This window comes from Epargyreus clarus, unplaced genomic scaffold (assembly GCF_041222505.1).
Source record: "Epargyreus clarus isolate Ecla_fem2 unplaced genomic scaffold, WU_Ecla_fem_2.2 ptg000034l, whole genome shotgun sequence".
In the NCBI taxonomy this organism is placed as follows: Eukaryota; Metazoa; Arthropoda; class Insecta; order Lepidoptera; family Hesperiidae; genus Epargyreus; species Epargyreus clarus.
In genome coordinates this window covers 12,669,798-13,246,513 of record NW_027332239.1, presented here as the reverse complement: position 1 = coordinate 13,246,513, position 576,716 = coordinate 12,669,798, and the positions used below count along the sequence as shown (strand labels likewise).

The window sequence follows — 576,716 nt, the reverse complement described above, 5'->3', positions numbered from 1 at the left end:
ACTGAATGCAAAACGTATTCAGAACTTAGGCTCAATATTAACAGTAACTTTTACTTAATATTTTATTTAATTGGATTTTACTTTTTTCGATCGCTATTGTTCCCGCGCATTTTCCAATTGACGTAAAATGTAGAAGTAAATAATTTCGTGACGTAAATCTAGATGGCGCTGCAATTCAGTTTTTTCAAGATTGAACAGTTTTTTTTAGGTATAAACGTCAAAATTGGAACAGAAAAAAATATACATACTCAATGTTTAATTTTGTACTACTTGTACTTGACTTTATACGTGACTGTAGCTTGATCCCACAGCTGGGCATACTAAGCTATGGGGTTTGCAGTTCTTATTTTCTATATCTATACTTCTATATGACTTCTATACTAATATTATAAAGAGGAAAACTGTTTGTTTGATTGTAATGAATAGGCTTAAAAACTACTGGACCGATTTTAAAAATTCTTTCACCATTCGAAAGCTATATTATCCACGACGAACATAGGCTATATTTAAATGAAATATATTTGATAAATAGATTTTGAGGCGGTACAAAGTTTGCCGGGTCAGCTAGTCTATCACATCTACGAAAGGAAACAGACGAAGGAAAAGCAATAGAAAAGTTATTATTTTTTTATACGAATGAATTTTTTATTGCGCCTAAGGCGTGTCAAGTCTTTTATTCATTTGGAGTAGTACTATGACCTAAAGAAGAATAGAGTAGAAGCCTCAGAAACCTATTACGAGACGACAAACAGGACACTGTTAACACAATCATATTTCACTAATAAAAAAATTAAAAAAAGGCTTATTCAATTATTATTTAGGAAATCGAACGCAACAAATATAATTATGACGATTAACAGTAGACAATGACTATAGACAATACCTATATGCTTAATTTTATGCAGTAACAAAACTCGCCAATCTCACACTTTAGAGTCATTCGATATGAAAACTTAACTAAGCTTTAACAACGGACCATAACACAGCCATCTTAATAAAACGCCATCGTTTGTTACGAGACGGTAACTTAGAGCCCATAAAAGGTATTTTTGCTTGCGCCAAACGCCTATGCCAGAGGTTAGGAACATTTTTTGAAATTTCCGATACAGTACTACTTTTATCTACTGTCATAGATTAGTAAAGATACTTCGCCGCCTTGAAATTGAATGAAGCCACAAACGGCTTATTTTAGTAAGTTCTTTTTTTTAATTCTTGACAAATAAAAACATTTTTGAGAACATTTACGAATAAATAACTAATACTGCGTAATTTACATAATAAATAAATAATTATTTCAAATATTTTAGAAACATTTTAGCACGGACACGTGGCAAAACTTTTTTACGCAACTATTTCAATTCTCAAAACTGGGTACATTTTCTTGTTAGGAGTGAGTAATCTTTACTAATCTATGTCTACTGTTAAGGTTTTCAAATCAATTTAGGGTATTGTTCAAATGTTATGTCCTTATGGAAAACAAAGTGGATAACTACAAGTTTTTTAATATTTGCTTAAACGCATTAGCTTAAACTTGATCATATTTATTAATCTGTGACTTGATAGTGAAAATAGTAGTATGCGCTAATATTAACAATTAATATTAATCAGGATCTAAAGTCATTGTGTACATAAATAATAATTGATATTACAATAGGTTATCGCTTTGTCATGTCTTTTCTAAACCGATAATAAAATTTTAAAATTACACTCAAATATGTTGTTTTATTGTAACGTTCCTACAAAATGTACTCGTAAGTTGTGTAAATGCTTACTTTCTTAACATCCCTGTAGATTATTTTCAATGCAATATATTAAATATTTTAAACGCAACAAATCTACACGAGCCAATGGTGTCGTACCCCTGGCAACCCCTATACCTATGGTTTGGCACAGAAAAAGTATAACGCGAGCAAAATGGATAGACAGTGCGATCGGCAAAACGACAACCGTTGTTATGGAGACCGCCGCACTCGGTCCACTGCGTTAACTTACGTGGGTAGCGAGGCTTCAGGGGTTTTAGGTAACAATCCTTTATTATCCCATTGCTGGGCTTGGTTTCTCGTAGAACGAGAACGGTTCGAGTCGAGAACGAGTGCGGCTTTGTAGCACAACTATTTAAGATTTTTTTTACTCTCAGATATGTTAGTTCAAGTTTGATTGGTAAAACTACCTATTTAAAATAACTATTACATACGATCTAATAAGCACGTTAATTCGTTAAACCAGAGGTGCGTGCGTTTTGCGTGTCGCATTTGTAAAATTGGCGTTGCTTTCGTTGTATTTAGTTTTATTTTGTATTTCTTCATATATTATTCTATTCGTAATAGCGAAATATTTTGTTGAGTTGTATGTAACTGGACAGATGCATGGCTTTTTAACTAGATTATGTTTTTAAAACCAGAATACAAGGCTTTTTACGACGCTACTTTTGAATTCCACAATGTTCTAACAGTAGCACTGTTAGGCTGTTTACCACCAAAGATGTGTGAAGTAGGTATGGATGTGTCGAATCCACCAATAAAAATATGCAATACCTCCTATTTGCGAAAATTATTGCAATACGAGTACTGAAAGGCAGCCTTACAGTGACACTATCTCAGGCGACCTGAAAAAGTTCTATGATCCTAATCGTACCAATCTCCCTAGCATAATTCCTGCATTTGCATCTCAGAATCTTCAGGCACATCAACCGGAACAGCATGACGATGACATTATCATTGGGCATGGCCAAGCATAGTGCAGTCACCTAACCCAAGCACCAATCACTAAGCGCGCGATTCGTCACAGCGTTCAACAAATGGCCGTCTTATTCGTTTAGAAATTAGATAACGGCACGATCGGTGGCACCATTGATAAGGAATTAGTTTCTGAACGAAGTAGGCGCCAGATGCCTCCACAATGAAACAGAAATTGGGTTTTTAGAAAGCCATATTGTTGCGACGAACTCGATGCTTGATAACGAATTGGTTGGAAATGAAAATGCGATTTTAATTTACTATAGTACCTTGTAGGTGCCTTAAAACTAGTAACCAGTGTGTTTAATATGGGAGTCCAAAACGTGCACCCAGTCCACCTGAAGACAAGGCTACTGTCGCCCATGAACATCTGTAATCAACCCCAGATAAGATTAGATTCCTACCTGAGGTCGGCCACAAACGCGTCGCTACCTCTGAGGACTAAGCTAGAATGCTTCGGATAAGTATGTCTTCTACGCTCTGTATGGCGCAATACAGTACTGCCTAATACCACTATAAGGTATTATGAGTGGCGGTGGTGCCTCCGGAGTCGAACTACGGAGGGTTCTACTACCTTATTTTTTTATAATATAAGAGTAGCAGACGAGCATGCAGTCCACCTGATGGTAAGTGCCTACTGCCGCCCATGGACATCTGTAATCGACCCCAGATAGGATTAGATATTCCTACCTGAGGTCGGCCACAGATACGCCGCTACCCCTGAGGACTAAGCTGGAACGCCTCGGAAAAGTCTGTCTCCCTTACCACACCCTTCAAACCGGAACACAGCAGCGCTTAACACTGCTGTTATTAGGTAGAAATAGGTGTGGCGGAGGTGCCGCCGGAGTCGAACCACAAAGGGTTCTACCACCTTTAATAAACCTTCCCATCCCTTCAAGCCTTCAAAACTTAGCCGTTATCGGTTCTATTTATGTGCAGGCTATGCCCGTTCTTCTATAACTTTGTATTAAGGTGTAACTACGTAAACTATAGAACCAAGTGTTGATTAAGTATTTACCTATTTGAAGGTGGTAGAACCCTTTGTGGTTCGACTCCGGCGGCACCACCGCTACACCTGTTTCTACCTAATAACAGCAGTGTTAGGCGCTGCTGTGTTCCGGTTTGAAGGGTGTGGTAAGGGAGACAGACTTTTCCGGGGCGTTCCAGCTTAGTCCTCAGGGGTAGCGGCGCATCTGTGGCCGATCTCAGGTAGGAATATCTAATCCTATCTGGGTTTATTACAGATGTCCATGGACGGCAGTAGTCACTTACCATCAGGTGGACTGTATGCTCGTCTGCTACTCCTATATTATAACAAAACATCAAACAAACCTGACTATGTTTATAATAGTTATGTAAATTCACAATTAGTCACAGAGTCTAACTGTACCTTTCTGTCTTTTTGGGCTTCCATGTCTGTTGTTTCATTGTGATTTAATTGGACTAGATTAGTGCCACCTCTGGAGTAGGCTTAGACTTGAATACAATGCAGTTTCCTTTTTCAAAAGAAAACCTCGGTTTGAGAGAAAACAATGGCAAAGTAACAAAATGTTTTGCTAAGAATTACAACACCAAAGTTATGATAATATTATTTAAGACATGAATGTGATGGGAAAAACAATTTTTAAATTTGAAATGTGTAAGAATTTTTCGTTATTCTAAAGGGTTGCTACCCCTGAGATAGTTCTCAATCAACATCATACTAAGTTGGAATGCCTTGTGTAAATGTTTTTACTTTAGTACACCTTTTAAAATAGAACACAGCAGCGCTTATACGCATGAGGTCCTCAAACTTATTGTTCAGGAGTACATGAAATTGTCCTTATATGGGTCTCTTCTCTTATTAAGTCTTATTTGAAGTTAGATATCAAATATCACGATCCACGTGGTGGAGCGGTCACCATACCGGTCTGACGCGCAATGGATCCCGGGTTCGATCCCCGGCCAGACAGATATCTAAATGATGAATTTAGATTTCTGTTTCTGGGTCTGGGTGTTTGTGTATTTGTCTATGTGTGTATCCATGGTACCCACGACACAGCCTAGTGTGGGTCTGTGAGTGTAGAAAGCGTAAAAAAAGCATAAACATGGGAAGTGATATCTCACAAAATGGGTTGTCATTTCTATAATACGTAAAAAAATGCCAAAGGTAAAGTTACATGTGGACCTCACTCGAAGTTGACGCAATCATAGGGTCACTATGACCTTTAACTTTTTATGAGCTTTAGAATTATGCTAACCATTTGACCTACAGACGTTCTGAGAACAAGGTATTCGTATTTTGCGCTGCAATAAAATTAAATCTCCCAGAATATTATAAACTTGCATACTTTAGATTTCTTCGATCACAGATTACTTGGTAGGTATAAACATTGTGATTTGTTTCATAATAGTATTATTTAAATACCTTAATGTTTGCTATACCACTGTTTTTAATCCTTTACATGCCGTGATACCAAATATTTTACGACCATCTCTATCTCTAACTTGTAATATAACTTGTAATATACAAAACGTTTATTTATTTTCATAGTCACTTAAGTACTAGTTAAACACATTATGTACCAATTTAGATTTATGTATTTGAAGTACCTTCAAATGCTCTTAAATTAAAATTTGAGTAAAATATCTTTTTCAAATTTGTACATATTCTTTCTAAGAATTTGCAATACCCTACGCCCCCTTTATGGAGGATGTGTGACCCCCTGGGAATCGCGAACCGCACTTTGAAAAACACTGATGTATATACAAATAAATTAAAATACCTTTCAAAATGTTTAAGTTGATATTTGCTTTATTTTTACACCATACTTAATACTAGCTGACCCGGCAAACTTTGTACTGCCTCAAAATCTATTTATCAAAAATATTTCATATAAAATATAGCCTATGTTACTCGTGAAAGAATTTTTAAAATCGGTCCAGTAGTTTTTGAGCCTATTCATTACAATCAAGCAAACAAACAAAGTTTTCCTCTTTATAATATTAGTATAGATAGTATAGATAAACAGATAATTTAAATGTTACCCACAACAACACGAGCACAACGTGTCTTTTCCTCGACATCAAGTAATATAAGAAAAGTTATTGGATTGGACCTAAAATTGGTGTATAAAAAAAAAAAAGATACCGGCCGAATTGATAACCACCTCCTTTTTGAAGTCGGTTAAATACCTATTTGGAGGTTAGATACAAATTAATTAGTTTTAAGACCAAATTGAAGTAAGAGTTACTTACTTAAACTTACTCCTCAGAGATCACCTTAGGAGATCTCCGCACTCTAATCCATCTCCAGATTTTAACCCACCTCGGGTAGGATTAGGATCCTATCTGAGGGTGCATTAATGGGATTTTTAAGGGAGGGATCTGTAATATAAAAAGTACAAAACAAAATATGTAGTGTAGGTACAATAATTATGTTGCGGCGATGGTCCGTTCTGGCGAAGCGTGGGATAGCATGGTCGCGTTCTGCAACCGCGTTATGCTCGCTAAAGAGGACGCCGAATGGGCCAGGGAGCGCGCCGATCCCGCGCGGCGAAGGAGACGCCGAAGGCGTAGATAGCGCCCCCCGGCGCGGTGTCCCTGTAGTTCCGGGACTAGAATAGGGCTACGGTATCCCCTGCTTGTCGTAAGAAGCGACTAAAAGGGGGCTTCCGGGGTTGCGGGCGGCAAGAGTGGGAGCTCGAACCGTCCAGTATGCTACCCCGGGAAGGACGGCGGTATGTGTGGTCGCATACCGTCGTAATCACCAGAAGTTGTGGGAGGAGCGAACGCTCCCCTAGGGCAGAGCCCGATCAGGGCATCGCGCTTGGAGGATTCCGGTTGTGTTCCGTTGGAGATCCCGGAGTTCTCCAACAAGCGCTGAAGACGGCCACCGGGGGGGTTTTAGTGCGGTAAAAATCCCACATAACCCTGCGTCGCTCCCACGTCGTCGGGTACCTTTTGAAGGTTTCCCCCTCGAAAAAAAAAGAAGGTACAATAATTATAAGATTTCATTTGTGTAATTACTGTACCGTTTAATGAAAGCAAGATCATTTATTTGATGGATATTGTGGTTAAGGCTCACTTGTTACAGTTTAACTTCAACTTACACGGCAACTAGGTTAATTTAACTTTTGATGTTCATTTTAGAATATACAGACGTGATTTAGCTTGGTCTAATTCTAGATAAGTTTTCTTTTTTATTCTAAATGTAGATACCATAGATTAGTAATGATTACTCACTCCTAACAAGAAAATGTAACCACTTTGACCGTTGAAATTGCCACTGTCATCTATTTTCGTGTTTGAAAAATATTTTAAAAAAGTAGTTTTTAGATAATTTACGAATGAAACGATATTTCTCCGCACTTTTTCTTCGATTTCGTATTTTTGCACCATTTAACTGCACATGTCGGCATTTTACGCGTAAATTACACCATGACAGCCATTTAATGGCTTCCTTCAATAACAAGGCGGTGAGATATCTATACTTATCTGTGGTAGATACATGTTATAGTAAAGTAGCATATGGACATGCAGGCTACATGAAGCGGATCACAGTAATTGCGTTCCGAATTTGAGGACTAAAATGATAGGTTCAGGTCTAGAAATAATTTAGGTGTAGCAGTAGTACCCTTCCGGTTGGACCATTTGATTGAAATTAAAATTAAAAAATAATTCTAGGCATAATTGTGAACGAACGTTCTGATATGGAGGGATAATGTGAATTTATATATTTTAAGTGAAACTAAAATAATAGAAGAGCACGCAGTCCAACGGTTTAATAATTTAAATACAAATAAGCGCGCTGGGCTATAGCTTAAATCCCTCTCACCCGACCAGACCCGTGTCGACTTGTCGAGTGAGACAATAATGGGGTGCTGACGATGACGTAGTCGCAGTTAGTGTCGCTGCAATTATAGGGTTTTAATATTATCCATCCCCGATAAGTACTTAAAGGTAGAATAAAGATATTAAGGGTGGCAGTAACTACCCAATTAAGTAGATCGCTTGCTTCTTAAATCCTTACTTCCTTACTAATATTATAAATCCGAAAGTAACTCTGTCTGTCTGTCTGGTTGTCTCTTCTTCACGCCTAAACCACCGAACCGATTTTAATGAAATTTTGTACAAAGTTAGTCTGAGACCCGAAAAAGGACATAGATCCCCGGAAATCCCACGGGAACTAGGGATGGCGATCTAATATCGATTAATCGGAGAATCGATCTTTTGGACCCGAAATATCGATTATTTTAATCGATATTAGTAAGGATTGAATCGTAAACTATGCATTTGATCAAGTGATGATCTTTAGCAAAGTTGAAGGTACGAATTTTCAGTTTTATGTATGTTAGTATGTTCTATTATTTTCTTTTAAACGCGGGCGCGGGCAAAAACTAGTTTTAAAATAAGAAAATAAATACTCAAAAGAATCCCGGTTAAAGCATTATTATTTTTACAAACAATTATTACATCGATATTCCAGTAATAAGTCTATTAACGCACTTAAATCACATATTTCGAAAGTTCTCTGTGGTTCCCTAATTGCGATCGTTTGTGAGCCGCCTAAGAAAATTTGGACAAAGTTCAACGCACTATAAAATAAGATTACCCAGCATCCGAAGATTTGGAGCGAGTTTCTATCGAAAATCACATACTTACTTCACACGCGATAACCACATTTGGACAGATGGACGTTATTAGTTATATGTCCGAAATTACAGGCCAGCTACCGAAGTGGATAATTGATTATTATGGCATGCCTTGTTAAGTGGAGTTGGATGGTAACGATAAGTATAGAGTAAGTTAGGTAGTATGTGGCTGTGGTGCCAAATTTTGGATGTTAATGCGAAAAACAAAAGACTTTTGCGGCACCATATTGCAATAATCTTACATTTGATTTAAAAAAATATTTCACAGACACCGACGGGCTTACCTACGAAATATAACAATATTTTTAATCTGTATAAATCACATTTACTTCAAAATACTTGTTTTAAATTAAGTAAGTATCTATTTTAAACTAAATTTGATTATGATATTATTTCGAATAACTGACCTGATTTTATAATTTTAAATTAAAACGAAATATTATTTCATGTTATTAATTTTAACTGATTGTTAAGTGGAATACAAATTACGATATTTTTAAAAAATATCATCAACTGAAATGACAGTTTTTGATGTACATTTTGTTTTTAAAAAATCTTCATACATTTACCTTAGAACATCTTCCAACTGCGTTTTGACAATCTGGCAGAATAGCCAAGATTGAAACGATAGACCAAAAATAAATTACAACGCAAAAAGCAAAGCGCAAACAATAGCAACTGTTTACTCAGACGGTTCAATTAAAAAAATTCAATCTCAGTTTGAACTTTCAACGGTTCGCGATTGACGATTTAATTGCTCACGTATCTCGTCGAGATCTTTTTGCCGCGTCCGGGATTCGAACCCGGACAATGGCGATCGCGAGTGCGCTAACGGTCGCCACGAATCAGATTGTCATTACACGGTGGTTTTGTTGCGGGCATACCTGAGCGCAAAAAGTTCAGTTGCGACCGGCGTGTACCGCGCCTTTGGATTGGTTGTTGATATTTTTATAACTTTTGGTGACAATAAAAGAGATTTCCTATTACTACCGGATTAGGGGCTCGGGGTTGTAATTTTTCTGCAAAATTACTAGAAAACGGTTATAAATGAAAATTTGTTCCCAAAGATTAATCCAGTTTCGTTATAAACTTCGTTATTAACTTTAACATAACATTATTTTTGGTTCTAAGACAAAAAGTCAGAGAATCAAAATCGTAGATTATTTAATTTGATACATTAATGGTTTTTCAATTTTCATATGCGACAAAGTTTTCTTGATAGAAAATCATTTCAAGATGGCGGCCGAGGAACGAGAGTTGCGACCCCACAAATTAGGATTTAGCTGTACAGCTAAAGCTATGAAGGTTAATGTAATTTGACACTCAAAAAAATACAATTGTGTCCTCTAACTAATTCTATCCACTTGAAACATTTCTATGGACTAAGCCTATAATCGATAATCGAGAGTTACGTGACGCTTAAATAATTGACAAGATTTAAAAATAGCGTAACTACTTCGTGTAAATCGAGCAACGTAAATCGGAGTAGCGTAAAATGCAGAAACGTAAATTAGAGTAGCGTAATTTCGAGTAGCGTAAATCGATATATCGATACTAGAGATGCAACGGATAGTTGTTTAGCCGGATACCAGATACCGGATATTCGGCCTGATCACCGGCCGAATATCCGGTATCCGGCCGCCGAATATTCGGCCGGCCAAACGATACCTACATTTTAGTTTGGCGGCGGGCACTTCGAGCAGGTTTCAACCTGTTACGTTCGCGCGGACCGAGGCAAGAAACGAGTTTTATTAGTTCAGTGTACGGAACTATTTCGTATGCAGTACACGTGCGCCCGCCTATTTTGCTGAATATATAAGTTTTTTTTTGTGTTTAATGTGTATAGTAGTGTATACGTAATTGTGAACTTGTACTTCATTTTGTGTTTATTTTATTTGTTTAAAATAATGGCAAATAAACGATCTCCGTTGTGGAACTATTTTGAAATAGAAAAAGACGATGCAAAGTACGTAGTGTGTTTAATTTGCAAATTAAAATTATCTCGTGGTGGCGAAGGGAAGAAGGCAGGGACTTCCTTTATGAAAAACCATTTGCAAAGCAAGCATCCCGACGAATTCTCCGAAATTTACGGTGGTCCATCTTCAACTTCATGCGGCGGAAGCAGAACTTTTCCTTCTACGAGTTCATTTGCAAGTACGAGCGCTCCCGCTCAGCCGGCTTCACATAAACAATTAACTTTGGCAGAGACAGTAGAAAGAAAACAGTATTGGGGTATTAATGACTCAAAATCTAAGGAATATCATTATTTAATTGGTGAAATGATTGCGTTAGATAATGAACCACTATCAATGGTGGACAGAGTTGGTTTCAACAGGCTTATGCATAAAGCAGTTCCTCGGTACAAGATCCCCAGTCGTACGTTTATGACTGAAAAAATAATACCCGACATTTATGACCGAATCAATAAAAAAATTATGGAAAATATTTCAAAAGCTGCCGTGGTGTCTGTTACGTCAGATATATGGACTTGCGACCACAATAATGAAAGCTTTTTAAGTTTTACAGCCCACTGGATATCTCCTGATTTCAAACTGGAACATGGCGTATTGGCAATCAAACCCTTTTCAGGGTCTCATACCGGGGAGAATATAGCGAACGAATTGCACGTTATTGCCGCGCGCTGGAACATTCCTCTGAATAAAATACACATTGTTGTGCACGATAGTGGGGCTAATATGGTAAAAGGAGTTCGGGTGGCTGAATATGATTCTGCTCGCTGCTTTATTCACTCGCTCCAAAGAGTCATCACTGAATCACTTAAATATCAGCCTGATTTAATGGAGATGTTAGCTGCTTCTAGGCGTATTGTTACCCATTTCAATCACTCAGGACTAGCGCAAGAAAAACTGAAGGCCATTCAAAAGGAGCTGAATTTACCGGAACATCAGTTGGTGCAAGATGTCAGTACAGTTGGAACTCCACCTACTATTTACAGGAGCGTTTATTAGAGCAGAAACGGGCTGTTTCTTTATATATTGCCGACCACGATAAACTTAGTAACTTGACTCCTCATCAGTGGAATTTAATGGAGCAATGTATCAGCCTTCTTAAACCTTTCGAGGAAATAACGAAAATTACCAGCTCAGGTTTGTCATGCATTTCCGAAGTCATACCACACGTGGCTACATTCATGAGGTACCTTCAAAAAGAAGAAACTGCGCGGAAAGTACCGAATTTGTTGCATGTATTGATGTCTCTGAAAACTGAAATAGAGCAACGTTTTCAACATCTTGATGAAGATCCAAAATATTTCCTGGCTACTTTATTGGAACCCAGATTCAAAACCAGTTTTTTTGGGATAATACAAACAGCTAGACAAAAGCTGCTTCTGGAGGGCCTAAAAATGAGTTGTAGCGAAGAGGATTCAAATAGTAGTGAAAGTGATTCGCCTCCAATGAAAAGAAGGGCAGGCAATGGCGCAACTGTTGTTCATGAAACATTTTGGGATTGCTTTAACGAAGTCGCTAAAGATAATAGTCAAACCGAAGATACGACAAATAGTGCTATAGCCAACGAGCTTGACTTTTACTTAAAAATGGTCCGAGTTGATCGACAGAGTGACCCTTATGAATGGTGGGCAGCAAACGCCAATCAATTCCCAATATTGATAAAATTTGCCCAAATATATCTGTCCTCACCATGTAGCAGTGTTTATAGCGAAAGACTTTTTTCAGAGGTAGGACTTGTTTATGAAAATAGGAGGAATCGTCTGTTACCCAAAAATGCAGAGAATCTCGTTTTTATTCACCACAATTTGCCGTTAGTTAATTATGAATATTAAACTCTCTTTTTATTTATTTGGTAACACTTATTTTATTTGATTAAGAATTAACATACGATACGCTACGATTGGTTGAATGGATACTAATGCTGATCATAGGATTCCTTAACAATCTTAACTATTTTAAATGAGGCTTTTTGATAAGTTTAAATTGTACGTTAAAGGTAATAAACAAATATTGATAATTTGTTGTTGTTTTCTTGTATACTAACCATTTTTCAAAGTTAAATACCAAACAGAATCACTATTCGGTATCCGGCCGGATAGTGTGTAACTATCCGGTATTCGGCCGGATAGTAAAATAATGGCCGGATAGGCCGGATACCGGATAGCAACCGGATATCCGTTGCATCTCTAATCGATACACCAATACATACAAACCGCACTATACGAAGGCGCCACGCGAGCGACAAGTGTTAAACTGGAGCCGAGGAGCTACAAAACGACGACCGAACAAATAGAGTAAAAAGACATCGGCTATTATTGGCGAGAGGTCTAACACTTTCTAACTCTGCGGTGAGCCAGCCACTCGGAAACGGGAAGAAATTTGTTTGAACCGATTTAAAGGATCTCATTTACTTATTTTCTGTATTCTATACGTACTGTACTGTCCCACTGCTGGGCACGAAATGTCGCGAAATGAGAACGGTAGTCCACTGCGCTGGCCGAGTGCGATGTGGTAGACTTTACACATCGTTGAGGACATTTTTAAGAACTCTGAGGTGTGTAAGTTTTCTCGCAATGTTTTCCTTCACTGTTAAATCATGAGATAATTAGTTTTTCATACGCCCATAATTTTATAAAATCAAATGTGCGTGGCTAGGATTCGACACTCGGACCTCACGATTAAGAGAAGAGTCGTATATCATACTTATGTCTGTAAAGAGGAAAAACTGTTTTTGAAATTATAGGTTTCTACTTCTGTAGGCGTGTTTGGAAAAAAAAAATACGCCGTGTTGTTATCATTATATTTACAAGGAAATAACATGACGTAAGACACCTAGAAATAATACAATTTCTAGATAAAGTAAAAAAATGGTAGCTCGTTTCAAACATATTAGCATTGTAAAATAATCTAAAAATATTTTCAAAAATGCATTTTGTACATTATACTAGGTAATAAATTAATATTATGCCAATGGTATTAAAATACCAAACTTTTAAATCCTTTTATCAAGTCTTACAACTCACGACGATCTTATCCAGAATTCCGGACAAACTCACTTGACCATTCCAATTCGGTTCGCGGTCCGCGTCCAAAAACGGGCCGATCAAGCGATCGCGGCTCATCATTCCTGCCTCATAACTCCGCTTACGTAACGCAAAAAACATAAACATACCGCAAACCGTACGGGACGTAATTGTTCCAAAACAAAAACCCACTGAGTCTCAAACCCGTCCATGAATGGAACGACCCGAAGCCGGGAAAACGATAAAAACGACGCTCCATATTCGAGAAATGATTAAAAAAGAAAGATGGAAATAAAAGAATGAAAGAAAAGGAACAAGTTGAGCAGTTCGCGGCACGTACCGTGTCTCGTTTAAAAAGAGAACTATCCTACCGAAGCGTGAATGAAAAACGCGGCCGCTACGAGCTCCGTAACCGTAATCTTGTGATTATTATTTTTATTTTCGACTCGCGTTCGCTTTTTTATTATTATTTAGTCTTATTATTTTAGTTATTTTATTCGTTTTTACCGCATGAGTCGTCGTATGTAGGTCAGGAGCTGGTTTTTTTTATTTTTCACGGCAAGGTCGCGCGCTCGTTTTGTGGGGTCCAGTTCGTATCCAGCCTGTAATTATGCCGCGCTATTGAACTTTCTTCTGAAACTAACTTTGTATGTACAGCCCTTCGTGGTTTTTCTGCGGTGGCACCACCACGGAATTTTCTTTCTCCAGCATTGCTATTAATAAAATATTTAAAAATGGGATCCTGTAATAAAGATACTTAATCTATTCACGTGTGTTTAATTATCGATTTACTAAAAGATAACGATAGGTAACCTAGGTTATTAGCAGTGACCATTTTAGTTTTGAATTGGATGAAAATTCACGGCGTGGGCGCATAATGCAAATACAAGCGTGACTAACTTTTTTTTTATAATTTAGGAGTAGCAGACGAGCATGCAGTCCACCTGATGGTAAGCGGCTACTGCCGCCCATGGACATCTGTAATCAACCCTAGATAGGATTAGATATTCCTACCTGAGGTCGCCCACAGATGCGCCGCTACCCCTGAGGACTAAGCTGGTGCCGCCGGAGTCGAACCACAAAGGGTTCTACCACCTTCAAAACTAAACTACTTTTTTTACCAGAACACAGCAGCACTCCGCTGTAATAGGTCAGAAACACAAGTAGCAGTGGTGTCTTCGGAGTCGAACTATAAAGGGTTCTACCATTTCCATAGACACATGTATCTCACAGAAGATGACTGATTTTTAACCGACCTCAAAAAATTTTGTTCTGTTTCTCAAAAACTACTAGACCAATTTGGATAGAATTTTATTCTAAACATTATAGGGCGTAGGCCCTATATGACATCAGGTCTAATTTTACATCGTCTAACGGCTCTAGCAGACATGCTACTTTTAGCATCGCCGATTTGCGTTTTAGCGTTTATTTCAAGTTTAGTTACTGCATCAAAGTCGCGACTGGTGCTTAAAAGTGTGCAGATTGTAACGTTTGATCGTCGCATGCAGCTTTTTATAATATAGAAGTAGAAAACGAGCTCGCAATCCATACCATAGTAAATGCCGATAGACATCTATGATCGCTGATAGACAACCCCAGATAATATTAAGCCTGAGGTCGGCTACAGATGCGTTGTTACCCCTGAGAACTATGTTGAAACGTCTCGGATAAATATGTATCCCTTACCTTTCAAAACGTAACACAGCAGCGCAAAGAGCATGTGCCTATCACACCCTTCAAACACAACATCGCTTAACATTGCTGTTATAAAGCAGAAAAAGATGGACTTCGGACTAAAGACAAAGAATTCTACTACCAAATAATCAAAACCCCATCCAAATTAGATGAGTAGTTGAGAAAATAGCGGATATACAAATATACATGCATATCAGTAGAAACAAAACCTTCTTTTTTGAAGTCGGTTAAAAATCAATCCTCTTTTTTATAGTTATTGTTCTGTGAAATTAAATATAGAATATGTGTAGTGTCTTTCTATGAAAATGGTACGAGAACCCTTCGTGGTTCTACTCCGTAGGCACCACTGTTACCTGTGTTTCTGACTTACTACATCAGTGTTAAGCGCTGCTGTTTTCTGCTTGTTTGTGGTAAGGAAAAGATTAGAATTATAATAGCGCAAGAAAATAACGGACGAGATAGGATAAGACATAAATACATAGTTGTCGAATACAGAATCTCCTTTTTTGAAGTCGGTTAAAAAGCAGCTTAACCGTCGATCGCGCTGTAGCACGTCTGCTATAACCCTAACGTGTAATACCTATAGTCTAGCTCGCAAGATCGCTCGGTGCTCGGAATGTTTTCAGCAAACAGTAATGCGAATATAATTATCGTGCGGGTAGTCACTCGCTCTTTTGCGTGCCATTGACCTCGAAACAGTTTAATCGAGATGTGTGAGTCGAACTTGGAGGAAAAAGTTCCGTAGATTTTTTCTTAGGAATTTATTTACTATTTTGGTTTATTCTCGCTTTGTTATAAGTTTTCATTTGAGTTACTTTCTTAATTCGTATGTATGTGAGGGTTATATCTTGAAACTGAATTTAAACCAGTTAACCGATGGATCTGAATTTTTGCATATACGTTTGGTTTAGATGACAAAAGAAGACAAACTTAATGACGCCATTCTAAATCAAATGTGGCGGACGCCCCGATGGAGAACCAATTATTTTTTGTGCATGATATGGGTATTAAATGAAACGGTTTTCTGAGAAAACTGCGAAAAACAAATAACATCACAAAAAAGCTTCTTTGTCAACTTTTTAATATAAATTTATTCTTGTTTCGCTGCGGGATAGTGTTAAGCTATTTATTTCATAATTTAATTCATTTTATTCACATTGGTAATTATATGCTGTCAATAATATTTTTATAAACCTTAATATTTTTGATTGGATAAGTTTTTTATATTTCCATTATATTTCTTATTATTTCAGTATTTTATAATATTGTTAATAGTTTTCTATTCCTTTTATAAAACTTGATTAGAAAGTTGGTAGAGCCAGTATGATTCGACCGCGGAGTACGATCGACCATCGCAAAATAGTTCTTGTGTATCGCTGCAAGGGTAGATTCTGACTGACTTACATTATGAGGCATCTATCTTTCCTCAGGAGTGGCAATCTCACACATCTCACAATCTCCACATCTGTGGTTAGTTTGAAGGATTATGGTTCTATATAAAGTGGCAGTGAACACATACCATCAGGTGCTTACTCTTTGACTAAATGGTATGTTATTTCAATTTTATAAAAAAATCTTGACTTTTCTTCTTTCTTTGTTTTTCCCCACTTGCCACGGTTCAACACATTTCACTACGGAACCCTAAATAATGTGATGGTAATTAAAGACGTATTACGTTATATCTTTTGTTGAACTGTTCGTAGCAGTGACGTGTCTCGAGCCACTGGACTGATTTTGTATCGGTTTTTTGTTTCAACTTTTTTGAAACTTTTAAATCTGTGAAGACGAGTACTATTTAACTTTTATACGTACTACTAACATTGTCTACTTTCTAATTTTATTTACGTTTATTATAAGTGTAAATATGGGTAAGCTTTTTGAGTTTTTTCGAATCTCTCATGAAAATAGCTGATCAAATTTTGAGGAGTTTATTGTTTCCACGCATGTATACTTTTAAATGTTACATAAAATGAGTAATTTAAATATTACTAGCTGACCCGGCAAACGTTGTCTTGCCATATAAATAAAAAAATGTTAAGGGTGAACAACCCTTATCATTTAGGGGTATGAAAAATAGATTGTAGCCGATTCTCAAACCTACTGAATATGCATATAAAAGTTGGTGAAAATCGGTAATCCGATGTTTAATCCAAGATCGACATTTGACAATTTCTGTATATTAGAAAATCGATTTCGATGTTTCATAGGCAATATTGGGATAAATTAAAAATTATTTACGGAAGTTATCCAGAAAATTGTGATTACATGACAGTTTTAATACATGTACCATTTCAGTTCTACGTTCAACCACAACTAGACATCTTTGTAGTTCGACTGGGAAGACACCACCGCCACACCTATTTTGCCCTATAACAGCAATGCGGAGCTGCTGTGTTCTAGTTTGTATGTTATAGTAAAAGACTTCATGAGGCATTCCAACTTAGTCCGAGGAATATACCCCAAGGGACAGAAACGTAACTAGGGCTGACCTTAAATAAAACTCAAATCCTATTCGGGATTGATTATAGATGTTCAATGATGGCAGTAGCCACTTACAATTAGGTAAGCTGATGGTAACTTGATGGAAAAACGTAATGGTTCTAGTTCTGTATTTAAACCATAGTTTAACCACCTTTCAACTACAGTGCTCATCTAACCGGCATATTGCAGGTCCTACTTCCCATATAAATGACTACCTACATCATTATAATAAGTATTTATTTATTTGCTATTATTATCTTATATATAAAATTCTCGTGTCACAGTGTTAGTTACCGTACTCCTTCAAAACGGCTTTAACGATTTTAACCAAATTTTATATGCATATTCAGTAGGTCTGAGAATCGGCTACTATCTATTTTTCATACCCCTAAGTGACACACGGTACGGTAAACATTTTTTTATTTATATGGCACCACAACGTTTGCCGGGTCAGCTAGTTTTAATATAGTATTTTATATCTAGGTTTTCTGCTTGATTTATATTGAGTTAACGATTTATTTGTACTTCTTAGTGTGCCATAGTAGTTAGTTAAAATTAAGTATGTTTTGAGTCAAGTATGAAGTCCGTTTGTAGTGAAGAAGTCACCGCAGCAATGATCAATTGTCGGTAATAAATTCGGATATTAAAGGTAGAGTTTGTAGTTAAACTACCACGGTACCAATGATGCACTTCTCTCTGCGTCATGATTGTGACTTCAGGGCTATTTTAATTTAAATAGTGTGATTAAATCATAGATTAGTAAAGATACTTCGCCGCCTTGAAATTGAATGAAGCCGCAAATGGCTTATTATAGTAAGTTCTTTTTTGAATTCTTGACAAATAATTTTTAGGGAAAAATTACGAATAAATAACTTATACTGCGTAATTTACATAATAAATAAATAATTATTTCAAATATTTTAGGGACATTTTAGCACGGAGACGTGGAAAAACTTTTTTACGCAACTATTTCAATTCTCAAAACTGGGTACATTTTCTTGTTAGGAGTGAGTAATCTTTACTAATTTATGGATTAAACAATTAAATTAATAGGAGAATTCCAATTTAGTCCTTAGATACCTATTTTGTCCTTAGATAGGTACCTATTAAATGAATTCGAAAATCAGTGATGCCTAGAGTTTAGCCCCCGAATATTAAGAGTTTGAAGCCGAATTTTGTACCACTAGGGTTTTCGTAGCTTTTATTTAAAGCCAATTAAAAATCGGTGTCGGGATAACGCGATGGGCAGTACTGATGGAGAGAACTGTAAAATATAGGCGAAAATCTAAATATATATAACTCAAAGGTGACTGGCTGACGTAGTGATCTATCAACGCACAGCCCAAACCACTGGATGGATCGGGCTGAAATTTGGCATGCAGGTAGATGTTATGACGTAGGCATCCGCTTAGAAAGGATTTTGATCAATTCTACCCCCAAGGGGATAAATAGGGGATGAAAATATTACGTCATAACGCGAGCGAAGCCGCGGGCAAAAGCTCGTCTCTCTATAAAGTTTAGGAAAGATCCTTAAGAACCCTTGAATACCCTATATACCCTAAAACCCTATATGTAACAGCACGATAACTTTCGAACATGCCAACATAACGACGTAGCCACAAACTGAACTCGCCACTGGCTCCTTAACGCATTTAGTCATCGTTCGGAGTAAAAAGTAAAAATAGCTCTGACCAGACTCTGCATCTGAGTCTCAAGGCCAAGTCCTGACTCCTGGGGACAGAGACGGCAGATAAACACCGAACGAGCGACAAGGACGGAGTATTTAGTGTCTTCGTCCTTTGAAAAGGGAAAGTGGTAGCTCGACCACTGGTGAGAGTGAGATGAAAAAATGTCCGAAGGGCAGAGTGGGAAAGAATGACTTCTGATTCTATGAGAGTGAAAGGGATAGATAATAAGAACCGGTTAATTTTGAAGGGCTCGCGATCGGTCCACGGCGAAGCTGCGTAAAACTATAGATGATTTTCTTTATGATTATGTATTGATTTACGCTGACTTATTATCCACGGTGGCTGGACAAAGAAAAAGGCTCTATGCGTTCGTAGCGTTGTAGTAAACCTGCGCAGGCGCAACTGGTTTGTATAAAGTAAATATGTTATACATATACATACGAATATACTTGTCACCTTAAAATAACCAGCATTTTTAGGTGCCTATGATGTAGTGTTCGCCCAGTTATCGAAATTCGAACATAGTTATCATTAAAAAATTGAGGAAGAAATTATCATAATAAATATTTACATCATAAAGTAGACATTCGCGTATTTTTTTTATTCATATCCTTACAAAGGTGTACTAAAATAGGGAGTGGTTGAGCTACAAAAGACAAAAAGTTACTGAACTTTGTTGTCTTATTCTTTTATAATATAAATTTTCTACATAAATCCAAAACATAATTTAATAATTACCTAATATATATATATATCCCTGAAATAGTTATCTCTTTATTTTTATAACTATAAGTGTGCGTTTTCCTTAACGTTGCAATCTTAAACAGCTGTAGAGATTCCCAAAAAGAAAACATAATATTTCCCCCCCCCGAAAATACTTAGGGATCCCGCTCAGAATAAAAAAACCCTACGCGGCACACGCACGGAAAACTGGTAATAAATGTGGGTATGATCCACATTTTATTGGTTTTTAAATGGCAAAGGGCAGTAGCCTTGCTTGTTTATTTGTGATAAGAATACTTTAAGTAGTTTCATATTTAATTACTCTGTTTTTATGCTAATAAAAATATTTATAAGTTTTATAACAGGTGGCAATAAAATTTATTTATGAGTAGTGATAGTTTCAAAGTCGGCTTTTCAGACAGGGGGTCCGAGGTTCGTGTACCGCCTCAAAATCTATTTATCAAATATATTTCATATAAAATATAGCATATGTTACTCGTAATGTAGCTTTCGAATGGTGAAAGAATTTTTAAATTCGGTCCAGTAATTTTTGAGCCTATTCATTACAATCAAACAAACAAACAAAGTTTTCCTCTTTATAATATTAGTGTAGATTATTACTTGTCTTATCGGTGAAGGAAAACATCGTAAGTAAACCTATATGGTAGAGTTATATAAAAAGATTTCAAAGGTGTGTGAAATTTACTAATACGTATTTAGCTAGCGTGGTGGTGGTCTGGATGTGGTAAGGGACACAGGGATCCTCCTACTTATCTGAGGTGTTCCAACTTAGTCTTCAGGGCTAGCGACGCTTCTGTGGCCGACGTCAGGCAAGATTCTAACGTTATATTGGGTTAGTAGTAAGGTAGAGACTCCCAGATAGATCGATTGTCCTATCCGGGATTCATGATAGATGTCCATGGACAGCAATGATCTTACCATCAGGTTTCAACCCCTGACGCAAAAAGAGAGGGTTATTATAAATTAAGCATGGATGTCTGTGTATCTTCTTGAAGGTGGTAGAACCCTTTGTGGTTCGACTCCTGCGGCACCAACGCCACACCTATTTCTATCTCATAACAGCAGTGTTAAGCGCTGCTGTGTTTTGGTTTGGTTTGGTTGTGGCAGTAGCCACTTACCATCAGGTGGACTACATGCTCGTCTGCTACTCCTATATTATGAAAAAGAATCTATTTGTGTATGTCTGTTACATCCTGATTTTGTAGCTCCTAAACGGATGAACCGATTTTGATAAAATAATATCTGTTTAAAAGATAACTTCATAGGGAGTGTTTTAGTTATGATTAGAGACAGTATTTTTAGCTGTTTACGCACTTTCCTAGTTAGAACAAGTTTTTTATTGAAGTTTTCTTGTCTAAATGGTACCGAAATAAGCATAATGCTGCAGAGCGCAGCATCCCGCCACAGGCTGATTCGCGGGAACGGGGCCGCTTCAAGGTCAAGGGAACGAGAACAGCGGTGCTGTGGAGATGATTTAGTACTAATAAGTTAGTTTCCATGCCATTAGTTAAATTTTAGAATTATTGTAATATTATGGTTATAAAAGTGTAAAGTCGGATAAGTAGATAAGTACTGGTACAGTCGAAGTTGATATTCTGCCTCTCAGTTTGTCCGAGGTTCGAATCCCAGAAATTATGTATTATACATAAGTATGTAAGGGTATATTTTCATTACAATACATTTCTTAATTGTTTTATGTTAATAAGAGTATTTAATTACTGGTGGTAAATAAGATAGTCTTTTAGGAATAATCACCTAACAAGTATTACAATTTGGGGGCACGGTAGTGCCCCGCCAAGTCGAGCTTTAATTATTACTTCCTATAATAGCAAAGGAAAACATTTTGAAAACTTTTTAGGATAACCCGACTTATCATGAATACTGTTCTAATGTTTACCACCGATGTCCATGGAAATGTCTACTTTCCATCAGATGTAATACGTTAGCTACTTCATATTATAAAATTATCGCAAGTTTTTTTCTATTTCTGCTGGCAAAACATTTTTTACAACTAACTCCTCTCCATGTTGCAACTCTGTTCCCGAGTCAACATTTACCAATAAGTATTTGCGTCCACACACACACACACACGTGTGTTGTGCACAAGAATGCAACGCGTTGTTGACACAGCCAACTTCGATATTCCTTTATTTATTACTATAAAAACCCTTTGAAATCGCTCTATTGCATTCCCGACTCTATGTACAACACCATCTAGTTTATTTTTGACAAACATTTCGAAAAGTTAGGTCTGTTTTCATTTCGCGTTTAGGAGACTACAAGCATTTAAATTTAAGCTTTGAAACCCTACGTTTACGTGTTAATTTCGTTTGGTTTAGTGTTGTTATTTGAGTCGAAATGCCTTTAATAGTTGTTGGGTATATTTAAATAAGGATTTATGCGTTGTGTCTGGCATTTCGGCGAGATCCGCGGATAAAGGATCGCGGTTTAAAAACGAGATGTATCTTGATTCGGCTACAATGGGGCAGTGTGTCCACTTCAGCGTAACCTGCACTGGCGCTGGTTCGCGGAAGGTACCAAGTTTGGAAGTGGGTAACTTGGAACACCTACGTGTTTTTTTATTATTTATTTTATTTTCATATACTCTTATAGAGAAGCGACGAGCATGCAGTCCATCTGATGGTACTTACCATCCGTAGCCACTTGGCTACTGCCGCTCATGGACATCTATAATCAATCTTAAATAAGGTTAGATTCCTATCTGAGATCATAAATGCGCCGCTCCCGCGCATAGTAAGCGGGAATGCCTCGGAAAATTATATCTCCCTTACCACACCAGAACACAGCAGTGTTTAACATTTCTGTTAATAAGCACAAAATAGGTGTGGCGATGGTGCCGCAGGAGTCGAACCACAGAGGGATGTCCCACCTTCATCTGTTAAAGTAACTTCACTTTTCTGTATATTATGGAGGTAACAAACAACTATGCCACGAATATACAGTAGTGACTGTATTGATAGCCTAGTAAGAAACTCTACCTCTAAATCGGGTGTTCCTAGGTTCGATTACCAGGTATGCTGATTTTTCAATTATGTGAGTTTTAGAAATTAATGATCAGTGCCATCAACCCCAGATAAAGAGTCTAACCTGAGGTCAACCATATGAATTGCCACCCTGAGGGCCAAGTTGGAACGCCTTGGATTTGAATATCTCCTTACAAACCACCTTTCAAACCACACAGCAGCTCTAAACATTAGTGTTATTAGGCAGAAATAGAAGTAGTGGTGGTACAGTCGATCCACGAAGGGTTCTACCAATTTCAAAGTTTATAAAAAGTGCTACTTAGATACTTTTATGTAGTTTTATCTTTAGTAACATATTAAATTCGTGAAATTCGTTTTCCATTTATATATTCCTAAAATTACTTGCTACCCTTGAGTATATTATAGTCAATTTTAAATAATACACTAATTTTATTATAGTACTATTTATGATATAAAATTATGTATTAATTGTTGCAGGAAGGAAGACCACCTGTTAGTAGACTGTCATTAATTAGCAGGGCTGTCAGACAGACAGGTTTATGTGTGTGTAAGTATGTGTGTGTTTTGTAGACAGTACGCTTACCAGGAGTTTTTACGTTTCGACAAATATGACTGTTTTGGTATTTGTTTACGTATTTGCCCATACAAATCCCAATCAGCGCCCCTAGCGGATTGTGTCAGAACAAGGAAATCGTATTGGCCCATACGTAAACAAATGCCAAAACAGTCATATTTGTCGAAACGTAAAAACTCCTGGTAAGGGTTCCGACCAGTATTATCCAATATTGTGTGTATTGCCTCGGTGTGCAGGATTTTGTCAAAGAGGTTAGGGAAAGAAACTTTATCTTTTAGGATATGTTCTATACTAGATGGAATGAGAAGCAAAAGTATAAGAGTAGAAACAAGTATTTACGTCAATTGTATAAGAGTCCGCCTCATAATAGATATCGATGATGAAAGATAGTAAGTTATAAAAGGCCATGCAAATTTTTAAATAACATATTCAAAATGTTTTTAATTCTTAAACGGTGATGGAAAATATTGTAAGAATATCATATACGTCTACTAAAAGTCTACAAATCATTTCAGCCAGAAATATGACCAATTGAAGGTGTATATGTTCGGTTATAAACAAACTTGACAGACTTTCCTAAAATAAACTTTTTATTTATAGACACATAGAGCATTGAAGGGTTATATGACGATAGAATAGAATTGGGTAAATCGAAAGTAGAAAAACCAGAAACAAATAGGCAACACGTCCCAAATCGTAAAATGTGTCCGTCGAAATCGAAAGTTCGATCTAAAACTATCGAGGAACGAAAAAAACACTTTCATTAGACCTTTCCCACCGCCGGATTCGAACCTGTTTCGATAGCATCCCACAAAAAACATTATATTAATTTGGGATCTCCACAAAAACGCAGATAGCCGCACGAACAAAAAACCTAATGGCCACCAAAAAGAAAAAGGATTGATTCAAAAAAGGAATAAATAATAAAAAAAGACGAGCGAAGAAAGGGTTAGTTGCTACAGCGTGATCCTGTTTCTCTGTATTTAAATAGCAATTAAACGGTTATCTAAATATATAAATACTAATTTGATTTTATGCACATAATAATATGTGAACTTATTTCAATTTGTACAAAAAGCTTTATTAAGGTCGAGTATATAATGTACGTATCTGAGTGAACTGATAGTTTCATTACCAACTTTTTAATTTTAAATTTATGTTCCTTATAAGATTAATAATAAATATTATAAATAAATAAATTAAATAACATTTTTTTAATATTCCTTAGTTGCAATTAATTAAGATTGAATATAATTAATCATTAAGGCATTTAAATAATGACCTCCAAATTAATACAAGTGATTTGCACAAATAAAAACTATGTAGAGTTTATGTCTCCTGAAAATATAGATTTAGCTAGTTTGCCATATAATATCGAATATACTTCACCCATTAACATTTGGTGTTATATGGCCCTTATTGAAGGTCAATCTATTTCTAGTAAGCAACAATTGTCAAATTTGAAACTTTAATGGACAAAACAACAGCTGGATTGCATTAATTTACTTTAGTTCATTTTAAATCAACCTGTATACACGGTTGACATATATTTCGGTGTCAACGTTGCAGCACGGTCAGGAATTCTTTGTCTGTCCAATTTATTTTTAAATGCAGATATTTTATTAAACAGACAGAAGAATAGTTAGAAGTTAGTTTAATTGGTTCTGACTTTAGAGTTCAGGGTGACTTTGTTTTAAATTTGGAATTTGCAAATATTCTTCTTACGTCTTTAAAAATAATTGATAATTAAATGATATATATTTAAATAATCAATAATCATTCGATATCGGAAACTATAATTATTTATTTTTTCTTATTTGTAGTGTGAATGGTTTCGTTTTTGTTCGTTTCGTTGGAAGATTATGGCTGTTGGCTGACTTACATATGAGGTAACCTAGTACATATGTTACTTAGCAACCCTTGTTCTATTGGAAGTAGTGTGGTTACCAGTAGCAGTAGTGGTGATGTACCATCAGAAGGACTGCATGCTACACAGTTTGATCTAAAGAAAGTCTATGCGTGGTGGTGATTACTTTAAATTCATAGAAAGACACTCTTAACTTCTCTCTCCTGGACTGAATTTGTTAAACATCTCATACAACCAATAACCATCGATTAAAAAAAAAGTAATATGTTCTTTTGATACTACAAATTACTTACCTTATAGCATAGTGGTTAAGAAACTCAGCCTCTTGATCGAGGGGTCCGAGGATCAAGTCCCAGGCAGGATCAAATCACCTCGGATTTTTTAAATGTATGTCCGTATTAGAAAATAATTATCACTTGCTTCAACGGTGAAGGGAAACATCGGGAAACCTGAATACCTGAGAAACCTTTAAAAAAAGTTTTCAAAGGTATGTGAAGTCCACCAATACGTACTTGTCCAGCGCGGTGGACTACCCCCTAAACCTTTTCATTCTGAGAGGAGACCCGTGCCCAGTAGTGGGACAGTAATAGGTTGATGATGACTAACCTTATATGTCGTTGTAGTGATGTGTAGTTTACAAACATTTTCCTTCTCCTTTCTTCTTAACTTACGACTTCCAAAAAATATTTAAAATATTAATATTAAAAACATTCCAGAAATCACTCGTTCAAAGAGTTCAATTACAGTGATCTGATCTTAAAGATATTAAATGTAGGTATTTCGATACGAGCACACGAAGTTGCCCGACGCCGCCCGAACGTAGCCGAAGGCGCCGCGAACAGGTGCTCTATCCATCTTCTGATGACCGGACGCTACGTGGGTTTACTAATTTTGATACTTGTATAGTTATAGCTATTATTTAGAGGGTTTCCTATTCCTATTACACAAATCTATATGTGTAATATTACGCTATTTTTTATTAAGTAATTTATGTTATTTTAAGGAGCATTAAAGATAGAAATAAAGACTAAAATTGTAAATAAACTTTACAAACATATAATGCGAGTCTACGTAAGCACCTTTTCCATTTCATCTAACTGCCTGTCTGAAATTTTTAATCTAATAAATAATAATAATCAATCTAATAAATAATAGTTCTCTTTGACTAGGTCTAATATCCTATTCTAATATTATCTTTGTAGAGACAAAATAGATCGATAACATTACGTATTTATCGGATAACAGAGATAGATACAAGTAGAGTTATGAATATGCCAAGTGTGGATGCAGCATTCACCCACAGATCACCTTTAAGATTACTTATAAAATTATAAATGCAAATTAACATATCTATTTATTATTTAAAACGACTACCGTTATATGAACTGCAGTGTTTCAGAAGAAAATAATATTTTAAAATCTTATCTATCTACTTTTACATTTCTTTAAATTAATCGTGGGAATTAGTAAATGTAACTTTTAGTAATAGATAAAATACTGGAAAAAATAATCCTAATCAAAAATAAATCTCTATTCGATTAATCAAAATCCATATAATTTATTGGACGATTCCCCGAATTTTAAGTCAAATACCAAGACTATAAAGCACTGTAAATATCTCACCTGGTCCCACGATCGCTGAGGGGCTAATAAAGAATGTCGGAGGCTGTTTTGTATCTGTATCCGAGGGTATTGTAATATCACAAGAGGATTAACCCGCGAAGCTGTTTTGTCCATAGACAAAGTGTTAAACTAAAATAGTTTAGTTAAATATTTCGTGCTAGTAACGGTAACTCTGCGTTTCTGTGGAAGCCGTAGTTGCCAGCTGACTTAATGCAGGGACTGACTTAGCCCTCAAGAGTCGCAATAATATGTATTTGGGTGGTAAATTGAAGGTGATACAACCCTTTGTGATTCAATTCGAGAGGCACTCCCTCCACATCTATTTCTGCCTAATAATTGTAGCGTTAAGCGCTGATGTGTTCTGGTTTGAAGGGAGCGGGTAAGGGAGACATACTTTTCCGAGGCATTCCAGCATAGTGCTCAGACAGCGGCGCATTTGTGGCAATCTTTTCAAAGGTTTATTACAGATATCCATGAGTGACAGAATCTTAAGGGATTCCACTTTTCTTCTAATCTTATAAAAACCTAGAAATATGTCAACAAATACGTTTCACCTCCTAATACGCGTATCTTCTAAATTTAGTCCGTAACTTCCTAACATCGTTAAGTCGTTAAGGTTACCATAAACAAGTGCCTAATCACCAACTTTAATGGATCCCCAACTATTAAACAGTTAACGCTTAATCCGTTGATAACGTTACAGCCGCGTCGAATGCGCCCGCGCAGCCACTGGCCCGTGACGTCACTATTGTCTTTTTGTGGTGTAACGGACCTGAGGTGACAAAGATGGACGCTATAATGCCTATCGAGGCTCGTTTGCTCAATCAGAGCGGCCATTGGAACTGGTTTCCTGTTCGTGAATGTGGTTTTGGGAAGTGCGCTTAAACATTTAATTGCTGCAATGAAATACTTAATTAGCACAAGTAATGTGAATCTATCCTTATTATAATATTATGAAGATTTCTGTGCTTGAGGTTTTCGAAATTTAGAAATTGGAGACCTTCCGAGTTTTCAAAGTTATTTTAATATTAAAAATCAAGACGCACGCAGTGCGTCGCTAAATTCCAGGAATGTATTTAATATCCCTTGCAACAACATCCTATGAAAACATAGTGAAGAAATCTACACGCATTAGAATTCTTTGATCAAAAAGGTTTTCAAAAATGTGTGTAGTGTACAAATTCGCACTTGGTCAGCACGGTGGACTATAGTTCAAAACTCTCTCACTTTAAAAGGAGACCTATGTCCAGCAGTGGGACAGTAATAGGTTGACGAAATAATCCAAGTTAGCTAAGTTAACAATTTAGACTTTCAACAACCCAAAAATCTCATAATAGCTATAATAATATAGGTTGTATGTACATAGACGGCTGAAATTTTAAAACACCGACAGGGCGGGATGGAAAATATAGGTACATTTGATGGAGTGTAGTTTATCTTACAACTGGGAAAACATACTGAAAAAATATCGTGAGCCAAGGAAAATATTCGCAAATGAAAAAACAGCAGTCCGACCTATCCACTCAGGGCTGCCACTTTTTTGTTTCAACCGTTTTCTCATTTAAGTTATTACTTTCAACTGGTACGGTTTGCAAAAATGTGGACTAAATAAATGTCGAGTTTGTTCTGAGTTTTAAATGCGTTTAGATTATTTATGAGAATTCTGTTACGGTACAATATTTTGAAGTTAACGTGAGGGTTATGTTACGTTGTATGTTGGGGAAGATTTTTCAAAGCTTGTGTTTATTAAAGAACGTATGGTTATAAAAAAGTAATACAATTAATTAGGTGCAGTGTTTTTATACTATTTTATAGACATACCTAATAAGCATAGTATCTAAACGATCAAGCTTCGTACTTTAATTTAATAAGACACTAATAGAACGTCTCTAATAATGACAACTTCTATTTCCATATAGATGGGCGTAGGAAACCAATTATTATTTATTTGTGTAATAAAGGTATGTTTGTGACACCTAATCTGTAATAAATCAAAAGCAGTGGAGTTATTTGTCTAGTAGTGGTCCTAAAAGACGTATGGAGTATTTTACACAGATGGTCTAACATAGAACAGTAGTCATATCACCAAATATAATACACATAAAAGTACATATAAAAACATTAAAAACCGAAAGAAGATTTAAAGATCATTCTTATTAAATAACTATCTGAAGATGAAAATCAAAACCCTGATTAATTAAGGCCTCTTCTTCATCAAACATCATTAAAATAATTAATCGACATATTTGCAATTATTTCATAAGGTATTTAATATTCTGTCTGTAACCCGGCAAGTCCACCGGAATCAATAATGAAAATGACACTACATTTACTTACCTCCATTATGTTAAACAAAGAGGGGATTTGTAGCTACTCTTGAGGTGTCTCGTGAGAATTTTTAATTAAGCTAAGTGACAACCCTACGTAGAGCGAACGGAATAAGGCTGAGGGAGCACGATGCGGTTTTCCATCGGTCGTCAGGTAATAAAACGTTCATTTTACACAGGTATTTTAATATTTTGAAACCGTTCCTAATTGTTATATATTATGATCTTTAGGGGTGATATTATAGAGATTTATCTGATACCATGTTTTCTATTATAAAAGCAGTTATTCTACAGTTTTCTGGTCTATAAAGGACGAGTTTAATATGAGTATACTATCTTCTCGTTACATGTATAGTATGCATTTTCGAGTATACTTTTCGGTCTTATTTGAAGAAAGGATCCTCAAGAGAGTTTTTAGCACACCTTTGTTAAGTTATAATTCCAAATTATGGATACGTGAAACGAAACCAAATAAAATCATGAATCCTATCTGAGATCTCTCATATAAGCCACTACTGTATAGTATTGTAAAACACCTGCCATGAACACACTTTTCCACAGCTTTGCACTACTAATAAGCACATTTTTATATCAAACCATAGCACTTTTTGGAGTACTGCAGTCAGATCGCAATCCAAAGATCATAAATACTAGACATATGGCTAGTGTACAGGCAGCCTAACCGACAGAGACAGAACGTTAAACGCGAGTTAGCAGTGTAGCATCTCCTTTCAACATAAATGAATTACGAACAAGAGGTTTTACCTCACTTTATTATGCTTTAAGGCCATCTTGTAATAACAATCATTTCGTACAATCTTTACTTTAAATTAGGCATAAATGTTTCATGGAGTCTAGGTAAATTTTCCTTATAATTTGGAACCTATTTCTTCTGAATACAAGGAGCATGCTGTTTTATAGTTAAACTAGCCAGAAGGCAGTCGGGCTACCTAATGGAAAGTAGTCATTGTCGCCTATGGACATTTACAAAACCAAAAGAGTCGCCAACACATTGTCGGCTATTCCAATTTGAGGTTGTACATAAATTCGTCTCTACCACAAGGACTAAGTTGGAACGCCTCGGATAAGGATGTTTCACTTTGTCACACCATTCAACACTTAACACTGATGATATTATGCAAAAACAGTTGTGCCGTAGTCGAACTACAAAGGATTCTATCACCTTTCAATATGTGTAAATATTTGTTAGTTAAATCTATCAGGAATATTAACAAAACGAGGCAGAAATTGTCAGACTGAGAGTAATATTTCTCAGTTGCTCAAACGGATAAGACAATTTATAATTATACATCAGTGTAATACATGTATTACATACCAACACCTGTTTCCCTTCGCTTCCTGCAATCCTGACACAGTTAAAACACCGTTTCCTTCGTATTCATGCTAGCTATCCGGCGGCGACTCCGCCCTATATATAGACAGATTTAAAACATTCTTTCTTTGGTGTAAATTATGGTGAAATAACACCTGAGTATGTACATACTTATAATTATTATAATAGGTAATTGCAGGCCACCTGATGCAATGACTACCACGGCAACTGCTAGGAATGGAAAATAGGACATGGAGAGTCCTTTGGTAAGGTGTAGTAAGGGAGGCATGCTTACATGCGTTTCAAGTTAGTCCTTAGGGGTAACAACGCATCTGTCGCAACTTCAGATAAGAATCTTATCTTATCTGGGATTGATTTGAGTCCAAGGCGGCAATAGCCACTTACAATCGGCGAGCTAATTAAATGTTTTAAAAACATATTTCGTAGCTTGGTAACATAATTCATGAGCGTTCCTGACAAGATTTGAAGGTTACGCCCCAAGAGATTTTTCTACAAAAAAAAATATCCTAGGGCAGCCCGACGCTACGCGACGCTGCTTATTTGAGCCCTAATTTTGAATGCTCATATGAGTAATAACCCTTCAGAACAGGAGGTTTATTCTGTACCTGTAAAAGAAGTTTCTGAGCCATCGAGTTTTCCGCTATGACACGGTCGTGAAGACATTACCATCCTTGAAACAACGTCAAATCAATTTTTCGCACGGGCTGAAAGCCATGCAGAATGAAGTTATGCTGCCAAAGATCAATATCGTTCATTCTTGTCAAGCTCCCATATTTAATACCCGTAATAGTAAAGATCGAAATTTGTATTTTTTTCTACGCAACCATTGTCAAACCAAAGTACGACTTTGGTAGTTAGCTAAGATTGATAAATACCCTAAGATGGACAATTTACAATTTTAGAAAATCATTCTCAGATTACTTTGGCTAACAAAATTCTACATTTCTCAAAAGTTGGCAATAATTGTCAAATTTTGTACTAGTGTAGTAAAAAAAGTTTAATATTAACTACAACTAACACTCAGTAAAGCAGGATATACCTATTCGAAGTTTTAGACGAAACCACGGTCTTCGTACTCAATAGACCTTCAGAACACAACCATGTTACACCGCTGATATAAAACCTAATACGTACCCCAAAAATTAGGACATGCGTTCCAAATTTCTAGAATTCCACATTTTCCACTTCACATCATATCCTCCCCCCCCCTTCAACCCCCTCCCCTGCGCGTACGCCACCTTTGTTATTCTTCGTTTACGCGCCCAATATTTTCAGAGGGCCTAAAATAACAGCGAGGGAGATTTTAGCGGTGTTTTTATATCGCGACGTACTGAGCGTCGCTGTTCATTCGCCGTAGATAATATTTCTGTAATCTTTCAAAAATGTATCACTAGTAAATTTCAATTATTCATCCCGCCATTTTTCGTACATATTTTTATGCGGGACTTCTAGAGAGTTATATGTGTGCAATGATAATTATGTGTGATCATTTGCATTAAGTTATATAAACTGTTTAATTTAAATTGCCGGTAGCAAACAAGCAAGCACCTTGAGATACCGTACGAATCTCAAGGTACGTCTTGAGGGTACCTGGTCACTGCAGTCCATGGACATTGGACATCTTAAATTAATAAAAAATTAATTCGAGTTTTACGTAAAAACCACCAATACGTTGCTACTTTTGGCTATGTTGGAACTGTTTGGAAAATCTAATTTAAGTTTTTATCTTACAATCCTTTTCAAACCAGAACATATGCGCATAATACTACTGTTCCGACAAAAGGGTGAGGTACCTGTAGGTATTTTAGTTAAAATTATAAATTGATTACAATGACTTTTGAACAGGTATAGGTACGAGTATATTAGCTTATCGTATATAATCTTTGGCGTAGAACCGAATTTATTTAACATTTTTTATATCATTATATTCGGATTCGACAGTTATCGGACTTATTATGTCTTAATCGTTCATGCTCGCGTATTAAAAAAGAAAGATGTTTGTCTGTGGACGTTAATGACCGAAAAACCTAGACTGGACTTTCGAATTCGGCCGCCCCGAGCGGCGAAATGTTATAATCGATTTTGCATCGATTGCCACGCGCCTCTCGATTCTTACCGCCTGCTGTCACGCACGCGAACTCTATCACTCGATTCGGAATCGATTTTTTCCTCTCAGTTGTCAATGCTTTTCTTAATTTCGTTTTTGTTGTTGTCTCGGCGTAATCTCGAAATTTTCTTTTTGTCATTGTCGGTATGATGACTTGTTTTCGAATTTACATCTGTTAATTCTCCCGCCTGGCTGTCGGATGACCGTTACGTTTTGTAAAAAACCTCTACAGGGAACGTGAAAACGGCAATTTGTACGAAAAACGCTGCCATTTTTTACAGCCGCTCGAAATGTTTAAAAAATTAATTTGAAAGTACCATCATATTAATGCTACAGTGATTTACCGGATCGTAGCGCTTTTAATTTAAAAGAGTGACTGTTTTTAAGCTAGATATTTTGGATAAGAGAAATCTAGATGAAAAACCCAAATACCGACTTAAATAAATAACAATCTTACAATTAAATCAAAAGAAATGTATGAACATAACGATCATAATAGCTTCAGAACATGAAACATAATGCGCGATCTTTTCCAAAAAAAGCAACCTCAATTGCTTCAAGCATCTGAAAATTACAACAAAATTACATAATCTACATACATTGCCACTATTTACAAGCAATTCGAAAACTGTGGTATGAAAAACTTTCAATGGAAGTGCAACAATAGTTTGTTTACAACACATGCTCTTGCGTGCCAAGTAGAAGCGTGTTTAAGCGACAGGTGCGCCTCCCGCGGCGAATCCGCGAACTACTTGCCTCTTCCGATTGTCGCGAAAACCGGCAAAAAGTATAACAACACGTAATTTACCGCTTTTATTCCTTTCTTTTTGTTCGATGGCGTTGACGCGGTAAAAAGTGGGAATTTAAAAAAAGGCTCGGTTAAATCTATAACGGTCATGTTTTGGGAATTGATGTGATTAATAAATTGGAAAATTAAAGTTATTTGATGATTGTGCCCTAAAATAACTGTCCCCAAATGAGACAGGACCTCACATGAGGTCAACCACACATGTTTGTATACATATGACATCAATAAGGATTAAAATGGGAAAACATAAAAAGAATCCTGAAATATTGCAAGAAGTTATTTTTTACGCCAAAAATATCACGTCATAATATATACCTATTAAATCAATTATGCTTTCACAGACGGAGTCGCGCGCCGAATCTTGTATCTAAAAACAAAACATTAAGAATTAGGCACATCATTCTTAACGAAGATAGCCCCATTCTGTTGATTGAAGGCACTTAGCATCTGACTGGCCTGACGGTGCACGACCTTGCTTCCGGCACAACCTTCTATTATTAGGTTATAGATGGTGTCTGTTCACACGTACCACCAGACCACACCAAAGCATCAGGTGCAAAATTCTATGAAAATGCGTAATTTTATTCACATGAATAACATTTTATTTTACTTTTACCATGTTTAACAATGTCAATGTTAGTAATAAATCTTAACTAATTTTTGCCTACCAAGTGTAACATTTGAAACTTTTTCTAGGCAATTATTGTCAGAATTAAACACCTTTTGTAGGAATTACTACTTAGTATTAATCTTTGGTTAATGGCTAGGGCGTATAATAATTGCTTTGCCAATGTAGTACATTTTATATTTCGTAGCACGTTTAGTTCAATTAATGTTTCTTAGTTAGAGGAACGTATGTCTCTTGTACATAACTTACACGTCCAGAATGTCACAGACCCCAATTTAATAAAGTTGGTATAGACGAAATGTATTAAAGAACTAGCAAACGAACATCTTGGTAAGAGGAAACTAATATCTCAAGTAGGTATATAACTTACGGGTCCAAAATTTCAGAGACTCCACTTTAATAAAGCTGGTATAGACTAAATGTGTTGAGAACCAGAAAACTAGCATTCAGTCAACCTGATAGTAGACCTCCTCTAGACAGGATTACAGTACTTAAAATCGGCCATAGATGCGTTGCTACTCCTGAGGAGTTGGATGCCTCGATTAATTTTCTCCCTTTACCTTGCCAATGAAAGATTTCAGTTTGTTTTACACATAGATTAGTAAAGATTACTCACTCCTAACAAGAAAATGTTTTCAGTTTTGAGAATTGAAATTGTTGCGTAAAAAAGCTTTGCCACGTCTCCGTGCTAAAATGTCCCTAAAATATTTGTAATAATTATTTATATATTATGTAAATTACGCAGTATTAGTTATTTATTCGTAAATTTTGTTTAAAACTTTTTTTATTTGTCAAGAATTCAAAAAAAGAACTTACTATAATAAGCTGTTTGTGGCTTCATTCAATTTCAAGGCGGCGAAGTATCTTTACTTATCTATGGTTTTACATGTGAAAGTATAAAAAAAAAACAATATTTGAACCTACCTTATAACTCCACCGCTCAAACTGAGGGCTTTATTCAGACGGAACCTAAGTAGATATTTTTATTTTTAATACCTATCGAAATTGCTGATTTTTGCGTCTGCAAAATATCTGACATCTATGGAATAATATATGCGGAACGTGACATTTCCAGGCCCAGAATAATTCAGGGTGCTTACGTATGATAGCAGAAGTTCTTGATACAAACATAAATAGGTAATGATTTAGGCATTAATGTTTTGTTAACCTTTCACCCGGGATCTCGTCGGTTTAGTATGTATCCATCTCAAATGTTCGACATATCTTGTATCTTTTTATACTTGTCGCTTACGTTTTATAATAACTTATTTTGTATTGGAGTACTTATGAAATCATTTACAACTTTTATTCCCGCCCAAAATACAATTCGAACATCAAGACGCGTTCTTTTTCTTTTTTATGTAATTCATACAATCGTACCTGGCAGTGACTATATAAATGAGAACTTATTATTATAAAAATAAAACGAAACACTTAATTAAAATAATACTACAATAAAATCATTTTAATACATTTTTAACAGTTACACCAAAATTGATTTTTAATAAAGTGTTCAATTGTTTCACATGAGTTACAGACGTTATTATAAGTGTTAAAAACTTTTTCTTGATGTTGTCAAGGATATGTTTTAAGAAATTTGCAAATACTATGGATTAAGACTACTGAAAAAACACTAGGATATTTTTATTTCAGCATCACTAAAACCAATTTTATATGGTCAAAAAGAAAGTAATATGATTATTAAATATTAGCATTCATTCTATGAAGCTTTTACGAGAGCTTTTAGTGACGTCACACATCGTGAGCGACCCATCCGAGTCGGCTACCAGTTCGACTGCAATCGAATCCCTAATCGATTCTTGACATCTCACAATGTGGAGTTGAAGAAATGTGGGTTATGACAGGGCTGTCGTATTATTAAAAGAAGAGAGACAATTTTAGAAAAATGAAAAAGACACCGAGAATTACGAAATTATTCTAAAACAATAGATATCACAAAGTGTACGAATCTTCATTTCTTCATTTGAGAGTAGACCCATGCGTATAATCTTCCCAATGACAATAAGAAGTTAGTTATGATGAAACAAGGATACCATATGCGAACTGCAGAGTTTCAAATTTCACACATGCACCTATTTTTTCAAAGTTACATGCGTATTAGAAAACTAGCTGACCCGGCAAACTTTGTACCGTCTCAAAATCTATTTATCAAATATATTTCATATAAAATATAGCCTATATTACTCGTGGATAATGTAGCTTTCGAATGGTGAAAGAATTATTAAAATAGGTCCAGTAGTTTTTGAGCCTATTCATTACAACCAAACAAACAAACAAAGATTTCCTCTTTATAATATTATAGTGTAGATAATTATGAATAGCGGTGACGGTGAGTTTATTATAAGAAATCCTATTCGCCTGAGAGGTTTTTAGGAGGTTTTTAGAGTTGTGTGAAGTCTACCGATTTACACTAGGTCAACGTGATGGACTATGGTCTTACCCCTCTCATCGTGAAAAGAGACCTGTGCCCAGCATAGGGACGTTAATAGGTGATGAAGTCCTTGTTTCTCGTGGAATGCCTTAAGAATAAATCTGCCTTATGACTTCCTTTAAACAGGCATACATTAGTTATAAAGTCCTATAAAACAATTATATAAACTGTGCCAACCCTATATGATATACCCATTACAGTAAAGTAGGTAGCAGTTTTGAAGTGATAATTACGAAATTACTTTGATTGAGATGATTCGACAAGTGTTATATAAATTAACGAGTTTTCACTCCCCACACTGGGGAAGGTTTTCTTACACGGGATATTTAGAGTTATAAGCAATTTTTTTTGCAAATATACAATACTTTGTTGTACTAAAAAGGGAAGAAAATTTCTTCATACAATGGTACTTCCGTAATTTATTAATGTGGAAATTCTTGTTAAAACAATCAGCTACATAAAAGGTGCTTTGTGAATATGACCTTCTATCTGAGACATACGTATTTGGTGTAAATGTCGTACACGTTAATGTATGGTAAGGGAGACATACTTTTCCGAGGCATTCCAGCTTAGTCCTCAGGAGTAGTATTACCTCTGTGACCGACCTCATGTAGGAAACTAATCTTATCAGGGGTTGATTACAGATGGCCATCAGCGGCAGAAGCCACTTATCATCAGGTGGATTGCATGCTCGTCTGCTACTCCTACATTATAAATGAACTCTGTAAAAATGACCGGCTAATAAAGGTATTCAAATATTTAGTACTACATAAAATTAAATATCTTTGTTGCTTGGACATATTTAATCAACTTCAGATAGAATTCGAGCCGTATTTAATTTGGTGGCAGATTTTCTACCATTGAGAATAAAACTTGCATAGACATACACAAAGTGACTCTCATAACACTGTTATAAGCCAGAAATAGGTGTTGCAAGCCCGCCACAACCAAAGCGAACGGTTCTACGACCTTCCGAATTTTCCATGATTATGGCATTTGATACGCATTTATCTCGCACGGGCTTAGTAGCTACCGTATAATTGACGGCCACGTGTAACTGGACCTTAGAAATTATGATGAGATTTTTAATACTATGTTAACCTCTTAAGGTACTCAAGGTAAGGTCCAACGAGGAACCATAGAAACCGAGTGATTCGTATGGAGGTGATTCGTAGGGAGTAATCAATGCGAATAAATTAAAACTGGAACGGGAAAACCAGAAAATAATCAAATTTTTGTTTACTGGCGAATATAGCTTCCTTATAAAAAAAAAAAATGCTTATCAACAAAATATTTTTATCATTGTCTCATACTTTTTGTTACTGTAAGAAAATGATGGAAAATAATTTGTTACATTTAAGAAAACAAATACTAATGATAAAAATATATAAAGTACTGTCTGATTAGTACTTAGTTACCTATTTATTTCCAATCTAATAAAAACAGATTAACATTAACATTTCCAGATTTATAAACAATTCGTCTCAAACGGATCACGATTTCAAGTTTCGTTAATTTGATTAATTTGTGTTAATTCGCGACTGCCGTCCGTTCCGGTTACGATCCGGTTCCGATTTACGGAAATGGTGTGCAATCGGAATTTCACGCGTTTGTTGTTTTTTAAACGACCCTAAAATGTTAATTGTCATTTTCATTTGGATTTTATTTATTTCAATCCGACTTTTAAAAAAGGAGTTTCTGAATTCGACCATTATTTATGTATGTACATTTATGTTCAAAAAGCTACTGATCCTATTTGGATGACGTTTTCGTTATAAATAATAGGCTTAGGGTGGGTTGCATCGAAAGCCCGGTTAAAGTTTGCGTTAAAGTTAAATATAACAGTAACTTTGACGGTAGCGACGGAATGCCAGAATTCTATGTTTCACCAATTGATTTGTCATTAACGTCATTTAAGTCGCTGTCACCGCAATTTTTAGTCGAAATTGAAAGATAGGGAAGTTGACAAATACAGTAACTTTAACCTATCGAAATCGAGCGGTTAAAGTGAGTATTAGTTATGACGTAAATTCAACCTCAACTAAAATGGTGCAACGAATTATTTTTTTAATCATGGATTTGACGGTTGTTAGGCTTCTGTAAATGTTAAAGTTACATGATGCAACCCACCCTTAAGATTTATTGTAAAATGAAACTATTTTAGAAAATTAAAAAGAAACGGGTTTTAGTAAGTTCATTATAATATTGAAGTAGCATACAAGCATGCTGTTCATCTGTTAGTAAGAGGCTATTATTGTTCATAGACATCTATAATCAATCCCAGATAGTGTTCCAGAGAGTACTATCAGAGGTCGGTCTTAAATGCGTTGCTATTGTTACTAATCATGACGACTAAATCGGAATGACTCATACATTGTCTCTTCCTAACCAAATTGACAAAAGATGTCAAAACGAAATAAAATTTATTAATATCTATTTAAAACAATAGATATTCAGTACGATATCATTTCTAATGTATCACACATTGAAATAATATACCTAACTGTATATTTGCACACCTTAAAGGCAAAATAAGAAGAAATTATACAGTGTCTTAACATCTATCGTACCTTATTTCGCAAATAAAGATTATGATTATAATGTTTATGTTTTTAGCTTTAACGATAACCGCGACAACAGTTAACCACACATCACCGTTGGATTTAAAACTGGTTCAAAACTTGAACCGAATTTCTTTGCGGGCCTATCCAAATTTGCGGTGAGGCAGTTATCAGAACCAAAATTAATCATTTATGTAACCGCATCTACAAAAAATAGTTATAATTATTTATAAATAGGTTTCTAAGTAGGTACATAACTTTTGAAATTCACAGGCTATCTAGCTAAAAAGGCGATTAAGCCCGTTTTTAATAATCCGTTTGTACAATATTTTGTTTGACTAAGATTACCTTTTGTCAATTTCTTTATACTAGACAATATTAAAACCTTCTGTGTTTATCTTTTTGTTACGCCTTTGTAACTAAAATATAGCATCGCTTAACGCTATTCTATTTAGGTAGAAGACTTCTACTAGCAGCAGACGTGGCGGAGGAGGCCTCCAGAGCTGAACCTCGAAGGGCCCTTAAATGAAACTTGAACTTGAACTGTGTTGGAACATCTAATATAATGCCCCTAATACTATATTTGTTGGAAAAACAGCTTACATTAGTGTCATAAGATGTTGAAGGTGATAGAACCTTTTGTGGTTCGACTCCGACGGCACCACTGCCACACCTATTTCTGCATCATAACAGCAGTGTTAAATGCTGCTGTGTTCTGGTTTAAAGAGTGTGATAAGGGAGACATGCTTTTACGAGGCGTTTCAACTTAGTCCTCAGGAGTAGCGGCGCATCTGTGGCCGACCTCAGGTAGGAATATCTAAATTATCTAATCCTATCTGGGGTTGATTTCAGATGTCCATGGGCGGCAGTAGCCACTTACCATCAAGTGGACTGCATGCTCGTCAGCTACTTCCATATTAAAAAAAACATCCAATATTATGTCCCTAATACTATATTTGTTGGAAAAACATCTTACATTAGTGTCATAAGTATGGTAGCCACAACAGGCGTAGGCCTGTATAATGGGTGTAGACCCATTACTATCTCGAGCAGCGATAGCTAATGGCCATCTGTAGCATTACCATGAGTTGGCATAGAAACGTCACTATAGAAATGGTAAATAGAAAACTATTGTCATTTTGCTAGTGAATAACATAACTACTATCGTTACGGTATTTCTTGACAACGTCTGTCAAATTAATGACTCATGGGACCGAATTTGTATGGCAATAGATCATAATGACATTCGCTAGCGATTTGATTTCGATAGGTTTTTTACGTATCGAGTTACGTCACTACGGATTTTAGTTCTACGAGTAACCACCAGAGGCGCTGTACAATTTTTCATACATTTATTTTACGCAGTCGCTAGCGAGTAATTCTTTTGTAAACTCATGGTAGTCCTACTGAACCGTTTGCTTAACTATCGCCATCGTATCGCGACCATCTCTAACTGTATCGCCGTAATTATTATATTCTCTTTGATGGAATAGATTCGCCAAATATAGACGGCCACTCACATTCTGAGTAGGGTCGGAAAAACAGCGTAAAAATAATCTGCTCTGAAAGTATTTTAGTATTGGTTGGTATTTTTATTTTTATCGTTTATTCTAAATACATTATAAGAATGTATGCTTCGCTTTTCTGTACTCGTTTATTTTTGGAAGTAGCAATCAAGAAAACTGAAAAATAGAAATAATAGCAGATTCGTAATGTTTTTAGAATTTTTTCATGAAACAAAATACTCGTACTTAATAAATTAAATACAATACATTAACAATAGTCCGTATTTTGACCTAATGTTTACCCCTTATTTTATTTACATTGATCTTTTGCATCAAAAGTTATTGCAATTTAGAGTCAAAAGTAATTTCTTAAATTGCATGAAGTATATGCCGTGCGGAGACTTTCAGTTACCGGAAAGCTTATTACAATTCACGTTCATAGATTAGTAAAGATACTTCGCCGCCTTGAAATTGAATGAAGCCGCAAATGGCTTATTATAGTAAGTTCTTTTTTTGAATTCTTGACAAATAAAAACATTTCTAGAGAAAATTTACGAATAAATAACTAATACTGCGTAATTTTCATGATAATTGTAAAGGTGGTAGAACCCTTTGTGGTTCAACTCCGGCGGCACCACCGCCACACCTATTTCTACCTAATAACAGCAGTGTTAGGCGCTGCTGTGTTCCGGTTTGAAGGGTGTGGTAAGGGAGACAGACTTTTCCGAGGCGTTCCAGCTTAGTCCTCAGGGGTAGCGGCGCATCTGTGGCCGACCTCAGGTAGGAATATCTAATCCTATCTGGGGTTGATTACAGATGTCCATGGGCGGCAGTAGCCACATCAGGTGGACTGCATGCTCGTCTGCTATTCTTATATTATAAAAAAAAAAAAAAATAATAAATAATTTATAATAATAATTTCAAATATTTTAGGGTCATTTTAGCACGGAGACGTGGCAAAATTTTTTTACGCAACTGTTTCAATTCTCAAAACTGGGTACATTTTCTTTTTAGGAGTGAGTAATCTTTACTAATCTATGTTCACGTTAATATTTTTTATTTTTTAATTAAAATAAAAAAAAATCGCGTATCGTGAGTACCCGTTACATAGTAAAAAGTCTCGATTCCGCGATAATTGTAGTCTAAAATCACACATCACGTTATATACTCAATCAACGCGAACGAAGTCATAGGAACAACTTCTATGTAAAATTGACGATTGTTTTGACACAATATTTTCATTTAAATACATGTTTTCGTTCATATTTGCTTTCGATGTTTTATATTTACTTACTTAAATAATATAAATGAAACTGAAGTTTTCGTTTGTTCACACAATTTAATTGCACCTTTGTGTAGGTATGTCAAATCAAATCACAAACGTTCATTTTAAATTTTATATTATTATCTGTGTATTCATCAGGTGAACATCAAAAGATAAATGATTAGATACAATAGACTTTTAAAATACATTTATTCCTCAAATTCCTAATGATTCTTGTATTAAAATAAAAGAAGACCGAGAGAAAGTACAAATTTCCATAAGTAACAAAAAAAACAGACACAATAATTTAATCACAAAACTTATTCTCAAACTTTATTTCCTTTCGATATCGTACCTACTAAGGTAGGCTTTCTCTATTAAATTTCCCTTTCACGATTAAACCTAAAATAAGATAAAATAAAAAGCTCCAATTTGCCATGCGCTCGGTACCAACGCATGCGTCCGAGCACGTAAGATGAGCATGACAGGCACAACTTCGCCGGACCTGACATTTCTTCATTAAAATTCTATTAACGGAAGCATTCTCCAGTTTTAATAGACCTTAGGTACTCGCTAGCTATGCTACAACTTTTAAAAATGACTCCAAAACGCCATGCATTACAATCCAATTTCCAATGCACTGTGCATGGTGCATACGTTGAAAGCGTCTGAATTTCAGTTGTAAGGTAAAATAGATTTTGGTTTTAAGAGCGTAAGGTTCAAATAAGGATGTATTTTCAAGAAAATCTTGACGAAAGAGACGGACAGGTCAGCTTTCCTTGCGAATCGGAAGTCAATTTATTATTTGTAAAAGGAAAAAAGCAGAGTGTGGGGAAAGGCGTCTAAGTGGTTGTTTACATTGCTCACGTCGTGTAAACAGATTTATTGGGGAGTTCGTGACGATTTTTTTGCACATCACGATTAACGAATCCTCTGTTATGGAACGTATACTTTTATTGAATAGTACTTACTTTGCTGTACTGCATAAGTGCATTATTTAAGGTCTCATCATAATTAGTTTAGTTAGTTTAAGAGTGGACTATACAAAAACACAAGATAATTAAGAACGGATTTTTAGGTTTGCATGTAAGCTTTTGCATGTAAGAAACGGCTAAAACGAGCTTTCTCACATTTCCTAATTCCTACCGTATAAAACATTTCTTTTAATATTTTTCTCCGTTTATTTTTCAGGGTTCATCTTGAAAACGGCTATTCCAAATTTATGTTGACGAAGGCTATTTTTATCTTAGTGATTGAGGCATTGAAATATATCAGAATACTTGGGGATAAGCCGCGAAACCTACTATAAGTGCCTAAATATACAGGATGATCTTTTTAAATAATTGTTTTGTTTAGTAAGTGAATTGTTAGGTTACTTTGTATGAGGTAAAATTAAACTTTTTCTTTTGTTTCTCATTTTTTATTACTTTCCAATCTATCCTCCATCTAATCCTTTTTTGTGGCTTGTTAGGGATATACATTTTTTGTAAATCTAATGATGCTGTTTTATTTTTCATCATAATCAACTTCGTAGATAACTTCTCTTGGTATATATCACTAATCCTTATAGTTTTGGATTTCGCCATCCAGGTATACTCGAAAAATTCACCCTGTATATGAGAAAGTTTATAAGCCCCAAATTGCGATCTTGTGCCACCCCTAAAGCTTAAAATTAGCTCTTACCACTCTCGAGTCCGGAAGAGATTTCCAGCTTCCATAGACAAAAAGTTATTCAGAGGTATGTAACAAGAAGTTAAATACCTAATACTGAAAAAAATCTGTAATTTCGGCTACGGGTCTAATATTAGTATGAGACGGGTTTAGGCCATATTTTATCACACTTTTGAACTTTTCTTTAGAGAGTATTCTTAAGGATGTAGGGCTTCATCCCATCCATCAAACTAAGCGAAGGATCCAAATTCCCTAGGGTATTTATAGTTATTCCCTATGGTTTACTATCGATTGTTCGTTCAATGTGTTTGATTATCAGAAACTCATGAATAATAGCAAGGGTTTTTAATATTAAATGAGCCTGTTTCACCAATGTTAATATAACAATTTACGAATACAACAAAATAACTTTAAATGAAAATATTGACGCCTAACAAAACAAATCGATTTCAATAGAAGTTCCATACATCATGGCCGCCGATAAGAGCATTCAATGAATGCACTGACAAATTACAAGTGTCGTAACATCGAACGCAATAAATTATTCAGATTCAATGTTTACAGAGCACAGAAGCCTGTGATTAGATAAGAAACATAAATCGTGTTTACATGCTAATAGCAAGGGTGTTGTGGCAAAATTAATTTACATGCTGCGCGTGCGATGCCTTCCGACCAATGAGCGGTCGCGCGGGAACGAGCGACCAATCAGAGCCAAGCGCGGGAATAGGTGAATATAAATTAACCAATCAGAGAGCTGTAAAGTATCGACCATCGACGTTGAACGGAAAAGAGCGATAAATCTGAAGATATACGGACACAGATCGGCGATACAATTTTGAATTATATCAGATCTTTCGTCTACAATGTTGCAGTTATAACCTAGTGGTTTGAAATTAGGATTCTTAATCAGGGAGATCATGGTTCGAATCTCAGGCACATACCGCAGAATTTTTAATGTTATGTACGTATAAAAAAAATTATTGTACCTTGCTATAATAATAAAAAAGAAACATCGTGAGGAAACCTACACACCTGGGTATAGTCCGCGCCAAACTGCTAGTCCCCTTTGAAGTTGTTGCGAGCAGGTGTAGTCATACAATTTGCTATGGCGACGCGATTCATTTCTGTATTCAGAGCGGACTAGCAGTTTTAAGCCTATACCCAACCGTACTTGGCCAGCATGGTAGACAATGCCCTACATCTTTCTCACTCATAGATAATATACTTAGAAAAGGGACAATAATGGGCCCATGGATGAACCTATTACATGGATATTACCTATTACATATTTGAAGGTGGTAGAACCCTTTGTGGTTCGACTCCGGCGGCACCACCGCCACACCTATTTCTACCTAATAACAGCAGTGTTAGACGCTGCTGTGTTCCGGTTTGAAGGGTGTGGTAAGGGAGACAGACTTTTTCGAGGCGTTCCAGCTTAGTCCTCAGGGGTAGCGGCGCATCTGTGGCCGACCTCAGATAGGAATATCTAATCCTATCTGAGGTTGATTACAGATGTCCATGGGCGGCAGTAGCCACTTACCATCAGGTGGACTGCATGCTCGTCTGCTACTCTTATATTATAAAAAAAAAAGTGTACATCAGGTGTGTATTTGACTTCATAACATAAAAAGCCATAACACGAAACTAGTTCCCGAGGTTGCGCGCGCGCAGCGTAACGTAATTGCGACTTAATGGCTGTATTTACCCGATATGGTGGACTTTTTATGTAAAACAAACGGTCATACAGGCCATCTGTCAAGGTCACTACATCGTATGTATCTGGCTTTTAATAGAAACAGCCCTACCAATCAATTACAATTACATGATAAGTTAGGAACTAATCGTAGATGTCATCTCTAGTTTTTTTTATTTATCGTCGTTAAAACTATCATCTCCTTTCTTATATATTCATACTTTTACAAAAAGAGACTTTAAAAATTTCGAACATCCCCAAATCACACGTCGTAAGTCCCAAACTCATACCCTTATTTAAAAAGTCGCGTCAAAATCTGTTCATGTTAAGAATATTCTGCGAAGCCAACACTTAGCAATTATCCAATTTAATTTAAAAAATGTTCAAGTATACATTTAATAGCTTTTTTTTTTTTTTTTGATGTATAAAACTTAATATACAAATAACGATACACAATTTAAACGTTACACCACAAAATAAAGTGGTTACACATCCATCCAATAACTCCAGTAAATATTTCCATAACACTGTATAATAATTACAAAATAACATCTAATTATCCGAATATTTCCACCTATACCGCTATTTATCGCGATAAATTTAAAACACAAAAATCGGAGATGCATTAAAAAGAAAGCGAGTTAGTTTTTTGAAAATAGAACTGTAGCATAACGAATCTCTAAATAAGGAACGGCTAAAAAGTCGTTTGGGAGTAACGGTGTGCGCTGATGGCCAATAGCTGTTTAGGTTATTTTTTGTGACGAGATGAGTATTTATGTAGCGAGTAATTTATTTGATAGATGATGAAGTTCTACACAATTCATTAGACACTTCGATGGAATAAATACTCGTAGCTCTGTCGTTGACGAGTTATTGTTGTAAACGCGATTTTTATGAGTTTTGATTTTGATAGAGACTTCAATGTTATTGTTTAGTTTTTATGACGTAAACAAGAACATTTTAAAGTATTTCGTTATTTTTTTATATCAGATAATTTAACTGTAATATACAATGTTATATACTGTAACATAAAGTGAATGAGCATCTACAATAGAATGAGTGTATTTAAATTAAAATATTCATTATATGAGATTAAAATAATATTTCGTGGGATTATACTTACTAATATTGTTATTTGAATGATTGCAAAGTATAAAAACGGGTTTTCATCTGTTTTGAAACCGAGCCTCAGTTATGGTTAAACCAATTATGGGATAACTATCACGTAACGATTTCCCTGAAAATATTTTAAATTTAGGTGTCAAAATAACATTCAGAAAAATGCCTAAGATTAAGGCTACGGTTGAAAAGACGACTGAAATTGGTAAAACATATTGTTGAGTAAACCAGGGTTAGCCACTAGTCCTGCACCCCATGCTCAACCGAGGAGTGAACCGGCACAGAGCGGAAGCAACTTGGCGAGCTTGCCAAGTCGCCGCCGCGCAAGATTTATGGCCCTCCACTGCCCACATCACCATGCAACACCCACTAAGATCTTTGTTTGCAATACATATATACTAGTACCTACTTTAACAGAGGAATGACATTTAACTACTGATATTTTATACATAGAGGGAATATAAAATATCTTTGTGTGTAATGTAAATACATATTTTAAGAAACAGATAACATATTCTGCTAAAGGCCAATTTGAAGGTGGTAAAACCCTTAGTGGTTCGACACCGGCGGCACCACCGCCACACCTATTTCTGCCTAATAACAGCAGTGTTAGGCGCTGCTGTGTTCCGTTTTGAAGGGTGTGGTAAGGGAGACATACTTTTCCGAGGCATTCCAGCTTAGTCCTCAGGGGTAGCGGCGCATCTGTGGCCGACCTCAGGTAGGAATATCTCTATCTGGGGTTGATTACTGATGTTCATGGGCGGCAGTAGCCACTTACCATCAGGTGGAGTGCATGCTCGTCTGCTACTCCTATATTATAAAAAAAAGATTTTACTGTTTCAATGCATAATCCTTATAAGGCTCTTTTCATAAAACTGAAGTCGCAAATGATATTCATTTTTCCACCGAATGATAAGTGATTACTGCCTGAGTGACATCTGTATTCAACCCTAGATATGGTTCTAGTACTACCTAAGATCAGGAAATGAGGTGCTACTGAGCCAAACTGGAATAAATCGAGAAAGGTTTCTTCCTGACACACTCTTCAAATGAATGCACAGTAGCTTTTGACATTCTTGTTACAAGGCTGAAATAAGTTTCAAATCCTGATGGGCATTATAAACCGTTAATTTAGGCCGTAGTAAATGTAAGTCTTCGCTTTACTTCATCATAGGTACACTTCAAACCCTTTCACTACCATGTAATTACATATGCATGTTTTTTCACAGTTAACTTATTGGTAATCGAATTAATTTGTAATTCACAGGTTTATGAAATATCAGTGCGTATAGAGTTCGAACACCCGTTACATGAGAAAAGGCAGCTCAAAATGTTAGTCATTGCAAGTGTGACAAAGAATGTCAGTCCGCCTGTCACTTTGAACGTGAACTGATTAATTTCGGGTAAGTTTTGGTGAAACAATTTGCGAATTTCCATGCTTGGCAAGCGCTTGGGGCGCGGCGCCAACCGCCACATCGCCCGACGCCGGTTCGGTGCCGGCCGGTGTTCGGTCCACTAAAAATATTATTCCTTATATTTCTGTGTTTCTGTTTATGTACCTATTTGTTTTAAAATGTTCTAAATGCATTTTAAAGTTATATTTTTTGTGTATCAAGCTACATAGTGTTTTTTGAGCAAGTAACGGAAATGTTGCGCGCCGGTTACGGAAGTTGCGTCTTGGATAGACACTAGTTCGGTTTTTGAAAATGTCTTGAAATGTCCTAATATATAAACATAGTCCTTTTCTTTTCTTTTATTTTACAGGAGTAGCAGACGAGCATGCAGTCTACCTGATGTGGCTACTGTATGTGTATGTGGGATGTGTGTGTAAGTGGCTACTGCCGGCCATGGACATCTGTAATCAACCCCAGATAGGATTCAGATATTCCTACCTGAGGTCGGCCACAGATGCGCCGCTACCCCTGAGGACTAAGCTGGAACGCCTCGAAACACATAAACATATAAACATACTATATATCACAACTATTTAAATAAATAATGCTAATTAAATGCAAATGAGCGCTACAAGGGATGTAAAAGGTCAATGTTTTCCAAATTTTCCAGAAAACCGCAAAAAAAAAAAAACAATTTCCATGAAATGGTGTGAAACTAGCCGCATATAATTTTGTAATAATCGTTCAATTCATCACGAAATAGTCACAGGGCATTCTTAAATAAAAGAATACCCACAACGAAAAAATAATCTCTTTTTTAGGAAGTCGGTTAAAAGTTTCGAAGACTAGCGACACAACAACGACAAAAGTCGCAAGCAAAAGTTATTAAACGATAATTATAATTATAATGAAGTGTTCATACAATCTAGGTATTTAATCCTTCAAAGTTTCGACTAAGTTTTTGCGAGCTAACCTTGATAACTAACTAAGCACTAGGTGTTATTGCACCCGCCGTACTACAATCGTAAGGTATGTAAAAAATATCTAAAAATAAAGTTATTTGTTATTTGCATGCTTGCTGCAAGGTAGGTATTTTATATCCTATTATTATAACTGGAAAATAACTCTACTTATTATACTTTAGGAAGCAGTGATAGCCTAGTCGTTGAAACTGGGCCTCTCAATCAAGCGGTCCGAGGTTTGAAGCCCAGGCACCTCTAATTTTCAGAGGTTATGTGCGTTTTAGAAATTTATTATCACTTGCTTTAAGTGAACATTGTGAGGAAACTACATACCTGAGAGATCTTTAGAAAAACGTTCTAAAATGTGTGTGAAGTCTAGCAATACGCATTTGGACAGCGCGGTAAGCTACGGCCTGAACCTTCTCATTCTGAGAGGAGACTACTCATTTCCCGCAAATAGTTTTTATAGGGAGTGTTTTATACCTACAGGCAAGTATAGGGTTGTTTCATAGGTATATAGTGCAAGGTACACAATAATAATTAGAAAATAAATATAGTTCAAAAAACCAAAAAACACGCTTTTATGATAAAACTTTCATACATGCAGGGTAAGATAAGGATGTATGTTGATCTCTTCCTACTGAAAAACGGAGTTACTAACTGACAAACGTACAAGTGAAGCTAATATAAAGCGTATAAAAACATTTAATTTGAAAGGAAAACTACAGGAGTTCGCGATAGTTCGTGACGGCGACCCTGATCGCTGGCAACCCGCAGCGACTTTCGGCGACTGTCGGTCCGGACTGTCGCTCATATTAGCTCCCTTACGTCTCATTATTTATTTTTAATAGAAAAGCTTAAGATTAAGATAACTTAAGCAACTCCCTAATAAAGCAAGCCGTTCATAGCGGGCTAGCGTCCCGGAATAGTGTTCCCCGAACGCTATTAACGGCTATTGAGTGATGAGAGGAATACGCGACCGATTCCACAAGAGACAATGCCGATCACGGCATTGCGTGTGTCCATGGGATGCGTACGGCAAATTTGTCGTTAGCTGGAAAAATATAATTCTTTCTAAACGCACCGCTGAGGACGGCCATCGGGGAGTTTTAGTGGGAAATAACCCAACATAATCTGGTTTCTCTCCCACGGCAATGGGTACCTTTTGATAGTTTCCCCTTCGTCAACAAAAAGGTAAATGATGGTTTACCATCGTTTTAGGTTTTTAAACCTAAAGGTGGTGTATTATGGTGGTGGTAAACAGGCAACTACGATCTTCTGTGTTATGACAATGTCAACCAATATTTGTTTAATAAAAATTATTGATGCAGATCAAAATATTATAATAATATAGTAAAAAATTTAGTTCGTAGTAATTTTTATTTTTATCTAAAATAAATACTACTTAGGAACTTTTAAGAATCTAAAGGTTCTAAAGTATTTCTGGTTTTGCCGGAGTTGCTCTACCATCTTATTACGGCATTGTTCAGCGCTATTTATTTATTATGATTATTGATGGTCTGTATTTAATTAAGAGGGTGGTAAGGTGAGTTCGTATTTCCAATGATTGGATGTCTGTACACCATTTTAATTTTCAAAAGAACAAAGAAAGGATCAATGGAAACAGTGTCAGGGCTCGCTGCGTCTCCAGCGCGCTAAGTGCGAGCGCTGGCCGCGCGCCAGTGCGCTGACGGATTTATGTCCGTCCGCGTGCACTATGACTTACTGCGCTATAACAGGACACTTATTGCGATTATTAATAATGCCAAGCTAATGCCGCTAATGGCTAATTAAAATTTCCTAACGCTGTAATGGCGACTTTATGAAAATTGCAATGTATTAAAATTTCTGACTTAAGTATATTAATGGCTATCCAATATAAGACTGACCGCTTACCATTATGTAGGCATGCTGGTTTGATTATTCAATCATGGAAGAAATGTATCTACATACATCGTAAAAGATCTACAACGTTAAGGAGAATTGTAGGTAGGTAGGAGAATTTCATGTATGCTTCCGCCTTTCGGAAGGCACGGTACCTAAGTTGTTCATCACTGCTATTATAGGCGTGTAATGCACATTAAATTAAATCAATTTCTTTATTTGCATAAGTATGAGAAACAAAGGATGTTTAAGATGCATGGTAAAAGTCTGGTTTAAACAGATCAAATGTAGTAAATTGCTAGCACATTAGTAAACCTTATATTATTTTATTACCTTTAAACATTTCGTTTAAAAATATACGTAAGAACTGAGTGGCTGATTTATTTGTGAAAAACACACGTAAATTGAATTATCCTCCAAATTTTACAAGCATGAACTAGACCACAAGAACAAAACGAAGTTAACATGCAAAATATAACTAGTAATATGAACTCTGAAATAAGCGAGTAAGCAGTGGGTACAGCCAGCTCCAAAAGTAGATGAACATATTAAGGTTCTATAGATACACCCAAAAATATAATAATATCTATAGATACACCCAAGCGTCCATAAGTGGCTGAACATAAGTAGCACCATAATTATATGGATGTCGTAAAGTTTCAAAAGTAGATGAACACTACAGTGTCAAAAGTATCTGTACAATGACATATCTTATTAGTGACGTTAGCTATCTTGTACATATCGGTGCAGGGCCGGATTTAAGGGAGGGCAACCGGGGCAGCAGCCCCGGGGCCTTCAGAAAAGAGGGGCCCCTACAATAGAGACGCCGGATTTTTTTTTAATTCCGACTAGTAAACTCTAGTAAAATATATATATTTTTTTCCTTTGACATTCGTTTTCGCTGTTTTACCTTTATCTACAGTACTTTGTACAAACATGAATACTAGAAGAATCTACCTGCGTTTCACAATAAAATATTTATTGAAAAACTCAACTGAAAAAATTGTTCATTTTATTCGGAAAATAATTTGGGGCCAGGGGGCCTCCACTCCTTTGATACCCCAAGGCCTCTAGACCTCTAAATTCGGCCCTGTATCGGTGTTCAGCAATTTATGAGCGCTGAGGTGTATAGGCATTTTTTAAACCTTCATCTGCTCATCTACTTCTGAAGCGGACTGTACCTACTTTTTTCTCGTGCATCGCTTACTAAGGATCACTTGCAACCGAGTCGAGTGGTCTTGTCGTGTGCTTGAGTCGAAGAAAAATAGTAGCTTGACCTGATTGCTTAATCGCTAGTATGCATCTTGCATGTACCTATAGATTTTTATGCAGATATACTTTGGCGTAAAGATCATCAAGACATTACTGTTCCACTCCCCGCACGAGTCTCTTTTAAGACTGGAAGGATTTGAGGCCATGGATCACCGCACTGGCCAAGTGTGAATTGCTAGACATACTTATCTTTGAGAACTTGTTGTAAAGAACTCTCAAATTTGTAGAGCTTGTTACGATTTCCTTCCACCGTTTGAGCGATTAACTTATAATAGGCACATTACTGTACAAAATTAGAGGTCAGGGCAAACATTCTAACCTCGAACTCCTCGTTTCAAATCACTAGACTATTTGGATATATACTGGATTTGGGAAAATATATGATCGTAAAAGGTGCTCAAAGATGTCTAAAGTCTACATCGGGGCACATACTCTACTCATTCTTGAAGACCCGACCCATTATTAAAAACTGAATGTATTTGTATTAAAAATATAATCCATTACTAATATTCTTAAATATTATTCCAGTGTACCGTATAAAAATATTAACAAGAAGTTGAAATGCTTATCATAAACTCGTGTGTTGATTTCTTTGTTTAACAATTCCTGTAGGGTCACTTCTAAGTATGTCGAGTGGAAAACTTGTTAGTCTATGTAGGTACTCTATGTCGAAGCTTGACCTCATTTCTTCACAATTTGCGAGAAAACCGATTAATTAGATTTTTTTTATTAATTTAAAAAAACTCTTTTGAGCTACAACAAATTAATAAACATAAATTAAATTAAAATTAAAAAATGATGCATAAAATAAGTAATTCCGGAAATTTGAATATGAATTGCAAAATATGATTGAGGTCATGTAGATACCCTGTTCTATAAGCTTCTCGTGACCCAGTATGAGCGTCCAGGGGACGGCTACGGGGTTTTTTATCAGTAAGAGTCCAACATACCCCCTTTTGCTCCGGGTTGAACGGGATCCATGAGGATTTCTCCGTCTTAAAAAAATTGGTCCAAAATGTCTAGGGTCCCCAGGGTCCTTCTACCTAGAAGAACAGCTTTGATACTTAAATTTTATAAACTAGGGAATTATTTTTAATTATAAAAATAAAAGGCCCGTCTGCTTCAAAATACCTCATATGATCCGTGAAGGCCTTTGTACTACAAGGCATGCCAAAGAATAAAACATACTTATGCAGTATCCACTTACCTCTAGGTAGACTTTATGCCTCGTCTGCTACTTTATAATATAGGTATTATAAAAAATACTTAAAATATACGCTTAAAAACATTAACCGCCCAAGTCGGGTAAAAAGTACCATTTAATTACCAAGGCATCAGGAATCATCAGCGTAACTATTTTCTGCCTAATAACTGCCGTGTTTACTGCTGCTGTGTTCTGACTTGCTGTGTTTTACTTTCCGAGGTATTACAGCTCAATCACCTACGGGGTAGCATTTGTGGCCGATCTAAGGTAGGAATCTAATCTTATCTGGGGTTGATTACGGATATCCATGGGCGAAAATAGCCATGTACTATCTGTCGGATTACATGCTTGTCACAACCCTAGAAAAGTACACGACACAGGTATTTAATATAGCACATATAAGTATAAAATATATAAATCAAGATTTCATAACCGCACCAAGCACAATAAATAAAAAGCGAAATAATGTGAAAAATATGGACCCTTTTCTAAAACTTGAGGAATAAGCGTTTTTTTTTCGTGTGGCGTTGCTTGCTAAGGATCACTCTAACGTGCTGCTAACCGTGTCGAGTGGCGACTTGCAGCTCAGCTCAAAGCAAATTAGTGGCTTGACCTGATTGCTGTATCGCTAACGGCGTCTAATATTCGTTAGTTTATTTTTATACTTATGTATCTCTTATTTATAATTTGTAATAATTACTGGAAGAACCCTCTCTAATTCGACTGTGCCAGCACCGCTGCACCTAAAAGCTTAATAATTGCTGTATTAAGCGCTGCTGTGTTCTGGTTTCAAGAGTGGGATGAGGCAGATATACTTTCTGAGGCATGCCAGGTCAGTCCGCAGGGGTAGCGATGCATTTGTGGCCGATGTTAAGTAGAAATTTAATTGGTAGTACACTAACTATACTTGATTCTTCAAACCAAGATTGCAGCAGTTGTCATATACCATCAGATACTCCACGTACTACATATCCATTATAAGAAAATGTAAAAAAAACAATTCAAACATGCACAAATTAAACTTCAAAGATAATTCAGCAAATTCTTGAAATCGAAACCCGAATGGCAGCAACGCAGCCCAGTATTTCAAGATCCGTTCGGTACGCACATAAATTCGTCACGCAAATTGGCGCAAAGCCAGCGCCGCGGGCATGCCAATAAAAAATGAACTAACCTAGAACTTAACGTTCTTGCACTTAAATTACCTGAATTAGGTATTAAACTAAAATATCCCCGGGGATTCGAGACTATTCTAGGTAGTTGCCTTATTGGTTGCTGAGTATTCCTATCAATATTTGATTAATCAATTACAAATCTTGATAGGCATTTTGGTCTATTTGCATCTGTTTTATTAAAAACAATTTTAACCAATTTTTGCCTCACGTTCGAAATTGACAATTTACCTACCCAAATTGTCAAATTTCACGATGAAGTACGCAAAAATTTTTGAAAAGTGAGTGGTCACTGTCGTCCATGTGGACGTATAATCAACCCCAAATAGAAATGGAGAACTATTTTAAGTCTTGTCATATGCGTTGCTACCGGTGACGGCTTAAGACGATTGTGCCTTGCCAGAACAGTTGAACAACGAAGACCTCCTTTTGACGCTCATTTACGTTTCCTCTCATAGCGGCAATTATCCAGCACTATTAAGTGCGGATCGGCAATAACAAGGGTCGGATAAAGAAAAACAGAAGCGTTATCCAATATTTAGCGGTCCGTAATGTGAGCACTTCGCCGCTGGCGACCTGCCAGTGATGAGTTTATGGATAACTAATAACGCCATATATCCTCTAGCTACACGGTTCCTAATCTGTGTTCTAAGCATTTGGAGGTTTGGATTCTTTGCAGTTGAACTATGATTTGGAAAAATGGGAGAAATAGTACTGTTAAGTAGATATTTTATGCACCATTTGGACGGAAGACCTGAAGAAAATGGAGGGAAACTGTTGGATCGGTCCCATGCCCTTTGAGCATGGGACCGATTGGATTGGCGCTCATTAGGGAAGGCCTATGGCCAGCTATGGATCTTAAAAGGCTGATGCACGGATGGAGTGTGGTTTCATCTGAAAGATACTTACTACCTACACACCCATTTTAGACTAATGTGTGAGAAAATGTGAATGCCGGCTGACTTATACATGATGCAATCACCTTAGCCTTCAGGAGTGGTTTAACTTGCCCTCTGAAACATAAAAACGACTACGTTCAACCACTAGCGACCACCCATCCAATTGATAACAGCGCATGACATTATTAATTAGATGGGTCCATATCTACATAATTCGCTAATATATTTTGTTTATGTGATTGAAAACGCAAACAATCATGCCTGACGGTTGGTGGACACTGCTACCCAAGAGCAAAGAACATCCGTAACCAATTTCATTTATCTACCTAGTTTTTGTACCTTTCACAAATTGCGGTACATCGCAGAGATCCCTGAGGACTAAGACAGTCGCTTCTTCTTCTACTGTTAAGAACTGCTTTCTGTTAGGTTATGCGCTCATCTGACACACCTGATTACCATAACGAAATACATCAACCCCGTCATTTCAAGCGCGGGTCAAATTTGCAACAAAGCGAGACAACAAATCAAACATTGTAATAGCTTCGCAACGCTACATCAATTAGGGGTAAACAGGGGCCGAAACGCCGCGTCAAAGTTGACCCCCTCCCCCGGTGGTGCAATTTTTTTTAAGGGGGTGCCACCCGACAGACTGTTTGGTGACGGTTGCACCTCTACACTGGGGATTGTTTGGATTGGTTGTTGTATTAAATTTATGTTTAATTTTCGTCTCCTTGGTTAAAAAATAATAAAGTTTCCTTTAAAGAAGTTGAGGTTTGCAAAAAACAGGTAATGAGTATACAAATACACATATTATTGAAATTTTATTTGAGCTATTGAATGATGATCAGATATCATTATTATTATGATGCTTGAAGTTTTACCTAAGATCAGCCACAGATCCGTTGCTATCCCTGACGACTAAATTGGTACGCCATGTGTAACTGTCCGTCCTTTACCACACTTCAAACCAGAATAATATTAATAAGAAATAGCTGTTGGTGAGGTGGTGGTGCCACCAGAAACTTTTACAAGGCAGGACTAGTCACGTTATGGTTAAAATTTCTAAAAGTCAGGGTACGCTTGTCACTAGTATTTCAAATAATAAATAGGTGTGGTGGTCGTGCCACCGCGATTCAACTATGAAGGTCTCAAAAAATTGTTTCCAGATAGGAATAGATGTGGCATTGATGAAAAATGTCATAAGGATGCAATCACAAAGGGTTGGGTTGGTTGTGTATTATTCGAATAGACGATTTTTTTTTATAATATAGGAGTAGCAGACGAGCATGCAGTCCACCTGCCGCCCATGGACATCTTTAATCAACCCTAGATAGGATTAGATGTCCCTATCTGAGTTCGCCACAGATGCGCCGCTACTCCAGAGGACTAAGCTGGAGCGCCTCGGAAAAGTCTGTCTCCGTTACCACACCATTCAAAATGAAACACAGCAGCGTCAAACACTGCTATTATTAGGCAGAAATAGGTGTGGCGGTGGTGCCGCCGGAGTCGAACCACAAAGGGTTCTACCACCTTCCTGTTAATAATTACTTCCAGCGGCCATTCCACACCAGCAGCACAACACCCGCGTCCATTTTGACGCGCGCGTTTCGTTTATTTCGTTGCACACACGCGCCGATCGGCGATCGATGCGCGCCACATACGTGCATGTACTCGCTATCGAGTGCCACTGCAGCCAGGTGGCCGGCTGAGTGCCTACTGTGGATTAACCATTTTAAAACATCATTAGAAATAGTTTGCACTATTAAGTGGTGATGATATTATTTACTTAAGGCGAATGAGTAAGTGTCATGTATAAAGTAACATCCGAGCAGACATCTAGCTATCCATGTAGACTAGGTGGTTAGTGCGTCATTTGTAGCTTTCTAACCTTTACCACACTTTTTAAGTCAGAATACAGGAGCGCTTGTCACTGATATCTTAAATAAGAAATATGTGAGATGGTGGTTCTACCAGGAACGTTTTCAAGATACTCGTAGGAACAGGTGCGAAAGAGATCAAAATTTCTAAAAACCAAGATGTGACTAATTTTAATATTATTTCCAGCGGCCATTCCACGCCAGCAGCACAACACCCGCGTCCATTTTGACGCGCGCGTTTCGTTTATTTCGTTGCACACACGCGCCGATCGGCGATCGATGCGCGCCACATACGTGCATGTACTCGCTATCGAGTGCCACTGCAGCCAGGTGGCCGGCTGAGTGCCTACTGTGGATTAACCATTTTTTTAATTACTCAATGGTTATTCAGGTTTGGACACTAACATGTCTCTCTACTCGACAAATATCACCATTTAATTTTGAAAGGTAGCCTAGTGGTTGATGCTTGGCCTCTCGATCGAGGAGTCCTAGGTTTGAATTCAATTCACGTGTCTCTCTGTTAAATATTATGTTAAACTATAGTTTGAATAAAAAGTTCTACATTGTGGGAGCTTTACCAATTCCAACTTAGCCAGCGCGATGGACTATGGTCTAAACCCCTATCATAAGTCTTGTGCTCGGAAATGGGACTTTTATACGTCGAATACGAAATATGAAAACAAAGTTTAACATTTTAACAATGAGTGCCTATGCCAGGTCCCGCTTGGGGTCTAAAATGAATCATGGTCAATAATAGTAAGTATGAAAAGATTCTGACAACCTTTACTATGACCACTTCCAATCACACAAACAGTGACATGGGCCGAAGGTAGAAGTAGAAAATTTTAGTTTGTTTTTTTTTCAAAAAGAACCTTGACATTCATTAAAAAAAACTGCAGTTTACATTGACTTCACCGTTTTAGATAATATCAGCATTAAAAAACATAAATAATTTAAATGAAATGTTATGCATTGAAGGCCAGCTATTCGTCAAGGACCATCTTTACATATTGTAACAGGTTTCTACATTTTTGAAGGTAATATTTATTTTTAGTTGCAACTTGTAAAAGTCTACTTATGGATATTATTACATTATCATAAAAACTTTGACCAGCAACAAACCAGTATATTTACTGCAAAAGGCATTTTTAATTATCCCATACGTTTGCCTACATAGTGTATTGAGCCTGTAGAACTGGCTGAAACTGGTTTTACAAATTCATGTACCTACGAGGTAATCTTATGATACAAACACATATCGATGAGCATAATGGTGAATGTAATCAGTTTCTACAACATTTTCTTTTAATTGAGAATCTACTAATATAAGTAACTCTACTTTGCTTTATGGATTTCAGTTTTTCTAAACAGTCATTAAACTGAAACCAATATCATCCTTCCACTTAAGAATTTCCAAAATTTTTATTTAGAATTGAATCTAATTTCCACACGAATGGAACATCTAAGAATTATTCCAAATATTCTCAAAATTTCACAGGTTTCTCTAACGACTATTCACATTTCTATTTATTTTCTTTGATTAGAACATAGATAAGTATAGATATCTCACCGCCTTGTAATTTTATTGAAGGGAGTCATTAAAAGGCTTAAACGGCTGACAATTCTGTCTGCCGTTTAGTGACTGTCATGGTGTAATTTACGCGGAACAATACCGACATGCGTAGTTAAGTAGTGCAAAAACACGAAATGGAATAAAAAGTGAAGAGAAATATCTTTTCATTCGTAAATGATGTAAACACTACATTTTTTTAATATTTTTCAAACACGAAAATAGATGACAGGGACAATTTCAAATGTCAAAACTGGTTACATTTTCTTGTTAGGTGTGAGTAATCTTTACTAATCTATGGATTAGCAATAATTAAAGTTACCATCACAAGAAACAAATAAATTTATGGATGAAGCTACAAATAAATATGGCGACCATAGACAGCATGCGCCATTTCTGTTACATTACCCGCTCTGTGTCATGCATACGAGTGCGTAATGAGAGCGCTTAATCGGATTAACAGCGCTTTATTTGCTTCAATATGTTTCCGATTGCTGTATGTAATATGTATTATATTGGAACGCATTGCAGTGGTCTCAATAAGTTAATTACATGCCTGTGAAACATTAATACCTATATAGTCTATCTACGATTATACATGAAATGATTTATCTGTGGAAATATTCGGGAAATCATAGATACTCATTTTGTTTTTGTATTCTGTGCAACTGTAATAAATGGAAATACAGATGATTAAAAAATATTACTGATGTTGGTTGATATTACCTACTCTATTTTGATTTGATATCTATGGTTGTTTATTGAAACCTATCTTACACTATTTATAACAAATGGGTATAGGAAAGTAGTAGTTTTCTTATTGACCTACTTGCCTTGCTTTTCACCTTTTATATTTTTTTAGTTTTTCTAATTATAAATTGAAAATATTATTTTTAGTTAAAATTTTAAGATTGTTTTTATTACCTATTAAGTATATTCTCAAGCATCCATCATTTTTATTAGCACCTATTTACAATAATATGTAAAACACTAAATATATTTTACACAGAATAATAAAATTTCTTTTTTAAAACACTGTCACAAAAATTAAAATCATGGCGGACGAATACTGTTCCCGCGTTTTTCCTTAGTGGAAACGCCAAAGCATACACTTACAGAACGTAGCCGTATGAAATATTTTACTTAAAGAATTTTCAAAATTTCCACGTGCCACCTTGCAGATTTTCACAACATTTTTCCATGAGATCACATTTCGTGACTCCAGAACCTCATTACAAGTTAACATGCTCATTAGGCGTTGCGAAACTCGGCGAAAACTACACTCGTTCTGCCTAAAACACGAAAAATCTGAATTTGGTGCATACATGAATGGGGAAGTAAACATTTTTTGGTACTTTTGGTAACTCTTTTTACATTAAATTTAAAATGTAGTGAACGGTATTTTATTATTGAACAAGCTTAAAATGGTACTAATATTACAAATGCGAATATTTGAATGTGTGGACTGTGGATTCATTTATTTGAAATTATTTCGAATGTTTTTGTGATTCAAAATATTCGTAATGACAAAAGGAATTTTAATACAGTTAGGAAAGCACGTTATTTGTGTTCGAATGTTACCAGCTATGAATTAAAAAAAATTAAATATGGAAATAAATTAGAATTATGATATGACAACGCACAAGCGATCACTACTACAGACGAATGAAACCGAAAACTATTTAAATTTTCGCCGTGTAAAAAAAAAATGTCCAAAGCGAGTCAAACTGGCACACGGAGAGTTCTGTACTTACTTACTAAAACGTTTTTATTTTTGTATTTGTTACTTATCTTATTATTATAGTACTTAGGTAAGTATTGTGAAAATATTATATTTAGCTACCTATTACGGTTCAATACAGATTACATGGCTGTGAGATATCTATACTTATTATAGATATCTCACCGCCATGTAACTGGAGGAAGCCATTATGACTTAAACGACTGACAATTCTATCAGCCGTTGAATGGCTGTCATGATGTAATTTACGCGGAATAATTCCGACATGCGCAATTAAGACACGACGAAAAAGTGCGAAGAAATATCGTTTCATTCGTAAATGCTCTTAAAACACATTTTTAATAAACACAACAACATTTTTAATATAACTCAAACACGAAAATAATTGACAGTGACTATTGTCAAAAGGTAACATTTTCTTGTTAGGAGCGAGTAATCTTTACTAATCTATGTATAGAAACGTAAAAATATTTTTGGTATGTTTAGTATTTGTTATTATAACGTTCATAGCCTAACATTGCAAGTGTCTGGTTATTACGGTTTTGGAGATCCCTGTGACAGTCTGCCAGAAAAACGTTTTAAAATAAGTTCCTGTTTAACCAAACTAGACGAATCATAACGCACGCACAAACATACATTATGAAGCTACGACCTATATAACAAACTAAAGACACGCTCCATCGCTCCACATCAGCTAATTATCCCAAAAATCACACTACAACGCCGTCAGCATCCATACACGGTGGATCTGTAAATTAGCAATTAATGAATGCGCCGGGGGCGAAGGGCAGCCGGGGTGCTCCATTTTTTGTTATGTAGGTAGCCTGCGCCGGACTGTTGTGCCTACGTGGGGACGCACTACGGGATATGTCGCGAGATATCGCCCTATATGACCATGTCAATATAATATTTTTTATAATATAGATGTAGCAGACGAGCATGCAATCCACGTGACGATAAGTAGCTACTTATCGACCGCAAATAAGATTAGATTCTTACCTGAAGTCGGCCACAGGTGCGCCGCTACCCATGAGGACTAAGTAGGAACGCCTCGGAAAAGTATGTCTCCCTTACCACACCCTTTAAGTCAGAACACAGCAGAGCTTAACGCTGCTGTTATGAGGCAGAAACAAGTGTGGCGGTGGTGCCGCCGGAGTCGAACCACAAAGGGTTCTATTTTTCAAAGATACCTAAAAGACACCTTTATTATATAAATGTATTTTAAATTTTGTATTAAAGTAAACAGTGTGTGATAAATTTTACATGTTTTTATAAATAATGGCGTCATTAACGCTTAAATAATTGTTTTTGTGTTTTTGTTTTTTATTTTTTAAACAAAAGCTTAATGTACAGACCAATGTAATTACAATATTTACACTTAATTTGTTCGTCTTTTTGTAATTTGAGATAATGCGTATGTATGTACAGTCAACTGTCTAAGTTGTTGCACTTTGGTAAGTATTGTTTATGTGACATACTTACATGCGTAAGTTGTATTAATATATATTTTTGATTTATATTTTATGTACGCATCGTGGAACTTCAACATGTTTTTTATCTTATTTCAAATTAGCTTTTAATATTGCTACTAATTATGACTGTAAAATATGTATTATAATGAAAATGAAAACGGATACCTAAGTATTCGAACCTATAACAGCACTCATCCAGGTTTTATCTCCCTGATATTACGAAGACGTGTGTATATTATAAATTAATTTGTGTCTGTTACTTTAACAATGGCTTATAATATGAGTTATTTTTTATATTACAGACTAGTATTTTAAAAAGTAACGAAAAAAGTAATAAAATTTCCCTACATTTTAACTCATCTTAAGATCGCAATATCTGCACACCCTGTACCGTGTAGCGCCGTCAGTTTCAGCTTTTTTCGCAGCGAGCCCGCAGCTCTCGTTTTTCTCACCACCAGCCACCCCACCCCCAGCCACCCCGATAGCACCGTGCGCGGAATTTGATTAATGCAATGTTCGCGATAATCATTCCCGTTACTATTTTTTGACAGGATAAAGTTTTTTCGTGCAACGTTGATTTTTGCACGTTTTTTCGACGCCCACTGTACGCGGACGTGAGGTCGTAATAACCTGCGCGCGGGATTTTTAATTCTTTTTCGCAATGCGGAAAACTGCAATTTTTATTGCTATTTTTGTTATAATTCGAAAGCTTGTCAATAACGGGCGTAGATCGATGTGTGCAATGTTTGCGGGCTATCTATACATGCGAAACTTTTTTGATGGGTAACAACTACATTTTCTTTCGTAGCAGAAACGACAAGGTTTAGAGAAGTACGGTTAAACTGAGCATTATATTTCTACAAACAGAAAATGAACATGCACTCCATCTTAAATCATGACGTAACCACAGAAATCTATAATCACCCTTAGATAATAAGCACAGAACCACTAATAGATGCTTATCTTAGGACGAGCTTAAAACTGGCTGCTAAGAGAAGCCATTGAAGTCTATACTATAGTCAAATTTAAACAAATTTCGCTGACTTACATCTCAGGCGATCATTTCAGTTCTTAGGAGTGGCCGCTGACCATGCATGGAGCATGCATATGGAGTTGGTTACAGATGTCAACCACTTACCATCAGATGCATGCTCGTTTGGTGCTCCAATGTTACCAAAAATCCAGCACTTACTTACGTACTTATAATCTGTTAAGCCATAGCACATACAGGGTATACAAGAATATTTGTTTGTGATTAATCTTATATATAAAATTCTCGTGTCACAATGTTAGTTACCGTACTCCTCCGAAACGGCTTCACCGATTTTCACCAAATTTGGTCTGAGAATCGGTTACTATCTATTTTTCATACCCCTAAGTGATAAGGGTTGTTCACCCTTAACATTTTTTTATTTTTATGGCAACACAGCGTTTGCCGGGTCAGCTAGTTGTCATATAAAAAATTACGTAAATTGATTAAATGTTGTAACCGATTATCGATTTTTTATGTTGTAGGTATTAGTTGTATTTAATAAATTAGGCTGTAAACAAGAAGTCAATCCCGTAAGACATTTAAAAAAGTATACTTTGGTAATAGTTTCTTGTATGTTTTAGCCTTTGAGCATACTAATATATTCCTTTTTTGAGTAACAATCGACTGTCACACAATCACAAATAATTATATAACATCACAAATACTAAACTCTTAAAAAGTATTTATACCAGAAAGCTAAGAAATAATAAATCAGATATTCAGGTACAGGAACTATCTAAAACAATCTCCGTAGATAATATCCGGATTGCTTCGGCCCTCGTGCTGTGCGTTCTAAAGTTCCCTTTAAACGCTTTCAAACTATTACTGCAATCAAAACCCTATTTTCATTGTATAAGGTACCCTTTAAATGTTTAGAAAGTTGGCACATAATACGGTTTAAATATTCAAATTACGCAAATCGAAGTTTTTCCAGTTGATTGAATTTTTATTGTAATTACAACCGGGTAGATATATAGGTTCTCTGTGGAAGTATGTCATAAAGATATCTGAGGAAGTGACGTCAAAATTTCAGATTTTATTTTTTAAAATATACTTACCAAATTGTTATTAGTAATATTCAGTATTTTAAAAATGGGACCGAACGATATTGTTTTCGTTTTCAATTCAGATTTTTGGAGTTTATTGGAGTTTACTCCTTAAGAAACGATTTGAGTTATAAGGCCCGGTACGGAAATTTTATGAGGAGTAAAATCAAGTGTAACACGAAAAGTTGAGGCGTAACGGAAACCAAAATATGAATCAAGAGTGCTTTTATTAATTTAAAATACAGTAAGTTCAAATCCCATATGAAAGTAATTATTACAATAAAAATAATTAGCAATATATAAAACATTAAAACGTCATTAACTAATTTGTTTACATTTTTGCATAAATTAAGTTATAGGTTTGATCATTTATAAACACTGTGAAAAATATGAACATTGGCGCCATAATATGATTAACAATCTTTTATGAACGTTTTTAAAGAAGAGTAACATATAAAATCAGTAAGCAATTGAATAAGATATAATATTAGCAAAATAAGTTTTTAACATAAAGAGGCTTTTGTAAGTTACTGATATATTAATTTAACTTATAAAAATGGATGCATTATTGATCAGCACCATCTATAAACCATCGATAAACGGGCAAAATCAAAACAGTATTATTTAATATTTATTACAGAATTATTGCTAATGAATTATGTTCAAAATAAGTTATATAAAATTAGCAATACGTTTTAAATGAATTCTAGAATTATAAAACATTCAGAAACAATCCAAATTACATATAATAACATGTTTATTGAGTCTCATATAAATTTCATCCGTAAATTGCAACAAGGATATTTTATAGATGGCAAAGAAATTATAATTATTAAGTTTTAAGTTATAAAACGTTTAACATTGTTTTAAATATAAATAATTATATTATATTAAAATTTACTTTAATATAAACAATTATATTAAGTTACCATTATAATATTTGGAACCAAAATACATAGATTGATAAACTTGCAAACTTACAATTTATAAAACTTGCCACTAGACACATACCACATATGTTTGTTTCTCTTATCATTTTAGCAGATGCGTTCATTTACCTACCCTTTTTTCTATTCGATATATATCATAATTATCATTTGTAAGGAGTAAACTCCAATCGTGCGTCGTAGCTGACACACACACACTTTTTTTTTTCTTAAGTAAGTAAATAGTACAATTCAGAAGCGATTTAAGATGTAAAGTTCTCCCATCATTAAATGGGATAACTTTACACAGGAGTACAATGGGAGTACAAGTCATATGATGCACCTAGCTATTTTTTGTTTTTATCTTTAACCATAGATTAGTAAAGATTACTCGCTCCTAACAAGAAAATGTAACCTTTTGACAATTGTCACTGTCATCTATTTTCGTGTTTGAAAAATATTAAAAAAATGTAGTTTTTAGATCATTTACGAATGAAACGATATTTCTTCGCCCTTTTTCTTTGATTTCGTGTCTTAACTGCGCATTGTTCCGCTCAAATTACCATGACAGCCATTAAACGGCTGACAGAATTGTCAGCTGTTTAAGTCATTTAATGGCTTCAATTACAAGGCGGTGAGATATCTATACTTATCTATGCCTTTAACATTTGAATTCTTCTGTGGACCAAATATCATCTTTCTTCTGTGGATTTCGAGACTTTAAGCAATGGCAGCTACTCTAATAGACTAGATAATTATCTTACACGTAAATCTGTTTCATTGTTGAATATACGATACCCTAACAATAACTGAGAGTTCTCCTTTGCCATAAACATATTTGTCATCAAATCATAACTGCCATCTTAAAACAGTGTTCGCACTGTCTGATTAAATAGTGTGATAAGCCTTAATAAGGCAGATATACTTAAATGAGACTTTCTAAGCTCGTAGCTCGCGCGTCACCGTTGTTAAAAAAACGACCGTTTTTAATTTAGTAAGCACCACTCTTAATAATGACAGCATAATAATGAGGTGTTTCTATTCAGACTACAACACTACTACTCTTAACAATTTCGCACTTAGTAAATTTATATGACATTTACTATTATTTTTTGTGGGCCTTACTAGGTTAAAACTTTAATTTAAGTAGACAAAATTGTTATCGTTTATTATTAACATTTATAAAATTTAATGCACTGACGAAACTTTGCCAGATTATTAAAACAAGCGAGAATAGACAAGTAATAATTGATGGGTCATTTATTACTTGTCTATTCTCGCTTGGTTTAATAATCTTAAATTAAAAAGACGATTTAATAATCTTAAATTAAAACAAAGAAAAACGGAAATTACAACTTCATAGACATCCACACTTTTCGTTAAATTGTTTTTTTTTTTATGTTTTGGTGGAGTAAGAAATATGCTAAGCAAGATACTCGTAATATTAGAAATAGGTACCATTAGAAAAAAATCAATGTGTAAATACTACAAGTATATTTTTTTAATAAATAATAGTTAATGCAATTGTAAAATATTCAACACCATAAAATTTCCATATCAATCTGTTCTCTTCTGTTGCACAATAACAAATTGCACTACCATAAGAATTCGCGGCTGAAATTTTTAAACAAAAGCGATTACCCGGCGTACCGATACTAAGGCAGCATGAAAAATAGAGGAGATTCAATTAACATATTACCCCGTTCTTGTGAGCGCAGAATACCAACAAATTGCTAACAAAGTACCGGAGCATGAGAGAGGCTGCAATGCATAAGATTGATGCGCGCGGGGGGCGGCGTGATGGATGACCCGGGGGTGAGGGCGGCTTCAGACTGGGCGCTGTTTCGCTTTAGTTCCGGCACACGCCGATAGATGGCATTGGTAACTTCATAGCGGTTTAGCAAGTTTATTTTTTTTAATTTAATGAAATTGCGTGTTTATATTGCATGCAGATTGAATTGATTCCTTCATGTTATTTACGTTTTAAATATTTACTCTTGAATAAAGTTTATTTGGTTCTGTAGTGTCTAATATATTTACCGTGACATAATATATCTAATGTCGTTAAAATAGCTAAATAACGACGTTAAATAATAAATACGTGCAAGCCATTGCTTAGTGTATCGTAATGCTGAGGACGTATTTATATAATTCAAACACCTTTGAAATTTGTTAATAACTCTCGCATTTAAAAGTGTTTTATGCTTATTTAGCATGAAAGTACACCACACTACTAATTGATTTTAGATTATATGGATTGCATTCGGAGTTTATTTTAAGCCTTTTTATTGTTCTGTCCTTTGTAATTTAAAATAGATAAAACTATTTTATAGACGCGCTTCGTATGATGACGCCTTTAAGATGATTTTCCACTAAAGCTGAGTAGAGCGGGGTGAAGCGGACTCTCACAGAAATTAAGTTATAATATTTGGTTTTAAAGACTTATAAAGAATAAACATATTCATTATAGTATAATTAGGCATATTTACTTTACTACAGATTAATTATTGTTTACTATAAAGTATAAGTAACTCATTGCTGTCATTCTCTTTTACTTGTGTTCTAAATATTGCTTTGGCCCTTAAGTTAAAAACTTCTATTCTGGATGTCCTGTTTAGATTTTTGTACATAATGCAAGTAGCAAACGGGCTTGCAGCTCTCATATTTAATAGAACTACAGATCATGAATACGGGACAAATCAAATCAAATGTAGTTATCCATGTCGGTATATCCCCAGCTACCACATTTAAGAATAATATAACTGCTAATAATATCTCACTAATAAGATTTAAAATAATATTTTTATTTTGTACCTTTGTTTGCTGGTCGAAAAACAACAAACAGTTGGCAGAACTAACACGGGACAACCAGGTATTTTATACTTCAGGAATAATAACGCTTCGATGACCAGATTCAGATACGAACTCCTACTCTGTATAGAGTTAGTTATACTTTAATGTTATTTAATAAAACTATTTTTGTGTAAGTAGATAAATTCTTCAACTATTTTAAGCTCTCAACAGTTAATTTTTATACTCACCATCACCATAATAATAAAATTATTTGTAAAAAATGCATGCCATATGACGTGTAAATATGTTCTAATGAGTGTTTTTGTTCAAACTATACTTAGGACGTGTCAAAATATTCAAAAAACAGGTGGTTGATGAGAGAAAGGGGTCGAATGTTATCATTAGGGGTTGAAGTTGAAACAAGTGTTGTAGTGACATGTGAAATGTATTTTAAATGTGAAATTATAGTGTTTAGATCTTATAAAAATGTTGGTTAAGTAAGGTCGTGTGTTAAGTAAGGTATTCTATGGGTACGTTAGGTGTTATGGTATTTTTAACTGACTTGCCAAGGAAGAGAGGTTATCTATTCGACACGACATTTTTTTCATGTATGTCCAGCGATTTTTTGGCGATGCGGCAACTGACCGACATGATTGTATTATGGTAAGGGAGACAGAATTTTCCGAGGCGTTCCAGCTTAGTCCTCAGGGGTTACGGCGCATCTGTAGCCGACCTCAGGTAGAAATATTTAATCCTATCTGGGGTTGATTACAGATGTCCATGGGCGGCAGTAACCACTTACCATCAGGTGGACTGCTCGTCTGCTATTCTTATATTATAAAAAAAAATGATTCAATCACCATTTTATGCGGCGAGTTTCATAGGACCCACATTATCAGCACCGACATCAGAACTATGTACAAAACCAGCATTTATTTAAATATTTTTTTACTTTGTAGTGACATAGAAGTCGGTTGAATTGTTTTTAAGTCTTGTAAGTTACCGTAGACGTAAAACTTTGTAGAATAATTTAGGTGAGCCGAGCTAAAAATACTTTTGGAAATTTAAATAATCTGTTTTAAATATTATTCAATATTGAAATATTTCAGTGTTGAATAGTTCGATTTTGGAAACCGCAACAAGTTTCTAGCATGTAAAATGTTTTGTAACATTATTTTGGTAATAACCTTTCATTTTTATTTTTATATACTTTGTGGCTGACAAATAGTGATATTTTTAGAAATATCTTTTAATTAAATTATTCAAAAAATACTTAATTCATTTTTAGTACGAGTAGAGTCCTCTTAATAAATTCGATAAGTCATTTAACACTTGAGCGTGACTTCAACAGCATTCTATCAGATGACTGGCCTCATACAAAAATGTCTCGGCCGTCGTTATATCAGCAAATAACTATTTAATCGCCTTCCGAACAGTCCCAGGACATTCGACATGACGGGTCAAGTGTACGATAAAATCAAAGGAGTTATTCATAACACACGACTAGTCGAAAACCAACTTAGTGTTCACTAAGTAGGATCGAATATCAAAAAATCGGATGACCATGTCTAACATTATCCTTTCTCGCAGGTCGTGACTGTCAAATCGGATGTTCTGAAAGTGATTTTGAGTCTTAGTGGTTTAGGCACGTGGTCGCAAGTGGGCTGCGGTGTCGGAGGTAGTCGGGTCGAGATGAGGGTGGTATAGGACAAAAAGCCGTCCGACCGGTTGTCGGGCGGTTCGCGACCGATTCCGAGAGTCACTCGCTGTAAGGGAATCAAATGCCCTAATAATATATTCATATTTTTTTCCAAGATCGATCGTGCGTCCCGAATTCTTAGATGACTCTGGCTCGCTTGCTGTGGGATTTTAATTTGGACGAAATAATTTCGTAAGTCATTAGTCAATCTCAACCACTTCTTCTTCGTCTTAAAACTGAGACTTAATTCACGACAACATAGGTGCGGGTAATTATGCAGTTTGGTTACTTTTGCGAAAATCAATGCAATAATTTTTTTTTTAGCATGTGTGGCTTCAATTAGTCACCATTGATGATATTCCGTCGGGGGAGACTAACATTTCCTATTGAATTGGTTAGGTTAGGTTGGAACATATAAGACAATATAAAACTAAGCGAGCAGGGCGCGGGAGCGCCCTGCGAGCGGGTGGGTTCAATCCAGACCTTACCTTTATTCATGATCTCGTTTATACAATTTTATATTATATTAATATAGACTTTTGTATGTCATCACTAAAAAGGGTGAAAAAAGGTAATTATGCAATGTTAGTCTCCCCCGACGGAATATCATCAATGGTGACTAATTGAAGCCACACATGCTAAAAAAAAATTATTGCATTGATTTTCGCAAAAGTAACCAAACTGCATAATTACCTAGGTGCGTAACGCGATCGGTCTCGTTATTGTATCACCCAAGGTTCTACTGTTTCGGTGTAAAGAAGTCTTAAGGAATTACAAAATTTCACTTAGAAGACAACATATGAATAGGTTTGTTACATTGAGCGTGGTTATAGTATTTTATAAATTGATATTATACTAGCTGACCCGGCAAACGTTGTGTTGCCATATAAATAAAAAAATGTTAAGGGTGAACAATCCCTATCACTTAGGGGTATGAAAAATAGATAGTAGCCGATTCTCCAACCTACTGAATATGCATATAAAATTTGGTGAAAATCGGTAAAGCCGTTTCAGAGGAGTACGGTAACTAACACTGTAACGCGAGAATTTTATATATAAGGTATTCTACTGTTCGATTTCCATATTTATGTGTTTTATTCGCAATCACGGTCGCAAGTTGTCTATCGAAATATACATAACGGTCACAGATACAATACCTCTAATAACGACCTACTGCTAAAACAAGAGAATAAAAAAGGTATTAAAGTTAAAACTTCGCTAGAAATGCTAAGATGGACTTGCTAGCTAAAGCAGACTTAAACTAGTGTTTTTTCTCGTAGTGAGTGCTTAAGCCAAATGGACAAAGCTTCAGCCCATAGGTATTTTCCTCTCCGTGAGTAAACTTGGTAATGGTAATAGAGGTGATGGTAGCCTAGTAGTTGAAACTTGAAACTGGCCTCTCAATTGGGGGTTTAATGTTCATATCTAAAGCACGTACCTCCGATTTTTCGAAATTATCAGATTTTTAGAAACTAATTATCACTTGCTATAACGGTGAAGGAAATCATCGTGACGAAACTAACGCACCTAGTTCTTAAAAAACTTCTCATAAATTACCAATTCACACTTGGACAGCGCAGTGGACTATAGGCTAAATTCCTCGCACTTTGAGATGAAACCCGTGCCCAGCAGTGAGACAGTAATTGACGATGACGATGTTGAGGTAAACTAGAAATCATGAACTAGTCTTATGCTAAAAATGTAGCAGTAATTTGTACAAAGTTATACTTGTGCAATTAAAGTTACTTTGTTATAAAAGGAAAAATAAAAGTAATTATCTGCCAATTTTGTGTGTACACGGAAATTTTCAAGGTTGTCAAGTACCTTTTTATTGTTTTAACAACAAAGGGCTAATTAGCACACGTAAAAGTAACGGGAAATTATTTTTATATGCGCTTATTAATCTGCTTTACCACTTAAGTTTGGGCGATCGGGTTTACAATGTTAGTGCGCCGAGGAATCGTTGAATTCGGTTTTACAATGTTAGTTCGCTAAACTGTTGAATATAATGTTTGTGTCACCGTGCACCGCATAAGTCGCCGAAGGTTGAAGGTTGTTCTGATACCAACTGAGTTCGTGGTGATGAAGAAAGTTCTTCGAATCAAGTCAAAGTAAAAATAAAAGCTTGTGCTTCATCGTCAACCCATTACTGACCCACTGCTCGGTACGAGTCTCCTCTTATAATGAGAAGGCTTAGGCTGTCCACCGCGCTGGCCAAATGCGTATTGGTAGACTGTAGTGCACAACCCTTTGAGAACTTATTTTTTAAAGATTTCTCAGATATGCAGTATGGTTTCGTCGCGATGTTATCCTTCACCGTTTAAGAAGTAGTAGATAATTATTTTTTAATATGAACATTAATAAAATAAAATAAATAAAAATAAAAAGCCCATTTATTCCACACTAACTAATAATAAATTTACAATTATTTTCTAAGCTTTTATATTACTGCTATATATTACATTATATTTATTATTGATGATATTAATTTAATTAAATCAAATCACATTAGTAAATGTGGTAGAGCCAGTATGTTGCGACCGGGAAGAGGAATCACCGCCAATTCTTATTCCAGCGTGAAGTGCCCTTCGGTGGAGGGCTGTAGATGCCGTCTGACTTACATGTGGCGACCATCTTAGTCAAGAGGGGCAACACATATGCCCCTATATTCACAGGTCACAGAAAAGATCACACACGCCCATGGACGACAGTCACCACTAGCCTTACCTTTCAAAATATTACAGACAAAGTTATTACATCGTTGGGTTACCGACCGATCAGTATCGCTGTGGTAACGATAAATCGCAAGCAAGGAAGGCGAGACGGGGTCGCAGCCTTCAACAGTTCAATATCAAGGCGACTTCGCACGATAGTGAATGTATAAGAATGTTCAAATTAGTCAACGCATTATTATTGTAAAATCGCAAAATGTTGTCTATTTCACCTTTAATATTCTTACAACGATTTAATAATTGGCAAAGTACGAGACGAACTCGCATGGAGGGTTCCGTACTGACTACTGCCAAATTATTATTATTTTCATTTCAGACATTAGTAAATGCATTATGACAATTGTCCTGTTATAATTTGTGTTATTAATTGTTTTTTATTATGTCTTATAATTAGTTACAATTAAATTGTTATAAGTTATGTCTTCCTATTCAGAATAATAGTAGTGCGAAAAATGTATGAGGATGCCCTTTTATTTTTAACTTTTAAAATTTTGTTTATGTTTGTATTTATAGCGAGCATATCAATGTATTGATTCACACATTCTAATGTGTACATTAAACATATCGTTCAAGATATAGAGCCGTGCGACAGACGCCCAGACGGAGAGATAGCGTAGCCTTACTCTAGGTAATGTGCTTGTGTTATCCTGTGATTGAAGTACTCGTAGAATAACAAGAAGAATAATGAATTTAAGATAACTATCCCATTATTCTTCTTGTTATAGTTTGATGCAATTAAAAAATATTATAATATCACAAACCACTTTTTCAGTTTCCTTCTTCACTACTTTCCGTTTGGAGAATGATTTACCAAGAACCTTACGTAAACTATACGTTTGAAGAATTGTTCAACAAGAGTCAGCTACGCAAAGAGCGGAAGGTGATACAGGGTCGACGCAGCAACCTTCACAGTTCAATATCAAGGTGGCTACGACCAGCTCAAAACCTGTTTCTCACATTCTAATTACTTCACAAACTACTTACTCAGTTTCCTTCTTCTCTTCTCTTAGTTTTTTATAATATAGGAGTATGAGATAAGCATGCTGTCCATCTGATGGTAAGTGGCTACTGCCGCCCATGCACATCTGTAATCAACCCCACATAGGGTAAGATATTCCTGAGGTCGGCCACAGACGCGCCGCTACCGCTGAGAACTATGCTGGAACGTCTTGGAAAAGTATATCTCCCTTACCCCTCCCTCCCATTCAAACCAGAACACAGCAGCGCTTAACACTGCTGTTATTAGGCAGAAGTAGGTCTGTGTAGGTGTGTAGGTGGAGCCGCAAAGGGTTCTTCCACCTTCACTTCTTTAAGTTTGGAGTTATAAACCAAAAGCTAGTTTACGCAAAGCGCGGAAGGTGATACGGGGTCGACGCAGCAACCTTCACAGTTCAATATCAAGGAGCCGGCGGCTACGACCAGCTCAAAACCTGTTTCACACATTCTAATTATTATTTTAATTGTATGCTGCTTATACCTATTTTAAGAACTATTTAATTTTATATACCTAGATTATTTTAATACTAAATTTCAATATAATACTCGTAAGTAAATATGCAAATTATAATCGAAGTCATACTTTTAAGAAAGAGGTCGATTTATCTGATATTCTTAGTCACTCATAAGAAAAACCACGGGACCTTGAGGAAACTTATCGGTGTTTTCCCATAATCTTCTCCCACAACAAATCCCTAACAGGAATCCTAATCCACTGTTTTCCCCATCAAAGATTTACTTCATTACGTACAGAGCATTAGTTATTGTTCTTCCGCCCAGTATTTATGCTTCTAACTTTTATATCCGAGAGCTAATAATTATCAATTTAGATTATTAATATGAATTCAAAACTTTGAATGGTGGTGGAACCCTTTGTAGTACTCCAGAGACACCATTAACACACATATTTCTGCATTATGACAGAGTTAAGCGTTGCTGTATTCTGATTTGCAGGTATGGTAAGAGAGACATAATCCTCAATTTCAACTTAATTCTCAGTAATCGAACTCAGGTAGGCCTTAAATTCTATGTGAAGTTGATTACAATCTATGGTTTCCACATATGAAGTGAATAACATGCTTTTTGTCTCAGTACTACCGGCTACTAATAAAAACATCGATATATTTAATAATATTGAAATCACCTTGCATACTAAAAAACTTGATCAGGTAAACAAATATCTAAACATATGTAACTAGGTATTTAATACGTATAGGACTACAGGTGAAGGTTCTCGACTGTCTAGCTCATTGTTTCTCAAAGATTTTGTGTGTCGCGATACACGAAAACCCCAAAAAGTTGTAAAAAGCCTTGAAACTTTTACAGAGGATATTTGTAACTTTTAGTTAAATAGAGCCATTAGTTAATTGATGTTAATGACTAATCATTTCAAACAAAGTGTATTATTTATTCTTGATATTACGTACATGGTTATGTTAAATTTTATAACATTTAGCTTCATTCCTTTAACAAATAAATGCCGTATCTTTTTATATTAAAGAAATAACAGACAGGTATGCAGTCCACCTGAGGCTTATTGACAACTAACCCCCATGGACATCAACAATCAAACCTAGTTAGGATTAGATTTCTACTTGAGGTCAGGTACAGATGTTACATGACGAAGTTGAAACGCTTGCGTCTCGCATATCATTCAAACCAGAATAACACTTAACACTGCTATTAGGGAGAAATAATACTGGTACTGGTACTGGTGCTTCCGAATTGAAAGCACTAAGGGTGGGTTGCATCATGTAACTTTATCATTTACGGAAGCTAAACCAACCGTCAAATCCATGGTTAAAAAATAATTCGTTGCACCATTTTAGTTGAGGTTGAAATTACGTCATAACTTACGTTAATACTTAACTTTAACCGCTCGATTTCGATCGGTTAAAGTTACTGTATTTGCCAACTTCCTATCTGTCAATTTCAACTAAAGATTGCGGTGACAGCGACACAAATGACGTTAATGACAAATCAAATGGTGCAACACAGAATTCTTACATTCCATCGCTACCGTCAAAGTTACTGTTATATTTAACTTTAACGCAAACTTTAACCGGGCTTTCGATGCAACCCACCCTAAGAGTTCTACCTTTAAATGTTGAGAAACATCGATCTAGTGTAGTCCACACCTAAACCGTCTCACCTTGTCCACGACCTGCCTCACTTCGAATGTTATAGGTTATAATGGCTCTAATTTACATAGCCGTTCTTGCGGTCGGTTTGTTGTTTCGTAAATGTAAATGTAAATAGTCTATCCACGTAATATAGTTGCAAAGAGGTTCCGGGTGCTCTCCGGTACTTTTTTGATTCAGAGTATTTTTTATTATTGTTTACAAATAATTAATTGACATGTTTATTTTATTTACACTTTGTTTCATGCTTTATTGTAAGGATAGTGTGATTTTCTACATTTTAATCTCAGACTTATGAATAATAATATACATTGTTCTTCTTCGTCCTGCTTCTTTTAGAGTTAACTTTTGGGAGTATCGTCGTCCATTCTTCGTTAAGCCCATACGAGGGGAACGACGGAATTTTCAGATATATCCTCTTACCAACTCCATATATGTGTAAGAAGACGGGCCTCCAGGAGGAGACTTCAGACTCAGGAGACAAATTGTGGAGCTTTGTGGAAGCTCTATACTATGGTGGCGACGCTCGACTCGTCGAAAGAAGAAGGGCTGTAGTTGCTTGGTTGCGCTTTCACATTCTCAAAAGCCGTAGAAGAACAGAGTGTTAGAGTTTTTCCCCTAAATCCTAAACCCTGAACCAGAGAGCAGGCCTCCCCGCCTCCTCCCCTCAGCGAAATGAAATCTTGAATAAACTGAAGAAATAATAGCAATAACTATATTGTTCACTAGTTAATAGTAAACAACGTTGAACTTTTACATTATTTACTTACAATTATTGCTCTAGCTCAGGTCCTATATTGAATACACGTACACAAACAGTACAGCCCTTTAACAAACAAATTTTAACCATACATATACTTACATAAAGTCGACATTGCGACAACAATCACAATGATTCCTAGATGCAATCCCTATTACATATTTGTTAATAGAAACAGAACTGTATTGTAAGGGAATAGGGTGTATAGGTTTAATGTATCGTCCTTCCAAGGTCGTGTAAACTAGAGTAATAGTGAGGGTGTTTACGCAGCTTTAAAAACAAAGCGAGAAATGGACTGAGTAATTGTTAGTTGTGTGGCTCAGTTGTTTTGCTAGTCTGATGTGAGGGGACCAAGTTCGTACCCTGGTTAGGCAGGTAACTTTTTTAATGGAGCAAAAGAGCATGCAGTCCACTTGATGGTAAGAGGCTTATGCACGTGGATATTGGTAATCAATTCCAGATAAGTCCTACCTGAGATTGATGCGGTGCCCTGAAGACTAATATGGAACGCCTTAGTTATACTACATGTCTCCTTTAGCACACCCTTCATTCTAGTACACAGCATTTGTGCTGCTGTTATTAGAAAGAAATAGATGTGATAGTAGTGCCTCTGGAGTCGAACTACAAAGGGTACTACTACTACCTACTAATCTATGTCTACCACCATAGATTAGTAAAGATACTTCGCCGCCTTGAAATTGAATGAAGCCACAAACGGCTTATTAGTAAGTTCTTTTTTTGATACTTCACAAATAAAAACATTTTTAGAGAAAATTTACGAATAAATAACAAATACTGCGTAATTTACATAATAAATAAGTAATTCTTTCAAATATTTTAGGGATATTTTAGCACGGAGACGTGGCAAAACTTTTTTACGCAACTATTTCAATTCTCAAAACTGGGTACATTTTCTTGTTAGGAGTGAGTAATCTTTACTAATCTATGTGTACCACATTTATGTTTGTTTTACCTTCGTGTGTATGTGGAAATACGATAGGGTATCGTATTGAGTGTAAAAAGTGTTATTTATTTATTACTACAACTTAAAAGGTACTCACCGCTAGAAGTGCGAGTAGTCCGTTAACATTTATGTTAATTTCCTTTTTAATTGTGTTTATAAACTCTTCTTTGACTGGCAGATATTAAAAAACTCACAACGTTAGTAACATCAGAAGTTACCAATCAGCTAAAAATAATGCGTAGTAAGTTTTTACGCGCCATAATTTTTTCACCTATCTTTTTTAATATAGTGTTTTACGACCTTGGCTTCTTGCCTTTCAACCAAAATTAATTTATTTTCATCATTATGATTTCATTCCATATTTTGCGTATAGCCATTGACAATTTCTATAGTTTGTAAAGTAAGCATATACAAGCGGTAAAGGTTATTACTTCCATTCTGCCAAGTTGACTATGAAGTCGTAACGATTATTTTCGAAACTATAATTTTAGTACGTTATTAGTTTGTACTAAAAGCAACGTAATTTTACTAAAGTTGTTTAGTGAATAAATGAATTTTCATAAAACAATTTTAGTAACCTCAAAATTGCTACGAAAATCAAACTCAACATTTTATTTTTGCAAACGTGCTTACTTACTAGAGGCTTATATTTTTAAGGTTCATACGAATACGCTATACGCTTTGAGTAGGTTTGAAAATAGATTTATTTATATTTCTGCTATAATAAATTCGCGTTTACCAAAAATTATGAAGTTTACCGGAATTGAGTTATAAAAGGCCACTAAAGTTTATTTTGCACACTCATCGACTGCACTGAACATAGATTAGGCTGAATGACGAATGTTTTGCAAAATAAAAGATTCTCGGCTTGCCTGAAAAAAGTGGAGAAGTGGGAGTTAAACTCGCGAAGGAAGGGTTCCGTATGATGAATATTATGGTATTTTTAGGTTTTTCTATAATCTATAAAAATAACTATATTTTGCATACTTTGATGCTCAGTACTTTTAAGGATACAAGGGCATGGTAAATTGTAAACTTTTGCCTAGATTCTGAAATGTAAAAAATACATTTAGTTATAATAACAATTTTTAATTGCTGAATTCGCCGATTAAAACAACCCCACTAAAAAAATGTTACGTTACACATACGGTAAATAAAGAAATTGATTGTGTAGGTAATTAAATTTAATCTGCCCAATACCTTCACCTACATTAGCTGTGACACATTGACAGTCAGATAAACATACGAGTGACCCCTTAGTATGAGTTTTTACGTTTTGACAAATATGTCTGATTTGTTTTTGTTTACGTATTTCGCATATATTTCCTATCAGTTCTAATACAATCCGCTAGGGACGATGATTAGAAATGTATGATCAAATACGTAAACAATACCAAAACAGACATTTTTGTAAAAACGTAAAATCTCATATTAAGGGCACTGTTAAGAGTTCCGTTTTATGTTCGCGGAACCCTAAAACCTTAAAATGTTCTGCAAAATTTCAGCCGGAGTTGAACGTTTTAGTGCAGTACTCTTCAAACCCGGGAAATATAAAGTATGAGTGCACGTGCTTACACGTGTTCACTTCCTGAGATTTGCGTACTTACAGCTGTTTTACCATTCACTTAACAACTTGATTTTTTGACCGGTTTTTTAAAGCTGCATCAAGTTGACAGTAAGTGGTCAATCATGTAAATAGGCATAAAAATAGTAAATACTGTTAATTTTTTTCTCTGATCTTTAAGCATAGGTTTAACATTCTCTGGAAAGCACTAATCCTTTATTGATCTTCCATCCAAGTTGCAACTGCGCCAAACGTTGCTTAACTTTGATGATCGGTTATGATAAAGGTGCTCTGTGCTCTTCCGCTTTGTGCATTGTTGCTTTTGTCGCGAATCAGTGCATATGTCTGTAATCATGCGCGGCATTCACATACTCCTCATTATTCGGCAAACTATTCGCGGGTCCTCTCGCAATAATCTAAATGAAGCTAAAGAGTATAGAGCCTACATTCAACTGTCATACACCTTACAACACTTTACAGTGAAGTGACATACATTTTGGTCGCTTTACATTTTGAAAACAAAACTAAGCTGCATAAGTATAGGTGTGAATTCATAAGAGCCCCATTACGGCCCTATTTTAAGGCGAATGCCTCTACATTTTTCGTTACATCGTGACCTAGTGAGCCACATTCCAGATTTTAGGTTGCATGTTCTGTTTTATCTGTTGCCGAAATTTAAAAACGTAAGGATTTGTTAGTTTTAATGGAAACTTTTGGCTCTCGAATGAAGACAAAATGAATGTGAAACATAGTTTTAATACATTCTAGATCATTCCTATTTTATTACATACAACCTTTTTAATTCAGTTTCATGAGCGCACGCCGTGGCGTACGATGTTGCTGGGCAGGGATTTTTCATTTTACGAAGATGGCCCAGGTATCAGACGAACAGGAAATCAGAATCTACAATGAGTCGCCACGATACAGGGAATCCTAGTGGGGGCCTAGAGTTCTATAATCTGTAACATACATGCATATGTACTACAAAATTGTGTATCCCTTTATCTATTGTATAAATACTTTGTATATCGTACTACCTTGTAAGTTTGCTTCATGTATGTTTTTTTTTATTTCGTGTACAGAAATAAAAGTTATTATTATTAATATATATATATATATATAAGCTGTTCATTTTGAAGGGACTAAAGAATAGCAACGCACCTTTGAACGAACATAGGTATACCTCTAATCTTATCTGGAGTTTATGAAATATCTCCAATGGTGGCAATAGCCAGTCACATATCTTCAGGTGGGCTGCATGCTAGTTCATTCAGTTTTATATAAAATTATAAAGATATTCATAAAAATCATTAATTTACTTAACCAAACCGACCAAACGGAAACCGAACTCTTACTGTGGCACCCATGTTTTATGGAAACACTCATCACCATACCCCTTACCATGCAAATACGATCGCGAAAAAAAACTATAAATAAAATACATAAAATATAGGCGAGTGAAAACGAATTCCAAAAATCGAACGTATAGATTTGCAAATGATGGAGCCGAATGCACTATCAAAAACGGGTCTACGCTCGTACATAATATTACCATAAATAAATACGAAACATGCTAACGTAAATATAAAGGCGAATTTATACTGGTGTTAATTATTTTTTATTATATAGAAGTAGGAAAAGAGTTTTCAGCCCATGGTAAGTAGCCACTACCGCTCATGAACAGTTGTAATCAATTTCAGTTAAGATTAAGAGTCCTACTTGAGGTGCGTTGTTTTACCAGAGGGCAAAGTTGAGAGGCCCTTAATATATTTATCTCCTTTTTATTTATCTTGAAAATACACATGCGTTTTACTTGTTTTATTAACTCTGTTTTCTTTTATATATAAAACCATATAATGTGCACTGGATTTATGTTTTATTGTCTTGTTAACGGTAACTGGCTAACTTAAAACATTTGTAAAATCTGTAAATACATTGTTTTTTTTATTTTAGTTGATTATATATATCTCTCTTCATACAAATCTATTCTTTCTATAACATTTGAAGCTTGAGTATCTTATAAGAACTGATATTACTTATTTTTCACCCTGAAAGTTAATTATCCTGGCCGCTCTATAAAAAAACATCCACAGTGGCGTTCCCGCGCCTGTGACTGCAACAGAGAGTTTAGTAAAAAAAACTCAAACTTTTTTCTTTTTAAGACGTCAATGTGAACAGTCCTTTATTAGAAGTGCACGGTTCTACTGAACCTCACTGACGTCATGCGATCTGAGGACGAATTAAATATTAATTATCATAATTTCGTAAGTTACTCATACTGACGTCAGAGCTCGTTATATAGCTATTGTTATCAACACATTGAAAACAACAAAAATTATAATGTACAAGTATAAGTACATACCTAAATTCTTATTTTAAGGATTGTTTTAAAATGAAAATAATATATTGTGGGTACTTGAGAAATCTTAAAAAAATGTTTTCAAAGGTATGTGAAGTCTACCAATTCGCACTTGGCCAGCGCGGTGGACTATGGCCTAATCCTTCACGTTCCGAGAGGAGGACCGTAATGGTTTGATGATTGTAGGTACTAGGTACAACCTGCAACTTTATTGGCGTGGATTATAATTTATAAGTGTGGTCATGTTCCATCCATTTGTGTTTCCCATAAAAACACTTAGATATGTCACTTTATCCTTACAGTTTATCCTTAGGATTAGATCACCTCTACCCTTTGAACAACACAATAAGAATATTTCCTTTCATACTTTTTTTTTTATAAATATTTATAGTTGTCAGTATTTTTCCAGCAAACAAAGACTTTTCATTTATAGTCCGATTCATAATTAGGTGTCCAAAATGTAAACAACGGTGTTGACCTATCAAGAAAATATGTCTCAAATGGTAGTTTCTTATTTTTGACAATATTAAATTAATACAACGATAATAAAATAATAATCTAAATAAATTAAAATCAATTGACATTTTGCAATATTCATATTAACTCAATTTCATTAAATACAGTAATAATAATAAAAAACAAGATTTATGATAGAAAATTAAATTGAGGTAATGGTAACACAATCGGGATCCAAAACATTTTTTGTGCCGCCATTTTTAGGTTTCATAATTGATATTATACATTTTTGTGATCGTGGTCGAACTCGAATGTTTTCTAGTTTTCGTAGCGCGTTTTTTTTAATTGTGTTCAGTTATTAAATTTTTGTGTTTTGTTGAGTTTGTGAAAGTTTTCGTTTCTTGTTAATTTGTTATAGTTTGCAATACCTGTATTCGTATTTTGACAGTGACATTTCTTTGTTTACATTTTGGACACCTAATTATGAATCAGACTATAGGTAACTAAGGGCAGTTATAGCAAAACTTACCTCCACCAACCACAAAACTGTGACAAAATTTAACCAGTACGAAATAAGAATAAGAAACGGAATCAACATGAATTCATCTTGGTTTTTCTAGCGCCACGTAAGCACAGTTTGCGGCAAGCGGCGAGTTTCAGAGGTTTTCCATAAATTAGCGGCTGGCGTGACGCGGCGCCCACCTTGTACACTGCTGGACGAAATAAATGTGATCGGCATTTTATGATACGTTTTGTGATTTTAGTTTATTTAGTGATACATTTAGTGTTTGATAAAGTTTTACATAATTGGTTTTTTGACAAATAAAGGGCAACGCCACTTATATTAGTACCTAATTTTATATCACGGCGTGCGTAAATGGACGTTTTACGCACGCTTCGCGTGCGCAAAACCCCCATTTCCGACCCCGTAATATAAAATTTTATACAACACGCGGACGAAAAATGTTTTTCTGACTCGTGTGATTGCAGTCCTCGCCTGCGGCTCGGCCTGCAAACTCACACTTGTCAGAAAAAAATTTTTCGTCCTCGTATTGTAATGTACTATTAAATGGAATATTACCGCCAATAACCTAAACTGGAATCAGGTTAAAGAAATTAATAGTACTACTAATATTTAAATAAGGGCAACAATAGTTAAAGATATTTGATTTTTAAAAGCCTTTCCGCATCATATATGCTATGATGAAAGATTATTTTTAACTTGTTTATTAAATGTTCTTTAAAACAAAATAAACCTTCATTAAAACGAACAATAAAAATACAGCTGAACATTTAAGCTGTGAACTAAGCTGTAAACAACTTAAACATTTTATTTCCTAGCTGTTATAAACACGCTTAAAAAGTTTTCTAATTTTCTAATTCTATTTAAACTTTTACCAAGAAATGGTATCGTTTATAAAACATACATATGTTTTAATATGAATCGTCAGTTTCACACGGCCAACAGTGTAACGATCCGTCAGTAACTTTTCCTATGCATCGCACGAAGACGAATGACACAAGTTGGCGATCGCAAAAACTGCAGCCGCCAGCCACAAAAATTTGCTTCAACGTTGCACCGACCAATATTGCAATTTGCATATCAAAAGGCAAATAAAATTTAACAATAGAACTATTTATGCATTATTCTAAAAGAAATACATTTTTTACAAGCTATTGACATTTATTACAACTATTTATTTAAAGGGATGATTTTAAGGTATGATGTGTGTGTGACCTAAAGAGGTGGTAGGACTTTCGTCATTCGACTCTGAAGGCACCATAGCCATATCAATTTCAGCATGTAACAGCAATGTTAAGCGCTGCTGTGTTCTTGACGATGTGGTAAAGTCCGCCGACTTCACATATAACTAACTTACTACTTAAATCCTATCTGGGGTTAATTAAATAAGTCCATGTGCTGAGAGCGGTTTGCTAATTCTATAATATCAAAGAAATTGGTTCATACAACTACATATATATAAATAACGTTTTCACACTCCTATTAGGGATTTTTCTATCATCAACAAAGATGAACGAAAAATCACCGGGCCCCAGAATTTAAATATATTCATAATTTATTGACTCCATTGACACTCAGGTCATCAATGCGTCATTAAAGTTTGTCAATATGAATTTCGATCTCTTACACTAGAGATAAATTTCCCAAAATAGAATTAGAGGGACAAGTTGAAGTCGGCCACCGAAGCATAAGAGCCGGTCCACACGGCGCGTTGCGTCAGCGTTGCGTCGACGTTGCGCTGTGGGTGCGTCGTTTTACATACTAATAATCATAGTGTTCACACGGTGCGCGCGTCGACGCAGCGCACCGTGTGGACCGGCTCTAAGAGCCGGTCCACACGGCGCGTTGCGTCAGCGTTGCGTCGTCGCAACGCAAAGGTTTTACGCATAGCCGGCCACACGGGCGCTGCGCCAACGCAGCGTTATTACGACGGAGTCGTAACGCTCCGTAAGTGAGTACTCCCCCGCCCGCTTCGTCTCGTGCGCTGCAGCTCAGTCGCGTATGCGCTGCGTCGACGCAGCGCACCGTGTGTACACTATGATTATTAGTATGTAAAACGACGCAGCCACAGCGCTACGTCGACGCAACGCTGACGCAACGCGCCGTGTGGACCGGCTCTAACTGTCCTCACGGGCTAAGAAAAAACGCCTTGAATAACTGTCTCCCTTTCTACACCTTTCAAGTCAAAACACAGCTTAACACTGTTACACGTACAAGTAGGCATGTCACACCGTTGTTTAAGCACCAAATCCTAGTAACCTTCAAATCAATGAACAATAAAATCCACGTACGCTTTGTACTTATAAATAATAGTTTAAAAAAATAAAAAAATACGCTTTTATTGCTAATCGAACTAAAAACTAAAAAATATTTTTTACTGACAAAGAGTTTAAGAGTAAAGAGTTTCAATTCAGAGTAAAAAGCATGGGGTGCATTTTACTGCTGAAATTGGTGAAAATTGAGCTCAAAGATTCCGTTACATACATACATACATACATACAAACAACCTAAGCTAATAAAACCGTGTTAAAAAGGAATGTCACACCGTTGTTTAAACATCAAATCTTTGTAACCTTTAAATAAATGAACAATAAAATCCACGTACCCTTTGAACTAATGAAGGTGCAGTTGTTTTGGCGAGGCCCAATCACCCGATAGAGCCAAACGAACTCTTTTTTCATTACACTACCAATCTGCATTGGGCAATCAAGTAAAAAGTAAATAGCTCTTTGTTGCACGTGTAAACCAATATGCTACTGTCAGCGAGAGCGTTTTAAGCCATGTGGAGTTCGATGTGGGAGCGATGTTTTAAACGCGATAATTGTCTTTAATGTAGCATTATGACGTCACAAATATATGCAGTGATAGCGGCGTGACTGGCCCTCTCAATCGCGAATCTAAAGTTTGATACACAATATCAATGTTATGTTTGTGAACGTTATGTCCGTAGGAGAAATTAATTACCATTTGTTTGTCGCTTGAGGAAAACATCGTGCAGAAAACGACACGTCTGTGAATTCTTAAAAACAGTTCTCAAAGGTATGTAAAGTCTACCAATGCGCAAAGGTCACATTAGTGTACCTAGACTGCTTTCGCTCTGAAAGGAGGCCCGTGAGTCATGGGTTGATGACTTATCATGTCAAAGTACCTACTTTTATAAGTACCATTTATTAAGATCTTCAACGCTATTAAATTAAATATTTTTCCTTCTAACATTTTTGATGTGAAACATCTATAGTCGCACGTAAAACCGATTTCTACGCCACGCTATACGATGGTATATATATACAGTCTATATGCAGTAGTGTGTACTGTGTGGCGACGCGTCGCCATGCGCAATCGAATTCAATAAATAGTCATCGTTATCTAGAAAAAAATCGTAATATTTTATTTTATCATTATGATATATTTAGTTCCTATCACAATATGTTCTTTTCTGCATATTACTTTTACAAAATAATGTCGATGTTTCACATCTGCCAGGCGTCCCGTGACGGCTCACATTTTTTTTGTTGTTAAATGATAATTGATTTATAACACGTAGGTATATAGCTGAAGAATTAGATGTGCGTACCTGGAATTCGAACCTCGAACTGTTAGATTATTATTATTATTTTATTTTTTATTCACATCCCACGCTAGGATTTTATCGTGGATGCTATGGACACACACACCCAGAAACAGAAATCTGTCTGGCCGAGGATCGAACCCGGGACCCTCTCGTCAGACCGATACGGTAACCGCTCCGCCACGCGGGTCGTCAACAATTTAGAAAACAAATGTTTGACTCCTAATCTACTGCATAACTTACAAAGCTGAAATTATAGTCAGATATAAAAAAAATACTTGCACACATTTCACACTCGTTCCTAGTAAATAATATGACATGTGTAAATAAATACACCCGTATATACGCAACATGCAACGCAATAACTGCATTGAACAGGAAATAAATTGGTGAGATCTCATCACAAATTCAATCCAACTTCATTTGCTTTATTTGCGCGAGCCAATCAATTGCCGAAAAAATCGCAAACGTGCACTGCGCTGGGTTCCGTGGTATAACGAGACCTTTTATTTCGAATTCTATGTATATCTTGGTTTATTTATATGTGTGTTTCTATATGAAATAAATGAATTGTCTGTCTGTTTTTAAAACATAGATGATTTATATCATAACAGTAATATTGTTTCCTTCATGTGCTTATGTAGACTATGATTATTGTAAAAAAAATAGTCGTCTCTCATTATGGCTGTGTTGGTTGATCTTGAAAACGGATAAATCGATTTTGATTAGAGTATCTTATATTAGTGTTAAGTTTGTCTGCATTTTTGTAATCAATAATAAAAGGGCTGTATCTATTAGATGGCGATCACACATTTGTTGCTTTATTAACCAATCAAAAACACATTTAAAACCCATGACCCAGAACATACCGCTACAGCATAATCTGATGACATCTAATATCCTACAAAGCTATTTAATTAAATAGCCGAATCTAATAACTTATGTAATAATCCTTTCTTTATACACGAAAGAAGTCACGGCATAAATCTAGTTCTCTTCGAATTCATATTGCTAAAAACAGCAAAAATTCACGAAGCAGTAGAAACGTAGAACGGGAATACGGGAACGAGTGTTCCTGAAACCGGGACTTGAAAAAGCATAAAGAAAAATCTTTGGTTAGAAATAACAGCATTCATAGAATAACTTCGCGTCACTGGCGCGGTATATGTAATTGGCAGTGTTTTGTTTTGTCATGCTATGCAAACTTCGTGCATGCATGCATGGCACCACTTCAGCTCTTAAGCGCTGCTGGCTTTACATCGTAGAATACGAAAGAAATAAAAAGATGCCGAAATAAATTCGCTCTGTAAACAACATGTAATTTTACGAATTTTGGGAATTAATTTCGTGTTGCATTACAACGTTATTTGACTTGTTGTTTTTTTTGCGGGTTGTATTTAAAATAAAGAGATTGTCATGACAGAAGTCGCGCACGAAGCATATAGGGTGCAAAACAAATACAGGTCTATGCATAATATGTTAGAAATGCCACAGACTGCATATAAGTATATTCCGTACCAAAGTGCTAGTCTCCTCTGAAGTTGTTGCGAGCAGATGTAGTTATACAATTTGCTATGGCGACGCGATTCATTTCTATATTCAGAGCGGACTAGCAGTTTTACGCGGACTATGAAAATTAACATCATTGTGAATATATTATTTTAGATAAAACATGACTAAGGAATTAAATGAATGACAGACAAAAACGCGCGAAAGACCACAGATAAACAATAATTATTTAAAGTGTAGTGTACAACAAATACTAAAATGTTTTATTACATTTTGACAGATGACAGATAATAAATTAAAAGTTTTATTTTTATGTTCTGAGCATTGAAATTAAAAATCCATTTATATTTCGTAATTATCCAACGGAACCACAACCGGTCCAAATAGCCAAGCGATCCGCATTGCGCTTAATCGGCAAAATCAACAGAGCGCCAATATCGCAGCATATAATGGAGCATATGCATGCATATAGCTTGCATACGCATATAATATCCGCTTGCAATATCCGTCTGTCTTTTTGTTACAGTACTTGTAATCGAAAATATAGTGAAGTTGATCGGATGTTAATACACTTTTTAATTCTTTTTGTGTCAGATCAAATATTCTATTTTTGAAGTGGCGCGCAATGCGCTTAACATCAGGTTGGTTGTACGACCATTTTATCTTTAAAAGAGGAACTTAAGATCATAAATAGTTTAGAAATGTTTTTAATATCGATTATTCCTTATCTGTGGCGTTTTGCATGTTTAGTTTCCTATCTGTCAGTCGTCAATATATTTTTTAATAAATCGATTATTATGTACGTAATTAATATCTGTGGAACTGCGTGTAAACGTAATATTATCTTATGTTATCTGGCTTTTTAAATTTCTGTATATGACATTCAATATGACCGTATATGACCATAAATAGCCCTCGAATTCAGAATTAAAAAAAGAAATGCAAGCAAACCAAAAATCCCAACTAGTGTCGGTAAAGTTCAGTAATGAATAACCAACGCCCAATTTTCGGACATAAATAAGTGTACTTAAAAATAATTGGCAATTCGTATGACGTGAGGCGTGCCGGCGACATATTGGGGCGATGAATAAAATAAAACCCATCAACTGGCGCACATTTGTGTTTTATTTTACCTATAGAAGTAGCAGACGAGCATGCAGTTCACTTGACGGTAAGTGGTAAGTGCCATTGACATCTGTAACCAACTCCAGATAGGATTAGAGTAGTATAGTCCGCGCCAAACTGCTAGTCCGCTCTGAAGTTGCGCACAACTACAAGCATAATATATTCCGTAGCAACGTAAGGGCCAACTAACACAGCTATGTACCTGTGGGTGAGAGCGGGCAGTGGACGGATCCCTGGAGGTGTCCCGCGCTGTCATCGTCACTAATATTTACAATGTGCTCTTCGACGCTACTCGTTTCTATATTCAGAGCGGACTAGCAGTTTGGCGCGGACTACAGATGCGTTGTTACCTTTGCGGATTAAGTTGGAACGACTCGGCTAAGTATGTCTCCCCTTAAAAGTAGAACACAGCAGCATTTAACACCCTTGTGATTAGGCGTCCATAGGTGGAAAAACCATTCTTGAAAAACTTCTCTAAGGTGCATATCTTAGTTTACCAATTCGCAACTGGCCAGCATGGTGGACTATGGTCTAACCCATCACGCCACGCCCAAAAGTAGAACAATAATGGGTTGACGACAACATGGTGCCTCCAGTCGTACCACAAAGGGTTTATTTTTCCAAGAGAAACTCTATTTGCGAAGGCTTCAAACGTTGTCAAAGGAAACGGTTTTCTTTTTAATCCACACGAACGGCATTTAGGCGACGTATCGCAATAAACTAACCCATTTGCCTACTTGTACTTGTATGGTTGTCGATTGTGTACTTTTGTGTTATTGGAAAAGTCTCGTAGCGTAAAGGTAGCAATGAGTCTCTCTGTAAAGCCCATGATAGTTATAATGTATTAAAAACTTCGTCAGGAAATTATTTAAAAAGCAACTTTTATAACCCTTAATTTTCTAAATAAGTTAATAGGATAACACTTAAACACAAACAAGCAATTTTACAAAAAACTGTCCGAGAAACGTTCTTTACAATGATCGGAAAATAGCTACCCAGTTGGTGATCTACAGTGCCGTTTTATACACCCATTTTTAGTTAATACCCCCATTTTACAATTAAAACTTCTATCTTCGACTGTCACTTAGAGTAGAATAATGGTTTGACTCTGATTTTTAAACCTATTTTAGTCTCAAAAGCGAGCTAAGCAAGAGTGTTGTGGTTTGAAGGGTAGGTTAGTAGCAAGCAGTCACACACATACATCTAAGTTCTCAGAGTACCAATATGTAATTTATTTCAAACAAGATTCCAGTACTATTTCTTGTTGAGTAATTGAAGAATTACAGTTGCCTATGGCTAGCAGTAACTTTACATCAGCTGGACTTCGCAGTCGTACCTCTTCCATTTGCCCTCAAACCATTTCGAAGGTGGTAGTACCCTCTATTCACCTTCGGTGGCAACACCGCCACACCTATTCCTGCCTCATAACAGCAGTGCTTAATTCTGTGTTCTGGTTTGAAGGGTGTGAGAAAGGATGATATTTATCCGAGGTATTCCAGCTTATCTTATCTGGGCACAGCAGGCCGTCTTTAGGCAGATCTACTCACACACAACAAATATTTTTAAATTCCATATTTTTAAATCTGCTCAAACGAGCATCGAACTAGGTACCCTCTTCATTAGCATTAATACGACAGCCACTGCGCCACGCGACTCGTATAAGTATATTAATAAATATCAACAAAGTTTTGTTTTTAACATTTACAAAAATGATGCTATTATTGTGCATAAAATATGGCCACTGGTGAGGTCATCAAATCCCCTAACATTTAAATAATAACATAGACGTTGTATAAACTTTGAACTTCAACATTACATTAAATAAGTTTTGCGAGACATTTTTCCGCTGCTTTCATAACTATCTACAGACAAATTTCAATTAGAATATTAATAATGAAGTTAATGTAAAGACTATTTGCCAATACTTACGACGTTTGACTTAACCGTCAACTTAGAGTCAACTTACTCTGATAGAGTATTTCTTCCGTCATTCCTTTATATTTTCGTATTGTCATAATTATTTTCAAGAGTATGCGTGCCTGAAACTCGAACGCTTCAATCGAAAAACCGAGTGACTTATAAAGAAGGTTGCTTGCTGTGAATACGCCTTAGCCCAGTTCTGGATTTTCTAACAGTATGTCTAAGTTTTATATTCTTTGTCAGCATCATCAAGTAAAGTATCAAATGCGACTCTACTTATGCGAAATCATACATATGAGGAATGGTAAAATAAAATTCTTTTTTTTTATTTTTTGATAATATTCAATTACATTTATTAAACGCGGGGAACTATGTGTCATTGTTTATATTTATTAAATCAACATAAAAACTAAAATCGTTTCACATAACGAAATTTAAAAATCACTTATTATGACCACAAATGCAAACCGAGACACACAGCAAAAAGTTTGTCCTATACCTTTGTTTTAATCCGAAAGGTAAACAGTGTCATACCAAACAGAAATGGCATCTACATGCTATTTCCATGTTTCTCACAAAAAGTCCCAAGTCCACACAATACGTGGCACCCCCCGATACATATTCATTAGGACCTACGAAAGATCAAGTGGGAAGGACGCGGGAAGGTCGCGCGGTGCAAATCTAGTCGAATTCATTGTTTGATGCTAAATTTTGATACATAAATATTCATGTGAATGCAGTTGTTTTGTTATTATGCCTTGTATTTACCTATACGTGTAATGTCGTAAATTGTAAACTATTACTTGGTTGAGGTCGTAGAACCCTTCGGTTTTTGTCTATTGGCCCTACTACTGTCACATATAATTTGTCTTATGACAGTAGTGTTAAGCGCTGATGTATTCTAGTTTTTAGAACACACTCAGAAGTTTAAAACTCGTTGTTACTCCTTAGAACTACCTTAGAATGCTTCATATAAGCTGATACTTTTTCACAGGTGACTTTTGAAAGTAAAGTCACCTGTGTGTCTGTATGTGTGTTCAGAGTTGGTAGAACTCTCAGTATTTCGACTCCGTTGACACCATCGCCACACCTATTTCTACCTTATAATAACAGTGTTAAACACTACTGTGTTAGTTTTAAGGGTGTGGTAAGGGAAACATAGGTACTTTTTCGAGGCATTCTGGCTTAGCCCTCAAGGGTATCGGCACATCAGTTGTTGACCTCGGGTAGGACTCTGATCTTATCTATTAGAGATTACAGATTACAGTAGGTACTTACCAACAGATGGACTACATGCTCGTCTGCTACTCTAATATTATAATAACGTGATCCTTTACTACACTCTTCAAACCAGAACACAACAACTATCAACTCTGCTAACAACAGCAGCACTGTAACAGCAGAAATAACCGTTTCCTCAGAAATCGAACGCCGAGTTCTTCCATGAAAGTCTAAAAACAGAACTATAATCAAGAAACCAAGTACGCTAATTCCCAGTCAATCCTTTACCAGAGGAATAGTAATCAGCGTCGTAGCGTAGATAATAATAATGATGCAAGTTCAAGTTTAGAGTCGGCGGTCGAACCCGCGACCATATATTAAGGCTGCGTCCGGGAACAAGGATTAATGCATCATTCTATGAAGGGTGTGGTCCCACTTGCAGCGGAAAATTGTATTTTAATATAGATGTAGTAAACGGGCAGTCCAGCTGATGGTAAGTGAGTACTGCCGCCCATATGCATATTTTCTTTAAATGTAGTAGTAGCAGACGAGCACGCAGTCCACCTGATGGTAAGTGGCTACTACTATCCACGGTCATCTGTGACCAACGCCGGATAAGATTAGATTCCTACCTGAGGTTGGCTACAGATGCGTCGCTACCCCTGAGAATTAAGTTGGAACACCTCGGATAAGTATGTCTCTCTTACCATACCATCAAAGCGGAACACAGCAGCGCTTAACACTGTTGTAGGCAGAAATACAATAGATGATGGTGTCTCCGGAGTCGAACTACAAAAGGTTCTAGCACCTTCCGTATAATAATCCGTGGCAATAGAAGATTAAGTTTGAAAAACAGAATATTATTATGTGCAGATGTGCACGAGCTATAAAATTTACATACAAAAGGCGGTCTAATCTTTATCTCTAACAGACATATTATATTTATAATAATAAACTATATATAGCATAATATTGTACTTAACATAAACAGGTTTTAAATACGTGTAAAAATAACTTGGGTAAACATTAAGTAAATATCATAGGTTTAAAATTTACTATGCATGAAAAGTAATAATAAAACATGTGTAATTAATATGTTTTATGCAGTTTGTATTTGATAGTGACCTCACAGTGTAATAAATCATGTTGGTAATGGTAGTGCCACACTGGGTGCGCCTGCATGCGTCTGCGTATAGTCCCCGCCAAACTGCTAGTCCGCTCTGAAGTTGTTGCGAGACGGACTAGTCATACAATTTGCTATGGCTACGCGATTTCTAAGTCCGCTCTGAATATAGAAATGAAGTCCGCGTATAACTTAGCAGTTATACGCGGACTTCATTTCTATATTTTATCATTTTTTATCACTATACACTTTTATCATTTTTGGTACATGTAATAACGATTTTCTTAGTTATAAGTGTTATAATGTCACGGTAGAACTCGCCGCGAAATAGCAAAAATTGTATAATTATTAAATATTTATCTCGGAAAATCCTATTTATGAGAAAGACCAGACAGCCATAGTGGTTATGTGATTATTAAGATTAATTGCAAAAACACTTTTATGTTTTGGTATTGGATAATTAAATGTAAAAATAAACTTTCAAGATGGTAGAACCTTTTGTGGTTTGACACTGACGATACCACCGCCACTCCTATTTCTGCTTACTCACAAAAGTGTTAAGTGCTACGTTCCTGTTTGAAAGGTATCGTAAAGGAGCCATACTTGCCAGAGGCATTCAAACTTAGTCCTCAGTAATAGCTACGCATTTGTGGCCAGCTTCAGGTACGACTGCAATCTTATCTGGGGTTGGTTCGACATGTAGCGGTAGCCACTTGCCAGCAGGTGTATTGCAGGCTATTGTTACTTATATACAATAAAATACATCATAACTTACTGACATAATAAAACAGTCAGACTTTATTTCAACATTAGAAACAGAAGGTGGTAGAACCCGATGTGGTTCGACTCCGGCGGCACCACCGCCAGACCTATTTCTACCTTATAACAGCAGTGTTAAGCGCTGCGGTGTTCTGGATTGAGGACTGTGGTAAGGGAGACATGCTTTTCCGATACGTTCTAGCTTAGTCCTCAGGTTTAGCAGGGCATCGATGGCCGACCTCCGCTACTAATATCTAATGCTATCTGAAGTCGATTACAGATGTCCATGGGCGGCAGTAGCCACTTACCATCAGGTGGACTGCATGTTCGTCTGCTACTCTATATTATAAAAAAAAAGAAGTCAGATTTATTTATTTATCATTGGGTAACACCAAGAAAGTGAACACTTATACGTTGTCTAGACATATCACATTGAACTTAAATCTAAGTGTCACCTCAATTACAGGTGTAAACTACATACTGGAACCAACGACGTACTAAAACATTAAAACATAATTACTTAATTTAATAGATTATTTACTTTAATAGATACTGTGATATCGCTGCAACTGTGGCCATACCATCCGATGCACTCCCGCGTCGTCCTGAAGGAGATGGATTGCTCTCCAGAACGTTTGTTACCCACTACCCATTATACTTATCCGCTCGATACCTAAGTTTTTAGTATATTGAAAATGCATGGATGGTACTCTCGTATAAAATTATGCTACGCTAATAGTGTGGCTAGATAAAATGTGGTTGGGATTTTTAAATAGATTTTTTTCAGTTACAGAAGTTATACTTCTGTACTTTAGATGAAAATATACTATGAGATTGTATTTTGTTCATGCGCGTCATCGTCACATAAAACCGACAGATTTAAAATAAATGTTTGTTTTATCATTGCTAAATTATTCCCTTGTTCCCTTGCTGCGTTCCTGTTTGAAAGGTGTCGTAAAGGAGCCATACTTGCCAGAGGCATTCAAACTTAGTCCTCAGTAATAGCTACGCATTTGTGGCCAGCTTCAGGTACGACTGCAATCTTATCTGGGGTTGGTTCGACATGTAGCGGTAGCCAGCAGGTGTATTGCAGGCTAATTGTTACTTCTATACAATAAAATACATCATAACTTACTGACATACTAAAACAGTCAGACTTTATTTCAACATTAGAAACAGAAGGTGGTAGAACCCGATGTGGTTCGACTTCGGCGGCACCACCGCCAGACCTATTTCTACCTCATAACAGCGGTGTTAAGCGCTGCGGTGTTCTGGTTTGAGGACTGTGGTAAGGGAGACATGCTTTTCCGAGACGTTCTAGCTTAGTCCTCAGGTTTAGCAGCGCATCGATGGCCGACCTCCGCTACTAATATCTGAAGTCGATTACAGTTGTCCATGGGCGGCAGTAGCCACTTACCATCAGGTGGACTGCATGTTCGTCTGCTACTCTATATTAGAACAAAAAAGAAGTCAGATTTATTTATATATCATTGGGTAACACCAAGAAAGTGAACACTTATACGTTGTCTAGACATATCACATTGAACTTAAATCTAAGTGTCACCTCAATTACAGGTGTAAACTACATGATGGCAGCATCTACAATCTACATACTAAAACATTAAAACATAATTACTTAATTTAATAGATCATTTACTTTAATAGATACCGTGATATCGCTGCAACTGTGGCCATACGATCCGATGCACTCCCACGTCGTCCTGAAGGAGATGGATTGCTCTCCAGAACGTTTGTTACCCACTACCCATTATACTTATCCGCTCGATACCTAAGTTTTTAGTATATTGAAAATGCATGGATGGTACTCTCGTATAAAATTATGCTACGCTAATAATGTGGCTAGATAAAATGTGGTTGGGATTTTTTAAATAGCTTTTTTTCAGTTGCAGAAGTTATACTTCTGCACTTTATATGAAAATAGACAACGAGATTGTATTTTGTTCTTGCGGGTCATTGTCACGCAAAACCGACAGAATTAAATGTTTGCTTAATCATTTATAAATTGTTCCCTTTGTGTTCATGTTAGGTACTAAAATATATTTTATTTCTTAAATGACAATCATAAATTTCAGAAGTTATATTTTATACTGAGATATGATGAGTTGGTTGAGAGAGATGGTTTCTATAAAAACCTTGTATTATGTAAATACTTTAATATTAGATGCAAAATGTATCAGTCAATCAATATTGCTATATAGTGGAAAAAGAAGTGCAACTTCTAAAGTTACATGTCTTAGAAGTTGGACTTCTTTCACAAGTACCATGCTATCTCTATCTGTTTCTACCGACTTAGAAAAAAACACAATAACAAGCATCAGGCTGATTAAATATGCGTTGCTATACATAAAGATTAAGTTGAAACCTCTATAAGAATAAGGTAGAAATCCGTAAAGAAGGATTCTAACCAAGTACATGAATACATACAAAATACGTTTAGTAAAGTTTCTACGTTGTAAATTTACCAATTTGAAAAATAAATACCATAATAATAAATACCAAGTGAAAAATAAGTACCGAATAAATTTCCGAATTAAAACTGGTAGCACGAAGCGACTTATCTAACCCGTATCACCCAAGAAAATAAAGTACGAAGACCTATTCGCATACTACTGAAAGTTCAAACAAAAAAGCTCTAACAGTAAACAGTTAAACTTAACAAATTAAGTAGAACAGCGAAAACAAACTATCTAACCGCAATCGTACACAAACACGACATAATCGCTTAATCAGGTTGCTGAACTAATGAATAACACCGACCAATTCTGATATTGCAAGCACTGAGAAAAAGATTGTTGCACTTCTATTAACACTTGCTTCGGAAATTCAATTCTAAACCACTAACACTACGCTAAAACCAACTTCGTACAGCGACAATACGCTTCACTTTGCTTCGACTGACATTCAACATGCATTCTTTCGAATTTATTCTAAAGCTGAATCATTCGAACACAGACAAGGATGGAATGCAATAGCTGCGACAATTTGTTTACGAAGGACAGAGACGGGTAGCGTTCAGTTGGGATGTTCCAAATGTCTGGCTAATGCACGGTACGTCTGACTGGTGACGAAGATGAATGACTTCTCCTTAAGCAGTTGAATGAGGAGCTAAGAAAAAGGATGCTGGAAGGATTGGTTTAATGCCCTTTAAACTATCTATAACTCTAAAATCCAATCAAAGTTTATGGTTGAATATTCATTTTAAATTATAGCCATTTTTTCTAATGAAAAATAAATAATATTTGTTTATAAGATAGCCGAGTAACAATAATTTTAGTAATAAGTTACATGTAGTTAAAAATCTTTAAAAAAAACTCGACGGCGTAAATTAGTGGCATATTTGCTTCTATTGACGCCAATAGAAGCAAATTAAAGACCTCATTTTGATTGTTTAAAATTCAAGTTTAAATCTATCTACAAGAATCCCAAAAAGTAGACATTCATACATACAAACACATAAACACTCCACTCCAAAACACGAAAAATATAACTTATTTTATAATAGTAAATGTAATTCTTAAGAAATCAGAATAGGTATAAGCTCTTTCCTGCAACAATTACTAATAAACTGGTATATTAATTTTAATATGTAATATGTCTTACATACTTAAACATCTTACTCACTCATACTAAAGGACCATACATAATAATGCAAGCAATTAATCAGCGTATAAATTTAATTGCACGTTAGTACTAATCCGATCTAGCGTATGCCGAACAAAGGCAAAAGGAATATCTGGCAGAAAAGCACTCTACACATCTTACAAATCACACTCGCCTCAAAACAGCGCGACGCAAGTTAGCAGATGTATGCGAGTTGAAAAATTTAATAAAAAAAATAGTCTGCTTTAAAGAAATAGCGTTAAAAACGAAATAATTGAGTTTAAATAATACCTCAATCAATCTGAATTAGAGTAGCATTCTAAAGTGCACACTGTTGTGAAGACCCGTGCCAAGCAGTAGGATATAGAAAGGATTGCACACAAATATATACATTTAGAAAATGATTAGGGTCAGTTTCAGTTCTGGTCCTACACACTGAATTGATTTTATTATGTATTTTTTTGTTATCTATCTATAATTGACCCATCATTAACTTTGAATTAAATCACCCTTAATTAATGCAGAATTTCAGCTCCAGCGGCAAACCATCTGTGATCAACTTCAGAATCGTCGTATATCAATTTGACGACAGCTTCAAGTTATTTCATTAATACACATATCCAAATGTTCATTGTAAGCCCGTTTCCTACATATGTGATATATAAAAGACGCTTAAAAAGCGCTTTCTACACTCACAGCCCCAGACTAGGATTCCCTGTGTTGTGGGTGCCATAAACACATATCTAGACGAATACACAAACACCTAACTCCAGAACCGATATCTTAATTCATCATTCAGATATCTGTCTGTATAAAAAATTACGATTCCTTCTTTATTTCATAAATATTACATAGATTAGTAAAGATTACACACTCCTAACAAGAAAATGTAATCAGTTTTGACAATTGAAATTGTCACTGTCAGCTATTTTCGTGTTTGAAAATATTAAAAAATGTAGCTTTTAAAGCATTTACGAATGAAACGACATTTCTCGTGTTGTTTTTGCACCACTTTATTGCACATGTCCGCATTGTTCCGCGTAAATTACCCCATGACAGTCAGATACGTAATGGGAAAACAGTTAGCCATTTAATCATTTGTGGCTTCCTTTAATTACAAGGCTGTGAGATATTTATACTAATCTATGAAATAATATCTTAACTCTTATAACTTGTACCACTCATTCGCACCTCGCTGTATGGAGGTATGTTTTGCGCTGCAACTCGAAATTCCACACCGTCCCGCGAATGCACTTCGCTAATGTGACGTCATACTAGTGCATAATTATACAGCTTCGACAAAAACCAAAGGAAAACACTTGCGAATAATCTTTGTTTTTGTATAAGGAAGATATTCGTTATCTGCAGCTTTATTAATCATAAACAAGTTATTCTAGAACAGGATTAATTCTGTGTTGTGTAAAGGCCCGAGTGATCTGATTAAATAATGTAAATTCTTTGCTTAGTTCCATAAAGGTAAATTAAATTTCCCTTTTGTATCCCAAAGAAGTTTTAACTTTTCAAATTTATTTTCGAGATAGATATTACGAGTACATTAGAAAACTCATTGAAAAAATGAGGAAATACATCCTATGCTGTGATAGTTACTGGGGTCAATAAACAAGGTCTTATATTGCGTCTTTTATTATGATATTTTTGGGGTTCCCTACCCAAAAGGTAGAAACGAGACCCTATTACTAAGCCTCCGCTGTCTGTCCGTCGCTCACAGGCTCTATCTCCTAAACCGCAATAGATAGACACTTAAATTTCTTACAGAGTATGTAAATCAGTTTCCACAATAACTAAAACGAAAAAAATCTAAATAAATTGAAGTCTACAAGAAACCACTATTTTTTAGCGTTTTTAGCTTTATCTTTTGAACCGTAATATAGTAAAATTTCACAATCCATTTACTTCGTTGGCTCCATTGATAACAAACACTAAAAATAAAAAAGAAATAAATCTTTGGCGGAACCCTTCGTGTCCGTACGATCTGGCATTTGGTTAGTCTTCAATACAATTCCCCGCTGCATCCCCCAACTTGCGTCGCGCAAGGAAGCTCGGGCACCGGGCGTCCTTGCGCCGTCCACTCTCGGTTTCTACGCCGAGCTACCAATAGCTTACCGAGTACTACGCCCTATGCTAATTACTTTCTAGGGTCATGCCGAGAAAGTTGTAGGGTTGCGACGTGCGTTATATAGCTGCTTTTTAAGCTCTATAATATCCTTTAGTAAGGTTTATATAAAAACTAGCTGACCCGCAAACGTTGTGTTGACATATAAATAAAAAAATGTTAAGGTTGAACAACCCTTATCACTTAGGGGTATGAAAAATATATAGTAGCCGATTCTCAGACCTACTGAATATGCGTATAAAATTTGGTGAAAATCGGTAAAGCCGTTTCGGAGGAGTACGGTAACTAACATTGTGACACGAGAATTTTATACATAAGATAGTCTTTGTCTTATTCTTCTTAATCTCTACACAATACGATGTAAAGATGCACTTTTTGTATCCTTTATTAAAATCTATGAAATGAAGTGTTGTGTATCACCTACATTAAACAGAATAAACATGTAAGATTATTAGGAGAATATGCAGAATATTGATATAATCGATGCATTATAAAGAGATGAGAGATGAGATATTTAAGGAAAAACATACAAATAATAATTGGTCTGAGAGTATAGGAATTGAAAGTTTAGGCTATTTGGTTTCGGTAAAATGTATGTATGTGTCGTGATTAAGATCAATATGAATTTTATTTTATAATACAAGAAATTAATCAAATAACTGCAAGTTAAAAAATATCAATTTTCTTGTTATGAATTGAATTTGTTCAACTCCGACGTCACCACCGCCACATCTATTTCTACCTAATAACAGCAGTGTTACGGCGCTGCTGTGTTCCGGTTTGAAGGGTGTGGTAAAGGAGACAGACTTTTCCGAGGCGTTCCAGCTGAGTACTCAGGGGTAGCGGCGCATCTGTGGCTAACCTCAGGTAGGTAGGTATATCTAATCATATCTGGGGTTGGTTACAGATGTCCTTGGGCGGCAGTAGCCATTTACCATCAGGTGGACTGCATGCTCGTCTGCTACTCCTATATTATAAAAAAAAGAAACAATTAGGGTACTTCTTCGTAGAGGGTTTAAAATTACACAGATTCTAAAAGTTATATGCAAAATTTTGTAAAAATCTGCTCTCATTAACCACACATTATTACACATGAGTACTAACATTAGGATTATAAAAAGTAGACACCGTGTCAAATCACTGACGCGTAGACTACCTGTAGTCCAATCACTAAACGATGCTCATTAAAACAAGGCAATGTGTCAACCTCAATTTAAATCTTGATAGCCGCCCAACAAAGTTGCTTTGAGCGAATCCCTTGATCATGCAACCTCAGATCAAAACAAATAGACTTACAATCAATACAATTTTTACAAACAAAAAATCGAAATTTGATATTGTCTAGTAGGTGTTAATTGTCAAATGTTGATCTTTATGTAGAGTCTTGATATAGGATAAGTATAAAACAAACAATTATGAATGAGAAATGTTAGAATAATTACTCGTATATTAAAATCAGCATCTCAGAAATGGTCTTTTTTAGAAATTAATTATCACGAGCTTTACGAGGAAGAAAAAAATCACGGTAAACATTATCCCTTTATGAAGCATAGTAGGTAGGTTAGTATATAAATGTGCAAGCTGTTTGATAAGTGACTACTGCCGGATATCTGCGACCAATCCCGGTTTTTTTTTTATAATATAGGAGTAGTAGACGAGCATGCAATCCACCTGATGGTATGTAGCTACTGCCGCCCATGGACATCTGTAATCAACCCCAGATAGGATTAGATATTCTTCCTGAGGTCGGCCACTGATGCGCCGCTACTCCTGAGGACTAAGCTGGAATGCCTCGGAAAAGTATGTCTCCCTTACCACGCCCTTCACAACAGCGCTTAACACTACTGTTATCAGGCAGACATAAATGTAGCGGTGGTGCCACCGGAGTCGAACCACAAAGGATTCTATCACCTTCAAGTTGCACCGTGCAGTTGCGTTGCTACCTAGAGTACTAAGTTGGAAAGCCTCGGACATGTTTCGATCACTCCTTTCAACAGAAGACAGCCGCGCTTATCTCTGTTGTTATAAGGCAGATGGTGGCGCCGGAATCCAACCACAAAAGATTCTACCCTCTTCAAACCTATAGGACATCTATAAACTTGTCTATCTTTTTGGTCTGAGGTCGCAACTATGTTGTATTTCATGTTGGCATCAACGCGTGGTCCTTACCAGTAATCTTCGTTATACTTTTATTACTGAAACATTAAAGGTCTGTAGAATTGATCTATCTTTACAAATAAAATAAATTTAAGTGTCTGTTTGTGGCTTAAAATAAGCCCGTTGTTATTTTGAATGACAAGAAAACATAATGCTTTATATTTTGGTACATGGTTTTTGGTTTCGTATATAGGTATATGGACACATTACCATTTGTGTATGGTTTAATTTTTCATAAGACTAAACTCATTTATTAGCACTTTCACGCAAAGATAAGTCTTTACTGAATCAATAACTTTTATATAAAAAATGTGTGACATAAAACTCGCGACTGAACTTATATGTGAAAGGCACGGTTTATCCACTGAGCTATCGACGTTACCTACTTTATTAAAAAATTGAAAAGGAGTAAGTAGATTTCCAGATTTAGTTCTCGTGGTGGTAAGTGACTACTACCGCACTTAGACCATAAATTAGTAAAGATACTTCGCCGCCTTGAAATTGAATGAAGCCACAAATGGCTTATTATCGTAAGTTCTTTTTTTGAATTCTTGACAAATAAAAACATTTTTAGAGAAAATTTACGAATAAATAACTAATACTGCGTAATTTACATGAATTTACATAATAAATAAATAATTATTTCAAATATTTTAGGGATATTTTAGCACGGAGACGTGGCAAAACTTTTTTACGCAAGTATTTCAATTCTCAAAACTGGGTACATTTTCTAGTTAGGAGTGAGTAATCTTTACTAATCTATGACTTAGACAATGTACAGTCCTCGACTAACATCGTTTCGATTTACGTCGATCAAGTTGGAACAATGATTTGACACTATTCATCCAGCATACGTCAATTGTTTCGATTTCCGGTATAGGAGTCCCTTGTCGCGAGGTCAATATAATTATTTGAACTTACTTTTGATAATAAAGTATGTATATCCTTTGTTATAAATATTTTATTTTTAATTTTGAGTCCGTGTTGATTAACCCTTGAGTTAACCCTTATTTATTTATAAAAATATATGTCTCGACTTACGTCGTTTCGATTTACGTCGCATATTTCGTAATTCCTAACCTAACCTAACCTAACATGCTGTAAGTACTAGGACTGCCTGTAATCAATCGAATAATCGTTGCTATCTCTTACAACTAAGTTGGAACGTTGGTATAGGCGTGTCTTCCATACAGTATCCTTCCTCTATTATCTTCCTTAACACTATTGTCATAATACTAAAATAAGTACACAAGCGTTAAATTCGAACACCAGCCTAACTCGCTCAGGCTAATAGACCGGCGGGAATAATTGCGCTTTTCGGTGGCCACTGACGACGTAATTACATCTCGTTACACCGACCGCGTTCAGTGGATACGACTTTGTAACAAGATGCTTGCTTCTTTGTTTTATTTTAAATAAGCTATTTTTATACATGCATATTAATTAGAGGAATGCAATTTAATATAAATTCCATGTAATGTAACCTATTATTTGAGATTTTATTTATTTATTTTTGTACACCTTAAACTAAGGCTTACAAAGGGTAAACTTAATGCCTAAGGCATTCTCTACCACTCGAGACATAGTAGTCTCTAAACTAATAAGTCTGATCTAATAGTATGTAAACTAATAGTACTGAAGAGATAAAATACTGTGTATTATATTATTATATATATAAAAATTAGTATTCATATGGAATAAATGTTTTTTTTTATTTTTATTTATTTTATACGTTGCTTAACTATGTAGTTAATGTTTAACGCATTGCGAACAAACTTATAGGATTTGTATTTATTTTCTAGGTATTTGTCGCTACATAACATTAATCTAAGATTACTCATTTGAAAATACCACACATAACCAACTAGTCCTTTGCTTGTCTATCTTGCTTTATACTTTTTTAAAAGTACATTAGTCATTTAAATGTAATGTAAAGTCCGTTTACCTTCATGCTGGAATAACAATTGACTGCATACATAAAATTGCAATGTTACTGATTTATTTTGTAAAAAATATTAAGATTTCGTGTTGTATACAGTACTGCGCGCATTGCCGAATGCACTGTAACGCACTCTGTGCTCATGGATTTATAATATTTTTTGCAAATTAGATTCAGCAATAAGATTCAGTCTAATTTTTGGCAGCACAGGGCGTGTCCATACTAAAGACAATAAGCTCGTATTGTCCATCTTGATCGTGAGTTTACATACGTGGAGAAGCTGGTTGGTGCTCTTACTTTTAAATAAATATAGTTGTCTGTCTGTGATTTTATAATAATCGTTCTCTTATATAAACTTTTTTATATAATACAGAATTGGCAAAAGAGTGTGCAGGTCTCCTAGTGACAAGTGACTTTCGCTTATGGACATCTGTAATCAACCAGTACCCTTACCAGGAGTTTTTACGTTTCGACAAATATGACTGTTTTGGTATTTGTTTACGTATTGGCCCATACGATGTCCTAGTTCTGACACGATCCGCTAGGGGCGCTTATTGGAATTTGTATGGGCAAATACGTAAACAAATACCAAAACAGTCATATTTGTCGAAACGTAAAAACTCCTGGTAAGGGTACAGGTAAAATAAGGTTCCTAATTAAGGTCGACTGCAGATGCGCCGCTTCATATGAGGACTAAGATGAAATGCTTTAGAAAAGTATGTCTCTCTCACTATCCTTTAAACCGAACACAGCAACGCTGAACAACGTGGACCATGGGCTAATCCTTCTCATTCTAAGAAGAGACTCATGCCCAAAAGTGGGACAGTAATGGGTTGATGATGATAATGATGATGATGAGGTGTGGTGGTGATGTTCTTCCTCTTACCATTAAGTAAACTATTTGGTTTGCTTCTTCTACTTACAAAAAAAACTATTGGGGATTTAAGCAAACGAAGCCATAGTCGGAGGCTTGTATAGCTAGTGCCCAGTGCCCGTGCTGGCTACCGTACACTTGGTCCAGTTATTGACCTCTTTTCTCATTTTTTCATACACCCGTCTCTCTCTAATAACGTAGTATTTTGAAGATTAATACGCTCACATCTAATGCATATCATTACGTAGAGTGGTTTTTCTTAAATGTGTTCTCTACATGTAGAGTTGTAGAGTACGACCGTTTTTAAGAGAACTACATTCAAATAACAAAATAAGAGACATTTTGAGTACATATAGAGTTTTGAGGACGATCCCCTTTTTACATACCGGTCTGACGAGCAAAGGGTCCGGGGTTCGATCCCCGGCCAGAAATATCTAAATGATGAATTTAGATTTCTGGGTCTGGGTGTTTGTGTATTTGTCTATATGTGTGCACACGGCACCCAAGATACAGGGAATCCTAGCGTGGGGATGTGAGTGTAGAAAGCGTTTATTATTTATTATAGTTTGGTTCTTATTTAATTATAAACTAATTATTAAAATGTGTTAATTATTTTAAGTGTATCACGAAATTCTAAAATAAAATTAATTCCAAGTACTTCCTTTATGTTTATTATGTGTGGTTAGAAATGTTATTACTTTTTGAAATATATTTTATGTTTGGGTATTAAAAGCTGCCTAGATCTAGATATTAACCAGACATTAAAAGTAAAGGAAAATACATAATCAGATGTTGCATACTTATGTAAATTTTAGGTGCAGACATTGTTAACTAAAAATCATTGTAAAGTTTAAAATAATATATTACACATTTAATTAATATTATTTATGAGGCTGATCAAGAAATTGATAAAATAACCTGCATCCCAGACAATCTCGTCGTCTTTTTAATAGTACAGTCTTGTGAACTAGCGTAGCGTGGTGGACTCTAGGCGACCCTTAACCTTAAGGGAGGTAACACTCACGCAACAGTACCCTTACCAGGAGTTTTTACGTTTCGACAAATATGACTGTTTTGGTATTTGTTTACGTATTTGCCCATACAAATTCCAATCAGCGCCCCTAGCGGATCGTGTCAGAACTAGGAAATCGTATTGGCCCATACGTAAACAAATACCAAAACAGTCATATTTGTCGAAACGTAAAAACTCCTGGTAAGGGTACAGGTGGCAACGGTAGTCGGCACTTGCAGGCAGGCTCCCCTAGTTTGCAAAGAAACCTGGCCGAGCAATGGAATAAAAATAGATATATCATATTAACTACTTTAATAATAAATAAGGCGGGGAAGTCATCATGGCATAAAATATAAGACTATGTGTTATACCAATTTTACGTTTCATTAGCTTATTTATAAAACATCATTAATTGTATTTTGAGGTTCTACGCTGGTTACCATCAAAATCCTAAGATTGGCTTACTAATGTAGAAAGCATGATAATATAACACATTATAATATGCCCTGTAACATATTAAAATAATTATTTATTTATAAAAGCTAAAAAAAAAGCGAAGAAAGCACTTCACGCTGTTATTGTAGAAGCCCACTTCCATTATACGTAATGTAACATTTAATCATAATTACATTCAATTTAAGCGCACATTTAATTTATTTGTATAGAACGTAATTTATTGAGTATCAAAAAGCAATCGAAGAACAGTTCAACATAAGCTGGACAGTAAAAGTGAAATGTAAATAGTGTGGCAAAATGTAGAGCTTCGTGATTGAGTTAGATATGTATTGTGGTTTTATTTCGGCCGCAGTTTTACATAATGCATACGTTATTATGTTTTCGGATGAGAGTACGAATGGGAATAGACTGCGCTTTCCGAAATATGAATATTTGAAGCCATCAATAGTGTGGATGAAATTTATAAAACATTTTTATTGGATTTTTTTTATAATAGTAATTTGTCAGTGACGTCCACGAATATCTATAATATAGAACAGTTCTAAACGAAGCTGAGCATAAACGCGATGGTATTCCTGAGGAATAAGGTGCTTTCTCATAATGTAAGTCAGCGGTTATCCAAATCGAAATGCAAGAACTGCTGTTGTCTTCAACATCCGGTTAATTAGTGCATCGTCGTCGCAAAGAATTAACTTGTTAATAACTAATAAATTCTACTACTAACTAAATATTACGTATTATGGAACATTACAAAAATTTAATAAGAACAGGCTCTTATTAATTATAAACTCACAGGAGATGCATATGTGCCAGATTAGGAAATAGTCGACCACGCTGATCAAGTGCGAATTGGTAAACTTCCCCTATATTGTAGACCTTTTTAAACTTATCACGTATGTATCCTTGTATGTGAAGGCAATATGCGCATAAATACATTTGAAAAATCAGAAGTGCCTGTGATTCGAACCTAAGATCACTCAACTGAAAATCTTCAATTGGGTTATCACGTTTTTATATATACTAAGTAGCTCACCCGGCAAACTTTGAGTTGCCATATAAATAAAAAAATGTTAAGGGTGAACAACCCTCATCACTTAGGGGTATGAAAAATAGATAGTAGCCGATTCTCAGACCTAATGAACATGCATAAAAAAATTGGTGAAAATCGGTAAAGCCGTTTCGGAGGAGGACGTTAACTAACATTGTGACACGAGAATTTTATATATAAGATTACATATCTAATATTACATTACCTCCATGGTCATTCATGCTCCACGTTCAGCAAAGTGGTGAGAGGTGGAGAATGGAGGAAACGGACCGCGATTTTCGATAGATATTCACCATCTTTAGAAAGGTTCAAATGAGTTTATGAGCGACCACCGTACGATTGCTTACCATTCGTTTTAATACAAACCACTGCCGAATCTAACGATGCTGACGCTCAGTTGAGCAATTTTTTCTTAAGTAAGTTATATTCGGTTCTTTAATATTTTACATAATAGGACGTATGATGTAAGTTTTTTATAAAAACAGGAAAATCAATATATAAATTTCGTTCAATTGTATCAATTTTACCGCTATATTTATTTTACATAAGTTACATAGATGACATGTTAAGATTTCAAAGAATAAATGATTTAAGAAAACACAATATATTGAAAGGATGCTCAAAAATGACTGAGTTTAAAAAAATATATGATTTATTATATTTTCAATTAAATAAAAGTATAAAAAACTGCATTCGGCCATCTTGTCTGAAACGCTAACGAGTCGCGATTTACGTCATTTTGGGGTATGTCACTGAATTGCTTGAAATTTTGTATGGGATATTCTAACGTGACGTCACCGACGGACGCTATAACACTCGCGAGCGTTTTCGCGCTTAATTCAAAATGGTTATAAACAAATGCTATTAATTTAATGCTAATGCTGAATTTATTACCGACTAGCTGACACAGCAAACTTTGTACCGCCTCAAAATCTATTTATCAAATATATTTCATATAAAATATAGCCTATGTTACTCGTGGATAATGTAGCTTTCGAATGGTGAAAGAATTTTTAAAATCGGTCCAGTAGTTTTGAGCCTATTCATTACAAACAAACAAAGTTTTCCTCTTTATAATATTAGTATAGATAATACGATTTTTGGAATCGGTAGATACGTTATAGAAGTACTACGTTATAGAAGGGGTTTTCAAAATTTGTCATCATGCCTATTGTTTTTAATAACAAGTAATTTACAACAGTATTAGGCGCTGCTCTGTTCTGGTTTGAAGGGTACGGCAACAAAGTCCTACTTATCCGCGACCCAACTTAATATGTAGGGGTAGCAACGCATCTGTAGCTAACGTCACGTAGGACTTATCCTACCTGGGTTTGACACAGATGTTCATTGTACATAAGTGGCAGCAGCTTACCATAAGACGGACAGCCTGCCCGGTTTCTACTCTTATGTTATAAAAAATACACAAACACATAGACGCAACTGAATTCTGATTTTAAGATATCTTCCTGACCTGGAATCGAACCCGAAACCACTAAGGGTCAGACCGGTACGGTGACTATTTTGCAACGTGGGTCAGCAATGAATGAACCCTATGCCCAGCACTGAGTAAAACGAAGGAACCAAACAATCTACATACATACATACAAGGACATATTGAACCCCAATCAACGGCATTGCGTTACTGTGTTTACACTTACACAGCTTTGTAAATCAAAAGAGTGAAAAAAAAACAGAGAACCAATAACCTTTGAAATGTAACCCTTGAGGGCGCATCGTTCTACCCGCGGGGGTAATTAGTGATGGGTGTGATTTTTTGAAGTTCGACTTATTTGACTGACTGATGTCTGAAACTACCTATTATATGTATTGCACGAGCTTTTGCCCCCAGCTTCGCTCGCGTTACGAAGTAATATTTTCATCCCCTATTTTATCCCCTTGGGGGTAAAATTGCTCAAAATCCTTTCTTAGCGGATGCCTACGTCATAACATCTACCTGCATGCCAAATTTCAGCCCTATTCGTCCAGTGGTTTGGGCTGTGCGTTGATAGATCACTATGTCAGTCAGTCACCTTTGAGTTATATATATTTAGATTAAAATTTCAATTAATTAATTGCTCATACTTTATTCCTTTCTTCGAATGGTACCTTTTTTTTGTTTACATGGGGGAAACTTTTAGAAGGTTCCAGACGACGTGGGAGCGACGCCAGGTTATGTGGGATTTTTACCGCACTAAAACCCTCCCGGTGGCCGTCCTCGCTTGTTGGAGAACTCCGGGATCTCCGACTGAATACAACCGGAGTTGCCGGGAGCACTTTTCACTCCTCCACCATCATATCATCTGGTCTTTATGACGGGATGCGACCACACATACCGCTGTCCTTCCCGGGGTTGCTTGCTGGATGGTTCGGGCTCCCACTCTTGCCGCCTGCAACCCCGGAAGCCCCTTTTTAGTCGCCTCTTACGACAGGCAGGAGATACCGTAGCCCTATTCTAGTCCCGGGACTTCAGGGGCCATCTTTGGGTCGTACCTATCGTATCCACTTTTTATTTACTTCGCAAGATTACTTATTTATTAATATATAGATAAAGATAGATAATATATAGATAGATTAGTAAAAAACTTGACAAATTTTCCTCGCGGCGTTAATTAGTGATGGGACTGATTTTTGAAGTTCGACTTCTTTTGAGTTTTAGCTTCCAACAGAAGTTGCGTAATGTTCAATCGCAACACTTAGCTTATTAAGCTTGTTAATTTTACTCTAAAATTAGTATTTACACTTAAGCTACGCTAAAATTAGTATTTATTAAATATTTAAAAGTAGTATTATTTTTACGAAAATTATTAAGCTTTATTTATAGTGTTAGTACACTAATCGTCAGTAGCTACCAAGCAAAAAGAAAATGGGTTGATTAAAAGAAATTATATTTATAATGTGAAACATTGTTCGACTCAGGCACCACCGTCACACCTATTACTGCCTACTAACAGTGTTCAGCGCTATTGTGTTCTGATTTGAAGAATATTGTAAGAGGGGTACATGAGGTGATCCAAGTCAGTCCTCAGAGGTAAAACACACCATCTAGTCCACTTACCATCAGATGAACAACATGTTCGGTTTCTACGTTTGTATTATAAAAAATATATCTCTATATAAGTCTGACTTTGAAGACTACGCTGGAATGCTTCTTGTAGGAATCCATCAAGGTATCAGGTTTGATTCCCGGAACGGAAACCTATTTCTATACTAATATTGTAAAGAGGAAAACTTTGTTTGTTTGTTTGATTGTTATGAATGGGCTCAATAACTACTGGACCGATTTTAAAAAATCTTTCACCATTCGAAAGCTACATTATCCACGAGTAGGCTCCATAGGCTATATTTTATATGAAATATATTTGATAAATAGATTTTGAGGCGGTACAAAGTTTGCCGGGTCAGCTAGTTTGTAATAAAGGGGTAAAACATATATTAACGTAGAACCATATTACGAGTAGGTACATGATATTCTAATTGTCTCTGATGAGTTTAAAAAACAAAATAAGATTCGTTTTCACTTGTAACAGCTAAAATTAAGCCTTATTTAACTTGTTACGCTCATTATTACATCCTACGAGCGTACAGTCCAGCGCTAAGTGGCGCAGGCTTATCTCCTAGAATACAAGTAACAACGTTATCAACTTTGTTGAACATTGTACAGAGAGTAACATAGTTGATATAGGGTTTTTTTTTCAGAAAAATAAAAGAAGAGGATGTATGTAGTCCCGATGGTAAGTGGATACGGCCGACCATGGACATCTGAAATAAATCCCATGTAAAATTAAAATTACAGTCCTCCCTGAGGTCGTCCACAGATGTATTGCAACCTTCGAGGACTAAATTAGAACGCCTTGGTTAAGTTAAGTATATCTTCCATACCAAACCTTTCGAACGAAAACACAGCAACAGTTAATACTATCATAATAAGGCAGAAATAGGTGTGGTCTGGCGATATTACTGGCAGGTTGTAAACAATATTCATATTAATTAATACTGCGCGCGTTGATGTCTTTTCATTAAAAATAGACAAGTCTAACACTCCCACATACATATCTATAAATTCAATAATACATCGCTAAAAAATGTATGCACAAATGCACATGCAAATCGCAAAATTCCATATTCAAAAAGAACAAGAGCGATCGACACGTAAAAAAATGTACTTGCACACTCCACATCAGATTTTCGAGGCAGCGTGTAGGAGTACCAATACCATTCGTATATATCATTCATTAGCACAGCTAGAATCCAATACGACATTTTTTACAATCCCCGGGCACAAAGAACGGGCGTCCTCCCCCACACAGGCAAATACGGCATACAAACAAAGCGCGCGTGTGTGGGTAGAGAAAAACTTGAAAAAAATCCGACTGACCTGCGCACACACGCGCGCGGCCGCGAAAAAAAATCACTGACACAAAGAAAGTCTACCGAAAACTTCAATACGAACTTTTGTGCGCACACCTACACAACCCACGCACACGTCAACGCGGCACAAGGAAGTCGGGCGCGTGTGAGTGAGTGCACCGCGTGGACACGAGGGCTAAACTTAGCGTGTGCGTGTGTGCGCGCTCACAGTTGCAAGAGTCCAAAACTTCAGCGGGACTCGACGTGCATATTTCTTCGCGAACCGAATTAAACTTTGTGCCTGCACGATAAAGTGCACGGAACACAAAACAGGGAAAGAGTTACGACGTTCCCGGCGTTCCGCGGGAGCTGCGCACCGCGGGTAGTTTTCGTATGAAAGTTAGTGGCGCGAGTTGCAGAGACGAGCGTGGGTATAGAGGTGTGTCTGTCCGTCCCGCTCGCACCACCCGCCGCCCGAGGCGGGGGCGAGGGGCGGGGGGTCGCGGGGGTGTCGTGTCGCGTTGATGAACATTTTTCTCATTTTTTTTCATTATTTTTACGCGAATCGTTTTTAAAGGGTTTCGTCATAATTGCGACGCCGTCCGATTATGTCCACGACCGATAAGCCCGGCTACTTAATCGTAAGGGCCTGTCCTTATAATTAGTCGATCTGTCAATGAGAGGCAGTAGCTGTTTTTTTTTTACAAGTCTCATTAAAATGCATGAGATAAGGCGAGTAACAGTTTCTTATTGATGTCTGATAATGGTATTACTTTTGAGAGTATTTACGAAATATAACAACAAACAGCTGAGCTTCAATCGAAGAAGTTGAAACGCAGTAGCTGCTTATGAAAACAAGCGTCGCGTACCGTACGCATGTCTCGAGTGGACCGCCTCGGCGGGAAACTTATTTTCCCGCGTTTTCTTCCCGCCCCCCGTTTTCCGCGACATACTTTATCTTATAAGAAATTGCGAAAATTTATTAACAACTGTTATCACTTCAATTGAGTCTAGTAGAACTGTATTTATTATCTAATTACTTTTACAAAATAATATTATATTTCACGTAAAAAGCTAAAAGCTCAGACACGACCGTTAGAAATTACATCAAATTCCGCGCCGAGCGTCAAAAAAGCGTTCCAGGTGTTTTTGCGCTGAATAGAAATGGCGAATGAAAAGCGCTAAAGTTTTTCTCAATTCCATAATAATCGAAACGATCGGTTCATAATAATCAAAACGAGTGTTTCAGAGCATCCTCCCGCAAGGGGAGAAAAAAAACTCAGGCGGACTCCAGTCTCGCTGTAGCCGCGGCGCGCGCCGCACGCACTCAACGTTCCTTTATTTTATATTACGTGTTTCATTTCGCGTAGACTTTTGGACGGCGTAGTTTTGCGACGCGACATTACTATGTGCAAATTGTGACTTTGGACTCTAAAACAAAATGGAACACCGTGAAATCATTTCGTCAAACAAAAACAATAATTCCCGGCAGAATTTTTAAAACCGCAACCAAACGCAGTTCAAACTAGATTATTTTCTTTTTGTTTTTACTTTTCGTAACAATCACAAACGAATGCAGTCAACTAAGTTTCCGTTGTCGTATGTTCAGTTATTTTTGTTTTCGAAACTGTAACAAACTTTGGAGAAACTGTACCGACAGACCGATAGAAGTCGATAGAAGTTCGGAGGAGAGAAAAGAAGATGGCGCTTGCTTCTTCTGTGAGCCTGTACTACTCGATCGTGCAGCGCGCTGCTCGCCACTACCTCGAAGACTATTGCCATACAGGTATGTTCCAATAAGAAAATACCAATTAGAATTATATATGTCATTATTTTTATTTATATTCTTATCTTCATTTAATTATTATTCTTTTACTTTCTTTAATCATTAAGTCGGCTTTCATTTTAATTTAGGCATTAAATTTATTATTATTATAATAGCAAGAAGAATGAACACAAATATTATTTTCACACGTTTAAAACAAATCAATATAAAATATAATACATAATAATTATTTCCAAAAATTAAAAAGTACTTAATTTACTTCATAACAGGTATTTAACAAAATGGTAGAGACGAACTTTGCGCATACTTACGTGTTAATCAGAAATAATGTAGAGCTTATCTCTACAATCTATGACTTGCTCGAACCGAGCAGGCATAACATTTAGTACATTACTGAACTTGATCTATAATAATAAAATGTAAATCTGTGATCTGTATGTTTGTAAAAATATGTGTGAGCTTTTTCAAAGACTTTTTGAAACTTTGTAAACTTAAAATCATTCAAATAAGAATTAGATACGTTTTCTACAATTGTTCAAAGCTTTCAAGCAGTTTCCTAAATATGTGTTGTTTATTTTGTAGTAGTGTACATATAATTGTTTATTTTGTAGTTAAATTAATTATTTCCTAATTTAAATGTCAAATGAATAATAATAATTATAGGTATAGCAAGGAAATATAATTACTTATTATAATTACTAAGAATTATAAGTCTCGTGAACGTAGATGGAGACGCGGGAAAAACTAGCTTATATAGGCCTTGATCTTTATGTAAGTACTTTGTAAAATAATTAAAAGATTCAATTTAACAGCCAGAATTTACAAAGAACAATAAAATTGTATTTTTAATTATTTTCTTAAGTATGTAAACATTTGAAAGAATACAATAACTATTTCATGTAAAACGGTAATTATTTTAAACTATTTACAGTTAAACCTAATAGAAGTTTCATTTAAGTGGCATACATTATGTTTTTAATTGACTTTTACATTTAGCTTAGTGCATCTTGCATAACAATTCAAGAAATCCTATTATTTTATAAAACTAAGAGTCCTTTATGTAAGTTTGATTTGATTTTCAGTCTTTTGTCTCTTTGAAAGACTTCCGTTTTAGTTCTTAGTATTTCCTAGTTAATATTAGACCCTTTGTCACTCACAAAGTACCTACTAGGTCTTAAATAGCATCGGAGTTAGATGAAAGTCACACGGATTTATGATCACATCAGCTTTTTTCATTCATTGGCTAGTTATAGGCCTCCTTCAAAGGTATCATAACTGTCACAGCTTTTGAAACTCATGTGGTACTCACATTCTTACTACATGTACCTCCGTGATCTCCAATTGTTCGCGCGCTTAAACAAACGAGCATGTAGTTAACTGATGGTAAAATCTCACTCCCGTTGATAAACTTCTGTAATCAACTTTATATAGTTGATGGGATTGTATCTGAATTAAATGGTTGCCTATATATAAGTCAGCCGGCATCCACACATGAAGTGTGCAACCGAAAAGCAAGAAATGCTTCATGATAGGATTCTATAGGTGTGACGGTGACAAATTCCTGCTTGTTCTATTCCGGTTCATCAATGTATTTCTGCCCGTCTGTAGATGCAGATTTTCTACCAAATTGAGAATGGTTTAGACAAAAGTCCCCCGTGCTGACCAAGTGTGAGTTGATAGAGTCACCCACCTTAAAGAATGTTGGTTTACAAAACTGTTTACAGCAGCTTTCCTGAAGATGTTTTCCCTCGGCTTTAAATTAAGTGACATTAATTTCTCATACGCATAAAACAACAAAAAATCATACCCGCCTGTATTCGCACCCTGGACCACCTGCAAAAAGCCGATTTTTAAACCACTACACTATCACTTATTTACACGCGTACAAACAAAAACAAAAACTGTATTATAGACACTTTTCCGTAGCGTCGCGACGCACGACGTCGGCTGAAATAACTATCGTTCTTAGCTTGACATTTCCATGTGACAATGACAAGACATGACATGACAAATACTTATTGCCAATTGGAAGGATCTCTTGGCGGGTATTTGAAAAATTTTTATTCGTTTCTTTAATAAATAAGTTTGAGATTGTCATGTTACATATTATGTTACTTGTTAATGTAATTTAAGCTGGTATTTTATTTTCAATTAGACTTCGTTTTAACTTGGTACCTACTATAATAATTATCATTACTATGATTTCGAAATGTTATTGTAAACAAGTTAATTATTAAACTATAAAACAACGAAAACTATAGTAAAATTAAAATACCTACTTATACACTTTATAATAAATTCACATAATATTTGAGTAAATACGCAATCAAAAACACAATTTTACAGTAAAACATAATTAAATAAACAATTTATTATTTGTTATTATTTCAACGGTTTAATTAAAAAATATTTATTACACGTATTTTTACATTCATTTTACTTTCTTGAATGCCAATTATAAGTCATTTTTTACAAATCTTAATTATGAGTCACTATTATAAGTCATTTTTTACAAAACTTAATTATGAGTGTCCTTAAATTAGTCTTTATTAATATCTAACACACATAATAACATAAAGTTGATTTAATAGTATTTGTAATGAGAATAAAATAGCAGAGTAATTTATAATTATAAATATAATATCGTCTGACATAAATTAGAATGATATAAATCGATTCTGACATTAGACGCGGAGAAAGTCTATATTTCCGATAAGGATAATCTGAGAAACTAGATCTTTTTGAATGAGACTTTAGCGTAATTTCCAGTAATTAGTGCATACCTGGAGGTGAGAACTTAAGGTTAAGGAACCCATAAGATAATATAAATTGTTATTTAATGCAAACATTTTTATAGGCACATAATTGGAAGATTTTATACTTTGTCAGTAAGGACTTAAATACTATCTAGATCTACCGAATGATTAAACATTATTTATTTAAACATTAAATAGAATCAATATAAATTAAGGACAACAATGCTTTGTATTAAGGACCCATAGATATTCAGGATAATAAGAAGGAAAGTTATGAGGGAAGAGATGAACCTATATAACGACATACCCACATATTATATAATATATATATTCCAGTCCAAATAATAACTCTCCTTGCTTTGCCATTATCGGGTAAAAAATAATCGTTATAAAGCTACCTTAGCGTATAAATAATATCAAAATTAGTACAGCAGTTTTCAAGATTGGTCCATCGACATAGACCATCACTTTTATCTCTCTCGATAGAGAAAAATAATCGATAACTGGATTTCTGAAAAATGGTGGCTACTGTATATCAACTTAAAAAATATTTACTCAACTGTAGACAAAGTTTACTTAACTTATTGTGGAGATACACAGTATTTTTTGCGTTCACCATAGAGACAGCTAAAGGATATAAGCGTAAGAAATCAATAAGCAAGACATTTTGCTAATAAGACTACCTGGGCTTATTCATATTCGACCATTGGACGCCCTTCAAATGTGGATAGACATGTACTGTCGCGCAGAAAAATAAATGTTGCTCTTATCTTAATTATAGCTATTACAATAAATATCACTTTTAAAACATTTGAATTTTTAAAGGGGGAACCAGTATCGTTAGACTGAGGAAGTACCACCGCCACACCTATTTTTTTATAATATAGAAGTAGAAGACGAGCATGCAGTCCATCTGATCGTAGGCTACCACCGTTTATGGACATCTATAATCGACTCCAGATAGGATTAGACTCTTACCTGAGATCGACCACAGATGCGCCGCTACTCCTGAGGATTAAGCTGGAATACCTCAGAAAAGTATGTCTCCCTTGCTACACTCTTCAAACCAGAATACAGCAACGCTTAACACTGCTGTTGTTAGGCAGAAATATGTGTGGCGGTGATGCCGCCGGAGTTAAACCACAAAGGGTTCTATCACCTTGTTATACCTATTTGTAACGTGGAGTAACTTGTGCTTCGGTGGAAGGGTGTGAATGATGGCTGACTTACATGAGGCGACCCTCTTAGACCCCAATAGTAATATCGGCTTCAGTTATGCTATAGAGTGTTGGTTACAAATGTCTGTTGGCGGCAGCGGCTACTTACCGTCAGGTGGACTGCACTTGTTTGCAACTTTCATATTTTAAGAGCTATATGGTATTTGCTAATATTTTAAAAGTCAATTTGCGTTTAAAATTGAAAATATATACTTTGACATAGGTTAAAAGGTGGTAATACTAGTATGATTCAACCGAAGAGGTATCACCGTCACACCTATATCTAGCGTGAAGTAGTTTTTACGTTGTATTAATAAAATAATTATATACTACATAAACTTCCAGCCGTCTATCCGTCTCACACAGGGCTCTATCTCTTAAAACTAAAAAAAATTAATACTAAAAATTAAAAAAATATATAGCGCGGTGCTTCTTTTCGCTTCTTACCTATGAGCTAGTATAATATAAAAAGTATATAAAAATGTCAATGTGCAAATTCCATATAATGACTTTTTTCAATTTTCATAGTGATTATAGTCGAATTTTTACCACATTTCTATTTCTCGGATCTTAAAAATACAGATACACTATTTAATTCTATGAATCTGTATAAATAGAAGTAGAAGCCGCGAAAACTTGAAACTAATCACATATTTTACAGTTTATTATATTATAAAAATCAAATAAAATGGTTTTATTACGAATAATTAATTTGTTGCTCGATCAAGATAACAGTTGTTAGTAAAAAACATAATTACATGCAACCTGATAGTGCACACACGAAAACGGCAAAGAAACTTGATATTTAAACGTAGAATATTAAAAAACATAGAATCCTTATCATATTATTTCGATATTTTAGGATGCCGTTTCACCGTATAAATTATAAGAGACTAGCTGACCCGGCAAATTTGTACCACCTCAAAATCTATTTATCAAATATATTTCATATAAAATATAGCCTATGTTACTCGTGGATAATGTAGGTTTCGAATGGTGAAAGAATTTTTAAAATCGGACCAGTAGTTTTTGAGCCTATTCATTACAATCAAACAAACAAAGTTTTCCTCTTTATAATATTAGTATAGATAAGAGACAATTGTATGTTGATTGAATAATAGTAAATTAAATGACTACGTAATTTAATGTGTGTAATACTCGTATTAGTATTTTTTTTGTTCACACTTTTAGATATTTTATCTACATATCTGTATATTATGATGTCGTTTTTTGTTATTCGTCGATAGAGGAAAAACCTTCATGCCTTTTTAATTTTTAATAATCAATCTATCCAATATTTCGCCCGCTAAAGATCGCAATTTGACAATTAGTGCCTACTAATTCATTAAAATGTAAAACAATATTTTGTTTTTATATGGAAACACAATTTAAAACCCGTCATGAATTTGACGGCAAATAAGCGCCATCTATTTTTTCCAATATTCTATGTTCGCTATAAACATTAATGCAGCTTTATTAGTTTCACAAATAATAAATCTATGTAACACAATATAATATTTGAGCGTCAAGTTATTATGAATATTTTACACACACACACACACACATACACATAGACACACACATATTTTAGAAGGTTCATAAGTTTTTCTATAAATGTTAATGCAGTTATGTATGAACTAATGTTTAACACAAACACATTTGATTTAACTAATAAGTAGGTATCAGAAAGTGGATCACACCTACACAAAAATCTAGACTTAGATCGTAGTCTGCATTTAATTATAATTCTATTTATTTAAAGTTTATTTTATTTTCTTTTGTATAATAATGAGATTTTTACTTATCTCCTCTCCTTAATTCAAGTTCTTCTTGATGAATTGGAATTCTCTTAACACCAGATGTTAAAATTTAGACATTTTAATGTGAAGGTAGTAGAACTATTTCTAGTTCAACTACAACGACATGTCACAACTTTACCGCCTTTTAACAATGGTGTCCTGATTGATAAGAAATATCTGGAATTTGTACCCTGGACCCTTGTTAGAAGTTGAAATATACACCACTAGGGTTTTACCACGTTTTTAATATAATAAAATTAATAAAGTAATCTTTTAATTACGTTCACTATTCTTTAAATGAATACGGTTCATGAGGTAGAGTCCTGTGACAAACGGACAGACAGCGGAGTCTTAGTAATAGGGTTCCGATTTTACCTTTTGGGTACGGAACCCTAAAAACCACTGTAAGAAAGCCACTGTACACTATTTCATTCGTAAACATATCAGAGAAGCAATACAAAAAATATATTATCCCATTAATATGATTAAAAGTGGCTGGATGCATGTTTCTTTGCTACATTACTGAGGAAAGTCGTAATAACTTCACTTTCCTACAACAGCATTGCAATTACAATTTCTTATCATAACGTAGACAATGTAATAAAAACAGTATGGCGAATGTTCGTTGTGGACACGACTAAATAAATTATTTACTTAGTAATAATATTATTCTTCACATTAACTTCTAAATATGGGAAGAAAAATTGTAGAATTGCTCAGCTCATGGTTTGAATACCAAAGCATGTGAGACTAATTGTTATGAAACAGTTTAACAAAACATGCAGTCTCTAAGAATTGACTGAGATTTTATGATGATATGTGTCCCATGAGTCGTTGAGTTTGCTGAGCTGCAACACAACTCTCGTTCAGTAGCGATCTCACATACGAATACCAAAGTAGTCGTAAATCAGAGTCGCCTGAAACATAGTCGGTCGCATAGGATGGTCTTAGCAAATACATCTATTCAGAACACAGCAGCGCTTGACACCAATGTTAATAGAAATAGGTGTAGCGGTGGTGCCGCCGGTGTTGAAACACAAAGGGTTCTACCACCTTTATACACGTCTACCATAACATAAGCAGCAAAAGACAATAAATACATCCCAGTCGCCTAAGCTCTCGGTCGCGTAGCTCAACACTTCACTAGTCATGTCCCACGTCGCGACCCGAAAAACCTTTGTTAGGTTTGTTACTTATCATCATTGTTTGAATTTCTGGTAACCCTTAAAGTCACCGCCGCCTAAAGTATCATCGATCGCATAGGATTGTCCGTAAACCGCCTCATCTACAGCCCATTACTGTCCCACAGCTGGGCACGGGTCTCCTCTCAAAACGAGAAGGATTAGGCCATAGTCCACCGCGCTGGCCAAGTGCGTATTGGTAGACTTCACATACCTTCCGTCGCCTACCGCAATATTACTTGCAAAAGACAATAAATACATCCCAGCGCCTAAGCTCCCGGTCGCGTAATTCAACACATCACTAGTTACGTCCCCATGGTGCGTCCAAGTGCGAATTGGTTGACTTCACGTACCTTCCGTCGCGTACCGCAATATTACTCGCAAGAGACAATAAATACATGCCAGTCGCCTCAGCTCTCGGTCGCGTAGCTCAACACGACTTCACTAGTCACGTCCCCACGGTGCGGCCAAGTGCGAATTGGTGGACTTTACGTACCTTCCATCGCCTACCGCAATATTACTCGCAAGAGACAATAAATACGTCCCAGTCGCCTAAGCTCTCGGTCGCGTAGCTCAACACTTCACTAGTCACGTCCCACGTCGCTACACAAACCAGTTGTTGGTCGGAACCAGTTGCAGCTAATCGCAGTCGTCCGTTTATATGCAAATACGGTGCATCTCGGAAGGTCAAGGCCGCTAGATCGCGAACTTGTGTGCTCGCCGAGTTAATGGCCGGTAAGCTCATTGTGGGTAGGGCTGCCACATGTGTATTAAATAATAAATAAATAAAATAAAATTAATTCAAGAAATGCTCATAACTACATGTAACAAAACATGGTTAACATGTATTGTTTATGATTTTTGAAGTTATTTCCTTTACATTATTTGTGTACTAGTGGATGTGATCTAATATAAACCAAGCCCTTTTCAAGGGCTTCATGTGTCTTATCATTGACCCATTATTGCTCCACGATATTTTCTCAAAATCACGACAGTTTTGAACATATTTATGTACGCATAACTTTAAACACATTTCAAAAGTTTTTAAACATGTCTGTAAAATATTTTAAATTAAATTTTAATCAAGCAGAAATAATCCAATATTATATTATGTGACTTTATTTCCGCTTGTATAAAGACTTGTTCTCAAACTCAAACTCAAAATCGCCAAACTTACATAAATACTGAAAATCGACATAATTTTTTATATATACAAATTACATAGTAATAACTTATTGTTCCTTATTACATTAATAATTTATTGTCCGACTTATTGATTCCTTAAACAGAAATCTTAATTATCCTTATTGCTCAATTTTGGTAAACGACCTTCAGGTACTTCAGGTATTAACTTCCGTTACCAAGCAGCCAGCCCTACCGTGTGAGCTTTCACCGGCTTCCGGAGACGTAGTTCACGATTACGTCTGCGGGAACTTTGCATACAGCCTGTGTAATTTTAGGGTCACCGCACATTGTAACGACGACATCAACTTAAAGTTGCAGACTAAGAAATCAGAAGCGATTAACTTAACTTAAATTCTGAGAAGTTAACAGATTACATTCAAAGCACTGAACACAGGTGTATGAAGCCCGCTAAGTGTGGTAGAAATAAAAAGCTACAAAAGCTTTTTAACATAATTGAAGTAGCAAACTAGAATGCAGTCCACCTGATGGTAACGTCACTGCCGCCCTTGTAAACTTATAACAGTTGCGCATAGATATTCACAGCATTTTACGCTAGTCGGCATCCACACACTTCCATTAAATTCCAATAACTTCGCGCTAAAAAGAAAGGTAATGATGGTATAGTCCGTGTTAAACTGCTAGTCCTATCTGAAGTTGTTGCGAGCAAGTGTAGTCATACAATTTGCTATGGCGGCGCGATTCATTTCTATATTTAGAGCGGGCTAGCAGTTTTACGCGGACTATATTTATTCACGAGTTTTCAAATCAAATCATTTATTTGCAAGAACATAGTATTTTACAAGGATCTTAAATTTATAACAATTATCTTATGTTCTACCACATTGGGCGTGCAAAATTTATGTATTTATTTATTTTATTCATTTATTTATTTTTGTACACCTTAAACTAAGGGTTACAAAGGGTAAACTTAATGCCTAATGGCATTCTCTGCCAGTCGACCCTGGGTGATGGCGATAGCATGTGGTAGGCATAAACATAAGCAGTAATGATAAAATATCAAGAAAGTTGTAACTGTGGGGAGAAAAAAAAATACAATATCTACATATAATAATTATAAATAAATATAAATAATATATAAATATATAATAAAAATATAATATATACAAATAAATATATACAACACAGTGAATTAAAGAAAGTTGAAAGACTCAAGTATTGGAGGACATGCGTAAGTAATGCTCCCGAACCAATCTCTTGAAGGTGTTCCTACAAGTGGCTTTCCTAATGTTTTCGGGCAGGGTGTTCCAAAGTAGTATCGCCTGTACTGTGAAGGAATACTGGAAAAAACCACTATTATGCGGTGGAATATTGACTTTAAGGATTCTGGACGAACGTAGTCCACTGCCGTGAAACGAACAGTGAAACTGAAAATTTTCCTTTAGATACGGAGGAGAAGCTGGATCATGTAAAATAGAATACATCTAAATATATATAGAATGTATCTTGTTCATTATTACATGGAGAGTCAAATATATGTCATACAGGAATCGTCAAAATTAAAATTACATAATTAAAGAGATGTCATCAAATTAAACATTATTAATAATTCTAATTCTATATAGTTTACTTATGAAATCTCACAGAAATCTACATAATTTTCCTAAAAGCGTATAAATTCTTACTGTATGTACTACAGCTCTAGTGATGCCCACCAGTGAAATAGCAGTTAATGACGACTCCGAACACAAAAACTAATCTCAACGAAAAAATAATCTGTAATAAAACGATTCGGCCAGCTTTTATCTCGAAAATCCAATTCAAAACGCTTCTTTTTCTTAATAAAAGAACCTAATCTAGATCGGAGTACAAATTGTAGGCGTGTGGCTCGTTCCGCTTCACGGTGTGCCCGTAATCAGGTGCTAATATCTCGGTACCCCAGAAGATTAGTCAATTATGCCCAGTGCCCACGGCACCGGAATAGTGCGTTTCGATTGCTAACCAAAGTTAAGTGGGTTATGTCAAACTTAAATGTAACAGGCTGCGTTGTAAACTTTTGTGTGGCTATTTTTTGACTGTTTGAATTGTCTAAGAGGCTACTACCACCAATGGAGATCTATAATCAAACCTAGATATAACTAGAAGCCTACCTCAGATCGAACAGAAGCGTCGCTGCCCCTGACTAAGCTGGAATGTCTCGAAAAATTATGTCTTACTTACCTTCAAATTGGAACAAACAGCAGCCTCATAATAGCAGTGCTTAAAAACGCTGTTTTGAGGCAGAAACAGTTATTTGAGTTTAAAATTATGTTTCTTGTTGATTGGTCAATACTGTCGAATGGTCCAATGATATGTTCTATTTAAAGGTAGTAAGTATAAAAAGAGCCCAGCATAACTATAAATCGAATTTCTAACATTAACTAAAACAATTACTGGATTAAGTGAATAATAATTTTTCAAACCAAAACATTATCTTGGTTTCAAAAATTATTGTATTCAAAAAAATATTTGATAGTTTTGGAAAAAACATTTATATCAAACAGATAGTAACAAGCTTATTATAGTTATTTATATTCATATTAGATAATATGTGATTTATTTCTATTTACTTAAAGAATTAATAAGAGTATTATGTTACATTATATCGATTATAATGTATAAAATATTCTAATTATTAATTCACATCTATATCTTAGTCATTTGCAACATTAACAAATCACTTTTATAATGGCACCTGACATATAAATGTGAATGATTCAAATTAATGCAAAATATTGCACATTTATTTCAAATGTGAAATCATTTGCATCGATATGCAATTCATTGCTGTTAAAATATTGTCAAAATGAATATTTTATTCGGCTAGTCAGAATAAAATTGCATATAGCAATAAATTTGAGATACCTGCAATAGAATTGAAGAATATTAAGGTGGTAGAACTTTTTGTGGTTCGACTCCGGCGGCACCACCGCCACACCTATTTCTACCAAATAACAGCAGTGTTAGGCGCTGCTGTGTTCCGGTTTGAAGGGTGTGGTAAGGGAGACAGACTTTTCCGAGGCGTTCCAGCTTAGTCCTCAGGGGTAGCGGCGCATCTGTGGCCGACCTCAGGTAGGAATATCTAATCCTATCTGGGGTTTATTACAGATGTCCATGGGCGGCAGTAGCCACTTACCATCAGGTGGACTGCATGCTCGTCTGCTACTCTTATATTATAAAAAAAAAATATTATTTTTAGTTATATTTATCATAAATGGTAATAACTATCCAGGTGGCATCCTTACTGAAACTTTTTATCAAATTAGTTAACTCTTTGATCATGTATACTATGAGTTATTATAAAAAAAACTGCGCGGTTTTTATTACGCTGAATTTATTAATATACGCAAAATCTTGAAATATTTTCTAGATAATAAATAATTAATAATATTTTACCCTTTAAGTCCTCTGTTACATGCTATATTCGCTACAAGTCGGTTTAGTTACTTGTTCAAATAGATAAAAAGAAATTAAAATATCGGGTTATTGTAATTTAATTCCTTCCAAATAAAAATCTGACGTTTTATTACTTAAAATATTTGTAAGCGACTTCTAAAAGGAAAGATAGATTCGTCGTCAAATTTTGAAGATAATTCAATTTTTGTTATGTCATCTTTAGAAATACAACAAAGGTAAATATAGATTTCAAATTCTTGCAATATATATTAAATATCCCATCAGGTCATCCATCGATATCCATAACACGGATTTTAAAAATGTTCTAACATAGCGGCAGGCCGATTTTGGTGGATAAGCACCATCGACCTGACAAAAGTTAGTAATATTTTTCGAGCAGTAAATATATTAACTATCTTCCTTATATATCGCAACATTCCCTTCCAACTAGGTGTATAAAAGTTGTCAGCCGAAGTTCGAGTCAACGCTCTATACCTCATCAAGGCCTCAAGTTTACGGAACTCTACATCACACATTCACTGAAATGAACGTTTATTACAACACTAGTTTGTCCACGTGGTTTCGGTTATCGTTTTTCAGATTTGCACAAAAAAATAACACTTTCAAAGCTAAAAGTACCATAAGTTACACTTTAATAGTCATTATTAATACGTGGAAAGTGTTTTTTGGAGTACAGATAATAATTTTAAAGTTGTCCCAATGTTGTTTTTCTCTTACCGGTAGGTGGCGCTTTCATTTCTTAATTAAATTTCAGGAAATGTGAAATGTGAAAAGAAAATGTGAATTTTTTACTAAGTCTACCACAGAGCCACACTTTGGCTCCAAATTTCGTGACATTAAAAATTACAAATAAGCACATTTATTTTGCACACATTTTATTTATTCATTTATAAATAGTTACAAAACTAGATTATTGGTGGAGAATTCGAAGAAAAATTATGAGGAAGTTCAACTACTTAGCAACTGGCCTTGGCAAATTTGGTGCCAATACTTAGTAGTTCTGTGATCTGGTATACCCTAACATTAAGTCCTAATTCATTAATAATTCATTCGGTCTATGAATGAATTAATTAATTCATAGACCTATATATCGAATAAATAAATAACTTATAAGACACAATACACCTGACTTAAATATAAGGTGAACTTAGTCCTCAGAAATGGCAATGGATTTATTTGCTTCAGGTAGAACATCTGGTCTATATGGAGTTGATTACAGAAGTTCATGGGCGGCAGTAACTGCTTGCCATCAGTACCCTTAGTATGAGTTTTTACGTTTATACAAAATCACTGTTTTTTTTTTATTTATTTACGTTTTCACCCATACATTTTCAATCAGCGCCCCTAGCGGACTGTTTCAGAACTGATTGGAAATGTATGGGAAATACGTAAACAGGTACAAAAGCAGTCATTTTTGTAAAAACTTAAAAACTGATAAGAAGGGTACAGGTAGACTACATGCTCGTTTGCTACTCCGATCTTACGACCATGTCCACTTACCACCCGATGGATATAGTAAAAAAAACTTAACAAAAAAAATAAAACTGACTTCTATGTCACTACAAAGTAAAAAATAATTAAAATAAATGTTGTTTTAGTTCTGAAGTAGTGAAGTTCTGAAGTCGGCGCCCAATATATTTCGTTTGATAACGGCGTAAACAGCGTGTCCAATACGGTCGAATTGACTTACCTCCTCCTTTTTGAAGTCGGTTAAAATAATAAATTTCTGAAATTCAATAATGAAGTCAAATTTAAAATCTGAGGTATCAGTAGGTCAAACGACGTTTAATATAGTTCACGGAAATACCCCGAATTATCATCTTAAATGTGCCGAAAATAACGTGTGTGCAAAATATGAATCACACGCGCGCACAATACGTGACTGTAACGGTAGCCAACGTCATCTTATTGTAGTTTTTGCCTCAATTTAAAGGTAATTTGCCATCATTTAGCTACCGCCTTCACGATTTTAGCCTCAAAACGGTTACAAGGTTTCATAATGCTTCTTATTGTAGACGTTAAAGGTTTGTTAAAAGAAAGCATAGCGTTGTGTGTGTACAAATTAAGTAATATCGGGCGCCGTCAGGAGATGGATGGGTGACTGTTAGTGTGTATATAAGATGCACTTCCATGCTTCAGAGAGCACTTCAAACCATAGGCTCGAGTAATTATCATTGGATAACAGTTGTTAAATTTACACATCGTTGGAACTTAAGTTGTTGGAATCAAGTTGGAACGCCTCGGATATATTTGTCTCCTTAACCACACCTTCCAAAATGAAACATGCTTGCGTTTAACACTAACACAGGTGTTGTTATGTTATTAAGTATTGGCGAAAAAACACATACATACATAATATACCTGTTTATAGTTTGACTGTAACACTAGAAAATCTATTTCTATCTCCTAGCATCTATATTCAGCTTTAAAAGTAGAAAAACGCGAGCTTCAAGCTTAGTCCTCAGAAACACATTAAATATTGGTATTTATCCCCACAAAGCCAGACAGTATTGACAGGTTCCGAAGCATTTACCAACTGTAAATTTTTCATACCACTTCCAAATTAGCAGTTTTCGCAACTGTCGACCTCTGTCACGGGATGTCTAAACCATTTTAGGGTTAAAAAACCTACCCTAGAGCGGCCAAAGCCTAAAAAACGTCTAGACGGCTAAATTACTAAATGACAGATTCACACGCGAATAGGGTTGGCGATCTGAGATCGATTAATCAAAGAATCGATTATTTGGGAAAAAAAATATTTTAATCGATCTCCTGTATGATTCAGTGAATCGATCTTTCGTCCTAGAAAATAGAAAGATCTTTTAGAAGTTGATTGAATGTGTTATAGAAATGTTTTGCTGACGGATACGTATTTCATTGCTTAATTGGTCCTGTTGACCTTTTTTTCGCTATCTTCGTCCTTTGAACTGAAAAGATCGCACATCGACTTTTGGAGAATCAATTCTTTGGGCCTCGCTTTTTTGTGAATCGATTTATTGCATTTCGAATAGATTCAAGAATCGATCTTTTTCGGAAAGTATCGCCATCCCTACACGTTAAATTGTACGCGTGGACTATTAAAGCGATTATAACCCGTTTATACATATTTCAAAAAATGTTGCTTTTTGTTACAATTTTAAAGGGATATTTCAATTTGTATTTTTATTAAAAATACGTTTATAAATTGTGAAATTTTAACATCTGTTTCAATAGTCCTAATCGTTTAGTCTTGTGGAATTTAAACTTAAATACAATTTGACATATCGGAAAAATAATTCAATTAAGCTTGTATTGGCGTCAACCTATTACTGTACCACTATAGGTTTTTTTTATAATATAGGAGTAACAGACGAGCATCAGTCCACCCGATGGTAAGTGGTTACTGCCGCCCATGGACATCTGTAATCCACCCTAGATAGAATTAGATATTCCTGCCTGAGGACGGCCATAGATGCGCCGCTACTCCTGAGCACTGGAAGCTGTAAAAGTATGTCTCACTTACCACACCCTTCAAAACGGAACACAGCAGCGCCTAACACTGCTGTTATTAGGCAGAAATAGGTGTGGCGGTAGTGCCGGAGTCGAACCACAAAGGGTTCTACCACCTTCAATCCACAGGTTACGGTTCTTGTTTTAGAATGAAAGGGAGTTTAAACCATAGTCCACCACGCTAGCCAAGTGCTGATTAGTAGACTTTACATACCTTCGACAACTTTTTTTTAAAGAAATTTCCCGTGTGTAACTTTTCGCATGATATTTTTCTGCACCATTACAGCAAGTAATAATTAATTTCTATGCCCTAAAAATAAAATAGCACTACGAAAATCAGGAATTAGTAGGATTTTCCGTAGTTCGAATCCGACAACACTATTGTTAGGTTCATAGCTAGGAACTGACCTTTATGGTAGTTTCGGATGTACTATAAGTGAGTACACTTAGTTATATTAAATTGAATAACGCTATGCGAAAGTACAACCCACATTATTAAGCTCTGTTATAGTAACATAGCATAGCATAACTGCTGGAAGAAATTTCAGGTTGAAATAACTAGTCCTCTGTACTATATCTCTTTTTAATGCCTTCTTTTTTATTTCTCTGTGTACACAAATTTGTAAATAAATAACATGGACAGGCAACTGGGAAAGCAATAAGACCTCCAGTACTTCGAACAGCATATTTCAACCGTCAGTATCAATCGTCATCAAAGAATAGTTGCGTTTAAACTTTCTAGGAAGCCTTTTTTTCAGCCGACGTAACTAAAAAGATAAACTTTCACTGTAAAACGCAAGAGAAAGAAATTTATACGGAAAATGAATACAATCTCTACAAGTCGGTAACATTGAGATAAACGGTAGAGCTCAGTCACGTGTAGAGTCACGGTGTAGAGTTTACAAACAAACTACTCGTGATTACAGCTTCCGGCGGCGATATCGACTTTTTGTTTCAGTTTTCTTATACTTTTGACTTCACTTTAACATAATTTAAACGTTTTTGTGAGGTAAAAGTATTTTTATTAGTTTAAGATTTATTTCATATACACTGTTCATGTTTATTAATTTTAACAGTAAGGTATCAATGATACGATATAAATAAATATTTTCGATTGTTTTAATTTTTTTTATAATAAATAAAAAATAAACATTTTAATGTTTATATCTACATTTTTATGTATTTTTTATTTTATCATTTTGTCTAAATTAATGTCGTTAAACTTTTAACGAGTAACAAACAATTTTATAACTACAGTCGATCCCTAATTGAATAAAAGTATTAAACTAGCTTGTTTTATGAAATATTTACAGTTCTTCAGTCTTCAGTTTATCAATCCTTTTAATGCAACTTCTTCATTATATCAGAAAATAATATATAACATAGTGCACGTGGTACTATGTTATATATTATAGCTGTAATAAAATCATTACAGACAATTATTTATAACACTGTAATATGTTAAAAATGTTAATAATGGTAAATTGATTCATCTTCAATTTTAGTAAATAAAATAAATGAAATAACTTACAAACGCACTAGTCGCCCCTACGATTTTTGGAAGATCCCCTCGATTTCTCTGGTCTGCCTTCATCAGAGCCTGATTTCCATAAAATGGGACAACCTTGGAAATATCTTTTTAAAAAAAAACATCATAATCGGTTCATAAACGCAGAAGTACCTGTGACGAAAATAAAAAAATATATGTTTTTTTTTAAAGATACTGTCGAATTAAGAAACCTCCTCCTTTTTTGGAGTTGGTTAACAAAATTAGTACCTAAAAGAAATGTTTAACACAAGAACTAAATATCAAATCATGAGTTGTATGTTCCATTTTCAAAATTTAAATCAAACAGACCTTCTAATTAAATCATAATGGCACTCGCATAATCCCACTATCGGATCACGTTCGCTCACGCGCTACGCTGTTTGTAAACACGAGTGTAATTGCACCATTACCAGCTAATCACGTGCTTACTTTATACTCCGGTGCACTTGTGGTAATGTTAGAAACGAATAGACAATTGTGCTAATTCTAGCACAATTATCTGTTCTACATTATCTACATTATCGTATTTGTATTTTGAATCAACATAACTTGTCATATTTAAATATGAATAATATCGTCATAATGTAATATTTGTAATTTTTAACCCTAAAATTAAATCACGATACATTGAGTATACCTCTCTTTTTAATCATAAAACTTCCTAAAAGTTTTATAATGCATTTACGGAGTTCATGTTAATGAAAACAGGTTAGGGATGAAACTGAAAATTTTGACGTAAGCTCAAGTAAGTACCTACACAAATGGGTCACATTATTGACATGTTGTTTTAAACAGCCTTCAAATTTCACAAATTTCAAGGTGCTTTAAACCAATGAATCATAGAGTGCAATTTATATAATACACGTTCAATAACGCGAACATGCATGATTAGTATTGATAGAATCACGTTTGGTGTCGCGAGGCAGTGTTTGTAAACAAGAGTGTAATTGCGCCATTACCGGTCGCGTGGCGCGATTATATCGAGGTTGGTTTAAAATAATAACTCATAGACTCATAGACATTATGACTTCTACATTGAGATATCCTGATAGTAAACTGATCCATAGGCAATGACATCTAGAAATACGAGTAGGACAGAAAACTATACATCATCAACCCATTACTGCCCCACTGCTGGGCACGGGTCTCCTCTCAGAATGAGGAGGATTAGGTCATAGTCGACCGCGCTGGCCAAGTGCGAATTGATAGACTTCACATACCTTTGGAAACATTGTTTTTTTTTGTAACTTCTCAGATGTACAGGATTCCTCCCGATGTATTACTTTACCGTTTAAGTTATAATTAATTTCTAATACGCACATAACTGAAAAAACAGAGGTGAGTGCCTAGGATTTGAACCTCGGACCTCTCGATCAAGAGGCCGAGTTTCTAAGCCTCTAGGCTATCACTGCTAAACTATAGTTTAGCAGTGATAGCCTAGAGGCCAGACACTTTAATTTTATTTCTTTGTACCTATAAGTACAAAGAAATAAAATTAAAGTGTCTGTTTGTTATGTCATAACAGTTTTTTACTTTCAGTGCTGTCTTTGTGTACTGATAAATTAGAAAAATAATACATGTGCTTATTGCACATGTATTATTTTTTTACAAAATGTACATGTTACGAGTAATTCAAACAAAAATTAAATCCCAAAAAATATAAAAACAAAAACACTACCTTAAACATATGACCATTATTTTTAATAGTGAAATATTATTCTATACAAAACTATTCAAAAAATCTCAAAACTACATTCAACCCTTTCAGAGTCTGTGTTTCAAGCCCTTGCCTTTGTGTACCACAACAAGAAATCCTAGTTCAGCGCTTAAATCGCTACATAGCGTTAAACTTTAATGACGCTCTATATTCCAACGTAAACAACCCTTAGCAAAACTTGGCGTGAAGTTCGCGAGCCTCCCCTAACGCATCTTACTTATAACGTCATTGCGTAAGGGTCGGCCACCCTTGTCCTTGAACTTGGGACTCAAAACGTGTAATCATTACTATTACTTCGCGATTTATTATAATGCTACGAAGAATGCTACACTTATTTCCGTCTTATAGAGTTTTCTAGAATGTATGCACATATTGTTTATAATATAGGAGTGGCAGCCGTGATAGCCTAGTGGTTAAGAAACTCGGCCTCTCGATCGAGGGGTCCGAGGTTCAAATCCCAGGCACGCACCTCTGATTTTTCAAAGTTATGTGCGTATTAGAAATTAATTATCACTCGCTAAACGGTGAAGGAAAACATCGTGAGGAAACCTGCATACCTGAGAGATTGATTAAAAAAAAATGTCAAAGGTATGTGAAGTCTACCAATACGCACTTGGCCAGCGCGGTGGACTATGGCCTAATCCTTCTCATTACGAGAGGAGACCCGTGCCCAGCAGTGGGACAATAATCGGTTGATGATGATGATGATAGGAGTGGCAGACGAGCATGTAGTCCACCTGATAGTAAGTGGAGACGGTTGTTCGTTAACATATGTGATAAACCCCAAATAAGACTAAATTCCTACCTGAGATCAGTCACAGATCCGCCGCTACCACTGAGGTCTAAGCTGGAATGCCTCGGAAAAGTATGTACCTTACCACAATCTTCAAACATAACACAGAAGTGGCGGTGGTGCCACCGGACGGTTCTACAATTTTTACGTATCGTGACATGAGGCGTTACAACTTATTCCTTAGAATGGAAACTGTTAACATTTTTTTTAAATGTAGTAGCAAATGAAAATGTAGTCCATCTGATGATACATGAACAAACGCTATGTAAAAAAGCGTACTATAAACTAAGGGATTATTTGACTGACAAAACGGTGTGGTCTGAAGTAGTTCCAGCTCCACATGTACCATTAGGTTTAGTTTAACATTGTAAAATCCATTTTCTTTAAAGATGTGTGTTATGGAGTTTCTTTCGCCGCTTCTTCTCCATAACGAAACACCTTGTGAAGTGGTGGTAGTTTGACATTCAAAAAGTGCTCTGTAAAGAACCTATTTTGAATAAAAAAAATTGATTTGATTTGATTTGATTTTAATAAGTAGTCACTGCTGTTCCTGGACAATTGTAATCAACTCCATATAGAGCAGGGGATCCGGAAGCTGATCAGAGATGTTGCCACTCCTAAGTATTAACTTGTCGCCTCATATTTCGGTCTCCTTATTAGGCGTCCAAAGTCTACCATTGATAAAATCGATCAATATTTTTTTAATTCAATATTTCGTATAAAAGTTTCGTCTATTCTTTACGTGCTAAAAACTTAAAGAAGAATGTGACAGAATCATTAAATAAGCTAAACTGGAAATTTGTTCCATTTTAAAAACCATTTAATATTTTGTTCGAGAGGCTTCATCTATTTTTCTTCAAAATTAATCCTATAAGCTAAACTGCAAATTTGTTTTATTTTAATTCTCACTTCTAGAACTGTGCCAAAGTCATTACAACCCCTTCCATAATGCGGTCACTGAGAAAGGGAGTGTCAAGAAATTACCTGAAGACATTAATTGTGCGGGTCACTCGCCACCCTTAACCTGTTGCGTGAACAGGGTTAACACACCCTTACAATAAAGTTTATACGATACTTCCACTTATCTCCCAAGATTCCTTGCCCTTAAAAGATTTTCTTTTGAATTATTTCCTAACTTGTTGTATGAGTTACCGTCACTATATGTCTATCTGTTTGTTCCTTCAACTAGTGATCGAAGGTTTGTTCCGATAATATCCGAAAAGGCTGGATCGATTTGAGACTTTCTCTGACTGTAGCTGATTTACTAAGGAGTAACTTAAGTTATCTTAATTTTAGAAAAAAATATTAAACATAGTTTAAAAACTAAAAACCACGTTAAAATCGCACAAGGAAAATCATTAATCCTGATTACTGACGATCCCAATAATCCTGATAAGGTGAATGGGATAAAATTATTTAAATCATATATTGTCATCGGTTCTTGATAATTGTTCAAAATTTTAAATTAATTCGACCGTTCAAAGTGGATAAAAATCGAGTTCAAAGATTACGTTACATACATACAGGACAAGCTAATAATAGCGTGGTGACATTAAGTTTCTGTCCAGAAAGTCACAAAATTAGTAGAACTTCACTCTTAACCGCTTGTTTCTAATAAAATTTAGATTTTTTTCGAGTATTCTTTTCTTCCCTGAAATACAGAAATTAAAAAACGTGTAAACATTGAATACGAACCAAAATAGAGAACGAAATCGCAATCGACGTCATCTACACACAGTAGTTGAAAACTTTTGCACAAATATTTTACACGTAATTAAAGGGGTGGAAAGCGTACAATCGGAATAATGTAGTGCGTATTGACCCGCATTGGGCAAGGTCGGCCAAGTTCAAGGGCGGGGGAGCGACCCTTACGCACCGTTCCTTGGAACCTTATGAATTGATGAAAATATTACATATTTCCGTACTCGACATTAATATACTACTCGTAATAGTTTTATAATATTAGAGTAGCATGCAGTCCACCTGAAGATAACTGTCTGCAGCCCATGGACGTGTGTAGTTAATTCCAGATAAGAGTTTCCTACCTGAGGTCGGCCGCAGATGCGCCGCTGCACCTGAGGACTAAGCTGCAACGCCTCGGAAAAGTATGTCTCCCTTACCACACCCATACACATACTTATATAGATATTTTTACCTTAATATGTACGAATATTATTAATTTGGTGGACGCACAGCCGTGCATCTAGATCATAAATAATCTAGTTTAGTTGGATCCGGAAGTAGATTAACGCCCATTATTTATAACCAATCTATTATTTTTTTCCTTCTTAAGACAGAAAAATTATAATGACTAGTATAATGACATTTTATAGTAGTATGACGAAATTGTCATTGTCATTGTGGAATTTTGGAAGACAAAACATAGGATAGATTGGTTATGAATAACGACCATAAGGACACCGTTAATTGCAATTGTATGAATTCCGCTGGAATTGAAATAAAATAAATTCAGATACACACTCACTAATTAAAAAAGTCTATTAAGACATGATTTCACCATGACAATGTTCTTTCAAAATCTATTTGGTTTTTTATTTAAAATCTCAATTGATTCCTACAAATATAAAAAGTAATGAACAAAATTTCATACACAATACACACAAACTGACAGATAACCATAACAAATTAGAATCCACCCTCATAGATAATACAATCTGTTTGCCTGTCCCACTAGACAATACCCATAGACAAGTTGTCCAGCCCCAATTGAACATGAACACTAAACGAGCCATAACGAATTAGACCCATCCCTAACGCCGAACATACGTTTGCGCAGATCTAATAGACAACCCTCTGTTTATCTAGTAGAATCGGTAGCGAGTTGAACGCATGACCAACTTAAATGGTTTTACGACTAATTTTGTGTCAAATTATTTTAATCGACTTCCGTTCAAAGTTTCATTCACATTTATTTTTCTGCAATGTTTGCAAGTATGCGTTACATTCTTGTAATTCATATTAGATTTTTTTATAACTACCTTTCAATGTAGTATCTCTTTAAATTAATATACTGTTATATTACACAACAAACGCCCAAAAAGTTACACTAACACTTTACTTAAAAGACCTATCGAAATTGATTCAGTTTTCAAGATTACCTAAAACAGACTGTAAAAAGTTTTTAAGTTCCTTTTTTATTCCGAAACAGAAATTTTATTTGTATGTATAAATGGGTTGTTTGTCCGGCTGTCTAGAAACCAGTTTCATACATCAATTCAAACTTTTAACTTCGATATAGTTTTGAAATATGAGTAAGCTAGGAATATGGCGATAAACAAGGGAATAAGCCATAAATAGCATAGAATTTTTGGTGTACATGCAACATTTATGGGCGGGGCCGCTCGTGACGTCGCGAAGCCAGGAAGCTCGAAAACACGCGATTGGGTATGGACACAGTGCAAGCGGATTAATAAATTCCCTACGATTATTCTTAACTTTGCGTCTGTGTTCTGTAGTTACAAGGATAAGGTGATAGTGATACTTTTATTAGTTAGTTTAATATGGTAAAAGTTTAAAACTTTTCATGTTTTTATATTTAGAGTGTTGGTGATTCCAGTTTCGCTATACAATTAAACCTCATGTTCCAATATAAATCAGTTTAATCATTTTTTTATGACAAAAACATAGAAAAGATGTTACTAAATTTATACCAGTAAGAAAAGTTTATTACATAGGAAATATTGCTCTTACGATTTATCAACTGTATAATAGAAAGATAAAAAATCCATTTGCAATCAATTTTAATATCTGCAAGTTTTAAGGTTCTATTCAATACCAAATTAATGAAAAAATTGCTTATTAGACATTGTATTGCATTTCAAGAAGGTAAAATAAGCATTATTTACTACCGACCACTACGATAACACATTTATTAGTACTTACACTTTTATAACTGTCTATTGAGACACTAATATTGTATTAGGTCGCCCAGTTTCGCCCGCTCTAACTCGCGCCACACAAAGCTCTATGTGAAATTTCGTGATTTGATATCGACAGTTTTATGCCGGCGTCGTAGACGGCTGATTTATTGACGATTACTCTAACGCCGTGAATTTAATGACATCAACGATTATGTGATAGTAATATGGTAATAATGTAAGTTATTAGTAGTTATTGGACTTTTGGTGTGATTAGAAAAAGCGGAGATAGTCTAATGGTTTGAAATTGCACACGTACAGAGGTTTATAGTTGCACTGATTTTCAAAAGTTAGTAGAAAATGTTATATTTCTACTTGAATTTTCGATAACAAAAACATTTGATAGTTATTTATTAAATTTAATAATAATGAACGTACAAGAACTAACTAAAGGGGATCAAAAATGATCTGGACTGCTTCGAGAAAAGGATGGTACGGCCTTGCCGATTTTTTGCTTTACTGGGCGGAGGCACTGCAGTATCCCCAAACAAAATCCTTTAGATCACTAACAAGGTTTCAAATTAAACAACAACATTAACATTTTATAGAAAAATCATAATTTTATAACCCAAAATGTTTTCTGTCAGTCAGTATTAAGATTTTATTTAGATAACTTTATTTTTATTTCCGAATTAAATTTTACAGAAGCTTTCCATATTTACTTTTTAGGTGCAGGTAATCACTCTTCCATTACATAGATTTAAACCATCATACGCCTTCGAGCCGAAAATCTGTGGCGTTTTTAATGTGTGCATCAAATTGCTAACGCACACATGCTCAGTTAATGTGCATATAATAATCCTAGTAGAGCTGTTTTCTAATAGCGGTGTATCAAATTAAATTGGTATAAAGATGCTTTGATAATATCCATATAATGTTAAGAACGGTGTCCATTATTTATTTAATCCCAATGTATAATCTCACACGAGTAAATTTATGTTTAAAAAGTTTTTAAACCAAGCTTTATGGTAATGTAATTTGTTTCTCGTATTCTTCCCTGAAAACTCTTTCAGTCGATCTAGACACACGGCATCCACCAAATACTGACATCATGGGTGCATGAAACATTGGTTATTGTTACACTTATACATATTGGATTTAAGATGATGTCAATATTCTTCATCAAGCTAGTGCGAAGTTTCATTTAAATTGGAGTTTAAGTATTTTCAAATTCTGTTTCAAGATTTAACCCTCACACAGTATATCTGAGCACCATGGTGGATTTTGCAAATATTACAATATTGCAAATATTAACCTTTTTTGGTAGAACTCCTGGGTCTTTATGAATTGGTGATTATATCCATGAACGTTGCACTTTACATCAGTTTAAGTGCTGATTCTTTATATAAACTAAACACAAAACAATAGAGTACACAAAGAAAGAACTGAATGTGAACCATAATGTATTCGATTTGCAGTTTAGTAACTTGCAGTTAAATTTTCTTCAGTCAAAAGATTAAATATATAGAGCGACACTTCCAAGATTTTCAAAAACTTTCACAACTCTTCACACTAACACCATCTCGGATTAATTTAAGTTTGAAATCATTGTCTTAATATACATATAGTATATTAAAACTTAAATACAACAAATTTAACGACACCTCATAAAAATGAAGCCTACAACGCTTGTCAAAAAACAACAACATTCGTAACTCAACATCCATTTGAGACAATCCAAGAAAACCTAAACTACTCCACACACACGCGACATACATCATGTATGTATGTAGTCGGGCACCAAGCCCACGTGACACGATACATTGAACTTGCCACTTTGCCGTCTGTCCGTCTGTCTGGTTATTGATGTCAAGTAGCAATTGCGCAACGCACGGTCAATGCCGGTCGCGTAGTATGCTAATCTAAGTTCACGGTGGTGTACTTTTGTTTTCATTACATGTTTGTAGAGTTCAAAATGGGCTTATTGTAATTTTATGTATGGGTGATGAGATTCTGTGTTCTTATTTGTTCTTTTTAGGGTTCCGTACCCAAAGGGTAAGAATGGAACCAGACTTATTACTAAGATCCGCGGTTTGTCCGTCTGTCTGTCCGTCCGCCTGCCTGTTTGTCTGTCCACCTGTCTGTCTGTTTGTCCGTCTGTTGTCTGTCCGTGTATCTGTCCGTCTGTCTGTCTGGTTATTGATACAATTGCGCAACGCACGGTCAATGCCGGTCGCGTAGTATGCTAATCTAAGTTCACGGTGGTGGGCAACTTTTGTTTTCATTATGTTGTTGCTGGGTTTACTGCGTATTTACTTATTATGTTATTCATCCTTTTGATGGTATTAAAGTACCAAACAAGTGTGCCTTATAATCTTTCCATCAACTCCAAATTCACTTGGAATCTTACCTACCTGTACAGTACATTCATATATTTATTTATATCCCTAAAGCGTTGGAACGCTTTGTGTGTCTGCTTTACCACCCTTTGAACAAAAACACTGCAGCATTTAACACACACATGTCACCACCTTATAAATCGGGATTCGAACCGCGAAAAATGCCACTATCATAAATTTACGACATACTTCAATAAAGCATATTCAGGCATTTCATTCCAAGTTTCAGGCATTTCCTACTTAGAACTTACAGAAATTCGTTTTGCACTGGTTCGAAAATGAACCATTTAGCAACTGAATTCTTCATATGGTTTTAAGCCGGCCAGAAGAAAGTTGGTGGTTTTTAAACAAATGATAATTTGAATTTCCCATTACAAATTAACAACTTATATTATATAAGTACTTGATACGTATTAACCTCATTTTATAACTCTTCCTCTTTCTCTCATTTTTCTGATATTGCGATATAAAAAGTGTTGTACTTAAGTACTTCAAAAAGACGTTACTCTCCAAAAATAAGCAAACATTATATGCATTATAGCAATGTTACAAGTAAGCCGATACGCAATCCATGACGAGCAAACCCTGACCTCGCTGATGGCCGCAAGTGGCTCAATTAGCGGACGTGACGTCACGCTTCCGTTCGCAATTACATGCGCCCGCGCCGCGCCGGCCCACTTCCTCCGATTGGGGATCGCTAATACATCTCAACTTCTTATCCTGTATATTGCTGCCAACATAATATGAAATAAAAGCTTGTAACTTGTAATAATTAACACACAATAATATATAACTATTAATAAAACGCACAAGGAAAATCGTTAATCCTTATTCTTGAAGAGCCTGATGAGGGGAATGGAATAAATTTATTAAAATCGTGTTTTGTCATCGGTCCTTGATAATTGATCGAAATTTTAAATTAATCAGACCGTTCAAAGTGGGTAAAAATCCAGTTCAAAGATTCCGTTACATACATACATACAAATCAAGCTAATAAAACTTTGACACTCTTCAACACTGCTTCCGGCGTACCAACAACTCAACACCAACACTTCAACATATCTTCACCCCTCACTGCTTGTCCGAAGCATCCTGCAAACAAGATTGAAGTCAAGACGCCGACAAAACACCACGTTTCAAAGTGAAATTATGCATGCAGACACGTGACTGTGAATGAAACGATGGAGGCTGTGGCCATGGGCATAGGATAATGAAATTTGTAAGAAAACACAATTTTCATGATTTTCCGGCTTTGTTTTGGCCTTTTTATGCTACAAAAAGGTTATAAAGCAAATTATTTGACCGATAATTGTGTGGTCTGTAGTACGAGTAGCTCCAGTTTCATGTTGCATTGGCGTAAGTTGAAACTGTGTAAGATTATTTAAAATGAAAAGTTATGTTAGGGAGATTCATTCGAGTCTTCACCTTTTCATGAAACAGTCATATATAAAAGATGCGTGTTATAGAATTTTTTCGCCGCTTCTTCTCCATAACGAAACACCTTCCGAAGTAGTCGATCGTAATGACGTTCAAAAATAATTCTGCTAAGAATGTACTTTGAATAAAATATTTATATTTAATTTTGATTTTATATTCTACTGCTAAGATGACTGTTACCACAACTTGGGAACACTTGACAATTACTTTATCACGCTGCCCTAGACACGATGGTTTTATTATACCAAGACTGAAATTACTGAAAATTTTACATGCTTTGTTCCATGCCTGAGAATTTCTACATATTTTCAAATGTGCATAAAGTCAGTTTTTGGACTTAAGCCTAAATCTTCTCAATTTGATATATGCTTTGACTAGCACAGGGATTCTAACGAATTATTACAGCTAAATAATTTTACCTCATAGCATGCCCACTTAGTTGTCAATATAACTTTGGTAGATTGCAAAGAGGTTCATTTCGAAATATGAAAAACCATTATAACACTATTTGAGGGTACCCATTACCACCCATTTCAACTATTGTTATACCTCTTTGAGTTAAGTTATATAAATTCGTGAGCAATATTTCCAATACGTACGAAAAAAGTAAAATACTGAAATATGGTTACTTATGCAACTTCTAATATTGCTAATTACATATATCTTACAGTACAATATATATATATATATATATATATATTATAATATAAGAGTAGCAGACGAGCATGCAGTCCACCTGATGGTAAGTGGCTACTGCCGCCCATGGACATCTGTAATCAACCCCAGATAGGATTAGATTCTACCTGAGGTCGACCACAGATGCGCCGCTACCCCTGAGGACTAAGCTGGAACGCCTCGGAAAAGTCTGCCTCCCTTACCACACCCTTCAAACCGGAACACAGCAGCGCCTAACACTGCTGTTATTAGGTAGAAATAGGTGTGGCGGTGGTGCCGCCGGAGTCGAACCACAAAGCGTTCTACCACCTTCAAAATTTTTAGTACTTCATGTAAACAGGTGTAAGATTTAAACATGATTAAATCATTCAAAAAACGCACAATGGCTCGTTGGTCGCGATCGTAAAATCACAACGTAATATTAAATTCAGCACTAAAAGCTGTCGTAATTTTTAGTGCACTTGTGATATGATAATTAAGATGTTAATTATGATAATTGGCGGTACAAAGTGGCGCGGAGGCTGCGGCCACAACAATGCCACTCAGCCGCCGCCACATTTATTTAAACAACCCACCAAAAGAATGGCCGATTCAAAACTCGTCGGCTGGCAACTGAAAAATGCATTCGGGAGACAAAAGCAGGCTATTACGGGGCTCAGGATTAGCCCTATTGACACTACGTTACCAATTAAAAAGGGAGGGGTGCTTTTTCGTCTCGGTTTTTTCAGCAGACGCTTTTTCAGGCCGCGGGCGTACCCCCCTCCTGACCCCCCATCGCTGTACAGAAAAATCAATATCGCAGCACTTTTTTCCGCACGTAAACCATGCACCGACACGGACGGCGCGCGCGTGTGTGCCCCACGCACACAGCGACGCCGCGGGCTGCCACTGTTTTTTCCTTCGGCATTAAAATTTGCACACGACGTCGTTCCGTGCACGACGTGCCTTTGATTAGTCGGATGCACCTGAAAGGTTCACGCATGTGAGCCCAGTTATTCTCATGCTAATTTATATGATGAGCCGAAGCGTGGAAGCGACAGCGATCGCCGCATCCCCGTTTAATCTACTTATGTAACGTGAACGTAACTTTATTGTATGCGATAGCTTATCGTATTCTTTTTTCATCGATGGCAGATGATAAACAGTTATTGGCTTTATACATCTTTCTATATTTCTTCTAGCTTTATACTGTTTGATGTTAAAAGCAAACAAGACAAAGTTATGAATAAAGATATGTTCTTAACGGAAGGGTGATGCGACGTGAGATGTCGCCTGTTTTATAAAACAAGTCTAGTTACAAAAATATTAAATGCATCAAGCATTATATCGATAAAAATATGAAAGCAAACCGCTACCGGCAGCATAATTTGTGTAAAACATCTTTCCTGCTCCGAGTAAGTATTATTTTCGCTCAGTAACCATTATAAAATGGAAACATAAAACAATACTGCCATTATACTTGGCTCGCAAAGGGTAGGTATAAGTATTTCATTGTACTAAAGAGAAACAATTTTAAAACATTCTATCACGAGGCTTTTGTTCAAATTCTCTTCGAGAGATCGCCATAACTCGTTCTCTTAAAAGGATTGCGGCGAGGAGTGGATTCTTAAGAAAATGAGTGCAGACGTCCTTATCTACGTAATAGGTATCGATAGCAGTTTGGTGTGCGAACAAGCGGCGACCTTGGGATTGGAACGGTCGCTTCCGCCTTCGAGGGCCCGCGTCTCAACAGACGGCCGAGCAACAAAAGCTTTTACAAATCCCACCGGAGTACCCTTCGCTCCCATTTGCATAGATTCCTAATGCCCGATGCGCGACAACCGCACATCACTAATTGCGAACGCAGACTAACGTAAAAAAGCATCACATCTAAAAAAGAACGCTTTGCACATTTTTATTTCGCATGGGCCGTGACTGAAGTGGTTCCGTCCCGCTTACACCGCATTGTTTCGCCGCACGGCCGCCGATCTCGTCATCACTCCATCTTTGTCTGCCGCGCACTTTTTTTGAATGTGCAAAAATATAAAAACGCCGATTCGGGCGGGGGTGGGCTGGGTGCTGCAGTTGTGTGCGTCGCGATAATGGTTGTTTTAGGGTTTTGCCCCGATCACGAGTCAATACGGTATAGGTATTTCAGCGGCGCGCCAGCATCGCTAAATGTCAGGTGTCAACAGGAAAGGCACATCTTTCCTCTCGCAGTTAGCTAACATCTTGCGAATCCAAGTCGCATATTAATCATCTCGGCACTTTCAAAATAGTTGCGACATTAACAAAAATGATACGGCGATCCACCTACACGCGCTAATGCACCCAAAACATCAATCCATCTGTTCAGAAATCGCCGCATCTAAAAGAAAGTGCAACAGTAGAATGACACTTGCGAAAAAATAACAAACATAATCTGTTTTGGTGCACAGACAAAAAATTGGGCACCTTTCTCTCCTTTCACCCGTCTACAATTAGCGCTCTGTTAATCATGACATCATGAGGTAACTAGCGCTGGTTTTTGCTAACACACTAATTGAACATAACTCGATCAATCACTCCGGCCGGCTACCGGGACCACTGCTATTAACGAAAGAAAAGAAATTTAAAAGACGTTCCATTTAGAGTGGCCTGAAACAGTTGTAGTTACTTCAGCTAACAGTAACTAATTTGGACTAACTAGCCCAATGGGTGAATCAATGTTACTATCGCTTTAGCGATAGCTAGTAAAGCTAGCGAATTGTTGCTTAAGCTACTGAACGATTGCTTAAGCTGCTGAAATATCTGCCAGAAGTCGATCGTTTATGCCTTTGAATAGCTGCTACTATCAAAAGCTTAGTAGCAAGGCTTAGGCTTAGTAGTCTTTAGGCTTAGTAGTCAAAACCATAGATTAGTAGCTAGCATAGTCGGCCAACAGTTGGACAGCAGTTTTGACAATCGCATCATCAGTTGCTCAAGCGACAGTAGCTCGTGTGCGGTCAGCCTAAATGTTATATTTTAAGTAAAATCTGTGAAGAGTTCTTTAATGATTGCTTTAGTATAAATCAATGAAACGAATCAAGCATTACCCGAATCCTTTCGCTGGACGCATGTAAATTTAATTCCTTGTTCAAAGTTTACTTCCGCATCTTACGCATACCTCGTGTCTTTTATGTGTCTAGAATTAATTGCTTAAGCAAACTGAAGTAGTTTTTATAGGTACGAACTACAAAACTTTGAATAGACTTTTAACGTGTTAAGGAAAACAGACGGTCACACGAAAACGACAGGGTCAACGACTTATAACATAATGTTTCAATTTAAAAGCTGTCTAGGAAAACTTTGTACGCCGGGATTTAACAAAAACAATTAATAAGTAAATACATGCTATGCACAGTAACGCCAAATCTTCTAATGCGGTTACAAGTATGCACATGCAATTTTTTTTATTATATCCGTATTATATATTCCGATCGTGACTTCGTTCCAATAAATATTGAAGTATTTTTACTTCTACAAGGAATCCACATAGTATTAAGTGTCATTGCCACCCATATACATCAACTTCCATTTATTAAAATTTCCACATTCTATAGATGGCGGTAGTGTCATTCAACTAAGAATTACAATAATAATTAGCGTAGCGAAAAAATTCTAAGTCTATGATATTAATAATATCAATACCCGCTACTAGCGCCATCCATATCTCTATTTGTACTGTATCTAAACAAAATAATTATTAGCTTGGCCACCTGTTGTAAGACCAAGTCGTATGAAGAAACTCCCTGAGTGTATCACTGACCTACCTCAAGAACGCGTCGGGCTAGTTTTTACCCCGGGCTGAACTGGTCCGGGGGTATCTGCGGTACCGTTTACTACAAGATTTTATTTTTATTTGCAAGATTCCCCGCACTACTGCGCGACTCTGCTCGAGTTCAGCCCTGTACGCGGATTTAATATTAAGAGCAACATTTATTATGTTAAAGTCAAAATGTACCTAGTGTATATAACTCCCTATAAAGTTTTCAATCTTTATGTATAAGTCTCATGAAAATCGGTTCAATCGCTTCTAAAATTATGTTATACAAAACAAGAGATGACAAAAATACCATAGGACTACCATAGTACTAACATAGAAATAAATTATCTTCTCAATTTACTATAATTTGTGTTCAATATATGTCCGGACTGCAAGAATTAAATTTTCCTCATATTTTTTACCTTATTCCCAAGTATTAAGTTTTTGCGTCATACAATACAGTTTACATTATTATAGCTCTACAACTTTATTTATATGTAAACATTGATCTAATTTAAGATTATCAAAACTTACGTTACAGAGCATGTCTTAAACACCGAAAATGTCAATGGTTCTCAAATAATAATCGATAAATCATACAAAGAATGTGATTAAGCGAAGTCGCATTCTTCGTTCAGTAAAATAAATTTTATCCGATACGTATATTTTCTGATTTAAGCATAAACCATGCAGTACGCGTCAAACCGGTTCTCGATGGATAAAAACTAGTGCCCGCAATGCGTTTCTTGAGATAGGTCATGAGCACATGAGTACATGAGCACATGTACATGAGCACAATGTGTCTTGTGCGCTCACACATGGACGAGTGCACTGCTAGCTCGTCTGTTTACTGTCACTTTTAATATTGCTTGTATGGATTTTCTAAGTTTGAATTGTTTAACTATCTTGGATTTTGGTTTGGAGTTAGATAGATAAAATATTTGTAGATAAGTAAAGAAGTTACACTTCTTTGGATACATATTGCAATAAAAAGAAAGTACAAAAGTGTAATGAAGTGAACTTTTACAGATAATCTATATTTTGGTTAAGAATATGAGCAGTAATGTGGTGTCTAATGCTTAGTGCACTTTACACATCGTTAAGTGCACATTTTAATGACAATTATATTTTTATGGAGCACATTTGAATTTTTAACATCCTTCTTTCTTTATATGTACTTAGGCGCATCACGGGAAAGCAACTGTCTGGAATTTAATTACATCTCATTACATACGTCACTACCATAAATACTAAATTGGAATGCCTTAACGCCTAACCCCTATTTTCTAATCAAAAAACAGCAGCGCTTAACACTTAGTGATAAAATAGCAAATTTTAAATTCCAATGACAATACTTGAACACACATCAAAATACATACTAACCAAGTCGTGTAACATTCCTTTAACGTCATTGTAAATAGATCCCATTCATATCGGTCTAACAGTTGCGAGATTTTCTTCCCTCCAATGTACAAAAAGTTACCAACTTCCGGTCTCCGCCGACCTTACGCAGTATCGTTTTATTGCGATCGTGCCCTTGCCTCACTCTTTCTTACCTCATAACACAGTTTCTCTTGCCGTTTCTTTTTTCCACTTTTTCCAACCTTTTTCATTCCTTCTCGGTAGGTGTGTGCAACTTTTCCCGCTCTTACAAAAAGTACGCAGAAGTTTCGGTCGCGTTCAGATTTAAAGTTTTAAACAGATAACAAATTGCGCAAGGATAAATTTTGACGCATTCTTAATCTGTGGCATTGTTTACAAAATGTCGCAATTAAAATTTTGGACAATGCACTTTTGGAAATTTGGGATTTCCGCACTTATAACTATAATAAAAAAATACGAAACTCATACTTTTCTTCGACTTCCCGCCAAAAAGAAACCGACGCATCGCCTTCGCGTTTAAATTATTAAAAATGGTGCACGCTTGTCCGTTAATTACCGGGCTGATTTTTTTAAAATGTCTACATTTTCATTCATTGAAACTTAAGAAAAACCAGCATTTCATTAAATGTCTGTAAAAAAAGGATTTCTTTTGAGCATTATAATTACGGCTTCGTTAAACTCTATACTTTGCTGAGTAAAGTAAAAGGCTCTTTGAAAGGACGGTTTTAAAAATTGAAAATGGAGCTTAAAATACGTTTTCTAATTGACTTTCAGCGCAATAAAATCTTGAATGAACATTTCAAAGTATTAATATATAAAGCGGTTTTGTAATTAAACTTTGAATTTGAACATCAGGAGTCCGGGAAAATACTTCACATCACCACATATTGTGTTGGTATAATGAAGCTGCAAAATTCTATGCTCTCATAAAAATAATGACCGACGTATTGAGAGCCATTGTTGGAATTTTACTTTTATTATCTACGGTACAATGCCTGATTTTAAAATTATCTGCGCCCTTTAGTACTTAAAAAAACAATTGGCTGGCCAGTTATTTGTTCGAATTTTAAACTGGATACATGATACATGACAGGAGGGGGCCCGCATGCCGCGTTATCTGTAACTACTCTAGCGGCGCGTCCAGTATAACGAGAGCTGTTAAACAAAGGCATCGGTTCCTTTTACGGTCTGTTTTGTGGGTGAATGGAGAGGGGTGGTGGGTCATTGTCGGTGGTGTTTGTGTATAAATGCACATTTTTGCATGGAGCTCCGCACGCGATGAAGCTCAGGCTCGCTCGGCTCTGCAGGCACGCACACATCGACACCCCCCTGTTTATTCTACACATATACAAGTATGGAAGACGAATGGACTGTATTGTAGAGCCGAAATTGAAAAAGGAATAAAAATTCTTTTACGTTCACTGCTCGCCTTTTATGTGGGTTTATTTGTATGAATTTTATTATCAAATTGATATTACGCAACCGACGTTTTGTCTTCAGTAGACGGTATTTTGTTCGTTATGCATTCTGAGTTTTGTACGTTTTGTTGTGGATCTTAATAAAAACGGATGCCTCGAATGCACATGTTCATTCTTAAGTAAAACATTTAAATGCAGTTTTGATAAACAATGAACAAATTGCGGGCTGAAAACATTAAGTAAGCACATCTTCGAATGAAAATACGCTATTTCATGGTATTCTAACTTCGTAGACAAGTAATGCGTAGATGAGTGCTACAGCCGTAGCAAAGTTCTAACGTAAGCGATATTGTTCATTAATTAGAACAAAAAATACTTCAGAAGCATGTCTCTTCTATGAAAGTTGTTTAACTGTGTATTTATCTTGTATCTGCGTATTTACCTTTAAAATCCTTATCTACTATATTTTTCGTATATTTAGTAAGTATTCTCTTTATAACCACTACAGTTTTTAAGTATCTCTTTGCAACTCCAGAGGTTAATAAGTTCCTTTAGGATTTCGGGAGGTATTCAATATACCGTTTTGATGAAGCAAACTGGATTTTTAAGTTTCCTCCTCTTATAGCCCTCAGTATCGTTTTGTACTACTGTCGCCATCTGCAAATACCTACCTAAAGTTCTTTTTAACCGGCTCCGAAAAAGTTATTTAATCGGCATTACCTTTTCATTTATTCCTCGAATCTTTACAAACTCCCAGAGTTAAAAGCCTATGTTCATATCTATGATACTAAAATATGTCATTTCAAAATTGCTTGATTAAGAGTCAAAGTGGTAATTCAAATTTACAAAAAACATATTTTTGAAGTGTTGTGTCCTGCGATATGACATCCACTTGATTTTAATTAAAGCAGGGGCCCGCACCACTTCAAACTAATAACTTTTTCTAGGTCCGCGCTCTTTCAATAGATAACTGTCATTAAACGTTTAAAGCACAAAATATTGCATTTGTGAAAAGAATCCGCAACCAGACACTAATTAAGGTACGCTTTTATACTCTATTGCGACCTCTTAATTGTGGAGGCCGGTACATCTTTTTTCCACTAAACGTCATTACAAGTTTTGGAGGATGCTTCAGAATCTCACTAATTAGAGCGACTCAGTATAATGACGAAACGGAATTCGGAAATGGAAAGACATCGTATATGTAGTTAATAGGAAACAGTAGTACCAATCGGGATGACTCGAAAAAATCACATCTCCCCGGACGGGGAGGCTGGGGTGCAGTGGGGTGGGTTGGGTGTGTTTTTATTTTTATTTTTCGCGATTGGCGGATTGCAGCGAGTAATGATCGATGGAATTAACGTGCGCGGTGCTAGACATCGGATTTGAATTTCGAATGGCTTCGGACGCCGAAAAAAGTCTTAGTCGACGTTTTTAGTTTTTTTCCGATGCGTCCAAAGCGAATTAGAATTCTTGGAGCTCGTTATTAGTTCCCGTTCTGTAGCGCCGAATGTTTTGGGGTACGTTTGGATATTTCATAGTTTTGAAAGGAGATAAGATCCTGTCTGCTTTTGCGAATTTTTGAAATGGTTACGTTTTTGCTGTGATTGAATTTAGGGGTCTTAAGGATTGTAAACTGTTTACGAAAGTGTAGACGAAGGAATAGACAACTAATACACTATTTTTAAGAAAATCTATTCTTTGTATGTCAAGTTAAAAGACAGACAGGAAACATAATAAATGGAAATAGTCATCGTAGATGTAGTACCACTAAAGAGGTTTCTTCTGTGGAATCCTAAAGTTAGATGAAAACAGATATTTTGAAAGATGAAACACAGATGAAAATATCATAACTAAAACAGAAAACCAACAGTTATATCATACTATACACATAGATAGAACAGCCAAACGTTTTGATGTCCAGATAACTAAAAATATTTAAAAACATTCCGCTCCCAGTCAAAGCAGTGCATTCCAGGAAGAACCTACCCTAGAACGTCATAAATGCCTATGAAATTCAAACGAAACCCTCGCTATTCCATAAAACAACGAGCCATAAAAATATTTCGAACGCATAAAATCTTTTCAGGTTCGTATTATTTTTATTGCCCGCCATGCACCCCTGTCCAGATATTGAATAAGCTTTATATCGTATATATTTCGATCCTTTCCGTTTACAAATTAAACACACCCCTAGCGTACATGAGCCTCCCTTGCACTACACAGGCATAGGTAGTGCTCACATGATTTATATACGTGGTACACATTTGGCGTAATTGAAAAATGGCGCGCGGAGTTAATGGCGTAACATCGGACAACGGCAAAGCAAATAATTCGTTCGGTCGTATGAATATGGATGTTGTGACACTTCTATAAATTTCTCGCAGCAACGTTGCTTAATGATAATGTACTGTGCGGGACAGACGCTTCGGCGATGTATTTTTTGATGTCCCAAATTAATTACGCGCCATCTGAACGGATACTTAGTCCTTACTAATATTATAAATCCGAAAGTAACTCTGTCTGTCTGTCTGTCTGTCTGTGTGTCTGGTTGTCTCTTCTTCACGCCTAAACCACTGAACCGATTTTAATGGAATTTTGTACAAAGGTAGTCTGAGACCCGAGAAAAGACATAGGATAGTTTTTATCCCGGAAATCCCACGGGAACTAGGGATGGCGATCTAAGATCGATTAATCAGAGAATCGATCTTTTGGACCCAAAACATCGATTATTTTAATCGATATTAGTAAAGATTGAATAGTAAACTATGCAATTGATTAAGTGATGATCTTTAGCAAAGTTGAAGGTATGAATTTTCAGTTTTATGTATGTTAGTATATTATATTTATTAACGCGGGCGGAGCCGCGGCCAAAAACTAGTATTTTCATATATATCTGTAAACAGATAATGAGATTGGAGATTTTTCATTCGTATTGACTGATTCGATTTCATACCTACACACGTTTTTGTATATAAAAAGTATATTATTTACATACCTTAGCAAAGCTGATAACTTAGTGGTTTAAAATACGGCCTCTCAATCTCGAGGTTTATGGTTCGACTCCCAGGTACGCACTTCTGAGGTTTCAAAATAATCTCCATGCCTATTAGAAATTAAATATCACTTCCATAAAAGTTAAAGAAAACATTATAAGCTTTTTAAATTTTGTTAAAGGTGTGTGAAGTCTACCAACTCGTATTTGACTAGCGCGGTGGATTGCCTAAACCCACTCTGACAGGAGAACCCAGCCCAGCAGTGGGACAATAACAACGACGAACATAATAAAACAAACAAAACTACTTACAACAACACACGTGCATCTAAAATCTAACATGTTTAGCGTCAAGCTGTCAGTTGTGACAGCTGATGTTCCGTTAAAAGCGGATTAGCCACATGATTTCACTAGAAGCTTTGAAACACCATCGTTATGTGGACAGGTAGCTTAATATAAGTTGTATCAAAAAGTGATCAGAATAAAGATGGAGCTCATCGAAGGATTGTTTATTGACCGGTAACTCAAATAACTTAAGAATATGAAAGAAGAGTGTGATAAAAAAGCAATTAATATTACTGCAATACACGTAAAAAATAATTTGCGTGTTATGTATAATTTCAATATATAAGTTATGATTACTTAACCAATAAGAAAGATACACCAAATGATTTGTCAAGTAAAACTGTTTTAATTTTTTTATAAGATTAAATTAAATATGTACGCCCATGTAAATCTATGACCAATTTCACAGATGAAAACACAAGAACTCCTTCATGCTAGTAATAAGTATGGCGGTGGTACCTTCCCGGTCCAAAAAATCCCGGCTCATGTTTTAAGGAAGTCGTGGTAAGAAACAAAATAATGTTAATGCAATATTGAAATAAAACTTACCTAAACTAGTATTTTCCCGGTCAAACCAAAATCAAAATCATTAATTTAAAGTTACAATCTTTTATTTTTGATTCCTGGTTTTCAACGTCAACAATACACCATTCGATATTATGTACCTATTTACAATCCTTTAACCCTTAATGTATCAACAATCTACCGCTTAAAGTCAAGCCTTTTCACAAGCTTTATCCCTTCATAAGTATATCATAAACACAATAGAACTAAAAAAAACAGATATAATTGTCAAAAAGTTATTTAAACTGAAACAATGACGGCATGAAAAAGACAAACTTTTCAAAATGGAAGTTTCAATTGGGGATTTAATCAAAACACACTGTCAATAGCCTCGCATTGGCTACAAACCTTTTCAATACCTTTTGTTTACCGAACTATCAATTTAAAGGATGTATTGGAAACACCCCCTTTCCGAACTAAATATACAATGCAAATAAAACTAAAATGTTTGCGATTGAGTTATTCAAATTGAATTACGGTATTATAGTAATAAACTTACCAATATTTTATTGTTTTTGGCTTACAACAGCCGTTTTTAACACTGCTTCAGGTATGAAAAGAGACGTAGGCACTAATCCGAGGCGTTCCAATTTAGTCCTCTGAAGGTATCAACTCATCTGTGACTAAAAACAGGCAGAACACCAATCCTTTTTGAGGTTGATTACAGTGACCATTCACTGTGACATATAAGGGTAGAACCCTTAGCGATTCACACCACCGCCACACCCTCATCTGCTTAATACCAGCAGTGTTAAGCGCTGGTTTGAAGCAAAGGTCAGACACAACGGAACCGACTTCTGTTGGATATATCGTCCTAGAGTTGACAATACACCTATACACACACCTATATACACCTATACCTAGAGCAGCTCCACAAGTTTATCATTACCGCGTGCAACCTTGTCCTTTACATTCGAATGTCCGGCCATATCGATAGGTAAACAACGAAGGTCATACCGTCCTTGTCCCAACCAAAATAAATTTATAAACATTTTTTTTATAATATAGGAGTAGCAGACGATCATGCAGTCCACCTGATGGTAAGCGGCTACTGTCGCCCATGGACATTTGTAGGACCCCAGATAGAATATTCCTACCTCAGGTCGGTCAGACATGCGCCGCTACTTCTGAGGACTAAGCTGGAACGCCTCGGAAAAGTATGTCTCCCTTACCACACCCTTCAAACCAGAACACAGCAGCGTTTAACACTGCTGTTATGAGGCAGAAATAGGTGTGGGAATAGTGCCGCCGAATTCGAACCACAAAAGGTTCTGCCACTTTCAAAATCGTACACACCTATGTGACCACTTTCTAATGCTTTCCTTCAAAAAGAACCCACCCACCCATGTATGGGTTCTACCTGAAGCCAATCACAAATGCTTTCCTCAGGGTTAAAATGAGCATCTCACAAACATGTAGGTCACCTCCTACCATATCGAAAAATAGAATAGTGTTATCCCAGACTAGTACAATAAATTAATGAATGTATCATGTATGTGAGACATTTCAACTGCAACTGGTCATAGCTACTTTAAAGGACTCTTGCGCTCTCTAAAGATGACTTCAAATGTCCAAAACCTGCAAGAATAGTAAGATCTTTCAATACTCTTATACACAGCCTTATACAAGAGCCCCTTAAGTTGCTCAAAATGCACACAACCGAACAATCATTTGGACTAGATTAACAGGTCATTTAGGAGTACACAGAGTCGCTTAGCGCAATGTTTTTAATAATTTGGCCACAGTACACAAATCCTAAGCACTCGGCAGCAGGAAGTGATGGCGTGTCTCAAACTTCTGAAACGCTTTCAGGGGTCATTCACCCGTCCAGACTGCCTTGCAAGACACACCTGCTTCACAACCACACACCTTATTACTCCAACATAAAGCATATTATGCCACCGCATACTTCACCGACCTTGCAATCTGTACTTTTATTTCCTTACGCTAAAGTTTATTTTTCTCCGTCAAAGGTGACGAAATCGTAAGATGGTTCCCTTTTCCTTTCACGGACTCTTTCAAAAAGCTGAATTCGTGAGACTTACAAGGAAACCCGAAACAAACGCCCTTGATTTAATTGGTGCCGAAATTGTATTGAAAAGTATGCGTTTGTACGAATTACAAAGAATGTAAGAACTATGTCTGTATTGTCGTCATTACTGTCCCACTACTTACTTCGCGAAGTTTTCCTTCGCTTTCTACACTCACGGCCCCACCCAATTCCCTGTGTCGTAGGTGCCACGGACAAACAGTATTTTGCATATTTATCATCCAGATATCTGTCTAGCCCGGGATAGAACCCGCAACAGTTTGCGCGTCAAACCGCTATGGTGACCGGCGGAGCGGTCGCTAAATCAAATGATTATTAATTTTTAATTTGCCCGTACCTATGAAAAATTGGCCAACTTTTTATTTTTGATTTTACAACAAACAGTTATAAAACCAAAGCTTTAGATAGTTCAATTTAAGACCATAAATGTACTGACAATTTTTCTTTGCAACGAATACTTTGTATCGTAGCGTGAAATAGATTTGCACCCCTTTTTCAAGATGGCGGCCGGCCCACAAATTAGGATATAATTTTACGCTAACCCACCCTTGACATCGAAAAACTAAAATTGCGTCTTCTGTCAATTGCAACCCAAATGTAACATTTCAATGGATTAAGCTATTAACTAAGGGTTACCACAAAAAAATTCTCAAATTATAAAATAGGGCCGAATTTTAACCAAAAGGCGAAGGCGTAATATTTATTTCGCATATCATTATCACACATTTTTCACAACAACCTTGAACAGCTACAGCTCCTTTTCCGGTTTTGCTTTTCATTCTTTTTAAAACAAACCTTTATAAATAACAATGTCATTAATTGCATTCACTTGTAATTCACTAATGACTTTATGCACGCTTATGATATCTTAGTATATTAATTATCATTTCAAATTAATTTAAGTGCCAATCAATATTTAATTAGACACCTACTCATTATATCTAGATTCAAATAAGTTTCGTAATGATATGAAAGGTTGAAATATTATAATATTTTTTTGACTTACAGAGTGCAAAACGGCTAATGTGCATTAAATGGAGATGACTTTAATATATTTGTAAAATTGTAATTTTATTATTAAAGAAAATATGCACCGCGGTTTTACCTACATTTAAAAATATAAATAATCGGTGGAGTTTATGGGTTTAATTTTCTAAAATAAAACAAGCCTAAGTTATATCTAATAATATTAGGGGATTGCCTGTAAAAGTCCCAACAAAATCGGTTCAGCCGTTTCAAATATTAAGCGAAGCAAATAAACAGAACGACTTTAAAACATTTTATATTGACTTTCCTTATAGTTTTAAATTTCATAGAATGGGTAGCAACCTACACCAATCTCTAGCATTCTAAATTTAGAAACTATCTTGAATTAAGCGTTTTTTAGTTTGACTGCTGTCAGTCGACTGCCCATCAAGTCTTGTAATCGAATTTTGATTCACTTTCGATTATCCGATCAAGCAAATTTATTAAATTTAATACAATCTCGATGACATGCATAAATATGGCATCACTGACATGATTTGATAAGGGTAACGGAAATATAAAGTCGAATGCTTTTGGAAATAGTTAATTAATAAAATCAGGGAATCAAACATTATATTCTACTATTATTTTATTCAGCGTGGTAATAGGGTATAGAGGGTCAAGAGTACTCTACATTAAAACAACGACTCTAAGTACCAAATCTACGAGTATCAATCGAGCGGTAAATTTTCCGAATAGAATATACTGTTTATTCTATTCGGAAAATTTACCATAAAGTATCGAACACATTTTTGCTGGCAGTGGTAGCCTAGTGGTTAAGAAACTTCCAAAGTGATTTTCCAAAGTTATGTGCGTATATTTATTTCGCAAGTTAATTATCACTTGCTAAACGAAACGGTGAAGGAAAACATCGTGAGACCTGCATACCTGAGAGATTTATAAAAAAAAATCTCAAAGGTATGTGAAGTCTACCAATACGCACTTGTCCAGCGCGGTGGACTATGGCCTAATCTTTCTCATTATGAGAGGAGACCCGTGCCCAGAAGTGGGACAGTAATGCGTTGCTAATGACATTTTTGCTAAGATTTAGTAAATATTGACGTCGATACAATATTTCTCTTTGTTGTAGGTTTTTGTAGTAAATATATTTTGTCTATATCTTAATCCAGTTTTAACCAGATCCAAGACCAAATGTAATATTTTTTAATAAATAAAATTATACAATGGTACACATTTCAATACAAACTTGTATTTATCTCGTAAATTAATTCCAATTTCGAAAAGCCGATTTGACGCTTGTCTGCACGTGAGCCCACCGCGCTCGTTACTTCCAAAATAATTGATCTTGTCTTAAAAAACTAATTGATCCTTTTTTCAAAATCCTTAACTTCGCGCGGTGGCATTGCGTGTCGAACTAACCAGGGATCCTCGTTAGTTCGTTGATCCCGTTGTATTTATTGCTTTTGTACTTTTTAGGGTTCCGTAAGCAATTGCTAAAATCGGGACCCTACTATGCCTTCGCAGTCTGATCGTCTGTCACAGGGCTTTATGTCATGAACCGTAATAAATAGATACGTGATAATTTTACATATTGTGCAGAATGACCACTATGACAACTATAACAGCAAATACTAAAAACAAAAAAGGGGGTCCCCGTATAAGAAACCGGTACTTTTCGACGTTTCTCGATTTATTTATTAAACCATAACAGGTGGACACTTTAAAATTACTTTATGGATAGCTGTTACAAAATACTAAAATAAAAATTGGTGGTACGGATCTCATCGTCCGCAAATCCAACTCGCACTTCACCGGTTCTGTATTAATTTATACCCAAACGAACATGCAAGTGAAATTAACGGGAAGTTTGCTCATTAAAATATTAGGTAAAATTATCCAATGGTAACTTTGACTTAGAAGTTTTGATGCGCTAGCCCATTGCATAGGTCGTAACCGATCTACAAAGTTAAGTGACGTAGGGCGGGTTGCAAGTGACAGCATCTGATATTTATAATCAATCTGTGTAAGGCTTTTCGTACCAAATGTCTGTCGAAATTTGACAATTTCTGCTTATTAAATATGATCAAATTTTGGTCTTTGGTAGACAAAAATCGATAGATTGATTGAATAACGGGCGTAAATAATCATGTTTGCTTCTGTGCTTAGGAGGGCACCTTTACCTATCAATCAAGTTGTTTTCAGTAGATATTAAATATCCAGAAAGACAAGCCACCTACGTATATCAATTTTAATGGCGATGCGCTTAATTGTATAGACATTGGTAAACAAAAATCGATAGCATAAAACCTTTAATATTATCAAAACATTCAAAGCAGCATCAGAGTATATTTAAACAAACAGAACAACAGATATATGTAACAATATGTACCAACAATGTTTATTATACAAATAGCAGTAGAAAATCCTCCTTAACGATATGTCATTACTGAACAGTCGATAACAAACAAGATGTGCAAAGAGTCCTTAATAACAAGTATGTATGTAACAATGACCGAAGACGCCATCACTGCGCTCCGGACATAATGAGCGGTTCCCGCCTTGTCAGCGGCCATGCATAATCTGGTAAAAATAGACCCCTTGTCTCTGCTCGAGAGCCGTTGTCTATGCCACGATTTTTTTTCAATAAGCCTTTATTATACTCTAGAACACGGACGACGTAATTTTTAATTCTCTTGCGGGTTATAATGTTTTGATGCTTGATTTTTGTAATCATGTGCTGTGAATAAAGTTAGTGCTACAGAATCACGTGCGGAGTCAAAAAGATCAATTAGAACGAAGCATTCAGAAGTTTCTAAGGGTTCTGAATTTTTATTTTAGCGTTTAATCCCCAAATTTCAGATGGGCATGTCCGTTGGCTACTTATAATACGCAAAAAGACTGAATTAGAATAATAATTTACTAGTTAATCAAGCTTACATGATATCAGCAGAATGAAAAGATAAATAAATAATTATATAGTTTATGGTCTGTGATCTTCAATTCATCGCCCTTTCTATAGTGTTACTGGACTATTATGCAAATCAAAAACCCATATTCTATAATTCTGTCGTATATTTGTTAACAACTATGTATTATGACGTCATTAATTTTATTTACAATCTTCGCTTCTTGACACCAAAGCATTTTCTTTTTCCAATAACTTGTACAGGGCAGGATCGTGAAAAATATAGTGAAGCTGATCTCCTGATAATTTTTCAAAGCTTTAAAAATACAAAGGCGACAAGAGATACCATTCCAACGTCCGCTGGCATTAGGGTTGTCACAATAACATTAATTTTATAATCATCATCATCATCATCATCAACCCATTACTGTCCCACTACTGGGCACGGGTCTCCTCTCAGAATGAGAAGGATTAGGCCATAGTCCACCGCGCTGGCCAAGTGCGTATTGGTAGACTTCACATACCTTTGAGAATTCTTTTTATAAATCTCTCAGGTATGCAGGTTTCCTCACGATGTTTTCCTTCACCGTTTAAGCAAGTGATAATTAATTTCTAATACGCACATAATTTTGAAAAATCAGAGGTGCGTGCCTGGGATTTGAACCTCGGACCCCTCGATCGAGAGGCCGAGTTTCTTAACCACTAGGCTATCACTGCTTATATTAATTTTATAATACCAAAACATTATTATCTATGGTAACACCGATCGAAGATTTCATTTTTATACGTAAAATACTTTTGAATTCCAAGGATTTGAATGAGTTTAAATTGTATTCAAGGATTACTTATCCAAAGGTTAGTAGGAAACTACTAATAACACCGACTATTTTTAAAGTAAATAAAACCCTAAAACGGTATTTTTTTGAACCGATAATAAATATTATTTCAAGACAGAAAGGAATTTCAAGAAATTCTATAGTTATATAGTGACAACCCTAACTCGCGTTCCATAGGCGTTCTTCTTATAATTAACTGAAAATAGATCTGTCCCTCTCCGCCCTGACACATTTATATAATGCCTATCCGCTCGCACCTCGTAATTACTAATTATAGATGAAATAGAAGAATCCAACGACATTACTCATAGAAATTAAGGTGCATAAATACATCAGCCATTAGCTCTGATATTTATATCCATGTTTTATTAAGATACCAGATTGTTACCCCTATTTGGTCTTCTAAGAGGAAGAAATTTCATTAATTTAGTCTTAGTGTTTATCTATATTATATAGATAATTCTTGTGCGAGGTATTTAAGAAGTGGGAAGTAAATGGGCATTTTTTATACTATAGGAGTAGCAGACGAGCATGCAGTCCATCTAATAGTAAGTGACGAATGCCGCCCATGGACATCTGTATCACCCAACATGAGATTAGATTCCTGTCTAAGGTCAGCCACAGACGCGCCGCAAACTTTGGGGACTAAGCTGAAATGCCTCAGAAAAGTGCCTTGGAGCATGCAGTCCAGCCGATGGTATGTGGTCACTACCGCCCACGGACATATGTTATCAAAATGAGATTATAATCCTAACTGGGTTGAAACACCTCAGATCAGTATGTCTTCGTTTCTACACACAACACTTCTATTCATTTCTAATTTCCTACATATAAATTACGATAAAATATAGGTAGCACATAAAAAATCGGTAACAAATAAAAACCGATATCCGATTTTCACGACACAATGACTATACGGATAAAGGTATTTAAATTGCTATATAACACTAATTTGCTCTCTAAAAATCGAAGGTTGGTTTTATCCTTCCGAGAAGTCCGCAAGTGACCGTGACTCGGTGACTCAAGCCTAGCCATAGGCGATATCGATTGTAACATAAATAGCCTGCATATTATATACGTGTGTGATTTTTCTATCAGGCATAAAGAGCTTATATAGACTAGCCTTTGGCAGCTACATTGTACGCTTAAATCTTTAAATCCTAAACTAAATTTATGTGAATGTGAGTTTGTTTGTTCGCTCCACTTAAACGTCTCATACATACATGATTGTCATGATACTTTGCACGCACGTTTACGAAGGTTCAGAAAAGAATATAAGGTACGTTTGTCCCGAAAAAGTACAGTTCCTAAAGGATAGATGAAAAATTGTGGCCACGAGCGAAGCCGCAAGTAAAACTTAGTAATATAATACAAAAATAATAGACAAACCAAGCCTTAGGATTAATTTTCTAAAAACGATCTAAGTTCTAACTAAGTTTCATAGAGCATGCTGCAAAATTGGCGAATTGTCAAACAAACTTTCAACCTCTGAGTAACTTCTTTAGAGGTCGTAAATCAAACGCCTTTCTTAGGCATAAAAATCCAAATTTCTAGGCTTTGCGATGATCAATTAGTCAGTCAGGACAAACCTTTTATAAGCATAGAAACACGATTATTTACGAGCGCACGGATCCATTCGCTTCCCCCTTTTATTGCTATTAATTTTTATGTTAGGGGTAAAAAATTGTCAGTCAAAACCTGTACAGACTCTATCTTTGTTTGAGTCCCGTCGTAATCGTTTTAGTTATGTTAAGGTCATACTGAATTACAAGAGAGTTTCAAGACATCTAGGTTTGTTTTACAAAAAATAACAATTAGACATATAGGTACTTAAAGTTGTTACACATAGATTTTTATTTTCCGAAGTATATAAGATGATCAGGGCTTAACATATAAACAAATAGAGAAACCGTGTCACACAAATAATAGCAACTTTTGAAAGCAGACTCGATTCAATCCTATAAAGTTTAGTCACGAATTTTAACCAAGGCGGAGATTTTTGGGCACGCAATTCGTTTAAGACACCTTCATCTTAAATAAGATGTCTGACCTATCTTAACAAAACGTGTAGTAAGTAGAAAGAGATCCATCTTGGATGTCGTTCAAATAAAAGCACTTTCTGCATTAAAATTGAATTAATAAACATAACAAATACCTACAAATATAAGGCTCTAAGAATAGTTATAATTTTATAAAAAGTACTAACAAAAATATATGAGAAACAGACTTCTATATCACAATGTAAAAAATAATTGCAATAAATGTTGGTTAAGTACATAGTTCTGAAGTCTTTTAAGTCTGAAATGAAATATTGATAACATCAAACATTATTAAGATTCGAACGCAGGACCTTCAATATGAGCCGATATTTTGATAATAGACTGATACGTGAATAAAGTAAAATGATAATGAATATTATGACCGCAGCCTGGAGAGCACCGTCACGGTAAATTATTTCAAGTTTGCCTTCAATTTTCCTCAAATTTACCTTCTTTAAATAAGCAATTCTATTAAACTCCACTAGTTTTGAGTTTCCAATTATAACGATTTAACTTGTTAGTGCCATCTCAGTTTTACTCGTAATACAAAAATACAATAAAACATAAACAATACAACTTACGACATCGCGTTTTTAGCGGCAATTCAAATAGGTATAGTCCACGTAAAACTGCTAGTCCGCTCTGAATATAGAAATGAATCGCGTCGTTTACACCTGCTCGCAACAACTTCAGAGTGGACTAGCAGTTTGGCGCGGACTATACATTGTGTTGATTTACCCCTTTCTTACATGGAAAAAAATGACCACGATGCCACCCGTGTTAACATTTTTTTTTTTTATTTTTTGAGCAAAATTCATCATAAGTTCTTAAAAATTCCGTCAATATCATTTGAGATGTATTAAATTGTGTTAAAATTTCACGACATTTTCGGTAATATTATATTTTTATACATGAAATGAAGTCGTTTAAATATTTTCATTTTCATTAAAGATCAGACAGAACACCGAAGTTGCTTTTATGTTGATATTTTTTCTAATTTTGATAATGAATTATCAAATTTCCTTCCTCTTCATAATATCTACAGCAGGACTATAAAAGGAGTTGCTAATAAGATTAAATATCTTTATAGCATCAATGCATATAAAATGCATGAAACACGTACCTATTCGCCGGCATATTAATATTCATGAAGACGTTTGGAGGTCGAAACGTCATCCATAGTTTTTATAGTTAGAATATGCGCATGACTTCAAAATGACATTAATAAAATTATCTGCCCATAACATCGATAATATTAGTCATAAAGTCAAAAAAGGACAAATATAGCCAACACTGTTATAAAATAAATTAACACGTAATTATACCCAATTAAAAAATATATTATAATGTTTTTTTTTATAGCTATGACTATACTAGGGCCAAACAAAAATACAGTTACCAAATCATTGTTGTTAAATATTTTTCTCTTTTCTTTGTTGCATTTTTAATCTATGACGCGACATCGCGAATTTCGCGCCAAATGAAATGTTTGCCATTTTTCCTATAAACCATATGAAAATATTATTTGTTATGTTAAAGTAATAACGCCCTTCTAATTACTAGCGATAAATTTTATGGACAATCGTAACGGACTTACAGTTAATTAATACATAATCCTTATAATGAATATAAGTATTGTGTTAAGTCTTTACTTCTGTACTTACTTCAAACTTTAGTTTATGTGTTTATGCAAGTGTCACGTAAAATTTAACCACAAAGAAAAGAGTTTGTATGCAAGAATCTTACAAAGACATAATATACAGTCCATGCCAACGAAATCGCGGGTAAAACATAGTTTATTATATTTAGTCTGTGGCGCGACACGTCAATTAGGCTTTATGCGTTTCGCGCCAAATGTGACGTTTCGCGAATCTTCAAAATGGCGTCAATGAGTAATTAGAGTGAGGCTTGCAATAACTGGCCATAAAGCAACGACGCATCGGTGACGCGGCGCGCTATTTCCGTCCGCGTCGCCCCTCGACAAATGCTAATGTCCTCTAGGACACTCCAGTCGCTCCCGTTCGTGTCACGACTATCGGATTGTGTATACACCTATAAACGATTCGCTGTGACCTCTAAACCCTTTGTTGGCGAATAAGTAATAAATGTTTTATGTGCCACTAAGTGCTCAAATACCATGCCATAATATATTTTAACAAAGAGTTCCTAATTTTATGGAAGAACTTAATGGTTATTTGGTGATTTTCTCGAGTTAAATATTTATTGCCGGAATGTGTGAAACTTCCATTTGGACAATAAAATCGTAATTGGGTTAACGATTATAGAATATTCGACGTAAAGTATGCTACTGATCTTTATTGATCCCTTTTATTATCTGTTAGAAATGGATATAAAGAAAATATTCTTGTCCTAATTTTTACAATTTCACCTGGCGCATCATGCCACAGATTCAAATGCATGCAAGGATGCGTTCAAGTGGGCATAATTTATCTTTATTACATCGATAAACAGGTTTATAATAAATTCCTTGCATGCATCGGAATCTACACATAGAGCCATAACTCGTTTAGAATGCTTTTAATTAGCATGTTTTAAATTGCTTTTTCGTGTTGCGATACAATTTAGGTGAGGAGCGTCCACTCCATTTATTTCAGGAATAACAAAGTGCAACCATGTTACATCGGCTGTATTAAACTTTTATTGCCTTTACTGCCATTCTTTGGTCGCTGCGAGTGTGCGGACATGCCATTAATTACGCCCGAAACCATTTAAGAGATTTATTATATTTATTCTGAAAATTTTAAAAGATTACAGCGCTACTGCGTTTACGCGTCACATCGCGTTCCGTGATATGCGATACTCTGTCCGGCGGTATTAAACGAACATTAAATCGCGATCAACGTTGCGATATTAAAATTTACAGCATGAACTTTTTCAACAGTATCACATTCTCATATTCGTGCATGTCAATGAAAAATCTCTAGCCAAACTTTTTTTAATAGTGCAGCGAAATTTCCTCCAGTGTCTTGGAGCATGCTCGAGATTTCGCTGCGATGACACACACTCAGGAGAAGGTCGGCCACTCGCCACCAGCCATGCAGCACAAGTGCCCCTTATGCTATCCCCAACTAAGACACGTCGACTAATTTTAACGATGATTTATCGTATGCTCGCCTGATTATTTATGCCTTAGACAGCAATATTGCGAGCGTTAAATATGATTCATTTTCATGTTCGTGTCTCAAGTGAAATAAAGGGTTGCTTATAGAATGAACTTTTTGTAATACGATTACAGTTAAGTACAATATTATTGTGCATAAATTTGACTGAATTACATTCATTACATACATTTGGAACATACATATTGGAAAAACAATTGAATCGATTATATACAAGATTATTATCGAATCGAATTAATTTTACCTGATACTTGTTAGTTTAAATACCAAACTATCCTCAATTACCTTACCTTGGTATTAAGTACATGAAGGTGCTATAACCCTCTGTGGTACGACTCCGGCGGCTCCACCGTCACTCCTATTTCTGCCTAATGCTTTGAACGCTTATGGTAATAGGTAACTTAAAACTAATATACCAAGACGTTCCAGCTTTGTCCTCGGGTAGCCTTCCACTTGGCAACCTCAGGCAGGAATCTAATGTTATCTGAGATTGATTGCAGATGTTCATCGGCGGTAGTACTACTACGGTAGTAAGGTAGCATTACAGCCCGCCTGATAGTAAATGGCTAAGCCATTTACTATCAGGCGGGCTGTAATGCTTGTTTGGTACTTAAATATAAGAAAATACATATATCTATAATCTAGACCTGTATTCCGAACCTCTTAGAGAGCAATTTTTAAGCTATAAGGAAAATTCTTCTAACAACAAAATCTTCGCTAATTATATGCACAAACATAGGACAGTAGGTAAAAGTGTTTTCCCAGTGCGCCAGTGTTTACTCTTGCGGCGATCAGGGCTGCGTGCGAAGTGCATTGCCCCGAACCGAAATAAATTGTCGCGACGATCGTCGACTCGTGTGTACAACCGGTACCGATCTGTCGGATAGGTAGGGGTGCCTTTGTTATCTGGATTTACGTTAAAAAGAAAAAAATAAAAAAGTTAAGACTGGTGACTTATCAAAAAACACTGAGTTATTAATACAAAATATAATATCGTAAAATATACGCAATAATAAGTTTCATCCACTCAATAATAGATGGCGTTATTTTTAGAGTGGCAGAATCCCGTAACATATTCCATATTTATATAAAAACAACAACCTTAATTATATTATGTATATAATACATGCACATAAACAAAAATTTTAGTAAACCATATGAGCTGATGTCGTTAAAAAAATGTAAAATCTTAAACTAAATAATGTTTTTGTTGGCACTGTTCGCCCTGTACAAAATCCAACCGTGGTAGCTGGGCGAATTCCCGCCAAAAGGAGCTGTCACATTCTGCATGGTTACGCACTGTACCAACAGGGTTGCTGGCTATTTTAAAATTTACACTTTCCATTTTAGAATAATTTTTATTATAAAAAATAACCAGTTTAATTTTAGATAATCTTAACCTTTTTGTGATCTCTATTTGTTTTTTTTTCATAAATTAATTTAAACATGTTTAAAAACTCCAATGACTTAAAATAATTAAATAACGAATATTACTTAAAAATCCCTCAATTCATTAATCGACTTGGGTATCCATTTAAATATTAGAAATGTTACACTTTGTATTCGGAAACTAATAGAAGTACTTATATCGTAATAATCTATGTTCGTTTTATTATGAAAACATAATCACATATATTAAAAAGAAAATATATAGCATTAACAAAATTATCTTTTGGTTTGACAACCCTACGATTACACTTGCCTGAAATAATGCATTCTGTATTGAAGCTAAAGACGTGAAAAGAGCGGACCGGAGTTTATTCTCGGTCGTTTGGTGAATGCCGTTTGTGCGTGTCGCAAACTTTTTATGCGTCTACTGGCATTTGATTTTGCGAACGTCTTCATTCAGCCAAGTTTCCCGCGCGCATTTTCGCGCGTAAAATTCTGTCAATGCCTCAAGCTTGTCGTCCATTTTGTTTTAATTATTATTGTGTGCTAATTTAATACAAGTATTTGTATTTCATTTGTTTGTGTGCCTATATATCCATCTGTTAGCATTAACAGTTTGAATTTGAATTTGTTTATGTAGTAGGGTGGTAGGTAAAAATGTACTGTGCTAGTCGCCTAGATACTAAAGTATTCACGAAGCCCGTAGTTTCGAACGAAATTTCGGACATTTGTTACATACCTTGATACATTTGCGGATATTACATTTGGATAGGCTTGAGAAATAAATTTGAACGTTGATTCATAGGATCATAACAATAATAAAATGGAAAACTTATTAACGAATCAGAAACCTTTGTGAATGAATGTAGAAAAATCTTTCATCCTGCTTTACACTGAAACCATCGAATTAATTGTTGACATATATTTTAGATGGAATTATGGCCATTTGGTAATAACTTGGTGGATGATATTTTCTATATTTCTATGACTATTGCTTCTACATAATTTAATTCGATTTAAACATGGTTTTGTTAAATGCAAAGGCATAACAAAACAGTATTGTCACATGCACATTTAAGACACCACAATCAGACATTAATCCATCAAGCAAACGGAGCGTTTTCGAAACGGCGCGAATCGAGATTTGAACCCAACGTCCAGGGTGACTCAGCAAGCATCCTGTTCTCATTGTTGATCGGACAACACTGTAACTTAACGATTGTGAATCATCTAACTAAAATAACTTGCAAGCTATTACGGCAACAAATTGCACAAGTCAAAACATCGGTAAGCAACATTGTTCGCACTTTTTATTGTAAACTTCCAATCGGAAATAGAATTTGCTTTAATGTGGTTATGAATTAATACAGTTTGTTGGAAATTACAAAGTCAGTGTGTATGTATTCGATATTTCGTACATTGTAATAGGTTCATACTCATGATTAGAGATTAAAAATTAAAATTATTTATGAGTTCCATAAAGCTTCGATTCCATAGAGATTCCATAAAAAGCTTTGCACAAACATTCATTGACCCAATAGAGCAAAGTTATTTCTATAATATAGAAATAACAAACACGCAATCATACCTAAGGTTAACCCTGTGTACCATCTTATGTTTGTATCATCTCTATACATTGCTACCCTTGAGGTCCAAGTTGGGATATCTGGTACAAGTTTCTTCTCATTGCAACATCTTACACTCCAAAACAACAGCATTTGAAAACTGCAATTATAAATAAGGTATTGTATAAGACCATAGTACTACTAACTTCTAAGAGCTCTACCACTTTTAAAAGTATTTTACTCTAAACTTAGCAATACTCCTAAAGCTTCTATATATAATATAAGAAATTAATCAACACAAAAAAGTTACCGCACTATAAATATACCTATTAAAATAATTTTAGAAGTAATTAAGTAAATTAATTTGAAACGTGATTCAACTGACTTCGAACGTTGTCCTTCCGGCGGCGTAGCAACTCACATTCTTAAACCCACAAATAAACCATTAAGATTCATGTTAACTATTTCTGGAGACAAAGTACCAAACTTGAAAAATAGCTTTATTGTTAATTATTAATTCTGTGCCTATTAATTCCGCTTCAATTTAAATAAGAATAGTCACTTGAGAATTATTATAGAAACAAAAACTGCTTAAAATTATAGGCATAAAAATATAGGCATGCCAATCCCATAATTTAAACGAATCCAACGACACCTCATATGTTAAAATCCGTCAAGTTGTTTTGGATGCAGGGCGCCAAAGAATGCCAATTGCAAAACATGCATATAGATATACGAGAAATATTAACTTCCGCAATCTTGTAAAAATCAAACATTATGATTTTAACAATATGTCAGTATTCTATTGCAAGACTCACAATTAATAATGCATAGGAAAATTTGATTGATTTATGTTTCCAAAAATATTAATATTTACGGATCGTAGTTATATCATCTACAGACTCTATTAAAGTTTATTGTTTGACAGCTACAATATTTAATTATATTTGATGGTTCTGATCAAAACTTTAATAGCAAATAATCAATGGTATTATTAAAGCTTTACTCCTTTATCAATATCACACATAGCTCACGTCACCTGAACCGTAGGATTGCAGTAATCAAAAATAATGGCCCAAAACCGGTGGGCAACCACAAAAACTCGAGTAGATTATGTTATTTCACTCCTTCGATTCTCGATCTACGACCAACTTATCTTAAAACTGTAGAATTAAGGCCTAAGTCTTATTTTGTGAGTAATAAACGATATTTCGGAGTGTATAGGTATAGTTGGTCGGGTTTAATCCAGCCGACGCTACCGACCGAGTGACGGCTCCGACCATCCGTGAACCCTAAGTATGGTGCGCAAGCGCGTTACAATTTAAAAATATTTTTAATTAAAATATCTCAAGTCTGCACATACATCGGTCAGATTCCACATAAACTTGTAAATAAATACCTTAGCAAGTGGTGTTATTCATTACAAGGTAGAAGTATTTGTAGGTATGTATAACATTTAAAACATGTCTACTTATTTTTATTTTTTGTAAACGCATACTTACATTACAAAACCGACATTACTTAATGACGCCACGTCTTAAGAACGTGGTTGGATATGAGAGAACTGACGGAACCAAATATGTTATATCTCTTCAAAATTCATAGTCAAATGATATTTGTATTCAATAATAATATATGTATGATAATAGACTTTAAGTAGATACGATCCACGAAGATTTAAAAGTTAAACAAACCTTTTCTATTGTGAGGAACGCCTCCATCTTTGGATATTTTTAAACTGCTATATTTTTGCTCACCTCAGTAATCCTAACTTCTTAAACAAAAATTTCATGCCCAGTCGTACTTTGATAATTATACTTATTGCTGCTAGCTGTACCAAGTGCACAGGAAGGGGCGTCTCGCCGGACCAGTTTGAGCGCGACCAGCCTACTGCCTCACATTGCTTGCTACTCCATCTATTGGTTTTGTGCAATCATCTCTATTAATGTTTTAATTGTTATGTTATATTTATGTAAATCCATATTGATTCTTAATGCTGCATGATCGGGGTCACTTGGGACCTTTTTTTTATTTCAGGGTATTTCTACATCAGTCAAAAGAAATATTGACAATAATTAAGTTAATAGAAATATCCATTACAAGGAACTTAAAATATTTGTTATTATTCCCTACAAGAGTTTTTCAAATGATTATCAAATGATTTCCTCTATTTAATGATTTCCTTTATTTGATTTTAACCAAATTGACAATTAAATAATATTATTAACATAAGAGACATTCTGACCTATACAAATAATTGACTAATTAACTATTATGATTATTACATTATATTAATTCTTTAAAATAATTGACATGTAAAATTAATTCTATCTCGACAATGTTACAATAGATATAATTTTTTCTATTAATTTTAAAAATTGTTTAATAATGATAAGACATTTCGTGTTAAAAAAATAAATTTGTAAATATTAAATTGCAATACCCTAGCAGGGTGCATGCTTGCACTATACTTAATTTGTAAGACCTATATAATAATAAGCATGAGCAATAAATAATTTGAATTTGAATTTGAATTTGTTTATTTCTTTAAGTTTGATAACGTTATACATACGTTATCAAACTTAAAGAACACACACATATAAAAATACAGTTAACTGTGACATCTGTTAATATCATGGCTTGATTTTTTAAGCGCCATTATTAACATTTTTAAACGTTCTCTCTACATAAAATAAACTATTACCCATTAGAATAAAAACCCTTATAAATCGATTGATTTTTCCGTCACATTTCAAAAATATTCGTCAGAAAACTTTAGTATTCGCTTATATATAGTCCTTAGTGTATAAATAATAAAAGAAAATAAATTAAATTAATCTTATATTCCCTAAGAATAAAATTAAAATTTCAAAAAATAGTTTTTCTGCTGGCTGTACCGCCGCGCAGGAAGGGGCGAGTCTCGTCGGACCAGTTTGTGCTCCGATCAGCCTACTGCCTCACATTGCTCGACCTATTGTTTTTGTGCACTACTCTCCGCTAATGTTTCAATCACTATTTGGTTATGCATTCACATTCGGTATATAAAACGATTGACCTTCCTTACGTTTTCATTGCGTCAGATTAACAAGTATATAATAACGCCTAATTGACATTTATAATGTAACTAGGTATCGCTTGTGTGCGCTCGCTGCTAAAGCAGCTCGCGAAACGGTTGTCTTCTTTAGTTTTGCGTGCAAAATTTTTTTACATTTTTTCCCCTATATTGAAGTTTTATTCATTCTGTTTGGGGCTGTTTGGAAAAGATATGAGTTAATATTTGCAAAATACCAAGAATGGTCGTGATTTTTTTGTCTATAAGCCATACATTTTAAAGTAATAATAAGGAGACAAAAGCTTGAAATATTACATACAAAAATAACTATTTATAAAAATTGTTATTTCTTGTATGACAACACTAAAATATTTTTTTATCAAAATGTGCAGAATATTAGTACCTACAAACGCCTCATACATTCTAATGATATCAATAGAAGGCAACAGCTTGAAATATTGCATACAAAAATACATATATATGAAAATTATTATTTCTTGTATGGCAACACTTGAATATTTTGTTACCAAAATGTGAAGTCTATTAGTACCTACAATCGCGTCATACATTATAAGGTTGTCAAAAATATACAAAAGCTTGAAATATAACATACAAAAATGCATATGTATGAAAATTATAATTTTTTGTACGGGAACACTGAAATATTATTTTACCCAAATGTTAATACTTCTAGTATCTACAAACGCCTCATACATTGGAATGACATCAAAAGGAAACAACAGCTTGAAATATGACATACAAAAATACACTTGTATGAAAATTATTATTTTTTATATGGCAACGCTGAAATAATTTTCCACCAATTTATACAGTCTATAACTACCATTAAACGCCTCATACAGAAAACGGACGTTTAGTGATGCTGGGCTTGGTGGTGGTGGTATTTAAAGGGAGACAACAGCACGAAACACCACATACAAAAATACAAATGTATGAAAATTACTATTTTTTGTATGGCCACACTAAAATATTTTTTTATCAAAATGTGCAGAATATTAGTACCTACAAACGCCTCATACATTCTAATGATATCAACAGAAGACAACAGCTTGAAATATTGCATACAAAAATACATATATATGAAAATTATTATTTTTTATATGGCAACACTTAAATATTTTGTTACCAAAATGTGAAGTCTATTAGTACCTACAATCGCGTGATACATTATAACGTAGTCAAAAATTTACAACAGCTTGAAATGTGCCATACAAAAATGCACATGTATGAAAATTATTATTTTTTGTATGGCAACACTGAAATATTTTTCCACCAATATGTACAGTCTATAAGTACCATTAAACGCCTCATACAGAAAACTGACGTTAAGTGATGCTGGGCATGATGGTGGTGGTCTTTAAAGGGAGACAACAGCCCGAAACACCACATACAAAAATACAAATGTATGAAAATTATTATTTTTTGTATGGCAACACTAAGATATTTTTTAATCAAAATGTGCACAATATTAGTACCAACAAACGCCTCATACATTCTAATGTTACCAATACAAGACAACAGCTTGAAATATTACGTACAAAAATATATATGTATGAAAATTAATATTTTTTGTATGGCAACACTGAAATATTTTTTTACACATTGGTACAGGCTATAAGTGCCATTAAGCGTCTCGTACAAAAAAATGACGTCAAATGGTGGCAACAGCCTGAAATCTTCGATAATCCTGTAGAAAATGCATTTGTATGAAAACATTTTTTTTGTATATGGCAACATTGGATTTTCGATTTTTTACATAGGGTCCATTTGAAATAAAAAATATCTCCCATACATAACTTATATGCTCTGTCTACGGTTTCCGCCCAAGTACTCAAAAAGTGAAAATCATGAAAAAAAATTCTGTATCCCAGTGTTGCCAGTTGATTAAGATGAAAATGATCAAATATCATTACGGCACCCAAAAAAAATAGTCCTGTGAAAAAAATTCATTAAAAATATTTCTCCTTCTACTTTTTACATTTTTGAATGAAAAGTTCCAAAAAATGTATGAAAGATGAAAAAAAAAACTTCACCTGGCAACACTTCGAGCCGAGCTCCATGACTGCCCGATACAAAGCGACTCGCTCAAATGTTGCCAACCTCAAAATATTTCACTTCGAAAAATGCATTTTTTCATACATTTTACAAAATGGCTGACACAAGGTGCGTCATCTGATTTAAAAAAAATAATATTGCCATATGATAAAATTGAGGATACAATCCGGCCAATAAATCAAAAATATCGAAAAAATATTAATAAAACCACCGCGCTACGACCCCACAAACACACCTCGAAAAATGAAAGATTTCAAACTCAAATATCTCGGCGGCCATCTTGTTTTTCCAATTTTTTCTAATTTTATCGTAACAGTCGTCCCACAATTAGCCGAAAATGACACCAATCTCAGGTAGGCGCGCAGAATAAAAAAAAAGTTGAAAATCGCAGGAGGGCCGCCATCTTGAATTTTGTATGTTTCCCATTTTTCCTATAACCACCATAATATACCGAAAAAATATTTCATACATTATTACTACCCCCCACCAATAGTTTAGGCTGGGCTACTCGAAATGTCAAAAAAGTGAAAAAAAAAATCTAGCTCCCAGTGTTGCCAGTTAATTTGGATGAAAATGGTCAAATGTCATTACGACCCCCCTGACAAATACCCATGTAAAATATTTTCATTAAAAATGTTTCTCCTTCTACTTTTTACATTTTTGAATGGAAAGTTCCAAAAAAAGTATGAACGAAGAAAAAAAATCCTAAACCTGGCAACACTTCCAAGTCACGCTCCACAACCGCCCCATACAAGGCGATTCGCTGAAATGTTGCCAACCTCAAAATATTTCACTTCAAAAAATGCGATTTTTCATACATTTTACAAATTGCCTGACGAACGATCCGCCATCTGGTTAAAAAATTAAATAAATCCAATTTGGTAAAATTGAGCATATATCCGAGAAAAAAAACGAAAAAAATCAAAAAAATATTTAAAAAAACACATCAATGCCACCCCGCGAACACACCTCGAAAAATGAAAAATTTCAAACTCAAGTATCTCGGCGGCCATCTTGTTTTTTCAACTTTTTCTAATTTCATCGTATCAGTCGCCCTCAAATTAGCCGGAAACGATACCGATCTTGGATAGGTGCAAAATAAAAAAAAAAGTTGCCCAATCCAGCTCGGCCGCCATCTTGAATTTTGAAAGTTTCAGATTTTTCCCATAGACACGGAGGCAAATAAAAAATTCCACTCATACATCAAACCCATCCCCCACCACTCCTTCAGGTCGATGAAGTCGATTTTTCGTAAAACTGAAAAAAAATTCCAGCGGCCAGTGTTGCCAGTCGACATCGAAGAAAATGGTCAAATTTCATTACGACAGCCAAAAAAAATATTCCAGTGAAAAATTTTCATCAAAAATATTTCTCCTTCTATTTTTCATATTTTTGAATGAAAAGTTTGAAAAATTGTAAGAGTGGGGAGAAAAAAACTCAAACCTGGCAACACTTCGGGCCGAGCCCCACGACCGCCCCGAACAAACCAAATAGCTCAAACGTTGCCAACCTCCGAATATTTCACTTCAAAAAATCCGTTTTTTCGTACATTTTACAAATCGCCTAACAGACGACCCGCCATCTTGTTGAAAAAAAAATAAATCCGATTTGGCAAAATTGAGGATATATCCGAGAAAATTTAAAAAAATGGCAACAAAATATTAAAAATCCCAAGAGATACGACCTCCCAAAAACACCTCGAAAATTGAAAAATTTCAAACTCAAATATCTCGGCGGCCATCTTGGTTTTTCATTTTTTTCCAATTTCATCGTAACGCCCACCCGAATATTATTCGAAAAAGGAACAAACATCTGCGTAAAGTCAATAAATAAAAAAGTTAAAAATTTTAAATCGGCCGCCATCTTGAATCTATGGCATCTCATATTTTTCCCTTTGCCTCGGGGGGGAGAGGAGAAAACCCGCCATAGACAACAAAGTCGCTCCTCGCTGGCATCATGGAGAACGGCATGTCAGTCAGTCAGTGGTAAGTTCAGGATTATATATATATAACTAGGTATCGCTTGTGTGCGCTCGCTGCTAAAGCAGCTCGCGGAACGGTTGTCTTCTTTAGTTTTGCGTGCAAAATTTTTTTACATTTTTTCCCCTATATTGAAATTTATTAATTCTGATTGGGGCTGTTTGGAAAAGATATGAGTTAATATTTACAAAATACCAAGAATTTGGGTCGTGATTTTTTTGTCTATAAGCCATACATTTTAAAGACATAATAAGGAGACAAAAGCTTGAAATATTACATACAAAAATAACTATTTATAAAAATTGTTATTTCTTGTATGACAACACTAAAATATTTTTTTATCAAAATGTGCAGAATATTAGTACCTACAAACGCCTCATACATTCTAATGATATCAATAGAAGGCAACAGCTTGAAATATTGCATACAAAAATACATATATATGAAAATTATTATTTCTTGTATGGCAACACTTGAATATTTTGTTACCAAAATGTGAAGTCTATTAGTACCTACAATCGCGTCATACATTATAAGGTTGTCAAAAATATACAAAAGCTTGAAATATAACATACAAAAATGCATATGTATGAAAATTATAATTTTTTGTACGGGAACACTGAAATATTATTTTACCCAAATGTTAATACTTCTAGTATCTACAAACGCCTCATACATTGGAATGACATCAAAAGGAAACAACAGCTTGAAATATGACATACAAAAATACACTTGTATGAAAATTATTTTTTTTTATATAGCAACACTGAAATAATTTTCCACCAATTTATACAGTCTATAACTACCATTAAACGCCTCATATAGAAAACGAACGTTTAGTGATGCTGGGCTTGGTGGTGGTGGTATTTAAAGGGAGACAACAGCACGAAACACCACATACAAAAATACAAATGTATGAAAATTACTATTTTTTGTATGGCCACACTAAAATATTTTTTATCAAAATGTGCAGAATATTAGTACCTACAAACGCCTTATACATTCTAATGATATCAACAGAAGACAACAGCTTGAAATATTGCATACAAAAATACATATATATGAAAATTATTATTTTTTATATGGCAACACTTAAATATTTTGTTACCAAAATGTGAAGTCTATTAGTACCTACAATCGCGTGATACATTATAACGTTGTCAAAAATTTACAACAGCTTGAAATGTGACATACTAAAATGCACATGTATGAAAATTTTTATTTTTTGTATGGCAACACTGAAATATTTTTTTACACATTGGTACAGTCTATAAGTGCCATTAAGCGTCTCGTACAAAAAAATGACGTCAAATGGTGGCAACAGCCTGAAATCTTCGATAATCCTGTAGAAAATGCATTTGTATGAAAACATTTTTTTTGTATATGGCAACATTGGATTTTCGATTTTTTACATAGGGTCCATTTGAAATAAAAAATATCTCCCATACATTACTTATATGCTCTGTCTACGGTTTCCGCCCAAGTACTCAAAAAGTGAAAATCGTGAAAAAAAAATCTGTATCCCAGTGTTGCCAGTTGATTAAGACAAAAATGGTCAAATGTCATTACGGCACCCATAAAAAATTGTTCTGTGAAAAAAATTCATTAAAAATATTTCTCCTTCTACTTTTTACATTTTTGAATGAAAAGTTCCAAAAAATGTATGAAGCATGAAAAAAAAATCTTTACCTGGCAACACTTCGAGCCGAGCTCCATGACCGCCCAATACAAAGCGACTCGCTCAAATGTTGCCAACCTCAAAATATTTCACTTCGAAAAATGCATTTTTTCGTACATTTTACAAAATGGCTGATACAAGGTCCGCCATCTGGTTTAAAAAATATGACATTGCCATATGATAAAATTGAGGATACACTCCGGGCAATAAAATAAAAATGTCGAAAAAATATTAATAAAACCATCGCGCTACGGCCCCACAAACACACCTCGAAAAATGAAAGATTTCAAACTCAAATATCTCGGCCGCCATCTTGTTTTTCCAATTTATTCCAATTTTATCGTAACAGTCGTCCCACAATTAGCCGAAAATTATACCAATCTCAGGTAGGCGCGCAGAATAAAAAAAAAGTTGAAAATCGCAGGAGGGCCGCCATCTTGAATTTTGTATGTTTCCCATTTTTCCTATAACCACCATAATATACTGAAAAAATATCTCATACATTATTACTACCCCCCACCAATAGTTTAGGCTGGGCTACTCGAAATGTCAAAAAAGTGAAAAAAAAATCTAGCTCCCAGTGTTGCCAGTTAATTTGGATGAAAATGGTCAAATGTCATTACGACCCCCCTGACAAATACCCATGTAAAATATTTTCATTAAAAATGTTTCTCCTTCTACTTTTTACATTTTTGAATGGAAAGTTCCAAAAAAAGTATGAACGAAGAAAAAAAATCCTAAACCTGGCAACACTTCAAGTCACGCTCCACAACCGCCCTATACAAGGCGATTCGCTGAAATGTTGCCAACCTCAAAATATTTTAATTCAAAAAATGCGATTTTTCATACATTTTACAAATTGCCTGACCAACGACCCGCCATCTGGTTAAAAAAATAAATAAATCCGATTTGGTAAAATTGAGCATACATCCGAGAAAAAAAACGAAAAAAATCAAAAAAATATTAAAAAAAGCACATCATTGCCACCCCGCAAACACACCTCGAAAAATGAAAAATTTCAAATTCAAATATCTCGGCGGCCATCTTGTTTTTTCAATTTTTTCCAATTTCATCGTATCAGTCACCCTCAAATTAGCCGGAAACGACACCGATCTTGGGTAGGTGCAAAATAAAAAAAAATGTTGCCCAATCCAGCTCGGCCGCCATCTTGAATTTTGAAAGTTTCAGATTTTTCCCATAGACACGGAGGCAAACAAAAAATTCCACTCCTACATCAAACCCACCCCCCACCACTCCTTCAGGTCGAGGAAGTCGATTTTACGTAAAACTGAAAAAAAAAACCTGCGGCCAGTGTTGCCAGTCGACATCGAAGAAAATGGTCAAATGTCATTACGACAGCCAAAAAAAATATTCCCGTGAAAATTTTTTATCAAAAATATTTCTCCTTCTACTTTTCATATTTTTGAATGAAAAGTTTGAAAAATTGTAAGAGTGGGGAGAAAAAAACTCAAACCTGGCAACACTTCGGACCGAGCCCCACGACCGCCCCGAACAAACCAAATCGCTCAAATGTTGCCAACCTCAAAATATTTCACTTCGAAAAATGCATTTTTTCGTACATTTTACAAAATGGCTGATACAAGGTCCGCCATCTGGTTTAAAAAATATGACATTGCCATATGATAAAATTGAGGATACACTCCGGGCAATAAAATAAAAATGTCGAAAAAATATTAATAAAACCATCGCGCTACGGCCCCACAAACACACCTCGAAAAATGAAAGATTTCAAACTCAAATATCTCGGCCGCCATCTTGTTTTTCCAATTTATTCCAATTTTATCGTAACAGTCGTCCCACAATTAGCCGAAAATTATACCAATCTCAGGTAGGCGCGCAGAATAAAAAAAAAGTTGAAAATCGCAGGAGGGCCGCCATCTTGAATTTTGTATGTTTCCCATTTTTCCTATAACCACCATAATATACTGAAAAAATATCTCATACATTATTACTACCCCCCACCAATAGTTTAGGCTGGGCTACTCGAAATGTCAAAAAAGTGAAAAAAAAATCTAGCTCCCAGTGTTGCCAGTTAATTTGGATGAAAATGGTCAAATGTCATTACGACCCCCCTGACAAATACCCATGTAAAATATTTTCATTAAAAATGTTTCTCCTTCTACTTTTTACATTTTTGAATGGAAAGTTCCAAAAAAAGTATGAACGAAGAAAAAAAATCCTAAACCTGGCAACACTTCAAGTCACGCTCCACAACCGCCCTATACAAGGCGATTCGCTGAAATGTTGCCAACCTCAAAATATTTTAATTCAAAAAATGCGATTTTTCATACATTTTACAAATTGCCTGACCAACGACCCGCCATCTGGTTAAAAAAATAAATAAATCCGATTTGGTAAAATTGAGCATACATCCGAGAAAAAAAACGAAAAAAATCAAAAAAATATTAAAAAAAGCACATCATTGCCACCCCGCAAACACACCTCGAAAAATGAAAAATTTCAAATTCAAATATCTCGGCGGCCATCTTGTTTTTTCAATTTTTTCCAATTTCATCGTATCAGTCACCCTCAAATTAGCCGGAAACGACACCGATCTTGGGTAGGTGCAAAATAAAAAAAAATGTTGCCCAATCCAGCTCGGCCGCCATCTTGAATTTTGAAAGTTTCAGATTTTTCCCATAGACACGGAGGCAAACAAAAAATTCCACTCCTACATCAAACCCACCCCCCACCACTCCTTCAGGTCGAGGAAGTCGATTTTACGTAAAACTGAAAAAAAAAACCTGCGGCCAGTGTTGCCAGTCGACATCGAAGAAAATGGTCAAATGTCATTACGACAGCCAAAAAAAATATTCCCGTGAAAATTTTTTATCAAAAATATTTCTCCTTCTACTTTTCATATTTTTGAATGAAAAGTTTGAAAAATTGTAAGAGTGGGGAGAAAAAAACTCAAACCTGGCAACACTTCGGACCGAGCCCCACGACCGCCCCGAACAAACCAAATCGCTCAAACGTTGCCAGCCTCCGAATATTTCACTTCAAAAAATCCGTTTTTTCGTACATTTTACAAATCGCCTAACAGACGACCCGCCATCTTGTTGAAAAAAAAAAATAAATCCAATTTGTCAAAATCGAGGATATATCCGAGAAAATTTTAAAAAATGGCTACAAAATATTAAAAATCCCAAGAGATACGACCTCCCAAAAACACCTCGAAAATTGAAAAATTTCAAACTCAAATATAGTGATGGTTAGCTCGAGTTACTTAACTCGAGTTAACTCGAATTGGGCTTAACTCGAACCAACTCGAGTTGAACCGAATGAAACCGAGTCGGAGCGAAGACTGCCGATCATTTGAGACTATATTCATTCATAACAAACAAGTGTCATAATTATGTAGATTTGAGGTTAACTTTTAAAGTGCCGGTTATTGTTGTATATAAATACATAAATAAATCATATGATTTCAACCAATACTTTTATTTTAGTAACTATATAACTCTTCCAGTAAAAATGGAGGAATAGAAACATGAATATATTATTAGTTCCATTTTTTACTATTAATGTGAAGGTAAGGGATAAATTGGTAAAAAATAAAAAAGACTAACGCTTCCATCTAGTTAACTCGAGTTAAGTAACTCGAGTTACATGAATTTTGACTCGGGTTAAATCGAGTTTTATTTTTTCCGAGTTGGCACATCACTACTCAAATATCTCGGCGGCCATCTTGGTTTTTCATTTTTTTCCAATTTCATCGTAATACCCACCCGAATATTATTCGAAAAAGAAACAAACATCAGCATAAAGTCAATAAATAAAAAAGTTAAATTTTTTAAATCGGCCGCCATCTTTAATCTATGGCATCTCATATTTTTCCCTTTGCCTCGGGGGGGAGAGGAGAAAACCCGCCATAGACAACAAAGTCGCTCCTAGACGGCATCATGGAGAACGGCATGTCAGTCAGTCAGTGGTAAGTTCAGGATTATATATATATAATAATCTAATATGACAGCTTATATTACACTGAATCCTCAAGGTAAGTATAGATGGCGTTAGTTGCCATAACAACATTTATATCTACCACATTATTACCATATATTAACACATACAAAATCACAAAAACCACAATAATTATATTTCTATTCCTCTCTTACGTATAAAACAGAATCGTAGGAAATGCGCCCAAGCCTTTGAAAGAGAATATTAAAAGACAAGTCTGTAATGTACAATTGAAACAAAGAATTTAATGACACCCTTCCTTCCACATGTGAGTACAATAATCCCTTTAATTCGTAGGGCCCCGCTTTCTCACCACTCAGTAGAACACATGCGACGCACCCTAACAAGCTCCACTTGCTACTTACAAACAGACCAAAACTGTTCGTACCTCAGACCAAAAATATAGACTAATCATCTTGAGCATACTTATTAAAGCTTAGGTTGATGCCGCAGACCAAAAAAGATAAGCCTTAAATATGAAGCTACCTTTTGCCAATTGTGTTCAACTAATTTTGGAATGACTCCGACTAAAGTAAAAATCAGATAGTATGTTATTATATGATTAGCAAAAAATGTGACATCTTTTAAAAAGTTATAAAATACATCAAAATCGGTCATACAAGTACAAGTCGCGTTTTTATGCAACGTTCCGCGAGACTGTCTTTCTCTTTTGATCTAAGGTTATAGCACCAACTTAAATGTATATAAAGAACCTTATAATAAAGTATCTTCTAGTTTTAAAATGACATGAACTTGCTTTAAGGCATCAGGATCGAATGACTATTATTTTATGTGAATAAATAATACTCCACGTATCCGCGGTGTAGTATTAAGCATACTACGATAGTTCATAGCCCCCAATTATTTAAAACGACCCTTGCCCAGCCGTGGGATTGAAGCAAAGTAATATTTCATACTAATAGTCCCTTCCAACCTTAGGTTTTACACTTTACCCAGTGATTCTACCTGCATCCCATACTTAACGTCACTCCCTTTGGTGAGCTTAGCCGCATAGGTAGAAAAGTGAAAAGGGTTAGGACATTTCTATCACAATCAAAAGTACTTGACACTCGTATCCCGGACCCCTAGTGCGAAGTAAATACAACCCACTTGTTATCACTTCTTTATTAATCTATCCAAACATCAAATGTACCATTGCACAAGACGATGGGGTAACATTCCCATAACCTCGTACGTCATCCGCTATAATTTAAAAAGGGTTAAGACAAAAAAAGTTAATTCGAAATGACACCCCACATGTGAACCCATCCGGGCGCAAGTTAAACTTACTACAGGTCATTAAAACATCGCTGTCAGGAATCATTTGGACGTTTCCTCCGGTGATATTTATCCCCGATTATAAACAGATGCTGTATGTTCATAAATCTTTGTCGAGAAGTGATCGAATGGATGACTTCAATACTACTTTTGTTTGGGCCTGTATACGCAGATTCCGTAGCTTTTGGCTCCGTCGTACAATGTACATCTATACTAATATTATAAAGAGGAAAACTTTGTTTGTTTGTTTGATTGTAATGAATAGGCTCAAAAACTACTGGACCGATTTTAAAAATTCTTTCACTATTCGAAAGCTACATTATCCACTTGTGACATAGGCTATATTTTATATGAAATATATTTTGAGGCGGTACAAAGTTTGCCGGGTCAGCTAGTGTTTAATAAACTGACCAGGGGGTTACTACCATCTCTTAAAACAATATTATTAAAATCATATTTTTACTTTTTTGCAGGAAATTTAACTTTTTAAGCAAAATATGACAATTTCAGTTGGTTTTATATAATGGATAAGCAAAAATTAATAAGGGTTTAAGTTTGTTCAACTGTGTATGACAGAATATTTTACTGTTTTAAGGAGGAAATAAAAGTTCTGAACTATGATGGTTTTTAAAAGATGGTGGTAGGCCCCCTGGTGTGAGTTCGTTTTGTAAAGGTTCCGTAGCGGCATATAATATATTAGAGTTACATATTTACTAAACACAGGTTAATTTTCGTCAGTCAGTTCTTTAACACTAGTCTGTTTCACTATTTTACTTCATTTTTATTCACACTAAGGTTGTATTACTTTACGACAGAGCAAAAACGAAAATAATTTAAAAGAAAATAGTAAGTAATATTTATGTTATAACTTCTCGGCCTCTAAAAGTAAGACAAAGTTACAAACAGACGAACAAACATCGACGTAATTATAGAGATCCTTTCTTTACATAACACTTACAGACAATATTAATTTTCCATCCAAAGATAATCCTGTAAATAATCCACGAATGAGAAGTCTGGTTAAACGATCATGAAAAGCACTTTGATCTCGTATCCGCATAACTTTACTGTCACTTTCCTTCAGAACCTGACGTATTAAAGGGTCCCGTGGCGTTCAGTGCCTTCGCTCGAGTTGCAGCTATAAAACGATCTGCTACGAAATAACGTTATTATAGAGATTAGACAACTTTGTTAAGTTTTAAGTAAGATGATTTTGTGAAACATGTAGTTTTAAATCTTTAACTCAGGTAAACTGAGTAAACTTTATTATTCTAAAATTTCTTGACGCTATTTAACTTTGATTGCTTTTGAAAGAAAATTGCATTTCACTGCAGAAATACTTACGGGGATTCGTAAGGGAATACATAGTAGATTTCAACTTAGTCTTCAGGAGGGCATCGACCCAAACAGATGAGTCGATGTCCCAGGCTGGCCACAGAGCCGACCCTAGGGCTCCTGTCATATTTAGAGTCTGTAGCCGGCGTAACTCTTTCAATTCGCAATTCTCATGTGCTGCGTCTCAAGAACAAAAGAAGTGTGTGAAGCTGTAGTATCTGGAAATCTTAATATAAATATTGCATCAGGATGATAATCCTACCATACTTCCAGAATTACAAACGTAAAAACAAAAAAAACGCCAAAGTTATCCGAAAACTTTCAAAATAATGCCAAACTATCAATTACCACAAATATCGCTAGATGTACTAAGTAATATCAAACCAAATGCATTTTTCTCGAGAGCATATTTGCACTTACATCATTATAAGTCTCAGGTGCATTAGACAGTTAGACGGAGGCAACAAAGGCGTAGGTACTGAACAGTCCCGGTGCAAACTGGTTAGCGAGAGTTGTCATTAATGGAAAGTGATGACAACCAGCAGTAGGACATGGACGGTCACTCTTGTTTTCAAAAACTTGTCCTTGCAACGGATAGCCTAGCCATACCTGTTCTGCCTCACTAGTTATAACAGTAATGGTGTTAAAGCTATTTTACACTAAAACAACACATTTAAAATAAATTAGTATAGATTGGCATATTATGTTTGACGTAGTAAGTAATAATGACGTCATATTAACCTCATAAGTAGTAACTTAGTAACGTGTCAGACTATTCCAGAATGTCCATTAAGGAGATCTGAATTTGAAATTAAGTTAAAAGTATTTTTGTGGAAACAATTGTGACGTAGTAAACAGTCCATCTGGTGGTAAATGAACATGGCCACCAATAGACATCTTTAACCAACCTTCGATAGGAATAAATATGTTCTTACCTCTAAACAGTATAGCAATTTTACCTGAGGTCAGTCACAAGTGACTTACTATCCTAGACAACCAAGTTAGAATACCTAATGTTAATCTTCATCAGCACACCCTTCAAACCAGAACACAGCAACGCTTAACACTACTGTTATATTTAAAGGGTTGTGACAGTATTCGGAAGGAATCTACCACGAGAACATTTGCTCGTCTACTAATAAGATATTTTATCCGTATCAATATGACATTAATACTAGTCAGACATTAATAACAGATATAAATAATATGTCTCATTAATATCGAAGTAATATCAGAAACCAACTAATACTAGGTAATCAACATGAGAAATAGCCACTTAAATAATCAAGAAATTTTAATAGTTAACATTTAAAACCTCCACACCCAAGATGATTCGACCTCAACGTGAAATTATCAAGTCAGGTTCATCATTGTAAATAAAACTGCATAATGCTATAAAGAAATAGCATTTTAGTAATAAAATACGAGTTACGCTAGTGACACGCTAATCTTTGCTAATAAATAAAATTCAAACGTCTCTGATTTGAAAATAGCCTTTTCCCAACTCATATGCTTATTATTTGCAATGTGGTAAAGCAACTCCATTTTTCACATGTTATCTATAAATACTTAAATACTTTGTGCACTTATAACTTCAGCCAAATGCCTAGACTACCATGTTTAGATATTCGCCGAGTGTAGGCAAACACACACTACTCGTATGTTTCTGAATAAGCTGCTTGAGTGTATTCGGTGCTCACGACGCCGCTCCGTTCTCCGTAGGATATAAGTATTTCAGAAGGATTACGCGCCTGAAAATCGTGCATAACGTTTCCACACTTATAATTGTTCGGCAAGGTACTCGACGGATTGTACACTAGTATCTAAATGAAGCATTAGATTCGTTGTGCCAATATCATAGAACAGGAACTCTCCCTGGTTTGACTATAACGATCCAAATGTCACTTTTCTTTCTTATAATATTAGTGTTCAGCAATGTTGTGTTTAAACGCAGAGGTTTACACGAGGAGTTCCAACTTTGTTCTGGTCGAACCTTTATAGAGTTCCGATTGTATTTTCGACTGGTTACATATTTCCATGGGCGGCAGTTATCAATCACTCTTATTATTATATAATCTAAAGGTGAGCATACTTGCTACTACTATTTGCATCTGTGATTCTTGACTTTCTTGAATAAATCCCCGAGAATCGTAATTTTACGTAGGCACTCTAAAATCTAAATATTTCCGATTTAAGTAGCGCGCTCCCTAAAAATCATGTTTTTGTAAAATTTTCGACCAAAACTTTTATATCTATAACGGTTTATTCAATGTGCACTTATAGCCAGCTAAATCTATGATAATTTTCATATCAGTCAGGCATCACTGCTAATTATGGCTAAATGATTGCGCTGTACGAAAGAGAAACTTAATATTATCTTAATGTAGCGGTAGAATCAATTTATACATTTCACTTTTTGTGATGCTTCGTATGGAAAAGTCATTGGCGTTGAATCATTGATTTATGTGTGTGTGTGTGTGTGTGTTACAAGGTTGTCTGTAGTCATACGTAGATTATTTATATATGTCTAAGTTACTATTATTTTTATGTATGATGTAATTCTTAAATGCATTGAAAAATATTTTTAAGTGATTTTTTTGCATATGTTATTTTTGTACATTTGTCATTTTGTTTGATATGATTATTATTTACATGCATTTTGAACATTTGAAACATCGACATTATATTTTGTACGTTAATTCAACTTCGATTCAACCTCGTAAAAGTACCTAAACCAAACGTTAAGATTAAATAGCCATATTAGCAGCAAAGAAATGAGAATAAGATTTACAAAAATTATGCGTGATATTAAAATATCATTAACATCTGCCATAATACTTATAGTGATTTAACTATGTAATTATTAATTGAAGATTAATAATTTTAGCAAAACTATATATCTGAGTATAAGGCGCTAATAGAACAGTAATCCTTGATCATATCTTATGTCATATTCTAAATTTTTAATCCACGTCAAACATAACCTGTGCGACAAGTTTTATCCTAATCCAATTACTATTTTTGCGCGAAAGAGTAAGTACCCATCATCCAACCTTACAAACCTTCGCATTCTATATATTTTGAAGGTGGTAGAACCCTTTGTGGTTCGACTCCGTCGGCACCACCGCCACACCTATTTCTACCTAATAACAGCAGTGTTAGGCGCTGCTGTGTTCCGGTTTGAAGGGTGTGGTAAGGGAGACAGGCTTTTCCGAGGCGTTCCAGCTTAGTCCTCAGGGGTAGCGGCGCATCTGTGGCCGACCTCAGGTAGGAATATCTAATCCTATCTGGGGTTGATTACAGATGTCCATGGGCGGCAGTAGCCACTTACTATCAGGTGGACTGCATGCTCGTCTGCTACCCTTATATTATAAAAAAAAAAAAAAAAAAATAGAAATATTTTATTACCCTCAACAATCCATGCGTTACAGGTAGCGTCGGTTAAATATGCAGTATATTTAACCGACGCTATATGTAATGCATTTCCAAATAATAAATGGTAACACAGTCACGTTCTGGAATCAAGATATCGAGGCGATTGTGGCCGAGATAAGTGTGTAGTAGCACGATCCGACGGCTTTTAGTCCACTACGTAGGTTATTAACGGACAAAGCTGCTCCTGACATGGGGGAATAACGAATGTTCATAATTATAATGTAGGTAAAAGTACTGGTCAAGGAAAACAATCGATTTTGCACTAGGTTACTAAGCAAACATCGTTTGTGTTTTTTTTTCTTTAGTGTAGGCAACTAGAGCTTAGCTTTGTCACCTAAATAATTATAATGTAATACTAATATTCTCTATTCTGTCTCTCTAATGTACTCGTACTACGTACGGGTTATCGATTTAGCTAATTTTTGATGGGCTTATCTTTTCAAGTTGTCACAGGACTACTATATAGATTAAAAATATTCAAATTATCAATCAACTTTATTAATTTCCATACGGCGCCGACAACAAGAACAATCATAATATTAAATTGACTTATATTAGTATAAAAATCATTATATCAGTTATAATTCATAAAACTTCTCATTAATTAATTATGTTAGTCAAAACGTCCACTATAATGGCGGGGTAGCAGCCCTACTGCCGACGAAGGCTAAGATGGATGGTCCTGTTTTTTAGAAGCTGCTCGCTCAAGATATGACGATGTAATTCATTTTTTTAAATGCTCTCTGTTGAAATTCGAATGATAAAGAGATTTTGTGTGCGCGAGAGCGATTCCATTTTTTCATTTTTTTCAGTAGTTACTGATTGTTATATAACAACAAATTTAATTACAAACTATATCATTAGCCCTATTCTCTCCCACTGTTACATAAAAGTCTCTGAAAATTAGAAGAATAAGCTCCACGTTAGGATAAGTTTATATAGAATCTTTGGAAAATATTATGAATAGTTTTCCTTCTTTTCCTTGTTCCTATCATCATTGGCTATATAAATAAGCTGAAAAAGTTGGTTCCCATGTATCAACCCCTCATACTTATATACTTTCGTCTGACCAAGATATCTATTGTCAAAAGTTTTGTTTTACAAAATATCTAATTGCAAAAAAATACAGAAAACACGCCAATAACAACATATAAATAATTTTCATACACCTTTCATATACATATTATTTGACTGTTAAAACAGCTTATATTCAAAATGAATTTATTCGATTACTTTCAAAGGTGGTAGAACCCTTTGCGGTTCGACTCCGGCGACACCACCGCCACACATATTTCTACCTAATAACAGCAGTGTTAGACGCTGCTGTGTTCCGGTTTGAAGGGTGTGGTAAGGGAGACAGACTTTTCGGAGGCGTTCCAGCTTAGTCCTCAGGGGTAGCGGCGCATCTGTGGCCGACCTCAGGTAGGAATATCTAATCCTATCTGGGGTTGATTACAAATGTCCATGGGCGGCAGTAGCCACTTACCATTAGGTGGACTGCATGCTCGTCTGCTACTCATATATTATAAAAAAAAAAAAAAAAAAAAAAAAAAAAAACAAAAAAAAAAAAAAAAAAAAAAACTACTTAATAAAAGTGATTGCAAATATTTTTTACCCAAGCTTTATACAGTTTCTGTATAAGCCTTACCCGTGCCAGCATTCGAGTGATATTGACTCATAATAATTATCTCCGGAAACCTAGCATGAATAAAATTATAGAATCTGTTTTCAAATAAAAAATTGGCACAGCAAACAACAGTCTAGAAAAAAATCTGTTAAATAATTGCCAAATAGAAACAAATATAAGAAGTATTTGATTACTATGTTAAAACAGAAGCAACATGTGAATATGTAGGTCTCCTGATCACTGCCACCCTTTGACATCTATAAATGACCCCAGAGATAGCGGTTCCTTCCTAGAGGTCAACCTCAAATTGTTATTAACGCGGACTAAATAAGAGCGTGTTAAATAAAGATGTCTGTTTTAATAAACCCTTTAAATAAGAACACAGTAGCTTAACACTATTTATAATATTAGTTATAAGAGAAAAAAAAGTTTGATTTGACTATTCCTAGGGTTGGAACCCTTCCTAGGAATAATACGACATTGGTATACCGAGAATATAAACAATGGAATAATGCGTATAAATTTATAAATGCGCATCCTTCGATCACTAATAGATTAGTGATCGAATTGCACCATAAAAAATAAAAATCGTATCGACAACAACATCTACCGTATAGGATACAAGTACCTAATAATGTTAACCTATTTACGGTACAGTAACAATCAAGTATTCACGATTTCAAAATATACAAACAACCAGACAAACAAATTGTAATAACATCGAAATTAACTTTTATAATCTGTAGCCGAAACCCGATCCGCGCTGTCAAAAGTGACCGCAGTGAATGTGACCACAACTCAGTTCCCATTACTCATCTGACATTTACATTTTTTATCTGCAGCGGGCTACCGATCTTACTACGAAATAAACTACAAAGATGAGTCAGAAACATACCGAAGAATGTCTAGTCGTAAGGATGTAGAATGTAAAATTGTGCTACACTTGTAAGTTTTAATAACAGTGATCAGAAATGACACATTGTTTTCTATGCTCATAGAATATAATAGCCAATGTCGTAGACACACAAAGATTAGTCACAAACATCTAAACTCAAAGTCGAGACAAAATTCTTTATATAACCTGCCTCAAAAGTATGATACCAAAATTAATATCACTACATTAACACGGCAATGATAGCCTAGTGGTTAAGAAACTCAGTCTCTTCATCAAGGGGTCCGAAGTTCAAATCCCAGGCACACACTCTGATTTTTTTCAAAGTTGTGCATATTAGAAATCAATTATCACTTGCTAAACGGTGAAGGAAACCATCGTGAGGAAACCGGCATACCTGAGAGATTTATAAAAAAAAACTCAAAGGTATGTGAAGTCTACCAATACGCACTTGTCCAGCGTGGTGAACTATGACCTAATCCTTCTCATTATGAGAGAAGACCCGTACCCAGCAGTGGGACATTAATGGGTTGTTGATGATGATGATAATGAACCTGCCTCACTCAGATTTGTACCAAACGCTCTGCATGGTAGACTAGTGTATGTCAATTGTTGTCAAATAATGTGAATTTCCACCTTTCACGACGATCGAGTTTCAGGCACATTTGGTAAAATGTGTCTGAAACTCGATGTGATGTGTGTGTACCTATTACAAATTAATTTATCACATACTACTCATATCGATGTATTTAACATGTTATGGAAAGTTACATATAATATTCTCAAAGGTGTTACTATTTCGGGTAGGTACTGTAAATTCAAATATTTTACTACGTCTAAACCGACGTAGGGGTTTCGTTGTAACGTCTTTCCTAAAAAATAAGTTACATATAAAATTACATTGGCATTTGATAAAATTCTGGATAAAACGTAAATTTTCTCTCAAATAGATATTTCTATAAACTGTGCGTACAATTAAAAAAACTCACTGTAATGCAATCGGAACACACAATCCTTGTTATATAGGTGAATAGAGTCTGGAAGAAACTAAGCATAACTCTGTGTTCTTTAAGCATTTACATACGAAACCTTCACTCTTATGATTTTTTTTCTTCAGATAAGTCAATTTCACGCAATATTTAAGAATTAATCTAGTAACAACGCCACAGTGGCATCAAAACGATAATGGCTTGCAGCATCCGCCATTTGCATTTCGCTTTGGGCGGGAAAGGAAAATGGCTGCGTTTCCCCTCGTTTTTTACAACTGAGAAAGTAAATCATTAGAAAACATAAACCTACACTTTCCTAGTTCCTCCGTCTTGTGTGGTAATATCTAGACCCCACAATAATTATAGCTATTAAAACCTATTGCTATCGTTTTCACAGATAAATCTTTGTATCATAGCTATTTATAACATTGATCATAGCATTTATATTTCCATTACGTGTATGTGTTTATATAAAGCTTAGAAACGGGAACGTATCGAAAATAAAGTGTGAAATTATGTTATTTCGATCGCAGTAGCACCTGTCTTACAGCGCATTCCTTTTCATATAAATTGAGTAAACCAAGTCTAGTTTCATTTGACATGTCATCCAAAAATCCTAGCAAATTATTTAGAAAATTCCTTTTTGACATCTACAAGTTCTTTTCAAAGTTCGGTTATGAAGACATATGCGGAATTTTGAATTATTTATCGGTTCTGATGTCTGCACAGATAACAAAAGCGTAAGATTTTACTACTCGTTACTCATATCATATGTTTTATGATCGACGTCTCGCCGGTGTCGAATGGTGACGTTTTATGAAATTCGTATTGGGTTGGCGCAGCGTGCCGCGTAGCACGCGAGGCGCGCCGCACGCCACCGGCCCCGAAATATCCCAGACGTGTAATCGCTTTACCAAATTGCCTTTTACTTACCAAAACTTTAACACCGAATACTGTCTCGCATCTATGTTTAAGCTATTGTAGATATAAAACTATTATTTAATTTTCTTTCATACTTCATCAATACTTTCTGAATCAACATATTCGGGTTGATCTATTAATTAATTGATTAGAAATTTATTATATGACTTTTTCTCCAAATGTTTTCGAATCTACTTCTATATTGTCCTATATTTTCCAAGTTCAAACTAATAAAAAAATACAACTCTTAACTCGTGCGTTTTTTCACCGTTAAATTTTGAGAAACCTAATGTTGATATGATCTCATACGAATTCTCTTTAATAAGCATAATTAATTTTATGAAACAAAATACTAAACGCCATATTTTCTTTCCAGATACAACTGCACCGTACGTGCTATACAAAGATGGAGTGGAGCGCGCTCCGCCCGGCACGCAATGGGGCGGCGCGGTCCTGGACGGCGGCTACCAGACAATGCAGCACCAGAGCCCCGGCGGGCCCTCGCCACAGCCCGAGCCGCAGCTCGCCTCTCCCGCGCCATCGCCGTACCCTCCCGCCCCTCCGCCCCCCGACCCTTCGGCGGAGGAGGCCGCTCAGCAACTCGCTCAGCAGCAGGCTCAGCAGCAAGCGCAACAGCAAGCCCAACAACAGCAACAAACCTCCCCTGAACACATGCAAGTGGAACAGCAACTACAGAATCAACAGCCTCAACCACCATCGCAAGACCATCTCGATCGAACACCTTGCTTCGTACCGCAGCCAGACCTACAACAACAATATGCCACACCTTACTTCAAGGAGACGAGACCCACCAGCCACATGTTGGGCACAGGTGGCTTCCCTCTGCATTACTTAAAGCAGAACGGAGGAGTCCTATCCTTGGAGGGGCCGCTAGATCAATACGCGGCTCCCGATCTTCGCCACCTGCCGGATATCGTTCAGCCCGAACCACCGAAACCTCGGAAACACAATCCGAACTCGGAATTGCGCCTGTTCAAGTGCCTCACATGTGGCAAAGACTTCAAGCAGAAGTCCACTCTGCTCCAGCACGAGCGGATCCACACAGACTCCAGACCGTACGGATGCCCGGAGTGCGGCAAGCGGTTTCGCCAGCAGTCGCACCTCACGCAGCACCTGCGCATCCACGCGAACGAGAAACCCTACGCGTGCGTGTACTGCCCCCGCTCGTTCCGGCAGCGCGCGATCCTGAACCAGCACCTGCGCATCCATTCCGGTGAGAAGCCATATACGTGCGGCGAGTGCGGCAAACATTTTCGCCAGAAGGCCATCCTGAACCAGCACGTCCGCACACACCAAGGCGAGCGCTATTCACACATATATGCCCCTCCCCGCTCCCCGCGCGCGCCGCCCGCTCTGACCCGACCTGCTCGCGTCAGTGCCGGCGCCGCCTGCGATCCCCGCCGCCCCCCCCTCGTTCGATTCGGTCTCGCATCCATTGGCCTTCCTATCAGACAAATTCTCGGTCCCCTCGTCGCCCGCTTAGCGGAGGGCGCCCGCGAGACGCGGAACCGATCGCCGGACGCTCCTGTAACCGTCCTCAGTTCGATTAACCCACTCGTCGACTATCCTGACCCGGTCGATCCGGACATATGACTGACCAAACTGTTCGATTTTTGCAGACGTGTCGCCGCACCTTATCTTCAAGAACGGGACGACGCCGACTCTGTGGCCCCAGGATGTGCCATTTCCACCGGATGAGAACAAGGAAGAAATCCAATCCACCTTCGGGGACGCGGATGGGCAAAACGGTGACCAACGCGGCTCGTGCTTCTCTCCCGGCGATACAGCTCAGTATCCCGCCTACTTTAAGGACACGAAGGGTCTCAACCATGCCGTGTTCGGCTCCGGATTGTCGCTCCAGTATCTCAAGGGCGGAAAGTTACCGGACGTTCTCGGTGGGCGTGCGATGCCTCTTTACGTTCGTTGCCCCATATGCCAAAAAGAGTTCAAACAGAAGTCAACTCTGCTCCAGCACGGTTGCATCCACATAGAGTCCCGGCCGTATCCGTGTCCGGAGTGCGGCAAGCGTTTCCGCCAGCAGTCGCATCTCACGCAGCATCTCCGCATCCACACAAACGAGAAGCCATACGGTTGCGTGTACTGCCCCCGATTTTTCCGTCAGCGGACGATTCTCAACCAACATCTCCGCATTCACACCGGTGAGAAACCGTACAAGTGCACCCAGTGCGGAAAGGACTTCCGACAGAAGGCGATCCTCGATCAGCACACACGGACCCACCAGGGCGACCGCCCGTTCTGCTGTCCGATGCCGAACTGCCGGCGGCGGTTCGCCACGGAGCCGGAGGTGAAGAAGCACATCGACAACCACATGAACCCGCACGCGGCGAAGGCGCGGCGGGCCGACGCCAAGACCCCGCGGCCGCTGCCGCCCGCCGCCGCCGTCGTGAAGCCCGAGCTGTACTTCCCGCAGTGCTACGCGCCGCCGTTCCAGCAGTTCCCGACCGGCGGCGCCGAGTTCAAGCCGACCGTAGGACCCGGCGCACCGGTGGCCTGCCTGCCGGCCCAGTGACCCGCGCCCCCGCCGCGGTGGCACCCGGCACCCTCTCATCCGCCTCCGCACCACGACTTGTATGTCGATCGCCTCTACAACTAGACGCTTCGGACTGCCGTTCGCTCGATGACCGATACCGAGCGACCGGTACTCCGAACCGACCGATCGTCCAGCCGCGGCGATTAACCAGTATACGACTCGCAAACGCGAGCTTACGATACCAAGTAAGATTGAGATAATTTAAGATGATATGATAAATCAGATCGCTGTAAAACATGCTTCGATCTGTAAATAACGATATTGTTTATATACTCTATCGGAGGTCTGTCGCGATTGTAAGTTACGAAGGCTCATCGTGAATAGTGTTACCGTTCTAAAGCGAGTACAGATAGCATTTTTGCCCCGTAATATTAAGTTACCACGTAAGAGTTAGTTTCTCGGTGATTCTTGTCGATACGGTCGAAACGTTCGTTATATCTAACCAGATCGAACCAGAGATTAGAATTTAAAACTCTTCGTTGAAATCTAAAAGTAAGAATTACTCTTTTACCACATAACAGTATTTCGCGATGAATGTTTCCGGTACATAATTGTGCCTATTTGTAATAAATATACATATTTTGTAGACATATTAAGTTAATATTATTTACGTGTGTTAAGAGATATATCTGGCAAGTATAGGATACGATGAAGGAAATGCTCAAAATATCATTAAAATTAATATTGACGTATTCGATAAAATGAATGAACGTTTAATTTGGATTTGTATAGGGGAGATGTAGAGTCATCAATGACATCAGTTAAATGAGAAAGCAAGCCAAAAACGTAGGTTACCTTTTGCCATCAAACGTATTTGTTTGTTAGTACTTACAAAAAGTTCAGTTACATTTAATTAGTGCATTTACTCTTAATGAACTAGATGGGATTATTCAGATATCTCCGTAAATCTGTAGGTGCCAAATAATGTAGTAATTTTTGAATGATTTTCTGTCAGCTTATATTTAATAGGCCTAGTTTAGGTTGTTACCAGTTTTTTCAACGATATGACAATCTGAGATGCATTTATGAGGAAAGGGTCAGACTGAGAAAGGACTGTGATAGCTAGGTAGGTTAGGCGTCTTCGCTCACTTAGCGTTAAAATTCGTGTATTGTGACGAAATGTGGTTGAGGATCCCTTTTGGAGTCGAGTGAATGTTTTTAAATTGTTTCGTTGTTTGTTTAGTTTCGCTTCGTTTATAAATTAAGGTCGACTCAAAATTGCCAAACTTGATTAAAATTACGTTTTTATGTTCCTAAATTAATCGAAATTTTGCATTTATTTTGTAAGGCAGCGGGCCCTAGCGGCCGCCTCCGCTTGACTGAATCGTAACGTATTTTCGGAGAGTGAAATTAGCGAATTTTACCAATTATGTAACGTGTGTGATGTCGCCAAGTGCTTTGGGTAGATGGTTTCGGGGTTGGATATGCCAGAGTAATCTTTTTACTTAATTTTAGCTTAGACTATCGATTCGAATTACCAAGCAATTCGATCATTCATCGCGAAATAAACTTAGTGTTTAGGAAAATAAAGATATTATATCTCTAATGGCGACGTTGGTGTGTCCTGGTACTGGCGAGGCGTCCTCGGTCAATTCGCGTCCACAATAGATACAGGTAGCCATAGAACTTCACATAATTATTTGATTACATACAAAAGACGGTATAATTTTGAGCAGAGAGATATATGTGATATATCCACTTTGTTATAATGTTAGTTCGCTCCTTCGTCGAGTCTCATTGACTATAAACGGTAGCAGTATCAGGATATTTCAACGGTTACCGTTTTTTCATCTCTGTTTGTATCTATAGACTTATAAAGCTTATTTTACGATATTATTGTGATGGTTTCGTTTTCCTACCGCGTAAGGACTGTTACGTATTAACTAGTAGTAATAGCGTGCATGTGTGGAAGTCACATTTTATTTGGATACCATTTTACTTTGTCACGTCTCGAGGCGAAACGCAATATTATGTTTAGTGAGTTGAGTATGTTAAGTTTATGAAAAATTAACAATCATTGGAATGTTATGGAAATTGTAAGCGAGTCAGTTTTGAGCGCTAGTCCACTTGTAAGTGTTCTGTTGCGGTTAGTTAAAGTTGTCTTCCATTATTTTCTTGAAAGTTTCATTCATTTTATTCGTATGTTTGATAGTGTTGGTCTATAATTTCGCTATCAAATCGCGTTAAAATGTTAAGTTTGCTTTAGATCAAAAATATATTTATTTATTTATTTAAATATTTTTTATCGTTTTAACTTACGAAAATTAGACTCAAAACTGACGAGCGACCCGTTGACTTTTATGTTTCCGATTGATTTTCCTATCAAACTTTCGGAGGTTTACAAACGAAAACACCGTTATCGGAAAAATTTTGAAACAGTTATCTTCCGTGACTAAAGATTTTCCACATATTTTACGATGTGATCCTCCCTGGCGTCGCGCGCCCCCCGGCACGCACTTACAATAGACTACAGTTATGTTTCTATATCGCTTCAAATTCTACTGTCTGGCACCCAGAGAAAATACTAGACATTCGTATTACACGGAACTGTTAAACATAAAAGTTTTAAGTAAATAAAGTTACATTATACGGGCCTTTTGCCTTCTATACGCTTTTTCTGCAATATTGTCAATTTCCGTCTAGCATTTACAGGCTTTACCGATCGGACGATAGAATTTGAAGCACAAATATTTTTATCATACAAACCACAATACCGCAGCCTTATACAATAATAGTTGATAAGTATTTTTATACAGTTTACGATAAATATTCCGTTGTTATTCTGCCGGGCGGCGCGTCGGGACCGCTAAGTTTGAATACAAACACAACCGTGTGCCATAGCCAAGATATAACCTCAGATTTATAAAACTTATTAGATTTTTATACCGATACAAATGGATTTAATTTTTAAATATAACAAAGGTGATTAAGTATACAGAGATTAAAGATGATATTTTATACATTTATTACAAACAATATTATTAAAAATAATTGTGAAATAGACATAAATTTTTAGTGTCGTATTGCAACATGCTGAGTACCTAAGTATCGTGAGGAACTGGTTTTTGTATTGCTAGACTCGAATCGTGGAAAACTGTCTGCGATCACGACACTTTTCCACGGTTCGTCGTCTCCCAGTAAAGTAAGATGCGTTGGTTTTCGACTCATCGCTTCGCAGCGTTTATTTACAGCGTGGTTATTGTAAACATATCACAGATAATCAGGCAGTGTTGCAAGCGTTAAAGTACAACTTTATTCTGGTTTTAGTTAACTTTGCCGCGTTTGTCTCACCACGTACGAGTAACTGCACGCGATCAACGAATTTTTCGAGGTCATATAGATGCGCCGAGTAACTAGCCGTGCTATTACGAGTATGTGAACGTCGGGCTCGTGTACAGACGCATAATTCTTTGACTTGCGCTAAAAATATACACCTCGCGAAAAACGGCTGAAAATCATGGCGAGTACCGAATACACCCGAGAAATTAATTACATATTCTTGGCGAGTACCTAAACGTTGGCAAACATATAATCGCCTTCTCGTTTTCTGAATTACCATCGTAAAAATTTACGTCAGAAAATTTAACCCTATTATGCCGCCATTACGATAATAAAAAACATATCAACCGAAGTACCAATCAGCGTAAAGCGGCAACAACTCATCAGCGTTCATAGTTACTCGTGCGTAGTGAAACAAGATCCTCTCAAAGTTAATATTGACAGACAACCAGTACAATTTTAATAGAAATTATATTTTGTCCCAGGCTGTTCAGTTTATATTGCTCACTCAATTGTTAAGTTTTGCTCAATTACGTGTATGTATTACATATACTTTACGTTACTCGGTTAGTTTTTTACGTCGTATTGTATTTTAACTAAATTTTGTGTAAAATACTTTTTAGAGAGCACGGTTTTGCTTTTCTTATACTTGTTAAGTGCTTGAATATTCTTGTCAGTGTCTTTTTATTCTGTAGACGTTTTCCAACAGTGTAGTTACATAGATGCATTCTTGCCGGACTCCGACTGGATACAAGTGAAACTTAAGGCTCTATGTATTCGGATTTACACGAGTATTAAAACGTTACGGTCTGTAGCGTCGTGTAGTGGATAAAGGAGCGACTGCTCGTCTACCATTGCATATATTATGTCGTTGGTGGTAAACTCAGTAGTTCGACTGCAATATCTCCACCGCCATATCTGTTTCTGCCTTATACCACCATTGTGTGTTGCATTGATCATTAGAAGATAAATGGACTGTTGTTATTTTATGACGAGTTTCAACGTACACCAGATATTAATAATGATTCTATCCAATGTTTTGTCCACCAAACATCGGCATTTGTCAATTTCTGCCTACCATTTCCATGATTAAAATTGCCACTCACCCTCACGCGGACTGCACGCGTGTATGGTACTTCTAATGTAAAAAGCCTATACATTAAATTGTTAAGCTCACGATACATAACGTGTCTCTCACGTGTATACCAAAGCAGATTTAGTTAATGACATAAAAACCTTGTCTAGTTATCATTATGATCTTTGAAGTAACAGTAACTCTACGGGACTCTACCGCACTATCTGATCAGTTTCACGTATTGATATGAGGTAGATATATAGGTGTAGCATCGGTGCTGCCGTCGACTTATGCTCTACCACTTTCCAAGTGAAAACAATCCGAATACGGTGAGCCTTAAGCGTATTTAATTATAAGCGTGCCGTCCAATTCGTTTGAGTAGACTCCCAACATTGCCCCACAGCCTTTTTTGCAACAATTTCACTGACATTTAGTTAGGTTCGTACCATGTTCCTAGCCTTAACGTATTTATTTGTAATGGCCAATATTCTGAACGACAGTGTAACCCATACGATACCTATAGTTTGTATTCTATTTTTTACGCTTTTCTTTCAACGCAACTTCTCACAAGAGGAATGTAATTCCACGAAACCTTAGGTTTCTGCTGTAGGAATGTATGAAGCGAGTTACAACAACTCATTGTAATATCGAGTGCTACCCTTTATATTATGCTTATTTTTAAGTTGTTAACGATATTAAAGGAGAGAAAAAGATTGCATTGTGAAAATGTACTTTGCATAAATGCTATGTAAAGAAGGGAGTTCGATTGTATAAAATACAATGTTCAAGATTGAACCATTGCTAGGCTTGGTAAACTAGTTTAGTTAAGGCTTGTCTGAAGAAATGACAGCGTTTCCGCTCTAACTGATCACGATAATTGGACAACTGATACAGATTACAGATGCAGCGATATGCTAAGAGGTAATTAGTTTAATCAGGTTTTCGGACCAGCGCGCTTCCGAAAAGATATCAAGATTTTTTTCTGTTATTAATGGTTTATTTTTTTACGGTGAAGTTTATGGTTGTGTTTAAACACATATACATAAATATTCCGACTAATATTTTTTTAATAAATTTTAATAAGCAATAAATAATAGTTTTAATAAATTGTAATAAAAAATATACATTAAAAGCTTTTATTCTATTGCAGGAAAGTGATAAAATACTTTGGGATTGCGTTTTTGAATAATACATTTAATTTTATTTACAATAGTTTTTTTTTTAATTTTCGTAACAGCTCTACAAAAATCATTAATATAGAAGAAGCAGTTGTCTTATTAACTGTGATCGGTTAGAATTACTTAATTTTCAAATATAAATGCATTTATTTGTGATCTCATGGCAATCGAAAAGTTAATTATACTGATAAGGTAATTGGCAACTTAAATTACGTTATATGTGTGTTTATACGCGACTTTTTTTCGCAACTTGTATAATAAGATTTGAAGGTTATAATCGTTTAGAATAGGGCTGCTATATGTTTAGGTATGTAATCATTTTTGTCGGGTTTCGAATTGTATCTATAATATATTCTCATTCACGTCTAAATAATGTAAATTGCACTTAAAATTATGGTATTCGTAGCAGCCCTATTTAAGTATTGGTCGATTACTTGATTCGGTTTGAAGCCTAATTTTTTGAACCTTCACAACATTAAGGTGCGGTGCGATATATAAAGTTTGCTTGTTATTATTTCAAATTTGTTGCGTACCAATTCTGTATTGGATAGATTTCGAATCAAAGACGGCATTTCGTCTCTTTTGCAGTTATTTATTTGTTTAGACAAATGCCGCAGATTTAGATATTAGTAGTTATCGCACTGCCATCTTACGAAAATCACATAAATTATTATCTATAGGTCTTTCAGTAGTCTTAATTTTAAAGTAACAAAATCACGTCATCCATGGTCATTGGTTTATTTTAAGAAAAAAATCTTTAATCATACACATATTTCAAAACCTATAATGTATTTCAAATAATCGATTATTCTTGCGTAGTTATTGAATTTTAGTGTATGTAACGTTTACTTTCGTTAGATCGTTGGCTACGAATTATTTAAGGTCTTCCATTTTTGCCGTAGTCGTACGTAGAGGCGTTTTACCGTGTATCGTCAGTTTTGGTTCATATTATTCATATATCGAGTTATTTGAATTGTATAGTTTACGCATTTTTTATGAAAGACGAGTTATTGTCTCCCCGAGCGCGGGAGCCGAAGTGCAATACGCGTTAACGTGGTGTTTATTGTATTATATTTTAATGTTTAGTTGTAGAATGAATAATTGGTAGCCAACACGGATGGCCTATTATTGTTTCTTAGGTGTAACCTGTAATGTATACACTGCCACACTCGCCAACCGCTGTCAAGTATAATTATTATTAAATAATTAATTTCTATCACAATAGATACTTGTTGAAGCAGTTCCACGATAAAATAAGAGTTGTTGAATTTTTTATAAAAGATGAAACATATTAGATTTATGATCTTGTAGTCTGGATTGAGTTTTTTTTACAGATTTTATTAGACTCGACATTTCTGTGAATGTTACGTCGCCTATTCAGCTTATTTTTGCTACAATACTTATTTGAAACAAATGTTTACGTATACACACCGAATAGTACAATAGTTATACAGATTTTACAAGATATACAATAGATTTTATACAATAAAGCCGTGATATATAACAGATATTTCTTTTTATAAAGAAGCGTAATAGGCGGCGTAGCGATGTTAAGGGATATTGGTTTCATGAAATGGGTGCTGTTATATCATTACTTGTACATATTTATCGTAATATACAACAATAGACTGGTAATTTTAAACTGTTGTTAGGTTTCTACAGAGTTATCCGCGGGGAGTGCTGGCCCGTGACACTGTACCTACAGCGCGATCGTCCACACACTCGCTCGAACACTCACAAATAAGCTCGAATAAGCATTTTAAGCCTTGCTTGAGCCTACTTTGGGACAAGCGAGTGTGTGTGTTGCATCGTATTTTACACGCACACAGTTACGTTGTGATTATTTTCGTCTTCCAATAGTTGTTGTGTAATAATATTATATTTTATTCCACATGAACATAGCTTCATCTGCATTGCAAATGTTCACTTAATCAACGTCTATATTAAAATTGACGAATACCTGCTTTTATCATATAAATTCTATTATATTCTGTCATAAAAACGTCTAAATTTCAATTATATACTTAAATTTATAATGCCATACGATTTGGTCGGGGAAAGGTAATATCACAGCTATATTAACATGTACCCAAGTAAGTACCCTCCTTCTCCTGCATTCTCCGTGGAGATGGAGTGTCTCCGAGACTTTGAATTACTCCTTCAAGTGTCAATTAAATATTACTAAATAAGTATGACACAGGAAAGTCCTACATTACTTCAATGATTATCTTTATGAAGAATAAAGTATTAATAAGAATAAAATACTTTATTGAATATTTTAACAAGACCTACAGAGGAATATAAAAATCCAAATATAGGTACAAGCTTTTAACTGCGGTTTGACCCTCTTGTAGGATTCATTAACAATGCTGATAATGCTTACCTACGTTACAATGAGCAACTCTTATGCAAAGTTCAGGCTGTTAGACCTACGAGTTGAAGTTTGTTTGTTTGAGTTTTATTAAGTTAGATTAAAGAAATCAAAACCCACTTGCTTACATAAGTGACTAACACCAACATACCTTCTGACTGCAGGCACGAAGTCAGGACTGTAGAATAGATTGATCTTATTGACAATGCAGATGAAGTATGTCTCGAAACTAGAATAACTATTTATGATTTACAGATACAAAGCAATAGTGATATTTACAATACGGACAGAAGGGTACGCTCGAGGCCTAAACCTCACTGGCCAGCATCCCCCATCCACATGTTACAATAGAGTATATTTTCTTACATACAATAACACCGAAATAGATTATATGAATGATTTTAGACAATCCCAGAATACAAGATCGAACTTTTTACACAACAGTTGACAGTTCATTTCAGTTTTTCCATTAAGTGTTACGTTTTTCAAAAACAGTCGGTTGCGACAGGTCACAGATCCAGGTGAAAAATTTAACGTTGGCATTATATAAATTAAAATACGATTTGTAAATATATTTTCTAGTTCTTCCAAAATGATATCAGTATTAAATACAAAATTCGACTTTGGTTTGGTCAAAAAAGTGTAAAGTGTGATCTATAGGAGTTTTTGCATAGACCTTCTTGGTGTAATTTTAAAATAGTTATTTTTAGTTATTATTATTATTGTATTCTATTATTTCCTTTAGATTATAATATTTTAATTGAATTGTAATGTTCTTGCCTAGATTTGCATTTATTTTAGTTACGTATATGTTTGAAGTGGATACCATCGTATTTATGTATATTATTATTGTATTAAGGGTTTTGTTTGTTTTTTTGTCATTCATAGAAGTAAAATGTTGTAAAAAGTAAGCTCGTTGTATTTTATCAAATAAACACTTTTTAGTCCAACTGAAGCAATAAAATGCAGTTTTATTTCTTAGTGTAAAACCCTCCTTAAATTAAATAAATGTAGAGTGCCTAAAATATTGTTACATTGTATGAATGTCTAAAATGTACAGTTCTTCTAGACAACACACAGTTTGAAGAATATTTCTGAGCAAGGGTGTTAAATTAAATAAATGTAGAGTGCCTAAAATATTGTTACATTGTATGAATGTCTAAAATGTACAGTTCTTCTAGACAACACACAGTTTGAAGAATATTTCTGAGCAAGGGTGTAGACACGATATAGAGCTGCTCTTCTGTCTTGAAGTAACAGTCAGGCACGTTTATGAAGCTACGAATACCTGTGAGTGTCACTCTCTTACTACACTTCACAAACCACAATACAGCAGAACCTATCACTGTTATAAATTAGATATGACGTGATAGCAAAATGTACGAAAATATTATATCGTATATTTATTTTATCGTATTTGAAGCCTTCTTTAACATTTAGAAGTACATCTGATAGACGTGAAGGTAACTTTAAGATTAACACATCATAATAATTACGTATTATAGAAGTAGTGAAGAAGTTCTGATCATACAAGCAGCGCCATCTAGTATCAGCACAGTAAATGCGAAAAGCTTTACCCTTTATGATCGCCCTGTGAGCTAGGTGGTCATGCTCTGAACCGGCCGTGTTTCAAAGTGTGTTGATTTTATTTGATTTGGAACTTTGATAGCGCGATTCAGCAGCGCCATCTCTTGATATGTTGTGGAAAGTCGAAAGTCATTTAGAAACATGTGGCGCCATCTTTTGACAAATTGCGAGAAATCACCACAACCTTGGTATAGAACTGTGTAAGAAACTAACTTCATAATGAAATATTCATATAAATAATGATTGTATGATGTAATTTGTTAAAGAAACAACAATTGTCTAAGTGGAGCCATCTAGAATCACCGCGAGTGTGATTTCACTATTTCATAACAATGATTTAAGTTGTGTTCAAAAAGAAAACTTTAAATTTTACTTACAATAATTTATTTAACAAACAACTACATAATACAAATGTTTATCTATATACATAACCTATGAAGGTTAATGAAAGAATAAACATGTTATAACAAAATCAACAATACTTATAACAATAAAGCGTTGTGCAATATATACCGGAAATCCATAGATGGCGTTGATGATCAAATTGAAAATTAATCAAACGAATCAATTGAGTTAAAACTTCTTTACTATAATCAATTTATGGTACGCTTGGGTCTCCAAATCATAGGTCATATTTTTATTTTATAATGATATTATTTAAAACATTTAACAATACTTGTAATTTCATTGAAATGAATATAGATGGCGTCATATAGAGGTAGCAATTGACATGCAATCTACTTTTTTTATTGGTTAACCTAACGATTAAGCAGACGTGCTACCTGATGGATGGTAGTCAACGCCGCCTATGGACATTTGCAACACCAGAGGAGTCGCCAATGCATCGCCGGCTTTGAAGGAGAGCTCTTTTTGCACCTTTTTTGAAGAGCCCCACGTCATAGCGCTCCGGGAATACCTCAGGAGGAAGTTCATTCACGATGATGGTAACTAGCCACTGCCATTCACGTACGTATCATTAACCCCCAGATAGAATTAGATATCCTTGGAACCTTGGATCCTTGGAACTAAATTGGAACGCCTTGTATAAGTGTATTTTCCTTACCATACACAATTCTGAAAAATCAGAGATGCATAACATCCAGTGCATACCTCGCATTCTCCAATTGAGAGAACGAGTTTCAATTTTTTAAGGCCTGGGCTATCACTACTGCTATTGCCCGCGCCAAACTTCTAGTCCGCTTTGATGTTGTTGCGCGTATATTTCGTTAGCATATACTCCGTAACTTAAGGGCACACTAACACAACTATGTACCAGGCGAGTGTGCCAGGGGAATCCCGCGCTGTCTTTGTCCCGCTGATATCTGCAATTAGTTATTGCGTCGCGACTCGTTTCTATATTCAGAGCGGACTAGCGTAGAAATCATAACTCAGACCCTTTAATTGAGAAAACGAGTTTCAATCTCATAAGGCCTGGGCTATCACTGCTGCTTCTACACATAATAATCACTCCGCCCTCCGAATTAGCTTCTCAATGCTCTCCTGGTTCCTATACACACAGACATCCATGAAGGTGAGCGCTAACAGTAACCCGTGGCCGAGCATGTCCCGCTGCAGTTCACGTCGCGCGCGGTAGTTGTCCCGCCAGCGCTCCGGCACGAGGACCCGGGTTCCGTCCCCGGTTGGGCCTTGCTGGAACAGCTCTTCAACCGTCTGGTCGGTCGACACCCGCTCGTTACCAACTAGCGTGCCGTATAATCTGTGTTAAACAAAAATGAAATTCAAGATCAAAATTTAAAAAATTAAGCCAATAATACAAGATCGTTCCTTTTACATTTATAAACTACAATGTAAACTCCAAACCACAAAACCTTAAATTCGAAATCCAAAATCTAAAATCTGGAACCTAAAATACAAAATCTAAAATATATTTACCATTTAAAAAGCAAAATTAAAAATCCATAATGAAAATATTTTTACCACAAATAGACTTTAATTAAAGTCCTCTAGCATATCTAATATTGTCATAAACAGTAGTACTAAGCTGTTCTGTTCCACTTTGAAAAATGTCATATGATAAAGACACATCACAGATGGAGCCACAAACTAAATGTTGCCTAAAATGATCTTTGACAATTGCTTAAAAATTAGAGTACATTTTACCTAAAAGGTAGAGTAGGCCTCAGAAAATACACCTTATGCTGAAATTTCATATCAGCTTCACTCACTTCTCCGCTGGGTCGAATGGTTTGACTGAAAAGAAAGAAAAAATAACATGTATATAATACTTTTATTTTATAAGATCACATTATAACATTGAATAGTCCATAAACATTTTCAACAAACTTCACATAAAAGAAAGGTTCTAAAGTCGGTTACATAAGCGTTGTCACACCTGAGGACAAGGTTACGTAGATCAGCTGGCATCCATACCCTTCCACTGAAACGCAAGTATTGCTTCAAGGTAGAAAAAGGCATTTAAGTTGACAGATCAACTGGGATGGCTGCACAAAAAGGCGAGTTTTCAAAAACGTAAATATATTGTTTCCCTTTTAAAATTATATTCCTAACTACATTGTGAATGTATTTTTTATATATTGAAGATACACAATCAATCGAAATTAAGTTTTAAGGCCTAAGTAATTAAGGCATTCTTAATAATTTTGTTATTATTTAAAGCATCGTTAGTATAACCCTATTAATAAAATTTAAGTTAAACATTACTTTTAGTAAACCACACCATCTAGTGACTAATGCCAAAATCTTGATAAACACTGGCAACATTAGACCAACAAATTATTATAATACAATTAATTATATTTTTTCTTACAAAGGAGATGTTTCATTTTGGCCTATAACTTGTACATTTACGTTTATGAAACGTCAAAAGTTTTTAAAATAAATCTTGTACACAAAATATAAAAATCATTTCCGAAATAAAAGGATTGAAATAGTTTAAGGGGTTCATTTCCCTGTTACCCCGAAATATACATGTTGTAAGCAAGTCCCATAGAATTTTGAAACATCTCCTTTACCTTTGACGGTGGTAGAAAGAACCCTTTGTGGTTCGACTCCGGCTGCCCCACCGCCACACCTATTTCTGCCTAATAACAGCAGTGTTAAGCCCTGCTGTGTTTCGGTTTGAAGGGAGTGGTAAGGGAGACAGACTTTTCCGAGGCGTTCCAGCTTAGTCCTCAGGGGTAGCGGCGCATCCGTGGCCGACCTCAGGTAGGAATATCTAATTCTATCTGGGGTTGATTACAGATGTCCGTGAGCGGCAGTAGCCACTTACCATCAGATGGACTGCATGCTCATCTGCTACTCTTATAGTATAAAAAAAACCTACTTACTTTAAATCATTAAACTTGGAGTTGATGAAGGCTACAATCATGGATATCATCTGGGCTTTCTGCAGGTTGACTCCTAACACCTTGGGATTGTTGGGGTCACTGCCTCCCGCGCGGAGACTGGTCGCTTCTGCCTTCATCACATAAATATCTGCTGCGGGGAGGCAGCTGGTGATGTGCCAAGCCTGAGTATAAGATATTCATGTCTTTTACAATGTTACTATTGAAATATACAAAATATTGTTGAAAAAATGCGTAAGTGTATTTTTATACATGTTATTATGTAGGTATGACAGACGGAAAGACGTACAATTATTTTTGACTTATATAAAAAATTCTCATGTCACAATGTTAGTTACCGTACTTCTCCGAAACGGCTTTACCAATTTTCACCAAATTTTATATGCTTATTCAGTAGGTCTAAGAATCGGCTTCTATCTATTTTTCATACCCCTAACTGATAAGGGTTCACCCTTAACATTTTTTTATTTATATGGCAACACAATGTTTGCGGGGTCAGCTAGTATACTCATAATAGCTATAGATTGGATAAGTAATTAATGAGTTTTGTTTTTATGATAATTATTAGTAAAACTAGTGATTATTATAAAAACGAAAACCCTAAATGTTTGAAAATAAATATATATGTAACCGAAAAGAAGCCTATGTCATCCCCACAGTTTTTACAAATCTGAAGATGCCTAAGATGGTTAATTAAGTCAAATTGTTTGGGCTGTAGGGAGTGCCAAAGAATGAGACATACATACAAACATTTGAAGGTCGTAAAACCCTTTGTGGTACGACTCCAGCGGCACCACCGACACACCTATTTCTACCTAGTAACAGCAGTGTTAGGCGCTGCTTTGTTCCGTTTTGAAGGGTGTGGTAAGGGAGACAGACTTTTCCGAGCGTTGCAGCTTAGTCCTCGGGGGTAGCAGCACATATATGACCGGTCTCAGGTAGGAATATCTAATCCTAATACTCGAAAATAGAAATACTAATAATAGAAACTCTAATAATAGAAAACCATTTCTTACACTTTGCAATTGGATGGAAAAGTCTCCTTATAAAAACAAACAAGAACTGTACCAGCTTTGAACTTGAATAAGAGGGCATAAAAAATAATTATAGAATTGTGTGACCAACTTACCAAGTCCAAAATATCAGTGATCTTCATACTCTTCCCTTCAGGATATTCTATGGGTTTGTACTGCCACTCCAGCACTTCATATTTACTCCTATCTATGAGTGTCCAGCACACTGAGTTTACTGTCACATATACAGCTAAAACTGTTTTGCAATTCTGTAAAAAGAAAATATTTTCCTTATTTTTGATAAAACTGTAAATTTTATGCTGTGTTTAATTTAATTTTTAGCAGCTGGCCACATATGACATGATCATAAGACATAAATTACTGCCATTTGATTACCCGGGACATACAAGTATATATTGAATCAATGTATTCCACATATAACAAATACATACTACTCCTTTAGGTGTGTCAATTCACAAAATGATATCATATATTATGTACATGATGTAAATCTTGTGTCCTCACAATGAAATCATTAGTCAAACACACAAGTATTATAGGTAGCAGCACATCTGTGGCCAACTTCAAGTAGGAATCTAATCTTATCTGGAGATGATTACTGATGTCCATGGGGGGCAGTAGCCACTTACCTTTCCTTAGGTCTGCATGCACATCTGCCACCCCAATAGAATTTAAAAAAAATCATGCTGTACTAATACTAGTTTTATTTACCTTTCTAACATCTTCAGGCAAGGGCGGATGCAAGACTTGACCCTTTATCTTTTTATTTATGTTTGGTTCTTTCACCTGAGGCCCTTCTAGAATACTATCACACAACTTCTTTGCATATCTCTCAGTAAAGCCGTCCACTGCTCCTATGTCTGATATAGTTTTTATCTGACCTTTTTTGGTTATCCATTCTGTGATTTTCTTTAACTTAACCTTTGTTATATTGTACCTATAACAGAAAATAATGGTTATAAATTTATGACCATATTTATGTACCTTCATCAACCCATTATTGTCCCACTGCTGGACACGGGCCTCCTCTCAGAGGTAAGTAAGAGAGGTTAAGCCATAGTCAACGGCGACAACCAAGAGTGTATTGGTAGACATCACAAGCCTTTGCGAACTCTTTTTATAGAACTCTGCGGGTTGGTTTCTTTAGAGTTATTACTATGTTTTCCCTCCGATCGAGAGGCATGTCAACCACTAAGCTGTTACTTCTTATATTTGCTGTTATATATCTTAACTTGTACATTTGTAAATTTATATATACTGAGTACTTATAATGTGCTTAGTAATATATTCTGAATACTACTAATAGTTTTACTTACCTAGATAAATCCTGAGCATTCGTTTCATTAATAATCTGCAAGATTTTCTCCTTTTGTGAACTCGTGTAATTTTTTTCTAACTCCTGACTGAAGTAACGGCTTGTGGTAGATAATATACGACATCGCCAACATGAAGAACTCTAAAAATAAGATATAATAACAGAAATACAAGTTTATAAGTAAGATTTAATAAATAAGCGGTAACTCGAACTAACCAAAACTTGTTTCGTCGAGACTATTATCATTTTTATTTAATTCATTAACTGAGAATCAAATTTATGTAGAACTTTCACATTTATAATAAGCAATAAGTTTATAAAACTGCCGGACGTTTTAACCTAATGGTTCTAGGTTATAAAATTATTTGTTTACAAAACCTACTAAATTACTAATCTATGACAAAACCCTTGAACCTTGAATGACTTGAATCTGACATTTTTGACATTTCATTTTACTAAATAATGTTAGTTAAGTATTGATACCTGTAATCGAAATTTATTAAAAGATTAAGTATTATATTAATAACATAAATAATTATATTATTACTTAAACATCTCCTTTAATATAATTTATGCAATTGACAATAAAAGTTCCAGTTATATCAATATAAAGAAATGACATAGATATTGCCACTAGATGGCAGTGATCTGATCACAGTGATTTATTTACTTTTATTCAATAGATGTTCATAAATATGATATTTAAAAAAATCGCTGATGTGGCCATTACTGTCGTTTATTTGGCGCATATATTTATTCAATGACTACTTGTCATGTCTATACAATGGACCGCGTCGCATATTTCTACTATAAATTGACTCATAAAGTAGTACTCCAAAAGACTCGTAAAGTCCGCAATAGATGGCGTTGGAAACACTTTTCTCATACGCTATTTTGAAGAGCAACTCTCAACTACATCAAAGCGTACTCTGTGTAGACTGTAGTGTGCTTGTGATTGTGAGCAGTACCACGATCGATAACATGCAGGACACTCCGACAATAGGGAAAATTAGGAAAATAAATTCAATTCAAAACCTTACTGCTTTATAATTACCTACACTACTTTCACAATACGTCTGCCATTACTTGCGATTTATAATTAAACAAATAAATTAGTTTATATGTCAGGTCAGGTATAATAATGAGTAAGCAGGTATCTACCTGGTAAGTACCTACATATGAGGGTGTCCATAAATTCACAAAATATAGATATTCTCTATTTTCATTGTTAAATCATATATACGGACTACGCTGCAAGTAGGTATGATAATATAAAGAAGATAAGTCCGTAATTGACTAGGTATTATTTTTACTTGCCGAATTTATTGAACAGTTGTAGTTAATACCTACTAATTATAATATAGGTAGGTATATAATAGTTAGGTAATAGGGACAGTCTGACCAGTGCCGTTGCCAAGAACAACGGTAAAAACAAAACGTCAATCCAGGAACAAAAGAGATGTTGTAATAATTTTAAATTCAAATTCCCAACCTAATTCCATTTGACTCCTCATAAAGTCAAAATTTGATGACGGATCCAAAATAAACAAAAACTCATTTTTTGGATAGAAATGACGCATAATCAGTGGAAACCGCATCAAATCTACAAGAACATAGTTATCTCCTTAGAAAAGAAGAAGAACCCAGAAGTAAGTACAGAATAAACCGATCGAGGGCTTGTAAACGCTGAAGCGTGCTGTGGGAATATATTTGTCTCGCTCCAACTCGCGCTTCGACATATTACAAGATGGCGGTCGTTGACGCCCGTTCGGAACCCACAACTCGATTGCGGCCATTCGCTCATTCTCCTTCTTGCGGGACACTTCGTGCGCGATCGACAATTATTTCCCTGCTGCTTCTAAAACTCTCTTCTGATCGTCCTGGCTGCTGAGGCGTGGAGATTGGTAAGAAAACAGTTACTTGATCTATTTTTTTTCAGAATTGTCATAATCATCATCATCACCATATTTTTTCTGCAATCAATTCTTCTGCCACCTACCCACATATATCGTACATTATTTATTGATGAAGACCAAAACCGACTTTCGAAATCCTTGGAAAACCCGTATTTTTGTTCCGTATTCTTTATTTATGTAGCAGATAATACTGCTGTTTGCGGAGCATTCAATAAGAAATCTTCTTTCTCATTTCTCTTCTAATCAAACAATTCTTATCGTGATAAATTCATTGAAGGTTATCTACCTAAATGAGTAATGATACCTACTTTCTTAATAAGTACCTAGTTACATTATAGAAGATATCTATATACATTTTACATAAGTATCTATTTATGTAATAACGCATATTTTCCAATAGAGCAGAAATTTCAAGGAAAAAAATCACTTGGTAATCTTCTACATGCAAACGTCATCAAGAAGATGACAGGTATTCATTATCACAGTCGCCTTACTTATACAACACACATTGATAGCTGTATATCTGGTAAAATAAAATGGTGCGGTGCGGCAACGTCGCACTTTGCTTCCAACTCGAACAATGTATGAGTATTTATATGTGTGCGATGTTGCCGCCACGTTTCTGGGGAGTTCTTGTTCATGCGCATATCATATGCAGGGTAACGTTGATGAGAAGTTGCTTCAGGATATGCATATGCAAAGATAAATTGTCCTGAAATTTATCGGAGGGCAATAATGCTTGTTATCACGTTTTCGCCTCTTAGCGATTGTGTGAGTGAGGTATGATTGTGTGTGTGGCAAGGCAAAGAAAGAGTTCCTCATTATTTAATAATGCGGGACATTGCATTGGTGCCAAACTTCTGCGTTGTCTAAAGTAGTTTTATCTTCCTTCTGTTTATGATTGGAAAGATTATGCTATGATTATTAATATGTGAGAAAATATAGCATCATCATTATGTTAGGTTATATTATTTAGATGAACTTTGTCAGAAGCCTATCCATAGGTATAACAAAGGATGTAAATAATCAAGAAAAATACGTAATAATAATGCTTATGATTCCCGAAATATATTTAACTGAGCAGTATAATAACACATTTCATCCGAAGCATCCATCTATCAAGCATCAAAATGTTTTTCTTCAATCTTTTTCATTCGAGGTACTTACGTGATTCTCAAATCATAAAATATCTGATTTGAGAAACACGTACCTTCAATTATGTGCATTCTTACCTGCCTAAATGTTTATTAAATTTGTAAACAAGTTTGCGTTCGCGTTAAGTAATGCCGTTCGCCATTTTGCAGTTTAATCTACGTGTCAGAGTAGTCCGGGGCATACCACGTTCTTTTCACCTTCCCACCAGTCACTTGCCCGTTCTATCAGTTAACCTCTCCTCGACATTCATCATCCAATGTGTTTTTTATTATTAATAGTCTTATTCAAAAATTCTAAAGTATGGTCTCCAAGAAAAAGACAGTTCTATACTCTTATATGTCATATTATAAAAATAAAGAATGAAAATCTTAAACGTAATCAAAATAAAATAAACTTTTCGTATAATATTCATTATTCTATTTAATACTCGCCACTTTCAGCCCACCATGACTATTAGCTGTTGTCCGTTTTACTTTTACGATATCAATATATTAAACGTAATCCATTGCTGCGAAACTTAGCAGTTCCATTTTCATTGCCAAAGTAAGTCCGCGTTGTACTACGTTATACCAATGCTGCTGCTCACGTTATCATTCGTAGAGATGAGTAGCGTCAACGTCGACGTGTATTGAGTAAAAATAATCCTTTTATATCTACATGGAATTTACATTTTATTATATGACATTTTAGTTCTTGTATGTTTGTAATATTAGAGTATCGGTCTCATCACTCATGTAATTAAGTATAATAATTTATATAAGTATTTAATAAAAATCAAATCCAAAAGTATGTTTTTAACGTGAAACTTAATAAACAAGTAATAAAAATAGTAATTATTACTCTTCTTATACTAGACATTTGACAGATAGTAATACCATGACGCAATTCTTACAACATTGAGTAGGTGTGTTTTATATAGAACTATCTGGGTCTAGACTTTAATCAAAGTTGCGAATGTATCTACATCTTCAATCTAAAATTTATACCACGTGACGTCACATTAAATCTATGATTCTACGTCGATATTCCTCTTCACAGCAAGGGTCACGATAAACTGGTTTGTTCTCTACATATATAATGTTTCTAATTAGTGATAGTTGATCTTAGTATTTTGATCCGAAATCATAATTGAATTAAGAATTACGTTACGTAATTGATGTTTTTTGAAACTTTAGATTTTTAACAATTTAGTAATATCTATTTTTGTAATGTTCTGTAAATGTATGATTGACGACGCTTCGATTTTACTCGGCAATAGTCGGGTCGCGCTCGGGCGAGCCGAGCAGGCCACGACACCAGGCCATCGGGTGTAAAAGTGGCAACGTCGCATGATCTCAATAACTTTATGAACATTTATCTACAAATTTCGACTGTCTTTCATTTAGCGAATAATGTATTTGACGATGTGGTCAAAATGACGTCTTCTGGAACATAGATGGATAAAGATTGAAACTTATGTGATATTTCAAGCGTGAAGGTGAATTACTCTTCACCGGACTATGACAGTAGATATGACGTCAGTCGGCATCACTTAGAAATTAGGAAATATTTGAAACAGGGACCAATTCTTACATCTTTAAGTGTAATAAATGTAAAGTACGATATTTGTAATTGTCTATCTACATATTTACTAATTATTTAATTTCGTATAGAAGTAATTATTTCGTATATAAGGTTTTATTAGGCATTTAGATACGTCAATGATTGATCCTCTGTTTACGACAATTAATAAAAGACAAAGTAGAACGCAAGAGAATGAGAATATACTAACATAACGTGACCCCGCTTGATTTGTACCTACTGCGCGTGGTACTAAATCCACAGAGTAATGCATGCGAGGGAGTTCCTTATCAACTATTCGCTACGATAGATGTTTTATCTCGCGCACGCTTGTGTAGTCGCAATGTAGCTGTCTCTGTTTCGCATTGACGTCCGCCTTTTACACAGCGCCGTTACGTTCTCTAAGCGTTGACTATACTGTACACTTAGTTCGAGTTTTGTCCACGGGACGTGTCGCTATGATCGCGGCGGCCATTTTCTTCTCTCTCTTTCTGCTAGTATCAGTTTTAAAACAACTGCGTGGCGGAGCGCTCGTTTCGCTCTACGGTGAATCTTCTTTATCATTCTTCTACTTCTGGAATCTCTTGTTCGGAATCAATAGGTGCGTTTATATCACTTTGTTTTTACATTTGCATATATAATTGTTTTTCCAGTTGTTTGAACACTTTTTATTAGATTATTTCTTTTATTTATGTCAATGATATCCGATTTGACGTACGATTTTTTTTTTTGTCTAACATATTCCTCAGTGATGCTTTTTTATGTTTATATTTTTTATATCCATACTTTTGTAAAAAAAAAAATTAAGAATTTGATTTATCCTAATTTTTTTATCCTAAATGTATGAAGGTTAAGGTGTGGGGTACGGTTTTGTAGATTGTTTGTTTCCCAGATATTGACTTTTAGCCGTCACGAACTTGTCAAACGCCGTCATTTTCTGGATACCACATGCGAAATCCAATTTGTACCCACAGTGGCAGATGCACGAATATTTATTTATTCGTCAAGCAGCAAATCAATACTCGACACCGACTGTCAATTGACTACATATTAAATTATTGGAGGAACTGACAGTATGATATTGGCAACTTTCCTGGATAAACTATCCCACATAATCCATGTCATTTGGTACGTAGCTGGTCTCTTGTCTTCCGTTCGATAGCCCGCGGTTCTACGTTCCACCTTCACCTCGTGACTTTTTATTTTGGTACGCTCTCTCCGACTCTGTCTGTCTCTCTCACTCTTATCGACGAAGGGGTTTGCGCTCACGCGACAGGTAGCTGCGCGAGCTCCGTCTTCAACGCACTTGGCGATCAGCGTTCAGCTCTAAACCAAAGTGGGGAATTTATTCCGGTATTCCGCGCAACAACTGTCCGCGCTGGCCGCCATCTTGTTGTTATGTTTCAGATTTGCGACTTAGAAACAATATTATTTCGCCTTTAATACTACCTTAACTAACATTTAGATTTTAAATATTGCAAATAACGTTTTTGTGTTCTTTCATTTCCATCGGGTCGTGTAGATAATTACTGTTTCCTTGTTTTTATCGATAAAATCGATAAACGCTGTTGTTAACCTGAGTATGGTCCAAAATTGAACATACTTATTGCACTCATTGCATACTCTTCCATTTATTAAAAAAAGAAATTGACACTCTGCTCTTTATCTTCATTTGGTCTATTTCCATTTTTACGCAGATATAGAGAGATAAAAATAGTCAAAATCATATACCTTACATTATTACTTCACAAACAAAGAGACGTGAAAAAAAAACATTTTTTCCTCATTTCGTCATTTTAATAGAGTGACCAATTCGTTCTTATTTGTTTTTTTAGAAAAACTGAACCCGTAATAATCTTATTCCTAAAGCTTTAATGTAGGGGGAATGTCAAAAGTAGCTATCACAAAAGATTTCCTGTTTCTTTGTAAAAAAATACATCAAAAAATCTTTGCACCCTACTGTGTACACTACCGGTGCTTATTGTAATAGATTCTATTTTTAATTTATATCTGTCATTTTCGTCCTATATTAATATTTTTACATTGCTTTATCTTATTTTAAATGTTGTAACGTGATAACAATCAAGTTTTTACTAAATTATTAATACTTATGTGGTCAGGGTCCTACAGTATAATTTTTTTCGGCGCCACATCCTAATTGCTAATGAATCATTTTTTGACAGCAACAATAATAATTATAACTATAACAGGAATCTACATAAAGTATATGAGTTAACGACCATATATTTGTAAGTGAAATTATTTTTAAACTCTGATTGAAGTTTATTTTCATGTTGATGGTGATCCATCAGCATGAAAATCTATTTGAATAAAATAACAAATTCGATTCCAGATATTCTTTTTAACTTTCCGTTCTTATTATTCAAACATTTATATTTTTTTTGCCTTTTTACCTTTATTGTTTTAAACCTAGATTTTGGAATTAATTGTTAAAATCTTGTTGAGACTATTGATATTTATTTTAAACTAACTGTTATTTACCCTAACTTTAAAAATTTTCATGCTTTATAAACATATCTGAAGGACTAACGGGAAAATATAGTGTCGCACTAACGTTTTGAGAGAAGAACGTCTTCTTAAAGGGTCTCCATGAAAGCTGGTTGCTGCTGCCGATTCTTCTGTAACTGCTCTCAGTTACAGAAGTTACATATCTATCTCTATAGATCATGGGTTGCAGATACATAGCTTGCAACCGTATTATTTCCGTAAACATTGTAAGTGGCGTGAATACGTTCATATTAAATCCGCCAACGGAGAGGCGTTAAAAGATCCAATGTCAATTGAATCGGAGAAGATTGCAAAATTATAATCGTGGTCAACATTAATAAAATAAACTTTAGAGTTTTGGCGATCAAATACAGTAAAGTATATTTCTAATAATTACGGAAGAATTAAAATAAAAATAAGGAAGGTGTATACAAATAAAAATTACCTGAAGGGAAGGACGGGCTACGTTTAACACGCTTACAGTTATATGTATGTCGTAATAAAACGTCATATCTTGCATACCGCAGTACGGATTTCTATAATAAATGTTTTCTTTAGATTCCCCTTCATTTTTTTTTATGCGGAAACACCTCTCACCGGACCGGGTGTATGCCGGGCGTGTATGTCTTACCGACTAAAATTTCGCGGTGTTCCTCTGGACGCTCGGTGCCGTCATGAGAAACGTTAGCATTTCATTCGCGGCACTGCAACGTCAACCACTACTGATGGTAACGACAGCCTAGTACTGAAACGGAGGACGCTCTCTTACTGGTGCCCCTCATGAGTTGAGTTTGCAAAACGTACTGGAGATCTCGATAGATTTGTCTTAATAACCTAAGCGTTTCTCGATAAGTGACGTTAAAAAAAAAGTGGCGGCTGTGAGGTACCTTTGCTAATGCTTGAAGTGAAAAAAAAATTTTTTTTCGAACGCTACAATAAGAACGCGAGAATTCCATAAAGATATATGACCGCGGTGATACTACTTACTACAAGAAACAATGAAAAATACACAATACAATACATAATATCATTATATGCGATGCTTAACACTTTTTTTGTGACGTTGGCGTTTTTCTAAGTTATGAAACCACTCACTATAATAGGTTATTTTCGATTTTACAAAAGCAATTTTAACGTCTGTCTGTTCATTTGCATTCCACTTTGAGTAGGATCCGTCTTGTCTTTGGATCAGTAACAAACACCCATGCACGGCTCTGGCTACTTATCTTCAGATGAGCTGGTAGCTTGTTCCACGCATTCATTCATAAAAAACCTCCCGCCTCACGATCTTTTTAATATTTTAGTTTTCGTTACAAATACTTGGGAATAATCAATTTTAACCAATTTCGACCTACCACAAGTAAACCACCTGTGTACTAAAATTTGGAAAGTAAATAACCAACCTGAAAAGCTATGTTTCTTTAAGGTGCGTTCATAAACATGGAAATTGTGACAGTATTTTTTTTTTGGAAAGTCGTTTATTTTACGCCCGTTATTAATGATCGATCCATCCAATTATTATCTGCCAAAGATCGCAATTTGACAATGTATATTATGAAGAAATTGTCGAATGTTGAACTTTGGTAGGCAAAATATTGTAGACATTATTAGTACCGGATGTTAATTGATGACTTTCAATATTTTCACCTACGATATTTCATGTTGTTTATAGTTTGACTAGTGGTGACCGCGGCTTCGCCCGCATTTTAAAGAAATAATATGAAATACACAAAACGGAAAATTTGTACCTGCTTTGGAATGACAGTGGTGCCATCTGTCGAAAATCGGTCTTACCAACTCCCAAACCCTCGTGGGCTCTTGGACAACAACTTGCATCAAATTTTGATCAAATGCATAATTTCCGAATCTGTAACTACTTACGAATTAAAAATTAATTAAATAAAAAACCTTTTCCCACGGACTAAATTGTGAATCTAAACCATTTTCAAGTTCCGTTGAACACACACAACAAATTTCATCAAATTCAGTCCAGTAGTTTAGGAGGAGTTCAGTGACATACACACGCACATAAGAAATATATATTTATAGTTTGATTAAGAATGTTTGATACTTAGCTTTATTCAAAGCAGTTTTCAAGTTCAATTGTGTAACTTTTTAGTGGGGCTTCACTTGCTTTTCCCAATGTCAGCCATCCCAATTTCCCAATGCAAATTTTGTAATGTAAATGTAATTTTAAATAAAGTGTTTAATACACGTTTCTGGCAGTCTGTCATTTTTGGTCACACTAATCAGAACATTCAAATATGTCTAAATATTTTTTGACAGCTGTATGTACTTTAGATTCTTCATATTAAATACTTTGCAGTCCTCGTCCTATTAATATAAAATATATTTCGGTATTTAGAAGCATGTACGTACATTTTAGAAAACACACGACGCCACATGACATTCGGCTGAATATACAGTATAGAAATTTAGGACGAAATACCATATCCAATAGGTACTTACGTTACTTATTTTAAATGCGTGTAGATATTAATGTGTACAAGCCTTTATATAGACTCGTATTACATCTCGGATCGTTTTATTTCATCTTTATTATTATCATCTCATACTATTTGACGATTGCAGCATTAAGTAATGTTATTTTGATGATAATAATTACTCAATAATTATTATCGATAACTAGATAGCTATTTCTTTACCAAGCTTTTTCACTGACATGTCAATTACATATATACAGTACTAGTTTTTGCCCGCGGCTTCGCCCGCGTTTAAATATACCATGCATAAAACTGTAAATTCGTCCCTTCAACTTTACTAAAGATCATCTCTTGATCAAATGCATAGTTTACGATTTAATCCTTACTATTATCGATTAAAATAATCGATGTTTTGGGTCCAAAAGATCGATTCTCCGATCTTAGATCGCCATCCCTAATTCTTGTGTGATTTCCGGGATAAAAACTATCCTTGTCCTTTCTCGGGTCTCAGACTATCTTTGTACAAAATTTCATTAAAATCGGTTCAGTGGTTTAGGCGTGAAGAAGAGACAACCAGACAGACAGACAGACAGAGTTACTTTCGGATTTATAATATTAAGTAAGGATGTTACCGTAATTTTATGGTCCTTTGATATAATTAGGACGCCGTACTCCAACTAATCTGCTCTAATATGTTCTTATGGCAGTTAGCATACATACATACATGTATCCATATTATCAAAACATATTGCAACTCATCTGGAGTGGATTATTTTTTATATAGGCGGTGCCTTATTATGAAAGAGCATGTAGCTAATGTCGCCCATGGACATCTCTAATCAGCCCCAGATAGGATTAAATATTCTTACCTGATGTCGGCCATAGATGTGCCGCTACCTTCAAGGACTAGGCTGGAATGCCTCGGAGTAGTATTATTATATATTGCGTGCTTTGATATAAAATATTACCAATATCCTTGCCAACCACATACAACCTTACCAATTAATTAACCATTAAAGTTCAATTAGTTACCATTCATTCATTACTTGTTAAATTTAATAAAGCAAAAATAGATTGGAAATAATTGGGTTTAGAAAGTAAAAAATATTTTTGTTTATTTCAGAGTCTACAACTCCACCTCCTCTGATATTTCATAAGAAATGCTAATACAATGCAATTAATTTTGGACGCCGATGATATAGACATTAAAGGAAACATGTCAATTGAACAAGAATCGCTAAATGAAAAATTCCTGACCAATAAAATTATTGATCATCTTGCAGATGACATCACTAGCGGGAATAAAGAAAACATACAGAAACAAGATAACATCATCCCTGATCTGAGTGAGAATGACAGTACAGACACTGATAAGGAGATAGTGACCAGTAGTAATGTGATATTGACCAACGATTTAAACGAAGACACTTTAAATGAATCCATTAATGAAGCAGAATGTTCAGAAAAGCTAAAAGAAATAATTAGTGAAATAGATAGTTGTAATTCGGAAACAGTCCGTGATGAACCTATAGATGAAAATATAGAAAAATCTACAGAAGAATCTCAAGAAAAAGATAGTGTAATTTTAGAAAAAGAACAAAATGTAGATGATAATCTGGAGTTAGAAAAAGAAATAGAAACCAATATTATACCTCAAGAACATAATCCTGCTCTAGAGGAATGTTCAATAGTAAAAGAAGACAGTGATGTAGAATTGATAAATAAAGGAAATGAAGAGATACACGTAGAAGATGCTAGTGTAAAAGTTACAATTGAAGAAAGAGAAGAAAAAGAAGTAGATGTAGCTGAAGATGCTGATCTAAAATGTACGACTGAAGAGAGAGAAATAGATGTAGATGAAGATGATTGTTTAAAAGTTACAACTGAAGAGAAAGACATAGATTTAGATGAAGATGTTAGTGTAAAAGTTACAAGTGAAGAAGAGAAAGAGAAGGAAGTCGGCATAAGTGAAGAACATGCTGAGGAAGTAACAACTGTAGAAAAGGATGAGAACCAAGTTGATGTAGTTCAAGATGTCGTTGTAAAACTGGTCACTGAAGAAAGAGAAAAGATTGAAGTAGACGTCGATGAACATGATTCTGTAGAAGTAACAACTAAAGAAAATAAAAACAACGAAGACAAAAATGAAGATATTGCTTTAAGAGTAACACCTGAACTAAACGCGGAGAAACAAGTAGATTTAATTGAAAATGATACTGTGGAAATGACAACTGAAAAGATACAGAATCACACAGATGTAGATGAAGCTGTCACAGATGATTTGATAAAAAGAACAATTCAAACTGATATTCCTAATACAGAGATAGATGATAAAGAGGAAAAGATGGAATGCTCTGTGATTGAATCAGATCAAACTAACAGTTCGAATGAAAGTAATACTCCAATTGAAATAGATGATGAAGATGAAAAATCTGTTCAGAAAAATAATTCCCCAAATGCAGAAGTTCTGGCATTAGAGGAAAATATGGAGGTTGAAGAATTAGATGATGCTCTGGAAGTCCAAGAATTAGATGATAACATGGAAGTTCAAGAATTAGACAAAAATGTCCAAGTTACAGAATTAGATCAAAATACACAAGATAAGGTTATTACAATTGAGGAAGTTAAGTCACCCCAAAAAGATGCAGAGACTGTTAAAACAGTAGAAGAAGAACCGAAACGCATTTGTAAATTATCTAATAATCTCGATATATTTTCTGACGAGGAGGAGGAAGATTCTCCAGCTGTGGAACCTCCGAAAGATGACATTCCACCTACAACCGAGAAGTGCATTAATATTGATGATGATGACGACATTATGTTAATAGATGAAGTTACAAGCGGAAAACATAACAAGGAAGATGATTCTGTCGTAGATGATGACACTAAAACTTCCAGTGAGAGTATTGAACCAGTCGCAGAAAACGCTATAAATGAAAATTTGTGCACAGAAAGCGTCCAAGTTGAAGAAGCTGTACCCAGTGATACAGTTGAACTCAATGAAACAGGTAATAAACACTTATTCAATTTATTCGTTTTATGACTAGATTCAAGTAGACACCAATGAATTAATTTTAGACTAAGATAAAAAGTAGATATAAAATAAATTTATATTTAAATTAAAAATAGATGTATTAATTGGGATATATTTCAATAACTTACGGGTTGGTTAATAATTATATTTTATAAGCTTTTAAGAAAAATAATTTAATTCGAGATATAAATTCTAAATCGTGTTAATTCATGCTATCACTCTAAAATATGTGTAGGGAGCTTCAATAAATACGGCGTAAATCTAAAAGATACGCAAAAAATGCAAAATCCATCGATAATTGCAATAAAATGAGAGTTCTAAGTATTAATGCTTAGAGGAAGATACTTAAAGAAGGAACTTCTAATAAAATAATCCAACTTTCACAATATTTTCACATCTTTATTCTTTTATTACTAAATGGGTTGCTAAAATTACATTTTTACACGTTAAGTTTCACTGAATCCTTCTAGCGGAACTTTTATGTTAATGAAGTCAAACATTCAAACAAAAATTCACATACATTTACTGTAATATTTCTTTCGACTCTATTTCTGAATAACTAAAAAATCACACTGTAATATTTATTGTTATATTTCAGATGCGCCAAAAGTTGTGGAACCTGAACAAACAGCTGCCACTGACGTGCCAAGCTCTGAAACAAGTGAAGTACCCCTAGATAAACCTCAAGAGGCAAAACAAATTAAAAAACCATTATTGCCAAAGCATTTTATAAAGACTTGTAAGAAAAACTTAGCAGATATGACTCGAGATGATTTGGAAGACTTTTGTGTACTGAAGATTGTTGAAAGTATTGTCGATAGAAGTAATTTGGGTGAAATAAAATCGCAACTGAAGAATTTGACAAAGACCATGGACGAATGCAAAAAGAAATGTCTATTGTTGTCAAAACAGAATAAAGACTTACAAGTTGTTTTGAAATCCGTTCAAGAAGAACAGAAAAATGGTGACGTGCATGTGACTCCGCTAAAGATCACGCGCTCGGTGGGCTTGCAAGTGGTAATGATGGTAGAAAAAAATAATGCTCGTAAAAAATCCGTAAATGGAGTCGGATCCGTTCCCGTCGCTGGCAATAATAACAACGGTAACGTTAAACAAACTAAACCGTCACATCCAAACACTCGAAGTAATAAAGAGAGAAATACGAATAATCAGCAAATACCCGTTCCTCGTTTGGTCCCTGCCGTCATGTCAACCAAACCGAACCAAACCGTTACACATAACATTGTTCCAAAACATCTCTTAGTCAACACTTCTATACCCAATGGCACAAAAAATTCGCCTCCAGTACAAAAAATGTCCGAAAAAAGGCCTCGCTCGCAGGCGGTTACAGTTGATTTAACTGATGACGAACCTCCCGCAAAATTACCGACCATGCAAAGAGGAGGTGTGAATCAAACGATGAGAGTTTCAGGGACACCGCCGAACGTTATGCAACCTCAAAGATTTAACGCATTGAATATGAATAGTCCTAGAAAAGTTTATATTCCCATCAGCGGAGCACAAGCCCAAAATGTTAGACCTGGACAAACGATCATGTTGAAAACCGTATCCCCAATAGCACCGAGACAAAGGTGTCCAGCGCCCCACGTCGGCAAAGTACCGCAGAATGCAAATCAAATGCGAATGGCAAGAATGCAACCTAATAGACATCCAGCTCCCCTGCCCGACGCCATGAAGCAGTACCAGCCCCCTAACTGGAAAGCTCTGCCGCCGGCGCCTGATCTCAAACTGTCTAAAGTAGAGAATGGTATAGTTATTTCGTGGAGAATCGATGGTTACCAGGAAGAAAATCACGAGGAGATTGCCAGTTATCAATTATATGCTTATCAAGAAACGACTAATACACCACCCACCACTGCCCTCTGGAAAAAGATTGGTGACGTGAAAGCGTTACCTTTGCCCATGGCGTGTACCTTGACTCAGTTTATGGCAGGATTCAAATACTATTTTGCCGTCAGAGCTGTTGACGTTAGAACTCGATTTGGGCCGTTTAGTTTACCTGGAAGTATACTTCTTCTCAATACAATGTAAGACTGAATATGTTATTAGGACTGCCATTGTTTTTATTTCACAATGTTATACGAATTTCACTATAATAGTGAGACATGTATGATGTACGGAAGTTTAGATTGATTGTTTTAAGCTTTTAATTTATAAACTCTATGTTACATTACTTGATTTTTACGTGAATTTCTTTGTATTTTTTTTGTTGCCTCTACGATTATAAATTGTTACCGTCAATCTGGTTAACTTTAAGCTGCGTAGTAGTCTTGAAGTACTAGTAATGTGTACAGTAAATATAAATATGCCATAAGCAATTACACAGCGGCGGTTAGACCACGTAGTGATTTCTTTAACAAACGCACTTTTTACAAAAATAATTTTATTGTATCTTTTTTTAGAAATATGACTTATTACATGGCTGATTAATATTTCTATAAATATTGTAGTCCTTAAAATATTGATTTGTAATAATTCATGCAGAAATGTCCTAAAATAAATTAATTTCAAGACTGTACAGACTAGGTTTAAGACTTTTTGAATTGATTTCCCAGTAACAACATTATACTCAACATCAATATAAATAAGCTGTTTTTTTTACAATGCTCAGGTTAAAATTTTGATTAATGTCGCAATACGACGGCAAACTAAAAGGCTATTATTTATAGCCAAATGGCGAATTGATTGAATTATATGTAAGAGTAGCTACATCTAAAATATAGCCGTTGATCTAAGAGTATATTCCTTAGGTAAATAATTATAAGAAATAAAAGTAAAGATAACCAGATTGACTGACTATCTTGTTTGATATTGTAAGATGTCTATATAGTCATTCTAGTTAATATTGCAACCTAGTTATAGATGGCTGTTTAAACAATTTGGTAATTGAGATGTAGTTAGTAAAATAAAGAAAAATTCGCAATGCTACTGGAGTGTGTATGATTTGCAACTGCGGTTCTACCAACGGTACCGAATAGCAATGAGTAATTAATTCAATGTTCAATGAGAAGAAATACCAAAATAGTACGTAGTGAAATTATTATCTACTAAATTGAATTCAATGACTAAATTAACACCATTAATGTTCGAATCCCAAGTAGAATATTGAAAGTAGGCAGAAGCAATAATAAAAGTGGATTTAAGATTTTATCTATGGTTCACGTAACCACATATTATAAAAAGATATAACAAACGGTGAGAATGCGACGTTTGTTCTCATGAACATACTGTTGTTCTGTTAGTTATGTTTATTAATAGCATAGTTTCAAATTAATTTGGGAAATAATGATCCCCAACATATAACAATATAGTGTTCTCCAATATTTTTGGATAATAAATTACACTGTTACTTCTTATTTAGCAGAGTAAAATTGTTTTGGGCAAATTAAAGTAATATTTAAAAAAAAAAGGAAAACTAGATATATGTTTAAACATATTTGGCATAAACACGGAGTAGGGCTGTAGCTCTCCCCAAAAATTTAAAAAATCTGTTAAGTATTACTAGCTTCCCGTACTTCGAAATTCTACTACTTAAATCAGTTATTTTATTTTCGTGCGTATTACAATTTTGAAACTTATCATCAGAATAACACAAAATAAAATGCTTTATAGCTGGTAATGAGAATCGCAATGTATTATTTATAAAAAACAAAATATGAGTGGTAAATTATGTATCATTTACGTAAACAGGAAACAATATATTTCCAGTATTATTCACATCAACTTCTTGCTAGTTAGTGGAAAATGAACTGAACTAATTTTTAACAAACAACTGATGATAAAAATAAATGTTGTACACAGTAGAATTTTGAAGTGATGCAGCCAACACTTTTTTGACGGCTGTCAATTGACACAACTGCAGGTTTTTCAGTTGGCAAACTTGCGAGCTAAGCGAGACCAGTTTGAGTTTTGGACGGGACCGTGTCGTGGTTGTTTCGTCCTTTGTGAAGGTCCACTCGCAGGCCCATTCAATCGGAACCGCGGCGTGAATTAATATTAATACGCTTATAAATCGGCTACAAATGTGACATGTTGTAAAATAGATAGATTATTCGAATATTATTAAATCATTTGTCGATTTGACGTAGTTGACATATCGTTTCGCAAGTACTTTCCAAGAGGTGTTTTATTTGTGTTGTGAATTCTGGGGTGGTCGGTGGTGCGGTGTTGGTGTTCGGGTTGTCATATATTACATATAATTGTTGTTTGTCTGTGTGATGTGATGGATCTAAGTGTAATGTAAAGTGTTTACTTGTTGGAGTCGTGATGCTGCGTCTCAGCTGTGAGCGCACCGTGGTACGTATCACCGTTGCCGTTATATACCTGATAAGTTATTCGGAGAACTTGTTTGTTTTTCTCAAAACATGTTACGACATGTATCTTGAAGATAATGTTTGTTATTTATGTTTCGTACAGTTGCATCTGAAAAACTTGATAAAAACAGGGCTATTACAGAGTATATCCACGGACTACGTCGACTAATTATTGTCGCATTGCATCCCTTGTCCCTAGTGCATGGGAGGACATGCATTTCGGACTTCAGTTTGTTTTAGTTAATATCACTATCAGGAAATATTCCAACTTAGCCCTCAGGATTGGCTAATCTATGACTGACCTCATATGGCACTGTAATATATTTTGAAGTTGATTGTGGATGATAAACAACAATGTCTACTTAATAGTTGGAGGGCACACAAGTAATCCATGCAAACACAAATCCTTGGAGCAAAGTCCATGTAAATAATGCTAAAAAACAACTGTATCAAATTTTAAACTGTTGCTGGTTGTTATTTAAAAACTGGTTCCTCAACTTTTATGTAGGTAAACTCAAGAATTTTATTAAGATAAATACTAATAGTTCTCTTTAGTTAGTCAAAGTCTAAAAAATCTTGTACAGATTAATAAACAAACCTAATAGTAAAGTAAAATAAGCAAAATAAGAAGCAACAATTGTATTTTTTGTTTCACATCAGTTTTATATTTATTTTTGATATCAATCCATCTATATTTACATATTTAACTTTCAACAAATAAGACATTTAAAATTGTAATTAGAAGATTTTCTTTATATTTGTTTTTTTTTTTTTTATAATATAAGAATAGCAGACGAGCATGCAGTCCACCTGATGTGGCTACTGCCGCCCATGGACATCTGTAATCAACCCCAGATAGGATTAGATATTCCTACCTGAGGTCGGCCACAGATGCGCCGCTACCCCTGAGGACTAAGCTGGAACGCCTCTGAAAAGTCTGTCTCCCTTACCACACCCTTCAAACCGGAACACAGCAGCGCCTAACACTGCTGTTATTAGGTAGAAATAGGTGTGGCAGTGGTGCCGCCGGAGTCGAACCACAAAGGGTTCCACCACCTTTAAACCCTTTTGTTTTACCACCTTTTGTTTTATTTTCTTTCTTAAATACCAGTAAATTTGTGCCAGTAACTTGTGTCTAATAGCTCCGCTATGATTAAATGACCTCCTTACCTACGTCATGTATCTGTAGTGTATTTAATTAAATGTTTGATGACTACTTAATGAGCACATATCTTCAAACAATTCTGTCATGCTTAAATTTAGCTCTGTTTTTCTTATCATAGTAATATTGTTATTCACCGAGTTCTAGGCAAATTCGTGTGTCGGATTATGTTTGGTTGATTTAAGCAGGTCTCAAAACATAATTGTTGTCACCCCGTACTGGCCCATGAGCATGGGTTTCCTATCAGAATGAGAGGAGTTTAGGCCATACTCTACCATGCTGGCCAAATTAGTTACTATTATTATCTTTCTGTTATTTTTATACGCACAAATATGATGCCCTGTTCTCCTTTGTATTTTTTAATCAGAAGTTAAATTTGATAACATTACGTTACATGCAATACTACATGAAGTCTGCATAGTTCTTGGCTTACATTTAGAGCAATGTGGTAAAATAATGTGGGCACCTTTGAGGGTTCGGTAATTTGCATATGGGAAATAGAGGGCCAATATGACAAATTTCTTATACAGTGCTATAATTCGATAGGCATGCTTTTTTATATATATAATATAGAAGTAGCAGATAAGCATGCAGTCAAAAATGTTAAGTAGATACTGCTGCCCATGGACAACTGCACCACCTTGAAAATTGTAAGTGTTGATTTCACTGGAGGACTTATCAACATTGTAGTGATGTATTTGCGTCTGGGGCGTTCTGGGGCTCTCACAATTGCAGGACAGGCATAATCTCAGTGGTAGCTTACTGGGTTATTGGGAAATTTATTGCTTATATATTAAATTCTAAAACTATAAATAACTAGTCTTTGTCCACGGCTTCGCCGGCGTCTAAAAGAAAATAATATGACATACTAACATACATAAAACTGAAAATTCGTACCTTCATTGGAATGACAGTGGCGCCATCTGGCGAAAATTGGTCGTACCAACTCTGAAACCTTTGTGGGCTCATGGACAACAACTTTGCTAAAGATTATCACTTGATCAAATGCATAGTTTATGATTTAATCCTTACTAATATTGATTAAAATAATCAACTTTTTTGGTCCAAAAGATCAATTCCCCGATTAATCGATCTTAGATCGCCATCCCTAGTTCCCGTGGGATTTCGGGGATAAAAACTATCCTATGTCCTTTCTCAGGTTTTAGACTATCTTTGTACAAAATTTCATTAAAATTGGTTCAGTGGTTTAGGCGTGAAGAAAAGACAACCAGACAGACAGACAGACAGAGTTACTTTCGGATTTATAATATTAGTAAGGATAAGGATTAATTTGCATTTTTTAGACATATTTAACACAATTACAATAAATATGTATTAGTATCAGTAATGCAAAGAATTGAGTATATAAGATAGTTGAAAAGTTAGATAAGTTAGAAAGTATAGAAGAACATAGTAAATTGAATCAATGGAACTATAGACCAAGATGAAGTATGGTTTGTTCATTTCACCTATCATCATCATCATCAACCCATTACTGTCCCACTGCTGGGCACGGGTCTCCTCTCAGAATGAGAAGGATAAGGCCATAGTCCACTGCGCTGTTTCCTCACGATGTTTTCCTTCACCGTTTAAGCAAGTGATAATTAATTTCTAATACGCACATAAATTTGAAAATCAGAGGTGCGTGCCTGGGATTTGAACCTCGGACCCCTCGATCGAGAGGCCGCGTTTCTTAACCACTAGGCTATCACTGCGTATGTATTTCACCTATGTATATTCATAAATAGTCAATCACATGAATAGTCCAAAATGCTGTATGTTGGTTTTGGTTGATTGTTCTATCGACAGTAAGTGAAGCCACAATGACAGTCCCATGAGAACTGGGTTAAAAGCCATTGTGTTGGCATATAGTATAATTTATACATGTATTCACATTATGAAATATGTGTGAAGGATGAAAATAATCGAGGATGACAATGAAACTATAAAAACATAGTTGGTAGAGAGTAGATACTTTTAATTATTTGGCTCCTGCTTAATAAAAACACTGCTGTGTTATGGTATGAAGGATGTGGTAAAGGAGACATGCATTAACATCACAACTAAAACTATTTCTGCCTTTTAACATTGATATGTTCTGGTCTAATGTGGACAGTTAAATGTGTAATAGGTTGGAACTGCTTTATATGAGGTACTTAAACTTATTCCTCTAGGATAGCAATGAATCCGAAAAGGTTTGAAGTATATTTGTGATTGGTAATCAGCATCAGTTCGGACGTAGCCTGTACATTCCCTGTGCACTATAGCCTGAAAGGGAGTGTTTAGTGGGTAGATATCCCTTAAGGATGAGTCCCACACTCCCAGGCATTATCTGGTCATAATCAGCATCCGTGGCTGGCAGTGATCACTGAACATCAGTTGGACTGAATGTGTTATTTCTCTTTCTATAAATACGTACCAGGTATTTGTACTCTATGGTGAGAGTTATTTAAAAATTACATGTTGTGTGTGCAATAAAAAGACCTGTTAATTTACCTATTTATTTATTCACCATATAAATTAAGCATGGTAATGCTTATTATGATTAAAAAATATCAAAGTGTATAGAATTTTTGTATATGTAGGTCAACTTATCAAAATAGTTAAGCCTGGAATTCATATTTTTTACATATAAAAAATAATTCAGACAAAAGACTGACGTGATGGCCACGTATAACTTTATTTCACATATATGGGGACATTCAGATCTTTAGATTTCCTCATGGAATTTTCCATCGTGCAAGCAAGTGATTTTTAATTAATTTAGACATTAAATAACAAGCTGTTATGAAAATTTTGTAACAAGTGCAATATGTTGCACTCTCAGATTACAAATAACTTCATCTTGGTTTAAATTGTATTGTATTGTTGCAAGTTAACAACTAAAGTTGTATATAATTTGATAGCCCGCTATAGTATTTAGTTTTGCAGTGTTAAAGTACATTACAAATATTACAATGTTAGTTAAATACATATTATTTTCGCAGAATATTACATACATTTAATAAGTACTTGTAATATAATAAAATATTATCATGATGTTATACCATAAACATGTTACAGCAAAATTGTAAATTATTTTGTTTATATTTTAATAGATAGAAATAAAAGCTTGTTATGAGTGTTGGTATATAATAATATCTGTTTGAGATTAACCAAACTGATATGTTTCTTGTTTACTGCTTCAATTTAGTAATAAAACATAATAATTATCATTGTTTTATTATTTGTTGTAAAGTTACTTAGTTGGAAAATAATGATTTTAGCATTTATTTGACCTTCACACGGAATTTTATGTATAATAACAATAACATACATATACTTTAATTTAATAAAGTAATCAATCTTATTCAGTATTAAATTATTCAGTATTAAATTATCTTGTTTTAAATTATCTAGACGTCTTACTAGACGTATTACAAGAAAAAATAATGTCTGGCTATAAGTGCTATAGTAGCTCTTCTTAAGTGCCTCTGATCAGCAGGGATTTAGGGAAGTGTATATAGACTGGACCATACTCTAGTATTCTTTATGTCTTATGTCTTTGCTCATCATTCTGTAGTAGCCGACGGCAATATGAATGGGTAGTTAAGAAAATTGTAAATAAGACTACAATTTTTTTACCGAAAATTTGCAGACTATAATATACTTATTTCCGAGGTTATTTTGTCCTATCTTTTTTTCGTCGACTAATTCCGCATTGGGCCGGCAAATTCGACTTCCGCCTCGGGCTGTATGAACCCTCGCTACGCCACTGAAATAAAATGTCTCATATTTTTCCATTTTTAGGGTTCTGTACGTAGGTAGGTAAAAACGGAACTCTATTACTAAATCTCCGTTGTATGTCAGTCTGTCACAGGGTTTTATTTCTGGAACCATTATAGATAAAGGTTCTTGAAAACACAGAATATGTACATAATGGTGGCCGCTATAACAACTAACACTTAAAATAAAAATTCAAAATAAATGAAGACCGAAACCACTATTTTTCGGCGTTTTTCGCATTATCTATTGAACCGTAATAAGAAGACAGTTCAAATTTTCACAATGCATTCACTTCTATGGCTGCTATGATAATAAAAATCAAATGGAAATTTTGTGGTACGGAACCCTCCGTGTTCGCGAGTTCGACTCGCATTTCGGCAATTATTACCTAAAATATCCTTAATTACGTAGCAAAAGAGTCTGTAAAGGTAAATTTTCTACACAGATATCTTGTAAATAAACGTTTTCTACGACACCACGTGTAAGTAGTCTAGCTAAACCGGCAGGACCTAAGCCGCGGTGGCAGGGTTCAGAAGCTGCCTCACTGCTTTCTTGCGATCACTTTCACCTGTATTGGGCCAACTTTCGCCGGCTCGCAACCGCCGAATGTAATAACTGTAAACAAAGTTATCAACTGTGCCACGATGTTTAAGATTCGCCACAAGTGTGCGTTTTGAATCCTTTGTGATGGTGAAGGTTTTTAGTGGAGCTGCCCTGTGGGCGTAATTAACGAATTTTCCCCAGATGAACTTGAGAAATTAAATTATGATTATGTTGAAGGTATGTTCAAGTTATTCAGTTTATCGCAGTGGCCAAGGATTCATTCGCTCGACTCGGCTTCGTCCTCAGGAATGCGAAAGACCTCCGTTCCAACAGAGTTATCAAAATTCTTTATTATGCACTTGTACGCAGCAAAATAGAAACAAGCGCTTGTGTCTGGAACCCACACCAAGCCAAATACATTCTCCTTTTGGAAAAAGTGCAAAAAGCGTTCCTTAGATTTCTCTACAAACGAGAATACGGTTACTACCCGTATCTGTACCCAACTAAATTCCTCTTGGGTCACTTAGGGTTTAATTCTTTAGAGGTCCGTAGAAACCTCAACCAAATTGAAATTATGTGCAAGATTTTACATAATGCTGTTGAGGCGCAGGAACTTCACAATCAGTTTTGCCGAATATTTGTCCCAGACAATTATCAACGAAGCCGAAAGTACAAGTTATTCGTGGTTCCGCCTTCCCGCACTGTGTCGCGCGCTAAATCACCTGTTCCGCGCACACTTGCGACATTAAACGCGCTCATGGATCATTATCCGAACTGTGATGTGCTTGCTGATGATTGGAAGCTGATCATGTCTGTATGCTTGGAGTTCTGTGAGTTGTCTGTATGTTAGATCTGTCTAGTTAGTGTAAGTGGTCTCGGCCGTTCTAATTAGATCAATAAAATAAATAAATAAATAAATGTTACATTCCCATAGAAGGTTTATTTGATACACAATATTTTCCGAATTATTTTAACTTTTATGCCTAAAATGTGAATTTATACTACAAATAACCAGGGAGTATCAAGTATGATTATTGATTTTATAATAAATAATTTTGTGATTTAAAATAAGATTAGTATATTGCACCTTACAGTCTAAAGCCCAATAATAATCAGTTCATTCCAAGCGTGCAATCAGATGGAGAGAAAAAACTATATAGGGAGTTCTTTCCTAATGCTACCTGTATGACGGATGAGTACTCTACAAAGTAAGGTATGTTGGGGTAATATTGACACCGAAGTTTATCCGTATGATATAAATTGTAGGTTAATTGGGCCATATTATTTTTTAAATTGTCAATGTCATATACGTATATAATTTTAGTAGCGATGCATGGTGTTGTATTTTTTTTTTAAATAGTAGGTACCCAATATAAGCCTACAATTTTAATCATATGGTTATAAAACCCCAACTTATCATAGTTAATATATTTCAACATTTGTAATTCAAAATTATGCAAACCCGTGTATTTATGTTGCCGCTAAGTTAGCCGCACAGTAGGTACCTATACCGAGCACATATTAAATCAATGTAAATTTTCTTCATACGCCTGACGTCAACTGATAATAAACGCAGCGTGGTAAGTAAATTGTATTATGTAAAATTGATGGATAAGATTGCGTATCTCATACGATAAACACTTGACCTGTTAGCCTTTATTTTTTTGCGAAACCTGCGCACTACGGTTAAATTTAGGGACCCTATTTTGGAATTGCCTATGTTGAAGAACAAGTTTTGGAAATATCGAATTTTCGTAATGTTTCTGAGATAGAATATTCATTATCATCAACAGATTACTGTCCCGCTGCTAGGCACGAGTGTCCTCTCAAAGTAGAAGGATTAGGCAGTAGTCCACCGCGCTGGCAAAGTGCGAGTAGACTTTTTATATCTTTGAAAACTTTTTTCTTTGTTTTAATTATTCATCAGGTAATTAGGTTTCCTCACGATGATTTCCTTCACCGTTCAGGCAAGTGATAATTAATTTTTAATACGCACATAAATTCGAAAAATCATAGGTGCGTGCCTGGAACCTTGGACCCCTCGAGCGAGAGGCCCAGTTTACTAACCACTATCACTGCGTTGTTTCATAGAATATTGCCGGTTATTAATAATCAATCTATGCAATGTATTGCCTACCAAAGATCGCTATGTGACCTTATCAAATTTTGACCTTTAATAGCCAATAACGGGCGTCGATAGATATACCCGAAAATGTAAAACTGCCATAATGATATTGTATCTGAAAAGATGTCAACCTATACTATATAAGCCTAAAAGGTATATTTACTAAAATGGCCGTTATTTTGAAATCACAGACACTTCAATTTCATTACCTTTTTTGGATAATAAATTAATCTTTATATTATAATATTTACGTCTCAAGGGAATTATATAATATTTACCATTCACAAATATATTTCTGAATGGTTTCTAGAAGTTATCAAAAATAACATTGATAATTTGGATTGGCTTGATTTATGACAATGATACCTAATCATAAAAAGATAATGCTCATTTCCCGATATAAGCGCCACTATGTTAATTTCTCTCTGTGATAAGGTGGACAGTTGATATTTTTAAGTTTTTTGAGTGCTTAACGCATACTTCGACAGTCCCTTGTTGTCTCACTGCTGGGTAGAGGTCTCCTCTTAAAGTGAGAGGGGCTTAGTCTACTGCTGGCTAAGTGCGAAATATTAAACTTTACACGTACGTTTGAGAACTGTTTTTAAATAACTTTCAGGCGTGTATGTTTGTTCTTATTTTCCTATAGTTATAGCGTGTGTAATGAATCGGTGATAGAAATGGTGTATTAAACATGCTTTACACCTACCGTATTTATTAGCATAAGCGTAACTTTTTAACTCCATACATATTTACTATTTCTTTGTGGAAATTTAAAAACCGTGAGTACACATTTTATCAATTTCTACAAATTTTGCAATTTATTGTGTAAAAGCAGAATTTAGTATGTAGTGTAGGGCGTATGTATGTCTCTTATAGGAGTGGCTACTCTATAAGATTCTTCTGGTATAACTTCAAAAGCTGAATTTGCATTGAGAATGAATGGGTAGCAGCTTCCCCGTGTCGACTTTTACAAACACAATTTCACTTCCCATAATTCTCAGGCAACCGAGATTATGCTCTATCGAGATTGAAGTTCATGTTGCTACTTCACAGATTCGCGGTCACTGTACTTAGTAGGCATTAGATGTCATTAACGTGGGTTAATTAAACACGACACGCCTTATATGGCGTTAGTATGTGTAAGAAACTTCTACGCTGGCGTTTTAAAGTTACTTCCTCTCGGCTGGTTGTGTGTGAAATTGTGTTTGTATAATGTATATTTGGATGTCACACACATATGTATTTTTTTTATAAAATAATAGTAGCAGACGAGCATGCAGTCCACCTGACGGTAAGTGGCTACTGCCGCCCATGGACATAATAATATGTAATCAACCCCAGATAAGATTAGATATTCCTACCTGAGGTCGACCACAGATGCGCCGCTACCCCTGAGGACTAAGCTGGAACGCCTCGGAAAAGTCTGTCTCCCGGATATGTATTAAATACATACATACATTCAACAAATGTACGTATATGTAAAGTAAATAGAAGACGGAGCTACGCCTGCGTGATAGTATGTTGATTAGGATTTTATTTATTTAAATCAAATCAAATCGAAAATGTTTTTCAAAATAGATTCTTTAAAGAACTCTTTTTGAATGGCAATATATCCACAGCCACATCTACTAAGTTACCACTATTAAGTCTACTATAATAACCACGCTAACAGTGTCATCTGTAGTGGCATCTAATCCTGTGACAGCTGATCATAATGTTACCCCAATTATCTCTTAGATGGCATTAGTTGACGTACTATTTTTATGGTATTGCAGAATTATTTTGATTATCTTTGTTGCAATTTATGTTTGTTGTTGCAATATTTTTATGTTTTACAACTATGAAAATCGTGTTAAATTGTTTGGTTCCTCTTGAAAACTTCTTGAAAAAATAAACAAACAAAGATAGGTATGTTAGAAGTAGTTAGAATTGCGTTTAGTAGGTAAAGGTTAAATATATTAAACACCTGTTTTCTTCTTTACAGGGAGATCAAAGGGCGAAGTCTCGAACCACCTTTACCTCATAATGGTACGTTAGACTATTTAGTCCTACTTGGTCCTACTTAGTAATTTCGTAGTGTAGTATTTACTACTATTTTTGTTTTGTTACTATTACATGTCGAAAACCCATAATCGTTATTTCCACGAGGGTCCTGATTTTTCAAAGTTACGTAATTCTTAGATATTAACTAGCTGACCCGTCAAACGTTGTATTACCATATAAATAAAAAAATGTTAAGAGTGAATAACCCTTATTACTTGGGGGTATGAAAAATAGATAGTAGCCGATTCTCAGACCTACTGAATATAAATATTGGTATATAAATACATATAAAATTTGGTGAAAATCGGTAAAGACGTTTCGGAGGAGTACGGTAACTAACATTGTGATACGAGAATTTTATATATAAGATTATCATTTGTTATAATAATGGTCAATGAAACTGCTAAATAAAAATGTTTGCACTTGACCAGCAACGTAGATATGGGCGGCGAGACCTTTTATAATATATAATATTAATTATTATCATGTTAATTTTGATTGTCAATGTGGAATTAATATTTAGATTAAAATATGGACGACTTCCGGTAGTACTTCAAAACACTTTGTTAGTCATACCAAATAAATTATATGAATTATAATAATATTAAAATATTTATTCTCGTATTTTTAAAACAATATTTTAAATATAATGTTATTTTATTAATAGTTAAATTTATTGTGAATCACGTCACTTGTTATAACAAAACAAGTGATGTGAGAGGGTAGTTCTTACGCTGTTTGTCACTCGAGTAGTATTTAAGTCCACGCGCTGGTAGAGCGTGATACATTCGCATTTAATCAGTCGTGTAAGCCGTTACTCTGCCCAAATTGTAAATAAAAGTGAATAAAAGTGATTCTCATATTAAAGTCGTTTCGTTCAGTTTATTTATAAAGTGCGGTAGTGGGATATCGCCGACAGCAGCGGTTGGATGGACCTACGTGTCCACATGGTCATGATGGAGATCAATGGTGACGTTTATTGGTTCGGGGCAATGGCGCGCACATTTGGCGCGCGTGTTTGGTGATTTTCCTGGGATTGCTTTGAACGAAGCCTTAGGAAGCCATGCCGTTGGTAAAGCGTTTGACAGCCGTTGGATGCTTTGATTATGGCGGGACTGAACGTATGGAGCAGTGTAATTTTGGGGTGGACCCTGGTGTAGTATGACAGTTTATTTCATACGGGCGACACGTTGTCATTTTAATACTTATAACCACTTGGGTGGTCTATTGTTTTAATTTATTTCTATCTTGTAATTTTATAATGTTCACCTAATGTTTGAGTGTCCACAGGCTAAGAATCTACTATATCTGCTTATTGGTGGTATTACAACGACACTGGACTTGTGTTGACCGCGAACGTACCGGAAAGGGGCCAATGTTACGGGTCGCTATAAGGCAGGATACTTTTTCACTCTGGTAAAACCAAGGCGGTGAGTTAGTAAGAGCCTTTTCGGTAAGTGACTTTATACTTTAATAAATATAGTTCAAAAAACGTGTCTATCTATTACGGTTTAAGAGATACAGCCCTGTGACTCACGAACAGACAGCGAAGGGTTTCGTTTTATCCTTTGAGTACGGAATCCTAAAAAAAAAATCATTCTACAAGATGGCATTATAGATATGTTTCAGTACATTTGAGTTATAGGGACATAAAATTATTATTTTCCAAAGCTTAAAATCGATCTAGTAACTTTGCCTGAACGCTCCATAAGGCGCTTTCTCTCGCCTCGAAAATCGTTAATCCTGAGGATATTGATAAGGACAATGGTACAAAAATGTTAAAATCGTGTATTCGTGGTTTTTGATAATACTTCAAAATTTTTAATTAAACTGGACGTTCAAAGTGGATAGAAATCGGGCTCAAAGATTCCGTTACTGTTAGTACATACATACATACAAACGTACAACCCAAGCTAATAAAAGCGTGTTAAAAATTGAGGTACTTGACGGTTTATTAATAATTTGGCTACCAGTATTTGACCACTGTTTGGAAAGAATTTACTTACGAATTACGAATTTTACGATTTTGCGGGTACACTCATTATTTCTTGTGAAAAATTTCTGAAGGTTGTCGTATTAATGCAATTTTAAGTCTACACGTTGCTCAATGGAGATTCTCTCTCTCTCTCTCTCTCTCTCTCTCTCTCTATAGTCGGTCCCTCAATGCTGAGGATCGTGACTTTTTGCTTTATAGCGTCTTTCCAGAGATTGCGATTAGTGGCCTGGTGTATCGCCTCGCTGACCGGTATCTTTAGATGGTCCGATACCTGGTCTGACCATCGTTTTGGGCTGTGTCCTCTGGGTCTTTGCCCTCCACCTTGCCTGTCACCAGTAGCTTTTCTAGGTTGTCATTATTTCTTCGGGCTATATGACCGAAGTATTTAAGTATGCGGTGAAGGCACAGGCTGGAGAGACGTTGGGAATGCTCTAGGTGTAATTCTTTTAAGATGGATGCGTTGGTCCGGAAGGCTGTCCACGGGATTCTTAGCATTCGCCGCCAGCACCACATCTCAAATGCGTCCACTCTTTGTCTGTCTGCTACTTTCAGCGTCCAAGATTCCGATGCGTAGAGGAATATGGAAAAGACGAGCGTACGAACTAAGTGAACTTTTGTACGCTTAGTAATATTCCCGTCCTTCCAGACCCTGGTAAGTTGGTTCATTGCCGTTTTAGCCATACCGATGCGGCGTCGTATCTCAGTTTCGCAGTTTCCTTTATCATTAATGACTGATCCCAAGTATTGAAATTCCTTGACGATTTCGAAGTCACTGAGCAGATTTGTTCATTGTAGTGACTCAGAACGGTCGATCATCATAATTTTAGTTTTGCTCCTGTTTATCAAAAGGCTAAAGTCCAAGCTTGTACTCTCAAGCCGATTCATTAGGTCCCTCGTTTCTTTTTCTGATGAAGCGAATAGAGTTGTCTTTGGTAAAGGCTTAATAGATGTGTTTGTGATATGGGTTCAGCGAAGATACGATACCGTAGCGTTCAGTGGCGCTCGTGTTTAAATTTAACGGTGTGTATTGAGCAAGATGAAGGTGATTTAGGTTAGAACATTTAAATTTTGGGTTTTAATGTCCTTTATGAACTTCCAGATTCTGTCATTTTATTTTTCTACATACAAATAGGGTATATTACGGGGTAATTGGTGCTAAGCTGACTACATTCATTTAAAGTAGTTACAATAATGACTTGAGAACTTGAGTAAACATGTTGATCGGTCTGTACAGAGGTTGTCGTATAGCCGTAGTATGCGGTGGGCAGCTATGGCGGAAGTTAATTTCAGTAGAAACTGTGTATTCATGTGAGTGGATTTGCGTCAATGAAAAGTAACAGGAGGTTACTGGGCTATGCGTATCCATCGATCACATGTAGTGCTTAAATGTCTCGAATTATTTGATGTTTGGTCTAAGTAATTTTAGTAATTAGAAGGAATTGGTCAGCTAAGCTCTTGAGTTTATAAAAAAAAATGTATATATAATAATAATTCGTTAGAATTTATTTTACGCGTTTGAGTTTAATGTTAAGGGACTAATTCTTTTGTTTAAATGGTGTTGTAGAAAATATGAAATCTTATAAAGACAATGCGACCGATCCATTTTGTGTAAAATTTTGTTTAATTAGAAAAGTGATAGTAAGGTAAAAGAGGTCGAAATCGAGTACGGATGTGATTTGAATTAAACTATTCATCATTAGTCTTTTGGTTTTAGCGTGGTGAATAACCTTAATACGAGCTAATCAGGATTGGCCGAGCGGAAATTTTAATATTCGCCGTTTGTTTTTCTGCCTTACAGGAACAGCACACTAGGACGTTTGACTTGTCACGATGGCCATGCCGCGGATGGCCAGTGGAGGGTTGGTTTGAGTGCGCTAAGTATGAGATGGCACTAGCTGGAGAGACATAGGGGCGGTTTGTCGATACCTGCTACAAGTGAGTGGTCGGGGTGCGCGTGGTCCTTGGGTGCCACAACGCCACAATTTGGACCGCTGAACCTTCATTTCAATTTTTGTAACAAATTATTTTCTTTAATATTTATTATATATTTATTATTCATTTTTATTATGGCGGCGAGGCATTTGATAACTATGTTATATTTATTGTGGGTTTATTTTTGTAACACCAGAATTGCGCAGAGAGCGCGCTGAGTCAGTATGGCCGTATGGGCGGCGAGACCTTTTATAATATATAATATTAATTATTATCATGTTAATTTTGATTGTCAATGTGGAATTAATATTTAGATTAAAATATGGACGACTTCCGGTAGTACTTCAAAACACTTTGTTAGTCATACCAAATAAATTATATGAATTATAATAATATTAAAATATTTATTCTCGTATTTTTAAAACAATATTTTAAATATAATGTTATTTTATTAATAGTTAAATTTATTGTGAATCACGTCACTTGTTATAACAAAACAAGTGATGTGAGAGGGTAGTTCTTACGCTGTTTGTCACTCGAGTAGTATTTAAGTCCACGCGCTGGTAGAGCGTGATACATTCGCATTTAATCAGTCGTGTAAGCCGTTACTCTGCCCAAATTGTAAATAAAAGTGAATAAAAGTGATTCTCATATTAAAGTCGTTTCGTTCAGTTTATTTATAAAGTGCGGTAGTGGGATATCGCCGACATAGACTATGGCACTTTGAGAGGAGTTCCGAGCTCAGCACTGGGATATTAATCGGTGGATGAGGAACGTCGTTAGATACCTTATTCCATAAACCGTGTTCGCTTGTAATCTAATTAAGTTATTGGTAGTTTATTACTTACCCTTTATTTAGAATTAATCAATCAATTTATTTTTCAAAGATGGAACATTCGAAGATTTGATAATTTCTGCTTACTACAAATTGATAATTATTAATCAGGAGCGAATGTGAAGATAGGTATAACCACGGTTCTCCCTGTAGTTTCGGGACCAGAATAGGGCTACGGTATCGCCTGCCTGTCGTAAGAGGCGAATAAAAGGGGGCTTCCGGGGTTGCGGGCGGCAAGAGTGGGTAGCTCGAACCACCCGGTAAGCGACCCCGGGAAAGGCGGCGGTATGTGTGGTCGCATACCGTCGTAAACACCAGATGTGCGGGACGAGCGTAAAGTGATCCCCCAAGGCAGAGCCCGACCGGGGCATCGCGCTCGGAGGACTCCGGTTGTGTTCCATTGGAGATCCCGGAGTTCTCCACCAAGCACTGAGGACGGCCACCGGGGGGGTTTTAGTGCGGTAACAATCCTACATAACCCGACGTCGCTCCCACGTCGTCGGATACCTTTTGAATGTTTCCCCCTCGAAAACAAAAAAAAAGGTATAACCACGGTACTAAAGGAATGGTAATGCAACACTGCTTATATATGTCTTATAATCACCCTTACGAATCCCACCTTATGAATCCCTCGTAAGTTTCTTATCTATTCTTACTTACAAATTAATGTGAATGTTGACCCGTTTGACCGAAGAAGTTTCCACGCTCATTGTATTTATCTCATTAACCTTTTTATTTTTAAACGCATACAATAGGATAACGAATTACCATAAATCTACTTATTTATAGACTTAAAAACTGAAATTGAAGCGTTTTTCATTTAAAATCGGCATTCTCTGAGTAAATACTAAATTTGCGTCCTTACATAATACCTACCAATACTATTCTTTATTTTTGCCTGTCAGCCTGTTCTAGATAATCTTAAAAAACTCTAAAAACTTTAATGGGGCTTTCATGTAAACATAGATGAATTTCTGGGTGTGAGTTGTGACACAGACTAAGTATAGGAGTTTTACATAAAAATATAAACATAATGTTTTCATAGTTTGTCTTATTAGATAAGTTTGTGAAAAAATAAATGCCTATACGTTTACAATAATCACATTTTTCTGCCAATAAACAAAATCAGTCTTGTCCGTTAAACTTAAAACACAAATATGTGGTAATACTAAGTGAAAAAGAATACATAAATAATTTGTATGCAAATTCACATATAAATACGTCATTACCCATTTATAAGCCATTTCAATGGCTATTTCTTCGCTTTTACGATTTTATCTTTTCTATACGTCTATATAATGTTTGTATGTTTGTTAACCGTTGTAATTTGCATATAATGTATTCTATAAGAAGTCCGTTAAAAAATAAAACCATGAAGTTGAGCATTATATTAGAAATCGGTGACAGAACAAATTTTACGATATTTTTTTAATCATATAATGCTATATTTGGAAATTTATGAGTATTAATATTATTTGTTGTTTTTTTAAGTTAAAAACCTTTATGGTGAGTTTTACTATGCTTGGGAAGAAACTCCATTGAAATATCTCAGTCCGTGTACAAATTAATTAAGCAAATGGAACTGGAACAAATTATAGTGTGTTTCCTATTGTTTCCTACCACATTATCAATATTAATAGTATGTGTGTTTTTTAACGATGGAGTAGCAAACGAGCAACAACTGATGGTTAGTGGCTACTGCCGACCATGGACATTTATAATCGACTCCAGATAGGATTAGATATTCCTACCTGATGTCGGTCATAGATGCGCCGCTATCCCTGAGGACTAAGCTGGAACGCTTCGGAAAAGTATGTCTCCCTTACTACACTCTTCAAATCTGAACACAGCAGCGTTTAACACTGCTGTTATTAGGTAGAAATAGATATTATGGCTGTGGTGCCGCCGGCTTCGAACCACAAAGGGTTCTACCTTTTAAACATATTGAACCTCTGTTCTCCCTATTTTATCTGAATTAAATTACACATTACTAAGATAATCACTTAATATTTACTGTATGTTCAGTCGGTACCGTACTGTTTGGGTACGAAAGTTCCGTACATTTCTTGCCCAAACAATAATCCAACGTCACCACGTATCTAGGGTCGTTGTGGTTTATTCTATAGTTGTAAAGGAAAGTGGAGGCACAATAAGTTGAGCAATAGCGCACAGTCACGATCATCAGTGATTCAAGGTCGCGCTTCTAAAAAGCGGGGGTCTCACCCCATTTGCAGGCGTGGAATCGGCTATTATTTTACGAATAGTAAATTACATTAGGAGACAATATCAAACGATATAAGTATATAAATATTTAATAGAGAATCTATATATATATATATATATATATATAGAAGAAATATTTAATAGGGCTGATTTATAAACGTTGTACAGAAAAGAACCAGTTATGTATATGCGGTGTATATAAGGTTGCTGAGTTTCAACTTATGCGTGTTATAATGGCGGATACCTTTAACAAAAAACGTCATGAATTGAGTACAACGTTAAAAAAACATAATCCAAGGAAACTTGCAAAATATGAATCGTGCCTACGCTAAAGTTCCAGAAGGTAATGCTAATGACAGATTTTTTTCTGTGATAAATACGTAACACCCGCTCAGTTTCAAACCTGGGCCAGTTGCATGGGAGATAATCTTATGCCCCAAGGCTGGGCCAGCTCAATTTTAATACACCGCCGTTTATTCGTGCCAAGGTTTTTAATATTAACATTCAATTATTTTTTTTATTCGTTGAAAACGAATCAATATTGATAAATGGTTATAGACTCATTCTAAGTAAGTTAACCGATTGCTAAAGCGATACTGTGCATGTCGAGAGTGAAATGAAGTTTCTCCTAATGATTGCCCATTGTCTGCGGCGTTATGGCGAGCCCTAATCAGTTAGCGTTTTCTATTGCACCCATTGTTCAGTCAAACAGCGGCTTATGACTATAATCATTGACGCTATAAGTAATAGAGGTCGAGACTCGTAATAAATTCGCAAAAAAAAAATCCGAATAAAAAATTGGCTTTAATATGGACTTGTTTAGCAGTAATAACGGTGTTAGGAATCTTGATAAAAGAAGACACATACGGGATTTAAAGCAATAAAATATGTTGTAATGTACAAATTAAATTACATCTTATGTTAAGTGCCATTTTGAGGTATGTGCGTGATTTTGAGTTGAACCGTATTTTAGTCATGTAGAAGTTTTGAAGGTGGTACTATTAATGTGCTTCGATTGCGGATATGAAAACACGCTTCGGACACATTTGCACCTTTTTGTGCATTATGGCACTGTTGAAGTGCTGCGGTGTTATGGCTTAAGGCTTAAAGGACGCGACGCATCTCTGTCCGAACTCGTGTATCACTTCAATTAGGATTTGATTGCAAATGTCAAGTAGCGGCATTGACCCTATCATGACAGAGACAGCATTCTCCTCAACTACTTCACTGTCATTAAACAATACTACCGGCTAGACTACGTTTGGCTAGATCAACTCACAACAACTCAAACACGTTCGCACATCGTGTACGCGGTAACATCTTGAAAACAAAACGTCGAGTGCAGTGAAAGGCGGCGTTAATGACACTTTCAGTTTCCCGCCAAACGCCGCGACGTTACGCCACGCTGGGAACACATCGTTACAACTGTTGCGCAACCGGCGCAACGCTGTGCTGTGGCCCTTCGCGTGATTGTTTACGTTCTATGCACTTTTTATTTATTTATTTATTTATGCACACATAGATAATTAATATAAAAAATCTTATAAATAGAATGTCGTGCAAAGGTACTGCTTATTCCTAACGAAATATCTTCCAGCAGACCTGTAAAAGGAGATGGGTTAACAAATGGTGGATATGCGTGTACGAGACTAAATAAAGATATGTTATTATATATATTTTAATCATACATTACATACATATAATACCGAATAACACATAGAAAGATATTTAACATATGCATATATAGATATAGTTCTTTTCTTGGTGGTAACGTCGTCGTCGTCAACTTATACTGACCGATTCATACGCACGGGTCTCCTCTCAGTGTGAAAGAGGTGTAGGATATGTCCACCACACTTGTCAAGTGCGAATTGGTAAACTTCACAAAATTGTTTGTTCATAAAGAATTTTCAGGTATATAGGAAATCGTGAGAGGTTTTCTTACGATGTTTTTCTTTCACAGTTCAAGGAAGTAAAATTAATTTCCATAATACACATAATAAACTTTTAAAAACATAGGTGCTTGGGATTCGAGTTTCGAACCTTCCGATTGACAGCAAGACAGTAGACAGCTGGGACAGCTGGTCAATGATGGGTTGATGACTGTTGATGACGACAATGACGTAGACCTAGTGGTCACGATTTTCTTTAATTATAAAGTTTGAGACTACTTACCTTAACTTAATTTTGGTTTCAGTCGTACAAGTGCCTAAAATAATACAGATTCTATGTATACTAACTCACTTAATAATTAACATCAATTTCGCGAAAAGTGTTAACAAGTCGTGTCAGCGTTACTGATTTGGTCTTTGACCTGTAAAATTTTCATGGCGTTGTTTATTTTTAACCGAGAGTCATTCAAATAGTAATATTAGTTAAGTTACTAAGAAACATAGTAATACCTTATCACTTGTTTGACTGCATACATACAAATACATATAAGTTCTTTAGATAATACTAGCTGACCAGGCAAACGTAGTGTTGCCATATAAATAAAAAATGTTAAGTGAACAACCCTTATCACTTAGGGGTATGAAAAATAGATAGTAGTCGATTCTCAGACCTACTGAATATGCATATAAAATTGGGTGAAAATCGGTAAAGCCGTTTCGGAGGAGTACGGTAACTAACATTGTGACACGAGAATTTTTTTATATAAGATTTCTTTAAGGGGAAATTTAACGAACGCGTTAGCCGTCGCGCGAACTAATGTTAATAAAAGGATTTACCTATATTAAGGAAACGCCTTTTTCTAGGGACTATATGCAGCAACTTAAAACACACTGAATGCGATACATTAAGCAAATGGCTTTGTAAATTAAATCGCGCAAAATTGTCGCGCAAACGCGTGGGTGGAACTCCCGCTTAATACTGAATGTTAAGTTAGCAATTAAAATTCCTTCCTAGTTATTATGCAAATGCGTTGTAAATACTTATGGTGCGTAATGATCTTGTGACAACTATCGAGTTACGAATAACAAGATAATCATTTCCCTTTAAAAGTGTATATTAATTGATAAACAAATCGATTTGCCCTTGCATTACTTTTAGTTTCTACGCACGAGAGGTAGTTACAGTTAAAATGAAAAGCAGTATCCGAAAAATTATCAATTACAAAAAGAAATCATAATCTGCACATCCTATTATGGCAGCCAATTCACACACTTATAAGTATGAAAATTTTCATACTTCAGATACATTTATGGACTACAACACCTTCTTTGTCAACTTACACTGAATGGTAGTGCATAGCATAGATACACTTACCTCTCCACTAATACATATTGGAGCAATGTCATGGATCTTCACACGGGCTAGCGCAGTCGTGGAGACTCGTGTTCGGCAATGGCAGGACAGGACATCTAAAGATTTGCATCCAAAAATACACCCACCTCCATATTAATTCAATATTTATAATACCAGTAGTCTCGACAAACAGACTAACAGGGCAAAATTATGACGTATATACGCGTTTTTTGCATGTCACTACAGAATCCTCAAAACATAAACACGCCAAACTCGAAGAATCAATAAAATGCCTCAGATTTCGGATATCAGTTGCGTGACGTCAGCGTTGCGGTCCGCGGACTCGGTGGTGGTATAAATAAAACCAGGGTACGTTAATCAGATCTAATTATAGACATGTTGCGTGGAACTGTTGCACAGTGGGCGCGGACAGGGCTGCTAGATGTTGTTAATGTAAATGATGTAAATAAATTATATAAAAAAATCCAAGTACTAAGTACTAAGATTAATTCTAATTCTGGTAAATATAATTTTAATTAATACATCCATCAAAAGCTTTTCTTAACAGTCTCATCGTTATGGCCGGAGCCAATATTGCAAGTGTTCCGATTGATTGATATAAACAACTGATATTATCATTAGGCGATATTAGCTCACGAGTAACATAGACTTTAAAGGTCCACCACTGAGCCCTATATATGGAGCTTCATTAAGTTATTTCCCGCTACTCAGTATAGACTGACTTTAATAGTAAAGTGATGTTTAGTTTTGATGCATATAAAGAAATGAAGAAGTAGATTAATAACTATGTATATTACCGATGACAGCGATAACAGGAAAGTAAGAATTATATTTTAGAGCAGTTTTAAATTTCGAAGTAATTTCTCCATTCTGTTACGAATAAAGAATTTCTTTTTATTTAACACATGGTCATAATAAAAATCTCTGTTATACTATACGAGAATGTCATGACGCGGACATAAACTAGTTTTATAATACGAGTAATAAGTTGCTGAGATATTCGGTAACCCTACCCGCACACAGTGGGCGTATGTTTATTCCGACTTGCGAAACACAATCTCAACGTATGTGTCAGACTGATGGGCGCTACGTATGTGTTTAATTTGTTTTTACTGGACGGGAACTTTGTTTATAATTATAGTATAGTAGGTATCTATGAATGAGTAGTGATTGCTTAGGGGGATGGCTGACGGCTGCTCATGCTTGCTGGTCTAGAATCGACACCAGTGAGTCATTTTTTAAAATCGTGATACAGTAGAACTGGATTAACCGGACTAATATTGTCGTTAGGCACTCGGTAATCGAAAATTCGGATAATTTTGTGCACATGTATTACATAATGTTTATTAAAATCAACATTACATAGTTTTCAACGAAAATCAATGTTTATTAAGACATTGTTAAAAGATACATTTTCAAACATACGATGTATTTATGTACACGCATATTTTAGATTATATACATACATAATTGGATGCCGAGGTCCGGATAATCGAGTTTCTTCTGTAGTATGAGATAGTGGATTATCTAAAGTTTAGATATACGTAGTAACGAATACTTCATACAAATCGAATCGGTATTTTTTGAGATACTAAGCCTCCCTTCCCTAAAGGCTGTTAAAACACGAAGTGGTAGAGTTGTAGTCATAATACTGTGAGCGATTTGTACAAACAAACCAATATAATTAGCTATACTAATTACATCACAAAATATCAATTTGAAATCAAGATAGCCTTCTATTTTGTGTTGATCATAGATATAAGATATCCGATATAAAATGTAATAGGTTATTTCTTTTGAAAATTATTTTCGAGATAACCTTGCGATCGTGACTCACTTCACAGTTGTGTATTTTTGTACAAATTACTGTTAGTTTCTTTGTTCCGATTGTAGTATTTTCCGGATAACGGTCATGTTCTAGATTCTAGATATTGTATAGGCGATTATTACGGAGTTTTGTGTGTTATTTCAAAATAAGTGCCATTTTTAAGACCATGCGCTTATTCGCACGATGTCAAAATATCTTTGTATTTTTTTGTGTTTAACTGTTAAAATAACTCTAAAAACATCTAGATCCATTTCGATACCTTAATTCTCAAATCAGCCAACTCCGCTTTTTGTCAAAATATATTTTTTTTTAAATTTATTTTGATAGTAAATGACGTTGAACGAAATCAAAATAAATAAAAGAAACATTTTGACAAAAAGTGGAGTTAGCTGACTTGCGAATTAAGGTATCGATTTGTATTATATGTATATGTGTTTACATGTTAAAATAACTGAAAAAAAAAACTAGAAACAAACATTTTGGTGTTACAGGAGGATAGAGGATAAATCAATAAAGTAAACTTGAATAAATATTTTTTCCAACTAAACATAATTTAAAATATGGCATGGCATTAAACTGTAATGACATCGTGACATTTCAATTACAATCACCAATAAATCTGCTTGTAACATTGTATACTGTGTACTTTGATATATATGGCGGCAGTGGACAGCCGAGTCAATATTTTAATAACTTGTGCATATTTAAATAACTCGTACACACCCGTGACGGTGTACGAAGGTACCGTGATAATCTCTTTAGTGAACTTGTAAACAGTTTTGTACAACATGTTTTCATATTTAATCTTGATACTTATCTTCTTTGCAAGCAACTCCCGTGTAACATTGTATGCATCTAAACTAAGTAAGAGAACTGAGTAAGAAACGCGGCCTCTCGATCGAGGGCTCCGAGGTTCAAATCCCAGGCACGCACCTCTGATTTTCAAATTTATGTGCGTATTAGAAATTAATTATCACTTGCTTAAACGGTGAAGGAAAACATCGTGAGGAAACCTGCATACCTGAGAGATAAAAATCTTAATGTATGTGAAGTCTACCAATACGCACTTGGCCAGCGCGGTGGACGATGGCCTAATCCTTCTGATTCTGAGAGGAGACCCGTGCCCAGCAGTGGGACAGTAATGGGTTGATGATGAAACTAAGTAAGATGGCCTGGTGGTTAATAGTAACTGCCACTTATGGACATTTGTAAGCAATTCCATATTGAGCAAAGGTTCCATCTGAAGAGAATCACAGAAAATAAAATAAAAAGATATTTATTTATCCAAATTAATAAAATTTTTAGTAAAACAACGTATAAAACGGATTTCTATAAACATCATAATTATTATATCTACTCACCTCTACCTTAATCCTCTAAATCTTCAGCTCCAAACCGAGATAACTTGACAGACAAATTGATTTATAATCCAACGAGCTGAAACCGTGAATACCACGAGGTTAAATTTTAATCGCCGCTTCCATTCGTAGTGATGAATGATTCGGTAACAAAAGGAGATAAATTTGGAATTTCAACTCGAAATGTTAAAGCTTTCATGTAGGAAAATTGCAATTGTCTTCCGCTGGGCCTCATGGGGCGGTTATAAAATACTGTAGTGGGTAAGACCCGTGGGTTTTATGGTTAAAAGGTAAAGGGGATCATAAAAAACTGCTACTAAGTTTTTTATTACCATAATATATTACTCGTATTTTTATATCGATATAAATAATAGCTGGTATCAATTAAAGCTGTTTATAGTTGCATGCAAATGGAAGGGCGACCAAACACTAACCGATCGATGACGTCATCCATCGTAGATATACGTCATCGATTGATGAATCGACACATTATTTCACCTTAAGAAAATTGGAAAGTCATAAACGAAGAAATTTAAAATCGGGGTAAATTTACCAGACCTCATCTCCACATAGTAAGAATCCCGATAAAATACTTAGTACATGTGAATTTTCAAAAAATAATACTTATGCTAAATCTTTACACCTCCACACATGAGAAATATGACACAAGAATCGAATCGATAGGTACGTTATTACTAAAGGTGCACACAGTCACACATGCCTTATGTGAGAAATATCTCGGCGTTATGATAATATAATGTCGTCACAACGTCTGTTATTGTTTTGAACCGGCGCAATCAGTTTTGCGAAGCACGCAATGCCAATTTGTCATTATGCGACCTACCTACCAATATGTCGTTATTGTAGAGTACAGAGTGTAGGTACAAAGAATCGAATAACAAAATATCACGTTTCAAACATAAATTACTATGAAGAAAAATAATTTAAAGTATTATATTACGGTTTGCTTTTGAGGACTTTACGCGATACGTGTGTGGGGTTTTTCAATTTTCGCAAAAGGACGCATCATTTGCGGATTAAAAAGTAGATTAGCTATGCTTTTAATATTTAACAGTATTAGGCAGGTACTGATCTAGGTATCTCTATTGGAACACCGCCGTGGAATATACTCCATGCCTCTCCCATTTGAGTGCTGAGAGGTTCCTAAGAGTGAAACAATACGATTGCAACCACCCACCTAAGATTATTAATATTTTTGGAGTTTACTCCTTAAGAAACGATTTGAGTTATAAGGCCCGGTACGGAAATTTTATGAGGAGTAAAATCAAGTGTAACACGAAAAGTTGAGGCGTAACGGAAACCAAAAAATGAATCAAGAGTGCTTTTATTAATTTAAAATACAGTAAGTTCAAATCCCATATGAAAGTAATTATTACAATAAAAATAATTAGCAATATATAAAACATTAAAACGTCATTAACTAATTTGTTTACATTTTTGCATAAATTAAGTAATAGGTTTGATCATTTATAAACACTGTGAAAAATATGAACATTGGCGCCATAATATGATTAACAATCTTTTATGAACGTTTTTAAAGAAGAGTAATATATAAAATCAGTAAGCAATTGAATAAGATATAATATTAGCAAAATAAGTTTTTAACATAAAGAGGCTTTTGTAAGTTACTGATATATTAATTTAACTTATAAAAATGGATGCATTATTGATCAGCACCATCTATCAACGATAAACGGGCAAAATCAAAACAGTATTATTTAATATTTATTACAGAATTATTGCTAATGAATTATGTTCAAAATAAGTTATATAAAATTAGCAATACGTTTTAAATGAATTCTAGAATTATAAAACATTCAGAAACAATCCAAATTACATATAATAACATGTTTATTGAGTCTCATATAAATTTCATCCGTAAATTGCAACAAGGATATTTTATAGATGGCAAAGAAATTATAATTATTAAGTTTTAAGTTATAAAACGTTTAACATTGTTTTAAATATAAATAATTATATTATATTAAAATTTACTTTAATATAAACAATTATATTAAGTTACCATTATAATATTTGGAACCAAAATACATAGATTGATAAACTTGCAAACTTACAATTTATAAAACTTGCCACTAGATGGCGCTATTTTATATTATTTTGTAACATACTTTATGTAATACGCATTATTGAAGTAATATAAATAATCCGAATAATTACAGATATATGTTTGTTTCTCTTATCATTTTAGCAGATGCGTTCATTTACCTACCCTTTTTTCTATTCGATATATATCATAATTATCATTTGTAAGGAGTAAACTCCAATCGTGCGTCGTAGCTGACACACACACACTTTTTTTTTCTTTTAAACCGCTTTCGGTAAATAAGAGGCAATACCCCTGTTCAGATTCCGTCCGTCCTTTACTCTGACCTTTAGCTGTTTTGGCGATGGAATCGGCTGAATGGATTATTTGACCTTTTAGGAAAGTCTGATTTATTTTTACATCCCATGACTCCACATTTTTTTCAGTACGTTTGGATGATAAATTATCGACGGCACGGTTGTACTGACGATGTGACTGAAAATAAGTTTGTAACTATAAAGGTAGGACTAAAAGGACTCCCGTAACATAAATGTAAGATGAAATACATATAAAACGGGTACTTAATCTCACGCTTAACTTTTGTTAATGAAGAACATGATAAATTGTAGATTTACTGTTTAAAATTATTCCAAATTACGGTTTAAAATTATAATATTGCTAAAAAAATCAAGATTTCATGCAATAGATAGCGCTGTGGTAGAGTTATTATTAAATTACAATTTAGTTTATCAATCAAGACAAATAATAAGAAATCATAATTTAATCCCATCGCGCCACCAACCGGAAAGACTAAACAATGACTAGTGCACTAAATATGCTAGTCCAACAGCATTAGGTATAAATTATAGAACAATTTAATTTCTTATGCCTTGGGTACTTTTTGTGTCGATGATAAGCGAAGGCTACAATGTCCTTGCGAGGCGATAAGGACATGCTACTGCGTCAAAACAAAATTTGATTCGCATAATCCTATGCGCATACAAATTGCTACTTAGTAAGATAAACTGATGATTCAGTGTGTATAAATACAACTGATAGGTAGGTATATAATTCGTAATGGGCTACGCATTAGGCAGGTTGGAGGTACATGCGGGAAATAAATGCATATGGGATTTAACCATTAAAATTATGTAGAAATGCACAATTCATTTACGTCATTATTTTCATAATCTCTACCAATCGGGTCGGAAGGGGTATTCCGCCTCGGACCCCCGATCCTGGGGGGCCCCTAAACGCAGTAAAAAAAGGTCGTCAGAACTAAACAATATGTGAAATGTGTATAAATCAGCGAAAAAAGGCCGCCAGAATCATAAGCGAATAAGTATGTCACATTTGTCTTATATATAAAATTCTCGTGTCACAGTGTTAGTTACCGTGCTCCTCCGAAACCGCTTTACCGATTTTCACCAAATTTTATATGCATATTCAGTAGGTCTGAGAATCGGCTACTATCTGTTTTTCATACCCCTAAGTAATAAGGGTTGTACACCCTTAATATTTTTTATTTATATGGCAACACAGCGTTTGCCGGGTCAGCTAGTAGTTTTATAAAATCCAAGCAACTTTTTCACACTGGGGGCCTCCACTCAACTTTCCGCCCCGGGCCTCCGACGACCTTAGTCCACCACTAGTGGCCACCCTAAAATTGGAATAATGAAATTTTCGATATATTGTTACATTAGCTTGTAACACTTTTTAAGACCCACTTCAGAGCACGATTCTTACCTATCACTGTGAGACGCTTGGTGCGCTCTCCACCAACTCCAATGCGGTTAGCAGAGGACCACACTCAGAACAAAAACCTCGAAACAAAGTATTACGTTCGTTTTATTCGGTATCTGACGTCAATCGCAATCGACTCGTATAATTAGATTGTTTGTTTGTATGGCCTGCATATTTATAGGTATTGGAGGAGACGTTAACAATTCAAATGAGGCTCTACCTTATGGTGCGTCCACACCTTGCCCCTTGCACCGCTCCTCGAACTGCTCCTCGTGTTACCGCGATTATTTACGTCGCGGCCACACGCTGCCCTACTCGCGTCGGTAGGGCTGTCACTTTGAAGAAATAGTATGTCTTACATTACATAAATATGATACGTACTTTAGGAAAAAAACAGTGGGTGGGTACACATTTAGTTTTCGACGATTGATTTTAATATAAGTATCGGGAGTCGGGACATACATTTTTCTGATAACTTTTTTCTATAATATACGCAAAAAAGACGTGTTTTAGATTTTTAGTTTTTAAAAACATTATCATAAAAATAATTTACGGGATGACTGCGACATCTGGATTAACGATGAAAATATACTATAGTTTCTTTCGTACAAAATGATCTATGGTTTAATTATTTTTCTACAATATATAGTACAATAAACTAAAATATAATATTTTCAAAACCGTGGCAACCCTAAATATCCGACAAAATTCGGTAAACGAGCGGCAGGACGAGACCCCGTCCACACGACGTTACTGCCCACTTCCCTCGCTACTTGCCTCACCACGACGAGTATGTGGCCGAGCGGTTACAGCGTTATGTACCCCGAATGACAATGTTGAGCACGCGATTCTTGGATATCGCCGTTCATAATACATTCGACGGCCTATTTAGGTTGCGTTGTGGTTTCAACAGTTTCTTAACCCGGAACTATGTGTGTATACGAAAAAGTAATAGCTAAATAACCTGCATAAGCGTTTATAAAGCTTTTTTGTCTCTTTGTATGGACACATTTTTCGTTATTAAATAACGACCGACGACAGCGGCAACGGAAAAGTAAGAAATAAATATATTATTTTACATTCAGTGATAAGGCTACGAAGAAAATACTGAATCATTATTTTATTTAGAAGCAGTTAAAAGTAAATGAGGTAAATAATGGCTGCTTAATAGTGTTCATTGAAGATGAAGGTCAATTACTAGTTTTTGCAATTAATATGAGCTTAGTAAAAACTCATATACTGCGTCTATTTCTGGATTAGTTACAGTTAATGACAAGTTTTACTAACTTGGGGAATAAACTACTTGCTGTCAAACAATATTCTGTGTTGTTGACTTTTAACATTTTAAGGGTTCCCGGCCCGTTTTTTAGGGTTCCGTACACAAGGGTAAAAAACGGGATCCTATTACTAAGCCGCTGTCTGCGTCTGGCAATCTGGAATAGGGATCTGTTTCTTGAACTATACGCTTCTATGCCTGCTATGATATTGAGTCGTCTTAGCGCGTTGCCCCGACGGGCTCCGCCCAGGTGAGCATGCCGCTCGCCACACTGTCTGTTGTACACGACGATACGCGACCATACGTACCGCCGTCCTTCCCGGGGTCGCTGGCCGGGCGGTTTGAGCTCCCACTCTTGCCGCCCGCAACCCCGGAAGCCCCTTTTCCTCTCCGACAGTCGCCTCTTACGACAGGCAGGGGATACCGTAGCCCTATTCTAGTCCCGGAACTACATGGACACAAAGAACCATATGCCTATGATGTAGTCATAAACGTAACGCAGATAAACTAAACAGCCAACTAAGCCAACTTAAAATGCTTGTTCGTAATGCGTACGTATTGTTATGAAACCACCATGCATTATTCGTCTTATCGCAAAGTTGATAATGTCCTTTGTAATTCTACCTCGTTAGTTACGGCTTACAACTAACTCACAATGCCATTATTGTACCGGGGTATAATTTTAACATGTCGCGTCTTTAAGACGGGCTCTGAGTAGTATTAACTAATAATTTTATTCCGAGTTGATTTGCTTAGAGTAGTTCTCTTTAGAAGGTTTTGTGAAGTAGGAATATATAAAACACGTGGTTTTTTTTTTTTAAATTTTGAACAGTCGTGGTGAGCCTGCGATTATACCTATGTCTGCCTTGTAAAACCAACATTAACAGTTGTTTTTTTCTGGTTAGAAGGGTTTAACTAATCTAATAATTTAAATTTAAATCTATAAGCCTTAGTACTGACGATTTGTAATGACTGTAATGAGTTAGTAAACTCTGCTAGTGATAATTAGTTCCATTCCATCTCGGTTTAAGTGACTCTCAGTAGATATAACTCACCACTGATATATTCTAAGTTGTTACTTGATGTATTTTAAGATATAAAAGTTCTCTAAAACTCCGTAGTATGTTCGTTCTATTGTTAATCTTTGAAAGAAAAAGAAAAATGTAAAGCCACGTCCACATTTTAATGTAAAGAGTTGTCAAATTCACATAATTGAAAGTAGATTTAGCCTGTCAGTATAAATTTCTTTTTTATATTAACACCGGCACTTTGAACTGACTTACCAATGGAAAGAATTTGTCAAATTTTCGGGTAATTTTCATACGTTTGGAAGGATGACGTAAATAATCAAACAGTCGTAACAATCGTTATTAATAATGAATCCACCCAATGTGTTATCTACTAAAGATAGAAATTTGACAATTTGCTATAGGTTTGTTTACTTATTGCAAATTGCCAAATCAAAATGGCAAATGTCGATCTTTGGTCGGCAAAACGTTGGATAGGATTATTATTAACTAGCTGACCTGGCAGACTTTGTACCGCCTCAAAATCTATTTATCAAATATAATTCATATAAAATATAGCCTATGTTACTCGTGGATAATGTAGCTTTCGAATGGTGAAAGAATTTTTAAAATCGGTCCAGTAGTTTTTGAGCCTATTCATTACAACCAAACAAACAAACAAGTTTTCCTCTTTATAATATTAGTGTAGATAATTTGTCCCTATCGTACCGGGACCAGAATAGGACTGCGGAATCCACTGCCTGTCGTAAGAGGCGACTGAAAGGGGCTTCCGAGGTTGCAGGCGGCAAGATTGAGAGCTCAAACCATCCAGCAAGCGACCCGGGAAGGACAGCGGCGATGTGAGAGGAGCGTAAATTGCTCCCAGGGCAGAGCCCGATAGAAGGGCATCGCGTTGGGATGACTCCGCTTGTGTTCCGTTGGACGACCAACGGGGGGTTTCAGTGCGGTAAAATTCCCACAATACCTGGCGTCAATCACTTCCATGGCGTCGGGTACCTTCTGAAGGTTTCCCTCGTCAAAAAAAAAAGGATTATTATTAATAACGGGCATAGAGCCATAAGTCCGCTTTTGTATATACTTACATTTGTCACTTATTTGTGAATTAGTAAATAAAAGGTTAAACAAATAATTCTAAGGCACGTATTAGTTCCTTCGCGATGTTTTCCTTTACCATCAAAGGAAGTGATAATTAATTTCTAACACACATGACATAAAAACTAAATGTTTTCAGACCTTGGACGAACGTCTCGAAGGCGTATCCCACGTCTATAACTGCTTTTGTTAAATAATATAATCAGACTTATTACAAGTTGTACCTTAGTATTGTGTTCGTTTTTGTACTCGTAAAAAATAGCACAATATTATCTATTGGCTTCATTAAAAAAAGTTGCAAACTGTAAACGGGTCATTTCAGCTGTTTTTTTAGGTGTTTGACAAAAAACTGTGAACTAACACTGTCACGCCCGTTGACGTTTACCTTCAACTGTCCTACGTCATCGCTTTTCTGTTACAGTGATTTAGAAACATATCTTTTATCTGATTACAATATTCTAAACGAGACTTCATAAAGTTATTTTCCATGCACAATTTATAGGGAAAAAACACGCTGAGACCTTTCGTGTAATATACTATACAGGGTGAATTTTTCAAATAGGCCTTCAAGGCCAAATCCGAATCTATAAGGATTAAAATTAAATGACTTAAACGGCTGACAGAATTGTCAGCCGTTTAAGTCATTTAATGATTTCCTTCAATTACAAGGTGGTGAGATATCTATACTTATCTATGATGTCAATGATCAATTTCTAAATACATTAGCTGTTTTGAGCTGATAAATCCTATCATTTTCTTTGTGGCACTAAATACAGTTGCTCTCGCCGCAGTATCATGTTCTACTGTGTACTTTATTTTGTATCTTAATATCTATTTACTGAACTTCACTGATAACTCGTGCAGTCTTGATAACAAATCTAATTGACACCTCCAATCGTAGGTTTCGCACAAATAACGCACTAATCTCATCAGTAATAAATACTGATTTCGTTTGCAGCGTAAATTAATTAATAATGATAACGAACTCATAAAAATAATGGCTCTTGATACCCAATTTTGATTCATCAACTGCTTTTTGTAATATTACGGTTTTAAAGCACCCTCGTGTACCGTGATTGATGCTGCACCGGTTGATCTTCATGATCAGCGGAATTGTTCATTATCGACCGTAGTATTCCACATGGCTGATAAGTTATGATTTATGGATTGCATTACAATGTTAAAATAGCAGTGACTGTGCTATATTTTGATCTACATGTCAATATTACATCACTAAAGGTTCCATATTAAATGCATATGTTTTAAATGCGGACTGCTCTAGGACTTATCGATTGTGAGATTTTGTAACGCATTGATTGGGTACTTACATTACTTACTTACTACCTGCTGACTAGATTTGTTTGAAAGATTTAGAGATCTCATGTCACGATTTCTTTGTTTCAGGCGTTTTTGAGTCCGCGGCAGTGGTCAATAGCCGCCAGCCATGTTGCGACCGGAATCACCGCTCAATGATCACCGCACGCTGCTGCCGCGCCGGCTGCTCCCGGCGAAGGCGCAGATCGCACCCGCCGACAGGTGGAAGAATCGACGATCTCTCGAACTAAACCCACCCAACGACCATGCTCCATACGATTATCCGAAACTTCTAATCTCAAAAACAACTGACTCCTTAAACACAGAATGCCCCCGCAAGCTCATTAACAAACAAGACTCCACTGACAGCCTCAAACGAGCGCTACTGACGAAAGATGATAAAAAGCCTGTGATAAAGGAGACTGAGAAGAAACCTCAAGTTTCCAAACAAGACTCTAGTGAAAGCTTGAAAAAGACTTTGCTATGTCGGCAAGAATCGAACGAAAGCGCCAAGCGACGGGACTCAGATCCAAAATGGGCGCAAAGACAGGAGGAGACAAAGCGAAGCTTAGAAGTGAAACGTGGAGGAGATAAAAAGGGATTACTAGAAACTGATACAGATGATTCCTTTAAGAGGATATACGAAAAGAGAACGGGGTGTGCGAGGCCAACGTTGCCACCTGTGGCCGAAAAGGGGGTGTCACCTAAATCTCCAAATGGAAGTCCAATAACTCCTGGTGTTGCGGCCGTAGCCGAAGGAGTGGTCAGATGGGGCAGTGGACTACTATCACCTAAAGAAGAGCCGAGATTAAGGCCGGCCAGAAGCTGGTACGGCTATGGCACGCTACCAACGGATGGTGATAAGGTAAGACCTATTTTCATTTACAATTTTTAAACATTATCCTGGTTCAGGACATTTCCTCGGACTATCCTGAGGTTTTACCCAGTTATGCCGTCAAAGACGACTTAAGTTCCGAAGAATATATTTCAATGACGTAATAGTATTAGATAGTTTCTTTCTAGTCATACTAAACAGACAATATGATAACTCGAGTGTTTTCTGAACATTTATTAAACAAACAATACTAATAGTACTAAAGAAATCCGGTTTTGTCTCTAATATTGAAATAGTGTTTATATATTTGTATTGAGTTATCTAACTATGATTCATGATCTCATATGGTTTTATTATTTTCGTTCATTGCCTGCGCCTGGGAAAATCCTTGTCATAAGAACGATATGATTAATTAGTTCGTCGAATGGGTATCTTAAGAATATGTAATTGCAAAATGTTATATAAGCGTTGTATTTCTCACAAATGTTTTTACAGCATTTCTTAATTATATCCAGCAAATTTGCTTTAAATATTTCTCTACCTACTTTGAGTTATCCTGGTAAACTCTTGCTGTTAGTATAACGCAATCTTAGTAAAATCTTTGTGCCAAAATCTCTTATATGACTAGGACCAAATTCGTGCACAAATATGTATATCGGATCTTTAAAAGTGTCGTCCTAATAAAGTATTATGATACATACTGAAACGTTTCGTGTGATATTCACACACTCAGTGCGATCGGCTGGAACTGCTGAAAGACTGGAATGTGACCGGATACACTACCCGTGCGTGTAAATTAAAATATTGTGTTTTATTTCATTTCGCCATTCTCTTTACATGTATCCAATTGCTCATTCAAAGCCATTGACACCATTTGTATTCCGAATGTATGCTACATGAACCACATCGGAAATTTTACAAATAATGAATAACAATTTGTTGTGGCCGATGGCCTTATTCTGATCGTTCGCCAGATTGGCCACATTTGCATGCGATTTCGCGTTATTATTCTTCTTTTGTTTTTGTTTTGTCACCATGATATTTTTATTACTTTTTTAAGTTTTTAGTACAGGATCCCTAGTATAGTTTTCATCATTTATTAATAACAAGCTGATTTTTCGTGAGTAGCTTCGTTTCGACAAGACGCCCAACATTTTTCCTTACAGCAATGTTGGTAAATGGTAGCTTGATGGGGCAGCAAGGATAAAATATGTTGACCGGACGAATTCTAAAAATTTATTACTAACCAAATTTTTCTTTGTTAATTATCAAGATAATTATTTAAATAACGTGAAAAAATATTTGTCCTACAAAATACATATAAGGTTTTTATTAAGGCGTCCCCCCTCTCCAACATGTATCATAAACAAGGCCATGAGAAATAATTACTAACCAGCTGATTTTTTTTTATTGGCTGTCTACCATTTACATAGTCTACCATGCACATTGTCCTACAAATTACATGGTATGTCATCTCGGACCTACACTTAAAAGTTGTAGTACTAATACTTAATGTAAAAATAATTAGTATCAAGCTGAGTGTTCCAGAATGGCTTCGTTTCAATGAGACGCCCAACAAATTCTCGTACGAAAGTTCTCGATTGTGGTTTATAACTAAAATAATAGGGATGAAATATGTTGATTTGACGAATCAAAAAAAAATATTACTAACCGATTTTTTTTTATTAATTATCGAGACAATTATCTAAATAACGTGAAAAAATATTTGTCCTACAAAATATAAGGTTTTTTTTAAGGCGTCCCCCCTCTCCAACATGTATCATAAACAAGGTCATGAAAAATAATTACTAACCAGCTGATTTTTTTTTTATTAGCTGTCTAACATTTACACAGCTTACTACCCACATTGTCCTACAAATTGCGAATTACGTTATTCCAGTCCGCCAGTTTTATAGTTTATTTATATTATATTATAGTTAAATTACAAATCTTGTAGGATTAATAAAAGTTACCCTTTTTTTTGTAGGACATTGTTTTATTTAGATAAAAATTATATTATCCTATCACGTGATACCTTTGTCCTACAGTTACTAATAAAAAAAATAATCCTGCGGAATTAACATCTTTTCAGCGTAGGTCCGAGATGACATACCATGCAATTTGTAGGACAATGTGCATGGTAGACTATGTAAATGGTAGACAGCCAATAAAAAAAAAATCAGCTGGTTAGTAATTATTTTTCATGACCTTGTTTATGATACATGTTGGAGAGGGGGGACGCCTTAATAAAAACCTTATATTTTGTAGGACAAATATTTTTTCACGTTATTTAAATAATTATCTTGATAATTAACAAAGAAAAATTTGGTTAGTAATAAATTTTTAGAATTCGTCCGGTCAACATATTTTATCCTTGCTGCCCCATCAAGCTACCATTTACCAACATTGCTGTAAGGAAAAATGTTGGGCGTCTTGTCGAAACGAAGCTACTCACGAAAAATCAGCTTGTTATTAATAAATTATGAAAACTATACTAGGGATCCTGTACTATTTGTGTTTTTGGCTTTATTTGAATTTTTTTTTATTAAGTTTTAAGGTAACATTAACTATCGTTCGTACTAATGCCACCTTACTAATAACTACCATTTTGTCGATTCCTAAACTTTCGTTAATATATATCCCAGAATTTAAATAACATAATATAACCTAGTAAAAAATTCGTAATATCCTTGTAAGGCGTAATAGTATCGTCATACTCTGTTTAACCGTGTTCGAAATTAGCACGTGCATAACGGGATTGTTTGTACGTCACAAAACTTTGACATTAGAATATGACAATAGACGAGGTTTGCAGTACTTTATTCTATAGTACGTTTTTTTTGTAAATTAAAAAAAATCTAGTTATTCTCAATTTCGGACACCGTTAATAAACAATAGTAACTCAACCCGAATATCGGTCGCAACCTCCTGTAACAAAGAGCTGAGTACCAAATGGAGGTCAAGAGACGGTCGAGATGCCGGCAACTCGGTCAGAAGTCGGATCACTCGTGTGTTCCGTTACATTGCACATAAACAAGCTCGCTATTGCAAGCCTCAGTGAGATTTCAAGAAGAATCTCGATTCGCGTTGTGTTTTTTTTGAAGCCAGTAGTGGCAGCCATTTTGGATTTTCATTTCATCTAAAACATCCATATGTTTCCCTGTAAATAATTGCTTGGCCAAATTCTATATTGAGAGTCACTTTAAGATTCCGTGTATTTCGTGGGTGTCATTCACGAACACACATAAAGACATACAACCAGGGCTAGAACAGATCTAATATCGTCATTTAGAAGTCTGCTTAACTAGGAACCAAACCTGAAATGGTCAACCGGCATAGTGACCGTTCCGCCAAAGAGATTGTTTTGAAAAATCCAAGTTGATATCGTTTTAATTTGAAAACTAAACTATTTATTAGGCGGCCTTAAGACAAAGGATTCTTACTTGTTGTTGTGTTTCGTTATGTTAATTTTGGTTTATAATCCTTTAGTTGCCGTGTCACTAATGACGTATGTTTTTCCGTGCGTTTGTTTTTTATCAAGCAAGAACATGAGGTTATTGTTGATTGTTTTTTTTATGATCATAATTAAAATAATAAACCTCTTTTTTGGGTTTGTGTGCGAAATAAAAACAACAATGAATTTTTTATTCATGCTTTATACCTAAATAACAGCTAAAAATACTAGTACATTGTAATTTAATAACTTTTTTAAAATATTTCAGAAAGACAAGCGTATGAATCTTCACAATAGTAAGTAGGTTTGCTTTCTATTCATAATGAGGGAAATAAATTATTTAAATATACTTCTTGGCTGAAATGAGAAAGTCGTGTTTGCAAAATTTCTCTTCTTTATTACATTAAAATTTATAGCGTTGAGTGTATCTTGAACCACGGGACGATAAGCGTGTTGTACAAAATCTTAAGGCGTATAAATTATTTGTCATTGTGTTGGTAGGCTTTAATTTTTGAAAGTACTCAAGTAATATATATATATATACATATATATATATATATATATATATATATATATATATATATATATATATATATATATATATATTTAAATGAAATGTAGTGATAACAGTGAAAGCAGTGATAGCCTGGTGGTTAAGAAACTTGGCCTCTCGATGGAAGGGTCCGAGGTTCAAATCCCAGGCACGCACCTCTGATTTTTCAAAGTTATGTGCGTATTAGAAATTAATTATCACTTGCTAAACGGTGAAGGACAACATCGTGAGGAAACCTGCATACCTGAGAGATTTATAAAAAAAAAATCTCCAAAGTATGTGAAGTCTACCAATACGCATTTGGCCAGCGCGGTGGACTGTGGCCTAATCCTTCTCATTCTGAGAGGAGACCCGTGCCCAGCAGGTGGGCACTAATGGGTTGTTGATGAAATGAAATTTAATGAAATGAAATATATTTATTTTTGTATAGGCCAACGACGGCACTTACAAATTGTCAGGTACAATTTTTTTCTTAAACTACTACCGGATCGGAACGCGACCTCCACTGAGAAGTTGAGTATGTACAGTTGCTTCCAGTTTAAAAGATAGTATACTTTTGGACCCGGCAGATGATTTTCTGAGTATGTACAGTTGGTTTTAGTTTGAAATATATTTTTGACTCCGATAAGTTGTTGATATAATTGAATTTTTATGAGTGTTTATGAGTCGTTTCAGCTTGAAAGATAGGTTTGAAACAATAGGTAATAATTGAATCTTACACACACTATTGTAGTGTGTAAGATTTAATTCAACTTGAAAGATAGGATAGTTTTGGGCTCGATAAATGGCGCTTTTATGTTATTCGCAACGTCGTCGCCGGTCAGTAATAGTTATATAACATCGTAGTGTTAGTGAGTAGTGAATTGATATACCTATCAATGCAAATAAATTAAGTTGAAGTGTTTGTCGTTGTGTTCTAAATGACGGCCATTTTTTATGCTCATTTAAATATTGACTTTCATGGTACTATAATAAAAACTTTAGGAAAGTATTTGTTTGTCCATCAAGAAATAGATACTGTTAAAAACTTCAGAAACGACACACGACAGACTATCACAAAAACAAAGGTTTTCACGAAGAATAGCATATGTAAAGTTTTATCTAAAATATAAGTAAGGCCATTCTCCCACGAGCATATTAGCAAGTAACGCGGTTTATATGAATATCCTACCAATTTTCTTGTAAGTAGTCGTCGCGTTTGAGTCGCGTCGTATACGGAAACAAATCAAACAGAGTAGCGTACTAGTAGGTGAACTTTAATCCCAATTTCAGTCGTGTAGCTTTTGAACATCTCCGTGGGAATAGGGCCTAAAGTAAATCCGTAAATTCGAACAATAATGCATGGCAGTGGCATCAGAGTCGCGTGGATAAACTAGTATGGATAGTAAGTTCTGTCGCCGTCACATCACGATCGAGACACGCCTCGTTGGGCGTTGAATGCTTCAGCGATTGTTATCGCACGAACCAATGAAGCGACGACATGTTTGTATGCTGAGCGTTGAGACTCTCGATTTCTCGACTTTAGTAATATTATACGGTAGTAATATTATTCGGTACTATAATAAAAAAATTAGGAAAGTATTTGTTTGTCTGTCAAGAAATAGATAAATCAGAAACGACACACGACAGACATGCACAAAAACAAGGGTTTTTACGAAGAATAGCATATGTAAAGTTTTTATCTAAAATATAAGTAAGGCCATTCTCCCACGAGGATACTAGCAAGTAACGCGTTTTATATGAATATCCTACCAATTTTCTTGTAAGTAGTCGTCGCGTTTGAGTCGCGTCGTATACGGAAACCAAATCAACAGAGTAGCGTACCAGTAGGTAAACTTTAGTTCCAATCTCAGTCGTGTAGCCTTTGAACATCTCCGTGGGAATAGGGCCTAAAGTAAATCCGTAAATTCGAAAAATAATGCATGGCAGTGGCATCAGAGTCGCGTGGATAAACTAGTATGGATAGTAAGTTCTGTCGCCGTCACATCACGATCGAGACACGCTTCGTTGGGCGTTGAATGCTTCAGCGATTGTTATCGCACGAACCAATGAAGCGACGACATGTTTGTATGGTGAGCGTTGAGACTCTCGATTTCTCGACTTTAGTATTATTATCGCGAAAATAACGTCAACGAACCGGTCTTGATACCTACTTCTATTTGTTTGAAACAAATTTTAAAAACTGATGAAATGATTTTAATGGGACTAACGCAAAGGACAGGTTTTGTAATAGGCATTGCTACTGTAAGAGCAAACTGTTACATGCCTTAAATGTGCATGATTAAAACATACTATTTTTATTTAACGAATGTAGAGATAAAGATAGAAATAAATGTTTCTCGATTTTATGCCTATAGTCGTCACAATTTAATAGGCCCATTTTGACACATGTCATCGCTACGGCAATAAGCATGTGCCACACAAATCGATTACCAAAGAAACCGATTTTTACTACAAATCGATTACAACTCCATATCGTTCTGTATATATTACTTAATATTTTGTAAACAGAATATTTGTTTAGTATTTTTCTAAATCATTTTAAGATTTATTAAAAAAAAATAAAAGAATATAAATTATTTCGTAATTTAAAAAAATAATCATTTTCAGAAAATTAAATAAAGCATGTCCGTGACTCCGTGCTACCGTAACCTGTATTTATTTTTTTCATTTTAACAATCACTAAGGAACAAAGTCTCGATTATTTTATTGTTGTTATGATGAAAAAGCGATAAAAAAATAATTATTGATAATTCTAAGTTTCGATTATTTGAAAGTTTATCGATTATGGTTTCTTCCGAATGGTTTGAAGCTGGAAGCTGTAGCCGTAAATTGTCGTAAACTGCTAAATTACCCGACTGATATAACATTGCAACGACAACCTATGATACTTTTTGATGTAGGATAAATGGGTTCCTGGACACATTTTAATTGAAATAAAATGTGTAATACAATTTATAAATTTTACTAATTATTCTTGTTAATAAATTATTTCGTAATTGTATGTCTAGAAGTATTTGACTTTCCAATTACGTGTTATACGTTCATACAAAGTTAGTTCAAAAATTTTATGACATTAGGATGGCATGTGTATTAGATTGTGACGACTATAAATAATACAGAAATTCCAGAGTAGAAATAGTTTCATTGAGAATGAGGAGTTTAATTAGAATTTACACACACACACACACACATATGTCACTGTGTGACATTGAATGTGTAGTTTGATAGCGATGCGTTTTTTACGAGTAAAGTCCACGCGAATCGACACCGGTCGCGCGGTGGCGCTCCGACACGACTCGCGACTGTCAACAGAATGAGGAATCGCCGCACGCGCCTACCGAGCTACCGACGCCTCACGGAATACGGACGCGGAATTATCACAATTTCGATAATTAATTACCGATTCCTAGTTTTTGTCTTATCAAGGAAACGATGGGAACGAACGAACGAACGAGCGACACTTGCGCGGCACGCTCGCGGCGGACGGACGTGCTCGACACAAATAGAATTACTCGTATTTCGCTTTAAAATAAATCGACAATTCGACTCGCACGTTTTCGAACAATGTAATTTGCCGTTCCATGTTTTGTTTGTGAGACGATGACGTCGCAGTGAACGAGTGTTGTGCAACCGTGATAATAGTGTTGTGCTGTGAAGTGACATACGCGACCTAGGATCCTGTTTATCTGGCATTGATTGGTCATTACTACGTTATCAGCAATGCCGAACGACAGACGCACAAGGGTAAGGTGATATAACGTGTACGTAATCGTTATTTGATATTCTAGCGATACATAGGAACTAGTGTTGTTCCAAGAGCGAGACTCGTGCGCAGAACGTGAAATACGTTCTCAAAACAACACTAATTTATAAAGATTTGTTTATTTATTTCATTACTTTGTATGCATAAAATTAATGAGTGCCTTGTCAATACAGTAATCATTCGTAAATATGTATATTAATTAATAATTTTTATTTCTAAGCTTGTCAAACAAATAATAATGTAACTCTAATCGCGTTTACATAAGAAGACATGTCTACTTTTTCTATTACAACTCCACTATTATAAACAAGGAAAACGTCTTAGTGAAATAATGATGGATAGTAGTAAACAACTGGCCAAGTGCAAGCCAGACTCGCAAACGAAAGGTTCCGTACGTGTAATAAATAAAAGTTACCTTCTAGTTTCAAGAAATATTTTATCAAACGCAAAAACAGCGGAGGCGGAAGAACAGGTTCCCGTTTGCACTTTGGATACGGAACCCTAAAAACATAGAGAATATAAATTATGAAACAGGATATAGATCGCAAATGATATACAATCTTTATGGCATGAGTTTAATAAAATTTATGTAAATATTTGATTTTATGTGGTCGTGATGAGTTGGAGCTGGTAATAGCGATGTTAATGTGTAGTTAATATCTTAATGCATTTATTCATTCGATTGAGGTTTTTATTAACCAGTCTTTTGGTTGTTATATATACTGACGTCTGATACAGATTTTTATCTACTTACTAGCTGACCCGGCAAACGTTGTGTTGCCATATAAATAGAAAAATGTTAAGGGTGGACAACCCTTATCACTTAGGGGTATGAAAAATAGATAGTAGACGATTTTCAGGCCTGATTATGCATATAAAATTTGGTGAAAATCGGTAAAGCCGTTTCGGAGGAGTACGGTAACTAACATTGTGAAACGAGAATTTTATATATAAGATATTAGATAGAAGGCCAATTTTTGTATCCGTAATTTCAAAAACAAAATATGTTCATATCTTATATTAACTTAATCCTTATTTTAACACTCAAAGGTTGTGTACTGAAATGCCTATGTCCTTCCTCAGAATTAACTTATTCTGTGTATTTATTTTCATCAAAACCAGTTCAACAGTTAAGTCGTGAAAGCATAACAAACTAAAAATATAAATACAAGCTTAGTAACAAAAGTTCACTCTCTTATTTGTATAATAACTTTAGTATATTCAATCTCAACATTCTTTAACGATAATCTTGTTACGATAATCTTGATAAACAGACAGATGTTTGAATATAGTTTTATGGTGATTCTACACACACAACAATATTTGTACATGCAGTATTCACTGCATTCAAAAACTGCATACTCGTTGATACACGTAGTAACAAAAAAAGTCAATAAATATTTTTTGCAACAGGATGTAATTTGTTTAACAGTTTAAGTGCTAGCCAAAGTTCAGTTTGTAATTACTTTATAGACTTAATTGGTTGAATTAATTATACACTACTAAGAGTTTCGGGTAGCTATCGTATTGTAATGTATATGTTTTATGATTCAAGGCTATAATCTGCTGAAACTTAATAGTTTCGGTGGTTTTCTTTTCGTAATTTAAAGTCTATACCTTCGCCACGATGCGAAGAGAATTCATGTAAACAAACCGATTTTAGGGTCATCAAAAATCTGGCACTGTAAAAATTACTAATTTCCTTGTTTTCATGTTTAATTCTACCGATAACCTCACAATTAAATTGTATCAATTATTTCTACATTTCATTACATGCGATGCACTTTCACAACTTTAATATTATTGCGTTTAGACAAAGCAAAATAAAATATCCATAAAAGTTAATTAGTGATAACCCTAGAAATAGGCTATGTCATAGGATTGTCAGGTTGTGAGAACATTTGGTCTCATTTTGTATTGGTGTTTTACATACAATTTCAATTAATTTATTATACTTTTCACTAATCCACAACGCAGCAGAGTGGTTTGTTGGTTGGATATGAGTATCTACCCATTCAGTTCGTTGTAATGTAAGCTATTCATTAATATTATCTAAATAGAATTTCGGAATTCATTATAAGTACAAGAAGTATGAATTATTCACAATATTTAACTCAAAGCAGACATTATGTGCCGAATAGAACTAGCAATATTAATAGAAAATAATTAAAATTTTACAATATTATTTGTAAATAAATTGCATTGACGAAAAAAAGGTTTTTGTTATATGCCCCTTATACGATTGTTGGTAAACATTCTTCTTCCAATTTGGCTGGGGTATAGTACTTTCCTACATTTACTGACATTTTCAAATTCAGGCGGTAGTTGGTGTTGGTGTTAGTGGTAGTTGGTCATGATGCATGTTGGTCAAGCATGAGATGCTTTGTTCTCAGTCTTACTCTTTACCCCAATAAATCTATGTTATTTTTTATAAATCTTTGAAACATTAACGTTAACAAATAAAGAAAAAGAGGGGTAAAACATACTTTTTTTTTTTTAATCACCAAATATTAAAATCTGCTGGGTTGTTAGTAACTTTTTAATAAAGTAAATTGTAAGACTATATTTCTTTGTGAATAGCGAGCGATAAAATGTAAGTTGAAATCTATTTGTCTTTATTTCAGTTAATTATATTCTTAACTTATCTTTAAAGTATGCTGATATCTTTTTTGTTGTAACAAAAGATTTTTCAATCAGAAACATACCTACATAAATAATGAGCTAATTAGGCAAATGGACAAATTCTAGATAACGGTCATGGCATTGGAATTTAATTATGTAAAGCCTCGTACACACACATTAATTATCACAATCCATTAATTAATGTGATTACTAATACAAATATTGAACCAATGTGTAAAATTATCCATTTTATAAATGTTAAACTGATTTGAATGTAAGTTTTGTAAAATGATAGATGACTTTACGTCCAGTATGTAACGTTCGATCAATTATTATTTTAAAAGTCTTCCGCAAGTTGAAATAAACACTTCAAAATGTATTTTGAGGGCCAAATGAGTGTCAAAACTATGTTATTGGATTTTTATCCATTACAATCTCTTAAAATAACAAATAATTAAAACTGGCCAAAAGTGAGTCGGGCTTTGGCTAAGGACTACTCATGTTCGAACCAGGGTTGTTGCTGATGCAGGTTTTTACTAGATCAGCGGATGCTGATGCTGATGCTGATTTTTTCAGATTAATATCAGCTGATGCTGATGCTGATGCTGATATTTAAAAATAATAAATATATTTTATACTGAGGTATTTGTACGTCCCTTACGAGAATAGTCTTTTTTAACCAACTTCACAAAATGAGGCGGTTTCTCAATTCTACCGTATATATGTCTTTTTTATGTATGTTCGCGGATAACTTCGTCGTTTATGAACCGAACTGGATGATATTTATTTTGTTGGAAAAAAAGATATTTCCATTATAAGAAAATAAGGGTCTGATGACCAGAGAAATCGAGGGGAACTTTCAAAAATCGTAAGGGCGACTAGTGCATTTGTAAGATTTTTAGTATGTCATAACTAAAAAAGGTGAAAAAAAAAAATAATTAAAAAATACAATCGACTTCCATATCACTACAAAGCAAAAATCAACTGAAACAATTTTTGGCTCAGCACATATCTCCGAAGCCGGCGCTCATATTGAACACGCTGTTTACGCCGTTATCCAACGAAATATATTTAGCACCGACTTCAGAACCATGTACCAAACCAACATCCACTTCAGCTACCCTCCACTCTGCAGTGATACAGAAGTCGGCATTTATTTGTTATTTTTTTTACAGAAACTACACTGTGTCGTATCTTTGTTCAATAACGAAATATTTGGCCATATTGCACTTTTGACTGGATATGGCCTTATGAATTGAATACATAATTCTGTTATTGATTGATTGAACTATGATCGAAAGTTATTGATGTCTGACCAAAGTACGTTGTCAATACAATCGAATGATAGTTTGATGACAACTTGTGTTTATAAACTTCTGTGATTGGCAAAAACTCCACGTGATTTAAGCTCGGTCCCGCCTTCAACGAACACGTTACTATTTCAATATCAGCATTAAATATCAGCATCTTTTGTTGCGGATGCGGATGCTGATGCTGATATTTAAAAGAAAGCTGATAATCAGCGGATGCTGATGCTGATGCTGATATTCGCAACAACCCTAGTTCGAACATATACTATTTTTAAGGTTCCGTACTCTAAGTGTAAAAAGTTAAAACGGAACCCTATTACCTATCACAAGGTTCTATCCTCTAAACTGTAATAGATAGACACTTGAAATTGAATGCTATAATAATAAATACTAAAAGAATATTAAAATGTTGGTGGTACGGAACCCTCGGTGTGCGAGTTCGACTCGCGCTTGGCCAATTGTTAAACCAATGTCAAGTGTTCTCCGTAAGATGCGAACTTAAAAGCAAAACAGTAGTAATTAGTATCGATGACAGTCGCCTCGAAAGGAGAACAAGGTCAAGTGCCTAATGACGTTAGAACTAATTGGGGCTATCATCGAGCTAGGAGTCGGATTGATAATTCTAGAATATTGTTAACGTAATCAAATTAAAAGAAATATTTACAAAATAGTACATTACAATACGAGGACGAAAAATTTTTTTCTGACAAGTGTGAGTTTGCAGGCCGAGCCGCAGGCGAGGACTGCAATCACACGAGTCAGAAAAACATTTTTCGTCCGCGTGTTGTATAAAATTTTATATTACGGGGTCGGAAATGGGGGTTTTGCGCACGCGAAGCGTGCGTAAAACGTCCATTTACGCACGCCGTGATATAAATGCTATTACTCAGTATTTTTTAGAAAACCTTACCATACATTACAGTACGTTAAATATAATATTTCTGATTTAAGAGTATCATCATAATCGCAACAGCAGTTGCAAGACTACAATTTGAAAATATGAAAACATTTTAAATCATCCTTTCTATAAGTAAGCTCAATATGTAGCTTATAAGCCGGTATGGACAGTTTTAATCTGTTTTCCCATCGTACAGTTAAACGTATAACATAATTCGTTAATAGCCACATTCAATCATTCCACCCGTTTCAGAGCTATGATGCCCCAGACATACGCAGAGTGCTTTGCGTAGTGGGTTATAAATTGAATAGAAATTGAAAGAGCGGCCCATATGTAAACATCTCACACACTTTCGAAGGTGGGAGAACCCTTTGTGTTTCGACTCCGGCGGCACCACCGCCACACCTATTTCTGCCTAATAACAGCAGTGTTAGGCGCTGCTGTGTTCCGTTTTGAAGGGTGTGGTATTGGAGACATACTTTTCCGAGGCGTTCCAGTTTAGTCCTCAGGGGTAGCGGCGCATCTGTGGCCGACCTCAGGTAGGAATATCTAATCCTATTTGGGGTTGATTACAATTGTCCATGGGCGGCAGTAGCCACTTACCATCAGGTGGATTGCATGCTCGTCTGCTACTCCTATATTATAAAAAAAATGATCCAATTCAACAGCGCTGACATAAGTCAGAAATCGGCGTAGCAATAGTGCCTCCGAAATTGAACTAACGAAGTATTCAAATCCATTCACCCGTGTTTTAATTAAGACTAATGTTTTTTTCGTAGATTCAAGTATCGTAAATTATCCACGTGTATCGGATTAGGCACACAGTACTTAACCGGTCCGCCGCCCTTGAGCTTGCTCTATCATCATCAACCCGTTAACGTCCCACTGCTGGGCTCGGGTCTCTTCTCGGAATGAAAAGGATTAGGCTATAGTCCACCGCGCTGGCCAAGTGCGTATTGGTAGATTTCACATATCTTCAAGATGTTTCTTTATAAATGTCAGGTTTGCAGGTTTCCTCACGATGTTTTCCTTCACCGTTTAAGCAAATGATAATTAATTTCTAATACGCACATAATTAAAAAAAACTTAGGGGTGCGCGCCTGGGATTTGAACCTTGGACCCCTCGATCGAGAGGCCGAGTTCCTTAACTACTAGGCTATCACTGCTTATGAGCTAACTCTAGTGTGCGAATTCTCCCCACTTCCGCCTTGCCACGGGAAAGATTCGTGAAAATGTTTATTTTTGCTGAAACCGAAATAGCTTGGATGTTACGTGTAATGGTTACGTCTTACACGTTAATCGCTGAAAGAACGGTGGAAGGTATTTTAAATCTATACGTAAGATCTAAATAAATAATCAACCTAAAATGTATGCATTTAAACCTATACATGGTTTTGGAGAAACAGTTTAAAATGAAACAAAAAGATTTGGCATATAGAGCAAAATGTTAAAATATAGCGACTTTCCGCAACTTGTCAAGAGATGCCGCTACGAGTGTTTCTAAATCACGCTATCGGTGTTTTCTAATTTTCTGAGACATTTGGAGCATGGTCGCTGCACACTAGGTTATACCGATTTTCCTAGAACACACATGAAAATTCTACCTTGCACTGATCGCAATCATTTGATTGCGATCAGTGCAAATAAAAAAGCCGCTGTGGGAATTGTACTTCAATGCGATTTTCGATCAAGCATTCTTTTGTGTTTAAAATACATGGACAAAAAGAATAAAAAGCTAAATTTGAGACAAGGGTTTCATAAAAAAACGTTAATAAAATCCACACATAAGGCCCAATGTTGTTTGTGGTAATAATTATTTTGTACGTTTTTACAAGGCAACTTATAAACCACAGTCAATATGTATCCATGCCGTGTGTACACTGGGAATCGTTTACATTTTGATTCGTACTCAAAACGTAGGTGCGAGATTGAAGATTCAATATTAGTTTAAGATAAAAGTCACGGTTGACACTGATGATAAAAAATTACTATGTATCATTGCGTATTGTAACGATGGTGGAAAATAGCCTGTAGTGATGAGACGTTGTGAATGAAGGTCAATACTACAAAGTGTTGTATTGCAATTTTATAAAACTGAAAACTGCGCTAAAAAGGTTTAGTATTCAAGTAATGACAATCTTACATTTTCGCGCGAATACGCTGGTAGCCATTTTGTGTGGCTCGTGATTTCATTGCGTTAGTTAACATTGTAAATTTAGTTATCATTGTAAAAGTTTAATCAAAAACTAATAATCGATATAATTTTATAAAATCTTATGAATAACCGGGCAAACGTTGTGTTGCCATATAATTAAAAAAGTTTTAAGCGTGAACAACCCTTATCACTTAGGGGTATGAAAAATAGATAGAAGTCGATTCTCAGACCTACTGAATATGCATATAAAATTTGGTGAAAATCGGTAAAGCCGTTTCGGACGAGTACGGTAACTAACTAACATTGTGACACGAGAATTTTATATATAAGATTAACACTGTACACTGTGTACATAATTAATTATCTTTATGATTTGTTAAATTATAATCTATTCCTCAAAATCATGCGTAGGAAATATTTAAATTCCTTGAATAAATATTAACACGTGATGATGCTAATAAAATAGTTAATGTTTCGAATCGTTAGCAATTATCAAGAATACGAAACGACGACCGCCAAATTATTGCAATAAAATATATTTATAACGTCTTTAGTAACAACACTTTATTTACATAAAATTCGTACGAAGTTTACGATTGAGTTGGTATGTATTCATATTTTAATTAAGTATTCGTCACCTTGACCGGAGGACATAGCCATTATAATTTTGATGGCTCGGATTAGTATTTTAGTTAAAAAAAATAATGATAACATTGATGTTGTAAACGGGCGTGTAGTTAACCGAATGTAGTCCCTGCTACTCATGGACATCTAAAAAAACTCCATATACGACAGGGGTTCTATTTGAGGTCGATCACCGATGTATTGCCACTTCCCAGCACAGATTAGAAAACATTACTCACTCCTAACAAGACAATGTAACCAGTTTTGACAATTGAAATTGTCACTGTCACCTATTTCCATTATTCGTGTTTCAAAAATATTTAAAAATGTAGTTTTTAGAGCATTTACGAATAAAACGTTAGTCGGTTGTAATTTAGTCGGTAATTGTTCCGCGCAAATTACACCATGACAGTCGGAGACGTAATAAGAAAACAGTCAGCCATTTTATTTTTTGTGTCTGCCATTTGTGGCTTCCTTCAATTACAAGGCGGTGAGATATCTTTATTAATATATGCTTCCCAGGCTAAGATGGCCGCCTCATATGTAAGTTAGGCATCCGCATCTTGTCACCGAAACGCAAGAATTGCTTTACGCTAGAAATAGGTGTGGCCGTGGTATCTCCCCGATCAGACCGTACTAATTCTACCTTTCGAATTTCGGTAATGTCTTAACGATACATTGTGAGGTGTGATTAAGTAATTAAAGCAAAAAATATGTAAATTAATCGTATAAAATTGAAGCAGCTGTCTTTAATTTCAAAATATCTGCCATTAAGCTGAATTTAATTCTAAGTTTATATGTATACTTTCACAATATCTAAATAATATAGGTATAATAAAGATGTGCAGTAGAAGTAGTGATAGCTTAGTGATTGAAACCCTGCCTCTCGATCGTGAGGTCCGAGGTTCTAATCCCAGGTACGCTTTGATTTTTTAAAGTTAAGTGTACCTATATTATAAATAAACTATCTGTCCCGGCAAACGTTTTGTTGCCATATAAATAAAAAAAATGTTAAGGGTGAACAACCCTTAGCACTTAGGGGTATGAAAAATAGATAGTAGCCGATTCTCAGACTTACTGAATATGTACAATTGTACATATACAAAATTTGGTGAAAATCGGTAAAGCCGTTTCGGAAGAATACGGTAACTAACATTGTGACACGAAAATTTTATATATAAGACTAGTGGTGCCTGCCGCTTCGCCCGCATTTTAAAGAAATAATATGACATGCGTAAAACGGAAAATTTGTACCTGCATTGGAATGACAGTGGTGCTATCTGTCGAAAATTGGTCTTACCAACTCCCAAACCCTCGTGGGCTCTTGGACAACAACTTAGCTAAAGTACATCAATTGATCAAATGTATAGTTTTCGATTCTATAACTACTTAGGAATTACAAATTAATTAAAAAAACCTTTTCCCACGGACTAAATTGTGAATCTAAACCATTCTCAAGTGCCCTTGAACACAAAACAAATTTCATCAAAATCAGTCCAGTCGTTTAGGAGTTCAGTGACATACACACGCACATAAGAAATTATATATATATAATCCTGAACTTACCACTGACTGACTGACATGCCGTTCTCCATGATGCCGGCGAGGAGCGACTTTGTTGTCTATGGCGGGTTTTCTCCTCTCCCCCCCGAGGCAAAGGGAAAAATATGAGATGCCATAGATTCAAGATGGCGGCCGATTTAAAATTTTTAACTTTTTTATTTATTGACTTTACGCAGATGTTTGTTTCTTTTTCGAATAATATTCGGGTGGGCGTTACGATGAAATTGGAAAAAAATGAAAAACCAAGATGGCCGCCGAGATATTTGAGTTTGAAATTTTTCAATTTTCGAGGTGTTTTTGGGAGGTCGTATCTCTTGGGATTTTTAATATTTTGTTGCCATTTTTTAAAATTTTCTCGGATATATGCTCAATTTTGCCAAATTGGATTTATTTTTTTTTTCAACAAGATGGCGGGTCGTCTGTCAGGCGATTTGTAAAATGTACGAAAAAACGGATTTTTTGAAGTGAAATATTCGGAGGTTGGCAACGTTTGAGCGATTTGGTTTGTTCGGGGCGGTCGTGGGGCTCGGTCCGAGGTGTTGCCAGGTTTGAGTTTTTTTCTCCCCACTCTTACAATTTTTCAAACTTTTCATTCAAAAATATGAAAAGTAGAAGGAGAAATATTTTTGATGAAAATTTTTCACTGGAATATTTTTTTTGGCTGTCGTAATGACATTTGACCATTTTCGTCGATGTCGACTGGCAACACTGGCCGCAGGAATTTTTTTTCAGTTTTACGAAAAATCGACTTCCTCGACCTGAAGGAGTGGTGGGGGGTGGGTTTGATGTATGAGTGGAATTTTTTATTTGCCTCCGTGTCTATGGGAAAAATCTGAAACTTTCAAAATTCAAGATGGCGGCCGAGCTGGATTGGGCAACTTTTTTTTTTATTTTGCACCTATCCAAGATCGGTATCGTTTCCGGCTAATTTGAGGGCGACTGATACGATGAAATTAGAAAAAGTTGAAAAAACAAGATGGCCGCCGAGATACTCGAGTTTGAAATTTTTCATTTTTCGAGGTGTGTTCGCGGGGTGGCATTGATGTGTTTTTTTAAATATTTTTTTGATTTTTTTCGTTTTTTTTCTCGGATATATGCTCAATTTTACCAAATTGGATTTATTTAATTTTTTAACCAGATGGCGGATCGTTCGTCAGGCAATTTGTAAAATGTATGAAAAATCGCATTTTTTGAAGTGAAATATTTTGAGGTTGGCAACATTTCAGCGAATCGCCTTGTATGGGGCGGTTGTGGAGCGTGACTTGAAGTGTTGCCAGGTTTAGGATTTTTTTTCTTCGTTCATACTTTTTTTGGAACTTTCCATTCAAAAATGTAAAAAGTAGAAGGAGAAACATTTTTAATGAAAATATTTTACATGGGTATTTGTCAGGGGGGTCGTAATGACATTTGACCATTTTCATCCAAATTAACTGGCAACACTGGGAGCTAGATTTTTTTTTTCACTTTTTTGACATTTCGAGTAGCCCAGCCTAAACTATTGGTGGGGGTAGTAATAATGTATGAAATATTTTTTAGGTATATTATGGTGGTTATGGGAAAAATGGGAAACATACAAAATTCAAGATGGCGGCCCTCCTGCGATTTTCAACTTTTTTTTTATTCTGCGCGCCTACCTGAGATTGGTGTCGTTTTCGGCTAATTGTGGGACGACTGTTACGATAAAATTAGAAAAAATTGGAAAAACAAGATGGCCGCCGAGATATTTGAGTTTGAAATCTTTCATTTTTCGAGGTGTGTTTGTGGGGCCGTAGCGCGGTGGTTTTATTAATATTTTTTCGACATTTTTGTTTTATTGGCCGGAGTGTAGCCTCAATTTTATCATATGGCAAAGTTATATTTTTTAAACCAGATGGCGGACCTTGTATCAGCCATTTTGTAAAATGTACGAAAAAATGCATTTTTCGAAGTGAAATATTTTGAGGTTGGCAACATTTGAGCGACTCGCTTTGTATTGGGCGGTCATGGAGCTCGGCTCGAAGTGTTGCCAGGTAAAGTTTTTTTTTTCATCGTTCATACATTTTTTGGAACTTTTCATTCAAAAATGTGAAAAGTAGAAGGAGAAATGTTTTTAATTAAATTTTTTCACAGAACTATTTTTTATGGGTGCCGTAATGACATTTGGCCATTTTTGTCTTAATCAACTGGCAACACTGGGATACAGAATTTTTTTTCACGATTTTCACTTTTTGAGTACTTGGGCCGAAACCGTAGACAGAGCATATAAGTAATGTACGGGAGATATGTTTTATTTCAAATGGACCCTATGTGAAAAATCGAAAATCCAATGTTGCCATATACAAAAAAAATGTTTTCATACAAATGTATTTTCTACAGGATTATCGAAGATTTCAGGCTGTTGCCACCATTTGATGTCATTTTTTTGTATGAGGCGCTTAATGGCACTTATAGACTGTACCAATGTGTAAAAAAATCTTTCAGTATTGCCATACAAAAAATAATAATTTTCATACATGTGCATTTTTGTATGTTACATTTCATGCTGTTTTAAATTTTTGACAACGTTATAATGTATGACGCGTTTGTATGTACTAATAGACTGCACATTTTGGTAAAAAAATATTTTAGTGTTGCCATACAAAAAATATTAATTTTCATACGGATGTATTTTTGTATGTAATATTTCAAGCTGTTGTCTTGTATTGGTAGCATTAGAGTGTATGAGGCGTTTGTAGGTACTAATATTCTGCACATTTTGATATCAAAATATTTTAGTCTTGCCATACAAAAAATAATAATTTTCATACATTTATATTTTCGTATGTGGTGTTTTGGGCTGTTGGCTCCCTTTAAAGACCACCGCCACCATGCCCAGCATCACTAAACGTCAGTTTTTTGAATGAGGCGTTTAATTGTACTTATAGACAGTACATATTGGTGGAAAAATATTTCAGTGTTGCCATATAAAAAATAATAATTTTCATACAAGTGCATTATTGTATGTCATATTTCAAGACGTTGTTTACTTCTGACGTCATTCCAATGTATGAGGCGTTTGTAGATACTAGCAGTTTTAACATTTGGGTAAAAGAATATTTCAGTGTTCCCATACAAAAAATAATAATTTTCATACATATGCATTTTTGTATTTAATATTTCAAGCTTTTGTATATTTTTGACAACCTTATAATGTATGACGCGATTGTGGATACTAATAGACTTCACATTTTGGTAACAAAATATTTAAGTGTTGCCATATAAAAAATAATAATTTTCATATATATGTATTTTTGTATGCAATATTTCAAGCTGTTGTCTTCTGTTGATATCATTAGAATGTATGAGGCGTTTCTAGGTACTAATATTCTGTACATTTTGATAAAAAAATATTTTAGTGTGGCCATACAAAAAATAGTAATTTTCATACATTTATATTTTCGTATGTGGTGTTTTGGGCTGTTGGCTCCCTTTAAAGACCACCACCACCAAGCCCAGCATCACTATACGTCCGTTTTCTGTACAAGGCGTTTAATGGTACTTATAGACTGTATAAATTGGTGGAAAAATATTTCAGTGTTGCCATATAAAAAATAATAATTTTCATACAAGTGCATTATTGTATGTCATATTTCAAGCTGTTGTTTACTTCTGATGTCATTCCAATGTATGAGGCGTTTGTAGATACTAGCAGTTTTAACATTTGGGTAAAAGATTATTTCAGTGTTACCATATAAAAAATAATAATTTTCATACATGTGCATTTTTGTATATCACATTTCAAGCTGTTGTATATTTTTGATAACGTTATAATGTATGACGCGATTGAAGGTACTAATAGACTTTACCTTTTGGTAAAAAATATTTTAGTGTTGCCATACAAAAATTAATAATTTTCATACATATGCATTTTTGTATGCAATGTTTCAGGCTCTTGTCTTATTTTAATGACCACCACCACGTTGACCGGCACCATTTGACATTTTTTCTTATTATTTATTGTAAGGTCCCATTTAATATTATACCTTACTGCGTTAGTTCAAAATTATAAAAATAAATTAAATTAAAATTAGTTTAAAACCTTTCACTCGAATAATAATGCTGGCCACATATTTTACTGGCTGTAACGCTGTAAACCATTTGACATTTTTTCTTAATATGTATTGTAAGGTCACATTTATTATTATACCTTACTGCATTAGTTCAACATTATAAAAATAAATAAAATTAAAATTAGTTTAAAACCTTTCACTCGAAAAATAATGCTGGCCACATATTTAATTGGTTGTAACGCAGTATTCGGAATTAAAAAAAAAACAAAAGGGTATTATGGCGGGAAACGGCACATGTCAAGGACGATGTTTGTAGAGGTCGTGGAATTAAATAAAAATAACTAGCTTGATTCAAGTCTTTCATTGGAGATACCCCCAACAATTCAGCCAGTGGGATCGCCTGCGAAAAACTGCGTAAGTTTACAACGCAACAAATTAAGAACAACAAACAAACAACAAACAACAAATTAAGAATCGATACAAATGTTGGTTGGCACAAATTGCTGGCCGTTTTTCAGGAATTTGATTGGGTCAAATGTTTTTGTTTTCATTTTACCTTATTTCGATATAAATCATAAGAACACTATATTAGAAGTTCTTACTTACACAGTCGAAATATAAAATGGCAGTACAGTTGTTATGAGCAAATGTTATATTTGTTTAGAAGAACTTTAATGTTATAAGACAACTTTTGCAGGCTTCAAATTATTAATATTTCGTGATACATTAACCACCTCACGTTTTGGAGTATGTGTTAAATATTTATAAGTATATTACCAATAATTATAATAGTCCTATATCAGTACTAGGGCTTATTGTGCGGATAATATCCGAAAGTAATTATTGAATTTTAAAATTATCGATGTTATATTGTTTAACATTATATTATCCATATAATAATAATGGGATCAGGTTATAGAAAGTTTGTTCTCTTTGTGTTATTTCTAAGTGTCCATCACGTTACTGACAATTGGAAAAGTATGGTTACAGTTTGTACTTACTTACTTACATTTTTAAATAGAATTAATTGCAAGTTTTATTTTTGTTTTCATGTTAATAATGGATCAAACAATGGAGAATACCTGTTTTCTTTGGAATGTATTCATAACGGACTGGGCATTCAACACTAAAGTATTAAAAGCACCTTTTCGAAGGAGAAGAATTACGAGTCATAAGATATGAAAGAAGAAAAGCAAGACAAATTGTTTAGATTATTTGGAGAGAATTTGATGGTTATCGGTTACAGGGTTTATAAGTATATATTTCGGAATTAATTTATGAGTCGTTTAAAAATGTATGATTCAATCTTAATTAGCTAACTTATTGGTATGTTGAGAAAGCATTAACTGAATTGAATTTTTTTATGACTTGAGTTTTTGAGTATTCTATTTATTTGAGTTTAATTGGTTGTATGTGATAAATTGTTTGTGGCTTAAGTTACCTATATTAATTTTACCCGTGATTATTCTTTTTGAAGTGTAGCCCTACCATGCACATAGCAGGAAGGGGCGTTAGATGTTAGATTCTCTTCTTACGTGCCTGCAACCCATTTATGGCCCACTACTGAGCACGGGTCTCTCCTCACAAGTGCAGAAGGCCTGGAGCATACTCCACCACGCTGCTTCAATGCGGATTGGTGGAGACAGGTTAGTGGCCAACCCGTTTGTCGGATGTTTTCAAACCGCCCGAAAGGCCTCCGACAAGGTTTAACGACTGCCATCTATCGACAACAACCGGGACCGACGGCTTAACGTGCCCTCCGAAGCACGGAAACGCGCATGAAATGTTTGCCACTAGCGGTCACCCATCCAACTCCCGACCGCGCCCGACGCTGCTTAACTTTATTGATTGTTTTCAATCAACCCAGCTAGCGGGGCTATGCGCGCTTCAATGCGACTTTAAAAGTGGGGTAAAATATAAGATTTACTAAAGAAGGGCCATAATCTATTAGGTATATTTGGATATTTTCAAAGGATGGTACAGGATAAATATGATATAGGATTTACAAAAGAAGGATATAATATAAAAGGTATATTTTAATATTATTAAATGATTATGACAGAAGGGATATTTCTGGATGGATTCTGTGGATGTGGATGTGATATGTAAAATTAATTGTATTAAATGTGATAATCTTGTGAGTTATAAAAGAGGTTGCCAGGTTAGGTTAATTTTTTCTTCGTTCATAACATTTTTGGAACTTTTCATTCAAAAATGTGAAGAGTAGAGGGAGAAATATTTTTGATGAAAAATTTTCACATGAATAATTGTTTAGGGTGCCGTAATGACAATTTTCGTCTTAATCAACTGGCAACATTGGCATACAGATATTTTTTCATGATTTTCACTTTTTGAGTAGTTCAGGGAGAACCGTTGACAGAGGATAAACTTTTTACTTAAAATGATCGTTTCGTAAAAAATACAATATCAAATGCTGCCATAAACAAAAAAAATGTTTTCATACAAATGCATTTTCAACAGGGTTATCGAATGTTTCAAGCTGTTGCCACCATTTGACATCATTTTTTTTGTATGAGACGCGTAATAGTACTTATATACTGTACCAATATGTAAAAAAACATTTCAGTGTTTCCATACGAAAAAAAATATGCACTATGCATATGTAATCTCATTTTTTAGAAAGCGTTTTTTAAAACATTTTCTTCTTTAGCCGAGAATCGAACGAGTTCATTTTGAAAAATAATACATCCTCTATATTATTTCACTATCTGATAGTGTATAAGGATCAAATTCTGAGAAGTGTTATGTAACAAATTAAAGGAAAAGGAAAATTTTGAAGAAAATATATATATTTTTTATATATTGGCATACTGATCCTTAAAGATTATACATCACGTATGACTTATGTTTAATTCTTAGGCGTATACATAAGTCATAACATTGAAGAATTTGTTGGTAAATCAACTAATTCTTCGATGTTATGACCGTGACATACGGCTTAGTATAACTAACTAATAGGTTGGCAACTAACTTCCCGCCGTTTTTAGGATTTATATTTTAAATAAAAATAGATAATTTATTAATATGTAATTTTTTCTTTTTTATTGATTACAACTTTGTTTTAACGTTACATATGATTTTCTATATCTCTTTGTTAAGTAATCACTAGGATTTTACTTGAAAAAGTCATACTCCCAAATTGTCAATTTTACATTTGTATTAAACGAAACTCCGCGCTGAGCAAGTTGAAAATTTATTATAATGGTCCTAAAGATAACCGTAACTAAGTCAAACATAAAAATATAAATTCTAGAAGAACAAAACGTCCGCTTCTGAATGATTTGAAATATTAGACCAAAAACTTTGTTAATACGCGAGATGTTTAAATTAATGAATGGCGGGAACTTAACTACCAAGTTAATATGAAAAAATATGTATATTCTTAAAATTTACGCTTTTCCTTTAGTTTGTCATTTATCATTACTTCCCAGAATTTGATATTCCAGAATTCTCAGAATTGAATTTGACGTGAAGTTCAACACACAGTCTAGATTTTTACAGGTTATATAGATTCGATGGTCCGATATAATAACGAAAGTCGAATAGGTAAAGTAAATCCTTTAGTTCGTATAAGAAAAACAGTGGTTGCGGATATCCAATAACATTAAAACTTTTAATTTTTAAAACAAACCATTGAGGTTTTCACCAGACTTATATGTTAACATCTGGAACCAGCAGCTGAACGTAAATTCAAAAGCACGAAAAAGTTTGAGGAGACAAATAACATTACGTGGCGGTCACCCATCCATGTACTGACCACAAATTTAACCTACTCAACCCTGTTAATATACAATTATTTTCAACTTAATAAAAGTAAGTTATTTGTGCTTGTGACATTCAATATCAAATTCCTTAATCCTGATGATACAGGGATACGATCTGTCTATTCGGCCATTTAGTGCTCACTTTTTTACACTTCACAATATGGGAGTAACGGACGAACATGCAGTCCACCTGATGGTAAGTGGCTACTGCCGCCTATGGAAGTCTGTAATCAACCTCAGATAGGATTATATATTCCTACCTGGAGTCGGCCACACGTACGCCGCTACCCCTGAGGACTAAGCTGGAACGTCTCGGAAACGTATGTCTCCCTTGCCTACACCCCTCAAACCAGAACACAACAGCGCTTAACACTGCTGTTATGAGGCAGAAATAGGTGTGGCGGTGGTGCCGCCGGAGTCTTACCACAAAATGTTCTGTCACTATATTTGAATCATGATAAAAAAATAATCTTTTACTTTTGTAACATTAGTACAGAAAAAGTTAGTAGGTATGTAGAATTTGTTAGGTTAGGTTAGGTTAGAACATAAAAAAAAATATAAAACAAGTAATTTAATTAAAAAATCAAAAACCCGACTGCGCTAAAAAGGCTATTTTATCCGCTCATTTACGCTATATAAAGAACCTATGAGTAAAATTCCAGCACTCTAAAGTTCAGCGGTTTCCTTTGCGTAAAACTCTGGCTCAGCAACACTACTCATTTAGTCAGACTGTACTGTCATAATGTACGTGTAATCTCCTTTTGATACTACATATATATTTCCTTTATTTTGATACACTACTCGATAGGTTTGGTAACTTTTTTTAACACGTGTTACTATTTCGCGAAAAAAAAATCACCATTTATGCTCTATAAATTATATAACTTCAGTAATTCAAAGTTCCAGACATTATTTTACCTCTTTATGGATAGAATTTCATTATTTTTATCCAGCAAGCCAGATAAAAAATTTCATAGTGTTCGCTTCAAAATTGACGGTTGTTCAAATGAACTTTCAACTCCTATTTTACCCTCTACGGGGTTGATTTTTAGGGAGGGGATAAATGGGTATGTCCTTGTTCCTATCCAGGAAGTTAAATACTAAATTTTATAGTAGTTACTTCAAAGTTAAAGGATTAAAAAAAAACTGACATCGCCTATTTTACCCTCTTAGGGGTAGAATTTTCAAAAGGCCTATCTTAGTACTTATTTACGCTACGTAGATAACCTATATAGGTGGCGATACCTAAGTAGGTGAAGTCCCTGACGAAGAATACAGTTACCCGGGGTGAGGACATGTTGGCGGTATCACTTGATATGGCCAACATGTTCCCCCCCCGGAGAAGATTGTCGGGGACTACTTATTTAGGCGTATGGTCGAATACCCTGGCCAAGACGGATGGTGCCGGCGGGAAATGTCGTGCGGAGTTCCACAGGGTTTGATGCTGGGTCCTCTCTTGTGGAATATCGGCTAAAACTGAATGCTGCAAAGAGCTCCCCTTCCCTAATGACTGCCTGTAGCGGAAACCTTGGTGATGCTTTCCTGCGCGTCACCGCCAGCATGGTATTCATAGTGGGCCGCATACGGCGGTTGTGTTTAAAAATCTTGAAAAATCCGAGGCTGTGCTTCATGGCGATCATGGCGACGCTTCATGGCCCTCGAAAGGCGCCGCCCCAGGATGCTCATATCGTCGTCTCCGGAGTTCGTATCGACGTGAGGCCGTTGTGGACGTATCTGAGATTCATTCTGGATAGCCGGTGAAATGTTGGACCCCGCTTTGGATGGATCCCTCAGCGCCTAAGATCGGCGGCGACCTTGGGTAGATTTTCATGTGAGGCAGCCTACGTGATGGCGGGAAGTTTGCCCTGGGATTTGGGAGCGAAGACCTTTGCGTCACTACGTTAGGGGCGCGAGGAAGCACACCGATACTGCCCGCCCGCCCGTGCGACAGGAATTGGAGAGACACAGAGGTGAGCTGCGCCAATGGGTTACCGAGACGTGGAACTCAAGGTTGGTGCGTCCTAGCGCCGTCCTGAGGACTATTGAGGCAATTCGTCCGAAGTAGTGCTTAGGTAAGCGCGAGGGCATCCTGTCTTTCCGTCTGACACACATACTCTAGGTATATGGTTGTTTCTGGAATTATCTGTGCCGGATCGGGCGGGTGTCGATGGCCAGGTGCCATCACTGTGACAATTGCCTCGAAGAGACGGCCCAGCACACGCTACAGGTAATGTTGGTGGTTCGCGCTATGGTTGGACGTGTCTGGTTGCCGGGTCGTGAACGTAATGCTAACGTTTTCTCGTGACCCGCCTCTGAACGTCCAGAGGAACGCCGCGGAGATTTAGTTGGTAAGAGTCTGACATACCCCTTCTGTTCCCCCGATCTTCTCATCTGATATGCAAGAATCCTCATGGATGCTCTTCTGGATTTCCCGCGTTAAAAAAATAGGTAGAAACAATAATTTTAAGTATACCTAGCGCTTTTTCCCTTTAATCGCGTAAATATTTACAATTTATTTATATTCTAAACAAAGACTGTAATTATAATATTCAATTTATACCTAAAATACTACTACTGTAACTGAGCAGGGACTAAAATTCTCGGACCGCGACAACGCTGTAACCCGTGCTGTGTTTAAATGTTCTGATAATGAAATTAGTGTAATAGGCGCAGTACAATAAAACGAAGGATTTTTACAGGATTATTGCATTTTAAGGTCGAAAAAAAACATTTCATAGAAATTTTCTACGCTGTAAATGAATTTAAAATGCTCTTAGAGCTACGAGTGTTAGATCATTCAACACAGAAAAAAAATCTGATTCCAAATATGTATATAACGTATTTCCAGATTTTTTGGAGTAACAGCAATAACGCATTCCTGGGTTGATATGAATATTTTATGTAAAATTTCAAGTTGTTGTATATTTTTGAACGCCTTATAATGTATTTAATGCGCGTTTGTATGTACTAATAGACTACACATTTTGGTAAAAAAATATTTTAGTGTTGCCATGCAAAAAATAACAAGTTTTATAAATAGGTATTTTTGTATGTAATATTTCAAGCTATTGTCTCCTTATTATGTTTTTAAAATGTGTGGCTTACAATCCTTTACAAACGGCCCCTAAAATTAACAAATTTTCAATAAATATAGAGAAACAAAAATTGTAAAAAATCTTGCACGCAAAACTAAACAAGGCATTTCCCCGCGAGCTGCTTGCAGCTCGCGCACCCACGCGATACCTAGTATATATATAAAGATAATCACTTGCTTTAACAATGAAAAAAAACATAGTAAGGAAACCTGAGAATGATTTAACTTTTTTTTCTGTTACGAGTAGGTCAATAGTTTACGTATACTTGACCAGCGAGGCGGAGAAAAGCCTTAATCCTTCTTATTTAAGGAGACCAAGGCTCAGCAATGATGCGGTTAGGGGTTGGTGGCTATCAAAAATTGTTATACGAACATAAATAAAATTGAACTTTTGAAAAACTAGGGTTATCAAGTGCGATGTACCGATTATTAATAATATTTTAATTGCAAAAATGAGTAGGTAATAAATCATAGCCGTAAAACTGATTGTGTGTCATTATTTCGTTTTTATTTTTTATTCGGTTACAAGTATTTTTTTTTTTTTTTATAATATAGGAGTAGCAGACGAGCATACAGTCCACCTGATAGTAAGTGGCTACTGCCGCCCATGGACATCTTTAATCAACCCCAGATAGGATTAGATATTCCCACCTATGGTCGGCCACAGATGCGCCGCTACCCCTGAGGACTGAGCTGGAATGCCACGGAATGTCTGTCTCCCTTACCACACACTAAATTTTAATGAATATCCTACGTTTAATATACTCGTATAATTATCATCAGTAATAACGTACTTTATTATCATTAAGCACGTAATTAAATATATTCATCGTTAATGCTATTTAAATAAGTAATCAAAAAATAATTTTCAGTTTATTTTAACGAATATCTAGGTTCATGGCTACATACGGAGAGTTTTCTAGTTTGTTTGTGGGTATAGTGCACACAAATAGTGAAGGAAGGTTGTAGAACTCTTTGTGGTTCGATTTTGGTGGCACCACCGCTACCCCTATTTCTACCCTTATAACAGTGTTAAGCGCTGCTGTGTTTCGGTTTGAAGGGTGTGGTAAGGAAGACATACTTTTCTGAGGCGTATGAGCTTAGTCCTCAGGGGTAGCAGCGCTAGTGGCCGATCTTACGGAAAGAGGCCATTATCGCCTATGGACATCTGCATCATTCGAGGAGTCGACAATGCATCGCGCACTTTGAAGCTCTTTTTGCACCTATTTTGGAGAGTCCCACGTCATGCCATGTCTCGAATTATAAGCGTACATATAAATAGAAAGATACACGATTCATAACATTAATGTAAGAAAGGAAAATGTTATTATATACTATTTGAATTGGGTTAATAATATTTGCGATTGTATTCCTAATAGCAGTTAAGCAACGTAGGTAAATCTTGACAGAACAATGTATTGAACGGAAATGAGAAACAAAGTAACAAAACTAATCTCCGTTTCATATTAGCAGTATTACTATATTTGCAACTCTGTTTGTGATACGTAAATTCCTTCCTTTATTAATGTTTTCAAATAATAGTGTTTAATCCTGGATTGAAAGTCTAGAAATTTACCGTCATTTATTAACACACAATCAACACACACGCAGGCACAAGTTGTGTCTGTGATGTCCCTGGTGACGACTACGAATTTATTGTAAAATTGTTCCTTCTCCTAAATAACGTTTCGGTAATTTTATACCCCTTTCTTCCTATAAGTCGGTTGGTAGCTCTATTATGCTATTAAGCGATATGGCTCCGTTTAAATCTACAGAATGTCAGACACTACATTTTTCAAACGATGGTCGTATCAGACATTTGGTCCCAATATTTTGAGAGGCGCAGTAAGTTGATATTAAATACGCTAACTTAATATACATTGTATAGGAGAATAGGTCTGTCAAAGCACGTATCTAACACGCTGTGAGTGTGCATAAATTAACCCTTATAATGCGTATTACATTGAAATTTTACGTGGTATGGTACTTCTCTTCATCCGCGTACCATTCAAGATATTCCGTGTTACTCGTATATAAAAAAAGCGTATTAATTAGAACGGAACTGTGTTTACAGTGTTAACAGACTCGTGTGACTTACCGCCGGTTAGCGGCTTGTGGTTTCAGCTGGTCGGAGCATATAGTACCGCGTCCACACACTAACCAAACTTCAACGAATCATCGCAAATTCAAATGTGTGGATGGAGCGTTAGATTTGGTTTGTGTAGAGTTGCAAACGTTTGTAGCCCATCTTTTGATTCCCCAAATCAAGCCAACATTTGTTGTAGAGGTTTGTAGTTTGCCCCAAGTGACAAGCGGGGGGACGAGGCGTTAAATTATCCGTGGTATGGTATTTGCTGATCAGTGTACCATTCAAGATATTTCGTGTTATATAAAATTTGAACGAAGTTGTGTTTACAGTGTTAACAGACCCGTGTGACGTGCCCCCGGTTAGCGGCTTGTGGCTTCAGCTGGTCGGAGCGGTGCGGAGTGTGTCGGCCCGGCGAGTTCGAGCGGTTGCTACGCGAATTATTAGGGCTGCTAAATTATCACTATAGTTGATGTTTGAACGAATCGTATTTTTGCTAGAAAAAATATGAAAATGTAGAACTTAAATGACGGTAATGTCGAAAGTTCTAAGCACAATGCACAAAGTTGATTTTACTTAGGGACCACACCAAACCTGACCGCATCTTCTCAAATTCAAATGTGTGGCTGAAGCGTTAGGCTCAGTTTGCTAACATTTGCAATCGTTTATAGCCCATCTTTTGATGCTCCAAATCAAGCCAACATTTGTAGAGTTTGTGCGTAGTGTGTCGTCGGCCTGACGAGGTCGAGCGGTTGCTACGCGAATTACTAGGGCTGCTAAATTATCATTTTTTCCTATATTTTTATTTGTATTAAAACGTGATGTCAGACGAAGTTTGTACGACGTTGCCTTATCGCCACCATATTTCATAAGATTTACTATTAATGTTTATTCGAATAAATCTGTGCTATCTTTGTTATCAACACGTGAAGTCGTACACACACCGCATAAAGTTAAAGTTATCGTAAAACTAATTATATTAACTATATTTTTTATTGTTTTAGACATACTAAGATTAATTCACTTAAGTAAAATAAAAAAAAACATGAATTTATAGAGAAAGAAAATGCAAATGTATGTAGGATGCCCTAAAGTTGAGGTCTAATTATAGCGAACAGCGCCACGTAAAAGGGGTAAATGAAAGTATTTTAAAGAAACAACAAGTGTGACTGACAACCCTACATAAAAGTGTAAATGTGGAAATGCGATTAGAACTCGTTACCCAAGACTGCGGATGCATGCTCGACTTGTATGGAAATTGCATTCGGAATATTGTTTTTTTTTCACTCTACTACACTTGGTTCGTAAATCTTTTATTGTTGGGCTTTTCTTTCTTTTGAAAGTGGCTTTGAGCATACTTTATTAGGCTGTTCTGATGGTGAAGAAAACTGTGAGTTAACAGCCAACTCGTGGTAGAACTATAACAGTTTGATCTAGCAGGTACCACCACATCTATAGTGTTAGCGTTATTCAGCTCTGGATGGGTGTGGATGGCTACCAAACTTTTAAATATAAGGGAGCCATCCCAGTCGTCGGGTAGTCCAAAAGAGAGATGTAGTTATTTTTAAGCTTCCAATGAATATTTTGTCGTGTTTTTGTTTTATTAATAACTTGTTTAATTATGATAATTTATCAACAAAATACTACAATCTCCTACCACAAGTAACAATCAGTACGGATGAGAAGACGCAAAAATCAGCAGAAATTTACAAGTAAATTAAGGGCACCAGTTGTCAAGATGTACAATTAATGATCAAAATGTATTGAATCGAAAACGAATCGAAAAGAGAAACCTCGAAAGGGAATAACATTAACGATAAGGTTAATTTGATCGCTGACGAGAACCACTCGATCCCAAATCCATTATTGTTTTGCAAGCTTTCGAGTTTCCGTGTTATGATTTCTCGTTGTTTCCTGAACAAGTTTGCTAATGGATAATGGGTGAATCAAAAATGCCGGAAATTTTGAGAGTATTTATGTTTGCAAACTGAAGGGTATTCAAATATTAGTGAATCAAAAATTCCGGAAATTTTGCGAGTATTTATTGTTGGGATTGGAAAAGGGTGTTGGAATTATAACTCATTTTATTGAAGTTACACTTTCATCGCGCCATCTTTCTTGCCATATGAGAGAGATACTGATCAAACGATTTTTGAAACGGAAACAATTACGATGCAATATTACCTTTCCAAAACTTCCTAAACTGGATCGCCACATATAGACATTTCTTAACGATGTGCTGTATCTCTAGTCCTACACCAGTTGTGGAGAAATACTCATGTCCAGCGGTGGAATAAAAGGGTTATAGCCAACGTTGATTTATTTATTGGTTGAAATGAATTGGAAAGGGAAACATCTAAAGGGAATAGTAACGATGACGAGAACCACTCGATCCCAAATCCATTATTGTTTTGCAAGCTTTCGAGTTTCCGTGTTATGTTAAGAATTCTCGTTGTTTCCTTAACAAGTTTGCTAATGGATAATGGGTGAATCAAAAATGCCGGAAATTTTGAGGGTATTTATTGTTGGGATTGGAAATGGGTGTTGGAATTATAACTCATTTTATTAAAGCTATATTTTCATCGTGCCATCTTTGTTTCTGTATGAGATATTAGTGAAACGATTACTGTAACGTAACAATAATAATATTGATTTTGTGTCCATTTATAGACATTATACTAATACGATATGATATGGTTTGTAGCAACTAACGGATTTGTAGCGGATCTAATGATAACCCTATTTTTTTTGGTTTCCCCTTACATTGGTTAGCGTGTATGGCACACGTTGCAAAATTTCTAACACTTCCTGTCACGGTTTTTGCTGACCATACATAAGTACGATATCCACGGAAGACGAGGAAATTGTTTAACTAACGGTTAACGTTATGGTTAACGTTAACTCGAACTAATCGCATTCATAACACATGTATTCATTGTTTCCTGCTCGCATGTGTGAGTACGCATGTGTGAGTGTGGAGGAAAGAAAGTTACGGTTAATCACGACAATGTTTCGAGGTGAAGTTTCCTTACGATGTGTGTTTTTAATTAATTATGTTTTGTTTTGTTGCGAAAGTACTTTTTATCTATTACTTAGCCTCTCCTTAATTCACCAGTTCGATAAATAGTAGACACTGCTCTGGTAATAACAGTGGATGCTTTGTATTTTGTTATGTGGAGGTTTAGCAAAAGAGTGTTAAGAGAGGAGGGATAAGAGTGGAGGCGTGGAGGTAAAGTGTAGGCAAGGTGTACACTATCGGCCGGGCCTTATATATAACTAATTTGAAAACATCCTAATCCTAAACCGGGGATAGGCCACATACCACCAGCCCAACAGTGGAATAAAGTGTTGTAGCCAACGTTGATTTATTGTTTTGATTTATATAATACGACTACTTTGTAATCAAACTCCAATTTCCGGATTTTTCGACCAAATGTCAAGCCAAATTAAATCCAATATCTGGTATTCTATTTAAGTTCTGGCTATTCTACCTATTTACTTCTATATTACATCGGTGAAAATATAACTAATAGTAAACAATATTTAAGACATGTATTTGAAATATATATAGCTTTCCCTTAACAAGAAAACAGCGGTTCCCCACAAATCGTAGTGGTTAGCCCTTTCTACGCTTAAATAATGGTTGTAAGTAAAAACGTTGAGAAAGCAGCACATTCTGTTGGAAATATAGTAGCAATGAATAAATACATGTGTTATAATGATGTAAAATATGTAAGAAATATGTGAGGTTCATTGTAAATAATCCTAGAGATGAATCAAAGTGCATCCAAAATCATCCGCTATTTCTCCATTGAGAAAATTTGTAATAAGATGTTTGAATTTATTTATTTGTAAAGGTAGACATATAAAACTTGTCCCTGTAGTTCCGGGACTAGAATAGGGTTACGGTATCTCCTGCCTGTCGTAAGAGGCGACTAAAAGGGGGCTTCCGGGGTTGCGGGCGGCAAGAGTGGGAGCTCGAACCGCCCGGCCAGCGGCCCCGGGAAGGACGACGGTATGTGTAGTCGCATACCGTCGTATACACCAGATGGTGTGGCGAGCGTCAAGCTCACCTGGGCGGAGCCCGAGGGGGCAACGCGCTAAGAGGACTCCGGTTGCGTTCCTTTGGAGATACCGGAGCCCTCAACGCAGCGCAGAGGACGGCCACCATAACTCGGCGTCGCTCCCACGTTGTCGGGTACCTTTTGAAGGTTTCCCCCTCGACAAAAAAAAAAGACATAAAACTGCTAAAAATTATCTTTAACGCTAATTTTAATGTGTCATAGAAGTATTGATATTAAGTGTCGCTATTTACGTTAACTTGCTGCATTTAGTCGAAATTTATCACGTATTTCAGCAACATCACTGCATCCGTTACGTGTCCACTTGGCAGGGCTGCCAACTCAACTTTAGTTAATGTTTCGTTGACTTTTTCAGTTTCAGTCTAACGTTAAAGTATGTGCGTTGAACTTGGCTCGTTCTGAACCAACTTTACAATGGAAACTTAGCTTTTAGCTCTAACGGAGACGTATGAAGAGCTCTAGTGAGCTTCTCAAAGTAACCACAAGAAAATGTGGCTTGGTACTTTATTATACGTTAAACGGATGAGAGATCTACAAACTTATGTATATGAAAGCTTTTTACGTAAATAATCTCTCTTCACATAAATTATTTAAGTCGGGGGTTTTAAATTATTTTGTCCTTCTTCACATACATTTTAAGTTTTAACTGTCGTGGGGTTTTTCAAATTTTTTAATTTTGTTTTTATGATACCAGCTACCGCTACATTTTTTAGGTGTAATAAAAATAAATTTACTGTATTAATATTAAATGTCGCCATTTTAATTAATTTGCTCCATTTTAGTCAAAATTTATCACGTATTTTAGCAACATCACTGCACCCGTTACGTATCCACTTGGCAGGGCTGCCAACTGAACTTTAGTTAATGTTTCGTCGACTTTTTCAGTTTCAGTCTAACGTTAAAGTATGTGAGTTAAACTTGGCTCGTTCTGAACCAACATTACACTGGAAACTTAGGTTTTAACCCTAACGGAGACGTATGAAGAGCTCTAGTGAGCTTCTCAAAGTAACCACAAGAAAATGTGGCTTGGTACTTTTGGTGTACGGTAAACAGTTAATTCATTGAGGATAATACTTTAATTTTTATTTATTTTATTTTTATTTATTTATTCGGGACTACCAACATAAGATACAGCAGTGCCTATCATATACAGTACAATCATATCTATTATCTTATTGGGTAACTGTTCTTACTATGACAGGTAATCACAACATGCGTTGAATGTATATACATACTTAAAATTACTATTAAACTATGTAGCTATAACTAATAACATTAAAATAAAAATAAATATAGGTACGTCAAAAATTTGGAACTTTTTTGAGCTTGGCTAAATAGGTGGAGAAACCATCGTGGTGTACATCGAGGTCTAAGATCTTCGTAGCTAGTTTATTATACAGACGGGCCACGCGGACCATCGGTGCATAACGACCGAGAATAATTAATAATCTTTATGCAGGTAAATTTAAATTCTTATTGTGTCTTTTACCTGACGTAGTCATTTATATACTTAGAAAACATATTAATGAATCAATTCTATATTTATGTATGTACCTACCACACTCAAATTCATATAAAATGATTTTGTGGTAGAATTACAAAGCTTACAAACTCATTGCGCTACCCACTGGGATAGAGGAAAGTACTTTTATACTTTTTCGGGGTATTCCAGTAACTCTTCAGGGGTAGTCGTTGCGATAATAGCCACTTACCATCATGGTCATCTGCTACTCCTATATTATAAAAAGACTCTACCAGGCCAAGTGCATATATATATTTTACGGGCGAAAAACATAACCCTTGGCAGTCTAGTAAAAACATAATAGTTATGAACGTAGTGTCTTAGCAATCGAACTACAAAATATTTTGTCTTTTGGAATTATTATCCATCTCACTTCAAGTAGAGATGACGCAGAGGTTACACAAGCAGTTGGCACTGTTTCCGACGGAGCCTCGTCTCCTCCACTTGGCATTGCACACACGCTTATCAAGTGTTTATAAAAATGGAGAGGCCATCGTGTGTCACGGGTCGGAGTGTATCCACATGTCGTATCGCAGCAAATAAACAGAAAAAATGTAGGTGTTTATTCAAATTCAAATTCAAATATATTTATTTGCAAGAACATGGGTAAGACATAAAATAACAGTAAAGGTATATAAGTTCGCCAAGTTCCACCTGTCAAGGCATGCAAATTTAGAGATTGTGATTAAAATTCGAATAAATTATTTTTATAATTATGTCATTAATTATTATCAATTGTCAAAATTTACATTTCAAATTAGTCATCATAAAATACCAATCGTTTATTATTAACGTTAATTATAATCTTTTATTACAACAGTCTTCAAAAAAATCTTTAATACAATAATAGGCTTTTTGTGTCAAAAATGTTTTTAGTGATTTTTTAAAGTCAAATTCACTTTTGCTCTTGATATGAATAGGCATTGTATATCCTATCCTATTGTATATTTATTATAATGATTTATTTAAATTGTTCTTAGTAGTTGATTTGTAGTTAAAAACTGGTTGACGTGTTCACTGGAAGTTCTAATTGTAAGAGCAGGATTTATGATTACGTAAGAATTTTGAACTATAATGCTGAATCAGAATATTTGATTATTATTTGAAGCTGTGTTTGATTATCCACCAGCTATCCATTAATTTGTGCTATCTATTTATAGCGATCTATTTGACTTTTGGACTTGTAATGTAAAGGACTTAGGCCACAGTCGTGCGTTTTCTTTGAATTGAACCTAATTTTTTTTTATAATATAAGAGTAGCAGACGAGCATGCAGTCCACCTGATGGTAAGTGGCTACTGCCGCCCATGGACATCTATAATCAACCCCAGACAGGACCAGACACTCCCACCTGAGGTCGGCCACAGATGCGCCGCCACCCCTGAGGACTAAGCTGGAACGCCTCGGAAAAGTCTTTCTCCCTTACCACACCCTTCAAACCGGAACACAGCAGCGCCTAACACTGCTGTTATTAGGTAGAAATAGGTGTGGCGGTGGTGCCGCCGGAGTCGAACCACCAAGGGTTGTACCACCTTCAAGACCTAAGACCTAAGACTCAATGTGCGAGGCTGATTCACATCCAAAAAGAAACAATTTTTATTCAGGACTCGACAATACACAAGCGACAGAAAACAATTTCAAGTAATCTGCATATCCGAGTCCTTATTATGTTTTAATTTGAAGTTGATTTTTTATTGTACCCCTTAATGTCGTACGCGTTGAAAGTTTTATTTTTGTTACCGAAACGAATTTGACTGGTTTGTCCAGCCGTTTAAGGCTGCCCACACGTTCATTGTTAAAAAGTTTTAATGATTCAAAAAGGCTTACTATCCAGAGCCCTCTTTTAAGCTGCAACTCTGTTACTGAATTCATGTAAGTGTTGGTACCAAATCTGGGAATTGTGATAACTGTTGCTACTATTGATTTATTTACACTTAATTATACAATTACAGTTATAGCCCGCGTCAAACTGCTAGTCCGCTCTGAAGTTGATGCGAGCAGGTGTACGCGATTCATTTCTATATTCAGAGCGGACTAGCAGTTTTACGCGGACAATACACACACAAACATAGATATACAAACACCAGTACTCAATCTGCAAATTTTGATTCATCACCTAAATGTATGTGTGGTCAGGATCGAACCAGGACTTTTCAATCAGACCCGTGAGCAATGAACTATAAGGAAGGTACAATTTTTCAACACATTTCACCTTAATTGTCACAATATAAGAATCTGAGCTCGACTTCAGTTAACACTCTGTTCTTCAGTTAATTTCTGTTCTATACTAAATTTGTAGCTCTGACAGAAACTGTAATTAATAACACATATCAGCAGAGACCATATAACATCACGTGGACCGCATACTCGCTTGCTTCTTTAAATAGATAAAATTAATGTGCTTCTTATCGTTACTTCGAAGATAAAAGTGTACAGAGGTATTACTACCGGCGGTCTTACGTCATCCAAGAATAGCGTTATTATTTTATTGTATTAGTAAAGATACTTCGCCGCCTTGAAATTGAATGAAGCCGCAAATGGCTTATTATAGTAAGTTCTTTTTTTGAATTCTTGACAAATAAAAACATTTTTAGAGAAAATTTACGAATAAATAACTAATACTGCGTATTTTACATGATAAATAAACAATTTGTAATAATAATTTCAAATATTTTAGGGACATTTTAGCACGGAGACGTGGCAAAACTTTTTTACGCAACTATTTCAATTCTCAAAACGGGGTACATTTTCTTGTTAGGAGTGAGTAATCTTTACTAATCTATGACTGTATAATATAATATCATGCATAACTAATATAAATGCGAAAGTGAGTTTGTTTGTTTGTTACGCTCTCACATGTTAATTATCAAACAGATTGTCTTGAAATTTTGTATACACGTCGTCAGGCGTCCAGAAAAGGATATAGGGTACTTTTTATCCCGAGAAAAAGTACCGCTTCAGATGGATAGATAAAAACAACTATTGTCATAGATCTGATAGCGAGCAAAGCCGCGGGTAAAAGCAAGTTGGTTGATAATCGCCGTATCCTCTAAATATAAAATTTGAAACGCACGTGTCTCTTTATCTTATCTCCGGCACGTGTTTTTGGCGGGTACTCTTTTTTGCCGCTGACGGCACGGTCAATGTCGCTATGTGTGTTGTTTATACACTTATAAAATACAGTTTATGTTTATTTAATGTGTCCACAATTGGAAGATAACTGCAATTTGGATGCTCATCATTATCAACCCATTATTGTCCCACTGCTGGGCACGGGTCTCCTCTCAGAATAAGAAGGATTAGACCATAGTCCACCGCGCTGGCCAAGTGCGTATTGGTAGACTTCACATACCTTTGAGATTTTTTTCCCTCACGTGTAGGTTTCCTCACGATGTTTTCCTTCACCGTATAGCAAGTGATAATTATTTTTAATACGCACATAAGTTTGAAAAATCAGAGGTGCGTGCCTGGGGGATTTGAACCTCGGACCCTTCGATCGAGAGGCCGAGTTTCTTAAACACTAGGCTATCACTGCACTGCACACAATTTGGAAGCTCATCTACTTGGATTGCTATTATTACAAGCTTTTATTTAACTTGATATGTTAGTTCGTATATACGAGTATTTATGTGAGTTTAAACATTGTAGGTTTTAATCTCGATGTTTTTCTGTCGTTTACTGTAAAGCCCACTGTTGCAATGCATATTTTTTAAAGATCAGAAATAATATCTCCGTTTCTGAAATAAATTAGCGAAAAGTAGCTCGCGTCAATCGTCGATCTTCCAATTTTGTCAATTATTTTGCATTTAACACAAATGGACTATCGCCCCTAAACCTCTGCAGCGTCACTCAATTTTCTTTATACTCTAACCGTCCCTCTGTAGGCCTCCAGCGATCACGAGGCCGAATTATCTCTCAATTTGAGAAACAGTGTTAGAATGACTTCTAAGCGCACACTCGAGTCCCAGCTGGAGAAGGTCGAGGCTCGAGGGGCAATCGTGAATGCAACGGACACGGCACTCGAGTATAACGAATGTGTTCAGTTCTAGTTGTTTGTTGTAACAGCAGGGGTCACCGTGTAGGCCCGATAAGAGGTCTTGTGTATCTAAAAATGTCTTGTCGCAGAAGTCACCGAAGATAAGGTTTTTTTTATTTTTATCGAGACGTTTTAAAATTTAGCTTTTGTTGCCAAAACCTGGGTAAATGAGCATAGATGAAGACTGGTTATAAAAATAGTCTTTTTAACTACATATTCTGTGGGAATATTAAGATAATTAATGTACGCGCTAATAATTGCCTTTAAATTCCATTGCTTTATCGGGTTTAGGAAGTTTAAACCTACGTTTTAGTCAATCACCTGCGATGTGGACGTAGCCTGCAACTACATAGGTGGATTACAGCTAACGTCTAAAAACGAAGGAACTCTTAATGACCTAACTTAGGTAGCACCACTGCTTTACTTATTTTTGTGTAGTGTTAACACTTCTGCATTGTGATTTAAACTTAGTAGTATGACTAAGTGGCAGTACTTAGTCTTTTTTTTAATAATATAGGAGTAGCAGACGAGCTTGCAGTCAACCTGAAGGTAAGTGGCTACTGCCGCCCATAGACATCTATAATCAACGCCAGATAGGAATATCTAATATATTCCTTACTGAGGTCGGCCATAGATGCGCCGCTACCCCTGAGGACTAAGCTGGAACGCCTCGGAAAAGTATGTCTCAAACCTGAACATAGCCGCGCTTATCATTGTTGTTATTGGGCAGAAATAGGTGAGGCGGTGGTGCCGCCGGACTCAAACCACACAGGGTTCACCACCTTACAAAAAAAAAGTACTTAGTCATATCGACGCATCTATTACTGTTCACAAATACGGGTGCAATGTAATTTTGTGGTTAATCACAAAGCGCATATAACCACTTAATGTCAAACTACGTGCTTACATGCCACTTTAATTTCATAAAAGACAAATAACATCCCATTACTCGTAATGTATGTCTCTTTACCAAGTAACGTATTCTCTTTTCTTAGAATTGTGATGCACTCAGCTGTTATTATATCTTTACATAACCCACACATTCGTTTCTTTGAAGTCACTTAGAACGTTATTAAAAGTGATTCATTGTTTTTACTGTAACAGTATCAGAATCAATGGTGTTCGCGTGAAGCGGGATAAACGTTTTGTGTTGAAAATCTTCTTGTATGTATTCTCTATATATATCGTCATTCGAATGGCTAAAAGTCTTAACACGTAAAAGGGCCACTTTGCCTGTGAGACTAAAAGTCTCTTTCCAATGATGATATATTTCATCCCTTTTCCTAAAATATATTTCTAAGTGTAAGGTTAGTTTTTTGGTATGAATTAGGTAGATAGGTAGATATCAACAAAATATGTATATGCGTCCAATGTGGAAGGGAGGGTAGAGCATACTGCATGGTTTACAAATATACCATCATACATGTTGGTAGCGGATTATTGCCAAAATTAGTTTTATGATAACTTTTTGTAAGTCATTTATTGAGAAAGGTTTTAGATACTAGCGGACGGTTAGGGGCGGAAGGGGCAATCCGGGGCCCCGGTCCTGTGGGGCCCCAAACACAGTTGCTTTAGCTGATATTAAAGAAAACGGTCGCCGACGTATTTGTCGGCGAAGGTTAAATCTATGCGACATTTGTAATTTAGTAAAATCAAGTCAACTTTTTACTGCGGGCTTTCAACTTTCCGCCCCGGACCTATGACTAACTTAGTCCATCGCTGATTTTAGATTAAATTATATTAATCTAGGACCCTTACAAAACACTGTTATAACGGAATACATACTTTACTAATGTTTACGAGTACATTCACACGGGGAGTCAGAACAAAAGCCCGTGAGCGAATAAAGCTCAGCAATGGAGAATATTTCCGTTATTGTTTCCGCCGCCATTTTGGCTGAACGCCTGCCGCATAAATCTCGCCCGTTTGCCGCAAACGTTATCGTTACGCGTTTCATGTTCGTTTGCCCAGGAAACTGTTGTCTAGCTTTCTATTGATAGAAAATTTCGCAAAGGATTTTTAGATTGAAAGTCGTAGGAAGCGGTTAAATCCAAGAGGTGAATAGCGGCGTCCTATCGCGAAGTTCCCTTAAAACAGCTTTGGTAAGTAAAGATACTTCGCCGCCTTGAAATTGAATGAAGCCACAAAAAGGCTGATTTTCCAGTATTTTTTTTTATTCTTGACAAAAAAAAAACATTTTTAGAGAAAATTTACGAATAACTAATTAATACTGCGTAATTTACATAATAACTAAATATTTCAAATATTTAGGGACATTTTAGCACGGAAACGTGGCAAAACTTTTTTACGCAACTATTTCAATTCTCAAAACTTACACTTTCTTGTTAGGAGTGAGTATCTTTACTAATCTACGCAAAACAGTAGTACTTTAGTTTGTGAAAACATCGTAAGGTGAAAGAAACAGAATGGTTCAACCGGGAAGGTACCACCGTCACACCTATTCCTAGCGTAAAGCAGTTTTGATTTTCGGTTGAAGAGTGTCAAAGTCGGCAGACTTAAAAATTAGAAGACCATCCTGGTCCTCAGCAATGGTTACGCATCTAGAGTCGGCTTTAGATAGAACCCCTGTTTTCTATGGGATTCGTAACAGGTCCATGGGCGGTAGTAACTACTCTGGGTTCGATTCCCGATCTGACCTAAAAAAAAACATATTATTAAATATTCTAAATTTAAATATTTTATATGTTTTAACGTGGAACACAATATAAAAGGACCCTAATATTAAATTTAACAGCCATTAACGTTCTGTTTTTCTATAAGAAAAATCAAGAAATAAGAAATAGTAACATCAAAAGCGTTATATAAATAAAATTTAAAAGTAAATTGTGAGTTGAGATTGCTAGAGAATCTATATAAACACTTCAATTAATTGCGAGTGTACAAAGTTTATTTAATTAAAGTTTGCGCAAAGAAAATGTTTATTAGTGTTATGTTAATTCATCAAATGTCTTGCAGTTTTAATTAAATGGCAGTGATTAAATAACGTTTGGTGTTAGGTTAAAATGTATTTGAAATTCGTCTAGTCTAGGTACCTACGTAAATTTAGATACTAAGTGGTATGTAGCGAGTACTCAATTTATTACGTAACCTTGAGGTCGGTCGAGGCTTCACATTTTTTTTAAATTTTCAAGTAGTAAACAAAGCTGCAACTCACCTGATTGTAAGTGGCTACCGCCGCCCATGGACAGCGGTATTTGTTTACATTGTAATTGTTGTTGTCCTAAGATAAGTTAGAGTCTTACCTGAGGTCGGCCATAAATAAGTTGTTATGCCTAAGACCTGAGTTGGAACTCCTCGGATGTCTCCTTTACCACATTATTCAAACCGAACCTTTCGAACCAGTGCTTAACACTGCTATTATAAGACAGAAGGGTTTTAAAGGTGGTAAAACCCTTTGTGGTTCGTTTCCGGCAGCACCACCGCCACACCTATTTCTGCCTTATAACAGCAGTGTTCAGTGTCCATAAAAGAAATTACGGGACTTCCAGTGACAACCGCTCTTAGACAAGCTGACGACCGGTTAGCATGGAAGCAGCTTGTCAGATCATCCACAGAGGCTTAGCAGAACGAGCACGACCTTCAGACATGAAGAAAACGACGAAAAAGAAGAACAGCAGTGAAGAAAGCGCTGCTGTGTTTTGGTTTGAAGGGTGTGGTAAAGGAGACATACTTTTCCGAGGCGTTCCAGCTTGGTCCCCAGGAGCGGCGGCGCGTCTGTGACCGACCTCAGGAATATCTAATCGTATCTGGGGTTGATTGCGGATGTCCGTGGGTGGCAGTAGCCACTTACCATCAGGTGGACTGCATGCTACTCCCATATTATATAAAAAAAAGAAGTGGCGCGGAGGTGACCGCGGAGGTGAACCGCAGAGAGTTAAGCCTCTAAATCTTCGAAGCTCTACAACGCTGTTAAGTGTTACCACTTCTATAAGACTGCATTTTCTTTCTTTACTCAATAGTTACGTAGCGTGTCTGAGCACACGTGTCCCCCCGAGGGCCGACCACGTGCGCGTCACGCACTTGCGCACGTTTTCGGATGTTTCTCACGAGTGCGGAAATGCGTCTGTTATGCCATTGTCGAGTTGATCGTAAGGGCGTACTCTAAAACTGACGTGTTTGTGTGTGAAATAGTATGAGCAGCGTAATACGCGCGTGCGACGGGTTATTACACGCGCGGCGCGGTTGCACGCTGTGGGCATCCGATCGCATACTCTGTCAATAAATTAGTTGAGCCCCGCGATTATATAGAACCATTTGTGGTTCGACTCCGGCTGTACCACCGCAACACCTATTTCTGCTTAACGCTGTTGTTATGAAGTTTGAGGTCCGTAAAATAGTAACACTCGCAACCAGGATAGCATAGCAATGCATACAGAGTCTTAATATTTCGTCGTCAATTCGTTACTCTCCCACGCGTCTCAGGTTGTAGGACTTCAACAAGATCAAGAAATCAGAAAAGCCCTATCACAATTAATTGGAACGAGAGTTGAAATAAAATCCGCTTATACCTATCTATGGCCATAAACAGTTGCAGTCAAGCTTAAGTTAATTAAAATAAGTGCGCAGATTGGTTCTGCAGTGCAATACGGATTTACCTTTGTAGATAAGCACCTAAATTAAAGTTTCTGATTGTTCTGTTAAGAGATGTAGCTTATTTAAGCGTTTGTTAGTCATGGCTGTAGAGGTTAATCGTAAAAAAGGTCAAACCGATTTTGATGAGACTTTTATTCCAAGATTAAGAGAGACACAAAGAGTGACAAAACCTTCATTTTAACTATTGTACCAGGCCCCACCTGGTACAAATGGGTCTAGTCATTTCTATAAATATTACTTAATCTAGAAATAATGTCACTTGTGTATAACAAGTACGTGTTACACAATACATAATGTATAGTGTGTTGCGTGTGAGCCTTCGTGGGATGCGTGTTGGGTTTACGGAAGTGCAACTGCCTTAGAACTGTACACGTCGGCCTTGATTACATACGCGTGTGCGTCACTGCCCTATTAGGATTGTACGTAAGGCGCTTAAGAATACCTACTTGATATTTTTTTCAATATTTTATGAAGTTAGTTTTGAATTACGTATGCCAATAATATGCGAATAACGTGACTTACGGCGGTATATAACTACTTTTTTTTATAATATAGCTGACGAACATGCAGTCCACCATAGTAAGTGGCTACTGCCGCCAATGGACATCTGTAATCAACTCCAGATAGGATTAGATATTCCTATCTGAAGTCGGCCACAGATGCGCTGCTACCCCTGAGGACTAAGCTGGAATGCCTCGGAACAATATGTCTCCCTTACGACACCAACAATTAGCAACACAATTTAGAAGTGCAATATGCACTGCATTCCTTACCACATAATCAAATAAAAATCTAAATTAATCATTTGTCTGGCCGGGCTTTGAACTCGGGACCCACTGTATGCCTCTATGGTGACCGCTCCGCCACACGGGTCGTCGAGTATGTTCATACCTCAATTCTATTCTCTATGAAGAAAAATAAAATATTATATTTAGAAATATAATATGTATTCACAGAAATGTTAAACATTTTGGTGCTCAGTTTGTTGTTACAGGTGTCTTAGCGGCATTCTTCGGCGAAAGATGACGATACTTGTTTACAATAATAACTTGCACAGACTTTGAAAATGCGCCTAAAATACGACCGCCTCGATCGATAATGAAATATTACAAAGGTTACCTATGGATATGTTTTCTTTATTCGTTCTTTCGTGATCAAACACTGTGATTTCTTCTTTAAGAACGTTTATTCAGATCAAAAATTGAAATCTACTTCTTTGACTAAACTAGACTAAAGAAGCTAGAACCTGGTCATACACATATGTATGCGTGACCTTATTGTTATATAAATCTTATATATAAAATTCTCGTGTCACAATGTTAGTTACCGTACCTCCGAAACGGCTTTACCGATTTTCACCAAATTTTCTATGCATATTCAGTAGTTCTGAGAAACGGCTACTATGTATTTTCCATACTCCTAAGTGATAAGGGTAGTTCATCCTTTACATTTTTTATTTATATGGTTTGCCATGTCGGCTAGTATCGTTATAATTTTTAATTTATATCCAGTGTTCAGTGCTTCTCAGATTGTGTAGCCAAGTCTTCATTGCGAAATCATCATAGTGCCACTGTCATAAGGTTTATGTCTACCAATTATATTTATCCAATACCACCACGGGCTCCGCAACACCAACATTTTCATTTTTTTGTTTATATATTGCATATTTGTTATTAGCCAACGTTACACATCCTCTGTAAATGTCTGTCTTTTACGGTTCAAGAGAAAGAGCCATGTGAAAAATGGACAGACAGACAGACACCCAGTAGTAGTAGGTTCCGATTTGACCGTTGGCTACGGAACTCTAAAAATAATTTTCTAGCTTTTATCTAAGCCTACTTACACAATGACATCATTGTTTCGTTCTTGAACAGTATATCTACAAATAGGGTTCAGTCAGGATTGATGGCAGTTGACGCAACACCGACTCGATTTAACTTAATCCAACCCACCCACGCCGCAAACTTCTAATTGAACCAAGTTTGCTTAGCAGCGTCCCGTTCATTGAGATTGATGAAATAAATACACGAGAAAACCTCATTTACCTTGTACTATATTCTAAACTAAGATTTTATCTTGACAGATTTGTATCTGAAGTAGGTATCGACATTTATTACGTGAAGTTGGTAATGAGATGATATTAAGTTTATTATTTGTCGTAGCTTGTTCAGATTGGATTTTTAGGCAAATGGGACTATGAGATGACACAAGAGAAGTCTTTTAGGACCGTTCAAAACGCGATCTGCTTAAAATATTGCCTATATCACTCCCACATTTTAGACGAATCCAACGATATCTCCTGTCAAATCATGTCTAGGTTGTAGGATGTGCCTACGACTAAGACGCTTAAAAAAATCCTCCCGCAATTGATAAAGAAATGTTACATACGGATTTTTAAGCGAATTACAAAGTTAGATAACGACCGAAACGGGACCGAAATTGGATGGGTGACGCTATTGAAGCTAGTTCACAATCGTGGCAATCGAGCAGCGTGCTAGTCCGCTTCAGCTTTGCCTATTTGTGGGGAGTAAAGTGGACTAATGCCCAGCAGTGGGACATAAATGTTGTAGCCAGTCCAATTAGAATTTTAAATCTCAGGGATAGCAAATCATCTGTCGACTTTAGGAAAGACTGTCATCTTATTGGAATTTGAGGGATGTCCCGACGTTGTGGTGACCATTTTGGTCCTTTGGATTACTGCTTCTTTCATGTGAAGAGTTTATTTATTCTTTTTATTGGACTATTAACAGAAATACATGTTATATTATGATGTAACAATATGTGTCCTTAAATATCTAGTGCTTACATGTAATTCCATTTATAAATAGTCACAGCATGCATTGACAAAAGTACGTAACTTACTATAATATTTGTTAAGGTTTAAAAAAAATAAAAATAAAATATCATTTTTTTTTTAATTCAAACTTATTTACATTTACATAAAAATCTTAAAATAAATTGTTTAAGTACATTTTCTCAGTGTTTGCAAAATATCCACCGCACGTGTCGTGCATATAATATATCTTATCGCGTTTTCAAAGCAGTTGTTAAGTTGTCAATTGATAAGTGGCGTTTATTTTGCTTACCGTCCATTGTATGCAAATGCAGGCTTCACTCGAATGTTGTTATGTATCAACACCCCTTATTTAGTGACTTCGGTCGTGCGAGAACGAGACGGGTATATGGTACACATCCGGCGTGGAGCGTTTTAGATATTAATTCTAAAAGTATGTTTTACAAAAATGTGGTAAATAATGTAAGTTGAAGATAACATTTTCTTGAGAAAAAACATTGTATGAATTTTAATTTCTCATTACTAGTAATTTAGAGCTAGTTAAGCTAGTAATGAAGGACCTACAATGGATGTGACAGTGTACTTGAACGTCAAACGAGCACAACTATACTTTTTATTCAAGACGGTTCATTTGTACGACTTGATATTGACCTTTTAATTGTATTATGTCTCATTTATCAATTTGTATCAAGAAGTACAAAATATTTTGCGCAAAGAAGCTACATTATCTACATGAATTCCTAATACCACAGTGACGCCACCACAAGAAAAGTCAGATCTATAAACAATTTTTAGTGCTGATAATCATGCCACAATTTGTGGAGGTGTATCACAAGGTATATAAATAATAATTACAGTATCTTGTAAGCTAGCCGCTGAGTATACGACAAGTGACACATTTGTGTGAAAAGGACAGATGAGTTATCGATCAAAAGTATTAATTGAAGGGAAACACGCACATAGACATCGAAATGAAACCCACGGGGGTGGATGCACCGAGGGGGAAATTGCGAACACGAAACTGTGTAATTAGTTTTGGCGAGGGCGAATAATTGAAAATTAATGTCGTATTGAAGGCTATATTACTAAAGTACGAAAAACGAATATATCAATCATAATAATTGTCCGATTTTTTAAATTTAACCTAAGTACATAGATTAGTAAAGATTACTCACTCCTAACAAGAAAATGTACCCAGTTTTGAGAATTGAAATAATTGCGTAAAAAAGTTTTGCCACGTCTCCGTGCTAAAATGTCCCTAAAATATTTGAAATAATTATTTATTTATTACGTAAATTACGCAGTATTAGTTATTTATTCGTAAATTCTTTCGTAATTTCTATTCGTAATTTCGTAAATGTATTAAAATTTCTCTAAAAATGTTTTAATTTGTCAAGAATTCAAAAAAATAACTTACTAAAATAAGCCGTTTGTGGCTTCATTCAATTTCAAGGCGGCGAAGTATCTTTACTAATCTATGACCTAAGTATATCAAATTAACAACAAAGGGTTCGAACTAAACATTTAATCACGGACTCACACGGTTATTGTATTTATATTAACGATTTTTCGTACGTATAGTTATTAGAAATATGTTTATCTATACAAATATCAACCAATATTTAGACCTCGTCGTGGATAGTATTAGTCTCTTCTTGCGTTGGTTAGAGCATTACAGGATTTGATACGGTACTACGACTCAAATAACGACAAATCTATGTATTATTGTTTACATTCTCACATATCATCAGAAAGTAAAATAACCCCGCCTTGGCAGTTGGGTAAAAAAAAAAACTAAAAGCAAAATTATTTTAATCTCGCTCGATCCATTTGTAAAAAACGTGTACTAATTCTAGCTTTTGAAGGTGGTAGAACCCTTTGTGGTTCGACACGGGAGGCACCACCGTCGCACCTATTTCTACCTAATAACAGCAGTGTTAGGGGCTGCTGTGTTCCGGTTTGAAGGGTGTGGTAAGGTAGACAGACTTTTCCGAGGCGTTCCAGCTTAGTCCTCAAAGGTAGCGGCGCATCTGTGGCCGACCTCAGGTAGGAATATCTAACCCTATCTGGGGTTGATTACAGATATCCATGGGCGGCAGTAGCCACTTACCATCAGGTGGACTGCATGCTCGTCTGCTACTCCTATATTATAAAAAAAAAAGTTTTATTTGTTGGCCAGTTTGATAGTTTTCTTACGTTAATTTGTTGTTTACAGATGGGAGCTGGCGCGACGGGCCCAGGCGGTCGGCGGGCACTGGAGCTGATCCTAAGCGGAGGTCTCAAGTCCCTAGCGCGGCCTGCCAAGCCGGTCCGGAGGGCCGCGTCCAGGGACTCCGTGCTGTCGCAACCGCAGCCCTTACTCGAAGGTATGTATGTGATGACAACACCTAAGTTATATGTTTTAATAGTAGCTATGAAGGTGGTAGAATACTTTGTCGTTCGACTCCGGCGGCACCATCACTACACAGAATTCTACATAAAAACAGCCTTTGATCATCTTTGGAGGTGGTGCCTTCGGAGCCAAACCACAAACTTTCAAATGACATGTAGTATATCTGGAAATATAAAACACGAATCAGTCGTCATTTTAATCAGCGGAAATATACTCAAAACTTGATTTACATTAGCAATGTAAATACAGATAACGAGTTCCCGAATCGCCAGTATGTTGACCTAGAGGAGGCATTCGGCGAATACGCCAGTAGTTTGAAGCGCGCGCCGTAAATTAGATGTAATGAGCTCGGTGCAGAATGTATTATGACTAGGGATGCTAGTGCTTGAAATATCGATGTAAATTAGAGGATTTGGTGGACGCACGGCTGTGAGTCTAGATATAAATAACAGGTTTGAAAATATTGATGATATGACAAATTTCACGCAATATTATCTATTTATCGATAGTTCGTAAAAAAATTAAAAACAAGGACTTTTTTTGGGGTTAATAATAAAAATCGGGACCTAGAATATTTCTAGGATTCAAATTTATATATGTAATTTTTTTCGATATTATATCATCTCGGCGGTAATCTGTATATTGATGTGAATATTATCGATATTTAGAGTTGGATGTTATCGAAATTTCGATATATCGTGCATCCCTAATAATAACCGTGAGTTAGAATCAACGCTCTCTCCTAGATTATATGGAATTAAACTGTCGCTTATAAGAGATATAAGATATTATATATCAGCTTATGTCTGCGATTTGTCTGCAGGGTATCTAACGTCCAAATATTTGAAAGGCAGCCAAAATATTCATATCGTGTTCGTCCTTATTACTACTTTCTGCCAGTAAAGGTACTGACGCCGAACACAGTTGCGTTGCCACTCGTAAAGAGTAACGCCTTTATTAATAAACAATCCATCCAATTTCTTGCGAAGATCTTAGTATAATCTTAGAATGAAATTTCTGCTTACTAAACATTGTAAAATTTAATAATTTGGCAAACTTACAAAAATTGGATATGTGACTTTTAATAATGCTCATAATATGCGCCACTTATCGATATCTTAATTCGCAAATCGGCTAACTCCACTTTTTGTCAAAAAGTTTTTTTTTTATTTATTTTGATATCGTTCAACGCTATTTACTATCAATTGGTAATCAATTTTTTTTATTAACCGCGAATTATGCCATTATCCAACCAAAATACATTGAGCGCCGACTTCAGAACTATGTACTAAACCAATATTTATTTCAATTATTTCTTGCTTTGTAGTGACATAGCAGTCGGTTTTATTTTCATGTTTTTCACTTCTTTATACATCTATCATGACGACATTAATACATAATATGACGCATGCACAAAAAACAACTTTACTATAAACTAGCTGACCCGACAAACTTTGTACCGCCTCAAAATCTATTTATCAAATATATTTCATATAAAATAAAGCCTATGTTACTCGTGGATAATATAGCTTTCTAATGGTGAAAGAATTTTTAAAATAGGTCCAGTAGTTTTTGAGCCTATTCATTACAACCAAACAAACAAACAAAGTTTTCCTCTTTATAATATTAGTGTAGATGAAAGAAGTATTTCCGCAACTCACCAGACGGCGTCTAATAAAATCATTGTTGTCTGCGGAACTGTTTCTCGATTAATCAATAACATAAAGGACATCGACCACAATGATAACGTCTTCAGATATAATTATTCAGTGTCCTTTCTACCGGAACGTCGCCTCTGTCCTCACTTAATATTATGCTCCTACATTTTGCCAGTTTACCTTAGAATTGATTTTAGAAATGTTAATTGAATTGGATTTCACGTTTAAAATTCGTATTTATCGGTAAGACGCATTTGGCATACAATTATTTATTGTATACTATATACGTTGATAATATATTTAATATAAATTAATTCATACAGCAAATTAAAATAATAACTGCTTAAATCATCTCGAAGGTGCCCGGCTCGAAGGACTATTTTGACAGTATAATAGAATAAACATGCATAAAATTGACAGAGGCAATTCCTTTTTGATCCATTTAAATTTATCTGGCCATATTACGAGCACTTTCTTCACCATGAAGAATGTGGCGGACCAAAGTTTATAGTTGAAGGTCTGATTTATAAAATTAAAGGTGGTAGAACACTTTGTGGAGTACCATCGCCACACTTCTGTATAATAAAAGCAGTCTTAAGCGCTGCTGTTTTCTAGTTTTAAGGGTGTTGGAAGGGAGACATACTTTTCTGAGGTTTTCCAGCTTAGTCCTCGAAGTTACGGCGCCTCAGATGGCCGATCTCAGATAGGAACGTAATCTTGTCTGGGGTTGATTACTTTACACTTACCATCAGATGGACTGCACGTTCGTCTGTTACTCCCATATTATATAAAGAAACAATATCGTAAAATGTATGTTAAATAAATTATTATTGTCGGCAGGTCTAAGGAAATGCTCGACGGTCCTTGCGCTGACGGACCGCGAGAAGGCGCCGGAGCCGATCCGCGCGCACAACCGCCTGCGCGCGCCCTCCGTCTGCTCCCGATGCTCCTCGCTGCTGTCGCTCGCGGGCGCCTCCGGATCCAGGTGACGCACCTCTCTCACTAACAACACTATAACACACAGCTTAACAAATGCTCGACGGTCCTGGCGCTTACGGACCACGAGAAAATCGGCGAGAACACACCTTTCTTATTCCCATAGACTTCATTGGAAGACGACGTACTACAAATCGGAAAAAGTACTGCGACTGTAGTACTTCTCATGTAGTACTTGGAGTCGTTCGCCCTAGCAACGGAGTAATCACTTATGCTGATTTAATATAGAATGTTTTTCCAAAAGAATTGTATACTATGAAATCGCAGACTCTTCTTAGGCAAACCATCTCATTGAAAGTTTAAAATGACATCCTTCTGCCCGCCATAGATCAACTTTCAGCTTGAGAAAATCTTAGGTCGCAGTCTACAACGCTTACTTAATATTGATGTATCTAAAAGTTAGACAAGAATTACTTTAGTTTATTTTCATAAAGTAATGAGTATTGTGTAACATTTTTAATGACTTCCCAGGTACTCCCTGGACGGCGCCGGCGGTGGCTTCGTCCCGGCCGCGCCGATCAACTGCAAGCTGTGTCTGGAAGACGCCACCCCGGACAAGGTCACGGTCATATCGAGCTGCGGTTGCTCGTTCTGCACTAAGGTCAGTGACACACGGTTGTTTTGTTTGTTATACATTTAGGTGTATCGGTAGATGATCTTTTAGCGTGTATCACATCAACTATACTTGCATAGGATAGCCATGTTTAAAACAGATTTTTTTAAAGTGAGAATTTCATTGTTCACGTTTTCTGATGGGTAAAAATGTGAAACTCGCGTCAGGACACGTGGCCTAATCGAAAATTCGTAAGACGGCAATGTAAACCAAAGTCAAGATGTCTTCCGGTGTCAGCGTAGAAAAAAATATGTCACCAATACAACGTGATGACGAAATGATATGGAATAGGAATCTGGAATCTGGATTCATTTTAAGATGATGGCTACGAAAAAATAAGGTCTTACCTTAACACTTATATAATAACACTAGCTGACCCGGCAAACTTTGTACCGCCTCAAAATCTATTTATCAAATATATTTCATATAAAATATAACCTATGTTACTCGTGGACAATGTAACTTTCGAATGGTGAAAGAATTTTTAAAATCGGTCCAGTAGTTTTTGAGCCTATTCATTACAATCAAACAAACAAACAAAGTTTTCCTCTTTATAATATTAGTATAGATAGCGAAATTATGTGCTAAAAAAGGTTTAACGACTGCTATCCAACAATAACCATCGACATCGATGATATGTGTCCGAGGCAATAATTTTCATCCATTCAAGATACAACGATACTTAACTTCCTAAGTCTGTTCCGAATTTGTTCTACACGAGTTGCGGAACTATATGTCTCGTTTCCTTACAATAGGCATGATGACAAATTTTGAAAACCCCTTCTATAACGTAGGTACATGTCTACCGATCCCAAAAATCGTATTATTTCGGTAATAAATTCAGTATTAACGAAAATAATAACATTTGTTTATAGCCATTTTGAATTAAGCGCGAAAACGCTCGCGAGTGTCATGGCGTCCGTTGGTGACGTCACGTTAGAACATCCCATACAAAATTTAAAGCAATTCAGTGACATACCCAAAAATGACGTCATTCGCGCCCGTTAGCGTTTCAAACAAGATGGCCGACTGCAGTATTTTATACTTTTATTTAATTGAAAATATAATAAATCTTAAAGTTTTTTTTTAAACTGATTCATTTTTGAGAATCCTTTCAATATATAGTGTTTTCTTAAATCATTTATTCTTTGATTTTTTAATACTGTCATCATGCCAATTGCATTTTTAATGAACCAAATCAATGAGAACGTCTACTTTTAATGAGTAATTACGCATTCGAAGCGGACTATATTCCATGCAGCCAAGCTTATCCGGTCATTACTGAATCATCAGTCAAATTACTTGTAATTGAAGTTCAACATAAATCCGCTTAATTTGCCATGATTCGCCGGCAATCACGGTCTTTCATGCGTCATCTGTCTCGTTCTTTGTTACGTGCTAGACAAGGATGGATGTATGTTATTTGTTTTTGTAATACAGTTGACATTTGTTGTCAATCGCTAAGAATATAGTAATTTATCTGAAGTCAGTCAGATGATCTTGACTAAGTTGGAACATCTTGTGTACCCTTCTTGTGTCTCAATTCAGAACTCAGCAGAGATGAAAATTTGTATCCTAAGGCGGAAATAATAAAATGTTCCTTTCGTTATTCTCACGATTTTTCTAATAATTTAAGAGTAGCAGATAATCATGATGTTAAATGGCTACTGCCTCCCATGTACATCTGTAATCGATCGCAGTGATTACAGATGATGGGTAAAATTAGATTCTTACCTGATATCGGCCAACGATTCGCCGCTACCCCTGAGGTCTTAGCTGAAACGGCTCCGAAAAAACATGTTCCCTTACCACATCCTTACCGTTCTACCTAATAACACTGCTGTTATTAGGTAGAAACAAGTGTGGTGGTGCCACCGGAGTCGAACCGAAGTGTGAGCGAGACACAAAACCCGCAACTTTAGTTCACAATCTCCAGTGGCCCAGTTCCAGCGGCGTTCATACGTGAACGCCCTACACGGAGGTTAATGAAGCGCTCGTGTATGATTCATATCGTATCGCCACTAATTACTCCCACTATAAATAGCTTCCCGTGGCATACATTTCTGAATACAATGTACGGATTGATTAATTTAATTTTGCGTGGAGTTGAGTAGTTGTAGGTGGTATTTAAAATTGTTTTTGGTGTTTGCGAATGTGTGAGTTTTGAGGTAGGTCTGGTTTTTATGAAGTAGAAAATGAGCGTAAGCATCGCATTCGAGGGGTCCAAGATTCGAGTCCCAAACTATTTATTCCCAAACTTATTAGGAATTAATTATTTGGCGGAAAACATTGTGAGAAAAAGTCTCAAAGTTATGTGGAGTCCACCAATTCGCATTGCGCCAGCGCGGTAGAGAGTAGATTATCCCAATCCATCTTTGTCCCACATGGGCACGGGCAGCTGTAGGACAATGATTGATTGACGATCATCATTTGATGGCTTGATAATGACGAAGCGATGATGGTCACTGCCTATAGACATGTGTTACATGTTACTATCAATGAGTACTGAGTTGGAACGCTTAATCTCTTCTTTGCCGCACTGTTCAAATCGTAATACTCGTAATATCGTAATTTTGAAGGTGGTAGAACCCTTTGTGGTTCGACTCCGGCGACACCACTGCCACACCTATTTCTACCTAATAACAGCAGAGTTAGGCGCTGCTGTGTTCCGGTTTGAAGGGTGTGGTAAGGGAGACAGACTTTTCCGAGGCGTTTCAGCTTAGTCCTCAGGGATAGCTGCGCATCTGTGGCCAACCTCAGGTAGGAATATCTAATCCTCTCTAGGGTTGATTACAGATGTCCATGGGCGGCAGTAGCCACTTACCATCAGGTGGACTGTATGCTCGTCTGCTACTCTTATATCATAAAAAAAATACATACGAAAGGTAAAAAAATACATAGTTAAAACTATTTTGCAACTATTTCAAATGTTTAATTAAGTTTAAATCTTTAGACATGATTTAAATCCGCAAAGGATTTTAGAAAATAACAGGTATTTTGAAAGACTACACAGATCGCATTCAATTTAATTATATAGATTTCACACTATAAAAACGTTGTAAAATATAAACTATACAATAAAGAAAGTGAATACAATAAAAAGATGATGACAATAATTTTGAAACCTGTTTTTGCGTTTCGGAATCGAGAAATAATTTGATTACGATTCTTTATATGGACGCATCATTAAAACATGTCAGTTTAATGATGAGTTGGTCCTTCGAACCGGATTGTTTAGGTTTTTTTTGTCCTGATTAATTCGTCCAGTTTTACAGTTTCCTCTTAAGACTTTTGCATCTTTTGTTTTAAGACTTTTGTGATTTTTGGATTTGGAAGTAAGAGATAATCTCTGGAACTGATTCCATATTGTTATGGTATTGGGTGTAAAAAGTGTTCAATGGCGGTGACGTAATCGACGTATGCGAATGAAAGGTTTGCAAGTCTGAAAGTAGCAACTTTGTGTTTTCTTCCGGCAAGAGTGGGAGCTCGAACCGCTCGGCTAGCTATCCTGGGAAGTATGTAGCAAGGTCCTGAACGCCCCAATAGTGTGGAGGCAGTGTAAACTGTTTCTCTTGGACAGAGTTCGTCAGTTGCGATTCCTTGGAGAACCCAGGGTTCCAGGGCTTGACAACCCAGATAGGTACGGTACAGAGTACCCTTTGAGGGTTTCCCCATACTAAGGTTTCCCCTTCGACACAAAAGGTGTGTAGAACGTGGGCGGAGTCGCTCAAGGTTTAATATAATAAAATCGATAAGTAACGTATTAATATCAAAAGTGGAGCATTCATTGATTTGTGAAATATACATATTTATTTGTCGGTTTGTTTATGTAAAAGAAAGTTGTGTGGTAATTTCTAATAACCCATGTCTAAGCTGTCAGTCAAATGATACGACGTTTGGAAAGTTTTAAGAATGCAATTCTTAGAAATATTTTGTTTGTTTTTTGAATTACAATATTAGTTAAGGCTCGTAGCGCTGGGCGTTTACGCGGCGTTCTAACGCCTCGTACTCGGACGCCACCGCCACTGCTTTTATGCGACGCTAAACAACTTACTATTTTCAAAAACATACCATAGGTACCTACTTCATATCTTTGGCAGTTTTTTAATTTAGCTGACAGAGACTCCATAAGGCGGCAGTGACCACTTACTATGAGATGGCGGATTTGAAGGTGGTGAAGAACCCTTTATAGTTCGACTCCGGCGGCGCCACCGCCACACCTATTTCTGCCTCATAACAGTAGTGTTAAGCGCTGCTGTGTTCTGGTTTGAAGGATGTGGTAAGGGAGGCATACTTTTCCGAGGCGTTCCGACTGCCTGTTCCTTTGCAATGCCTACCTTGCAAAAAATTGAAAACGTACGTGAAGATTTTATCGCTGCGCTCTGAGGAATGACTTATAAAGATTGCATTCTTGGTATTAGTTCCTCCACCATCATAATTTAACAAGCTTCAACATATGCACATCCATGGAAAAATCCATACGGACACAACTGGGTTAACATGATCATTACAAGATAGTGTGGCGTTAAGTGTGTTGGTCGAGAACACGATCGGACGTTTACAAAAAATCTTGGTTGAATCGTGATCGAAAGCGTTCAGAGTGATCGTACAGTTATCTATAAATGTACATATATGAATATTATTGAACTGCTGTCTGTCTATTCGCATTGATTTGAGGAACAGTTGAATTCATATTTAGGTACTAGTTATTGTAGCAGGATTGTTGTTGTAAGTTGTGGAGGCATTAACAACAGAGCTTTTTACAATATTGCTAAACTGTATTTTTAAACGACTTCTCAAAGGAAGAGAGGTTATCTATTCGACACGTATATATATTTTTTTATGTATGTTCAGCAATTTTTTCGCGATGCCGCGGCCGATCGACATGATTGTAACACCATTGTATGCGGCTAGTTTCACAGGGGGTCCCATTTCGTAGAAATTTGAATATTTTCACCAGTTTTCCCGGAATATTGGAAAAACCTGATTTCTTTTAAACTTAAGTAACCCGAGTATTTCTTAAACAATTTCAATTTTCTTTTTTTCATATGAAAGTATTAATACATGAGCGCCGACTTCAGAAATATGTACTAAACCCACATTTATTTGAAATATTTATTACTTTGTAGTGATACAGAAGTCGGTTTTATTTTTTTGTTAAAAATTTTGTTCTGAAGAGTATAGTAGAAAGATAAACTTATTCGAAGCGTTTCCGCTTAGTCCTTAAGGATAACAAATTACAAAGGATCTGTGGCAGAACTCAAGTAGAAATCCACTTTTCGTGGGGATTGATTGCAGATTTCGATGGGCGGCAATGGACACTTCTCAACACTTTGTATGCTCGCTAGCTACAATTCAATAAAGAATAAAAAGTGCACAAGTAAAGTAGAGTTGGGAGATTAGTATTGGTAGTATAATTAGTTCCGGCATCGTGTGTCGATTGCTGCATTTAGAATGCATGTAGGTCGTACTCGGAATCACACGATGTTGTTGATGTTGATTCCGAGTGATCTGGATCTGTTACTATGCTAGCGTATAAGGTGATTTACTTCTCTGAAGGTGGTAGAACCCTTTGTGGTTCGACTCCGGCGGCACCACCGCCACACCTATTTCTACCTAATAACAGCAGTGTTAGGCGCTGCTGTGTTCCGGTTTGAAGGGTGTGGTAAGGAAGACATACTTTTCCGAGGCGTTCCAGCTTAGTCCTCAGGGGTAGCAGCGCATCTATGGCCGACCTCAGGTAGGAATATCTAATCCTATCTGAGGTTGATTACAGATGTCCATGGGCGGCAGTAGCCACTTACCATCAGGTGGACTGCATGCTCGTCTTCTACTCCTATATTATAAAAAAAAAAAAACTTCAGGTGTAATGGAATTTGGACTTATTTCGTAATGGAGGTGGAAACTATAAGGAGACCACGGTGGTGAAGTCAAGTCATTTTGCCTTTATAATAGTAATCGTTATAAAATTATTTACAGGGAAAACTCTAGTATAATTATATAAAATGCATAATATAAAAGTACATTAATCATGCTTTATAGTTATTTATTATTTTAAGTGGAATTGACATAAAAATAAGTGTATTATTAATCAATAGTTTATTATTAATAGGGACTAAGAATAGGGAATAAGGGACTCAATAAAATATTATTGAAGTATGATCATAGAAATTACCTGTCGTTATGACAGAAAAGTAAGAATAAATGTATATATTTTCTGAAGAAAAAGTAGCCTTCCTTAAGTCTCGTAACAAATCGGCTTAGCTCGAGAAAAAACAAAGTTTGTTTTTACATTGTTGTTTTGTGAGTAAGCCGTAAGAACGTTGAATTCATATAATCCCTAACCTGAAATTACAGACGGACAGTAGAACATTTATTTCTGCAATTTAATGACTTTACAAATTTGTATTTTCTTCAAAACATGTATTGTCTTCACAATTAGCCTTTTCCTTTAGTTTGTCATGTGCTAATAATAAGCTTCATTATCCGATGATGCAATAATACAGGGCGTGTTGTTTTTTTTTTCAAAATAAACTCGTTCGATTCCCGATTTCAGATTAAAAAAAAAACTAATGATGCAGCTTTAGTTTAGCTCGTAACTCCTTTCAGTTTTTTTCGCTAATCCATCTAGTTTAAAATTTAAAACTGAATATTCACCCTGTATATATGTACAAGCCTAATTAAAGTGCCAATTAATTAGTGAATATGTATGTATAATGTATGTAAATGGTGTTATTTAGACTAATTGTATTTAAATTCCGGTCGCGTTAGTGCCCAAGTTCTAGGCTATCGGACTGGTCTGATCTGAACTCGGGGGTCGTTCACCCCTGGACACACATGCCAACATATTGCACGTAAGCTTCGCATATTATGTATAACGGCTTCATACCGTCATCATGGAATAACTTCTTGAAATCGTATTCGTAAAATAAATTGATGTATTCGATATTAAGACCTGTAAGAAGATTTAAGTTATTATTATGGGAGAACTATTAATATTCAAAGAATTTTGCTATTACAGTTAATATTATTTATATTCTATTGTACCTACTGCTCGAAATGTTCATACAATTGAATGGAAAAATTTGTTAATTTTCCATGTCAACACGTTTTTGTACGAGACCAAAAATAAAACTTGTACAATTTGTGTTCAGTAGGAAAAACATACTTCACGGTTCGTTGAGAATTGTTTTGAGTTATAAATAATACAATGTAATTAATAGTTATGTAACGAATGTTGAATTTTTCATAGATTAGACTTCACATACCATTGATTTTTCAAAGATTTATTAAGTATGCAGGTTTCCCCACGATGTTTTCCTTCACTGTTTATTGTGTAAGCGAGTGCTAATTAATTTGTAATACGCACATAACTTTGAAAAATCATCTTTACGTGTCTGTGATTTGAATCTCGGATCCCTTGACCGAGACGCCGTGTTTCTTAACCACTAGGCTATCGGGAATTCGGGAATACCAGCGCGGGAAGTAAACATTGCGATTGTTTTCATTGTCACGGCTGCTCCACTCTCGGAATTGGCACGCACCACGTAACAAGTACGTGCGGATTCTTTTTTTAATTCCGAGGAATTTACACGGGGCCGCGTTTGTTTTGTTTGTTTATTTCTAGATCTGTGCGGACCGTTCTCACTTTGAATTTAATTCGAAATGTTTATAAATATTGATGTATGATGAATACACACTAAGATCTAGAAAAGTAAGGAAGAAGGTGTTTTAGATGTTTGCTTGGCCTGGCATCGTATCCGAAACACTGTGCCATAAAACAAACACATTTTAATGTTGGGCGAATAAACAAATGTTAGGTATTTTTTTATAAAAATAGAAGTCGTTTTCTAATTTTAGACGGTCATTTCAATTTCATTTTTCTTTATTGTTACGAATTCATGCAATGCAAAACAGGACAGTGTTAGACATAATTCGTAGCGATATGGAAAATTTTGGATGTAAAAAATGCCCAGGTCACCTTGTAAGATCTGGTATAGTAAAAAGAGGATAGGTCGTAGTCGTAATGGAAAAATACTAGCAAAATAGGTATTTCGCTTTTAGGGTTCCGGACCCAAAGGATAAAATTTTGCCCCTATTGCTAAGCCTCTACTACCTGACCGTCTATCCGTCTATCACAGGCTCTATCGCATGGACCGTAATAGATACTGGAAAATATGAGATAGTTTTTTCTACAATAGCCGCTATAACAGAAAATACTGAAAATAAATCGAGGTCCTACACTCATTGATCACTCAGTAAGTGTTCTCTTACTGACTGATCATCACAAAGCCTAAACACTAGCTTAGGTTCTGTGGTTCTAGCTTTACCAAAAACTAGAACTACGAACTTTGACCAATAATTACATTTTATGATGGAGGTTGTGGGTACGTATTCGAGCCAAATCGCGTGAACAACTAGTATTTCTATAGACGTCTCGTCACAAACCAGACAAATGGTGATAAGTGTGATTCAATACAAACACATCGCCGTAAAGTGGGACACGTTGTCGCATTGTCATTTGTCTCGAAACGTTTCAATTTGTTGTTGCATGTTCAAACATATGGGAATATAATGTATAGGTACCTACGTTGCTTCAATGAAGATTGTTAACCAAAATGGCGGATAATGTAAATGTGTAAAAATGCAAACTAGAGTAATTAGAGTATGGGGCGAATACAAAAATTTCGATAATATTTCTTTTCAAAATTGTATTTTTTACGATTAGAGGTGTTTTTCTAGACTAGTATATTGAATGTAGAGTCTGCTTACTACACGTGAAATTAGACTTTAGAATACATATTAAGTTTAGTTATATATCTATTTAAGAAAGTTAGAGACTGATTGATGGACACGCAAAATTGTGTACTGCTAATAATTATAGAGAGTTGGTATGTAATTTGAACAGTATAAAATATTATATACATTTATTCACTGAACTTTCTATATTTCTACATTTGGTCGGATTTCACTAAATGTAATATTAACATTTGCAGTTTTATGTCCACACGAGTGTGATACGAATTTAGGTCACCCGGGATGACCCCACTGCAAGCAACGTATAAATAAAGGGACTCAAACCTGCCGCCGACATTTCAAAATTTCAACACACATTTCGAAAGATAATCCTTATCATAAATGTATGACGTCACCATGATGACGTCACGTTGCACGAAATCGTAAAATAGTTTCGTGCGCTGCTATAACTGTTAAATTTATTTAAGTATCTATAAATATAGAAACCCTGACATACTAAGTAACAATTAAAATGTGTTTGTATATTAATTAAACACATTACTTACAGTTATAAAACAAAAAACTCGACTTTTTAAATAATTATTTGAAAGGGAAACTAGTATGAAATATATAAAAATAGATATTTTAGAATATTAAATATGCGTGCGTAGTAGGTACGACTTAGGACAAATGTAGAGTTGTTTAAAAATTCAGATAGATGGCGTGAATTTCGCTTAATGGCGAATCGAATATGTGCAATGGTTTATATTTTTCGTCTCTATGTAGGTATTCATAGATAAAATAAAAATTACGAAATTATTTATTATGTTTATGTTTATTTCTTGTAACACGAGTGCAGTCACAACACATTTCTTATCATATTTTTTGCCAAAGATTCAATGCTGTCATACCTATTTTAAGTTGGAATTAAACGAGTTAATTAGCGTAAAGTGGAGGTATGTGTACATAGATTATGTTATCTTATTAGCATAGAGGCACGAAGTCTGGGTAATTCAGTGGTCACTAGGCTATTAGCAATATAAATTGGTTAGGTTATTTGTAAGTCCTGGTTGTCCAGAATTTGAGGACTAGGACTTCTATGAATTTTCAAAATTGGAATACGTCTACGACGTTAATCAGATCTCTTTTGTTTTTTTTTAAAGAACTCTTAGAAACATTTTATTATGTAACGGGTACTCACGATATGCGTTTTTTATTGCCGATATTTCGACCCAGTTGCATGGATCGTGGTCACGGCGAAACTCATATCGTGAGTACCCGTTACATAATAAAATGTCTCAATTCCTAATTCCTAATTCCGATAATTTTAGTCTAAAATCATATAACTCTTAGAAAGTATATTTCTTCAAGATGTTTTACCGTTATAGAATTATGCTTAGCGTTCCAACTTCGTCTGAGGTGTAGGGCATCTATGCCGACCTGAGGTAGGAATCTAATCTTATCTGGAGTTGATTACAGATCGATCCAATGGTGACAGTCACCACTCTCAGGTGGACTGTATGTTAATTTACTGAATATATTATATAGATTTAAAAAAAATAACTGGACTGCCACCAGGTGGACATTATGGTTAATTTATTAAATCTACTCGTATATAACAAATAAATATAGCGACCAAAGTATTCCATGTTATACTGTCAGTCTAGAAACATCTAAATTAATAAAATAAAACCTTCAACTTGTGTACCTATAATTTTCAACCGTTAGTGTTATTATTGTTTTTGCGAAGGTTTTCATAAAAAGTAGCGGTGTTGCTAATTGCTGAACTACAAAGTTTTATAATCTCCATTTTTGTTACGTAATAAATGTAAAGATACGCTATTTTAGTAGCACGAAAAGGTTAAGAGACTTGTCTTTGTATGTTTTCTTTTTTAATAATATTGGAGTAGTAGACGAGCGTACAGTCCACCTGATGGTAAGTGGCTACTGCCGCCCATGGACATCTGTAATCAACCCCAGATAGGATTAGATATTCCTACCTGAGGTCGGCCACAGATGCACCGCTTCCCCTGAGGACTAAGCTGGAACGCCTCGGAAAAGTCTGTCTCCCTTACCACACCCTTCAAACCGGAACACAGCAGCACGTAACACTGCTGCTATAAGGTAGAAATAGGGGTGGTGGTGGTGCCGCCGGAGTCGAACTACAAAGGGTTCTACCACCTTCAGATCACCACATGGAATCATGGAGCGGCAAGAAAACCTAAAAGTGAATGTTGAAGCGTCATTAATACACGTTATTAAGTCCTATTTAGCTCCTTTAGGAGATGAATCTGCTACATCCATTGATAGTGCTCATCTACGTTGAATAAGAAATTCTTACGAAGATTCCATCCTTCTAAAATTCTAAACAAATTGATTTAAGCCGTGCGGTGTCTAAGGCAGTGTTAGACTTATTAAGTAGGTGGCGCGCAAGTTTTAGGGTTCTGTACGCAAAGAGTAAAAACGGGACCCTGTAACTAAGCTTCTGAGAAAGGAGCTCTACATCTTGTACCGGACATTTAAATTTTTATAGTGTCTATTACAAAATTACAATGGTCATTATAAAAATGAATATTAAAAATATGAATGTAACTAGATGAACATTTTAAATTTTCATATACTTATTATGCTGTTGCGCTAACAAATACGCAAAAATATTGAAAATTTAGTGGGTGGTACGGTACTGAACCCTCGGTTTGCGAATTTGGCTATTACTTGGCCATCTATACTAATATTATAAAGAGGAAAACTTTGTTTGTTTGTTTGGTTGTAATGAAGAGGCTCAAAAACTACTGTACCGATTTTAAAAATTCTTTCACCATTCGCAAGCTACATTATCCACGAGTAAGACAGGCTATATTTTATATGAAATATATTTTATGAATAGATTTTGAGGCGGTACAAAGTTTGCCGGGTCAGCTAGTTTTTTATAAAGAAACCAGGTGAGTGGTTCACGAGTATACGGTCCAGGTGTGAGGTGCTAGGTGTCCCTCGGTGCATGGTCTAGAATAAGTTGCAGGGCACTCTTTTATGCCGTGCCGACCTGGATTATCGCAAAGCTTCTTACGACACTACTATGTATTCGTAAAGCACCTTGAGGGAATATATTCACTTAATAGCAACCTATGTTATTGTATAATGTAGTTTAAAAACATAGATTAGTAAAGATTACTCACTCCTAACAAGAAAATGTACCCAGTTTTGAGGATTGAAATAGTTGCGTAAAAAAGTTTTGCCACGGCTCCGTGCTAAAATGTCCCTAAAATATTTGAAATAATTATTTATTTATTATGTAAATTACGCAGTATTAGTTATTTATTCGCAAATTTTCTCTAAAAATGTTTTTATTTGTCAAGAATAAAAAAAAAGGAACTTACTAATAAGCCGTTTGTGGCTTCATTCAATTTCAAGGCAGCGAAGTATCTTTACTAATCTATGTTTAAAAATATGTTTATATCGAAATTTTGTTTCTTAATGATATGATAGTATTGGTAGATTATCATTTTACACCAGAATTGCTTATCTTCAGTGGTAGGGTACACGTCCGCACATCAAAACGGAAAATTTTAACTCTAATAATATCACTCGAATTTGTCTGCCTGTCCGTCTGTCACAGCCAATTTGACTCAAATCTACTAGCCCGATCAAGTCGAAACTGGTCGAAGTTATTACACATAATTACACAAACATTTGGCAAACATAGACGTCTAAAGTAAATGAATTAATATTTGAATATAGGGGTTACTCACAAAGGTGAAACTAGGCAATTTTTTAGGTACTACGACTACTTTAGGTCAGTTGCCGTCCGGCAATGAACTTTTATATAAAAAGAAGTTAACAATTCGTTACTTTCGTGACTAAAAAAGTTCTGCGTCATGTTTTTTATTTCCTTGAATTGTAATGAACTCATACTCGATACTAAATTTTTCAGAGAACTCAATTATAATCGTATCGTGCGAGCGGTGGTCAGCCACCATCGACGAAGGTTTCTCAATTTGTATAGTACGTACACGAAGAGTATAGGAGTATGGCATAATTCTAATTTTTGAAGTTATGGTTTTGGAAGTTGAATCTCACTGAATAAAAACTATTATTGAAAAGGTTTTTCGATAGAAGAAAGAAGATCGTATGCCAGCAAAAAAATATTTTAGTGGAAAATAAAATTTATTTACGAGTACTACAAATCAGTAAACTAAGAATCATGTAAAAGTGTACTAACTTAACACTAGAAATTTATAACGATGTGGTTAGAAACTGCCCAAAGACAGTCCCCAAGAACTTCTTTTTCTTATATTCTTACCACGCCCTTCAAAACTAAACATCAGCGCTTAACGCTGGTATAGGCAGAAAAAAAATATACGCGACAAATAGATAACCTCTCTTCTTGAAAATAGTAGTATTATTGGTGCCATTGGAGTCGAGTCACGGGGGATTCTACCACCACTCAGATGGCCTTACGAACGACCGACCTCGCCGACGGAGTAATTGTGAAATATTTGCTATAATTAAACTAATTTTCGAGGCGTCTACTTAATCTTAATTACAGTTATTTTCTATTGAGCAACTACAACATTAATTTGACTGACTAACCACAAACATTACTCCATTGTGCGTGTCAGTGGAATAAACCTACTGGGTTATCGAAAATATCAGTTTTAATTAAAATTAAGGTAAATGTAAACATTCCTGGCTTTTACCCGACTGAGGAGGGTAATGTTTTTCGTGCGTATATATTTTTTTATAATATAGGAGTAGGAGACGAGCATGCAGCCCACTTGATGGTAAGTGGCTACTGCCGCCCATGGACATCTGTAATAAACCTCAGATAGGATTACATATCCCTATCTAAGGTCGGCCACAGATCCGCTGCTACCCCTGACTAGCTGAAACGCTTTGTAAAATGTCTGTATGTCTCCCTTACCACACCCTTCAAACCAAAACACAGTGGCGTTGGTGCCGCCGGCGTCGAACCACAAAGGGATTAGAATGTGATTAGAAGGTATCGTTTTTATCCGCAAGTACCTATATTAGTATCCTATAATGTAGTAAAGTAGTATGTTCCTATTATTTCTGCCCATACCGTGATGCTCAAAATAAGAGTCCTTCAAATATTTAATGATCAATTACTACATGTACATCTTCGATCACAAATAAGAACTAGATACACAATCCCATACAAAAATGAACTTCAAAAGTGGCGTCAAACGTGTTTATAAAATTCTAAGCGACAGAATTTAAAATTAATGCAAAATCAACCTTATCACTATTATTTAAAGGTGTTAAAAACTGCTTACCAAAAGCAATAAATTTTTACGACATAAGCTAGCTGTCATAAGCTATCACTTTGACAGGTTTGTGCACCCAAATGTCTATTTGGGTGCTCTTTTCGTCGCGCCGTTTTTTTGTCGCTGATTATCTCAGTGTGTATCTCTCTCGCTGTGTATCTAGTTCTTATTAGTGATCGAAGATGTACATACATAAATATATTTTGTAAAACGAATAAATAGATGTGACGAATAGATAACCTATTTCTTCTTTTACGTCATTTAAAAAAGCGTCTTAAAATACATTTACCCTTAAAATATTGCCTTCAAAAAGCCTGTATAGTATAAAAGTGGATATCCAGGTCGGCGTGGTATAACGAAGTGGCCGCGAGGTATTCCAGACCACGCGCCTCGGGACTCCTTACCCTAAATACGAGATACTTTCCATTTTAATCTATCTTTCTTTATTTCCGTGTAAAGATTAAAGTATCTATCTATCGTTAACTTTGAAATACCTTCTTGAACTTAAATTCGTGTAGAGTGATACATGGCGTCGGATACGATGAGGGTTTCGGGTTCGATGCTTGGTCAGACAGACATTGAAATGAGTTTAGAATTATTTTCTGTATTCTTATGTATTCGTCTTCATTTCTATTCTATGTTCAATTATGTGGCTAATATATAAATATAGAAAGTGTCTTTAAGTCTTTATATTTGCGACTTTTGACCGCTTCTGCACTTTGCAGTTATCTCGAAAATATAAATATAACGGCATTCATTTAATTAGAGAACTTACCTTGAAAATATTTTAACTTTTATGCTTCTCCATAGTAGTTTATTAAGTATGAGTGTGTGACACATGTGTAATTAAATTTGATGCTTTATGCTTATATATCCATCATTTATGTCTTCATCGTATATCGTACTATTAAAACTGCAAACTTTATATAGGTATTAAAACATTTTGAAAATTGTTAACAAGCTAGATTCTAAAGTAAAGCAACAAATAATAAGAAACAGGTAAGTGTGAGTCGGGCTCGCGCTAAGGATTCCGTATCTCAGAACGAAACAAATTACATCTTTTTGTAAGTGCATAAGCGACGTAGAGGCTCACACTTGACTTATTCTTCTTTTCGAATGTTGAAACAAAACAATTTTACATATTAAATGTTGTTCTTATTTTCTTACAGCATTAAAAGAAGCTCATTCTACACAATGATTGTAATTTATCGTTCGATATTATTAATGTCGAGTCAAAAACCTTATAAAAGTCATATCTGAGTGCAAAATAAAATTCAAGCGTCTGCATAATATGTACATCGAAGATGATGCCATTTTCGAAGCGCATTTGCATACATTTAGAGCATAAATAAAACAAGTTTTATTTATTTTATATTCGATTTTCCAGGCAGTGACGTATGCTTAATCTAAGGTTCTTCCGTACAATCTAAATACCTGAGGAGAAAAAAAAACTAATAGTTCAACATTTTTTTAATTATTATTATTAAAAAACCATTATACTAATAATTGCCGTTTTATATGTTATGTTAATAATATAATATAATGATGTAATTATCCCTAACTCTAATAAAAAAGTGCAACCGGCAAAGCTGGGCCAAGGTTATTAGCAGTTTTTTTTGTAAATCTTCACTTGCCGGCAGGGTACATGGCATACCAAGTAAATATCGTAGTGATGTACACAGAGGTATAGAAAGCCACTGTAGGCAGTATCTCTTTTAATTCTTATTAAGTAAAACATAAGGTTTAAAACTATCTCAAAATAGCGCTGCAAAAATGGTTAACATACTCGAAATAAAATATATTGTACATACGCCTGATACAATCGCACATACTTCTTAATTGAGAATTTTTGTTTTTCGGTGCATTCCCAAATTAGATACGAACAAACACAAGAACACACATAATTAGCGAATAACTTTATAATTTATATTTTTCGCAATACAACTTGTTGCCTCACAACACACACACTTGTTCAGTGTTTCACATCGTCTTTTAAATTAAGCCGTTTAGTTCAGAAAAGATGAAAGATAGTGTCATTACAGTTAATAAACATGTGTCGGTCGTGTCAGTTGAGGTCTCCGAATTATAATAATGTCTCTTTCCAAACTAGTCCTTCGCGCATAATGAAGCGTTTCGTTGTCAATTAGCCCCATTCTTCGCGTCTCCATGCAATCCATCATTCACACGGACGATATGATTATTATCTTCGTTCGTGACACCTTTGCGGTTTACACCCTTTGTGTAGGTGGTGGTTCCGACACGCAACCCGATGGCGGCGTCATTGTGTGTTTTACTTTTGTTAACATGGTGGTGATAATTATGTTTAATTATGATAGGTATAATGGTTTGTGGTTTGTGAACTACAGAACATATCATTTTGTGTTTACACTTTTGGAAGTCTTAAAACTTCCATTTCATTTTCATTCCATCCGAATCGTCCTTTAAGACATACTTAATCTTTTGAACACCATAGAAAACTTAAGTATGTTAGTTTCCTCCTAAAGTCTTCCTTCCCATTAAGACTTGCTTTAACAATAAGGAAAATTGTATTGTTTCCAACAATCAATTTGGTAATTTGAATATCGACATAGGTAATTACTTTTAAAGGTAGTTTTCCTCGTAGTGGTTCGCAATTTGTAAAACTATTAAAAATTATCAAATCTTTTGCAATGTGATTTGGAAATTAATATTTATTTGACTCATTCTTACAATGTTACCTACATTGTATCAGTTTTTTAGCGATATAACTTAATTCTTAATTAAAACGTAATAGTTTTTCTAGCTCTAATATATCTTGTTAGATCTTAATAACCTACTTTTTAGGTTGTGTTCTTTACGTGGCATTGAGTATTTGGATCCGGCGTTGTCTTGTTAACTATGGTTGTGTTTTGCTTTGAAGTATTGTTTCTTTCTGGCGTTGGGCCAGAACTTGGCGCTGGTTCCATCTTCTCGGATTAGCCTGTTCTGTCATTTGCAGTAAATCTACCCTATTTATCATAATGTATGCTTTTTTATTTATTCATTTATATTGTGTAAATCGATTGCAATTTGAACGAAGTATAAATAAAGGGAAAACGAGAACGAGTTGCACCAACCGAATCCAGTTTCTTGTTTTAATATATTTTATTGTCTTCGTGGAAATGCCGTGAACTTTGAAAATGTTAGTCATCTTTAAATAACTTAATTTATTTATCTGTGTAGCTATTTTAGTTCTGCTCGTATTATTGATTCATTTAGAATTTTATATCGTCATCAATTAAAATATATGCACCGATGACCGGCTAAGATGAGGCGGTCATCATACAGGACTCACAGAGGCTTCCAGGTTTGATCCCGCTCAGATAGATATCTAAATGATCAATTTATTATGTAGTGTCACGGTGTTAATGTCTTGTGTTGTATTTATCCTCATGTGCGTCCAATCGTTTATGCCATACTTTATAGCATCCACGAAGCAGCGATTCCTAGCGTGACCGTGATCGGAGAAGTATATATTCAGTATTGGGAACAGTTCCGAATACTCGATAAAAATACAAAAAGTTTTATTAAGCCAGCGATATTGTTACGCAATTCAATAGAACTAGACCTTGACAATTCTACAATCCGCAAGCCGGTCATATTCCATTTCAAACGAGAGATATTTTACGGATTTCAATGTCAGTGTTCCAGTTGTCTCTTTTTCAATTATTATCGAGACTAAATCAAACGATGTCTAATGTGCAATTAATAATTAATCCTGAAAGCCTAATTTGTGATCTAAGAATGTGATATGCTTGTGTGGAAACATTGTAATTTTAAAAATTCCAATGTAAAACAATGTGTTGATAGAAGTTAGGCTAGTTTAAAATATAAAACCGATTATTGCATCGAAAGAAAGAGTATCAGTCTTGTGTAGATGGCGCTGTATTTTCAAGTCTATCAATATAACTCTGCCATTAGCACATTTCGTTTATGTTACTTCATGTGATTCTTACATCATAAACATTCTCAGAAATATAATTTCTTCAGACACTTTATAAGATTTGATGCATGACATTTCCGTTACTTCGTCACTACGATCAGTTTCTAATGAACTAAAAGAACTTCAAACGCAATTAAGCATAATTACGACGTGATTACGGCCTATGAAGAAATTGCTACAAACACGAAATATTTCAAAAGCGGTAGGCGTTGACAGGTCAAGGGGCTTATCATTTTTTTTTAAGATTAATCCGCCAGATAACCATTTCGCTGCCAACATTAATCACTCTCTAACGAGGTCTCCTTGTCACAGTTTTCACCTTTTGGAGATAAAAATTAATGATGTGACACATTAGATGTAAAGAGCGTATCATATATTTTTAATGATGCATGAATACATATAGAGAGAGTTACTATCAGCCAAATAACTGTTACTTAAACATTATAATTATGTTTCAAGTACACTGCTTGGTACTGTGTGTTGTTGACCGCAGTAGTTAGATGATAGGAGTTGTACCGTCCGGGCATCGCACTTGGAGGACTCCGGTTGTGTTCCCTCGGAGATCCCGGAGATCTCCAACAAGCGCTGAGGACGGCTACCGGGGCGGTTTTAGTGCGGTAAAAATCCCACATAACCCGGCGTCGCTCTCACGTCGTCGGGTACCTTTTGAAGGTTTCCCCCTCGTAAACAAAAAAAAAGGAGTTGTATCATCTAATATAATTATTTGTTTTGGTAATGTGCAATGTTTCACCGTCGCTGATGATGATGATAACGACTTACGAGGGAAACCCCTCACCATGTCTGTCTGAAACTTAGTAGGTATATAATATGTCTTCAGATTCGATCCCTGGACGGACATACATTTAAATTATTCATTCGATTTTCGTCCTGAGTGAGTTTGTGTATTATTTTGTCCATCACACCCACGACACAGGAAATATAATAGTATGGGATTATGAGTGTGAAATGCGTTATAATTATTTAGCTATTATATGTTAGGTGCTCAAGTTGGGTCAATTTATTAATAAACTAGCTCATCACTTAGGGGTATGAATAGATAGTAACCGATCCTCAGACCTACTGAATATGCATATAAAATTTGGTGAAAATCGGTAAAGCTGTTACGGAGGAGTATGCTAAACTATTATATAGTAGTACAGTGCCAGAAATTAGCTAATCATATTTGCAACCCTTTTACTGTCTCATCGCTGAGCACAACAGATCTCTTACAATATATTACAGAGATTTGAGGTAAACTCTAAGTTAAAGGCAAAACGCAAATAAACGCTTAAAAACAGGAAAACAAGTATAGAGTTCACGGGTTATTTTCGATGCTATTACCATATTAAAACAGTAAATAACTGACTATTAACGAATAAATTTAACTAATCATTTATCTATTTACGGTCTATTCGGAAACAGGCGTCGTACATAACAGACAGACGCGGTTTTGTAGAGGATTTTCCGGTCAGAAACGCCCTTTTAGTAAAAGACTACTAGTCTTATATGTCATGAATAATATGTCATGAGCTTCGATCACTAATAAGAACGCCATGAGTAATATAATGTCGCATTTTAGTCGCATTAACATATTTAATTATTTTTTTATTTTGAATCGTAGTTATTGGTGCGATGCGATTGGTTAAGAATCCCGGAATTCTGTGGCGTACCTACTCCGTCTGTCTTGATGTAACAATTTTATTATTCAGTGACCAATTACAATAACACTTTGTTGGCAGTCGGGTAAAAATAGAAGATCTGAATTCGACTTTCAAAATTTCAAATCTTTTTCAAAGCTTACGACGGTATTTAGCCACGCACATCATCTTTCTTCCTGGGGTCCCGCAACCCTGAAAACCCCCTTTTAGTAGCCTCGTACAACAGTCAAAGGATACCACCACTATTCTGGTGCCGAAACTATAGACTATAGCCGAAACTATAGGTCCCGACAATGTATGTTAGGCTTTAGCCTGTACAAAGCTCCTAGTTCCTAGCTAATTATTTTATGTCAAAATCTGTTCCCGGCACTTTCTCTTTTGTTCCGACCCCTTTTGTTGTGGCGGTGCGGGGGTGTCGTGTCATCACTTAATCACTTTGTCACGTTGCCGCTTCTTGTTACATCATTAAGCCATGTTATGTCGTTATACATAATTATACATCCTTACTGTGTAATGTGTATTGATATCTTTTGTATGAAAATGTTCATTGTACCTACTATATTGTTTTAGTTTTAGGACGAACGAGATTCTTCAACCTGTACCCTTAGGATGAGTGTTTACGTTTTTACAAAAATGACTGTTTTGGTATTTGTTTACGTATTTGCCCATACATTCACAATCAGTGCCCCTAGCGGACTATATCAGTACTGATTGGAAATGTATGTGAAATATAGAAACAAAAACAGTCATTTTTGTTAAATGTAAAATCTCATACTAAGGGTACAGATTCCATTCAATAAGCCTTTACGTTAACAATGCCATATTTTGACAGGGAAATACGTAAACAAATACAAAAACAGTCATTTTTGTAAAAAAAAGTAAAAACTCATACTTAGGGTACAGATTCCATTCAATAAGCCTTTACAATCACGTTAACAGTGCCATATTTTGACATAACATTTTGAGGCAGCTGAATAAGTTTGTATTTCGATATTCCTTCAGATGGCGTGAGATCTAGAGGCACGGTAGTGCCTCCGCAAGTCGAATAAAAAAAATAAAAAAGCGGCACGGACGTAGCATTCTTTTCTCGATAATATTATTCTCACCTCAAGTTCGGAACAGTAAGGGCACATCTACGCCCAGCAGTAGGACATAGAAATGGCAGTGGCCAACGTCAATTGCTTGTAAGATATTTTTGTGTATGTTATGTAACAGGTATATAAACGAAATTCGGCTAGTATCTCTAACCGCAGTTTTTATACCAATTTATATTTTGGAGCAAAAAGTATTATGTAGACATTGATACTTCGTACATTATGTACCATAGTGACACTGACCACAACAATAAAGTTAACACGTTAAGTGGGCGTGTATTAATATATCATATTGTATATATAGTGAATAAATCTGTGTGTCTGAGTTAAGTGAACGATCGGGGGCGGCCAGTTAACACCTGTTACGGGATTGATGTAGGGCTGCCAGCTGATGGAAAATTAGGAAAAGTACGATAAGTGATTTATAATTAAATAGGTTCTTAATAAAATGAAACGACAAAAAGAAAGGAAATTACGTTATGCAATGAACGTTTCCTAATAATCTAAATATGTTCAGTGGTGTGTTGACTCTAAAATCGCATTTTAGTGTACGAGAAGTGTTGTTGTTCGTCAGTAGTTCTTATAATTTATACTTCCAAATTCATACTTCCAAACCTAAAATGTTTTTCGTATAAACCAATTAAATTTAGATTAAATAGTTAATTAGATCAAATAGTTAATTAATTTAGATCAGAAGTTTCCTAGATAATCCCGTCGAAAAAGAACGATAAGAATTTTAATTTTATATATAGACACGGCAGAAAAACTGACTGACTGACGGTAAAAAATAAACTTATAAGTTTAGAAGACTATGTGGCAGATATAAAAAAAATAGAAACCCATTTAGATTTTATTTATTGGTACAAATTTCCAGTGACAGCCCTAGATCAGAGCGATGCGCGCTAGCGTGCGCTTTGTGCTCACGACTCGATAATTCTGAGCGATAATTGTTTATTTTGCTGGAAAATTTACACTGAAAAATTGGAGCGTGTCTGTTTTTATAGATCCCCGCCTTAATCTTTAGATATTTCTGGCTAAGCAACAACACGTTTTAAAATAAATAAGGTGTTTGCTAATTAGTTAGGTATTTGTCAATATTTGTCATCAGATATAAGTAGGTACACTGGTACATATATGATTAGATATAGGTATATTTTCTAACAATTGGCTTTACCAATAAGTGGTTGAATCTGACATTCATAATATTAATAATAATTTTATTATATTATGCCAATATTTTGTAAGCTAATTTATCCCATGAAAAGCGACTTTGCGATGTATGATAAGGCACGCTAAGAAACAATTTTACCCCTGGGTTTAAAGTCTTATGTATCAGAGAATATACATATGTATGTGTACAAGAATTCTGTATGAATGCTATGTGAAAACGAGGATCATTTTACGATCATCATGGACGGAAAGATTGTTTTATCTCGACCTGTTTTGTTATTTGTTTAATTGTAACTGGAGTTATGTAAATATTATTAATTTTGGTTATCATGACACCACAAAGATCGAACCGCCTACGCTAAGTACTATCGAAAATGTCACCTCGTTTTTAGACCTTACTTCGAAATTGACGTTCCTCGCCTGAAAGAGCAGACTTCTGTAATATCATCATTTAAGCGTTATATATTTGAAGTGTGAGATGTGAAAGTGAATTCCAATTAAACATTATAAATATATGATTGAACCGCCCCCGCTAGGCGCTAACTTGTGTACTATTCCAAATGTCACCTTGTTCACTGAAGGAGTCGATATTGGACCGGCCTCCTGTCACACCCACGCGTAATTCTAAATAGAATTTAATCGACAGTATTGAACTTTTAAAATCTTTTCATGTTAATTTAATTCGAATGTCATAGTGTAGATACTATAGGTCACATATATGTATGTATTTCTTTTTGTGATTTACAATTATACACATTTATATTTTTAAACTCGTACGCTTATTGCGCGGCGCAGAAATATGAAAAAAAGATCTTTTCTACGTCTCTATCTCTTAGCACGGGCTAGCGGTAAAGTGCAGAAAACGAACGATTCCTGCGGGTCTTTCAAACAAAGATAGAAACATATGAAAAAGACAATAGATATACAAGTATATATCTAGAGATAAATATCTTATCGCTATTGAGTTAAAATTGCAAATTCATCCACGTGCAAATTCATTTTCTCTAAAGAGTATTGATTAGAGATAGTTCGCGTGGGCGACACTGCCGCGCGTGTATCGATAGTTTTCGAACGGGAAACGTGTCGGCGTATTTACGGAAAATTTATGAAGCGGGAAAATTTTCAGCGTAAGCGATACTGAGAATTCAATGATCTGATTATTTTTTAGAGAAACTGTTATTTCCGCCGACATGCTGATGGTAATTCGATCGTAAATTTTGTTTCAGATATTATTTTAACCTGATTTTGTTTCAACTTTAGATTAGAGTTGTAGGTAGTAGGAAATGTATGGTATATGGTTACAACCGTTCATGGACACTTAAATGGACGCTTAAATAAGATTTGAAGAGTCATACATAAGCAAAGGTTGGCCATGAATGCGTTGCTTCCCATGAGAACTAAGTTGGAATACATCGAATAAATCTCCACCATTATCAACTAAAACAAACAACTGATTTTATTTTTTGATTCGGTAATAAAATAAGTAAGAGAAGATATATTACCAAGGTTAAAGGGAAAATTATTGTCTTCGCGTTACGAGTCCGTGTAAGGTGATGCCTTGGTAAATAAACATTGGGGCGTGCGTCTAAACAACTGTAATCCGACACTAGCTCGTTTGCCGGCGGCCCGAAGGACAAATAAACATACTAAACAATACTTACATATTATATAATGCGCTTTATGTTACTCTCAATGTGTGAAAAGAGGGTTGGTTGGCATAGGTACATTTGATACTATAGGTGGCTCAAACGACCCACCCCGAATTGAATATTAACGATTTCGATTCAAATTTTAATTCCATAGTTTAAACCCTTCAATGTTCAATACATCCCTCCATGCTCATTTACGTTAATAGATTTCCATGGGTTACCCTCAACTGGACTACATGATCGTTTGCCCATCTATACTAATATTATAAAGAGGAAAACCTTCTTTGTTTGTTTGATTGTAATGAATAGGCTCAAAAACTACTGGACCGATTTTAAAAATTCTTTCACCATTCGACTACATTATCCACGAGTAAAATAGTCTATATTTTATATGAAATATATTTGATAAATAAATTTTGAGGCGGTACAAAGTTTGCCGGGTCAGCTAGTCCGTTATATAAAAATGCATGGACTTACATCACGATCGAATACAAATAAACATCGTATAGGGGAAAATCCAACAAATTTTATTTTTATACATATATGTAATTGCGGTTCCACTTAACTCCGATCTCAAGTTAGGTATAAGTAGTTGGATAGGCATTTGGCAGAGCGTCGCTGGTGGTGTGCCAAGGAAGGTTTTGTTATAGATGAAGTGCCTGTGTAGAGGACGGACGTGCTCGGCCCACAAGGCCCACAAGTAGGTAACATCTTGTCTATCAATACGTAACATATTGCTAGTACAGCGCCATCTATTATCGTATGGAAGATAAAAAGTTTGGTGGAAGTAAAGGAGATGATGATTCAGAGTATGGTGTAGGTTTAATAATGTGACTGTATCTCAAAAAGGTTTAAAAGGTGCACAGTGCACGCAATCCAAAAATTACTGTAATTTTGCGATAGTCGAATTAGATTTTTGTATAATGTCTTGTAAGAAAATGTTTTAAATCGTAATATTTAAACATTAAATCACAATTAGAAATGTGGTAGAGGCAATAAGGGAGGTACCTCCATAACCTTACCACCACCTCCTACGATCATAAATATTTACGAATATGTAACAAATGCAATAATTTCTATATAGATAGATTAGTAGGTAACATTCAATGTTTATTCCATATGCTAATTCAGGTGGAAAATCCAGATTTTAAAATCCACCTCCGTTAATGCCTTTGTTCAGTTTTTGTATTGACAAAAAAATACCGCTTCGGGAAAGCACAAATTGAATTTTATCGGCAATTGGCTGGGATCCAACTTTTTTCAGTTCAGGCTCAGGTACCCAGATTATACCTAGATTATATACATGTGTATTTACATAAAGGTCTCTATTTAAATATATTTTATTGTTTGCAGATCAACGTTCTTTTGTGCTCTTTTACAAATTCGTATTTATATTTACCTCGGCATAATTTCGTTCTGACAAATACCTAATTAGGTAATATTCATTGCAAAAAATATATGTATTTTTATTATGACCCTCCGCAAATATTCCTACATTCGATATAGGTATTTATTAAATTTATTAAAGTCAAGACTGTAAACTATTTTAATCTGAACTTTTTTTATATAAACTAAATCATATTAAAAAGTTTCAACTCGTTTGTGACGTTTATGAACAAATCCCTCTAACGTAGTGACGTTAGAGGGATTTTTAGCGAAAAAGACTAATAAAAATTTAACATGCCTGACAAAGTTCTTATTTAACTTAGTTACTTTAGCCGAGATTAAAAATGATAAAAAAATCCTCTATCTCCATCCGAGCAATCCGATTAAGCGCTTTGCTACCATAGACAAACGCACTGAAACTTATCCTGTTTTTAACCCCTGATGCAAAAATATAGGTGTTATAAGTTTAACTTGTGTATTTGTTTGTGGCATTATAGCTCTTAAACGGGTGGACTGGTTTGGATGCAGTTTTTCAATTTATTTCAATTCATTTGGGATTTATACTGCAAAGGCGTATAAGCAAAATTCCCTGCATCTGAAAAAAAATCTTTATTCTAATAATCTACGTAACATATTAACACTTTACGTAGTCTCCAAGTTAAATGTAATAAATCAATGTTTTTACAACTAATTAGTACATCTAATTAGCGTTTCTAATACATATAATATCGACAAAGCAATTGATTTCCCATTGCGACTGTCACGCAGATTGACGTCACCACGAGACGTAAGACATCGATGCGGTATTAAGCCCGTTGCACACTTCCCTTATTGAATTACTTACAATAAGTCATATTATGTCAGTATCGTTGTTACATCGAGTATGAATGAGGTGTTTGTTTTTGTAACGGTCATAGATTAAGGGCAACAGCTAGATGGAGCGTAAGAGCGTATGGAACTTTGTTTGATGTTCGATTTATGTCGAATCCTTCGAGGTTCAACGTAATACCTATGTTTATCTAATTACAGCATTATTTGCGTTGCCGTTAAGCTGGAATGCCTCGGAAAAGTATGTCTCCCTTACCACACACTTCAAACCAAAACACAGCAGCGTTTAACACTGCTGTTATGAGGCAGATATAGGTGTGGCGGTGGTGCCGCCGGAGTCAAAACGAAGGGTTCTACCACCTTCGTAATCTACCTTATGTTAATGACTTGTCTAAAGTACCCCAATCCTATCTAGCACTGAAAGTTTTCGATTTGAAATTTTTACAATCGTGGAAAGGTTTTAAAGAATATGTAAAGAGTATTTGGCGAGTATCGACGAATAAATTGTATGCATAATCATCATATTATGATGCGTCGTAATTAACAAGTCTATCAACTTCCTTACATTGAAGACGCTCGTAAATCATTTGCATAACAACATTACATAACGTTATAACTGTCGTGAACATTGCCGCTGTAAATACTAGTGCAATCTTTGTGAATTATATTTAATTGGATATTTGTATTATTTGCTATCGATTGTAGAGTAACATGTAAGTCCATAATGCATATTTGCATTCGTTTAAAGACTTTTCTCATGTGGATTTGTGCGCTCACACTGGGTTCCACTTGTATCCTGTCGGGTTGTCATCGATACATCATGTACTTGGAGAAAATAGACAGCATAGAGCCAATTGTGTATGGAGTGCGGGCGTAGACCCGTGTGTCGCTAAAAGGGCCCTATTAAAGCGGCCAAATTTGAACGACGCATATTCAAGGTTTGTGTAACCGGGTAGACAAACATTTAATTGAGAGATTTTACCAAAGATTACTGTTACTTCGCTAGAATTTAATACTGGTTATTGACGTCCGACCTAAAACAATGTAGGTACGTATATGAGCAACATTCTATTTAAATTCTGTGTCGGTTGGAGGTGGGTTGTATTTTTTTTAATAAGATTGAACGCTTTCCTCAATGATAACTTACGCAATGTATTGTATCCCTATTTTTAATTACAATAAATTGCTTTACCTGTATTAATACAATGGACACGTAATATTTATATTTTTCCTTAAACATTATTGAATAAAACACCTCCGCCACCGTGCACATTGAGTACCAGGAGTTCATAACAAAGCGTAGGTTTTTGCAACCGGTCTAGTACACTAATACACTTGCACAATCGACGTGTCGACACGCTGCACGCACACAGCCACGGAATCGGTTACGTCACCCGTTATTCAGCCTTATGTGGTGGAGTATTGTGGGGCTGGAAAACGTGCGCGCGGACCGGTAAGACACGTAGCCTCTACGCGGTCATGTTGTCCTGGTACATCGACGATCAACAAGGATTCAATAGGGACTAAAAGGATTCATTGTTTTTTTATAAATCCATGTATAGTTGGCCTTTTGCACACTGTCATACTGTTGGATGTTATAAATTAGTGGTATTTGTTTTGTAGGGTATGTAATAAAGGGTTAATACGAGTATGCATAAATATTATATTTTTTTTGTACTATTTTTATTTGACATAATTAGAGTAAAAGGATAAGTAAAATGCGTATTAAATAAAAATATTACGTTGATTACGCAAACAACAAACCTTATTGTCATAAAGAGGAGGTAAGTGGGCGTAAAAGAAATAAAAAATGTTCATAAACAAGTTTTAGTACTTGGAGACTATTATTCTTAAACATACGTCTATATAGTACAAGTATAGTATATGATTTTGTATGGGCCTGTCCCGCTCGGGTGCACCCCCGTTCACTCAGAAAACAAGATATCTCAGCGTAAAATTGAAGTTCATATCATTCCCTGTAAAGTCCCTTATCTTCTCGTTAAGTACCCTTAAGAGGTTCAGTTGTTTCTGACCTACAAGTTTTGAGACCAGTTCTTTATCCTTTATTTTTGTGGTGTGCATTGCACGTAATATGAATTCAAGCAAAATAACAGAAGATAATTTAGAATCTTTATAAAAGGTTGTGTATACATACAGTCAATTATGGTATTAGCATCTAATCTATTTTCTATTCTCCTATATCTCTGCTAATATTGTAAAGCTGAATAGATTGTTTGAACGCGTTAATCTTTGGATATACTAGTGGGATTAGAATAATTTTCAAAGGAAATTAGAATATATTTAATTTTCAGTGAAATCGGTCATTATATTTATTTATTTATTCTTTATGAACCTTACAGAAATGTAAAGGCACAAAGGCGGACTTAATGCTATATAGCATTCTCTGCCAGTCAACCTATATATATAAGTATATTGTTAACGTGAGGCAGAAAACACTGTTTATAAACACGAGTAATACCGCGCGATAAATCTAGTAAGAAAATAAAACGTCAACACTTATACAACTCTTGTTATCGAGACATGCGAGAAAGAAGCAATGACCGCTAATTATACAGCCGCGTTCTAAATTTGAATTTGCGCGGCGCCATGACACTGGCCCTAAAGAATATATTTTCGCCTGTTTTAAAAACGGACCGGTTTTACGGATCGGCGGTCATGTTTTATTTGCAGCCGGATTTAAACATATTTGCATGTTGGCACTTTTGGTACTAACGATGTTCAAATCGATGCGAATATTTAATGAGGAGCGGAATGACATTTAGTCGGATTAAACTGAATTTTAAGTTTAACGTTGTCATTTGCAACAATCATTTCACCGATACGCAGAAGGTAAACCGGGTTTGATCCCGGTCTGAAACATCAATGATGAAATTAGATCACTTTTATTGGTCTGATGCTATTCCGGAAATAGGTACGGAAATGGTGCCATCGTAGACAAATCGCGACATGTTCTACACATATACACCACTCTTGGTGTGTTATAAAAATACATACGAAGCGTTCCATCTTCTCTATAATCCTCAGGGTAACAACGCATCGACATGCACTTTAATCAAATTTAACATTGATAAATGATAACATATGTCCCTGGGAAATACTCGCTATCAGGTAGCGTAGCCGGTGACTTATGTAGATACGTATGAGGCGATTACCTTAGTCCTCAGGAGTGGTAACACTATGATAGACTTCAGATATAATCCCAGTTCTATGTGCAGTTGATTGCTGATGGGCGGCAGTGACCTCTCTCTTACCATCAGGTGAACAACACGCACGTTTGCTACTTCTCCCTTTCAATAACATTAACTAAATATCACGCTTGTGTGAGTTCGTTCACGATGAAGATATAAAGATATTGGAACTGGCACTAACATCACTTCGTGTTCCAAAGTTACGTAACAAACATTGTTGCGTGAGGTACGGTACAAGTAAGTTCCATTCGTCACTGTCGAAGCAAGGTCGCGCAAGACGTACGGTACATTTGTGCGGGCTCCTCGTGTGGCACTTCTAGTGGATTAGTTCTATAGCCGTGGATCTTGGCATTTTAGGGTGACTTTTTACTAGGGATGTGCGGTGCAACTCGAACTGAGCTACGAAGCTAATCTAAGCTTACCGAGTAAGGTGTGCATTGGAATTACTTATAGCTACACCGTAGGCAGCACGTATGCACCTTCAATCCTTAGCTCGCATCCCTCTATCAAAAAACGTAGTGTATGTACCAGAGTTTGGAATGCGTTTTCACTTAGTATGGATATGTGTCAAATCCACCAATAGGATTGCTTCATTTGAAGGCAGTCTATAGTAATCCCTGTATTTAGTCTTTGCGACTAAGTTCTAGCAATATTGGTTCAGTCCCGTGTCTGGCTGTACAGGAAGTAGAAATAGACAGACATATAAGCGCCATATTGTAATTCAACTATTATTGAATCGAGTAATACGTGCATACGGACATTTTAATTTGATCTGTTAGTAGGAACAGGTACGAGTTATCTCGAAAGCACATAAGCAAAGCATTTAGCATACATATTATCGCACAAATGTCGGGGAAAGGCGATTTCATCGTAATTAGTATTATAAATCACCTGGTCCGGTGTCCGCCATTGCTGTTATAATATCCTATTACTTGCATTTACTATCACTTTGCTAGAGAGTGGGCAGAAGGTCACTAGTGGGAGAAAACGTTACGAACGTTAGCATACTTCGACTGCTCGTAATTTATGGACATTTCTAAATTGAACTTTATCGGTGTTAAGCAGTGATTGTCCCACTGCTGGGCAGTGGGCACTAAGCTAAGATGACTTCATACCCACCGGTCTCTCATATGCTGCGTCTGGGTTTGCAATATGGGGGTGGGTAGGTATTGTTCGGGTCTCGACGGTACCCTCTTAGCCCGGGCAAATTCTCAAGACGGTAGGCCCCCCGGACTTTTAATATTCTTTCATAATAGTGTTATATATATTATTTAATAATATTATAATATAATGGGACAACATTAAAATTAGATCAACCTCGCTATTTAGCGGGGGGTACGGGACTCGGGGACAGTGGGCACGTCTCCTTCATATAAGTGAGAACGTAGCCAGTATCTATCACGTTTGCGTACTGTTAATTAATAACTAGAGGTATTTGATGATCTTTGAAAATTTTATTTTTCTAGAATTTTCAAGCATTTAGGTTTCCACCTAAATGCTTGAAAATTCCACCACATATTATTAGAAGTAGTGGAATGGAAAACAAGCCAAACATAATAATTAAACACTACATTTATAAGTTTATCGTAAACTTTACAAGGATGGCACACTTGTTGCTTTAAATGTAGTTATTTTTAAGAATATAATATAGGACTTAAATAAACAAACATAAAGATTCTGATTATTTATAATTATTAATAATCAGATCGTGATTATTACAGACGATTGGTATCTATACTAATATTATAAAGAGGAAAACTTTGTTTGTTTGTTTGATTGTAATGAATAGGCTCAAAAACTACTGGACCGATTTTAAAAATTCTTTCACTATTCAAAAGCTACATTATCCACGAGTAACATAGGCTATATTTTATATGAAATATATTTGTACAAAGTTTGCCGGGTCAGCTAGTAATTAATTTTGTAAAATTATTGTTGTACCTGTAACTGTTTCGATTGGCATGCAAATGTGAAGGTATGTTTAATAAAGTAGAATATTTTCAGCACGTTTAATGGATTTAGTGGTAGACTTTACACACCCTTGAGATCACGTCTGAAAGATTTTTGAAGGTGGTAGAACCCCTTGTTGTTCGACTCCGGCGGCACCACGGCCACACCTATTTCAGCCTCATAACAGCAGCGTTAACGCTGCTGTGTTTTGGTTTGAAGGGTGTGGTAAGGAAGACATACTTTTCCGAGGCGTACCAGCTTAGTCCTTATGGGTAGCAGCGCATCTGTGGTCGACCTCATGTAGGAATATCTATTCCTATCTGGGGTTGATTACAGATGTCCATGGGTGGCAGTAGCCACTTACCATCAGCTGGACTGCATGCTCGTCTGCTACTCTTATATTATAAAAAAAAGAACTTTCAGGCGTGTAGCTTTTCCCACGATATCTTCCTTCCACCGCCAAACCACCATTATATTCCTTAGCTTAGTAATAATGGCGTAAAACAAACTGCGTTTGCTTTTATAATATACTGTGTGCCTAATGGATTATTCAGTATCATTATAGCGAGATATATGAATAATGGATATTCCTTTAATCTTATGGTTTCTATGTAGCTAAGGTTAGATCATCCGACATGTAATTACACTACAAAACTAACATGTAAGTGAAGGCTATGTTGTTCTGTGATTATGGTATATGCTGTACACGATAATTGAATTATGATATGACTGTTAATTAATGTTAATAATATAGTGCCGACATGACCAAGGGACGACCTCTAAAGTATTTTTATATAGAAACAAATGAACATGCAGTCCGGCTAATGGTAAGTGGCTACTGCCGTCCATGGACATCTACCATCAACCTACGATAAGATTAGATTCCCACCGGAGGTTGAAAACAGACGCATTGCTACCCTGAGTACTAAGTTCTCAAGCAAGCTAAGGCAAGCCTTCAAACCAGAATACAGCAGCGCTTAACACTGCTGTTGTTAGACAGAAATCGGTGTGGCGAAGGCGATAGCGCGGCGAACCTACGTGCCTTAGACTTCAGTTATAAAAAAATCAAAAGTGTGAAGTACCTAACCCATTCAGCCAGCATAATGGACAATGGTCTAGAACCTTCTCATTCTTAGATGTCTAGCAGTTAGTAGTTGGGTTGATGATGAAACCTCACGATACACGACACCACCTCGATACGACTTGTGGACTGTGATCCACGTGGAATAAGAATTGGAACACAACGATTGCAATCGTAATTTTTAATGCGGTTGCTACTTACTGATATTTACGAGAACAACTCAGCTTTGAACTATTTTGGTATTGCCTTAGGATTTTTCACATGGATAGATCGGAAAATACAAAAAAAAAATGTTTTCATCCTAACATTGACGACGTCGTAAAATTGAAAATATAAAGTATGAAGTTACTTTTTTCCTCCTAACTTATAATAGTGGTTAGTGGCAGCACTTAGTCTTTAGTCTGACTGATCCGATAAGCAGAAGAACAAGGTGTTCCCACTTATTGTCCAGCGACAACAACTATTCCTACATAATCATTCTACTGCAGTTACACCGAAAATACTAATTTAGATCTATTATAAGCATTGAAACCGCACATGCAGCTGCATGCAAACCGAGCCTTACGCCGTCCCGACATTTCAGACCATAAAGTTTTTATAGACGTACCATCATTCATATTTACCTTGCCTATTCACTCGTAATATTTTACGTCCGTCTGTCGGTTCAGCGCCCTACGTCGTAGGCAATATTTCGGGATCACTAAGCCGAAATATTAGAGCTCGCATGAAAGGTCTTCGACTGAAAAAGATCTTTTATGAAGGGACCATGATCGGTGTCTTTATGTGTAGATATCGAGTTTTAGATTATTTTAAGGACAGAATTGGATTATTTTAAGAAGTTACGAACCAATATCGTTTGATTCACTTAAGAAATTATGTTCACTCAAGAATTCACGTGTATTGCAAGACACGATAGATAAAGAAACTATACACATGATTTTGACGACGAATCTATCGAGCTTTGCCTATCTAATTTGACATTTTCTTCCAGGCAAAACATCGGATAGATTGATTATTAATAACAAGCGTGTAGCAATTTTATTAGTGCATTTAAGTAACAAATGCATAGTTGTTTCTCTTACATCTTTATTTTCCTTTATTCACATGTATCTTAAAATTGTGAATCGTTACATTGTTATAGATCTTGTTGACGACATTGTTCTTGTACTTGTATTTGAGATCTAATCTTTAAGTAGTTAAAATCCCGTCAAGTTCGCTCTGATTCACTCAAATTATCAAGAAAACCATCGTAATATGGGTAAATCATGATGATACACAAGATAATCAAACTATCATTAAGTGATCATCATTTTCAACACTTACGTCTAAATATGTGAGTGTGTTGTATTGTGCGAAAACGATTTAACCTGTTTTATGTGTTTTATGTGCTTATGTGTTTGTGGCTTCGTCCACGTGTAAGTTATCGATTCCTATAAAACTTTTGAAGGATGAAATTTATGGATTATCTTTGTAGTGCCTACAAAGCTCTCCCTCTGCCTTTTCGTGCAAGTACGAAGTATGAAGTTTGAACGAATGAATGACAAGCGATGGAACACATAGTCCTACTTATTATAATGGTATAACCTCACTGTTATTTAATTTTGATTTTTATGTATTTTAAACAAACATATTTTTCTGCCTGAGATTTATATTTGTGAAAATTGAGCATTTTTTTTTTCAAATGTATGTATCAAACGTACTTGTATATTGTCGCAGCTAGAGATGGGCAAAACACCCGGTTTAAACCCAGTACTGGGTTTAAACCCGATAAATACCCGTTTATACCCTCCCACAGGGTATTTATTTGGGTATTTAAAAATGATTTCATAAAATCTGTAGACAGTTTTTAAAACAGTTCAAATATTTATTGAATAGATATACTAGAAGTTTCTACGGTATTTTCAACGTTTTTACATTTTTTAATGTTTTATTTTTGAGGTTTTACCTACTTTTTAACCCGACTGCCACAGAAGGGTTATGTTTTTCGCGCATATTTTGTACGTTTGTAAATAATTTTAATTCATTCGGATCTGGTTAGATATATTTTGACAGGTAAGGTGTCTTTAATTTTTTAAAATACCAAAGTGTCATTTTTTCATAAGTAGGTGTTTGAAAAAAACTGAAAGGAGTTACGAGGTCAATTGTGAGAAAAACTAAAACTGCATCATTAGATTTCTTGAAAATCCGAGAATAGAACGACTTCATTTAAAAAAAAATCACACCCTGTATTATTCCATCATCGCATAGTCTCTTCGGCTTTTTTAGCTGATCCTTGTAGTTTAGGATTTGGTCCTGAAGGCTCATTTCAAAATTTCACCCTATAATAAATATTTTGTATACTGTAGTTAGAGGACGACATATGCTACTTTTTATCAAGGAAACATACACGTTTCCTGATACAAGTCGAGCTCACACAACGAGGGTTCCGTACCACCCAATTGTCATATATTTTTTCATTGGTTGGTAAATGTCTTGTGAAAATTTGAACTGTCCACGTATTACGGTTCAAACCTTGTATGGCCAATTATATCAATAGCGGATCCTTGTATGGCCTCCCATTTATTTTGATGTTTTTTATTTTTGTATTTGTTGTTATAGCAGCCAGAGGATATTATATTCTACAATAGAATAACAACAGGACGTGGACATTGTTTGAAATTTCCATCAAAAGCATAGGCTGATTGGCTTCATACTTAAGTCTGCTTCTATAATGGCGTGATAAAATGGCATTTTGGCGCTGTAAATGTCTTTTTACAGTGCATATTTAGTACAGTATCCTCATCAAAGTAATAATTGCGTTTAAAAAAGGATAGATATGCATGAAAATAGTAAATACCCGAATAAAAACCCATTTTCGGGTTTAAACCCTATTTCTTCCCAACGACCGGGTAAAAACCCGGTTTATTCCCGATGGGTTTAAACCCTCTGCCCATCTCTAGTCGCAGCTAATGTTATGTGACCACTGACGAATTGTTATTTGCATACTTACTACTTGACATCGGCCACAGATGCATTACTACCCTCAATAACTATTTTAGAACACTGCGCGTCGCGCCTTTCACCAACTTCAAACGAAATCAGTTGCACCTTTTAGTCCGAAATAGATGTGACACTAGTGCCTCTGCTTCGAATCACGAATATTAACCCTAATAATCTTTTATCAATTGTTACAGTGCATGAAAGCGTACGTGGAGTTCGAGGTGTGCAACGGCGCGTACGAGGTGTCCTGTCCGGACGCGCGGTGCGCCGCCGCCGCCGCGCTCGCCCTGGACGAGATCTCAGCCCTCGTGCCGCCCACGCTCATGGAGAAGCATCTCAAGTTCCGGCTCAATCATGGTGAGTGGGTGTTAATGATATCGAAATAACAAGCAATTGGATGATATCACAACCACACCTATTTGTGCGTATCGCAGTGTTGAGCGCTGCTGCCTTCGATCGGATATGTACTTTGATCGAAGATTGCTGCATTCTGAAGAGCGTGATTAATGTAAACATTTGTCTTTTAACAACTTTGCTTTTAATTTTATCAGATCTTACAGTTTCTACATTAATTAATTTCTGATTATAACTCTTTAGCAGTACGCTCTGTATAATTATAACTAGAACCGCTTCATAAGCTATGTAAGACATCTAATACCTACTGTTGAACTAAATATCCCTTTGAGACGAACGCAAACAGCTGTAGAGTATTGACCTTTGACTTCCCACAGAAGCCTTTGTACTCGCAATGAAATTAATGTACAATTGCCAGTCGGCTCCCTTTACACTTTCAAGGTTTCCATTAAAGGGAATTGTTTGTTTTGTACCGTGAAGCCCTTTATGCTTCGTGGCGCCGGCGTTGAAAATTAGATGTTATTTATATAATTTGTCGTTTGCTTCTAAGGTAGGTGGCCTGTGGTTCGACTCTGGTTGCACCACGACCAGACCTATTTCTGTCTGATAACAGCTGTGTTAAACGCTGCTGTGTTCTAGTTTGAAGGGAGATATGCTGTGCCGAGTTATTTCAATCGAGGTAGTCCTCCAATTTAACAACACGTCCATAGCCGACCTCAGATAGGAATCTAATCTTAGCCAGTGTTGATTATAGATGTCTATAGACAACAGTAGCCATTAACCAGACAGACTGCATGCTCATTTGCTACTTCTATATTATAAAAAATATGTTAGGCACTTTTATTTATTTTATTTATTTATTTATTTTTGTACACCTTAAACTAAGGGTTACAAAGGGTAAACTTAATGCCTAATGGCATTCTCTGCCAGTCGACCCTGGGTTATGCCGATAGCATGTGGTAGGCATAAACATAAGCAGTAATGATAAAATATCAAGAAATACAACTATGGAAAAAAAACATACAATATCTACATACAATAATTATAAATAATATATAAATATATAATAAAAATATAATATATACAAATAAATATATACAACACAGTGAATTAAGGAAAGTTGAAAGACTCGAGTATTGGAGGACATACGTAAGTAATGCTCCCGAACCATTCTCTTGAAGGTTTTCCTACAAGTGGCTTTCCTAATGTTTTCGGGCAGGGCGTTCCAAAGTAGTATAGCCTGTACTGTGAAGGAATACTGGAAAAAACCACTATTATGCGGTGGAATATTGACTTTAAGAATTCTGGACGAACGTAGTCCACTGCCGTGAAACGAACACTGAAACTGAAAATTTTCCTTTAGATACGGAGGAGAAGCTGGATCATGTAAAATAGAATACAGAACCAGGAGCATTCTAGAGTTACGCCTTTGACGAATAGTTAGCCATTTAAGCTGACGTCTATATTTAGAGATATGATCATAGTTATATGAACCTACGTAGGTTGAAAATAAATCGGATACAATTATTAAGGGAAGGATTACTTTATCCCTATTCAAGGGGTAAGATGGCATACGATAACTGTATATTCTTATCTTATATTTAATGTAAATTGTAGTCTTATTATCATTATATTTTAATCTATTAGAGCGTCGATTCTATAAATGCCGTGTTCACCTATAATTGTGGGTACACGACTTATTTATCTAACTTTTGCAATGTAATTTATATAAGTAAATAAATAACCACTATCCTGTTAACCCCACTATAAAAATATTTTCTTATTGCATACTTTTTTGAGCGCTGTTTACTTTCTTACGTAGTCGGATTTCACTTACTAATATTATAAATCCGAAAGTAGCTCTGTCTGTCTGTCTGCCTGTCTGTCTGGTTGTCTCTTCTTCACACCTAAACCACTGAACCGATTTTAATGAAATTTTATACAAAGATAGTCTGAGACCCGAGAAAGGACATAGGATAGTTTTTATCCCGGAAATCCCACGGGACCTAGGGATGACGTTCTAAGATCGATTAATCGGAGAATCGATCTTTTGGACCCAAAACATCGATTATTTTAATCGATATTAGTAAGGATTAAATCGTAAACTATGCATTTGATCAAGAGATGGTCTTTAGCAAAGTTGAAGGTACGAGTTTTCAGTTTTATGTATGTTAGTATGTTATATTATTTTCTTTTAAACGCGGGCGAAGCCGCGGGCAAAAACTAGTTTTTAAATATATTTTTTTCGTTCGATAGTTTCCTACGTCTATCTGTTTTTGTTTGAGTGTAGTGAGTGCGTAGGTACATGTTGCGGTTTGCGGTCGAGTCAGCGTGACTCTGATTCGTTAGCCGAAGATCTATTAATACCGTGTTACTAAATACATATATTGATGTATTGTGTGGAAATTTTTGCTACATGTATTTCGTTGCTATGTTTATTACTGATCTAGTAACTTCTGAGCTACTTGACCGATGGAGGTTGTATTTGCATTATATCTTTGTTTTGTGGAAATTATGATTATAGGTTGTGTTAGTATTTGACGGACCTGTTGTTGATTAGTTAACAAAATTTATTGCCTTATTATTTAGTGTATAATTTATAGTTACGAAGAGTGAACTGTAATTTTGCTGTAAGTGTTACAAAAATACTATAGGTAACAATAGTGTCTAGAATAATATATGGATTTGTGAACCAAAATTTACTGTAATAAATGAATATTGTAATTTTTCATACATTATGCTGGCTTCGGATAAAAAATATGTTAAATTTTCACGCCATAAGTGAGGATACGGTTGAGTTCATTGTAAATTCATATTTCTTCCATCAGATTAATTGCTTATTTCATTCGGTATATATACGTAAAAGTACATGAATAACTTCAACTTCAGATAACTCTAAGGTCTTTCTGAGGTGTTCTCAAGGCGACGTGGTTTTATGCGCTTTGAAATTTGTATGCATTTGTAGGACCTTGAGTGAGAATGCACTTCGATAGGGTTGACAACTGTTCTACTTACGAGTAATTTTGTAATTTGATTTATATTTGAGTGGATGTAATATTTACTATTCAAAATGTATTTTGCCTCATATATTTTTTTTTACAATTTAAGTCTGTTCAGTTGTTGAACATACTTTCTACAGTTAATAATATAAAGTGTTAAAATAAAAGCTATTAATAATCAAATTAAAATCAAATTATTTTGCAACTACTATAACTGTAAATATTATGTTATTTTGTTAAACAAAAAAGGACATAAGATATTTTTAACATACTTTTTAATAAAATGTTTTTTTAAGTAAAAGATTAAAAAAACATTTTCAGTTATATGTTCATTGGACATAGCTCTCGTAAGTGTAATTTCAGGTGTTTAGTAACTGTATTTGAAACTTCGCCAAAATACTCTTATGCGCGTCTAATTTAACCGATACTAAAATTGCATAATATTAGAAAAATAAATAAAACAAACAGTAGTTGACAACCCTACCCGCGCTGACCGCAGTATATCACGTTAGTTACCGGCGCGGCAATATAATGTTATTGCCGTAATTACTTCCAGGCAATATGCTTGCACTGTAACAATATGCAATTGTTATGGAAATCTTCTAGCTAAATTATTAATGAGTTTTGTTTCGAGTGTAGCAATGCGATTCAGATAAGTTTTTAATGTTAGCGCACAGGAAATGAGTCTTGAATCACGTCTAGTGATTGTGTTATGTTGATTTGTTGTTGTTGTATTTCTTAGATATGTTTCTTAATACTCGTAAGTCGCCAATGGAAAACTTAAATGCCATAATGCCATTGATAAATTGGAATGTTCTAAAGGAAGGAATGAGGGAAGGAAGGAATATAAGAGTCTCTCCCATGTCACACCCATCAAATCAGAACACAGCAGCGCATAACACTGTTGTTATAAGAGGAAGTCCTAGGTTCGCATCCCAAGAAAGTACATACCGATTTTCGGAGTCATGTATGACGCGCTTATTGTAAATTAATGATCAGTTGTTTCCACGGTGAAGAAATGCAACTTGAGCGAACAGCCGGAGAGTTCATTAAACAAAGCTCTCGAAGGTGTGTGATGTCGTCCAATTAGGACTTGACCAGCGCAGTAGACTTTGGTCTAAACCCTTCTTACTCCGAAACGAGACCCGTTCGAATATTGAATATTATAATTGTTATAATTTATTTATTAGGTAATCCAACAGCGTACACAACAGTTGTGAAAATATGATATGTATATATTTTCACAATATATACAGTATGTTTTAAATTAAGCCAAAACATGATTGCACAATTAGTAGATATAGGTAGACAACTGACGGTGTGCGTTTATGCGTACGTTCGTGCACATGGGTGTGTGTGTGCGTGTGTGTGTGTGTGTGTGTGAGAGAGTGTGAACGAAATATAATGAATAGCGAACGATAACAAAGCACGACTCCACAAATTACTTATAATCCGTAGTTAATATATCTTTCTTAACAAGATATAAAGGTAACTATTTAAAGATAAGATCGGAAAGGTCACGCGAACGTACAGTACCTGAACAATTGCGAGCTGAGCATCCGTTACCGTTTAGTGGGGAATTTATTTACCGTGGCCGAGGGATAATTTGTCGGCGCAGTCGACGGAGTCACGCAACGACTACAGATTATAAAACGTAGCAAGTTACGTTACTTACTTTACTTGTGTACGTACGTATTTATAGTGTACGTATTTATAGTGTTCAAAGGTGGTAGAATTCTGTTCGACTCCGGCGGCATCACCGCCACACCATTTCTGTCCAATAACCGCAGTATTAAACGCTGCTGAGCGAGCATGCAGTCCACCTAATAAGTGGCTACTGCCGCCAATGGACATATGTAATCAACCCCACATAAGTTTAGACGCGTCGCTACCTCTGAGGACTAAGTTGGAACGCGTCGGAAAAGTATGCTTACCTACCTATCATATAGTAGTGATAGTTTTAAAGATTTTATTCGATAGACGAGGTGCTAAGTAGCGGAATTTCTATGAAAATGTCAAAATTGAATTTGACTTTTTTAACATTATTCAGGAGAAGATTATTTAGGACTATTTTACAGACTGAAATGTATGTAATGATCCATTTCTAATCCTCATTCGTGCAAAATGGCCCAAAACTCTAGTGTCACAAAAGTGATCATATAAGCTTCCATGCTAGCAGTTATTTCGAACAGAAATCGTATTTATTTCATCGTAGATAAAATATAATATAATAAGGATTTGGGACGTTTATTTATTTCTTTCAAGGGTCAAACCTACAAACATCAAGAGGTTCCTATGTTGGAAGGGATCGTTTTGGAAATGTTTTCCAAGTGTTTAATTATAAATTCTAAAATCAAGACCTTTGAAAGTTCATATTATATTAAAGGGTTTCCCTTTTCATAAATTAATTACACGACTGGTAGAACGTTGTACGTAGCGTTCGATTACGGTGGTACTGGCGTCACACAGTTTTGCTGAAAAATGTAAAGTACAATTGTTACACGTATTACTGCATATGAGTGGTATTTGTGTTTTTGTCTCTGGAGTGTTGTAGAATTAACAAATAATTAACTCACACTAACAACAAACTTTACAACAGTATTTGTCATTTAGATGTAGTTCGAACTTGGAAAATTTCCTAACCACATCTGTATGGGAAACGCAGCACCATAAGGGCGTTCTGTGAACAGAAGGTGAAATGGTTGGATGACATAGGTTTACATAGGTTTTAATTTAGTCTTCAGAGTTTGTAGTCTACAGGTGACAATTTATTTAACCGATTATGTTGATCCAGCATAACCGCTTCCGTGATAAAAATCGTTACTACACTACTACTAACTGGTTCGATTCAGGCAGCACCACCGCCACACCTATTTCTGCCTAATAATAGTAGTGTTAAGCGCTGCTGTCTTGGTTTGGAGGGTGCGGTAAGGGAGACATACTTTTCCGAGACATTCTTCTTTAGTCGTTAAGAGTAGTGGCGAGTCTGTGGCTGACCTCAGCTAAGAATCTAATAATATCTGGGGTTGATTACAGATGTCCATGGGCGGAAGTCTCTTACCATCAGGTGAACAGCATGCTCGTCAGCTACTCTTACATTATAAAAAATACTATCTTCAGAAACAATATCAAAATGAGATACAGATACTTAAACAAAATCGGGGACCTTTAAGCTCGTATACAGTTACAAGGAAGTGTAACTACCTGTGCGTGTAACCAGTTATCGGCCGAATTAAGATTGCGTTAAACTGCTACAATTACATGCGTACGTTTGAGTTGCTATTAAGTTTTATGATCCGTTTAATTATCGCGTCAAATTAGCAGGAAGCGGCCTCTGTCGCGCGGCCCCGGTCTACTCGCGAGCACCGCTTCCGTTTCCTTCTGAATCCTTTACTTACAAGCTAGCATCGCGGTTTTACATGCGTTGAAAAGTGTACGGTTTTGTTGGTGTTAGTTATTGCGCGGTACCTTATGTAAACTCCCGGAAGATTGACTGGGTTTAATTTTTTTTCGCAGAATCCTAATTCTTTTCTTTAAATAAAAGTACCCTTATAACGTCTTCTAACAACTGTTTCGGAGATTGTGCCCGAGGGATAAAAGTTGTGATAACACAAATCAGGATTTATGTTTACACAAACCGGGGGGGGTTTGTGTAAACATAAACCCCCCTTGATATCAAAATAATATAATTTCGTCTGACTTTTGCGCGCTCAGGACCAAAAAATGTGTTACATTTAAATGGACTATAGATACAAAAGTAGCAAACGACCATACAGGCCATCTGATGACAAGTGGCCAATGCGGCTTATGGATATCAATAACCAATCCTAGATAGGTATAGACATAGAATTATAGTCCTATCTGAAGTCGGCTCCAAACTACGAGAATAGCACATGTCGGCCATAATCTAAACAGAAAACGGAATATATAAACATAAATACTCATTACTTTTATCCAAAGGGCAGAAGGGGGTAAACGCGAAGAGGAGGAGGGGTAAATAGTGTACACGTGAATGGAGGTTCCCCGTACAATAAGTTGACAGTGTTTTTAATCAGAGAAGCGCACCATTCATTTAGTACGGAGTAATGTAGTGGTAGTTAGGATGTATGTGAATTTATTATTTCAATTACTTAGAGTCGCGCGCTCGTGTGTGCAACTTGATGGTAACGTCCGCAGCGCCGGTGTTGCTAGGGCTGCCAATGATGAAAAATATTAATTTTATATGAGTGAAGCATATTACGTGTTTTTTTTTTTTAAAAGGGAACTATAGTAATTGGAAATATATAACGGGAAAAACATGATTTTTTGTCATATTTATATGTTTAGAGAAGAGCAATTTTTTAATGTGAAACTACAATGGGTGCGTTTTTAACGCCATTTGCTTTTCGAGCACTAACGGGTTTCGTCGACTCCTTCCGCTTATGTATGTATGTATGTATGTATGTATGTATGTCCGTGTGTATGTGTTGGTGTGACAGCGCTGTTCTTTTGTAACATAGTAATAATATGGAATAATAAAATAAGATGTTGAACATCTTTCAGGAACAATAATTATTAGATTAAACGTGCATCATCATAATATAATTTTTATCGTAAATGGAGCATAGTCGAATTTTAGGAGCAATATTTCAAACAAGACCTAAAAAACACAATTTATATGCCATTTTTGATAGTGAATTAAGTGGTAGTGCCAACCCTACGCCCCTGGCGTATAATCTCGCAGCGGTATTATCTGTTTTATTGCCTGCATAGCTCACCCGTTTCAATGGGAGCTATTTTTACTAAGTAGCCGGTTTGGATTGCAATTTCAGCAACTGAAATATGAAGGTGAATGTTGTATTGCGTAGCTGAGAATTCGGAGCGGTTTTAACAAGCGTTTATTAGCTTGACCTATATGTATCTATGTAACGGAATCTTTGAACTCGATTATTACCCACTTTGAACGGTCCGATAAATTAAAATTTTGAACAATTATCAAGAATTCGATTTTAATAATTTTATCCCATTTTCTTCGTCAGGATCGTCAAGAATCAGGATTAACAATTTTCCTTGTGCGATTTTAGCGTGGTTTTAAGTTTTTAAACTATAATTATTATAAAGGTCAGTTGAGGTAAATATGTGTTATTAAGTGGCCAATAAAGATGTCCGTATACAAATATCGTCGTATAAATTTTGTAGTAAGTCGGGCTACAAAGAAAATATTTAAATTATGCTATCATTACATTCAATTAAGTTACTTATGTTGTAAATGCCTCGTTAAAACATGAGCGGAAAAGTAGCCAAATTGTAAGCAATATCATAAACGTAAAACAACAGTATTTTTATTGCTATGCATACCATCACAACTTTTCGGCAGAAAGAAAGCAAGATGTGAAGTTTAAGAAAAATTAAAAATTAACTAAGTGCGAGTCGAACTATATTGAGAGTTCCGTACCAACATCATTTCTATTTCGTTTATATTTTTGCATGCACGTGAAAATTGTAAGTGTCTATATCTGAAGCCGATGACAGTCGATTTGCTATTCCTAAGAATAAAGATGGTCGCATCATTTGTGAATTAGCCGGCATACTTACCCTTCCACTGAAACTACAAATATGTGTAAGGGTGGTAACTCGTCGAACGATGCTGGTTCTAAAATCTTCCTTTTACAAACAGACCGTAAATCTTTGGCTTAGTAACGGGGTTCCCATATGCACTGAACCCTAAAACCTCAAAAGAATTTCGAGTCGTAAACCGTTGTAACAATTTTGCGAATTTGAAAGCTATTTCGGCACCAAAACGAACGAGCTTCCGTGTTGGTCGGGATAAACAACAGTTTATTGGGTCAACAACCCATCTGTGAAATGCCGAGTGGCTCGTCCGATTTACAGTTTTATAAATTGTTCGTGTCTTTCAACGGTGAAACGTCACCATAAGAATATGTGCCATGGTCGATTGGTGCAGTGGACGCATTCCCAGAGAGAGTCACAGGGGTCATGACCTCCCCAAAACCAGTGAGTCAGACACGCATTTGGTCAGGTTTTTTTTCGTTTGGAAACCCTGCACGAATTTATATCTTCCGCGAGGGTAGCGGAGAGGACATGCCAGACTTTGCAATAAACACTACACACTACAGTTATAAAGTTAGAAAAAAGTGGTCTAATTCATCGAAATTTCCCCTGTGAATTTTGATTGAAAGGTGACAATCCTTAATTATGATTAAAGATAATTTTATCAGCTGTTGTTACATCATTAACATTTCAAGTAGATTTTTTAAAATTCTATATTTCAGGAGTGTATTATTTTTAATTTAAAGATTTATATACGCACATAGTACGTATATTTATAGAATGACGTCTCATTATCTTTTCGTTTTAAACGATTTGCCAGTACATACGTATTACCTACGTATTGCGAAATTTATGCGTGACATTATTTCGCACGGAAGCGTACACGCGCAAATGTTCCCCCACTATGTCGATTTTCGGTCAAGACGTTGCTCTCTCACTTTACGGTGCGTGGCTTCAACTAAACGCTACGTATGTACTGCGTAAGGCTTAGTACGCACTGTGTTTAAACGTATGTGTTTAACCGCAGGAAACCGGAAAAAAATGAAACACATTGCTTTCCATACAAGTGCACGCATTAGTGACCTTTTTCAGTGACTGATCCCGGCCTTACAAGCGCGTTTTTTTGTGTCCCATAGTAATAGTATGGTGGCGCACGCATTGCGTATAACCGTATTTGGTTTTTTTTTTCGGTCTCGATGGGCGAGCTATAAAACTAACGCACACACGCTGTTCGCTAGAAATCCATGATGGTACTGAAATAAAATTAAGCGAAAAGCTAACCGCAGTGCGTGTTCGTATGCGTTTTTTGCGTTTTAAGCTCTTTTTATTCAGCTTGCGTTTAGTTTTATAGGTCGCCCATCGGGACTTTATAGAAAACCGAATGCGAACCGCAGTGCGTACTAACCCTAAAGCAATTGTGACAATTCCTTCAGCGTAAGCCAACGGACGGCCGTGACTCCGCGCTCTTGACTCCTTTCTCGATCGTCGAGATATGTCGCACGGAACTCGATCGGGTATTGGATAAGATTAACTTTCATATGGTTTAGCTACAGCTGTGTGCATTTTGGGCATGTTGAACGGGAAACGCTTGGTTAATGCGTATTTACTGTACCATTCGATATGTTAAACCTGGTTAAATTTGGTTTTCGAGATGCAATATTTTTTGATCCGCGTCTTGCGGTCCCCATACAGTTCTCTGACAAAGGGCCGTTGATTAAGGGATTTAACCCTTGCCCAGGTGGTGATAAAAATTATAGGCATTGTGGTTTATAGCGCTTACCACACTTACCGCACCTACCACATCCTAGTGTGATACCACGATTTTAGGAAGCGCGCTTTTTTATTTTATGTTAATAAATGTTAACTATTGAGCTTAGGTTCCAAAACGTTGAGATATTCGAAAGGGAACATTTTCATTCAATTTCCCTAATCATTAATGTATAGTATTTCGTCGTCCATATAATTTTCAAGAAGTTCTACCCTGAGTATAGATATATTTACGGAAGCCTAATAAAATTTAAACCTTGCCAATTTAATATCGACCGTGCTGAACTTTAGTCACAGCTGGTAGGTATATACCTAGGTACATTGTACTGCTGTACATTAACCTTTATTTCACGTGTGTCACGAAAACACACCTCGTTTAATTGTTTCCACGTTATTTGCGTTAAACGCGATATAATTGGATTATTGCGTGCGTATTTTATTGAATTTTATGTAATTGCCACTGAGATTTATACCCTGTTCGTGCCTTAAAAGGTATGAATTCGGCCTGAGGAGGAAATCGACGCGAATAAGTCGCGACCGGCGAATATGAGGTCGGATTCAATCACATGCCTGTATCTACAACGTGTGTCAACGTAGGGTTGTCACCACTTAAATATATTCTGAATAGAAGCGAAAAATATGTGCCTGCTATTTTTTGCTCTAAAGTACTGAATATAGTTTTTGCAATGATTTTGTATTAAAGATGTACTTGGTTTTGACATACTTTAAAAATAAATGCCGGCAATAAATATGTCGTTAAATATTTGTAATAGCTATGTCCGTGGGTCCTCTAGTTTAGTTTTGAGTATGTTATTAATAACATAAGAAAACAATTTCGGTTCACATGTATTTAACGAGGAATAACTACGTTTAAACAAAAAAACGAAAACCATTAATTTTGATTAACTACATGAATTATAGAGTTCTGTTTTTTAGGTCTTTTAAGCCTTTCACGGTACCAATTGTAAAACGATTCCGCGTTATCAAGGTCGATGTTTAATATTTCCTTATTTTAGTACACTAAGTTCCTTGTTTTGTATTGTATAATATTTTGCGTATTTTTCGTATATTTGAGAGTGAAAGGTAATTCCGACAAAATAATTGTTTCAATGACTAGGCAACTCTCAAAACAGAATTGTTAAACTTAAAAATACTTTGTATATATAAGTGATACGAAATAGTATGTTTTCATACAATGATAGTATTTAGAATTTATTATAGGGTTCTCGAGTAGAAATCTTAAAAATGTGCAGGGAGGATTACGTACAATAAAGCATGCGCTGAAAATCTTTCTATAAAATTTCTACGCGAGTTTTAGAGAAAATCTGTATGTGAGAAAAATTGTTTATAAATGGAATAAATAAGCTCATAGTAGTATGTTAAACGATTGGAAGGGTATGTAAATCTCATTCACTACAAAATATTTGTAGTGAATGAGATTAGTGAAAGAATACACTCTGAACCTTACATGTTGCTTTAAAACTGTTCTTAAAGCTGTGTAAAGTCTACCAATTTGTACTTGGTTAACACGGTGGACTATGCCCTACTCTGAGAGGACCCGTGTCCATTAGGACAATAATGGATATACAACGATCTTACTCTGAACCATGCCAAACCGTAAATTGATTATAATTTCAGTAATCCTTACCCAAACATTGTATATTAATCTGGTGTTTTGTCGACAGAGGTGGCGATGGACGCGATGCGAGCGTTCTGCCCGCGGCCCGGCTGCGACACGGTGGTGCAGGTGCGCGCCGCGAGCCCCGCGCACTGCCCCACGTGCAGGCACGACTTCTGCTCGCAGTGCAACCAGGAGGTACGCTATGTTACACTACGATGCGCGCGTTCTGCCCGCGGCCCGGCTGCGACACGCAGTGCAACCAGGAGGTACGCTATGTTACACTACGATGCGCGCGTTCTGCCCGCGGCCCGGCTGCGACACGCAGTGCAACCAGGAGGTACGCTATGTTACACTACGATGCGCGCGTTCTGCCCGCGGCCCGGCTGCGACACGCAGTGCAACCAGGAGGTACGCTATGTTACACTACGATGCGCGCGTTCTGCCCGCGGCCCGGCTGCGACACGCAGTGCAACCAGGAGGTACGCTATGTTACACTACGATGCGCGCGTTCTGCCCGCGGCCCGGCTGCGACACGCAGTGCAACCAGGAGGTACGCTATGTTACACTACGATGCGCGCGTTCTGCCCGCGGCCCGGCTGCGACACGCAGTGCAACCAGGAGGTACGCTATGTTACACTACGATGCGCGCGTTCTGCCCGCGGCCCGGCTGCGACACGCAGTGCAACCAGGAGGTACGCTATGTTACACTACGATGCGCGCGTTCTGCCCGCGGCCCGGCTGCGACACGCAGTGCAACCAGGAGGTACGCTATGTTACACTACGATGCGCGCGTTCTGCCCGCGGCCCGGCTGCGACACGCAGTGCAACCAGGAGGTACGCTATGTTACACTACGATGCGCGCGTTCTGCCCGCGGCCCGGCTGCGACACGCAGTGCAACCAGGAGGTACGCTATGTTACACTACGATGCGAGCGTTCTGCCCGCGGCCCGGCTGCGACACGCAGTGCAACCAGGAGATACGCTTTGGTAGAGGCCGCGCCAAACTGCTAGTCCGCTCTGAAATGGTTGCGCACAATTACAAACTTATACTCCGTAGCAACGTAAGGGCACACTAATTGCGCTATGTACCCGCGGGCGAGAGCGGGCAACGGTCGGTTTCTATATTAGGAGCGGACTAGCAGTTTGGCGCGGACTATACACTACGGTAGCATGTTACCACGATTACTAATGCCCGTTGTTAATAAAATCAATCCATGTAATGTTTCGCATACAACGATTGTCATTTGACAATTCCTGTGTACTTTAAATTGTCAAACTTCGGGCATGCGGGAATTGTCGCGGTTTAAAGGGTATGATAAGGAAAGGTTGTTTTGGAGGCATTTTAACTTAGTTATCAGAGTTCACAAAGCATCTATGGCCGACTTTAGGTTGAATTTCAATTTATGGTTTTAATCAGATTTTTAAACCTTTAAATAAATATCTTGAAAAATAATTGTAACATTTCAAACAGACATGAGTTAAACAGAATGTTCAACTGACACATGTTTGGATATGTGTAAAACTGTTGCAAATTATACTGCATGCCTCGTCTGAATCGCAGGCGGCTGACAGGTCGGTATGCGGGGTGTCCGTCCGTGATACTGCCCAGAGAGATTAATATGTTGCTTGCGAAATTGATCCGTTTATGTTGTATAAGTCAACAGCAATAATGTATTGCCATTGATAAATCCAGAATAATATGTGCCCCAGGATGGCAATGAATAATACCAGTAAAGACGCAGCAAAAATATTTGACTACCATAATTACAAAATTCAGCAGAAGACAGTTACACATTTCATATTATATGACATTAACATAATTATAATTCATGTTTATGTTCGTGACTGTACAATGAATATTTCGTAGTAAATAATACCGATGGAACTTTAAAATACTATCATCGGCCGTAATCGGTCATCTACGGGCGCGTACGGAGTTTCCGTCGATATTTAATAGGAGTTGTTACGACACTTTGTATGATCAATTTTTAATATATATTTATTATTGCTGAGGAGGACAGTTTCAACTTCGTATTATAAATATTAAAATAGATTACAACAATTGATCAATAAACGAAAAAATATCCTCCTGGAATATGTGATAGAGATGGCACCACAAATCGGTAATCCCTCGACCAGTGGCGGACTTAGCTTGCCAGAGGCCCAGGGCGAAAAGTTGAATAGTACCGTATTTACAGACATTGAACATACCAAATACGTCCCTTAGCAGATAAAATATTTATACATCCGCGTTTGATTCATTATAATAGACAAAATCTCGGCTGAGAAACATTTAGGAGTGGACCGGAATAGCTAGCGTAGCTGACTTCTCAAAAAATCGGGAGGGATTTAGAACTAGATTAGTTGAAGAGGTAACAACGTAAGAAGAATATTATTAACTCTAAACTGATTCTTATTACTAAAATCGCATTTGAGTCAATAGAATGATTTTAGAGTTAGGTATAGATCAAAATAGTAAAAAAATATTTACTAAACGAAAGATAGAGGAGATCTGAGCTTCGAATCATTCTGTCCACGACAGGCTTTTTGTGAGACGTTTCAATTTATACCACAATGCTACCACTTCTCATAATTACATATGCACATTCCTACGCGTCTTATTGTGGCATTCCGCGACTTATCCGTACAAAAAGTGTAATATCTCCTCGTTGTATATACAACGTGTAACCGAATTCCCAGTTTAATTTCGCATGCACGAAGCCGACGGGCGCTACTCCGCGACCGTGCGACTCATTGTCCGGCGAATGTCGAGCGCTTTCCCGCGCTTTGTCTCCGTCGCCACGGAACAAGGCCGCCTGTTCTTTGTTCGCTGTGAAAATAGTTTGGAAAGCCACTCTTCCCTAACACAACGCGTTGTTAAGGAATAGGTACATGTTTGCAAGTAGTGTATTCTGAACCGCTCGTGTTCGAGACTCGAGTGCTGAAACTAAGGTACGTTTGACGTTTCACGTTTGCGTTGGGAGTTAGTAAGTCGGACAAGGTTAGTAGTTTAAATGAAGTTTTAATCTAGAAATTATATGACATAATCAAATCGATTTTTAAAATTGGAAGGAGGTCTTGAGTGTTATTATTGAATGTGCTTTTCCCCATGATGAAATTTATATAATTTCGCAGAAAAAATAGCCTGTGCCACCCCTTACAAAATCAGGATTTCAAGGAAATTATTCGGAAAACCATGAAACTTTTGTCATTAGATTCAAAACTTTACAAAAGACCTTTTCAGTTCACAAAAAGCAACAGACTTAGTTAATTAGTTGATAATACATATTTAATTAGTTAATACCTAATGATTATCTTACATAATAAAGTTTAATCTTAGATAACGGCATCTAAGTCATTTAAATAATATTTATATAGATAGATATTAGTTATCTGTGAAGAAATGTTTTATTAATCTGTGTAAACGATCAATACACGCGCCTCGTGCAATCCATTTCGCGGGCGGGTCAAGTGCTGGCAAACTGGATATCCGGGGCAGGTGATGTAAATGTAACCGCTTGAGCTTCTAGCTGTAACGAGCTCACTATCGGTAAAAATATAGTCGATATAAGTAATATGTAAAGATATGTCTTATTAATCTGTGCAAACGATCGATACACGCGTCTCGTGCAATCCACTTCGCGGGCGGGTCAAGTGCGGGGAAACTGGATATCTGGATATAGGTGTGACAGTGGTACCTCTCTGGTCGTGCCATAGTGATGCGATTGAATTACTTTCACCTTTTTGTATCATTATTCTATTTATACTTTTCCTCTATTATATGAAATACTAAGGTTTCTTGCAATGCAATTTGTACATAAATATTTTTGACGCCAACAATCTACAAATTGAATGAAACTCACCGTTCGTATTGTGAGGACTTTGTTTCAATTATAAACCTCCGGAAACGGAGCATTTATAAAATTACAACCCTTTCTTCGTCACTCGAAGCCGTAACAAATGGTTGTACAGCCTTCTACCGCCCGGTGCAATTGGGTCGGGACTCGAGTACACAATTATCAAGCAACACCACCGGTTTTGCACTTTTATAGGGTTCCGTGCACAAATGGCTAGAGAGGGACTCTATTAGTAAGTTTTCGCTGTCTCTTCGCCTGTCACTGGGCTTTGTCTTATATACAGATGCAAATAGTCCCTTGAAAATTTACAGCGTGTATTACTGCTGCCGTTATATCAACAAATTAATACAAAAAATAAAAATAAAACTTAACTATAAAGGGTCTTAACTTAAATTCAATGTCTCCATGCAAGAAAGCAGTGTTTTGCATGCGTTTTCGGTTTATGCACAATACCCTGATTGGTAGATATTAAAATTTCACAAAATTCATATACTTCTATAGCTATTATTATAAAATCGCAATATTTGAAAATTTGGTATTACGGAACCGTCCGTACGCGAGTTCGACTCTCACTTGGCCATTTTTTAACAATTTGGCTAAAACTCGCTCCGCTGCACTCCTTCTAAAACACGGCTTACTTTAGCCACAAAGGGTGGAGCGAATCCCGGGCGGCCTCAGCACTGGGTCGAGATTCGCGTCAATGGACAACTTTCACTGGTTTTGGCACCGTTCCTATTGTGACAAACGCAAAAGATCTGTCGCAAACCCCAAAGGCGGCTGTTACATCAAAGCGATCGCAAATGGCAGAGCGACTTTTTCACTAGGCCGGAGACTTCAGCGCAACTGGGTCGCGACTTTAGTCGGTCACAATGCACGTTCCACATCCGACTTTGGCAATGTTCCTACTGTGACATCGGTAAATGTGCGCTAGAAAGCTAATGTTCAATTTACCTGGGCTGCTATCTCAAAGTGATCACAAATGGTAGTGACTCTTCTGAGCTTTGGTACATCTGGGTCGCTACTCGAGCTGAATGCATTTGTTGGCGTTGCTTGTTCGTATGGTCGCATTTAGGCTAAATAGCGCTAGGCGTCGTCGATTTTGGCATGCAAATCACAGTAAGCTACCTAGCATATGTCTGATGGAAAGGCACCCCTTGACGCTTTAAGATACTTAGCCCCTCTGTTAAGAAGTGGAAAACATTTTACTTTTTTCCTACAGAGATCCGAGTTTTCCAACCAATCCACAGTTGAGCAGTGTAGTGAGAAATTAAAGGAGATGCAGCCATTTCATTATCTCATTCTGTAATTCTATCATTTGTTCTTCACAAAATCGAGTGGAGTTTTCTTGACCCTTTTCATACCAAGCGTACCATAATTGCTACATTCCATATCCGCATCGGTGCATTGTAAAGTATCTTCTAGCCGTTTTTAGATTGTGACGATACACCTAGCAGTAACACATAGTATTACAACAAAATGTGCCTATTTATAACTTAAATGCTTTTGTTTATATTATCAAAATAAAATATTACCTAGAAGTTAGCCACGAATGCCAATTGACGTCTACAATGTTCGTATATCACACAATGAGGCAGACAAATATTTTTTTAGGCGTTGCCAAATAATAGTTAGACGTGAAATATTCCTGTTCCTGTTTACACAACACTCAAAATTACTTGCCAAAATCCTAGAGTTATAATATCAACAGGTGATTCGTTTTATGAGAATCATCACATTTAACATTTTGGAAGTGGTCAATCGAGATCTCGAGAGATAAACATATTTAATTGGACTGTATCCAAGAGCCGTGTTTGTGTAGTAAACAAATTCCTCCACACTCGTAGACATTTCAAAATTGAAGACTACTTTGAAGTTTCATCAGCAGACGTATGTAGTATGGGGAAAAATAGGTTTTCGATATAATGTTTATCTGTATTTCGTCTGTTGGACAGGGGTCTCGCCTCAGAATACGTTAAGACCATAGTCCACCGTGCTGACTTTGCGCGAATTGGTTGACTTTTCACAACTTTGACATTTTTTTAAAGAACTCGTAGAGGTCTAGTTTTTCGACGCTTTCTTTCACTGTTCATGCAAGTGAAGGTCAACTTCAAATACGCACATAACTTTGAAAAAAAACAGCTCTATGTATAAGAATATTAACCGCGACATAGCAGGTCGGGGCTTAGGTACTCAGGTAAGTTCAGGACTATGTCAAGAGGCGCAGAGTTTTCGAGTTCGAGTCCTAGCAAGAAAATATCTTGATGACAAATTCCGATTTCTACTTTTGATATAGGTATAGTCCGCGTAAAACTGCTAGTCCGCTCTGAATATAGAAATGAATCGCGACGCCATAGCAAATTGTATGACTACACCTGGTCGCAACAACGTCAGAGCGGAGTAGCAGTTTGGCGCGGACTATACCTACAAGCTTCTCTCTGCGTGTGTCATAAACACCCACGCCAGGATAACAGAGCTATGAGTATAGAAAGCGTTAAACGAATTAACCCACAAACAAAGTTAATTGGTAAGTCAATGGTGAAACGAAATAAACAAATCAATCCTCATACGTTACTCGTAACCTCCTAATCTCCTAAGTCATCAACGTGCGAGAGTTGTTAATGAGTCTCCACAACAAATGGACATTATCGTGTTGTTGTTCGCCTTCCCTTTTAATATATTAACGGATATATATATCACTTGTCACTATGTTCGCACGCCATTATCCGAAGTGCTATATCAATCGTTGTAGGAGATGATGATGTCGCGAAGGTGGTAAACCCCTTCGTGGCTTTTTGGCACTGGCGTACCTATTTCTACCTAATAACAGCAGTGTTAAGCGCTGTTGTGTTCTGCTTTGAAGGGCGTGGTAAAGGATACTTTCTCATCCAAGACGCTTCAACTTGGTCCTCAGAGCTCAGGCTCAACCAAACTCAGGCTGGAATATAATCTTATCTGATATTCATTACAGATGTCCATGGGCGGCTTAATGTCCCTTCAACAATATGCTTAGCCCGTTAATAATTTTGAGTACCATGTTTAAGTAATAAAAAAACAGTATATTAATTTATATTAAGAAGTATATTCATTGCAAAATTAATTCAAATATTTTACATTTACAACAGTGCTATTAAATGCATTAGCGCTGGTGACCGTATCGAAATCGGTCTCGAGGTCGCCACCAGATGGCGTGCAACCACTGTTATTAACTGTGAATCTGCATCTATAGGTGTAATCTGCATATACGGATATTTGTCAGTTTGTTCGAGTATCTCGCCAAAAATACTGAAGCGTTTGGTGATATTTATGACAATATATTAAAAACCTTATAATTAGAATGTAATTGTGTTACCAATATCCCCATCATAATGTTTATTTATTTTCGTTATTAGGTACTGGTAAAATACGTCAATCAGTGTATATTTTTTATGGAACTTTTACGACCCACACTTTGAAAAACATTGCACTACATTATCACTTGCTGGTCACCACGCAGACGAAGCCGCGGGCATGAACTAGTCTTAAATAACATTATTAATACTGCCGTGTGCTAATTGTCAGTCTGTTCGATCATTGTTTTGATTTTATCTTGGTTTATTTTTAGATATTTTAAGATTATCCACACAGATATCGCCGGTATTTAAGATATTAATCGTTTGCTTCGTTCAGACTGATTTATCCTGGAATTTTATCAGATAACCTTATCAAAATAGGTATGCTTTAATAATGGAACTTTTTAAATTACTCATTTATTAACCTACATGAAAATTAGGTATGTTTTTAAGTAGAGAAGTACCTTTTTCGACGGGGGCACCAACGCCACATTTATTTCTGGCTAATAACAACACTGCAACAGCGCTTAAGCTGCCGTATTTTGGTTTGAAGGTTATGGCAAGGGAGAGACTTATGCGACGCGTTCCAACTTAATTCTCAAGAGTAGCAACATTGGAGGTAGCGGTGGCAACTTACCACGAACTTAGGTCTTCGTGACGTTTTCTTTCACGCCTAAGAAAGTGATAGTAATTTTTAAGTAACTATGAAAATAACAGATGTGCCTGCATGACATTCGAACCCGAGCAATTAGGCTGTAACAGCTTCAAATTCAATTGCTTCAACTTTTGTACCGAATTAAAATCCCATAATAATTAAAAATATACTTGCTTACTCCTACGCGCGTCCTTCGATTATATCATAAAACAATTATGTGTTCAATAAAAGTAATTGCATCTGCAAATAGAATCTCGCTGCGCCGGCGAAACGTTTGTCAATGCTGTTGATCTTAGATAATGAAATGACATGTTCATTATGTTTAATGGTTTTGTATGTGATTGTTGGGAACCATTGACGATATAACAAAGTGGAGTCCTAAATTAGGACGTGATTTTGGTGATCCAATAAACAATGATATCACAATTTATTATGTGAAGATAAACTTTTTTCTTAAAAATAAGTTAGAAAATCAACACCCGTTAAGATAAGATGCTTATGTACCTGAGGATAGAAATAGATCCGTTGATACACCCGAGGACTAAGTTGGAAAGCCTCGGATAATTATGTCGACCTTGTCACACTCTTCAATCCGACACACAGCAGCGCTTAACACTGCTGTTATTATGCAGAAATAGATGTGGTGGCAATGCCTTCGCAGTGGAACCACTAATTTCATTCTACCACGTTAAAGAAACAAGTTACAAGTGACCCGTTTGTTATTTCCATAATATTTAAATACTGCTCATATCTATAATAAACTCGAGTGGCTTACGAGATTTTTTTCGCGATTTATTTGTACTCGATTATTTTCGATTTCTGATGTCGCATATCGCGTCAAGTGCGACATGAGCATAAAAATCAATAACAGAACTTGAATATTGTATGCATAATATTTGTATCATTTTTTAATACCATCCTTGTATTTTCTTCCACAGTGGCACGGTGGTCTAACCTGTGAAGCGGCGGCGGCGTCGTCGTCAGCGGGCGCGGGCGCTCCACTGTTGCCCGACTCGGAGCTCATCAAGTTATGCCCGATGTGTCGGGTGCCCATCGAGAAGGACGAGGGCTGCGCGCAGATGATGTGCAAGCGGTGCAAACACGTCTTCTGCTGGTACTGCCTCGCCTCACTAGATGTAAGTTGATTGCATTCGTTTTTAGTAAATGTTGAACTGTTGCCCGACTCGGAGCTCATCAAGCTGTGCCCGATGTGTCGGGTGCCCATCGAGAAGGACGAGGGCTGCGCGCAGATGATGTGCAAACACGTCTTCTATATGGTAAATTGTAGCGCGCCCTTTGATATTTTTATGCAATCTGTGCAGTTTTCAAATTTCGCGCGTGATATTAACGAATCGCCGCGCTCCCACCTCCTCCCCTCTCGAACTCTACAAAAAGTGTTCGTCACGGTTTTGATAAAAAAAAACTTAAATAAAAAGATTTAATAATCGAAGTAGTAGAGTAGAGGAAGTAGTTGTAGAGGAAGTGGCGCCCCACGAGAGCCGTACAACAAAGTGCGCTACAAAGTCAATTTTTAACTACTGCTCGACTGAAATTTTCAAGTCGTGCCCGATGTGTCGGATGACGGTATAAAATGGCGAGGCCTACGCGCATATAGAAATTGTTGGAGTTTCCGCTGTTGCCCGATTCGGTTCTAATCTAATAGTGATTCATGTGTCTGATGGTGATAGAGCAATTTAATTTGCAAACTATGCGAGCACGTCACACGTTTCTGCTAGTATATAGCCTTCTTCCTACATGTAAGTTTGATTCGTATGATTAACACTATAGTCAACAACTGTAAACTAGTCCCTGTAAACTTAGGGTGCGTAGGCTTAGATGATATTTAAAAAAATATTTTAATCAATTAGAAAATATAAGGTTTCGTGTAAATATTGATGAAAGAGCCCGAGGAAGCTCGTAATTGAGTAAACTAACAATGAAGTTAAAAATATAATTCATGTTCGGAAAGGTTTTACCACTTTCATTAAAAGTTCGTAATTACATAGTCTTCATTCAGCGTTCCAAAGATGCAACTTAAATTAAAAGTAGAAAATTTTGCTGTAAGTGCCTCGGAGATTGCTCCTTTAAGTTTAATGCAAGTTTCTACTGTAACTTTGATGGTACGTTTCGTGTCGTTAACGTTTTTAAATGTTGATTTTAAAGTGTTATTGCAGAATTGATACATTTTGTTATGTAACGGGTACTCACGATACGCGGTTTTCATTTTGTTTTTTGCCAATGTTTCGAATCAGTTGTACGGATTATGGTCATAATAGTGAAATGAAAAGAAATATATTTATTTTGTATAGGCCTACAGTGGGTACAGTTTCTGTCAAGACTCTTTTTTATAAGGACCGCGAGAGGTAGCAAATTATTTGAAATACTCGGGTCTAAAGTGTCTTTGCTTCGGAACCCTCAGTACGCGAGTACAAATGGTACTTAGCGGGTTTTTATTTTTTTAGGCAATATATTACGACACACTGTATATCTTCACATATCAAACTTTACACTATGGTTTACATAAATTTTCAAATGTTTTCATACAGTTCGAATTAGACCCTGAAATGAAATACCTACAACCCATTAGGGTACTCTAGAACCCTTTGTTGAACGAGATCATTCAAAACCGGTTTAAACTTTCCATCCATTGTCCAGAACAACTTAACACAATGAACTGAACTGAACACAATGAGCCGAACTCAACACAATGGGTCTAGCGCGAACAGCAGCCGCCTCCGTTCGCGATTCGTTACGCAAATTGACGGACAGAACGAATGCGGACTTTCGCAACTCTTGTATCGCTTTCTAAACAAAGCTTCGTTGCTCCGAACGTGAGTTATGACCCTGACTTTACATATTTGTTGTCAGAATTGGAGTGGTTGTAAAAAAGTCATTCTGTTTTACAAATGGTTTGAAGTCAGTGTTGAAGATTCCGATCTTCTTCAAGGTGCTAAAGGTAGAAACTCATGAGGTGTTTCAAATGTTCTTGATGGTAGCAAGGAATTTGGGGGCATAAGATATTTTAGCAAAACTTATATGTATTTTGGTTGTATATAAAAAGTGTAAACAAAAAATGTAACGTTTTTGTTGCAGGCAATGCCGCGTGCTTTTTCCTACGCTTAAAACTAATGTCCATAATATTTGCCATGGATACTTTAGATAAACGATTTATTAAAAAACAAACTCTTCAGATTTAGAATATTGTGTAAATGAATTAGCTAACACTCGAATGGCGACGTGGTCTGTTGATACTTGAAGTTGGTATCTCATATTTACAAGCTACAAAAAGTCGCGTTCAAGTAAAAATAGACACTTGGGCAAATATTTGTCGGTATTGTGTACCGTAGATGAGGATATACGCGTAAACTTTGGTGTACAAAAATATGCCGCGTTTTTGCACGTAAGTCTGTTTGCAAATTATATTAACGCGTGTTTTGGTAGGGAATCGATTTTATCAACTTTAAAAGTTAAAGCAGCTTTTTAGTATGTCTGAGATCTTGAAAGGGAAAAAATTAGTACTATAGCTTAGCTTATGTGACTTACGAGTATACTTGCACAATGAAATATTTCTTCGTCAATTGATTATAGCAGATTACCTGTTACAAAAAAGAATTTGATCTCGTCAATATCGCTACCCTTCGGATATATTTTTTTGTAAACACTTACCTACAAGCTTATGTCGCGCATGTCATGGAATATACTTAAGGTAAAATATACTTAAGGTCGTATTTTTTAAATTTCAGGACGACTTCCTACTCCGACATTACGACAAGGGCCCCTGCAAGAACAAACTGGGGCACTCGCGCGCCTCAGTACTGTGGCATCGCGCTCAGGTAACTACAGTTCATGTTATGTTTATACATTGTAATATGATCGAAGTATCTATGGCGCTCTAGCGGACTAACGGGGGCGGGGGGCGGAAGGGGCCCCAAACACTTGTTATTAACGAAAAAAAAGGTTGCCGGAATCAAACCATTACTGAAATATATATTTGACGGCGAATAAGTGTATGTGACATTTGTAATTTTGTAGAAACAAATCAACTTTTTACACTGGGGGCCTCCATTCAACTTCCCCCCAAGGTCTTCGACGACTTTAGTCTGCCACTGCTATGGCGTGATCTATATTCCACAATATACAAAGTCATAATTCAAAAAACATCATTCAAAAAATATAATTCAAAAAATTAGCTTATAAAATATTTGCCCCTCTTTATCTGTTTGTCTAAGTTTACTTGGGACGTTTAATAGTTGAACCTATTTTGATGGGACTCTGGCAGTAATTTATGTAATTGTAACGATTATTTCGAGATACCTATATTTTGCAGTTTTTTACAGCTACCGAAAAAAACATTAGTCAAACGGAAAAGTTAAAAGTTACAGAACTGTTTTGTCATTGTCAAATTTATATGTTGAGTTTCATTAGGGCGTCTCATAAAAAATATGTTGTTCAGTTTTGACAACCCTAGTACGTCCATCATCTCTTCTCAATGCCATACATGAGTTAAATGGTTAACACTTTCTCACGTTTAAATTTATTATGCTTTGTCTCATAATTGTCTGCGGTAAAATTGTTTAAAACGAGAAATAAATGTTAATTAAATTGCATACATAAGAAAACATTTAATATAATGCAACTTAATATTTTTAATTTTGAGATTTTAAAGTTTAATATTCATGGGCAGTAGATTGCACATCTTTATAACACGAGTGTAAAAAATAATGTAAGTATTTTAAAAGTTTTTGTTAAAATATAAAATTGTTTTTACAATATAACATCAGTGTTAAGCTCTGCTGTATTCTGGTTTGAAGGGTTTGTGGTAAGGGAGACATACTTTTTCAGATGTCCATGAGAGGCAGTAGTCTTCATCAGGTGGACTGCATGCTCGTGTGCTATTCCTATATTATTGATGATCTTATATATTACAGACAATCTGATGATGACTACTACCTCCGATGGACATCTGTAATCAACCTCAGATAAAAAGTCCTGACTGTAGTAGGCCACGGATGAATTGCTACCCCCGAGAACTAAATCGGAACACCTCGGATATGTATGTCTCCCTTACCCCATTCTTCAAACCAGCACACAGCGTTTAACATTGCTGTTATAAACTAAGTAAACTAGAGAAAAGTTCTAAAAGTGGTGCCGTCCGGACTCGAACCACATCCCTTCTACCACCTTCATAAAAGTGTTAAATTTGCAGGTGGTTGGCATATTCGCGGGGTTCGGGCTGCTGCTGCTGGTGGCGAGCCCGCTGCTGCTGCTGGCCGCGCCCTGCATCGTCTGCTGCAAGTGCAGGTATTGCACACATTTACTCATGATATTCATCGATTAGTAAAGATACTTCGCCGCCTTGCAATTGAATGAAGCCACAAACGGCTTATTAGTAAGTTCTTTTTTTGAATTATTGACAAATAAAAACATTTTTAGAGAAAATTTACGAATTAATAACTAATACTGCGTAATTTACATAAATAATTATTTCAAATATTTTAGGGACATTTTAGCACGGAGACGTGGCAAAACTTTTTTTACGCAACTATATCAATTCTCAAAACTGGGGTACATTTTCTTGTTAGGAGTGAGTAATCTTTACTTATCTATGATAATATTATATAAGCTTCTTTAATTATAGATATAATAGTGGAGCCCGCGGCTTAGCCCGCATTTAAAAAAAATAATATGACATACATAAAACAGAAATTTTGTGCCGGCATTGGAATGACAGTGGTGCCATCTGGCGAAAATTGGTCTTACCAACTCCCAAACCCTCGTGGGCTCTTGGAAAACAACTTTGCTAAAGATCTTCAACTTATCCCACGGACTAAATTGTGAATCTAAACCATTCTCAAGTCCCCTTGAACACACACAACAAATTTCATCAAAATCAGTCCAGTCGTTTAGGAGGAGTTCAGTGACATACACACGCACATAAGAAATCTTTATATATGTATTTCTGTTGTGTGTTCAAGGGGACTTGAGAATGGTTTAGATTCACAATTTAGTCCGTGGGAAAAGGTTTTTTTAATTAATTTTTATTTCATAAGTAGTTGTTGATTTTGGAATGTTTCACATTGGACTCGACAGACTTCGCTTCCAGCGCAGTTCAAATATTCTATCTATTTTTCAAACCCGTAAGTGATAAGGGTTGGTCACCCTTAACATTTATTTTATTTATATGGCAACACAACGTTTGCCGGATCATCTAGTATATATATAAAGATTTTCATATAGAAGTTGCCACTTCTATTCGATTCTATTTCGAACTTGTCCATTGTAAGTAGCCATTGTAGCTATGGACATCTGTCATCAATCTCAGATAGGGCTAGTCCTATCTGAGGTCGGACATAGATGCGTTGCTGCCCCTTTGAACTAAGTTGGAATGTTTTTTTTATATGACTTTCCCTTATCACGTCCTTCAAAGCAAAACATGGAGTGCTTAAAACTTATGTTATTAGGTAAAAATAGCTGATGTGACGGTACCTTTTGAGTTGAATCACAAAAGGTTCTACCAGCTCTCATATGAGTGTGAAAAGTGTCTTGCACGATTCTTTACCAAGACTAGTTTTTGCCTTATGGTCGAAATTCAACCATAATATCTATAGAAAAATGATTACATTTTTATTGATAGCCCTTAAGCTTCGTCAACAGATATCATTCAAACCATAACAAAGAAAATTAGTTGATAAATAAAAAAAGGGTCTAAATTTAATTATCTTATCGTAGACAATGTAATATTTATATAATAAAATATTTCTAACACAATTTCCAGACTTTGCAACCCGAACACGAAGAATCTTGAGGAGGTTGACGAGATCGAGAGCATCAGCCCCGCGAGAGACGACGACGGCGAGGACATCACGCGGACACGGTACCTCTCCGACTGACGTATACGGTTCTAAACATTTACACAGCGGATAGAGGTCGATTTTGCTTGGATTCTACCCTAAAAATGTGTCTCAGTTGTCCCCGATATGGGGCTAAATGGGAAACTTGGGGATATTTGTTGTTGACCGTCAAATTGCCGAAGATATTACGTGGACACGATACCTCTCCAACTGATGTATACAATTCTGGACATGTATACCACGAATACACGTCGATTTGCTTGGATTCTACCCTCAAAATGTGTCTCAGTTGTCCCTGATGTGGGGCTAAATGGTTGTTATTGGAGACGTTTGTTATTGGCCGTCAGATTACGACTTGATGGCCCCCATGGGGCTAAATAGTAAATAACAGGGCCATCCGACAAAGTCTATTGAAAATATCATCACACTACGAGCTGTTTCCAACAAAGGACTAAATAGAAAATAATGAAAACATCCATTGTTTACCCTTAAATCTCTTGACAAAATCGTTAAACTACAACTTGATAGTCCCCTTCGAGGGGCTAAATGGGATATAACAGGGCCACCAGTCATTGGACACATAAGTGTCTCAAAAACACCCGAAAACAATAACAATCGATTGTCGCAAGCTAGGAGCTAAATGAGAAACACCAACGCAATTGATCGAGTATTCCATTGGGGCATTGTCAAGCATGGGGACAAATAGGATACATTTTGGGGCGAACACGTCTAGCGTCTTGGGACCTTAATGGTCATATAATTAGAACTTATGTAAATACAAGGCCTTGTTACTTGTTAGCCTTGTACACGATGATTGGTGTATTAATTTGTAACGTACAAGTAAATTTAATGGCAGGCGATCGGTATATAAAAACGTATTCTGTGTTATTGTTGTCTGTATGTACTATATAATCGTACATTTATAAAACGTGTTAATTAATACTTAATGTTCTGAGGTTCCAATTATACTTCCAATCGATTTATTGATATCATTATAGTAATTTTGTGACATCCACTGACCTTTGGGGCAAATTAGGAAGCAAAATAGTGATTGAATTTTGTGATTGTTCGATTGTCTAATTCTCTATTATAAGTGCCAATAAAACCTTGGCTCATGGGAATTTTTCAGATTGAATTGTCATTTCCAGAATTTTTATATACCCAATTGACCCACGGGGAAAATTGATCATAATTAAATAAAATTTATAATATGGGTGACGTGATTTTTTGACATTCAATAATTGTATAAAATTACTGTGAAATAGAAATAACCTCTTGCATGTTGCAGTATAATATATTTCTCTGAATATTTTTAATGTTTTAATAAAAATCCGATAATTATCTAGTCGTAATGAGACTTATAATATCAGTCATTCATAATTTCATATTTATTTACGTTTGTATAAAAAAATAATGAAAATATTCATCACGTATTCATTTAAACTTGTAAAAGTTAACATTGAATGAATATAATTGTCACAAGAATTATGACCTCTATGTTACTGTTTCAAGAAGTGTTAAATAAAAAGGAGCCCACAATTTTGGCTGTATGCGGGCTTATACACTTCGTGCAGCTAAACACAGATAGACAGACCAGACATACAGATAAAACTAAAGCTAGTCAAATGCTGCATAAAATAAATTTCAAATCGCATATTTTATTACTTTTATTTGAAAATTTAATCAACATTTAAGTATCTAAATGTATTAATGTTAAAATATTCATGTTCGACCCTATTTTTACATTGTACGTTCATGTACAATTTGAAAACAATACATTATTGATGGCGGTTCAATGAATGTTTCAAGTAGTACTTCATGAATATTCGATCTATTGTTTTTCACTTAACATGTATATTGCGAATACTTTAATTAAAGTGAAGTGTAAAGTGAAATTCAATAAAGGTTTTGTGTAAAATTACCTTAACGAATTGTAATGTACGTATAATAATATGACTTCTTTCATCATTTCTGTACTTTTTATGACATGATACTGCCAATTGATGCGAGAAGTTCGAATGATATGTATTAGGAAATCGAAAAGTGATCAAAATTTTGTTTGATGGCGAACACAATTATTTGTTTTAAAAACCTTAAGTCTTAAGGAACGAAGTAACTTCCATAAAGTTCTAACACTGGTAATGGGTATTAGAAAATTATTAAATTTATTTGATTGATTAGCATCTAAGATTTCTACAATAAATAACTGTTTTGCCAGCAAACAAAATTTTAATTTAGATACTATTCAGTTTTCCTAACATAACATAACTTACTATATAATTAGTTAAATTTAAATCATAAATGTACTTACGTTGTATAAATAATACATCAATGTTATTGTCGTCAAATATCGTAACAATTTCAGTGTCAAATTTAAATATTTGTGTGAAAGTGTGTTAATTTTATTGTTGTGGTTTAACATAAGTGTATTTATAGATTACCGATATGAACTAGTTGAGAACATTTCGAGTTACTACAGCGCAACACAATTTGTTTAAATATTTATAACATGGTTTACTGGGGAACAGAATATTTTTGTTGAATAGCTTAGCTCATATTTTGTTCTGATAAAATAATAACATGAATAATAAAGTTATTATATGCGTCAGTCTCGATTTCTCATCGCTGACAAACGACGTATTTATTTGATTACTAATTGACGCACGCGTGGATATAATTTGATATAATTTATTTCAATAAGTACGGTGAAACAAAATCGCGGCGTTTTGACGCTTCTTGCTCGTACATTATAGAGAAAGAGCGAGAGACAAATAGTCATGCCGTCATTTTGGATTACAATATTTTTATAAACAAATTATATAATATGTGCGTCGAAGGGCATTTTTCTTGTCACGCGGGATTACATTGAGCATGTGTCGCGTATAAGACAGGAAAGTGTCGTTGGAACGTTAGGACATAAGTAGTAAATCCGCGTGACAGGAAAAATCCTTTAGTAGCGGGAAAATCGATATTTTTAGTTTTCCACGTCAATCTTTACATGATTACATATTTATGGTGAATTTAATGTGAGGACATTTTACGGATAAAACGATTACAGTACTAAAGTGATATGTTCAACATATTTAGTGCGAGTATACTATGATTCTATAATTCTATATATCTTATAACTTTTCTCATTTAAATATTGGTATTGTATCTTAAAGGATTTATAGTGAAGTTTGAATTAAGAACTCGTCCGTTTTATTTTAAATCCGATGCTTTTATTATCTGTGACTTATTTAAAGGCTGGACTGATATATTCAAGTAAGATGAAATGAGACTGATGATTGGTATTGTCGAGCGATTGGCTACATGATGCATGCACAGTAATGATTACGTATAATTTAGGAGCTTCTGAATGAATCCTTTTATAGCCATAAGTGTACTTTTAGTGAGTCAACGAGATTTCGTATAAAAAACACATGAGAAACTGAATATTTTAAAGTAACCAGACAGGGAGCTTGTAAAATGCCCTTGTGTATATAAAAGATGCAAATTGTATCGAAATAGGTAAACGTCAACATCTGTTTCGAAGATTGGCAAGTACAACTGTACATTCATATAATTTGTATGTCTGTATAATGTTAATCTGTCTGACTGTGCAAAAATAAAAATTGAGGAGGTTACGCTTTGATGCCTTGCAAAAACACTCGTGTAGAAATTTGCAGTCATTCAGGTAATCATAAAAACGTACTTCAGTGTTATTTTTTCTTTATTTATGCAAGGCACATTCAACACTATCTGTACAATTATGGTTATAGATGATATTATAGGAGGTAGGGGACCCGTTGCGGTAGGTACTGTCTCGACAACGAATTGACACGATTCGGTAGTCAGATTCGCTTAACGTACGCTGTTTAATATGCTTTTATTATAAAAAATAAAAAAAACTTAACGTAGGTACTTCATAAGTTAGTCATTGCAAGTTGAGTTTGCGGTTTCAAGTTTGTAAATTTCGTTCGTAAACTGTGCGCTTGGCGTACTTTTAGTGTGTATTAAAAGTAGATTATTTTTAGTTATTATCGAATGGGTACGTTATAGGGTATAATGCAGTTGGCAACACTGAAGAATTTCCACAAGTAGTAATAAATTAAACAAAAAAAAACTAAATAAATTATTTTGGAACAAAATTTACTTAAACGAACGATATAAATGTTTGATACACTACGCATTTAACTCGATGTACAAATTTTCATCTAAAACTAACTAGACATAGTCACTTGAAAGACGAAAAAAAATATTTATTACCTTGTGTTGCCAACGTGCAGTTTTAACATAAGACTCGGATATTTAGACAAGTGTGAGAAGAGTAACTGCAATGCAGTGTGAGACAATGCATATTATATTTATAACCTGTATTTTTTTAATCCCCTGTGATTGGCCAGCATCACATATCGTTTTCTTAAAAAGAAAAGTCCTCAAGTATATTATTCTTTTTTAATTCTCTATGTAAAAATAATAAAAAATATATAATAAGATTATCGTATAATTTGACGGTATATTAATAAAGACTTTTCTCTTTAAGTTGATGGTATATTCTTACAGAGTATTTAAAAAGTAACAACACGCGCTGTTTCCTCCTGTGTTGGCGCACGGAGCCTTAACTCGTAATTTATTGGTAGAGTGTTAATATTTATGATTTCGTTGTAAATAAGAATTAATATTGTACTTAATAGACGAGGACCGATGGTGTGATTAAGGATAAGTATCGTTTTTCATGCGACATGCATATTTTGAATAGCGCGATAGCATTGTAATTGAAATTAACTGTGTACTTTTCAATTTACAATGATGTAAGTGACTAAAAGGTGTCAGCTTGGACTGGTGGAATACTAAAACGGCAAACGAACATTTGTAAATATATACAATGTCTATGGAGAAATAAATAGAGATAACCACCATCCGATCCTCCATAGCTTGTTGTAGCAAGCTAGTTGAAGCATTTGTAGACTTAATCCAAAATTGTTTGTAGGTCTAGTGTAAGCGATAGATTTAAAATAAGTCCCTTGATTTATGATTACGAGAAGTGTCTATGATATTCTATTTTTTGTTTCATTATTGTTTGATGTTTGGTTATGTTTGTGGTCGGCGCAAATGTAAAAATATTTTTTACTTTCCTTTCAATTACTTTTTGTAATTTGATTCATGCTCAAATAAAACCTGGTTCATTATTTATGAATACCCAGACTTCATTTGATTAGTTTTGAAAAATCTATTATTAGTCAATTGATTGATAACTTCCCTTATTTTATTTTTTTTCCGTCCAAAGTATAAGCTAGTAATTTTTTTGGTAAATCATATTATTATGTTTGTGCCTGCCGCTAAAGTCAAAATATTGTAAATAAAAAGAAAAAGAAAAATTTATATTTTGTTATCAAATTGTACTTGTTTTTTTTTGTGTTTGACAAACATAATTTTCCGTTATTCTTATAATATGAATGATTTAATAAAGATTTTTCGGATAAATCTCAAAACATTGGTTTTCTTTGTAAAATATGAACTTCCTGCCTGTGCAAATTTTAAACACCTCTTATGAATTTCTTTATTACAAACAGAAATGTTATAACAAAATATTGAATACACTAGTAACCTCAGCTAGAAACATCCATTATATAAAGTTTACAACAGAAAGATTTTATGAAAAAAGCATTTACAAACAAACACAAACACTATTTGTAATAAAAACTTTATTTACATTTGTACTAATACTAAAGTAAAACAATGCTATCCGACTCAATAAAATAAGTTATCCTTAGATGAACTATCAGTAGATAAAGAAGACCATGTATCAAAGTTCCTTTTGGTTTGAATAAAATAATGCACTCAAAATAATTGTTTTAAAGCATGATAAGTTTTGATTGTTTTGTTTCCACTCTCTTTTTTGAGAACATGCTTATGAAGATGTCAGGATCATTCAAGCAATGCTAATTGACCTCTATGATTGGGCTTGAATGGCGCAGTTATGGATAGGATATCAATATGATATATGATTGTACATAACAACCTTATCATTTGTTCTGCCCCATATCACCATTTGCGAGCTAAGCCAGCAGTACTGTCAAATAGCACAGGTTGTGTGAACTGCCCCCTCATGTCCAGCATATAATGCATAGCAGTATTCTTCACCTTCAAGGGCAATTGTACTTTGGCAAGATTCCGACTCTCCTTACAGGAGACACACTCAATAGGGACCTTCATAATCCGGTTCTTGCCAAACGGAGCGTAAGTTACAAATGTCAAATGTCTGCCGCCTTTGTTTAGGATCAGGAAGCGCACAGACTTGAGAGTATACATCCATATTAAGGCTAGAGACCCTGTACCTGGAAAATAATGATCTCAATTAATAAAGTTGAACCAAATGTTTATTTAATTTATCTGGGCAATCTGATTGAAGTTGCAGGCCAAATTAATGGTCGTAAACAAAGCTGGGAGTCCTAAGCAGAACAAAGTACACACAGGCTACAGCAACAATGCATTGTAAAAGGTATGCCTCCTACAATAACACTGCCGAGGTGTTGCCACCAAGGACATAGATCCTCGAAACACGTCTTTCAGTCTCAAATACAAATTTGCATTTGGCCACAGTAAACTGGTATAAAAGTGGCAAATATGACTATGATGACTTACCAACAAGAAGTGATACAGCTCCTAAGGTATTCCTATATTTATTATCACCAAGGTTTATTCTTCTGAACCAAGGCGTATCATCTGTAATCTTAGATCTGTCCACCGGCGCGTCCTTCAAAGAATTAAATGCAAAAATTCCCAAATACGACCAAAACATATACTGCAGCACCGCAAAAACATTCATATACATAAAATATTTAGGATTTTCGTATTTAAATAGAACAACATCCTTCGCTACATTAGTATTTACATCGTGTATTTTTTTTGGAGCCAATGAACTGAATGTATTGGTCTTTATTTTGTTTACACTGTTTTTTAATGGATAACGTAAAGCAGCGCTCCTTTTTAAAATAGTAGATACGTATGATAACAACGACATCGTGGCAGGCTGAATTATTCTTGCTGTTTAATTCATTGTTTTCTAAAATATTCAATCGTTTTTTTATATAATAACCTAAATCTTAAAAACAATTATATGGCTAAGGACTTTGACATTGACAGAAAACGCCAATGTTGTCACTTTCAAAACTAATTTTACCAATAAAACTGCACAATGCGTGCCACCGATTTGTTTTAATAGTGATTGTATAGTTTTTCTCCAGGTTTTAGATGCGTCTTTATTCCTTAGGCTAACATAAATTATATTTGCAAGTATTTTTATGTTGTTAGAGTTCGTTGTTCAGTGATTTAAGGCGTTGACCACAAGTCATCACTTTACAATATAACTAATCAACAGTTTTACTATTAGCTAGATGCTTATATAGGTTACTATACTTTTTGGTTAGATGGATGAATAACCTACGCCCATTTCTAAGTTTCGTTATAGAAACAAAAAAAATATTTAATATTTGTGCATTCAACACAATTAATTTGTCTTTTTATTAATCCTTCTAACGTTCATATTTATTATCGGTTACATTACATGTAATGATTATTTAAATATTTCAAGGCTACGTTAAAAAAGCTACGAAATTTAAAATAGTCCGGCTTATAAAACAAAATTTCCAGTAATATAGGAGAATGTTTTTGTATGGAAACATTAAAATCATAAACAATTAGAAACTTTTAGAGATTTGTGTATCCATTGTTCTAATAGCACATAGCCGAGAAAATACTATTGACTTATTTTAATAAAATTATAAATTGTGCCATTAACATTTTCGTTTATGATTTTAATAACTACTTGAACCAAATTATTAAGTTACAGTACATTTTAACATCATGTTAATTGATAAACATCGTTGTAAATACAGTTTATTGATCCTTTCTTGAAGTTAGAATTTTTATATGACGTGTATCGGTTATTGTTTAATTAAAATTGGAACTATAAAAAACTTGCAGTTACGTTTTATGATAACATTTACGGCCACTGTTCATTTCCGCGGAATCTGTAACGAATAGTAAACTATAAAATATTGTCAAATTGAAAAAAATAAATATTGTCTATTGCCATTCACGGCGTCGTTTGTCAAGTTTGTTCGTTATTCGTCGCTGTCGTGCTAATTGCAATATAATTTAGTAAAGATGTTGTTTTGCGAAAACCAATATTGTTAGCATATGCTCAGTCTTGTTTTCAAGACATTTAGTGCAAAGCGTTGATCGCGCACGTTATATTACTACAACAAACAAGATGGCTGATATAAAGGTAAGGCCTGCGTCTTGGCGGCATTTTGATTGGTAACGGTCAAAATGTTTTTCGGACTTTTTGCTTTATGCTTTGAGTTTACTATTACCATTATTACTTGTATATTGCAAATATGCTTAATAATATCATCTTAACTAAAATTCTTGTAGAATTAATCGACAATTCCGTGTTTTAATTAACTATTTCTGAAACATACATAATTCTATATTATGCGTAACCTTTTCAATGCAAACATTGGTATTCATTTTGTATAATTTATAGTCCATATTGACATTATTTATAGCAGCAATTGTACAAACAGCCTCTAAATTACCAGAGAACAATCTATGCTATTTTTATGCATCTACCTTCATCTTGAACTACCTATGAACTGCTTCAGTTGTAAATTTATATCACCGAGCATTTTTCGTATTTTGTCGGGTACGTAAATTAAGGTTAGTTAGACGTAGTGCTCTGATACTCTGGGAATAAAATAACTATAAATAAATAACTTCATACTTAGGCACTATATTTATAAGTAAGCCATTTACTTTGTAGCTCAAAGTGGCTTACTTGGCTTACTTATAAATATAAGTCCCCTAAACTGGAACTGATTATACCACAACAATCTTATTACTTAACTATATAGATACAATGAAATTTTATTCTACATTTTTGGTGATTTGTTTCAAAAAAAATATATTTGTTAGATTTTGTTATTTTAATAAATTTACATCAAAATATTAATTGTTTTTATTCATTGCGTCGTAATCATTTTGCCATTGTTTGTTATGCTTAGTGAATTGGTTGAAGCTAGGTAACAGAAATGGTAATAAAAAAAATGGATCACTAATAATTTGGATTGAAGACATGCTAATACAATATACATCCTGTATATTACAATCAATTAAATAAGTCATAAACAACCTACTATACACAATATAAATTTTTTTTTTTTTGACAGTCCATGTTCAATAAAATGAGCAATGGCGCCCAAAATGGCACCGTGGAGGGTGCCCCTGCAAAGGGTCAAAAGGGCTCGATTGAGAAGATATACCAGAAGAAGTCACAACTTGAGCACATCCTTCTGCGGCCGGACACATATATTGGGTCTGTTGAGCGGGCCACCGAGACTATGTGGGTGTTTGATAAGTCCAAGGAGTGTATGGTTCAAAAGGAATTGAACTTTGTGCCAGGTATATGCTTAATATTTATTTTTTATATAATATAGGAGTAGCAGTCCACCTGATGGTAAGTGGCTACTGCCGCCCATGGACATCTGTGTTTAACACAGCAGTGCTTAACTCTGCTGTTATTAGGCAGAAATAGGTGTGGCGGTGGTGCGGCTGGAGTCAAATCACAAAGGGTTCTACCACCTTCTAAATATAGCTTAATATATTATTCACAATCACTTGTTGCTATGGGGATGAAAGTTCACAGTATCTATCTTATTTTCAGTTGTGTGAGGTATTGAGGTCAAGTTAAATCATTGGTCTAGTTTATCATGGACAGCTATTGTTATATTTTAGTCTTATGGGTGTTTTGCAAACATGATGGGGGATAGTGTTGGTTGCACGGAATCCTCTGCTGATCCATAATATGATTAGAAACATTTGCATACTTGAGAAATTTTAACTTTGTACATTCCATGATGCTTATCATCATATCGAAAAGGCGACATTTTATACTGAAGTTGTTTGTCCTTGAGTTATAAAGTGTCTCTTTAAGTTACAAATAAAATATAATATGTTACCATGTTTCAGGTTTATACAAAATATATGACGAAATATTAGTTAACGCAGCTGACAACAAGCAAAGAGACCCCAAAATGGACGTAATCAGAATTGACATTAATCAGGAACAGAATCTGATATCGGTATACAACAATGGTTGTGGAATACCAGTCGTTATGCACAAAGAGGAGAAAATGTATGTACCCACAATGATATTTGGACATTTATTGACATCATCAAACTACAATGACGAGGAGGAAAAAGTGACTGGAGGCAGAAATGGTTATGGTGCAAAGTTGTGTAATATTTTCTCGACCAAATTCACAGTTGAAACTGCTTCGAAGCAATACAAGAAGCATTTTAAACAGACATGGGGCTCCAATATGACGAAGGCTTCTGAGCCGAAAGTAAAGGAATCTGGGAAGGATGATGATTTCACCAAAGTGACGTTTAGCCCAGACTTGGCTAAGTTTAAAATGGAGAGGCTAGAGGACGATATCGTCGCGTTGATGTCGCGGCGAGCGTACGACGTGGCGGCGTCCTCACAGGGCGTAAAAGTATACTTAAATGGTGAACGATTAAAGATTAATAAGTTCAAAGATTATATAGATTTATATATAAAAGGTAAGGAGGACGAAAACGGACAACCTTTGAAGGTTGTGTATGAAAAAGTTAATGATCGCTGGGAAGTTGCCCTGACGCTCTCCGATAGAGGCTTCCAGCAGGTATCATTTGTAAACTCTATTGCCACGACAAAAGGTGGTAAACATGTTGATACTGTCGCCGATAGTGTCGTTAAGAACGTTCTTGAAGTTCTCAAGAAGAAAAACAAGGGTGGAGTTAATATAAAACCTTTCCAAGTTAAGAATCATATGTGGTTGTTTATCAACTGTTTGATAGTAAACCCGACCTTTGATTCGCAAACCAAAGAAAACATGACGCTCCAAGCCAAGAGCTTCGGTTCAAAGTGTAATTTCTCCGAGAAGTTTATCACGGCAGTCAGCAAGTCTGGCTTAGTGGAGTCTGTACTGACTTGGGCCAAATTCAAGGCGCAGACGGAGCTTGTGAAGGCGTCTGGTAAGAAACAGAGCAAGCTGAAAGGTATACCGAAATTAGAGGACGCTAATGACGCAGGTACGAAAAACGCTCACCTCTGTACCTTAATTCTCACTGAGGGAGACTCAGCCAAGACTTTAGCTGTGTCTGGACTCAGTGTTGTCGGCCGGGACCACTACGGTGTGTTCCCATTAAAGGGTAAACCGCTAAACGTCAGAGACGCCTCACACAAGCAGGTCCTTGAAAACGTGGAAATCAATAATTTAATCAAAATTATTGGTCTTCAATACAAGAAGAAGTACTTGTCGGTGGATGATTTGAAATCGCTCAGGTACGGCAAAGTGATGATCATGGCCGATCAGGATCAAGACGGATCCCACATTAAAGGTTTGATCATCAACTTCATTCATCACAACTGGCCCGAGTTGCTGAAGCTACCGTTCTTGGAGGAGTTTATCACGCCTATCGTGAAAGCCACTAAAAAGGACAAGGAGATATCATTCTATTCACTACCGGAGTTTGAGGAGTGGAAGAAGGATACGGACAATCATCACACGTATAATATCAAATACTACAAAGGTTTGGGTACCTCCACATCTAAGGAGGCTAAAGAATATTTCCAGAATATGGAAAGGCATAGGATTAAGTTCAAGTACGGTGGTCCTACCGATGACCATCACATCGAGTTGGCGTTTTCAAAGAAAGGCGCCGACCAACGTAAGGAGTGGTTGACGAATCACATGGATGAAGTGAAGAGACGGAAGGAAATTGGTCTCCCGGAGAGATATTTGTATACAAAAGAAACGAAAGCTGTCTCTTATTCGGACTTTGTTAACTTGGAGCTGGTTCTCTTTTCAAACGGTGATAATGTTAGGTAAGTTAACCTTAAAAAAAATATGTTACTCCTATGATTTAAACACTTCATATTATGTTGGAATCTGGCAAGTTTCAAGTTGCATGGTGTGCCTATAAATGAGACGTACATGATACATATTATATACAGTCAAATATATTACCCTCTTCTGGTAAAAATGCAGTTAATTTCTTGCAAAATGAATTCCTGTTTAACTTTGTGAGTTGTCATTGAATTACAAATAAATAAATGACGCATTTCTAAAATTTCAGCATTTCTTATTGTTAACCATTCAGGTGTAAATTATTTTCAGTTTTTGAACAGAAATATAGCTTAACTTTAATGTCTTAGGTCAATTCCATCGATGATTGACGGCTTGAAGCCTGGCCAACGTAAGGTGATCTTCACGTGCATAAAACGTAACGACAAACGAGAGGTCAAGGTCGCGCAACTGGCCGGTTCCGTTGCGGAGCACTCTGCGTACCATCACGGTAAGTTTGTATTACTTTTACTATCAATATTGATAATATTGCTGTTATCAATAGAGGCAAATTGAGCCAAATCTCATCCAATCTTAGATGGAGCTTTACAGCAGGTCTTTAACAATTACATTTTTTTTACCGTAAAACAACTGTACATACAAGAAATAGTGAATAATTGCAATTAAATTGGGTTGAATTAAGTGAAACATCTTTGTCCTAAAAAAATATAAATAGATAACTACTTTCAGGCAGTCGGCTAAAAATATGGTTATATAAGTAATGTTAATCACGGTTTTGTCAATACTTAGTAATACTTTTTGATTAATTTACCGCCTATGGGATAGGCAAATGACAGATTAACGAAGTTACATTGAAAATGACAATTTTGAATAATTTTATGTGGGTGAACTTCCATATAAATCGCACACATTATGTCACCAAGGGTGAGGGAGGGTCGAAAAATTACCAAAATCACAATGTATTTAGTGGACAGCTGCCTTATAGTTTGGCTATCCATAACATCGCTTACATATTGAGTATTAATTTTCTATCGATAGTGAAATATCGCTATGCACACTACTAAAAGCGCCAATGGACATATCCCACCCTATGACGTGAGTGATATATATCATATCAGATGTATAATAAAGCAGTGATAGCCTAGTGGTTAACAAACTCGGCCTCTCGATCGAGGGGTCCGAGGTTTAAATCCTAGGCGCGCGCACCTCTGATTTTTTCAAAGTTATGTGCGTATTAGAAATTAATTATCACTTTCTAAACGGTGAAGGAAAAAATCGTGAGGAAACCTGCATACCTGAGAGATTTATAAAAAAAAATATCTCAAAGGTATGTACCAATACGCACTTGGCCAGTGCGGTGGACTATGGCCTAATCCTTCTCATTATGAGAGAAGACCCGTGCCCAGCAGTGGGGCAGTAATGGGTTGATGATGATGATGATGTATAATAAAAGCTGAACATTTCAGGTGAACAGTCGCTGGCGATGACGATCGTAAACCTTGCGCAGAACTACGTGGGCTCTAACAACATCAATCTGCTGGAGCCTCGCGGCCAGTTCGGCACGCGGCTCAGCGGCGGCAAGGACTCCGCGAGCCCCCGTTACATCTTCACGCTCATGTCGCCGCTCACCAGGCTCATATTTCATCCGCACGACGATCCCTTGCTTGTGGTAAGTGTCATTGACCTTTTAACACTCATATTCCACCCGCACGACGTTTCCTTGCTTGTGGTAAGTCCCGCCGAGATTTTTGTCTAGCATTGAGGTAGCAAACAAGCATCTTTAGGGTTCCGTACGAAAAAACGTAAAACTGAACCCTTATAATTTCACTCGTTTTCTAAAAGAATCAAGTAGTATATGAACATGCAATAACTAATGGTAAATAGTAACTGCTGCCCATGTAATTCAATGTAGAACGGCAGTTCTCTCTGAAAGACTCATGAGGACTAAGTAGGACTCATAATATAAGTAGGTCAGTTGGCCTATAAATATGCTGGTACTGTAACACAACAGTTTTGTGCTAGAAATAGGTATAATAATGGTACATGCTTTTACCAAAATTTAGAACAGTTTTATGCTAGAAATAGGTATGGCGGTGGTACCTTTTAGTTTGAATTGTACTAATTTACCACTTCTCACCTTAAAGACCTTAGACAAACTAACTTACTGGGCTAAAGTATGAGCTAAAAAAATTACATAACTAAAAACCTAAAATTAAAACAATTATAGATGATGTAGAGGGCGCTGTGCTCACGTAAACATTAGCTCCGTAACGAATTTGTTATTAAAAATCGATATCGACACAAAACTAAGTGATAAGTGATAAAAGTGACAAAACTAACTCTGAATATTAAGTGACAATGTTATCCAAATATAAGCTTAACCACATACTGAGGAAATAAAGTGTTAAAATAAACGTTAATCTCGCTTATAAATTCAGTTATAGTACAGAAAAACAAACACAAAAGCTATAATCTTTTCTAAACTGTAAGTGAATAGTGCATAAACTTTTTAAAAGTGATGATCGAAAAGTGCATAAATCAATATTTGTATATTTCACTTAACTGACCATAATTTAAATTTAACATTTGGACTTTGGACTCTAATAATAAAGTACTGACATCTAGCGTGCACCGCACAACAACAAGCAGCGTCATCTTGACTACCGAATAGGAACTACGTTATCAACAACTTACTCAAGGAGTTGACATTGCATTGTCGAACATCTGTGTTCGATCTACGACCACCTATCTAGAGAAGTTATAACAGATGGCGCCATAGTATATGAAAACGAAATTACTCTTCGAGATTTAATATAGATACAGAAATAAGTGAATATATCATACAAAATGAATATGGAGATTCAATATAACAATAATTTACCTGACAATGTCACATTTCGACGACCACGTAGATCTAGCTCACTTCAGAATATTTCTAATACATCATCTTCCTTACTATTCGATATAACAGCCATAAGTCTACCGAATACATCGATTGAAAAAAACGACGAAACCGAGAGATTATCTAAGCTTTCTGAAGAATTAGACGCAGCAAATCGGGAAATTGATAATTTAAGTTATGAAAATACGTGCCTTAAAAGAGAAATTGAAAGATGCAATAAAATTATTGAATCATACAAATTACTCACATCTGAACAAGTTAAAGCATCGTCGCCTCTTACATCATCCCTTATAAAAAAGAAAAAGAGAAAATCGATTAGCACCACTAACAGCCCATTAAATTTACGTAATCATAACTTACCGTCCATTGACACTGAGAAGCAAGACGTTATGGCTACGGCCTCGAATATCTCACCTCGTCATAATGCCACTACTTTAAACCAATGCACTATACAGCATGTAGACAATACTCAACCTGCCACACCAACCGTAGCCAAAAATGAAAAACCAGATAGAAAAAGAGTATTAATTCTGTCAGATCAGCGAGGAAGAGGAACTCAGCGACTACTACAAAAGTTATTGGGTGAAGATGAATACTTTGTTACCTGCTTTCGTAAGCCAGGAGCAACTCTAAGTGAAATATTGAACTCTAATAGTGAATTACTGACACTCAGCAAAAATGATCACATTATTGTAATTGGAGGATGTAACGACAAAAATCCTTTTTCATTTAAAATGCATTTACATAAGTGGCTTAGTAATGTACCAAATACTAATGTTACTATTTGTCAAATCCCACATAATAATTATTTAAATGTTCAAAAACTTAATTACGATTTAAGGTTTGCTTGTAAACAAACAACCAATGCATGTTTTTTGGATTTGGACTATGAGAAATATATACCGAAGGGACATCATTTTACATTATCAATGTGTAGGCTTATTCTAAGACAAATACTCAGCACCGATTATAAAATTAAATACTTAACATTTAATCAAAAACAAGCAAAACATATGAGTAATTCATCAATTAAAATTGACATAGGCGTACAGACAGATTTAAGTTATATAAACAAAAATCACTCGGATAATTGTGACAGTGAAATGCAAAAAAAATTTTTTCGTGCATAACAAAATAACAATATTGCACCAAAACGTAAACGGGCTCATTACAAAAGCTAGCGAACTCATGGTTTCTCTAGATGAACTATCTGTCAGATTTAATTATTATTTTGACATCCTTTGCATTACGGAACACAATATGGTAATTAATGATATAAGCCTCCTAAGCATTCCTAACTTTCAGCTAGCATCGTTCTGCTTACGGAAAAACAGACATGGCGGATCCTGCATATTGGTACGCAGAGGGCATAGGTACCGTCCTATCTGTGATATAGAAAAATACAATATTTTAAATGTCGTAGAGTACAGTGCAATTGAACTTATTGACTACAGAATAATAATAATTTGCACTTATAGATCACCAAAAAATAATCAAACTACTATTAATTTGTTTCTTAACACTCTTGATGGAATTCTCACTAAACTTTGCTACAAACATAAAAAAATTATATTATGCGGCGACTTTAATATTGATATATTAAAAGAAAACCGAATATCCTTAAACTTTAAAAATATGTTACTTTCATATAACCTAAAGCTTTGCATTAGTGTTCCAACACGACTAAGTAGCAATACCTGCCTAGACAATTTTGCTCACAACATCCATGGCTGCAAAAGCTCAATTTTGGAATTAGCTATTTCGGATCACACGGCGCAGGTACTCCAATGTCCAACTAAAAAGAATACTCGATTAAGCCACTGGTACATCCACAAACGACAATTTAGTGCTGAAAACATGAACAAGTTTAAAAATTGCCTTGAAAAATTATCTTTTGAAGAAGTGTATTCAAATGTTGACCCTAATTTGGCATACAATAACTTCCTTGATTTGATGTTACTTTTCTTTGATTTATGTTTTCCTACAGTGAGAGTAAAGATAATGGCAAATAAACGAAACAGATGGTTATCTAAGGGTATTAGGATTTGTACAAAAATAAAAAGGAAACTACTATGGAAAGCCAGGCAAACAAGGTCTAAGACAGACAAAAACTATTTTAAGATGTACTCAAAACGCTTAAAATTGATAATAAAACTAACGCAAAAATGTCAAAATAATAACTACATAAAGAACGCTCATAATAAAGCTAAGGCAGCATGGAGTATTATAAATGGGGTTGTAAATAATGTCCCTAAACAAGATATAGACGTCATTAAAATTGGATCTAAACAAATAACAGACCCGAAAGTTATTGCCAATGAGTTCAACGATTTTTTCATAGATCAAATTCAAAGTAATCATTACACAAACATTAATAATTGTCCAGGCACAACGTTCAGACAACCCAATTCCTTTTTCTTACAGCCTACTTGCGCAGAAGATATTTTGACGACTATAAAATGTTTAAAAAATACAAATAGCACTGGGTATGATAATTTAAATACAAAAGTAATAAAGTGCGTAGCGGATACTATTTCACCGGTACTTTGCCATATTATAAATCTATCCATTGAACATGGTGTCTTCCCTGACAGAATGAAACTCACGATAGTAAAACCTATATTCAAGAAAAATGACAAGCACGATATGCAATGTTATCGACCTATCGCCTTGACGCCTGTTCTATCAAAAATATTTGAAAAAATCATATATAAATATTTGTATTCCTATCTAGAAAAATTTAATATATTAACTGACGAACAGGTAGGTTTTCGCAAAAATAAATCAATAAATGCTGCAATACTAAATTTTTTAAAAACAATCATGACAGGCTTAGAAAGCAATAAACGGGTGACGGCTATATATATGGATATGAGCAGGGCATTTGATTATGTGGACCATAGAATACTTATTAATAAATTAGAATCGTATGGACTGAGAAATAATGCACTTAATTTAATTAAATCATACTTGACTGGTAGACGACAAATAACAGTAATAAGCAAAATAAACATTGATAACAAAACTGTTACAAAATATTCATCAGACCCTAGAGAAACTATTTATGGCGTACCTCAAGGGAGTATATTGGGACCATTGCTATTCTTGATATATATAAATGACTTTCCCCGTGCTATAAAGGAGCCTATGGTCCTTTTCGCCGATGACAGCACTGCTATTTTTGTTGACAATAACTCTCTGACATATGAAAATAATATTAACAATTCACTTGAAAAATTAATACAATGGCTTAATAATAATAATCTTAAAATTAATTTAGACAAAACGTGCCTAATGAAATTTGCAAATAAAAACACAAAACCAAATATCCTAAACATATCTTACGATAACAAGCCTATTAACGAAGTGAATTCAACTAAGTTCTTAGGTATTCATATAGATAACAACCTAAGGTGGAAAACACAACTTGAACATGTAATCAAAAAATTAAATAAATTCTCGTTTGCTCTTCACATGTTGTCTAAGGTTGTCAATATTGATGTGACTCTTACTGCGTATCATGCATATGTTGCAAGTACACTAAGATACGGAGTTATCTTTTGGGGCAACGCTGTGGGAGTAGATAGCGTGTTCAAAGCCCAAAAAAAATGTCTTAGATCTATGTGTAAACTATCATCAACCGAATCATGCAAGACTTACTTTCAACAATTAAACATTATGACTCTCCCTTCGTTATATATTTATGAAGTCGCCCTGATGGTAAAACGTGACATTCAACATTATGATAAAATGATATCTAATAGGCGTAATAATAAATTACTAAATTTGTACTCAAGGACTAAGCTGTTCCACGACAGTATATTTTGTATGGGACCTAGGATATACAATGCTCTACCTATTCATATCAAGAGTAAAAGTGAATTTGACTTTAAAAAATCACTAAAAACATTTTTGACACAAAAAGCCTATTATTGTATTAAAGATTTTTTTTGAAGACTGTTGTAATAAAAGATTATAATTAACGTTAATAATAAACAATTGGTATTTTATGATGACTAATTTGAAATGTAAATTTTGACAATTGATGATGATTTGATAATTGATAATTGATAATTGATGATGACATAATTATAAATGATAGGATATTAATGACATAATTATAAAAATAATTTATTCGAATTTATTTGTAATCACAATTTCTAAATTTGCATGCCTTGACAGGTGGAACTTGGCGAACTTATATACCTTTACTGTTATTTTATGTCTTACCCATGTTCTTGCAAATAAATATATTTGAATTTGAATTTGAATTTATAGTTTAAAAACATGAAACAATGCTAAAATTGCACAAGGAAAATCGTTAATCCTGATTCCTGACGATCCTGATGAGGAGAATGGGATAAAATTATTAAAATCGTGTATCAATATCAATCAATTATTAAAATCGTGTATCAATATCAAATCGTAATCAGTTCTTAATAATTATTCAAAATTTTAAATTAATCTGACCATTAAAAGTGGGTAAATATCGAGTTCAAAGGTTCCGTTACATACATTGATACATACATACATACAACCCAAGCTAATAAAAGCGTGGTAAAAAGTTAATGTAAAACTATTCCACAATAAATTACAATCATCAATCAATTCATGGTGATTGTTACAACATATTTCTGATCAACGAAAACAAAACTAGAGAAAATTAACTTAAGTTACTGTCATATTGTTTGTAGCATGAATTTGAAGACAACCAAAAGATCGAGCCGATATACTACATCCCCATCCTGCCCATGATGTTGGTGAACGGCGCCGAGGGTATCGGCACTGGCTGGTCCACTAAGATACCTAACTACAACCCCAGGGATATTGTGGCTAACATTCGGTAAGTGTATCTTGATAAGTGTTTATGATACACTATAGATTAGTAAAGATTACTCACTCCTAACAAGAAAATGTACCCAGTTTTGAGAATTGAAATAGTTGCGTAAAAATGTTTTGCCACGTCTCCATGCTATAATGTCCCTAAAATATTTGAAATAATTATTTATTTATTATGTAAATTACGCAGTATTAGTTATTTATTCGTAAATTTTCTCTAAAATGTTTTTATTTGGCAAGAATACAAAAAAATAACTTATTAATAAGCCGTTTGTGGCTTCATTCAATTTCAAGGCGGCGAAGCATTTTTACTAGTCTATGTTATACACAAACACTTCATCACACTTGACACTTCGTATGATTGGTTTGGTCAAGTGTTGTTGTATTGTATTGATTCAAAATGAAAAAGATTTTATTTGAATATTATGTATAATTTATAGATGTATTTCAATGATACTAATAATGTGGATGCTAGTGAATATTATTTGTATTTTTTTATAAGGTATTTTTGATTACAAAGATAGAAGTAGCCAGCCAGCATGCAGTCCATCTGTATTGTAATTGATCTCTGTAGCCCAGGGATATCTGTAACCAACCTCATATTATAGGGGCTCTATTTGAAGTCGATCACTGTTGTGTTGACCAATTCTGGCATCGGAGATAGTCTACATGATCATAGCATCCGTACCCTTCTAGAAATCTTGAGAACTTTATCATCATAAACCCATTATTGTCCCACTGCTGGGCACGGGTCTCCTCTCAGAATGAGAAGGATTAGGCCATAGTCCACCACGCTGGCCAAGTGCATATTAGTAGACTTCACTTATCTTTGAGTTTTTTTCCTTTTTTTTTTTTATAAATTTCTCAGGTATTCAGGTTTCCTCACGATGTTTTCCTTCACCGTTTTGGCAAGGGATAATTAATTACTAATACGCACATAATTTCGAAAAATCAGAGGTTCGTGCCTGGGTTTTGTACCTTGAACCCCTCGATCGAGACGCCGAGTTTCTTAACCACTAGGTTATCACTATCTTAGAGAACTTCATAGCAGCTTCATATTTGAAAAAATAGATTTGGCGGTTGTGCCTCTTTCTTATAACCTGGTTCTCCTACCATTCAATCTAGCTTTAAACAATCATGGTATACTTGGCTTCGACAACTGCTGATATACTTCTACTGTTACTCTGAGATAACTAGCCAATTGACCCTCCAGACGCATGTTGGACGGCGAGGAACCGAAGCCGATGCACCCGTGGTACAAGAACTTCCGCGGCACCATCGAGAGCTTCGGCGACAAGTACGTGATCTCCGGCGAGGCGGCCGTGCTGCCCGACGGGAAGATCGAGATCACCGAGCTGCCCGTTGGCACTTGGACACAGAACTACAAGGAGAACGTTCTCGAGCCTATGCTCGGCACGGACAAAGTTAAACCGCTCATATCGGAGTACAGGGTGAGTTTTTTTAACAATATTTTTATTCACCTTGCCTCGTTAGTTCGTATTTATGTGAAGGTCATATCTTGGAACTGAAATTTTTAAACCAGTTTAGGGTTAGGCTGTAATTTATACTATCCCAATATATGGACATAAAATGATTTTTGAAAGAACTAAGAATGTACGGCTTGTTTTTAAAGAGCTTGATTGAGTATAATTTTATTTCGTTTATAACTAGTTTTTCAAATTCAAATATCATTTATTCAAAATTGATTCATATAGAATACTTTTTGAAAGTCAACAAACTACCATCGCTTCGGAAGGTATTTCGCTATGGAGAAGAAGCGGCGCAAGAAACTCAATACGTGTGCATATTTGCATCTGTTAAAGGGTAAATAATGTACAATTTTACATAGTGGTACATATAATTAATTATTGATGTTGGAGCTGGAGTTGTCATACCATACGGATTTATCATTTAAGTACTGATTTACATTATAATTAGCTTTTTTACATAAAGTTAATTTTATAGTAGATTTAAACCTTTTCTCGGATAGATCGATAATGTCTTTTGGTATTTTATTGTAGAAACTAATACAGTTCCCCATAAAAGAATTATACACCTTGCTTTATCTAAATTGAGGTATGGCCAATTTATCTTTATTTCTAGTATTATGACTATGCCTATTATAATTTTTTTCCAAAGAAGAATAATTTTTGCAAGCATATAAGATATTTTCATAAATATATTGACTAGGCACCGTCAAAATATTTATAGATTTAAACAGTTCGTAAGGACTCACGGGGGCGAAGAATATAAGAATAATAATATTTTCGCATATGAGCCGAAATTCAACAATAATTATTATAGAAAATTATAGGATTTTTTGGCCTCTAATCTATAGGGACGCCATGGCAACAGCTACATTTCAACTGTATTCAAATATACAAAGTTATGCGACGTCGGGCGCGGTCAAAAGTTCGATGGATGACGGGAGCAAAAATCTGCCAAACTTTTTTTTTCATAAAACTCATTAACAGTTACCAAACATCTCATATTTATGTATGTAACCCGACATCTCCCTTTGATTCAAAGGCCAAACTGTTTCATACTAGAAATGGGTGTGGCAGTGGTATCTCCTGGTCTACTATATACTAGTCTAACCATACCATACGGAAGGTGGTAGAACCCTTTGTGGTTCGACTCCGGCGGCACCACGGCTACATCTATTTCTACCTAATAACAGCAGTGTTAGGCGCTGCCGTGTGCCGGTTTGAAGGGTGTGGTAAAGGAGACAGACTTTGCCGAGGCGTTCCAGCTTAGTCCTCAGGGGTAGCGGCGCATCTGTGGCCGACCTTAGGTGGGAATATCTAATCCTATCTGGGGTTGATTACAGATGTCCATGGGCGGCAGTAGCCACTTACCATCAGGTGGACTGTATGCTCGTCTGCTACTCCTATATTATAAAAAAAAAAAATTGTTCCACGACCTTTCAACATTGTTATTTTTTAAACCCTCACTTATTCTACCATCTTTCAATGTGTTTTTAATACCCTCCAGGAGTACAACACAGATACAACGGTGCGTTTCGTGGTGAGCCCGCTGCCGGGCAAGCTTGCCGAGGTGGAGGCCGAGGGCATCCACAAGGTGTTCAAGCTGCAGACCACCATCTCCATGACCTGCATGAACGCTTTCGATCACAACTGCTGTCTTAAGAAGTAAGTTGATTTTGGAATATGTGGTTGATGATTTTGGAGTTGAACTTTTTGGGAATGGACATTCTGGGATTAAGACGAGTTACTTGACCTTTTGTAAACTGGTAATTTGGGGAGATAGATATGTTAGGAGTTGATATTTTGGTCAATTAGATATGTCGGGAGATGGACGTTTTTGGAACTGGTCATACTGGGAATTGTACATTTTTGGAATTGACATTTCGGGAGTTGAACATTTTGGGAATTGACATTATGAGAACTGGTCAATTTAGCAATTGAACTTCAATTGATTTTGGATTCAGATGTTTTGAGAATTGGATATTTTGGGAATGAGTAATTTTGGGATTTAATTTTGACTATGACTCATAATGATCTCATATGACTCATACATTTGAAAAATTAAAAATGTGTGCCTGGGTTCATCAACCTTGGGCACCGCTACTGAGTTTTAATCCACCCCTCTCCCTCTCATCGGCCGGACATGTACGTACTTTCACGTCACTGCTGCTTGACTCACTTGCCAACATCTATGTATTTTGACGACCCGCGTGGCGGAGCGGCCACCATACCGGTTTGACGCGCAAAGGGTCTCGGGTTCGATCCCCGGCCAGACAGATATCTAAATGATGAATTTAGATTTCTGTTTGCGGGTCTGGGTGTTTGTGTATTTGTCTATGTGTGTGTCCATGGCACCTACGACACAGGGGATCTTAGTGTGGGGCCGTGAGTGTAGAAATCGTTTAAATCGTTTATTTCCCCAGATACGAGAAGGTAGAAGAGATGCTGCGAGAATTCTACGACTTGCGTTTGAAGTACTACACTCGCCGCAAGCAGTACCTCGAGGGGCAGTTACAAGCCGAGGCGGACAAGCTGAGCAACCAAGCTCGCTTCATACTGGAGAAGTGCGACAAGGGGCTCGTGGTGGAGAACAAGAAGCGGAAGGTCATGGTCGAGGAGCTCATCAAGCGCGGTGAGTTGTCTATGATGTGCTGCGGGCCGATGTGGACCTATTTCGTTTGTCAAACGATTTTCTTTGGTTTTTATTTGGTATTTAGTATGAAGATACTATGGGGAAAATTTGAGGCAATTTTCTATAATGATAATGGTCTCTTTAGTCGACCGTTGGGCGAAAAATAGCAATTAATTATACATGGTATTGAGGATTTAACTTTATTTTTTAGCAGTAATACTATCCGTAGTAATGATTGCAGCCCAATGCAATAATATTCAATATATATTTTTCAATAATATCCGTACGCCGAGATCTATCGCTAGATAAAATCGATACCATCGATAAAGCTTTCATTGTCTTGCTATCGGTCGGTTATTGATATCTATCTAAAGACTATCAATATCCATCTACCGATCCGAAAAAGTCCACACTCATTTTTAAGCTTGGATAATTCCATGACGTAATTCAGCATCGTCACCACTTATTGAGTCATGACATACTTATATGAACTGAATTTCCATCTTTTGCGCCACATAAAATTATGCGATTGCTTTCAGGTTATGCCCCGGACCCTATCGCGGAGTGGAAGAAGCGTGCGAGCAAGATGCAGGGGCTCACCGCGCTCGAGGACGACGAGGATGCTGAGTCTGAGGACGAGCCCGAGCCCGAGGAGGTCAAGGGGAAGCCCGTTGATCCAGGTTGGTGTAACGTTTTAAATTATAATGTTATTATAGTGCAAGCAATGGTGTAGCTTATAAATATTTTCAAATTAAAAAGTTAATATCAAGGGGGTTCCATATAAAAAACTGATATTATTATCTCTAGGATAGTAATAATTGCATATTTTTCTATGTGTGAATTTCTACAACTGCTATGATAACAAAAATTACAAAGAAAAAAAAATTGGGGGTTTCGTGGTGTGGTAAGAACCATTGTACTAGTTTGACAGGCCAAGGGTTTCGAGTTCGATTCCCGGCCAGACAGGTATCTTAAAGATTAATTTAGATATATGTTCCATGTCTGGGTGTTTATACATTCGTATTTAGTGTGTTCATGACAACCCAAGACGTATGGACAATGTTAAAAAATATAAATGACAAGTTTTAACGGGAATATTTTTCAAGGGACAAATTGTTTCAAATATTTTCAGAGAAAGCATTCCAGCAACTGAAGGAAGTGAAAAAGTTCAACTATCTACTGGGCATGTCCATGTGGATGCTGACCAAGGAGAAGAAGGATGAGTTGTTGAAGCAGCGCGATCAGAAACTCGCCGAGCTGACTACACTCAAGTGAGTTGCGTTTTGTACTGTACCTTTAGTATGAGATTTTACATTTGCTCGAAAACATTCAACATTTACTAATTCGCTCACATAGCGCTCCCGTGGACTTTATCGGAACTAAAATTTCGCATTATAAGTTTTAAAAAAACTGAATGGTCAATTGTAACGACATTTAATTTTACAAATATAAATAGAATGCATCTATTTGTACATTTTTAATTTAATTTTGATAACATTATAGTTTCGTTTTTTACATTTTACTGCGGAATTTTAGTTCCGATACGGTCCACGGGAGCGCTGTAGGAGCGAATTGGTATACGTTGAACATTATCGATCAAACGTAAAAACTCGTACTAAGGGTACTGGTTGCTTTTGGTTTACTTTAATATAAAAATTGCAAACAAGCATACATACCATCATCATCAATCTATCTGTCCCACTGCTGGGCATGGGTCTCCTCTCAGAATGAGAAGGATTAGGCCAGAGTCCACCGTGCTGTCCAAATCCGAATTGGTAGACTTTATATACCTTTAAAAACATGTTTTAAGAGTTTTCATAATACATATCACCTAATGTTTAACCACTGCGGCCCATGGACATTTGTAATCACCATTTTCATGTAGATCAGGGGTTCTGCTTTATTACAGATTCATTGTATCCCCTGTTTACTATCACTTGCTTAAACGGCGAAGAAAAACAATGTAAGGTAAACTACAAGTAACCTTGTACCTTGAGAGTTCTTTAATCAAAATTTAAGCTGTTAAAAGTCTAGTAATCTTCTCTTGACCAATGATCAAAGCTTTTCTCTGATGAGACCTGTGCCCAGTTGTAGGATTGTAATGGGTTGTCGACGGCAGGAGACAGTTACGCGTTTGTATGTAAATGATGCATCTTAATTAAAAAATATTTAATTTCAGAGCAAAAACATCATCAATGCTATGGCGGGAGGATCTGGACACGTTCCTCATCAAGCTGGAGGACGTCGAAGAGAAGGAGCGCCAAGAGGAATCGACCGTAAACAAGAAGACATCGAAGGCGATGGTATGTCATTAAGCTTTCTACACTAGGATACCCTGTATCGTGGGTGCTATGGACACACACACCGACAAATACACAAATACCCAGACCCAGAAATAGAAACCTAAATTAATCATTTAGATTAGGTGACCGCTCCGCCACGCGGGTCGTCATGTCACTATATCAATGTGTTTATAATCTAGGATGTTTAATTTTTTTGTAATTATGCCATGATTGTATGCATACTTGGGGGTTACAGGGGCTTACAGGTCTGTCAAGAAAAGATAAGTCTTGGTTCTTGTAGATCTGTTTTATGCAGACAATTTTTGAGACTATTTAGTAGCCCAATGTATATAGTTTATGAGTTTTATGACCATCTAATGAACCTTTTAGATGTCAGGGGTGTTGTAGATAATTTATTGTTTTATATTGTTTCATATATTAGAATTTTTAAATGTACCAATTCTTTATTTTTATTAAATATTACTATTTTTGTAACATGTCTGACTTTAAGATGGAGAGGATGAAGGTATTGTCAATAAACTTTTTTCATGTTTCTTGTTCCATGACAGCACTTAATATTGAAAAACACATTGGTATTGAATCTTACTTTCGCAGCATTATAAATAAAATAAATAATAAATAAACGCTTTCTACACTCACAGCCCCCACACTAGGATTCCCTGTGTAGTGGGTGCCATGGACACACACATAGACAAATACACAAACACCCAGACCCAGAAACAGAAATCTAAATTCATCATTTAGATATCTGTCTGGCCGGGGATCGAACCCGGGACCGTTTGCGCGTCAGACCGGTATGGTGGCCGCTCCGCCACGCGGGTCGTCAAAGATTGTGTTTGTCCTATACGGAACATAGTTATGGTACTGCGTTATGTTTATTGTTTCCACCTGAGTAGGCTTGATCTATATGTACTTTATAATTGTGCTGAGAAACGGATAGAAAGTATGATTCAACAAGGAATATAGCATTGCCACATTCATTTCGAGTATGAAATGAAGTGACCTTCCCACCAATACTGGATGTCCGACATAGAGGCGATGTAATTGTGATCGAATCATGTAGACCTTCTACTATACGTAGTTGGTCCCAGATATCCTCTAGATATCATCCCAGCAGTGATCACTATTTACTATCAAAATATTCAATGAATACGTGGTAAAAATTTAATTTGTGTGCAGGCCGCCAACAAGAAAAACCGCAAATCTATGTTCGAGATCGTGCCCTCGGAGAACGGTAGGCGAGTGGAGCCGAAGATATCCGAGGACCTCATCAAGAGGATCCAGGCGGCCGAGAAGGCGAAGACCAGGAAGGAGATCAAGAAGGAGTATGATCCTGTAAGTGTAGTGTTTGGTTACAGTAGGGATGGGAAAAGTCCTATAAAAGAATCGATTTTTAGATTGATTTTAATCATAGTGTAAATTATAGCATTCATTTGAAATAATGTAGGAGTAGAATATGAATTTCTCGACAATTTATCTTTTTAAGTAAGTTAAAAATAATAATCCCCGGGAGTAAGTTAAAAATAATAATTGTCAAGTGCGAGTCGACCTCACATAAAGGGAAAATACCTTTTTTTTTTGTATGTACTGCCCCTTTTATTTTTAACACATTTATACCGAGTTTGTTGTTATAGCAGTACTACAGATACTCTGTAAACATTTGAAATCCCATTAGTTGTGTTTCAAGAGGAACTTACTAAAAGGATACTGTTTTTACCCCAAGGGGATTCTAAAAGTAGTTTCATATCATACTGTGTAATTGTACATACTAAAGCACATATATTCTATTGATTTTCAAGGAGGATCCATCGGGCATCAGTCCGGCGAGCGGGGAGAAGAAGCCGAAGGGCCGCGTCAAGAAGGAGAAGCCGGAGAAGCCCGAGAAGGGTGAGAAGGCCGAGAAGGGTGAGAAGGGAGACGGGCTCAAGCAGACCAAGCTCGCGTTCAAGAAGGAGCCTAAGAAGGTGAGCTAATGATTTCATATTATTTTATATTTGCTTTACATTAATTTTAAAATTTTTGTGTTACGTATTAAGCATTGATGACAATATAATAATTTGGTTGATCTGATGATGTCAGCCAGGAGGTCGATATTGGTTACTATTACTACATTTCAGTTTGACAAATCTGGGGTTTACTAGCAAGTTTGACGATGAAGCTGAAAGGTAAATAGTGGGTATTATAAGCGCTCGTTATTAACAATCAATCCAATGTTTTGCCAAAGATAGATATTTGACAATTTCGTTATACTAGCTACTGTTTCCGTTTATCGATCTGGTAGGAAATAACCTGTAGATTGATTTCTCATTATGACTATAAATCCATTGACTTTAAATACATAATATGTTGTGTTTTGTGTTTTTAACAAAAGATCTTCTTCAAAATCGGAAAAAGTTATTTTACCGTTTAAAATTAAATAACTTTTGGATTAGTACTTCGTAGTCCCTAATATTAACATGTTTTGTTTCGTTCCCCCGCAGAAGAAGCAGTCGTTTAGCGGCAGCGATAGCTCGGGCTCCGCGTCGGAGGCCGAGCCGCCGCCGGCGCCCCGCGAGCGGCAAACCGCGCGCCGCGCCGCCACCAAGGTACAGACAGGGACCGCTACAGACACGCAACGTGTCAGGCACGGCCCGTAACAGGCAAACACAAGTTTTGATATGCGATGCTTTGACAGGCATGGGCCGTGTCGGCGCGGATGTGTTACTTTGTATGGCCATTGCTCATGTGTGCTCATGGTTATGCTCAACATGTGTTTTTCACTTGTTACTTGTCACGCCAGAGGAAAATATTTTCCTCTAAGATACTTCGACAGACATTTACTGTGTCGGCGTGGATGTGTTGCGGAAGATATAATTTATATTAATTCGTTAATACTTGTTGTATACAAGAAAGCTATTATGTCTGCTACGATTCAGGCCTGATATGTTGTCTGTAGATAGAAGTAAGTTTACATTGTATACAATATTTTGATTCTGTTTGCCACGGATGGTATTTGATACAAAATAAATCAATAGATAAAACACACACCATTTAGCGGTGTACCTCTTTTTGTATGTACCCAGTGAAGGCATACAGGTCTTGATTTGATAAGATATGTCCTGCATAAGCACGTGCATTGTAATAACATATGAATTCAATTGTTTTTCAGGTACAAAAATACAAAGACGGCGAGGAGAGTTCAGAGTCCGGATCCGATGTAGAGATGTTGGATAACAGAGTGGAGTCCGACAACGAAGCGCCCAAGGTGTTGTCGGACAGTGATGACGATGACGCCTTCAATATCAAGAAAAAACCGACCAAGAAACCTGCTGAAATGGACTCCGGTAAGATTTCAGAGACACAAAGATATTTAAAAATGATTATTTTGTTATGGTTACTTTCCCATGATTATTCTAGACAAGTAGATAGACAAAAAAAATCGAAATTGAGTTTTACTTTTGATAATATAAAAATAAATCTGACAAAATACATATACATCGAGACTTATTAATGTGAAGAATTTACTTGTATTTAAAAGAAGAATAAATTCCGTGTGCAGCACAATATCATACACTAGCTAAAGTTGAAACTTCTTTAAAATACGTTAACAATTTGAGTACAATGATAAATACTTGTTGCCCATAGCAGTGATGGAAATGGGATCATGGGAAGACAACAAATGTAATATATTTTTTTAATCTACTAAGAGCCGTAAGCATAAATTTAAACCTTCTTTCTTTTACGAAATAACCACTTAAATTAAATAATTTTCCGTTACAGATTGCCTGTTCGACTCGTTAATAGAAGACTCGAAGAAGGAGAACGACAGTTTTAAGAGCAACCACGAGTCCCAACCGACTACAATACTATCGAGCGACGAGGACGAACCGCCCCCGATACCGGAGTCCCCGCCCAAGAAGAAAGCCCCGCCCAAACGGAAGCTCATGAACCTCGATAAGGAGGAGAAGGAACCGCCTAAGCCCAAGAAGAGGCCGGCCAAAGCGATGATCAGTGTGGAGAGTGATGATGATAGTATATTTGATAGTAGAAAGGTTAGTAGACGTTTTTTCTTTGATGATTTTAATTTAAAAGAGCTTTTCTCTGTGGTTTCACGAGCTTTAAATAGTGTAAATCTTCTGGAGATTATGGGTACTGAGTAGAATTCAATTATTTTTCTAAAATAAAAATATCAGTTAACTGTCAATGAAAGTCCCGTTAAAGTTAGTCTAGCCGTTTCAAATACACAGACAAGACACATAGACAAAAATTTTGATAACTGTTTTGTGTTATAAATACCATAATACCATATGGTATATATATACTTTCACATGCATTTAGTAACACATTGTTACATACATACAAGAAATGTTGTAGTTGTATTTTACATTACAGACACTTTAATTTTATTAATTTGTATAGATACATAGTAGTTGAAGAATACAAAATAGAATATTCTTTAACTATACATTTGTTTTTCCTAAACAATTGCAATTTTTATTAAGATTTTAAACCAAATAAGAGCTTTAAGTTTCAGCTGAAGATCTTAAAGAATAGCTAGATTGTGTTCCATTCTGTAGCAAGTCTACAAGTTGTTTATATTATGTTATTTATGTTTATGTTTGGTTCCGTTCTCCAGGATAAGAAGAAGCCGAATCCTAAGAAGAAAGCCAAGAAGCAAGCCCGCAGCGACTCGTCATCGGAGTCCGATGTAGAGGCGCCGGCGGGCGGGCCGGGCCCGCGGGCCGCGGCCAGGGCCCGCCCCGCACCTAAGTACAACTTCAGCGATGGATCCGATAGTGATTAGCTGCGAGTAAACGTGCTCCCAGGCTGCTTGGGGTGAGTTTTATTAAACAGGAAATATACTATTGAAATGCTATTATATGGTCCGCGCCAAACTGCTAGTCCGCTCTGAAGTTGTTGCGAGCAGGTGTACTCATACAATTGGTTATGGCGACGCGATTCATTTCTATATTCAGAGCGGACTAGTAGTTTTACGCAGACTATACTATTCGATGAAGCGTGTTGAGTCTGATCAAAGCCACACTACCCGATGAAGTGCGACTAGTGTTGCGTCAAGTCAAATGTATATATTTTCTATGGCCAAAATCAGCGGCCAGTATGTATACGGTTCGTTTTACTTTTCAGCCTTTTTTCGCAATTTCTTATAGCTTCGGATTTGAATATCTACAGTAATCTAATCTACACATATATATTCTTAAAAATTCATCGCTGTATTAGTATTTATTAATGACATCTTCAGTGCTTTTGAGAGTGCTCAAGTATGAGAGCGCAAGTTGTCTGTTTTTGTTTAAAATACTAACCGATTTTATTTGTTTCAGATCCATTTTTCTGTACATTGAAGCATTGGCAACAATCCGAACTGACCGAAGTAGTGACAGCTAGCGTTCAATGTTGTGTTGAAATTGTTCAACCGTATTCATTTACGCCTCTCAGTAATATTCTATTTACGAACGAATCTTTGCCTACCAAAATTCAAAATTTGACAATTATTGCCTAGAAAATTTTCGGACTTTTGTAGGCAAACGTTAGTAAATATTGATTATTACTATCAGGTGTTAGACAATAGGGTGGATATCGAAACGGTAGTGTTTTGACGATATAGAATATTTTTTTACCCACTTTACGTTTTTTCAGAAATAAATATTGAATAGTTACTGAGATGGGAATCTCTTTTATATTTTTACGTAATTAATATAGGCACAATTACTGTAAGTAATTTTTATACGTGACATAGTACCTAACTCGTTAGCAACGTTACATACAGAATGCTCAAAATTACTGAAATTGTAAAGAAATGTTTCGCCGAGGAATTAGAAAATTTTTAGAATAAGATTTTTACAAGAATTGTACATATTACTAATATTGTTCTAAATGGATTCTTCAAACTTTGTATGTTTTTTCCTGTATTTTCGTTTTTCATTCTGCTATTACTTGATTTCTTCTGACAGTATTTGTTACTTTCTAATTTATTCGCTATCGATTTGTTAAATTAGGATATCTTTATTATTACAATATGTAGAATATTTATTGTCGTATTAATTTTTAGTACAATTTGTTTGTTTATCGACATTTCACTTTGTGTGTAATTCATTCCATGTAATTTAGAATAAATCACACTTATGATGTGTTGTCAATTACATTAATTCAACAATATGAAATATCACAGATTTGAATTTTATTAATGTATAATTTTCAATTGTATTAATTTAATGTTCTGACATAATTTTCTGTTTGTTTAATTAGACCGTTTGTAAATAAAAGATGAACATTTTACAAGTTTTATGTAATTATTTTCGACCCATTCCTTAGGACTCCTTCTTTAGATATTGCAGTCGATATTGACAAGCGAACAACACGAATGCAGTTAAATAATTTATAGTGGAAATTATTTTGATAAATTAAATAATATTTTAAAATAATTTATACTGAAATCCATTTTTACTACACTTCCGTGATCCGACGTAATTAGGGTTTAGGAAACATCTTGCAAGATAAAAAGAAAACAAACATTACACAATAATATATTTATTAAAGTATTTTTACCTCATATGCATTATATTTTTAATACTCAGGTTATTCAATTTACACCATGTTTTATTTTTCAGGCACGTAAATGCTCGAAATTTTCAAATTGCTAAACTTAGTATCGCAATAACTTATTTTTTAAATACAAGGTAAATTAATATGGCATTTGCTTCTGTGTCTTAACATAATATATTATTTACATTATTTGTTACGAACTTACAAGTTAATGGACCTTTCCAAAAAGTAATCTGCAATTACGCGCATATTGTTAAAAATTTACTGAAAGGTTTAAATTTTTAAAATATATTCTGTCTTATCCATTATGATGTGCTGTTACTTCTGTGGAAAGGTTATTTATGTAATTACACACATAATAATATATTGTTATTGTTTTATTTAGGTACACAAAAATTAACTATTAAGTATGATTGTAAGATACATATTTTGTTAAGGTCATTGATTTGTTGTATTAGTGCCTAAACTTAAAGTACATTCAACTAATACATACAGGTGTGCCGGATAATCGGCTAATTGAGATATATTTAAAATTTTACAGGCTTATTTTACGAATTTATTAAATTATAAATGTCGGGAAAAGAATAGCAAGTCGGGAAAATAATACCAAAGTTGGTTACATTCGTCGAGGTACGTTTGGCCATAGTAAAGTGAGAACTTTATAAATTTAAAGTACCAGGGTATCATATTCCAACAAAAGCTCAGATATACAAACAATGTCAACATAAAAACTTATTTTTTGAAGTTATAAGAAGAATAAGGGGCCTTTTATAGGCCCACTGAATCTAGTAAACACCATTTTAGTTGGTTGAAAATTTTGCAAAATACACTACCTATAGAGGAGGTTATTCTTCCAAAAGATTGATATTATCATGCATCTCTCTCGCTGTTATGGTGTGCAACAAAGTGTGAGTGAGACGAAAATATTCTGTATTTGCGTCTGTATGTGTGATTCATTATCTCGCTAATGTGCAAGAGGGAGAGGAAATAATTATTACGAAATCCTATCTGTTGACGATCTTAAGTACTTTTTAGTTCATCGGTTATCATGTTGCTCTATTATGCTAATAAAACTTTTGAATAAAGAAGGTAGATCGAAAATTAGTTTTGACATTGTCCACATTATACTCAAGATCAATGAAAACAATATTACTGTACTAAATTGCGTACGAAGATAAGGTAAATTAGATGTTTTTTTTTTAAATTTGGTATAATAATCATTCGCTGACACGAAAAGAGTTTCAACATTTCAATATTTTGACAACAACTAACGAAACGAATTCGTAAATAAATATTTTTGTGGATAAACAAGCATAAAAATAATGCTTATTGAACTTATTACAAAACGTAATAAGTTACCCAGTGAATTGAAGACGTGAAAATAACAGTTTAAAAATTAGATTTTTATTTTTGTAATAGTTTTAAGTACGTTTCTAGATCTGAGATCAACTGTCGAGTGTCGATATTTATATTTTATTTAATATATTTTTAAACCCATAGAAATATAACCTGCGAACATAAATAAGTACACATACGCTTTTATTTATACCAATTTAAGCCCACAAGACAGGAATCACAGAGACCTATTAAATAAATCCGGGTTAAAAAAACAAAATTAGCTGTATATGACAAATTATGTCATCTTTTATACCAACAGCTCCATTGGACGTAGTTATGCAAAATAGATCCAACCACAAAAACTAGCTTTTGAGAAAATAGGTCTTTTAGTAAACGTTAAATTGCTTAATTTATTGTTGGTATCACTCATATCTCTATATTTCAAAAGAAAAATTTACCTTGCATATTTTTATATTTTTTGCATATATGAAAGTTGATGTGGAGATGCCATTTCTGATAGTACACTAACTAAAACTAAAAAACGGTTTTTGTGGGTTGGTTCTATTTTGCATAACTACGTCCAATTGATGGCGTATTTTTTTTTTAATTTGTCTAACTACAGCGGATGTTATACACATATACATTCTATGTTTATTAAACTTCCTGAAATAGTAGCACCAGTTTTTGAGAAGTTGAAAAATAATGTGGAATTTATTATATTTTATTATTAAAAATAATTTTGGATATTCTGATTAGCAGCATAGATAAAAATAAAATATTTTTTTGACTCGCGCCAAATCTTGCCGCCAATTTGAATATCGTTCGGAAATTGATTTTATTCTGCGAAGGCATGTTTATCAGTACCTACTTAATTTGCTGTCCCTATCAGAATATCCTTTAGCACTTTCCCTGTCTGAATATTTGCCATTATATTTATTGTATCTATCGCCGTGGCCATTTTGTCTGTAGGGTTTTTCACTGGCACTGTAGTGTATTTCCGAGGGTCCGATGGTTTTGGACCAGTGGTGGGTCCAGTAGAAGTCGTCAGGGTACCGAGGGTAGGGATTCTCTCTGCATAGTACCACGCAGTAAATAAGGCTGCCCACGAGCGTGATGAAACCGAAGATTAGGAAAACTATTCCCAAAATCCTGAAAGGAGAATAAATTATTTATTCACAATAATAAATGTTTTATCAACTTACCGTTGAGGTACAGTTTCTAGCGCATGTATTTATTATCTGTGGACATGGTTATTACAAATATTATAGCTGTGGTGACAATTTTTATTTCGCTCTTGTTTTTACACAAAAAAGAAAACAATTTAGTTCATCTCATAATTGTAAAATATTCTTGTCATTTTACCATTTTAAGTTCATTGTTCCTCCGAAATACCTTTACCGAGCCCAGAGGTCACAGTTTAAGCAAAGTGACCGCAAAATTCATAATTGCGGGAACGCTCAACAATTTACAACAAAATGTGACATTGTCAATTCAAATTACGTTTACCGTTGCACCGTGAACTTCCAAAATGTAAATTGATTTTTAATGCCCTGCCGAGAACAATCTCCACGCTTTGTGATTCGAAAATAAAGAACTTCGGTGTTCTAGTTTTACAACGGTCCGTGTGGGCTGTGGGATAACTATATTTTAGGGTAGTTGCATCTCGGTGTAAGTTAAACGGATGAACCATAGATATATTTATATTGTAGCGAAAAAATAGAATTGAACCGTTTGTGAGATGAAGTATTTTGTTTTATTTATTTTTGGAGTTTACTCCTTAAGAAACGATTTGAGTTATAAGGCCCGGTACGGAAATTTTATGAGGAGTAAAATCAAGTGTAACACGAAAAGTTGAGGCGTAACGGTAACCAAAATATGAATCAAGAGTGCTTTTATTAATTTAAAATACAGTAAGTTCAAATCCCATATGAAAGTAATTATTACAATAAAAATAATTAGCAATATATAAAACATTAAAACGTCATTAACTAATTTGTTTACATTTTTGCATAAATTAAGTTATAGGTTTGATCATTTATAAACACTGTGAAAAATATGAACATTGGCGCCATAATATGATTAACAATCTTTTATGAACGTTTTTAAAGAAGAGTAACATATAAAATCAGTAAGCAATTGAATAAGATATAATATTAGTAAAATAAGTTTTTAACATAAAGAGGCTTTTGTAAGTTACTGATATATTAATTTAACTTATAAAAATGGATGCATTTTTGATCAGCACCATCAACGATAAACGGGAAAAATCAAAACAGTATTATTTAATATTTATTACAGAATTATTGCTAATGAATTATGTTCAAAATAAGTTATATAAAATTAGCAATACGTTTTAAATGAATTCTAGAATTATAAAACATTCAGAAACAATCCAAATTACATATAATAACATGTTTATTGAGTCTCATATAAATTTCATCCGTAAATTGCAACAAGGATATTTTATAGATGGCAAAGAAATTATAATTATTAAGTTTTAAGTTATAAAACGTTTAACATTGTTTTAAATATAAATAATTATATTATATTAAAATTTACTTTAATATAAACAATTATATTAAGTTACCATTATAATATTTGGAACCAAAATACATAGATTGATAAACTTGCAAACTTACAATTTATAAAACTTGCCACTAGATGGCGCTATTTTATATTATTTTGTAACATACTTTATGTAATACGCATTATTGAAGTAATATAAATAATCCGAATAATTACAGATATATGTTTGTTTCTCTTATCATTTTAGCAGATGCGTTCATTTACCTACCCTTTTTTCTATTCGATATATATCATAATTATCATTCGTAAGGAGTAAACTCCAATCGTGCGTCGTAGCTGACACACACACTTTTTTTTATTTGTAAAATAACTCGTTAGTGTTTCTTAACTATGAATAAAAAAAAAGAGCTTTTATCCGATTTTTGAGAGTAATGTTTTTCGAGTGCATGTACGCGAACGTATGTATGTGTGTATTTATCTATGTATTTATCAGTGTACATACATACACATACATACATAGTTGTTTGTGAAAGTGACCATATGCTATTCAAGTTTCGAGCAGTCGTAAAATTTCTTATAATTTCTAATGCAAAGAACTTTGTCAACGTTTTCAGAGTATGTTCCTCACCAAACAAACAGGGGCTCGAAGAACTGGAGCACGATGACGAAGCCCAGCGTGACCAGGATGAGGCCCAGGTTCAGCAGCAGCATAAGACAGCACATGCCCTTCACGTTCGGGCAGAACGGGTTCGGGGCGGCCATCGCATCCACTTTGACTCCAGCCTGGAATACGATTCACCACTCTCTCCATTTAGACTCTAGAAAATGTCAGACCTGGGCAGCGGCAGTCATATTTTTCGATGCAATAACTTAACAGGCACATCATGTGTTTACGCGGCTGTGTTAGTTACATATAAACATCTATATACAAGAATAATTATGCTTATATCTGTAAATGTTATATTATGTTATGGGTATATTGGGTTCATCTAAGGTACTCCTCTCACGGTAAAAAGAGTTTAGGCTATTGTCACCGCACTGGCTGAGTGCAGATTGGTAGACTTTTCAGTACTATTTTTCATAAAGAACCTAAGTACATATGTTTCTTCACTACGTTTTTCTTAACTTTAACAGCAATTGATTATTTTAATATATAATAGGCACATAACTTAAAATTTGCGTGCCGTTGCCCACAAGGTCTTAAATTACTGATTTCAGAATTATAATTAACATAAACTGAATGCTAATATCTTATGATAATATTATCTTGGATAAACTATTCATGTATCGTATACAATCTTACTTTTCTGGAAACTTTAGATCGGTGGGTAGATGCGACGGAGGGCGCCACTGCGCTCCTGTACGAGTAGACGGAACGCGGCGCTCGGGACTGCCGGCTGTTGACAAAAGTACAAAAATATTATTGCAAAATAAAAATAATTACAATAATGTGTTCATTAAATACAGCTTCAGTCGACTTTTTCTGATGGCAATTAGGAAGTTGATAGAAGCTGGTTCGATTATGATGGCATTAGAGTGTTAAGCACAGCTGTCGTCATCGTCATCAACCCATTATTGTCGCACTGCTGGGCACGGGTCTCCCCTCAAAATGAAGGGTTATGCCATAACCCGCCACGCTGGCCAAGTGCGTATTGGTAGACTTCACATACCTTTGAGATTTATTTCTTTTTTTTTTTATAAATCTCTCAGGTATGCAGGTTTCCTCACGATGTTTTCCTTCACCGTTTTAGCAAGTGATAATTAATTTCTAATACGCACATAACTTGAAAAATCAGACGTGTGTGCCTGGGATTTGAACTTCGGACCCCTCGATCGAGAGGCCGAGTTTCTTAACCACTAAGCTATCGCTGCTATAAGCACAGCTGTATTTGGTTTTAAAATCTGTGGTTTGGCAGAGACAAACTAGCAGTCCCAATCTAGCCCTCATGGGTGTTAATGCATCTATTGCAACTTCACGTAGGAATTTGAGGTTTTTCACGAACAAAATCCAATATAAAATGGAGAAAACATTTTAATAAAAAAAAATAATGTCTTAATAGATTTTAATTGAGGCATGGAATAATCTCTTTAACTATCTATTAGTTTGTGTCTTCTGATTAAGGTTTATATCCAGATGTCACGAAATCGATGTATCTACATGGTGACAGATTTGACGGTCGTCTTCATTTACATGATACAAATATATTTTAAATAAGTGCTAACGCAAACGACCTCAATAAGTGAAAAATAAACTTATAACAAATACTAATATTTTCACAAACAGGGATTTGTCATCAAGCTGAGAGGCATAAAATATATTTTTTATGTGTGCGTTACGACGATGTATCTATGAATGTAATATGCAGCCACCTAATATATGGCAGGCACTGGACAAGGCAAAAACATCAATAGGTAGGTACATAAGACTATCTTTGAGGTAAGGATAGTTACTTGAAAATTTAACTAACACCTTATAAGCTAATTTTAGGCAATGATTGTGACAAATGATTTCGTCAGAGATTTCCCGCATAGCTACGTCAGACAGATGACCAAGTCTACCATTAAAATTTAAAGCAATTCAGGTTTGTTATTTATTATTTAAATTCAATTACCGCACCTCTTTTGTCATAAAGTTGAACAACCTTTAAAGAATCACATAATGGACACACGTACTGACGTGATGACCAAATAGTCAACCTATTATTGGATACTAAACGCATTATCAAATTGATTTCTTTACATCGTCAATTTATAGTAAATGAGACAGTTTAGAAAGTAGCAACACAATTTAACGGATAAAGGACTTAAACGAAGCACGTATTCCTTAGTCATGCAGCCGAACAAATATTTACTTATAAACAAGATGTCAAACCTCCCTCACAAAGGCGGACGATTACGGATAAAAAATCTTTTGATTAAGCACTCATATCGACGATGTATGAAAACGCAGGGCCCTACTAACGTTTACAAAGTCGGTCTTAACTCGAACAGACATTTCCCAATGTAGTGGGTGATTCAAACAGAATAATATGTATAGCTTATATTGTTTAGTTATAATAATTTGCCATGGTTATGTAATGGTGCATATGTCATATCTGATTTGTCGTAGGATCTCTACATAGAATGTTAATTAGTAGGTACTATTATTAGTAGGTACTTACTCTTATTTACTTTTCATACTATGTTGTCAATTATGAAATTCGTAGGGGAAACGTATACGGATCGCGTCTTGCAATACAGTAACTGAACTTATTAGGAATATTTTCAAAACGTATTTCGTATCTTATATCTAGAATATAAATTATTACATAACCATTTTTGTATAGCAGCAACAGGCATGGGTCATTGGCAGATAAACCTATGGGACGGTACCCAACATGTTACATATTTTGAAACCCGTTTTTAAGGTCTGAAACAATTTTCAGTGGTTGCTGTTCGAATAATTACAATTTACAACCGATAGGCATAACGTACATCATACTAACACGAACTAACACACAGAAGCAATGAAAAAATTGAAAGCAGTCATCTATCAGATTATCAGTCATCTTTACAGATTAGTTGCAATCCGTCAGATACGCTTCAAAATTCAACATTCCATTCGTGAACGAAAACAAATAGTAGGGGTAGCGTTTAACAATCTGACAGGCGTGTAGCCGCGTACAAAGACTTACTTAGGTGTTATTCAAGGGATTTCTACCAACATTGAAGTTTCAAGGCGAAGACGAATGACTAGGTCCGGATGTTTACGTTGTTACGCCGCTGACTGACAGGCGCCTCGATGTGTTAATTATAGATTTATATTGATATTATGATTGATTCAAGAACACGGATATTTACGGAACAAATCTGTTTTATTCAAATAAATGGGATATTAGTAATACACGGTATGTGAGGTCTGCCAACCCGCACTGTTCCAGCGCGGTAGACTATGGCCTAAATCTTGCACACTGGAGTGGAGACCCGTGTCCAAAAGTGGAATAGGTTTGACAAAGACGAAGTATCTTTTTAGTAAATTTATTATTGATTTTTTCATTTTTTTTGTATTGACGCAGTTGAATATGTTATTGGGATTATTTATTTACTTTTCAACGGATATCCTGTTATAGCAAATCTTTTGTATTGTTTACGTAACGCCTGATGTGAACTAGTCAGTGACTTCTAGACCCGATTCCAAATGAGATAGGAATCCCTGATACACTTAGCTTTAAGTGATGCCTTATAGAAACTCATGTCCTAATTTCGGTTTATAATGATAGATTAGTATAAATATCTCACCGCCTTGTAATTGAAGGAAGCCACAAATGGCAAAATGGCTGACAAACAGTCAGCTATTCCGACTGTCATGGTGTACTTTACGCGGAACAATGCCGAAATGTGCAGTAGAGTGGTGCAAAAACAACACGAAATCGAAGAAAAGGTGTGGAGAAATGTCGTTGCATTCGTAAATGCTCTAAAAACTACATTTTTAAAATATATTTCAAACACGAAACGACAACAATTTCAATTGTCAAATCTGATTAACCTTTTCTTGTTAGGAGTGAGTAATATTTACCTATGCTTATAATACTAAGGCAGCTTATAATAATAAATCAGAAATAGGTGTGGCGATAGTTTCCCTACAACGGAATCACAAATATTCTTACCACTTTTTAAGTTACAAGAAGTAAGCGACAAAACATTAGTTCGGGTAATTTGGTACAATTACAGAGCCGTCGGCATTTCAAAGGTATCGGCCATCACGTTTCAAAAAGTAAAAGAATACAGGGAATCGAATTTGGGATAAAATGCCTAATGGATGCGTAGCGTCACGGCCTGCCCAAGGACGCGGGTAGAAAGTAAACGAAATTTGATATGGTCACGGGACATATCTGTTGGTGGGGCTTGATTCCACTGGTTGGGCGAAGATTTTTTTTTTATATTATAGGAGTAGCACGAACGAGCATATCAAGCGAATCAATTTGAAGGTAAGTGGCAATCGCCACTGATAGATATCTTTAAATACCTGTTACATCCTTCAAACATTTCTATAATAGTGTTGGGCAGAAATAGGTATGTTTCATGGACGAATAATACCCAATATATCTTTAATAATACCACCTTTATGCCTATAGTGTTTATAACATACACACACACGCGCATGCACACATACGCGCGGGAACGAATCATCTGCGTAATCATATTTTATCATTTTTTTATTTCTTATTTACAACCTTCTCTATTATAGTGAAAATGTTCTATGTATCGATATTTGACTAATAAATAACTAAATATGACATTATATCATCATCATCATCAATCCATTAATTTCCCACTGCTAGGTGCAGGCAGGACAGAATGAGAAGGATTAGGCCATAGTCCACCGCGCTGGCCAAGTGCGAATTGGTAGACTTAACATATCTTTGATTACTTTTTTTAAAGATTTCTCAGGTATGATTCCTCACCGTTTAAGCAAGCGATAATTAATTTCTTATACGCACATAACTTTAAAAATATCTCATTGTTATTATAGCTTCAAGTGTGACACTGTACTAAGCCAGTACTTTTTGTCGGTCCGTCCTAAATTCGACAAGTAATGAATCGAAGTCACAGTGAATGAATGAATGAACGTATGACCGTGTGAAACTCGAATATTTCACACGCCGCTTCCATTTACTGTGGCGTGGGGTTTTAGAGAAACACAGATCAATAGATTTACTATTGATACGAGTACTTTGGTCTTTTCCTGTTAGTTGTTGGAAGGTATGGTATAGGTAAGGCACCTCCATACAACCGTTCGTGGCTGTAGAATCTATCTACGAGTATTAAGAAAACCGAAAAGTACCTAATCGAAGTTTTGTTTGCTGTCGAAAGACAGTTATTCATTTTAACAATCTTAAATGCTAATAAACAAAATAATTTCCACTATTTTTTAATACTTACTACATAAAGTTTGGAAATTTTTGAAAATTATTAAAAGATCTTGATTACTTTTCGCTTTTCCTAATATAAGACGGATCTTTTAACAATTTTGTGAAGCGTTGCTGTGTCCTGGTTTTAAGTTAAGCACTTAACCGGTAAAGAGAGTTATACGAAGCGTTCCAACTAAGTCCCCAGATTAGTAATACATTTGTGGCCGACTTCAGGTAGTACTATGACCTACTTCCGCACATTTCTTACAACCTATATAATACAACCGATCTAGATCTAGGTGTAGGCATTGTATTCAAAACACCGTTAGGCGCTGACATTGTGGTATCCCACGACTAAACATGGTCGATGGTCATAGATGGTGCATGAGTCATGCGCAGATTGCACTCACTATGGGCAATTTTCCATCAATCTCGATGTTTAGTGCTTTGGTTTTGTTTTGTGTGTCCTGGGTGTGACAGACAGGCGGGTGAAACGCGGCGATTTAGTAGCTATATTAATTATATTAAAAAGTTATAATAATAATACACGTTTTAACACTAAATTCAAGCGTGCATGGATCTACGATCGAGAACTATAAGAAATTCAAAAGAAATTGTTTTTATATGTGTGTTCGTATTTTTAATAACTTACCAGATTCTCTAAAGGACATGCCACTTACCAAAATCAAAACAATGTTATTTGAAGTTTTAATCCTACATTGTTTTTACTCTGTTGAAGATTTTTTTCACTGCGATAATTTAATAATAATGATGTAATATTTTTTATTTAATTTATGTATTGTAATGTTATCACGCCATATAATTGATGTTAGCATTGAGGAGCAATTATCATATTGTGTAATTTTAATTGACGTATTTTAATTTATGTTTAGTTTATTTGACATTATTTTTACATTGTTGCATGCCGATATTGGCCAAATGTGCAGAACTTTGTCAAAATATACCATCTAATGTACCATATTTGATGCAATAAATGAATAAATAAATAAATAAATAAAAAAAAATAGCGGGAAATACTGAAAAGATAACTTCTTACAAATTTTGATAAAAATTTTAACTACATCATTTTTAAGCAATATTTAATCCGCGCAATCTGAGCAATCCTACGAGTTTATTAAAAAGACACATCCTTTATTAGTCCTTAATCAGTTAGTATCGCTTATAAGGGTGAGATTCTTAATCGATCAATAGTCTAATGATCGTCCTGTCTTATAAAGCCACGAAATATCGCCGCACAAAGTAAAATGTACCGATATTTGTTTGGATTTGAATTAAAGTCCCTAGGCAGGGACGAGGGGCATATGTTTAATGGTTCCGGGTAAGAGTAATGCCGCTGCATTTAAACCGCCCGTTTACAACAATTTGGGGAACGTGTGCGCGCCGTAATTCAACACGTTTTGCGTTCCGTGCGAAATTAGTCGAATTAGAAACGATTCGCAAGGATTAGTGAGTCGATGTAACGGTGTAGGTAACCTTTGCGGGCGATTCCCTGAGCACACATTATCTCATGATTGCGAGCGTTTAGGTTTCGAGGTGTTCAGATGTGGAGCTTCTATTTGTAATGAATGTATTGTTGGGTTGTGATTTTAGGGAATATTATCCTGGAGGTTGAAACGCAGCCTCTCGATCGGGGGTTCTGAATTGCGAATCCCACGAATCTCTGATTTTTCATTTATGTGCGTATTGAAAATTGTTTATCACTTGCTTTAAACGGTTAAAAGAATATCTGAGGACAATCTACATAGCGGCGAATATTATAGAAAAAAAAGGTCCCAAAGGTGTGTGAATTAATGTGTGTGGGTCCATTTAAATTTGGTCTTGATTAACTATGTAATTATGTTGTTCAATAACGTATGTACGTAATGAACGTACGAATTACTAATTAATATAATGCTGAAATGTTTAATCTATATTACTTTATTTAGATCTGTATATGACGGGAAAAGTAGATCGAAATGTCGAAATGTCGAAATGTAATGTCGAAAGCTTTTTAATTGATAGTAAGTATTTTATTTAGAACTATACATCCCGGGGAAAGCAGATCGAATTATCTCAGCAAGAATCAATTTACAATTAAATCAACTTATATTTGTATGGTAGGTATGTGTGTTTGTTTGCCAAGAATTTGGGTCGAAATTAGTTCAGTCTTAGTCGACAATTAAGTGAAAGTTTTTATTTGCGTTACATTCGGTCTAATGTTTAGAAAAGTTTTTTGATTTTGCCGACATATAAAAATCAATCAAATCTAATATGGTTTCATTCACATTTCACACAAAAATATTAACACAGCGTGTATTGATTTCGCATATACAGGGTTTCGTCTCGCCATGAATTATTTAATATTACTTGTACAATATCTTTTAAATAGTATTTTTAGTAGTAGCAGTAGTAGTAGTAGCTATAAAAGTACATTCATTGTGTAATTTCAATAGATATACCACAACGCCGAAAAATAACGGTTTCTTAAATGGGTACTTTTAATTTTTTTAATTTTATTATTTGTTATCGTTACCTTCTCGTCACAACATCTTAAATGTCTATCTATTAGGATTCAAGAGGTAAGTCCCTGCGAAAGATATACATAGAAGGCTTAGAAATAGGACTTCGTTTTACTTTGGTTACTGAACCCTATTTAGCCATGTTTATCAATTACCTGATCTCCGAAGGTGGTCGGTACGCGGCGCTGGTGACGTAGACATCCGAGCCCGAGTCCGCGCGCGGGGAGCCGTTGGTGTGGTGACGGCGGCCGTTGCGGTGCTCACCGCCGCCGGACGGTGACCGCGTTCGTTCGTCCATTATCTGAGAAAAATGAATGTTAGGTGACTTTTTGCAATATAGAAGTAGGCATTTCTAGCGTGAATCATCACAGTCTTCAGAAGCGCTAATGTACACAAATAGTCTTCAGTTAGAACCCCTGTTATATACATAGGTTTCTGACGTCCATGGGTGGTAGTGACCTCCTCATCATGTGGACTACATGGTCGTTTGCTATTTCCATCCAGAATGCAGAATTCCATTTCCATGTCAATGCAGTAAACCTGATGGTAAATAGCAACCCACTTCAACTATAAATGGAACATAGAAGCGCTTTGAGCGCTAACAGCGATATAAGGTAGAAATGGGGTTGGCGGTTGTGCCTTTTAAGTCACAGTTCAAACAATCAGCCAGGCAGAAGGTTCCATCACCATTTCGACGGTTAATTATTTTTATGAGATGCCCAGTATTTCAATTGCCAGTAAAGTAACGCTTAGAAACAACAATCTTCACTTTTACTAATACTTATGAATAAAGATTAAATTTACAATTCGAAAGTCAATCCGAAAGAATATTTCATTTCTGAACTAAATCGCGTCATTAAGCGTCTTTGTACATTGTAATAGACTCCTAAATTCCAACTTCATGGTAGGTAACAAATGAGAACGGCTGAGTGAAGGAAGTACAGTTAAAATCATTTAATCCTCAATAAACATAGCTACGAGAATTATATTGGCCGCGTGACATACGCGGGCGAGGTTTCAACGACATGATTTCTGATTTAAATGTGTTTCGGGTGTGGTGCAAGTTACGGGCGGAGCGACAACTAACCTATTTTATTATTATATGCACGCTTAATTGGTTTTCAATGTACATTAGGGAAAAAAGAAATAGGTTGGTGTCTATGTAAACATTTATCGAGTTTGTTCAAAATACACTAGGAATAAAATTAATTTTGATTACAGCTTTGCTTTTATCACAGAATAATATAGACACCAGGGTAAAATGTATCAAATCCAAGTATGAGAGCCAATCTGTCCTTCGTTCCGATCCAGTATTAGAAAAAATAGGTAAATAACAATTCCTTTATAAGTCACACTTTGAGATTCCGTAAGACTAATTTAATGTATATTATTTTTTTAGTCATTTGTTTAGGTAGTGAAAGTCGAATGAGTTTTTTATATTTTATTATTTCTGCTTTCTCCTATAATTTTATGACGAACACTTCTTTTTTTCTTTGTAAGCTAAGCGAAACTTGCATCTTATTCGGTGTGGGCATCATCCCTCGCTGTCCGCTCACACCCCACGCCCGCTACTAACCCGTCAATGTTCAATACCACAGCTATGTTCGTGGCATTTTAATCGACATGCCCGATGTGTGGCCGAAATATATCTTCGCATGTTCGTGAAACTCGTGATCCTTGTAAATTGCACTAGCTCTATCAGCGAATATGCTCGTATTAATTCGGTTACATGCCTCTGTAATTTGAATTTGTGCGGGCTTTATCGGAGATCTTAAATGTCAAACGCTTTATACACGACAAGATTTATTAGGTCTTCTCAATTTAGGTGTACAGGTAATTATGCTTTGCTAATTTTGTTTAGGTGATTACGATTATAGCTAAAGGCATTGAACGTTGCCATATTATATGGACTGTGGCGGACTATATAAAATGCTTTATAATATACTAGCTGACCCGGCAAACTTTGTACCGCCTCAAAATCTATTCATCAAATATATTTCATATAAAATATAGCCTATGTTACTCGTGGATAATGTAGCTTTCAATGGTGAAAAAAATTTTAAAATCGGTCCAGAACTTTTTGAGCCTATTCATTACAATCAAACAAACAAAGTTTTCCTCTTTATAATATTAGTATAGATAGCCATAGATTAGTAAAGATTACTCACTCCTAACAAGAAAATGTAAGTAACTTTGACAATTGAAATTATCACTGACGTCTATTGTCGTGTTTGTATTAAAAAAGTGTTTAGATCATTTACGAATGAAACGATGTTTCTCCGCACTTTTTCTTCGATTTCGTGTTTCAGCACCAAACTGCGCATGTCGGCATTGTTCCGCGTAAATTACACCATGACAGCCATTAAATGGCTGACAGAATTGTCAGCCGTTTAAGCCATTTAATGGCTTCCTTTAATTACATGGCGGTGATATATCTATACTTATCTATGTATATACCATAAATCTATTTCGTCTTGACCTATCCTAACAAAACAGAATTTCTAACAGTAGTAAGATCTTATGCTTCACCCCTGGGCCTTAGAGTGAAAGGGTTGAAGGTCAAAGTCCACCCCACCACGCCAAATGCGTATTTGTAGAATCCATAGATATATGCAATTTTTAAGAAGTCTCAATCGTTTACATTTTCTTACGATGTTTTTCTTTAGTATTAAAACAATCGATAATCAATTTCTATTTACGATAATTGAAGTTTTACATGACATTAATGCTTATTACATCAAATGTGTAACGTAATAAAGATAGATAAATTACTTCAAAATTGTTTAGTCGACATCTAGTTTTTCGGATTCTGTCGCCGACTGTACCGGATGTCGTAATTTACATTTTATCGTAGCACACAACTCGCGGATACACAGATGGACGGGCGAGCTGAATTTAATTATATTTGCGGGAGTTACTGACTAATTTAATGGTCTCACTGTTAACGAGAAGCGATTTTTATAAGATACTGCGGCGACTTGCCCTAAATCGCCAAGAGATGGCATCACACGTATTCTGTATCAGACATCCAAGTTTTTTAAAAATCTCGTAGACGAGGTGACTTTTTTAAGTTAATTAGTCAAATAGGCAAATAACTATAAGGTATAGCGTGAAATTCTCAAAAGAGTTAAGAGGCCGATTTTGATAATAAGTAACTAAACTTGCATAATTACGTAAAAATCTATTCCGCCAACTGCCGCAAATTGAACGTTTCTTAAAAAAATATTATCCTTTATTATAGCGCCATCAGATAGTGTAGCTTATGAGGATCACATTCTGTAAAAATATTAACAAACTACAGTCAAGTCTGTTTTAAAGCTTGTAATCTACGTATACTAATAATCTTGTGATTCTCAATGCAGTATGTACTACATTACATTAAAACATACAGTACAAATGCAAAACCTTTGTAGACACTTTGAAGGTGGTAGAACCCTTTGTGGTTCGACTCCGGCGGCACCACCGCCACACCTATTTCTACCTAATAACAACAGTGTTAGGCGCTGCTGTGTTCCGGTTTGAAGGGTGTGATAAGGGAGACATACTTTTCCGAGGCGTTCCAGCTTAGTCCTCAGGGGTAGCGGCGCATCTGTGGCCGAACTCAGGTAGGAATATCAAATCCTATCTGGGGTTGATTACAGATGTCCATGGGCGGCAGTAGCCACTTACCATCAGGTGGACTGCATGCTCGTCTGCTACCCTTATATTAAAAAAAAAGACAATTTCTATTGCTAAGTTACTATCACTTATAGTTTATTCGTTGACAGTGAGAAATCTGGCTAAAGTATGTTTGGAAACTGTTTTGCGTCAGACTTAGGAATGCACTCGTATAATAGGCCAGCTAATTCAGTGTTGCCAATTACTTATTTTATTTATTTTTTCATGAATTATGTTCATGTAATGGTGTTAGGACGAAGAAAGTTTTAGAGCGTGTTATGAGCGATTTTGAAAATGATATTTTGTTAGTATTATTGTAGCAATTTTTCAATCATTTTATGTAGATAGCATGCGTACAGATTTTAAATGTTTTATTTGATAAAACCTTCACTATTTTTATGGAAACATTTCGTTCTCCCTTTTATGTTAGTGATAAAACCTGGTCAAAATTTGTCTACACATTTCACACAGACACACACTTTCGAGCGGTTAATATACATTTACGAATAAATATGATAAAACAACTGAAATACGAAACAATGATACGATTAGTACTATAGTCTGATTCATAATTAGGTGTCCAAAATGTAAACAAAGAAATGTCACTGTCAAAATTAACATGAAAACAAAAACTTTAACAAACTCAACAAAAAACTAAAATTTTAACAAATATACACAATTTAACAAACGCGTTATGTAAACGAGTTCGATCACAATCACGAAAATGAATAATATCAGCTACGAAACTTAAAAATGACGGCACAAGAAATGTTTTGGATTCCGATTGTGTTACCATTATCACATTTTAATTTTCTACCATAAACTTTGTTTTTTATTATTATTACCTTATGAAATTAAATTGACATAATATAAATATTGGAAAATGTGAATTAATTTTAATTTATTTAGATTATTATTTTATTATCGTTGTATTAATTTAATATTGTCAAAAGAAGAAACTACCATCTGAAACATATTTTCTTGATAGGTCAACACCTTTGTTTACATTTTGGACACCTAATTATGAATCAGACTGTAGGTAGTGTATCTCCTTTATTAGCCTTTACGAGATAGAAATACATGTGACGGTGGTACCCTCCGATTGGATGTACAAACGGTTTTACTACCTTCAAACTCAAACTTACTTAACGTACAGACACATAAGACACACTTGCACAGATAACACAAACTCACCGTATATTCAGACAACGTCCTCTCTGAGGGGGCTCGGTGGCTGTCGTTCTCCTCCCTGGAGGACGCCCGGTGCAAATACCCCCCGGACGAGGGCGAGTCCACCCCCGAACGATGCGTCGCCACATAATGATTGTTCTTCACTTTATGCGCCATCTTGCAATTTGACAGCTGTCACCTAGCTAGGTGTCACTAGTGTCGCTAACTCATTTTCATCATCTGCATGACATTTTTCTTTTTTAATTCTATTCAGCCTATCAATCTGTCATGTTCGATTTTTGATTTGATCTCGATGTAGGTTAGTCGGGCCTGTAACAAAGGAATGAGATTCGGTTAGTAGGATTATGTTCGACCTTATGATAACCTTGAAGGTTCGTGGAGTAATTTGCGGTTTGGTAGCGATATTGACCTATACAGTTCACTTGTTCGATCGCTATTTGATTGGAATGGGCGGATATGATTTGGCAACTACGTAAAGTACGTAAAGCACGTAAGTAGGCATAATGAATAATAAGATCCGTTTTTCTTTTAAATTGGTTGTTCTTTTTGTGAATATTTTTTATTGTTGTTTTCAGTTTTGGCCAGTTTTATTTGCGTTTGATTTGTTTATAGCATTGATAGATATTTGTTATGATGGTGTATTAGTTGAGATTATTTATGTTAAGTATGACATTGTGTATTTGACATAGATAAGATGACATAAGATGTAAAACGTGAAAATGGCGGTATGCTTATTATCTAAAAATGTTTTATCTTTCCGAAAGGCCTAAAAAATCATTTGAGCCGTTTCCAAGTTTAAATGAAGGGTAAGTAAGGGAAGAAAAATATTTTCAAAATGCCTTACGTTTATCAATTTCAATTATTTGTTATGTTAAATATGTTAATCGACCGGTAGACAGATCATTTGTGGTCCGAAAATGATTTTATAAGTAACTAAAACCTCGAATACATTCATAACATACATCTATAAACGTGAGAAGTTTCCCATTACCCTGAACTTAAGCGAAAGCTCAAAACAAGGCAATCTTCTTCAAATCATCCTTAACGGAGATCGATATTACGCTTTCACTGCGCAGTATTAAATCAAGATCGTCATGATTCGAATCATTCGAATCATTTCTCGATGTGATCAGCGAATCGATTTCGTTCCTCAGCAATTAAATCGATTCAGGTCAACCGCCGATCGAACCGCAAAAACTGACTGACAGATCAGGGTTTTCTTGATCAAGAACAATTATGGGAACTGAGCGATTGTCTCCGGGTAATGGGTTAGTGACAATGGCATTTGGAGCTTGATTCGCTATGTGCTGGTGTTACTATTCTTTCTTTGTAGCTTTGAATCTTGGAACTTTTCTTGAATTTAAATAGTCTTTGGAGGCAACAGTTTGTGATAGACGTTTCTAAGTTTACTTTACCCTCTCCCTTTTTTTACATTTTATTTGATAATTTTCGAATATTAATCCATCTGGTCAGAAGGTGGTCTGTTTTCGCTAATACATCTTCATTATTTAAGTAATAAATAATGGCAATCTTCATCAGAACTTTTTTTAAAACACTGAAAGATGTTCGAGCGATGTAGTTAATCGCATCTTTTGATTTTATTTATCTAACACTACTGTTGTAAGGCAGAATTAGGGTCGATGGCGGTAACGTCAGCGTACTACGAAGAGTTATTTCATACTATCTTTGAAATGCCAAATCAGTGTGTCATCAAAATAGAAAAAAAGACACTCCCTTTTATTTATTTTATTAACATCCGTAAGCAGCAGTGGCTATTCCAAAAAAAACCGTTGACATGTTAATATGATCTGATAAACATGCTATTATAATTGTTATGAGCGACTATTAAAATATTTCAACAATGGCATGTTGAAATCGATAATGGTGATCCATAAGTTGAAGGATTTCCGGGTTCAGTTCCTATAGGTCGAGTGGAACACGTTCTGATATGATCACGAAATACATCAGTTTTTCATTATAACAACGGAATTATGGACTGTAATAAAATAATAATTAATAGATGCATATTAATAAAATTAAAACAACGGTACCTAATTTCACGATGACCACGAAATCGCTTAGACAATTTTATGATTAACATTTTTATAATATAGCAGATGACCATGCAGTCCACCTGATGGTAAATGGTAACTACTGCCCATGGACATCTGTAATCAACCCTAGATAAGCTTAGATTCCTACATAAGGTCGACCACAGATGCACCGTTACCCTTGAGGACTAAACTAGAACGCCTCGGAAAAGTATGTCTCCCCTATTACATCTTTCTAACCCGAATACAGCAGTGTTTAACATTGCTGTTATCATGAAGAAATGAAGAACCACAGATTGTAAAAAACCTATAATTTATTTTCTACTGGGCCGCAGCCAAATCAATATACATATTTGCTAATTTAAAAGGTTACGACACTTCATGAGGCGCACGGAGAACGAGATTTCCATCGACAATGAAATTACCGCACGTTCGCAATCATGACTTCTTGTAAATCATTCGTGGATATGCAAATTAGCGTGAGTCAGCCGGCCTTTCAACACCTTCTGGGAATTTTGGCACGACTTGAAACGTAAACATGTGGACAAACAAGTGGCTGATTGATACTGCCTGTTGAAAGGTGGAAAGGATTTTAGGTAGTTTTGTGCCGAATTTGAAGAGAAACATAGTAGATTTAATGTTGTCTTACTTATTGATGTTTTAAAGCAAACTATTGTTCCCATAATGGTCCAATTTGGACCATAAGGAAATCTTATGAATTTGCATGTTTTTTTTTTGTAACTGGAGTAGGAGACGAGGCTGTCCATCTGATGGTAAGTGGTTACGGATGATTCTAATTCTTCGGATTAATTACCAATAACATGTCAGGAAAGTATCGTGAGGAAAATACACAACGCAGAGTTTTTCAAAATAAGGGTTTTCAAGGATGTGTGAAGTGTATCATTCCAAATTGGTCAAAACGGTGTACTATATCCTAAAATCTTATCACTCTGAGAGAAGACTAATGTCCAATTAAGACACTAATGTGTTGACGAGACTAGTGTCCAGCAGTAGGATACTAATTTTTTGACACAGGTGCACGCTGGCGGCACCGCGAGCGGAACCAGTTCTGCCCTAACGTGGTAAGGTTAATGAGGTTGATGCGCTTTCTTGTAGAACTTAATGGAACCGCCATTATAATTACATTGTCTAACGACGTTCTACGCTTTATGGCTTATTGGATATCTGGCACAACACTACATAATTCCTTCTACATACACGCACACACGTAAAGTTTATTTAAGTAGATAATATATGATATGTGATTCAATATCGATATGAATGATATTGAGTAAATATTGTTTGTAAGCTGTTTATTTCCTCCTGCAGATTCTCTTTTTATTCCTGAATCTCATTAATTGATAATATATGAACAATATCCGTGAATATTATGAACATATTATCATTAAATTTTTATTTCATTTAATTAGGATCAATTATAATGAATCTGATATTAAATTTTACTTGAATTAAAAAAAAAGCGACAGATATTTACGATGGTATGTATCTAATGACCTCTTATGGTTTTATTTTTAAATAGTTTAATATTGCCGTCCTATACAGATATTGGGCGGCAATATTTAATTTCAAAATGCCGTGGCATTATGGAAAATATCCAGTACATCACTTGGTCCATAAAATATATGAAGTTAGTGCTATTACCATTTTTAGTTATATGTTACAAAACAAAATCTGATTAAATCTTTAAAAATACTGCATTTAACTATTACATCAAGATAACTATAAATTTTCGAATTGTAAAGAATGTTTATCACAGCCTTATACCACCTTGAGCCTAATCGGAATCATCAATTTGCGTCTACTACGTAATAAAAAATAATCGTTTTGTGCATTGGTTTAAATCTTTAGATATGCTCGTTAGATATGAGATATATCGTTAGATATGTTATATTGGTAGCGAGATATTGCCGTCGTATATGTTTTGAAAAAGTAGACTATGGTAAGCACTATAACGTATTCTAGATTTACAAAAAGGTGGTACAATCCTTCTGTATAACGTTCCAAGAGACGAGAGATGTTCCAAGTGAAACTTAGTCCTCATTACCAAAGCATTTGTGATAAACTTTAGGTAATATTATCTACTAGCCTATCTGCTACGGTAACTGTAACGCTGTATAGTCCGTAAAACTGCTAGTCCGCTCTGAATATAGAAATGAATCGCGTCGCCATAGCAAATTGTATGACTACACCTGCTCGCAACAACTTCAGAGCGGACTAGCAGTTAGGCGCGGACTATACATTTGTCCGATGTCCGTGGACGACAGTGGCCACTTACTATCAGGTGAACTGCATGTTTGTTTGATACTTGCCGCAAACCTTAACCCTGCACAAACGCACAAACGGCAATATCCCTTTGATTTGCTATGAAACTGACGTTCCATTAAATCGCCTATTTCTGGGAAATGGATTCTCGCTTTGGGAATTCCCGACCAGAAACCCTAAAATCTAAACACACCAAGTCTAACACAAACGCTTTATCAGCACGTTTGATTTTTTAAAGGTTTATTGGAGTTTGGCAAGCATCCGAACGTGGTAAAATGTATTACCAACCTTTCTATTACACATAAAACAATAAAAACCATGACGATGGTTCGTATCGATAAGTGGCGCAACCATGGAGTATCGAATACGAATTGATCTCTATCGATAACTAGTAACATTTCGGTAATACTTCTTGTAATTCTTTATCGATGTTTCAATCGGGTCGGGGAATATAGAGCGAAATAACAAGCATGTTATTGATAAGCAATTATGATGTAGGTAGTGATAGCTTGGTTGTTGAAGCCTGTACCCTTACCATGAGTTTTTACGTTTTGACAAATATGACTGTTTTGGTATTTGTTTACGTATTTGCCCATACAAATTCTAATCAGCGCCCCTACCGGATTATATCAGAACTATAGTGTTAAAGTAACATTAAATGTCTAAATTGACAAAATGGCGCTTTATGTTTTCTCTCTTTTTTGCGAACATGTGAGAGGCAGACAAAAAGACTTGTGCACAAGCAAACGGAACCGAATAATGGATGGAGTAAACGTAACGTAAAATTGTGGGACGTTTTGAAAACTCATGGTAAGGGGTACTGGCCTCTCGATCGGAGGGTCCGACGTTCGAATCCCGATGTTCACGATGTTTTCCGTCACCGTTATAGCAAGTCATAATGAATTTCTAATACGCACATTACTTTGAAAATCAGAGTTGCGTGTTTGGAATTGGAACCTGGGACCCTCGATCGCGAGACCAAGTTTCAACCAATAACCTATCACCGCTTATCTGCATTTACCATATTATTAACAAAACAAAAAAATCCAGTAACCGAATTCAAAAGTCCTGACCTTTCTGGTTCCAAATTACAGGTTGCTTATGAAGAAAGTTCTTTTACTGATTGGACGTAATTTAACCCAATTTGTAACTCAAATTCCTTCTAAATGATACACTTACTTCAAATTTGAGTCCTGGACGAGATTTTGAGTCACGCATCTGAATTATTTATTCGAATTATCACTCACGCGATATCGTTTTAAATTTTGAAGGCTTAAATTTGTGTGATTTCAAACACTGGATAATAGGATTTTTTCATGCAATTGTTTTTAATCATCAATTATTACTAAGTAAGAAGGTGGTAGAACTCTTTGTGGTTCGACTCCGGCGCCACCACCGCCACTCCTATTTCTACCTAATAACAGCAGTGTTAGGCACTGCTGTGTTCCGGTTTAAAGGGTGTGGTAAGGGAGACAGACTTTTCCGAGGCCTTCCAGCTTAGTCCTCAGGGGTAGCGGCGCATCTGTGGCCGATCTCAGGTAGGAATATCTAATCCTATCAGGGCTTGATTACAGATGACCATGGGCGGCAGTAGCCACTTACCATCAGGTGGACTGTATGCTCGTCTGCTACCCCTATATTATAAAAAAGTTAATTATGTTAATCGAAGGCTTACATGAAGGTTATATTTTAAAACGTTCAATAAATACAATTGACATTGAACCTCCAAGTCGAATCATCATGGGTTTTATCACTTTCAAAATATTTTTAACACGCTTTTATTAGCTTGGGTTGTATCTATGTATGTATGTATGTAACGGAATCCTTGAACTAGATTTTTATTCATTTTAAACGGTCCCATTAATTTAAAAAATTGAACAATTATCAAGAACCGATGACAATACACGATTTTAATAATTGTATCCCATTCTCCTCATCAGGATCGTCACGAATCAGGGTTGAAACGTATCATGCGTATGCATAAATGTGTTTCGCCAAAATATTCGAAACAAAAGTTCTAGAACTTACACTCATATCCTAGGCAATATTACTCCTAAAATCAACCAATAATCTAGATATTTTGTGTGAAAAAAAACGTTATTAGAAGCTTTATAAACAATATTGTAAAGTTGATTTATAAACAAAACGAATGTATTCAAATCGTTAATAACACAACACATGTAATTGGATCAGCTGACGGATTACGTCGGTCGGCTTCAAGCCTGTCATAGACCCATCAAATGATGATTACTTTTAACGCCTTCCATCTGTGATGAGGCAGTTCATTTATGTTGTTTCGAATTAGTGATACACGCCCTAAGGATAAAGAGACGAAATCAAAACAATCATTTGACTAGATTATTTTTATTGAGAAAAATCAAAATTGGTCAGTTTCCAATAGAAATAATAATGAGGTTGGTTAAATTTCTATCAGAGCGTAAAAAAGTTGGCAGATTTTCGTTTCTATTTTATTTAAATTTCTTATAAAATAATCCACGCAAATTGAATGATATCATCATCATCAACCCATTACTGTCCCACTGCTGGGCAAGGGTCTCCTCTCAGAATGAGAAGGATTATGATATACATTATTACAATTAAATACAATTTATTAAGAAATGAAAATTTTGTGTAGTTGTCTTATCAAAATAAATTTAAAAATCTGTCTTCTTCGGAGGATACACGAATACATATTATGGTTATACATTTATCATATCAGATGACGAACTCCATATTTTTTTTGAAAATTACCGTCTGCTGTGCATTAAGTATTAAAGTAATTACTGCAAGCAATACCAATTTGTAATAATTACCGATTCTATCTCGCTTTTGTTACATAAGTGGTATAATTAGTTCCTGCACCAGATCAAAAGTAATTTGTTTAGTTTTAAGTGTTATAACTACTTATAATTTATTTTTCACCTTCCGTGAAATTTTGTTCATCAGTAACTCAGACATGCGACTGTGATATCCGTTACTAAAATTGAAACTTTATTATTCAAATCCACGAAAATTAGTCTCTAGTTAGTTTAAGCAACAATTAAGCATAAATTAAAGATGATTTTCGAAATAAAATTAAACGAACTAGAAGACAAGATCCAAAAAAATATGTGCATTTATGATTTTTATATAAATAAGTTGGTATATCTGATATAAATGAGAGCCTATCTTATTTCATGTTACTCAAGGTATGTTACTGAGTATAGTAATGTCGTAGTAATCTTCATAAATGTGACATATTTTATAGGTAGCTTAAAAGTTACCTACTATACTCGTATATTTGAATTGCAATTTATCTGGAGGCACGGCAGTGCCTCCGCAAGTCGAACATAAAAAAAATCATAAACCGTACTGATAAACCTGTTTGTGATACAACTTGATTTATGACGACTTACCTATCCGAAGTTTTACTTATTAATACTTCTTTGATTGCGTTTGACGAGTACGTAAGTAGGAAAAATCGCGCAAACCTTCAAGACAATAAGTATCTGAACTGGAAAAGTCGTAGTCGCAAAACATAAAACGCAGTCGCAGGTCGCAGTCGCATGTTTGAGCCGCATGCTGCGTTCCTTAGAAGTCCACTTTAATGTGGATCTATGCACGTCGGTGTTAATTTGATTTGAATAGAACTGGTTCAATTATGATCATGTCAGTAAGTTCAGTGGTTGTTTCTATCCACACGTCGGCCTTTTTTCTTAATATTGAGATGTCATAGAGATGATCTATCTTTTGTTTTCTATAGTAAGTTACAATTGTCTGGATGCTGGTTTATTGGTAGACGTACTTCAAAATACTATAGACTTTTTTTTATGATTTTTTTAACATTTTTATTTACTTGTTATATAAAAACTGATATACCTACTTACGAATGATCTGTACAAATTATTGTAAAAATCAGCTTGGTAACATTTAAATGACAAGAGGCAAAGTTTGATAACATTTAATGAATATAAGAAAAGGTAAAAAAAATACAAAAACGCAAAAGAAACTAACTAACATAATATATCAATTTTTACTTTACAGTATTAGATTATCACTTTATTAGATTGCACGAAATATTATTTATACCTACATTATAAACTTCACAGATTATAACGAAAAGCAACAACGCCCACAAAACACAAAGGCTATAAATGCAAAAGTGTTATGTTTATTACTTGGGCTCAAATTCCTACGACGTCGACGCCGCCGATACGGAATTAATTGCTCCAAGTTATTTCAATATTATTTTGGCGAGAGCATTCAAAACTTAGCTCACTGTATTCAAATGCCCGCCCGATTTGGTTCCGTTCAAGTATGTTATAAAGTCGCCTTCGTAAATATGCAAATACAGAATACTATTCCCGGGTCGCGAATGGTTAGTGCACATTGCGTTGGGAATGTGCGTGCAAGCGCTGTATAAAATATGTTATGTATTTAAAATTGTATTCAATAATTATATTTCAAAAAATACATTTTTAAATTTTCGTTTAAAAAATATTTCATTTCATTTAATTTAAAAAAAAATCTTTTTGAACAAAAATACTTAATACAGATATTAACATCATAAAAAAAAAGAGTAAATTTTGGTTTATTTAGCTAAAACTGTTAGCTATTTAACATTTTTATATACGGTCTCACAGTACTTAGTTCGCTGGGTCACAACAAAATTTGTGTCCAGTACCCTTACCATGAGTTATTAATTTTGACAAATATGACTGTTTTGGTATTTTTGTTTACGTATTGGCCCATACAATTTCCAAGTTCTGATATAATCCGCTAGGGGCGCTGATTGTACAGTAAAAACTCATGGGTAAGGGTACAGAGCGCCGACTAGATGCGACGTTGAAAAATCCTCTTTTTTTTAGTCGTTTAAAAAATAAAAAATATTAGATATTGTATTCTATTAAACAAATAATAAATAAAAAGAAAATATAAAATATATGAATACATTTGAATACGAAAAGGACCGATAACATTTAGCAATTGCCTAACTTGCAAATTATTAAATCCGCTACTGTTTAAATACACAGCTATTCGGTATCTTGTCGATCCGGTTTGGAATTAATTATCTAAGTAGCCCATAATATAACTTGATAATTAATCGATAAAGTATTTGTTTATTGTACACCTTATTTATTACAATTACAATACTAGCAATAAAATGTGTTTGTCATTTCAAAATAACTATTCCCTAAAGATATCAAAATGTGAAATGTTTTGTCTATCGAATATATTTTGTTTTCTTCGGTCCCTCTACAGTGTAATTTTGAAAATTGTGAACCGATTCCTGCGCAACCTTTGAAAATATTTGGGGTTCCTCCGGAAGAATTGAAAGCCTTAGTCTCAGGATGTTGCCTGGGTATAAAACGACCAAAAGACATATTTTCACGTTCTTTTAGTTCAAGTAATATTTTAGTAGAAATAATTTTACCATAAGCATTTGCTAAAAACGGAGAATCGAAGTGTGAATAATGCAGATGGAGTTGCGAGGAATATGTATGAAATGCAAAAAAGCCGTATCTTACTTAGTTAAACAGTGTTTAGCAATTCTATTGGTGTTTATTGCCGACGTGGCCCGCCGTATGCCGAAATGGTGTTACGAACACAATGGACCGTTTAAAAATATGCCCCTGTGGTATGATACTGATGACAGCCTGTAGCGATACCTTTTACCTATTCGTTGAGGAGGGGGAAACCTTCAAGAGATACTCAGAGCCAGTGGGAGTAACTATTGATTATGTGGGGTTTTACCGCACTATTACACCGTCTACCTGGATCCACAACGGAACGTAAACGAAGTCTTCTCAGTGCGGAGCCTGACGGGGTTCTATCCAAGAGAAGCATTTTACGCTCCTATCTCGGGAGTTTATAACGGCATTCGGCAGCGAATCCTGTCTTCAGTGTGTGTGTCGGTCGCTGACTGGGTGGTTCGAGCCCCTACAAATATCTTCTGTGATGTCAGACAGGGGACGCAGCTTTATTTTTTATCAGCCTCAATTTGTCTGTCATTGGAGGTTTTCTGATGGACACAGGTTTTCCTAAATTGGCGATTTCACCCAAATAATGTTCACAGATATTTTCGCTCTATATTTTGGTAGTAGAAAGAGTTCAACAAACTTCTTACTACTACACTTAAAGTATTATTTTTTATATTTATTACCAATGTTGAAACATGAAAAAGTTACTGCACAATTTGAATGTGCTTGTGCTATTGATATGAACTTCGCTATCTTTAATCAATTGAATACTGCCCGCTAGCGCTCATGCCATGGTGCGGTCTCATTCATCGTAAGGAATTTGTGAAATGCCGACAATGGGCCATTGCTGGCTGTTTCCTGACCTGCCCTGTCTGGCAGAAAGGCCAGTACTGACTCAACGATTCATGATTAAATTCATTTATGCATGTGCTTATGTATGCATTTATGCATGCAGCAGTGATGGCTCGGAGATATGAGGTAACTGAGATTGGATACAGGTGTAACCTGAGGATTTAGTTTACATTTTAGATCTTCAACAGACTTGGATCTAAAGGTCTGTGTCGTTAAACCATTATTGTTCCACTTCTGGGCGCAGGTTCTCTCAGGTTAGGTCCACCGTTGTGGCCACGTGCGAATATTTCCATTTCACATCCCTGAATATATTTCCCTTTTTTCGAACTTACGCGTACAGGTTTCGACACGATGTTTCCTTCACTGTTTAAGCAAGTGATAATTAACTAATACGCAAATAATTTTAAAAAATCAGAGATGCGTGTCTGCGTCAGAATGAGGCCGATTTTGTTAACTACTAAACTTTAAATACAAAGTAATTCTAAAGATTTGAAGTTACGTATACTTCTTTAGACATTTTCGAAGACGTACTGTTACAAAAAAAAAAGATTAATAGACTTCACACCCCTTGATGAATTATTTACCCAACTTTTAGGTCACAATACAGGTTCCTTCGCGATCGCGAAGAACTTCGAAAATTTAGAAGTTCGTGCCCTGAATTCGAACCAAATCCATAGCATAAGACGTTGAAATTCGTACCACTAAACTTACCGCTTTATGTGTTAAATCGGTTAATATGACGGAAAGTGTTCCCAATCGGCGATAATGGACGAGAACGGCACGACAGCGACACGACTTCGGTTTTAGCCAGTCGTGTTAACACGCGCTGTCCGATTGTAATTTCCGCAAAACGTCCGAACACGGACGCTTCACGTTCGTCTGCTGATAGCGAGGAGACGAGATAAACTTGTGCGCTGTTAGATAACTATACACATCACATAACTACACATAAGATATATTATACTAATCGCGAATAATGGCAGTCGCTGACGACAGGTGGCAATAGTCGCTCTCTAAACGTTAAGTAGTGTATTACATTATGTATGGTTAATCGGTTACATTATGACGAAAAGTGTTCCCAATGGGCGATAATGGGTGAGAACGACACGACAGCGACACGACTTCGGTTTTAGCCAGTCGTGTTAACACGCGTTGTCCGATTGTAATTTCCGCGAAACGTCCGAACACGGACGCTTCACGTTCGTCTGCTGATAGCGAGGAGACAAGATAACGTTTGTCGTTAGATGACTAAGAGTCACAAATTCGCTGATACAGAGGGCAGCAGTCAATGACAGTCCTAACTGAGGAGTAGGATTATAGTCCTAAGGTCGGCCACAGAAATGTTGCTACCCTTTTACTAAGCTAAGGACTAAGCTAGGATGTCCTGTATAAATTACACTTATCACACTCCCCACCACCTTTCACCCCAGTTGTGCTACGTACTACGTGAACTCCATAATATCATTCATTAGCTTCAAAACAACATAATAAATAAAATATATTTCCAGCATTACAAACAAATCTGCGTGATATAAATACCAGCGTTATTCAAAGTTTGACCACTTAATCATCCATCAAACACGATTAGCATTCATAAAGGTTTATTGTCTTCGATTCTATATGGGTACAAGCTCGCCTTAATCGTTCAATAGGCCACTGGTTACACGACAACCGTGTAAACTAGTAACGATGTTTTTATAGCTTGAAATCACTGAGGTAATGTTTGACCAACTCTTAAGAACGATTGAAGGGAATGAACAAAAATCTTTCTTAAAGACTTCTTTATGTTTAACGTGCATTTTATCGACATCCTTGGGAAGAATAGCACTGGCTTCACCTGGCCCTGACATATTAGGAGCCGTTTCCTTTTATGTGGGTCTGATTATAATTTTCGTATCGTTTTAAAGATGTTTCCTGTCTTGTGTGTCAGTCGCAGGATGCGAAGAGACTGCGTCAAGTTAATCTAAGCACGTAGATACACATGCGGACATAGCCATTTGTAATAAGTTCTGAGGTGTAGCAACATATGTGAGCCGATATCAAATAGGACCCAATTATTATATCTGTGGTTGATGTTCACAAGCGGCGATGACAAGCATCCGATAAAAATGCACGTTCGCTTGTTCAATGTAGTAACAGAAAATCGTTCTTCGCTAGCAGTGGTCCATATACTCGTACCTGCGCCAATGGGCAGTTTAGTAACACTTAATTAATTTATCTTCGTGACGTGTAGCAATCTATTGTTTATGGCCGATTCGACCTTAACTTTTAAGTTGATGAGAGATGATAGCAAGATAACTGAAGTGTTGGAGCATTTGAAAGTGTTAAGGACGCGAATTAGTTATTGTTTGGAATTTATTTCTGTTGTTAGGCTTATAGCAGTTCAGTTATGTTGATATATCATTATGAGCACATAGTATTGAAGTGCGTTTAAATTTGCGGCTTTTGTAGATCGTGATGTATCTAAAAAATTAAGTGGCGTTGAGCGCGGTCGGGTTTTGTATGGGTCACCGCTAGTGGCTAAACATACGCGCTTCCTTATTTCGAGGGGCTATCTATCGGTCCTAGTTGTCATCTTTGGATACAAATCGTTTACGCCCGTTATTAAAAAACAATCCATTTTTTTTTAAGATTGAAACGTAGATTCTTCTTAGAAGTTAAATTACGAACGAAACATGGAAAATTCGTTTTAAAAATTAAAAATTGCGAACACAACACACCCTACATAGGTATTTTAGCTACAATCTGCATTGCTTAACTCTTACAATGAACCTACAAAGTATTCCATTATAAAAGATTCACATACGATTTGTCACGCACGGAAACATGTTGGTAACTTGGTATTTCCACCAATTTCATATTTTATACACCGAAATGTTTGTTTCACCTTATTTCTATGGAATAGCAATTAATTTTGAATATAACTGGAATCACCAAAGGCAAAAATGCTGTGAATTAAGAGTTCTTCTTATATTGGTTTGATGGGTAGTTCCACGTAATAAACCGAAAACACTGTTTACATATTACAAGCTGTTTTAATAATATTTTATAAGTTTTTATTATATTAATATTTTCAACAACAAAATTATTAGTTCTTTTACAAAATTAATTGAAACAAAAGTAGAAGTACAAAGTTGAGCAATATCATGTAGGCAGGTTAGCTCAGATCGAAGGTGGTATAACTTTTAGAACTTTCCCAATTTCTCTGAAATTTTGCCGCCCCAAATAGGTCATAGACGGTTTAAGTATATTCGTTTGGATTGGTAGGAGGGGGACTTAAGTTCTTTAGCCCATCAGGATCTACCAGGGATCCAAGTAGAAGACCATGTTATGCAGCAGAAATGGATCATTATCTTTGAACATTTTTTTTTCTAATAAACTTTATTTTGTGTATTCATGTCAAATTTTAGTTTAATAGGAGATATTTAGTATCGAAATAAGTAGTTTGTGCCCTAAAGTTCACAATTACACATAGTTTCAGTACTTTGTTGTTAGTGTTGCCACTCCCAGTTAAGATTTGGTTTGATAGTGTCGAAACGCAGAATAGGGTTGCCAAGTCAATATATTTATTTAATTTTTACAATTATACTAGTATTCAATAAATCTAAATTGTAAAGTAGGATGCCGACCTAAACGTTTCGTCTTAAATGACGTGTAAAAATTATCGATTAAATATATATATAATTATAGGTGAATAAAAAAAGCAATTTTTTCATATATGTATAGTGTATACTAATACAAATTACGAAGGAAATTAAAATCGGTCTAGAAAGAGAGTCTAGGTAGAGCTGTGGTAGAGCACGTACGTGTAAACTATTAAAGATACTATTAAAATAAACTACTTACATTACAATTACTTACATTTTACATTATATTTTACATTTATTTGCGTTATATGTATGTGTGTTGTATATTTATTTTAAGATTTTAAAATTTAAAACGGTGGTCACAATTATCATTATTATTGCTTGTCTTCGGTGGCAGCCCTATTGAATCAGACCTCTACCGGTCAGTGGCTGGCTGATCGGCGCTCGGTTAGGTAATTGGGAACCTAATAAAATACCTTTTCCAATGACACTCTAAATTCTAATCAGGTGCCTATTATTACCACTGTCTCCCCAGACTACGGTAACTTTGATATAAAATTGTAAATGTGAATATTTTGTATTACAAACTACGGTAAACAACCTTAATATTATATTCAATTGCCAAGAAAGAATAATGGTATTATTGTAATGTTATTAAAATATATTTTATTAGCTAATTAATTCACTATGTTACCTACATTTCCAGTTTCTGAAATAAATTATAATCAAGTATTTAGAAAACATAAATAAAAATAATTTGATAAAAAAGATCCTCGAGCAAGAACTATTTAGTTGAATTATTTTTGAGATCAACATTTAATTTGTATTTTTTTTATTTTTTTTTTATTTTGACTATATTATTATTAATGTGGCAATTGCAATTCAATCACAATAGATTGCTGTATTGTATGTCACTTTATCAATAAATAATATGTTATCTTTTTTGAAATTACAATTCATTTATCATCTATGATAGATATTTGCATATTATCTGTGGCTGTAGGCGTGGCGAAACAGTAAGTAAATGTAAGCGCGGCAAAATATTTTTTATGGCGCTATTGACCTTTCAGTTGCATTTCGATTATCTGTGAACAGCGCGAAGCAGTGCGATAATATAAAGTGAAGAAAATATAATCATTGCAAATTTAAGTAAACGTTACCTTTATTGAGTTTAAAACGGCGTTTATTTGGGTAAATAACAATTTCGTATCGAATTTATTGTAGGTATTGAATAGGCTGAGTGGACTTGAAAGCATTGATCCGCGACAGTATTCGAATAAAAAGATAAAAGTAATATTCGTTCGATATTATTGTAGTCTGTTGAAATGTTATTGGGCAATTATGAAATAGCATATGAATGAATCATAACTTTTGCTTCTTATTATTAAGGATATTTGGACATTTGAAGTGGTTGTGGATATCCGACTGATATTTTAAAGATATAAATACTGTTTTAGATTTGCAATTCAGTAATAAGTCAAGCTTCCGCTCGTTTACTGGTATAAGTATGCAATATGCATATTGTACACATAGATACTTCGCCGCCTTGAAATTGAATGAAGCCACAAACGGCTTATTAGTAAGTTCTTTTTTTGAATCCTTGACAAATAAAAACATTTTTAGAGAAAATTTTACGAATAAATAACTAATTTACGTAATAAATAAATAATTATTTCAAATATTTTAGGGACATTTTAGCACGGAGACGTGGCAAGACTTTTTTACGCAAGTACATATTTCAATTCTCAAAACTGTGTACATTTTCTTGTTAGGAGTGAGTAATCTTTACTAATCTATGATTGTACATGTATAGTCTTCGCAGGACTATAGTATTATTTTTATTTATTATACTCGTAATATTGGGTTTTAAATGAAATTGCTTTTATCAATTACAATTTTTGTGCCTTAAAGGTCTGTGTATCTGGTATATCATATAGTGTGATAAGTGCAGTGTTAAAGGATGCTTTCTTCAATTTATTCGATGATTATTTAGCAGTTTAAGTTAGCGTAGAATTAGTCATTCCTCTTAGATTAGGCCACATTGATTATTAATATAATCATTATCTACCTACCGTGTCTTATTAATTATTTTGTGCTTTGTATATAAAAAACTACTCGACATCTTAAGAGCAGGGAGGAGTATGTGTTTAATGTAATTTAGTGCCCTATGTCCTTTTCTAAACCTCTGAAAACGGGTGTACAAAACTTGAGAATCGGTTATGTTGTTAAGGCGTGACCGCGTGAAAGCGCAACGAACAAACAAATAACTTACATTCGCATGTATAATATTAGAATTAGACAATTATTTTTGTCAATTATCTATGTCAATTACTTTTTTGTCTATGATCCAACCATAGATATAGAACGTAAAGCTAAGTCTATGGTCGCAATCACCAACACGTAGGGAGGAGTACGAAACGGTAACCAGTGCGTTATAATCTGCGCACGGAGCAGGTGGCGGGCGACGATTGCATGATTGTTATCTGCGTTTTGCGATCCGACCTCGCTGCGCGTGCGCCGCACACTGACGCGTTTTAATATATTGTTTATATAACCTCCCTTTTAATTATTATGTTTCATCGATCTGGTTTTTTAACTGTTTTACTCGTTATGACAGTAAAGCATTTTTTTAAATTGCATCAAAGGCGCATACACTCATGCCTAAGTTATCATTATTATTTATAAAGGATTGTAATATACCGTAAATTTAAATTTAAAATTTAAAAGATACAGGTATCGTTGTATGGTAGCAGACGAGCATGCAGTCCACCTGGTCCAGATGGTAAGTGGCTACTGCCGCCCATGGATTTCTGTAATCAATCCCAGATAGGATTAGATATTCCTACCCGAGGTCGGCCACAGATGCGCCGCTACCCCTGAGGACTAAGCTGGGAAGCCTCGGATAAGTATGTGTCCCTTGCCACACCCTTTAAACCAGAGCACAGCAGCGCCTAACACTGCTGTTATGAGGCAGAAGTAGGTGTGGCGGTGGTACCGCCGGAGTCGAACCACAAAGGGTTCTACCACCTAAAGTAGACTGCAAGCTCGTTTGCTCTTTATGCTTTTTAACCATATTTAAAAAAATGATTGAAATTGAATCCAATGTCGGTTACAGATACCGCCCTCCTAACAGGTTACGCCCTCGGCAGCCATCTGTCAGACCAGCCCCTAGATACAAGGCTGAATAAAGTAGGTAGGTAAATGTTTTTCAACATTTTAGTTCATATAGAAAAGAAGACACATTACAAATTAAACAAAAGAAATAAGTAACAAATTCACATCTATAAACATGTGCTTATTGTTCAATATTAAAATTTAATACTCACAGAAATAGCCTGCGGTGTACGTTGTTCCTTCTCAGCTCATAACCAACGTTTAGCTTGCCACGGTTCCGCGTTCGATACCTGCCGAGGGATATTTCAGAGTTAACCACCATTAGATGTGATCGTAATTATAAGATTACCAGATTATGAACGGTTGAAAAACAACGGTTTCTCTGTATAGCGCACAACAAAGATAATTCGCTAATATCGTTACGTGTTCCTTATAAATGTTAGATAAGGAACTAAATGTGTAGTCAGTTAATTGTTCCGCTAATAATTAGAAAAAGAAAAGATAGAGAAAGATATCAATGGTTAAGCTGCGTTTAGATTTTTGTATATTGTTATGACAATGTAGTAACATCAGTATTTTGTGTTGCTTAGTCAAATATTGTACAAAACAAATACAGGTCTGTGATTTTCGGCATAAACGACTTCATTTCATGTATTTTTTTCATATTGTATTAATTGGTTTTATTTAAATTCAAAAATACAAAACATATTAGAAGCTAATGAGGAGGAATTGTATTAAGTGCGCTTTTCTTGTCGCGCGTGTTTAAGATCGCACGCGCGTCCCACACACAAAGTAACAAGCTGCAGTTTCTTCGCTACCCGCGGCGAAATACGCGCGAGCGAGACGCGCGTGTAGGCTTAAGCGCGTGTATCCCTGTAGTTCAGGGACTGGAATAGGGCTACGGTAACCCCTGCCTGTCGTAAGAGGCGACGAAAAGGGGGCTTCCAGGGTTGTGGGCGGCAAGAGTGGGAGCTCGAACCGTCTAGTAAGCGATCTCGGGAAGGACGGCGGTGTGTGTGGTCGCATACCGTCATGAAAGCCAGATGGTGCGGGAGGAGCGAAAACTACTCCCTTACGGCAGAGCCCGATCGGGGCATCGCGCTTGGAGGAGTCCGGTTGTGTTCCTTGTCGAAGATCCCGGAGTTCTCCAACAAGCGTTGAGGACGGCCACCGGGGGGTTTTAGTGCGGTAAAAATCCCACATAACCCGGCGTCGCTCCCACGTCATCGGGTACGTTTTGAAGGTTTCCTCCTCGTTACAAGATAAGTGATTTTGTTTGTAGTTAATCTTTTAATAAGTATTATAATGAATCAGTTTAGTTTATTAATAATATATTACCTTATAGATTTTTAAGTAAAAAAATTACATCATTGAAGAATAAACAACACGGTACACGCCAATAATACAACTATTTTAATTTAAAAGTATGACATCACAGAGCTACTTCGAGATAATATTAATTAGAAAGCTATTAACTTTCTAATTAATATCATTTCGAAACTTTAAGCCAGAGCGAGCAATAAATTCTCAGATACACATCGATATCCGACGGTGAGGATGACCTTAAATAAATTCGATGCTCGCCGCCATTAAATTAAACATTAGGACCATTTGTTAGCGTTAGACTGGAAATGCTCAATCCCGGAAAACTCATCAATATCCGTTAAAATACTAACTTATCGTGAATCCCAGCAAACTCATTGTTTAAGCGGTAATCTTAAATCGACTTGAACTATCGTTGTTATCGACACGAGATATAATTATTTCCAGCTGCCTCGGGCCTCGGTTTATGCCGCCCTGGTACGCCGACGAACGGGACGTTTATTTTTATTAACCTAGCCTAGATTTTACTACAAATTAGTCACAGTATCGTGACTGCAAAAATGAGCTTTTGTTTTTAAGTAGAAATCGTGGAATATAAATTTCATCTTATTCATTTCGAGGGCAAACATGAACACGGGAAATTATGAGTGGTATAACTTAGATACATTGGGGACAGCGTAAAAATAAATTGTTGTGGTCCCTAGACTTTAATGGCACAATAAATTGCAGCGAAAGAGTGATTGAAATTTAAAGATGTGATTGTCATTATGCACTTACAAATATTACAAAATTTTGTTATTGCTTCCTTAATTAAACTTATTAAAACCTTTAAATTTTTCTATGTAACATTAGGTTCTTGCAAGAAGCGTACAGATTACCCGATGGTCAGTGTCAATTTCTGTGCTTATGGAAATCTACGAGTACTACTATTCCTAAATAGGAGTGGAATCCCAGGTTGACGCTGTCTGTCACCTACCTCTAACGACCAAGTTGAAAAACCCTTAAAATTTTGTTTTTGTCTACACGTATACCGTCTGGTTCTGTAATAAAATCTCCTCCAATAAACCCTATTGTAGGTAACAATCACCTCAATATTATCTTTTAATGTAGTCCAAAACCAACGTTGGTAGCTTAGTTTCGATACATCGATACAAAATCGATACGACGAACACGGCCGCCAATTAAACGGACACATCTGTCGCACTAATGGCTTATTCGTTGGCAACATTGGAGGACGCTAACGTTGGTAGCCCTGCGTACCTAATTAGACATAAACCACGGAAAGTTGGTTACTTACCGCTAATGGATCGGAGATCTACGGTTTATCTCCGTTTATTAACAGCGGACTCGCGTCTGCTTAGGGGGCTAATGCACGCGCGACAGTTAATGGCGACAGGCGTGGAGCAGTCGCTCGTGTGTTTCGTCTCTTAGTAGATCGGGGATTGGCCTATAGAGCATCGTAATCTTATATATAAAATTCTTGTGTCACAATGTTAATTACCGTACTCCTCTGAAACGGCTTTGCCGATTTTCACCAAATTTTATATGCATATTCAGTAGGTCTGAGAATCGGCTACTATCTATTTTTCATACCCCTAAGTGATAAGGGTTGTTCACCCTTAACATTTTTTTATTTATATGGCACAACGTTTGCCGTGTCAGCTAGTAATAACAAGCTATGATATCCGACTCATATGACTTCAACGTAAAACGCCGGGGGTCCAAGGTTTAAATCCCATTCACCGTTTTTTTCGAAATAATGTTCGTAGTAGTAGTCAATTAATTAACTTGAAGAAAACATTGTAAGGAAATGTGCATGCCTAAGAGATCTTTTAAAAAGTTTTCAAGTACTGAAAAGAGACCCGTGCCCAGCTGTGGGTCAGTAATGGCCACTATGCCTACCCCTATAATACTCGATCCACGTACCCCCCGTTGAGGCCTTTGCCCACAGGTGTCAAATCAATCAATATCCGCGAAATTCGTATCCTGTTCAGGCAAGTAGGCTATAAATTTGTTCATTTATTATTTGTTACAAACGTTTAAGAAAAGACTAAAAAATTACAAAGTAAATTGGTTTTAGGTTTTTTTTCTAAAGTAAGATATTGATTGATTGATTAATGTGTTCTCCACTTCACATTTACCTATGACCTGTTTTGAACATATTAAATTAAAAACCGTATAATTTTAACATTAGTTTTTTGCAACAAAAAAACAATTAAGTATGACTCCAAAGATGCGACAAAAACTATAATTCTTGTAAAGTGTTATAAAAAGTCCAAAGATAACATTAACGCCATTTTGTTATGATGGCATGTCTGGTAATGTCTTAATTGGCAAAGGAAGCAAAAAAATATACAAAAGGTAACGTAAATGGTTATTATTTAAACGAGCAAAAGCCCGCGGCTTTACTCGCGTTACGAAGTAATATTTTCATCCCCTATAACCTCTTGGGGGTAGAATTGATCATAATCCTTTCTTAGCGGATGCCTACGTCATAACATCTACCTGCGTGCCAAATTTCAGCCCGATCCGTCCAGTGGTTTGGGCTGTGCGTTGACAGATCACTATGTCAGTTAGTCACCTTTGAGTTATATATATTTAAACGTTGAAATTATATACTAAAATCGTTTTAGATTATTTCAATTATGGTAGGACAATGGTGGGACACTCATGGATTAATGATGATGTTGATTAGAATGATCCCTGAAGACTAAGTTGAAACGCTTCGGATATACTTCCCTTATAAACCTTCCCTTATAAGGGAAGTAAGGAAGACATTTACACTTGCACACATTAAACTTGCTTACAGTGGTAAGCACAACAGCGTTCTAGCATCGTCAGGTCCGGTCTTCAGGTCACAATACTACTCGTATGACCGTCCGTGACATGTCCACTTACTCTCAGGTCAACAGCATAATAATTTGTTAATAAGCTTAAAATACAACAGTTCTATAACAATAATATATGAGCTTCCGCAAGCTTTAAGCTCTTACTCTTACTAACTGAGTTTAGTCACGAATAAAGTTATAAACAAATAAATACAACAATGCTATCCATCTGATCCCCGGTCGTTGCTCCCAGCTAGGGCTGCCACCTGCGAAATTAAACAACGGGCTAAACGGAGCGAGGCAGTTACGATAACGGTTAGAAATGATAAACTGCCGAGTGTCTGCAAGCCCTCGGAATTAGGTCGGAACCGATGCTGCTACCTTTGCGAATAAACGCTGATTCTAATCGTAGATGACGATTTATGACCTTCATAAAGCCCTAAACTTAACTACATTGTTTTGGTGAAAAGGTGGTAAAAGCTTTGTGGTTAGATTGCGAAGTTGCCTTTAACATACCTGTTTCAGGGTGAATTCTGGGTGTGAAGGGTGTAATGAGACACACGAAGCGTTTCAATTTAGGTCTCAGGTGTAGCCACGTCTAAATGATCTTAAATAAGACTTCAATTCTATTTGAGATTGATTAAGGATGTCCACGGCTATTTAACATCAGCTGGTATTAAAGCAGGATGCACTACTTGACTACTCCAATTCCATTAAAAATATGATCATTTCGGTGGTAGAACCCTTTGTGATTCGACTGCACCACTGCGATAGAGGCACAAGTATTTCTGGTTGCGTTCCATTGGCCAACTTTAGAATACTAATTTTATCTAGGGTTGATTACAGAAGTTAGGCAGCAGTGGTCACTTACTATAAGTGCTCTCTGAGCACGATTATTTCTAAAGTAAAAAAGAAAATATATCACAAATTATCTATAACTTTATTGATTGCCTGATAATGATCAATGATTTGCCTGAATCTCTAATATAAGTCTGTTTTACCTTTAGGCTATAGCTGATCAATGATATCAATTTGTAAAGATGTCTTGTCGCACATAGTTGCAACATCTCTTTAGTATGTACTACGTAATAGTGTATTTTTTATTAATTGTCTTCATAGTGTGAAAACGCCTCCGCATTCCACGCCGTGTGAACTGATGTCTATGTAGGTATTATTGAACTAACGTTTAAGTTATAAGAGGTAGCGCAAGCAGAGAAGCGCATAAGTTACGGACTAAATACATAAATGGAAATATAATTTCACTTATATTTGTAAGTATGTATAACTGAATATTAAGATATCATTTTATTTATTTTTCTCTCAGAGTGAAATATTTATAACGCAGTCCACCAAACTAATCGCAAATTGGAATTCTCAGGCGTGTAGCTTAATTACTAGTACATATCTAATACCCATTGAAAAATCAGAATGCATACCTGAGACTTGCTTCTTGGACCATCAGATCAAGAGGCTTAATTTTAAACCACCTCTACCCATATAAAATGAAATGTAAGATGTAGTAAATTGATTCTTAATTGATTTACGTTTAAGACAATAAATTTAAGAATGTTTAATCGCTGTCCTTTGCAACTTGGACCAGAAGACCAAGGCGGTGCATTCGAGCAAGTTCATACAATTCACAATATAAACCACTATAAGTTGAACAAATTAAAAATGTCGATAGAGGTCCGAATAAACTTGTCATATTTTTATTGTTGTTACACAATTCATTACGAATGTTTTCAGTTATTTGACCCTCATTCACTGGTCTATACAGAAATAAGAGACTTATAAATGCGCTTTATTATAGTAGATTTTAATCGATTTTTTATTCATACTAGTCCATGGTTGCGGTTTTGTCTGCGTCATGTCTAATTTCAATGCATTAGTGGTTAAAAGTGACGTCTTGATCAAATCTTATTTTTACCGCATAATGAATTAAAATTAGAATTGAAGTATTTCTTATTTGGACATATTATTGCCTGTGATGTTGTTATTAATTCGTGTCGGCACTTTTAATTATTTGTTACCAATTTCAGTTATCTTTTTGTTCACTTATTTCTGGCCTGCACTACATCATCATCATCATCATCATCATCATCATCATCATCAACTCATTATTGTCCGACTGCTAGACATGGGTTTCCTCTCAGAATGAGAAGGATTAGGCAATAAACCACCGCGCTGGCCAAATGCGTATTGGTAGACTTCATATACCTTCGAGATTTTTTTTAATCTCTCAGGTATGCAGGTTTCCTCACGATGTTTTCCTTCACCGTTTTAGCAAGTGATAATTAATTTGTAATACGCACATAATTTCGAAAAATCAGAGGTGCGTGCCTGAGATTTGAACCTCGCACCCCTCGATCGAGAGGCCGAGTTTCTTAACCACTAGGCTATCACTGCCTTTTTAAGGCACTACATACAGCATTCTAGCCTGATCACTAATTTACCATATACTTCTATAATTAACTTTTCTTGTTTTATTTAAATTATATTACGTACACTCAATTTTATGTTTTATCTAAACTTTTTAAAATCAATTTCAGTTCTTAGGTTTCTGTGTCTTGAACAAACAGACAAACAACAGCTTTATTTAAGTATACACAGATAAAGTAGTAGTAAGAGACAATTGGAAAGTAATTATTTTTGACAATAGTAATAACATGTTTATAAGTAACTGCATTGTAGATAGTAGATACAACAATTAGTGATTTATGAGTGCACTTGAATAGGTTCTAGATAACTTATTTAATTGATTTTCTTTGTGTAAGCAAGGTTTATACGAGGTTTATGCACTGTTATTATAAATAAACTAGCTGACCCGGAAAACGTTGTGTTGCCATATAGATAAACAAATGTTAAGGGTGAACAACCCTTATCACTTAGGGGTATGAAAAATAAATAGTAGCCTATTCTCAGACCTACTGAATATGTATATAAAATTTGATGAAAATCAGTAAAGCCGTTTCGGAAGAGTTCGGTTACTAACATTGTGACACGAGAAATTTATATATAAGATATTATTCGTTAAAATTAATATAATGATGCAAATGCTATAAATCGTAAAAACGGACTTAGGTACAAATACATTAAAAAAAATGTCAAAGTAACCAATGAAGCGTAGATTTTCGTGTAATTACCGTTATTAGACTGATGAATTATCAATGTCGGATTGAGAAGGAATTGTAGGCAATACTTCTTTCAGCAATTATTTGAATGAATAAAGGTGGTAAACTCTTGGTACATCACATGGGAAAGCATCACCGCCAAAACTTTTTCTGCCTAATAACAGCAGTGTTATGCGCTGCTACGTTCCGGGTTGAAGGGTGTGGTTAGGGTTATACTTATCCGAGGCGTTCCAATTTAGTCCTTAGGGGAGCAACGTATCTGTAGCCGATCTAAGAAAGTTTTATCTTATCTGAGGTTCATTATAGATATGGGCGGCAGTAGCCATGTAAAACAAGGTCGACGGCATACTACGTACACTTTTCTCTAGTACGTACATGGCATTTGCACCATTGAAAATTTCAAGGTGTGATTTAATTTATCGTAATTTTATACAAATAATTGAAATCGAAATGTCCAGCGGAAATTTGCATAGTGATTGCCATATAAGAGGTTTAAGCCATATACACTAGTTTTAGTGCCACGGCCCTTGTCTGATACGTAACGTGTCTGACGATATTAATGCAGCATAATATGTAGAACTCTTGAAGGTGGTAGGACCCTTTGTGGTTCGACTCCGGCGCCACACCTATTTCTGTCTAATAACAGCAGTATTAAGCGCTGCTGTGTTCTGGTTTGAAGGGTGTGGTAAGGTAGACATATTTTACCCAGGCGTTCCAGCTTAAACCTTAGAGGTAGCGGTGCAGGTGCGGTGCCTATTTGAGATCGATTACAGATGTCCATGGGCGGCAGTAGCCACTTACCATCAGGTGGACTGCATGCTCGTCTGCTTCTTCTATATTAAAAAAAATGTTGACGTATATCGCAAATACGTTTACAAAATGTTGACTGATTGTTAAAATTACACATAAAAGCTTTATTAGCTTTAATTTTATTTTAGCACCAAAATTAACACCAAAAGTAAATGGCTGCCAATCAATCACGGCATATCTATATTATAAATATCTAAGCGTCGAAACTTTTATGGTTTCCGCAAAATTTAAATAATTCACATAAATAATAAAATAAACAATACTGTGAGAATTGGCTGAATTAATCGATTGAGCAAACTAGTTGTATTCGCGACTTCTTCTCATAAGATTATATTTAAGTTGTATGGAACCGCAGAGCAATTACCTTATATTAGAATAATAATTTTAGTGTATATTACTTAAAAAATAGACAATTTTTCAAGGTGATAGAAACCTTTGTGGTTCGACACTATACTACATATTTCTGCGTAAGTAGGTATAAACAGTGTTTGTATGTGTAGTTCCGGGACTAGAATAGGGCTACGGTATCCTGTCGTAAGAGGCGACTAAAAGGGGACTTCCGGGGTTGCCGGCGGCAAGAGATCCCGGAGTTCTCCACCAAGCGCTGAGGACGGCCACCGGGGGGGTTTTAGTGCGGTAAAAATTACACATAAACCGGCGTCGCTCCAACGTCATCGGGTACCTTTTGAAGGTTTCCCCCTCGAAAACAAAAAAAATGGTATAAAAAGTGTTAAGCGCTAATATGGAATATGGCTTTGAAGGATGACATCACAGACATAATATATTGGGTACAAAACAAATACAGGTCTGTGGATGACATAAATACTTGAGAATTTCGAAAAAAATAAAGAATCAGACGAGCGCAATTCGCATTAAAAATAGATTAAAAATAGTTATGTCTATATTCCAACAGGTTATATTGGAATAAAATTGACGTAGTATATTTAACCAAGTGCGAGACGAACTTGTACACGGAGGGTACCGTATAACCAAATTTTTATTTAATATTTATTTTTATTTTTATTATTTTTTTATCATAACAACCACAGTTCCGTTCTAACCCTACCAATACGGAACTCCAAAAATAGTTCACGCTTCCCCAAATCCACGGAAAGTTGTGAGTAAAACTAGTACATATTTAATAAAAGATTTCAGCCAAATTCCTCGACACCATTTTCTCGCGTATATTCTGTGTGCGTTCCATTACGTGTCTAACGTAATTTACACTCAAGTTTAACGCATTCCTGCGCCGTAATCACTTGGCATTGACATCACATAATTACATAATAACTTGAATATTACCGCCGACCTCTGACACTGTTCAATGTGAAATTACCAAGTGACGTTTAGTTGTGGATTCCTAAATAAATGTATATAACATTTTTAGTTTTTTTTTTTATAATACAAAGTGAGCTAGATAGCATGCAGTCCATCTGATATTAAATTAATCCCGCCCATGGGTTTTAAAAACCAACCCCGGATAGGATTAGAATCCTGTTTGTCGAGCACAGATTGTTGGTACCCCTGAGGATTTATTTGAAACGCTTCGTATATGTGTACTCTTAAAATCTTCAAACAAAAACACAGCGGAGCTTTATGCTTCTATTATAAGCCAGAAATTGTTATTTAGGGTAGCAACGCATAGTGGTCAATCATAGGTAGGAACCTAAACTTATCTAGGGTTGATTACAAATATAGGCAGTTGCCACTTACCATCAGGTGGACTGCGTACGCGTTCGCCACTTCAATATTATAAGAAAACAATAGTATTATAAAGGTTTCGGTTTCATGACGTACGGAACCATAAAAAGCTCCGTCCGTTCGTCGTTCAATCATACAATATTGTCGCATTGAGACTGCCTACCGATCCGTAAACAAAATCAGGTGACATTGGTTTTTGCCTAATCACGAACAAATATGCAAAGAACGGCTTAAACTGCTTGAAGGTTGGTTTAACCGGCGATCAATAACGACACAAAAAGCTAACGATCTTGTTGCTCGATCGACGATCAATAATTTACAGGTCTTTCATACTGTCGATTAATAAACGCATATCGAAACCTTTTGTTGGTGACAGTGGACTATACTGTATTGATTTTTTTCAATACTACCATTTCTGTTTTTATGTCTTTTAATAGTGTGGATTATATTTAATTTTTGTGCTGATGTGGAGAGATTCAGAGCAGATTGTGGAGAGCTCAGCAGTGGGCTGTACAGGTCGCCTAGCAGCCAACGCTTATCCATTATTTTTTATTGGCCGATTATTTTTTATATCAAACTTTAATTTATTTGTTCTGTTTACATTTAATATTGATTTGTATGTGAATACCTGTAATGTACGATTACCTATATCGTAGTTTCTACGCATTCGTCTTTGTGTGCGTGTGTTTATGGCAAACACGACAATAATAAAAATAGGAAGAGTAAGAAGTACATGGCGAAGAATACGTATGAGACTGCGTGCGTAGAAATCTACACATACAGGACTGTTGTAAGCAACTTTGCTGTGTTGTTTTCGTACATAAAACGTTTATCAGACGCCCGGTAATAACGCTAGTATAAAAGTCACTACGCCGTAAAATAGATCAGGCAGAACGCGGCAGTCGGTAATTGGCAACTTAGATTCCTAAGTATCAGTTTAGTATTTATTTTTATTACGCGCCGACCTCATAGCTTCGGGTAATGGGTATCGGGAACATTGATTTATTAACACTGTAACACTTATCCCATTGCTGGGCACGGGTCATCACACAAGTGGGGGAGGCTCGTAGCTTATTACTCTGGTCCAGTGCAGATTGAGAACGAAGATAGGGATAGAAAGATACTGTTACTAAGCAACCTGTGTCGGATGTTTTCAAGCCATCAGGCTTCTTTATGATAAGGCTTAACGATTGCTTAGATAATATAATCGCGACCGATGAAAATTAATCGTAAATAAATTGTTGCAAAAATATTTGGGTAATATCTTTGAATTTATATGATTACAATAATAATCATGATGATGTATGATTTAAAAGTAAAAAGGAAAGTAAAGTGGTAGATTATTTCGTGGTGTAACTGTGGAGGCACTACAATTACACTTATTCTGTCTGATAAACTTTAAATTACTGCATCATAAACTATTCAATGCTGCTGTGCCTTGTACAAAGCAAAGTCTAGACCTTTGAATTTAAGTATTTACGACGATTAAATAACGCATTTCGATTATTTGTATGCCACCGGTAGCGTAGTCTCACGACAGTGTCATTACAAAGCTCACGAAATGTTACTAAGGGTGAGAGTCGAAAATTTTCCATAATCACGTAATTAATGGATTTCTAAAAGCAACGCTTTTGTGGCCAATGTAGGATTTCAATGTCATTTGGTTTTAATAATATACCATAAAAACATAACTTGTAAAAAAACAAGTCTCGCAACTCAGTTCTTCTACCATAAAAAGTTGTGAGATCCATGTACCAAGTCGGTTAATTTATTCCCTCCCCCCATTCAGAATTTATTCAGTATGCCCCCAGATTTTCCGCTGTACGAAATCGCTGCATCTCGTACTTTATCCCACACTATTGCAAGGCCGCCTACACGCGTGGGAACGTCGATAGAATCCGCGTCCACTCGTATTAACTATTGCTAGTTAATTTATTGCTAGCAGATTTGAATAATATTTACCATACTGGACACGACTACTGTAGTATGCATTGATTAATGTTAAACTTAACCAGCGGATTAAATTCAGTTTTAGTGTATGCATGACATGCTAGAGTTTATGATTCCAAGCGTAACTGTGCAAATAAATCAATCCGAAGTCACTGGCCGTGATTTCAGAATGGCTACCGTTCTCTAAACTTCTTTCTATTATTCGAAGACTTGCCGTTTTATAGTCACTGTGAAAAATCAAGTGTCTATCTATTAGGATTACATAGTTAGAGCCCTATGACAAACGGATAGACAGCGGACTCTTAATAATAGGGTTCAGTTTTTACTCTTTGGGTACGGAACCCTAAAAGTAACTAAGTAAGTCGTGTACTTACTTTAAAAAATCCTGGAGCGATTTTGGTTCTGTGTCATCAGAAGCAGAAACATTAATGGTAGTCCGGTTCAAGAAAACACCGTCTATTGATTTTGCAATTGAACATCAATTCATACTCGTAGCTTGTCTTAATGTTAGTGGTAATATTTACTCTATACGGCTGAGACAACGTATAGCTTAAAATCAGAACTATATTTTCACAGTTTAAAAACGTAGATAAATTGTAGGAATAGGATTTTGAAAATTATCTTCTAAGGGGTCTTAATAGGGGATGAAAGCGCAATTCATAAAGCCGTCCTATGTAATACACTCGTAACATATCCAATGAAGATTCCAGTTAACCAGATTTAACTTAAACCATTCGATATTTAGGGGCGATAAAATTTTAATAGCTGCCATTGTGAAGTCGTGCGATATTCTAAATACAATAAATATCGTATGACCACTTAATAACTCCTCGAGATACAGTGACTTTGTCTACGCACTATTAATAATGATTCTATAGCGGATTAACTGAAACTTGGCTTAATGATTCTGTCCTTTATAAGGGCCTACTAAGGTTGGTTTTCGTGTCCTTTATAAGGGCGAGAGTAGAAAGTCGGAATGCGAGGTGTGACTCGTTGTGGTAGGTCCTTATTGAACCACTTAATAGACAGAATAACGATGTAATAATGATTTATAATATATACCTGTATTGCAATTGTTACAACAATTTTAACGGTACAACTTTGTAGGTATGCGCGGGTGATATTTGTTCGAATGATATTCTACTTACGTATACAAATACAAATACAAAAGTCTTTATTTGTATTTGTATCTTTATCTGTATACATAAACTTACGTAGGCTCTTTGTCTGTACGTGCTAATTTTTCTGACTGATTTTCAGTTCAGTTTATCAGAAAACATTAATTGTTCACATGCTACATAATAAGAAAAACTCATGTATTTATGTTGAAACAAGTCGGCGGAAGACATCCGAATGTTATCAATGGTTTTATTGACAACACAACATAGGAATTTTTGAAAGTATTACTTCTTGGCGTTTTGATAATTGAAATAAAATGTACATGTTTAAGCACACTTTGAAAGAGAAGAAAGATATACCTAACTTCGAGAAAAAGAGACCAACTTATACATTCAATTTACATGAACAGCTGAGGTAAAATGGGTTGCGTAAATAATATTATCATTATGTCTTTTATAAACGTTTTAAGAGTCTATCACGCCTACAGCTGTGTACGTAATTGTTTTAAATAACAGACAAGCAATTTAATTCAACATTAACACATCTATACTTATTTAAGATTCACATCAGCACCCAGCGCATTGAAACGCAAATTCAAGATAATATCGTGTCGTACTTTATTTGCACAAGATACAATACATTTATTCAGTATAATGAACTGTAAACAATGCTTCTGTCTGTCTATTCACATATGAATCAACAAAGCGAAGTGTGTTCTCACTTCGAATGAAAGAAAGAAAAAGAAAACAAAACGCAGACGTACGGCTTCACTCGATACTGAGTGACGTTTCAATTAAAAATAATTTATTTATAAAATCGAAACCACCCGAGCCGATATCGATCTTTTGTTCGGCACATCTCTAAGGCGGTTGCCTTTGTAGATAGTGGTGTTACATATTTCTTTTGTCCGGGGCAATTATCGACGAATTCTTTGTCCACAGCGCGATGCGTCCTTTATTTTGAAGATCATTCAATTAATTTTTAATGAACGCGTTTTGTTAGTTCGCGTTCATTTTCATTAAAGCCTATCCCTATTGTACTCTCTGATACTAATTAAATGACTTTGAGGTTCCTGTGAGAATATTTAAAAAACATATGCACATGATGACGCGGGTGTTATAGATGCACTGGACTTTATTGTTATACTTAGTTGCTAAGTTTTAATAAAGTAGTGAATATTATAGACATAGATTATGTATGTCGCTCCCACGGCATCGGGTACCTTTTGAAGGTTTCCCCCTCGTGAACAAAAAAAAATAAAAGATTATGTACTTCGTAAGAACATTTCGTTGCATTTGCATTTTCAAGACGACATAAGAATTAAAATATTGTGGAAAAAAGTGGGTTAGTTAAATTATAACGCGATTACTTACAACAAGCTGACGGTTGTAGAACCCTTGTAGTCCGACTCCGGCGGCACCACCGCCACAGCTATTTCTACCTAATAACAGCAGTGTTAAGCGCTGCTGTGTTATGGTTTGAAGGGTAAATGAGCAAGCGTTCCACCTTTTTTTTTTATAATATAAGAGTAGCAGACGAGCATGCAGTCCACCTGCTGGTAAGTGGCTGCCGCCCATGGACATCTGTAATCAACCCCAGATAGGATTAGATATTCCTACCTGAGGTCGGCCACAGATGCGCCGCTACCCCTGAGAACTAAGCTGGAACGCCTCGGAAAAGTCTGTCTCCCTTACCACACCCTTCAAACCGGAACACAGCAGCGCCTAACACTGCTGTTATTAGGTAGAAATAGGTGTGGCGGTGGTGCCGCCGGAGTCGAACCACAAAGGGTTCTACCACCTTCAAAAATCACCTGATAGTAAGTGGCTGCTGTCATCTATGAACACTTATAATCATCCCAAGATAAGATTAGAGTTCTACTCGAGGTTAGTCACAGATGTATTGGCTCCTAAGGACTAAGCTTGAACGCCACGTAAAGCATGTCTTCCTTACGTCACTTCACATACAGCTAGATGCATGCTCGCTTGCTACTTCTGTAATACAAAAGAACTTTGATAAACGCATTTAATCATTTTCAAAATTACATGCTAACCTAATTCCATTCCCTGCGGCTAAGAATCTAACGTACAGCATATGGTTAGAAGATCTGAGATCTAGATATGTAGGTCTTAGTGCTGCGAGCTTATCTGAGCCTATCTAGGTCATATCTGCTAGACCCGTTCCTGTTATGGTGGTTTATTTCGTTATAATTTATTGTTGAATAGCATTCTATGAGGTTGCTTTAAACATAATTTTCAGAGATAATTCGATGTGATATAAAATTACATTTTTATCGGTCTGTCGAGGGTAATGTTATTTGAACGTATGAACGTTTATTAATAATTAGTATTTGCCCGCGGCTTTGCCCGCGCTTAAAAGAAAATAATATAACATACTAACATACATAAAACTGTAAATTCGTACCTTCAACTTTGCTAAAGATCATCACTTGATCAAATGCATAGTTTACGATTCAATCCTTACTAATATCGATTAAAATAATCGATGTTTTGGGTCCAAAAGATCAATTCTCCGATTAATTGATCTTAGATCGCCATCCTTAGTTCCCGCGGGATTTCCGGGATAAAAACTATCCTATGTCCTTTCTCGGGTCTCAGACTATCTTTGTACAAAATTTCATTAAAATCGGTTCAGTGGTTTGGGCGTGAAGAAAAGACAACCAGACAGAGACAGAAAGAGTTACTTTCGGATTTATAATATTAGTAAGGATATAAGACTAGCAGACGAGCATGCAGTCCACCTGATGGTAAATGGCTACCGCCGCCCATGGACATCTGTAATCAACCCCAGATAAGATTGGATATGCTATCTGAGGTCGGCTAGAGATTTTTTTTTATAATATAGGAGCAGCAGACGACATTGCAGTCCACCTGATAGTAAGTGACTAGTGCCTCCCAACCTCCCATGTACATCTGTAATCAACCCCAGATAGGATTAGACATTCCAAGGTGGTAGAACCACAAAGGGTTCTACCACCTTCAAAAATACATACATATATGCGCTCGAAAAATATTACCCTCCTCCACATTCAGGTAAAAATGTTAGGAAAATCTAGTAACAATAAAAGACGTTTATTGTCAATTGTATATATATAAAAGCTAACAATCCCCGTCCGTGTCACCGTTCTGTCCGTCCGTCGAGCTGACGCGGAAGCTCGTAGGAATTTCAAATCGCTACTATGATTAAGCATCTGATACTAGAAACAGAGAATATTATTTTAATAGGAGACCTGTCTTTTATGGGCTTTTAGAGTGTGTTCTAAGTTATAAGACAGGAGTGTTTGAGAATAAGATGCATTTAAAAAGTGTTTTAAAACTTAAGTTTACAAAACCCGTCAGTTGCATGTAACACTCTATGGTAATAAATATAAGTAATGTATTTTTAATATAAAAATACTTTAAATATGTCGCGTATTGTAGCGAGTCGAAAAAAACATGTTTAGGTATAGACATCAATTTGAAATCATAATATGACCAGTGTTACTCACACAATTAAGTCAAATCACATATATGGATCACACAAATGAATCCATTAATTAGTAGTAGTTGGAGGAGTTCTTGTCTTCCGGTGAAACGGTGTGCACACCAGCTTGCTTACATATATGAGAGGTCTTTGTATATCTTTTGTTTTTGAGATAAAACGTCATCACTTGCACCAAACCACAAGCTTTAAACGCGTGTCGTCCACAAAGCAGATGACAGTGACGATACGTGCGTCAATGTTGTCGACCCAATATTTATGTGGCTCCGCGCCACGATACGAGATGTCGCTGTACCGCTATTTATGTGTACGCGTAGGAGTTCATTCATGAACCTTTAATAATCCTTATTATATAACACAGCTCTTTATCTGTTTGTGCGTTTATCGAGAACATGTTTTCTAATACGAAAACCACGAGTGCCTATATAATTGTTATATATTGCGCTGAAATGGGCAATTTTATAGATTATTAGATATTATATTTATAGAATTTAATTTTATTATCTTCACACAATTTACCTTTTTGAATTTTTCATGTAAAATTTTCAAAATATAAAAGGTAAAAGTATATTAAAAGGTGGTAGAACTCTCAGTGGTTTATCTCCGGGAGAACCACCGTCACGCCTATTTCTGCCTTATGACAGCAATGTTTAGCGTTGCTGTTATTATCTGTTATATTATCTGTTATTCTCTGGTTTAAATCGTGTGGTGATGGAGACATACTTTTCTGAAGCTTTCCAGCTAAGTCTTCAGCGTATCTGTGGCCGGTCTTGGACAGTAATCAAATATTATCTGGGGTTAATTACATATTTCGGGCTGCCGCATGCTGGTCTGCAAACTTTATATTATAAAAAAATAAGTTTTACAAGATTAAATGCATGTGTCTAATGAGAATATATTAAAATCCAATACATATTGCTTTTCAATGATTGTTTTTGCTACCCGTACAGTTTGATTAGTTATTTGCATTCGTCAGTTCCACATTTAGCATCTGACTGTTTTTCCAGCTGCTCTTCATAATCTTATATTAAACTTTGAAGATCAACCTTCATTACTTGTCGGTATTTATGGAGTAAACAGATCAGCGATTTAAACATTTTTAACACACACTAAATTTGTTTTTTTTTTGTATTTTTATTTTCGCTTGCTCGTATCGTGAATATCTTTATATTAAACGAGCTTCGTTCATGCTGTTTCAATTTTTATTGAACTCTATACATTTGAATTATCTGATTTCCCTGAAGAATAATAAATTAACATTTAACTAATCCTGAATTACAAAGGAGCCTGTTTGAGACTAATGGTAATCACATTGCTCCTGAGAAGTAATTCGGCAACAAACAACAACCAAAAAAAAAACAAATCTAAAGCAAATGACAACAAGGAACATTGAGAACCAGGTGCTGTACTTAATCTTCACAAACCACGAAATACCGATACGAGTGTACCCCAAATTCTGCAATAGAAAAGTTCAGTTGCAATGGATAGTTGCAAAGAAGGAGATCCTGTGACCCGAGCAAACATTAAATCATCGTATGAAAGAGCCTGATTGTTAGCTACGATTAATACGAGCGTTCCCACAACCATTGCGGCAGAAATAATTATTCTAAGCATAGAAAAGCGTTTCAATAAGAACAAGAACAAAACAGGAACCGAAGCGGTCCGCTTGCAATTTATAAATGAATGGATAAAATAGGATCGTATCGACGACAGATGGAGTACGATTCTCACACTGAATTTAACTAAACACTGCTCTTTTTGCATTCCACTCCCATCCGCCGCGAAGTAGCTCGTGATGCTATAAATTTAAAAAGCGTTTTTCTATGTCGAAACAGCGGAATTTACGCCCGTTAAGAGTGATGCGCGCGCGCAGGTGAGTCGTGCAAAAACGCAATGAGATCATCATCGCGGTGTCATTTGGACGTGACGTGTGCTGATCTATGGTGTAGATCGTGATCCATGGCGCTGATAGACACTGATGACAGATAGCCATGGGTTTGAGGTTTCAATGAGGCGGTCTCAAGGTAAACGACATACCGATGTGAGATGAAAGATGATTTCGTGATAGACATAGACTTGATGTTTGTTTTTTGAACGTAATGTTTGTTTCTTTTTTGTTATGTTTGGTTCTTTAGCTCGTAAGTTTTAGCGATTATTGAACCGGTATTTAGTCTGTCTTCAGTTGATTATTCAGTCTTTCTAGATTTAATCGATTATTTCGTCGGTCTTAATGTTCTAGGTTATATAATTTGATTTCTCAGCTTTGTTGATTTATTTACACGGTCTCAAAGTTATCTAGACTTATTGTATGTAGATTCATATTACGGGCTAAAAGATTATCAGTAATTTAGATTTAATTATCCACCTATATAGCTTAACCCATTACTCATTCATGATTTTAATAAAAAAAACGGCTTATTCGTACCGTTTTATCTCTCCATCCAATCATTATGAATTTAAAGTACATTGGAAACTTAAACAGTGTTACTAGATTTTTTTATAAGGTAAGTCTTCAATCGTTTCTGAATACGTGTACAAAATATTGCGTACTGAGTTTATCGAAAAGTATTGAACTGATGGCCCTAAAACGGTTTTAAAAAGTTAAAAACAATTAAGTGTATCCAATTTTCACAAGTATTTCCACTCAAATTCCCATCAAAACGTTTGTACGCAATAAATGATCGGGCGCAACATCTGCATTCATTAGAGAATGTGATTTTATCAACAAATCTCACTATTTTCTCGAACTCACCTCATCGTTTGACGACGTTTAAAAAAAGCTTTAAATATTGTATACCATCTATTGTGCTGTAAAAGATAAACGCAAACGTATTTTACAATATGAAAATATGTGAATAGTAAGTTTTGTATAAATAAAACTTTATTGATATATTTTATCTGCAGTTACAGTAAGTTGAAAGCTGATTTTAGCATAACTTATATTTAGGAAAGCCGTATCAGAGTATTAATTGACAAAATGTACAAATTATACATAATTCAGAATTCAGATATAATAAATCATAGGAATCAATAAGATTAAAACGATACGATTTTAAAGAAAAAAAAAACAGAATAAAAAAGCACGCTAAGTCTGCTTAAAAATAATTAACCGAAAGGGAAAATGATTACTATGATCAAGTCTAAATTAGATATTTTAAGGTGAAGGTAAACCTACTGAGTTTCTTACCGGATCTTCTCAGTAGAGGTCGCGTTCCGATCCGGTAGTAGTTTAAGAAAATATTGTAACTGACAGTTTGTAAGTGCCGCCGTTGGCCTATACAAAATAAACATATTTCATTTCATTTCATTGCAGGTGTTGCAGCCTCGTTTGTCACCTCTTTAAGAAGCTTTTCTCTTTCTCTCCAGCACCATTATTTCCTTGCAATTAAGTAAAATAGTTTCGAGAAAGACGCGACTTAGAACATCGTAGTAGTAACTATATTTCCTAACTCTATAAAGTTTTCTTTATTCGTAACATTGTATTAATTGGCTTCAGTATTAATTGGTATTTCTGAACTGGATGACGGCTTAGAATTTTTATGATAATAGAGCTATGCGATGGGAATTTGTAAACTGACAAAGGTAATAAATTCCAGCGTCGGAATATTTTATTTTGGATCTTAATAAAGTACCTCTGCGTGAGATATTTATATTGAAATTTATTTAATAAATTCACGTGCCCCCAACATTTTTTTAACCCACTAGTGGGCTTGAACATTTCCCCAAAAGTTGTGAGCGACTTGAAGAATACTCTATTGCGCTGCTCCTATCTATTCGCAAGACCTCGAGGAAGACCTCGAGGAAGATCACCAACCAGATGGTCTGACCAGATCAAGGACCTAACGAAGCTGTCTGTCACAGAATGCCTAAGACAAGCAGAAGACCGAGCACTTTGGCAAAATTTGCAGCACACCTGCACAGTAGACGCCCAGTAGAGCAGGCACGACCTTCAGTAATGAAGAAGCGACTCAGAAGAGATCTATTCGCACAGGTATCTGCCTTATCAATATCAGATGTTTTCAAATTTAACATATGGCCTTCGAAAAGGTATACACTGCTATAAAATGATAACAACGGGGACCGATTGCTTAACATGTCTTCCGAAGCATGGAAGTATGAATTTTTGCCACTCACGGTCATCCATCCAATTCGCGACCGCGCCCGTTGCTGCTCTACGTAGTATATTAGTTCAAATGTACACAAACCATGATTGCATTCTCAAAAAGTTATATTTAAAAATATCTCGACTCTACATTTAGGTCTACAAAACAAGGAAATACACATAATTCGACAAACAGTAAATAATTGACTACATAATATTGACTACATAATAATATTAATAACCAAAGCGGAAGTGTACTCGGGAAGCGGTAGCGGTAACTCTACCCGACTCTACCGTGCTCTAGGATAGAGTAGCGGTGTCGCTTACACTACACATTATACTTTGGATAATTATAAGTTACTTCACGCCTTGCGGTCGTTACGTTTCACGTAACATGTAAATGAACTTATTGGAGGTGAAAACACTTATCTCCTAGAAAAAGAACTTGAATTACAATAGGGTGGCGCAAAATTCGCAAATCAGCCTATTTTGTTTTTGAATAACTTTTGTATTGAATAAAAAAAGTGATTTTGAGTAATAAAAATCTTTACCAGGGCCTGTAACTTTTTTTTGCTAATTAGAAAATATGATATCTGTCAAGTGTCTTCCACCAGCGTTGATGCAAATTTAATTATTAAAATCGTGTATTATCATTGGGTTTTTGATAAATCTTCAAAATTTTGAATATAACTGAACGTTCGAAGTGGATAGAAATTGTGTTCAAAGATTCCGTTACTTAGTTACATACATACATACAACCCAAGCTAATAAAAGCGTGTTAAAAAGATATTCATCCCACCAGCCTTTAAGAGTCCACTGATGGATATAGGCCTCCCTTAATCTGCGCCACTCCGACCGATCTTGAGCCGTCTGAATCCAGCGGTTACCCGCCGCCTGTTCCAAATTAATAGTCCACCTGGTCGGGGGGCGTCCTGTACTCCTCTTGCCGAGACGTGGTCTCCATTCGAAGACCTTCCTACCCCATCGGTTAGAAAAAAAATATATGAGAAAAAGATAAAAATACAGTAATAATAAAGTAGCCTTTTCAGGACTTAGGACTCAATAAACAAACCTACTTACATCATTTACGTGTTTGCTTGACTGGAAGTTTACCTGACATCTAAAGGGTCAAGGTTTGATTCTCATTTAAGCGAAATGCAAAAACTTCTTCACGCTAAAAATAGCTGTGGTGGTGGTGATTGATAATTTAGTTATGATCGAAAGAACAGCTTTAAAATTTGTAACCCGAGATAAACTATTATTAGCGATGCTGAAAAGGCACTTGACCTATTACTATTGGTTTACTTTTATAATTTTTGAATTTTTTATTTAAAACTTAATAAACGTACCATAATACATTGGAAACAGTTTGGCGTTTCCGTATTGGAAATATTACAGAATTAGGTACAAATAACAGTTAAAATTACACAAAAATGTCGTATCTTTTTGATTCAAAACCGGTAACCGATACCGGTAAGTAGCAAAGTGTTAAAACATCTCCAAACAGACGAGGAGGCTGTACTCAAAACAATTATCAAGTTATTCTCTGCGATATGATAATTATTTCGACTTTGTATGTTTATTTCTTGTGTTTATCGTTACGTTACGTTTTAGAAGGTGGTAGAACCCTTTGTGGCTCGACTCCGGCGGCACCACCGCCACACCTATTTCTGCCTAATAACAGCAGTGTTAGGCGCTGCTGTGTTCCGTTTTGAAGGTTCTGGTAAGGGAAACATACTTTTCCGAGGCTTTCCAGCTTAGTCCTCAGGGGTAGCGGCGCATCTGTGGCCAACCTTAGGTAGGAATATCTAATCCTATCTGGGGTTGCTTACAGATGTCCACAGGCGGCAGTAGCCACTTACCATCAGGTGCTACAGCCGGTATGGATCGATTGAGAGGTATAGTCCGCGCGAAACTGCTAGTCCGCTTTGAATATAGAAATAATTCGCGTCGCCATAGATAATTGTATGACTACATCTGCTCGCAACAACTTCAGAGCGGACTAGCAGTTTGACGCGGACTATACCACTGTTAGAACCATTTCTAGTGTGAAGTAGTTCTGCCTTTCGTTGGAAGTGTATGGATTCCGGCTGCCTTATTGCATATGAGGCTACAATCTTAGTCCTTAGGAGTGGCAACGCATCAATATCGGCTTTAGGTAAAATCTGTTTTATACAGGGTGAATTTTTCAAACGGGCCTTCAGAGCCATGTCCCAAACTATAAGGATTAGTGATTTTGATAAAAACTAAAACTGCTTCATTAGTTTTTTAAAATATATTTTTCCCCAGCTGGGAAAAGAACGAGTGCATTTTGAAAAAAAAATACACCCTCTATATTATTCTACTATCAGACAGTGTTTCTTACAAGGATCAAATTCTGGGAAGCTCCTTTCAGAATTGTTCGCTAATCCTTATAGTTTTGGATTAAGCCCTGAAGGCCTATTTGAAAAATTCACCCTGTATATAGTAAGTAACATATGTTTAATGGGTGGCAGAAATTACTTACTATCAGGTGCATAGTAAGCTTGTTTCCTATCTCAATCTTATAAAAAAACTAGTAAAAGTTTTTGAAACACGTCGGAAAAGTATGTCTCCCTTACCACATCCTTCAAATCAGAACATAGCAGCGCTTAACACCATTCTTATTAGACAGAAATAGGTGTGACGATGGTGCCGCCGGAGTCGATTTAAGAGATTTACGAAAAACAAAACATGGTTACGCAATAGTTCCGAGTCGCGAGGTTATGTTTTGATAAAATTTAAAGAATACCTGCTCATGTATACTTTAAGTACAAGAAACAATTTTATTCGTGAGTTACCTTGCTACTATATGCTCCCAAATTGCACAGGTCAATGTGCCAACTAATCATTATATCGTGTTCTAAAGCAACGTTACTGAAATAAACTTAGTGATTATTGTGAACGGCATAAAGACCAGAATTGCTTGATACCTGCATTTTGTTCGACAAAAACTTGGATTGCATTTGCAAATGGCATTGACATGATGTATGATAGGACGTGATGTTGGTGCTGCTGTGTTCGTAAAGAATGGATTTTAAAATGGTAATCTATTGTGCTTCGATTGTTGCACCCGTGCTCAGTGGGGCAGTAATGGGTTGATGATGATGATGTTGCACCTATTTCTGTTTTATAATAGTAGTGCATGTTATTGCAACGTTCATAGAAGTAAATGTGAAAATTTTAACTGTCTACTTATAACGGATCAATCAATAAAGCGAAAATTACGAAAATTGACGGTTTATGGCGACTCCCATTTATTTTAAAGTTAAATTTATTTTTAGTATTTGGTGTTATAGCGGCCACCGTTATACACACTCTGTAAAAAAGTCACCGTAATAGATAATTACGGTTCACAAGATTGAGCACTTCGACCGACAGACAAACAGCAGAAGCTTAGTAATAGGGTTTCGTTTTTATTTACCCTTTGGACACGGAATCTTAAAAATCAAGTGTCTATCTATTACGGTTCAAGAGATAGAGCACAAACTGACAGACAGACAGACAGCGGGGGCTTAGTGATAGGGTTCCGTTTTGACCCCTTGGATACGGACCTCTAAGAAAGATACCGTCAGTACCACATCGGTGTTCTCAAGTTCATTCCCCACTGTCGCAAGTCACACGCTAAGGACGTGCTCTCGTTACGACACTAGTCGACGCTCGCGGCGCCGCATCCTTTGTTCGTTCAATGCGACATTGCAACACCGTACCAATTAGGATACACGTTAGTTTTACTAATTTAATTGATAATTACTACTGCGCAACTTAATTGAGGACGTTACTCTTGTGGATTACTGATTACACTTAAACAATGGGTGGTCAGAAGTTGGATGGGTGACCGTTGGTGGTTTTCAAGTTTTCAAGGAAAAGGAATGCCCTCGGTCCTGATCATAAGTATCTATCTTAAAGGGTTACAAGAGGTTTGAAAAGATAATACTAACCGAAATTACTACAACAAAGGTCTATCTACAAGAAATAAGTCAGTCAAATTTGGTCCACCTTAGGTTAAGCTCTGCTTATAAATACTTCTTGCATCTTGCATAAATATCATTTGTACGGACTTCAATAATTTTATATCTAATGTTCAGTGATCTCTACATGATCTCTACCGTAAAGTTTTAAGCCAGTTACTTCGGACTCCCCAGGTTCCGTTTTAGAGGCGAAAATAGCCCTTAATTTCTCTATTTTGAAGGGGTCGCATCTATAATAAGTTGACCTCACAATGACATATACCTTTTTTTTTTTTTTTTTTTTGTCGAGGGGGAAACCTTCAAAAGGTACTCGACAACGTGGGAGCGACGCCGAGTTATGTGGGATTTTTACCGCACTAAAACCCCCCCGGTGGCCGTCCTCTGCGCTGCGTTGAGGGCTCCGGGATCTCCAAAGGAACGCAACCGGAGTCCTCTTAGCGCGTTGCCCCGTCGGGCTCCGCCCAGGTGAGCTTGACGCTCGCCACACCATCTGGTGTATACGACGGTATGCGACCACACATACCGTCGTCCTTCCCGGGGCCGCTGGCCGGGCGGTTCGAGCTCCCACTCTTGCCGCCCGCAACCCCGGAAGCCCCCTTTTAGTCGCCTCTTACGACAGGCAGGGGATACCGTAGCCCTATTCTAGTCCCGGGACTATAGGGACAACAATGACATATACCTACTGCTCGAATAATATTTTAAAAAGCTTCGCTAAAAATAATTATGACATACATTTTATTGCAAATATTCACTATAACACAATCAGATTGTTTCGAAAACGTTCTACTATTCTGACTTAAGCCAGAGTACTTATATAAACAGATTGACAGAATTATTTTGCATATTATTACAACATCTGTAACGTGTAATTATATTTGCAGCCGAAATTCAATCACGTAGCGTTTGACGGCCAATGTGGTTGCTAGGGTTGCCAAAACAAACATTTTGATGCCAAAATAAATACGTTTATGAGTAACTAAATGTGAAATTATAATTTTAGGCAGTTGCCATAATTACACCAAATGATATGTGGCGTGGTAAGGGAGACATATTATTCCGAGGCATTCCAGCTTAGTCCTCAAGGGTAGCGGCGCATCCGTGGCTGACCTCAGGTAGGAATCTAATCCTATCTGGGGTTGATTACAGATGTCCATGGGCGGCAGTAGCCACTTACCATCAGGTGGACTGCATGCTCGTTTGCTACTCCTATATTATAAAAAAAAAACATGTGAAGGTAAGGTACGTAATATAGTGCGCCTTTGATTTGAGTTATTTCTGCTTATTTTAATACCAGATTGCGGAAGGTAATGTTTTTCGACCGTATGTATATCTTATTCTTCGGCACCTCCTACAGTTCAAGCGGCTTAACGGATTTTAACACATCAGGTGTCGTTGGGTAAAATGTAGGAATTTTTTAAGGATTTTTAAGGATCTAGTTGAGTTTTTCGTGTTGTGCCTATCAAAATGTTGTTTAAGTAGAAGAAAACTATGATTTTGTTTGCCACGACCAATGTCTATAGACATAAATGTAACCTTAAACGTGTTAAAAAACAGTGATAGCCTAGTGGTTGAGAAACTCGGCCTCGCGATCGAGGGGTCCGAGGTTCAAATCCTAGGCACGCACCTCTGATTTTTCAAAGTTATGTGCGTAATAGAAATTAATTATCACTTGCTAAACGGTGAAGGAAAACGTCGTGAGGAAACCTGCATACCTGAGAGATTTATAAAAAAAAATCTCAAAGGTATATGAAGTCTACCAATACGCACTTGGCCAGCGCGGTGGACTATGGCCTAATCCTTCTCATTATGAGAGGAGACCCGTGCCCAGCTGTGGGACAGTAATGGGTTGATGATGATGATGATGAAACGTGTCAAAAATTGCCAGAAATCACAGACATACACTTAATTTCAATTAAAATCGCAAAAAGATCAAACTGAAATGGAATGCAATTAAAATATTCCATACAAAAACTGGACGGTAAATTTGATATTGAGAAACGCATTATCATTCGTGTAATCATTCTATAGAATGTTTCATTCGTACTGTTCAATTCGCTTTCGTTCCTGTTCACTTTCGCTGTACTGTGACTGTCGGTCGTGTCAGTTCAACTTTTCATATTAGATAATATAGGTGATAGTCATGTAGAAACGTAGGGTTTAGTGGAATTTGAGGAACATTAATATAAATAGCCAGAAGTACCGATGAAAATTTAATGACAACGTTTGAAGGAAGGAATGACATAGAAAAAACAATATACATAAGAACGTATTTAAAAGAAAAATACATTAAAAACTTCTGCGCGAAGAATTTATTAATAACCATTGGAGACTACTATCCATCTTCTGGACATGGTCTGGTCTGGTCAGGTCCATGATATCAAATTTTATTGTTAATTTTATTATATATGCTTGCAAAGATTTATATCGATACGACGGTTGTTTTAAACCGTTTTGTTGGGAATAGGCCACAGGAGAACGAGAAAATAAACTATGAAATATAATAAAATAAAATTCACTCCAAAAAGATACTTTTTATTATATCGAATCATTGACAGAATGACAAATTAGAAGAAGTAAAAATATATGTTTTTCAGCTGCCAGCTTTATCATATATAACCTACTTGAATATTATACATTATAAGAGGCTTGAGTTTTTGCTATATTCCAACAGCCTCCCTCAAAAATTCAAGTATAAAACAATTTATAAATACGTTCTTTGCAGAACACTTCTTGAATGCCATTACATCTACCACCACTTCACTAGGTGTTTCGTTATGGAGAAGAAGCGGCGAAAGAAACTCCATAACACACATCTTTTTACAATAAATATAAATGTTTTTACAATGGCAAACTTAACCATGGCACATGTGGAGCTGAAGATACTTCAGACCACATCGATTTATCAGTCAAATATACAAAGAAAACTTCAAACAAAACCTTATACTCGTACTCTGCTTTAGCTGATGAGACTGCGACAGTGTCTACATTGTTTTCGTGTGTTTCACGAAATTATGCAGTTTTAATTACTTTGAACAAATAGTTTCTAATACTATGTTTGTGCGTCTCGTCGCGTTCTCAGTTTCTCAGTCAGAGTCCACATAAGCAATAATTAACTACTTATAATTACAGCTTTCATTGATTAGGTTTAACTATTTATATCTTTTATATAACATTAAAAGATGTATTAAATATTTACACATTTAAGACAAAAAATCTGGATGCGTAAGTACATTTACTTTTACATTTCTATACAATACTACTTTAATTTAACTCTACAATGTGCACCATGGCATAAGTTAGTATTTAATACTGAATAATTTATAAGGAAAGTGATTAGGATAAATTACACTTATAGAATATTTTTAACACATTTTGCACATTAGTAGACTGATTAAGTGATATTGTATTTGCTATTCTTTCAACATCTATATCAAGAAATTATGTTATTTATTTTGTATTTGTAATATAAATTATTTGCATTAAAATGTTTTTGCAAATTTATAATGCTTATTTTGTTGAAATTATTAAACCATATACATACGTGTGGGACTATACATATATCTTATTCTATACATATATATATTCTTATCCGTATTAATTTATCTTATATAGGTATATTTAAACATTTATCTACATGCATCTGCATGAGAATGTACCTTTAAGAGTTTTTAAACCCTATATTTAAGTATACTTAATGTTATAACATGTTATAACATGAAGACGTTCAAACCAAAGCCGAGATGTCTGCTTTAAGCCGTTAAAGCTTTTATTTAATTTACTTACTTTATTATCTTTAGGCAACCTTCTTTATCTTTAGCAACCTTTACCTTCTGGTACTACCATATAAATATTCTCTGTATGAAAACCATTATAATATATTTTTCTAATTATATCAAATGAAATTTACAAAGGTAGTCTTTTCGTCCATATGGTGTACATTTAAATCAATCTAAATGTAGTAAATCTGGCTATTGGTGCGAACGTTACATCTTAATCCTGTAAAATTTCTTACTGAAACTGAATTTCTTAGTGAAACTTCGAGCAACTAAACGAGCTTTGTTATTTTTTCTGATTTACCTACTTAGTTCATTATTATTTGTGGTAAATACCCACTTGCAACTAATAATGTTAACATATTTAGGTCTGTAAACAAAATATCAGATTTGATTGCTCCTTTGTGGCTTAATTTCACTTTGTACTGCTTTTCACCATTTAATAGGCACCTTAAAATACCTTTAAATTATTTAGGTAATTATTGCAAAGTACTTAATAAAAATCAGCTATCAGGATTGTGCATCCGTATATAATAATTCAGGGATTGATCAAGTATTTAATAGTTATTGTTGACGCATTATCATTTAAGGAATGTTGTTGTTAGCTTTCAATTAGTTTCGCCGAATCAGAGTCAGGCTTTCTAAATTTTATATTGATATGTAATGCTCAATGTTTGTTGTCATTATTTTCAATATTTAATTCATCAACTACATGATCTGCTAAGCAGCTATGGACATTTCATTACTTTTAATATTTAATAATGTATATCCATTAAAATCTTTACCAACTAGGCTGGATCTAAAATATTTTTATCTTTAATCTTGCTAACTGTGTTACGAACGTAGCAGTAGCACCAAAACATTTTAATATGATCGATTTTGTTTTTACCTTGCCACAATTTACATGGTGTTTTATTTATTTATTATCAGAGCTTTAGTGGGGAATATGTATATTTTTATAAATATAAGTAGGTATATGACTGTTGTAACAGCTTCACCCCAAAAGCTTTATTTAATTTCGCATTTACAACCATTTCGGTTAATATACGATTCATTTGCTCTGTTTCACCATTTTATTGTGTTTTATAAGGTAAATTTTAATGATACATAATTATCTTGCCAACAAAAACTCCTTAAGTTCATTATTTCAGAAATATATTCTCGATCATTATCATAATGTAAATGAATAATGTTACTATAGGATACATTTTCACTTTTAGACTTTTAAAATGATACTTATTTCCCATTTAAAATACATGTAACATAAAGACAATTTTTGTCATCAAAGGAAATCGACGTTATCGAATCGCAAACATCACAGTGAATAATAAAAAAAAATGTTTTTTTTTACCATTAGCTGGTCAGTCTTGACTTTCAGAAATTCAAGATCACAGATTACATATAAGTATTCAAGATTGTCACATGACGGTCAATAATAAAATCTTTAAAAATATTCAAATTTTATCAACCCATTTATTGTCCCACTGCTGGGCATGAGTTTCCTATCAGAATGAGAAGGTTTAGGTCATAATCCATCGCGTTAGCCAAGTGAGTATTGGTAGACTCACATACCTTTCATATTTTTTATTATATAAATCTTTCAGGTGTAGAAGATTTCTTCACGAGGTTTTCCTTTATCTTTTAAGCAAGTAATAATTAATTTCTAATACACACATAACTTTGAAAAAATTCAGAGGTGATTGCCTGGGATTTGAACCTCGGACCCTTCGTTAGACAGGTCGAGTTTCTTAACCATTAGGCTATCACTGCTATTCAAATTTAATTTCTGTTTATTCAAATGACCATTTGTGCCATAACTAATACGATTTCTAACTTTGAATTAAGTTTATTTTATACTGTGATCTATCATTTTATGAAAAATAATGATACTATCATCCTTTATACTACATATTAGACATTTACTATTTTTATAAATATGCCCTTCATTTTTTAATAACCGGCACATACCTTTTATTATTCAATTCGATTTACTAAAAAGCTGCATAGGTACAGCTTAAGTTCCATAGAACTAAAGTTCCACAGAACTTTTGGTGAACAGTATAGAATTTTAAATTCTTTGTTTTTGACCTTTACCAAATCTTTAGCTCCTCCAATTTTAAACGTAGTCTGTCATTTGACACATATTAATCCTTTGTATTTTCAAAGTGATCAGAGTTTTCAAATCTAAAAGAAAAAAAACAAGTGTCAGGGTTAGAATTGGAACAAAAATCAAATAAATTTCATTTTTAAGACATAAAAGCGAAACTGTCCTTATTTTTATTTGCAGTGTCCAATGCATTTACAGTTATATAGCTACTACTGTCTCCATTTTGTTGCAATTAGGTACTTGATATAATGACAGTTAGCATCAGTAATAGCGACGGGTTCAGATCGCAAAAAATATAATTTTTACACCAACAGTTTCCATGATAAAAATTCATATTAGCTTGTGTATCTGCATGATGTAGTAAGTATTCTTGTAGTAGTTTACACATTTTTCTATATTAAAATTTATATTTTTGCAAGCGTGTGATATTTGAAGTTCAGTTGTTTCAGGTCTCAATTTTACTTTGAACATTTTGAATGTATTCATTGAATCTAAAAGATGAGACATTGAATTATATGCATTCCGTCGATTCGTTTCATCCTTTGATCCATAATCCGTCGATCCATTTCATCCATTGATCCATTTAATCAAGTTTAGCACCAAGTTAGTGATCATATTACTCAATCATTAAAAGAAGTTGTATCAGCGTTTGATATCTGGTCGCAATTCCAAATTAAGTTGTTTCTTACGCAGTCAAAATAATTGTGTAGCCAAAAAATTCTCCATTCGTAATTTTATTTAAGTCATCCATTATTGTTTTCGCCGTAGACGGTATTGGTTTAGACACTTATATATTATTGTTTGCCATCGCCGTTCGCCATCAAACATTTTTCATGTGTCTTTTTCTTCCGCGACTCCATGTTTGAAATATTACATAAATTTTATACTTAGTAGATGACTATATTTTTCAATATTTTACGATAGCGTAGCCTGGGCCCATAACCTGTTGGGAATAGGCCACAGGAGAACGAGAAAATAAACTATGAAATATAATAAAATAAAATTCACTCCAAAAAGATACTTTTTATTATATCGAATCATTGACAGAATGACAAATTAGAAGAAGTAAAAATATATGTTTTTCAGCTGCCAGCTTTATCATATATAACCTACTTGAATATTATACATTATAAGAGGCTTGAGTTTTTGCTATATTCCAACACGTTTAATTATTTTTAAATAAAGGAGTTGCAAACAAGCATACAGTATGTCTCCCTTACCACACCCTCCAAATCAGAACACAGCGCTTAAGACTATTATTAGGCAGAAATAGGTGTGGCGGAGATGTCACTGGAGTTGAACCACAAAGGGTTCTACCACCTTCAAAAGCACATTCATTCACATGCATTTTTTCTTAAGTTATTTCTAAAAACATTAACTTGCCAAATAAAAAAATCTAAGAGTTCTCTTGTACTTAAATAATCTCTTGTCTTGTAATCATTCTTCCCGAATCTTTCGTTCGTTCATGTAATCATTCATTTTCGTTTGTTCACTTTCGCTATTATCTGTAGCAGTCGGTCATGTCAGTTAACTTTTTTGACGTGCGTAAATATAGATATAACAAATATATAAATTGTTTGTCTGTTCATTTATGAAGGTCAGACGAATGAATGATCGGAATAATTGTTCCAATTTATACGTTAAAAGTTTAAGTTTACAGGCAAGGTGTAGTCGTACAACCAAGGTGGGCTTGGTTGTACGACTGATTTTGATCTTTGTAACGGATTTTGCATCTGTACCAACTGTAAGACGAATGCATTCTCACATGCGGCTAGCACAGATTAAATAAATATACGTCAAAAGTCAGTGTATGAATGAACGTGTATAGACAAAGTTGATTTTTACATGTAGATATTATTAGGATCATAAATAACACTAAATATAAAATATAGCTAAAGAAGTACAAAATCGAACTGTTCGATGGAAAACTTGCAAAATCATTTTTTTAAATGTCGATGAAAGAGGTACAATTTGGACATGGTATTCTTAAATGCCACAATAAAGCAAAGTTTAAAACATTTTAAGAAGGGATAACAATGAAGGAGATATATAATGTCGAGATGCGCCTTAGAATTCCGAGTTAAGTAGTAACGATGTAAGTTTACGTGACTGCGTACTTCATTATGGGACCCCACCCTTAGCGATCCGTCAATTGGAACCCTCAAGAAAAGACAAGCATTTAAAATTGAAATTTATTTTTTATTATCTTTTCTTTGTACTGTATTATAATAAGTAGATTCGATTAATAGTTATGGTAAGTTACTATACATTATGTCCTCTCATATTTCAAATATGAATTTAGAAGTTAATTATTAATTGCTTTAATGACTAAGTTACACGACTGAAGTTTTTTCATGAATTTTTAAGGTTGTATGAAGATTCTCAATCGACATTTGGCACAATGGTAGACTATGGCTTAAAACCTTATAATTTTTAGGAGAGCCGATGAGATAGAAGTAGATAAATAACTTATGTCTAATAACTTAATATGCACATTATTTTAAAGAATCCCTTGCATACATTTTGTTATCATATACGGAACCTGTGAATTAAATTCAAATCACACTTGACAGATCTTGAAGCTTCCTTTTAAGGTCAGTCAGATGCAGGAGATAAACCAAGTAATAGAGCCTATTCACACGTACGGCAACTACGCGACACAACAACCACACAACCGCGACTATAGCGCAGCCCATGTAAATTGTATGAAAATCTAAAGTTTTACACTTATAGACTACATTTGGTCATCCAAATTATGTGTTGTGGATGATACTGCAGGCATATAGAAGACCAGGATTATATATAGTTAAGATGCTTTTATACAAGAAGCTGCAGCAATGGGTTTCACGCGTATCTATTTCTTGCCAACATTTTGTCGTTGTCGTAACTACACCAAGTTATAGTGTGGGGTGGTTGTGTTACGTGTGAGTAGGCAGTTAACATTGAGTAAAATTCAAGCATCAAGTGACGTTTTAGAGACAACGGAAATGAGATAACAAGTAGGTACTTTAAATACTCGTACTATCCATTTATGCAACTTACGTATGACAGTTTATAGCCAGGTTGTCTTAAATTCCGTACCTGTAAGAAAAAGAAATACACATGAATGTTCTTGTTACATTAAATTTATCGTTATTAAATTAATTCTGAAGGTAAAGGTGAAGAATCAAAGGTGGTAACACCATCTGTAGTTTGACTCCGGCGGCGCCACCGCCACAATTATTTCTGCTAATAACAGGGGGGCTAGCCATGTTACAAACTTTGCATTCTATTCGTTTTCTATTCTATTCGTTAGCAAATGTCATTGTACATATACGATAAGTCTATGGTTAGCGATCAATTTATATCAATTAGCCGTCAAATACAATATCGTCTAGTTTCTACACTACCAAAAATACCTAGATGGTATTGATTAATTATTTAATAGTAATATTACAATAAAACATTATAAAATACATAAAAAATATACCATATTTTATAGTACATTTATTTTACTAATTACAATTATTTGCAAAAACTAGACTTAATAATGTGTCTATGAACGGTAACTATGGTGATTGGTGATTGTTTACAAAGAGTATACAAATTGTTTATAGAGATATTACTAATGACAGTAACAGCGATTGCATGTATTTTATATAAAATTATTACTTCAACTGAGTATACTTATTCGTACCTCGTACTAAAAGAAAATATCTGGACGTAAGATTTACTGGCTATTGGCACGAAAGTCTTTCAGCAACATCAAGCAACAAAGCCATACTAAAACCAATATGGTCATATGGATCTAAACGTTGCGGAACCGCATCCAACTCAAACTTGGACATCATACAACGCTTCCAATCGAAGATGCTTCACATGGTAGCTGATGCCACAGAGACAACAGTGAAAGAGGAAGTGACAAATAAACTAAAATCATATACTCGTCCATAGGGGTAACCTATCATTGTATTCGTCATATAAAGACACTCCAATGAAGTTACTACTGAGCTTATGAAATCCACCCGCATTTTTAAACTCATCAAAAGTAGAGCTACTCAGAATCTTCTTTCATCGTAGGAGCGGCTTCCAAGGAGGCAATAATAATAAATGGTTACGCCACTGGGTGTATACTATACATGCCATGCCAACAAATGAAACCTCATAACCACCAGCTTTTTGCCTAGACAGGGAAATTGCAGGGAAACTGGAGATAATAATGAAAAAAAAGGATACGGATATTAATATTATTTTTTTCTATTAAGCTTTTAATAAATTGTTTTGTTACAAGTAAAGATAATATGAAAAGCATTAATATAATGATGCAATAAAACAGTTAAACTGAGACAATACTTTTATTTAAATACTGGAATAACTCTAAGTTCTATTTTATCTATCTATCTTTATATATATATATATATATATATAAAGATAGAGTTAAAGATAAAGAGTTATTCCAGTATTTCTTATGTGCGTGTGTATGTCACTGAACTCTTCCTAAACGACTGGACTTTGATGGAATTTGATGAAGGATTTTGATGAAATTTGTTGTGTGTGTTCAAGGGGACTTGAGAATGGTTTAGATTCACAATTTAGTCCGTGGGAAACGGTTTTTTTAATTATTTTTTAATTCGTAAGTAGTTGTTGATTTTGGAATGTTTCACATTGGATTCCACAAACTTCGCTACCATCGCAGTTTCAAATATTAAATAATAATCTATTTTAATGATAGTTTTTACCAACAGTTGGCGCTGCAATCGAATTGAAAAAAATATTTTGTTTTCATTGAGTTACATTCGAACACGTGTTGAATCAATATCTATATATAAAAAATAAAGTCGTGTCAGTTACACTATAACTCAAGAATGGCTGAACCGAGTTGGCTGAAATTTGGTGGAGAGGTAGCTTAGAACCAGGAAAAGGACATAGGATACTTTTTATCCCGTTCGACCGCGTTTCCGTGAAGTATTTTATAACTCGAGCACGGCTGAACCGATTTGGCTGAAAATTGGTGGAGAGGTAGCTTAGAACCAGGAGACAGACATAGGATACTTTTTATCCTGTTCGACCGCGTTTCCATGAATAAATAAGGGGAGAAAGGTTGTATTAAAGTCGCCCAGTTTTGATGCAAAACTATATGAATATTGGTATTTGGGATTTCGATAGAAAGTAATTAAATATCTATTTTACGATATTTGGAAAATCAACCCTAAGTTGATTAAATAGGGGTTGGAATTTTATTTTAAAATCCGTTAATTTGGAAGCAAAGGCTGTAAAAAATTGCATTTGGCTTTAAAAGGCACTTCGTTTAGAAGTCGGCAGATTTTGAAGCAAAGTCTATGAAAATTAGAATTTAGCTTTTATATTGAAAATAATAGAACACATATTTTACCGTTTCTGGAAAATCAACTCTTACGGTCGTTTAATCGGGTATGGAACTTTAATTTAAAATCCGTTAATTTGGAGCACTAAGAAAATGATCATAAGACATAATGAAGCATCTGAGTCACTGTTTGTTTGTTTAGATCAACCCTTAAGACTGTTACACGAGTGAAACTACGGGGTACAGATAGTCACTCATAATTAGGTGGTACGAAGTTCACCGGGTCATCTAGTTATATTATATGCTCATATTAATTTAAAATAGAAAAACGGCTTTGCAATTCATTTCTATAATATTTTAGGATACACTAGTTATAGAGAGCCATATTCAAATTTCAACACATTTCAAGTATACATTTTCAAATGATCAAAAGTAATTAAAGTCTATAATGCAGTGATAGCGCGTAGTGAAGTGACAAACAGCTGATACAGAATCCACCATTTTATTAGCGTTTACGTTTTCTACAGGGTCGGCGCGATCGCTCACTATGATATTTATCTTAGAATACGCTTCGCTAACAAATTTGACAAAAAAGTCAAAAGGTTATCAAAAGGTTGTCAAAGGTTGTCATTTGTATGGAAAAAAGAAATGACATGGGCATTGTAGAATCGCTAGCGTTCTATTCTATCGTGTAACTTGGCTACGACTTTTCTACGTCGCTATTTTGATCACGTGATCATTGATATTTTCATACATTTTAGCGTTTCTATAGCGTTTCTACAGCGCAAGCGACTGTAGAATGTCAACTTGGCTAGCCCCCCAGCTGTGTTAGGCGCTTCTTTGTTCCGGTTTGACGTGTTTGGTAAGGGAGAAATACTTTTTTGAGGCATTCTAGCTTAGTTCTCAGGGTTAGCGGCGCATATAGCCTATACATGGATAGAACAATCATATCAATTTCAAAATATATCATCCAGAGTAGCCCACCACCATTACCACCACACCATATAATTTTCGCAAAAACAGACGGCATCTTAGAATGACGGCATCTATAAAATTGTAAATGTTGTAACAACTGTTAATAGGCGGAAACGTCACACTAATAAAACTTGGTTTAGTCCGCGTAAAACGGCTAGTCCGCTCTGAATATAGAAATCAATCGCGTTGCTATAGCAAATTTTATGATTACTCCTGCTCGCAACAACTTCAGAGCGGACTAGCTGTTTGGCGCGGACTGTACCAAGTTTTACATTGCCTCATTGTTTGTAGACTAAGACTCTCATTGTACTTTACAAGCAATAAGTTAGGTTACACGTTGACAAAGCTAATGTGACTGTTTACCAACGTTCATTACGAAGTTTGTGTACATTTTCCCATAGGCCGATGCAAATTATGCAAAGCTGCTTGATTGCAGGAACCTCACAAAGAAAGAAAGAATAAAAGACAAAGCTGGGAGAAAGTGTCAGCCTACGTATAGGGTTTACAGGCCGTTCGGCTGATGAATGTGCACTTTTGATATTTATAACTAAGTTAATTTAATTAAATGAAATGTATTATATTTTGTACTAGATATGTTATTGATATGAGTTTTTCTGTCGAATATATGAATTGTATAAATGCGATATTTAAGTGTGATACCGTAGAAATAACAATATCACGATGCATTGTAATTCTGCTGCATTTAAATTACTACAATTATATTTAAAACATTAATTCGTATACCAATGATATTTGGCATCTGTAATCAACCCCAGATAAGGTTAGATACTTTCATATATGTGGTTGGCCATAATTCCGTTGTTAGTTGTTACTCTGAGGACTAACTAGGAACGCTTCAGATAAATATTTTTCCAGTACCACACCCTTTAAACCAGAACCGCCAAAAATGCTGTGAAGAGGTTTCTCCGCAGTCAAACCACACAGGGTTCCACCACCTTCAACATCTATGATCGACCCAGATTGTACTAGATTTCCATTTGAAGTTGGCTTTTTTTTTTAAATATAAGAGTAGCAGACGAGCATGCAGTCCACCTGATGGTAAGTGGCTACTGCCGCCCAATGAATGCCGCCAATCTGTAATCAACCCCAGATAGGATTAGATATTCCTACCTGAGGTCGGCCACAGATGCGCCGTTACCCTTGAGGACTAAGCTGGAACGACACGGAAAAGTCTGTCTCCCTTACCACACCCTTCAACCCGGAACACAGCAGCTGTTTATTAGACTATCTAAGAGTTGTAATTTATAGAGTCTCCATATACACTTATTATGACAATATTGAATTTATATCGCACCTTCATCATGCGAACGGCCAGTGCATGCGTAATCCCAGCGGTGTTGTCACACGATCATCGACTCGGTTTCCATCGAAGCTTATGTAACGTACACGTTCAATATTTACTGTGTCTTACACAGATTGACGACATTGCACGAATAATTTAGCACGAAAATATTGTCTGGTTAAGTGGATTATTTACTTATTGTATCGTTTCATTGGCGACTAATTACTTATTATTGCCGGAGAGCTCGAAACCCCCTTCGTCCCTACGTGTCAGATAAGACGCTGACTTACGAGTAAAGGTTAGATGAGTTTATTAAATTTGGTTGTGACTGTGATTTAAATAAACAAAAAATACGATTTTCGAATTTTTTCAAATTATAATTGTGGTCCACAATTGAAATTAAAAAAAAATCGAAATCGATCATTATTGGTTGATCATGTACATAATTGCTGATCTAATGATGTTATAGATTTCAAGTTAAGATCATTAATTTCGCAGGAACATAATAAACCTACTAGGAGCTTCGCCGCCAAAATTTATCAAAGGAAATATAATAAAAAAAATCAATAATTAAATATTCAATTTATAGAATTGCATGTAATCTATGCCGCCAGATGACTCTAATAAAATTAAAGTTCCCAAGAGGGTCAGTGAAAGTGAACCACGGGTCACTATTCGGTAACAATAGTGAACCGGTAAAGAGCACGTGTCGCAGTGACCAAGTTTGTATTGATCTTATCGAGAGCAGTGGTTACCGTAACGGTCTGAAATGCAGAGATCCGGGTTCGATTCCCGGCAAATTAAGTTATCATTTATGGATTTATGTCTGCTTAAGAACAGGCGTACTTAGCACTGCTGTGTTTTGATTTAAGGGTGTGTGGTCAAATAGATATACTTATCAGAGACGTTCTAACATAGTCCAGAATGGTAGGAAAGCGTCTGTTGTTCACCCAGGAGACCTACCATCTTTTAAAAACCATCATATTTCAGGAAAGCTTTATTTCCTCCTTAAAACAGTAATATATTCCGTCATAAACATTTGAACAAACTTAAACCCTTATTAATTTTTTGCTCATTCATTGTATAAAACCAACTGAAATTGTCATATTTTGCTTAAAAAGTTAAATTTTCTGCAAAAAAAGTAAAAGTATGATTAAAATAATATTGTTTTAAGAGATGGTAGTAACCTCCCAGGTCTACTTATCTATCTGGAGTTTATTACTTATATCGATGGGTAGCAGCAGCCACTTACCATCAGGTGGACTGCAAGCTCGTGTGCTACTTCTATATTATAAAATAGTACAGGAAGCATTTATAAATAAATATATAAAATTCTCCTGTCACAGTGTTAGTCACCGTACTCCTCCGAAACGGCTTTACCGATTTTCACCGCATTTTATATGCATATTCAGTAGGTCTGAGAATCTACTATCTATTTTTCATACCCCTAAGTGATAAGGGTTGTTCACCCTTAATATTTTTTATTTATATGGCAACACAACGTTTACCGGGTTAGCTAGTAAATACACATAATATTAATGTGATACATACTTATTTACAAAAAAACATGTTTTAAAATGTTATTTACTGCACTGTTCCCGTTTGCAAAATCCAATTATGTGTATCGGTGGTTACCTAACTAGCTTAAACAGACACCCACATCGATCTGGTACAATCGCCTCTACACTTGGTGATTATTTGCAATACGTTCGCTTGAGACAATGGTGCTCAAAGTGATAACATTTAAGAATTAATCGTACTAGAGATTTGTTAGAAAAATGAAAACCCGACTGCCTCCAAATAAAGCTTATGTAACGAAATTAGATTTAGATTAATTCAACGACACCTCATATTTTAAAATCCGTCAAGCCATTTAGTTTGTAGGGCGTGCCAAAGACTGCGTACTAAATGTAGACTATATAGATGATTTAGAAGTAAAAAAATTAAAATACATACATAATTAATTAACGGCAAATGAATACTTGCAAAGTTAGCTTATTTTAAGGTGCCTTTCCAACAAGATTTTGTGAGATAGCTAAGATTTTGAACGAAATTTCGGTCAATAAAAATGTAGTAATGAAGTAAGAAGGAGTAGGCAATTTGCCACAAATCCTTGATACTGCGCACATCAAAGTGCACTCTGGACAGGTATCCTTATGAATTTTATTATATTTCTATTCCAATGTACAACCTATATTATTCGTTTTTAAATTAGCAACAGCATGCAAGGTTGAGTACCAATGCCCTAAGTTATGCAAAGTGGCGTTCAACATGCCCAAAGCTTATGAGAGAATTCCATACAAGGCTTGTACAGTCAAGTGATAAACGGATTTACGATGGAACCTGCAGGAAGTGTGGTGTAACTGACTGTACTCAGGACGTGTAGCATTCTGACAGTTCACATACCACTGTCGATGGTTTGTGAGGAAAACTAACTTATTAAGTAGCATGTTTTAATGTGGATAAGTTCTTGGTTTGCTTGTGGCAATATCGTTATATTTGTTTCGTCAGGATAGCAGTATTATAGGTCTTTATATAAGATTGACAAAAAGCAGTGATAGCCTAGTGGTTAAGAAACTTGGCCTCTCGATCGAGAGGTCCGACGTTCAAATCCCAGGCACGCACCTCTGATTTAAAATTTAAGTGCGTATTAGAAATTAATTATCACTTGCTTAAGCGGTGAAGGAAAACATCGTGAGGAAACTGCATACCTAAGAGATTTATTAAAAAAATAACTCAAATGTATGTGAAATCTACCAATACGCACTTCGCCAGTGCGGTTGACTATGGTCTAATCCTTCTCTTTCTGAGAGGAGACCCGTGCCCAGCAGTGAGACAATAATGGGCACGGGCAATAATTATTGTCCCACTACTGGGCACGGGTCAGATATCAGATGATGATGATGGTATAAGATTGAAGAAGCAAAACAGTAGAAAGAGTTTGCGTTCGACCTGATAGTAAGTTGTCACTGCCGCTCATGCCTAAAGTCAATTATAGATACGTTGGCACTCCTGAGGACTGAATGGTTATTACAAATGTAATGCCGCCTCAAGAAATGTTTCATGCTCGAGATAGGAGTAGCGGCGCAACCACACTCGTTCTATACAACCTTTCATATCCGTAATTGCCGTGTTGTTTGAATGGTAAGATGAATTTAATTTTTCGAGGCTTTTTATAGTGCTTAGGAGTAGCAATGCATCTGAAATCGATATAATACTCGTAAGACTTTTGCTCAATATTAATAGACCTAAGATTTTAATCTAGCAAATTCAATTTATTTATTTATTTTTATTGTCTTTGTGTTCATCCTTGTAACCACAATTTCCGTATAACCTAGTTAAAAATTTACTCATATTATTTATCTATTAACCCTACTTTTTCCTGTCTGTCTTATAAATAAACAACACCGCCGAATCCGGTTGTCAATCATGTGAACTAAACGATACGGACAGACAAACTGACGTGCTTTGAAGACCTGTAATTGATAGGCAGGGGCATAACGTTTGAACAATACACGTAATTGTTTGTGTACGCTGCCATTCACTGTATTTCGCGGGTTGCGTAAGATCATAATATGACTAAGATCGCAGTTCGGTAAATAATGTTTTTTAGCAGACGAGCATGCAGTCTATCTGATGATAAGTGGCTACTGCCGCCCATCGACATCTTTTATTAATCCTAGATTTGATTAGATATTCCTACCTGAGGCCGGCCACAGATGCGCCGTTACTTCCGAGGACTACGCTGGTACGCCTCGGAAAAGTATGTCTCCCTTACCACGCACTTCAAACCAGAACCACATATTATTGATAATAAATTGTTGTTAATTTATTAAGTTAAGATTAAAACTACTTCGCAACAATCCGCTACAAATATGTATGATGGTATATATTTTAAACCATGCAGTATGTACCACCCTCCCTCCCTCAAAGGATGCATGCAGATGCAAAAATTAAAAATATACACCACCATACATACCACCACCAACACGTGTTTCGCTCCAAAACGGAGCATCATCAGGGTAAGTTGACTCTACGACGGTTAATCGCTAAGTGACGCTGTCAACCTAATGCATGCCTTTTATAATGATAATATCCAACCCTCCCCTCCACAATGAAATGTAAACAACTGATGACAGTTGTGTGATAATAAGGTTATAGATTAATTATTCGCATTAAATCTGCGAATAATCATCTGTTTACTGATTGTTGGTAAAAATATGAAGTAAAGGAGAGCTGGACACATTAATTTGTTCATTCAGCAGTGTAATCCTACTGTTGTTATTGTGCTTAATAATCTCCCGTTGTTCTAATATATTAAGTCTACAGCCCTTGTCACCCGTGTTGTTAATTTTACGTTTACTTTACTGTACTAATAAATGAAATATCAACTTAGAAACTCAAAAATATCCTATAAGGCTGAGATCTCATACCACTATTATCTGTATAACTTAAGGCCTTTTTTCTGACATGCATGATGTAGACATATTTCATGACAACCTTACAAGATTTATAAATGTATGAAAGTATTCTTGATCATATGTAATGTTTTAGGTGAAGCCTGTAAATTACATGTTATAATAAATAAATAAATAAATGTGGTACTTACGCGTGAAAAAAATAGCCCCCACAGCCGGGGAAAATGTTACGTTACATTTATGATGTATGTTGCAAGTGGCTGTAACATCCCACGTTCTGTGGCATGCATACACTTGAAACATGGACGGAGTAATCAATAGACTCCTAATCATAATACTCAAGTGTTACTCAAGTGCACTGATATAGACACAAAATTCAACCCCTGAATTTCTTGTCCTATCTTTTGTAAATTAATGCCGGATTTTTTCAAAAGTGCATCATGTAATTAATCCAATTATATTCGGATTGGCATAACATTGGATGTATTTGACCAATGTATTACCAGAAAATGAGTCATAATTAAGCAAAACAAAAAATCTAATAAAAATGCATTACACACCACAAGGGAATAAAATATACAAATTATTAAAAGTAAAAAATATAAAATCAAACCACATATTTTACTAAATTCTTGAGAAGGATATAGGAGCATTTAGAAACGATTTATCAACGAATAGTTCTATATTAAAGGAGATAGGAGTCTATTAAATAACTTAGTCTTTGCCCTCAAAGTAGGGCAGGTCCTCAGTGACAGCGGCGCGGGATGGGAACGCGCCAATCTTACTTTCATCGCGCGACCTCACGCCGTGACCCCAGGTCGGTAAAGCCTGGAGCTTATGCCGAAAATACAGTACAACAATAACGTTACACTGCATCTTTTTAGACTGTGGCTGTTATTAAAAGTAGATTGGGTTGAAAGTTTCGATTCATTGGAGGCGTCATGGCGGATTTGCCGAATGTGGCCAATTATAGGATGCTCTCAATCACGGTTTCTCGGTGCATCGCTCTTCAATATTTATATTGGATCTCTAAACATTCGAATGTTTAGAGACTACTACTACTTCCACTAACATTGCATCTCAAGGTGCAATGTTACTGGAATATAAAGTAGCTCTAGCTCTTACTTTGTCAGATATTCTTGACAAAATTAATTTAATAGTTTTTAAGATTTATCCGATTTTTGTGCTTCATAGCTATAGCCACAACAATAGTGTTTCTGTTGTGATCTGAAGCTTATGTAAGGTAAACTCTCTAGGCCCTCCAAGTTAGACTCTAGGGGTAACAAGGCATTCGTCATCAACCCATTACTGTCTCACTGCTGGGCTCGGGTCTCCTCTCGCAATGAGTAGGATTAGGCCATAGTCCACCGCGCTGGCCAAGTGCGTATTGGTAGACCTCACATACCTTCGAGATTTCTTTTTTTTTTATAAATGTCTCAGTTTTGCAGGTTTCCTCACGATGTTTTCCTTCACCGTTTAGCAAGTCATAATTAATTTCTAATACGCACATAACTTTGAAAATTAGCCGCCGTGCCTGGGATTTGAACCTCGTACCTCTCGATCGAGAGGCCAAGATTCTTAACCATTAGTCTATCATTGCTTGTGATGTACTCTACATTACTACATTATATTAAGTAGTGAGTAGTAGTAACCTTTTCGACCCCAAACCTTTAATGATTACATTGACCAGCGTTATGGCGCATTTATTTGTTTATACTAATTATTTAGAAGATCTTAAGATTATTTATTTATCGATGCCATGAAAATGTAAGTGTTACATTAAACATTTAATTAAAAACAGATGCATTTGTAAACATCTTTTTAACGCAAACAACTGGTGAAATTATGTTTCCTAAAGTGACTTGAAAGTTTGAATGAAATGTTATTAACCGGTCATTTGAATTACAGGTCTCTGCCCTGAAAAACTTCAGGTGTTTATTTGTAAGCCAAAAAACATGTTTCGACAGAAAATTAAGGATTTAGCAGTATGTTATTTTTAAAACGTTATACATATTTACTTACAAAAAGAGGTGAGCTTTAACGGATGTTTACCTGCAAAAAATAAACAAAATATTTATAAGTTTTATAACATTTTTATATGAAAATTAAACTCAAATATTAATAGCGTTTATAGAATAAGAATATCATGAAAATACTAACATAAATTGCGTAATAATTGTACCACATTAATTAACAGACTTGAGAACACAACGCCATCTATTGACAACTTGACAGAATTACTGTACATTATTTTTGATATAGTAATCTGTACCTATTTGTAAACTATTATTATTTCTAATATTACACATATTATCCGTACATAAATTGTATTTTTACCTGAGAGTATTATTATCGAGGTTTTACAACTAAATGGCATTGAGAGTCCATCTCCACCGCCCACGTTTAAGACACGGTAATTATGGATTAGCAGAATGTTTGCATGAATGAATCTTTGTATGGCTACGTCACTGGCCGAATATGGAGCCTGGAGGTCCCACAATCGTGTCGAGGTTGTGTACGTTTCATACACGTTTACTTAAGCATTAGTATTATTCTACATACTGCATTAGTCATAATAAACTTTGTCAATTTGTAATATCTTTTCATTCAACTTGTAAGGTATATTTACTATTTTGATTTAACCAATTTGGAGTAATACAGGTGGTAGAACCCTTTGTGGTTCGACTCCGGCAGCACCACCGCCACACCTATTTCTACCTAATAACAGCAGTGTTAGACGTTGCTGTGTTCCGGTTTGAAGGGTGTGGTAAGGGAGACAGACTTTTCCGAGGCGTTCCAGCTTAGTCCTCAGGGGTAGCGGCGCATCTGTGGCCGACCGCAGGTAGGAATATCTAATCCTATCTGGGGTTGATTACAGATGTCCATGGGCGGCAGTAGCCACTTACCATCAGGTGGACTGTATGCTCGTCTGCTACTCCTATATTATAAAAAAAAAAAAATACAAAAGCATGCAATCCGCCTGGTAGTAAACGGACACAGCCTTCTTAATCAACTCTATGTAGGATAGGTCTACCTAATACTGAGCACGGGGATGTATCCTGAGGACTACCGACTTAAATATAAGTCGCCTCAGTAAACCGTTCAATTGAAATGAAAAACTATTTCACGCTAGAAATATGTCTGGTTTTAGAATTTCTCCAGTTGAACTGCTACTCTACCACCTTTTGAATATCAAAAGGATAGGACCATGGTACTTATGCAGTCGAATAATGAATGAATAAAGTTGAATGGTACTATAACAACCTTTGGAATAATAGTACCTTATATATAAAAAAGAACAGTGAAATACGTAGAAGATGTGTGAAGCTCGTGTTAAGAATAGTTTTTTCCGTCATTTTCCAACGAGGTTTGCAACAAGTTACATTTTTATACTTTTTATACGTAAAGGAAAATGTAGCGGCCTTCCGGATTCTTTAAGCAAGAATGCCAAGAACATGAGGAATTGTTCACTTGTAGTAGACTGTAGTTTGATATTGACGATCGAAATATAACTATACCAACTTTTATCTCAAAAATTGTAGGGTTTCTAAGAATGATCAATGAATAAAGTGAGTTCAAAACCTAAAAGTTGTACTTAATAATAAAATTATACGGTTTATTCATTTCATCATCGCATAATAAACGAATTTGTAAATCACCTAATTATATGTGAATAATTCTGTTTAAGTTTATCTGTAAGTAAGTGTCAACCTGAAATAGACTAAGATAAAAAGCCTCAAAAACGTAAATTTTCCCTTTAAGCTAGTAATGTAAATGTTCTAACTTACCCTTATTCTTAGTGATATAGCAAATGTCATTAACACACTTTTATTTTTTTTCATAATAACAATCGTGAACAATATTTATTTGTTTAATTTGAAGCGAGCTTATAGTTCTTCGTCTATCGTCTAACATAGTACAAGCGTTTAACCGTGCGTGTTGTCATAAACTGGAGCTGTCGTTTAAACTATAAAACAACGAGTTCAAAACGGTTAACGCATTCTACCTCCGTTATGTAATTGTGCAAAATGTCGCATCACAGCATTTCTTCCACACCGCGAGGCATCCGGTGGAATTTTAACGTGTAGCGCATGTGTGTACGACTAGAGAAATATTATAAAAAACAAAAAACACGACAGCTTCAAAATAAGATATTTTATTCTCAATTTAAAATACAGCGATGTCTTATACGATAAAGTCTACAGCTTGAAAATAAGGTATGTTACTCACATAATTTACAAGAGTACAACGACACCTATGTGAAAACATTTGTCAAGGCGTTTGTGCTGAAGGGAGTTCCAAAGAATAAGACATGCATACGTAGGCACATACATACATAAGCTCGTGAATATGTATGTTATATACATAGTATATATATGTCGCAGGCAACCAATTTTTTGTAGCGCTGGTGCTTCCAGAATTGAACCAAAAATGGTTATTTCACCTTGGTACCCGTGTTGTAATTAACCCTAGGTAGGATTGGAGTGGTACCTGAGGTCATTCACTGGTGCATTGCTATCCTGAGTACCAAATTGGAAAGTTTGGTATAAGTCTACCTTTAAACCAGAACACAGCAGTCCAACATTGCTCTTACCAGCCATAAATATGTGTGGTGATGGGGCTGTCGCAGTGGATCTTTTAAAAAGTGTATCGTTAAAATCTAGCCAGATTCTAGTAAGGCTGAAAGTAAGAACACATTAATAGCGGCATTGAGCCCTATTTAAGTTACGAAGGACGAGAACGTCCAGAACCTGTTGTTCAAACGTCATAATTTAGTTTCTAAGGGTGGGTTACATAATGTTAGTTTAACGTTTACCAAAGCCTTACTAACCATCGAATCCGTGGTTAAAAAATAAATAATAGTTTAAAAAAACTAAAAAAAACACGCCTTTATTGCTAATCGAACTAAAAACTAGAAAATAATTTTAATGACAAAGAGTTTTGTTTATTACAGTAGTAGAAGATCGAACAATCAATCATAATGAATCGCCTCAGAATAAAATTATAATAAAATTTAAGTTATTAACAGACAATTCAATTCGGAGTAAAAAGCGTGGGAGCGAAAAAAAATTACTACAGATAAATTGGTGCAACACAGAAGTGCGTTACATTCTATCGCTATCTTCAAAGTTATAGTGAGAAGGTGGTAGAAGCCTCTGTCGTTCGGCTCCGGCGGCATCACTGCCACACCTATTTCTGCCTCATAACAGCAGTGTTAGGCGCTGCTGTGTTTTGATTTGATGGGTGTGGTAAGGGAGACATACTTATCCGAGGCGTTCCAGCTTAATCCTCAAGGGTAGCGGCCCATTTACGAGTATGTGCGACCCCTGATAGGAAACATAATATCTTATCTGGGGCTGATTATAGATGTCCATGGGCGGCAGTAGCCATTTACCATCAGGTGGACCGCAGGTTCGTCTGCTACTCTAATATTATAAGAAAAGTTAATTTTAACGCAACGCAAACTTCAAACGGGCTTTCGACGCAACCCACCCTTAGAGCTTAATTGAAAGCTGCAAGGAAGCTTTGCTCTGTTTTTCCCGGCTATCATTACGTGTAACTGTTCGCGAATTGAAGATTGTATTGGCGCTAGCGGTCGGCCGCTAAGATCGCATTATTACTTGTTGCTACTTGGGAGGATAATTGGTTTGTTGTATTTTACGTCCAAACTGGCTAGATTTGCTATTTTTAAAGCAAAACTATTTTTAACCGACTTCAAAAAGGAGATGGTTATCAATTCAGCCGGTATCTTTTTTTTATGTATGTACACGAATTACTCCGCCGTTAGTGTACCGATTTCAATAATTTTTTTTTTATTGTTTAGAGACGAGCTGGAAGTTAGTCCCATTTAAATATGGTTAGGACTCATATTAGACACGCTGTTTACATCGTTATCGAAATATATTGAGCGCCGACTTCAGAAATATGTACTAAACCAACATTTCTTTCAATTATTTTTTACTTTGTAGTGACATAGAAGTCGGTTGTATTTTTTTTGTTAATTTTTTTTTAGAACTATCTCTAGCCTTTGCTTAATTTCTATTTTTGAGAAAAACAAGATTTTTGGAGTAAAAGTAGCATTTTGGAGATTTGTCTATTTTAATGTGAATTTTTTTGATAAAATCGCTCTCAGCAGCTCTAAAACAACTCTGTGATTATAGATTAACTCTCATAAAAGGTGACAGACAGACGGACATTTTAATACGGGTTTTATTTTTGATTATTTTTATCTACCCGATATTGTCTTAAGCTAGGAGACATTAAATTGTCACGGAGGTGTTATGAACTGTTTATTTGTCCACCAATCTTGCGGTCTAACTGATGGTAAGTGGTCATTGCCACCCATGGACATCTGTGGCCAACTCCGTATAGAACAGGTTCGAGCTAAAGCCGCGCTGATACTTCTAAGGACTTAGTCGCCTCTTACATTAGTCAACCGACATCTACACACCCTTTCAGTTTAAAACGTTATTCTTATAGTATTAAAATAAAACCATTTCTTGTGTCAATTTAGAACTTCTATGATTCCCACGCAAAATACAACGCAAACGTCAAGAGCGTTCTTTTTCTTTTTATGCTAATGCGTACAATCTTGTAACGCATACAGCCAGTGACTATATAAATGGGCACTTATAATCATGGAAATAACACAAATTATTTCATTAAAATTACACTTTAATTAAATAATTTGAATATATTTCTAACAATACTAATTTAAATGTGTGCAGGTACTTGGAAATGTAAATTCGTTAACCGGAGTGATTGGAGAAACCGACGTCTGATTAATTCGGTTTCTCCGTCAGCCCGCCTGCGCCAGTTAGCATGCCTATTTGGTTAAGCTTTTACTCAGTTCACTGATTCATGCCTTTGAGTTACTTTTACTAGCGCTCAGTGTTTGAAAACTAAAACGCATCCTACAACCGCTTATCGTGAGTACATATGAAAATGTTTTGATTTCGCGATAATTTTAGTGTAAAACTAGTGGTACCCGCGGCTTCGCCCGCATTTTAAAGAAATAATATGACATACATAAAACGGAAAATTTGTACCTGCATTAGAATGACAGAGGTGCCATCTGTCGAAAATTGGTCTTACCAACTCCCAAATCCTCGTGGGCTCTTGGACAACAACTTAAAGATCGTCACTTGATCAAATGCATAGTTTCCGATTCTATAACTACTTACGAATTAAAAATTAATTAAAAAAACCTTTTCCCACGGACTAAATTGTGAATCTAGACCATTCTCAAGTCCCCTTGAACACACACAACAAATTTCATTAAAATCAGTCCAGTCGTTTAGGAGGAGTTCAGTGACATACACACGCACATTAGAAATATATATATATATATATATAAAAGATTATACATTGCATCCTAATTACCAGTTGGGGCCGATGCCACTACTGTCACAATTTGAGGTTGATTAAAGATATCAAGAGATATTTTTGATGAAATATTTAAAGGTTCTATCGTTCGTGGTTTGACTCTGATGGCAATACCGTCACGTCTCTTTCGATGGAAAGGTGTCTTGTAATCTTAGTGGCAACGGCTTTAGTTATAATCCTTATTCAGGCTAGAATAGTCAAGATGTCTGTATGAGTTTCAGGTCGCTGGTTTCTAGTCCGAAATATAATTTAGATCCTTGTGCGCTACTGACTAGTGTAGGTGAATACAATGTATAAATACCGATCCGATGAGTGGTGCGCTGCTCCCTTCGGCGACCGGTCGTCCTTGATGCACACACACTCGCGACTCCCGAATAGGTCCCCAGGACCTCCGTAATAAACTATATAATATAATATACGTCCCGTGACAATTCCGAAGTTTGACTGTCCGTATTTTTCGTATTTTATGACAGAAACGTCAACATTCCAAATTTTGAATTTACTCTTTATTTTTTTATTATTTATTTATTTTTATATTATTTATTTACTAAGTATTTAATATCAGAATTTCAGCCGGTCTCAAATACTGAACAATGTCTATAGCCAGCAGTAAGCCCTTACCATCAGGTCGACTGCATGTTAATTTACTACTCCAATCACATAAAATAATAAGACGGAAGCAGACAACAGGACAAGAAAGCGTTAGAAACTTCACAACCTTCTCGGATAACTACCAAACTAACCAAAGTCCATACAGCTGGCCAAAGCGTTGTGTAATACGCATTTGGAATGCAAATACTCGTAAATCGCATAACATTTACTTGCGTCGGTACTTACTTTCTCTGCGCCTAATTTCTCTTTTTATTGTATCGAGGAACTTGTGACAAAAGCTTTGTCATACTGATTTAACAACATGTTACTTGCCTTGTTGTTCTAGTTGGCAAGTTAAATTTAAATAAACCTCCAAACTAATTTGTACTTATATATTTACTAGCATATATTAATATGACAGCAATGATAACCTAATGGTTAAGAAACTCGGCCTCTCGAACGAGGCGTCCAAGGTTCTAATCCCAGATACCTCTGATTTTTCAAAGTTATGTGCGTATTAGAAATTATTTATCACTTGCTTAAACGGTGAAGGAAAACATCGTGAGGAAACCTGCATACCTAAGAGATTTATATAAAAAAATCTCAAAGGTATGTGAAGTCTACCAATACGCACTTGGCTAGCGCGGTGGACTATGGCCTAATCCTTCTCATTCTGAGAGGAGACCCGTGCCCAGTTTTTATTTACCCGTTTTGGTTTTCTCAAATAATAATTATAAATACCTTTAGGCTTCAAATTACAATTAAAGGCTACGTTTTTTTAGAGATTATACATATTTTAAGATTGCCTGTCAATATAGTCTAAGATCCGATTACGTAATCTACTTTGATACGTATCTACTTTGATCTGACTTTCAATGAAATTTTATAGACTAAAATAAAAATAAAATGTCCTATAAATAATTACTTTTAATTAATATTAATCTAATGCAGTACATAACATTAAGCTACGTTAAATGTAATATTCATTCTTATTACCTATGAATAAAATTTAAAACTGGTTTCAATAATTTATTGTGTAGTTGTTTCCTTATTGCTTAGACTGTTTATTGCACAAAGAGTGGACATTAGAAATAATGTATAATACTAATCTATACAAATCGACAACTGATTGTTATTATAATAACAAAAAACTCGACGGTTTTAAAATAATTTACTAAATAAATTATACTTTAAAAACTAAATAAAAACCACGCTAAAATCGCACAAGGAAAATCGTTAATCCTAATTCCTGGCGATATTGATAAGGTGAATGGGATAAAATTTTTAAAATCGTGTATTGTCATCGGTTCTTGGCAATTATTCAAAATTTTAAATTAATCGGACCGTTCAAAGCGGGTAAAAATCGAGTTCAAAGATTCAGTTACATAATCTCCCACTCCTTATACTCTAGTCTACTAACTTGGTTTAAAGAGGTGGCAACGTATTTGGGGTCGACCTCAGATAGAATTCCGTATCTGCGCCCGACCTCGTTATCTCAGCACTCTTATTCTCATCTGGGGTTTGATGTCCATGGGCGGCTGTGGCTACTAATCATTAGGTGGTCTGTACTCTGTATGCTTGTTTGCTATATATTCCTATCATAATGAAGTAGGTACACAAAATTATTATTTCAAAAGGGATAATAGATATTAAAATAGAAATAAAATATTGTACCTACGGTGTCGCAGACGGGGACAAAGGGATTTTTTTCCGTAATTGGCTCTACCCTTCATCTGACGCAGTCAGGTTAACTAAGGTCTACGAACAATGTCACGGGCGGAAGCCAGTAACATAAGATTAGGTAATCAACAAATTAACATATTTAAATGTTTCTCCTATTGGAATTTATGCGGGCACACCCTGTCACCTTGTTCTAGTTCGGATTTTTGTAACAAGTCGTATTGCAATGTCCACGCGTGGGCGGCCCACTCGCCTTGAACAGACATTTGGGTGTCAAGCGGGGAATTATGATCAGAGTTTAACTTAGTTGAATTAACATCATTTTTTCTCAGATTGTGTAGGTAAGGAGTAGTAGTAGTTTAAATGTTAATTCAATTAACATTGTGTAACTGCAGCTGGGATAGACTTAAATAAAAGTAGTCGTGAAATAATTTAACTATATTCTCGGGCAGAGTTTCCTGTTACAGACCAAATATTAGAATACATCATGTCAATGCAGAGCTTCTACTTAAATATGATTTTATAATTTTGCACTACCTCCTTTATACTTATAATTGAATAAACGTTTATTAACACAGATTTCCGGTAAAACATTCCATAAATTGAAAAATGATTAGGCATATTATAAAATAACATAAATTAATTAAATAACAATTTTAAAGACATAAATAATTAATAATATAAAACTAAATATGTAATTTATGCAATAACTAATAAACACGACTATGACGTAAATAACTCTTATACAATAATAATCAAGCTGATGTGTAGTGTCCTAGGCAAGCTACTTGTTGGTTGGTAACAATTGTTTGGCGTAGATTCGGTTGGAAGTAGTGGTAGGTGATTTTTGGTATGACTGACTCACTTAGTTCTGACTTTTAACAAGTGTTAGTATCAGTGTTGATGCTTTCTAGTGGTGTTGTTAGTTTGAAGCTTAGAGAAGGGATAAAGTTGTTTGAAGGGATTGATCAGATAAAATAACACAGGGCATTCTAAGTTTCTAACATAGTTTTCAGGGGTAAAAACGTATCAGTAGACGACCTAAGGTCTTACAAATTGATAACGATTTATCCATCGGCGGCGACTTTTTAAGATCAGATGGACTGGATTCGTTTTGTAGTTTACTTCTTCAAATTATAAAAATAAAACTACAAATGTACATATGAGCTTAATGTTTATACTTCGTTATAAGTTTAATATTTGCCAACACCCATAAAACACATACAAACTTTTAATTATGTCTATCTATACAAAAGTATACAGAGTCTATTGTAAGAATTCAACCTTAAAACGTACCTGTACCCACTTAAGCATATAATGCCGGGGTTTCTATGAGTCATACGTCTTCGTGAGCGGTCACGTGGTCCCCATTCATATTACCTGACCTATGACGTCATAACTATCCAGTTACATTTGTAAGGAAAATTCATGACAGTGTATGGATTTAGTGTTAGTGATAGGGTAGTGGAAACATGTGATAGTCTAGTGCTTAAAACTCCACCTCTCATTTGGTGGGTCCCAGGTTCAAATCCCACTCACGCAGCCTTGATATTTCAAAGCTATGTGCTAATTAGAAATTACTATCACTTGGTATAAAAGGGAAGGATAACATTGTGGAAAAACCTACATGTACATATCAGAGAGTCCTTAAAAAATCTCAAAGCGCCTCCCACTCTGAGAGGAGACCCATACCCAGCAGTGGGTCAATAATAGGCTGATGACTTAAGAACTTCGACATGGTCTTAAATTTGGTGGTTCTTGTTAACTCTGTATTAAACTTTATTTATGTATTTCTTTTTATAAAATTGTTTTTAGAAAGGAATTAAAATATTTTCATTTTAAGAGTTCCGTACCAACAGGGTAAGAAAGGCAGTGGATTAAGTCCAATACTATCTGGGATTGATTACTGATGTCATGGGCGACAGTGGCCACTCACCACGAAGTGCATAGTATGCTCGTTTACAACTTTTACGATAAAAAATGTTGTTAATTACCAAAACAATAGATATACTTAAATTCCTAAACTCATCTATATTATCTTGATTATTCAATTGTTCTTATCTCAAACAATACATTAGTCACGGATGTGTATAGCCCTTATATATTTGTTCATAAAATTCAAAATTGATAAGCATTAGTGTCGTTCGCAAATTACAAGTCACACGTCACATTTTCCTCTTTGCGCTCGGTGCGACTGCACACGGCTTTACGTAAAGGTGTTCAGAGATCCAAGCGGTTCTTTGTAATGACTTAAAATGAATAATGTATTTGTAATAAAGTTATGTTCGTTTTATTCCGTTACAATCCGCAAGATAACTAATAGCATGTCGATATTGTTTTTAATCTATGCTTTTAAGTACATATACAAAATCTATTTAAAAATTAGCTTTATCATTCTTACATCACTCTTTATATGCTTAAGTGATACAACATTTTTTAATTGTTGTCTTTCTTCCCTGGACGAAAACACGTTTTTATGTGTTACACTCGTTACACACAATGCTCAGATTTTTGGTGGATTTACATAAAAATTAAATTACTCTTGTAGAGTACAACTTAACTTGTAGAGTATACTATAATAGTATATATAATCCATGATCAGGTTTACGCAACTCTTCTTTAGCCTTTCTATTACATGAGAAATGACGTCATGAAGTGACGTCATAACGTGAGTCATACTTAGCTAAGTGACTCACGTTACAGGCAACCACTCTAGTGTGTACACGGCATATTGCGCACGTCACATAGTTCTCGTACATACGATGTGCGCGGACCGTGTGCAGTAGTATAATATAAAGCAACTGCGCGCTTATCAGCTATCAGTGTGAACTCGGACTAACGTACCGTTGATAGTGATAAGGCAGTTGTTGGGTGAATTGTTTGTTGATAGCGGCTTGTTTATTTTGAAATTGTAAGTATTTTATTCATGTTTTCTTTTAATTTAGTAAAAATCCTATACTAGTAGATACGATTTGTCTAGTACCTCTGACTATAGTTTTATAATAATTTTCATGTTTTTATTAGCTCTTTTTATTATTGTTCCGACTTGAAGTTTGAAGAGGTCTTTCATAAAAATATAGGATTTTACATAATATTTTAATCTCCGTTACTTATATTAAAAAAAAAACAATTTTGTGTATTGTATGTTCATAATCTATGGTTTCTATATAAAGTGTAAAGTCATATTCGCGACTCTAAAATTTACTTTCTTTTAATATTTTTTGCAATACTCTACTCTTTTGCAATAAGATACAGTTTTTTTTACGAAAAAAAAAATATAACTACTTAATTTATTATTAAAATAGTAGAGTAAGTAAGAACTTAACGACTCTCTGTCTTAAATTTATTTTCACAGATTTAAGAGTTAACATGTACATAATTATTTTTACATTAGTTGGTTTTCTTTCGGCACTCAAGGTTTCCATACTTAAAATAATTTGATTCTTAAAGCCTATTGTTACGTTAATAATTATAAGTAATAAACTAATTTAATACAAATCACTAATATTTACTAAGTAATAACAGTTTAAGAATCCTAAAAATCCTTTTTAGTTTCGAAAGAAGTTCCCTATACAGCTAAAAATCTCTTTAAGTAAGAAATAGTGAAGACCGGCAATTATAATTATAGGTATTATTAACTTCGCAGTTATAATTACGGATATTTTACAGAACAAGGAAAATTTATAAATAGATCATTATTATTTTTCCTTTTGCGTAAAAGGTATTTGAGAATTTGTGATAATAATTTAAATATTGTTATTTTAAATGAGAATTATTAATTATTCGCTTTTCAATTAAATTTTAAATATTGGTTTCTAATAACAAAATTTACTACATCTAAGTATATTTAATTCATTATTGTCTCATTTGCACAAATAAATAAATTGTACATACAAAATCAAAAAATACCTACGTACGGGATTAATGTTATTTCCAAATAGCTTTACCGATTTTCTAAAATCAAATAAGTACAAAACTTCGTAGAAGTGATGCAATAATCCCTGTTGACAAATTTAAAACGATTATTATGGGAATTAATAATGTTTATTTTTCTTTCATTTCATTACAGACATCAAGAAATCAAGATGCCTTGCTGTTCTGTGACCATAAAGAAAAATCGTCGATGCAATACGCAATGCGATAAAGCCGGCTGCGTTTGTATACCAACTGACGGAAAATCCTGCGTCTGCTTGTGTGTGGACATCAAGGATAATATTGTTCGCTGCAACGACTGCAAATGCGACAAATGCAACTGCGTTTGCGACAAGACTTCTTGCATCTGTATAACAACTGGTGGCGCTACTTGTGTCTGCGTTTGCCGTGACAAAGATGGCAAGATTAAGCGCTGTGACGACTGTTCTTGTGTCTCTGATAGCGCTGGAAAATCTGGAGGCAAATGTGAGGAGAAATGCGACAAGAACGGATGCATCTGTATTCCAACAAACGGAAAATCCTGCGTCTGCTTGAGTGTAGATAGCAAGGATAATATTGTTCGCTGCGACGACTGCAAATGCGACAAATGCAACTGCGTTTGCGACAAGACTTCTTGCATCTGTATAACTACTAGTGGCGCTACTTGTGTCTGCGTCTGTCGTGACAAAGATGGCAAGATTAAGCGCTGTGACGACTGTTCTTGTGTCTCTGATAGCGCTGAGACATTTGGAGGAAAATGTGAAGAGAAATGTGACAAGAAGGGATGCATCTGTATACCAACTGACGGGAAATCCTGCGTCTGCTTGAGTGTCGACAGCAAGGATAATATTGTTCGCTGCGACGACTGCAAATGCGACAAATGCAACTGCGTTTGCGACAAGACTTCTTGCATCTGTATAACTACTGGTGGCGCTACTTGTGTCTGCGTCTGTCGTGACAAAGATGGCAAGATTAAGCGCTGTGACGACTGTTCTTGTGTCTCTGATAGCGCTGGAAAATCTGGAGGCAAATGTGAGGAGAAATGCGACAAGAACGGATGCATCTGTATTCCAACAAACGGAAAATCCTGCGTCTGCTTGAGTGTAGATAGCAAGGATAATATTGTTCGCTGCGACGACTGCAAATGCGACAAATGCAACTGCGTTTGCGACAAGACTTCTTGCATCTGTATAACTACTAGTGGCGCTACTTGTGTCTGCGTCTGTCGTGACAAAGATGGCAAGATTAAGCGTTGTGACGACTGTTCTTGTGTCTCTGATAGCGCTGAGACATCTGGAGGCAAATGTGAGGAGAAATGCGACAAGAAAGGATGCATCTGTATTCCAATTGACGGGAAATCTTGCGTCTGCTTGAGTGTCGACAGCAAGGATAATATTGTTCGCTGCGACGACTGCAAATGCGACGAATGCAACTGCGTTTGCGAAAAGACTTCTTGCATCTGTATAACTACTGGTGGCGCTACTTGTGTCTGCGTTTGTCGTGACGAAAATGGCAAGATTAAACGCTGTGATGATTGTGCTTGCAACCTTCAAGAGCCTGGGTCATCTGGACAAAATGTTGCGACTGATGGAAAATGTATCAAATGCGTATGTGACAAAGAAAACTGTATTTGCATTTTCTCATCCGGGACAGACAGAATCTGTGTCCGTCGTGATGAAAACGGGAAGATTAAAAAGTGTGACGATTGCTCCTGTGGTCCTCAAGGATTTGATGAGTTGGGCAAGACATGCGACAAAAACCTATGCACCTTTATCGTGACTGAAGGAAAATCATGTGTCTGTTTGTGTATAAACGACGAAGACAAGATAATCAAATGCGACGACTGTAAATGCGAAACAGATGGAGAATCTTGCATGTGTGCTAGTAAGAGTGGAAAAGGTGAAATAATGAAGTGCGGTAACTGCGCTTGCGCCGATAAGCGACGTGATGTGGTTTCCTGTTGCAAATGAGATAACGTCGGCGGATTATGATATGTAGCAAAGTTACGGTGCCTCACATAATATGATCACATAATTCCATATCTTATTTTTATTACTGGAGTTTTAGAGTATGTTATATACGGATGATTTTTACTTAAATGGAAATTTTATTAATTAATATTCTTGTTTTTTTTTGGGATTTGCGTAATTTTCTGTTATGTAAAAATATTATTATAATCAATAAAGTGTTAAAAACATCTTGGGTATTTTTTTGTCTTCTCTTTGGCTGCTTCAAATGTTTTTTTCGAATATACATTAATAGAATTGTATGTAAGTAATATTGATATTACATTCACTAATTATCGCACTGTTATAAATAAATATTTTTATTACATGACAATGAGTCAATGACGTAATAAAATATGGGTTTATTTATGTGTATGAATATTATTCAAACGGCCTTCGCCATACACGCGACTACTAGAAATATGTAAATGAAAAATGTTAGACGTTTTAAGAAAATAAATTAATAATTTGTTAATTATATATTTATGTTATTGTAGAAATAAAGACTTTTTATTTTATTTAACTAATAAATTTATAAATATAACAATTTTTTGACGACAATAGAACATTTATATTTAGGTAAGTGTAATGTATTTTACGCAAAGAAATAATTTGAGTATTATTTTAGGTACCTATTCCAGTTTTAACAAATGTGTTAAACACATATAGGTTAAGTACTTAACGAATCCTGCTTCATTGTTATCTATCTATTAGGTATTTGTTCCTATAAGCGTACTTACTCGGCAACTACTAACTACTCATGTTAGTTAATTTAACTTCCTCGTAGTAACTTAGAATGTATTTTAGTTTTGCTAGGCATGGCAATTTGCGGTAAATTTATCAAACAATCGAGTAAGGACCAATAAAAATGACTTTTTATTTTTATTTTATTTATTAACAAAAAAACTTTTTAAATATATATTCAAGTAATTTATCGGTCAAGCAGCAGATTATCGATTTTGTTGCAATAGCATTTTAATAATAACAAAAATAATAAATATTGACATGTTTTTTTTCTGGAAAGCAATTTTTTTTCTCCGATGATATTTCGAACAAATAAAACAAAACCAAAAATATCGATTATTAAGTCTTCGACATTTCTGTATCAATTTATCAGACTATGATTCGAATCGATTAAAAAATCGTCCTTTTTCATGAACAATCACCACCCCTACGCTCGCCTACTCCTATGTTAATAAATTAAATAAATTACTAATCCACGCGTGGTAACGAAGTTTACTACAAACGTACCGTTATGATAACAGTAACCTTGTTGTGTAATTAATTACACAAATTGTATGCGGGAACACAAGTGGAGTGTGTGAAAGATCGGCAAATGGATCGCAACTAGAGATGAGGTCTATTGTTAAGGGATTTATAGTGCTAAATAAGTGAATCGGTGTTAGTATGTGAAAGTTATTAATGAGGTCCAACTCGAGATCCAGAAATGTTTCAATGTTGAAGCAGATCAAAGAGATTGAATATATTTTGCATCAAATGCACATTTTCTGTAGTAACTGCTCAGTTGCATGACGAATTTTGATTTCATTGAAGAGGCTGGTTGGGTGTATCGTTCGTATCTTTGTGTGTGTGAACTGATAATTTATTCGTTATTATACATTAAGTGCAAATTTAATATAATGGGAGGTCTGAATAAATTTCTATTGATTTTGAAAGGTTTGGAAATATTAAGTTTATATCTGACACCATGGATTTTTATAGATTGGTTAAGTTGATCCTAAAAAAATATATATTTAGTGGTCCCGTAAAAACTAAAAACTATATACAAGAAAAAAATTGTATGCGAGTGTTCACAATTTTCAAAAGAAAGTAAATATAATTTGTTTTGATGTTTTACGTTTCCTCTTAAATTGGGTGAACACTGAAACCATGCCACGACATAGATAATAAGATACGCTCCAAAAAGCTCCAAACTACAAAGTCTAGTTAAGTCAAGAATGAGTCAAAACCTCAAATTGTACCTTATCGCGATCTGCCTGCCATCTGGACCGCGACGATGCAAATTAGTTCACAAATATACTTATATACTTGAAGGTGGTCACAAATATACTTATACTTATATACTTGAATGTGTTAGAACCCTTTGGGATTCGTCTCCGGCGGCACCACCACCACACCTATTTCTGCCTCATAACAGCAGTGTTAAACGCTGCTGTGTTCTGGTTTGAAGAGTGTAAGGGAGACATATTTTTCCGACGTGTTCTAGCTTAGTCCTCAGGGGTAGCGGCGCAACTGTGGCCGACATCAGGTAGGAATATCTAATCCTTTCTGATTACAAATGTCTATGGGCGGCAGTAGCCACTTACCAACAGATGGACTGCCTGCTCGTCTACAATTTCCATATTATTATAAAAAAATAAAAAAATAGTTTACAACTACAAATATGATTACTACTAGCCCACTACTGGGCACGTTTCTCGTCAGAGTTAGAAAGGTTTAGGGCATAGTTCACGCTGGGCACTTGCGTGCGTTATTTCACACCTTTGAACGTCATGAACTCTAACATGAAGGTTATCTTACACAATTTTTTAGTTAATGTCACGAATTTTATGGATTTAATCCGCTGACTGTTATAGTCCTAGAAAAACTGCTACTCCGCTCTGAATATAGAAATGAATCGCGTCGCCATAACAAATTGTATGACTACACTTGCTCGCAACAACTTCAGAGCGGACTAGTAGTTTGGCGCGGACTATACCACCGTACAGGATTTTATAATAATGTTTTTCGAGTATATGTATAAACCTATGTCTCTATGTTTCATTCTTTGGTAGGCCCTAGAGCTTTAATATACATATACTAGTGGTGCCTGCGGCTTCGCCCACATTTTAAAGAAATAATATGACATACATAAAACTGAAAAGTTGTACCTGCATTGGAATGAGAGTGGTGTCATCTGTCGAAAATTGATCTTACCAACTCCCAAACCCTCGTGGCCTATTGGACAAAATTTGCTAAAGATCATCACTTGATCAAATGCATAGTTTCCGATTCTACAACTACTTACGCATTAAAAATTAATTAAAAAATCCTTTTCCCACGGATTAAATTGTGAATCTAAACCATTCTCAAGTCACCTTGAACACACACAACAAATTTCATCAAAATCGGTCCAGTCGTTTAGGAGGAGTTCAGTGACATACACACGCACATAAGAAATATATATATATATATATATATATAAAGATTATGAGGTACTTTGGATTCGTCAAAATTATGGGAGTAACATAAGCGCTTTACTTCCTTCAGTATTTTTTTGAAGAAGTCTGCTATTTTTTGAAAAAGACGTGGTTTTTTCTTTTATTAGTTACACTAGGTAAACAGAAATCATGGATTTAAAGTTAAGAAGTACCTTGTGGTAAACTACTGTTTTTTTGTCTATGATTTACGATTTTAAATACATTTTAACGGGAATGTTAAATAATAATAAAATTCCTTTTTGTGTGTTTCAAGATATATCTGTAGTCTTGTCAAACAACTTAAAGAAACAAAGACATAAATATTCATGTATATCCGAACCTGGAGTCCTTGGAACGTATCCTGCTCACAATGTGGTAATATGTAAAATTTTAAAAACCATGTGAGTACATATTAGTTATTACAGAATATCGAACGAATTCGAACCTGGACCTCTACTTAGTAAACTAAACGCCACTCCACTGGTCGGTACTAACTGTCCGTTATCGCGATCCGCGCGCCATCTGGACCGCGAACATGCAAATTGAGTTCGCAACCCCAAATATGGTAAAGTTCAACTTTGATCTCCGCTCTGATCGTGTCTCTGTAACGTTTATTGCTATGTGTTACTTCCTTGAATTTACTTTCCATGAGTTAGTTATGTTTTAAAAGTACACCGTTTTACATATACTCGTACATGTATAGTTTAAACTTATTTTAAACGTAACATATATTGCAATGAAGTAATAGATAAAGTCAACTAATAGTTTAAGATGACAATTGCGTGACTCTACGTGTCATCGTGAACCTTCATTTTTAGGGTTCCGTTATCAAAGGAAAAACGGAACTCTATTATTAAGCCTCCGCGGTCTTCTCATCTGTCCGTCTGTCAGGCCTCTATCTCTTGAACCGTAATATATATAGACACTTATTTTTTTTTACCCGATTGCAGAGCGTAATGTTTTTTGTGTGTATGTATCTAAGACTCTTTCTTTCACATACGCTACAGCCAAACGGCTTGATGGATTCTAACATTTGAGGTGTCGTTAGATTCGTCTACATTGTGAGAGTGGCATACTCTCGTTTTTAGTTAATTATTTTTAAGAAGTCCGATTTTTTGTTTTTATAATAATTAGTTGTTTAATTTGGATCCATATAGGTATAATTGTATATATTTTTATCTACAAGCCCTAATATTATGAACTTTGAAATATAAATTCGTGTGCATATATTATAATGGATTTATCTACAGAGTCAAAGATTTTACAGTGAAAGCACGCGACAGTAAAATTTGAACCGTTTCAAAAATTTGACAAAAATAATAGACACAATAGATTTTATAAATGTCATTTACTTCATATTCACAGACAGTTAATATAATTATTTATTTATATACTTATTTAGATACTTATCAATGGCCTTATTAAACAAAACCACGCAATTTAATTCGTAATTACGTTCACAACTGCCTATTTGTTTACTAAAATGGCTATTTCACTATAATGGCGGCACCATTATAGACAGAAATGAACAACGTGTGAAAATTTACGACGTGAGTACTTCATTTTAAACGACTGGGGGAAAACTAGGTTCAGCGACGATGACACGGTTAAGTTGAGACTGGCTTTAAATCTAACTAGTAATATTTGCATGCATAAACTTTTATACATAAATTTATTACCTTTAGTAATGCTTTAGTAAGTGTATTTTAGGGTTTTAAGATTTGTATTTTGGGATAAGGTGTTTAAAAGTCAAAGGACTTAAAGGTTTATGATTCCGTGGCCTCAACGCAATATTCCTGCCGAAATACAGCAGGATTGTTTTTATGTGCCGCTGTTCTGCTTTGAAGGGTGTGGTTATTCAGACAACCATACGTGTAATTTTAACTAAATTCTTAATGGTACCAAAGCATCTGTGGACGACCTAAGAGGTAAAATTCCAAAAATATCTAGATTTGATTACAGATTTCTATTAACAATTGTATCTACTTATCATCGGTTGGACTGCATGGTCGTTGATTCGATTCCACAAAACTAAATCTATATCAACAACTTCAATAATGTTTTAAATAAAACAAATCGGTACTTTTAGTGTGTTAAATATAAAATGTCAGTGACATCACGCTAAATGACATTTACTTAATTTCACGTGATATTTAGAGTGATATCATTTACTGACATTATCGAATTTATTTACTTAGATTTCTTAGGACCAGACAGGTCCTACCTACATACAATGTTAGCTAGGCTTCAGCACGTACACTCGTACATCATTTAACATCACGAAGGGAACGTGTAACTTGCTCATTTGATTTACTGTATGATTATGGCTTCCTGGTACTTGACTGGCCTATAAATTTAATGTAACACATACTGCGCTTAATTCCGTGTGAATGTTAATCAGTGTACGCTTGCTCTTACATTCTTGCACCTCGTTTATGAAGTAAGTTAATGGAGGTCGCATAAAATTTTGCTTTTTTTGCCAAAACTGAAACTAGTACTTCTAATTTCTTAAATTATGATTATGTATTAGCCGAGCAATAAAGTTTATTGTTGGATATATGACTCGTTTCAAAGGGAGGCTTTTTAAAATAGCGATAGGGCTGGCTGTACATATTGGTTACAGCAGTAGTTGAATAATTTCATAGGGAGACACTATTATATCTTGTGGATTTAATTATTTTTGTAATCCTACGAAATTTATACGGCATGTGTATCGAAGGGAGAAACTGGTGTTATTCGGGATCTATATTCCACGGAAGAATTTATATAACGATCACATTTTAAATTGTAAAGAAAACATCGGAAAAAATCAGGAAATCCTATGATCTTCTCAAACATGATATTGATTTGAAAGAGCTTCCGATATTTCTATCTAACTTAACGACCTATAACTTATGACCGATATTCAGCAACTATATCGTCCTGATATTTTTGGCTTACGTAACCGGTGCCTAACTGTCGCAGATGAAACTATCGTATTCGTGATGGCCCCAGCACGATCTACTACAACACTTACTGTAATAGTAGTTTGATGTGAAATGCAATGTTTAGCGGGTAACGGCCGAAGATAATCGCCTGTCGCATGTCCCAGCGATTTGTTTGACTTGTGCGGTGCTTACCGTAAGTGATCTTAACTGGATCGCCTGTCCAAGGCATGAGAGACAGGCTGGAGCTAGATTGGAAACGAACAGTTATTATTTCCTGTGCTCATCTATATCAGGTATAATATAAAAGTTGAGAGCACAATTTAAAGGAGTTGTTGAAGTAGCCGGTAGTAGACAGTATAAACTAGGTAGTTGTTGTAGGTCTTTCTAGGTAGTAGTTGTTGTACAACTACCTAGCAGCCCTAGACGTAAGTACAATTTCGCCGTCCAGAAAGAGGAATAACATCATACTGGACTCTCCGGAATCTTCAGATCACATTCATTTAAGCCGGTGGTTGTTCACATACGGTCTACATAATTGGAAAGTAAGTCACAAGGTAAAATTTGAATCACTCCTTAGAAATATTTTTTGGTTGGGCTTTAAGATATCGTCTCTAAGTTAAAATTACATTTGGGTCTCGAATTGAATTTATTGATTATTTTAAATTGCGAAATCTTATAGCTTTGTTAATTAGCTATATGTATATGAGGTAAATAAAAGATCTATCTGTATTTTTATATAAAGCAAAACTTTGATTTATTTTCCTCAAAAATCCAAACACTACCTACCAATTTTATTATTAACAAAAATTTTCATCACTCTAAGAATACTTATATTTATGTTTTGTAAAGATGAAAAAGGAAATAATACGTATAAGGTGTGTTTCTCACATTTAGAAAATGATGTCATCAATTATATTCTAAGTAACCTCCAAACTGCAGATCTAATATAAGCAATGATTCATAGGAAAAACATAACAAAAGTTGATAAAACGTTGGATATATTTGAAGGAAGGTAAAACCTTTGAAGGTAAACCTTTTGAAGGTGGTAGAACCCTTTGTGGTTCGACTCCGGCGGCACCACTGCCACACCTATTTCTGCCTTATAACAGCAGTGTTAGGCGCTGCTGTGTTCCGTTTTGAAGGGTGTGGTAAGGGAGACATACTTTTCCGAGGCGTTCCAACTTAGTCCTCAGGAGTATCGGCGCATCTGTGGCCGACCTCAGGTAGGAATAACTAATCCTATCTGGGGTTGATTACAGATGTCCATGGGCGGCAGTAGTCACTTACCATCAGGTGGACTGCATGCTCGTCTGCTACTCCTATATTATAAAAAAAAACCTAACAGGACAAAATTAAGGATACCCTCAGCGGTTCGGTTGTTGTGAAACCTAATTATGCCTTATAACAGAAGTGTGAAGCGCTGCTGCATGTAAGTTTAGTAAGGAAGAGACATTAGCACGAAGCCTTAATCTTTAGGTTTAACGACTTATGCACCTAGAATCGAACAAGTTTTTTTTTTATAATCTAGAAGTAGCAGACTAGCATGCAGTCCACTTCATGGTAAGTGACTTCTCCCGCGCATGGATATCTGTAATCTGTAAAGATAGGATTAGATACTCCTATCTGAGGTCGGCCACAGATGCTGAGGACTAAGCTGAACCATCTCGGATAAGTATGTCTACCTTACCACGCCCTTCAAACCAGAACACAACAAACAGAAGGTGGTAGAACCCTTTGTGGTTCAACTCCGGCAGCACCACCGCCACACCTATTTCTACCTAATAACAGCAGTGTTAGGCGCTGCTGTGTTCCGGTTTGAAGGGTGTGGTAAGGGAGACAGACTTTTCCGAGGCGTTCCAGCTTAGTCCTCAGGGGTAGCGGCGCATCTGTGGCCGACCTCGGGTTGGAATATCTAATCCTATCTGAGGTTGATTACAGATGTCCATGGGCGGCAGTAGCCACTTACCATCAGGTGGACTGCATGCTCGTCTGCTACTCTTATAGTATAAAAATAAAAAATACAACAGCGCTCAATCGCTGTTATTAGAGAGAAATAGGTGTGGCAGTGACGCCGCCGGAGTCGAACCACAAAGAGCAAATCTACCACTTTTAAAATCTTATTATTTCTTGTTGTGTTTTAAGCATGGGATAGACGCTGACTTAACCCACAGGGAAGAGTGTCACAAAGTAACGGCGTCTCGCCATTACACGCCCGCGGTCGAGATCGACAACTTTGTACCCAGAGCTGTTATAACGCCCCATAACCGTGTCACCGGTCGATGGTGGCCATTTCATTTGAATTGAAATAGGACAGTCTCTAACGTTTACGAAAATGCAATGCTTTGAAAGTTATCCGCGTCTGCGGTGACCATTTCATTTGACTTGAAGGTGGTAGAACCTTTTGTGGTTCGACTCCGGTGGCACCACTGCCGCACCTATTTCTGCCTAATAACAGCAGTGTTACGGGCTGCTGTGTTCCGTTTTGAAGGGTGTGGTAAGGGAGACATACTTTTCCGAGGCGTTCCAGCTTAATCCTCAGGGGTAGCGGCACATCTGTGGCCGACCTCGGGTAGAAATATATATCCTATCTGGGGTTGATTACAGATGTCCATGGGCGGCAGGAGCCACTTACCATCAGGTGGACTGCATGCTCGTCTGCTACTCCTATATTATAAAAAAAAATGAATACAGAACAACCTGATGTCTTGGAACTTGCAATTTTCTTATATGTAGTTATTCGAAAGGTTCTAACACTGGTATGGTCCAACGACCGAATTAAATGTATACCGTCGACATTATTCGGGATATTAAGAATCTCTAAATAAGTTGGGAATTCTTTGTTACGGTAAATTCCTTTACACATTTCCAAAACAAAAACCGCAGTTAATATCACGATTTTCTTTCACATATGCAAGTATTAAGTTTAGGATGATATAATCGATATAACTCATCTTTCAAAGTCATGATACGGTATCTGGACACACGGAATATCGGGATATACTCGTTTAAACGATATAATATGGTCACCTTATCCGTTTTACGGGTGCTTAATGCAAAATGAAATTTATGTAAAGAATATCAAGTTATTAGGAAATCTATAGCGCTTCCTACTATACTACGTATGAAGGCTATTAATACATCCTGAACTCTTTTAATCTAAATCCGCGCCAGCCAGTGGGGCAGAAGTTGATACTGATATCCACTGAACCTTGTCAAATAAATAGAAAAATATGGACCGATTTAATTTTTGTTAAGTTTAGAAAAAAATAGACATATATTTTTACTTTAAAAAAATAATTATGAGAAAATTCGGGGTACTGCGAGGCCTTAAAAAGCTTACTATTAGGGAAAATTAACAGTTATTCAAGTATTTGTAAACAAAGTCTAACGTTTGAAAGCTATAGAGTGGCTTGCTTTAACCACAGAGTAAATGATATTGGTACCACGTACTTTAACTCGATCCAAGTGTTAAACGCACTTACCATATATTTAACTAGCAGTTCAAATATTGACCGCAAACGGCCTCGAAACTGGAACCAATTCTTGTGGACTCAATTTGACACGTGCGCGGTTGGTTTTTGAAAATATTGATGTTTCCTTGTTTTGCAAATGGGCATGAAGCCCTCTTGATGTCAAGTGGTCAATACTGCAGATGGACCAGGTAATTGTCCTCTAAGTCTATTACAAATATGTTGCATTCTTCAAAATGAGAAATTTACGTACCTTTATTGCGATTGCCTGGCAGTTTTTTATCTGCTTTATCAGCGAATTTTCTTTTAATAAGTATTTAAAGCAGTTGTGGCGTAAGCTGTAAACCTCCCTCAGTTAAGTCGGTTGTCTAACTGATCCCTAGTTTAAAAAGAGTTTAAAGAAAGCAGTACGAGCCTAATGGATAAGAAACTCCGCCTGTTGATCGATGGATTTGAAGTTCAAATCTCAGGCACGCACCTCACATTTTTCAAAGCTATGTACTTATTAGAAATTAATTATTACTTGCTTAAACGGTGGAGGAAAATATCGTGAGGAAACCTTTACAAATGAATAATCTCAAAAAAGAGTTTTCAAAGGTATGTGAAGTGTACCAAATACCAATACGCACTTGGCCAGCGCGGTGGATGACGGCTTAATCCTTTTCATTCTGAGAGGAGATCCGTGCCGAGCAGTAGGACAGTAATATGTTGATGATAAACCCCTTGTTCGAAGTCAATTGTATTGACTCATTCAATACATTAAATACATACTCATTCAATACATCAAGTTGTTAAAGACATAAAATGACGAATACCTTACGAATGTTGCACCAAAATCAAACCCTCACAGCCAACTAAGCGTGGGAAGAGCCGAATATCTAGCCTACCTTGCATAATTAACCAGTCTACCTAATATATTCCAATGGAACGAGTCTTGAAGGTCATACAAAAAGTCCACCCGTTTGGATCATGGTTATGAGTCGTATCATTTGCAACTTACACGAACTGTGCATTTTCAAACCTTTTAGGGTATTACTTGAGTTCCTCTACAGGTTTTGTTCTTGTAAAAGGAAATTGTTATTTCATTTGCTGCATGTTTCTACACCTTCGATTGTAACGAGTAACGGTTTCTCAATGAACGTAGGAATCTATATTAACAATTAATTGAAGTCAGTCCATTCCGTGTAATTGCACTTTGAGATCTGCATCTCTTAATTTTATTATTTTCCTTCGAGTTCTTGGGAAGTAATTTTCGAAATTGCTGATTCGATTTTGGAAAGGGCATTATATTTGTTAATTAATTTTATGGACATTTATGGTCAAATACGTTCATATATTTTATGTATTGAAGCCTAGTAATAAGGCAGACGGGCTACCTGATGGAAATCAACGTGGCTTACAGACATTTGGAGGAGAGACCAATGCATCGTTTTGGATCAAAGCTCTTTTTGCACCATGATTAAATAGCCCCATGTCTAGAAATACCTCAGGAGGAAGTTCATTCAGCAATTTTATGGTAAAAACTACCATGCAAATCAAACAGTGGATGACTGCCGCGAGTCCAGTTGGGGAGGATGGAACATCCTTCGACGAGTAGTGCAATGGATAAAGTAAAGTAAAAAAATAATTCTTATTCTTCAAGCTATAACTAAACTATGCTCGTTGATTAATGTTTAAGATATTCGCCTGTTAAGGGAAGTAAGTAGCGTCTTTACTAAGCCTTTATTTAAATTCTAGCATTTTTGCGTCTAATTAAGTAGAAATAGGTGTTAAATGAAATACAAATGGCAGTACAAATTGATGTCGGTGGGCTAATCACTAGTTAAGATGTAAATTAATGCGATCTTGCGCATATTCGTATGTAAATTTCTTTTCTATTTCAGTTGCATACTACACGATCAAGTGGTTTTGTTGTTTCGTTGAGAAATACTTGTAGTACCTACATTTTTATAGTCCCTTTTATCTTGTAAAATAAAAAAAAATTAAATGTTAAAAATAGTAAAACAAAACTTGTTCCTGGGAACCTTGCCCAAAGACAGTGATGGCGACAATTTTTTTATGGTAGTTTTTTTTGTTTTTATATTTTTGTTTTTCGTTTTTGTATATATGTAAATTTTGTAAATAAGTTATTCTAATTCTATATCTATTCTATATTTATAGTTTAATTTATTATTTTTAATTTACTGTAAATTTAATTATAATTGTAAATATTTTTCAGTTAATAAATAAAAGTAATTCTCATAAAAAAAGTAAAACAAAAACATTTACATTGCAGATAATTTTTAAGAACAAAATTACTTTTTAATTAGTAAATGTGCTCAAGTTAAAACCAAGGTCAAGGTGGTATAACCCTTGAAGTTCGACTCCGGTGGCACCACCGCCACACCTATTTCTACCTAATAACAGCAGTGTTAGGCGCTGCTGTGTTCCGTTTTGAAGAGTGTGGTAAGGGAGACAGACTTTTCCGAGGCGTTCCAGCTTAGTCCTCAGGGGTAGCGGCGCGTATGTGGCCGACTTCAGGTAGGAATATCTCTATCTGGGGTTGATTACAGATGTCCATGGGCGGCAGTAGCCACTTACCATTAGGTGGACTGCATGCTCGTCTGCTACTCCTATATTATAAAAAAAAACTTAGATCGACTTAGAGGCCAAGTTTCAATTAAAAGGCTTTCACTGTATATCAGCAAAGCAAAGAATTAACGCTTATTTCCAAATACATATCTAACTTTTATGACACTATCTCACTCAGTATACGTTTCTCTGACCTTTTCGGTATGTGTATGATTTATTTATTAATAACTTGCCTTATCACATTTTATTACAATATTTATTGGTCATTAATCAAAATTTGTTAATTTCAACATTATATTATTATTATTAACAACATATATTGTGGATATATGAAATACTAGTTTTTTCCCGCGGCTTCGCCCGCGTTTAAAAGAAATAATCTAAAGAATAATATAAAGATAATAAAAAGATCTAAAAATCGATTAATATAAAGATCGATTCTCCGATTAATCGATCTTAGATCGCCATGCCTAGTTCCCGTGGTATTTCCGGGATAAAAACTATCCTATGTCCTTTCTCGGGTCTCAGACTATCTTTGTACAAATTTTCATTAAAATCGCTTCAGTGGTTTAGGTGTGAAGAAGAGACAACCAGACAGACAGACAGAGTTACTTTCGGATTTATAATATTAGTACGGATTTTGGTCCCTGAATATCACATTTCATAATAACCAGGCCATAGAATTGTGGTAATAAATTTCCACACAAGAGAACTCAGGGATAAAGCTAGTGCCAAAGTAAATTATGCAACTGCAATTAAAAAAACATTAATCGCATTCGAAATGCACATGTATGAATACGGCCGACATATTTATGACTTGTCAATTGCGTCAATCAAGTTGAAACAAACACTGCATAATTAATCGTCTTGCAATTTTGTGTAGTAGTGGTGTCTGTATGTTAAAAAATATTTATGATAAAAAAAAATCATAAAACGCTTTCTACACTCACATCCACACTAGGCTTCCTTGTGTCGTGGGTGCCATGGACACTCACATAGACAAGTACACAAACACCCAGAACCAGAAACGGACATGTAAATTCATCATTTAGATATCTATCTGACCGGGGATCGAACTCGGGACGCTCTGCGCATCAGACCTGTATGATGACTGCTACGCCACGCGGGTCGTCAGTTTAGTAGATTTTACACTTTTCCAGAATTAGAATAGAGCTACGGTATCTCCAGTGGCGTAACTATACCATAGGAGTCCCGTGGCAATTTATTACATGGTCCTAAGCAATTTTCGCTTACGAACACGTAATTTTATGATTGTTTGGTCCTGATGACTTTTTTTCACTGATTTATACACGTTTTTTGTCACTTTTGAGCTCGCCGCTGGGCTGGGGCTCTCGTTAGGCCACTGCCACCGGATAGTTACACCACCCGGTATCTTCTGCCTGTCGTAAGAAGCAACTAACAGAGGGCTTCTGAGGTTGTGGGCGGCAAGAGTGGGAGCGCTAACCGCATCATAAACACTTGAAAATGTGGTGAGCGTGCTCACGCAATGTTCATGCAAATGGATAGAGCCTATCAGAAGAATCGTGAAGAATAGCGCTCAGAGGAGGTAAGGTGGCATTGAGACCATGGTAGACTATAAGCTCGTTTGCTTCTACGATCTCAGAAAAAAATACTGCATAGACTATTGCTGGTTCAACTTAAATAGCTAGGTAAGTTGTCGAGTTTGTCCCTGTAGTTCCGGGACTAAAAGGGGGCTTCCGGGGTTGCGGGCGGCAAGAGTGAGTAGGCAGTAAGCCACCCCGGGAAGGACGGCGTCGTGAACACCAGATGGTTTGGCAGGGGCCGATCGGGGCATCGCGCTTGGCGGACTCCGGTTGTGTTCCATCGGAGATCCCGGAGTTCTCCAACAAGCGATGAGGACGGCCACCGGGGGGGTTTTAGTGCGGTAAAAATCTCACATAACTCGAAGTCGCTCCCACGTCGTCGGGTACCTTTTGAAGGTCGATAAAAAAAAAGGTAAGTTGTTGAGTAAACTTCGAGTAACGTTTCAACTACAGTGACCATGCTAGTTCCAGACATACATATGTAGGTAGAAATTTAGCGTCCATTTTGCTTCTCGCCTGTTGCAATGTGTTAAGTCAGAACAACAAAAAGTTTGACTACCGAATCCACAGTAAAAGGTTAGCTAAAGGTTTCTTGTAAACTGGTTTTCGGACATTGCGTAGTCAGAAAGGTTTCGAGACCGTAAAAAAGTGAAATGAGGATCAAAATGGCATCACTTTATATGGAAAGACGAGATATTGCGGTCTCGTCCGAAAAGATTTCAGTTTTGGCGATGTCACTTACGAGATGGTAAAGATTTTGTAGCGATATTTAATTTTTATGTGTATGAATGCACGAAGTAATTTTATTATTATGTATTTTGCAATATTCGTCGGCATTCCTTTGTTGCCATTTTAAATATTGTTCAAGATAAATTTATTAAGCTTTTTAGTTCCATGTATGTAAGGGACAAATTTTATAACAAAACTAGCTGACCCGGCAAAACGTTGTGTTGCCATATAAATAAAAAATGTTAAGGGTGAACAACCCTTATCACTTAGGGGTATGTAAAAATACATAGTAGCCGACTCTCAGACCTACTGAATATGCATATAAAATATGGTGAAAATCGGTAAAGCCCTTTCGGAGGACAGGAGGTAACTAACATTGTGACACGAGAGTTTTATACGAGTACATGTCTTGGAAATGATGAATATTACGTAAGTTGCGTTCTAAAAGCTACACAAGTAAATATTAAACTTTTCTAAAAGAAAGTTAAAATTTTCTTCTTGTTTAAATTGTTAAAAAACTTTTAGTTACTTTATTTTACTTGCTTACTTTAGTTATTTACTTTAGTTACTTTACTTTAGTTTACTTTATTTTAGTTTAGTTTACTTTAGTTTAAATTTTCTTCTTCGTGTTTAAATTGTTAAAAAACTTTTCTTCTTCTTTAAATATTTAAAGAAGAAGATAAGTTTAAATTCTATATGATACATTTTTTAAACTTAATGATTTTTATGTGTATAAAATATATTTTTAGGGTTCCGTATTTATAACTATTGTAATGAAGGAATACGGTTATTCCGGGTTGCCTATTTAATTATGAAAATTACCTACTGTAAAGTAAGTATTTAATTATAAGTATATATTAATATGTATGTTAGTCTGTAAGGTATATATGATATGGACCTCTGTATTCAATTATACTTTTGTATCTTTGTTTATATTGTCTGAAATAAATGGTTATTATTATTATTATTATTAAAGTATTTTCGTAAGAAAGTGCAGATTTTACATCAAAATGTTACACACTGTTGTAGTGAATGTATCGTTTAAAAATAACTCGTAATTTTAATTTTAGCGCGTGAAACTTGTTTTCAAGGTAAGTAAATAATTATAGCTAAGCTTCAAGATAATTTATACATAAAATATTTTTTATCAAATTTAAAAAATCCTTTTCGGCACTGTTTTGGTAGGTAACCGCTCTATTGTCCCTGTAGTCCCGGAACTAGAATAGGGCTACGGTATCCTCTGCCTGTCGTAAGAGGCGACTAAAAGGGGGCTTCCGGGGTTGCGGGCGGGGGGAGTGGGAGCTCGAACCGTCCAACAAGCAACACCGGGAAGGACGGCGGTGTATGTGGCCGAATACCGTTGTAAACACCAGGTGTGCGGAAGGACCGTAAACTGCTCCTCCAGGGCAGAGCCCGATAGGGGCATCGCGCTCGGAGGACTTCGGTTGTTCTCCATCGGAGGTTCTTGAGTTCTCCACGAAGCGCTGAGGACGGCCACATAAACAGGCGTCGCTCCCACGCGTCGGGTACCTTTTAAAAGTTTCCGCCTCGTAAACACAAAAAATAGAAAATAAAATGTAACTCCTCTATACCTTACTGTGAAACACAAACATGGCAGGTCTTAACATTGTTGCTATTAGATAGAAATAGTAATGTATCTGTCTATTTGTTTCCATTCGTTGGCACACCCGCAGCTCAAGCCTGACGGATTTCATAACATATGAGGTGCCGATGGATTATTTTAAAATGTGGTAGAGACATATACTATTTAAACAGTTGGGATTTTTAACACTCTCTAGTTGTATAAAATTGCGCAGTATAACGGTTACACTACATATAATATACGCAGCGAAATAACTATATATATCATATATTATAATGTATGACGCACGTTAAACAAAATAAAAGTTTATCAAACGGGACCAACATAGACACTTACAGATACAAAGCCTTCATAGCCCACACTTGTATCCACAACATATTGTATGCGACAGCCGCCCACGCGTCGGCCTTGTGAGGTGCATAGCAAATAGCTCTAGGGCTGCCTGTTCACATCTATGAAGTATATTTGAAGTAAATATTTCTGTAATTTCTGAATTTGGTACTATTTGTATAATGACGCGTATTTTTATATCTATACGTTTATCTATGGATATTATGTATCTTTATATGTTTGTCTATCTGCTAAAATCTTAGTTGTTTTTCATAGATATATTTCAGATTTGTGGATGCCAGCTTATCTTAATCCTCAGGTGTTAGATAGAAACCTTCTTCTTTATGGATTTGACTCTACCTAAATAGAGAATGTAGCTCGTCTACGTATAAATATAATTACACAATATAAAGTGATATAATTAGGATTTATTATACCGAAGATCAATCATAAGGTTAATCAAATTGTAATTTCGTCATTAATCTACGTACATACAGTATAAGCTAGCAACCCTATAAAATAATGTTTACGGAACCTTATAAAATAGACATTATTCTGTATGACCTAGTCTTTGTAAATGATGAGCCTTTGTGCCATAAACTTGGCACTGTGTACCTATACACAATGTACTTTGTAAACTCAGAATAAAAATGATGGACAGAGCTTTGAAGAAACAAAACATTGAAACTGACTGAATTGTGCCGATTTTTATAGTATACACATTTTACGCACACATGCTTTACAAAATAAGCCAATTCCATTTCCATATTGCAAAGCTGAATTTTAGATAAGTCGTCACGTTGATTTATTACTTTAAAATTATTAGTTATAACAGTTACAACCAATAAAAACGCTACAATTCTTAAATTCCTGAATCTATCATGACGCTCAGTCGGACACGTAAATGCAATTTGGCCTTCAAAGCTATATTGTCTGCGGTTTGGTCTACTTTTTTGGTCTGAGCCACCTATAGCATTCTATGAAAGCATAAGATCTTCCGTAAGCTATAGTCATATCCTTGACTGTTTTGGTCATCTAGAATTTATATGCTTTAACAAACAAAGTGACCAAATATTGAATACATACTATACAAGATAATATTTCAGTTGAATCAACCTAAAGAGATACAAAGCATTTAACCAAAGCAAAAGTCTTACTCCGATTTTACTCTGGTTGGGTACATTTTGGATACTAAGGAAATTTGGAACGTCTAATGAGACACATATTTTGCTGAACTGTTCTAAAGGGCAATGTGCTAAAACGCTATCAGTATTTCTCTTACCCAACGTATATACATTTTATCTTTACGATATTGGCATTTCTCTGTAACTGAGACTTGGGGCGTACTCCTGGACTGTTGAACGAAGTACCATCCTAATTTGAAAGGTACGACACGATATACGATTTAACGATCAAGTGATAATAGTAGAAGCGACGACGTAATGTTCCCTTCGTAAGATAGAAGCGCGCTCGAAAAGCCCTAAACCAACCATCTATCCATTTTTTTTACTGGACTTCTGCATGGGTTACTCTTTGTAGTAGAGCAACAGAGATGATACGAAGGACTCTTACAGGCTGAACCCTCATGGGTAACTCTAGCGCTGTTTGATGGGACTGCAGATACACATAGACATTTTCCGCAGTCCTGCCAACGTTAGAATCCACTAACAGATCTCACTCAATGTTTCTTAACTTTGTAGATAAGTGAAGATCTACACACGCCGTGAGGCTATCGATCACAGAACTTCTAGTTTAAGGCAGAACATTATTTCTCTTACTACACACTTGTCCAAACCAATATCTTTTCAATAAAATCATCTCTAGTGGAACGATAATTAGTTGATGATTCAAATCAATGTATAAACAATACATATATAAACATAATTGTGCATCATTCTTCGAATACCACAGGAAACCGAGTCATTAGCCCAGGTGCATAACGCTATTTTATTGTCATAATGGCTAAACCTTGGCATAGTTCAGCTGTTTTTTATTGCGCATACATTTATATGTCGCTATGTTACTTATGGTGATTGGACAATGGGTAGAGGATACTGATGTCATATAGCAGCTACATTATATGACGGCTAGTTAGCTGGCCAACAAAGGTACGTTTGAAATGTCTTTAGGTTATCTAGGTTAGGTTTAGGTAGGTAGGTAGGTAGGTTAGGTAGGTAGGTGGTAGGTACGTAGGTAGGTAGGTAGGGTTATTTAGGTACGTATATTTATTTCTTATATCAAATATTTATTTTGGGTTGAATTCCATTCTACTGATTCTAGTGATGTTTAAGATACATTTTATAGAAATTACATTTACATCCCATTTCGTCTGCGTAATGGGCAATAACCGTTTTTTTATAATATAGGAGTAGCAGACACTATTCCTATGTAGCAGATGCTACTCCTCCGGTTTTAATAATATAGGATTATAGCCTTTAAAAAAGGTTATAGCCTAGGAGGTGGACTGCATACTCGTCTGAGTATGCAGTCCACCTCATGGTACGTGGCTACTGCCACCCATGGTCATCTGTAATCAACCCCAGATAGGATTAGATTCCTACCGGTGGCCTCAGGTTTCATCGCAAATTGGTGGAGGGAAATTAAAAGATTCATATTTAAATTTAGTTAAAATAACTTTGCGATGAACTTTCTCCAACGCGCTCAAACAATCTCGCCTCGAAAATCGTTAATCCTGAGGATTATGATAAGGACAATGGTACAAAATTATTAATCGTGTATTGTCATCGATTCTTGATAATTCTTCAAAATTTTGAATTAAACTGAACGTTCAAAGAGGATAGAAATCGGGCTCAAAGATTCCGTTACTGTTACGTACATTCATACATACAAACGTACAACCCAAGCTAATAAAAGCGTGTTAAAAAGCGTGGTAAAAATATTGCTTTCAATCTTCGATCACTAATACGAGTAAGTAGTGATCGAAGCTTTCAATTTATTAAAATTTAACACTACATAAATAATACATGACGCGTATAATATGATTTGTTTACTTTAATTAACCGCTAATTAGAATTAATATTACAGGTAATAAGCCTCATGCATCATATTACTATGAAGGTAAACCACAAATGGAGATAATTATAATACTTGATCAATGTGCAAGATTTTACATAATGCTGTTGAGGCGCAGGAACTTCACAATCAGCTTTGCCGAATATTTGTCCCAGACAATTATCAACGAAGCCGAAAGCACAAGTTATTTGTGGTTCCGCCTTCCCGCACTGTGTCGCGCGCTAAATCACCTGTTCCGCGCACACTTGCGACATTAAACGCGCTCATGGATCATTATCCGAACTGTGATGTGCTTGCTGATGATTGGAAGCTGATCATGTCTGTATGCTTGGAGTTCTGTGAGTTGTCTGTATGTTAGATCTGTCTAGTTAGTGTAAGTGGCCTCGGCCGTTCTAATTAGATCAATAAAATAAAATAAATAAAATAAATAAATAAAATTCTATACAGAAATATCTAAGATCATTTCTATACAGTACTAATTGTTTACGTATAAGCAGAGATAGCTTGTTGTCTGTAGCAGTGATAGCCTAGTGGTTAAGAAACTCGGCCTCTTGATCTAGGGGTCCGAGGTTCAAATCCCAGGTACGCCAGACACCTCCGATTTTGCAAAGTTATGTGCGTATTAGAAATTAATTATCACTTGCTAAACGGTGAAGGAAAACATCGTGAGGAATATTTATATAAAAAAATGTATGTATGTGTAGTCTACCAATCCGCCCTTGATCAGGGTTGGTTGGCCCTATACCTTTTTCACTCTGAGTATCTGTGCCCAATAAGAGTAGTAGGACAGTAAAGGGTTGACAACAAACTGTAAAACACGCCACAAATATTATGCAATTATTGAAGTACTAACACGAATGTTGATATATTGCAATCTCGTGGTGTAAAAGTCTAGACAACGTAAATCGTGAATCGTTTCGAAGATAATGAAAGTTGACATTCGATGCTAATTATATGCATGTAATGTCGGAATTCCTCACACAATAGTTCATCTATACACTCAAATACGGCTCCGGTACTGTCGACTTTTGAATTTGATATTTCGGATTAAGTTTCGAGAATAAACCGATTTAGCCGTTTCTTAATGTTTAGAAAGTAAAAAGTTATGTAATATATAATCATCAAACCTTTATTGTCTTTTTGCTGGGAAAAAGGTCTACTCTTATAATGAGAAAGGTTACGAGCCATAGACAATCATGCTGGCTAAATACGTATTGATAGACTTCACAAACCTATCATAATTTTCTTGTTACGTAATTCTCAGGCATGTAAGTTTTCTTTAGTACTTCCTAGACTCTTAAAGTCATCATTAATTTGTAATATGATAATCTTAAATAATTCGCCTAGTACGAGTCGAACGAATCTATTATGGTTCCGGAGATATAGCCCTGTGACAGACGGACAGACAGCGAAGTCTTAGTAATAGGGTTCCGTTTTTACCCTTTGGGTACGGAACCCTAAAAACAGGAATGGCCTGGAATTCAAACCTCGGACCCTCTGATTCCGCCTCCGAAATCTCTAATCTAATCATTAATCTATCATTGCGGTATATCTTCATTTTGTATTTCATAGTTTATAGCGACCAGATGGATGGCATATGACTTTATTATTATGCATTTGTCGAAATAATAATTCATATGCGCAGAATAATAAGCATACAGATATATATGGCAGCGAATTTATTACCCGATCTGTTTTAAGATTTACTTGTTTGATCTATTACCTATTTATAAATATCTTCGTAATAGCTACTTCGGAGATTTCAGAGATTCCGATTTCAGAGATGATTACCTGAAAATAAAATGCAATTCAATCAATTTGAAGGAAATAAGAAATATATTATCTTTTATCTATCTAGGGAAAGAAAGACATACTTATCCAAGACGTTTCAACTTAGTCCTCAGGGGTAATAACCAAACTGTGACGGATCTCAGGTAGGATTCCAATCTTTTATGATAATTACAGAGGTATTTTTTTTATAATATAGGAGTAGCAGACGAGCATGCAGCCCACCTGATGCTATGTGGCTACTGCCGCCCATGGACATCTGTAATCAACCCCAGATGGGATTAGTTATTCCTACCAGAGGTCGACCACAGATGCGCCGCTACCCCTGAGGACTAAGCTGGAACGCCTCGGAAAACTATGTCTCCCTTACCACACCTTTCAAAACGGAACACAGCAGCACCTAACACTGCTGTTATTAGGCAGAAATAGGTGTGGCGGTGGTGCCGCCGGAGTCGAACCACAAAGGGTTCTACTACCTTCAAAAGGGTTCTGCCACCTTCTATGTCTATGGATAGCAGTGGCCACTTACCACAGGTTTACTGCAAGTTCACTTGCTTTTTCCCTTACAGGTAATTTATAGATGACATAACGGTTTCTTTGTTTTTTTTTTAAATACGGAAGCCCAAAAAGAATCCCAAAAATTAGTGCAAAAACATAATTTATTCACACATTGATATTTTGTCGACGTTTTTTTTAAACATATTAAATCATCGTAACTTTATGCTTCTCTTTACAGAAACAAGCCCCTCATTACTCCATTCGCGTTGGATAATAAATCTCCCATAACTACTACGAGCTTGTGTTCGTGTCGTAAAATTAGGTACATTCAGCTCTGTTGCTTTAGGCAGCTTTCAAAATAGGCTAATGATTTATAAATACCTATAAATCAGTGTTTCTCAAAGTTTTGACGTCCCCTTGTAGCCGTGGGGGTCAGTAGGGAGCAGTGTTTGGCGCAGATAAAAATCTGTTGTGTCGGGGGAAGTTGAAGCTGTTTAGAGGGTGACAGATCGTTTGTTATTCTAATTCTGACCTTTATTCTAACTCTAATCTTTTTTCGTAAATTGAACTTCGAATTTCAAAACACAGACTGAAACGTCTCTGAAATAGACTTGAAAAACGGATGTTTACAGTTTTGGGAGCTCTAGAAAATATATCTAAATGTCAGCAGTACATTAAATAAGTTTGAGAACCTGTGCTATAAGTTAGGAATTATAGTGTTGTACAATATAATACAATAGTCTTTATTTGCACCCCTTTTATTAGGTTTTAGTACGAGCCATGAAACATAAATAATAATGAATAAGAGAGTAAACATACAATATAGAAATTAAGACCTGCAAGAAAGCGAGAGCTCTTTAGCGATCTCTCTCAAACAACCATAGATTAGTAAAGAATATGGACTTCTAACAAGTAAAAGCAACTAGTTTTGACAATTTAAATTATCACTATCTATTTTCGTGTTTGAAAAAAAGTAGTTTTTAGAGCATTTACGAATGAAACGATATTTCTCCGCGCTTTTTCTTCGATTTCGTGTTTTTGCACTCATCACTTAACTGCACATATCAGCATTGTTCCGCGTACACTACACCTACACCATGACAGCCATTAAATGGTTTACACATTGTCAGCCGTTTAAGCCGTTTAATGGCTTTCTTCAATTACAAGGCGGTGAGATATCTATACTTATCTATACCTACAAACAACTTGCAAACTGCAGAAATAAGAAAAAGAGGTAGTATTATAAAATCTTTAATAACATAACAGGTAGCATATAATTACGATTAGGCTAACAGTGTTGTGTCACAATGTTGTATGTTAATAATTAACCGAATGTTGCGACATCTATTAATTAACACTTTCTACATACGTAGTTCCAAGGATCCCTTGTATCATGTGTGTTCTGAACAACCAAGTAGAGTAAATAAACACAAAAAACTACAATACAAATTTAAATTTCCCGTCCAATAATCATCTGTTGTTGAACGAAAACATCATTAAAATTTTAAACATAAACTTGAATGAAAACATCATTAAAATTTTAAGACATAAGCTTGAATGAAAACGTCGTTAAAATTTTTAAACATAAGCCAAAGTATGCGACTGTATAATTAAATGTTGATGAGTTTGAAGTCAGCTTTACATAGTGCGTAAGAATGTTTAACGTTCCTACCGTTGCAGGACGCGACAGAGTAAACATGTAAGCAAAACGATTGGCCGCTGCCCAGTTTGTTTCCATTGTACTCACGATATGTTGGCAAACCTATGGTGCTTGATTGGTGCAACTTGGCACACGGTGATTTGATATTTAGGTGTTATTGTGTGGTAAAAAAATATTAAGTGGGTATGGGAAATCCTTTAACCTTTAATTATTTTATGATCTCTTGCTGTAACGGTGAAGGAAAACATCGTGAACATACCTGTGAGATCTTTAAAAAGTTATCAAACCTATGTATATAAAATCTACCGAAACACACTGGTTCAGCGCGGTGGACTATGGCCTAATTCTTGTCGTTCTAAGAGGAGACTCGTGCGCAGCAGTGGGACAGTAATGGGCTGAGGACGGTATGGTAAGGAATATATTTTTATATAGGACGTTCCAACTAGTTTTTAGGGATAGCAGTCCATGAACGGTAGTAGCTACTTACATCAGGGGGTGGTTGTTTCGTACTCTAACGTTACAATAAAAGTTAAACGTTCATTGTATAATGTGTCGAGTTCGGCTTATGTGGATTTTAAAATATAACAAAAGTTCACGCGAAACGAAAATATTTCTTTAGTAAATAATTAATAATACAAATATACTACAGGGACACTCACATTTAGACTCCGTGTTATAGTCTGGAACGTATTTCGTATATTTATTAAAATGTAACTTAATTGCGTGCTTATATGCGTTAGTAAGGCATAAAGTGCCAGTCTATTAAAACGAGCACATGGATACATGAGACTTAGAAAAGATAGAACTAAGTCGTAATAGTTACGTAACATACTGGAAACTTATAGTAAGATTTTTACTTGAAGAATGTTTTCTATACAGCAGATTCCAGATCAAACGACATTGCCAGCGGGAAGGTCGTGGACCGTTCGGAACTGGAATCTGATATGTCACCTTCACACTTAAGTACGTGATTGAATGAATTAAATAAAAACATAAACCAAAAAACTCATTAATGCAGGGCTGCCAAGCACCTGTTTTTAAAAATTGGCTTTTTAATCGAAATGATTATAATTTAATGATAAAATAACGGAAAATATATGATCAGTTCCTAAAAAAACTTAATTCTTCTTAGGACTTTAATTTTAAAATTGAATATTGTCGCCATCGCCCAGGGTTGACTGGCAGAGAATGCCATTAGGCATTAAGTCCTCCCTTGTTACCCTTAGTTTAAGGTGTTTAAAAAATTAAATTTATTAATATATTTATTTATTAAAATTGGTCAGACTGAAACTTATAATTTTGTTCATATTACGAACACGCACAGATGAGTTATTATGTTAGCATTTCAGCTCAAGGTTCTATTTGCTTATATTGAACAATTTACCGTTACAATAACATACATAAAAAATAAATCTCTTCATTACCACCATGATTTATGCTGACCATATCCTTATCCTTAGACCCTCTTAAAAATCAAATTCAAAGTACAGACATAAATTCCTTAAAATATATTACTCAGCCACTAAATCAGAGTATACAGCATAGTTTGATTTATCGCCTATAAATCCCTGCTACAATTTGTAAACGTAGAGTATAAAACATTCCCAAAACAAATTTATGAAACATGCGAAGGATTATGGATAAACTCCAAATAATCTTATGAGAACGATTTTCTTGGCCGTGTCATAAATCTGGATGAAAAATACGATACCAAATTATTAGCTGGATGAAATAACTTTTTGTGTTAAGGCCAAGAAGCTAATAAAATGTATGTATATAGCTGTAACGACCTATTACCGTCCCACTGTCGGGGAGATCTCCTTTTATGGAAACGGTAGGAGTTAGTTCGGAAATACATTTCGTGGTTGAATTTCAAATCCTACGACTTATTACCGAGACTAAGACCTTAAGTAATATACTCCGAATTCGAAGTTAGTTTAAAGTTTTGTATTTTACATGAGATTTCAATGTTGAAAATTCTTAAAAGAAATTTAACAAAAAAAATAAAACCGACTTCTATGTCACTACAAAGTAAAAAATAATTGACATAAATGGTGGTTTAGTACATAGTTCTGAAGTCGGCGCTCAGTATACTTCGTTGGATAACGGCGTAAACAGCGTGTCCAATATGAATCGAATAGATAACCTCTCTATCTTTGGGAAGTCGGGTAAAAATGAGCACTTTCCTTTAATTTGATTTTTATAAGTGACACCATGAGATGGCGCAATAGTATAAGTGTCTTTTTTCAAAATAAACTTTGATTTCCGGTTCAAACATCCAATTATGCAGGTTAATTTTTTTCATAATCATCCCCGTAACTTGGAGTATTTTTTGCTTAATTTCCGATTTTACATACCACGCACACTTCAAAAATTTACGCATATTATATACCGTTGAATATAGTTATATATATTCACATATAAATGAAATATATAGTCTACAATTACCACTAGTAGAGGATCCCTAACATATTTAGCGATTTTTAATAGTTAATAATTACAGTATTTAGTTAAAATCAAGCAGGTGTAATGAAAACGCGTCCGCGAAGGACACGTCAAATCCGGGATCGTGCGCCGACTGCCTTATTACTGCAAACGAAATCCGATTATTCATGCATTACATACAAATTATTCATCAGGTTTGTGCCACGTGCAGCGCTGTTCACGTATTGTTGAGCTGTTAGAAACTTTTATTTTGAATAGTTGGAAGTTAGTTGAGAAAATGATAGTGCAGTTTTTATACGAAATATGCATTACGAAAGTTATTAGTCAAGTTTGACGATGTAATGCGTAATAAGAATTTTAAAAATATTGTTTGGTAGCAATAATATTTTACCAAAAATTTTTTAGAGTACAAAACGAATTATGTATAGAATATTTTAATAAAATGAATCAATAAGTTAGTACCTATTCAACGATCGTAAGAGAATATTTTTGTATAACACGTCATCTAATAAACGTTCTGGCAATTTAGTATATAAGTACCTACGTGTAAACCCTGGATTCTGGTTTAAAACGTATGGTAAGTGGTAGCTACATATCTTTGGCAAATTTAGGGTGGATTGCGATGGATTGATAGTCATATGATGACGGTCAATATCCACTGAATATCAGCTGAACTAAACGCTTGTCAATGAAAAAATAACTTTTATTATCACTGGGGCTGAAACAGGCTTAAAAAGACTAGTTCACAGTTCCTGACAAACCAAAATGTTGTTTTAAAAGTTCCATATGAAAAGCGGTCGCAAATTGAGCAGCCCTGCATCCCATGTTGTTCGTTTACTCGCAAATTACGAGTAGGCGTTTTATAGTTCGCCCGGTTATTTCGAAAACAATGTAATGGATATTTCAAACATTGTTAACGATGTTTTTTGTTTTCAACTTTCCAAATTAATACAGGAAGTGTAACTGCGTCCCGCCTTCGCTTGACTTTGACTATAGTCTGATTCATAATTAGGTGTCCAAAAAGGTAAACAAAGAAATGTCATTGTCAAAATTCGATGACAGGTATTGCAACCGTTGCAACCGTTCGTTTCTTGTTAATTTGTTAATTAACAAGAAACGAAAACTTTCACAAAATTCAACATAAAACAAAAAGTTAATAACTGCACAAAATAAAAAATACTATACGGACTATAGGGTTATGATTTTACTTATATCTGCAAGGCCTGAGCGACTTATACAGGTTGTTAAATTAACTGTCTCTACATATTCGTAAATTATAATATGTAATTTTCATTAGTAAGTGGATTTAAAATAGTTTGTTATGTTGTGCGTCATTAATTGGGATTTTTTTAATTACTATGATATTCTACTTAGGTAAATATAGTAAGAGTATGTTAAGAAAGGAAAATGACAAATGCCTAATTAGTCTAATTACAATACAATATTTTTATTGCAGACCAGGCATTTAGATAATTTTCATCCCCTATTTTATCCCCTTGGGGGTAGAATTGACGTAAATCCTTTCTTAGTGGATGCCTACGTCATAACATCTACCTGCATGCCAAATTTCGGCCCGATCCGTCCAGTGGTTTGGGCTGTACGTTGATAGATCACTATGTCAGTCAGTCACCTTTGTGTTATATATATTTAGAGATACAGATTATAATCTCATTTTATCTTGTATCTCGTACATAAATTGCAAGCTGTAATTAAAATATTTGAACGCCAAATGCTTAAAATTTAAATGATATAATACTTTGCAGCTCATACATACACTAAGAAACAAGAGTTCATTTTCCGTTATTAGATAGACAGCTAGCTAATAGGCAAAAAGAAAAATAAGCAGAATATATTCCAAATTATTAATCGGCAAATTAGAGACGCAAGCAGAACATTTTAAAATTTGTAATAGGCATATTAGAGAAGTAATTAAAAAACAAAAACCCTTAAAATAAAGCCTATGTTATTCAGTGCCAACGCGGTGGACTATGGCCTAATCCTTCTCATTCTAAAAGGAGACCCGTGCCCAGCAGTCGGACAGTAAGAGGTTAATGATGAATAGACAAAATAGAGAAATAAACAGAAAAAATTAAAATCGGTAACAGGCAAACTAGAGAAGCAAGTCAAACATATTCCATTGATAAACTCAATCGCCTACGTGTTCGAGATTTGGTCGCATGATGTAATCCCGGCGCCGGCCTTCCCGATATGGTTCGATCAACTTACGTATTTCACTCTCGTTCTGAACGTGATATATTAGCTAGTCCGCTTCCTACCCAGTTAAGATGTTTGCATTTTGTAGCAAAAGGTTTATTCGACAAATGATAGAGCCTTTTTTAACCGATTTCAAAAAAGATGGTTCTTAATTCGACCGCTGTATATATGTATGTAATTTTGTAAGTACGCGATTTTCTCAAAAACTACCAATCCAATTTGGAGGGGGTTTTGATTATTTAAAAGTATATATTGCGAGACAGGTTTTAGTGTACAAAAATCTTAATATTTTTTAATGTACAGTAACAAAAAAATGAATTTGACCTTTATTGTAACAGTAATTTGGTTTCGATTTTGACTTCTGGAGGTATCAGCGAAACTAGCTTGATTACTACAGTTTCTTCGTCACACCTTCTTGCTGCTGATTTTTGAAGCTAATATAAAGGAACTAATATGTGCATTGTGCATATTGAACACAGTGTTAACGTCGTGATCCAGAGAAATATAAGGAGCGACGATTTCAGAATCATGTACTAAACCAACATTTATTTTAATATCAAAATAATAATACTTTGTGTTAACATAGAAGTTGGTTGTATTTTTATTGGTTTATTTTGTTTAAGTGTAGCAAATAGCTATACAACTAAGAGAATCTTAATATAATTGCCGTCCATAATCACAACTTTTAACATAACATACACTTCATTCTAAAACAATTGGTCTATAACACAAGCTAGATTATAGTTCACTTTTTATTACGGTGAGTAAATTAATATTAAAAATCATGCAAACTTCCTTCAACCCACGTTAGTACAACACAATGACACCAACAGGCCTAGATACCAATCAGATGACAGTGACAATGATACCAAATGGTCTAAGCATCCGACAGGTACCATTGTTTGAGACTTTGATGAGTTTTTTGCCGCCGTGAGAAATAACAGTTTTTGTGCTCTGATCAACTTCTCTATCGGTTTAGCATTAGAATTAACGCCTACATATTTTTTGTTGTACATTTTTTTTATTGAAGCATGTTGTTTTATGAACGACTTGACAAATTGTGTTATGTTTGAATGATATATTCATGTAAGAACGAATATATGACGACAATATCTTTTTGTCCGACTGCAGACTTTACGAACGATACGAGCTGTGTTTGGCTAATGTGGGAGTGACATAGGCTTTTCAATTAGGCAGTCGAGTTGCACATTGATGTAGTTCATTTAATTGTAAGTGGTCATATGGTCCTCAAATAATGAGGCGATGAACCTCAAACGGATGGACAGACAGCTGTGGTTTAGTAATTGGGTTCTGTTTTTACTCTTTGGGTTGGGAATTCTAAAAGGCCTCGAAGTTCTTTCTGAGGTTTGTCCCAAATTACCAATCCTTTTAATAAACTTATTCAAGATTATCTTTTAATGTACGCCTACAGACACACACACACACACACACACACAAACACAATTAATTTTGCTACAATTTCTGTTTATGTAACAGATATATTACACGAAAATGGGAGAAGACATTGGTTCTTGAAATACAGTTTCGACTAACTCAGGAACCAGAGGCTTCAAACTTCTGAAATATACTTACAATTTTATGTCCATAAAGTTATTATTATTATTATAATTTAGAACTAAAGTCATCCTCATTTAGTTTGTCAAAGTTTCGTTGTTAAAAATGTAACTGTGCTTCGAGCCATTATTGTAATTGTGATTAAAAGTTTGCGGTAAATTCACTGTTAGTTAGACAAAATGTTACTTTATTGCGCAGCAGGTTAACATCTTAATTAGTCAAGTAGTTTCAATGTTAATTGTCAACAAAGAGTAACGTGGGAGTTTAGCTAAGCGGCAATTAAGATACTTAAGGTAAACACCACGATTATGGACATTTGAAGAAAAAATTGGTGTTCGTGATTTTTTTACAATTGCTTTACATGATTCTTTCTTTTCGTGCAATTTTGTTTTCTTGTACATTGCTGGTGCGTTTACCTAAGTAAGTAAGTTATAGGTCATAAACAGACGGTTAAAGAATTTGTTAAAAACTGTAACATTAACGTAATGACGAAGAATATTTATAGATGTATAAAATATGGTTCATTTTCAAACAAATATCCTAAATTGGTCCGGTTCTATTCACATTTTAAATTCTGCAGTTTCAAATTTCCGAGTTAAAATTTTAAGTAGGATTTTGAAATTTATTTATTTACTAGCTATCTATTTAGCAAGCACTCCTGGCAGATGAATTAAAAATATCCTCTCCTACTTTCTTTTTTTTATTTACGTTATAAGACAAAAAAATCTCAAGATACTTTTATACTTATACCGAACTAGCTGACCCGGCAAACTTTGTACCGCCTCAAAATCTATTTACCAAATATATTTCATATAAAAGCCTACTATGGCTATATGTTAATCGTAGATAATGTAGCTTTCGAATGGTGAAAGAATTTTTAAAATCGGTCCAGTAGTTTTTGAGCCTATTCATTACAACCAAACAAACAAACAAAGTTTACCTCTTTATAATATTAGTGTAGATAGACAAACTTATAACGAGGTATCTTGAGATTTTTAAGTCAGGTAGAGTTTAAAAATATAGAAACGCAATAACGCTTGAAATCCTTTCTTAATTTCGAAGTACTTAAGTTCAGTTACAGTTTTAAGTACGTTGTTAGTATTCTTAAGCTATTACAGCAACGAGGCTATCAAACGGAGCTCGATACTGAATGGCGTTTTCACGCTATCGTAGTGAGGGCTATTAGGTCTATTAGTTGGTACTATTATGCCGATATCTCGCTTCCGAGCGACGTGTAGTCATGTTACACGTGCGTCATGCGTCACGCGTTAAATGCGGCTTCATTCTAAGGTACTTGCTACACTTTTGAGAAACTTAAGTTTGATTTAAGGAATTTGTTTACATTTAAGTTTTTATTTATTTAAAGATATGAATCTTATAATATGTAAAACTGAACTAAAACAAACATTTTATAGCCTGAAGGTCGTTCGATTGATATTTAAATGCATGCATAGCACAACTACTTTTTAAAGTAACTGCAGTTACAGTTTTAAGTACGCTGTTCTTAAACTATTACAAGCTACGAGGCTATCAAATGAAGCTAGATACAGAATTGGCGTCTTCACGCTATCGTAGTGATGGCTATTAGGACTATTAGTTGGTACTAATATGCTGGTATCTCGCTTCCGAGTGACGTGTAGTCATGTTACACGTTCATATATTTGAAATAAATTTAATGGAATTTTTTAACGGACAGAATAGATGTGCTTAACCTACGAGTTGAAAGGTGACCTAAGAGAGAAAAGGATTTTGGAAAAATATAATGAAGTATTTTATTTATTGAATATTTAGACTTGTATAAAATATCTAAAAAGCTAAGCAAAAATAAACCGATTCCAAGCAATGTACATTATACATATTTGAAATAAATAAGATGCATCAGTATTTGATCAAATTCATCTCATCTAAATCAGTTCAGAAGCACGTGATTTGTTCCAAAATTTTGTAAAACTCTTGAGAGATTTTCAAATTTCATACATTGGCCCTTTTGGATCTAAAATTACACAATAAGCCATCATCATCTTTTGATTGAAGCATCAAAAGACTACGTAATATGAATAGATTAACTTCTCTCTTGAAAATTGTTAAATAGGTTTACTAGGAAGTCTGTTAAGAAGTTTATTGCCGCATTGCCGCATGCCGCAGCCGCAAGTCGCAGCCGCATGGCCCAGACTGTCAGCTCAAACCTATTAGATAGATAACACACAAGATTATTTGTACTTATGCAAATAACTACGAAGCGGCCACAATACCTTCGGGCTACTTAACCTCAATTCTTGAAACATACAAACAGTTCGAAGTAAAATATTGCGTAACGTTACATGGGGGTAGGGTAACCACACTCTTGTAGAAGAGCCAGACGAGGTATTAGATTCCTGTAGGTCTATTACTAGAGTCTTGTTTTCTCTTATAATAAGAGGGCCTACGTTTCGACGCTGACCAGCTTGCAAAACCTTTCAAGTTTTATCTACTAACGGTCACCCATCCAACAGTCGAAATCGCGCCTGGTGTTGTTAATCTTTGTAAATCATTGTAACTGACACAAAATAAGGATGTATTTGTTTCACGCATTAAATTAAATTTGATGCTTATATGAATAATTAGTATAGTCTGATTCAGCTTTATTCATTTCCGATATGAGTTTTACGATTAAATCCACATTTACTAAACTAATAAATAATACGATATATATATATATAATATTTTTTAATTTTAATTTATATGTTTGTTTTTTTTTTCTAAATTTTACAACTTGACATGATTGCACACCATTGTAATGGTAGAATGTACGAACTTCTATTGCTGTAACTATCTTTATGTACTACATTCTTGCAATAAATAAATTTCATTTCATTTCATTTCATTGGTTACATGAATTGCAATTAAACCACGTGATCACATGTAACTTTTGGACGGGACGTGTTTTTCCCGGATATTGTAAAACCGACATGTCTCACTAAACCCAAATGCCTGTGCACCCTACCCGGGTAATTTGTGTCCAGTGGGTATTACTTACCTATCTAGGTATTAGATAAGTGTCTGATCTACCTGTTGGAATAGATAGTTCCTTATAAAACATTTTACGATATTTTCTTAAATTCGACTTCCTTCGATTCGAGATTCCTCGCGCAATAGTCCTTTGTGTAGTTTTTCGATTCTTAAAGTGCGTCAATTTTTTTGAGTAAAACGTAAAGTAACTGCGTAAGGCTTTCTATATTATGTATGAAATCCTTGACCAAGGCGTCACATTATTTCGCTTTTAAGGAAAATGACGTTTGTTTTTGACCCCCGAAGCAAAAGAGATTTTATAATTATTAATGTGCATCTGTGTCATCGTAGTTCTAAAAGGATAAACGAATTTTGGTTTCGTATTTTTTGTGCTTTTATATAATTGGCGTAGCATATTTAAAATAAAAACTGTTTTGGCAATTCAAGACCATCGGGTAGTTTCAAGTTAGAATCGGAGGTTTATTTAACATTTTAAACGAATCTTATGTACTCTTATGTAATCTCTTTATATTATTTTGAAAAGTTGATTAAGTTAAAAGATCAAGTTGAAATATGTTAAGAAGAAGAAACATAGAAAAGTAAAATTAAAATAAAACACTCGTGCCTACACCAATGATCAAATTCATAAGATTTACATCTCCAATCACCAAAGATAAGAGCGCATTTCCATATAAATGGTCGACATTACAACATAAATTTTAATTTATTCTCTTTGCATATTCATTCTGAACTATTACCTATTCCAGTGTTCTAGTTTACGGAAGTAATTATTTTTTTATGTAATGAAAGGTGTTAGTGAGTTTGCAACATAATTTGTGATAAGTGGTCCCTGCCGCTCATAGACTGTTATCGAAATAGGTCAGTCCTACATGAGGTAGATCACTTTTACGTTTAGAGTATACTGTAACAAATACACTGTTTTGATAAGACAGAATTAGGTAAGAAGAATTAACCAATTACTGTTCCACTGTTGATTTTACATCGCAATAAGTAACTACTTTTAGATAAAAAAAAATTTGGGTACGGGTCTCCTCTTAGAGTGAGAGAGATTGAGGCTATAGTCCACCTCGCTGACCAAGTGCGGATTGGTAGACTACCATTTTGAGATTTGCTTAAAATATCAGTAGACCTATAAGCTCAGTAGACATTTTAAATCAACCAAATAGGTATATATTTATTTCTCAAAAATAAAATGTATACTTCAACAAAACGGCTTTATTTCTCAAATGTATAATGTATCTTCGGTGTATAATAGTATAAATCAGTAAGTATATTTTACTCAAAGTATATTTAGTAGTCAGTTCTCGTATTCGCGACTCGTCGACAAATCGTGACACAAAACATGTACCTCCTTGTCAAGGTTTATGCCGTGATATATTTTATGTCGTGTAATAAATGTTGATAGCTATAAAATTTCTAAATGCTCGCAGAGATAAATCCTTCACTAAACAGTTACATTAAATAACCGAGTCCAAACTCTCGTCCTTAGGATATAGACAATGTCTAGAAGGCTAAAAACGTCTTTGTCGCCTGCGCAAATAATTATAACAAAATTATGACTTGTTTTTTTCATACAATAAAAATATAAATATTTTTTATATTAAAATTAATAATCACTTGTTTCAAGTTTTTTATCAAACAAATGAATAATCAAAAATGTCCAAAACTATATAAGGTAGGTACTTATGTATACAAAATTGATTATTATCATACAATAAATTGATTGTTCTGCCGTGTTTTGCCTTACACTTTCGTGTCAAAATTTGGTGACAAAATTTGTTTTGTCTACTATTAAAATTTAATACCGAAATTTGGGTACGCACTCCGTGCTTTTTGATATTAAAACTATATACAGAACAGCATTACAAGAATTCTGTTTTTGCCTGTTGGTTACGGAACTCTAAAAACGGCCTCTTAAGCAATGATTTGAGAGGGCGTGATAGCTATTAAATCAATGGATTTAATATCATCTTCATACTTTCTCTAGAGTCTCAAACGAATAGCCTTAATAACTCCAATCCTCTTACACGGAGGCAGTTTTAAATTTCAATCAGTTCACGTAATTAGTGTGCCTTGGGTGACTTGTTAATGTGTGTACTAAATAAAGCGTTATTTCACGACACGACACTACGACACGACAAGGTTCTATATTCACATTATTAATAACAACGGAGCTACGCCGATATGATGTTACGACACTATCACACGACACTATTCTACAGTAATATTATAATAAACAAGATACCCTATGAAATATGTAGTATTTCCACAGTTACCGTTTAGAAGCTATTTCTGGATTTGTAGAAATGAACTTTTGTTATTAAGTAGGTATTGTTTCCCAAACTAAAACTAAAATTAAGTTCCCAAATTTAAGTTTCCTCGTATCATATCTATGGTTTCTACAGTCTTTGAAATAGAAAAGACGGACGTGATCCTGTCTACATGGTTCAATTTGGACATCAGGTTTTTTAAGTCCACCACAAGATACTTCTTTTTTCCTGGCTTTAGTAATTAACAGCATTAGCTATGCGTGTAGCAATAAATAAACTTCGCTGTGACGTAGTAGCTACCTCACGACTTCTTAAGTCACTTACGACGGCAGGAAGATATCAATTTCCGAAGACGACTTATCGTGTCGTCAGGTTAAAAAGCTCATTGCTCATCTTGGGAGGTTATTATATTACAATAATTTTGTTTACTTTTTGGTGCGTGGGCGTCACTATGCGCGTTTATAGCTATTAAAATTTAACTACTAAACGGTATTCAGCCTTTAACGAGCACCGGACAGAATATCTTAAAAGTTACGGGTAATTAAAAATACGCTTTGCATTAAAATAATGCGCGGATAATTAAGTCTATTTTTAGTTTTAAAAAGAAAACGCGTACGGAATCCTACGTATGCTAGTTTCGAAATAACAGCTTTTTATGTGTTTGTTCATTTGAAATATTTTTAAAACATCTTTGTTTACGCTACTACAGAGGGTAATGTTTTTTGAGCGTATGCCATATCGATACGATACCTTAATTCGCATATCAGCCAACACCACTTTTTGTCAAAATGTTTTTTTTATTTATTTTTCTTTCGTTCGACGCAATTTACTATCAAAATAAATAAAAAAAACATTTTGACAAAAAGTGGAGTTGGCTGATTTGCGAATTAAGGTATCGAAATATAACTTCCCGTTTCAGTTAATTATTTTTAAGCAAGTAGTTTTATTCTTTTTATAATAATTATGGTCCGCGTAAAACTGCTAGTCTGCTCTGAATGTAGAAATGAATCGCGTCGCCTTAGCAAATTGTATGACTACATCTGCTCGCAACAACTTCAGAGCAGACTAGCAGTTTGGCGCGGACTATACTAGTTTAACCAAAATACGTTTCACTTACATCATAGCTCGTACATAGATATTATAATCAATTTTAGTAAATCATTGATAGTATCTAAATGTGGATCATAAAATTTCAACAAACACTTCGCAAGCCTAATAACAGAAGTCATCATCTCAAATTAGTAAAGTTACTCCATAATGATAGAACATAATAATGGCATTATGTCAGTGATCCTCAAACCGGAAGGCATCAGGCAGCTGTTACTCAACGATGAGCTCACATTATCCAATAAGGAGAGGTTATTCATACTGCCACGCACTTTCTATACATACACATGGTAATGGTATGTTCGCGGCTGTATTCGTGTTTTACAAGCTTTTAATAACTTGCTTAGTTTGTATGTAAGTGGAGCTCAAATTTTGTAACTGAATTTCAGATTAACCTCAACCAATTGAGCGAAATTACGCACAAATTTGGTTTGTATGACAATGCGTGATTTTTTTTATAATATGGGGGTAGCAGACGAGCATGCAGTCCACCTAATGGTAAGTGGCTACTGCCGCCCATGGACATCTGTAATCAACACCAGATAGGATTGGATATTCCTACCTAAAGTCAGCGACAGATTCGCCGCTACCCCTGAGGACTAAGCTGGAACGCCTCGGAAAAGTCTGCCTCCCATACCACACCCTTCAAACCGGAACACAGCAGCGCGCCTAACACTGCTGTTATTAGGTAGAAATAGGTGTGGCGGTGGTGCCGCTGGAGTCGAACCACAAAAGGTTCTACCACTTTCAACCGAAACCGAACCGAGTTAAAGGCATAGGAAGGATGGCGGTCATAAACCGAACCAAAAAATAAACCCTTGTCGCTCTGAACGAGCCGACCTTCACTAGTTGGAGAGGCACCGCAAGAAGATTAACCTGGTCTAATAATAGATTTAGCCCAAAACAAAGAAACAAAAAACTAAACGGATATTTAAGTTTTAGCTCAGTAAATGCAAATCATAGACAAAAGTAGATAGCTATTTTGAAACTACAAGCAAACTGTCTATGACTACGTTCGCTGGACGTTTTGTAGTCGTTAATTGTAAATTTATGGTAGACTAACTTTTTATTAAGCTTTCTTGTTTTAATACTGCCCGTAAATCGTTCTTCCTTTTCGTGATATCTTTCATTCGTTCGTTTTAAAAAATCTTCAACCCCTTTGAAAAAAAAAACTGCTTTAAAATAGAAGGCCATCTTACACATGTATGTATTTGGTTATGAAAAATGTTTTTCTTATATTACGAGTATCTTCTGCTTCTATCTTCATAATAGTAAACAATAAAAACATGACAGTTCTTAAGTCTAAGTGCAATGTTTTAAAACCAGAAAACAACCAAAATTGATTCAAGATTTTTTATGCACAAACAAACAAACATGCAAACAACCTTTTAAATCCATATTAAGATATACAATGCTATAGTAAAGTTCTGTTTTAGTATTAATTTATACTAGTATCTATATTAAGATATACAGTGCTATACTGAAGTTCTGTTTTTGTATCAACTAATGGAAACTTGCTCAACCGGTTCGCGTTTCGGATTTATGTCACATTTTAAATCCATTTGCATAATTCGATTGTCTAATACCACCTTTATATTAGGAGTGAAATATTTGGCACGGATTGCAGATGTGTTGCGAATTAGGGGGCCAGCAGACATGCTACTTTTAATATTTACTATCAATAATTTAGCAACAAATAATTTAGTTCAATCTAAATATATAACTCAAAGGTGACTGACTGACATAGTGATCTATCAACGCACAGCCTAAACCACTGGACCAAGGGGATAAAATAGGGGATGAAAATATTACCTCGTAACTCGAGCGAAGCCGCTGGCAAAAGCTCGTAATCAATAATTTTGCTTAGAAAGTTTGAGTGTCGGTGGTATTTTTACGCTCGATGCAGCAACTGAAATATTTCTGTCCCACTGCTGGGCACGGGTCTCGTCTCAAAATGAGAGGGGTTTTAGGCCATAGGACACTGTGCTTTCCAAGTGCGAATTGAAAAGAAATGAAATGAAATATATTTATTTTGTATAGGCCAACGGCGGCACTTACAAATTGTCAGTTTTTCTTAAACGACTACCGGATTGGAACGCGACCTCTACTGAGAAGATCCGGTAACAAACTCAGTGGGTTTGTCTTTTTTGTAATAATAATTATTATCTTTTTCTCTTTTTTTAAATGTCATCATTTTAGACTTCATGCACCTAAGAGACCTTTTTTAAAGAAAACTCAGGTGCGTAGGCTTCCTCACCCTTTTCCTTCACCATTAAAGCTAATTCATGAATTCATTTCCAGTCTGCACATAACTTTGAAAGAAGTAAGTTTGAAACCCTCTGTTGAACTAGGCTATATATATGATGCAGTTGCACTTGCATTAATGCAGTCGCGAAAACGCACGTTTTCAAAAATCGAACGTAGCAAGTCGCCAAAACGTAATGCAGTATCGAGGCAATTGCTAAAAACGATGCTAAAAGTACGTCTACTAGGGCCGTTACGGATTACGATTGGACGATTTTATTGACATTTTATATGTAGAGTAAACATCGAACAACGTCGTTACATCGTCACATGATTTGCAAAAAGCAATACACATATTCGTGCTGTATGTTTTTTAACGTTCGAAAAACTGGTTTAGTACGAGATGATTAGAACGAGAGAATTATGCGATAGGTAGGTAATAAAATATATTTTGTGAATATTTGATTAGGGTACAAATCAGAATATATTTTCATTAAAAGGTAGGACAGGTCGATATACTGATTTAGATTTATTTTTGTGAAATAAAAGCAGTGTTAAGTGCTGTTGTGTTCTGTTTTTTTTGTTTTTTTAAGCTATTGCATAGCTTTTATCGCGGGCTTTGAGCGCGGCGACCGAATCGAGAAATTCCGTAACGAAAATAAGTAACACCTTTCAACAACTCGGTTGCCTGCAGACTTGATATCCAACTATCAAGTCTCCAGGCAACCGAGTTGTTGACTGTCAATAGAAAAATATGGATATAATTGAATAAAGTATTATTTTACATTCCTTATTATTTTATTTGATATTGGCGACGAGATGTCGAATGAACTAAAAAATACGTGTGACACTCGGAGACTGCCGCGGTAAAGCTATTGCATAGCATTTTTTATGCTATGAAAACGCTCAGAAGGAATTCCAGAAATACAATATATTCTTCCATAATCATCAACATTTACAGTAATACATCTTTATCCACTATTTTATCATAATATCTCCATTATATAAGACATTGCAAATATCAGCTGACATTTCATAACTCCAAGCAAGACTGAACATTCTAAAATATAAAATAGAAAAGTATTTAATAAGTGACATAAAGTATTAACAACCAGCAATATAAATGGATCAATGCGATGTGCCTGTGACATTTGGCCGAATGTTACAGGTACATCGCATTTTTCATTAATAAATGCACTTTGTTTATTCATATTTAAAACACTTTGTACACAAATTATTTGTACCATAAATCATAATGGCGTTTTGATTTTGTGCTGTCAAGTCTGTCAGTTGTAATTGTACGTTTAAAAATAACAAACACTCTTTTACGTTATTTTATCAATCTAGAATTCAACATAGCTTATGTTGATAAAACATATTATTTGGATAATATGGTAATATAATTTTGAATTTTATAATGGGAATATAAAATATACTTCACGCAATTTTAAGATTTCTGCACGGATTATAAAAAAATGTGTATTACTGCCATCTGTGTTCAAGTTGACGAATTAAGGTTATCAAATAAAATAATAAGGAATGTAAAATAATACTTTATTCAATTATATCCATATTTTTCTATTGACAGTCAACAACTCGGTTGCCTGGAGACTTGATAGTTGGATATCAAGTCTCCAGGCAACCGAGTTGTTGAAAGGTGTTACTTATTTTCGTTACGGAATTTCTCGATTCGGTCGCCGCGCTCAAAGCCCGCGATAAAAGCTATGCAATAGCTTAAAAAACAATAAGGAAATACGAGCCACATTACGTGGGTTAATGAAACGAACCGAAAATTACATTTCGGGAATAGAAAAAATTGACATTGAAGAAATAAATATACGACTGAATTTTTTACAAGAAAATTTGAACAAATTCTACGCGATTCAAGAAAAAATTGAATGGCTTACAGAAGAAGAAAATGTAGAAGAGGAAATAAAATACAGGTACGAATTTGAAGAAATATATACAAAGCTAAAATTTAAATTTTTGAATGTACAAAAAGAAAATAATCGGCTAATACCTGAATGTTCTTTTATATCAGCAAGAGCGGAAGTTTATTTGATAAACTGTTAACTGTCAAGGCACGCTTGAGACGTACACCTAATACAAAAGGGTTATCACCTTATCAGTTAATGTTCGGCAGAGAGGTAAGAACCTATATGCATGCCTTATTTAAGAAATCCGCCCCACTATCCAGATTACATTACAATGCACCGCCAACGAAGGAGTTCGGACAAGGTGATAAGGTACAAGTCCGCAGTTACACCAACCCAAGAGTTAAATGGGAGTTCGGAGTCGTCATCCGAAGATTAGATAGACTCCATTATGAAGTCAGAACTGAAAATGGCATACTGGTGCGCCGTCACCTTGACCAAATGCTGCCGGCGCCCCTGGTGGTGTAAGTGAAAATAGCGGTGGAGGACTGTTGGATATCAAGTCTCCAGGCAACCGAGTTGTTGACTGTCAATAGAAAAATATAGATATAATTGAATAAAGTATTATTTTACATTCCTTATTATTTTATTTGATAACCTTAATTCGTCAACTTGAACACAGATGGCAGTAATACACATTTTTTTATAATCCGTGCAGAAATCTTAAAATTGCGTGAAGTATATTTTATATTCCCATTATAAAATTCAAAATTATATTACCATATTATCCAAATAATATGTTTTATCAACATAAGCTATGTTGAATTCTGGATTGATAAAATAACGTAAAAGAGTGTTTGTTATTTTTAAACGTACAATTACAACTGACAGACTTGACAGCACAAAATCAAAACGCCATTATGATTTATGGTACAAATAATTTGTGTACAAAGTGTTTTAAATATGAATAAACAAAGTGCATTTATTAATGAAAAATGCGATGTACCTGTAACATTCGGCCAAATGTCACAGGCACATCGCATTGATCCATTTATATTGCTGGTTGTTAATACTTTATGTCACTTATTAAATACTTTTCTATTTTATATTTTAGAATGTTCAGTCTTGCTTGGAGTTATGAAATGTCAGCTGATATTTGCAATGTCTTATATAATGGAGATATTATGATAAAATAGTGGATAAAGATGTATTAATGTAAATGTTGATGATTATGGAAGAATATATTGTATTTCTGGAATTCCTTCTGAGCGTTTTCATAGCATAAAAAATGCTATGCAATAGCTTTACCGCGGCAGTCTCCGAGTGCCACACGTATTTTTTTTGGTTTGTTTGTGGTAAGGTAACTTTTCCGAGCCATTTCGGCTTAGTCCTTTCGGGAATCTAATATCTGTGGTTGTTGCGTTAAATTTTACATTTAATTTTAATTTTTTGGGAAAATAAACTTAAATAACTTTTTTTTTGCTGACAAGGGTCCTTCAAAAGGTACCCGAGGCCGTGGGAGCGACACCGGGTTATGTGGGACTTTTAATACACTAACCCCGCCCCCTCCAAGGTGGCCGTCCTCGGTGTTTGGTGGAGAACTCCGGGATCTCAAACAATGGAACACAACTGGAGTTCTCCTAACCCGATGCCCCTATTGGTCTCTGCCTTGGGGGGAGCAAAGTAATTTAAGCTGTCATATCCCCTGATGATTACAGCGATATGCGACTACACAAATATCTGTCCTTCCCGGGGGCGCTTTCTGGACGGCTTGAGCTCCCACTCTTGCCGCTGGCAACCCCAGAAGCTCCTTTTAGTCGCCTCGTATGACAGGCAGGGGATACCGTAGCCCTATTTTGGTCCCGGGACTACAGGGACAAAGCTTAAATAACGTAAGAAGATACAGAGTCATATAGAGCAAAGATGGACACATCAATTTTATTCATTTACAGTAACAGAGATTACAAATCGATTGGTTTGTAGTTGTAACCGTTTTTCTATCTGCAACTACTCCGTTACCGATATATCACTGATACCGTTGACTACTGACCGGTTGAAAACTGTTTTTAACTTTTACAATAGGATTTTGATATAAATCGATGTTCGTAGTAATAGAAATTAAATCACAAAAGGATCTTTTTTTTTTTTTTTTTTTTTTTTTTTTTTTTTTTTTTTTTTTTTTTTTTTATAATATAAGAGTAGCAGACGAGCATGCAGTCCACCTGATGGTAAGTGGCTACTGCCGCCCATGGACATCTGTAATCAACCCCAGATAGGATTAGATATTCCTACCTGAGGTCGGCCACAGATGCGCCGCTACCCCTGAGGACTAAGCTGGAACGCCTCGGAAAAGTCTGTCTCCCTTACCACACCCTTCAAACCGGAACACAGCAGCGCTTAACACTGCTGTTATTAGGTTGAAATAGGTGTGGCGGTGGTGCCGCCGGAGTCGAACCACAAAGGGTTCTACCACCTTCAAAATCTATGAAACGGATCTATGAAAAACTAAAAAATTTGGACGAATAATACAAACGTTAAACCTGGTATTTTTAGCAAACGCTTTGGTTAAAGTTAAATAATTAATAAAAGAAATCTGGCCAAGTGGGTACCGGGCTTGCTTAGGCATAAAACACGAAATGTCAGAAACATTTTTTTTTGTGGTAACTGGAGTTATACGTGAGATTAAATTACATATCCCAAGTTCAAGTTGACTAAAAATGAGTTGCTGCCTTTGAATTGGAACGCCTCATATGCCACTACCCTACCGCACCCTTCAATTGAATACAACAGCTTTACGTCGTTGTCGTTGTGAACCCCTTACCGTCCAACTGCTGGGCACGAATAGCCGAATCAAGGCATTTAGGCCATAGTTCACCGAGCCAAGTGTGGATTGGTAGACTTCACACACCTTGGGTTTTTTTTAATGATTCCTTACCCGAAGGGTAAAAACGGAATCCTATTACTAAGCCTCCGCTGTCTTTTCGTCTGTCCGTCTGTCTATTTGTCATTGAGCGAGTTTGACTCAATGATCATTTATTTATTTATCATTTACAAACATAAGAAAGAATTCCTTTTATTTGTATCTCCCGTTAATCTACGAATTATTAAAGTTAAGAACCCGGGGTAGCAATCAAACACCGGTGGCCAGGCAGGTGGCAGGTGGCCGTCAGCTGGTCGGGCGGCGACCCGGAACGTGGCAACGGTACCACCGTTGATCACTTGTAATTCTGATACAGTTTCTGTTGATGCAAATGCTAATGTACAGAAACGGTGGTGATTCACGTCTTGATCTTGGGTTTGAATCCCTGGTATGTTTTATTGAAGTGAAAACTTTAGCGGCATTGTCCACTTTTTGTGATGGGTAAAAAATGTTAAACTTGCGTCAGGACACGAGGCCTGATCGAAAATTCGTAAGACGGCAAAGCAAACTGCAAAAGTCAAGATGTCATCCGGTGTCAGCATAGAAAAAATATGTCAATGGGTGTCAATTTCATTTTTTATTTTTTATATTTTATTATTCAGGTTAGGGTCGAAACCTTTTTGTTGTTGAACCGAAGGTTCACCTCTGCCAGCATTCCCGGAGTACAACCCGTTGATTTTTTTGGATCTGGTCTTATGAGTATAGCTTTGATTATGGCTTTAATGAAATTGTAGTAGCAAACGTTTCTACTGACAGGTAAATAATCAGAATTGAAGTCATATAATATGCAGTCTGTCATAGACCTCACATTACTAGTTTGGAGGGCTAAAATGAAATGTCTCGGGTGAGTGTTTCACTCTTACTTACACTCTTCAAATTAGACTACAGTAGCGTTTAACACTTATAATGCAGAAATAGGTGAGGCAGTGATGCCTCCGGAATCGTACCATAAAAAGTTTCTAATACCATGTTCAGTTACATATTTAAGGTACTTCTCACCATTACCACGATTTTTATATGAAGATGACCTTTTGCCCGCGGCTTCGTTCGCGTTACGAAGTAATATTTTCATCCTCTATTTTATCCTCTTGGGGGTAGAATTGATCAAAATCCTTTCTTAGCGGATGCCTACGTCATAACATCTACCTGCATGCCAAATTTCAGCCCGATCCGTCCAGTGGTTTGGGCTGTGCGTTGATAGATCACTATGTCAGTCAGTCACCTTTGAGTTATACATATATATTAAGAAAAACACGAACTTGCAGTCCTTCTGATGTCTGTATTATTTCATCTTATATTATGACATTCAACATTTCCCGCCAAAGTTACGCCCACTAGTGATGTAACCGAATCTATATGTAGGCTCGTTTTGAATAAATTAAATATTTATTTTGTCAATTCGCGCATACTTTACGTAAGGTTAGGTGCTAGTAATATAATACGTATGTGTTGTATACATAGATCGTGTCATACATTTTATTTATAATACATTTTTATAAATAGAAGTGTCTTAATGTTTTTCATAGAAATATTCCTACTACTCGTATAAGAATCATAGATCATTAATTGGCGTTTGATAAGTCATCATCAACAACAACTCATTACTGTCACTACTCTGAGATTTATTTTTTATTTTTATATATCTCTCAGGTATGCAATTTCCTTATGATGTTTCCTTCGCCGTTTAGCAAGTGATAATTAATTTCTAATACGCACATAACTTTGAAAAATCAGAGGTGCGTGCCTGGTATTTGAACCTCGGACCCCTCGATACAGAGGCCGAGTTTCTTAACCACTAGGCTATCACCGCTTTACTTTGAGAAGTAATTATGTATATTTATGTAGTAGTATTAAAAATAAATGCTTGAAATTTATTATCTTAGTAAGCATTATTAATAAGATATCAGTCACATGTGGACATTATGATACATTAAAACTTAATTGAGAAATAAGAAACGTAAATGACAGGATTTTATAAGCAGCGCTATTGAGGCATTTCGAAATATTTGCGCAACTGCACCACCGAGTAAGGCTAAGAAATTATAATAAGAACAGTAAGTTGTCCTTGCTACTAGAATGTTACATTTTACTGTCTGTATAATATAACGAAAGCCGAAAACATCGGATCCATGACCCAAATAATGTTTAATTACCAACCATCATCAAAGCTTCATCGTTCAGACTATATTCCACAAAACACCTACGCAATATAAACGATTCAAACAATTTATTACCTCATAACATTTGAAATGACCATTCCGCAATTTAATGCCCCGGTCCTACCAAAATCCGACGATCAAAATAAAGACAAACCGAAACCAGTTGACGCCAACCACCAAAAACTTTATTGTTACAAAAATTCGAATCCTTGAAACGAGACGACCTAAGGTTTCGCGTTACGAAATTTCGTAATACGTTTTTTGTATCTTTTGCAAATTGGAGCGTAAGTTAACCTACCCGCAATTATAAAGAAGAACTCGCGTGCAATTTTCCTGGCAATAAACAATAGAGAAGGTCGAGATCTCGATCGAAAACGTTATGAACCAGATCATCGATTACGAGAACAAAAAATAACAATCATAGCTCGGAACTATCAGCTTACCTCGATAATCGGGATAAATTTTGACAGCTGGTGTACGTCAACAAAGCGAACAATAGGCTGCACTTGTCATCTAAATGGAATCGCAACTTAAAAAAAAATAACCACTCACTATAACTGTCACTTCACTGATTGGAATTGGGTAATCGATTTGAATGTTCGAAAGTTTACTGATCGTTGTTTATCGTTTAAATTCGTCGGTGCGTCCGGCGCATGCGTTCGGAATCGCGCGCAACACTGACTGAGCGCCGGTCGGCCATTTTCTCACCGAGTGGTGGGAGTGAGCAGAAATAGGAAATAAATGGAAAAAGAATTACAGTAGGCTCCATAGGACCGGAGGCTACAATGCGGTAATTATTGTTACGGAATAGAACCGTTCTGTTGCAAGCCTAAACGATCGATTAGCGCGGCGAGTCCGATTTCCGATGAGAAAATATTTTGAATCTCATTAATATTTCATCTGCATTCATGTTTATTTGATTTGATTCAAGAAATAGTATGCAAATATGAATACTATTGATATTCTATTAAAAGATGTATAATTTTAAAAATAGAATCGCTAAAATAGGATGGAAGAATGAATGCTATCTTGACATTCTATTAAAATATGTATAATAAAAAATAAGTAGACAAAATAGGATGCAACAATGAATTCTATATTGATATTCTATTAAAATACATATATAATTTTTAAAATAGAATAGCTAATTACCATAAACAAAAATCAATAAGTTTTAAAAACGTACACAACAAAGGAAAACATATTGTTTGTTTGAATAACATTAAATGTCACCTTAACGATGACAAGACGAAGGTATTCACCGCTGTATTGAAACATACCTAGAAATATTTGTATAAAGTGACGGAGTCGAAAGGACTTGATTTTAATATCAATGGCGAATGCGTCATAACACTTTCAATTGCATGAATTAATGATTATGTATAGTATACTTGTTTTTGCGAGCGATTCCGTCCGCGTACATCATAACATTATTATCTTAAGCCTATTTTATACCATTAGGGTTGATTTTCCAAAAACGGTGAAAACGATGCTTCATTACTTTTAACTAGAAAGCCAAATTCTATATTTGACAGAGCTTGCTCTAAAATTCACGGATACGAATTCGAAACATATTTTTCACTTTACTACGTCTACTTTGTCTATGTTATAAAAGGAAATACTGTCCAAATTATATGCTTCAATCTTTAGTAGATGAGGCTCACAATGATGAATCAGTCAGATGGTCAGGACACGTCTTTTTATAAGAAGACTACCTGTCCCGGCAAACTTCGTACCGCCTCAGAATCTATTTATGAAATATATTTCATAATTACTCAACTTTTAAACCTTCCCTGGACTTCTACTAATAATTTAAAACCAAAATTAACCAAATCGGTTCAGCGATTCTTGAGTTTTAGCGAGACTAACGAACAGGAGATGATTGTCTACACTACACTAATATTATAAAGAGGAAAACTTTGTTTGTTTGTTTGGTTGTAATGAATAGGCTCAAAAACTACTGGTCCGATTTTAAAAAAATCTTTCACCATTCGAAGGCTACATTATCCACAAGTAACATAGGCTATATTTTATATGAAATATATTTGATAAATAGATTTTGAGGCGGTACAACGGCAAAAGAAATACAGGACATCTCCTGATTGTTTGATAGGTGATGAGAGGTGGCAGTGATAGTCTAGTGGTTAAGAACCTCGGCATCTCGGTCGAGCGGTCCGAAGTTTAAATCCCAGGCCTCTAATTTTATCCCAGACCTCTAATTTTTCGAAATAATTTAATTAATCATCACTTGCTAAGAGGTATGTAAAGTATTGTAAAGTCTACCAATACGCACTTGGCCAGCGCGGTAGACTATGGCCTAATCCTTCTCATTCTGAGAGGAGACCCGTGCCCAGCAGTGGGACAGTAATGGGTTGATGATGATGATGATGATGATGATGATCATAGGTGATGATGATAGGTGATGATGGGATGAGATGGCGAGAAATTGTGGATTGGTCGGAAGGGGGCAAATTATGTAAAACCTATGTCCAGCAGTGGACTGTCAAAGGCTTATGGATGGATGGATGCTTCTAATGAGGTATAGATCAGTAACTGCAATTAAATTACGAAATACATCTATTTAACTTTTGAACACTGTGTTACTGCAATAGAATATAAAATCATCAAGGTGATGACGTGAAGATGGACCCGGATGTTGCTAAAGACAATGATTCAATAAAAGACGATATTATCCTCATTGTAATGAGGATTCTTGGATTCATCTCTAAAATTATGGTTTCTTTTAGTACTTAGGTACATTAATTGTGTTGTACAAAACTATTAGCTGGGATGTTTTGATGTACATAAAGATCCCAAAAAGGTTGTTTTTTAAACTTAACAAATGGTATTAGCTAATCAATAAGGTAAAGATGCCAAGAAGGTATTTCCCAGAATTATAACAACTTTATTTAGGAAAACCTACGAGTAACAAAATATTTCTAAGAACAGAGCTTGAAACAGCTGCACAAACAAACCACGACCCGTTTTGAAAGACACTTCCACAGACAACTTAAAAAATATAGTAAAGATAAAAACGTAAAACATATAATAAATAAATGGAGATAATATTTTTTAGGGTTCCGTACCCAAAGGGTAAAAACGGAACCCTATTACTAAGACTTCGCTGTCTGTCCGTCTGTCACATGGCTATATCTCGGAACCGTAATAGATAGACACATTAAATTTTTACAGAGGATGCATAATGGTGGCCGCTATAACAACAAATACTAAAAATAAAATAAAGTTGAATATTAAAGGGGGTCTCCATACATTTTTTTTATAATATAGGAGTATCAGACGAGCATGCAGTCCACCTGATGGTAAGTGGCTACTGCCGCTCATGGACATCTGTAATTAACCCTAAATAGGATTAGATATTCCTACCTGAGATCGGTCACAGATGCGTCGCTACCCCTGAGGACTAAGCTGGAACGCCTCGGACAAGTCTGTCTCCCTACCACACCCTTCAAACCGGAACAGAGCAGCGCCTAACACTGTCGTTATGAGGCAGAAATAGGTGTAGCGGTGGTGCCGCCGGAGTCGAACCACAAAGGGTTCTTCAAACCAAACAAACCGGTATTTTTCGGCATTTTTTGATCTAACTCTTAAACCGTACTAAGACGGTTGAAATTCCTACAATCCATTTACTACTATAACTGGTATTATAATAAATAGAAATAAGAACCATAACACATATTTTAATATAGTTATTTTAATTTTGTTATACGTTGTTTACGTATTATTCATCATCACCCCAACGCCATCTATTGTTGTAACACGATGTCGTGGGAGCGACACAGGGTTATGTGGGACCTTATCTTACCGCACTAAAACCTGTGGTGGCTCTCCTTTGCGCTGGGTAAAGGACTCCGGGATCTGGTGTACACAACGGTATGCGACCACAAATACCGCCTTCTTGTCCTCAAACTACAGGGACATGGTAGTCTATTAGTTCTATTCATTCTGATAGAAGACCAATGCTCAGGATTGGGACAATTGTTACATTCTCACCTTCTTCCTTAAATCATTTACTAAGTAACTAATTAAATAATGGGTGAAATCAATAAAAATACTTCAATACTTTAAATAACGCCTTAAAATTACTTCTTAGCAATGATACGCTATCATGTGCAAAATCAACATATTGTTTGAGGCGCTTAAGTAAATGTAGAGTTTAATTAAAACTAATATGACTACATACGGTATTGTTTCTGTACTAACTTATATTAAACGTAAACAAAGAATACCTACATTTAAAGTCAACTTTTATTCAAGTACTTATTCAAGGTACGTAATATTTTGTTAGCAAATTAAATATATAAGAATAAATTCAGAACTCTACTACGTTTGAGTTACTTGTTCAAGATATCTGTGCAATTTGCAAAGTATAGGGGCAATTTCGAAACAGACGATTAAGTTAGATCATTAACATGTTTAAACTTAATGATACACTCACACTGAGCATTACTATTTAGTTTATCGTTAAACTACAGGATTGTTCTAGAATACATATACATATGTGTAGAAATTATTAATTTTTACTTTTTTGTACTTATTTACTAAATAAAAATTTATTGATGTGTTGTTAAATACAGGGTTTATGCTGACTTATGGAACATGATAAAATGATTATAAAAAGTCTAAAAATCTTATTAATTTTGGCGGATCAAATATAACGTGCCGAAGTTCCGCATATTTAGCCCCTAGCGGTTATCCATCCGACTTTCGACCACGCCCAACGTAGCTTAACTTTGTAGGTTTCTTACGTATACACAAGCCAGTTATTGTGTATAAAATACAAGATTAGAATGACGTATCACTACATCACCTGATCGTACGCTAAACTACGTGTAATGCCATCAAAAACATAACTTGTAGAGCCACTGGCGGTCAACCATCCAATTCTCGACCACGTATTATACGTTAGAGGCTACTTACTGTATTGTCCTTGTATTTCCGGGAACAGAATAGGGCTACGGTAGCCTCTGCCTGTCGTAAGAGGTGACTTAAAGGGGCTTCTGGAGGTTGCGTGTGGCAAGAGTGGGAGCTCGAACCGTCCGGCCAGCGATCCCGGCTGGGATGTGTGGTCGCATACCGTCGTGGACATCAAACAAACTTTGGGAGCGTCATGCTCACCTGGGCGGAGCCCGTCGGGGCAAAACGCTAAGAGGACTCTAGATGCTTTCCTTTGGAGATCCCGGAGTTCTCTACGCAACGCCAAGGACCGCCACCGCAGGGGTTTTAGTGCGGTAAGAGTCCCATATAACCCTGTGTCACTCTCACGGCATCGGGTAACTTTTGAAGGTTTCCACCTCGTGAAAAAAAAGGTTACTTACTGTATAAGCCAGTTGTTATGTGTATAAAAATTCGAGATTAGAATGACATATCAATACCCCACCGGACCGCACGCTAAACTATGTGTAATAGTTACGTGACCGTGTTCACAATATAATTTTGACAAAGCCATTGCCCTAAGGCCTAAATACATTATAGCTCCGTATTGTTAAACTCATGGCCTGTACTTCATTTTGACCCCATAATCTTCTTAAAAATAATTATCAGATTTATGTAAAGTAACGTGGAAATGATTTTCATTTAGTTTTATAAAAAAATAGTTAATATAACACATTGAACGAGCGATCTATTTGATTTGAGGTTGTAACCCGTGGATATATATAAGAGCCCTATCTGAGGTCGATCGTAGATGCAAATTTGTCTCTGAATAGGTTTAAATTTATTAATATTTTCGGTTACTATGTCCTACAAGCTAAAAATCCTCCTTCAAAGCCTTGTAATGCTGTTATGGTTATAAAGTCTGGAAGCATGTATCGAACAGAAGTTCCAAAGAATTTGAAGATATTCAACCCCTCAGGGGTACAGTAGTCTAAAAAAATTAAGAAAAAATATGATTTCTTATTACAAACAAGTTATTACTTCTCGACTGTACTTCCATGATTTGCATATTTCAATAAGTCTATTTCAATAGCCCAGTATTTAAAAACCGCAATAGAATTCGCAGATACAAAGTTGCTGATAAAATTACGCCATATATTTCGCGACATTTGCTCTACCATCATTTCTTTAGTCACCAAAATGATGTCAAAAGTATATTTAGTGAGTTATATATTATTAACACTGAGTTACTCTGTAACAAATGGCAAAGAGGCAATTGGGATAACCAATTTAGTAGGAGATTGTAAGTATGCTCGTATATCTATCTTTAACACGCGGTTATTACCTAGGGTTGTATCTGCTGAAGGTAATAGATAGAACCCTTTTTGGTTCAACTCCGGCGGCACCACCGCCACACCTATTTCTACCTAACAACAGCAGTGTTAGGCGCTGCTGTGTTCCGGTTTGAAGGGTGTGGTAAGGGAGACAGACTTTTCCGAGGCGTTGCGGCTTAGTTCTCAGGGTTAGCGGCGCATCTGTGGCCGACCGCAGGTAGGAATATCTAATCCTATCTGAAGTTGATTACGGATGTCATTGGGCGGCAGTAGCCATTTACCTTCACCTGAAGGTCCACATGGAGTGCAAGCTCGTCTGTTACTCCTATATTATAAAAAAAAAATAGTCCGTATGTAAATATAAAATCCTTGTATGGGGGTGTAAGTAGAATCGTAATGTGCAAAGCAAAAACAATTGACGTACTTACTTTAAATATTCAGTCATTTCCAGAATAAGTAAAGTAGGAGTTTAATTAAAACGCTTATTTCATTTTATCTGTCTTGATCAAGTTACTGGTTGTCGACTTAAAACTTAATCTTAAAATAAATACAGTCATGCAAAAAAGCCTTGGTTCATAAGAAACAAATGAAAACATATGAAATTCAATTTCAGGCTGAGAAAATTAAACATTATCTTTACAGGATTACGTTTTTTCTAGGCTTAGGGCTTATTTCTTTTAAGGTCCTTTTTAAGGCCAAATTTAAATTATATTATCATTCAATTTTTTAAGATAATTTACAATTTTAATTATTACAATTCGTATTCAAAATTTTATTTAAGAATACATATTTGTCATTGAATTAATTCGGAAAATATTTAAAATATTCAAATATAGAATCAGTAAAATTATTTTTAAGTATGTTGTAATTATTTTTATATGAATTAAGCAGATAAATTATATTTTTTATTGAAATAACTACTACTTTAAATGTAATCTCGCCATCATAACATTAAAAGCACAAATGTAATTCTGTTATAGGGATTTATGTGTGCAAGTGTACTTTAATTAAGTATATTCACAATTAAAAGTTATAATTCGTTACAGTTCATTTAACAACTAACGAGGCCCTTGGTTAACCGTGTTATACATGTATTATTATTATTTTAAATGGTAAAATGTTGTATAAACATATATTAATTTTGATTCTAACAGATTATTTCCGAAGTACTTCTGAAGGCATGGGCAGAGCCGGAATATTCAGTACCAACTTTGATGATTGTAAGTATTTATTTCATATTTTTTATAATATAAAAGTCGAAAACGAGCATGCACTTTACCTGATGGTATTGTTCGCGCCAAACTGCTAGTCCGCTCTGAAGTTGTTGCGAGCACATGTTGACTACATGTGCTATGGAGACGCGACTCATTTCTATACTCAGAGCGGACTAGCAGTTTAACGCGGACTATACTATAGGTTCGTCTGCAACCCTCTGATTATTCAAAGTTATGTCATCAACATCATCATCAACCCATTACTGTCCCACTGCTGGGCACGGGTCTATATATATAATCCTTAAGGATTAGTATGTCAATGGATGCAAAAATATGTATTTTCTTCAAAATTTTTTTCCATTAATTTGTCACATAACATTACTTCCCAGAATTTGATCCTTATAAGCAACACTATCCGATAGTGGAATAATATAGAGGGTGTGTTTTTTCAAAATGAACTCGTTCGATTCCCGCCTAAGGAAAGAGGTATTTTAAAAAACGAATGATGCAGTTTTAGTTTTTATCAAAATTGGCCTTGTAACTCCTTTCAGCATTTTCCGCTAATCCTTATAGTTTCGTTTTGGCCCTGAAGGCCCGTTTAAAAAATTCACCCTGTATATAGATATAAACAGGGGCACCAAACTCAGACGAATCTGGTTGCGGTTGCACTCGGAGATCTTGGATTCCTATACATAGCGCCAAGGACGGCTACTGAGGTCGTTTTGGTGGGTAAAATCCCAAATAGTCCGGTGTCACTACAATATTACCGGGTAGTTTTTGTAACCAGCCAGCCCGTCACCAAAAAAGCATCACATGTTATTAAAATAATGAACAATGTCTCTATAAATAAATGTACATGAATTCAACCAAGGTACCAGAGAAACAGAAAAGCGAAGCATTTCCACCTGTCAACGATACTAGCGATAGTTTGACTCGATTTAAGACTATTGCGCGCCAAACAATGACCTCTTCCCGAGTTATGAGTCCCTGCTATCTGGCGCTGATATCGCTAAGTATATTGTAAGGCTTAGATAGTGTAAGCTGGACAGGTTGATGATATAGATTGCTTGATAGCACTGATCTTTCGATTGTTGGTACTGGAATAGACAATAAACAAAGATATTCCCCACAGTCTCTATTTCCCGATAAACTTTGATACTGCGATGCTGAGGTCCTGGTATCTTTTGGAATTTTAACAAAAAGTAAGTTTGTGTATTTATTATTAACCAACTTCATAAAAGGAGGTTCTGTATTCGACCGCTACGTTTGTATGTATTTGTACTTGTATGTCCGCGATTATCTCAGAAACTACTGATCCAATTTGGATGGTGTTTTTTTTGTTTATATTATAGAAATAGCAAATACATGAAGGTGGTAGAACCCTTTGTGGTTCGACTCCGGCGGCACCACCGCCACACTTATTTCTGCCTTATAACAGCAGTGTTAAGCGCTGCTGTGTTTTGGTTTGAAAGGTGTGTGGTAAGGGAGACTTTCTTTTCCGAGGCGTTTCAGCTTAGTCCTCAGGGGTAGCGACGCATCTGTGGTCGACCTCAGGTAGGAGTATCTAATCCTATCTGGGGTTGATTACAGATGTCCATGGGTGGCAGTAGCCACTTACCATCAGGTGGACTCCATGCTCGTCTGCTACCCTTATATTATAAAAATAAAAAAAAGGTGGAACTGCATACTCGTCTGCTACTCCTATATTATAAAAAAAAAAATATATTATGTTGCTCCTATATTATTATGTTATTAGGTAGAAATAGGTGTGGCGGTGGTGCCGCCGGAGTCGAACCACAAAGGGTCCTACCACCTTCTAAACCACCTGATGGTAAGTGGCTACTGTCGCCCATGGACATCTGTAATCAACCCAAGATAGAATTAGAAATTCCTACCTGTGGTCAGCCACAGATGCGCCGCTTCCCCTGCGGACTTAGCTGGACAGCCTCGGAAAAGTATGTCTCCCTTACCACACCCTTCAAACCTATTACCTTACGCGTGCATACCTATTACCTTATAACGTTAGTGTAACTCTGTTGTATTATATTTTGAACGGCCTAAAGGAACTTTCATCCAATGTAGGTTCTAAGGAATGCCAGACTGAATGCTTCTTTGCTACTTTGTGCGTGGATGGCCAAATAAGAAAAAACACTCAAATACTTTACAGCTAGAAGTTACAGGTTCCATTTCGATAAAAACTAAAACTGAATAATTAGATTTTTTTTAAATCTATTTCTCAGTCGAGAATAGAATGAGTTCATTTTGAAAAATAGAAAAAACACACATCTTGTGTTATCGTGCCATTGGATAGCGCTTACAAGAATCATTCTTTCATACATTCTAATACAAAACTATACTATACCATTATTTTAAATATCATTGACTATAACGAATAGGGGAGAGCGGCGCTGGACGTGCCGATTTTGACAAATCCTTGTATTGATCGGAAAATATAGGTACTATGAATAGCAATTGTATCCTATCTTACGTGATTTTTTTCCAAGAATTCGTATTCGAATTCGAATTCGAAGTTGCCACAATGCCCGCTTTGCTGGCGTTACTAAATTGTCGCCAAACAGGCGCAACTGTTAGGCAGTTCGGGACGTGTGAAGAACATACAGCTAACTCTGTGCGTTTTTGAGAAAATCGCGAAGGCACCACCTACCCTCGGATATTTCAGCCCCGCTCTCCCCTACTCCCATATAATGTCAATTATTTCAATATTAAAGTTCAAGCTGTTATTTTAAAGTTCAAGTTGTTATTTTAAAGACGGAACTAGTTTTGATGACGTATTATTTTAAAAATACAGAATACGATAAAAATCTCTAAGGTTTTTGCCAGGAAGTAAAAACGTACCTGCATACAAAAAGAAGGACAGACAATGTTGTTTAATCAGCGAATAGATTCAAGATCAAGCAGGGTCGACCCTGGCACAAAATTTGTCTATAAAACTTTATATGCGTAATTGCACAAAAAAATAAATGAGAAACATAAATCATCCAGCTCCATTAAAATCATTAATTATACAATTACAAGAAAATATTTTGATTAATTACCAGAACAGTGCAACAAAGTGAACGACAATTTTGTGAGATATTACAATTTAATATTTATAATGCAAGATATTAACTTTTTATTTTGTCATATTACAATATATAATTGGATAGCGTAAAGGGATGTGTATTAGGAGCCCGTGATTAATAAATAATCAACCTATGCAATTTTTGGTGTTTATTGGAGTTTACTCCTTAAGAAACGATTTGAGTTATAAGGCCCGGTACGGAAATTTTATGAGGAGTAAAATCAAGTGTAACACGAAAAGTTGAGGCGTAACGGTAACCAAAATATGAATCAAGAGTGCTTTTATTAATTTAAAATACAGTAAGTTCAAATCCCATATGAAAGTAATTATTACAATAAAAATAATTAGCAATATATAAAACATTAAAGCGTCATTAACTAATTTGTTTACATTTTTGCATAAATTAAGTTATAGGTTTGATCATTTATAAACACTGTGAAAAATATGAACATTGGCGCCATAATATGATTAACAATCTTTTATGAACGTTTTTAAAGAAGAGTAACATATAAAATCAGTAAGCAATTGAATAAGATATAATATTAGCAAAATAAGTTTTTAACATAAAGAGGCTTTTGTAAGTTTCTGATATATTAATTTAACTTATAAAAATGGATGCATTATTGATCAGCACCATCTATCAACGATAAACGGGCAAAATCAAAACAGTATTATTTAATATTTATTACAGAATTATTGCTAATGAATTATGTTCAAAATAAGTTATATAAAATTAGAAATACGTTTTAAATGAATTCTAGAATTATAAAACATTTAGAAACAATCCAAATTACATATAATAACATGTTTATTGAGTATCATATAAATTTCATCCGTAAATTGCAACAAGGATATTTTATAGATGGCAAAGAAATTATAATTATTAAGTTTTAGGTTATAAAACGTTTAACATTGTTTTAAATATAAATAATTATATTATATTAAAATTTACTTTAATATAAACAATTATATTAAGTTACCATTATAATATTTGGAACCAAAATACATAGATTGATAAACTTGCAAACTTACAATTTATAAAACTTGCCACTAGATGTCGCTATTTTATATTATTTTGTAACATACTTTATGTAATACGCATTATTGAAGTAATATAAATAATCCGAATAATTACAGATATATGTTTGTTTCTCTTATCATTTTAGCAGATGCGTTCATTTACCTACCCTTTTTTCTACTCGATATATATCATAATTATCATTCGTAAGGAGTAAACTCCAATCGTGCGTCGTAGCTGACACACACACACTTTTTTTTGTCTATCACATTATATCAACAATTACTTTTTACTACAAAATTCATAGATTAGTAACGATACTTCGCCGCCTTGAAATTGAATGAAGCCACAAACGGCTTATTCGTTTTTTGAATTCTTGACAAATAAAAACATTTTTAGAGAAAATGTACGAATAAATAACTAATACTGCATAATTTACATAAGAAATAAATAATTATTTCATATATTTTGTAAATCCCAAAATATATGAAATAATTATTTATGCACGGAGACACAAAACTTTTTTACGCAACTATTTCAATTCTCAAAACTGGGTACATTTTCTTGTTAGGAGTGAGTAATCTTTACTAATCTATGACAAAATTATAAATTTAAGGCGGGCGTTTAGGGAGGAATGTTTTAGATCCAACATGGCGGACATTACAAGAAGGCGGCTCAGTTATTTTTTTGGTTATACAACTAAAAGGTTTTCCAAGAAGCTATGATAGGATTATATCACGTACTAGCTGACCCGGCAAACTTTGTACCGCATCAAAATTTATTTATCAGATATATTTCATATAAAAAATAGCTTATGTTACTCGTGTAAAATGTAGCTTCGAATGGTGAAATAATTTTTACAATGGATCCAGCAGTTTTTGAGCCTATTCATTACAACCAAAAAAAACAAACAAAGTTTTCCTTTTTATAATATTAGTGTAGATATACCATGCCACAGTTTGATAAAATTCAAAAAATAAATTAATACATCTTGCAAATAATAATACATACATTACAAATTTATAAAAAAAAAAACATATTTACAATAACTATATTATAACTATATTTATGTACATAATAATATATACAAAAAAGGGGAATAAAAACAATAAACACTATAAATAAAACAAACCATCTAAAATTGCCGTGTGAGGCATGGTTCCCAAAACGCTGGAGGCGTTCCCTTGCTGCACTGCTAGGCTCAATCTTTGGGCGAAGTAGCCGCCAGCTCTTTGGTCACCAGAAGCGAGGACAAGTCTGGTCGACATATCTGACATGAATTTCTTCATGTCAGATGACCATGGACCCATTGTCATTGAGGAATGGACGCTGGGCTAGGTAGCTGCGAGGATGTGTTTGGTATGGGATGTTTATCGCGGAGAGCTCCAAGCGTGTCAGGTGAGTGCGTAGCCATTGTGTCATCAGAAAATAAAAGCTTGACCGCACCTTTGATGTCTCCATCTGAAATTTTATTTTCAATTAATTTTACAATATTGTTTCTAATGGGATCATAATTTATAGAAATGGTGTTATCTGGAATTACGTTTTGAACTGTATTCAATTTTATTAAATTGCATAATGTTGTTTTTGGAGATCTATTATATAAATGTAAATTTTTATATGCAAATAATAAAAGTTCTTCCCAAGCATTATTATTATTTTCTGATACTACTTTGGCCACGCATTTAGTAAGAGACATGGCCACGGTGGAACGCGCTCCTTTCGGAATCCGTTTAACCACCTTGATGTTGTGTTTGAGGTGTGCGAGTCTCTTATATAATGGTTCGTCATTACGATGCCCACCTGAAGGATTTGTAGTAGCTAAAATAGGATCCTGACTAACTACATCTATGCGAGGGATATGGATACGGCTACAATGTATTCTTAGCCCTCGTATACCTTTATAAAGTTTATTATCCGCACAGATGGAGCATCGTAATAAGGAATCATTAGGCATATAATATATAAGAACTAAATTAAAATATATTATACAAAACCATAATTACAAAACAAAATATATAACTTATTTACCTTTGAAAATACATACTAAAACAAATCATATTAATAACTTAAAAATATTTTCTTTGACAAAAAATTAACACGATAATATGTTGCTTGGAAACGAAGTCGAAATTGCTTGGAAACGAATAACCGATTGGCTGATTGACGGAGAAGCGTTGCTATTGGTTTTCAAGAGGTTGTTTTGCTTTGTTGATTGGCTGGTTTACAGGTTAGGAGCATGGCTATTGGGTTTCAAAATAAACGGTTGCTTGGTAATAAGTGGCGTCTCAACGCGTCCTTAACTACCGTTTTTCAGGTTGCTATGAAAATTAATATTTTGAAAACATGTTTTTCACTGAAACGGAGCACGACTTGCTTCTACCCACAACTGTGTGGGTGCCTTATTACTTAACAAATATAATGAAGAACCTTTTACAGCATTATCACAAAATAAACTCGATGAATTATTTTAAACAATATGATATTGACACATTACATACATTGACGTTCACCACCAAGTGTATAATTAAAAACAACATTACAAATTGTTTTTATTCCTTCTTTATTCTTGCTTTTAGAAAATTAAAATACATATAATTATGTTGTTGTAAGAAATACATCTTTTTTTTTTTTTTTTTTTTTTTTCACAAAAATAAAGAGCATTTATTTCTTAAAAATCAATATTAAGTTTATTTTACAGTTAATTTAGATGTTTTTTATTTATTTAAATAACTTACTCTACTGTATATTTGATAATGCTACAAGTTACATTTAATTATTTACAATATTAACGTAATAAAAAAAAAGTACAAAATAATATATGAAACAGACTATAAAAATACTTATAATAAAATAGTTAAATATAATAAGCTTCATCCAAATTGTTGTCTCTTGGAAGAGTCCCCAAAACGCTGGCGACATTACCTCGCTGAATAGCAAAGCTAATTCTTTGCCCGAGGTAAGCGCCAGCCCTTTGGTCTGGTTTAATCTTTTAAGTTTATTAAATTATAAAAATATGTTTGTAATAATTAAATTGAAACACCCCTGGTTGTGAATTATTTCGTGCATAATTTTAATTAATAAACATATTGTTGTTTTTAAAATCTGTGAAATCAAGATAGGAAAAGACAAAACATAAAACATAATACAAAGGAAATACACTTATTTATCATTATTTACAGATCCCACTAGTCTAGTACAGTAGAAGGTCAAAATTGTATAATGTAGTTAAAAATAATGAAGACAGATTTTAGATAAATTCGATTTAAGATTATTTACCTACATGCAGTTAAAAATATCTTTCGAAAATAATTGTTACTAGTGGTGCCCGCGGCTTCGCCCGCATTTTAAAGAAATAATATGACATACATAAAACAGAAAATTCGTACCTCCATTACTAGAGATCGATTAATATAATCGATTTTTTGGTTCAAAATCGATTCGATTCTCCGATTAATCGATCTCAGATCGCCATCTGTAGTTCCCGGGATTTCCGGGATTAAAACTATCCTATGTTCTTTCTCGGGTCTCAGACTATCTTTGTATAAAATTCCATTCAAATCGGTTTAGTGGTTTAGGGGAACGACAGACAAAAGAGACAAACAGACAGACTGAGTTACTTTCGCATTTATAGTATTAGTAAGGAATAGTAAGGAATAGTAAGGATAAGGATTTTGTTTCTTTTAGAGGAGGTGGCGTTTGTCAATGTGTTAGAAGCGAGATGACTTTACCTTCATTAGTGTTGGGATGCATTTCCTGTCGTGCGGGTTTATGTCCGCACGCGCGTCACACTGCAACACTGCAAGGTGCTACTTGCATACATATATTAGTATAGATATCTCACCACCTTGTAATTGAAGGAAGCCACAAATAGCAGACACATGCGTAAAATGGCTGACTGTTTAAAACTGTTCTAAAAACTACATTCATTAAGATTTTTTTCAAACACAAAAAGCAGACGAGCATGCAGTCCACCTGATGGTAAGTGGCTACTGCCGCCCATGGACATCTGTAATCAACCCCAGATAGGATTAGATATTCCTACCTGAGGTCGGCTACAGATGGGCTACCTTTGCTACCCTTGAGGACTAAGCTGGAACGCCTCGGAAAAGTATGTCTCCCTTACCACACCCTTCAAAACGGAACACAGCAGCGCCTAACACTGCTGTTATGAGGCAGAAATAGGTGTGGCGGTGGTGCCGCCGGAGTCGAACCATAAAGGGTTCTACCACCTTTAAGATCACTTATATCAACATTTTAATTGTTTCAGCATCCTATTGGTCCATTAGTCTAGAATTTTGAAACCCACTGAGCACCACGTTAGGCCACAGTAACTGTAATACCTTTTATGAACGATGTTTTCTTGTACCATTTTTTTTCTAATAGGGGCGCGTTCACGTTATTTCAACTCTAGACTCTTAAAGTTCATATATTTGGAGCATTTCTTACTATACCAAATTCTCTGTTATTTACGAATATAAGTGCAAATACCTTATTTGTAATTGGAGAGGATATGAATACCTAAATCATTAAGTAGTCGACAAATTAACTCACCGTATCAACTTACGTTTTTTTCTGTTTATTTCCGTAACGAGATAAACAAAAGCCATTTTAAGGACGTTATTGTATTAACCATTCTCACTGGGACATTGACATTGTGAACGCGTGGACGCGTGGTCTACTTCACTAGTGATTTTACTGGACAGCAAACTAATCCTTATTGCAATGTTGCTAAAGAATATACTCCTGTGCACGTTTTTGTTAGCCAGTGATGTGACCAGTTTGTACAGTTCGAAGGAAATGGAAGGATACCCGAACGGGTACCTGTCTGATTGTAAGTTGAATTAAAATTAAATTAAATTTATTCATTTTTGTGTTACATTTAAGTGTTGATTTATTGATTTTAATTTAAGAAAAAAAAATTAATTAATCCAAACTATTTTATTTAAATATTTTTAAATTCTTTTGAATAAATGTGATTCCATTCAATAATAGCGATGACAAATTTGACGGATCAAATTAATTAATTTATTTTTTTGAATTTTATTGATGAAATAAAACTGTTTCTAGGATTCATGTTGAATATTCTAATCTTATGATTTTATTTTCAATTTTCATATTTATTTAATGTTACCATGATCTGACTGTGATATTTGACAAAAATGATTTGTTATATTTTTGACCTGTGCTTATGTATGCTCATCTGTGCCCTCATAACCTCAAAATACTTATTACTATGTGTGTATGTGACAAATGGGATATCCTTGACGTGTTTTGATCGGCCGCTGGTTTGTGACGTCATAAAAATTTGGTCATTAACTAAAAAAATACCACATTTATTAAAACATTTCAATTTGGTAGCTGTTGCTTCAAAATAATTAATAAGGTTTTTACAACTAAAACCCGACTACGAAAAAATATTATTTTGGCGATGTTCAGAGGGTAGTCGTGGTGTATGTACTCTAACTAATGTAATATAATGTAATGTAATGTGGTGTAATCTAACTACAAAAAAATATATACGGTCGAATTGAGAAACCTCCTCCTTTTTTGAAGTCGGTTAATAACATTGTAGAACTAATAAGCTTCCAAGTAATTTAAATAAAATGTAATATAGAACCGTAAACTTGTAATATTTCAAAGTAAACTAATTAAATTCATAGGCATTCATATAAAATCGATTATAACTATTATAAGGCACGTAATTCTATGTAATCATCATATAATTTTATGGAGTAAGTACTAAAACAATAAAATACGAACCCATAAAATTATTATATCAGGATAATTTAAACCACACATGTTTACTTATATTGCAATTTACACTACGAAGGCATATTGATTTTAATAAACACTTCGGGGATCAGTAGATGTGATTTTTAATTCATCTTTGTTTTTATAGAAGATTGTAAGAAAAAGAAGCAAATATATTTTTTCATAGTTATAGACCCACGCAGCGCAGCGATTACTGTATCAGTATGACAAGCTGAAAGTTCCAGGATCGATTTCCGATTGATACCTTTCTTCAATTAAAACCAGGTTAAGATTCAAATAATATTTCAGTTTCTGTGCATATAGGTACATACGGTATAATATACAAAAAATTGTCTAAAATTTAAGTTATAACATATTACTATTATTATTGTTATTTTATAATATAGGAGTAGCAGACGAGCATGCAGTCCACCTGATGGTGAGTGGATACTGCCGCCCATGGTCATCTGTAATCAACCCCAGATAGGATTAGATATTCCTACCTAAGGTCGGCCACAGATGTGCCGCTACCCCTGAGGACTAAGCTGGAACGCATCGGAAAAGTCTGTCTCCCTTACCACACCCTTCAAACCGGAACACAGGACCGCCTAACACTGCTGTTATTAGGTAGAAATAGGTGTGGCGGTGGTGCCGCCGGAGTCGAACCACAAAGGGTTCTACCACCTTCAATTATATTATTATGCTGGCGGCGTCCTAAAAACTCGAAGGTATGGTGAGCTTCTCACCTGGGCAGAAATCGCTAAAGGAACGTGCTCGGAGGACTCCAGTGGTGTTCTCTTGGACATCCCGGAGTCCACCTTGTACCCTTGGGGACGGCCACCAGATGGTTTTAGAGTAAAAATCTTACATAACCTGGTATCGCTCCGATGGCATCGGGTACCTTTAGATGGTTTCCCTGTCGTCAAAAAAAGATAAAATTAAAAAGAGAGAGGTTATCTGTCGAATTTTCCTTAAAAAGATATTTACGATTTCATTCTTCTTAGCCATCCGTTGACATTGTAATTATTTCTATTTTATGCGGCAAAATCACGATTCATTGGAAAATGTTGGCTATTGTGTAAAAAACTGGGCATCCGAAGGTGACTATTAATCAAACAATTAGTTTTCTCTGATTTAATTTTTATAACGTATTTTATTATCGATGTCGTGTTAGTTAGTGAAGTTTAAACTGTGGGAATGGTTTTTCCATTTTGAAACATTACCCTAAATATTTTTACCCTGTGTCTTCAAAAATAAACAATCACATCTTGTGATATGCGCTGCTGTGTTCTGGTTTGAAGGGTGTGGTAAGGGAGACATACTTTTCCGAGGTGTTCCAACTTAGTCCTCAGGGGTAGCGGCGCATCTGTGGTCGACCTCAGGTAGGAATATCTAATCCTCTCTAGGGTTGATTACAGATGTCCATGGGCGGCAGTAGCCACTTACCATCAGGTAAATTGCATGCTCGTCTGCTACTCCTATATTATAATTAAAAAATAAACGAAAAATCTCAAATCAAAGGTCCGTAATTCCTCGCAATTAGTAAAACTTTGGTTGTCGTTTTACTAATATATATTTGTTAAAAAGTTATAATCAACTTATTAACTTAATTATGTTAAGAAAAATATCTTAAACATTTTTTTTTTATTTTTTTTCTTGCATATTACAGATATATTTAAAGTTCAAAACTGACTTGCTTCCTGTACATAGACCTTGCGTTACTAAAGTGACCCTTAGTAATACATATTTACATTATAATTATTTAAGATTGCAATAAGTATATAAATAAACAAGTAAGTAAATAAAAACCTTAACCTTCAGAAAACAAAGGAAATATATTTGTAATTAACAATTAAATTGTTTTTCACTACGTAATATTTACATAAAATATTATTTATTTAATTAAGAAGATTTACATTTGATCAAACATAAATATTGTTTTGTGTTTTTAAGATATTTATCTTTTAATACATATTTTAAATAAAATTCATCTTTTAACTAAAAGATTACGTATTTATTTACTTAAAGGAAAATCACTTATTATAAAAACAAAAACAAGACTTTAAAAATATAGCGTGTGATTATTTTCGCAATTTAGACGAATACAGCGACACCTCATACGTTTAAAGCCGTGAAGGCTGTAGGTCGTACCAAAGAATAAAATAATTAAAACATACATACTTACATATTATTACATAAGCTCGAAAACCCCTCGAAATTGGGTAAAAAGTATGTTTATACCCATTCTACGAAAATCCATTAGAAAGCCGACCTTCATTAAGCCATACCTTAATTTAATAACAAGAAATGATGGGATTGTCCGAAAGCCTTAGTCACTCAACTCACCCTTGAAACAGATTGGTTATCAATAACCAAATAGATTAAGTAAAGTTTTCTTTTACACACAGCCACTTCCTTTTTTCAAGGCATATTTGTTTTTAATGCATCAGTCGGTCAGCTATGCTCAACTTGAATATATTTCTCTAGATTTTTTTTAAATTGCAATTGGCCTATATTTTTTTCTAATTTGCCAACTTGGTTAAGTATCTCCAACTATAAACGTTTTTAATTATTTCCAAATTTATGGTATACACGGTATATCTCATAGTTATAAAAGTGTAATATTGAATTTTTCAAATAAAAATGTAAAGTAAAATATAATAAATGGTCACATGAATTATTTTAGGAAATACTTAACGTTACCATTCATACAAAAATAATTTTGAATTATGTTTATTTAAATGCAAATTACGCATAAATATTAACTAAAAATTGTCTCTAATAATATTATATTATTTTTTAATAATTTCTTGTGGTAACACTGAAATCCCTTGGCGTAGGTCATGTGACTCACTTCAGTTGACTAAGTGCTACCACAGATAAATATTAGTTGAAGGAACTTCGGGCGATTTGACGTACCTACTTACGTTGACAGTGTTACCATTTATGACTAGGCAAAGTAAGTATTACCTTGACCTAAAATTACAAAAAGATAAAAAAGATACAACATATTGTGCGGAATATACAGTGTTTTAAGTTATCAAGTATTAGCCGAAATATTATGATTATTATGAGCAGTGGCGGAGTAAGGTCGTAAGGTCCGTGGCGGAAAGTTGAATCGAGGTCCCCGTGTAAAAAATTGATTTGATTTTACAAGATTACAGATGTCTGATAGACTTATTCGCCGACATATTCGTATTTCAGTGATGATCAGTCCGGCAACCTTCCGCCCAGTTTTCTACTACAACCTTCCTATTGTACTTATACTTTTCGATCGTGAAATAAATTTCGAGACATTTTCTTGTTCAATCATCATGATTATTGTTATCAAGGGAAAATGTTTTAAAAAGTTATTTTTATCAGTTTCTTTCATTAGTTCATTACCTGATTAAGTAATGTTATCAAAGAAACCCAATAAGGACGTTACATTAACCCTAAATTAGACTAAGTATCAGGTGAGAAAACAAATTTAAGAAACCGGTACAATTTGAATTAATTTTGGTGAAAGGGGTGACAATTTCCTCTGAACCTTAGATAATCTGCGTGTTTTTTAATTCTACATTCTCTATAAGTATACCTAACGATAAAGCAGCTGGTGGAACGCAGGCACCGTTACCTATGGACATTTGCAACACCGAGGAGTCGCCAATGCATCGCTTTGAAAGAGAGCTCTTTTTGCACGCCTCTTGAAGAGCCCCATGTCATAGCTCTCAGGGAATACCTCAGGAGAAATTTTATTACACATTTTTTACGTATTTATTTTGATTATTATTTTAACAATGAGTTTGAGAAACCAACCATCAAGAAATGAAGATTTGTCAAGTAAGAACAACCCCCAAGAAATGAAAAACTTTCGAGTAAGTAAATTCTTTTATAGCACCTTTCCGCTTGTACGGGACACATTTACCATTTAATTATTCAATATTTTATTAGCACTGCTTTCTCGCTTAAACTTTGGTTAATACCATTGGCTTAGAAACAAATGGACGTACTACGGGCGGTTTTCCTGTCATGCATGCTAACACCTACGCGTTCTGCTCGCGTGCTTGCATCCTTTCTTTTTATACGCACAATGCATATGGGTCGCGAAGAGACTACAGCGAATTAATTCATGTGTGTGAGCGACACGCGCGTGCAGGCGTGAAAAATGCGTGACAGGAAAAGCGCTCCAAATTAACCAAATAAAATATGCGTAGCAACGCAACCGTTGTTAGGCAAATTTATTAGATATTTAAATATTATATTCCATTTATTCTGTAAAGGTGAAAAATCAATTAGAAAAAATCCTTCTAAAATACACTTAATAAAAAATATTTTACAGCTGTTAAGTTCATTCGATTGATCGAGTTCTCAATTGAAGACTTCTAGCACTTTTCCCTTACCTAACATTTTAGTTCAGACGTTTTTTAACCGACTTCAAAAAAGGAGGAGGTTTCTCAATTCGACCGTATATATTTTTTTTTTTTTTTTTTAGTGTAGTCCATTTGTTACTGGGTTAATGGTTAGCACTAATATGTTTTGAGGTTATTTCAGCTTAAGATGGATTTAATGAAGGACGTGGTTTGGGAAATATCTAACGGAGCGGTTAAGAATAAGAAGCACTTCATGTTAAGTCAGTAATAGATAATCGTTCTATAAAAATAATTTTCAGCACATTTCTTATGTAATTTGATGCAATAAAGATTTTAATCCAAAATGGAATTTCTATTAGCCTCACACTGGTTTTATAAATGAAAAAATGTATTGTCAGCAACAGGAATAAGGCCGCCTAGTGTCTTTACTACTATCCTTCTGCTCAGGACACAGCAGCATTACATTGCTTAAACTGCACATAAGGTAAGGCTATAGCGAGGATTGTATTCGGGGAAGAGGTAAGAACGTAGGGTGCACCTGAATATCCTCCCTCCCGACTACAGCATCTACAGCTATGATAGGAGCTATTGCAGTCGAAATATGAAGGTGGTACAGTCAGTATATTATAGTACTGAGGAGGTACCAATCCCAAACTTTCTAGCTTGAAGGCTGCGTTCAGATGGAAAGGTGTGGATGCCGATTGACTCACATATGAGGCGAGCATCTTCCATGATATGCTTCATATATAATCTGTTCTTTATTGAGTTGGTCACAGATTTGCAGTGGCCAAGATTCTCGCTTTCCAATCATAGATATATGATAAAAAGATGAAAGGCGTTGAACCCTTTCGTATAGGCTTTTAAAATATTTTCAACATACAACATCATTTTGGAAAATTCTGACTGAACTAGTTGCACAATCATTTGCGGTAGCACACTTTTTAACCCCTTTTAATACCTATTTGAGATTTAATAAAGTTATTTTACTTAAAATGGAAGAAACTAAAATAAGCACAATCAGTGAATATAGGTATCACATGAATATTTCTAACGCGGTGTTTATTAAAAGCCCCTGTCAAACTATCAGCGAATAGCGATTGAAACGTAGGCGAGTAAGAACCGAATATCAAATGAAACCGAATTTCAATGAATTAAAATAAGACATAAAAATGGAGTCTTTCATTCACTCAACGCATAAATAAAAAGATAAAGTATCAATAAAAGCATAAAATATGACTTAAAATAACTTTTAGAATGAATTCACGAATGAATGTCAAAAATATTTATTCCCACAATGAGATCGCACGTATAAAGTCATAACAATACATGCTGCGACATATTTAGTTATTAATATTAGAGTTGTTTACCAATATATAGTTTACGATTTTCTTATTTATTTGATAAACCTTATAAATCTTAATATAATCAATGATTTAAGTGATATCACATAAAATATCGCTAATCTTTCAATTCGCTGTTAGTACGACAAGGCCTTTAAGGTTTATCACTTAAAAAGCAATATCCACACAGCCTTAAACCATTGTTCCAGGTCCTGGCTCCGACAAGGAGGCTGTAATCACAAAGAAGAGCCTCAAATACCTCTCCTTCTACGTCCAATCCCGTGGGAACATGTTCACGGCGAGGAGGAGAAAGTACACCTATTACCAGATGAACGAACTAGCCAAGGATCCAGACATAGATTTTAGTAAAAAGACGATGTTGTATGTAGGCGGATTCTTGGACAGTCCAAATTTTCCCTTAGCGATAAATTTGGGTGCGGTCTATTCAGATCTCGGTTATAATATTATGCTGCTGGATACTAACATGTTCACGACGGTGGATTATCCTATGTAAGTATACACTATAGTTGAGCGACATTGACCGCGGTTGTGAGTTGGATGGGTTAGAGGCTAAATTTCAATGCTTTGGAAGGCGAGCAAATTCATTGCAGTCGTTGAACCTTATATACCTTCATGGATGGTTCAAGTACAAATTCGTCGTTCTAATTTATGTAGTTTTGTACCTATCGACCTATCACTGTGTCTTTCCATGGCATCCATGACATCCATGACATGTGGATTGATATCCATGATATGTACATAGGTCATACCTTTATGCTATGTCTCTAGAAAGCGACAAGGGTTAAGTTTGAACTCAGAAACAGCCTCATATCTCTACACGCTACGCACGTAACACTACGCAGTTACGACAGAGTTACAATTGTGACAGTAGCAGTAGCAGTAGCAGTATTGCTGTATGTAGATTATAAGTATGATCTTTAAAAGTATTTTCCCATTCTTAAATTTCAGTGCATCGAGGTTCATGCGACCGGTCGGAAAACACGCGGCGACGATGTTGGCGGAACTCACCAACTTGGGCTTAGACCCGAAGAAACTTGAAATAGTCGGCCTCAGTCTTGGCGGGCAGACCGCTAGCTTTATAGCCAAGAACTACAGATTGCTTACTGGTGTCAACATTGCAAGACTAACAGGTCTCGACCCAGCCGGCCCTTGCTTCAGGAACCTTGGCCCTGAGGACAGAATCGACGAATCTGACGCCGATTTCGTTGATATAGTTGACACGAATATCGATGCTTATGGAATGGCTGCTCCCGTCGGTCACGTCAACTTTTACGTCAATGGCGGCGAATACCAACCAGGGGACATCTACTGGCTGTATTGCACTGTGATGTGCAGTCACATACGATCGTACACTTTATGGCTAGCGGCTTTACAACACCCGAAATCATTTATCGCTATGCAATGCGATTCGGTCCAGCAAGCAAGGGACAGGAACTGTTATGATCGGAAACCACAAGTGACGAATGTTTTAGGGTTGAATACGGATCAAACTAAGCGGGGTATCTTCTACCTGGCCACGGACCACAGCTATCCGTTCTATTTAGGCGAGAAAGGGTTGAAACGAGAGAACGATTTCGTTATATCAAATTCAAAAACTATTAATTCTCCGCGTTTGATGAAGATGTAATTTGGATAGATTTCTAATTGACACTACTACTATACTAGACTAGAATAATTTTAGGATAATTATTGTTAGTAATTTTAAGTTACTAAGCGTTCAGAAAATGTTAAAATATAGGTATTCCATTAAATGGGACCGGACCAACATTGTATGATTTGTAGGTCGCTGGTTGATCCGACTGATAATTCATTTAGATTTTAAAGGTGGTAGAATCCTCTATAGTTCGACTCCGGCGGTACCACTGCCACACCTATATCTGCCTAATAACAGCAGTGTTAAGCGCTGCTGTGTTCTGGTTTGAAGGGTGTGGTAAGGAAGACATACTTTTCCCAGGCATTCCAGCTTAGTCTTCAGGGGTAGCGGCGCATTTTTTGCCGACCTCAGGTAGGAATCTTAGTAACCTTACCTGAGGAAGATTACAGATGTCCACGGGCGGCATTAGCCACATACCATCAGATGAACTGCATGCTCGTCTACTACTTTATATTATAAAAAAAGATGCTTGTGACCTAGGAACAATATATATAAATATATAAAAAATACCTAAATACCTATTTTCCCGTGCTGTAGCACTACCATGAGTTGGCATAGTAACGTCACTATAGAAATTGTAAATAGAAAACTATTGTCATTTTGCTAGTGGATAACATAACTACTATCGTTACGGTATTTCTTGACAACGTCTGTCAAATTAATGACTCATGGGACCGAATTTGTATGGCAATAGATCATAATGACATTCGCTAGCGATTTGATTTCGATAGGTTATTTACGTATCGAGTTACGCCACTACGGATTTTAGTTCTACGAGTAACCACCAGAGGCGCTGTTCAATTTTTCATACATTTATTTTACGCAGTCGCTAGCGAGTAATACTTTTGTAAACTCATGGTAGTACTACTGTAGGTATTTACTTACCGTATTTGTCGAACTTTCATCCTGATGAACTTCACTATTTTCTTAAATTTTTACGATCCCGCGACCAGAAAAATAAACAATATAATATTATTTGTAATTAATTATGCACTTTATATTCGCTAGTATCAAAATCTTTTTTGTGACTGACTGAGTTTTATTATACTGTACTGTTGTGGTCGAAACGTTAAATTTAGAATTTTTAATTTTCCGTTTTTCGGGTAATTCAGGTCTGTGTTCGGAATATTAAACAAACTTTTTAGAGTACAGAGTGTAGATAGGTATTTAAAGCACAGAGATTTTTAATGACCTAGATATCAAATACTTAACATAAAAAATAACATATAATTATGTAGGTAGATTTTACGAATTATTGTTTAAATTAAGATAAAAGTATTGTATAAAAATCTTTTCCCATTAACTTCATTTCACGTTTAAAAATAATTTAAATATTATATATTGCAACTCAGTTGTTATGCATTTAAAACATTGTTTGTAGTAGGTATGTATTGCAGATTGCATATTATATTAATAATAATATTTTATGTGTGTTATTATTAAACTATACTATGAAGTACGTGAAATCTAAGTTAGAGTAACTAAATTAGAGAATAAGCCCTACAAGTTTAAATTATTTTTCATGTTATAAATAATAACTATTAACAATACACAACTCAAAAGCACCAAGTTATACAAATCTGTTACTAGTACTGCCATCTGTTATGATATGACGTAAACAAATGCAACCAAGCAACCAACTTGTACACAGTTGACGTAGTTTTGTCACTTCCCAATAGATGGCGTTAAGCTCGTTACATGCTAAGTTTACATGAATATTTACTCGTAATTGAGTTTCTGTTTAAATTAGATTAACTAGAATGTTTCTTATATAAATAAATGATGTTCTGAATAATTATGGATTGTGTTTAAAAGAATATGAACTACTTAGTACAAATGCTTCGCCCGATGTATTAAAAAATCTTTATGTTTTGCTTTGTAGCAATTATATGATATGAATGAAATATTAACGGATATTTTTATTTCTCTATACTTGAACATCATAATTGAAATTTCATTTACCAATATTTTACTATAACAAACGTTTAGCGGTATCTAAGTGGTCACACTTTATGTTTTTAAATCTTTCATAATAATTGGAATACTTAGTTGTAGTCATAGATTAGACTAAATACTTACTACTTAGTACTAATCTATGGTAGTAATTAAACTATGTAGTTCTAATCTGAAACCAAAACGTTTTTGCTACGAGTAGTTTTCTTCCAAAAGTTGGCAGAGAAAGACTAAAAAGTAGATCTTAAAACTAACATTTTACATAATTCGGTACTAGGTTGTATTTTGTGTGAAATTCCTAACTTCCAGATTAGAAAGAAGCAGCTTACTCATCACATCGACGTTTGATAAAGAAGATTCAATGGACGAGTTTGTTTGTCTCATGGAAGAAATACAATATCATCCGTTTAAGAAATTACTTTGCATTTTTTATGAAATAAATTCATTTTCTGAAACAAATATTTACTTTGCAAATTTACTTAATACACTTTGTAATGCATTTTTTAATAAATAAATTTATTTAAAAAAAAAAATGTGAGCCGTCACGGGACGCCTGGCAGATGTGAAACATCGACATTATTTTGTAAAAGAACATATTGTGATAGGAACTAAATATGTCATAATGATAAAATAAAATATTACGATTTTTTTCCAGATAACGATGACTATTTATTGAATAAACATTTATTTTCATGTGGGAGAGAATCGCACAGTCGATTGCGCATGGCGACGCGTCGCCACACCGTACACACTACTGCATATAGACTGTATATATATACCATCGTATAGCGTGGCGACGCGCCGCCACGGCATGCGTCGCTACGCCAGAAATCGGTTTTACGTGCGGCTATAGATGTTTCACATCAAAAAACAAATATTTATTATTATTTACTTGGTGCATTTTGTAAAATTTACAGAACAGTGATGTATAGTCCAAAAAACTATGTGTCAAGAAGTAACTATGGTTTAGAGAAGCAGCACAGGGTGCATCATCAACCAGTCGAGTGAAGACACCAGAATACAGATTTTTTATAACATAGAAGTAGCAGACGAGCATGCAGTCCACCTGAGGTAAGTGGCTACTGCCGCCCATGGACATCTGTAACCAACCCCAGATAGGATTAGATATTCCTACTTGAGGTCTGCCACAAATGCGCCGCTACCCCTGAGGACTAAGCTGAAACGATTCGGAAAAGTATGTCTCCTTTACCACACTCTTCAAACCAGAACACAGACATAGGTGTGGCGGTGGTACCGCCGGAGTTGAACCAAAAAGGGTTCTACCACCTTCAACTCAGATTCACCTTCTAATGTATTCAGAGGGTGAATGACCAAAATGTGCTCGTCCATTCAGCCCATGCTGCACACAGAAATAGTAATAAATAATAATAGTAGTAGTATCCTAAGATAAATATATCTAACTCAAAGATGACTGACTGACATAGTGATCTATCAACGCACAGCCCAAACCACTGGACGGATCGGGCTGAAATTTGGCATGCAGGTAGATGTTATGACGTAGGCATCCGCTATGAAAGGATTTTGATCAATTCTACACCCCCCAGGGGATAAAATAGGGGATGAAAATATTACTTCGTAACGCGAGCGAAGCCGCGGGCAAAAGCTCGTATTCTTATATAGTTGAAGTTGGTATAACTCGTTATGGTTCGACTCCGACGGCAACAAGCGACACTAATTGCTTCCTACTAGCTGCAGTGTTAAGCGCAAGTAGTCATTTAATTCAATCTGGGGTTGATTACAGATGTCCTTTGGTGGCAGTAGCTGCTTACGATCAGATGAACTGTCAGTCTACTACTCCTGTATTAGGTATATTGAATAATAAATTTGAAGATTTCAGATCGTAGCATTATTGTAAGCTTTCCTCCATGTCTAATTTCTTTTCATTACTTGGTTGATTGTTCAACAAATTTCATTCTAAAAGTTAAGTTGTTTATTTCATTAATTTCAGGTGTCGGTAGCAACAAGTTGGCCATTATAAAGCCGAAAACTCTTGAACATCTGACATTATCCGTCCAGACACCTGGAAATGCATTAACCGGGAAACGAAGGAGGTATACCTACTACCAGATGAAGGAGTTGGCTCAGGACCCTGATGTGGACTTCAGTAAGAAGACGATGCTCTTCGTGGGAGGGTATTTGGACACGACAGGCTTTGTACCCTCTGCCGTGATGGGATCGGAGTACAAAGGGCTTGGATACACCGTGCTGTTGCTCGACACGAATTGGTTTACGACTTTTGTTTATCCGGTGTAAGTAATAATTATTATAAAAGACGGGCGACGGTAGATAGTAGACTCCCTTTTTTGCTTTGAGCGGAAACCTTGGCTGAAGTTAATTCACAATTATCCTAATTTTAATGTCTGTTTCTCTTTTTATTCGCATTTTAGTTTACTGTATTTTTGAAATGTTTTAATCAGTTGATGGATTATGATTCAATTATGATGACAGAAGGATAGCAAAAATATAAATATGTGAATATAATATAAAGTGTTCCAGGAATCACTGCCGTTGCTTTTTCCTAAATCTGTAGCTACATGTCAAAAGTTTTTCTTTACCTATTTTTACCACGCTTTTAGTTGGGGTTGTATCTATGTAGGCATGTAACGGAATATTTGAACTCGATTTTTACCCACTTTGAACGGCCCGATATTTTTTTTTTAAATTATCAAGTACCAATGACAATAATTTTATCCCATTCTCCTCAACAGGATCATCAGGAATCAGGATTAATGATTTTCCTTATGCGATCTTAGCGTGGTTTTTAGTTTTTAAACTATAATTTGTTTATCATTATTTTTCCAGAGCCGTCAGATACATGCGACCAGTTGGAAAGCATGTAGCGGAGATGCTGGTAGAACTTGGCAAATACGGCCTGGACCCTAAGAAACTGGAGGTGATCGGAGAAAGCTTAGGAGGTCAGACGATGAGCTTTATAGCGAAGAACTACAAAAAGATGACAAATGTTACCATTGGTAGATTAACTGGTTTGGATCCCGCGGGACCTTGTTTCCGGCATTACGGTCCAGAGGATAGACTTGATAAATCCGATGCTGATTTTGTACAGACTGTACACTCTAATATCGATGGTTTAGGCATAGCTACACCAGTAGGCCATGTCAGTTTTTACATAAACGGTGGAGAACACCAACCTGGTGATATTATATGGCTATACTGCAACCTGTTTTGCAGTCACGTGAGAGCCTATACTGTTTGGCTGTCAGCTCTATCAAATCCAAAACAATTTATTGCTATACAATGTGATTCGGTGCAACAAGCAAGGGAGAGGAATTGTTACGACAGACAGCCCCAAGTCACGAATATTTTAGGGTTAGACACGGACCAAAGTAAACCGGGTATTTACTATTTATCTACTTATAACGGCTATCCGTTTTATTTAGGCAAGAAAGGGTTAAAGCGTGAATATGATTTCGAATTGTCCAGAATGAAAATGTTTAATGAAAAAGATGTAATAGAAGTGTAATATTGTTTTGGTTATTAATAATAACTACATTTTTATTAAACGTTGTGTAATATTTTTATTAATAACTACATTTTTAAACGTTACACAAATGCAAAAAGTACAAAATACACAGTATTAAAAAAATGCCAATTGCAAAGAATAGGAACATATAGTAAGGGTAAATCTTTGATAAGTAAAATAGTTGTAGTTTTAAGTCATAGGAAAATTTGTTAAATTCTTCGTTGGGTTTTGGCTGTTTTCGTTGTCATATGTTTGTACTAGGTATTTGTTATTTTTAATAGACGGATACGAAAATATTTTAGATCTAGGTAATACAGGCTTAAGCAGGGACCTTTTATATTTATTAGGGTTTAATGTTTTGTATATAATACTTTTGCTTACATTTTTGGGCTCCGTTTGAATTTAATAATACGTTTAAATTAAGGACCACACTTTTTCAAACTGTATATTTAAATAGATAAATATAAACGACGCTTCATTTTATTATGTGTTTTACAATAAAACACAAAATCACAAATATGTTTTTAATTTCCTCCCTCCCCATCTCAATCTAAAATTTAAACTTCAAACTGGAGTTACACCATAGACCAAAATGTATGTTACGCCATCTACCGATTAGTTGACGTACTAATGTTAAGTTTCAGTCTGTACGTGTAGTAACTACCCGTTTGCGATAGATGGCGTTGCGCGTTCACAAGTAACTAGCGCTGTTACGAAGTTCAATAAGATTTTCATAGGTGGTGCTAGTTTAAAAAATTACAGATCGTATTATAAGAACTTTGATTAACGGATTTATTCACGATACCATTTTGTTTCTGGTGATAGGAACTTGATTTTTTATTCTTTAATAATTGAAATAAAATAATTGCATGATAATTAAAGTAAAAAAATAATTTATAGTTTAAATAGGTAAATTATAGGTACTAATAAAACCTAATTACGGAAATTTACATAATGTTCAAAAATGGAAAACAAAACTAAACTAATATTTTTTGGTTATATACGAGTAAGTAAAGGTATAATTTTTAACAACTTATTTTTTTCTGTTTGTTTTTGTTTCTTCTCTGTAGATATCTTTCAATATTTTAGTTGTGGCGGAAATACCTTTAGTAAATTATTCTCAAAATTAAACCAACAATAATGTTTTTTAGGATTTGAATCTCATTATCATCAACTATCAGGTACATTGCTCCGAATAAAGAAATAAGGGTCCTAAAAGGGTCAAATGGCCGTTAATTCACAAAAAATCTGCAAATCTCCGGCAGCTGTTTACGTCCATCTTTTGTTTACGAATAAATAATTACTTACGGTCTTTGAATATAATAATATGCACGCTTGTGTCAATGGACCATCGTTTTGGCTAAATATTGGTCTACGACTCCAAAAAATCTATTTTATACTCTACTGCTTTGATTTAAAATTGATTTTTAGTTACAAAGGGAAGAAAAGGGTTATTTTAAATGTTATAGGGTCAGCAAAGAGATTGTTCTGACAACGTACTTTGATGTAAAGGTCCATTGAATTATTTTTTGCGATAGAGAAGCGGACACCTGGTTACCTACTGGGTATTATTAATTTGTTGGCCGTTTTGCATTACATCCTGATCCCTTAAGAGTTTATAAGATACAAGTTTAAATTAATAAAGAATTTTGTCACCATGCGGGCCCAAATTTAAAGATTCAATGATATCTTAAAATGTAAATTATGTTAGACATACCTATATTATAGACTAGCTGACCCGGCAAACTTTGTAGCGCGTCAAAATCTGTTTATCATATATATTTCATATAAAATATAACCTATGTTACTCGTAGATAATGCAGCTTTCAAATGGTGAAAGAATTTTTAAAATCAAACAAACAAACATAGTTTTCCTCTTTATAATATTATTAGTGTAGAAAAAGGTGGTTAATTTCAAGATACCACCACATTATTAAACAGGAAATAAGTTTATTTAAATACCTATATAAATTTGAACAATATATTTTATGTATCACTGTACTAAATTAAATTATATATCAATACTAGCCGACTCGGCAAACGTTGTGTTGCCATATAAATAAAAAAATGGTAAGGGTGAACAACCCTTTCACTTAGGGGTATTAAAATAGATAGTAGCCGATTCTCAGATTTACTGAATATGCATATAAAATTTCGTGAAAATCGATAAAGTCGTTTCGGAGGAGTACGGTAACTAACATTGTAACACGAGAATTTTATATATAAGATATTATGGTTAGTGTATGAGACCTTCTGCCAAATTGCTTACCTATGTTCATTGTTATTTTCTTAACATTTTGTTGAGACATTAAGTATCCTATCTAAGTAATTGTAGAGTATCTGTGACTTAAACCACAATGAAATGTAATAATATCTTATGAGATTCATCTATAATGCCGCTACCATAAACATTTAGCATTTTATAATATAAATATTTATGTCGCTGTTTTCTAGGCCACCGCCATGTACTTAAATCAATTTAGTCTTCATGAGTGACCTCTAGTCATGCATCGATAGTCTTCAAGTGGGACTCCTGGCCAATACGGAGTTACAGGGTTTATACGTGGACCTTTTGATCAGGTTGGATTCATGTTATTTCCTTATTGTAGTAAAAAAATCCCTGGTTAAGTAATTTAAAGATAAAGGAACTTTCTAACATTCATCAATCACGTCAACATCCCATTACTGTCCCACTGCAGGACACGGGTCTCCTCTCATAATGAAAAGGATTAGGCCATAGTCCACCGCGCTGGCCAAGTGCGTATTGGTAACTTCATATACCTTTGAGATTTTTTTTTATAAATCTCTCAGGTAAGCAGGTTTCCTCACGAAGTTTTCATTCACCGTTTAGCAAATGATAATTAATTTCTAATACGCACATAAGTTTGAAAAAATCATAAGGTGCGTGTATTCGATTTGAACCTTGGACCCCTCGATCGAGAGGCCGTGTTTCTTAACCACTAGGCTATCACTGCTTCTGACTTTCTTCATCTGACTCATGCATCGGATTTTCTTGAAAATAGTCAAGATAAAATCTAACAATATAACATACCGGCAAACTACGAAGTTCTGGTTTGTAAAATGCTTGAAAAAGTGTGCCAATTTAGTATACTTATCAACATCTTTGAGTTTATTCTTAAAGGTTCTTGTTATAATTTTACAATGATTACAGATGTCGATGGGCGGCAGTGGACACTTATAACCAGGAATGCGTGCTCATTTACTATATTAGGACAAAAAAGGTTCTTCGGTAGAATGGACTCAAAAAATCTTTTCTTGTAATATTTTTTCCATCTCCTCTCTAATTGTAATTGTTATCAACAACGTCGTCATGAAAATAATGTTGTTAATGAAATTAAAGGGAAGAAATAATCTATATCCTGTCCTTAAAAGTTTATGTTTTATCTATAAAAATAAATGTAATTGTTCTGTCTGTATTAAAAATATGATAATCATTCTATTCATCATCAAATCATGTATTTCGAGCGTAAGTATAGTCCTCGCCAAACTGTTAGTCCGCTCTGAAGTTGTTGCGAGCAGGTGTAGTCATACAATTTGCTATGGCGACGCGATTCATTTCTATATTCAGAGCGGACTAGCAGTTTTACGCGGACTATACCTATTTGTATGTAATATTCTTTGGCACGTCCTGCAGATAACCGATTTGATGGATTTTAATTATAATTAATGTCGTAAATAGTGATTTTTTGTTTTTATAATAATTCTCTATTTGTCTTCTATTATGCAACAACTTTTTAGTTATGTTTTTCAAGCAAGTATGATTCAAAATATAAAAAAAAATGTTTTTTACTGTCTATCTGATTATCCGTTTGGACTTATTATAATTTTTAAACGAATGAACCTAAAAAAAATAGAAACTTAAAAAAAAGATACACTTCATTTAATTTTTGGCTTCAGCCTTAAAAGTGGCTATAAAATTGCCCTTTAAAAATTTAAAATTGAAAATTTTGGAGTACCTTTTTAAAATAGAAAAACCATACAGCCATGCCAGGGACAAACGGAGCCGCGGGTCCCGTTCTTAATAATACACGTTTTCGAAAAAAGTTGATTGAGACTGTCGGGTTGATTCTCGTGACCAGAACTCCCAATTAAAAGGAACATCTGTCGAAAATATTGGTCATAATTGTTCAAGGAATGCGTATGGTCGTGGACCAAGAAATTATTAATTGGTCATGCGTATATCAAAAAAATAATTGGCTAAGTACAAGTCGAACTCACACGTGGAGGGTTCCGTCATACAACATTTTCATTTATTTTTTAGTTTAAGTATTTTCTATCATAGCAGCCATAGAAGTAAATGCATAGAGAAAATTTGAACAGTCTTGATTCGAAAAAATAATTGAAAAATGCTGAAAAATAACGATTTCTTGTATGGCGACTTCCATTCTCTTCAAGCTTTTTAATTTCAGTATCTGTTGTTAGCGGCCACCTTTATATATAGTTCGTAAAAAATCAAGTGTCTTTCTACTATGGCTCAAGAGATAGAACCCTGTGGCAGACGGACCAACCAACCACATCAACCCATTACTGTCCCACTGCTGGGCACGGGTCTCCTCTCAGAATGAGAAGGATTAGGCCATAGTCCACCGCGCTGGCCAAGTGCGTATTGGTAGACTTCACATACCATTAAGATTTTTTTTTATAAATCTCTCAGGTATGCAGGTTTCCTCACGAAGTTTTCCTTCACCGTTTAAGCAAGTGATAATTAATTTCTAATACGCACATTAATTTGAAAATCAGATGTGCGTGCCTTGGGATTTGAACCTCGGACCCCTCGATCGAGAGGCCGCGTTTCTTAACCACTAGGCTATCACTGCTTATCGGCAGACGGACAGACAACGGAGATTTAGTAATTGGGTAGTTTTCACCCTTTGGATAGGGAACCCTAAAAATAAAACACGCGACCTCGCATGCTTCGGATTAACAATATTAGTACAAAAACACCTATTTGCAATATTTATAATACTTATTAATTTAATTAAAAAGTATGGGAATTGTAAATAGGGCTTATCGTTGACCTAATGACGAAAGACCTAGTAAAAAAATCATGGAAAAATATTCGAGGAAAAATATTTTTATTTTTATTAAAATATTTTACTTTTAAACTTATACTTTTAAACTCAATTTGGAGCATTATGTATTAATATCATGTAAGAGTTTTTTTTATAATATGGGAGTAGCAGAAGAGCATGTAGTCCACCTGATGGTAAGTGGCTACTGCCGCCCATGGACATCTGTAATCGACCCCAGATAGGATTAAATATTCCTACCTGAGTCGGCCACAGATGAGCTGCTACGCCTGAGGACTAAGTTGGAACGCCCCCTTACCACACCCTTTAAACCAGAACACAGCAACGCTTAACACTGCTGTTATGAGGCAAAAATAGGTGTGGCGGTGGTGCCGCCGGAGTCGAACCACAAAGGGTTTTACCAAAGGGTTTTACTCCCGTAGGGTAAGAGTAAAAGAAAGTGTGGAAGAACTGTTCATAATTGACTAAGCCACCACCGCCACCCTTGTTTCTGTCAAATAACAGCGGTGATATACTCTACTGGTTGGAAATGATGGTGGTAAGGGAAAGATGTTCATTCGAGGCAATCTAACTCAGCCTTCTGGGGTTGTTAAGCATCTGTGGATGATCTCAGTTAGTAGTAATCTGTAGGATTGATTATAGAAGTTCATGACAGTAGTTACCATTTACCATTAGATGTACTAAATGCTTGCTTGCTATTTCTATACTAATATTATAAAGAGGAAAACTTTGTTTGTTTGTTTGTTGTAATGAATAGGCTCAAAAACTACTGGACCGTTTTTAAAAATTCGTTCACCATTCGAAAGCTACATTATCCACGAGTAACATAGGCTATATTTTATATGAAATATATTTGATAAATAGATTTTGAGGCGGTAAAAAGTTTGCCGGGTCAGCTAGTTTTAAATATAATTGAAAATACTTACAATTTTCTCAGAACACTGATCATTTCATTATTTGAAAATTTTGAGCATTCTAA

General features: G+C 35.6%; 10 protein-coding genes across 19 annotated transcripts; 7 read left to right on the top strand and 3 right to left on the bottom strand.

The window, feature by feature from the left end:
* Positions 1 to 10,275: 10,275 nt before the first annotated feature.
* On the top strand, positions 10,276 to 11,337 carry LOC140756180 (zinc finger BED domain-containing protein 4-like). Its single transcript, XM_073091618.1, has one exon. The coding sequence runs from the start codon at positions 10,276 to 10,278 to the stop codon at positions 11,335 to 11,337; it is 1,062 nt and encodes a 353-aa protein (XP_072947719.1).
* A 100,751-nt stretch (positions 11,338 to 112,088) lies between these two features.
* Positions 112,089 to 200,115, top strand: jim (zinc finger protein jim). Of its 2 annotated transcripts, none has more exons than XM_073091667.1 (3): positions 112,089 to 112,565; positions 189,053 to 189,910; positions 190,317 to 200,115. In XM_073091667.1, exons 1-3 carry the CDS (start codon positions 112,481 to 112,483, stop codon positions 191,225 to 191,227), a joined length of 1,854 nt encoding a protein of 617 aa, XP_072947768.1. In that variant the 5' UTR covers positions 112,089 to 112,480; the 3' UTR covers positions 191,228 to 200,115. The 2 variants fall into 2 exon arrangements, with proteins under 2 accessions (XP_072947768.1, XP_072947767.1); XM_073091666.1 differs by having other exon boundaries at positions 189,053 to 189,994.
* Positions 200,116 to 201,761: 1,646 nt separating this feature from the next.
* Positions 201,762 to 206,786, bottom strand: LOC140756042 (transcription elongation factor, mitochondrial). Its single transcript, XM_073091438.1, has 7 exons — positions 206,630 to 206,786; positions 206,415 to 206,554; positions 205,810 to 206,035; positions 205,194 to 205,346; positions 204,047 to 204,228; positions 202,860 to 202,949; positions 201,762 to 202,455 (listed from the first exon to the last, which is right to left on the bottom strand). Exons 1-7 carry the CDS (start codon positions 206,657 to 206,659, stop codon positions 202,203 to 202,205), a joined length of 1,074 nt encoding a protein of 357 aa, XP_072947539.1. The 5' UTR covers positions 206,660 to 206,786; the 3' UTR covers positions 201,762 to 202,202.
* A 4,768-nt stretch (positions 206,787 to 211,554) lies between these two features.
* On the top strand, positions 211,555 to 221,979 carry wde (Fibronectin-III type domain-containing protein windei). Its single transcript, XM_073091661.1, has 3 exons — positions 211,555 to 211,645; positions 217,280 to 219,004; positions 219,629 to 221,979. The coding sequence occupies exons 2-3, from the start codon at positions 218,221 to 218,223 to the stop codon at positions 221,080 to 221,082; spliced, it is 2,238 nt and encodes a 745-aa protein (XP_072947762.1). The 5' UTR covers positions 211,555 to 211,645; positions 217,280 to 218,220; the 3' UTR covers positions 221,083 to 221,979.
* A 930-nt stretch (positions 221,980 to 222,909) lies between these two features.
* On the top strand, positions 222,910 to 375,880 carry LOC140756210 (probable E3 ubiquitin-protein ligase RNF144A). Of its 3 annotated transcripts, XM_073091662.1 has the most exons (12): positions 222,911 to 223,347; positions 232,944 to 232,987; positions 255,050 to 255,824; positions 304,995 to 305,145; positions 307,670 to 307,814; positions 308,297 to 308,426; positions 343,619 to 343,781; positions 355,780 to 355,910; positions 364,494 to 364,691; positions 367,299 to 367,388; positions 368,762 to 368,856; positions 370,331 to 375,880. In XM_073091662.1, the coding sequence occupies exons 3-12, from the start codon at positions 255,090 to 255,092 to the stop codon at positions 370,443 to 370,445; spliced, it is 1,953 nt and encodes a 650-aa protein (XP_072947763.1). In that variant the 5' UTR covers positions 222,911 to 223,347; positions 232,944 to 232,987; positions 255,050 to 255,089; the 3' UTR covers positions 370,446 to 375,880. The 3 variants fall into 3 exon arrangements, with proteins under 3 accessions (XP_072947764.1, XP_072947763.1, XP_072947766.1); XM_073091663.1 differs by lacking the exon at positions 232,944 to 232,987 and having other exon boundaries at positions 222,910 to 223,347; XM_073091665.1 differs by lacking the exons at positions 222,911 to 223,347; positions 232,944 to 232,987; positions 255,050 to 255,824 and adding an exon at positions 263,161 to 263,548.
* Positions 375,881 to 376,412: 532 nt separating this feature from the next.
* LOC140756212 (transmembrane protein 223) lies at positions 376,413 to 377,526 on the bottom strand. The gene is made up of 2 exons (XM_073091668.1): positions 377,034 to 377,526; positions 376,413 to 376,726 (listed from the first exon to the last, which is right to left on the bottom strand). Exons 1-2 carry the CDS (start codon positions 377,410 to 377,412, stop codon positions 376,434 to 376,436), a joined length of 672 nt encoding a protein of 223 aa, XP_072947769.1. The 5' UTR covers positions 377,413 to 377,526; the 3' UTR covers positions 376,413 to 376,433.
* A 941-nt stretch (positions 377,527 to 378,467) lies between these two features.
* Top2 (DNA topoisomerase 2) lies at positions 378,468 to 402,739 on the top strand. Its single transcript, XM_073091339.1, has 19 exons — positions 378,468 to 378,678; positions 379,622 to 379,853; positions 380,421 to 382,320; positions 382,651 to 382,790; positions 383,767 to 383,969; positions 389,897 to 390,045; positions 391,255 to 391,492; positions 393,036 to 393,193; positions 393,952 to 394,160; positions 394,700 to 394,840; positions 395,293 to 395,431; positions 396,340 to 396,463; positions 397,643 to 397,798; positions 398,263 to 398,427; positions 398,944 to 399,048; positions 399,612 to 399,786; positions 400,223 to 400,494; positions 401,079 to 401,278; positions 401,782 to 402,739. Exons 1-18 carry the CDS (start codon positions 378,664 to 378,666, stop codon positions 401,244 to 401,246), a joined length of 4,689 nt encoding a protein of 1,562 aa, XP_072947440.1. The 5' UTR covers positions 378,468 to 378,663; the 3' UTR covers positions 401,247 to 401,278; positions 401,782 to 402,739.
* A 2,239-nt stretch (positions 402,740 to 404,978) lies between these two features.
* LOC140755969 (uncharacterized) lies at positions 404,979 to 541,270 on the bottom strand. Of its 5 annotated transcripts, XM_073091335.1 has the most exons (8): positions 541,013 to 541,270; positions 470,865 to 470,886; positions 437,684 to 437,761; positions 420,129 to 420,434; positions 415,433 to 415,578; positions 408,171 to 408,264; positions 407,496 to 407,650; positions 404,979 to 405,490 (listed from the first exon to the last, which is right to left on the bottom strand). In XM_073091335.1, exons 4-8 carry the CDS (start codon positions 420,279 to 420,281, stop codon positions 405,199 to 405,201), a joined length of 840 nt encoding a protein of 279 aa, XP_072947436.1. In that variant the 5' UTR covers positions 420,282 to 420,434; positions 437,684 to 437,761; positions 470,865 to 470,886; positions 541,013 to 541,270; the 3' UTR covers positions 404,979 to 405,198. The 5 variants fall into 5 exon arrangements, with proteins under 5 accessions (XP_072947436.1, XP_072947434.1, XP_072947437.1 ...); XM_073091333.1 differs by lacking the exon at positions 470,865 to 470,886 and having other exon boundaries at positions 541,013 to 541,269; XM_073091336.1 differs by lacking the exons at positions 470,865 to 470,886; positions 541,013 to 541,270 and adding an exon at positions 516,530 to 516,549.
* Positions 492,261 to 495,570, top strand: LOC140756091 (uncharacterized). Its single transcript, XM_073091500.1, has 2 exons — positions 492,261 to 492,371; positions 493,530 to 495,570. Exon 2 carries the CDS (start codon positions 493,546 to 493,548, stop codon positions 495,340 to 495,342), a length of 1,797 nt encoding a protein of 598 aa, XP_072947601.1. The 5' UTR covers positions 492,261 to 492,371; positions 493,530 to 493,545; the 3' UTR covers positions 495,343 to 495,570.
* A 6,613-nt stretch (positions 541,271 to 547,883) lies between the features above and the next one.
* On the top strand, positions 547,884 to 570,724 carry LOC140756196 (lipase member H). Of its 3 annotated transcripts, none has more exons than XM_073091640.1 (3): positions 547,884 to 548,016; positions 563,766 to 564,066; positions 564,526 to 567,213. In XM_073091640.1, exons 1-3 carry the CDS (start codon positions 547,914 to 547,916, stop codon positions 565,202 to 565,204), a joined length of 1,083 nt encoding a protein of 360 aa, XP_072947741.1. In that variant the 5' UTR covers positions 547,884 to 547,913; the 3' UTR covers positions 565,205 to 567,213. The 3 variants fall into 3 exon arrangements, with proteins under 3 accessions (XP_072947741.1, XP_072947739.1, XP_072947740.1); XM_073091638.1 differs by lacking the exons at positions 547,884 to 548,016; positions 563,766 to 564,066; positions 564,526 to 567,213 and adding exons at positions 556,760 to 556,944; positions 569,154 to 569,454; positions 570,008 to 570,724; XM_073091639.1 differs by lacking the exon at positions 547,884 to 548,016 and adding an exon at positions 556,760 to 556,944.
* Positions 570,725 to 576,716: the final 5,992 nt, after the last annotated feature.

Excerpts from the sequence above, each read along its gene's own strand:
- jim (XM_073091666.1), top strand. The coding sequence starts at position 112,481 with ATGGCGCTTGCTTCTTCTGTGAGCCTGTACTACTCGATCGTGCAGCGC. Across the intron at positions 112,566-189,052 it reads CGAAGACTATTGCCATACAG|ATACAACTGCACCGTACGTG; the intron begins GTATGTTCCAAT and ends TTTTCTTTCCAG. Across the intron at positions 189,995-190,316 it reads GCACGTCCGCACACACCAAG|ACGTGTCGCCGCACCTTATC; the intron begins GCGAGCGCTATT and ends CGATTTTTGCAG.
- wde (XM_073091661.1), top strand. The coding sequence starts at position 218,221 with ATGACAACTGAAAAGATACAGAATCACACAGATGTAGATGAAGCTGTC. Across the intron at positions 219,005-219,628 it reads AGTTGAACTCAATGAAACAG|ATGCGCCAAAAGTTGTGGAA; the intron begins GTAATAAACACT and ends GTTATATTTCAG.
- LOC140756042 (XM_073091438.1), bottom strand. The coding sequence starts at position 206,659 with ATGATAATAGTCTCGACGAAACAAGTTTTG. Across the intron at positions 206,036-206,414 it reads AATGCTCAGGATTTATCTAG|GTACAATATAACAAAGGTTA; the intron begins GTAAGTAAAACT and ends TTTCTGTTATAG. Across the intron at positions 202,950-204,046 it reads TCCAAGTTTAATGATTTAAA|TCAAACCATTCGACCCAGCG; the intron begins GTAAGTAGGTTT and ends CTTTCTTTTCAG.
- LOC140756210 (XM_073091663.1), top strand. The coding sequence starts at position 255,090 with ATGTTGCGACCGGAATCACCGCTCAATGATCACCGCACGCTGCTGCCG. Across the intron at positions 307,815-308,296 it reads GCGGGCGCCTCCGGATCCAG|GTACTCCCTGGACGGCGCCG; the intron begins GTGACGCACCTC and ends ATGACTTCCCAG. Across the intron at positions 308,427-343,618 it reads GTTGCTCGTTCTGCACTAAG|TGCATGAAAGCGTACGTGGA; the intron begins GTCAGTGACACA and ends CAATTGTTACAG.
- LOC140756196 (XM_073091638.1), top strand. The coding sequence starts at position 556,836 with ATGTTGCTAAAGAATATACTCCTGTGCACGTTTTTGTTAGCCAGTGAT. Across the intron at positions 556,945-569,153 it reads GAACGGGTACCTGTCTGATT|GTGTCGGTAGCAACAAGTTG; the intron begins GTAAGTTGAATT and ends CATTAATTTCAG. Across the intron at positions 569,455-570,007 it reads ACGACTTTTGTTTATCCGGT|AGCCGTCAGATACATGCGAC; the intron begins GTAAGTAATAAT and ends TTATTTTTCCAG.
- LOC140756180 (XM_073091618.1), top strand. The coding sequence starts at position 10,276 with ATGGCAAATAAACGATCTCCGTTGTGGAACTATTTTGAAATAGAAAAA.
- LOC140755969 (XM_073091335.1), bottom strand. The coding sequence starts at position 420,281 with ATGGCGCATAAAGTGAAGAACAATCATTATGTGGCGACGCATCGTTCG. Across the intron at positions 415,579-420,128 it reads GGACGTTGTCTGAATATACG|ATAATGGACGAACGAACGCG; the intron begins GTGAGTTTGTGT and ends CATTTTTCTCAG. Across the intron at positions 405,491-407,495 it reads TTCGAGCCCCTGTTTGTTTG|GATTTTGGGAATAGTTTTCC; the intron begins GTGAGGAACATA and ends TTCTCCTTTCAG.
- LOC140756212 (XM_073091668.1), bottom strand. The coding sequence starts at position 377,412 with ATGTCGTTGTTATCATACGTATCTACTATTTTAAAAAGGAGCGCTGCT. Across the intron at positions 376,727-377,033 it reads AGCTGTATCACTTCTTGTTG|GTACAGGGTCTCTAGCCTTA; the intron begins GTAAGTCATCAT and ends ATTATTTTCCAG.
- Top2 (XM_073091339.1), top strand. Across the intron at positions 396,464-397,642 it reads AGAAGACATCGAAGGCGATG|GCCGCCAACAAGAAAAACCG; the intron begins GTATGTCATTAA and ends ATTTGTGTGCAG. Across the intron at positions 397,799-398,262 it reads TCAAGAAGGAGTATGATCCT|GAGGATCCATCGGGCATCAG; the intron begins GTAAGTGTAGTG and ends TTGATTTTCAAG.
- LOC140756091 (XM_073091500.1), top strand. The coding sequence starts at position 493,546 with ATGCCTTGCTGTTCTGTGACCATAAAGAAAAATCGTCGATGCAATACG.